Raw genomic sequence first — 576,716 nt, forward strand, 5'->3', positions numbered from 1 at the left:
TATAACAACATCTAGCATGCCAGGTCTTTAACAGTCCTTATTTCATGTATTCCTCACCTATCTATGAGGGAAGTAATATTTTTCCCTTTAACAGATAGGGAGGCAGAATTTAAAAGAAATTGACTTGTCCAAGATCACATTTTAAGTGATGGAATCTGGCTATCTATTGAGATCTACTGGATTCCAGAGCTTGGGGCTCTTAATCCCTATTGTGATACCACCGAAGAGGCTGATATGTGTCTCTGGTGAGAGATTGGTTTGGAGATTCTCTCCTATTCAGAGTATTCTCCCTTCATTATGTGCCACAGGCTAATATATCTACACCACTTTTCTTACACTCAAAAGTTGGACATGGCATTTGACAAACTTCTGCAGAGCTTAGAAAGCCTAAGAGGGTGAAGATGCATGTGACACGTAGCTACTGAGATTTCCTAGGCTTGGCTGGTTCCTTCACAGTTGGTACATTTGGTATAGTTTTTCAGAAAGTTGCCATTTGCACTGGCAATGCTGAGTGAAAGCATGGATACAGATCATTTTGTAAACTTTATCTGTACTCCTGCATTCTTGACTGAGCTTATCGGGTAAAAGTAATATTCAATGGGTGAAAAGAGGAGGGTAAATGTGAGCGATCACAGGACCAAGATCTCTGAGTGAAAATTCCTTGAATTGATGGTTTACCTGGTACTTTAATCCCCCCACTCTTTAAATATGCACTCAGGAGACTTGGACTTCCGGGAAGAAGCAGTAGGCCTCTTTTTTTTTCCTATTTCTACTGCTAAATATAGCTAAAAATCTCAGATACTATTTATAAAATGCATATAAAATCTGGAAGAAAGAAGGCAGACTAACTAGTGACCCCAGGAACAGAAAATATGGTATGAATTCTCTAGATTTTCTTGTCTCCTAGATCTCTGAGTAGGACTGGAAAAGCTGATGACCCAGAAATGTAATGTGCTTAGACATGGCCATGGGCCAGAGGAGACCATGTGGGCAGTCTGAACTTCTACTCCCTCCTAGTAGCCACAAGGTACCCTACCTGCAGGGTCAGCGGAGGGCAAGCAAGGAACAGTAAAGAGGTTCCCCTAGGACTTTTAACTCTGTCTAGCAGTTATAAAGCAGAGTCCCAGAAGGAAATAAGTAGATATGGTTGAAAGAGCACTTGAAAAAATAATGGCTAAAAATCACCTACATTTGGGGAAAAGACACAAACCTATAGGTTCAAGTTGAGTGAATCTCAAACAGGATAAACCCAAAGATACTTATGCCAAGACATACACATCACCTTTTAAAAACTAAGAAAGGAGAAAAAGACATCTTGAAAGCACCAGAGAGAAATGATACAGGAGAGGCACTGATTTTTGGCATTGGATGAATGGGTCGGCAACCAGCATTTCTTGCTGATTTTAGCTATTAGTCTTCTTTTTAACTTGAGCTCATATGTACAGAGCATTTACTAGATGTCTACAAATTATGCTGGGCACCCAGGGGACATTTGCTAATCCCATTCTTCCTATAATTGCTCCACAGCAGGTATTACCCTCAGAGGAAGTGAAAGAATCTCAGAATTATGAAGAAACTAAAAAGAAAAAAAAAGGAAATAGCAAATTTTGTAATTTGGGATTTCTAGATGAACTTCAGCTCTGTGAACTCCCTGAAATTAATCAAAAGATGCCAGCATGTATGTGCATTTTTCTAGGCAAACAACCATCAGATTCTCGACAGCTGGTGGCTCACAAAACCTTTAGAGTGACCATAAGAGTTTCTGCTCTTTTCAGGCAAAATGATATACTCCAACCTAGATAGAAAAGAACTAGAGAAGGTATTCCTCATCATATACATAAAAATGTATACTGAAAGTTGCCTCACAATTCTTTATTGTTAAGGAGAAAATAGAAAAATGGCAGTTTCTAATTCCTTTTAGGCACTTGTAGAAATACAGGCTCATTAAAGAATGTCTGCCTGTAATCTTATTTTGAACATTTAAAGAAATGCTATCTGTTGGTGACTAAATAACCAATGCACTGTGATTTAAAATGTATTTTAAGGCTTTCCAGGTGGCTCAGTGATAAAGAATACACTTGCCAACGCAGGAGACATGGATTCGGTTCCTGGGTTGGGAAGATCCCCCTGGAAGAGAAAATGACAACCTACTCTAGTACTCTTGTCTGGAGAATCCCATGGACAGAGGAGCCTGGAGGGCAACAGTGCATGGGGTCACAGAGCAGGGCATGACTGACGTCCCCGTCCAATGCTAAGTCATGTCCGATTCTTTGCCACCCCAGGGACTGTAGCCCCCGAGGCTCCTCTGTTCATGGGATTTCCCGGGCAAGTATACTGGAGCGGGTGGTCATTTCTTTCTCCAGGGGATCTTCCTGACCCAGGGATCAAACCTGCGTCTCCTCCACTAGCAGACTGATTCTTTACCGCTGAGCCTCCAGGGAAGCCCAGCCTGGCAGGCTACAGTCCATGGGGTCGCAGATTCAGATATGACTGAGCACGCACACAAGCAAGCATTAGGTTTCCCCTACCTTTAAAACCATTTTATGAACTGTCGTGTGCCACCTGAGCCTCCAGTGAAGACAAAAACAGGCTTTCCTGTGCTTTAGGTAGGATTTCTTCCAATGACAACGGAAAAATTCAGACATACAAGGGTGCAGCAACAGCCTCTTTACCTCAGTACCAGCAGGCTGGTATATAAGATAGGAAAACTGTCCCACAATCTGCATTTCTTTTTCCATCTTCAAAAAAAAAAAAAAAAAAAAAGACATGCAAAAAAGTTCTGTTATAAATCAACTGAACTCCAATAAAAATTTAAAAAATTTTCTATTACTCAATGTATAACAGCCAATTTATCAGAATAAAAGACTGTTTTCTTTGGTGGGAAAACAAACAAACAAAAACAGCTATGACAAAAACAGATACATGTGGTTTCTGTCTTTAGTGTGTGGCTGTCCCTCATTCTTTGTACCCCCCCACCAAGTCCTTCATGCAAGCCAGGTCAGCTCATATGTGGAGAAATGCATACCAAGGAATTTAGATTGCTATTGCCTGTTTTCTGATCAAAATTAAGGGTCCCAATGTTACCTGGAGAGCTAGAGAATGGATAATGCATTTATTTAGGAAAAAAATGTGACTACCTGCTTTCATTAAGACCCATAGCAGTTTGATTTACTCATACAATTCTAATGTTGGCTGTATCTACACAGTCAAAGGAATCACTGTGGACCCTTGTTAAACAAAGAATTCCATACCCCAACCTACAATGAAACCAGGAGAGGAACCTAGGAAACTAATAGTTTTTATCAACTTGTTTGATCCTTGCATTCAAACAAGTTAGAACAATCTTCTTAAACTTGAATGTGTATAGTTATCCTGGGTTCTTGAAACAAAAGCAGATTCTGATCCAATTGTTTGGGGGTGGGATGGAGGGGGCTGCGCCTGAGACTGCAGCTTTAACAAGTCCTCCAGTGACACTGCTGCTGCAAGGACACTTTTAAGTAGGAAGGATGGGGAGAGTATGCCTCATGTGGTTTTTGTGTAAATCAGTACATGCCATAATATTTGCCTTCTGCATCTGTGGATTCTCTACCAGGGGCCTCTTCCCTACCTTGATGCTGCCCATTTCTCATTTTTCACTGATTATATCTCTAAAAGCTGGAGTCACAGTTAACATAAGGCATCTACTTGCCTCCACTTAGGTTATAAAAAGTTCACAGAGATAAAAACAGTCTGAAATAAACAGAAATGGACACCACAAATTAACTTACATAATAGGTTTATACTTAACATAGTACTTCTCACCATGGAGATGTAACTCAGTTAATATAAACATTTTTCTGTTTTTGTTAAACAATAAATCTCTTCTCCATTTCAATGTCAATATAAAGTTTTCTTTTTTTTTTTTACATTAAATCTTCTCTCCATTTCAATGTTAGATACATTGAATACATTTTCTGAACTTTTTCCCACACAGATACGTTTTAATTTCTGACCAACTGTATTTAATGTCTAGGTACAGTACTAACTTGGGAGATAACAAAACAAAAATCCAATAAAAATATGGAGAAAAAATTCCTCAATGATGCAGGAGGCAGTGATTATAACTGAACAGTGGCAATTTCCTAGGATTCTGGGCAAGAGTTTCCTTCTTCCTACTGAGAATTCTGAAACTATGAAATATTACTTAAGCAAATTTCAGCAAATGCAAATTACAGATGGCATTTTCCAGTGCATTATCTGTTGTGACAAAAATATGTTGTTTTCCCTTTAACACAGTATATCAATTTGTTCCTTTTTATAGGCAAATAACCAATAATATGAAACTTCTCTATTAACTGTTTCTGGGGAACTTTCAGACACCAAAGCTCAGTTCTGAAACTCAATAGCACAAAGGTTTTCAGGGGAAGGTTTGATTCAGGAGGCCCTTCAAAGTCACATCTGTCCATTTCTTTTTCGTGCATACACCCCCAGACAAGCACAAATGCCTGTAATGCTGAGAATCACACCTAACAAGAGAGCAATTGCATCTCCGGCTTCTACTGCTTCAACAACAGGCAGCACCAAGAGCAATGAAAACAGGACTAGGAACAACTGTGTTGAAACTGAGATCATGATGTGGCTGGTTCTTGAAGGATGAAGATTTCTATAAATTAAAACAGGGAAAAAAGGAATCATTAAAAATTCCAACCTTTTCAAATGACAATATGAATACATGATAAGTAACAATTCATGCAACCTTATCAATTAGGGACTATAAATTATATTCAGACTCATTTTATGGTGAAAGAACCTTTGGGGAGTAAACGGTAATTAAAGATGGTCATTTGAGGCTAATCTCCCTTTCTCATGATAATTTCCTGACTCCAGCGATTTTTCCACACTGTATAACGCCAATACTGTATCAACAAAACAGAATTTGAACAGTAGCACATAAGAAAGATAGATGATGATGCACAAGACACTAACTTGGAAATTGCCCTAGTAAGTGAAAATTACATTTTCTTAGGATCTCTCCCATCCAGGAAATGCAGACAAATCTAGCAAAGTCAAACAACATATAGCTGTGAAGTCGTGGGGTAATAGTAACACTTACCAAATAAGGCGGTACTTAATTCTATCTGACTCCCTTCCAGCAGCTCCGGATGCTGAGGCTAAGAAATTCCACGTGACAGCACCTACTATCAGAGGGGCGTAGCAGGATTTAAAAATTACACATTATTAATTATTATTATTTTAAAGAGGCATCTACAGTCAGTGAAGAGCGGGGAGGTTGTACGGAAGGGAGAAGAATGGGTAATAACTAAAGACAAACAGTTTGTTCAAACGGGAACTAGATTTGAAAGTTGGTTAGTTAGTCTATAAAGAAAAAGCTAAAAAAAAAAAAAAAGTCAACCGAAAACCAAGTTCGTCCCAGGACTTGAAAGTAAGACTTTAAAAACAATCCTTGCTTTGGCCCGGCAAAGTGCAAATTTGCGCCGTTTGACAAATATACTGGGCAAGCTAAGGTGCCTTCGGAGACAAGCTCGTACATTACCTTCAAGGAAGCAGCCATTACAGAAATGGTGACCAGGGCGGAGCTCTCCAAACTACATTTCCCACAATCCCCGGTGCCCACAACTCCCAGGATTCTCCGGCGCGCTTCCATGTAACTGGCTGCGGAATGACGGTCCCGCTGTACCCGTGGCGAGGAGGAGCGAGCTCCCGGGTTTCCTCACGTGGCCAAGCCTGTTTCTGGTAAAGTGGTGTAGTGTATTTGTACGGAAGCTCACTGAAAAAAAAAAAAAAAAGGTCAAAAAATGACAGCAAGTGTTTTTCTTTTATTTTTTAATGCTGTTCAAGGTTTCAAGACACATAAGAATTTTTGTCCTTTGACTGAAATGCATGCACCTCAGTCTGCATTGAGATGGAACAAAGCCATCTCTTTCAGATACATTTAAACTAGCGGCTTCTAACATTTTTGAAGGAGGGAATCCTTTGACACCATCTTTTAAATGTCTTATGACATTTGTTAATTCTTTTTAAGCAGTGGGGGAAAATATGATTAATAAGACTTTTTGGAAAGTATTTAATACGTTTGTAGGGAAAAACAGGGAGTTTAAGGAAAAACAAGTTAAAACATTCTTAAGATCTCGGATTCAGGTTCTAGAGTTCTGAGTTTCCCCATTCAGGAGTGCACTGTATGGTACCCTTTAGAGACTTCTCACTCATGTATTTGTGATACCCACCGTAAATATCCCCAAATAGGGAAAGTTGTAAAGTATTACTTCTAAGTCATAAGGGTAAATTATTTGCATATAAGTTATTTGCATAAGAAAGCCTTCCTGAAAGGCTTTCTTGCAGTCCAACCTGTGAAATCCTTACTGAACCTTTCTAGTCACCCAGTCTTCTGAACTCTCATTTACTGACTAGAAAATTTATTTGGCACCCAGGAAATTATCAGTTATTAATGATGTGGCTTAGTCCCTCTGATTCAGTCTCTCAGACACAGAAGGTATATTACAGTTCAGTGCCTGTAATTGGCATGTGATTTTTTTTACTATTGGTCATCTTTTTTCTTACACTTTACTAATCTCTGGACTGACAGCAAAGCTTTATGTTGCTAGCTTCTAACACACACACAGCAGGTGCTCAGAAATGTTGTTTGATAACAATTATTTGAATAAATAAATGTGCCATCTGGATTCCATGAGAGACAAAGCAGTGTCAAATAAACCAAAGCAACGTGTGTTGCGAATTGGAAGTCTGTTGATAATTACACAATAAAGTCAGCATTGCTTCTCTAAACTTGATTATTTTTTTAAAAAACTTGACTATTTTAACAAATTCTGTCTTTGACTTATTTGCCTTGAGCCCCTTCTAGTTTGGTACTTTTCTGAAGTGAAGTGAAGTGAAGTCGCTCAGTCGTGTCCGACTCTTTGCGACCCCGTGGACTGTAGACTACCAGGCTGCTCTGTCCATGAGATTCTCCAGGCAAGAATACTGGAGTGGGTTGCCATATATTAGAAATAGGAGCTATTTTAAAATATTCTCTTGCATTCTAGTGTGAACAATTTGGGGATTTAATTTTTCCGTATATATTTATTCAGTTAGCTGAAGTCAGCAGAGACCACAACAAATTTAGTATTATTGCAGACTTGTTTCTAGGTGTGTCAGCATTGAAAGTAATGGACTAATTTTAACTTTGAAGAGTCTGTAGGTGGTAAAATGCTTTTTCTTTAAATTATGTTAAGAGATCACTTGGCCTATCTGAAAAAGAGTGGCAGAAGTTTGTGCAGCGATGTTTTGGACCTGTGTAATTTCAAAATAAAATTGGTTAACTTTTTAAACCAGCATCTCCCCTAAATGAGGCAGTTTAACAAAGGTGTTGCTACATATGCGTTTGTCTCATCACAGCCCGAATTTCCAAGTAGAATGGTATCCTAGTTCTCAGTTTTCTTTTCTTACTCCCCTAACTAGTGGTTTAAAAATAAATCAGATCATTTATTTCTTGCTTAAAGTTCTCGAGTTCCATCACAATAAGCTTAAGTCCACACTCCTTATTAAGACTCACAATATGCCCTACACATTTTGGCCTCTGCCTGCCTTTCTAACATCAGCCTACCAGTCACTCATTCATTCATGCTCATTCCAGTCGAATCACACTCATCTTTTTGCTGTTTCTTAAACATGCCAATTTTGTGGTTTTATTGATTCAAATTTTTATGGAATCAAATTTTTTTGATTAATGTTTAGCCACTTTTACACTGTTCACAGTAGAAACTACCTTATAAGTAAGAAGTCTGCTTTTGGACTAAACTGTGAAGGTATTTAGACAGAGATTATTTTGAGTCTTCACTCAAAATTTAGGTCTTACATATTTTCTCTATTAATAGAAAAATTTTATGTCTACATACATATAAGACACAGGATGGGAAAATACTTTTTCTAAAGCGTTTCTCAAACAGAAGCGTACTTTGTTAGGAACCTGTCTATAATGGTCCCTATTTATTCCTCTGTCCAGTTGGTGCACAATTGGTAAGTCCACCTGGATGGTGTATTTTTCTCTTAGTGATACTGGAATGGTTTCTTTTAAGTACTTTTTATTGCTGGAGGAGCAGTATTGGCATTTTTGGTGAGTTAGTGCTTTGTTGTGCTGACATTATATTGCAGGATGTTTAGCATCTCTAGCCTGTGCCCGCTCAATGCAACTAGAATTGCCCAATCATGAAGAGAATCAACTGCCCTCACTATTGCCAGACAGTCTTTGATGAGATACTGTTCCTAGTTGAGAACTACTCACGTTTTCATCAAGAAAATAAAAGGAATAGTTGAAAACAGAATGAAACAGTTTACACACAACACACATACACCCCGCCCACCCAACACTACAGTGCTCTAATGTTTTAGATCCTTTCTCCCTTGGTTTTGCTGATTTTATTCTTATCTATTGTTTTCCTTTGGGTCCTACCAGCATCTCTTCCAGATAGATTTCCTTGATCACTGTCTTACAAAAACACTGATAAGCAAATTGAGGTGAGATTTCTGCTTCTGTTTCTGTCACTTAGTCTTTAAGCTGTGGAGGGGTGCTGTGATGTAGCATATGGAATATTAGCTTTTCCTCTGGCTGGTTTCATGGATTTGAGTAGTTACTTAATCTCTCTGAAACTTACTTTACTTTAATAAAATATGAGAATTAGTGACCAAAAAGATACCAGAGCTCACGTACCAATTGTCTCGTATTTGTATTTCTGTTCCCCTAGTTGCTGGTTGAGAGGGCCTCTGGAATTAGGCCACTTGATTAGAATTCTGGCTCTACTGCTTGTTAAATGTATGACAACAGACAGTAAGCATTTGTAAAACGCAGCTTGTCCTTCTGTAAAACTCGATACAGTAGTACCTACTCCATATGTATATTATGAGGGTTCAGTTCAGTTCAGTCGTGTCCGACTCTTTTTGACCCCATGAACTGCAGCACGCCAGGCCTCCCTGTCCATCAGCAACTCCCAGAGTCCACCCAAATCCATGTCCATCGAGTCGGTGATGCCGTCCAACCATCTCATCCTCTGTCGTCCCCTTCTCCTCCTGCCCTCAATCTTTCCCACCATCAGGGTCTTTTCCAATGAATCAGCTCTTTGCAGCAGGTGGCCAAAATATTGGAGTTTCAGCTTCAACATCAGTCCTTCCAATGAACACTCAGGACTGATCTCCTTTAGGTTGGACTGGTTGGATCTCCTTGCAGTCCAAGGGACTCTCAAGAGTCTTCTCCAACACCACAGTTCAAAAGCATCAATTTTTCGGTGCTCAGCTTTCTTTATAGTCCAACTCTCACATTCACACATGACTACTGGAAAAACCATAGCCTTGACTAGATGGACCTTTGTTGGCAAAGTGGTGTCTCTGCTTTTTAATATGCTGTCTAGGTTGGTCATAACTTTCCTTCCAAGGAGTAAGCATCTTTTAATTTCATGGCTGCAGTCACTGCAGCCAGTGATTTTGGATCCCAGAAGAATAAAGTCAGCCACTGTTTCCACTGTTTCCCCATCTATTTCCCATGAAGTGATGGGACCAGATGCCATGATCTTAGTTTTCTGAATGTTGAGCTTTAAGCCAACTTTTTCACTCTCCTCTTTCACTTTCATCAAGAGACTCTTTAGTTCTTCTTCACTTTCTGCTGTAACGGTGGTGTTATCTGCATATCTGAGATTATTCATATTTCTCCCGGCAATCTTGATTCCAGCTTGTTCTTCCTCCAGCCCAGTGTTTCTCATGATGTATTCTGCATATAAGTTAAATAAGCAGGGTGACAATATACAGCCTTGACGTCCTCCTTTTCCTATTTGGAACCAGTCTGTTGTTCCATGTCCAGTTCTAACTGTTGCTTCCTGATCTGCATACAGGTTTCTCAAGAGGCAGGTCAGGTGGTCTGGTATTCCCATCTCATTCAGAGTTTTCCACAGTTTACTGTGATCCCCACAGTCAAAGGCTTTGGCATAGTCAATAAAGCAGAAATAGATGTTTTTTTGGAACTCTCTTGCTTTTTTGATGACCCAGCGGATGTTGGCAATTTAATTATGAGGATTACATGAGTTAATTTCTGGAATTAGTGGCTGGTATGTAGTAGGCCCTCATTAAATATTAACTATGGTTACTATATGCTGTTAATATTCTTGCCTGGAGACTTCTGTGGACAGCAAACCTGGTGGGATGCTGTCCTTGGTGTCGCACAGAGTCTGACACGACTGAAGCGACTTAGCATGCATGCATGCATTGGAGAAGGAAATGGCAACCCACTTCAGTATTCTTGCCTGGAAAATCCCAGGGACAGAGGAGCCTGGTGGGCTGCCGTCTATGGGGTTGCACAGAGTCAGATACGACTGAAGTGACTTAGCAGCTGTTAATAAAATCCATGAAGTATGGGGTCTTCAAGATGTGCCTTCTCTCCATTGTGAATATGCTCTTCTGCAGACAAACATGGTAAATAAAAAATGTCTGTGGAACTCCCTTGATACAGAGGCATTTTAGGTATGACAACCCACTCCATTATTCTTTCTTAGAGAATCCCCTGAACAGAGGAGACTGGGGAGCTATAGTCCCCCAGGGTTGCAAAGAGTCAGATATGGCTGAAGCAATTTAACACGCATACATGCAGGCTTTGGCTTCAGAGCTGACTGGAAAACATTCCCCTATTATGCAAAGGCTGTCTGTTTGTTCCTTCGATGGTATTTTATTTCATACCCACTGGTGGTTACATTTATCTTTAAAATATATTCTCTATTCAGTGATTGTCACATCATTGATTCATCATACTGGGTCAAAAGGGTTTTGAAAATATAGGTGATAGGGTCTAGATATGGGTGAATAGCTCCAAGAAATCATTCAGCTGGAATGAACTCAATGGCTACCTGAAGAAAACCCAACAAACACTTTTGAATTCTATTTCTAGTTACAGCAGCTCACCTATAACTCTGCATTGCTTTCTCTATAAATTTCAGCAAAGGAAATGGCAGCATTAGAAGCTTTTCTAAAAGGGAATTATAATAATTGAGACTGTGGGCTCAGAGAAATGCATTACTCTTTTTTTTCTTTGTTTTTTTTTAAAATTTATTTTTTAATCAAAGGATAATTGTTTTACAGAATTTTGTTGTTTTCTGTCAAACCTCAGCATGAATCAGTCATAGATATCCCCTCCGTCTAAAAAGGTTTTATTTATTTATTTATTTTTGACTGTGCTAGGTCTTTGTTGTTGTGAAAGGGTTTTCTCTGGTTGTGGGTAGCGGGGGCTACTCTTCTTTGTGGAGCACAGGCTCTAGAGTGTGGGTTCACTAGTTATTGTGCATGGGCATAGTTGCTCCATGACCTGTGGGTTCTTCCTGGACTAGTGATGGAACATTGTATCCACCTGCATTGGCAGGCGGATTCTTTACCCCTGAGACACCCAGGAAGCCCAGAAACATATTACTTTTGATAGATTGTTAATGGTATAATTAATTGCAGAGCTTGCAGGGCAGAAGGAAATATTTCTGTCTTACTCCTGAGAGATGGCACTCAACACAGTGTTGAACATGGTACCAAGATTTTTATCTTACCTCCTTTGCTTCCATAAGGTCCACTGTTTGAAGAGGATAAGCATTATTCTTACAACTCCTATTCACAACTAATTTGCTTATCTTCATGGATGAGGGAACTCTGTTTTGCCGAATAGCTTTAAAAATCATTTGTTTCTCTTTAAAGTTTGTCTTTGACTTGTTAAGTCAAAGGTCATATATGTGGTTTTCATTAGCTTATAATGCATACTGTAATTGGAAATATCAACTCAGGATTTGCTAGTATTAAGTGATGTAGAGGCAGGGATTAATTTCTGAGATACAGTGAGTATAATGATCCCCTCTATTCATTTGACCTGAAGTTGTTTTTTTATTTCTGATGTGCCTGTAAACTATCTTAATGAACTATTATTTCCTAACTGTAACTCAGATTTAGATGTTTTGTCTAGATCACCACAAGGACAATGAGAGGTATGTTGTATATGTGTAGTTCCCGCTTCTAAAGGAGATGATCATTTCCTTAGCAGTGCTTCAGAGATGAGCAGCTTCTTCTATGCCAAGCATCTGCTAGCTACAGGTTCTGCTTGTGAACATCTCTGGTAGCAACATGAAACACAGCTCTTCTGAAGCAATGCCATATTGCATACCCCCACCTCCTGCCCAAGTTGTCTGAATGCTCCTGCAGGCTTCTATATAGTTCCTCTTTCAGCATAAAATATCTAGTGTTATCAGATCCAGAATTTAGTCTTTCAGTTTAGGAGAACCTAAGCTTATACCATCCTTCACTGAAACAGAGGAGGTTACTGCTAGGTAATGATACTCAGAGACAAAGAACATTACTTTAGACACACATCTGAGTGGTAGAGGGCAAAATTTCACAGTCAGTTAATACCGAGAAGTGGTTTCAGAGAAAATTGAAGAAGTTGCTTCTGCTTATTTTAACTGTTAGAAGTGGGTCATTGGTAGTCCCTGAAGGAAGGGGCTACTGGGATCCATCAGGGAAGGCAGGATAGGCTGACATCAAGCTATTGCAGTGACTGGTGTGGGTCAGGAAGTTCATAAAACCCAGACTTCCTCATTAGTGATTGAGCCCAGCCAAGTGAGTGGAGACATTTTATTGGAGCTTCAGAATTAAAAAAGGCCATCCCATAGTTAGTCAGTATTTCCCATCAGTAATAGGATATTCATCACGGAGACTGCTGCATTAGAACTGACTAATCATTAGGCTAACAGGATGAGATAAACTGCACTTTTCAGAGCAGTTCAGCTGCTTCAGAAAAATCTCCTGCTGAGTCTGAACACTCCAGTGCCAGCATTTTACAGACATGTATGGGCACGCTGCAAAAGATCATTTTTCATATGGTTCCAGGCACCATCTAGAGCCTGTTGCCCATGTAGGCTTGATTTCCACCGAAGAACCTTAGTAATCTGTGAGAATCAATCACATATACAAATCTGTGGTGGTCAGGAAGCAGAGGAACCATGCCCACAGGCACTGACAAATTCAGATTTTACATTGCTGGGATTCCAGGAATAGGCTAAGAATACTGGATGGAACAAATTTATAGTTTTGAAAAGTTGTGACATTATCTCTTTTTAAAAAAGATTTGTTTGGCTCTGCTGGATCTTAGTTGCAGCATACAGGATCTTTGGTCTTTGTTACACCATGCTCTTAAGTGTGGCATGTGGGATCTAAGTCCCTGACCAGAGATTGAACCAGGGCCCCCAGTATTGAGAGTGTGGAATCTTAGCCACTGTACCACTAGGGAAGTCCTGTGAAATTATCTTTTTATGTAGTACTTTATCCATGGTAATGAGCTGATTAAAAACATTGAGTGGAGATGTCATCTGCGGATCCATCTCTGCCACTTACTAACTCAGTGAATTTGTGCAAATTAATCTAACTTCTTTAAACCTGAGTTTTCTCATCTGTAATGGGAAGATCACCAATCTTTTGTAGGATTTCCATTGTTGATTAAATGAAGTGATACATAAAATGCTCGATACGGTCAGTGCCTAGAACTTGCATAGATATGGGACTAGCTGATCAGATAACATTTAAGTATTGCATAAGAAAATTTAAAGTCAGGACTATCTTGCCTTATGGGAGGGTGAAAAAAATATTTCTCATGGATTTTCTTAGAAAGCAGGTTTTCATGATACATGGGGTAAAACTTTGATTGATTTATATTTAATAAATGCTTAAATAGTAACTAATGTGTCAGGAGCTGTTCTACACATTAATCAGTGTAGATCCCTTTAGTCCCTAAAATAATCCTCTGAGGGAGATACTATTATTATCCCCTGATACAGATGTGGAAACTGAGGCATGGTTAAATAATTTGTCTAAGGTCACATACATGAGTTAGGATATGAACCTAGGAAGTTTGACAAAGTCTGCCTGTTAATCATTGCCCACATGCTTTCATGTGGAAAATGTCCACAACATCAAACTACATTTTAATTTTCTTAGAAATAAAGTGTTCCAGTGTTGCTTAGGATACCTAACTGTGGTGAGTCACTGAGGTGTTGTTGATGTTTATATACTTCCCTCTAGGCTCTAGTTTGGTGAATGAATGAATACCGGTATTCACTTAATTTGTTAATTGATTTAGACTTTTATAGGTATATACAAAAATATTTTTTTAAAAATTAAGGTATATCTGACTGAATCTCAGAAGAGTACTTACTGATGGGCATAGACATCATATGTAAAATAACACAGATTGTAATGTGTTAGCAAATCTTAACTATCAATATCCAACTATTACTCATTACATGAGTCCATATAATGTACAAAATTTTAAAAGGAAGAAAAGAAATAAAAAGAACCTTTTGAAAATCTTTGCTTAGAAGTGAAAAACAGTCATTGCGAAAGTATAGAGAGGTTTTGAGCAATTTCGTATGTGCAGTTCATAGGGGAATATTAATTCCTATGTATAGACCAGGTGCTTGTTATGATTAAGCACGGGTAACCATGGAGACAACATGAAATTTATAAAATTAAAAACATACCAGATAGAAAATGCAAGTAGCATAGGAGAGTGAATCATGCCCCAACTGGTCTTAGCTTGATTTCTCTCAAATCCAAAGACTTAAAGAATTTCTATCTGGTCATTTTCTGAGTAAAATCACTCATTTTTCAGACTCTGAATTTCTGCCTTGGATATCTCAACTTGTTCTTTGAAAATGCTTTTTATCTGAAGTTAATTTAGTTGTGATATGATGGGTGTAGGGTTAGAGTTTTTGTAAGTAAGAAATAACTTGAAAGCAGTAACTTTTAGATTGATCTTGGTAACTTAAATGAGTACCTGAACCTTTTATGTAGACATTTACTGTGAATTTTCAGTTGGCATACTGTAAGCAATTGGTTATGTTTAGTTTTTCAAATGTTTCTTTTGAAAAATCATAATAGATGGTCCAGGTAGATAACTTTATGGTATAACATCAGTTTCTGTCATGGAATGATTTGTTCATCCATGAAATGGTGAGCTGGAGAGCAACAATAAGGCTTCTTTACTCTTGCCTGTAATATTTTGATTGTTTCTAAATCTATTCCTTGAGTCCTTTATGACAACAGGTTACTTGCCTGTAGATATTCTGAAAGTGGTATTATTTGAATTTAAAATCATCATAAATAATTAAAAAATTATAACAAAAAGATCTTACTTTCAGGAAGAATAATTTTACTGAAGGAGGTTGCCAGATTTTCTATTCAAAGGAAAATTCTTAATTTAAAAAGTAGAATAGATTATATTTTAAAAAAAGATTGCAACTGGTTCAATTGAGAAAAAGGTCCCATGCAGTGCTCTTCACAGTTTCGTTTGATTGTGGTTTGGACCTACTTTAATGCATTTTTAGCTCTCATTTCTCAAGAGAGTCAAAATAAGTGACCTCAGTCGGACAGTCAAAGTGAAGCATTGCCTTTGTGAACATGCCTATCAACACTAGGATGTATTAAAGTGAACGTGGTTGTGCTGCATAAGAGTAGGGATGTAATCTTTTCATCTTCTCTGCTTTAGTATGACCCTTCGTAAGAATACTCATTATACCGTTGGTCACCAGGTTTTTAGAGGGACCAAGAGAGACAACAGAGAGCCCAGAGATGAGTGACAAGAGTTGATTCAAGTGATCCGAAAGTTAGTCCTGGAAGAGGGTTCTCAGAATATATTATGTGGCTCACTTGCTTCCCAAGTGACATGGGGAGTTTATTTAAAATTGTAAATTTCTTAAAGAAATTCTCTAGATAGTTCTTAGGTTCATGAGATCTTAGAACCTTTGTCATTGGGGAAAGTAAGTTATTGGGCCTGATTATTTGGGAAGAGGAACTATAGAGGAAACTGAATAATGATCTTTCATTTAATTAATAATAAATTTAGTAAGACCCAATTTGAATTATCCATCCTGCTTTCTTGTACCCTTTTCCAGTTGCTGATGAAGCAGGAAATACAAATATTTCTTGATATTTGTTCAGGTATTAAATGGCTTTTTTTCTCATTATTTCTTATAAACTTACTTTTCTCTCTCTAAAACTTATTTCTTAAAAAATGTATAAAACATTCTGATGATTTCCATTGTTAGAACTGTAGAAACATCTCATTCCTCAGAGAAACAAAGCCTTTTCTAGCAGTAAAAGGAACTCATTAGCAAAATGGATAGTATTAGCAGCTTTAAAACATAATGCAGTTGTGACTTTCACATGGTTACTTCTTACAATAATCTGTTAAAGGTTGGGACAGGATATTAAATGCAACTCCCTGAAGGTGATCAGAATGGTATGTGGTTGGTTCCTAACATGTAGCTTTCTGGTAATTCAACATTAACCAAGGATTGAATTTTTAAAGCTTTGGACCTATCTTCTTTAAACATTTCTTCTCTCAGTACGTATTTGGAAGGGAACTGGATAAACCTGGAGTGTTGGTATTCTTAATTTCTGGCTGAAGGCCTATTCATATGTTTTGGAACTGTGACCAGGATCTAGCAAGATAGTTATCCTGTTATGAAAATTGAGTAGCTCTAACAAGTGTTCTTTCCCATAGTTTTAGCTGGATGAAGTGGGGCTTGGGCCCAGGTCTCAACCTTTTTCAATTATAGCTCACTGATTGTTTCATAACTGTTCCTAGTATTGTAATATACTTTTAGTACAATTTTTTATTGTTTTTTATTGTTTAGTTGCTAAGTGGAGTCTGATTCTTTTGTGACCCTGTGGACTGAAGCCTGCTAGGCACCTCTGTCCATGGGATTTTTCCGGCAAAAACACTGGAGTGGGTTGCCATCTCCTTCTCCAGAGGATCTTCCCCACCCAGCGATCAAACCCGGGTCTCCTGCATTGCAGGCAGGTTCTTTACCACTGAGAATTACATAAATATCTGTTGAGTAAATGAGTAATTTGTCGACTGAAAAAAATGCACAATGTGAGAATTGTGAGTTAAGAGTTATTTGGAGCAAAATGATGACTATAGCCTGGGAGGTGGTGCTTCATAGAGATGGAGGAGGGGATGTCAATATATATGTGATTCTGGTGAAGAGGGATAGAAGTAACCAGTCACACATTTGGAAGAAGGTGACTGCTAGTCATGAAGAGCAGGTGTCTCTGTTAATGATTTTAGTGCTTTTCTGGATATGAGAAGATGAAAGAAATTGGGCTCATAAAATCTTTTATCTGAAGGCCTTTTCTGCCAGTTTTTCCCAGATCACAGAATGCCTCATGCCTGATTTCCACCCTAAACTCCTTCTGGGGCATGTTGGAGGTCAGCAACTGCAGTGGCTAGTGACTTCATCCTTGTAGAGGCAGATGACGAGTGACAATTTTTAGTTGACAAAATAAGGCTAAAGTTTTAGTCAGCATAAAGCTCAGTTTGAATCAATATATGTGACATAGCCATGGAAACAGTGAGTATAATCTTGGACTGCAAGAATAGATGTGTAGTATCTAGAATGGAGAGGGAAAGTATTACTTTGCTCTTTCCATTTTGGGGCAAGTCTAGCAATGTAGTGTTCTTTTATAGGTCCCACAGGTGGCTCAGTGGTAAAGAATCTGCCTGCCAATGCAGATAATGCAGCAGATTCAATCCCTGGGTCAGAAAGATTCCCCTGGAGTAGACAATGGCAATCCACTCCAGTATTCTTACCTGGAAAATTTCATGAAAAGAGGAGCCTGGTGGGCTACAGTCCAAGTGTTGCAAAGAGTTGGACACAACTGAGAAACTGAGCATGTACGCACTTTCAGAGAAACATTAACAAACTGGGTATTAACTAGTAGTGCGATATGGTAAGACTACAATTTTTAATTGAAAAATGTAGTTGAACAACAAAGGAATGTAAATAAAAAGATTCATTGAGACTAACTAGTAATTTTGATAGCTATCCCGTAGGAGAGGCCCTAGAGGGAAGGAGCTGGAGTTGTTCTGGATGCCTGTAGGTGACAGAGAATGAGAGGCATGTATTAGCTCAATATAAGGAAAGCTTTCTAGTGTTTTAAGAGAGAAGTGGCTGCGTTGCTGAGCAGTGAACCCTTGATCAGTCAGTAGGTTGGCTTAATGAACACTTTGCATGGTGTTATAGAAAGGATCCATGCTTCAAAAGCTGATCAGCTTCGATGTCCTTGAAAGTTCCATATGAACCTGACAACCTCTTGTTCTCTTATCTCCTCCTACCACCTCTAAGTCTTATGCTAGTTGTCTGGTTCTCATTACAAAAGTTTGTTTAAAAAATCTCTGAGATCCTGCTATTTATCTTTTCAAAGGCTTTATTTTTAGTATTTCTTTATTTAAAGTTGGAAGCAAAATGGACTTCTATTTCTGATGAGAAAACTTTGTTAATGATTTCTTAATATTTGTAAGTACATAAGTATATAATATATTGTTTATTATTTATATTTTACCACCGGTATATGTAACTGATACTGTTTCATATGTAATGCTAAAGTGAATGGATGAATGGTAGATTCTGTATATTTTATTTAGACCAGCGAAAGTTTATAATCTGAGGATTAGGATAAAAGCTTAATCAAGCTTTTTTGAATGTGATATGTCTTAGAAATGGATTTACTATGGAATACCTACAGAATGCTTCCTGCCATTAGTCATATGTTCTCAACAGATTTGTGACTATCAAGTCATTGTACTGTACATTTGTACTTTGCTGGATGATTAAATCTTGGACTAAAGTAAGTTTTCATATTTATTTTTATTCTAAATTTCAAATTGTGCTTTCCTGGGAAATTAACTATTTTGATTTAACTTCTGAGTGAGTAAATCCCTTAAACACTGGATATCAAAATACAGTTGACCCTTGAGCAATATGGGTTTGAACTGTGGGAGTCCACTTGAATTTTTCCCGATAAATATATTGGAAAATTTTGTGGAGATTTGCAACAATCTGATGAAACTCAGATAAACTGTGTAGCCCAGAAATGTAGAAAAAATTAAGATAAAAGTATAATGAATGCATAGAATACATGTAGATACAAGTCTCTTTTATCATTTACTACCATAAAATATACACGAATCTATTATAGAGAGTTAAAATTTATCAAAAATTACACATACACTTACAGACCATATATGGCACCATTTGCAGTGGAGAGAAATGTAAACAAATGTAAAGATGCAGTTTTCTAGGCTTTAGCATTACATGAACTTAGAACTTCCAGATGTACAAACAGGGTTTAGAAAAGGCAAAGGAACCAGAGGTGAAATTACCAACATTCGTTGGATCATGGAGAAAGCAAGGGGATTGCAGAAAAACATCTATTTCTGTTTCATTGACTACTCAAAAGCTCCACTACTCTGTGGATCACAACTAACTGTGGAAATAAAGATATGGGAGTACCAGACCACCTTACCTGTCTCTCCAAACCTATATATGAGTTAGGAAGCAACAATTAGTACCATATATGGAACAACTGACTTGTTCAAAACTGGGCAAGGAGTACGACGAGGCTGTATATTAGCGCCCTGCTTATTTGCCTTCTGTGCAGAGTATATCCTGTGAAGTATGGGGCTGAATGAATCACAAGCTGGAATCAAGATTGCTGGGAGAAATATCAACAACCAGATGCAGATATTCGGATGATACCACTCTAATGGTGAAAGCAGAGAGGAACTAAAGAGCCTCTTGATGAGGCTGAAAGAGAGTGAAAAACTTGTCTTGAAACTCAACATTCAAAAAACTAGGATTATGGCATTCAGTCCCATCACTTCATGGCAAATAGAAGGGGAAAAAGTGGGAGCAGTGACAGATTTTCTTTTCTTGGGCTGCAAAATCACTGTGGATGGTGATTGCAGCCATGAAATTAAAATATGCTTGCTCCTTGGAAAGAAATTTATAACAAACTTGACAGCATATTAAAAAGCAGACACATCACTGTGCTGACAAAGGTCCCTACAGTCAAAGCTATGGTTTTTCCAGTAGTCATGTGCAGATGTGAGAGTTGGATCATAAAGAAGGCTGATAGCTGAAGAACTGATGCTTTCCAATTGTGGTGCTGGAGAAGACTCTTGAGAGTCCAGGGGGACTGAAAGGAGATCAAACCTGTCAATCCTAAAGGAAATCAATCCTGAATATTCATTGGAAGGACTGATGCTTAAGCTCCAACACTTTGGCCACCTGATGTGAAGAGCCAACTCATTGGAAAAGATCCTGATGCTGGGTAAGATTGAGGGCAGGAAGAGAAGGGGGCAGAGAATGAGATGGTTAGCGAGCATCACCAACTCAACGTGAATTTGAGCAAATTCCTGGAGGTAGTGAAGGACAGGGAAGCCTGGCATGCTGCAGTCAGTGAGGCTGCAAAGAGTCAGATTTGTCTTAACAACTGAGCAACAACAAAGTGAAGTGAAAGTCGCCCAGTTGTGTCCAACTCTTGCGATCCCATAGACTAAACAGTCCATGCAGTTTTCCAGGTCAGAATACTGGAATGGGTAGCCTTACCCTTCTCGGGATCTTCCCAACTCAGGGGTCAAATCCAGGTCTCCCACATTGCAAGTGGATTCTTTATCAGCTGAGCCACAAGGGAAGCCCAAGCAACAAAAAGGACTTCCTTGATAATCCAGTGATTAAGAATCTGTGCTTCTACTGCAGGGGGCATGAGTTTGATCCCTGGGTGGGGAACTAAGATCCCACATGCCACATGGTATGTAGTACATTATTCCTAATGTAATAATTTCATAGCTACCTCCTGTTGCTATTGTGGTGAACTTGTTTTGCAGTAAGAACTGTATAAGATATTTTTGTGTTTTTTTTTTAAAGTTATAATGTTTCCGGTACTGTATTATGAATATGACTGTAATACTGTATGTCATGAAAATTTTATAACAATTCATTCATTACCATATAGACTAGCTACTCTGGCTACTATAAAGTAATTGTATTGCTGCTTCTTCATTATGAATGCATGAATCACTATACCTGTAAATATGAGTTTCTTTTTCATATTATCTTTTTGCTTTTGATTTGTAGTATTAGTATTCTGTATAACAGCTGCAGTATTTTATATCATATAATGCAGTATTAATGTAGGTTGTTGTTCAGTCGCTATGTTGTGTCCAACTCTTTGTGCCCTATCACTGCAGCACACCAGGCTTCCCTGTCCTTCACTGTCTCCTGGAGTTTGCTCAAACTCATGTTGATTGAGTCAGTGATGCCATTGAACCATCTCTTCCTCTGTCGCCCTCTTCTTCTCCTGCCCTCAATCTGGTACTGACAGGCAATTCATTTTATAGACAGATGATGTAAACTTATGGCATCTATAAATACAGTATTGTAAATCTATTTTCCTTTTGGTTTTCTTACTATTTTCTTTTCTCTGCTTTCTTTATTATAAGAATACAGTGTATAAAACATATAACATACAAAATATGTGTTAATTGACTGTTCATGTTATTGGTAGGGCTTCTATTCAACAATAGGCTGTTGTAGTTAAGATATTGGAGAGTCAGAAAGTTTTGCATGGGAGTTGGTGCCCTTACCCCCTGTGTCATTTAAGGGTCAACTGTATATTTGACTTTTGAGCATGTGCATACCAAAATATGTGCAGTGTGCTGATCTGGAAACATGCTGACCCTGCTTGTTACACTATCTAGATGTTTGAAGCAAAGCCTGAAAGAAAACCTAGGTTAAAATTTTGGTGTCTTCTCGAAGCAGTTCCTTAGTATCAGTTTTTTAGGTCAGATATTTTCTCCCTGGATTGCCAGAGAGTTTGGGAAGAAAATGTTCAAATTCTTTTTATAACTAATTTCCTCTGGAAAATAAGAAATACAAATGATCTAACATTTATCACATGGTTTAACACTAATACTAGTGCCTTACACTGCCCACTTGTCAAATAGTCATGTGTTCTAAAGAGTCTCCCAGCTATTCTAGAAAGAGTGGGAGTCAAACATCATGCCCATATTTATTAGTTCACTTTCAACATATATAGTTTTTCTGTGGCACTTGTCTTTCTGTTTAGTAGATGAGCATATTGTGCTATCTAGTTTTGGTTCAAATAACTTTCAAAGATTCTTGCAAAAAAACCCCATGGGTTAAATATAATACTAACCACTCAAATGATTACAAAATGAATTTCATGATTTAATAAGCACAGCCAATAATGTGCCTCATCTATTTGGATTTTTTTATTTTTGTGTAGCATTTTCTTTCTAGATTATGGCAACCAGAATTGAATTAAGAACCAGACTTTTGAATCATAGCATCAATAAATGTTAAGCTAAGTTTGAAGGAGATGGTGTATATTTGATTGCATTGATCTTTATTTTGAAGTTATTAATAAGAATATTTTAGTGTGAGGAAAGATTTTTGGACCACTAATTAATAAACTGGTATTACATAAAATTTTAATATCATTTTATTTATTTTTTATAATATTTATGTTATTGTATGTTTTGAAATGTACCTACTAGCACAGTAAATGATATAATTTATATGTTATATATGTGAAGATTTAAAACATTTTTATTCATAAAAGTACATAGTTCCATTGACTCTTGAACAACATGGGTTTGAATTGTGCAAGTTCACTTATAAGCAGATTTCTTTCAACAAATATACAGTTGGCTTTCCACATATGCTGGTTCTGTATCTGCTTGTTCAGCATCCATGGATACAAATGGTCCACTATGAAAGTTAAGCATACTCAGATATTTGTGTCTATGGTGGGTCCTTGAACCAATTCCCTGTGAATGCTGAGGGATAACTGTAGAAGAATCTGGAGATGCTAGTCTAGGTTTAATTCACTGGGAGTGAAAGAGAAAGGCATATAATTTTATTTTCCTCCTAAAATATAAAAGAATGAATCTTTGTCCACATGTCCATCTTCCTATCCCCAACAGGAATAGATTCTTGTCATTCAGCTATTGGAAATCATTGTCAAATTAGTGATTTTATTTGTCCTTGTCAGAAATTTCTACAAATTTCTACAAAGGAAACAGAAGATGCATTTTTGTAGGCAAGCTTTCTTTTCTCTGTGACAACTTATATCTGTATATAATAGTTACATCTTTTAAAAAGAGTGGCACATCAGCATTTGCTGTTGTACTCTGATCTATTTAATTTTCTGTGTGTCCATATGGTTTAGAAGAGAAACTTAGTTTGTATTAACTAAGACAAATGAGACTACAGTTAGGCAGACCAACTGATTTTATTTCTATTCTTCAAAACAATGGTACTAAAACAACAACAAAACTAAAAAAAAATGAACAAACCGAAAAACAAAGAACTCAAAACTTAGGATCTTTCCATATTCTTTGGATTGAAAAGTGAATATAATCAATTGATTCCATGGCAACCTTTCATTCCTTTCCAAAGGAGATTTTAAGAGATTGAAAACATAAAAAGTAGATGCTGTTCTAATAATTCTTTTATATTTTGATCAGAAAAGGCCTGAATCTTTATAAATTGAACAAAAGTACATTTGTCCCATCTTTGGGAACATAGAGATCTATTGTAGACAAATCATTTTTATTCTCCTTTTCTTCTTATGCTTTCAATTAGAATTTCATCTAGAGTATTTCTTCTAATTGAGTAACAAAATTATCCAATAATTTTTGCCAAACATTCAGAATTGTTCAGGAGAAAGGGTAGAAATAAGGTAACCTATAATACCAATATGGAGAAGGCAATGGCACTCCACTCCAGTACTTTTTTGCCTGGAAAATCCCATGGACAGAGGAGCCTGGCAGGCTTCAGTCCATGGGGTCGCTGGGAGTCGGACATGACTGAGCTACTTCACTTTCACTTTTCACTTTCATGCATTGGAGAAGGAAATGGCAACCCACTCCAGTGTTCTTGCCTGGAGAATCCCAGGGACGGGAGAGCCGGGTGGGCTGCCATCTATGGCGTCACACAGAGTTGGACACGATTGAAGTGACTTAGCAGCAGCATAATACCAATGAGTTGGCTTCTGAATTTTTTTGCAATTAAATGGGAACTGGAGTCAGTTAGTGATGAATTAAAGTTTAGATCTTTTCTCTGCCTCAATTAATAGGTTGGCATCTATAACAGAAGATCAAGACTGACACCAAGATCTATGAAGTCAGCAAAATTACTGTATACTAGTGTATTTGTTTTTCATAATTATTGACTTGAGTCTTAGATTAGGCTGCATGGAAATAGATTCTGAGATGAAGAGGTTCTCTGACAAGTGGTCTTCAGAGTGCATCTGTAAGGAAGTGAGAAAAGGAGGATCATCAAGAGGGAGACACTGACCCTCAATGCAACTGAGCATCAGTAGAGACTCTAGGGAGCTCTGGAGCTGGATGTCCTTTCAGAGGTGCTCTGTGTTGAAGCAAGGGGTTCTTTGTTCCACAGCCAAGCTCATTGACTGTGGGCTCTCCCCTGAGAGGGAGCTTAACTTTAAGTGAGGTAGTTCTTTGTGGCCAAGGGCATTTCTCTGTGAGGGATCCAAATGTGAACTGTCAAGAGATGGTACTCCCAACAGCCGAGAGAAAGATGCTTTATCCTTGAGGAAGGAATCTGGGTGGAGCATCCAGTACCAGCTGTACTCCATAAGGTAGCACAGAATTCTGCACTCAGCTGTCAGGATACAGAATAGCAGCTTGGCTGAGAAGGTAAGTTCTTGTGGATCATGGTTTTGTTACTGGCAAGATTAATTAGAACTGTGCTTGCTATGGATCATTGAGGCAAGCAGAGAATATTCACATTTTACCCCCTTCTTCGTCCATCACATTCAAAAACCAAAGCTTAGATACTGTGCGTGAGAGTTGAACCTTGGATTTCTTAATGAAGAGATTCTCTAAATTGGACAGATACAGTTTATATTGATGCCAGCTGACAGAACAGAATTAAGCCTTAACATTAGGAACTCCTAAGTTTGAGTCACTTTTGAATGGGCTCTAATTTTTTTGTTAGATCACTGGTTTTGCTTTGATCATTGAGAAAGTGGTAATGTTTCTTTTGATTGAATTTGATTTCACTTATCACATTTGTTTAGATTCAGATAACATTAAACATGTTAGAGCATGTAATTCTCTACCTTCTGTTAACCAGGCAATTCTTAATCACTTTGAAAAGGAAGCAGATGATCAACTTTCAGACAGTTACCTGTCACTGAGATAACGCTGAAACAATAAAGATTGATTTTTATGTTAATAAAACTAGAGAGATCTCTTGACAAACTCAAACCTGGGTTTTCTGAAAAATATAAACTCATATATTTTTATATTTATAGGACTTAATGATACCAGGGTCCCTGTCAACCCTTAATAGTATAAAATTAAAATTGCCTAGTTTATGTGTCTCCAAGCACTTAAGTTGGGATGTAAAGCTAAGCAGCTTGGTTCATTGTTAGTTAATTTAGATCTTTATATACACATGCTACAGTCAAACCAGTTATGCAACAAAATGATTTGAATTTTTAAGTGTTTTTCAATATAGACTTACTAATGTATCGTTGTTGTTGTTCAGTTGCTCAGTCCTGTCATACTCTTTGTGACCCCATGGACTGCAGCACGCCAGGCTTCCTGTCCTTCACCATCTCCCAGAGCTTGCTCAAACTCATGTCCATTGAGTCGGTGATGCCATCCAACCATCTTGTTCTCTGTCGCTCCCCTTCTTCTCCTGCCTTCAATCTTTCCCAACATCAGGGTCTTTTCCAATGAGTCAACTCTTCACATCAGGTGGCCAAAGATTTGGAGCTTCAGCTTCAGCATCAGTCCTTCCAATGAATATTCAGAACTGATTCCCTGCAGGATTGACTGGTTTGATCTCCTTGCAGTCCAAGAGACTCCCAAGAGTCTTCTCTGACACCACAATTCAAAAGCATCAATTCTTCCATGCTCAACCGTCTTAATGGCCCAACTCACATCTATATCTACTGGAAAAACCATAGTTTGATTATACTGAACTTTGTTGGCAAAGTAATATCTCTGTTTTTTAATATACTATCTAGGTTTATCATAGCTTTTCTTTTAAGTAGCAAGCATCTTTTAATTTCATGACTGCAGTCACTGTACAGTGATTTTGGAGTCCAAGAAAATAAAGTTTGCCTAAGCTTTTGATGTAGACACCTAGATAAATATGAAATAGAATTTTTTTCTCTGGAGTAGGTGATGTGAAAAATTGACAGGTTTACTCTGGGCGATGATCCATTAGTCTTCAAATGTAGCCTGTGATAGGGATTGTGGTACATGTAGACCTACTGGCACCCATTTTTTCCACTGTTGGGCAAAAGAAAAGACAAGATGAAATGATGGAGAAATGGATAGAGTGAGAGGAAGGAAGGAAAGAGGAAAGGAGACCTAACTAGAATTTTTTAAAAGCCTCATCTTATTAGTCATCAGTTGGAGGTACTTAAATAATGTCAAATGAGTGCAGGTAATATATTAGTATTTTCATTGCTACCACTAGGAATTAGCCTCATGACACAGATATGGGGAGTTCCTTTGTTGATCATGCTTTGAGAAACTGCAAAAGCCATCATGACTTCTATTTCCTTTGAATCCTGTTTGTGAAAACACCTCACTTTGTTGAGAGAGCCTTGTAGGGAACAATTCTCTTGTATTAGAATGTTGGTACACATTTCGAATACTTTTAGTAGTGGAAATAGTATTTCCTGCTTTGGAGCTATTCTGTGGTAAGTGGAATCTCTTAGTTTGTTTTTCTTAATTCATTTTTTATTGAATTATAATTGACTTAAAATATATTAGTTTCAAGTCTACAACATAGTGATTCAATATTTTTTTGTGTTGCAAAATGATCACCATGATAAATCTAGTTACCATTTGTCACCATACAAAGTTGTTACAGTATTATTGACTATATTCCCCATACTGTACATTACATCCCTGTGACTTACTTGATAACTAGAAGTTTGTACCTCTCTTAATCTCCCTCACCTGTTTCACTTATCCCATCACTTCTTTCCCCTGTGGCAATGACTAGTTTGTTCTCTCTGTGTCTGTTTCTGTTTTGTTTGTTTTAGATTCTACAATAAGTTAAATCATACAGTATTTGTCTTTCTCTGTCTGTGTTATTTCACTTAGCATAATACCCTCTAGGTACATCCATATTGTTGCAAATGGTTTCATTCTTTTTTACAGCTGAAAAATACTCAGTTGCATCTTCTTTATCCATTCATCTGTCAGTGGACACTTAGGTCTCAGCATGGCGGTCTCCACTGTCTGGTGGGTCTTGAGGTTGGTACTGGCCCACTGGTGGGCAGATAAGCCCTTAGGACTAATAAACTAGGAGGAGGACTCCAAAATGGTACATGCCACACCCGTGTCCTTCTGGTAGATCAAGCTCCCCAGACTGGCTGCCACCAGTGTCTGTGTCCTAGGGAGGAGCTCCAGTCGCTTCCCACCCCTTTAGGAGGCTTTCCAAGATTAGCAAGTGGTCTAACCCAGGCTCCTTTCAAATTGTAGTCTCTGTGCTGGAACTTGAAGCATGTGAGATTTTTGAGTGCCTGAAATCTCTCATTTCCAACAGCCCTCTATGGCTCTCCTGTGTGTAAGCTCTGCTAACCTTCAAATCCTGATGTTTTGGGGGTTCATCATTCTGGAGCAGGATCCCCAAGCTGAGGAGCCTGATCTGGAGTTTGGATCTCTTGCTTCTTAGGGAGAACTTTCACAATTGTTACCTTTCCATTTGGAGGTTGCCTACCTGGGACTGTGGGTCTTGATTACATCATGTCTTTGCCCCTCCTACCCACCTGGTTGTGGTTTGTTTTTCTTATCTTTAGTTGTGGAAAATCTTCTCTGCTAGTCATCAGCTGGTTCTCGTAGATAGTTGTTCTGTAAATAGTTGTAATTTTGGTGTGCCTGTGGGAGGAGGTGCACTCAGGCCTTCCTTCTCTTGTCATCTTGGCTATTCCCCAGGACTCTGATTTTTTTTTTTGTATACTCAAGGAAATATGTAGGACAATTAAAAATATGTTTTTAAAAGCAATAGAAATAACACTACCACCAAAATATCTAGTAGAATTTATTACCAGAAATTTTTTCTTTCCTATGTTGTGGAGACAGCAGTATTTTCACCCTTGAGACATTTATGAGATCTGTTAATTTTCCTTTGGATTTCTTTTTTGTTCATTTGTACTTTTTCCAGTGTTGACACTGGTCAATTTGTGCTAAAGGCCTTTTCTTTAGCATTTATATTACTTGAATACATATGCTCTATGCTAAAATGAGTAAAGATTTATGATCCACATATTGTCATTTTTATATATGACTGCCATAGACTGTTATTTTCCATTTTATCAGACTCTTTGGCCTCATTGCATCCTGACCATTGCCCAGCATACAAGACATAAGCAACAATCCCCAAGCATTGTAAACCCTCATAAACTACTCAGCAAGTTTCAGCGTGAGTCATCTTTATCAGTTGAAACTTCAGGCACTTTATTCTCCCTCTGGGCAACTATAGAAGTACAGTGGGATGAATAAACATGCTATTATGTGTGAAAAAGCAGGAATCACTAGGTCTTAGCCTCCTGTCTTCTGATGTCATAACTCTAGTTTATATTTTTGCACGTACTGAATATGTGAAAATTCTATAACAATCTGTCTTCATTTTGGAGTGTGATCAGAGATTTTGATACTCCTGGATGTGGGGATTGGGCTTGGGATGGCTGGTCGTGAGAAATAGTTTTGGTTCCCAGTTCCAAGTAAGTCATCCTCATATAATGAGAATCTGTTGTTTTATCCTGGGAGACATGGATAGTTTATCCTGGGAGACATATCATTTACTAAATAATAATAAAATTACCTCAGATAACACTGACTTTCAGAGTCTCTCTGATCTGTTTATATTCTAACCATTTTCACTAGATTTCGTTATAATAAATGGAGAAATGTCACTATAACTATTTTGACAATTTTGTGATTAATGTGTGTATCTAATTAAAATGACTTTATTAGACATTTTTCCACTAGATAAATTATTTTATTTTTCTTAAAGAAAAATACTTTTAAGCCTCTCTATAAAGAATATTGAGATTATTCAGAATCAAAGAACTGGATTTACAGCCTATGCTGCTGTGTTGAAGAGAATATGTTTAATGAACTAGAAAGTCTGTGACCAATTTCAGTAACGGAATTTCCTTTTTTCTTATTTAATTGTTAGGGACAGCAGTAGAAATTTGACTTCAGAAGGGAATAAAGAGCCATTTCCAGAAAGATGCTTGAGATTTAGAAATTGTTTGTATAGGTATTGTATATTAAACAGGTTAAACAAAGGTGTTCTTATTCAAGTCTGAGAGTTTATATTCATAAATAATATTGCTTTTTTGACATTGGGCCTTTCATTTAGAAAAAATATTGTTTATATAAACACATTTGTCAAAAAAGGCACTTCTCTTCACAAGGATCAATATTTGTGACTGAGGCAGTGAGGCATTTAAAATCCTTTAGAAGAGCAGTAGAAACTGCTTGATGCACATACCCCTAACTGTGAATCTCAAGATAACATCCTACAGTTATGGGAAATGCAAGGTTTTCGGGTAGAACTAATAGACTTATACACTTCTCCAAGCATACTGAGCTCTGACTCTGTGCCTCAAGGTGGGGCTAGATGGAGTGTGATAACACACCCCAGAAAAAGTGAAAAAAGTGAAAGTAAAGTCGCTCTGTCATGTCTGACTCTGCAACCCCATGGACTGTAGCATATCAGGTTCCTCCATCCATGGAATTTTCCAGGCAAGAGTACTGGAGTGGGTTGCTGTTTCCTTCTCCAGGGGATCTTCCCGACCCAGGGGTTGAATCCGGGTCTCCAGCATTACAAGCAGAAGCTTCACCATCTGAGCCACCAGGGAAGCTCCCTGACGCGGCCCCAGATGACAGCATAAAACGGCTCTACAAAACCAAAACACTTCTTATAGTTTTATCGCACATCGCTATCTTGTCTTCCACCTTCATCTTTTTGTGACCTCACTTTCCCTCTTGTGCTTTGAGGAACTAGCAGCTAACAAATTCCTGTTCTACTTCTGATACCTTCAGTTCAGTCGCTCAGTCGTGTCCGACTCTTTGCGACCCCATGAATTGCAGCATGCCAGACCTCCATGTCTATCACAAACTGCCCATTGAGATGTTGATGCCATCCAGCCATCTCATCCTCTGTCGTCCCCTTCTCCTCCTGCCCTCAATCCCTCCCAGCATCAGGGTCTTTTCCAACGAGTCAACTCTTTTGCATGAGGTGGCCAAAGTATAGTTTCAGCTTCAGCATCAGTCCTTCCAATGAACACTCAGGACTTATCTCCTTCAGGATGGACTGATTGGATCTCCTTGCAGTCCAAGGGACTCTCAAGAGTCTTCTCCAATACCACAGTTCAAAAGTATCAACTTTTCGGTGCTCAGCTTTCTTCACAGTCCAACTTTCACATCCATACATGACCACTGGAAAAACCATAGCCTTGACCAGACGGACCTTTGTTGGCAAAGTAATATCTCTGCTTTTTAATATGCTATCTAGGTTGGTCATAACTTTCCTTCCAAGGAGTAAGCGTCTTTTAATTTCATGACTGCAGTCACTGCAGCCAGTGATTTTGGAGCCCAGAAAAATAAAGTCTGACACTGTTTGCACTGTCTCCCCATCTATTTCCCATGAGGTGATGGGACCAGATGCCATGGTCTTAGTTTTCTGAATGTTGAGCTTTAAGCCAACTTTTTCACTCTCCTCTTTCACTTTCATCAAGAGGCTTTTCAGTTCCTCTTCACTCTCTGCCATAAGGGTGGTGTCATCTGCATATCTGAGGTTATTGATATTTCTCCCAGCAATCTTGATTCCAGCTTGTGCTTCTTCCAGCCCAGCATTTTTCATGATGTACTCTGCATATAAGTTAAATAAGCAGGGTGACAATATACAGCCTTGACGTCCTCCTTTTCCTATTTGGAACCAGTCTGTTGTTCCATGTCCAGTTCTAATTGTTGCTCCCTGACCTGCATACAGGTTTCTCAAGAGGCAGGTCAGATGGTCTGATATTCCCATCTCCTTCAGAATTTTCCACAGTTTATTGTGATCCACACAGTTGAAGGCTTTGGCATAGTCAATAAAGCAGAAATAGATGTTTTTCTGGAACTCTCTTGCTTTTTCGATGATCCAGTGGATATTGGCAATTTGATCTCTGGTTCCTCTGCCTTTCCTAAAACCAGCTTGAACATCTGGAAGTTCTCGGTTCATGTATTGCTGGAGCCTGGCTTGGAGAATTTTGATCATTACCTTACTAGCGTGTGAGATGAGTGCAATTGTGTGGTAGTTTGAGCATTCTTTGGCATTGCCTTTCTTTGGGATTGGAATGAAAACTGACCTTTTGCAGTCCTTTGGTCGCTGCTGAGTTTTCCAAATTTGCTGGCATATTGAGCACAGCACTTTCACAGCATCCTCTTTCAGGATTTGAAATAGCTCAACTGGAATTCCATCACATGCTGTAGCTTTGTTCCTAGTGATGCTTTCTAAGGCCTACTTGACTTCACATTCCAGGATGTCTGGCTCTAGGTGAGTGATCACACCATTGTGATTATCTGGGTCATGAAGATCTTTTTTTGTACAATTCTTCTGTGTATTCTTGCCACCTCTTCTTAATATCTTCTGCTTCTGTTAGGTCCATACCATTTCTGTCCTTTATTGAGCCCATTTTTGCATGAAATGTTCCCTTGGTATCTCTAATTTTCTTGAAGAGATCACTAGTCTTTCCCATTCTATTTTTTCCTCTATTTCTTTTCATTGATCCCTGAGAAAGGCTTTCTTATCTCTCCTGGCTATTTTTTGGGGTCCACTATTCATCTTGCCTCCCATCACCTCTTGTGCATAATTCACTGAAACTATTTGTTCTGCTGTGTTCTGGCCACACTACACTGGAGAAACACTCACTGTAAGTAATACATGATCCACTGAATGTGCCTGCTTGTTCCCTTAGATTCGTTTGAGGCATCTTGTCCCTCATCCCTTCTTTGATCTCTCTGGGTTGGGGCTGATTATTCCTGCCTTGAATCCCTGGGGCGTATTGTACCTGTTTCTTTCATACCCAAAATCCTGTGTTGCGCTTATCTTGTTTACCCCTGCTCCAGACTGCATGTTCTTCTAGGATGGAAAGTATGTCTGAATCATTTTTAATACTGTCATGCCTAGTGCTATGTGAGACCAGTTCAGAAAGGACAAATGCATACATTTATGCTTTCTCTTATCCTGAATAAATTATTTAAAAAAGGAAACTGATGGTCAGGAAGCTAAGCACATTCAGTTTATCACCAAGTTCTGCCTATTATTCCATTCAGACATGTCTTATTTCCTAGTTTTCCATCTTGTTCTCTGTACCCAATTTCAGGTTTTCATTCTCTCTCTGTTACATATTAAAATCATTTTCTTACTGTACTGTATACTTAAAATTCTTAGAGTAAATTTATGTAATTTGTTTTTTATAATAATAATGATAATAATGACTGTCTCCTAATGGACTCTCTTCCCTCCAGTCTTAATTGACATTCATCCTTCAAATAGCTGGCATAATTGTTTATTCATGTATGAATCTGATGTATGATCTAATGTATGAATCTAATGTATATTCCTCCATAATTTATAGGATAAATTCTAAGAACCTAGGATGTTACACAAGACCTTTTGTGGTCTGGCCCATAATTCTCTAATTTCATCTCTTGTTATTTCCTGCTTCAGTTATACTCTACTCCTTACACATCCCATACTGTGCAGTTTATCGGCCTGAACCTTGCTCTTAATTTTCCTTTGCAAAAAAGTGCTCCTCTTCAGTCCACTTTTCTAGTAAACTCCTACTCATATGCAGTATACTGTAGAGGTTAAGAGAAAATAGGTTCATACCCTGGTTCTACCACGTATTTATAAATGATGTAAGTTGCTAATTTCAATTTTTCTCAACTGTAAATCAGGGTTAATAATAGTATATGCCTAGCTGGCTCAGGTGGTAAAGAATCTGCCTGCAGTGTTGGAGACCTGGGTTTGGTGTTTGGTCAGGAAGATCCCCTGGAGAAGGGCATGGCAACCCACTCCAGTACTCTTGCCTGGGAAATCCCATGGACAGGTGAGCCTGGAGGGCACAGTCCGTGGGGTCACAAAGAGTTGGACATGACTGAGCAACTCACACCTTGACAGTAAATACACAAATGTAAGCTAGTATTTTTTTTTAAATTTTTTAAGACTTAACAAAGAATTATATTCCTCTAGGAAATCTTCCAGGATTTCCCAGGATGGATTAAGTTTCTTTCCTATGTGCTCCATAACTTACTAGGCAAGTCTCCATTTTTGGACTCATCACATTTTGTTGAAGTGGTTTCTTTATATAAATGCCTCCTCATCAGACCAAATCTACTTGAAGGAAGAAATCATGTTTTATTTAGTTTTCTATCTTCAACACAACACTTGCTCAATAAATGTTTGATGAAAGAATGAGTTGTATCATGGGAAGAAATCATGCTTTGGAGTCAGATGTGTTCAAATCTAATACTTACTATCTCTACATCTGTAGAGAAGCACTTAGTTTCTTTCACACTGTTTCTATATATACAAGGATTATACCACTCCCTCCTTTTTTTTTTTAAGAATTAGTGACAGTATGTAGAGTCTACTGCATTGCCTGAAATAATGTTATTATTAATAACATTAATAATGTTATTATTATATAATAATTTTATCTCAGAGTTAGTAAGCAGATGCATTTTTCCCCTGCAGAATCATTTAATTCTAAAGAACATATACTTTAGTGCTTGTGTTTTTCTAAAGATCATTTCTTATTTAATTTCCCTGAAGTATCCAGGGATGTTCTTAACACTCTGGACACTTTGCAGTTTTTCCTTGCAGTTTTACCGGCCTCTTTATGTTTGCTTTGTCTGTGCAAATAGATTGTAAGCCTTTTGAGGACAATCATATCTTATATATTATTTAGTTTTATTCATATCTTTCCCATCCATTGTTCTTATTCCCTCTTCCTATCAGAGATCTCTATATAAATAATAAGTCAATAAATGTTGATCTGTAGTGATGAACGGAGGACTAAGAGTAGTCAGTAGCAACTGGAATGTTTTGACTCTTGGAGGGTTCATGTCATTTGAAGTAGAATCTCAGCCAACAGTTAATGGAAAGATTGCACTGGATGTGAAGCGGAACATAAAAAAAACTATAAGATATGATGCCTTCTCTGCAGGAGTTGGCAGTCTATTTGGCAAGATAAAGCATGCCCAAACTGAACTGTGAGGAAGTAGCACTGGACAGAATGTGATTAGGTCTACACAGTGTTCAGAGGAAGGAAAATTAGGAATTCATGCAGGTGAGGCTGAAGTCAAGAGATTGTTGGGAGATTCAAAGGAGGCAAAAGAAGAAGCCCATAGATATTTGAATGCTTATGATGTGCCAGGTATTGTTATGAACCTATGTTGTGTGTGTGCACACTTGTGCACATGATAGGAACTTTTCTTTTATTCATTCGGCAAACATTTTTTAAAAATTGTGTTAAAAACACAGAACATAAAATTTACCTCTGTAACCATTTAAATGTACAGTTCAATAGTGTTAAATGTATTCACATTGCTGTGCAACATATTTCCAGAAGTCTTTCATCTTGCAAAACTGAAAGTCTATACTGAATAAACAACTCCCCATTTCTTTCTTCTCCTTGAACTTGTGTGGCTTTATCTAATTCCTGCAACACAATTATGAGATAATGTAAGGGATCCCATTTCACAAGGAATTAAATGAGGCTTAGAGGCTTAAGAAAATTTCCCAAGGTCTTACAGTCAAAAAAAGATAGAAACATGAACCATGGTCAGGGAGGGAATGAACTATTAGGAACCCACAGTTTTAGGTGAGATCCTGGAAGAACTATATTTTGATTTTTTCAGTTGTTTTCTATGGGTCATTCATGGCCATGGTGGCTCCTGCCTCAAAAATGTGCCATAAAACATCTAATACTGCTCGACTTTCAGTAATTCTTCTTCCTAGGTCTTAGATCTCTGATATCTGGAATGTCACTGAGGAAAATGGCTGCTAGATAGAGAACATCAGGAAAATGATAATGAGTCCTTATGTCTGTTTTATGGGCATGTGATCCTCCCAGGCCGTAAGATATTGAAGACAGTTCTTTAGGGTAAAAGATGTTGGATCAAGTTTGAAATATTGCTAGAGCTGTACGTGAGGTGGGAGGATAGAACTTGAGTGTGTCTTAATGGAAAGCCACCCTATTGGACTGATGGTGGCAGGGGCAAGGAAGTGTGCGGGTGATGTTTTTGGCAGGTTATCAGGATGATAGGGAGGAATGGAAGTGAAAATACAAGAACCAAAATATGGTCCCCAACTTGGAAGAACTCCCTGTTGATTGAGGTCTTATAAATAGACTTTTCCTGCTGAGATATATTCTGGTAATAGATTAGGCCACACGTGGGATTCTACAAAGTAGTTGTTTAAGGAATACATGGGTGGCAGATGTACTTGGAAGGATGAATTAGGAGTGGAAACCATTAATTGTTGCAAAAAAAAAAAGCATTTTATTTGTCAGGTAGTATGTAAAGTACTTTGTGTATATTTTTTGTCTAATTCTCAAAACTTCTTCTTGTGGTAGGCATTATGTCCTTATTTGAAAAGCCAGTGTCTCAAAAAGGTAAAGAATTCGCTCTAGATTTCTGGGATGGTTGTTAAACTATCATCTCTCAGCTTTAAAACCACTCTTCTGTACTTTTCTTTTTGATACTGAGGATGGATGTCTGCAAATAACATTTCTGCTTTGTCAGTTGGTTTGATTCTGTGTCAGGTACTAGAGGGAGACTGCAAGCAGGAGGAAGTGGATGGAATGTGCTTCTTCCTCTTTACTCTTGTTTCTTTTTCTTCCTATCTGTTTACTGTTGTCTTTTTTTCCCTGTGAGCATCACCCCAGTAATTCTTCTTTCCCTCTGTGGTTTGTTCCAATAGCAGCAGTTGAGTCCAGTTTTGTTTTTTCTCAAAATCCCTAGAGTCAACCCTTAGAGACTCCAGAAATAGTTGGCCAGTTCCCCATCTTCAGATATCTGGGACACTTCCCTCCCAGGTCTAGAATGCCTCCTACTTCTGAGCTTAGGGAAGCATTATCTGGGTGTCCCCCCTTCTAGGAAGTGTGAGTTTTAGCACCGTGGGGTCTGTCCTCCAGGCTTCTGTTAATAATTCCAACTTATTTCCTTATTCCTTCAAACTCAGGGGTGGCAGTGGCATCTTGCAGTTACTGTTTCTATGATGTCTCAAAATTCTTTTTGTTTTTTCGCTAGCTAATTAACAACTTTTATTGAATTAACATTTTTTTGTTGCTGTTTAGTTGCTGTTCAATATTATGTAAGATACAGGTGTACAATATAATGATCCAAAATTTTTAAAGGTTATATTCTATTTATAGTTCTTAGAAAATATTGTCCATATACCCCATGTTGTACGCTATATCTTGGTAGCTTATTTCATATGTAATACTCCATATTTCTTCATTTCCCTACCCATTTATTGCTTCTCTCCCTTCCCTCTTTCCATTGGTAGCAACTAGTTTGTTTTCTGTCTTTGTGAGTCTGCTTCTGTTTGTTATATTCACTACCTTGTTGAAAGACAAATACTATATGATATCAGTTATATGTGGAATCTAAAAAAATACAGTAAACTAGTGAATATAATGATACTTTATGCTAATTTATTTCTGTTTAAATATCTGGTATAATTTCAGTCTCTTGGTTGAATTGAAACAGTTATATACTACTCATTATCATCATCATCACAGCCTCTATTTATTATTTAATATATGTTTATAAGATGGCAGAACTACATTTCTTTTCTTGCTACTGATCTGGCTGCCTGTGGACTGGATCAGAATTTTTCATGGGCACAGGCAGTTCAATCTTGCTAGCGCTAGTAGTCTCCAAAAGCCCTGTCTTGATGATGTTTTTTTAACCTAAATATTCACTAGTACTCCAACACCAAAACAATACTAGCAAACAAACAAACAAACAATACTAGCAAAGCTTTTTACAAGAGCAGGGACAAGCTTATTTCCCCTGTTGAATCTGTAGGGACAGGAACAGTGTTTAGCAGTGTTTGGTATGTGTTTAGTGTGAATTTGTTGAACAAAGGATTAGATGGATGAATGAATGAGCAAGACTCAGCTAGAACTTCATCCTTTCTCGTGGATGGATTATGGAAACTAACTTTCTGGATTTCTGACTTTATTCCTGATTTACACTTCTATTTCCATCTGGGACTAAATTGTTGATCTGGAACCCAGGATGTTTTACTGAGGCATGATAGCCATTCTAGAATTTTGTCAATCTCACACTTCTTGTTCCTTTCACCAATTTTTGAGCTAGTGGCTGGGTATTTACTTCCAACCAGAAGGACCTTCCCTGAATTGTAATATTACTGTGATCTCTCTTTGCTGCTAGGCTCAACTCTAGATGTATCTGTGGAAGTAACCTCACCCTGAGCAGTTGGACTGTTCCCTTTGTCATTAGGATTTGCACAGTAGCCAGCTTCTCACTGCCAGCCTTTGTAGATTCTATATGTCATATGGTTAAGGCTCCACAGTGTAGGATGTTTATATTTCAGATATTTTTTCCACTGGTGCTTACCATGTGCAGTACAAGCTAAGAAAAGGACGACAGACTTTCTCCTTAATCTCACCTCAGAGGTGAAATAAAAAATCACTTTAGTGATTAAATCTTTCCTGGTTACTTTTATGCTTGAATAAACTTTCTGGGCTATATGACCATTAAAGCAAGGGTACATTAATATACATTGCTATATTTGTATTTAAACATGACTTAATTCTCTCAAATTGGGGCCAGAATAATTTTGTATAAGATTTAAAAATGAATATCTCATGTTCTGTTTCCACTTGTTATTATCTCTACTGTTTTACTTTTCCAGGCAGAGGAGAACCATTCATGGATAATATCACCTTACTGGCTTCTTTCTGGTTCTGCCTTCTCTACCTGTAATACCAGAGAGCAGTAGAAATTTCTGCATGACTAAATGTTGGAAAGCCTCATATCATAGTAATACGATATAACAGCATATCCAGAGCAGATTCTTCTTTTAATAATCAGAGTTCTGGTTGTTAGGTTGTACTAGAAAGCTCTTCAGAGTAGGATGCCTTTGAAGTAAACACACTACTGCTTCTCTTGTCTTCCCTCTATGATTACTGGTTGTTTTGGAATGAATACATAGATGATTGATTTTATGATCTGATGTAGCAATGAGATCCCACATAACAGAGTTAGTTGGAACACAGAAGTGGAGTAGAAACACATGGTTCTATCCTTAAGGGCAGACAGGGAAGATATTAGCTGAAAGTGACCCAGTGAAATCTCAACAAATAGATTATGGTTAGCTGGGAAGTGTGTAGCAGGTAGTAGGGACCTAGCAGAGAGGTATGAAGAATAGGCACTGCTGCACAAGAAAACTGTGGAAGCTAGGCTGGGATTTAGGAACAGTAGGAATAACAGGAGGCCTAGGTCCTAGAACAGAGTTTGACATCAGGGACTTAAGAGCTCAAATTCATACAGACTGACTCGGTTCTGGGTCATTGAGCTATGGCCTAAGGCTCTGTAACTGTTTTTTACCAGTAATTGGAGCAGGCATTCATGAATGATAATTTAGGAGTTCAGTGGGATATATCGAGAGTTGGGTCTTATTTCCCTGTGTGTAAAATTTAGAAATGGTAACATTGCCACTGGACAAGGGTTAGATACTATTTAGGATTAGGACAAAGGACTAAGACAGTGGTGTGTGTGTGTGTGTGTGTGTGTGTGTGTGTTCAGTTGCTCAGTCCTACCCACCTCTTTGTGACCCTGTGGACTGTAGCCCTCTAGGCTCCTCTGTCCATGGAGTTTCCCAGGCAAGAATACTGGAGTCGGTTGCTATTTCCTCCTTCAGGGGATCTTCCTGACCCGTAAATTGAACCCACATCTCCTGTGGTATTCTTTCTCTAAATATTGTTGCTTACACTTTTGTTCTCATTGTTGTCTGGGAGATTGTCTGATGTATTGGGAGTGGGAAATAATTAGTCAGAAGAGAACTTAGAGATCATTGTAATAAAATATTGTGAATATCAAGTTGAGTCTGGAATAACACTTGACTCCTGAAGTGATGATGATTTATGGCTAATTTGATATCAGGTTTCTGTAATCCATGGATTCTCAACAAATTGTGATTTTGCCCTTTCTTCCCACTACCCAGGACGTCTGTCAAAGCCTGGAGACCTTTCTTTTCTCATGATTGAAGGAGGAGAAAAGGGAGCTGCTGTTACTCCACCTAGTGGATATAGGCTAGGGGTGCTGTGAATTCTACAATGCACAGGAGCTCCCCAAATGTCAATAGTGCTGAGGTTGAGAAACTTCCTGTTTCTCAACCAAATGGACTCTGTTATTATTTTTATTATCCCAGGATTTTTTTTGTCACTGTGGACATGTTTCTTGGGAAGCATTAATATCCTCAAATTAAAAAAAAGATTACTTTGAATGTTACAGAATATTCAGCACACAAGTTATCTACTTGTTCTCCACAGATGAGCATTCTCAAGCAATGGTCCCTCTGTGTTTGTATTTGGGTGTGTTTAATTCATAGTGATGGAACAGTATGAAATTGGAGACCTTTGTAGACAGCCATTCACGAGAAATTAACACATGGCCTTGACTTTTGAGGCTTTCACCATCTGAGCTACTCAATGAAATAGATAACTATACAGAGATGCAAAATGGTTGTTTTTTCTTCTTTGAATTTGAAGCTGCAATGTGACCTAATATTTGTTTTAATGCCGATGAGTTCTTTCAGTGCAGTCAAAAGCAAAAAAAACCTGGAGTGAAATCCTGTTTTTCTTGTAAACGCATGTGGATATTCTCCCCTCATCCAGAAACAACTTATTTTGACCTAAATTTTTTCAGTATCTATACGTATCCTGGGCTACCAGTAAAATGTATACTGACTGACGACAGTAGTGGAACCTTTGTTAATCTTTTAATCAGCTATGTTAACTTTGGTCTACTTGATTTTTATCAGAGGAATTTTTTGGCAATGGGGAATTTCTGTGCTCCTTTAATTCTGGGTCACTGAGGGACTAGATGAATTCATTCCCCCTTGTGCTGCTCAGGAGCCTTATGTGTATCTAACATATAGAATCATTGATTTGAAAGAGACCTGACAGTGGTCAGCAAGCTATTGGACAGAGCTACATCTGTCCTTCTACTTGCTTGTTTTTGTAAATAACATTTTATTGGAACACAGAAATGCTTATGCATTTACTTATTACAAATGGCTGCTTTTGTGTTTAAACTGCAGAGTTGATTATTTGCTATAGAGCCTATATGTCCCTCAAAGCATAAAATACTTTTTATCTGTCTCTTTATAGAGCAAATTTGTTCACCCTAACCCAATCCAACTTTCTCATTTTACAGATGAAGAAACTGAATACTACATATATTGACTAGCCTAAGGTCAGAATTAAGGTTAAAGCATGATTAGTACATTTTGAGGAATGAGGATGATGAATATCAGACCAGTGACAAACTATGTTCTAACAGCAATATGAGGGAAAAAATAAATATGCTCTAAGTCAATTACCTGAAAACAAAACCCTGGCTTGATTGATTCATTTCCTTCACAGAATTGATCATTCATCTTTATGTCATGCAGATATCACTGAAGTAAGACTTGAGTCAAGTGATATCACAATTTTATGCAGTTAGGTCCCTGTTTCCCAAAGAATAGCAGAATATTTATTGGTCAACCTCCTGTATCTCTGTATAATATTCCTCAAAAGTTAAATTATTGATGGTAAGTCAGGGAAGACATTTTGGTAATTGCTGAAATCCTGAATGTATTAAGACTGACTAAGTGTCCCTGTGTTCTGCTGTGGCACCAGCTGACAGTGATGAAATCTATAGAAGTAGGACACATTTCCATAACATGAATATTCAGGGTTGGTGATGCAAGAATTATTATTAAACTACTGGGAAGGAACACGTTCCCCTTATTATTTGATTAAATACTAACTGCTGTCTTTTTAAAATAATTCAGTATGAATACTTCAATAATGAAGAAAGAGAGATACATGGGGAAAAAAAACTTATACATTTTTCTCCTGGTACATAAGGAGGAAATTAAATTAAGTTTAAAGTACATAGTATGTCTAGAGGGACTGTTTTGGAATCATTAGCTATATTTTATTTAAATCTGTCTGTCTTACGTATATTAAATTATAATGTAATAGAAATCAAGATATTTGATTTAAATGATTTATATAAAATAGAATATGTAAAGAAGCATGCTTAACCATAAACAAAGACCCCTAAAAATAAGTAAAATACTTACTACAAATAACAAAAATTATCACCAAAACAGTATTATGTTAGATGTTGGACCTTATCACATTTCTGAGAAAAGATATTTGCTTTTATGCAAATGAAACAGTTTATACATTTCAAAAGGCCCCAGCACCTCCAAGAACCCTGAGTATACAGCTGAAGTGTCACCATATATGAAGTATATCTGGTTCTACATGGTGATGATTTTATGTGTGAGTAATAGAAAAGAAAGGAAATTGATTTCATTTGTTTATCCTTCAGGCGTGAATTGAGTCTCTGCAATGCGCCAGGCAGTGCACCGGGCTCTGGTTCCATGCAGAGTCCCTGTCTTCTAAAAACCTATGACCCGGAGAAAGGTGCAGACCAATAGTTTCATCAAAGAGCGATATGTGATATATATTCTATAATAGAAATAAGCTCCAGAGTCTGTTGTGCCCAATTTATCTTCTCTTTTACTAGTTTCTCATTATTTGTTCCAGCTCTTTCCTCTAAATAGTTTGGGTGGGGTTGTCCTTAAGCCAATATTGGGTTTTCAGTCAGTTCAGTCACTCAGTCACGTGTGACTCTTTGTGACCCCATGGACAACACGCCAGGCTTCCCTATCCATCACAACTCCCCAAACTTGCTCAAACTCATGTCCATCGAGTCAGTGATGCCATCCAACCATCTTGTCCTCTATCGTCTCCTTCTCCTCTTTCCCATCATCAGGGTCTTTTCAAATGAGTCAGTTCTTCGCATCAGGTGGCCAAAGTATTGGAGCTTCTGCTTTAGCATCAGTCCTTCCTTCCAATGAATATTCAGGACTGATTTCCTTTAGGATTGACTAGTTCAATCTCCTTGCAGTCCAAGAGACTTTCAAGAGTCTTCTCCAACTCCACAGTTCAAAAGCATCAATTCTTCAGCACTCAGCATTTTTTATGGTCCAACTCTCACATCCATACATGACCACTGGAAAAACCATAGCTTTGACTGTGCAAACCTTTGTTGGTAAAGTAATGTCTCTACTTTTTAATATGCTGTCTAGGTTTGTCATAGCTTTTTTCCAAGGGACAAGCATCTTTTAATTTCATGGCTGCAGTCATCATCTGCAGTGATTTTGGAGCCCAAGAAAATAAAGTTTGTCGCCGTTTCCATTGTTTCCCCATCTATTTGCCATAAAGTGATGGGACCAGATGCCATGATTTTAGTTTTTTGAATGTTGAGCTTTAAGCCAACTATTTTACTGTCCTCTTTCACTTTCATCAAGAGGCTCTTTAGTTCCTCTTTGCTTTCTGCCATAAGGGTGTTGTCATCTGCATATCTGAGGTTATTGATGTCTCTCCTTGCAATCTTGATTCCAGCTTGTGCTTCATCTAGACTGACATTTCGTATGATGTACTCTGCGTATAAGTTAAATAAGCAAGATGACAATATGATACTTTTCTGTTTTTCTCTTTCTACCACCTTCTTCTGCCTTGAGGGTTTCAACTCTTCTCTGATTTATAAAATGGCTTCTGTTTCTGCTTGACTGCCCTCCCCAAGCTGTTCTTATTTCAGTGCTTTGGACCTTAGATTTTGCACTTCCTCCATGTTCTTGTCTTCATTTTCCTCACCAAAACTAAGCTATCCAATGCCCTATTACCGAGGTTCACTCTGTTAGCTGTTAAATCAAGTAAGTATTCTGTTTCTTTGTCTACTAGGTGTTCATATTGGGTATCAGCAAATATAGTTTAGAATCTATGTAGCATTTTTAAATAGAAGTTCTTGACGATTGCATATCCTTTATCCAAAATGAATGGAGGGGAGTGAAGCTGAAGTTTCAGGCTTTGTCTTCAAAAGGTGGAAGGACATGTTTTTTTTTTGTTTCTCAGATCACACTGTGTAGGTGGAAGGTAAATGAATAAGAGACTTGATGAGTCAAGGTTAATGAGAAACTAGAACAACCATAGATGTGTTATAGGCAATTCTTTTTAGCACAATGGTCACTTATCCCATACATTTCCACCGCCCCCCCATTTATTAAAAATATACCAGCTCTATATGAGGCATGGCAGTGGGATATAATGTGAAGAAATGTGGATTTGGTGTTCAAATTAAACTCAGTTTATGCAAAATTAAAATGCACATGCAAACATTTAACATACAGGGAGGCTTTTGATGTCAGTATATGTGTTCTGCTCGATATATGTGTTACTTTTAAAATTTTTTTCTCCTTTCCTTCCTTTTACTAAGAGCAATAATGAGCAGTAGCTATTTGCACAAGTCTGAGTAAAGAAGATTTGTAGAGAGAGCAAAAAGTTTTTCTGAAAGTGACCTCCACTTTCAGGGCAAATTCAGAAACTGGCAGATATACATTGTTTATTCAAAGAGAAAACAGCATCGTAATCACACTCCTGGATGCATGGGGTGAATGAGTGACAAATGAACACCTCAGTCCCTGTGAGATGGCAACCTGAAACGAGGGCCTCTGAGGGAAGGGGCAGGGGCCTCCTCCAAGGTTGCACAGAAGCAAGACGGCAGGAGAGGCAGCTGCTAAGAGGAGCGATCATGGATGCCTGTCTCTGAGATCGAATGACAGCGTATACATGCTTCAAGATGCCGATCGTCCTCAGTGGGCTACTCTGGGAACAATGGTTTTCATTTTTTTTTTAGGCTTTTTAAAAAACAACACCCTGAAGCTATTTTGTTTGTTTTGTTTTGCTTTAACTACTTACAACATTACAACCTGGGTTTAAGTGCAAGAGAGTTTAGTAAATATTTAAAGAAATGGAAAATCACAGTGATGCAAGCAAAATTGAAAAGGAAACACGGGAATTATGTTAATTTTTGCAACAGGACTCAGGGCGGAAGTGGCTGAATTTTTGGTAGAAGAAGTACGGCCCTGCTGGAAGATATTTTGTGATCCTGACTGAGATAGTGAGGGTAAGGTATGAGACAGGAATTGTTGTCTTGACTGGGAAGGGGGAAGAATGTTTGAAACCACTTCTTTATTGGGCAGAATGTCAGAAATGGAAACAAAAAGAATCAAACTAAACCCAGTCATAACAAAGCAACTTCTTTCACTCTGCTGTTCTACAGAAGAGCTGGGATGGGAGTGGTCCAGGGGATGAATGGCTGTTGTCCAAGGTACTGTGGTGGGGAGGCTGTGGGAAGATGGCATCAGCAGTGATTTCAGGAATAAGTAGATTCATTGTGAATTGTTGAACACTACCTGGGTCACTTGTGAAACCAGGAGAGCACACTGGATAACCTCCAGGGATCATAAAGTTAAAAAAAGGGCTAGGAAGTGGGCTGGAGAGTGATACAACTGATGATGTAGTCATGAGCCCAAAATGGGCAGACAAATAGTAAGCAAAATATGTGGGGGAGGAGCAGGCGCTGGGATGAGAGGCAATTCTAGGATAACTTCCAAAGGGTAGAGATATGCCAACAATAGCTTGATGATAAATACAGTATTTTGTAAGGGCAGCCTGGTGCTTTCTCTGGTAACCCACCCCCAAAACTGCTGTTCCATCAAAACTATCGTTTCTTTGGTCCAGGAGTTTCCCGAGTCTTTGTTGGGAGTCAGTAATACCTTCTGGGTAAAATGAAAAGTTCACCAGAGCCAGATGGGAGCTGATTCTAAAGAGTCTACATGATAACTGCTATTGGTCACATTCCTTATGTCTGAACTCATGTACATGGAGTTTACGTTGAGTGTCTTCTGCTTTTCAAGGAATGGAAAGCATAATTGTGTATTTCACTTTTTGTTATTGCAAATGATAATAAAGTCATTGTCAGCATATCATAGGACTAAGCAAAATGTTGATGTTCATTTAGTGTAGCCCAGCTTATTAAGGACAGAATATCACAGTATTGTTCTATTTTGTAGCAAAATAAAATAATGTCTCTGCCTTATCTAAAAACATTCAAAATAATAAGTTATATTTTTTGGTATAAATGCAGTGATAGAATATATAGGAACTTGTTATAACTTATTGTATTTTAGAGGATGGAATTCAGTTTTGGTCTGAATTAGAGTTGTGATTTACTAAGTTTATTGTAAAAAAGAACTTAATCTAGAGCTAGAAGCAATCACTGAGGCAGAGAAGGAAATCTCCCAAGTAACACTGCTGGAGTGTGTCTCAGTGTAGAGCCTGAGGAATCAGAGGAGGTATAGGGAAGCCCAGCAAGAAGAAGGTTGACCAGGAGAGGGGCGGAGTAGGCTGCCACCAAGGACAGCCTTCTGTCAAACCTAGGGAGGAAATGCGCAGTATTTCCAAAACCTCTTCTAATGGAAAGAAACAGATGGATCTTTTAGGGTGGCCTTCTCTCATAAGATCTGCTTGTGTCCTGATGCTGGGTCCTGTTTGTCTTCTATTGAATTGCTCTACCCAGGCATGTTCAATTCTATACCCAAGAGAAGACGGGTTATAATGGGAAGAGTGACCTTTGGAGGGACTCAAGAATCATCTGGAGAGTAAGATCATCTAATGTGCCCTTCAGCACATTCTTGACAATTCACAATGGAAGAAAATTTCCCTTCATGTTGGTCTTTGGAAACTCTTAGGAGCAGAGCAGCATCCCAACATGGAAAGGATTTTTGACACTGGTGACTATTTTATTTTACTTCTTGTTAGTTTTCTAGGACTGCCACAACAAAATACCATAGATGATGCTTGGACAAGAGAAATTTATTTCCTCATGGGTTTGGAGGGTAGACGTCCAAGATCAAGGTGACAGTTGGTTTGATTTCTCCTGAGTTCTCTTATGTTGGTTTGCGATGGCCTTCTTCTTGCTGTGATTTCACATGTCCTTTCTTTGTGCACATGTATTTCTGGGGTCTCTTCCTCTTCTTATAAGGATAGCTGTCCTACTGAATTAACACCCTTATGACATCACTTGACATTAATCACTTCTTTAAAGTTATTGTTTCAAATATAGAAAATAGGGCATCAACATATGAATTTTGGGGGACAACATATAATCCAAACACTACTCATACAACTTCTGTTGGTGCAGAACATTAATGGAGATGTAGCTTAAACGAAAAAATAAGTATGATTTTTTTTGAGTCCCTGAGATTTTAGGATTGCTTGCGAATTCAGTACAACGCAGCCTATTTAGATTAATAACTGTGACTAATGTTCTCTGAATTGAGCAGCAGATATTTTTCCATTTAATATTAAAAATGGGACACCTTTTGGTCATTCTTGCACTGCTTTGCCCCTGCATATAATCAGGTATACTAGACTCCCCAGAATGGATGTTTGAGTATGGTAACATTTAGGTGGAGAGGTACCAGGTGGCATTGCAACACTGTTTAACAATCATTTATTGAGTACCCACTGTTTGTTAGGCTGTAGAGATACAGTATAATCACTAAGACACTATATCCCCCTGATAGCCCAGGGAAAGAGAGATAGCAAACAAACACATAGATTAGTGTTTTATTAAAATGTAGGTAACTGCCAATAAAAGTCTCTATTTCAATTTTTATATTTTCATTTTTGGCTTCAAAGATGACTGGTTTCTTGCAAGTCAAATCTAGTGTCTTGAGCTTAGGACACAGGCAGGTACTGAAAGGGTAGTGTGGTAGGCAGGATGACTGTGAAATTGATTCAGTTCTTTGTGGTTCGAGTTGAGATTCATCAGCATAGAGATGATAACTGAAGTTAGGAAATTAGATAAGATTACTCACATTTGGTGAAACTAATGAGTGAGAAGAAAAGAGGGATTAGAGCGGGAGCCTGAGAACATCACCATTTAAAGAAGATAGAGAGAGCAAGAAACTTCCAAAATGACTGAGACAGAACCTCTTGGAGAGGTAGGGGAAAAAGCCAAGAAAGTAGTACTATGAAGTCAAATGCAGAGAGCATTTTCAGGAGTAGGAGGGAGTAGACAGTCCTGCTAACAGTTAAGTAACTTGAGAACTAGTATATGTACAGTGGATTTAGCAACAAAGAGGTCACTCATTGGTGACTTTAATAAAAGTGGTTTTAATTGCATGGTGAACCACAGAACCAAATCCAGTAGCCTGGAGCATGAATGGGAGTTGAGGAAAAGACCACAGAGATGTATGCATCTCTTTTTTAAAAAAGTAGCTGTGAGAGGAATGAGGCAGACTGATAGGAAGAAACAGAAATGTGAACGTTAAGGATGAGTTTCAGTGTTGTAAATTAGGAGAAATAATTATAAATTACATTGAGAAGAAGCAAGAGAATGCAAAGTGTTGAAGATACAGAGAAGAGTGAGTAGTTTATAGAGCTGAGTTCTGAGATGACAGGGACAGAGGAGGAAGGGTGAATCTTAGTCAGAAGGAAGGACTCTTGTTATAGAGAGGAAGAATGAGTAGGTGGCTGGAGGAAGGTTTATAGATTTGTTGCAAGAAAGTGAAGGAATTTGAGGTCTGGAGGTGTGATAATCATTAGTGCTAATCATTAGTGATAATCATTGCCAGTTAATATTTTTGGTTTTTCCTGTGGGCATCTTGGGATTACACTTTCCTGCCTTCTTGGAATGATCATGAGACTTACTTTGGTCCTTAAAAATGTGAGCAAAATCTTCTAGGTTGAAACTGTTAGAGCTAGTGGGTGATTTGTCACACTATTCTTTTCCCTTTGCCAATGTGATTCCAAACAGTTGCTAGTCAGTTAGCCAGCATTCTGAGTGAAGACAACACAGAGCATTCCACTTTAGTTAACAGCATTCCTAAGTGAACAGTTTTCTAAGAGGAAGGAGGGCAAAACCTTCTCTTTAACTTTAAACTCAGTCATCACTCAGAATCATGCTTGTATATACTTAATTGCTAGATTGTTAAATGAAAAATAAGAATAATGCATCATCTTTTAATCTTCTAATTTCTTACCTCAGATGATGTTTTAGGCCAAAATACTGATATAGCTTAGACCCTCAGAGAGGTTTTGAGGTGAATTTGGGTAGGTTCAGAGGTTCACTGAAGCTAGACTACATAACAATATTCTAAAAATATAGGAACAGATAAACAAGTTAATTTATCTGAAGAGAATGTATATTTTATTCCAGATAACTTGGAAATATCCCATATAGCTAAAAAAGTGGAAAATTATGGTGAACCTCAGTAGAAAATGGAAATGCCAGGGTGTCCTGCTTGTGTTTCAGTGGGGTAGTTGGTATTCGGCTTATTCAGATTTTATTTGGTGAAGGTTCAAAGTTATTAAAAATAGAGACACAACAAATAAAAATTACTGAATCAGCAGCATCAGAAAATCCAGCTGAAATTATCTTAAACAACATAGAAAGTGTTGGTCCCATATTTGTAAGTCAAAAGGTGTTGTGAGCTTGAGTTGCCTCAAGCAGTTTTCTCTTCATCTACTTTCCTCCATGTGTATGGTTCTTTCTTAGGCTGTAAATAAGATGGCGGCTACAGTTCCTGGCTTTACAAATCAGCCAGGGGAGAATTCCAAGGAAAAAGAGGAAATGCTTGTGTGCCATGGTCATATGACACTGTATCAGTAATAAAACCTGGGAAGAGGCAACGTTCTGTTTGGTTTAAGCCATATATAGTCATACTGGGACTGAGTCATATCTACTGTTTGTGGAAGGGCTACTTGACAGAAAGGAGGAAGGAGAGAGGAGGATGGTTCTAGTCAGGGAGCAGTAGTATCTGTAACATTGCTTTTATGATGGATACAAGCTCTGTTACTTTCTCTGCCTTTGGTAAGATTTGCTAGAGCCAATTTAAGGTTTTATCCTAGCAGCTGAATCCTCCTAGAGAGTCAGATCAGTGATATAACTGGAGTCCGCTAGAGAGACTAGTTTACATAAGTGTATTTAATTTTATTGCTGAAGAAGGTATTTCTCAGACCTTCCCTTCTCTAAAGAAGGTTCCAAAATGCTCACAGTTACTTGCCTCAAAGGGAACTTTCATAAGTTGTTAATGGGTTTCAGGGCTTGCACTGCAGGGTATTTGATTATTGGGAAATCTTAAATTTAACCCCTAATTGTCTCTCAACTCTCTATCATTAAAGACATTTTCTCATTGGTCAGGTTATCTCCACTAATACTGATCTTGTTCTGATCTACCATGTCTCACAGTAAAAACAGAAGACTGGAGAATGCGGTACAACCCCTTCCATTCCTCTACTTCCCACACTCACATAATGCTTTTCTTATGGAGATCAATCAGTTTAGAACATCACAGGACCAAGTAGGATATATATTATTGGGAGCATAACTTTATTGTCTTGTCATTTTTTTCATTGTTTTTACTAAGGTCACCCTTTCATTAAGGGTGTACCCATATTGTACCCTTCCACAAATAAGATAAAGTGTGTTAGTCACTCAGTCATGTCTGACTGTTTGTGACCCCATGAACTACAGCCCACCAAGCTTCTCTGTCCATGGAGTTCTTTAGGCAAGAAAACTGGAGTTTAAGATAGTTTGCAAATAACACCTCGAAGATCCTGGCAGAATTAAACATTTATTGCCTACAGTGTTGGTTGAACTCAATAAAGTTTTTTTAAAAAGATTTTAAAAAACCGAGGCAAAATTTATGTGAAACTCCACAAATCTTATATGTATAAACTTTATGGATTTTTACATACGTGTACATGCATGTAGCTACCACAAAGTTCAGTATAAAGTATATTTAGAGTAACTTGGACTACTAGCTTGTGACCCCTTTGTTTTAAAATTTTATATAAATAGATTCATACTTTATATCCTATTTGGGGTCTCACTTCTTACACTCAGTATTATGCTGGTAGGGTTCACCTATGTTATTGTAGGTGTTAGTGGCTGGTTCTTTTTCACTGCCATGTAGTATCCTATATCAAACAATTCACTAAGTTCTTTTTCACTGCTGTGTAGTATCCTTTATCAAACAGTTCACTAAGCATTGTTGTATTGGCTTTCTTCCTTTCCTGTTTTACTCTCCATGGTTCTTTAGTTAAGTCCCCTAAGATCACATCTCATATTACCTGTACCCACTTTTTCTTCTCTCTCTACACCCCTTTTATAGGCTCCCAGTACTATTCCTTTGAGTTAGGAGATAAGGATTTTATTTAGCTCCCAGTACTATTCCTTTGAGTTAGGAGATAAGGATTTTATTTAGCTCTGTTCTTTACTTGATATTATTCCAAGGAAGCCACTTCTTTACTTAGGGGCTCAATTTTCCTCATCTCTTATGATGGTTTATTCACTAAGTTGTGTTTGACTGTTGCAACCCCCTGGGCTGTAGCCCCCCAGGCTCCTCTGTCGAGGGGATTTTCCAGGCAAGAATACTGGAGTGGGTTGCCATTTCCTTCTCCAGGGGATCTTCCTGACCCAGGGATTGAACCCACCTCTCCTGCACTGCAGGCTGATTGATCTCTTATAGATGGATCCTTATGAGGATCTTTGAGATATGTTCTTTTCTCAAATTTTTGCAGTTTAAAAGATGTCCTCTGGAGAAGACAGTGCTCAAAAAATGGAAATAAATGGTGGAATTTCATGGACAAGGGGCAATAGGGTGAGAAGTAATATTTTTATATAGAGATTTTCCTCTTGCCCTAAAATCTCACCACCTGATTGGTTGCTTACCTTGTGGCTTTTCTTGAGCTGAGTCAATCATCTATAAAGAAATCACTGATAGAGAAATCAGTACTTCAGTGTAAGGCACAGCCAGAGGAGGCAAAGATCCTTTGGAAGGGCAGTGTATAAGCTGTAAATTGCCTTATTTCATTTCCCATCTTTTCTGAGGATGACTAAAATCTATGGACAATTTCTGAGATGATTTATATAGCAAAGTTTTCCAAAAGAAGCATACATTTTAAGAGGGTGGCTGATAATGAACTCACCTGAGATTGTAGAAATGAAAAACTCTGATGATGACTACATGCCCTCTCCCCCTTCTGTGATGTTTATTTTACACTAGATCAGCTAACCCTTTCTAAGTAACTGTTGTAAATTGCACAGCCATCATATTAATTGATTTCATATTTCATCAATTGTGGATGTCACTGAGGTTTGCCCTTAGTTGATGGCATTGTTTCCATGGTAACAAACGTATTTTTAATTTTTAAAAATATGATGAGTAGAAAAGATCATTATAAATAACTCCAATTAATATATAAATGTTTGAGATTAAAGATGCATAATGCAATTTCTCAAAAGTGAGTGAAATAGTTCAACTGTAGTTGGACACTGGTGGATGGTGCCTACACTGGTGATAAAGAAATCTGTACGCTGTTGCACAAATTGTTTGACCATACCACATTTTAGGCTTTTGTGTAAATGAGTAATTGTGAAGGAAATAGTTATATAATCAGCCATTAATTAATTGTGTATGATTTTGATGCCTCTTGCCTCTCTCCTCTTATTTTTCTGTCATTTCATTCTTTATTTGCATTTCTACCATAAAAGAAGGAAGAGAAGGTAAATTTTATGTGATTTTAATTTTACTTCTTGATACCTCTGTGAGGGCACATTAATTAATTAATCAAAGTTTTATTAAGCACTTAACCAGAACTAGTCCATGCTTAGATATCACAAATACAAGGATATGTAGTTCCTAACTGTAAGAAGCTCATTGTCTGTTGTAAATATAGACAAATTAGCAAATAATTGCCATTGGGTAAAATAAGTCATTTCAAGTTGTCTTTATCTGTATTTTTGCCTCTTTTGCTATAATTGCATAACCAAGAAAGTGATAGAACTTCCCAAAAATGTAGGGAAGTACTTATAGTTACTAATTTAGATAAAAACATATAATTTACTGGAATTAAAGTGCCACTTAAAAATAATACAATTCAAAAAAGGAAGAAAGTTGAATTGGTTTATGGGGTTTCATTTAAGGTCTTCATCTGAAGGTTCCCTCAGTGTTACTAACTATAGTACTACTTAACTCAAAATTGCCAAAATAGGCCTCCATGTAGAAACTATTATTTTCCTAAGTAGGCTTATCAGAGAAAAGCTTGCTCTTGACCAAAGTGGTCTGTACTGCTGAGGTTGACATAAAGTAGCTAACTGGACTATCTGATCTCCATACTTCCTTAAACTGGGAAGCAAGTCCTTTCCTGAAGGAGGAATTTCAGTGGTGCATCTCCATGGTACTATCCTCATTATGACCCTGATTCGTCTGCTCATTTCTCTTCATTGCCCAGATATCTAAACCTTGGCAAGCTCTGAGTCTCTGAACCTCTTCTCCTTCTATAATAATGTCCTTGATAATTTCATCCTATCTGTCTTTCTAAATATTACCTATGCCCTGGACAATCCTAAGTTTATGTCTTCAGTCTGCATGTCTTCCCTAAAGTTTAGTCATAAACATCCACTTGCTTTTGTGACATTCCCACTTGGATGCCTAGTAGGTATCACAGGTTTTGTCTAGCACTGAACTACTGTTTCTTCCCTTTCCCTCACCCTAGACCAATTTCTCCCATAATCTTTTCCATCTTAGTAAATGCATAACTTCCTCTGTTTAGTGTTTCAGGCCAAAATTTTGACTCCTCTCTTTTTTTCATACCCCACATCCAATCTATCAGCAAGTCTTGTTGGCTCCACCTTCAAAATATATACAGAATCTGATAGCCTTTTACCATCCTATCTGCTACAGTCTGGTCCACTCCACCATCATCTATTGCATTTCGTTATGGAAGTTCCCTCTTAACTGGTCACGTTTGTCAGCCATTACTCTCCTTCCATCTATTCTTAACTTTGTAGCCACAGTGATATTTATTAAAACATAAGCCAGATCATATTCCTCCTTCAATGGCTTCCCATCTCATTCAGAGTAGAAGCTGAAGTCATCACAACAGTCTGCCAGACCCTGCATGAATAGCACCCTCTTCTCTTACTTTCTGTGCAATATCCTATCCCTGCCCTTGCTTCCTCCCCTTCAGCCACACCGGGTTCTTTGCTGTTCATCAGTCAGGCAAAGCACCTCCTACTCAGAGACATAGGTGCTTAATGTTCCTTTTGACATTAAGCACGTGACAAAAGGGAAGCTCACTCCCACCCCACAATCCTCTGTCCTATCTACTTTATATTCCTTTTTTATTGCCATGTAACATAGTCTAATTTTTCTTATTTATTTATTCATTTATTTTGTATTTCCCCATAAGATCAAAAAGGCATGAGTACAGATAATTCACTTGTTTTGTTCATTGTTATATATACCAGTTTCTAGACTATTTAGTAGGAACTCAAAAGTATTTTTTTGAATGACAATGAATATAAGGGTGAAAGAGCTAGACTCTGTCCCTTCAGGGAACTTGTACTGGGAGACTGAGACCTAATAAGCAAGTGATTATAGCAAAGAGTATGTCATAACCTATGTGCTGGCCAGGTTGATCAGCTCAAGAAACATATTATTGTGCTATTCCATTTAGAACATAATGTATTATTAGCCGTATTTTATGTACTTGACACAGTATTTTAAAGTTGAATTTGAGTGTTTTTATATAGGTTGTGCCTTTTCTAGTTGACTATAGGTTCCCCTCCTGCTGAGTGTATTATATTCCGTAGGATTTGTGTATTAACGTTCCCTGCCTGGGCCCTCTCGGACTGTGAGTCTGCAACCTCTGTTTCAGAGGTTTCCAAGGACTTAGAGGTTCCCTGGCCTGTTGAGAAGGGTGTATTCTGAGCCTGAGGTCTTGTTAAAGCCTTAGTGTGAGTCAGAATACTTGATCTTACACACTAATGCTATTGTATGGTTTCAAAATACACTGGATAAAGTGTCATATCTTGAACTTTTATAAAATTCAAAGTAAATTTTTAAAATGAATGCATGTCTGACTTTTATATTTTTAGAAGGTGGAAATATGAATCAAAATGGCAAAGCCATATACTATTCAGAAAAATGTAAAAATTAAAAAAATATGCATATGTGAAATGGGTTTTTATTTCCTTCACTGTACTTTTTGGGGATTAGGCTTCTGGGGGGGTGGTTAGCGGATAGCATAGCTTGTGATATAACAAGAGCCAGCACTTTAGTGTTCACCTTTTCAGACCCTAGTCTGATCACAAGTGCATCTTGTCTGTGAACAGCTGGGCAGCATGGCCTAGAATTTCAGCAGACTCTGGAGCAAGACTTCATGGGTTTAAATTCAGGTTTCCCCAGCTACCAGCTGTGTAACTTGGGAAATTACTAAACCTCTTTGTGCCTTAATTCCTTCCTCTGTAAAATGGGAATAATAATAGTACCTACTTGGTAGGGTGGTTATGAAGATTGTATAAGTTTATTCATATAAAGCAGTTAGATGGTGTTTGAAATTCAATAATCTCATGATAAATGTTAGCCACTGTTAAAATTATTATAATAATTTGTATAGAATATCCAAGAAAATTCTGAAAGCTGCTAAACTTTTCTGGAAAAAAAGATATTTTGTACTGATCTTTTATGTTGCTCTCAGGAAGAAAGTAAAATATAGAACAATAGTCTTATGATTGACAAATGTGAACATTATTAAGGCTGATGTCATTTAATTTAACAATATGGCTCAATTTATGGAATTTGAAAAAAGAGACATGGTGTTTTTTAAGATGCTAGAAAGAAAGAACTTTTGCAGAATTTGCCTATCTTAAGATTTTATAAGTAGCTATTTTAGGAAAAAATAATCTAACCATCTAAAAAATACTTCACAAAAGCAATCTTGCTATAATCTTATGAAGGGAATCCTACAAATTCAGTAATGCTTTTGTGTATAAATACTTCAAGTATGCCTCATAAGGATAAAGTTGGGAGGGTCTTTTGTGTCCCACTGTTTAGTCTTCAGAATTGGGCGATGCAGCTTTTGGCTGTGGCCCCCCTTCTTATATAACATTTCACCCCATACCTCAAGAAGGATGATACAGCAGTTCTTGGGGAGTGCATCTGAGCCAACTGCTGGAAGAAAACACCAATTTCTCTCCCATTCTCGAGCACAAAGTTGCCCGTGGAAGAGAATGTGAAAAAGGCAGTGGACTATTTCCAGGCTTGGGAAATGGAAGCTAACCCTGTCATTTAATTTTGTCTGCATTTGCCTGTCTTATTTTTTCTCTCTAATCTTAAGATTCACTGAGAACATGGCTGGGGGCCTGATGGGGAGGACTGGTGATATCAAAAATTCGACTCATAGTAAATCAGTTGGAATGGAGAGGGATGTACTGTGGCTTCTTCAGAGACTGTCATTCATCTATGTAACTCCTGCCAACATTTAAAATTTTAAAATAAATTATTTTCAGACATTTTTAAGGTATTTTAAAGAATTTAGGCAATTATATATTTTTTAAAGCTCTCAGTGTAATATGTTTTATATTTTTTAAGATAAAACTAACCATTATGATATTGTTTGTGAGCTAATGCACAACTGCATTATCTAGTTGAGGGTAATAGTTATAATAATACTTTAGTAGACATTTACTGTGTGAGATGTCTTTTGCCTGCATTTTAAGGGAATTCACATGACAACTATAAAGTTGTTTTGTTGCTAGGTCCTATCTGACTCTCTTGTGACACTGGGGACTCTAGCCTGCCAGGCTACAAACTCTGGGAGATAGATAGTGGAGGACAGAGGAGCCAGGCATGTTGCAGTCCATGGGTCGCAAGGAGTTGGACAGAACTTAGCAACTGAACAACAGTTCCCCTACGAGGGATTGACCAGTAGCCTCATCAGTGAAAAACACAGAGTCCTAACCATTGGACAACCAGGGAATTCCTCAACTCATGAACTTAAAATTGCACGAGTAGAACCCATTTCCATATAGGAACAAATACAGTTTGTCCACTACATACAAACTGTGAAGTTGTGAACTTTCAAAGATAAGAGTCTGCATTCACATGTCCAATCACATAAGTTAGCGCAGTACTGTATAGGTGATTGTGTTAGTTGGGCTAACATTGTTGGACTTCTGAACAAATTGGACTTATGAATGTGCTCTTGTAATGGAACTCATTTGTATGTAGGGGACTTACTGTATGCACAAATAATAGTAAAATTGGCTTTATATCCCAGTTTTTTTCCTTTATTATGTTAAGCTTTCCTATAAAATTGAGGTATATACTTTCACTCCAAACAAATCTCTGTTGCACAGATCTAATAACATATGTAACTGTCTTTTGAACCTTAAAAATTTTTACCTTAACCTAACTAAAAATTCTTTTTTTAAATTTCATTGTATATATCTTTAGTCTTAACCAAGTTGCGATTGGTGTCCATTTCTTGACCTACATTTCTCTTGGTATTTTTAATGAGAAACAATGTTAAAGAAGAAAACTCTAGGAATCAAAAAGATTGGATTCAAACCCTGACTCAGTAAGTTCTAGTTGTGTGTTTTGGACAAGGCACTAAAGAATCAATTTTCTCATCTGTTATATATTTAATAATGGTGCTTACTGTATAGTTGGATTTCCCAGGTAACTTAATGCTAAAGAACCTGCCAATGCAGGAGAGAGGGGTTTTGATTGTGGGGGTCAGGAAGATCTGGAGAAGGAAATGGCAACCATTCCAGTATTCTTGCCTGGGAGATCCCATGGACACAGGAGCCTGGTGGGCTACAGTGCATGGGGTTGCAAAAGGGTTGGACACAACTTAGTGACCAAACAATAAGACTTATTCTAGGCAAAAGCAAGCACATTCATACATAGACTTGCTTCTTTTTTTTTTTCAAAAAAAAAAAATGAAAACATACAAACATCATTTGCAAATTGTTTTCCATTTATTTCAAGTTATATAAGGAATATCATTCTGTGTCAACACACAAGCTCAACCTCATTCCTTTAAATCACCATATAGTATTATATGGTATGTGAAATGTTTTATTTAGCTGTTTCCATGAAAAGAGATCACTATTTAGATTATTTTCAGTTTTGCTGTTAGAAACAAAGCCTAAATGAACAGCCTCTTGTTCTGAGAGCTGGTGTAAGTAGGATGGATTTCTAAAAGTCAAATTACTTAGTGAAAGATATATGCATTAAAATTTTTGTTAAAAATTGCCACATTCTCTTCCTAAAACATTATCTAAATTGTTCCTACAGTAATATATAAGCATGCATAGTGAAAGTCACTCAGTTGTATCTGACTCTTTGAGACCTCATGGACTCTAGCCTCTTAGGCTTTGTCCATGAAATTCTCCCGGCCAGAATACTGGAGTGGGTAACGGTTCCCTTCTCCAGGGGATCTTCCCAACCTTGGGATTGAACCCAGGTCTCCTGCATTGCAGGTGGATTCTTTACCGTCTGAGCCACCAGGGAAGCCCCGAAGTGGAATTACAGTGATACGTAAGAGGCTTTGCTTTGCTGTTTTCTTACCACCGAGACATCAGTCTTGTTTTGTTTTTTTTTCAGATTTAAAGTAAAAAGTTTCTTTTTGGTTTATTTTACGAAATCCTCAGATTTTCCAGTCCTTCCCCCACCTCCCTTCATAAAGGTGTCCCACTTTAAGAGAAAGCTTGGATGTCCTCCTGGTGGTGGAGGAGAGCAACCAGACCTTGTGTTGTCCTCTGGTTCTTGATAGCCTCTTCAACTTGACATTATCAATCTTGAAAATTGCTGTCAGTGTAACAGGTGAAACATGGCATCTTACTGTTTAAAGTTACATTTCTTTACTATACTAAGGCTCAACATCTTTTCTTCTGTGAATTATTGATTTATCTCTTTTATTTAAATTTCTTTTGACCTATTTTTAGTTTTATGGATATTGAAAAACATTTTACACATATATATTTATTAGTTAAACATGAAAATATTTCTTCCTAATCTACCAGATGAAGGATTTAGTTAACCTCTTTAATTTTTTCAACCTATTTGCTCATGAATATGTTATTGAGTAGCAAAAAATGAAATATTAAGCAGCAGGACTAAAAAGGAGGAGAAATAACATATAGAGATAATCCATGTATTCTACCACAAATTCTTGAATAAGCAAGTGATTGGATCCCTGTCTCCAAACTAGCTGATCATTTTTGTTAATTGAATAAAATATGAGATAATAATTAGAGTGTCTTATAATTTCTTTTACTTAACTGGAATGAGAATTGTTGAGGTTAGTGGTGTTGTCCTTCTCTCTATTATAGTGCTCACCAGCGTGCCTGTTACATAGCTGGTTCTTGGTAATGACTTGATGAATAAGTGGAGTGAAAAGGAAACCAGGCAAAACAGAGGTCTTTTGTTAAAAAACGTAGTAATTCATTTTTAAATGACATTTAAACATTAGTAGCTGATTTCATCGGAGAAGGCAATGGCAACCCACTCCAGTACTCTTGCCTGGAAAATCCCATGGACAGAGGAGCCTGGTGGGCTGCCGTCTATGGGGTCGCAGAGTCAGACATGACTGAACACGACTTAGCAGCAGCTGATTTCATAATCATATGCTTCCCTGATGACTCCACAGTTAAGAAACTGCCTGCAATGTAGGAGCCTCAGGAGATGGAGGTTTGATCCTTGGGTTGGGAAGATACCCTGGAGGAGGGCATGGCAACCCCCTCTAGTATTCCTGTCTGGAGAATCTCATGAACAGAGAAGCCTGGCAGGCTACAGTCCATAGGGTCACAAAGAGTCAGACATGAATGAAGCGACTTAGCATGCATGCACATCATAATCATACAGCCAATATGATGCTTTAAGCCTGCAATAATTCCTAATAATTCCATTCATTTACTTGCCATAAAAGTAAAATTATTTTTCCTCCATGACTTGTGATATAAATTTGTAAATTATTTAAACAAATCTGACTACCTTTCTGCCTGCTAGGAACTCATGTCAATCCTTGTAATTGCCATTTATACTACTACCTTTTTAAATGCAAACGTCCATATGGAATGCAAGGCAATTTATTGCCAAGTGAATAGACCCTTTTATGGACCTTTTTTTTCCCCTCTTGAGGAAACCTTTGGCAAGAGAAATGATCATTCAAGTGCTTGGGAAATGTCACAAAGGCATTACCACACTCGAAAAAGCCTCAATTTTCCTTAGAAAGAAGGTAATTTTGTTATCCCAGGGTCCACTTTTAGTTCCTTCCACCTCATGACTCCTGACATACCCTCAAAAGATGTTAGTGACAATCCTTGAACCTCTAAATTATAGGTTGATCACTCTTACCTTTCTTTTAGAAAGGGCAGTACTAAGTCAGCTTGATTGATGAAAATTTAGAAAAATTCTTGGTCTAATGTTAACCACTTGAAAAATAAAGTCAGTTAGGCAAGATTGTGCTACCGTCCCCAAAGCATTTAGCTTACTTCAAAAATGCCTGAAAGTTCCATTCATTTATTCTGTTCATCCAAAAGCATTTACTGAGCATCTACTCTATGCCAGAGGTTGGCTAGGTCCTGGGGAGTAAAGGCAATTAAGAAATACTACTGCTCTCCAAAAACACACAGTTTGAAGTCATACTTGCTTTACTCTTTTCAATAGTGGTAAATGATTTTGTTAAACTAATTCTAAGAATAGATATAGGTATGGCCAGTTATTGCCCATCTGCTGCAATAGGATAGTGCTATATAGGAAGAACAGAAATCTGAAATTAAATTGAACCACTGGAATGGAGCAGGTGTTTGGAATACATAAGCATACATAAACTGGGAAAAAATCCATTTTAGGAGGTAAAAATGGCATCCAGAGTCTCTGTTAGTGAGTAGGCAAAGAGTCCTTCCTGGAGGGTCTAACCCAGTGATCAGTGAGAATGTACAATGAGAGTCAGTTCAACATCAATAATCTTAGATGTCCAGACAGGCAGGCAGTTCACGTGCAATTGTGCAATTGTCAGCAGATATTGAAGTGAGCAAGAAAGTGAGCAAGAAAAGACATGGTTTCAGAGCTGCTTCATATGGGAGTTTAACCTGGGGCATCAATTCTTTGACTCTCAGCTTTCTTTATAGTCCAACTCTCACATCCGTACATGACTACTGGAAAAACCATAGCTTTGACTCGACAGACCTTTGTTGGCAAAGTAGTGTCTCTGCTTTTTAATAAACTGTCTAGGTTGGTCATAACTTTTCTTCCAAGGAGCAAGTGTCTTTTAATTTCATGGCTGCAGTCACTATTTGCAGTGATTTTGGAGACCCCCCAAATAAAGTCTGTCAGTGTTTCCACTGTTTCCCCATCTATTTCCCATGAAGTGATGGGACCAGATGAGATGATCTTAGTTTTCTGAATGTTGAGTTTTAAGTCAACTTTTTCACTGTCCTCTTTCACTTTCATCAATAGGCTCTTTAGTTCTTCACTTTCTGCCATCAGGGTGGTGACATCTGCATATCTGAGGTTACTGATATTTCTCTTGGCAATCTTGTTTCCAGCTTGTGCTTCATCCAGCCCAGCGTTTCTCATGATGTACTCTGCATGTAAATTAAATAAGCAGGGTGACAATATACAGCCTTGACATACTCCTTTCCCAATTTGGAACCAGTCTGTTGTTCCAGCTGAGTGATGAAGAATTGATACTTTTGAACTGTGGTGTGGAGAAGACTCTTGAGAGTCCCTTGGACTGCAAGGAGATCCAACCAGTCCATCCTAAAGGAAATCCAACCTGAATATTCATTGGAAGGACTGATGTTGAAGCTGAAATTCCAATACTTTGGCCACCTGATGCGAAGAGCTGACTCAAAGTTTTCAGGGCAGAGAAAACCTGTTCATCTGTTCTTTTCAAATTGTAAGAGAGCTAACCAGATGTGACATTTTCTAGGGCTATAAGCCACTTTTGCTAGTTGGTCTTTTTCCTTTCTCTAAGTTACTCAAGTGGATATCCAGATCTTTTCATCCTAGGGAACCTATTCTATCCAAGTTAAGTCATTCACTACTGTAATTTCCTGTTCAAAAACAAAAGCTCTTCTTCAGAAGACCAAAGAAAAAGAAAAGACTCTGATGCTGGGAAAGATTTAAGGTAGGAGGAGAAGGGGACAACAGAGGATGAGATGGTTGGATGGCATCACTGACTCAATGGACATGAGTTTGAGTAAACTTGGCAGTTGGTGATGGACAGGGAGGCCTGGTGTGCTACAGTCCACGGGGTCACTGAGAGTTGGACATGGCTGAGCAACTGAACTGAACTGGAACTGAATTGTACCTGGGGCAGGTTGGAAGGGAAAAGAATAGAAAGAATATGGCATGTTCCTGGTTCTAAGAATATTTTTAACATAGACACTTAGTCATAATAGAACAAGGCAGAAAACTGGTTAAGCAAACTAGGGCATATGGACCTCTAAGGGGGAACCCAGGGCTCTGCTCTTAGCTATTCCCCTGCTCCCTGTACCCTCTACCCCATTCCTACAACTCCCTGCTCTCATATCCATGTACGTATTTAACCTTTAAGGAGGAACGCTGCCAGGATAGATCAAGTTCAAAGGCCCTCTTTAGATCCTAGTACTAAAAGGTAGAACATGGTAAGTGTACTTCTGCCCCAGAACCTTTGTAGTTACTGTGATACTTTCATCTATCAGATACACACACCGCTTATACTTTTATTTTATCTTTTTGCTCAAATGTCACCCTCTCAGAGAGGGAATTTTGGCTTTGCTGTGTAAAATAATATTCCAGTTCTAGACACTTCTATTGTCTTTACACATTTTTAGCTTTCTTCACAATGCTTATAACCTTCTGATGTATTGTGAAGTTCCTGAGGACCAGACTTTTACCTGTTTTATTCATTAGAGCAGAACTTGGCACATAGCAAGTGCTCAGTTAATACATCTTGAATGTAAAAGTTGATAAATTAATAAATGACTCATAAATTTTGTGTTTGTTTATAAGTGAGACTGCTTTCCTGGGCCCCAGAGTCCTGTGAACCATGAAAGGTAGAAGTTAGATGATAGACCCTGAGGCCTGACCATCTGGGCTTGTTTCTAGCGCCATACAACTGTATGACCCACTCACTTAATCTTGCTGTGACTTAGTCCTGTTTATAAAATAAGGATGGTATTATATTTACTTCATATGTTGTTTTAAGGGGTAAGTAATAATGTAAATGATAGATGCAAAACACTCAGAATGATGATGCTTATGTGATAGAAGTACTCAATAATTCTTAGCTATTATTATTGTTGTTTTATTATTATTAAAATATATAGCTACCTACTTATCTACGGGGTTGTCAAACAGGCATCTCAAACTTACAATGTGTAAAACAGATATCTTGATTTTTTTTCCTCTCTAGTGTCCTAGAGAGGAACTGTCTCAGTCAGTGTTACTATCCATTGCTCACAAAATTGGGGGATTATATCTTTGGTTCTTCTTCTTTCTTATCTACCATATTCAATACATCAAATTCAATACATCAAATACAGCAAATTCATGAAGGTTCTGTCTTCAAAATAGATCCATGTCTCTCTAACTCCATTGCTATCACCATAATCCAAGATACCATGCTTTCCCCTTACTTGCTATCTCTAGACTGGTTTCTTTTTTTCCTCCTCTTGCTCCCTTACAATCCATTATCACGTAGAAGCCACAGTAATTTTTCATAAAGTCTCCTCTGCTTATTGCCTTTGGTGACTTCTCATTGCTTGTAGAATAAAATACAAACTGTACTGTGACCTGCAAGGCTGTGCCTATCTCAAACCCAGCATTTGATTCCGTGTCATCTTGTTCCACTTTCCCCTTCATCTATAATCATTCAGCCACACTTGCTGTCTTTTTTCTTCCTGAAACTGTTTGCTGACTCGGAGCCTCTACCTGATTATTCCTGTGGCCTGGAATGCTATTCCCTGAATTCTTTGAATAGTTATTTCTTTTCATTTCTCAGATTTTAGATAAAAAGTCTCTTGTGCAGAATGATCTTCCCACAATACCTGTGGTAAAATTTAAAGATTATATATGCATAATTATATGATGTTTTAACCTGAGTAGTTTGCTTTACTGAAAGAATTATTCTTATTAGTGACTTTTAAGCTTTATTTGTTTTCCCTGGACAACAGTATATTATGTTGAACCTGTCCATACATTTTTATATTGAACCTCGTTGTATAAAAATGATAAAACCAGAATTGCTTTGCTTACATTGGAATGAGGTGAGGAGTGAGGAACCAGATTCCAAACTGCTCGTCCTTTATGTGGTCCTCCTAAATGATTCTGAGCTTTAGGAGCCCAGTCTTTATAACCGACACATAAATTAAGTCATTTTTGAATTAGAAAGTTGATCACCAAAGATCAGTGTATCTGGTCAGTGTAATGAAGTCTCTAGATTAAGAGTTTCTTACTGCATTTTAAAATAATTTCATTCTCATGCATTTGTTCCTACAACTACATTTTATACCTCTGAGGTCAGTAAATAGATATCTTTGAATTCCCAGCACCTAGTCTTCTGTGAAACGCAAGTCACTCAGAAAATGATTATTGACTAAATGAAATGCATAGATGAAGACAGAGGTGAAATGTGTAACTTGGGCTTTTTACTCTCTGTGGCCTTTACAAAAATCTCCATGTCATAACCTCATTTCACAGGTTGTGCCAGTAATCTATTCTAACATGATATATTTTTGGCATGTCTGCTGAGTACCTGTAAATGCTAGGTGCTTGCCTCTATCATGAAGCTTTTTTTTTTCTTACAAAAATTCTTGAAAGCATTACCCTCACTTTTACATGTGAAGAAATTGAGGTTCATAAAGATTAATTAAGTAGCACCTTGTTAAACAAAAAAGACAGGATTAAAACGTTTTCTTTATGAGCTCAAAGTCCATTATTTTTCCTTTATATTACAGAAATCCAAAACATAGTTCCTTGGTCTGTACAGAAGAATCTTGAAAGAGTCATGTTAGTTTTGGAAGTAAAATTTTAAAAGCTCTAAAAAGGGCATAGACAATGGCAAAGGGCAAGTATGATGACACCTGGCTTCCTTAAGAGATTGTACCTCTTTATATTAGAATTTTAAAATATGCATTAGGTATAATTAATAAAGGGACATTAAATTTTATTTCACTTAATTTTAAGTTTTGTTAGAGCTTGACAGAGTGTTGTTAGCATTAAAATGTGCCCTCATGTTAGAAGTCAGGAAGCCTAGGCCCTCTGAAGTTGGGTATTATATAATTTTGAATCTTTGGTTAATCATAAAGTTGAGGAGCGACCTTTCTTAGCCATAATAAGAATGAAGGACATTTTAGAAGATTTATAAAAACCAAAAAGACTATTCTCCTTTCTGATGGTATGTCTAGTATCCATTCACCAAGTAAGTAGTAAGTGTGAGTGCTTCTGGTATGGTTATGGAAATCCTCTTGTCTCTCCATTTGGAAATGTGAGTCTTGTAACTGATGCCACAGTCTTGCTACCACCCTGAGGATGAAGCTGAGACAGGGAGATGGGTGGACATGAAAACACTGTAAGATAGCAGAATGGATTCATTTGTATTTTCTGTGACCCTTGTTACTCTTTGGTCTTTCAGTATGTGAACCAATACATTTTCTTATTAAGTCAGTTTATTGTTGTTGTTTTTAAGTTTCCTATAACTTTCAGGCATGCTATTCTAACATTTAGAAAACTATAATGTGAAAATCCACAGATCTATTTGGAAGGAATTAATTTTCCAAGTTTGTTTTTGATGACATTAAAATCTGTTTCAGAGGCTTGCAGAATGTTTACCCTCACAGAATAAATGGAGAATACAAAACTTTTAGTTGCATTTGCATTCAATAGATGACTGAATTTGCTGACCTAAGTGTAATATCTTTTTTTTGGAAAATTATTCTGAAAACTCTAATCACTACTGGATAGGAGAAAGCCATGTAGCCTTCCTATAATAATCTCCCATTTTCACTATTTCATACTAAGGTAATAGAGATTCATATGGAGATGAAAAATAACTTACAGGTTTTTAGTGCAGGAAAACTATTATTTTCTTATGAAGGGGTGGTTACTTGGGGACAATCTGAATCAAATCCATTTGTTCAGTTTATACTATGTATATGGTGGGAATGGTGCTCCTGTCTCCTAAGATGCAGCAATTACGTGATGTGCTCAGATGCTCAGTCATGTTTGACTATTTGCGACTCCATGGACTGTAGCTCGCCAGGCTCCTCTGTCCATGGGATTCTCCTGGCAAGAGTATTGGAGTGCGGTGCCATTTCTTTCTCCAGAAGATTTTCCCAACCCAGAGACTGAACCAGTGCAGGTGGATCCTTTACCATTAGTGCCCCCGGGAAGCCCCAATTATGCTAGTAGCCTTATTAACACATGTAAGTAGCACACCTAGAAGTGTGTGTGTGTGTAAATTTGTATGTGTGCATACATGTAAATACTTTATTTTTGGAACTGTATTTCTTATGCTAAATAGGACCCTAATAAATATGAGAGGCTTAACTTCATAACATATAATTTATAAAAGCTTTTTAAAATTAATACATGCACATGACTTTAAAACTGCAATTTCACAGTCTTCAGACTGAAAACCACAATCACAGAAAGCTAACAAAATGATCACATGGATCACAGCCTTGTCATGGTGAAGGGACTTGCATAACTCAATGAAGCTATGAGCCATGACATGTAGGGCTATGCAAGATTGGGCAGAACTCTCATGGTGGAGAGTTTTGAAAAAATATGGTCCACTGGAGAAAAGAATGGCAAACCACTCAGTATTCTTGCCTTGAGAACCCCATGAATAGTATGAAAAGGCAAAAAGATATGATACTGGAAGATGAGCTCCTCAGGTCCATAGGTGTGCAATATGCTACTGGAGAATTGTGGACAGATAGCTCCAGAAAGAATGAAGTGGCTAGGCCAAAGTGGAAATGATGCTCAGTTGTGTATGTGTCTGGTAGTGAAAATAAAGTCTGATGCTATAAGGACAATATTGCATAGGAACCTGGAATGTTTTGAATCAAGGTATATTAGACATGGTCAAGCAGGAGACGGTAAGAGTGAACATCGACATTTTAAGAATCAGTCAACCAAAATGGATGGGAATGGGGGAATTTAATTCAGATGACCATTTATGTCTACCACTGTGGGCAAGAATCTCTTTGAAGAAGGGGAGTAGCCCTCATAGTCAATGAAAAGGTCCAAAATGCAGCACTTAAGTGCAATCTCAAAAACAACCTAATGATCTTGGTTTGTTTCCAAGGCAAACCATTCAACATTACAGTAATCCAAGTCCATGCCTCGACCACTAATGCCAAAGAAACTGAAGTTGAATGGTTCTATGAAGACCTATAAGACCTTTTAGAACGACACCAAAGAGAAGATGCTCTTTTCATCATAGAGGATTGGGATGAGAAAGTAGAAAGTCAAGAGATACCTGAAGCAACAGGCAAGTTTGGCCTTGGAGTACAAAATGAAGCAGGGCAAAGGCCAACAGAGTTTTGTCAGAACACTGGTCATAGCAAACACCCTTTTCTGACAACACAAGAGACAACTATATGTGGACATCACCAGGTGGTCAATACCAAAATCAGATTGATTATATTCTTCGTAGCCAAAGATGGAGAAGCTCTACAAAGACAGCACAAATAAGACTTGGAACTGACTCTGGCTCTATCATGAGCTTCTTATTGAAAAATTCAGGCTTAAGTTGAATAAAGATGAGAAAACCACTAGGCCATTCAGTATACCTAAATCAAATCCTTATGATTATACAGTGGAGGTGATGAATACATTAAAGGGATTAGAGCTGGTAGACAGAGTGCCTGAAAAAATATGGATGGAGGTTTGTAATATTATACAGGAAGTCAAAGTGAAGTCGCTCAGTCATGTCCTACTCTTCACGACCCCATGGACTGTAGCACCAGGCTCCTCTGTCTATGGGATTTTCCAGGCAAGAATACTGGAGTGGGTTGCCATTTCCTTCTCCAGGAGATCTTCCCGACCCAGGGATTGAACCCAGGTCTCCCACATTGTAGGAAGATGCTTTACCATCTGAGCTACCAGGGAAGTCCTGTACAGGAGGTGATGACCAAAACCATCGCAAAGAAAAAGAAATGTAGCAAGGCGAAATGATTATCTGAGGAGGCCTTACAAATATCTGAGAAAGGAAGAAAAGGGAAAGGTAAAGGAGAAAGGGAAAGATATACCCAGTTGAATGCAGAGTTCCAGCAAATAGCAAGGAGAGAGATAAGAAAGCCTTCCTAAGTGAACAGTGTAAAGAAATTGAGGAAAACAATAGAATGGGAAAGACTAGAGATCTCTTCAAGAAAATTAGAGATACCAAGGGAACATTTCATGCAAAGAAGGGCTCAATAAAGGACACATGGTTTGGACCTAAGAGATGCAGAAGAGCTGACAAGAATACACAGAAGAACTATACAAAAAGATCTTAATAATCTGGATAACCACAATGGTGTGATCACTCACCTAGAACTGGACATCCTAGAGTATGAAGTGAAGTGGACCTTAGGAAGCATTACTAAGAGCAAAGCTAGTGGAGGTGATAGAATTCCAGCTGAGCTATTTAAAAATCCTAAAAGACGATGTTGTTAAATTGCTGTCCTTAATATGTCAGCAAACTTGGGAAACTCAGCAGTGGCCACAAGACTGGAAAAGGTCAGTTTTCCAATTTCAATCCCCAAAGGGGCAATGCCAAAGAATATTTAAACTGCTACACAGTTGTGCTCATTTCTCATGCTAGCAAAATAGTGCTCAAAATTCTGTGTGAATTACAACAAACTGGAAAATTCTTAAAAAGATGGAAATACCAGACCACCTTACCTGTCTCCTGAGAATCCCATATGGAAATCAAGAAGCAACAAATAGAAATGCACATGGAACAATGGACTGGTTCCAAATTGGGAAAGGAGTATGTCAAGGCTGTATATTGTCACCCTGCTTATTTAACTTATTTGCAGAGTACATCATGCACAATGCTGGACTGGATGAATCACAAGCTGGAATCAAGATTGCTGCGAGAAATATCAATCCACCTCAGTAATGCAGGTGATACCACTCTAGTGGCAGAAAGTGAAAAGGAACTAAAGAGCCTCTTGATGAAAGTGAAAGAGGAGAATGAAAAAGCTTTCTTAAAACTCCACATTCAAAAAAGTAATATCATGGCATCCTGTCCCATCACTTCATGGCAAATAGTCAGGCAAGAGTGGTTACAGTGACAGATTTTATTTTCTTGGGCTCCAGCATCACTATGGACATGACTGTAGTCATGAAATTAAAGAAGCCTGCTCCTTGGAAAACAAACTATAATGAAACTGGACAGCATATTAAAAAGCAAGGACATTACTCTGCTGACAAAAGTCCATATAGTCAAAGTTATGGTTTTTCTGGTAATTATGTATGGATGTTAGAGTTGGACCATAAAGCTGAGTGTTGAAGATTTGATACTTTTGAACTGTAATGTTAGAGAAGACTTTTCAGAGTTCCTTGGACTGCAAGGTGATCAAACCAGTCCATCCTAAAGGAAATCAGTCCTGAATATTCATTGAAAGGACTGATGCTAAAGCTGAAGCTCCAGTACTTTGGTCACCTGATGTGAAGAGCTGAGTCATTGGAACAGACCCTGATGCTGGGAAAGATTGACGGAGGGAGGAGAAGGAGGTGTCAGTAGAATAAGATGGTTGGATGGCATCACCAAATCAGTGGACATGACTTTGAGCAAACTCCAAGAGACAGTGAAAGACAGGAAAGCCTGGTGTGCTGCAGTCACTTCAAAGAGTGAGACATGAGTTAGCAAATGAACAACAGTGGCTTTTAAAAAATCAAATAATACCAAAACTGATTATGATGAAAAATAGTATCTTTCTTTATTGCCCATCCAATTTCAATCCCTATGGTCAACAGTTTTAGCTTTCTTCTGTGATTTCCATGTATTTCTATGTGATGTTTTTGCTGTTGTATATTTACTGATTAGTTTTGGTTTTTATGTATTGTCTACTTTTTGTGATTTGTGTGTTTGACTCCCTTGTACTTCTACCTTCCTTTCCCCATCTTCTTAATGTAGTTTTATTACTATTCTTAGTTAAATAAATAATCTCTGTATACATCATTATGACAATGTCAATATTATTTAAGTGAAGAAGTACAATATAGTATACCTCTATACACTATAAAAGTGTATTAAAGCATAAAAAAGTAGGCAAATAAAATTTTTATTTGCCTTTTAAATTTTTATTTAATCAGTCAGTCCTAAAGGAAATCAGTGCTAAATATTCATTGGAAGGACTGATGCTAAAGCTGAAATTCTAATACTTTGGCCACCTGATGAGAGGAACTGACCTATTGGAAAAGACCCTGGTACTGGGAAAGATTGAAGGCAGGAGGAGAAGGGCATGACAGAGGATGAGATGGTTAGATGGCATCATTGACTTGATGGACGTGAGTTTGAACAAGCTTTGGGAGTTGGTGATGGCCAGGGGAGATTGGCTTGCTGTGGTCCAAGGGGTCGGAAAGAGTCAGACACAACTGAGCAACAGAACTGACTGAATTTTTATTCACTTACTTTTTACATATATATCCTTGTTTTTCCATATAGTCCATTATATAATTTATCATATAATTTGTCATCTGTTAATTTCTGTGAATGTGACCTTGGAGAGCTCCTTCCTTGTGCTTGCTTTGGACTTGTTGCTGTCTGGGACTGCTGTGATGCACTGCTGTCAAGCTCTAGGTGTTCTTTCCTACTCTCTTGGTTTGAGCCATCATTTCCAAATTTCCAAATTCTGTGTCTTCTGCTTTCTTGGTTGGTTATTTGTTTTGCTGGAGCACATTCTCCTGTTGTTCCCTAAGAGAGGCTGTATGGTGGTTCTACCATATTAAAGATATCTTTTACTCTGCTTTTGGATTGGGTTTAGTTTGAAGAAAACTCCTCTAGGATTTTGAATATATTCCTCTATTTTTCTTCTTGCATATAGTGTTGTTAAGAAATCTAATGCCATTCTGGTTTTCTGATATTTTCCCTTCCCTCTAAGCCTTACCCATCCTTAAATTTTTCATGGATATTCATTACTTATTTTGTATTTTATCCAACTTTCCTCTTGATTATATCATTCTGTGTGATCCAAGCCTCTCCGGATTTGCAGTTGCCCTCTAACTCTTCTCTCTCCTTCAGCTTCTGCTTGTTTTCACATAGTAGTCAGACCTATTCTTTTGAAACTCAAGTCTTATTGTGTTGCTTCTCTATTCATAACCCCTCATTGACTTCCCATCTCAGAGTAGAAGGCTTCATGTGATTTTGTCTTTCTTTTTTTTTTTCTCAATTGTGTATTTTTAATTGGAGGATAATTGCTTTACAATGTTGGGTTGATTTCTGCCATACATCAACATGAATCAGTCATAGGTTTACATATGTCCCCTCCATCTTGAATCTCCTCCCACCTCTCACCCCATCCGACCTCTCTAGGTCGTCACAGAGCACCAGGTTGAGATCTGTCTGTCATACAGCACATTTCCGCTGGCTATCTATTTTATATATGGTAATGTATATGTTTCAGTGCTACTCTTTCAATTCATTCCACCCTCTCCTTCCCCTGATGTGTCCACAAGTCTGTTCTCTATGTCTGCATCTCTATTACTCCCCTACACAGAGGTTCATCACTACCAGTTTTCTAGATTCCATATATATGTGGTAATATATGATATTTGATTTTTTCTTTATGACTTACTTCACAGTGTATAAAAGGTTCTAGGTTCATCTACCTCACTAGAACTGACTCAATTCATTCCTTTTAATGGTTGAGTAATATTCCATTGTTATATGTGCCACAACTTCTTTTTCCATTTATCTGTTGATGAACATCTAGGTTGCTTCCATGTCCTGGCTATTGTAAATGATGCTACAGTGAACACTGGGTACATATCTTTTAGAATTATAGTTTTCTCAGGGTAGATGCCCATAGTGGAATTACTGGGTCATTGCTGGGTCATATGGTAGTTGTATTTCTAGTTTTTTAAGAAATCTCCATATTGTTCTCCATAGTGACTGTATCAATTTACATTCCCACCAACAGTGCAGGAGGGTTCCCTTTTCTCCATATCCTCTCCAGCATTTATTGTTTGCAGAATTTTTTTCATGATGACCATTCTGATTGGTATGGGGGTGATACCTCATTGTTGTTGGTCTTCTTATTTCTTTCTACCCCACTCCTCACTTCCTTGCTCCTTTCTTTCTTGCCTCATTGGTCTTTCCCCATTTTTACCTTTCAGTTGACTACCATGTTTAAAATTTAAATCCTTGTATATTCAATCTGTCCTTTCAGTCTTTATTTTTCCCTATGGCACTTATCACCATACAGGCATACCTCAGATATTATGGGCTTCCTAGGTGGCTCAGTGGTAAAAAAGATCCATGCCAGGAGATGTGGATTCAATCCCTGGATTGGGAAGATCCCCTGGAAAAGGAAATGGCAACCCACTCCAGTATGCTTGCCTGGGAGATTCCAAGGACAGAGGAGCCTGGTGGGCTACAGTCCATGGGGTCACAGGGAGTCAGACATGACTTGGTGACTAAAATCATGACAACAATAACAACTCCGATATTGCAGGTTTGGTTCCAGACTACTGCAACAGGGCAGATATTACAGTAAAGTAGGTTACATGAATTTTTGGATACCCTAGTGTGTATAAAAGTTGTGTTTATACTATATTGTAGTCTATTAAGCATGCAATAGCATTATGTATAAAACTACAAGGTACATATGTTAATTAAAATACTTTTTTCTAAAAATTGCTAACCATTATCTGAGCCTTCAGTAAATCATAATTTTTTTTTGCTGATGGAGAGTTTGAAAAATTGTGAGAATTACCAAAATGTGATACAGAGACATGAAGTGAACAAGTGCTGTTGGCAAAATGGTACCAATAGGCTTGCAGAGTTGCCACACACCTTCAATCTGTCAAAAATGCATTATCTTCAAAGTGTAATTAAGCATGATAAAATGAGGTGTGCTTGTATTGCATTATCTTGCATGTTTATTTTCACTTGTACTCCTATTAGAATGTAAATTCCACAATGACAGGGATTTTTATCTGATAGTTATTTATTCCCAATTGTATGCTTAACACCTAGCAGAGTGCTTGGTTTATCCTAGAAATGCAGTAGCTATTTTTTATTAAGTTAATAAAAAGTTAAAAATATTGACTATAAAGTAAAGGTAGAGAAGGAAACACAAACATCAACACAACTGGTGGCAAATACTAACATAACTGAGAGCAAAAATGGGCAAATGGGATAAATAGAGTTGCATAGTTTTGTTGTGTTGTGGTAACAAGTATAAATTTCATCATAAGAAACAACTTTTTTCCTGGAAATTCTGAGAAAAATTTATCATGAGAAATTTGGCATGAGAGTATGGAATAAATTTTATAGTTATAATCTTGATTATCTGTTTTAGCAATAAGAGATTTCACCAAGTGATTATGACTTTTTCTTAAATCAGCTTATAAAAACAATTTTTTAGGATGTCAGCGTGTCATTGTTCTGGATAGGTAGTTTAATATAAGGATAAAATCTGAAGAATCTTAAAGAATAAATATTTGTCTGTCCTTCAGAATGTCTTTCTTAAATATTATTTATCAACCAAGCTTTGGAAAATAGCACTTTAGTCTTGACTGAGGTCTCCAGTGAGAACGGTGTAGGTAATTCCTGTTTGTACTTGAAAGAAGATCCATGTCCCCTAGATATATGTATGAATAGCCAAGCTAGGAATTCTTTTCTTTTTTAAAAAAAATTTACTGGAGGATAATTGCTTTGCAATTTTATTCTGGTTTCTGCTATACATCAACATGAATCAGTTACAGGTATACATATGTCGCCTCCCTCTTGAACCTGCTTCTCATCTACCACCTCATCCCATCCCTCTAGGTTGTCATGGAGTGCTGAGTTGAGCTAACTGTGTCAAACAGCAAATTCCCAGAGGAATTCTCTTTAACATAAAGAAATATTTGATCTGAAAAAGAACCCACATTGAGACTTAGTTGAAGTCCCACAGTGGCCAAGCCAGAGGCACAAATTTGGGAGCCATTGACTTGCAGATGGGTGTTGATTCTGTGAAGACACACAAGGTTATTAAGTAAGAATTGTTTGAGGTAAAAAGATGGCCATAAAAAGATAGTTGCAGGTTTAAGATGCAGTAGGAGATAGGAATACCAGACTACCTTACCTGCTACTGAGAAACCTATATGCCAGATAAGAAGCAACAGTTAGAACTGGAGATGGAACAGCAGACTGTTTCATAATTGGGACAGGAGTACGTTAAGGCTGTATATTGTCACCCTGCTTATTTAGCTTATATGCAGAGTACATCCTGTGAAACGCCGGGGTGGATGACTCACAAGATGGAATCAAGTTTTCCAGAAGAAATATCAACTTCAGATATGCAGATGATGCTATCCTAATGTCAGAAAGCGAAGAGGAACTAAAGAACCTCTTGATGAAGGTGAAAGATGAGAGTGAAAAAGCTGGCTTAAAACTCAACATTAAAAAAGCTATGATCATGGCACCTAGTCCCATCACTTCATGGCAAATACATGGGGAAACAATGGAAACAGTGACAAACTTTATTTTCTTGGGCCCCCAAATCACTGCAGATGATGACTGTGGTCATGAAAATAAAAGACACTTGCTCCTTGGAACAAAAGCTATTATGAACCTGGATAGCATGTTAAAAAGCAGAGATATCACTTTGCCAACAAAGGTCCATATGGTCAAATTAGGAGTTTTTCCATTAGTCATGTACGGATGTGAGAGTTGGACCATAAAGAAGGCTGAGCACTGAAGAATTGATGCCTTTGAATTGTGGTGCTGGAGAAGAGTCTGAGAGTCCTTGGACAGCAAGGAGGTCAAACCAGTCAATTCTAAAGGAAATCAACCTTGAATATTCATTGAAAGGAGTGATGCTGAGGCTGAAGCTTTGGTCAAAGTCAGTACTTTGGCTACCTGATAAGAAGAGCCAGCTCATTGGAAAAGACCCTGATGCTGGGAAAGATTGAGGGCAGGAGGAGAGGGGGTGACAGAGCATGAAATAGTCGGATGACATCAGTGTATCAATGGACAAGAATTTGAGCAAACTCTGCTAGACAGTGAAGGACAGGGAAGCCTGCCATACTATGTACGGTTCATGGGGTCTCAAAAGAGCCAAACACAACAACTGAAGAACAGCAAGAAGAAATATGGGATATTTGATTGCTTTTTGGTTACTTGGCTTCTGAAACCTTTTCTTGTGTTTGGTATAATCTCTATATTAAGGGGCAGGATCCAGGACCACTGGTGAGTTGGCATTAGAAGAGGTAGGTACATCAGGCTACAGAGGCAGCAGTGATCCTTTTTCTGTGAACAGTGTTTAGAAATCTTAGTTTTTAGTGGTGGCATTGTGGGTTCTATTGTCTCTATGCAGGGCCAGTTATGGAAGTGTCTTCTAAGGAATAGGTTTTCAGCATGCTTTTAGATTTTTTTTTCTTCTTCAATGCCCACAAATACATTTATAAACAATTTGCCAAAATAATTTTACCAATTAGTGTTTCTATCAACCCTGCAAGGAGAGTTGCTCTACACTTTCAATAATACTTGATATTATCTCTGATAATACATTTTTAATAAGCTGTTTCTCTTTAAATCAGCCAAACTTTGTTTATTTGTTGATTGGTTTGTTGGTGGAAACTCAGAACCATATTTGATGCCAAAGGGGAGGCATAAGGAAATGTGAACAGGAAGTATGAAGAGGAAAGGGAGACCAAAAATGTGAGAGAAGTTATTTTGTGTAAATAAAGTCTCACAAAATGTAGGTGCAGAGTCTCAGAGGGCTAATACAGGAGGAAAGACACAAGAGAAGCCATTGGAGAAGATATAAAAATGTAGAGGGAAAGTAAAAATGAAACATTTTCATATAGAATGATTAAAATGTTAAAACATTCAGAGTAAAAATTAGATTTAAAGTACCTGAAAATTTTACTTGAAATTTATTAGTTCTGTGTAAGTGTAACTTTATGTGAATTTTTTTTTTTGTTCTTTTGTTCAGTTGCTATGTCGTGTCCAACACTAAGTCATGTCCAACACTGTGACCCCATGGACTGCAGCATGGTAGGCTTCCCTATCTACTATCTCCCAGAGTTTGCTCAGACTCATGTCCATTGAGTCGGTGATGCTATCCAACCATCTCATCCTCTTTTGCCCCCTTCTCCTCCTGCCCTCAGTCTTTCCTAGCATCAGTATCTTTTCCAATGAGTTGGCTCTGCATGAGGTAACCAAAGTATTGGAGCTTCAGCTTCAGCATCGGTCCTTCCAGTGAATATTCAGGGTTTATTTCCTTTGGGACAGGCTGATTTGATCTCCTGTAAAGTTTAATCTTATTTAAATAAGCATTTGCAGTGACAATATATGAACTATAATTAAAGTGTAATCTTCCTTTTAAAAATATATCTGTATACTACTCACATAAAATTATAAATTTATTTAATTTTCCTAAATAGTCATAATGCCAAGAAACACTTTTCTTTTCTCATGGTTTCTATTTGAGGAGAAGACAAACTTCTGGAGTTATTTTCATTAGGATTTTTATTAGTACACTCCTTTAATGTGAGAAGTGCTTTGCTTCCTATTGCTGCTGTAACAAATTATTATGAACAGTGGCTTAAACAACACAAATTTATTATCTCACAGTTCTGTAAAGGTCAGAAGTCTGACATAGGTTTCACTAGGTTAAAATCAAACTAGTGTGGCTGAGTTCCTTCTGAAGGTTTTTGGAGTGAATCTGCTTCCTTGCCTCATGTGCTGCCTGCATTCCTTGGCTCATGGTTGCCAGCCCATTTTTAAAGCCAGCAGTGTAGCATCTTCAGATGTCTCTCTAACTGATTGTCATGCCTCCCTCCCTATTCCACTTATAAGGACCTCTGTGACTACAGATAATCCCACTCAGATAATCCAGGATAATCTCCCATCTTGTTAGCAAGTTCGTTAGCAAGCTGATTAGCAAGTTAGACATGCATTTTTTATGTGGCTATCTTTCTGTCAACTATTTCAGAAGGGAGAGGAAACCAGTATTATTGAATTTTATCTGCTTACTCTCAAGGTGTGATGGTCTTTTCCTTTTTAGCTGTTTTAAGGGTATTTCCTTTAATGATTGGAAATGGAGAGATAATGCCAGTGAATTAAAAAAATGCATGTTTTGAGGCTTTTCTTTACAGGCTCGTTCTTTGTGATGTTTCATGTAAATAGTCCAGAAGTAGTATTTATATACTGTAATTACTAAAATCTACATTATACTCTTAAAAGGATTGCAGATTTTGAACTTTCACAATACTCTGTAATCACCTGTTTCATACTCTGCTTTTTTGGTATAAATTTTAAAAGCTAGCATTATTGTGAATTCTGGATTCTTTGTTAAATAGCACTGATTTTCATGTCAAATTTCTTGGCTATCAAAGTCTTTCTACCAGGTTGAAGTGAAATAATTGCCATAAGTGATATGAACTGCAGAATTCCATTTCATTAGAAAAGTCCAATTTCTCTTTTTACTCACTTATTACTATTAACTTTTACTTTTGTCCCATAGGTTTTTTTTTCTTTTTTAGAAATACTTATTAGATTAGTTAATAGTTTTGACCTAATATGACCTATCCATTTTCAGTTCATGTTCTTAAAACTTATCTTTGGATTATGCAGTGACATCTGTACATGAAAATCAAATCATTTGTCTTTGTTATAACTCCCATGGAGATTAGCTGTATGATTTTCTTGAGGTTTGTCACAGTCATAATAGATTAATTTTAGCATATTGAAAAGAAAATAATAACAGTTTGAGTACTAAAATTTTTATATGCTTATTTAGAAAATTGTATTGAGGCTTTCACATTTGAAAAATACATCAGTCATATCTCAACTATTTTTTGAATGATTTTACATATAGAAAGTATGTTTGGCCATAAAATTTGCTTTTATCACATACATTTATGCCATTATTTCTCTATTCCTTTACTTTCTATTTCTCTCTGAATTATCAGAGAAGTTAGTATTGCCTATCATCTCTCATTTAACCATATATGATAATATACTTAGTTTTGGATACTACATTTTATACATATTATAGTGTGAACTTTTTCTGTCATTGAAAAAGATTTAAAAGTATGTTTTAATGTTTGAATTGTTGTTATTCAGTCACCAAGTCATGTCTGACTCTCTGTGACCCCATGAACTGCAGCACACCAGGCCTCCCTGTCCCTCATCATCTCTTGGGATTTGCCCAAGTTCATATTCATTGAGTCGGTGATGTTATTCAGTCATCTCATCCTCTGTCACCCTCTTCTCTGCCCTCTTTGAATAACTATTGCCTTATTATTATTATTATTCTGTTTCAATTTTTAATATTATAAATAATGCTGAAAAAGCATTGAAAACTTTGAATTTATGTCTGAAATCCAATCTGGAAACCAATCACAGGTTTTGATATGATGGCCCCATTTTTGTTATTTTTCAAATAGTCTTTCATTGTAGTTTTGCTTTGAATCAGTGGCTATTCAGGAGAGTGTTAGAGTATTTTCAGTCACCATGATTTAATTTTTCTCCATTAAACATTTTCAAAAAAAGGATTCAAGCCTTCGTGGATTGCGATTGAAAACATGAACTGTAGTTTCTGCTTTTAGGAATTGATTGGGGAGTGGGGAATTCTTTGAAGCTATATTTATCTAGTTATCAAAGTCAAGAATCAAATAGGATCTTTGAAGTCCCCTGAGATAAAGAATTTTGTTAAACTTTTTGAAATTGCATCTGAAACCCTCTCCTGTTCTCCCTGCGACATGTCTGGCTGATAAAAAACTAGAGGTTTGGGTACAATATATCCTTTATGTATTATTCATTATGTTTATTTTATATATTTTACATTTCTATTTAAAGGAAATTTTCTGGATTATCACAGGATTTTTATTTATATTGTAGTGGTTTTCAAATATTTGTATCTATTCTGTATGCTTTATTCTCGAAACCTTGGAATCCCTTGACAGTACTCTATCATGCCTCTCCCCATTTGTGATGAGTTTTATCTGTTTCCTTTTCTCACCTATTCATTCATTATTGAGTACCTCTCATGTGCTGACATCATGCTAAGTGCTTGAAATACAGTGGTTAGCAAAAGCTAACCTCTAAGCCCAGGGGGCTTGTCTCATTGAGTGTAAGACATTTTTCAAATAAGTTGTCAATAATTGTGAATTTGCACCAATGATAACATTATAAAGAAAAAGTATACAGATAGTGATAACTCATAAAAGGGAATTTTTAGCTATTATTCTAGTTTTGTCTAAATAATGGTATTTCTGAGATCCCAATTGTTACCTCTCTTCTCACACTATATATTCTTCTTGAAAGTGTGGTTTTGGCCGCTTTTTTATTTCACATGTATGTGTGGGTGAGACACATCTAGGACCTAGAGAGTAAACCCCATGCCAGAGTTCAGTGTGTGTCCTAAACTCTAACCTGGTTATTCTCTGCATCCTAGACACTGCCCTTGGATGTCTCACAGACACTAAAATTCAATATGGTCAAAACCTGGCACATCATCTTTCTTTTCTTCACTACAACAATTGTTTCTGTTTTCATACTCCGTTTTCTCTTAGCGATACTACCATGTATCCAGAGAAATTATTGTGTTTAATTTCTTTCTCTATCTTTAGGTCTGTTTCCCTAAGCTCCCTTCCCCTACAACTTGTGTATCATCTGAAATATCACTGACACTGTGATACTTAAGAAGGTCAGCTCTGGAGTTAGAAAACCCTGGGTTCAGGTCTCAGCTCCATTGTTTACTAGCTATAGGTTAATGTTAATTAACTGCGCTGTTCCTCAGTTTCTAATTTGTAAAATTGGGATAATAATTGTACTTATCATATAAGATGTAAAGAAGATTACGGGAGATAGGTATAATACATTTCACCTACCTTGCTGGTGTTATTATTGCTATTATTATTTAGAACTTGATTAAAGTGTTTCTGATTCTATACATCCTTTTCTGATATTTTCTCATAGAACTGACACTTTTTCCCTTTGTATATTTCTGATACCATATGGATACTTATATGTATAATACTTTATTTATTTCATTTGTTTATGTTTCTATCTTTCTAACTACATTGAGATAACTTTGAAGACAGGGCATATGTTTTTAAAATTTACATATATTCTAAATGATAACAGTACTTAGTACACAGTTAGAATATAATACATATTAGTTCACAGGAAAAGAAACAGCATAAAAAAACATTCTGAAATGAGTGTGTACTGGGCCCTGTTCCTGGTAATCTCTGGTTTAGTGGGGTTGTTGCCTTGAGAAGTCTGATATTTTGAGAACTCAGACTCTGCGGGTCTGAAAATCCTCAACCATAGGCTTGCAGGCAGTTTTCAGAATTTCTATGGACTGTTTTTGAAGGAAGTATTGGGTACATATTTTATTGAGGCTGTGATTAAAAATAATATTAGTACAACATGTAGATTGAGAATTTTTAGTTAAGCTTCATTTAAGAAATGTATTATTTCTAGAAAAAGCAGAAGTTTTTTTTTGTTTTTTAAAAATCACTATCTTTGATCAGTGACATAGATGAATTCTACCTACTACCTTTAGTGACCTGCACCTATCCTTGCAAGTTTTTGGAACATAAACTAATTTTTCTTTTTCTATTCAACATTATCATCAGTTACATTGATGCAGACATTTGTGACATGCCCATCAAATTTGCAGATAACGTAAACCTGGGAAGAGTGGGGAATTTGTTAGAATCCAAAAAGATCAACAGCTTGACAGGATTTAATATAACATTCTATCATAATATTCCTCAGATAACATGTGAACTTTTAACTATATACATAAAACAAATTATATAAATAGCTCTAACTTAAAACTTATCTCCAATATCTATCTAACTATGAATTTTGTTTTGTTTTGTTTTTTAAGCTGAATTTTCACCCAGGGAATAATGACCCAGAAAACTTCTCAAGTTGTTTTGTTCTGGATAAAAATGAAAATAACTCCCTCATTAGGCGAGTGGTGGTGGTGGTGGAGGGGACAGGTGTTCACACTGGAGTTTTGAGGGTTGGGTGCTGAAGAGCAGAGTGAAGTAGGATTATCTGGAAGATTCATTTGCTTTTAGGAAGAACAGATTTCTGAATAAGTTGTTTTCACATTTCCTCTGTGATAAGAAGGCTTGTCTGTGCCTGGTTTGGTGGGGGATGGGTGGATTGATTGATGGAGTTCTTTCATTCTCTTATTATCAAAGAATTTATTATGAGCCTACACAGCTAGAGACTAGGGGGCAAAGTAGGATGTTTCCTTCCACAGAGGATTTGTATTGGTATAAACCTATTATAACAGAAACATGAAAGAAGTAGTTAATGGATTTGGTTGACAAGAAAGACTGAATCAGTATAACACCTAATGTTAACTATTGATTTGATATTGATGCAGAAAGAAAATTGAATCAAAGATCATAAGTCTGACTTTGCCATTACTCTATTATGTGACTTAGCCATTCTGAGACAGTTAGATGAGGATTGACTTTCATGTCCCTTATTTCTAGAACATTCAGTTACTTTATTAAAGTATTAATTCTGTCAAAGGAATTGCCAAACAATCCTTTTTCCAAATGGCTGATCTAATTTAGAACTGACCATCAAAATAACTCTATGGTATTGATTTTCTGTCTTATAAGCCTGATTCAGGTAGACTATTTTAGGCACAGACAATAGAGGTGAAATGCCACTCACAATCCAGATGATTGTTCCATCTACCTTAAAATCATCAAGTTATTTATCAATATTATCGCAATTTTACCTGGCTTACTAATCAGTTTGTAGTTTTAAAAAGGACAGTTGTGTTTTGACAGAATATGTCGAGAAAAGTAAAACAATTCAATGAAATAATAAGCAATAAGTTATGTAGCTTAGTTACATAAAAGAATAAAGGGGAAAGAAGGTTGCAAACTAAGTGCACAGTAGAAAATCTATATTTTGAGGGTTTCAAAGAGACATTCTGAAATATGAAATATTTTTTGTTTATTAATTTAACAAATAATTGTTAAGTGCCTAGTATGGTGAATAAGACATAGAATTTACAGTCTAATGGAATGAAAATATGCACAAATAAATAGTAAGTTGATAAAGGGAAATATAAAGAAGCACAAGCAGAGAGAAAGGTGACTGAACCCAGACATGGACACGTGGACAGGTGTCCAGCGGGCATAATGTCTAAAATGAGATGGTGTTAACAACAGAGAGTGTTGAGGGATATGGAAAAGGAGAATGTTATGAGAAATGTTTTGTGTTTAGAACTTAAATACATTTTAAAAAGTTTTAATTGGAAGATAATTGTTTTAAAATGCTATGTTTCTGCTATACAACCACGTGAATCAGTCTTATGTATACATATATCCCCTCCCTCTTGAGCTTCACTCCCACTCCCCACCTGCCATCCCACCCCTCTAGGTCATCACAGAGCACACGACAGAGCTTCTTGTGCTATATAGCAGGTTCCCACTAGTTATATATTTTACATACGGTAGTATATATATGTCAGTGCTACTATCTCAGTTCATCCCACCCTCTTCCCCTGCTGTGTCCACAAGTCCTTCCTCTACGTCTGAGTCTTTATTCCTGCCCAGTAATAGATTCATCAGTACCATTTTTCTAGGTTCCATATGTATGTGTTAATATATGATATTTTTCTCTTTCTGATTTACTTCACACTGTATAATAGGTTCTAGGTTCATCCATTTCACTTCAACTGACTCAGATGTGTTCCTTTTTATGCCTGAGTAATATTCCATTGTGTATATGTACCACAACTTCTTTATCCATTCATTGGTTGATGGACATCTAGGTTGCTTCCAGGTCCTGGCTATTGTAAATAATGCTGCAGTGAACATTTGGGTATATGTGTCTTTTTGAATTATCATTAAACAAATAGGAATTTAATGGATTAATTTTACATGTAATTAGTTTATTTTTCCAGCTTTATTGAGGTATGATTGACAAAAATTGCTAAAATATGATGTTTTGATATATGTAAACATTGTGAAATGATACCACAATCAAGTTGATGAACATATGCATCACCTCACATAGTTACATTTTGCATATGTGTACACATATTTTAAGTATAAAATACATTAACTACGGTCATTATGCTGTACATTAGTTTCCAGAATTTATTCATCTTGTAACTGAAAGTTTGTACCCTTCCACCATTAGCTCCACTTTTTCCCTATCTACTTGTCCCTGTCCCAATCCCCAGCCTCTGGTAGCCTCTATTCTACTGTCTGTCACTGTGAGTTGAAACTTTTTTTAAAAGATTCTATATGTAAGTGAGATCACACATTGTTTGTCTTTCTGTCTGGCTTGTTTTGCTTAGCATAGCATTCTCCATTTTTATCCATGTAGCCACATATGAAAGGATTTCCTCTTTTTAAATTGAGATATAATTGACATATAATATTATATTAATTTTCAAGTGTACAACATAGTGTTTAAATATTTGTATGAACTGTGAATCCCCACAATAAGGAGACCAGGGTTCGATCCCTGGTTCAGGAAGACCCCCTGGAGAAGGAAGTGGCAGCCCAGACCAGTATTCTTGTCTGGAAAATCCAAGCCCCCATGGACAGAAGAGCCTGATGGGCTACAGTCCATGGGGTCACAAAGAGTTGGACATGACTGAGTGACTAACACTTTCCACTGTATAATTAACATATAATATTACATTATTTTTCAGGTGTATAACGTAGTGATTAAATGTATATGAACTTGAAATGATCATAATAAGTCTAGTTCATATCCATCAGCACAGATATTTGTAATTTTTTTCTTGTCATGAGAAGTTTTAAGATTTACTCTCTTAGCAGCTTTCAAATATGCATTGTTAGCGATAGTCACTGTATTGTGTATAATGTCTCATGACTTATAGCTTTAAGTTTGTACCTTTTGAACCCCCTTCACCCATTTTACCCACCTCCTACCCTCTGACTATATATTCTCTGTATCTATGAGCTCTTCCTTTTTTGTTTTTGTTTGGTTTTGTTTTAGATTCTACATGTAAGTGAGATCATATGGTATTTGTCTTTCTTTGTCTAACTTATTTCATTTAATATAATGCCCTCAAGGTCATCCGTGTTATTGCAAATGGCAAGATTTTCTCCTTTTTTTAGGGCTTAATAATATTCCGTGTGTGTGTGTGTGTGTGTGTGTGTAGTGCATTTTCTTTATCCATTCATCTATCAATGGATTTCTAGGTTGTTTCCACATCTTGTTTACTGTGAATAATACTGTAATGAATATGGGAGCATAGATACCTCTTCTAAGAAGTCATTTTATATCCTTTCGAGGTGTACCCAGAAGTGGGATTGCTAGATTGTATAGTAGTTATTCTTCAATTTTTTGAGGACCCACCATATTGTTTTCCTTACTGGCTGTACCAATTTACCTTTCTACCAACAGTGCTCAAATGTTCCTTTTTCTCCATACCAGCATATGTGTCATTTGTCTTTTTTATAATAGCTATTCTTATAGATAGGAGGTCATACCTCATTATGGTTTTGATTTCAGTTTTTCTGATGATTTGTGATGTTGAGTACCTTTTCATATATCTGTTGACCATTTGTATGCTTTCTCTGGAAAAATCTTTTCAGGTTGTTTGCCCATTTAAAAATCTGTGCTTTCTATTGCTATTGACTTGTATGAGTTCTTCATATATTTTAGATAGTACTTACTATCAAATATATGACTTGCCAGTATTTTCTCCCATTCTGTAGGTTACCTTTTCATTTTTGATTGTTTACTGTGCAGAAAGTTTTAAGTTTGACATATTGTTACTTGTTTATTTGTACTTCTTTTGCCTAGCCTTTAGTGTCATATCCGAGAATTATAAAGAATAATATCAAGGAAGTTTTCCTCTGTGTTTTTCTAGGACTTTCACAAGTTCAGGTCTTATATTAAGTCTTTAATCTATTGGATTGGCCAAGTGCAAATATTCTGCCAGAATGAGAAAGATTACATATTTTCCCAAGGACTCCAATATAGTAAATGGTTCAGGTAGAATTCATATCTAGCTCTATATGACTCCATATTCTCTTTTTAATTGATTCATTGCCTCTCTTGCTATTTATGACAAGGCTCTTCAAAGTGTGCCTTGATGAGCAAGCACATTCTGCTTAGATATAAAGTGACCTATAAATAGAAATTTACTATGAGTGAGTGATAATGTAGCTTTTATTCATTTGGTAACCAGAAAATGTTTTGCTAGGCAAAGAAAAGTGAAGAGGTAAGTTGTTGACCTGAACTCTCCAAATCATTAACCAAAAACAGAGTCCTCAGCTATCATTGATTTCTTCCTTTCTTGTTTAGATTGCTTTTGTTTGCCATCTGATTGTACTTGGGCCTGATGGTAGATAAGTAAATTATACTTGGTCAGGGATTTTTACCTGGGTAAACCTTAAACTTGTTGACTTAATTACTCCAATGTGACTGTTTTTATTCCCTTGTCTGTCTTCTTCGTATTGTCATCATGTATGGTTGTACTTATAAAATATTTTATTTTCGTATAAAGTATACTCAAGTAGATGTTCAAAATGAAATCTTTTAAAAAATGTTTGAGTTCTTAGATTTTGTATATCAACAGATTTGTTTGAATAGTAAGAAGAGCATCTACTAAACACTATGACTCTATTGGGGTATGGTAGATAAATACATAGGATTCTTTTTTATTTTTAAATATTGTAATTACTTATACACTCAGATTAAAGCACCCCTTTACAGCTGTTTTTATGGAGACCAGACATATAATAATTTTTATGGTCTGAATGTTTGTGCCCTTCTCAGATTCTTGTGTTGAAACCCCAAGGCCAGTGTGATGGTAAAGATGAGGACTTTGAGGGGTAATTAGGATTGTTAGGTCATGAAACTGAGTTGTCATGTTGAAATAAGTGTCTTTATAAGAAGGGACACTAGAGAACTTGTTTTCTCTGTCCTTAAAGGAGATCATGAGAGCACACAGGGAGATTGTAGCCCCCTAGAAGTCAAGAGAAGGGACTTCAGAATGAAACCTGTCTTGCAGGCATCTTGATCTTGGATTCCCAGTCTTCAGAACTGTAGGAAATATCTGTTGTTTAAAGCACCCAGTCTATGGTATTTTGTTGTGGAAGCCCAAATTGATCAATAGAATGTTGTCACACAGATGTTAATGAGAGCTAAACTTAATATTTAAGACTTTGAGGTAGTCATTTCTTTTAAATACCTACATTTAGATAAAAACTTGTTACTTCTCACAATCTAAGAAAGATTGTAACAGATCCATTGTCATTATATAAATTAGATATTATGAAATTCATTACTTATCTGAGTAATTGCCAGCCTTCCTCTGCATTATCTGTCTTATTTCTTTACCAGCCCTTTTTCCTTTTCTGGCTTTGTGTTCATAATGAGAAATGTTAGCAATAATAGTTTTAATAATGGCAACACTGTCTTGAATTTTTATAGCACATTTCCTCTGAGAGGTTTAAAGTGATTCAGATAAATTTCCTAGTTTTCACTGGCAATCTTCCAATGAATTAGCACATCAGAATGAATGCAACCTCAGCTTCATAACTATCTGTGTCGTCCTCTTCCTTACTGCTTGTATCTTATACGACCCTACTCCTTTTCTCATCCTGTCTCCAGTCACAGGAGCCTATTATTATTCTCTTAAGTATGAGTGAAATTTGTGTATGTTACTTTTCACTCCTGCTGCCCCATGCACATCTTGGGGGTTAGCAATGCTTTGGACTAAAGACTATACACTGGAAATGAAAAGCAAGGAGCTTGCTGGAAGGAACACTTAACAGAAGTGCCAATTCTGTTTATAAGAAATGAAACCACTTTCACCTTAACTCATAACTAATGGCAATTTTCACATTTAGGCAAGAATAGGAAAGAATTAGATTAACTAAAACCTAATTTATAAAATATTGAATTTTGAATGAGTAGGATAAAAACACTGAAGTGGGCAGTAAAGACTGAGAGATGCAGGATAACACTTCTTGAATGCTGCTGCTGCTGCTGTCGCTTCAGTTGTATCTGACTCTGTGCGACCCCATAGACGGCAGCCCACCAGGCTCCGCCATCCCTGGGATTCTCCAAGCAAGAACACTGGAGTGGGTTGCCATTTCCTTCTCCAAAGCATGAAAGTGAAAAGTGCAAGTGAAGTCACTCAGTTGTGTCCAACTCTTCGCGACCCCATGTACTGCAGCCCACCAGGATCCTCCGTCCATGGGATTTTCCAGGCAAGAGTACTGGAGTGGGTTGCCATTGCCTTCTCCGAGTCTTGAATGCTAAGGGCATTTAATTAAATAACATCTCAGTGTTTTATTTGCTAATAGCTAGTCACTGGTGTCAGTGCTGAACATAAGTTTATGATTCTTGGGGAGTACATTGGAGCAATATAGACTAAGAGAAGGAAGAGGAATTCTTGGATACAGACATTATTTTTCTTCTCATTATCTTTAGTCTAATAATTTTTAGTTATTATATTTAAAGACATATATAAAAGTGAAAGAATCTCAATTCAACTATATTTTTATGTCTCAAAATCTTAAATGCATACTGGAAAAACAAGATATGCAAAATAAATATAAAATCATGAGAATAGACGTATTTCAGTCAGTTTTATGAAAAATTTGTAATATGATTAAGAAATGACAAAGTAATTTATTGTTATGAAAGAATAAATATTAAAACATCTATATTTAGTTCACTTGTAAAATGCTCAGTAGTTTTGAATGCTCTTCTACCCATGAAAGTTGGATATAATTTTCCTATGATGCTTTAGTAACTACTCATGCTTAATTTTTATAACAAGGTTTTTATTTAAATATACTATAGTTTTCTATAGTTAAGGTATATATTAGAACATTATAAATTGCTGAACATTTATGTTACTCTAAAGATTTGTGTAAATAAACATTTTTAAAATTATATATAAAAATTATATGTTAAGCATAATATTATATATTACAGTTTTGTGTGTGTACATTTTTTTCCAGAGAATAAAGCCCTGTAATCAATGAAAACCATGTAGTATATATCCTCTCAAATTCTAAAGCTGATTGAAATATTGTAACTTATTCTAAGTACACAAACCAATTAGACCCGTATGTCCAATCACTGTGTTTTGGCTGGGGATGTTAATTCCTTTGTTGCATCTATCTGATAATGCCTCAGTTCAATCCAGGTGATGGTGGGTAGGCTTGTAGTACTACCCACCTTGGCTACCCAACTTGTCTAGGCTATGGTCCTGTTATTCATTCAAACACTAATTTAGGTGTTGTTGTGAAGGTATCTTGTAGATATGATTAACATTCACAATCAACTGAGTAGGGAAGATTATCCTAGTTAATCAAGGTGGTCTGCTGTAATCAAATGAGAGGCTTTCAGAGCAGTACTGAGGTTTTTTGAAAGAAGAAATTCTAATAAAATACTTAGGAGTATATCTACCTAAAGAAACAAAAGACCTATACATAGAAAACTATAAAACACTGATGAAAGAAATCAAGGAGGACACAAACAGATGGAGAAACATACCGTGTTCATGGATTGGAAGAATCAATATTGTCAAAATGGCTATACTACCCAAAGCAATCTATAGATTCAATGCAATCCCTATTAAGCTACCAACGGTATTTTTCACAGAACTAGAACAAATAATTTCACAATTTGTATGGAAATACAAAAAACCTCAAATAGCCAAAGCAATCTTGAGAAAGAAGAATGGAACTGGAGGAATCAACCTGCCTGACTTCAGACTCTACTACAAAGCCACAGTCATCAAGACAGTATGGTACTGGCACAAAGACAGAAATATGATCAATGGAACAGAAGAGAAAGCCCAGAGATAAACCCACGAGCCTATGAACACCTTATCTTCGACCAAGGAGGCAGGAATATACAGTGGAAAAAAGACAACCTCTTTAACAAGTGGTGCTGGGAAAAGTGGTCAACCACTTGTAAAAGAATGAAACTAGAATACTTTCTAACACCATACACAAAAATAAACTCAAAATGGATTAAAGATCTAAATGTAAGACCAGAAACTATAAAACTCCTAGAGGAGAACATAGGCAAAACACTCTCTGAGATAAATCACAGCAGGATACTTTATGACCCACCTCCCAGAATATTGGAAATAAAAGCAAAAATAAACAAATGGGGCCTAATGAAACTTAAAAGTTTTTGCACAACAAAGGAAACTATAAGCAAGGTGAAAAGACAGCCCTCAGATTGGGAGAAAATAATAGCAAATGAAGAAACAGAGAAACAATTAATCTCAAAAATATACAAGCAACTCCTGCAGCTCAATTCCAGAAAAACTACCCAATCAAAAAATGGGCCAAAGAACTAAACAGACATTTCTCCAAAGGAAACATACAGATGGCTAACAAACACATGAAAAGATGCTCAACATCACTCATTATCAGAGAAATGCAAATCAAAACCACAATGAGGTATCATTACACGCCAGTCAGGATGGCTGCTATCCATAAGTCTACAAGCAATAAATGCTGGAGAGGGTGTGGAGAAAAGGGAACCCTCTTACACTGTTGGTGGGAATGCAAACTAGTACAACCATTATGGAGAACAGTGTGGAGATTTCTTTAAAAACTGCAAATAGAACTGCCATATGACCCCGCAATCCCACTTCTGGGCATACACACTGAGGAAACCAGATCTGAAAGAGACACGTGCACCCCAATGTTCATCGCAGCACTGTTTATAATAGCCAGGACATGGAAGCAACCTAGATGTCAATCAGCAGATGAATGGATAAGGAAGCTGTGGTACATATACACCATGGAATATTACTCAGCCATTAAAAAGAATTCACTTGAATCAGTTCTAATGAGATGGATGAAACTGGAGCCTATTATACAGAGTGAAGTAAGCCAGAAAGATAAAGACCAATACAGTATACTAACGCATATATATGGAATTTAGAAAGATGGTAATGATAGCCTTATATGCAAAACAGAAGAAGAGACACAGATGTACAGAACAGACTTTTGGACTCTGTGGGAGAAGGCAAGGGTGGGATGTTTCAAGAGAACAACATCGAAACATGTATATTATCAAGGGTGAAACAGATCACCAGGCCAGGTGGGATGCATGAGACAAGTGATCAGGGCTGGTGCACTGAGAAGACCCAGAGGGATCAGGTGGAGAGGGAGGTGGGAGGGGGGATTGGGATGGGGAATAGATGTAAATTAATGGCTGATTCATGTCAATGTATGGCAAAAAGCACTACAATATTGTAAAGTAATTAGCCTCCAACTAATAAAAATAAATGGAAGAAAAAAAGAAAGAAGAAATTCTGCTGGTATATAGCAACTTTAACTCATGCCTCAGTTTCTAGCCTCTCCTTCCTTGTAATAGTATGCCCTATAGATTTTAGACTTGCCTACTCAGTCTCCCAAGTTCCATAAAACAGTTTTTTTTTACAATAAATCCATCAATATATATCCCCTACTTGTTTTGTTTCTCTGGTTAAACTCTGTTACAACCTATAATGGTCAAGTTTGACCTCTACTTGCTTTTTTTTTGTAACAGTTTCATCCAAACCATCTTTTAGAAATCACTATAAAGGATTACTCAGTTATTCGTAAGAGAATTACAAGAGCAACCTTATCATTTTAATATAAAGTCTCCATAAATTGTCCTTGCTTTATACCAACATTTACTTCATATGCCATTGCAACTTGCAGCCCTTTTTGCCTTTCTTTCTATTTGCTGACCAAAATGGCCTTAATTTTCCCTTCAACTTGACTAAACTTTAGTCAGGTTTCTTCCTATCATCTCCTGACCTCCCTTTTCTTAGAACTTTTACTCTAGAAAGCTTGCAGTTATAAATTATTTCTTTGTTCCTTTGAGATTTAAATCTTCTCCCAGCCTCTTTCCAGTTTTGGAACCCAGCAGTATCTTTCTCAAGGAGCCATCTCTCTGAAAAGTAATCATCAATGTTAGATGATGATCTATCTCTAAGTCTGTGTGGGAGGGTAAGAGCTTAACTTCTTCAGTCAGTTAGCACAGTAAATTCCACTGTGGTGGAGTCAGGATGTTGAGAACAAGGGAGGCAGAACTAGAACTAGAAATGGGACCTATGACAAGGCAGTAGCTGAATCCAAAGCACTTTTTTTTTTTTTTTGGTCTATTTTTTTGCATAAAGATATAGGCACCATGAACAGTCCATTGTCGCTTTCCTTCCAGAACATTCCCAGTGAGTCCTACCTCTTGGAGTCTATCTGGAGAAAGACTGCTGCTACAATTAATTGTTTGGTGCTGAGTTGATAGGATCCTAAATTTGTTGGAAAGAAATAGCCAAATTATTTCCATTTGTATGTGTATGTAATGAATCTCTAATGAAAATGAAGCCTCAGATATGTAGCATTTTACTTAATGTTATGGAATATTTGCCACATAATAAGAGCAAATTTATAAGTCACAGAAAATTAGAGTATTTTCACTAATAGGAAGAATATCTGAAGTGTTTGGGCAGTTGTCTTTCTATAGTATCTAAGCTTGATGAACAGTGTCATCAGCAAGTTTACATATTATCTCCTGAGTATGCTGTTGCTCTGCATTTATTTAGTCTCTTCAAAGACACTCTCAAAACTTTTCCATAGTTGCTTAATTTCAAAATGTTAAAAAGCAAATCCCTGATATGCTGACAACAGTGTCGATACTAATGAAATATTTTTGTTTGTTTTTGCCAAAATGCTTAGGTAACCTTTACTGTCTGCCTCAAGCTTGCTAGAAAATGCAGGTTTTTTTTGTTTTGTTTTGTTTTTTTTTTGAGAGTCTTATTGGTCTTCCAACAAGGCAAACCATTTCTTTCTAGAGTGCTGAGAAAACTGTATTACCAGTGGGAGGAGTATGTGGCTTAGTAGGTATTGTAGGACTGGTTCCTGTAACAAACTTAGAGATTAGGAAGTTTTGAGGAAAGGGCCCTGGAAATAACACCTTTTGCGAAGGGAGGGAAGCAAGAAAGAGTGACCAGGATTTCAGTGCAGTGGTGACAAGTGGTCTCAGCCTTTCCTGCAGGGAGCTCCGACCTGGAACACCCTTCTGAGCTCCCCATGGGGAGCTAGCCCCGTAAACACAGCCCTGCCTGGCATGTGGAGGCGTTGCAGTCAGCCTTACCACTTTCAGTTACAAAGATACCCCAAAGGACAGTTTTCTCAGTACGTTTAAATAAATTTTACCAGGCCCTATTTTCTTCCTCCTCAAAAAGATAAATATTATGCCAATATAGTTCTAAGTGCTAGAAATCTGTTAATGGCATTTCAAATTCTGTTCTGATCTAATTCAATTCTGGTTTAACAAATTTGACCCAGAGAGCACTGATTTCTCTATCTAGTAATCTCTTTAAAAATTACTTGAAACTGGGTTGATTTATCATTAGGAAGATTCTATTTCTTCCATATTCCTTGGCATCGTTGTCAGTGCATATTGAGAGAGTAGAGAGACTATCTTTGGATTATCTGTGCTTTTCTATGTAATCCTGAGATGCTGTATTCATGAAAAAAAAAAATGAGAGGAAAGGTGTGAAAAATGAAAATTTCTTAAGATATTTCAAAGATTTATAGCTTTTTTCTGTTGAAATATATTCTCCAGTAAGTACTTTTTACTGTTTTTATGTATACATATATGTAATGTAAGCAATGAAAATATAAGAGAAATAACTTGATTTCATGCCAATTCAGGAGTTTTATTAATTAGTTTCAAGTTTAAAAATATATAAATAATGTTTTATAGTTTATGACATGATGCTAGCCAGACCAAGAGCTTTGATATTTTATAGTTTTGGAACAATTTTACCCTTATGGTATTTTCAACTTTTAACTCATTAGTTTAGTAATGAGTAGGTGTCAAGTATGATGCTAGACCCAGGAAGAAAAACTTTCCATCTTCAAAGACCCTACAGGGTAGTGGGACAATGGATAAGAAAGAGAGAGTTACAATATGATGTGATAAGTGCTTGTGGACATTTATTTCCCAATTTTTCCCGTATTATAAATGATATGGGAAGAAACTAAGTGTGGCTTAGGAAAAAGACTGATATTTTTGTCTGTTTCTAATCCTGATTCTCTTACTAGTTAATAAAATAACCTTGCAACAGTTAAAGAATGTACACACCACAGAAAATATAATGCAACTTATATCTGTTTATATAATGCAATAGGATCTGTTTATACAAATCAATTATAAAAATAGTGTTGTATAACAATTTTTGAACATTGACTTATAATTAATTGCAGTTTGAAGTACTCAACAAAACCTTAAAATCCATCAACAATCTTCAGGCCTGCTGAGTGCTTCTGAAATCTCCAGCAGTTTTGCTTAAATGAAATAGAAAGTTAAAAATGAAAGAGCGTTTATGTCTAAGAATCAAGATTAAGCTAAGAATTCAACCTTGGCCTAGTCCATTCTAGGTCCCACAAATAGAAGGTTGCCTACTTCCTCCTTGGCTGAGCAAAATGTTTTTTCCTAAGGTACAGACTCACCTGTGTCCAGGAACCTCCAGTAGAGGCATGGGTTAGCGGGGGCCTACTGCAGGGTCGGAGGCACTGAGTGAGGCAGTGCCTGCACGGGACCTTTTGAAGGAGGTCACCATTATCTTCATAACCTCCACCATAGTTTGGCTTCAGGTCAAATAACAGGGAGGGAACACAACCCTCCATAGAACACAACACATCAATAGAAAACTGGATTAAAGATTTACTGAGCATGGCCCCGCCCATCAGAATAAGACCCAGTTTTCCCCTCAATCAGTGTCTCCCATTAGGAAGCTGCCATAAGCCTGTTATCCTTATCCATCAGAGGGCAGACAGAATGAAAACCAAAATCACATAAAACTAACCAAACTGATCACATGGACCACAGCCTTGTCTAACTCAATGAAACTATGAGTCATGCATTGTAGGACCACCCAAGATGGATGGGTCATAGTGGAGTGTTCTGACAAAACATGGTCCACCGGAGAAGGGAATGGCAAACCACTTCAGTATTCCTGGCTTGAGAACCCCATGAACAGTATGAAAAGACAAAAATATAGGACACTGAAAGATGAACTACCCAGGTCAGTAGGTGCCCAATATGCTACTGGAGATCAGTGGAGAAATAACTCCAGAAAGAATGAAGGGAAGGAGCCACAGCAAAGACAACACCCAGTTGTGGATGTGACATGATGGAAGCAAGGTCTGATGTTGTAAAGAGCAATATTGCATAGGAACCTGGAATGTTAGGTCCATGAATGAAGGCAAATTGGAAGTGGTCAAACAGGAGATGGCAAGAGTGAACATCAACATTTTAGACTATGATATTTTAGACTGAGATAGTCCATTTTAGACTATGGATCTGATAGAGTGCCTGAAGAACTATGGATTGAGGTTCCTGATCAAGACCATCCCCAAGAAAAAGAAATGCAACAAGGCCAAATGGTTGTCTGAGGATGCCTTACAAATAGCTGAGAAAAGAAGAGAAGTGAAAGGCAAAATAGGACAGGAAAAATACAGCTATTTGAATGCAGAGTTCCAAAGAATAGCAGGGAGAGATAAGAAAACCTTCCTCAGTGATCAAAGCAAAGAAATAGAGGAAAACAACAGAATGGGAAAGACTAGAGATCTCTTCAAGAAAATTAGATATCAAGGGAAGATTTCATGCAAAGATGGGCACAATCAAGGACAGAAATGGTATGAACCTAACAGAAGCAGAAGATCCTAAGGCGAGGTGGCAAGAATACACAGAGGAACTGTACAAAAAAGATCTTCATGACCCAGATAGCCACGATGGTGTGATCACTCACCTAGAGCCAGACGTCCTGGAATGTGAAGTCAAGTGGGCCTTAAGAAGCATCACTATGAACAAAGCTAGTGGAGGTGATGGAATTCCAATTGAGCTATTTCAAATCCTGAAAGATGATGCTGTGAAAGTGCAGAACTCAATATGCCAGCAAGTTTGGAAAACTCAGCAGTGGCCACAGGACTGGAAAAGGACAGTTTTCATTCCAATCTGAAAGAAAGGCAGTGCCAAAGAATGTTCAAACTACCACACAGTTGCACTCATCTCACATGCTGGCAAAGTAATGCTCAAAATTCTCCAAGCCAGGCTTCAACCGTATGTGAACCAGGAACTATCAGATGTTCAAGCTGGATTTAGAAAAGGCAGAGGAACCAGAGATCACTTCATGGCAAATAGATGGGGAAACAATGGAGTCAGTGAGAGACTTTATTTTTTTGGGCTCCAAGATCACTGCAGATGTTGACTGTAGACATGAATTTAAAAGACACTTGCTCCTTGGAAGGAAAGCTATGATCAACCTAGACAGCATATTAAAAAGCAGAGACATTACTTTGCCAACAAAGATCCATCTAGTCAAAGCTATGGTTTTTCCATAGTCATGTATGGATGTGAGTTGGACTCAAAGCTGAGCACCAAAGAATTGATGGTTTTGAACTGTGGTGATGGTGAAGAGTCTCTTGGACTGCAAGGAGATCCAACCAGTCTGTCCTAAACGAAATCCGTCCTGAATATTCATTGGAAGGACTGATTGAAGCTGAAACTCCAATACTTTGGCCACCTGATGAGAAGAACTGACTCATTGGAAAAGACCCTGATGCTGGGAAAGACTGAAGGCATGAGGAGAAGGGGACGACAAAGGGTGAGATGATTGAATGGCATCACCAACATGAGTCTGGGTAAACTCTGGGAGTTGGTGATGGACAGGGAGGCCTGGTGTCCTCTAGTCCATGGAGTCACAAAGAGTCGAACACGATTGAGCGACTGAACTGAACTGATAAAAAATATGACTAGAAAATAAATTTAGAGAATTCCAGTTTAGAAAGGCAAGAGAAGAGAGAACAGAAAACTTTGTAGTTGGAGTTCATAGTCACTCTGAAAACTATAAAGGGGGAAAAATGAGCCAGGGTTTTTAGAGAAGCTTGTTGAAACTTTTTAGGCCCAAAACTTGGTGCTGATGAGCCATTTTATTGTATGAGTTGTATGAACATTTGTCAATAATCAATGCCCCCAGTCACAAATCCTGTCAGTAAATTCCTACAATGCAGTGAAGACAATGTAGAAGTGCCAACTAGAACAGATTCCATTCTTAGCTTCATTTTCTCAAACTGGGAAATGCTTAAGGATTTAAAAACTGGAACATAATCTTCAGATGGGCAATCATGAATTGGCAGAATTAGGAATTTTGAAAGAAGGGCTTACAAATTCTGAAAAAAAATAATACATGTTTAGAAAGCTGATTTTGACAAATGTAAATTTATTGGGTTGAATTTTAACCCTTTTTTTTTAAACAACCTGTAAAGCTGTAGTCACAAATGTTCTTCATTCCAAGCCCAGACATGTACAATGCCCTGAGTCAATTCTGCCACAGCAGAGTATACATGGTGAGCCTGAGACACTTGCTTGGGATCAGGATAGACCATATTTGTGACACCTGGGTGACCTTGATGTAGTCCATCCCTAACCTATGTCCTGGGCTTCCCTCGTGGTTCAGTGGTAAAGAATCCGCCTGCCAATGCGGGCAGGTTTAATTCCTGGGTTGGGAAGATGTCCTAGAGAAGGAAATGCAACCAACTCAAGTAATATTGCCTGGGAAATCCCATGAATAGAGGAGCCTGGCAGGACAGTTTATGTACTAAGTCACTTCAGTTGTGTCTGACTCTTTGTGACCCTGTGGACTGTAGCCCATAGACTCCTCTGTCCATGGAATTCTCCAGGCAAGAATACTGGAGTGGGTTGCTATTTCCTTCTTCAAGAATCTTCCTAACCCAGAGATGGAATCTGTGTCTCTTATGTCTCCTGTATTGGCAGGTGGGTTCTTTACCACTAGTGCCACCTGGGAAATCTATGGGGCAGCAAAGAGTCAGACACAATTGAGTGACTGAACAACCCCAGTTGTCCCTGTACTGATGCCACCTTCTTTGTAGCACCTGCTTTGTTTTCTGGCTAGGATGAATCCTATTCTTAGTGCTTTCTGTAGTTGACTGAGATCTTTCTAGAAGAATCTTATTTTTCATAATTGCCATGATACCATTTACCCAATTTTGAGTATTGTTTACTGTCTTGTATATCTTTAGCCTCATACCCAGATATTATCTTTCCTGTAGGTGCTGTTCGAAGTAAGCTGGAATTTTTTGTGACTTTTTGCATACCTGGGACAAGGACCTAGCTCTTATGTTAGTCAGCTATTCTCAGAACAACTTGATCCCTTCAGCCTGCTGGGCAGAGTTCCCAGCATATCTCATGGGCTTACCCACATTATCATGTGGTTCTCATGAAGTGGAATTATATTAGGGTAGGAATTATATTAGGGTAAAAAATTCCAAGGAAACAAAGAAAACAATATTAAAGATGTTAGAAAAATCTAATATTGTGACTCATGGTATAGAAAGGTTTACTTAAAAAATAATTCAGTAAAAATCCAGTACAGTTGAAATAAAAACATATACTAGGAGCTGGGCTTTGTGTTCAGTGAATAATATAAAGTATAAAATTTGTAGAGTCTTAACACTTGAGTGAGAAAAGCGGGGGGTTTTGAATTTCCAGAGACAAAAGATGCATAATAGAATCATCAGAAATGGGATCTTAGCAATTATTAATTAAAATTCTTTACATAATATAGGAATTCTTTTCTGTGACATTGCTGAAACTGATAATCCACCCACGACTTGAACTTCTGTAGCTCTGGGGAACTTATTACTTGTAAGTAGGCCACTCCATAAAGGAAAATAATAAGGGAATATATTTTCTTCTTAATAAGTTGAAAAGGGCCGACAACAAAACACTAAAGATTTTTAATGCTTAAAAATACTTTAATATTTTTTAGCAAGGAAAGCTGAAATCTACTGTCCAAACTAGACTGGGTATGACTCTGACCCTTAGGGCAAAAATGCTACAGTAGAGAAGAACAAATAAATATTTCCTAATTACATTAGCTCTATTCAAATTTGGCAAATCTGGATCTTCTACATGTAAAGGGATCTAAGAATATGCTTTAAACCACTGCAGGTATACTGTTATCCTGTTATTCCTTTTTTGAGACTGAATAATGGCAAATGCCTAAGATGTAAAAGTCATAATGGAACCCATATTTCTTTTGCCATTAAAGAAAAGCAAGTTAATATATTTACATGTAAATATAAAAAAATGTATAGATTTATATCTATATCTCTATCTGCATATATATATATGTATATCTATGTAAATCTATGTATACATGTGTATATATATCTATCTTCATTGACTGAAAAGACCAGTTGGTGAATATCCAGATGAGAGAAGCAGACGTGTTTTCAGACTAATCTTTCCCATGCTATTCTGAGAATTTCGAACTAGAGAGAGTATCAGAGAATTATAGAGTAACAAAACATTAGAACTGGAAAGGGCCATGGAGAAGTACTCTTCCTATACATGGGCCTGCAAAATATTTTTAGTCTCAGAACTTCTTTTTCCAACAAAAATTATACATGAAAATTCAGTGTTAAAAAAATGAGAATTTCTCCCTTTTTCCACTTTCCTCCCTCCTTTCATTACCTCTGCTTCTCTTCTGCTTCCCCTTACTTTCTTTCCCCTCCCCCTGGCAGTACCTGAGGCACCATCACTGAAGGTAGTGACTGTATTGACTGGACTGTCAAAGAAATCATCCTCTTCTAAAGGACAGCAATTATGAACTGGGACATATGACCGCAGAAATAATTCAAATTACCCATTTAGACCTACATGGGGTGGGGTGGGGTGGGAGCCAGACTGAGAATTTCTATTATTGAATTAATTCATCAGAAATGATGATTTAAGCAAGTCAAGAAACTCAACTTATAAGGCCGTTAGCACACAAGGACACCAAGACCCTAAATTTGTTTCCTTCTTAAAGGTCCTTTTGCAAAGGAATGTAAATTTTGGGGGTGAGGTGGCACACAAAGCTTATCAAAGATCTTGAAATCATTTTGAATCTTCCTCAGTTAGTGAACTTGATCAGTAAGAGCAAACTAAAATGATGTCTTTTTTTGACATTAGGTAAAAATAATTAATTGAAGATCCAGTAGAAATCCTTAAATTAAAAAAAAATAAAGCAAATATATATTCCACATATTTTTGACTAGTGTGAAATGTGTGGTTGATGGTTTCTGTACCACTGAGGAAAATCTAAATGTGTTCACAGCTTTGGACTTTCATGAATTTTCATGACAGATTGTCATCCCAGCTCTTGATGAGGCAGACAGTACCAAGGACAAATATCCTATTTCTCATTAACTTTGAATGAAGGCTAACCTGAAGATTTTGACTTTTCAGAGAATACTGCTTTCATTTGAACCCAAATAATGGAAAGAATTGAGGAAGTGGAGTGTGATAGAAAAGCTTTAAGAAAATCTAAGGCCGGGGCTTCTTTAACCTTGGCATTTTTTTTTTTTTTTTTGCTTCTGATGTCACAATAGAAATATGGCCATTATTCATAAGCATGGTATTGCAGAGCTTTGTATGCTGCAATATATATATATAATATATATATATAAATTATATATATTGCAATAAGAGAGGGAAAGCTGTAATGCCTGCCAAATACCTAGAAGATATCTCTCTTTACTCAGGAATTATGCTTCAGTTCATTTCAGTCGCTCAGTCCTGTCTGACTCTTTGTGACCCCATGAACCACAGCATGCCAGGCCTCCCTGTCCATCACCAACTCCTGGAGTTTACCCAAACTCATGTCCATTGAGTCGGTGATGCCATCCAACCATCTCATTCCCTGTCGTCCCCTTCTCCTCCTGCTCTCAATCTTTCCCAGCATCAGTGTCTTTTCAAATGAGTCAGCTCTTTGCATCAGGTGGCCAAAGTATTGGAGTTTCAGCTTCAACATCAGTCCTTCCAATGCACACCCAGGACCGATCTCCTTTAGAATGGACTGGTTGGATCTCCTTGCAGTCCACAGGACTCTCAAGAGTCTTTGCCATCACCACAGTTCAAAAGCATCAATTCTTCGGCTCTCAGCCTTCTTTATAGTCCAACTCTCATGTCCATACGTGACCACTGTAAAAACCATAGCTTTGACTAGATGGACCTTTGTTGACAAAGTAATGTCTCTGCTTTTTAATATGCTGTCTAGGTTGGTCATAACTTTCCTTCCAATGAGTAAGCGTCTTTTAATTTCATGATGCAATCACAATTTGCAGTGATTTTGGAGTCCTAAAAAATAAAGTCAGCCACTGTTTCCACTGTTTCCCCATCTATTTCCCATAAAGTGATGGGACCAGATGCCATGATCTTAGTTTTCTGAATGTTGAGCTTTAAGCCAACTTTTTCACTCTCCTCCTTCACTTTCATCAATAGGCTCTTTAGTTCTTCACTTTCTGCCATAGGGGTGGTGTCATCTGCATATCTGAGGTTATTGATATTTTTCCCAGCAATCTTGATTCCAGCTTGTGCTTCTTCCAGCCCAGTGTTTCTCATGATGTACTATGCATATATTTTAAATAAGCAGGGTGAATTATGCTTACTTGTCGATTAATATTTGTCAGGAAATAGAGAGGAATTTTGTTAATTTTGTTGATTAATATTTGTCAGGAAATAGACCTCTTAATGTCCTTAGGTAAGACAGGACACCTTGAATGTCACCTTGAATGTCACCTCAGGTCAAATATTTCTGTCTTGATAAAGTAATAAAGGGTCAAACATCGCTCTCCCTCTAAAGTGATTGCTTGTTTCTGTTCATGGAATTTAACTGCCTTTTTGAGCAGACACGGCTGGGAATGACCCCTTGTTTAGATGAGGTGTGCCAACTCTGGTGTCCTGGATATTTTGGAAGAAATCTTATCCTTGGAAGATGGCTTAAAGTTGTGCTTAATTGCTTCCTATTTTCTTGAATAGGAGATAAATATCATGTGAGGGACTTTAGACAGATTCTTTACCAACTGAGCTATCAGGGAAGCAAAATGTGGTCCACTGGAGAAAGGAATGGCAAACCATTTCAGTATTCTTGCCTCAAGAACCCCATGAAAAGCATGAAAAGGCAAAAATGATAGGACACTGAAAGATGAACTCCATGGGTCAGTCGGTGCCCAATATGCTACAGGAGATCAGTGGAGAAATAACTCCAGAAAGGCTGAATGGAAGGAGCCAAAGCAAAAACAACACCCAGTTGTGGATTTGACTGGTGATGGAATTAAGACTGAACGATGCTGTAAAGAGCAATATTGTATAGGAACCTGGAATGTTAGGTCCATGAATGAAGGCAAATTAGAAGTGGCCAAACAGGAGATGGCAAGAGTGAACATCAACATTTTAGGAAGGAGTGAATTAAAATGGACTGGAATGGGTGAATTTAACTTATGAACATTATATCTACTACTGTGGGCAAGAATCCCTTAGAAGAAATGGAGTGGCCATCATAGTCAACAAGAGAGTCTGAAATGCAGTACTTGGATGCAATCTCAAAAATGACAGAATGATCTCTGTTCATTTCCAAAGTATACAGTAATCCAAGTCTATACCTGAGCAGTAATGCTGAAGAAGCTGAAGTGGAACAGTGCTATGAAGACCTACAAGACCTTCTAGAACTAACACCCAAAAAAGATGTCCATTTCATTACAGGAGCCTGGAATGCAAATGTGAGAAGTCAAGAGATACCTGGAGTAACAGGCAAATTCAGCCTTGGAGTACAAAGCAAAGCAGGGCAAAGGCTAACAGAGTTTTGCCAAGAGAAGGCACTGGTCAGAGCATACAACCTCTCTTCCAACAACACAAAAAAGATGCTATGCATGGACATCACGAGATGGTTAATACTGAAATCAGATCGATTATATTATTTGCAGTCAAAGATGGAGAAACTCTATACAGCCAGCAAAAAGAAGACTGGGAGCTGACTGTGGCTCAGATCATGAACTCCCTATTGCCAAATTCAGACTTAAATTGAAGAAAGCACCATACCGTTCAGGTATGACCTAAATCAAATTCCTTATGACTATACAGTGGAAGTGACAGATAGATTCAGGGGATTAGATCTGATAGACAGAGTACCTGAAGAACTATGGATGGAGGTTCCTGACATTGTACCGGAGGCGGTGATCAAGACCATCCCCAAGAAAAAGAAATGCAACAAGGCCAAATGGTTATCTGAGGATGCCTTACAAATAGCTGAGAAAAGAAGAGACGTGAAAGGCAAAGGAGAAAAGGAAAGATACAGCTATTTGAATGCAGAATTCCAAAGAATAGCAGGGAGAGATAAGAAAGCCTTCCTCAGTGATCAAAGCAAAGAAATAGAGGAAAACAACAGAATGGGAAAGACTAGAGATCTCTTCAAGAAAATTAGAGATATCAAGGGAAGATTTCATGCAAAGATGGGCACAATCAAGGACAGAAATGGTATGAACCTAACAGAAGCAGAAGATCCTAAGACGAGGTGGCAAGAATACACAGAGGAACTATACAAAAAAGATCATGACCCAGATAGCCACGATGGTGTGATCACTCACCTAGAGCCAGACATCCTGGAATGTGAAGTCAAGTGGGCCTTAAGAAGCATCACTATGAACAAGGCTCCTCCATGGAGGTGATGGAATTCCAACTGAGCTATTTCAAATCCTGAAAGATGATGCTGTGAAAGTGCAGAACTCAATATGCCAGCAAGTTTGGAAAACTCAGCAGTGGCCACACGACTGGAAAAGGACAGTTTTCATTCCAATCCGAAAGAAAGGCAGTGCCAAAGAATGTTCAAACTACCACACAGTTGCACTCATCTCACATGCTGGCAAAGTGATGCTCAAAATTCTCCCAAGCCAGGCTTCAACAGTATGTGAACCATGAACTATCAGATGTTCAAGCTGGATTTAGAAAAGGCAGAGGAATCAGAGAACAAATTGCCAACATCCATTGGATCGTCAGAGAAGCAAGAGAGTTCCAGAAAAACATCTACTTCTGCATTATTGACTATGTGAAAACCTTTGTGGATCACAAGACCGTGTGCATCACAACGAAATGTAGAAAATTATTAAAGAGTTGGGAGTACCAGACCACCTGACCTGCCTCCTGAGAAATCTGTATGCAGGTCAAGAAGCAACAGTTAGAACTGTACATGGAACAACAGTTGATTCCAAATCGGGAAAGAAGTACATCAAGGCTATATATTGTCACCCTGCGTATTTAACTTACATGCAGAATATATCATGCAAAATGCCAGGCTGGATAATGCACAAGCTGGAATCAAGATTGCTAGGTGCAAAGATAGAACACTCACAAAATCAATCATGCCTAGCATTTGCTGGACTGTGATAAACTGATGGTATTTGCAGGGAAAAGATTCTTAAGTGATGATGTCTAGTGAATTTTGTTTCAGAATATTGTAGAAATAAAATTAACTCTTTGATGATCTCAGAAGGGAAATTGTGAAATAGTTTTCTTTTTCCCTCTTCTTTAACTCAGTGTTTGATTGGTCATTAGAACATGCTGAGCTTCTTTTATATCCATCTGCACTCCTAAATTGCTGACTCTGCCTTCAGTTTGGAGCTTATAAACTTTACTAGGTAATGGAATAGCTTACTTCTAACTAGGTCTTTTGTCTCTTGTGTGTTCTTCTTCCACTCCATCTTTCATATTGCCCGTGAGTTCTTTGGAAAAGAAAGGTCTGATCCAGTTATTAAAATAAATAAATTAGATGACTCCCCATGGTTCACAGAATAAAATTAAGCATTCTTTTTTTCCACTTATAAATTCCTCTTAAGAAGCATTCTTTGACTATGTTTGTTATAAATGTTACATGCTGTTAAAATTTTTTTTTGCTTCTAATATTTTTTTGTTTTTTAATTTATTTTTTTATTATTTATTTTTTATTGAAGGATAATTGCTTTACAGAATTTTGCTGTTTTCTGTTAAACCTAACATGAATTAGCCATAGGTATACATATATTCCCTCCCTTTTGAAAGAAATATTGTACCTAGCATTTCTGAACTTACCTGGCCACAGACTCTTCATCCACAGATTGAGGTGCTATGTATGAGTCTAGTGAAAGCTGGCTGGTTCCTATCTTAGAGGTGAGAATAGTTCCAAATTCCAAACTAGATAGCCTAGGAGTTAACTAGATTAGGGCTTAAATCTTTAACAGAATTTGGCACCCGAAGGGGCTCTGATCTTCCCGCAGCTGCAGCCATGACTTTTGAGATGCAGGAGACATCTTAAGGATACTCAGCAGGTCAAGCATTGTTAGAAGATTTTTTTTTTTTTAACATTCTGAATGTCTAAATTGCAGTTATGTCTCAATATTATATAATTTTTCTTTGTATAGGATATTATATGAACATTCTCTCAATTGTTATGTGATTTTGCTTTATATATATATATATATATATGTATATATATATATATAAACATATATCTATAGCATGTGAAAATCCTGAAGAACAATTTTATAGGTGCAGAGTTACTTGGGCTTTAGATAAAAAGGATTGAAACTAGTTGTTCAGATTCAAAATGAAAGGTGATTTGATAGTTTTTTTTTTTTTAAGGGATTAGTTCTTTTCCAGTTTTAATACCCCCATCAGTAACATGCATTATGACCTCCCCTGACAGATCACATATGATCCCGTTAATTTTTTTATCATTAACGTATGCTCAGTTTTCACTTGGAATCTTACTTGGACACAATGGAAACAGTTGCCCTGGAAAAATATGCTTCAGTTTCTGTTTGTCATTCTCTTCATGTCAAGTACAACCTTTAAAAGAACTGAGCTGTATCCTTTGTTTCCTTTGTATTTTCCTCTAACTTGAATAGTGTGCTGTGTACTCAGCAGTTACTTCAAAGGTATTGTTAGGCTGACTCTCTCACAGTCAGCACCTTCATTAAGTTTTACATGAAAGAACATCTTGATGATAAGGTAGGGTGGAGTGTAAGGGTGGTAGTGGGCAGAAGCACCAGCCCCTGGAGGCTAGGAACAGTACTCAAAAGACCCTGATGAGCAAGAAACAAATATAAGGACGTTTACCAGTACACTCAAAGGACAAAAACCACATTGTACAAATGTAAAGTGAGTAATGAGCTATATCCAAATACCTCAGAAAAACATCTAAAAGTCATAATGAATTATAAGAGTCTCCATGAGTCAACAACATGGTGCTTTTTAAAAATAGAGCATTTTCCACAGGATTTGTTAAAAGGAGTTAGTAGGCAACTTCAGGCTTGACGTCTGTCTCATATAAATGGCATAATTCCATGAGGTAGCATGGAAGATATGTTGTAAGCTAAAGAAGTAAAAACCCAATTGATATTTTAATTTTGAGAGTCCTCCTTGAAAGATTCTTGAAAATACTGTGCCCATTAAGTCCCTTTATAAATAATGGCAGCATTCATCCAGAAGCCAATATCTCAGATGCCCAAGTCATTGGTTACAGTGCAGATGAAGTAGCCATTGTATTTTTAACCATAATAAAGTGACAATCACTACAGAGAGGAAACATTGCTTTGTGAAGAACAGTGACTTTTTCCTGTCTTTGTAATACCTCGGGTAGTGTTAAGAACAGTAATATATTCCCATACTATCAACCTGTATGCAGCTATGATGCTAAATATTCATTAACTTCAGTTATGCATGCTATGGGATTTCCAAGATGTGTAACAATTTAAAAAATTAATGTAACTTTTGGAAAATTTATGTTGAATATTAAATATAATATGAAATGAAATAAAATAATTTTTCTCTGCCATTAACTCATTAAAACTATTATCTAACTTAGTTAATAATTTTAAATAAATTATGGAACTGGTAAAAATTAAAATAAGCACAGAATTTTATCATAGTTTATAATAGTCTGTAAAAGGGCTCACTTTGTCATCAGATAGGTTTCATTAGTGGAGAATGTACATATCAAATAAACTCTGAAGCTTGAGTAGAAATTCCTTGTTTTATACAAGCCAGCTAAAAAATATGGAGAGATTTTGGATAGTATACTTGACACACAAATAAGAAATATCAGCCCAGCTTTGCACTTCATAAAAAAATAATACACATTTTCAAATTGTACCTTTATAAAAATAAAACATTATGCTGGGAGAAGCCCAAAAACCTAAAAAGAAACCCACATCAGTCCAGCCACCCTAATTTGCCAGTTATAAAAGTAAACTACCTTGAAAGGGGATCTTCCAACAGTCAGTTGAGCTGCCACCTGCATGTTAGTTTCTCTGGAAGCAAGCACTGAGATGGAGTTGTTAATAAAAATAGTTAGTAGACTTCAACATCTGTGTAAGGAGGGGCAACAGCAGGATTGGCAGAAAAAGAATCTCAACTTCAATGAAAGTCTTTACCAACCTGGTGTGAATGTCTACAGTGAATTTTGCCCATCAGATTTGGTCCTGGTCAATCTGAGATGGCTGTTCCTTCATACTCCTGCCTTGCTCAGTCATCAAATGTGAGCTGTTCTGTAAATAATGTGACCTCAGATGAAGCAGCTCTCCATATCTGAGGCAGACCCTGAAGGAGCTGATTGCATACCCTGTAGCTGGATAGCCAGTCCTTTGAAAGAGGATCTTGGTCATGTTTCTCCCTGCTGACCCACTGCCCTACTTGGAACAGAGATGTTTCCCTGGTGTGGTTTATTATACAGCAATATTAACTGTAATACATCAAAAATTTTGGGAAATTAAGTTATAAAATGAAAAAACAAAGCAAAACTTATTACTTGATTTAGATGTTTATTTATTTGATCTCCATATGGGTAAGATTGTTGAGGTATTTACTTATTTGATCTCTGTATACAATGGGAGGAATCAAAAGGAGAAAACATCAAGGGATAAAAAACTCTTTAGTGTCAAACTGTCATAAGATGAAAGTTTGAACAATTAAATGGGATAATATTTGTAAAAAAAATAGGCAAAGGATTTCTATCCCTTAATACATGATACTTTCAAATGAATACATATAAGACTTTTTTTTTAGTATAGAAACAAGTCATGTGAGAAAGGATATATGTACAGATAATAAACACAAGAAAAATGTTCAATCTCATGAATAAGGAAATGTAAATTAAGACTAAAAATGCTATTTTAACTTATCAAATAAATAATATTAAAAGAAAGTGGTACTTATTGCTTATGCTGATGGATAAGAAGGTCATTCACATAAATCTTTGTGGGAGAAGAATTCCTTAAGACTCATCTAGAAAACATTTTGGTAATCTGCAATAAAGGTCATAAAAATATACATTCTCATCCAGCAACTACAGTTCCAATGCCCTACCTTGGAGAAGTGTTTCAATGTTTATGTATTAAAATATTCATCCCAGCCTTTTATGTTCATTAATAATCAAGTACGGGGATAGTTATAGTAAATGATGGGATAGAACATGATATGGCCGTTAAGAATTCTATTTAGTAAAAAATTTTAACAGTGAGAAAAAGTGTTTATTATATTAAAAATTTAATAAAATCTATAATAAAAATTCAACTCTGAAGAATACGTATTTGAGGAGATGGTGATGTGTCTATCATTGCTTCTACTGCTAGGAAGATTGGCAAACGGTACTGATTTCCACCTACTTTGACCAGGGAAAGTTTTTCACATCAAACTGCATGCCACCTTTATAAAGGCATTCATATCATCACTGTCAGGCACTTAAAAGTATCAAGATCTCCAAGACATCGAATGGTTCCCAGGCAAAGATTAGGAAGCAGTTCACCCTCAAGTTCATCCAAGTACTGAACTTCTTTCTCTCACACTTTGAATCTTGTAGCTGAAGGTCTCTTTCTTCTGTAAGACCTCCTTTGTCTCTTGAGTTTCTCTGGGTCTAGTTACCCCTGCTTCATCTTATTCATATTTTCCAATCACAGTGTTTTTCCCCCAAATTGAATTCAGCCAAGGTTAGAATGATGTTTAAATCTCTGTTTCTGCTCTGGTGAGAGCTTCAGTTGCTACTGAGTCATGACAGAGCAGAGGATATGGGAAATACACATATCTAAATGAATTAAGTTAATAAATATTTTGGCTTGATATGTCCATATTATTGTTGTAAGACTTGTTTTGGCTAAGGGAGACTAGATGAGCTGAAAATCTGCTTGAAATTTTATAATTGCTGCTTGAAATCTTGTAGTCTGAGAACTTTCAGAAAGTGCATTACTTTAATATTTAGGTTTTAACATAGTTCTTAGGGAATTTACATGACTTCTAGAGAATCATTGAAGTCACATTGAAGACTTTTCATTTGAGATGTGGAGGAATTTCTCAATTGCCTTATGAGGTCTCTGTGCTCCCTAATCAGTTTCATGGCAGAAAAAGGCAGTGCAAGTTCTCTTATACAACTGAAAAGTAGTATTCTTCTCTTATTCAGAAATCTCTCTGTGCTTGGCTCAGACTTTCTTTGTGAGGAAAAGAGAGAATGTATGTGTGGGTTTTAAAGGCTATTTTAGGGGAATTTAGTGACTGTACCAACCTTTAAAGCAGCCTCTCTGTTCTTCTTTTCTAAGTAGAGGAGAAAAATCAACAGAAGCTAAGTTGACATCAAAAAAAGCATTTCTGCCTGGGACAATGTGTCTGGGACCTTGAAGTACTGGTCTATTCATTTGTGGATGGTTTAATCAATGAGGCCTTTTAAGAGCTGGACCATTTCTCCCTGGTATATAACCCAGTGGCTCACCCTTGCTCTTATTTTCTATGTCTGTATTACTCATCACGAAAAAGGAAGCTCTAGGCTTCCACTTTTCTGAGGGTATTTCCTCAGTCTTACAAAAATGGAAGAAATGAATCAAAATTTGAGACTAAAAGAAGCTATCAAACTATGCAAAGCATTAATGAAAATATATTCATAGACCCAAAGAACTAGATTCTTGCATATATAATACAGTGAAAATAGTTCTCAGTTTCTGTTGTAATCCCTGCCACTTTTTGTAAATAATCTGTGCTCATCAATCAGTTTCTTCCTGGCAGCTGGGATAAGTTTTTTAAATTATCTAATATGGGCCCTTAAGAAAATAGTTATGTTAAAATCCCTATAGCAATGTATATTCCCTAGTCACTAAACTTTAAATATACAGTCATCACTTACGCTTTTATTGAGAAAAAACCCAAATGACCATCATAGGAGCCAAAGTAAAAAAAATTGGGATTTCTTCTCTGCACCAATTAAAGTTAAAATGGAATTATAACTTTAAAACATTTAAGTAAAGAAAGTGTGTTCTAATGTAGCTCTTCAGCTGTGCTATTATTCAAAGGTAAAGTCTACTAAAACACATTCTCTGACTTACAACCATTCAGAATACTTATGATGTAAATATCTTTTTTCTTGATATTGCTAAAGGATATTTATCTGGAACTACAGAAAAAAATTAAATTGAAGTAGGTAGATGAGTAAGTGGAGAAGGAGAAAGAAAACTTTTGATTAATGAGGTTGATTGAAAATGGACTTATGATTACAAAATTAAAGAACCATCCGTTTTTACAAAAGGTGCATGTGTGTGTATGATGAGGTAATGTTTGCTGAAATGACCATGACATGAAGAAAGTGTATTATTTCTAATTCACTTATCTGTGAAAACAAAAGCAGAACAGAAAAGATACAAAAACTTAATATGGAAATACTAAACCTTTGTACAAAGTAGTAAATTTGAAGTAGGAGAATGAGTTTCAGAAAGGGAAAAAGGCTCTAATTGAAAAAATTCAAATGAAGGATATTTTTTAAAATATGTGGTTGACTATATAGTTATGAATTAATATTTATAGAATGACTAACATTCTATACATTTGTCATATTAATTAAATTTGTCATAATCTCAATGATAAGATTTGTCATATTAATCTCAATGATAAAAACTTTCATTTCACTCTAAAACATAAAAAGAGAGTACATGATCCATATTTCAAAACCATATCAGAAGAGACAACATTTTCAAAAAGAGAAGCTTGAAGGAAAATAGCATATCATGAAGTTATTATAATTATGAATATTACTGAAAACTATTGAAAATGAGTAATATTGGGTGAAATATAACAATACTGAAATGTGTGAATTACTAATATATAAATTATGTAAATATACCATCATTTGGAAAATAATATGATCATATTAGGATAGTGGCACTAATACTATTATTACTATTATTTTATTATTATTTTAAATATTTAATTATTTATTTGACTGCTTCGGGTCTTAATTGTGGCACCTGGCATCTTTGTTGCATCATGCCGGATCTTTCATTGTGATGCACGGATTCTCTAGTTGTGGCACAGGGCCTCAGTAGTTAGAACACTTGGACTCAGTTACTCTGAGGTGTCTGATGTCTTAGTTTCCTGACCAGGGATCAAACTCACGTCCTCTGCATTGCCAGGCAGATTCTTAAATGCATCACATCAGGTCTCAGTGTTCTGCTGGTTCAAATATATGATATTTATGCTTATCTGATTACCATACCTGAATGTCTAAGAGGATTGTGCCATACCAGTTCCTACAAGGGCTGAGGCCTTTGTGGATGTTCTGGAACATGCCAAGGGTCAGACAATTTAGTTGATTTACACTCTCAGTTAGCTCGGGGCCCTCAAGTGACCCTACAGAACACCAAGCTTTCAACAAGCCAAGATTACCACAGCAGGGCACCTTTCAGAAGCCACGTATCAGGGGCTTCTATCATGAAGACTCATATTTGCTGCTTGGTGAAAACAAAGGTCTTCTAAAAAGAAAGGTCTGGACCCAGGCTGATACAGGCCTCTTTGTACTCTGATCCAGTATTTCCCAATCTTCAAAGAACTGGAGAGAAATAATTTGTAGCTTGCATACAAGTACACCTTCTGTGTACCATATTCCACAATGGTAAGCCTCTCCTTACTATGGTGCACTTCTGTCTGCAGGGATTCTTCAATGTTTTGACTTACTGGGGCTGTGGTAGAAATAGCATGAACAATAAATAGGAATGTTCTCTGTCCTCAGGGAGACCTGTAAAAATAAGACTTGTGAGCTCTGTTTAATGGCACTTTCCATTTCTGCCCTAGTAAATGTATACTAGGACTATTCATCCTGTTAAATACAATACAAACTGACACAACTTGAAGATGAGTCACATTTTTTTCAGTGATGTGATATGTCCATACAATTCAGCACCACTGACAAGTATGTTCTTAGTATCTATTGAGAAAGATCTATTGAGAAATTGTGCATTGCTTGGACTCAGTTTTTGATAGAATACATTTTCTTTTAAAGGAGTCATTTTTTTCCCCCAAGTGATATAATTGTTTTCAAATGATTAAGTTCTAAATTAGGAAGAAAATGTGGGTAGTGAAAAGCACTCATATTGTTCAGTCATGATCAATTACCCCATATCCTTGCCATAGTCAATGATGCTTTTAACGTAGAATAATCTTTGAGGTCACTGAAACTCTGCTGATGACATACAGAAGTCAGAGTGATCCATGTTGGACTCTCAGTGAACCTTCAAATCCAAAAATGATGTGGAAATAGAATGTAGATAAAGTCGATAAAATACCATTAATTTGTTTAACAATCTTTTGATAACCCTGTAAGGTATATAAAGAAACTTGACTTGGTAATTAGAACCTGCAGATTCTTTCCTCTGTCTCCTAAAATAGACTCCATCAAGGCTAGCTGAGTTCTTAGCTTCCCTGCAAAAAGTAATCTTATCTGAAATATACTTGCCACCCCTGCTAGAAAAAGTCACCTTGCTTCCTAATGATACAACAAAATATTTTAAGCATGAGTGGTGTGGGTACACCAGCTCCCTTCTTCCCAGGTCTTCAAAATACAACTTTTATCTACAAATTTTGGGGATAAAATTGAGATGAACCTAACCCTTAGATGCTATGGGTTAGAAATTTATTTCTAGATTAATATTTATCTCAATCAAATTCTCTTTTATCAAAAGTATTTATAGCTCTTATAGAGTTCAATATGTAGTGAGTCTATTAACAGTTTAAATTTTAACTTCACCAGATATAAGCTTTATTTCAATTTGGACTAATCTTGCCCAACTCAATGAGTTATTCAGGTCATTGTTTGGCTTTTAGTGGAAATCTTGCAGACAGGCCTGGAGATCAGTGGGTGGAATCAGTGGAGAAAACATTGTGCCACAGGTTTATATTGTAGCAATTAATCCAGCATCTGGGAGGAACTCAGACTTAGGCCTTAAGGTCATCTCTCCATCAGAATCATTCCTCATTTAGTTCGTTTGGGGTTTTGCCATTGCCTGCAAGAAAAGGATCACAGATGAAAGTTGCCACATCCTGCTGAGAATGGACAATTATCCTTTATTTGGTTTCCAACTTTCCTTGTAACAATGCCGACAGATTAAATTGTTGGTTAGAGTGTAGCACTGTTAGAATTAACTTTTTTCTCACCACATGAGTGAGGCATGTCCTCAGGCCTCATTTTCTGGAGATGGCTGTGTTCTACCAAGCATTACTTTGCAGTGGCTATGTCTCTATGACAATAAGTAATCATTTTAAAAGGGAATAAAATGGTCAAGTCAGTGAATCAGTCTTTGTGATCACACCATATGGAGCACTTGTTTTCAGTGTTAAAATAAAGATACTTTTGATGTTTTCCCTTGGAAACTGGGTTCGAATATGGCCAGATGGAAACTGATTCTTCAGGCTTTGTCCTACCGCGGTCAGTGCTTATTCCTGATTGTCATCCCACAAAGGAATGCTGATGCATGATTGCAATGGGCTTGCAGTCATGATAATGATTTAATTACCTATTATTTAGGGAATAGTTCTTACAGGGGAATTCAGAGTAAAAGAACATGAGATTTTGAATCACAACCTAACTCTTGACTCTGCCAGTTACTAATCACTTTTATATATCTTTGAAATTGCATTTACTTTTTATTGTGGTAAATAAAACATAATGTGAAATTTATCACTTTAAATATTTTCAAGTGTACTGTTCAGTAGTGTTGAGTACATCATATTGTTGTGAAACAAGCCTCCAGAACTTTTTCAGATCTGAAGTTCTATACCCATTAAATAGCAACTTTCCATTTCTTTCTCTTTTCAGCCACTAGTAATCATCATTCTTTTGATACTTCCTGTTTCTATAAAATTGACTATTAAAATATACTTAGTCCCTTAAGTACTCATAAATTTTAGTTCTTCTTATTAAGATATAATTATTAACATTTCAGGCAGGATGCAGACACATTATCATAATTACTACACTGATTATTTTGTAGTCTTTGGTATTTTCTCTTTTTATTATTTTTATCAGTTTTCTAAGCCTGGAATTATACTTTAATTTAGGGGAGGGGGGATATCTGTTGCCCATCATTAAATAAAACACCAAATTTTAAGAAAAAGATTGCATCGTTAAACTAGCATTATGGGAGAGTCTGGAGAAGGAAGGGAAAAAGAATGGAGGCCTACAATAAATGATGATGTACTTGCATTTTTTCCCATTCCCTCCATTTTTATCTAATCATTTACATTTAAAAGCAAAGTTTCTCCAGAGATAGATCTTTGCTCCCAGTTTTTTCAGGTAGAGTTCTGCTAGTTACTGCATTGGCTAAATGCAGGAGTGGAGAGAGGCACAAGGTAATTTAATGAGTCAGCCCTGAAACCACCCTCCCAGCTCTCCTGTTCTTGCTCCTCAGGTGACTGCACACCTTCAGTTGTTTATGTTGCATTTCCTGAAATGAAGGTGTAGGAGGAAGAGATTTCCAGGAAAAATGCCATTATAAATATGACTTACAATTATTAGGCTGGCCCCATACTCCCTGGGCTCCTCTAAATTTCTTCTGTTTTTTTCCCCTTCAATAGTATTCCATTTCTTCTCTTTTTTTCCCCTTCAGTAGTATTCCAGCTCCCTAAGCCACTCTAGATCTGGTGCAAAAAACCTGAAAGTTCCTCTGATGACAGAAATTCAGCCTTGACATTTTCTTAATAAAACCTTTGATAGGGTTTATTGAACTATGATTCACAAATGTAACTTGGTATACATGACATTTCGTGATATGTTAAGAATAAGCAAGTGCATCACAGCTAAGGTGAGGCTTCCAGATACTACATTTCATGATTCTGATTAAGCAAAATCATGGATTATGATTCTTCAGGCATGGTGGAAAGGCTAATTACATTGAATATGTCATCAGCATGTAGCTGCATGTTTCTAGAGTCAGAGCTTATGTGTTATATATGACTTATAATAAGGAAAAATGAAAACTGATTTAGAAAGTAGTGGGCTGAATTTATCACTTTGGTCAGCTATACTCCAGTTAAATTCAGCTCCTCTCCTCAAAATAATCTCAATTTATCCTAGCTTGATAGATCATAATAATATAATAAATATACTATCTCTTGTGGTTTCTGAGAATTGTCCCATTCTGGGGGAAAACAAATACATTAAGGCAGTGATTGGTACAAACTTAACTAGATTAAAAAAATCCCATTGCTCAGGTCATACTCCATACATTATATCAAAATTCCTGAAACTGGAGCCACAGAATAAAGTATTTTAAAAAGTCCCCCAGGTGGTTCAGAAGTGCAGCCAAGGTTGAGAGTTTGAGCCCTTGCCTCTGTTACCATTCTCGTTAGTGCTCACACACATAATTGATATTGATCAGAAATTAGTCAGTCACTCAATTGACCAAAAAGGTCATGAAGACATACTTTTAAGATATTAAAATATTTTGTTAAGAGTTTGCTCAAGAAGTGTTTGCTCAAATCTGCTCTAAGTAATTTGAAGAAGTAATTAAATATGTGTATGCAGCTTCCCTCGTGACTTAGACAGTAAAGAATCTGCCTGCAATGCTGGAGACCTGGGTTCAAACCCTGGGTTGGAAAGATGCCCTGCTCCCCACTACAGTATTCTTGCCTGGAAAATTCCATGGACAGGGGTGCCTGGTAGGCCACAGTCCATGAGGTCACAGAGTCGGACATGACTGAGTGACTAACACATTGCACATTCAGTTCAGTTCAGTCACTCAGTTGTGTCCGAGTCTTTTCAACCCCATGGACTGCAGCATGCCAGACAGCTTCCCTGTCCATCACCAACTCCTGGAGCTTACTCAAACTCATGTCCATTGAGTCAGTGATACTATCCAAATATCTCATCCCCTGTCATCCCCTTCTCCTCCTGCCTTCAATCTTTCCCAGCATCAGGGTCTTTTCTAGTGAGTCAGTTCTTAACATCAGGTGGCCGAAGTATTGGAATTTAAGCTTTAGCATCAGTCCTTCCAATGAATATTCAGGACGAATTTCCTTTAGGAAGGACTGGTTAGATCTCCTTGCAGTCCAAGGGATTCTCATGAGTCTTCTCTGACTCCACAGTTCAAAAGCATCAATTCTGTAGTGCTTAGCTTTTTTCATAGTTCAACTCTCACATGCATACATGATTACTGGAAAAACCATAGCTTTGACTAGGTGGATCTCTGTTGGCAAAGTAATGTCTCTGCTTTTTAATATGCTGTCTATGTTGATCATAGCTTTCCTTCCAAGGAGCAAGCATCTTTTAATTTCAAGGCTGTAGTCATCATATGCAGTGATCTTGGAGCCCAAAAATATAGTCTTTCACTGTTTCCACTATTTCCCCTGAGTATTTGCCATGAAGTGATTGGACCTGATGCCATGATCTTAGTTTTCTGAATGTTGAGTTTTAAGCCAACTTTTTCACTCTCCTCTTTCACCCTCATCCAGAGGCTCTTTAGTTCTTCTTTGCTCTCTGCCATAAGACTGGTGTAATTTGCATATTTGAGGTTATTGAGATTTCTCTTGGCAATCTTGATTCCAGCTTGTGCTTTATCCAGCCCAGCATTTTGCATGATATACTCTGCATATAAGATAAATAAGCAAGGTGACAATATGCAGCCTTGACTGATTTAGAACCTTTCCTGATTTAGAACCAGTCTGTTGTTCCATGTACAGTTCTAACTGTTGCTTCTTGACCTACATGCAGATTTCTCAGGATGCAGGTCAGGTGGCCTGGTATTCCCACCTGTTTAAGAATTTTCCACAGTTTTTTGTGAAACACCCAGTCAATGTCTTTGGCCTAGTCACTAAAGCAGAAATAGATGTTTTTCTGGAACTCTCTTGCTTTTTTTTTTTTTTCATTTATTTTTATTAGTTGGAGGCTAATTACTTTACAATATTGTAGTGCTTTTTGCCATACATTGACCTGAATCAGCCATGGAGTTACATGTATTCTCCATCCCGATCCCCCCTCCCACCTCCCTCTCCACCCGATACCTCTGGGTCTTCCCAGTGCACTAGGCCCGAGCACTTGTCTCATGCATCCCACCTGGCCTGGTGATCTGTTTCACTATAGATAATATACATGCTGTTCTCTCGAAACATCCCACCCTCGCCCTCTCCCACAGAGTCCAAAAGTCTGTTCTATACATCTGTGTCTCTTCTTCTGTTTTGCATATAGGGTTATCATTACCATCTTTCTAAATTCCATATATATGTGTTAGTATGCTGTAATGTTCTTTATCTTTCTGGCTTACTTCACTCTGTATAATGGTCTCTAGTTTCATCCATCTCATTAGAACTGATTCAAATGAATTCTTTTTAATGGCTGAGTAATATTCCATGGTGTATATGTACCACAGCTTCCTTATCCATTCGTCTGCTGATGGGCATCCAGGTTGCTTCCATGTCCTGGCTATTATAAACAGTGCTGGGGTTCACGTGTCTCTTTCAGATCTGGTTTCCTCAGTGTGTATGCCCAGAAGTGGGATTGCTGGGTCATATGGCAGTTCTATTTCCAGTTTTTTAAGAAATCTCCACACTGTTTTCCATAGCGGCTGTACTAGTTTGCATTCCCACCAACAGTGTAAGAGGGTTCCCTTTTCTCCACACCCTCTCCAGTATTTATTGCTTGTAGGCTTTTGGATAGCAGCCATCCTGACTGGCGTGTAATGGTACCTCATTGTGGTTTTGATTTGCATTTCTCTGATAATGAGTGATGTTGAGCATCTTTTCATGTGTTTGTTAGCCATCTGTATGTTTTCTTTGGAGAAATGTCTGTTTAGTTCTTTGGCCCATTTTTTGATTGGGTCATTTATTTTTCTGGAATTGAGCTTCAGGATTTGCTTGTATATTTTTGAGATTAATTGTTTCTCTGTTTCTTCATTTGCTATTATTTTCTCCCAATCTGAGGGCTGTCTTTTCACCTTGCTTATAGTTTCCTTTGTTGTGCAAAAGCTTTTAAGTTTCATTAGGTCCCATTTGTTTATTTTTGCTTTTATTTCCAATATTCTGGGAGGTGGGTCATAGAGTATCCTGCTGTGATTTATGTCAGAGAGTGTTTTGCCTATGTTCTCCTCTAGGAGTTTTATAGTTTCTGGTCTTACATTTAGATCTTTAATCCATTTTGAGTTTATTTTTGTGTATGATGTTAGAAAGTATTCTAGTTTCATTCTTTTACAAGTGGTTGACCACTTTTCCCAGCACCACTTGTTAAAGAGGTTGTCTTTTTTCTACTGTATATCCTTGCCTCCTTTGTCGAAGATAAGGTGTCCATAGGTTCGTGGATTTATCTCTGGGCTTTCTATTCTGTTCCATTGATCTATATTTCTGTCTTTGTGCCAGTAGCATACTGTCTTGATGATTGTGGGTTTGTAGTATAGTCTGAAGTCAGGCAGGTTGATTCCTCCAGTTCCATTCTTCTTTCTCAAGATTGCTTTGGCTATTTGAGGTTTTTTGTATTTCCATACAAATTGTGAAATTATCTGTTCCAGTTTTGTGAAAAATACTGTTGGTAGCTTGATAGGGATTGCACTGAATCTATAGATTGCTTTGGGTAGTATAGCCATTTTGACAATATTGATTCTTCCAATCCATGAACACGGTATATTTCTCCATCTGTTTGTGTCCTCTTTGATTTCTTTCATCAGTGTTTTATAGTTTTTATGTATAGGTCTTTTGTTTCTTTAGGTAGATATACTCCTAAGTATTTTATTCTTTTTGTTGCAATGGTGAATGGTATTATTTCCTTGATTTCTCTTTCTGTTTTCTTATTGTTAGTGTATAGGAATGCAAGGGATTTCTGTGTGTTAATTTTATATCCTGCAACTTTCCTATATTCATTGATTAGATGTAGTAATTTTCTGGTAGAGTCTTTAGGGTTTTCTATGTAGAGGATCATGTCATCTGAAAAGAGTTTCACTTCTTCTTTTCCTATCTGGATTCCTTTTACTTCTTTTTCTGCTCTGATTGCTGTGGCCAACACTTCCAAAACTATGTCGAATAATAGTGGTGAGAGTGGGCACCCTTGTCTTGTTCCTGACTTTAAGGGAAATGCTTTCAATTTTTCACCATTGAGGATAATGCTTGCTGTGGGTTTGTCATATATAGCTTTTATTATGTTGAGGTATGTTCCTTCTATTCCTGCTTTCTGGAGAGTTTTTATCATAAATGGATGTTGAATTTTGTCAAAGGCTTTTTCTGCATCTATTGAGATAATCATATGGTTTTTATCTTTCAGTTTGTTAATGTGGTGTATTACATTGATTGATTTGCAGATATTAAAGAATCCTTGCATTCCTGGAATAAAGCCCACTTGGTCATGGTGTATGATTTTTTAAATATGTTGTTGGATTCTGTTTGCTAGAATTTTGTTAAGGATTTTTGCATCTATGTTCATCAGTGATATTGGCCTGTAGTTTTCTTTTTTTGTGGCATCTTTGTCTGGTTTTGGAATTAGGGTGATGGTGGCCTCATAGAATGAGTTTGGAAGTTTACCTTCTTATGCAATTTTCTGGAAGAGTTTGAGTAAGATAGGTGTTAGCTCTTCTCTAAATTTTTGGTAGAATTCAGCTGTGAAGCCATCTGTTCCTGGGCTTTTGTTTGCTGGAAGATTTCTGATTACAGTTTCGATTTCCTTGCTTGTGATCGTTTTGTTAAGATCTTCTATTTCTTCCTCGTCCAGTTTTGGAAAGTTATACTTCTCTAAGAACTTGTCCATTTCTTCCAAGTTGTCCATTTTATTGGCATAGAACTAATGATAGTAGTCTCTTATGATCCTTTGTATTTCAGTGTTGTCTGTTGTGATCTCTCCATTTTCGTTTCTAATTTTGTTATTTGGTTCTTCTCCCTTTGTTTCTTAATGAGTCTTGCTAATGGTTTGTCAATTTTGTTTATTTTTTCAAAAAACCAGCTTTTAGCTTTGTTGATTTTTGCTATGGTCTCTTTAGTTTCTTTTGCATTTATTTCTGTCTAATTTTTAAGATTTCTTTCCTTCTACTAACCCTGGGGTTCTTAATTTCTTCCCTCTCTAATTGCTTTAGGTGTAGAGTTAGGTTATTTATTTGACTTTTTTCTTGTTTCTTGAGGTAGGCCTGTAATGCTATGAACCTTCCCCTTAGCACTGTAAAAATGCTTTTACAGTGTCCCATAGGTTTTGGGTTGTTGTGTTTTCATTCATTTCTATGCATATTTTTATTTCTTTTTTTGATTTCGTCTATGATTTGTTGGTTATTCAGAAGCGTGTTATTTAGCTTCCATATGTTTGAATTTTTAACAATTTTTTTTTTCCTATAATTGAGATCTAATCTTAATGCACTGTGGTCAGAAAAGATGACTGGATGATTTCAATTTTTTGAATTTTCCAAGACTAGATTTATGGCCCAGGATGTGACCTATTCTGGAGAAGGTTCCGTGTGCACTTGAGAAAAAGGTGAAGTTGATTATTTTGGGGTGAAATGTCCTATAGATATCAATTAGGTCTAGCTGGTCCATTGTGTCATTTAAGGTTTGTGTTTCCTTGTTAATTTTCTGTTTAGTTGATCTATCCGTAGATGTGAGTGGGGTATTAAAGTCTCCCACTATTATTGTGTTACTATTAATTTCCTCTTTCATACTCGTTAGCGTTTGCCTTACATATTGCGGTGCTCCTATGTTGGGTGCATATATAATTGTTATGTCTTCTTCTTGGATTGATCCTTTGATCATTATGTAGTGTCCTTCTTTGTCTGTTTTCACATCCTTTATTTGAAAGTCTATTTTATCTGATATGAGTATTGCGACTCCTGCTTTCTTTTGTTCTCCGTTTGCGTGAAATATTTTTTTCCAGCCCTTCACTTTTAGTCTGTATGTGTCTCTTGTTTTGAGGTGGGTCTCTTGTAAACAGAATATATAGGTGTCTTGTTTTTGTATCCATTCAGCCAGTCTTTTGTCTTTTGGTTGGGGCATTCAACCCATTTACATTTAAGGTAATTATTGATAGGTGTGGTCCCGTTGCCATTTACTTTGTTGTTTTGGGTTCAGGTTTATACAACCTTTCTGCATTTCCTGTCTAGAGAAGATCCTTTAGCCTTTGTTGAAGAGCTGGTTTGGTGGTGCTGAGTTCTCTCAGCTTTTGCTTGTCTGTAAAGCTTTTGAATTCTCCTTCATATCTGAATGAGATCCTTGCTGGGTACAGTAATCTAGGTTGTAGATTATTCTCTTTCATTACTTTAAGTATGTCCTGCCATTCCCTTCTGGCCTGGAGGGTTTCTATTGATAGGTCCGCTGTTATCCTTATGGGAATCCCTTTGTGTGTTATTTTTTGTTTCTCCCTTGCTGCTTTTAATATTTGTTCTTTGTGTTTGATCTTTGTTAATTTGATTAATATGTGTCTTGGGGTGTTTTGCTTTGGGTTTATCCTGTTTGGGACTCTCTGGGTTTCTTGGACTTGGGTGGCTATTTCCTTCCCCATTTTAGGAAAGTTTTCAGCTATTATCTCCTCAAGTAATTTCTCATGGCCCTTCTTTTTGTCTTCTTCTTCTGGGACTCCTATGATTTGAATGTTGGGGCGTTTCACATTGTCCCAGAGGTCCCTGAGGTTGTCCTCATTTCTTTTGATTCTTTTTTCTTTTTTCCTCTCTGCTTCATTTATTTCCACCATTTTATCTTCTACCTCACTTATCCTATCTTCTGCCTCTGTTATTCTACTGTTGGTTCCCTCCAGAGTGTTTTTTAATCTCATTTATTGCATTATTCATTTTAAATTGACTCTTTTTTTATTTCTCCTAGGTCTTTATTAAACATTTCTTGCATCTTCTCAATCTTTGTCTCCAGGCTATTTATCTGTAACTCCATTTTGTTTTCAAGATTTTGGATCATTTTTATTATCATTATTCTAAATTCTTTTTCAGGTAGATTCCCTATCTCCTCCTCTTTTGTTTGACTTGGTGGGCGTTTTTCATGTTCCTTTACCTGTTGGGTATTTCTCTGCCTTTTCATCTTGTTCAGATTGCTGTGTCTGGAATGGGCGTTCTGTATTTTGAAGGTCTGTGGTTCCTTTTTATTGTGGAGGTTTTACCCAGTGGGTGGGGTTGGACGATTGGCTTGTCAAGGTTTCCTGGTTAGGGAAGATTGCGTCAGTGTTCTGGTGCGTGGAACTGGATTTCTTCTCTCTGGAGTGCAATGAGTGCCCAGTAATGAGTTTTGAGATGGATCTATGTGTTAGGTGTGACTTTGGGCAGCCTGTATGTTGACGCTCAGGGCTATGTTCCTGCGTTGCTGGAGCATTTGCGTGGTTTGTCTTGCTCTGAAATTTACTGGCTCTTGGGTGGTGGTTGGTTTCAGTGTAGGTATGGAGGCTTTTGGATGGTCTCATATTACTTAATGTTCCATGTAGTCAGGGGTTTTCTGGTGTTCTCAGGTTTTGGGCTCAAGTCTCCTGCCTCTGGATTTCAGTTTTATTCTTCCAGTAGTCTCAAGACTTCTCCAACTATACAGCACTGATAATAAAACTTCTAGGTTAATGGTGAATAGATTCTCCCCCGTGAGGGACAACCAGAGAGGTTCACAGAGTTACATGAAAAAGAGGAGAGGGAGGAGGAAGATAGAGATGAGCAGGAGAAAAAGGGGGACTCAAGAGGAGAGAGACAGATCTACGCAGTTGTCTGTTCCCAGAGTGTTCTCCGTAGCCCAGACACCCACAAAGATTCACAGAATTGGATTGGGAAGAGAAGGGGAAAGGAGGAAATAGAGGTGTTCTGAGGTAGAAAATGGAGAGTCAAGATTGGGAGAGAGTAATCAACACACTCCTGAATAAAAATGGGAACTGAATATTGGATTCTTAAATGTCCACAATTTATATCATATACTGAAAAACAAAGATTAAAAATCTAGAGTAAAGGTTAGACTCTTAAAAATACAATATTAAAAACAAACAAAAACACAGAAAATCTTAGAAATATATATGAAGTTCAGTTTAAAAATAGGGCTTCTCTCTTTTTTTTTTTGGCAAGGTTATAGTGAAATGAAAATGAAAATTAAGGAGTAGTAGAGGAGTAATAGAGGACTTTAAAAGGAAGTAAGAGAGAAAGAAAAAAAGAAAAAAGAAGAGAAAAAGAAAAAAAAAAACCAAAAAAACAAGAAAAAAAATTTTTCCTAATTAAAAAAATCATAAAAATCTATGAAAATGAAAGTTAAGGAGTAATGGGGGAGTAATAGGGAATTTTAAAAGAAAATAAAAGAAAAAATAAAAAAGAAAAAAAATTTTTTAATTAAAAAAAAAGTAAAAATATATCTAGGAATTTCTTTGGAGCTATTGCATGGGTTCAGTTCAGTTTCAGATAGCTCCTCGTTCCAGCTTACACTTCTCGATATTTACAGGCCCCTTCCGGTGTAGTCGGTGTTATCTACAGGGATTTTAATCTGTTGCACTGGTCCCTTCTGAAGCAGTTCCCTTTGTTTATTTGGCTTCTCTTTGCCGGTCTCTTCAGTGCCTAATTTCCGCCCTGACACAGGCGAGCAGAGGTGGTCTCTTGTTCAGGTTGCTAGTTCCGTCGTGCTGCAGGGAGGGACTGGCGCTGCTTTCCCTGTCTACGCTGCTCAGGCTCCCGGCTGCTCTATATGGAGCGTGCCCTGAGCTGCGCGGTTCCAGCCCTCGGGTACTCCACAAAAGCGTGGACTCGGCTGCGCCTGCATTTTGTGCCTTCCCCGCCCGAGCGGCTCAGGCAGCTAGGAGCTTGATGGGCACACTCTCCCTGGGTGCGGCGTGCCTTCTCCCCTCCGCGTCCCCAGCCCCAGTCCCCGCCCGCACCAGTTGGTGCGTGCGCCCTGTGTCTCGCAGTGACCCTCCCGGCGGATGTCGACCATCCAGAATCTCAGGAAGTCTTTGGTTAGAAACTGGAGGCCTGTTTGCAGTGCCGTAGGGGATGCAGTCCTCAGGGCTGAGCCTGCCCCTTTCCCCTCCCCCCTGCCTCCTCCCTCTGGTGGGGCTGGGCCGGTCAGCAGCCTGCGAGCTCTTGTCTGGACTTGCTCAGACCCTTTGTTCTGCGAACGGCGGGCAGTGTTTTCAGGCCGGTTAATTTTCTCTCTTTTGCTGTCCCACAGTTTAAGTTGGTAACTCACAAAAGCTCCGTCCGATTGTCCTCGGGGCACTCAGGCCCAGTCCTTACCCTGAGCAATGCCACCCGCTCCTCTCCGATCCGCCCCTACTTGCTGGTGGCGGATGCGGGTGTCTGGGGTACTTTTCTAATGGGAGTTGCTTTTATGCATGTAATCTGTGGGTTTTATTTATTCTTCCCCTCCCAGTTAGGTTGCCCTCCGAGATTCAAAAACTTCCCCCAGACCCGCCAGTGCGAGGGTTTCCTGGTGTTTGGAAACTTCCTCTATTAAGACTCTCTTCCCGGGACGGATCTCCATCCTTAGCTCTTTTGTCTCTCTTTTTATCTTTTATCTTTTGTCCTACCTCCTTTTGAAGACAATGGGCTGCTTTTCTGGGCGCCTGATGACCTCAGCTAGCGATCAGAAGTTGTTTTGTGAAGTTTGCTCTGCGTTCAATTGTTCTTTCGATGAATTTGTAGGGGAGAAAGTGGTCTCCCCGTGCTATTCCTCCGCCATCTTGGCTCCTCCCCCTCTCTTGCTTTTTTGATGATACAATGGATGTAGGTAAGTTGATTGCACATTATATTGCATATATATATAATTAAATTCAAATATATGGATATTATTTATCATTTCAATTCAATTCTATAAACGTGATATGAAACCATAATGTGTTAAGACAACTTCTAGGAAAATAGAAGAGAACTCTTGAGTATTTCAATTGAATTTCTTCTTTTTACCATGTACATCAAATCACTTATATGCATCTTTAAATATTTTTAAAATAAGGCTATGTGCCTTGGATAAAGAATTTTGAAAATAAAAGAAATATATAACTCTATCACCAAAATACATATAGTAAAGCTTCTATAAAACCAGCCTTGGAGGACAGGATCAGCATGTACAAGGGAGACATCTCTCTAAACTTGGCTTTGTGGTTCAGAGTATCCTTAAAACTCTTGTAACTACTTGCAAAAGGATGTGAAGTGTGTGTGTGTGTGTGCGCGCGCATGCACACGAGCACATCTGTGTGTCTGCACATGTGGCTGACAACTAATATGGGTTTTTCTGGGAAGAGGAATCATGACTTTGATGAGGTTCCTATGAGGGAAATCTACTGTCTCTTAAGGATGGGATGACATTCTGTGATTACAGTCCATATACATTAGAGAATCACATTTAACATATAGCATGTCTCCATCTTTGTGGAGCCAGTTGACCATAATACACTGTATCTGAACTCAGACAACGTGGATTTGAGTTTCAGCTCTGCAGTTTACTGTCTTGAGTAAATGCAACTTTCCAAGTTTCAGGTTTCTGGTCTATAAAATAGTGATAATAATATCTATCCTACCTACTTAATAGTATTGTAAGTTTAAAATCAACTAATTATTTGTAAACTCTAAACTTCAATTCAATGAAAATAAAAGATTTAGCATGAAAAGCAATTCCTGTGTTGACTGATAGCTAGCTTCCAGGCCAGTTCTCATGAACTCATGTTTAAGAAGAGATTCTCAGGCAGATACTGAAATAATGGTTTATGTATATAATTAAGTTTCAGGGAATACAACTGACATATATTTGAAACCTTCTTTACAGGTTTTGGCACATAGATGTGTTTGGGGGATATCGTCTCCTCTTTAAAAGAACAACTTAAGCCCAGTGAGACTGGTACAGAGGCAATTAACAGGAGGTATCTCTATTTTATAAATGTGGAAATTGAGGCCCATAACAGGAAAATGATCTGTCTAAGGTCATTGTATTATGATGGATATATTTTTTTCAGTTTGGGGCTATTACAGATAGTTATACTATGATATGTTTTAGGAAAAATATGTATCATTTTTGTTGAATATATACCTGAAAGTAGAATTAAAAATCAGTATAAATAGATACTGCTAAAACATTTCCCATAGTGGCTGTACCAATTTATTCTTCCATCGGCAGTCCAGGAGTGTTCCAGTTGCTCCTCATCATCATTAATCCTTGGCAATGTCTGTTATTTTCATTTGAGTCATATTGGTATGTGGGAAATGGTATCTCATAGTACCCTTAATTTGAATTCTTCTAATGACTAAAGAGTTGATTACTTTTTCATATATTTATTGGCCTTTGGAACAACAAATACATGTTTATTGTACCTGGAACAATAGACTGGTTCCAAATTGGGAAAAGAGTACGTCAAGGCTATATATTGTCATCCTGCTTATTTAACTTATATGCAGAGTACATCACGCACAATGCCAAGCTGGATAAATCACAAGCTGGAATCAAGATTGCTGGGAGAAATATGAGTAAGCTCAGATATTCAGATGACACCACCCTAATGACAGAAAGCGAAGAAGAACTAAAGAGCCTCTTGATGAAAGTGAAAGAAGAGAGTGAAAAAGTTGGCTTAAAACTCAACATTCAGAAAACTAAGATCATGGCATCCGGTCCCACCACTTCATGGCAAATAGATGGGGAAATGATGGAAACAGTGAGAGACTTTATTTTTGAGGCCTCCAAAATCACTGCAGATGGTGAGTGTAGTCATGAAATTAAAGGATGCTTGCTTCTTAGAAGAAAATCTATAACCAACCTAGACAGCATATTAAAAAGCAGACAGCAGATGAATAGATAAGGAAGCTGTGGTGCATATACACCATGGAATATTACTCAGCCATTAAAAAGAATTCATTTGAATCAGTTCTAATGAGATGGATGAAACTTGAGCCCATTATACAGAGTGAAGTAAGCCAGAAAGATAAAGACCAATACAGTATACTAACATATATATGGAATTTAGAAAGATGGTAACAATAACCCTATATGCAAAACATAAAAAGAGACACAGATGTACAGAACAGACTTTTGGACTCTGTGGGAGAAGGTGAGGGTGGGATGTTTTGAGAGAACAACATCGAATCTTGTGTATTATCAAGGGTGAAACAGATCACCAGCCCAGGTTGGATACATGAGACAAGTGCTTGGGGCTGGTGCACTGGGAAGACCCAGAGGGATGGGGTGGGGAGGGAGGTGGGAGGGGGGATCGGGATGGGGAATGCATGTAAATCCATGGCTGATTCATGTCAATGTATGGCAAAAAGCACTACAATATTGTAAAGTAATTAGCATCCAACTAATACAAATAAATGGGAAAAAAAAAGCAGAGACATTACTTTCCCAACAAAAGTCCATCTAGTCAAAGCTATGGTTTTTCCAGTAGTCATGTATGGATGCGAGAGTTGAACTATGAGGAAAGCTGAGCACTGAAGAGTTGATGCTTTTGAACTGTGGTGTTGGAGAAGACACCTGAGAGTCCCTTGGACTGCAAGGAGATCCAACCAGTCCATCCTAAAAGAGATCAGTCCTGAATATTCATTGGAAGGACTGATGCTAAAGCTGAAGCTCCAAATCTTTGGCCACATGATGAGAAGAACTGACTTATTGGAAAAGACCCTGATACTGGGAAAGATTGAAGGCAGGAGGAGAAGGGGACAACAAAGAATGAGATGGTTGGATAGAATCACTGACTCGATGGACATGAGTTTGAGTAAGCTCTGGGAGTTGGTGATGGACAGGGAAGACTGGCGTGCTGCAGTCCATGGGGTTGTGAAGAATTGGACACGACTGAGTGACTGAACTGAACTGACTAATTGGCCTTTTTGTATTTGATTAAAGTCTGTTACTTTATTGTTGAATTATCTTTTTCTTATTGTTTTGTAGAATTTCTTTATATATTCTTAATATAAGCCTTGTCAGTTTCATGTACTGAGAATATTGCCTCCCACACTGTTGGCTTGCCGTTTCTTTCCATTAATGACCTTTTTTGAAAGTTTGTATCACTCCATCACTTAGGCCAACAGATGATAGCTACAGGTGGTGTAATTTAGAATGAATACCATGTAAAGAAGAGCATGCATGGCAATATGGCCCTGAGATTGTTGGTGTTGACAGGGATGTTGTTCATCCCATTAACTTTCTCTTTTTGTATTTCTCCTCAGGAAGAAATGCCTGTCGAAGTGACATAAGTGGTGAACTCTGGCAGCCATTAGATGTGCCTCACAGGCCTGTCGCTGCAGCAGCTGTGAGTAATGACGTTTTCTTGTTTATTGGCCACTTATATATCATCTCTTGTATAGTGTCTCTTCAATTCTTAAAAATTTGCTGTCTTTTCTTGTCTTACTTTGATGTACACAGTATTTTACACATTCTAAATATAAATTCTTTGTCAGATAAATGTAAGAGAATATTTTTCCCCATAGATATCCCAGGAAATAACACTCAGGGAATGACCTTGCAAAACATAACAATATATAATAGGAAGAAATGACAGCATATGTACAAAATAGCTTGATTTAAATGCCAAGAAAAATCTGTATGAAATAACCAAAGGGCTATTTTCCATGTGTTAAAAAGAATAAAAAAATAAATATCAATTATTAGACAAAATCAGAACATTATGGGAAAAGTATAGGGAAAATTTAAAATACCAAAATATAAATTTCAGAAATTAAAAACGTGTGATTTTTGAAATTAAAATCATACTATATATGACAAAGAAAAGACTAGCTATAGTTGAAGAGAGGAAGATATTTAGAATACAACACAGACAAATTAAGTGTTGGAAAATAGGAAGAAAAAATGAAAAGACATGGGAATATGGAGTGAGAAGACCTATATATGAGTTATAAATGAATAGAGAGTTGGGGAGAAAAAAGTGTTTGAAAACAGGTTTGATGGTCTAGAATTTTAGAAAATTTATGAAAACGTAGGTTTGAAAGTTGTGAAATTTCAGATTTATGAAACAGACTGAAAGAATTGTTTCAGTTCTGAGATGGACAAATAAAAACAATTATATTACTAAATCTATTTCTAATCAATAGAGGGAAATAAAGGGGAAAAATAAAGAAGAAACATGTAATTCAGTACAAAGGCAGAAAAAGAATGAAGCAAATGAAGAAAAGAAAAATTATTATTAAAATAAAACACAAAAGAAGATGGTGGAGATAAGACATACCATAAATCATTATAAAGATAGATTAAATTCACATATGTAAAAGGGAGACTCAAATTTTTCAGGCACTTTGTAGATATATCCCATTTGTACTAGACATGAAATATTATATAGTGACCCAGATATGTAAAATGCATTTTGGGAAAAAAAAATACCAGGAAGTAACAGCCAAATAAATATTTTGATTAATAAAAAAGTTTTAACATGTGAATTATTAATATGGACAAAAAGAGGTATCACATACAAAATAAAAGGACTCTTCTATCAATAAGTAATAAAATTAAACTTTATATGTCATGGCTTCAAAATATTTGAAGCATATTTAAGTATTTTAGTATTAAATATTGAAAATGTGAAGGTGTTCAAAAGGTACAAACTTCCAGTTTGAAATAAATAAGACCTGGGGATGTAATATACAGCATGGTGTTGATAGTTAACAATACTGTATTGTATATTTGAAAGTTGCTAAGAGAGTAAGTCTTAAATGTTTTCTTCACAAGGGAAAAATTTGTTAAGAAGTGTATATTTAAAGCAAAAATTGACAGAATTATAAAAAGAATTTGTCTAATCCATAGTTATGGCAGGAGATTTGCACATGACTTTTTAGTAACTAGTAAATCAAGGAGACAAAAAATTTTTCAAGGATACAGAAAGTCTGAAGAATTCAATTAACAAGCTTGATCTAATAGATATATAAGACCTAACACATGGCTCTTGACTACAGCAAATAGAGAAACCATGTTCTTCTCAGGTACCCTGAGATTAATGAACTTGATTTTTAAGTGTGTTAAAATATTTCAAATGTTATAGATTAAAAAAAAATAGTGTTGTATTTACAAAGTACATCATAACTATTATATATATAATATAAATAAATCTTCTGCAATACAAATTTAATATGGTAATGAATGTAAGAAAGTATAGAAACCTATATGAGTTGGATAGTTGTCTCTGAGAAGAAAGGAAGCAGAATGACTCGAAGAAAGACTCAAAATCTGGAATTAGTTTTCTTTAACCATAGTTAAAAAGAAATATAAAGCAAAGACAGTAAACTGTTATTAGCATATTATTAATTCTGGTTTATGATTATGTGGGTATTGATTATCTTATCCTAAAATCTTCTGTGTGTTTAAGTATATAAAAGTATTTTAAAGTATGAGAAAATTCTGTGGAAGAATTAACTTGTAGGTGACAACTTGTTTTTGAGCTAATATGTCCTAAGTCTTATCATGATATATTGATATATGCTTGATATTAGTATTCTGGGCTCTGATAAAATGCAATTTCAGGAAGATCTTTATATCAGCAACAGGGTTTTAGCAATTCCTTGGAATTTGTCTCAGAAAGTTCTGTGTAAGTGGAACAGTTTGGGGGCAGTTTATCCAAAGTATCATAGTGTCTGCCTTCTTCATCATCACTAAGACCAGCTGATAACTTTCAGTGTGTTTTAGTAAATCTCAAATATCACAGAGTTGCTGCAAGAATTAAAGGCAGCAGTGTATGCCAGGTATATATTATGCTGTTAATATTAAACATCCAATCAAAAGAAGCACTTCATTCAAAAGTGTTATGTAAAAAATCAAGCTAGCCCAGAAGTGGGATTGCTGGGTCATATGGCAGTTCTATTTCCAGCTTTTTAAGAAATCTCCACACTGTTTTCCATAGTGGCTGTACTAATTTGCATTCCCACCAACAGTGTAAGAGGGCTCCCTTTTCTCCACACCCTCTCCAGCATTTATTGCTTGTAGACTTTTGGATAGCAGCCATCCTGACTGGCGTATAATGGTACCTCATTGTGGTTTTGATTTGCATTTCTCTGATAATGAGTGATGTTGAGCATCTTTTCATGTGTTTGTTAGCCATCTGTATGTCTTCCTTGGAGAAATGTCTGTTTAGTTCTTTGGCCCATTTTTTAATGAGATGGATGAAACTGGAGCCCATTATACAGAGCGAAGTAAGCCAGAAAGATAAAGACCATTACAGTATACTAACACATATATATGGAATTTAGAAAGATGGTAATGATAACCCTATATGCAAAACAGAAAAAGAGACTCAGATGTATAGAACAGACTTGTGGACTCTGGGAGAAGGCTAGGGTGGGATGTTTCAAGAGAATAGCATTGAAACATGTATATTATCTAGGGTGAAACAGATCACCAGCCCAGGTTGGGTGCATGAGACAAGTGCTCAGGCCTGGTGCACTGGGAAGACCCAGAGGGATCGGGTGGAGAGGGAGGTGGGAGGGGGGACCGGGATGGGGAATACATGTAAATCCATGGCTAATTCATTTCAATGTATGACAAAAACTACTGTAATGATGTAAAGTAATTAGCCTTCAACAACAACGACAAAAATAGTTTATGAAAAAAAAAAAGAAGTACATGACAAAAAAAGAAATAAACAATGAAATTTATTTTCAAGCAATTAAGAAACTAAATAATGATTAGAAAAATTAACATCTCAAACCTTGAGAAGACTAAATAAATATAAAATTTAAAAAATTTCCAAAATAACTCTTAGGTGAAATAGAAAAAGTATTTACTAGCTGTATGACTCTGGGTGATTTATATCTCATTACTGTGCCTGTGTTTCTTCACATGTTATTATGGTGGTTGTGAGGATTTAGTGAGATAATATATATAAGATCATTAGAACAATGCCTGTCACATGAAACACTCAGATAGTAAGGCTGAGATGTAAAATCAAGCAGCTGACTGCTCAGGCTGCTGCTCTGAGCCACTCTACTGTGTTGCTTAGGTCTTCAGAGGGCAGTTGTTCTATGTCTGGCTTTTCAACCTTCCAACAAAATTGATGTTTAAAAATTAGAGCAACCTATATGCAAGGTATCATAAACCTCTGTAGCTGATAAACACATGAATATGACATATTTCTTGCCCTCAGGAAACTAATTACCTAGCAAAGGAGACAACACAGGTTATATATACTTCAAGGCTGAAGGTAGGGTGCTCAACTATGGTCGTGGGTAGGTCAGAGCTCCTCAGATTATGCTTTGGGGATGTAGAGGCCGAAGACCTTCTTCAGAATATCCATACTTTCGAGACTCCTTTTTTTCCATTTGAGTCACAAACCTATGGTGATATTCTCTGAGGCATATGGTGAGTTCTATGCCTTCAGTGTTTTGAATGTATGGCCTAAAAAAGCAGAGGCTACCTCTCCAGGCATTTTATTACTCATATGGCCATGGAAAAGACTTTGGGAGAAACTTAGTAAGTAAATTTATTAATAAACATGACTAAGTAGCATGCAACTTCTGACCTTCTCCCCTTTCAGAAAATGAAATGAGTGGTATCATAAAAAGAAAAACAGTAATTTATTCTCTATTTTGGGTTACCCACTGGGAAAAAAACTTTGAGAGTTGTAGATAGGAGGGTGAGAGAAATTGGTCCTGCTAGAATCGCTCTTTCAGTTGTCAGCATATTTTAATGCAATGCTAGTCTTTCATGCCAAAAACTGAAGGAAACCTCTGGGTACTGATTGATGAAATGATTTTACACCCAAATGGAGTCTAAACTAAAAGTCTTTCCCATTTTGCAAAGCACAGCACTCTACAAGTTGGAAAGGTAAGACATACTTTCAGCATGTATAAACTGTGGAGTATGTTTGAAAATAGAAATTTTAATTATGTTTGACATCTCAGGCCCAGTGCTGTCATCCTATGAGAAAGTAACATCTGTTTTGACATTTCTAGTGGTAGAGACTTTAGATCAATTTCCACATTGCTTATCTGCTGGCTAATCAGAATGGATATGGCATTCTTCTTACCAACACATCCACAGGGAAGAAAGTAAAGGTACATAGGAAGTAAGGCTGGACTCAATCTCATTAATGAATTTAAATAAAAAATCTATACTCCTTCGAATATGTTATATCTATATTATATCTAAATTCAGTGCAAAATTTGAAAATGTTCTTTTAGTTCCTAAACATTTAGAGTTTTTTCTTATTTATGACATATACCTTCTACTTGACTAAAACTAATAGAACATTAACGCATATTTTACCTCTCAAGCCATTTGGTTTGATCTCAAGTTCAACTTGGAGAAAGTTAATTTGCTATTATCAATAACAAGTACTGTACAAATGGCTGAAGTAGATTTTTTTTGTATTTTGTGTTTCAAATTACAGGTATTCAAAAGGCAATTTGTAGTCTTATTTCCTTGATGCTTGTGTAATCTTAACATCTCTTGACTCATCATGTACATTATATTTAAAAGCATATTCAGAACAGATCCTTATAGGAATCATTGCTTCAATATCTTCCTTGTTTATAGGGCTTTCTTAAAGCTATACCAACTTAATTTTAGATATATCTTTTGAAGAAAAAAAGATTTCTATTTGAACAATTCTGGATTTTCCTCAAAATTTTATCTGTATTATTTAGGGTTGTAATCATGTTATTTCTAATTCTTTTCTTCTTTTTAATGTGTAGGCATAGACTTCCTATTTTTACTTAAAACAGACCTATTGATTATAAACTGTTTGTGGGGTTACAAAGCACACACCAAATTATTCAGCCCAACTGGCCAACTCAGTTAAGTCATTTTGTTAGTATAGATGCAACTTTAGTTAAGAGAGAAGCTGAGAGAAGCTTACAGAGGATTTTATTGGTAAATATGTGGGAGGATAATCTTTTAACTTAATTAATACTCAAATAAACTTCTATGTTCTTTAAGAAAAAGGCAAAATTTAAGAACCTAAAAATAATTGAAATAATTTTCACTTGAGAATATATTTGAATGGGTAGGTGTGTTATAAATTTAAGATTTAATTTACCAAACAAGAAAATGGACATGATTGCTTGGATGCAGAATTATTAAAAATAATTACTAATCATAGTTAATAATAAAGTAAGATGTAATAGCTTTTCCTTGCCTTTTGACTGTTTATTGGATACAGTGGTGAACACAGTGCAGACCTCCTCTATATTAAGTGTTGATAATGCTTAGATGAGCCTGCATTTTTTTTAATGCTACGTGCATGTGTGTTAAGTCACATTAGTCATGTCTGACTTTTTGCAACCCTCTGAACTGTACCCCACCAGATTCCTCTGTTCATGGGATTCTCCAGGCAAAAATACTGGAGTGGGTTGCCATGCCCTCCTCCAGGGGATCTTCCTGACTCAGGGATCAAACCTGTGTCTCTTGTGTCTCTGCATTGGCAGGCAGGTTCACTAGAGCCAGTTGGGAAACCCTTTTAATACTGTACATTAACAGTAGTATTTGGGGAAATCAGATATTAATTTCTAATGGATTAAAATAAGGAAATGGTCAAGATTTTTTTTACATTTATAATTATGATGCCATTTTTGGATGAGTTATAAAGATAATTAATTCTTTCATCACCACATCATAGAATTTTATATTGTCTCTTCAAAATACAGAATATATATATTCATCATAATTGCACAAGTTATTATTATAAATGCTTTAATTCTTAGTAGACCTGTAGTACATGCACATACCCATAAGTAAGTGTCCCATCCAAAAATTATTTAGAATTTGAAGCTACGCTTAAAGAATCTTATTTTTAAATTATTGGTTGTTTTTTCTTGTTAAATATAAAATTTTTATTAACTTAAGGAAAAGAAACTAGCAATATTCTGTGTACAAGTCATTTCATTTTATCCTCATAAAGTAATAGCAGCTTTAATTCTAACTATATTGCTGGAGAGGAGTACCATAGGTAAACCTTGAACCAAAAAATCATTTTTGGTAGATGTCATACAAATTTAATAACTCTATTCTGTCAGGTATTTGATTTAATTTTATTTGCAATAATTTTATCTTGGAGGATACAGGAGAGAGTTACACAGGTGAAAGCTAGACACTTTGTAGGTCTTTTATTGGGTTATTTTTTTGTAGCTAGGGTGAGAGTTAGGTATATCTTCTTAAATATTACCACCACTACAATTATAGCAACAATGATAAATAACTGCGTTTTCTCTGAGAATTGTCAGGAGCTGGTCTTAACCTAATTTCCATATCTGTATAACCTGTGTAAACATTGAGTCAGGATTGTTGCTGATCTTCTAGGTCACATACTCTATAAATTAAGATTTGCAATCCTCTTTCTCTGATACTGTTCTGATATTATTCAAAGACGAAATTAATTTGTCAATAACTCAGAAATTAGTAATTTTCTTGGGAGATTGTAGTTTTATTGGAAATATTAGAGAAATGATTAATGAACTGTGACAGTAGCAGATTTAGCTATTTATTTATTTATTTTTATCCACTTGTGATTCTGGTAGTGTGGTTGAGGATATACAGGTTCTTCCCATTTCAGGAAATTCTATCTTGCAGATCAAGTGGGACAAAAATGAGAACCAAGATGAAAGAAACATCCAGTGTGAGACTCAGGGTATTTTAGGAAGGAGGGAAGATTCTTACAGACTTCCTCTTTTCTACCCTTGCCATTTAAGTGATAAGTTTTGCAGAGTCAGACTTTTGGAGAGTCACAGCTAAGAAGATGCCCAACAGAATGGACAAAATTAATGATGTTTAGGCTAGAATGTTGTTTAGACCTTGTGAGAAAAGAGCCAAGGGGTGGTGTTTTAAGGTCTTGAGTGAGGGAAAAACTCAGCTTTTAGGTTGCTGTTGTTCAGTTGCTAAGTTATGTCTGACTCTTTGCAACCCTATGGACTATAACACGCCAGATTTCCATGTCCTTCACTGTCTCTTGGAATTTGCTCAGAATCATGTCCATTGAGTCAGTGATGCTATCTAACCATCTCATCCTCTGTTGCCCTCTTCTCCTTTTCCCTTCAATTTTCCCCAGCATCAGTGTCTTTTCCAATGAGTAACTTCTTTGCATCAGGTGGCCAAAGTATTAGAAGTTCAGCTTCAACAGCAGTCCTTCCAATGAATATTCAGAGTTGATTTCCTTTAGGATGGACTGCTTTGATCTCCTTGCAGTCCAAGGGACTAAGTATCTTCTGACATTTGAATATAAAATCCTAATCATTATCATGGACTGAGGCTGATGGAGGCTCTGAAGATCTGGAGAAGCTGTACATTTCACACTGTGGCCTTGATGAACAAATACTTTAATGTCAAAAAGCGTAGTAGGAATATATAGCATCTAGAGTTCACAAAGCCTCAGAATTGCTTTTAAGGGTTATTCCATTATATTTTTCCTCAGGTAATTCTGATTATGGACAGTAGTCTGTGAATGTTTGTGTTAGTCACTTAGTCATGTCTGACCCTTTGTGACCCCATGGACTGTAGCCTACCAGGCTCTTCTGTCTATGGAATTCTCCAGGAAAGAATACTGGAGTAGGTTGCCATTCCTTTTTCCAGTGGATCTTCCTGACCCAGGGATCAAACCTGGGTCTCCTGCATTGCAGGCAGATTCTTTACCATCTGAACCACCAGGGAAGCCCCAGTTCTATGAATAGTGGATTTAAATTAGTTAAGATAGAAGTAAACAACCTATAACTCTTCATGTGTAGTATAGTGAAGTATGAATATAAGTTTTGGGCACATTTTAGCTGTACATATATCTCTTCATTAAAGCAAAAAGATTTCCCATCTAGAGATTAATTTGGTTGCCACATAACAATTTTATGTAGTACAAAAATATAAATTACATCTTTCTTTTCAAATTTTTGGCATCTTAATTATAAAGGACATTACTTTGCCAACAAAGGTCCATCTAGTCAAGGCTATGGTTTTTCCAGTGGTCATGTATGGATATGAGAGTTGGACTGTAAAGAAAGCTGAGCACCAAAGAATTGATGCTTTTGAACTGTGGTGTTGGAGAAGACTCTTGAGAGTCTCTTGGACTGCAAGGAGATCCAACCAGTCCATCCTAAAGGAGATCAGTCCTGGGTGTTCATTGGAAGGACTGATGTTGAAGCTGAAACTCCAGTACTTTGGCCACCTCATGCGAAGAGTTGACTCACTGGAAGAGACCCTGATGCTGGGAGGGATTGGGGGCAGGAGAAGAAAGGGACAACAGAGGATGAAATGGCTGGATGGCATCACCGACTCGATGGATATGGGTTTGGGTGAACTCCGGGAGTTTGTGATGGACAGGGGCCTGGTGTGCTGCAATTCACGGGGTCCCAAAGAGTCAGACACGACTGAGCGACTGAATTGAACTGAATTGAATTATAAAGGAGAACCAAACTACCATTAGTAGCTTAAAAAACATCAACAGTATAATTATTCCTTTAATGTAATTTCTAACTCTGAGTTAAGCAATTGATTTTTTGGTTTTTAAGACATTTCTCTTTAGGACATATGACTATGTACTTTGAAACAAGTGACATTAATGCGATTTTGCATTAATTTCTGTCATTTTGCACTGTAATATGCATTTGTACTTTATCTATATAGGCTATATTTGAAATAAGTAAAACACAATGCTTTGATGTTTTCTATGATTTTTTTTCACATATGTATTCTGTTTGGTATATTATTCTTTTTCTGAATCATTGAGATTTTGTTGTATTGAATGTGGTTAAATAGAATTAATAGGAAGAAAAAGAAAGTGAAGTTAGTCATCTCTGACTCTTTGTGACCCCATGGACTGTAGCCTTGCCAGGTTCCTCCATCCATGGGATTTTCCAGGCAAGAATACTGGAGTGGGTTGCCATTTCCTTCGCCAGGGGATCTTCCTGAACCAGGGATTGAACCTCACTCTCCTGCACTGCAAGCAGACTCTACCATCTTAACTGAGCTATAGTTTGGCTCAGATGGTAAAGAAACTGCCTACAGTGCAGGAGACCTGGGTTGGGAAGATCCCCTGCAGAAGAGAATGGCAACCCAATCCAGTATTCTTGCCTAGAAAATCCTATGGACAGAGGAGCCTGGTGGGCTACAGTCCATGGTTTTCAAAGAGTTGAACATGACTGAGTGACTAAGACACACACACACACACACACACACACACAAATAGAATTTTGTATTGTTGCACTCTGTTAAAATAATTGCTTTAACAGTTACAATTGCTAAATGAACTTTATCAATAAGTAAGCAAAAGTAGGCTCAAACCTGCATTCTAAACCCTGAATCACATGTTTTTCTTCCTGATTGGATTTGTCAGAGAATTTTTAAATTCCATTTTTGAGATGTATCTTGCATCTCCTGGCTTTCTTATTATATATTATGAATGTTAATTAGTAGCAAAAGTAATTTTTTCTGAGTTAATTGAGACTAGTTTTTCAGACTTTTCTCTCAGCATTTTAAAACTTGAATTCCTTAATGGTATCATTTTATGTTTCTTTTTTTCTTTTTTTTGTTTTTTTGCCATGCATAGACATGAATCAGCCATGGGTGTACATGTGTTCCCCATCCTGACCCTCCCTCCCGCCTCCCTCCCCATCCCATCCCTCAGGGTCATCTCAGTGCACCAGCCCTGAGCACCGTGTCTCATGCATCTGACCTGGACTGGTGATCTGTTTCACATATGATAATATACATGTTTCAATGCTGTTCTCTCAAACCATCCCACCCTCGACCCCCTCGACTTCTCCCACAGAGTCCAAAAGACTGTTCTATACATCTGTATCTCTTTTGCTGTCTCACATATAGGGTCATTATTACCATCTTTCTAAATTCCATATATATGTATTGGTAGACTGTATTGGTGTTTTTCTTTCTGACTTACTTCACTCTGTATAATAAGCTCCAGTTTCATCCACCTCATTAGAACTGATTCAAATACATTCTTTTTAATGGCTGAGTAATATTCCTTTGTGTATATGTACCACAGCTTTCTTATCCATTTGTCTGCCAATGGACATTTAGGTTGCTTCCATGTCCCGCATATTATAAGCAGTGCTGTGATGAACATTGGGTTACATGTGTCTCTTTCAATTCTGGTTTCCTCAAATTATGTTTCTTTTTTTAAGGATAATTTTTACTTTTGAAAACTCAAATTCCTCTTTCTATGAGAATGATGATATAAAAATTGCATCTGAATCCATAAGTCTGTACTGATATTGATGAATAGATCTCTTAAAAAGTTGAAAATAGAGAAGTCTGTGAAGAAGAATTCCAAGTAAGTATGCAGCTACTCCAGTCTCAAGGAGATAGACCGTGACTTCTTACACCTTAGGCATGAGCTGTGGATAGTGACTGTCTTCCAAGGAGTAAAGAGTGAAAGAGTAACTTTACAGAAGAGGACTGCAGTGAACACTGTCAGCCGGGTGGTCAAAGGGAAGAGTCCGCATGACAAGCCATAGCGAATAGCACATGCTCTTCATACGATGTGCTGAGAACGGCGCTTTCAGCCTGCAGTCTTCTTCTCTGCAATCTGTAACCCAAGACTTAAGTTTTTTTCCTAATATAAGAAAAACATTAGAAAAATCTCAGTTGAGGGAAATTCTAAAAAATTACCTCACCAGTACTCCTCAAAACTGATGAGGTTATCAAAAACAAAAAAGGCCTGAGAAAATGTCACAGCCAAGAGGAACCTGAGGAGGAGTGACAACTAAATGTAGTGTGGTATCCTGGAAGAGAAAAAGAACATTAGGTAAAAACTAAGGAAGTATGAATTAAAACATGGATTTAGTTAATTAAAAATGCATTTGCTAGGCAATCCCTCTTGTTGGTGTATGAAAATTTATTTCTAGACTATTATTAATGCTTTCTCAGGCATTCAATGTAATTCAACACTATGCTGGAACAAAGAAACTGACACCATGCCCGTATAAAAGACAAGCTGTAACCAATACCAATACTTTTCTCTTTTTATTAATTTCACATACCAAGAAAAATTAATCAAAATATCATATGGTATACTGGAATAAGAAAAGGACCAACCATCTGAAAACTTTGTAATGGGAAAAAGCTAATGTGGAAGCATCTCTCACTTAAAGAGGGAAATACATGCATTTATAAATATCAGACATAACTACTTAGAATATAAATTGCTTGGGATTCTGTATGCAACATATGCCTTGGAGACAATTTCTGTTTAAAGTTGTCAAAAAGGACATGTAATTATAGAATCATGTGTAGTTTCAGAAATTATATCTGCTATGATTGAAAACAGACTATTAGGTGATACCTCCCATACAGGAAAGTTTTTACCAAATATGTAAGTTACAATTCTAATTTTTCTTTGATTTCTAAGCTTTATTAAATCTTTGATTAAGTTTACTCATGAACCTGAGATAAATGAAAATATACACATCTTCGATTTTGCATCACTAGTGGTATTATCTTAAGAAGAATAGCACCTTTTGGAGGAAACTTATGACTGAAGCATAATTATTTTTCTATTCTGTGGACTGTAGTGCATATATTAGCAGGCATATTCTCTGGTGAATGACAGCATAATGTAGAGAAAGAGGACTCTGGAGAACCATATGGAGCTTCTGTGTTTCCATAGCAACTTGAGCATACATTGAAAGGATTTGTTGATATGACTATTCTTTATCTGTTGTATAATGAACTTAATACAGGGACTCTTATCTTGTTTTTCTTTCCTTGTTGCCTACATGGTAATTAAGGTGAAGCATTCTAATCTTAACTGATTTTAGAGTCAGAAATGGACTACAGCACAATATATAAATATAATCTCAATTCTGTTACTTAGGATCAGTATGGTAGAAAAATTGCATTTCCTTATTTATAGAAGTAAGGTCATCAATTTGTGATAGTTTAATATAGAGTAGATGCTGAATAAATATTTGCCTTCCTCCAACCTACGTGAGGTTGTGTACATTCTTCAATATAATTTCAAGCATGTTTTTATTTCCATCATATAAAAATTATTTTGCTTCTATTACCATTGTTAGAATCAAGCCTTATTTTGAAAGAAATGCCTCTGTGGTGGACAACTGATGGACTAGATGGCAGAGAATATTTTTGATGGTCGATGATTCAGCTTTGAGCATAAAGGGAGAAGGGTTTTAATTCTTTGCTTGGTTTCTTTCAAGAAATGTAACTGAGTTCAGTCATTGGTTATATTTTCCTAAATGTATAGAAATGCCCTTTCTTTTTGATTTTCCATTTATACCTGTTTGTAGTAAGTACAAATGAGAAATATACAGGAAATAAAAGTAAAATATGAAAATTATATATATAATGACTGCCATCATTTAAATAAATATAGACAAAGGGTGATAGACAAAATTTGTAGTGTTAAGGTAATAGACTTACATTTTTCAATACCTTAAGTTTTATTTTGCATTTTAAGTTAAAACACTTAAATTTTTTCATTTTAAATTTATTTCTAAGAAAGAATTGACATAGACAATATCAGTTGTCTGTTCAATCAATAATTTACTGAACTGCTGCTCAGCCGTCTACTCTTAGATCAGCATGTATATTTAGTCATTTTTGTTAAGTTGTGCCCCCTGCTATTACCAGACAGCATTACCCCAGGTTTCCTCATCATTCTTCCAGAGTAGGAATCTCACACTCAAATATGTTGGGGGACTTCTTCAGAGAAGACATCGTGTGTAATAGAGAGTGATAGGCCTGTTAGTAGAGTATGAAGAACCAGCACAGAGATGTTAAACCTGTATTCCATTTCAGCATCTAGTAAATTCTGATATACAAAAAAGACAAATCTCTGGGCTAGATTCTTTTATCAGCTGGGATTTTGCTAGTTCTGCTCTATTTAGAGCATATTTTCTTAGCTTGATATCTGGAGACAGAATTTGTCTTTAACTGGAAAAATATTTTTTTTTACTCTAACTGAAATTAAATATTTAATTATAAATGAAAATAATCACAGTGGTATTAGCAGTAATTCTGAGTTTGTCACCATTTTAAATCAGAGATGTTTTCATATCCCATTACAACTGATGTAAATATCACAATATGTTTTCATTTGCTACCACCTAGAAATGCAGTGCTTATTATATACAGCACTAGGTCTTATTAAGGAAGATAGATATCTAATAAGGAGGATGGATCAATTGAGATACAATTTGGGATAAGGAGGCTGGAATGAGATCAAGGAGCACTTTCATTGTATTGTAATATTCCATTTCTTTAGTTAGATGGTGACTTTATGCATGTTCATTTTATTGCTATCTTTTATCACCTACTTATTATTCTCTAAGGGTTCTTTTGTATGCAAAATTTTTATAACTAGTGAATCTTTTTATAATATTTCTTCAGAAACCAATATTATCTGCTCTACTGTACCTTTGCTGAAAATTTCTCACCCAGTGTCCCTGTTGAACTGGTAGAGCACCATGTGACACTATCTTGAGAGAAGGGAAGTAAACTTGAAACGTTTAAAATTTACCGCATGGAGGCTTTTTGGCTCTGTACCCTCAACCAGTGCTTCTGAAGTCCCTTTTGGTCTGTACTCTTCTGCAGTCATTCACGGCCTTCTCAGGGGGCTCAGTGGTGAAGAACCCACCCGCCAGGGCAGGGGACTTAGCAGACGTGGGCTTGATGCCTGGATCGAGAAGACCTCCTGCAGGAGGAAGTGGTACCCCACTCCAACATGCTTGCCTGGATAATCCTATGAACAGAAGAGCCAGGCAGTCCATGGGATTGCAGGAGTCAAGCATGATTGAGTGACTTCACATGCATGCACAATAATCATTCAGAGGAATTGTCTTTACTTGTAAAAGATACTTTGTTTTATGATGTTAGGAGGCTTTGTCATTCAACACTTGAGGAGGCAGTCATTTTTTTTCCAACTGGCAAATGCTGCAAGAAAAACACATGTGACAATTTAGCACCCTCTTGTAACACACAACAATGTCAGTTAGTGGCCCTGAACTATAGGTCTCTCCTTAATCTAGTAGAAACTATATAGGAAATTAATTTTTTTCTTACCTTTCCCTGTAACTTAGGCACTTCACTGTTACATGGTTTGAAGTTAAACAGATGTGATTTTTTAAGTTTCATACAAAGAATTATTATTGATGTGAACTTGGGTACTCTCACCTGCCATACAGCAAAGCCAATCCACTGACACCAGGTTGTGGTAAAGTACAGTGTTTATTACAGAGTGCCAAGCAAGGAAAACAGGCAGCTGTGTTCAGAAGACCTGCACTTCTCAATGGCTTTCAGGGAAGGTTTTGATTTTTGTTTGTTTTTGCAGTGCTGTGCGACATGCAGTATCTTAGTTCCTCAACCAGGGATTGAACCTGGGCTGTGGCTCAGAGGTAAAGAATCTGCCTGTAATGCGATCCTTGGGTAGGGAAGATACCCTGAAGAAGGAAATGGCAACCCACCCCAGTATTCTTGCCTGGAGAATCCCCAGAGTCAGAGGAGCCTGGTAGGTTTCAGTCCATGCGGTTGCAAAGAGTCAGACACGACTGAGCAACTGACACACATATGGTACTGAAAGTGCCAAGTCCTAACCACTAGACCACCAGGAAAGTCCCCAGGAAAGAGTTTTTAAAGGCAGCATTTGAGGTAGTGAGGTAACAAGGTGATGTTTTGGGGATCTTAATCATTAGTCTTCTGGCACCAACCAGTCTGGGGTTTATGTCCTTGTGGTCAGTATGTAGTCCCTATTATACACCTGGGTTGCAGAGAGTCCTTGGGTCTGCATATCTCACAGATATGAGTCAGATTGTTATAAGGAGTTGGCCAGGACTTCCTTGGTATTTTTTTTTCCCCTGAAGTTTTGTTTAAAATATCAGTATTTTTCTTGTTTGGCTACTTTCCTTTTGTTTCTGCATGCCCTCATTTTTCTATTTAGTTAACTGCTTGTTGGAACTCTGGGAAGACCTCGGAGACTAAGCCTTTTTCTATAAAAAATAAAGGGGGAACTAAAGGTGCTTTTGTAGGGTCTTTTGTAGGAGCTTTTGTAGGAGCTTTTAGGGCTCCGCGGGGTCCTATTCAGTTTCAGAAGAATAAAAAATAGTATTTTTTAAAGTAGGTGTAAGTACTATTAAGCAGAGAAATCCACTGTAAATGACATACAAAGGCCAGTTTTTGGTGGTTTTAAGTCCAATCCAGTTCAAAGGTATAGGCATCTTCAGCTATGCATAATTTAATTTGACTTTTCCTATCAGTGAAAGTTGTTTTATTTTGATATAGTAATTTAATATTGTGCCTGTGATCCTCACTTCATTCAGATAATGTAATTTTTATATATAACCTATGAATTTTATGAGACTCAGTAGAAAAAGCAGCTCAAACTGGAAAGGCCAGATGAGTAAGGTGACCAAATAGTTATAATCTGAAAAATTTTCACTAAAAAATATCACATATGGGAAGCACAGTGGCAAGGAATATTGTCTGCATATCATTGGAAAGACTTCATTATTATAGGTTAAAGATAAAGGCATTCTGAAAAATATCAAAGGAATGCTGAGAATAGATTGCTGTTGCATCTTTAAGAAAAGAAAGGAGAAATCATAATATTTGACTATTAGAGAAGATTTCAGGATTTGGGAATACTTCTCTAATGGAAATTAGCAAAACAAGCAAACTGAATGTGAAGAAGAGATAGCTTTTACTAAAATAAAAAACTTGATGAAAAGTGTGCTTATGGAATGTTGCAGTTTGACTCTAGGGTACATACAGAGTTACACTTAAAAAATTACAGAATGCTTTTACAAACGGAGTCTTTGAAAAAGTAGTTCGTTATATACAAAAGTTGTCCAAGTAATATTTTGGAAAGCAATACATTTATTATTGGGTATATCTCTATGTATGAGCTGAATTGTGTTCCCTCAAAATTCATGTATTAAAGTCCTAATTTCCAGCATCTCAGAATGTGACATTATTTGGAGAGAATATCTTTAAAGAAGTAATTAAGTTAAAATGAGGCCATAAGTGTGAGCCCTAATTGAATCTGACTGATGTCCTTATAAAAAATTAGTACACACAAAGAGACACCAGGGATGAATGTGCACAGAGAAAAGATTATTTGAGGACATAGCAAGAAGGCATCATGCTAGCAAGAGTGAGGCCCCCACAATAAACCAAAGCTGCCAGCACCTTGATCTTGGACTTCCAGCTTCCATAGCTATGAAAAATAAATTTCCGTTGTTTAAGCTACCCAGTCTGATATTTTGTTAGGGCAGTATCTTATATAAGATACTGAAAGAGACTTTTTCTAAAATGACTATTGAAATGTGGAAGGAACTGCTGCTCACTTGTATGGACTTGTTACTTGAATCGTCATAGAAATATAAGAGAAGTCCATACCAACTCAGATTCAAGAAATCTAAGAATAAATGAAATCAATTATGGTATCTTGGAAAATATGGGAGCTTATATCTCTTTAAAAGATATTCTGAGATTAAAATATACATTTCTTAATACTTCATATTAATCTCCATTGTTTTATATTGATAACTTGAGAAGAGTAACATGTTTATTCATTAGGGAAAATGATGCTTTACTGGAAAGGATTACAATATATTATGGAGTTGGTTCAGAGGAATAAAACCTATTACAGAATATTAAATGACACCTTGAGTCCAAATTGATAATGAGTCCTTCTGTTGCCCTCAGTTTGACATTGCTTTATTTTAAATGGACAAGAAGTTTCACTTTTTTGTCTTAATTTTAGATGAGTATTTCATACAGTTAATTTGTCAATTAGTTTTGGTATTAGAGACATTTGAATGACCGCAGACCGTATTTCTAAATGAAATGTCTTTTTTTCTTTCACTGCAACAGGGATGTTTGATGTATCTTTGATAACATAGGTTATACCTACTTCATCAGTCAAGGCAACAGTTTGAATGGTTTATAGACTCAGTAAACATCCCTTTTCCAGTCCTGTGGCCACAGCTGAGTGTTCCAAATTTGTTGGCATATTGAGTACAGCACTTTCACAGCATCATCTTTCAGGATTTGAAATAGTTCAACTGGAATTCCATCACCTCCACTAGCTTTGTTCATAGTCATGCTTCCAAAGGCCCACTTGACTTCACATTCCAGGATGTCTGTCTCTAGGTGAGTGATCATATCGTCATGATTATCTGGGTCATGAAGATCTGTTTTGTACAGTTCTTCTGTGTATTCTTGCCACCTCTTCTTAATATCTTCTGCTTCTGTTAGGTCCATACCATTTCTGTCCTTTATTGTGCCCATCTTTGCATGAAATGTTCCCTTGGTATGTCTAATTTTCTTGAAGAGATCTCTGGTCTTTCCCATTGTATTGTTTTCCTATATTTCTTTGCTCTGATCTCTGAGGAAGGCTTTCTTATCTCTCCTGGCTATTCTTTGGAACTCTGCATTCAAATGGGTATATCTTTCCTTTTCTTCTTTGCTTTTCAGTTCCTTTCTTTTCACAGCTATTTGTAAGGCCTCCTCAGACAGCCATTTTGCTTTTTTGCATTTCTTTTTCTTGGAAATGGTCTTGATTCCTGTCTCCTGTACAATGTCACGAACCTCTGTCCATAGTTAATCAGGCACTCTGTCTATCAGATCTAGTCCCTTAAATCTGTTTCTCACTTCCATTGTATAGTCATAAGGGATTTGATTTACGTCATATCTGAATGGTCTAGTGGTTTTTGCACTTTCTTCAATTTCAGTCTGAATTTGGCAATAAGGAGTTCATGATCTGAACTACAGTCAGCTCCCAGTCTTCTTTTTGCTGACTGTATAGAGCTTCTCCGTCTTTGGCTGCAAAGAATATAATCAATCTGATTTCGGTGTCGACCATCTGGTGATGTCCATGTGTAGGGTCTTTTCTTGTGTTGTTGCAGGAGGGTGTTTGCTATGACCAGTGCTTTCTCTTGGGAGAACTCTATTAGCCTTTCCCCTGCTTCATTCTGTACTCCAAGGCCAAATTTGCCTGTTACTCCGGGTATTTCTTAACTTCCTACTTTCACATTCCAGTTCCCTGTAATGAAAAGGACATCTTTTTTGGGTGTTAGTTCTAGAAGGTCTGGTAGGTCTTCATAGAACTGTTTAACGTCAGCTTCTTCAGCGTTACTGGTCAGGGCAGAGACTTGGATTACCATGATATTGAATGGTTTGCCTTGGAAATGAACAGAGATCATCCTGTCATTTCTGAGATTGCATCCAAGTACTGCATTTTGGACTCTTCTGTTGACTGTGATGGCTACTCCATTTCTTCTAAGGGATTTCTGCCCACAGTAGTAGATATAATGGTCATCTGAGTTAAATTCACCCATTCCAGTCCATTTTAGTTCGCTGATTCCTAGAATGTCGACATTCACTCTTCTCATCTCCTGTTTGACTACTTCCAATTTGCCTTCATTCATGGACCTAACATTCCAGGTTTCTATGCAATATTGCTCTTTACAGCATCAAACCTTGCATCTATTACCAGTCCCATCCACAACTTGATGTTGTTTTTATTTGACTCCATCCCTTCATTCTTTCTGGAGTTATTTCTCCACTGATCTCCAATAGCATATTGGGCACCTACCAACCTGGGGAGTTCATCTTTCAGTATCCTATCATTTTGCCTTTTCATACTGTTCGTGGGGTTCTCAAGGCAAGAATACTGAAATGACTTGCCATTCCTTCTCCAGTGGACCACATTCTGTCAGTTTTCATTCCAATCCCAAAGAAAGGCAATGCCAAAAAATGCTCAAACTACTGCAAAATTGCACACATCTCACATGCTAGTAAAGTAATGCTTAAAATTCTCCAAGCCAGGCTTCACCAGTACATGAACCATGAACTTCCAGATGTTCAAGCTCGTTTTAGAAAAGGCAAGGGAACCAGAGATAAAATTGCCAACACCTGCTGGATCATTGAAAAAGCATGAGAGTTCCAGAAAAACATCTATTTCTGCTTTATTGACTAAAAAGCCTTTGGCTGTGTGGATCACAATAAACTGTAGAAAATTCTGAAAGAGATGGGAATACCAGACCCTCTGACCTGCCTCTTGAGAAACCTGTGTGCAGGTCAGGAAGCAACAGTTAGAACTGGACATGGGACAACAGACTGGTTCCAAATAGGAAAAGGAGTACGTCAAAGCTATATATTATCACCCTACTTATTTAACTTCTATGCAGAGTACATCATGAGAAACCCTGGGCTAGAGGAAGCACAAGCTGGAATCAAGATTGCCAGGAGAAATATCAATAACCTCAGATATACAGATGACACCACTCTTATGGCAAAAAGTGAAGAGGAACTAAAAAGCCTCTTGATGAAAGTGAAAGAGGAGAGTGAAAAAGTTGGCTTAAAGCTTAACATTCAGAAAACTAAGATCATGGCATCTGGTCCCATCACTTCATGGGAAATAGATGGGTAAACAGTGGAAACAGTGGCTGACTTTATTTTTGGGGGCTCCAAAATCACTGCAGATGGTGACTGCAGCCATGAAATTAAAAGACGCTTACTCCTTGGAAGGAAAGTTATGACCAACCTAGATAGCATATTAAAAAGCAGAAACATTACTTTCCCAATAAAGGTCCATCTAGTCAAGGCTGTGGTTTTTCCAGTGGTCATGTGTGGATGTGAGAGTTGGAATATAAAGAAAGCTGAGCACAGAAGAATTGATGCTTTTGAACTGTGGTGTTGGAGAAAACTCTTGAGAGTCTTGGACTGCAGGGAGATCCAACCAGTCCATCCTAAAGGAGATCAGTTGGGGTGTTCTTTGGAAGGACTGATGTTGAAGCTGAAACTCCAATACTTTGGCCACCTGATGCGAAGAGCTGACTTATTGGAAAAGACCCTGATGGTGGGAAAGATTGAGAGCAGGAGGAGAAGGGGACAACAGAAGATGAGATGGTTGTATGGCATCACCAACTCAATAGACATGGGTTTGCGTGGACTCTGGGAGTTGATGATGGACAGGGAGGCCTGGCGTGCTGCGATTCATGGGGTCGCAAAGAGTCGGACATGACTGAGCGACTGAACTGAACTGAACTGAAACCTCCCTACCCTAGCTCCTCTGCCCCTTTTTTGATGTGTGATTCAGTTAATTGTAAATGTCAAACTGTCTCTATTTATAGAGAATATCTCCTTTCACATTATAATACATTTCTCAAGGACTATTTATAAGTTATACAAAAATGTACTGTCCTTATATGAATAAAAATGATCATCTTTGAGGAGAATGTAATACTCAGAAAGAGGTTATTCTAATAATAAATATGAATATTCAATTAGTATATTTCTGTATGATAGTCATTTTTTAATTAGGGCTGATTAACTCGGTGTGTAAACTATTTTGCTTCATTATTTCTGTTCCATGCATTTGTCTGACCAGATATAACCTGTACAAAATGGTGGGAAGCGTTATTAAAAGAAAGAAAATTGTATACAGCATAATAGTTGTGGTAAAGGATGAATGACTGGAGGTTTAAACTATTGATTAACATTAACCTTATAGGTTATTTGTTAAAAATTATCTCTATTGTATAATGAGAATACATTAAATTTACAACTAAATTCAAGTCATGCCAAAAGCAAATTATTATAGCATTTTATAATTTTATGGAGGGAAAAATAACTGAAACATAGAAATATAAAGCAACAATAATAAATAATAAATTAGGATTAAACTGGGCTTCCCTGGTGGCTCAACTGGTAAAGAATCTGCCTGCAATGTGGGAGACCTGGGTTTTATCCCTGGGTTAGGAAGATCCCCTGGAGAAGGAAAAGGCTACCCACTCCAGTATTCTGGCCTGGAGAAGTTCATGGATTGTATAGTCCATGGGGTCACAAAGAGTCAGACACAACTGAGCAACTTTCACTTTCACTTTCAGGGTTAAGCTAGACTCATAAAAGTGATCAAAGGGTCTAGGATTTTGTGTCACTTATAGTTTGTCTTCTTTTCTCTGGAAAAATATAATTGTAGATCATACTAACAACTATGAAAAAGCTTCACTATTTTAAAAGCAGTTAGTGTTGTCCTCAGAAAAAATCATGCAAAAGAACACAGTTCCCTGTTATTTTTATATCAGTTGTAAATATGTTATATATGAAGTGCATGTATATTACACTGATGATTAAGATGATAACAGAATTTACATGGCATGCTTTAGTCATCTTATAATATACACTTAAAAGAAAACAAAAACCAAAGTATGATATAATCTCCCTACCTCAAATCTGATTGTCAGGTTCCAAATGTACAGGGGTTAATGTGTCCATTTCTTCCTTCTCAACCTTCCTATTTATAGGCTTAAGAAAAAAATTGACATGACTTGTATAAGAAGAAAATGTCAAAAGGTTATAAAACACTGCAGAGAAGACAATTTTAATGAGTCTTTGAAAACCCTGAAATAAGAAAGATCAGAAACAAGGTTATTATAATGAAACCAATGTTCAAGACATTTTTTCCAGTATTATTTCTGCCTATCTGTACTGCATAATTAGTGGTAGGCAAGATAGGTTGTAAACTGTGAGAGAAATAACATATTTTCCAACTCTGACTCCTAGCTCTGCTGTAGGCAGCTGGGAATGTTTTCCAGAAATAGAAGATGGCTGTAACAAACAATAAAATATAGGCAGTGAAAACCATGATGATCTCTTTATCACATCTGTCATCACTGCACATACTGATGGATTTATCACAATGCCGTGTGAATCTGAAGGCAAAGCATCACATTCTGTGGATATGCCTGGTCCTGAAGGATTTATTGCTTCATTAGGAAACAAGGGAAGAACTTGTTTGTTTTTTTTTTTTCTTTTAGAACTTGTTTTTTTAAATAAAAAATTTAAGAATGGATTCATATTCTTTGATAACCTGAAATGAGATTTTGAAGGCTATAAAAACATGTGCTTCATTTATACAGATTTGCTTCTGCATTTACTCATTGCTCTTCTTTTGCAAAAAAGTTATGTTTTAGTGTCTTATAAGTCAGGAATACAAAAGCTTGGCTCCCTTTACTTAATAGTTTGGTGATGTTGGAGACTCCAAAACCCAAAGAATAAAACTGGTTAGAGGCTTTATTATTTTTTTTAAACTGTCCTGTTTTATCAAGTCAGCCAGGAAATTAAACCACTTGTCCACATTGCTCAAGCCTGAGGTCTTATTCTGTCATACAGATTAATTATATGACTTTAGGTCTAAATAGGAATGTGTCAAAAAGGGTGGGGATAAAGGTCAGAAAACCTGGGTTCCAGTTCAAATCTTCTGAACTGAATGACTTTAGAAAATCATTACGTTTCATCTGAGCATGGTGTAAGTAAAATAGTGTTGCAAATCTTTTGTGAATTAGAAAATTATATTCATTCATTTATTTGTCATATATCTAATTATTAAGGCAACAAAAATTTAGAATATTCTGGATGATAGTGAACATTGAGGCTCTACATCCAATACTATATGTTCATTGAATTCTTCCAGTTGTATGGGATTTACCCAAATTCATTTTTGGCAATGTAAGACTGTTTTGTTAAAGATCTGCTAGTATCTTTTTTTGTTTGTTTCTAAAAATTGTACCTGTATGACTTTGGATTAGTCACTTAACATCTCGGGAAAACTAACTTACTTTATAGGATCACAAAGGATTTGGAGTAGATGATTATTAACATCCATTCGAGTCTTACAGTGTTCTGCCACATTTGTGCCACTCGTTCTTTGTTTTGAAATCTAGGACACCAGGCAGAAAAAGGACTTCAGACTCAGCAGTTCCATGTGCTTGTGGCTGAATGGAACTGAAGTTGTCTCTGTCACTGGCTTCACTGTCCAGTTTAACTTCACATTACAAATTCTGTTACAAAGTCCTCACTAGTTTGGTCATAGGGATTCTTGTTTGTTTTTGCCTACAGCTTACAGAGTTATGAGTAAATGTTTCATCAGTCAAACTAACACCTAAATTTACCCTTTATTTTACTTTATTTTCTATTTTCATGAAATACCAGTCATAGAAACCCCTATATACCAATGTTGCCACAGGCATATATCATCAGTAATTCAAAATTCACAACCATAGATTCTGGATTGATTGTCATTCATTTGAATTTTACTTTCTGCCTCTTTTGTGATTTGGAATCATGTTAAATCAGTTATCCCTTTTACTCTTTTCAAAATCACCTGTATTCATTAGTGTTCTCCAGAGAAGCAGAACCAATTAGAATGCTTATATCTCTCTCTATATATATCTGTCTGTCTGTCTGTCCATCCATCCATCCATCCATCCATCCATCCATCCATCCATCTATCCTTCTATCTAGAAAGAGACAGAGGTATTTTTTTTTTTTTTAAAACAAGGAATAGGCTTACACAGTTGTTCAATTCAGTTCAGTTCAGTCACTCAGTTGTGTCCAACTCCTTGCGATCCCATGAACTGCAGCAAGCCAGGCCTCCCTGTCCATCACCAACTCCTGGAGTTCACCCAAACCCATGTCCATTGAGTCGTTGATACCATGCAACCATTTCATCCTTTGTTGTCCCCTTCTCCTCCTGTCCTCAATCTTTCCCACCATCAGGGTCTTTTCAAATGAGTCAGCTCTTTGCATCAGGTGGCCAAAGTATTGGAGTTTCAGCTTCAACATCAGTCCTTCCAATGAACACCCAGGGCTGATCTCCTTTAGGATGGACTGGTTGGATCTTCTTGCAGTCCAAGGGACTCTCAAGAGTTTTCTCCAACACCACAGTTCAAAAGCATCAATTCTTTGGCACTCAACTTTCTTAATAGTACAACTCTCACATCCATACATGACCACTGGAAAAACCATAGCCTTGACTAGATGGACCTTTGTTGGCAAAGTAATGTCTCTGCTTTTTAATATGCTATCTAGGTTGGTCATAACTTTCCTTCCAAGGAGTAAGCGTCTTTTAATTTCATGGCTGCAGTCACCATCTGCAGTGATTTGGGAGCCCAGAAAAATAAAGTCAGCCACTGTTTCCATTGTTTCCCCATCTATTTCCCATGAAGTGATGGGACCAGATGCCATGATCTTATTTTTCTTAATGTTGAGCTTTAAGCCAACTTTTTCACTCTCCTCTTTCACTTTCATCAAGAGGCACTTTAGTTCCTCACTTTTTGCCATAAGAGTGGTGTCATCTGTATATCTGAGGTTATTGATATTTCTCCCAGAAATCTTGATTCCAGCTTGTGCTTCCTCCAGCCCATTGTTTCTCATGATGTACTCTGCATAGAAGTTAAATAAGCAGGGTGACAGTATTCAGCCTTATGTACTCCTCTTCCTATTTGGAGCCAGTCTGCTGTTCCATGTCCAGTTCTAACTGTTGCTTCCTGACCTGCATACAGGTTTCTCAAGAGGCAGGTCAGGGGGTCTGGTATTTCCATCTCTTTCAGAATTTTCCAGTTTGTTGTTATCCACACAGTCAAAGGCTTTGGCATAGTCAGTAAAGCAGAAATAGATGTTTTTCTGGAACTCTCTTGCTTTTACGATGATCCAGCATATGTTGACAATTTTATCTCTGATTCCTCTGCCTTTTTTAAAACCAGCTTGAACATCTGGAAGTTCTCGGTTCACGTATTTCTGAAGCCTGGCTTGGAGAATTTTAAACATTTCTTTACTAGCGTGTGAGATGAGTGCAATTGTGAGGTAGTTTGAGCATTCTTTGGCATTGCTTTTCTTTGGGATTGGAATGAAAACTGACCTTTTGCAGTCCTTTGGCCACTGCTGAGTTTTCCAAATTTGCTGGCATATTGAGTGCAGCACTTTCACAGCATCATCTTTCAGGATTTGAAATAGCTCAACTGGAATTCCATCACCTCCACTAGCTTGTTCGTAGTGATGCTTCCTGAGGCCCACTTGACTTCACATTCTAGGATGTCTGGCTCTAGGTGAGTGATCACACCATTGTGATTATCTGGGTCATGAAGATCTTTTTTGTACAGTTCTTCTGTGTATTCTTGCCACCTCTTCTTAATATCTTCTACTTCTGTTAGGTCCCTACCATTTCTGTCCTTGATTGTGCCCATCTTTGCATGAAATGTTCCCTTGATATCTCTAATTTTCTTGAAGAGATCTCTAGTCTTTCCCCTTCTATTTTTTCCTCTATTTCTTTGCATTGATTGCTGAGGAAGGCTTATCTCTCCTTGCTATTCTTTGGAACTCTGCATTCAAATGGGTATATCTTTCCTTTTCTCCTTTGCTTTTCAGTTCCTTTCTTTTCACAGCTATTTGTAAGGCCTCCTCAGACAGCCATTTTGCTTTTTTGCATTTCTTTTTCTTGGGGATGGTCTTGATTTCTGTCTCCTGTACAATGTCACGTACCTCCATCCATAGTTCATCAGTTGTCGAGACTGGCAAATCCTTAATCTTTGGGTTAGCCAGCATGATGGAGAATGGAATTGTTGCAGTTCGGGTGTGAAAGCAGTCTGCTGGCAGAATTCCTTCTTTTGGGGAGTACTATGGGTTTTCTTCCTATTAAGGCCTTCAATTGATTGAATGAGGCCGACCCACTTATAGAAGGCACTCTGATTTAAATGCTACTCTTGTCTAAAAAGAAAAGACACTTTCACAGAAATATCTAGACTATTGTTTGGCTAAGTAGCTGAGTATCATGGCCTAGCCTAGTTGACCCATCAAATGAACCATTATATAACCCTTGACATGTGCCTCAATGTTTTCTTCAACATACTGTTTTAGCCTTCCTTCGCAATCTCCCAGGCTAATCTACCACATACAACCTTCAGTTCTCATCTCTTATCATATTTTCAGCTGTCTCAGGGGAGACTGGTGTCAGAAGGATTCATATAAGTTAGTCGGGTGGAATTGGGGCATAAGAAGATAAGCAGTATTCAAGGGAGAGGAAGCAGCTTGTGTAAAGACCCTGACATAGGAAGAAATGAGAGTCGGTATGATGCCTGAGTACTAACTCTGAGTCAGGAATTTTTATTCTCAGACTATGATATGGGTATTATGATTTAGATACTGATTTTGGTTAATTGTAGGGGTTCAACAAATGTGTATAAATAAATAAATCTTTATTTTAAGTGAGAAAAGTGAGACTCAAAAGATTAAGTAAGGAGTTCAGGTTTACACAAGATAAAGTGGCAGAATGAGGAATCTGCTGTTTATAGGAGACACAGGGAAGAAAGCCATTGCCTCCAGTCACCCCATTATTGCCACGAGACTAAGAAATACTATCAAACTTCTAAATTATTAGTAAATCCTGGTAAAGCAGTGTATGATATTCTAATTTTGCTAGACTGATAAAATTTTTTTTTTTTTTGGTGTTTGGTTTGCATGATCTTGATAACTTTGAAATATATTCACATAAATAACCCTAGAGATTGATTGGATAATTCAGTTTCTCTTCTGCTTAATTAATCTCAGCATTAGTTTATTTCTTTCTTGCCTAAAAGTAATAATGACTTTTTTAAGCCTACCAAAATATTTGCCTTAATTGCATACAAATGAAGTGATTATGAATTTCAGATTAGCTAGATTTCAGAATAATTTACTTCATCTTTTTTCTTACAGTAAGAAATAACATTTCTATTAATAATTTAGAATACACTGTCTTGGAAAAATGAAATTGAATATAAGTAGACTCCATTGACATCTCTTTTAATTTGTAGTTATAAGTTTCACTTTTCTTGCTTGGAGAATCCTATGGACAGAGGAGCCTGGTGGGCTATAGTCCACAGGGTTGCAAATAGTTGGACATGACTGAAGCAACTTAGCACACAAGCACCGCCAAAGGAAGAATTAGACTTCTTACAGAAAGAATCACTTCGAAATTAAGAAGTCTGCCATAGATTCCCAGTGTTAATATCATTGTGGTGGTACCATAAATTTTGAATGAGAAATATGGAGCATTGTCTAAACATGAAGATTCACTGCCAGTAGAGATCAGAGGTGTTACTCTTTTCCTGTGGCTGGCTACTTCTTAGAGAATTGCACTGCAGCTTCGGGCCTCACCACGCCACTCCTAATTATGTTCAGGGTCTCAGTGATATCCAGTTTGTTGAATTCAATAGAAACTTCTCTGTACCATCAGATACAACAGGATTCTCTTCATTATTTTCTTAGTTTTAAGGACATCACCACTTGTAGTTTTCCTTTTGCTTCTTGTAGTGACTCATCATGTTCTTTGCTGGTGCTCCTCAGTACTTGACCTTCAGATGCTGGAAGGCAGGCATATTAGTTCCTCTTGAGTACCATGTCCTTTCTGGGTGATCACATTAATCACCATTACTTTAAATATTGTCTTTGTGCCAAGAGCTTCTGAAGTGTCTTTATAATCCAGGTATTTCTTTAAAGCTTCAGGATCATTTATTCAGCAACATCTTTGATATTTCCATTTGGACTTCTCCTTTGCATCTCAAACTTAACATGTCTGAAAACTGAGCTGCTAATCATCCCTCACACCCAAACCTGCTCCTTTCATTGTCTTCCCAGTTCAGTTACCATCTATCCCCCAAACTGTTTCATCGTTGATTTAGCTCTTTCTTTTCCAGAAAATCACATTAACCTTATCTTAAAAATATATGAAATGTCTTCACTTTTCTGCTTGTCACTGCTGCCATTCTCATAGAAGCAACCATTGCCTTTTGCCCGAACTGCTTCAGTAGCCTTGTAACTGGTCTCTTTGCTTTTACTCTTGTCTTTAATTTGTTCTCAGTATAAGGATCATTTAAAATGTAGGTCATCATCTAATGTCCCTGCTCAAAACTCTTCTCATTATACTTAGAATGGAATCAAATGTTGCCATGAGTTCCAAGGCTCCATGCCATCTGGCCCTGTCTACCTCTCCTTACCATATTGTGACTTTCTTTTGCTCACTATACTCCAAAGTTATGGATTAGCCTTGTTAGTGTAAACATGGCTTATTTACATTGTTTCTGTTTCTCAGACATGTAGAGTCTTTCCAGCTTTTGAGTTTTGTTGTTGTAGCCCTGCAAAAAACTCTTTCCTCAATTATTGTTTTTGAACTTTGTTTTTATTTTTTTATAATGGTGGATCTTTTTTTGTCCTTTAGGACATTTCATGAACGTTTCCTTCTCAGTAAGATTAATTCCAGAATTCTCTATCTAAGTGCTTATTCTAGTCCCAGTCATATTCTCATGTTGTTCTGTTTAGTTCCTGCCATCGCTTAGCTCAATTTGAAATTATCTTGTTTGTTTGTTGCCTTATTCCTAAAGCTAGATTGTAAGTAATTTTTCTGAAAATTTAAAATTAGTGTTAAATGTAAATTTTAAATGTGATTGAACAGACATAAAATACTTTAAAATGAGTTGATGATCTGACAAAAAGCTTAGGAATTTGCAGAGGTAAAAAAATGAAATCAGGAATTCCTAAATTCATTGTGACTGCTGCATTGGAGGGATAGTGTCTTTTCTTTTTTTCTAGTAAATTATGTTTATGTTGGGATGAGATGTTGGGGGTTTTTCTGCTTTGAACCTCTTGTGCATCTCCATGTCTTGCTAAGTCCTGCTAGGCCAAAAATGAAAGTTCCTGATTGAGCCACGTCTCAGAATTTTTTTTTAAATTGCATCAGTATACATATATCTCCTCCCTCTTGGACCTCCCTTCCACCCCCAACCCCTACCCACCCATCTAGCCACCGCAGAGCACCGAGCCACGCCCTCTTAGCTATGCAGCAAGTTCCCACTAGTTATCTATTTTACACATGGTAGTGTATATATGTCAATCCCAGTCTCCCAGTTCATTCCCTTCCTCCCTTCTGCACCTCATGTCCAGTGTCCATTCTCTATGTCTGAATCTCTATTCCTGCCCTGCAGATAGGTTCATCCATACCATTTTTCTAAATTCCACATATATGTATTAATATATGCTGAAGACAGTCTTGAAAAGTGAGGTTCTTGCTCTACATGAGGTAGGCCTCTGGACAAATAAGTTGTGCTTACTTCTTGTCATAAAAGCAATGGATTCTCTAAGTTCAGGCTTCCTCTCCTATAGTGAAAGTGAAGTGAAAGTGGAAGTTTCTCAGCCATGTCTTAGTCTTTGTGACCCCATGGATTATACAGTCCATGGAATTCTCCAGGCCAGAATACTGGAGTGAGTAGCCTTTCCCTTCTCCAGGGGATCTTCCCAACCCAGGGATCAAACCCAGGTCTCCTGTTTTGCAGGCAGATTCTTTACCAACTGAGCCACAAGGGAAGCCCAAGAATACTGGAGTGGGTAGCCTATCCCTTCTCCAGTGGATCTTCCCAACCAGAAATTGAACCAGGGTCTCCTGCATTGCAGGTGGATTCTTTACCAACTGAGCTATCAGGGAAGCCCTCTCCTGTAATACATCCTTATATATGTGTAGGTTTACTCTATCTCTCTTTGCTGCTCTGTAGAATTGAATCTTTGCAACTAGACTGATAATCCTTGTATTGTTTTGCTGCAGTAAAGTCCTTTCTGTGGTCTGGAAGTCTTATACCTTCTATCAGCTTTCTACAGAACTGTAGAAGGCTTGTACAGATATTTTGGTGGGCATTCTCTAGGTTCTAGGCTTCCCTGGTGTCTCAGATGCTAAAGAATCTGTCTGCAGTGAAGGAGACCTGGATTCAATCCCTGGGCCAGGAAAATCCCCTGGAAAGGGAAATGACTACCCATTCCAGTATTCTTGCTTGGAGAATTCCATGGACAGAGGAGCCTGGCAGGCTATAGTCCATGGGGGTCACAAAGAGTTGGAAATGACTGAGTGACTAACACTTTCCCTGGGTTCTAGCTCTTCTCAAAACTATTATATTTATTTAAGCAGCATAAAATCCCAATAGAATGACAATTTCCAATTTTTTCTTCTACTCTGAAACTTTGATTAAACATATATTGGCAAAAAAAAAAAAAAAACAAACCACAAAACAACAACAAACAAACCATATATTGGCCTTCTCTTATATTCTTCAATTTTATTTAAATGCCTATTTCTTCCACCTTTTTAATTTCCTGTGTCTCATTATCTCATTTACTAATTCTCTTTTCAGTTGGTTTTATTATGCTGTTTAAATTGTCCATTGAGTGTTTGATATTGACAATTTTGTTTTTTCTAGAAATTCCATCTATTTTTTAAAAAAAACCTGCCAGACCAAAAAAAAAGTCTCTTGTCGCTTACTCATGTTTTCAAATTCATCTTTAACTTATTTTAATCATTTTAAAAAACATTTGAAAATTTTGTTTCTTATAATTCCAATATCTGAATTTTTTGAAATTTCATGGTGTGTTTTCTTTGTTGTTCATCTTCATGTTGCTATATTTTCTCATGTGTTTGGTCATTTTGGAATGTAAGTGCCTGTTCAGTTAGGCCTGTTTCAGTGACCTAGCTTGAGATCATACCTGTAGAAAGGATGTGAATTTGTTTCAGCTGGGTAACCTGGAAGACCTGGTATGAGATCCTTTAAATTAATTACCACTAACTAAAAGTGAAACTGGCTCTCCAGGTGGCTCAGTGAGTAAAGCATCTTCCTGCAATACAGGCGACATGGGTTCACTTCTTGGGTCTGGAAGATGCCCTGGAGGAAGGCATGGTAATCCACTTCAGTTTTCTTGCTCTAAGAATCCCATGGACAAGAGGAGCCTGGAGGGCTGTAGTCCATAGTGTTGCAAAGAGTCCGACATGACTGAAGTGACTGAGCGCACACACAAAGGTGAAACCATTGCCAAAATTATCAAAGGTGACTTTCTTGCCTGCTACATGAGCATCCCAGAATCCAAAGCCCGGAGGAGACTGAAAAGTTTTCCTGCTACTTTTACCTGTAGGTGGATATTTTTCTAAGTTCATCATTTCATTGAGATTGTAGCTTTGAGGGCCTCTATCTTGCCCAAACTCTTGTTGCTTTTTCACTTATAGTTGTACTATTATCTTATTTCTTTTATTGTACATATAGAGTTTTCCTTCTTTTCCTATTTTTATAGTCTTAGCTTGGAAGTTTTACATTCCATTTGTATTCTTTTGTTGTCACTATTACCCTTGAATTTTATTATGCATACTTAACATTTTAGTCTTTCTGTCCTCGTTTAGAATAACACAAGCACATTATAACTGTAAGTCTTCTGTTACTATCTTCCATGTATTTTTGTTTAGCATTTTTGGTGCTATAATTTTTCTTCAAATTTTAATTGAAATATACATAGAGAAAAATAAACTTATCTTAAGGCACTTGCTCAGTGAAATTTTATAAAGATTTTACAGGGTGAACACAGCTGTGTATTCACTATTCAGATCAGAAATAGAGTATTTCTGAAAAATAATATTTATAGCACTCCAGAGACCCTTGTATACTCTCCCAGTCATTACCTCTCTCAAATGTAACCATTTTTTCCACTGATTAATTTTGACTAAGTTATGGTTTTGAATTTTGTAAAAATAGAGTAAATAAAATAGTTTTTTAATTTGGCATCTTTTAATCAATATTATTTGTATGGCTTATCAGTATTTTTGTATGTGGTAGTAGACTGTTTATTTTTTATTTTTTTTTTGTTGTAAAGTTTTGCAATGTGTGGATATGTATTTTTATTTATCTACTTTAATATTGAGGAAGTATTTGTGTTGTTTCCAGTTTTTAGCCGATACGAATAGCTATGTCAACATGATACCAATGATACTGTATTAAAATGCTATAAAAATTTTTATACATGTTTTTGGTCGCATACATGTGTGCATTTCTGTTGGAGTAGAATTACTATAACATAAGGAAGCATATGTATTTACCAGACATTGCCAAGCAGTCTACCAAAAGTGATTATTTCAATTTATACTCTTACATAAAGTGTTCAATAGTATCAGTTGTTTCACATCCTTGCCAATATTTGGTATCGCCAGTCTTTTTCATTTTAGCATGGTGTGTGGGTAGTTGTAATTTATTGTGCTCTTAATTTGCATATCCCTAAGCAATATTGAATACCTTTTCAAATTGACCATTTGTTTATCCTTTTTGGTCTGAAAGTGTTAGTCATTCTGTTGTGTCTAACTCTTTGCAACCCCATGGCGTGTAGCTTGCCAGGCTCCTCTGTCCATGGAATTCTTCAGGCAAGAGTACTGCAGTGGGTAGCCATTCCCTTCTCCTGGGGATCTTCCTGATCCAGAGATTGAACCTGGGCCTCCTGTACTACAGCAAGATTCTTTACGGTCTGAGCTACCAGGAAAGTCCCTTTTAAAGTGCTTTGATTCTTTTAAACTATGGGTTTTTTTTTTTTTAATTATTGATTTGTTGACATTCTGTTAATATATATGATATGGATACAAGTCCATTTTCAGATAAATTTTGAATATATTGCAAATATATTCTCCTTGACTTTTCATTCTCTTAATGGTGACTTTTTATAGCAGAAGTTCTTAATTTAATGTAGTCCATTTGTCCATTTATCATTTTGTCTTGTTTACAAAATCTTTCCCTACACTAAAATTTTTATTTTCTAGAGGCTGCATTAACTTTCACGTTTAAATCTAGGATCCACCTGGAAGTGATTTTTTTTTTAATAAGTGGTGTATAACATGGGTCATTTTACTTTTATGGTTTGGATATATAATTAATCTAGTACCATTTTCTTTTTTTATTTTATTTTATTTATTTATTTATTTATTTATTTTGGAGGCTAGTTACTTTGCATCATTACAATAGTTTTTGTCATACATTGAAATGAATTAGCCAAAAGACCATCTTATTCTTCACTGTACTGGAGTGCTATCTTTTCTATAAATCAAAAGCCTATATAAATGTAGGCCTGTCTCAGGACTGTTTCTTCTGTTCTGCTGGCCTTTTTGCCTATCTTTGAACCAATACCACAGTACTTTAATTACTATAGCTTTAAAGCAAGTTTGATAACTAAGTTAGTTCAAGTTTGTTCTATGTATTATTTAAGATTGTCTGGTTATTCTTACCCCTTTGCTTTTCCATCAAATTTTGAATTATTATGCTGATTTAAAAAAAGTCAGGCTAGTATTTTGGATGGAATCTCATTAAATTTATACAGCATTTTGGGATCACTTAAAATATTTACATAATTGAGTTCAACAATTTATGAACATGACATAATCCTCAATTTATTTAAGCCTTTAGTTTTTCTTAATAATGATCCATGTTTCTTTGCATTATACTACTCTTACCTTTTGTGCTATTATCATACCACCTTTTTAAAAAAATTAATTAATTAATTTTATTTGGAGGCTAATTACTTTATAATATTGTAGTGGTTTTTGCCATACATTGACATGAATCAGCCATGGGTGTACAGGTGTACATGTGTCCCCCATCCTGAACCCCCTCCCACCTCCTTCCCCATCTCATCCCTCAGGGTCGTCCCAGTGCACTGGCCCTGAGTGCCCTGTCTCATGCATCAAACCTGGACTGGCGATCTATTTCACATATGGTAATATACATGTTTGAATGCTATTCTCTCAAATCATCCCACCCTGCCTTCTCCACAGAGTCCAAAGCCTGTTCTGTACATCTGTATCTCTTTTGCTATCTTGCATATAGGGTCAGTGTTACCATCTTTCTAAATTCCATATATATGCATTAATATACTGTATTGGTGTTTTTCTTTCTGACTTACTTCACTCTGTATAATAGGCTCCAGTTTCATCCACCTCATTAGAACTGATTCAAATGCATTCTTTTTAATAGCCGAGTAATATTGCATTGTGTATGTGTACCACAGCTTTCTTGTCCGTTTGTCTACCAGTGGGCATCTAGGTTGCTTCCATGTCCTAGTTATTGTAAACAGTGCTGTGATGAACATTGGGTTACACGTGTCTCTTTCAATTCTGGTTTCCTTGGTGTGTATCCCCAGCAGTGGGATTGCTGGGTCGCATGGCAGTTCTATTTTCAGTTTTTTAAAGAATCTCCATGCTGTTCTCCATAGTGGCTGTCCTAGTTTGCATTCCTACCAACAGTGTAAGAGGGTTCCTTTTTCTCCTCACCCTCTCTAGCATTTATTGCTTGTAGACTTTCGGATAGCAGCCATTCTGACTGGGGTAAGATGGTACCTCAATGTGGTTTTGATTTGCATTTCTCTGATAGTGAGTAAATGAGTGATGTTGAGCATCTTTCCATGAGTTTGTTAGCCATCTGTATGTCTTCTTTAGAGACATGTCTGTTTAGTTCTTTGGCCCATTTTTTGATTGGGTCATTTATTTTTATGGAATTGAGCTGCATGGGCTGCTTGAATATTTTTGAGATGAATTCTTTGTCAGTTGCTTCATTTGCTATTATTTTCTCCCATTCTGAAGGCTGTCTTTTCACCTTGCTTATAGTTTCCGTCATTGTGCAAAAGCTTTTAAGTTTCATTAGGTCCCACTTGTTTATTTTTGCTTTTATTTCCATTACTCTGGGAGGTGGATCATAGAGGATCCTGCTGTGGTTTATGTCAGAGAATGTTTTGCCTGTGTTCTCCTCTAGGAGTTTTATAGTTTCTGGTCTTACATTTAGATCTTTAATCCATTTTGAGTTTAATTTTGTGTATGGTGTTAGAAGGTGTTCTAGTTTCATTCTTTTACAGGTGGTTGACCAGTTTTCCACCTTGTTTTTAACCTCTCGCCAAATAATAGTTTTTTATACTTTTTTAATATTTACTGTTCTACCTTGTAATTTATTTACTTATCGCTGATTTTTATATTCAACTCTTTCCATCTAGAATTAATTTTTCTTCCTATATTGTGTCTTTCAATGTTATGTTTCCTTATGTGTAAAGTTTCTCAGCCCATGTTTGTCAAAAATAGTTTTTTTATTTTGGCTGTTTTATGAATTTCTTTTTTAACTGGATTTATAATTATGGGTTTGACAGTTCTTTTTCTTCTGTATTTTCAAGACCTATTTCTACTGTCTTTTGATTTCTTTTGATATTAATAGAATATCTTCTGTCATATATGTTGGAAGGAATCTACCTTTTTCCTGCAGATATGCTCTTTTAACAATAATCCCTTGTAATTGATACTCTTCGTATACTCTATATTCTTAAAGTTCCATCAAATGCTCTTTGCATTTTGTTTTCATCAGTCCTGCTAAGTATGTGGTAGTTTTCTTCAATCTGAGAATGTTTTAAAATTTGTAAATTTAATTTTGGAAAACTTTAGCCTAGTATCATTGTTATCAATGAACTCTCCTTAATTATCTGCTTTCTCATTTCAGAATCCTTATTTGAACCAGCTGTCTCCTTGTATTTCATCCTCCATGAATTTTATCCTATCATTCCTATTTTCTATCTCTTTAAATTATTGCATGGCATTCCAGATAATTTTCTCAGCTATAACTTCTACTGCCTTATTTCCACTTTAGCTATCTATTCTAGTCATTAACCTAACCTTTGAATTCATCCAGTAGGATTTTTTTAAATTTAAATAACTATATATTATGGGCAATTTTTGCAATCTCTATGTGGCTCTGTTTTCAAATAAGTCTGCTATTTTCATATAACTGTACTTGCTTTACAGTTTTTGTTCTTTCACCTTTTTGAAATTTATATGTAGTAATTAAAATTAACCTTTCAGATTATATTATTTGTTTATAGTATATATTATATTATATATAATATTATATAATTATATTATATATATATGTTTCATTCATTTTTTGAAGTTAGAATTCTTCCATCTATATTGTTATCTCTCTCTTCCTCTGGTACTACTCATATAACTTATACTTTGTGACTCTGAGCTCATTTTTAGTGGTGGTTAATTTTTGTAGAGGACTGGTTGCATCCTGGACTTCAGAAGTAAACACCCAGGTGTTTGATTCAACTTTCTGCTGGAAATTTTAATAAATGTTTACTCCTTTTCTCTGGTTTTCATCAGCAAACAAGCATCAGTGTTTTGACCTTTTTAGCTTAGAATTTCAGCTTTTTTGAAAAACTGTATTTTTATCCATGCTGGGAACACATAGTAAACAGATAATAAAGAGGAGACAGAATTTCTGTAGTTTCTGTTCATTGGTAGGGTTACCTTTGTAGATCTTGACTTTATATATGGGTCTAAAGTACAACTTTCTACTTTGTATTGTCCAGAGATCTCTGCTACATTCATGTACAAGAGTTAAATGTTCATTCCCTGGCATTAAGATCAGTATTCTATCATCTTAATGAACCATTTGGCTTTTACTCCAAATTATTGCTTTAAATACATTTTGTTTCTGGAACATGGAATTTTCTCTTCCTTCCTTTCTTCTTTCATTTATTCAAATTTGACCATATATTCAAAATATTTTGACTACAATTTATTTAACATTTGTATATATTTGGAGCATGGCAAATCAAACATTGATCAGATATCTTTTCCAAGACTCTTCATATATAGGAAACTTTGTATTGCAGTAGATAACATCCTATCCCTATAATGTATCTTATAAAGAATTGCATATTTTTTGTTCTTAGATTGTATCATTTTATTACTGTTTTATATACTTAATTTATTGAGAGGTCTTTTGTGTGAGACACTGTGCTGTGTATCCATTTCACATGAATTATGCTCACTCTCATAGAGCTTACTGTCTAGTTATGGAGGAAAGCATAAATAAATATTCCTTCACATAAATGACAATTATAGAATGTTTTGAAGGACTTATTTTATTTTTTATTTATTTTTTTGAAGGACTTATTTTATACTGGAGAGGTTTGTTAGAAAGCCCTCTCTCAAAAAGTGATATTTAAGCCAACAAGAAGGAACTCATCAGCTTAAAGGGTCAAAAAGAACATCTTAGGCAGGAAGAACAGTATACATAAAGATAGGAGAAAATATGATACCACTGAAGAACTGAAATGAGACCAGTGTCATTGGAGTGTCCTGGGAAAGGGAAGCTACTAAAAGGTGAAGCTGTAGAAACATTAGGAATCAGGACATTCAGGGCCTTGTCAACTTTGTAAGGAATATGGACTTTGTTATGAACGCGATGGAAAACATTTAAAGGATTTTGCATTGAGTAGTGTTGTAATCTTGTAAAATATCACTTTAATTGCTATTTGTAATAGATTTGAAGGAAGAAAATATAGAATGAAGAAAAGGGTTATCATAAGAGCCTAGAGATAAGATACAACAGTGACTTGAGCTAGAATGGTGGTGGAAATGAGCAGAAGTGGAAAGTAAAGAATAGCATGATATTAAATAATATAAGAAATTCTACAAATGGTAAGAATAATTATATCTAAGTATACAACTCTTTGAGTATTGCTCTAGGGGTCAATTTTAGTGTATACATCCAGAAATTCTTAGCCTGGTAACTATATAAACTTCAAAGGACCTTCAAAATTTCTGAAATTTCATTTGAACTTTCATAGGTCTACATGTAAAGTTTAATAGATCTACATGTGAGGTTTCCTGTAAGGAGATGGTCCAAATGTCTTACTACATTCTCAAAGGAACTGTGTCCCCAAATCCTGAGAGCTCTAGATTTAGGGGAGCTATTTATAAATATTGTTTCTCTAATGTAGGCTTTTAATTAGGATTTTCTTATAAGACAATTAAAAATTGTACCTCTTGTCAAGAATCTGGAAAGAATACTTTCAATGTAGGCATGATATTAAAAATATTTAACAACCGTTGGCATATACCAGTCAAGATGGTACCACTTGAATGGATGCTGGCCATAACTGACTTGGAGAAAGCAATGGCACCCCACTCCAGTACTTTTGCCTGGAAAATCCCATGGATGGTGGAGCCTGGTAGGCTGCAGTCCATGGGGTCACCAAGAGTCAGACATGACTGAGCAACTTCACTCTCACTTTTCACTTTCCCGCATTGGAGAAGGAAATGGAAACCCACTCCAATGTTCTTGCCTGGAGAATCCCAGGGACGGGGGAGCCTGGTAGGCTGCCATCTATGGGGTCGCACAGAGTCGGACACGACTGAAGTGACTTAGCAGCAGCAGCAGCAGCTCCCTTACACACGATTTTAACCTCCTTGTTGGTAGGGTCTACATCTTCATCTCTAATATCTGCAATATATAGCACAGTCCAAGTATATTAATTAAGATGGACTCTCAGTGGCTGTTGAATGACACATTTGGCCTTGAAGTACAAAATGAAGCAGGGCACAGGCTAACAGAGTTTTGCCAAGAGAACCCACTGGTCATGGTTAAATACCCTCATCTAACATCACAAGAGACAACTGTACACATGGACATCACCAGACAGTCAATGCCAAAGTCAGATTGATTATATTATTTGCAGTCAAAGATGGAGAAGTTCTATATAGTCAGCAAAAACAAGACTGGGAGCTGACTATGGCTCAGATCTTGAACTCCTTATTGCCAATTCAGATGTAAATTGAAGAAAGTAGGGAAAACCACTAGACCATTCAGGTATGACCTTAATCAAATCCCTTATGATTATACAGTAGAAGTGACAAATAGATCCAAGGGATTAGATCTGATAGAGTGCCTGAAGAACTATGGATGAAGGTTTGTGACATTATACAGGAGGCAGTGATCAAGATCATTCCCAAGAAAAAGAAATACAAAAAAGGCCAAATGGCTGTCTGAGGAGGCCTTACAAATAGCTGAGAAAGGAAGAGAAGTGAAAGGCAAAGGAGAAAAGGAAAGATATACCCATCTGAATGCAGTTTCAAAGAATAGCAAGGAGAGATAAGAAAGCCTTCCTCAGTGATCATTGCAAAGAAGTAGAGAAAAGCAATAGAATGGGAAAGAATAGAGATCTATTCAAGAAAACTAGAGATACCAAGGGAATATTTCATGCAAAGATGGGCACAATAAAGGACAGGAATGGTATGGACCAAACAGAAGCAGAAGATATTAAGAAGAGGTGGCAAGAATACACAGAAGAACTGTACAAAAAAGATCTTCATGACCCAGATAATCATGATGGTATGATCACTCATCTAGAGCCAGACATCCTGGAATGTGAAGTCAACTGGGCCTTAGGAAGCATCACTATGAACAAAGCAAGTGGAGGTGATAGAATTACAGTTGATTTATTTCAAATCTTGAAAGATGATGCTGTGAAAGTGCTGCACTCAATATGCCAGCAAATTTGGAAAACTCAGCAGTAGCCACAGGACTGCAAAAGGTCAGATTTCATTTCATTGCCCAAGAAAGGCAATCCCAAATAATATTCAAACTACTTCCCAATTGCACTCGTCTCACATGTGAAGAAAGAAATACTGAAAATTCTCCAAGCCAGGCTTCAGCAGTAAGTGAACTGAGAACTTCCAGATGTTCCAGCTAGATTTAGAAAAGGCAGAGGAACCAGAGAACAAATTGCCAACACCTTTTGGATCATAGAAAAAAGCAAGAGAGTTCCAGAAAAGCATCTACTTCTGCTTTATTGACTACATCTTTGAGTAAGCTCCGGGAGTTTGTGATGGACAGGGAGGCCTGGCGTGCTGCGATTCATGGGGTCGCAAAGAGTTGGACACGACTGGGCGACTGAACTGAACTGAACTGATTGACTACATCAAAGCCTTTGACTGTGTGGATCACAACAAACTGTGGGAAATTGTTAAAGAGATGGGAATACCAGATTACCTTACCTACTTCCTAAGAAATCTGTATTTAGGTCAGGAAGCAACAGTTAAAATTGGACATGGAACAGTGGACTGGTTCAGAATTGGGAAAGGAGTACATCAAGGCTGTATATTGTCACCTTGCTTATTTAACTTATATGCAGAGTACATCATGCAAAATGCCTGGCTGGATGAAGCACAAGCTGGAATCAAGATTTCTGGGAGAAATATCAATAGCCTCAGATATGCAGATGACACCACCCTTATGGCAGAAAGCAAAAAGGAACTGATGAGCCTCTTGATGAAAGTGAAAGAGGGGAGTGTAAAAGCTGGTGTAAAAGTCAACATTCAAAAAACCTAGATTATGGCATCCAGTCCCATCACTTCATGGCAAATAGATGGGAAAACAATGGAAACAGTGAGAGACTTTATTTTCTTGGGCTCCATAATCCTGCAGATGGTGATTGCAGCCATGAAATTAAAAGACGCTTGCTCCTTGGAAGAAAAGCTATAACCTACCTAGTCAGCATATTATAAAGCACAGACATTTCTTTGTCAACAAAGGTCCATCTAGTCAAACCTATGGTTTTTCCAGTAGTCATGTAAGAATGTGAGAATTGGACCATAAAGAAAGCTTATCACTGAAGAATTGATGCTTTTGAACTGTGGTGTGAGAGGACTCCTGAGAGTCCCTTGAACTGCAAGGAGATCCAACCAATCAATCCTAAAGGAAATCAATCCTGAATATTCATTGAAAGGAGTCATGCTGAAGCTGAAACTCCAATACCTTCACTACCTCATGTGAAGAACTGCCTCCTTGGAAAAGACCCTGAGGCTGGGAAAGATTGAAGGCAAGAGAAGGGGACAACAGAGGATGAGATGGTTGGATGGCATCATTGACTCGATGGGCCAGAGTTTGAGCAAGCTCTGTAAGTTAGTGAAAGACAGGGAAGCCTGGTATGTTGCAGTCCATGGGGTCACAAGCAATTGGACATGACTGAACTGAAATGAGCATGAACGTTAATTAACAGTGAAACCTCCATTCTTTCATTCATTCATTACATCCTTATAGAAGATCTCTTGTAATGTAGGCACTCAGGTACTGATAACACTAAGATGAAGCCTACAACTCCTGATCATAAGATGGTTATGTAGTCATGATCCTAGCCTGGTAGGAAAGTAGAAGCTAAAGTAAACCATGAATAAACATAATAATCGCTATAATTATAATATGACAAAATGCAATGGAAGCATAAGCAAAGGAGAATCTAATTATATTTGAGAGCATTAGGAAATGCATCACTGAAAAATTACACAGAAACCTTTAGTAACTCCTTGAAGTATACATATGTAATCACATTTAAGGGTCTAAGGATTGGATGGAGAGCAGAGCTTTTAAGGTGTATGGAATAGCATGTCCAAAATTTGGGATAATGTGAAGGTTTGGAACATATATGTAACTTCCAGTATTTCTGAATTCATGGAGTAGGAATTGAGCACACAGATGGAAGAAAGGGAGGCTGGAGATAGGGTACGTCCAGTAGTCAATGATTTTGCATATTTTCAAAAGAGCTTTAGGCTCCTACTTTAGGAAGTAGGAGGCCACTGAAAAGTTTTAATATAAATTAAAGGTTTTGATTTGTATTTCAGAATTATTACTCTGGCTTAACTGTGGAAGTTAGAACCATAAAAGACAAGATTTATTCATTCTTTTTTATGCCCAGTCAGTGTTAGAGAATGGATGGTTTGTTGAGCACTGGGAATGTACTAATGAAAGGATAGCCAGGGCAACTTATAGTCTAGTGGAAGAGATGTACAAAACTCAAGAGAATATATACCTTTTAGAAATTACAAACTGGATAAAGGAAAGGACTTTATCAGAACAGTCAGGAAAGGAGACTGAGACCTTTCATTACTGTAAACAACATATGCATGCATGCGTGTTAAGTTGCCTCAGTTATGTCTGACTCTTTGCGACTCTATGGACTCTAGCCCACCAGGCTTCTCTGTCCATGGGATTCTCCAAGCTAGAATACTGGAATGGGTTGTCATGCCTTCCTCTGGTGTATCTTCTCGACCCAGGATTGAACCTGCATCTCTTATGTCTCCTGCATTGGCAGGCTGGTTCTTTACCACTAGTGGCACCTGGGAAGCCCCATGAACAACGTATTTTTAATACTGTTAATGAGAAACCTTACAATTGATTACAGCAACCAGATTGTCATGGCACTTGAGCTGAAAGCAGTAAGGAACAGCCCTCACATAACTCAGTCTGGAATTTGTTCTCTTACTTTCCAAATCCAGAAAGATATATAAAATGTTTTTATTTGCAGTTGTACAAAGAAAAAACCTATATTTTAAATATGTAACTCTTAAGACTTGAGTTGGAAAATAGCTGCACCTCTGAAAGTTGATGCATTATATGATTCTTTGTATAGGAATAGAAATACTTGAAGTCTGCATTTTAAATATTTAATTTTGAGCAATTACAAAGCTGTAAAAAGATGCTACACTGTTTAGTAAATGAGGCCTGATATAACAGAATATACAGCAGGTATAACAGGCCTGATATATCAGATATAACCTGATCTGAGTGAACTGGCAGAGATAATGACGAGCCATGAACCAGTATGATATAGTCAAGTGGGTCTGGGCATAACATAGAAACAGCTGTCATAAAGTGATTCCCTTAGGGAGTAGGAAAGACATTGCACAAGCTCCTCTGGCAAGTGATGGGGATTCATGATTCAGAATAGAGCCACAGTTTATTATTTTTTATTTTATGTGTTTTTAAAAAAAATTTTATTGTACATATGAGTATGTGTATCTATTAAAGTTGTATAACTATAAAACATGGATTTTATAATGTAGGTTTTGTTCTCAATTAGAAAATTTTAAATAATATTCCAAGTGATCTTTTACCAATATACCTGAGTTGGTTAGATTTTTCCAGCAATTGCATACATGAAGTAAGCAACACCTCTTACCTAAGCAACACCAAGGTCTGCTCCTATATGGTATATCTTCCAGTCGTTGATACTTGTTAGATTAAAGGGATGTTCATTTTTAAGGGGAAGTGTCATGTTCAAGTGACTAAGAGTGATGGCTCAGGTCTCAGAAGGAATGGGTTCCAATCCTCCAGGTGACATTTGTTAGCTTGAACTTTAGGCAAGTTACCTAATCTTGTCTCACTTTATTCACATTTAGATTAGGGAGAGAAATGCTACCAGTTCATAGGCTCTTTGTAAGAGTTCAATAAGATAAACTACCGTCTCCACCATATGTTAATTGCTCAGTGTTTTAATTTATGATTATTTAGCAAAAACTATGCATGCAGTCTCCCTAAAGAAAAATCATTTACTGGCAAAGATCAAGAGTGAAGTTGGAAAATTTGGACTTATTTTGTTCTGAATAAAGTAACATCTCATTAGAATTGATTCAAAGAATAAAGTAACAAATTTGCATACAATTATAAGGTCACTAATGATGAAAAGGAGGAGGAGAAAAAAAACTAATCTTTATCAATTTTAAGAAGTTTCATTGAAAAGCTTTCAATGACCCATATTTCACAATGTGGATATATGGATAATGTAGTATTCATATAGTATTCATTATTAAAAGATTTATCTAGTTGGCACATTGTTAGTTTTTATTAGTATTACTGTTTGACTGGTCACAAATATCTTGTTTGAAGACCAAAATCTCTTAGCATGGTTGAACATAAGTAGTTCAAGAAATGTTTCAAAAATCAAAGCTTATATTTATAAACTAAAATGCTAATGAAAGAGTAGAAGCTTAAAAAAAAAGAATAGAAGCAATAATATAGTAAATGAACTGCTGTTTAGTGAAATGCTCCCATTAAAATGAATGTCTTACTTGAGAAGAGAGGTGGTGAAGAGAACAGAATAAAGTTGAATGAAAATTCTCCTTGTTTTTTCCAATATGAAAATGATGTCAAAGTGAAAAAATGATGACAGCTATTTTATTCCACTCTTAGGAATGTTTGAAATGTATCTGAATATTCATAGGAACACAGAAATCTTGCTATTGTCATGTCTTAAATGGGCATTATAGTTGAAAATATTCTATAATGAAATTAGCATTGTTATTTTAAAAATTATTTGTACTTCCCTTATATCTTTAGACTGTTTTAAACATCTTGAGAGCAATGACTATATTTTTCTCATTCTTTATTTCTTTCAGGATAAGACACATACAAGTTTGTTTAGCCATGATTATGTTCATAATGTATTTCACTTATACCAGGATTTTTTTTTTTTTGGTTATACCAGGATTTATTACTCTACATAAGATGTGTTCTAACTAGAGTCTAATGTAGTCATCAATATCTCCATTTTGAATTTCACTATTAAGTAGATTTTCTGTCACAGTTAGGGCTTAGTGGGGAGATGAAAGGACAGAATATTATTAGCCTATACTGACAAGGCTTCTAAATTGATATTTATTGACTTTTTGCAGATATACTAGTTATTAGAAAGGTTGAAAAAATGTATTTCAAAGATCTGTAGTATAGGATGGAAAAAAAAACTCTAATTTTGATGGCTATAAAATATGAAAGTCAAATTTCATTTGAAACAAGGTATACATTTTTTCTTTAAAAAGTAATAAAGTTAAATAAATTTACAATTAAAAACTTTATCTTCATGTATAGTCTATATTTTTAGAGAGAACTGGTGTTGAGGTTGTGTTTGGAAAAAGTATCTTTTAAGTGAGGTATGAGGGTCTTCAATGAACATTTTAATTGTATTACTTGTGTACAATAGAGAAAAATATATAGAATGTAATTATTTTGGCCGTTGTTTCAAACAGAAAAGCTGAACTTTTTATTTTTCCTTTTTAAATATAATAATACCTTAATTTTACAGTGAGAACAATGCTAGTAATGTTGGTCCAGTCCTTCTAACAATGTTAGCACCATTAAGTTAGGTCTCTTTCTTCTTCTGAGCTACCTTTAAAAACAAACAAACAAAGAAACTGTCTTCTGAAAGCTAGTGGCTTATGAAAACATGACTTATACACTCATTTTATCCTCAAAATTTTTCTCTTGGCAATGGAGAATAGAATTTTAACCAAATTTTTGATTAAGTGGATATAGAAATGATTCTGTCTAATACCTTGCCATTTTTGTTTTATTTAGAACCTGTAAAGAGTTTGAAGCTTCATAATACATTCTAAGTGACTTTTATATCTGAAAATTAAAGTCCTTTAAGGGTATTCCTAACATCCTACTTCCACTTTAACTATAAAGTGCTTAACTCTGTATGCAACTTAAAACAATATTGGGTCAAGTGCTGAATTTAAACTTATATTGTTTATCATGACAGATATTTCAGTATTGTCTTTGCTGTGGAAAACGCTGGTGTCATGTAGAAAGACAATTACATCTTTCAGCCTTACTGGACTCAGTCCTTGTTTTTCTTCTGGGTGTTTTTTTTTGTCTTGTTTGTCTTAATTCACTTGTGAAAGTGGATACTGCAACAGAGACTATGGTATAATTGTACATCCTGCTGCCATAAAATAATTTTATTTTTAAGGAGACACTACTTTCTGCTTCAGGGTAGAAGTAGGTATTTTTTAGTGACATATTTGTCCTAAATCCAGCTGTGCTACCTAGCTATCTGGTTTTAACTATTTTTGGTGAGGAAAGTACTGTCCTAAACTCAAATAAGGATGTGTGAATACATTTAGTTGATATTACAACTCAACACTTTGTGTTTATTATTAGCTGTAACTATATACAGCCTGGAGTTCACATAATTTGATATCTCTCAAATGTGAACTCAGACACACAGAACAGTTCTTTAAACAGACACAGAAAGCCTCTATTCTAAAATGATTATTTTAACCAAATACAACTGGAACTCTGCAGTTTTGAAATGTGTCATTTTCTCCCAAAGGAACTTCTGGGAACAATGCCCAAATCACACTGTTATCTTCTGAAACAAAACTTGAAATTTAGCTAAGATGAACTTCTTACCACACATACATATCATTATATGCAAAAGCTAAGGGCCTCACATCATTCCTATAGTGCTTGGATTGGTTGACTTACTGTTTAATTTTAAATGAAAAAAGGAAATTTTCTAAAAATTGAGAGTTTTCTCCCAAAGACGTAGGTATAAAATCTTCCAAAGCTAAGGGAAAAATGGCGTTAGATGACAAATACAATTTTTTTTTCAGAGTAAGAGATATTCCTGATCACTATTTCTTAACCGTACCTAAAAGTCTCTTGATTTTTGTCCAAATTTAAATAAGCAAAGATAAAAAACAAATTAATAGATAGTTTGCTTCTTTCTTTTACAGGAATAATTCTATATAAGCATCTGTATTTGTATCTGTTTATTTGTCTTTATCCTTATTAATCTTTGTGTTAGTCAATACACCCTTAAATATTTTGTAATAATCTCATAAAAGCAATGTTAATAATTTCTATAGCTTTAAGTGCAGTATCTTTGGTCATATGTAACCTGGGAAATCATAATTGATAATATCATTAAATTAATTATTTGGAAACAACTTTTGTAGATGAATTTCAGGGATGTCTCAGTTTATACTAATTCTGCTATATGGAAACTTGAAAAGTATTATATATAAATTCCACTATTTATGATTCCTTTTGGTAGCTTCTGATTCATTGGGGACAAAGATTGATGTGTACAAAAGTCCTAATGGAAACAGGTTATATTCTTATGGACTCTGTGAATTGGAAAGAATCCCCACAATCTGTACTATATATTACTTTTATCATTTTATACCTCTGGTCAGAAAAACAATTGTTAACCCCCAAGATTCTGCAGAAAATTATTGTCCTATGTTGAAGGAATTTATTTTACCATATGTCTCAACCTGTCTTTTCATTTAAACTTTGACCATGTTCCCACATAAATTATCACAAGTAGTCATATTTGTTTATTAACTTCCAAACATTCAGTCTCTCCATTCCTTGTTCTCCAATTCATCATCCTTAGTGCAATCAAGTGTAGAGACTGGAACTTCAACATCATGGATAGTTTTGCACTGCTGAAATCATTGGCCTCTTTTGATGAAAAGTCAGTGTTAATAACTTTAACTTTACAGCCTTTCAAAAGCTGAGCCTTTCAGAATAGGAGTATAAGAGATGTTCATGGTTGTTATCATTGAATGTAGATAATGTTAACTTTCTTGAGAAGGATATGAGTCGATTTTATGGTGTCTTGAGTTCCCACTCATTGAAGTATTCTTCTCTGAGCTTTTGGACTTTATTGTACCCCAAGAAATAAGTGTGGACATACATTAGAATTCAAGTCCCTTAATTTTTAGAAGTGACTTTCTTCATCATGCTAATTAAATAGTTTTCATTATTTTTATGCCTAAGCCAGAGGCTCAAATGAGGTGAGGGTGGAAGTGAATACAACTTCTTTAAGAACTTGGAACTCTACCGTTTACCACTTCTGCCTGCTTTTTCCATAGTTGCTGCTGCTAAGTCGCTTCAGTCGTGTCCGACTCTGTGCGACCCCATAGACGGCAGCCCACCAGGCTCCACCGTCCCTGGGATTCTCCAGGCAAGAACACTGGAGTGGGTTGCCATTTCCCTTCTCCAATGCATGAAAGTGAAAAGTGAAAGGGAAGTCACTCAGTCGTGTCCAACTCTTAGCGACCCCATGGACCGCAGCCTACCAGGCTTCTCCGTCCATGGGATTTTCCAGGCAAGATTACTGGAGTGGGGTGCCATTGCCTTTTCCATAGTAGACAGTTGTAAATATCATCATAACCTGCATTACATAGAAAGCAGAATCATAAGTCACAAACTAAAAATCCATGGAAGGGTCTGTAAAATTGCATATTTATCTAATTCAACTTTGTATAATTCCGAAGTTTTAGATTTTAAAAAATTTCTGGATGATTCTGTTCAGTACCCAAGGCTAAGAAATATCAGTCCAGAATTTTTGTGAATGCTGAAAGTCCAATTTATTGTCTTCTCTTTACCTAGAGTTTAATCCATGAATGTCACAGAAGTCCAATTTTGCTTGCTGTTTGCATTCTGAGTAGTCCTGTTAGTAATGTGTCCCTTTACACATAGAATGTCTTTATCTCCATTATAATCTCTGTCATTTTTAACAGAGATCTATAGTTTATAAAACTTATTCATATAAGTTTTATAAATAATAAGTTTATAAGTTTGTATATAAGTTTATAAGTTTATATATAAATAATAAGTTTATAAGTTTATATATAAATAAGTTTATAAAACTTATTCATATAAAACTATGAATCCAATTACATATGTATGTTGCACATAACTGTATCCATTTTTTCCTGTTTCATGAGGAATTTACCTATGCAGTATATCTTAGTCCCATTTGCATTTATATCTAACCTGGCTATGTTCATTTTTATAGTCAGTTCTGGTTGGCTAACAGCTCTTTTTTTTATTTCATTCCTCCTATCTGTTCTTCTTTTTTGTCTTTTGTTACCTTATCCTTTTCACCAGAACTTGGATTCAACCTGATACCCACTTATTTTCTCTTTTCCCCAATCACCCTCTTAATTATAAAAGTTAACAATTAGAAACAGGTTTTTAACATTAAAAATGATCAATCCTTCCTACAGCCAAAATTGTATGGAGAAAATAAAGATTTTTAAAAATTCATATATTTTAAACTAATTTTGAGATAGCAATATTAGAGATTTTGAAGAAATACAAAGTACATGATTTATCATAAGTAATTTGCAAAGTAAGCAGAAATATGGGGCTTCCCTGATAGTTCAGTTGGTAAAGAATCTGTCTGCAATGCCGGAGACCTTGGTTTAATTCCTGGGTTGGGAAGATCTGCTGGAAAAGGGATAGGCTACCCACTCCAGTATTCTTGGGCTTCCCTTGTGGCTCAGCGGGTAAAGAAACCACCTGCAGTGTGGGAGACCTGGGTTCGACCCCTGGGTTGGGAAGATCCCCTAGAGAAAGGCTTACCCACTCCAGTATTCTGGCCTGGAGAATTCTTGTAGTCTATGGGATCGCAAAGACTAGAAATATAAGGAATCAGGCACACTGATAGACAAACAGTAACATAAAGCAGAATAAAGAATTAATGTTATTAATAAATGGCTATTGAATAGGTCTTTTTTGATAACAGAAATTTGTAGATCTCTTCATTTGATGAAATTTCTAATATATGTTTTTCCCTACATGGAACTGATTAAATCAAGCAGGGTTAACATTTAGGCCTTAAAAACAAAGCTTATATGTAATAGGATTTCTGTAGTGAAAAAGGAAGAGTGAAGTTCTGCTCTTCTCATCTTCCCCTGTCCTGTGTAGTCTGTAATCCTTGGCCATTAGGACTCCTCAAGATCATGGCTTTTAAGCATGTGAATCCAACTTGTAGGGAAACTGTGTACAGAGAAATTTAGATTTAAGCCAGAATGGGTCTCCCTTGGCAAGTGAGAGGCTTGTATATAGAATCCTTCTAATTGGGATCCTTCTATATGGGATCCTCCTATCATCTTGCGTAGGGTCTTTCTGTTAGAATGCTCATTTCTGTATGTCAGAAGAATTGTGTAGTATAGATAAGGTTGTAACTGTCCATCTTCTACCCTTTCAGAGTTTTTCTATGGACTGTTACATATCTACCCATTATTAGGCAACCAGATTGTGTTGTACCTGGACAGAACAGGGCCTCTGTGCATGCTGCACAGGCAAGACTTAACAAGATGTTTCATTTTTATTATCAGTGATGAGTTTATGTTCACAACTAAAACATCTTTTGGTTTTAAGTCTTAAAAAAAAAGCCTTCTACCAGGAAAATACTTATAAAAAACAATATTGAGGTATACATTTAAACGTGAACTTTTTGAAAGATCTTAGCGCTGAGTGTGTGAGGAGATGCAAAATATTAGAGTCAGCAGATACAAAATTAGTTCTGCACAGTAGCTCATCTGCACCGGAATGTCATATGAGTGACATAATGTGTAAATGATTTTAAACTATAGAGTGCCATAAAATATAAAGCACTGAAATTATTATTGGTCATTGATAGTAATATGTTTTTATTCAGACAAAGCTTTTTGGAGCAAAGTGTAGTGGTAAGATTAGGAAAATCTCATTATGGAAATAGGTCTTGATACAGGCTGCAAAGGAAAATAACAGATAAGCCATGGAGAATGGAATGATATTAAAGGCAGAGTAAACAGGATGATTGGAGAAGGCAATGGCAACCCACTCCAGTACTCTTGCCTGGAAAATCCCATGGATGGAGGAGCCTGGTAGGCTGCAGTCCATGGGGTCGTGAAGAGTCGGACACGACTGAGTAACTTCACTTTTACTTTTCACTTTCATGCATTGGAGAAGGAAATGGCAACCCACTCCAGTGTTCTTGCCTGGAGAATCCCAGGGATGGTGGAGCCTGATGGGCTGCCGTCTATGGGGTCGCACAGAGTCGGACACGACTGAAGCGACTTAGCAGGAGCAGCAGCAGCAAAGAGGATGATCACAGTCTCATAGACTAAACTGAATGGATTGGGGAGCAGTGAGATGTTGAATGTAACATTTACTCTTTTCCTAGATTTACATATAGACTGAAGCTTAAAAATGTTAGTTAAATGGTTAGATACAGAGATTAACAGAGGCTTCTCAGGTGGTGCTAGTGGTAAAGAACCTGCCTGTCAATGCAAGAGATGTAAGACATGGTTCGATCCCTGAGTCGGGAAGATCCCCTGGAAGAGGGCATGGCAACCCATTCCAGTATTCTTACCTGGGAAATCCCATGGACAGAGGAGCCTGGTGGGCTACAGTCCATGGGGTCACAAAAGAGTCAGATATGTCTTAGCAACTAAGAAACAACAACATACTTAAGTCAACACTTAAACACTTCCTGTTTAATTCAATGTAACTGGGTTTCCCAGATGATTCAGTGGTTAAGAATCCACCTGTCAATCAGGATATGCAGATTTGATCCCTGGGTCGGGAAGACACCCAAAGGCAACCCATTCCAGTATTCTTGCTTGGGAAATCCTATGGACAGAGAAGCCTGGAGGGCTACGTCCATTGGGTTGCAAAAGAGTCAGACACAACATAGCCTCTAAACAACAAACAACAATGGGTATATTATATCACACAGTTCACTAATGATATTGAGAATTTTTTAACATATTTTTTGGAAGACGATTATCCATGGGTCCTTTATGTTTTTGAACATCCTTCATGAGGCACTGACTGCTGTTTATTTAGGACATAAACAGATGTTTGTCAAGTTCATTATTGGATTTTAGAGACAACATTTTCCTCTGGTGCAAAGCACAGGTTTTCTTATTTTCCAGTATAATATGTCTTCCTCTAGAGTGAAGAGCAGGCATGTTTACTACACATTATAACAATTTGGGTTCCCTAAACACAGGGTTCCTCTTCTGTAATGCAGTCCACTGCGTGTGCATGTGTCATCTGCTTCTCTTTGATTGCCTGTGGAAATTTGAGCTCAGAGAATTATCACAAAAATGCTGCCATTCTGGTACTTAAATCATTTTCTAAACTTTGTTTCTGTCCCTTGATGATGATCCAAAAGAAATGATATAGAATCCCATGAGAACAAAGGGAAACCATTATTTATTTATTTTTTCATTTATTTCTATTAGTTGGAGGCTGATTACTTTACAACATTGCAGTGGGTTTTGTCATACATTGACATGAATCAGCATGGATTTACATGTATTCCCCATCCCGATCCCCCCTCCCACCTCCCTCTCTACCCGATCCCTCTGGGTCTTCCCAGTGCACCAGGCCCGAGCACTTGTCTCATGTATCCAATCTGGGCTGGTGATCTGTTTCACCCTAGATAATATACATGTTTCGATGCTGTTCTCTTGAAACGTCCCACCCTCGCCTTCTCCCACAGAGTCCAAAAGTCTGTTCTATACATCTGTGTCTCTTTTTCTGTTTTGCATATTGGGCTATCATTACCATCTTTCTAAATTCCATATATATGTGTTAGTATACTGTAATGGTCTTTATCTTTCTGGCTTACTTCACTCTGTATAATGGGCTCCAGTTTCATCCATCTCATTAGAACTGATTCAAATGAATTCTTTTTAATGGCTGAGTAATATTCCATTGTGTATATGTCCCACAGCTTCCTCATCCATTCATCTGCTGATGGGCATCTAGGTTGCTTCCATGTCCTGGCTATTATAAACAGTGCTGCAATGAACATTGGGGTGCACGTGTCTCTTTCAGATCTGGTTTCCTTGGTGTGTATGCCCAGGAGTGGGATTGCTGGGTCATATGGCAGTTCTATTTCCAGCTTTTTAAGAAATCTCCATACTGTTCTCCATAGCGGCTGTACTAGTTTGCATTCCCACCAACAGTGTAAGAGGGTTCCCTTTTCTCCACACCCTCTCCAGCATTTATTGCTTGTAGACTTTTGGATCGCAGCCATCCTGACTGGCGTGTAATGGTACCTCATTGTGGTTTTGATTTGCATTTCTCTGATAATGAGTGATGTTGAGCATCTTTTCATGTGTTTGTTAGCCATCTGTATGTCTTCTTTGGAGAAATGTCTGTTTAGTTCTTTGGCCCATTTTTTGATTGGGTCATTTATTTTTCTGGAGTTGAGCTGGAGGAGTTGCTTGTATATTTTTGAGATTAATCCTTTGTCTGTTGCTTCATTTGCTATTATTTTCTCCCAATCTGAGGGCTGTCTTTTCACCTTGCTTATAGTTTCCTTTGTTGTGCAAAAGCTTTTAAGTTTCATTAGGTCCCATTTGTTTATTTTTGCTTTTATTTCCAATATTCTGGGAGGTGTGTCATAGAGGATCCTGCTGTGATTTATGTCGGAGAGTGTTTTGCCTATGTTCTCCTCCTGGAGTTTTATAGTTTCTGTTGTTACATTTAGATCTTTAATTTGAGTTTATTTTTGTGTATGGTGTTAGAAAGTGTTCTAGTTTCATTCTTTTACAAGTTGTTGACCAGTTTTCCAAGCACTACTTGTTAAAGAGGTTGTCTTTTCTCCATTATATATCCTTGCCTCCTTTGTCGAAGATAAGGTGTCCATAGGTTCGTGGATTTATCTCTGGGCTTTCTATTCTGTTTCATTGATCTATATTTCTGTCTTTGTGCCAGTACCATACTGTCTTGATGACTGTGGCTTTGTAGTATAGTCTGAAGTCAGGCAGGTTGATTCCTCCAGTTCCATTCTTCTTTCTCAAGATTGCTTTGGCTATTCGAGGTTTTTTGTATTTCCATACAAACTGTGAAATTATTTGTTCTAGTTCTGTGAAAAATACCATTGGTAGCTTAATAGGGATTACATTGAATCTATAATTGCTTTGGGTAGTTTAGCCATTTTGACAATATTGATTCTTCCAATCCATGAACACGGTATGTGGAAACCATTATTTAATTAGTATCTCTGTTAATTAAGGACTTAAAGACAAAGCAATATTAAGAAATGTTTATCTTAATATGGCCACTTAAACAAGCTAACAGGAACTAGAGGCTTACGGTGGATTATTGCCAACAGAATTCAATTGTATCTCCCAGTGCCCTGCATGTTTTAGACATTGTGACTGTATCTTTATCTATTGTGCAGACTGATGACACTTGTTACACAGTCTTAGACATGGCCAAAGCAGCTTTTCCCCCTTATTGCACCTGTTTATGTGGCAAGGCATCAAATATATGTTTTCAGTACCCTTTGAGAGCATTAAAATCCCCCTATTTGTTGCCAGTGGATAGTGGAGGGTTTAGTCTCTGTCTTCATGAGTGTTGATATGTACCAGTTATAGGAGTTGAACTTTGGGTAAACTGCTTGTTTTTGAATTCTAAAACTCTCCAGCTTTCAGATCCTGTCTCACACAGTGTTTCTATTGTATGTCTTGACCACAAAGCTGCTTATCTTTTACTTGATTTCAATTATGTCTTCTATTTTTGTGCTTTTCTACTCTACCCATCATTATGTAATTAAAGCAGAGGGGAATATCAAAACATAAACTTATTGTATTGTCTTGATCAGAAGCTAACCCAAATATACTTTTTATGCAAGGGATATGTGATTGAAGTAACTCTAGTCAATTCTGAAGACAAAGGAAGATAAATTACAAGAGGGAAGTCTGAGGTCCTTTGTGACTATTAAATGAACTTAAAGCCCAAAGACATGTCAAAACACAGCATCTGATATATGGAAGGTATTTGGTACTTTTTAATAATTTCTCTTATTCTTTTATCCCTCATTCCCTCCTTTCTACCTTTCTTCCAATAGGTTGTAACGGCAAGGGGAGGAGGAAGGGGAGGTATGCCTAATTAGAGCTATCTTAACTCCAAGACTATGAACATTAGGGTTCTTTGTTCACCAGCTGTCTTTCTGAGTCACTCCCTGTTTGTCCGTGTTTGCGTCTCAGTTGTGAATCCATAACAGACTTTGGAAAGAGGTAATTTTATAAAGAAGGTCTTCAAGGCTGAAAGGAGCAGTATGTTGCAAGAATGCCTGCTCACAAACACATTAGTCAGGACTATAACACAGATAATGAATGACTTGGAGGAATGGATACATGCGCAGACCTAAGAAATAAATTGATAGTCCAACTGTAGATTGAGATGCTGAAACAGTATAGAGGAATGTTTGTGTTGGGGAACTTTCATAGGACTTTTGATTCCTGGTCTCAGGTTCCATATCCTAGACCACATGAATGTCCCATATTCTTCTGACTATTTTTTATATTTCCTAAGGAATGAGCCTATTTTTTTTTTACCCTGTTAATTTTGGCCGTCATCTACTTTTCACCTTGGGAAAACTTTCTATAAACTTGGTTCTTGAGTAGTATCTGAACTTCAAAACAAACATTTCTTGTTGTAACTGGTTTCTAATGTCATTTGCTGCTAATTATTACAGAGAAACAGACAGGATAAGGAAAATAACAAGCTGAGGAATTTACTCAAAAATCTTACCATAGTAATTCTTTTTATTTAGTTCCTTATTCACTCTTTTAAAAACTTTGGCAACATAGTATTACAGAGTGGTAAAGATCCCCATTTTTGCTGCTCTGCTTATTACTGTGATCTTGCTCAAGTTATTAAGCCTCAGTTTCCTCATCTATTAAATGGAGATAAAACACCTGTTTCATCAGATTATTGTAAGGATTAAATAAAATAATATAGGTATATAATATTATATCTGTTATTATTATTTCATTTCTGATGCTGTCCTTTTTCCTTCCCTTTCAAATTCCATCTGATTCTCTCTTGGCAAAGGCCAGGTGGATTTTTTTCCCCTAAAAGGCAATTCATACCTGAAGAGTAAATCTATGTCAAGTTACAGGTTTTCCCTTTGTCTCTGAAGACCTCTAAATTAGGTTGCTCCACTGGTTTCCTATTCTGCTTATAAGAAGCTTGAAGTCACCACTTCATCCTAACAAGAAGTTAAAAATTGAGCAGACAAAAATCAGCTACTCTTCTTGGATCTGTAAGACAGGGAATGACAGAGAGTAAACCCTGTGCCCAAGACCCAAGAGACAGATAGGCAGATACAAAGAGTTACAGCTTCCTGGAGCACAGACTCACGAGTAGAGACTATATGGGAACCAGTGTCAGCGTAGGAAAGCCTGAATTGTAATTGCTTGGTACTCAGTGTGGACAACTCCAAGATTTAAAGACTCCAGAGGACCCTGTCATAGGAGGCCTCTATTCTATAAGGAGAATTATCTCCAAGAGCTTGATCAGGTTTTCCATAAATGGGGAAAATTCTCCTTATGCTTCTAGGAGGGCAAGACAGAAAGGAACCATTATGAAACATACCATAGCACTCTGTTCTTAAGAAGGCCCGCCCTCAGGAGAGTCTAAATACCTGGAGCCTACTTTGTTGGGGTTTTTTATCAAAGAGCCTAACTTTGCAGAAGGGATTTGATTCAACTCCAGGCAGCCCTAGATTCCATAAGAGAGAAGAGAAATATCTAACTTTAGCCTGGTCCAGCAATCCTGTCCCACCTTAGGGGGTAGATGGAGGGTGCATTGGGACGCATTTGTGAAGTTCACAGTCTAGGGGTACAAACTCTAAAGACTTGTACCCCTAGAAGACTGAGACCTAATTATGGGACTATTGAATGATTGCCCTCCTGCCACTGCTTACTACCACATTTCTAAAGGCCTATTTATAACAGTTCCTTTTAACCAGTACATCATGTCCAGCTTCAAGAAAAAAAAAAATGGCAAGGCATACTCAAAGGCAAAGCAACATAATTTGAGACAGCAGGCATCAAAACCAGACATGGCAGGGATGTTGGAATTATCAGATTGGGAATATAAAACAAAACAAGATTATGCTCAAAATCCTTCATGCTAGGCTTCAGCAGTACATGAACTGAGAAATTCCAGATGTACAAACTGGAATTATAAAGGGGGAGGAACCAGAGATGAAATTGCCAACATCTGGATAATAGAAAAAGCAAGGGAATTCCAAAAAAAAAAGTCTACTTCTGCTTCATTGACTAAGCTAAAACCTTTGACTGTGTGCAGATCACAACAAAGTAATAAATTCTTAAAGAGATGGGAATATCTCTTACCTGTCTCCTGGGACACCTACATGCAGGACAAGGAGCAACAGTTAAAACTGGACATGGAACAAAGGACTGGTTCCTAATTGGGAAAGGTGTATGTCAAAGGCCATATATTGTTACCTTGCTTGTTTAACTTCTGTTCAGAGTATATCATGCAAAATGCCAGGCTGGGTGAATCACAAGCTGGAATCAAGATTTCCAGAAAAAATATCAACAACCTTGAATATACAGGTGATACTGCTTTAATGGCAGAAATCACAAAACTAAAGAGCCTCTTTTTTTAAAATAGTTTATTTTTTGATTGAGGGATAATTGCTTTACAGAATTTTGTTGTTTTCTGTCAAACCTCAACATCAATCAGCTATAGGTATACATATATCCCCTCCCTTTTGAATCTCCCTCCCCATCCCACCATGTTAGGTTGATACAGAGCTCCTGTTTGTTTCCTGAACCATACAGAAAATTCCCATTTGCTACCTATTTTATATATGGTAATATAAGTTTCCATGTTATTCTTTCCATACATCTCATCCTCTCCACATGTCCATAAGTCTATTCTCTATGTCTGTTTCTGCACTGCTGCCCTGTAAATAAATTTTTCATTAACATTTTTCTAGATTCCATATATATGCATTAGAATATGATATTTATCTTTCTTTTTCTGACTCACTTCACTCTGTATAAAAGGTTCTAGGTTCATTCACCTCATAAGAACTGACTCAAATGCATTTCTTTTTATGGCTGAGTATTATTCCACTGTGTATATGTACCAGTACTTATTTATCCATTCATCTGTCAATGAACATCTAGATTGCTTCCATGTTCTAGCAATTGTAAATAGTGCTGCAATGAACAAACTGATACTTATATCTTTTTCAGTTTTGATTTCCTCAGGGTATATGCCTAGGAGTGGGATTGCTGGCTCATATGGTGGTTTTATTCCTAGTTTTTAAAGGAGTCTTTATATCGTCTTCCATAGTGGCTGTATCAATTTACATTCCCACCAACAGTACAAGAGTGTTTCCTTTTCTCCACCCCCTTTCCAGCATTTTTTGTTTGTAGACTTTTTGATAATGGCCATTCTGACTGGTGGGAGGTGATATCTCATTGTGGTTTTGATTTACATTTCTGTAATACTGAGCGACGTTGAGCATCTTTTCATGTGTTTGCTAGCCATCTGTCTGTCTTCTTTGGAGAAATGTTTAGATCCTTCCACTTTTTGATTGGGTTGTTTGCTTTTCTGGCATTGAGTTGTATGAGCTGCTTGTATATTTTGGAAATTAACCCTGTTAATTTGCTATTTAATTAATTTGCCCTGTTAATTTGTTCATTTGCTGTTATTTTCTCCCATTCTGAGGATTGTCTTTTCACCTTGCTTAATATTTCCTTTGCTCCACAAAAACTTTTAAGTTTAATCAGGTCCCATTTGTTTACTTTTGTTTTTATTTCCATTACTCTATGAGGTGGGTCATAGAGGATCCTGCTTTGATTTATGCCACCGTGTTCTGCCTATGTTTTCCTCTAAGAGTTTTATAGTTTCTGGTCTTACAGATATGTCTTTAATCCATTTTGAGCTTATCTTTGTGTAAGATATTAGGAAATGTTCTAATTTCATTCTTTTATGGGTAACTGTCCAGTTTTCCCAGTACCGTTTATTGAAGAGGCTGTCTTTGTCACATTGTAATATTCTTGCCTCCTTTGTAAAGAATAAGGTAACTATAGGTGCATGGGTTTATTTCTTGGCTTTCTATATTGTTCCAGTGGCCTATATTTCAGTTTTTGTGCCAGTACTGTAGTCTCTTAATGACTGTAGCTTTGTAGTGTGATCTGAAGTCAGGAAGGTTGATTATTCCAGCTCCATTCTTCTTTCTCAAGATTGCTTTGGCTACTTGGGGTCTTTTGTGTTTCCATATGAATTATGAAATTTTTTGTTCCAGTTCTTTGAAAAAATGCCATTGGTAATTTGGTAGGGATCACATTGAATCTGGAGATTGTGTTTGGAAGTATAGTCATTTTAACAATATTGATTCTTCCTACCCAGAAACGTGGAATATCTCTCCATCTGTTTATGTCATCTTTGACTTCTTTCATTAGTGTCTTATAATTTTATGTGTACAGTTCTTTTATCTTCTTAGGTAAATTCATTTTGTTGCAATGGTGAATGGGATTGATTCTTTAATTTCCCTTTATGATTATTCATTCTTAGTATATAGAAATGCAAGTGATTTCTGTGTATTGATTTCATATCCTGCAATTTTGCTAAATTGACTAACTCTAGTAATTTTCTGATACTATATTTAGGGTTTTCCATGTACAGTAGCAGGTCGTCTGCAAACAGTGAGAGCTTTAGTTCTTCTTTTCCCATCTGGATTCCCTTTATTTCTTTTTCTTCTCTGATTGCTGTGCTAGGACTTTCAGAACTATGCTGAATAGTGGTGAAAGTGGACACCCGTGTCTTGTTCCTGATCTTAGGGGGAATGCTTTCAGTTTTTCACCATTGAGAATAATGTTTGCTGCAGGTTTATCATATATGGCCTCTACTATGTTGAGGTAGATTCCTTCTATGTTCATTATTTGAAGAGTTTTAATCATAAATGGGTGCTGAGTTTTGTCAAAGGATTTTTCTGAATCTAGTGAGATTATCATATGGTTTTTATCTTTCAATTTGTTAATATGGTGTATCACATTGATTGATTTGCATGTATTGAAGAATTCTTGCATTCCTGGAATAAAACTAACTTGATCATGGTGTGATCATGCTTTTTTATGTGTTGCTCAATTCTGTTTGCTAAAATTTTGTTGAGAATTTTTGCATCTATGTTCATCAGTGATATTGGCCTGTAGCTTTCTTTTTTTCTGTTGTCTTTGTCTGGTTTTGGTATCAGGGTGATGGTGGCCTCGCAGTATGAGGTTGGAAGTGTTCCTTCCTTTGCAATTTTTTGAAAGTGTTTTAGAAGGATAGGCATTAGCTCCTCTCTAAATGTTTGATAGAATTCTCCTGTGAAGCCATCTCAGTCAGTCAGTTCAGTCGCTCAGTCGTGTCTGACTCTTTGCGACCCCATGAATCTCAGCACGCCAGGCCTCCCTGTCCATCACAAATTCCCGGAGTTTACAAACTCATGCCCATCGAGTCGGTGATGCCATCCAGCCATCTCATCCTCTTGTCGTCTCCTTCTCCTCCTGCCCCCAATCCCTCCCAGCATCAGGGTCTTTTCCAATGAGTTAACTCTTCGCATGAGGTGGCCAAAGTACTGGAGTTTCACCTTCAGCATCAGTCCTTCCAATGAACACCCAGGACTGATCTCCTTTAGGATGGACTGGTTGGATCTCCTTGCAGTCCAAGGGACTGTCAAGAGTCCAACACCACAGTTCAAAAGCATCATTTTTTTGGCGCTCAGCTTTCTTCACAGTCCAACTCTCACATCCTGGGCTTTTGTTTTTTGGGAGTTTTTTTTTAATCACAGCTTCAGTTTCAGTGCTTGTAATTGGGTTGTTCATAATTTCTACTTCTTCCTGGTTCAGTCTTGGAATATTGAACTTTTCTAAGAATTTGTCCATTTCTTCCAAGTTATTCATTTTATTTCCATATAGTTGTTCGTAATAGTCTCTTATAGTCCTTTGTATTTCTGCATTGTCTGTTGTAACCTCTCCTTTTTCATTTCTAGTTTTATTGATTTGATTCTTCTCTCTTTTTTCCTTGATGAGTCTGGCTAAAGGTTTGTCAATTTTATTTATCTTCTTAAAGAACCAGCTTTTAGTTTTTATTAGCCTTTACTATTGTTTCTTTCATTTCTTTTTCATTTATTTCTGCTCATATCTTTATGATTTCTTTCCTTCTACTAATTTTTGGGTTGTTTTGTTCTTCTTTTTCCAGTTGTTTTAGGTGTAAAGTTAGGTTGTCTATTCGATGTTTTTCTTGTTTCTTGAGGTAGGATTGTATTGCTATAAAACTTCCCTCTTAGAACTGCTTTTGCTGCATCCCATAGATTTTGAGTTGTCGTGTTTTCATTATCATTTGTTTGTAGAAATTTTTTGATTTCCCTTTTGATTTCTTCAGTAACCTGTTGGTTATTTAGAAACATGTTTTTTAATCTCTATGTGTTTGTGTTTCTTACAGTTTTTTCTTTTCTTGTAATTGATATCTAGTCTCTTAGCATTGAGGTTGGAGAAGATGCTTGATATTATTTCAGTTTTATTAAATTAACTGTGGTTTGATTTGTGACCCAGGATGTGGTCTGTCCTGGAGAATGTTCCATGTGCACTTGAGAAGGAGGTGTATTATTCTGCATTTGGATAGAATGTCCTGAAGATATTGAGATCCATTTCATCTAATGTACCATTTAAGACTTGTGTTTCTTTAATAATCTTCTATTTTGATGATCTGTCCATTGGTGTGAGTGGGGTGTTAAAGTCTCCTACTATTATTGTGTTACTGTCAATTTCTCCTTTCATGTCTGTTAGTGTTCATCTTATGTATTGAGGTGCTCCTGTGTTGGGTGCATAGATATTTACAATTGTTATGTCTTCCTCTTGGACTGATCCCTTGATCATTATGTAGTGTCCTTCCTTATCTCTTGTAATCTTCTTTATTTAAAGTTCTATACGAGGATTGTCTGATACGAGGATTGCTACTCCAGCTTTCTTTTGCTTCCCATTTGCATGGAGTATATTTTTCCATCCTCTCACTTTCAGCCTATAGGTGTGTTGAGGTCTGAAGTGGGTTTCTTGTAGACAGCATATATATGGGTCTTGTTTTCATATCTATTTAGCCAGTGTGTGTCTTTTGGTTGGAGCATTTAATCCATTTACATTTAAGGTAATTATTTTTCTATATGTTCCTATTGCCCTTTTCTTAATTGTTTGGGGTTGATTTTGTAGACCTTTTTTCTTCTGTTGTATTTCTTGACTATATATGTCCCTTTAACATTTTTTGTAAAGCTGGTTTGGTGATACTGAATTCTCTTAACTTTTGCTTGTGTGAAAATTTTTTTATTTCTCCATCAACTTTAAATGAGATCCTTGCTGGGTAGAGTAATCTTGTTTGTAGATTCTTCCCTTTCAGTAGTTTAAATATATCCTGCCATTCTCTCTGGCCTGTACAATTTCTACTGAAAGATCAGCTGTTAAGCATATAGTGTTTCCCTTGTGTATTACTTGTTGCTTTTCCCTTTTTGATTTTCAATATTCTTTCTTTGTGTTTGGTCTTTGTTAGTTTAATTTGTATGTTTTGGCATGTTTTTCCTTGGGTTTAACCTGTATGGGACTCTGTGCTTCTTGGACTTGATTGACTATTTCCTTTTCCATGTTGGGGAATTTTCAACTATAACTTCTTCTAACTTTTCTCACACCCTTTGTTTTTCTCTTCTTCTTCTTTGGGACCCCTATAATTCGAATGTGGGTGCATTTGATATTGTCCCAGAAGCCTCTGAGACTCTCCTGAGTTCTTTTCATTGTTTTTACTTTGTTCTGCTCTTCAGAAGTTATTTCCACTGTCTTATCTTCTAGCTCACTGATTCGTTCTTCTGCTTTAGATATTATTCTATTGATCCCTTCTAGAGTATTTTTGATTTCAGTAATTGTGTTATTTTTCCTGTATGTTTATTCTTTAATTCTTCTAGGTATTTATTAATTGATCTTGAATTTTCTCCATTTTGTTTTCAGAGTTTTTGATCATCTTTACTATCTTTATTCTAAATTCGTTTTCAGGTAGTGTGCCTATTTCCTCTTCATTTATTTGGACTTCTGTGTTTCTAGTTTGTTCCTTCATTTGTGCAGTATTTCTCTGCCTTTTCATTTTTTAAAAAACTTATTTTTTTGAGGTCTCCTTTTCCCAGGCTTCAAGGTTGAATTCTTTCTTCCTTTTGGTTTCTGCCCTCCTAAGCTTGGTACAGTGGTTTGTGTAAGTGTCCTATAGGGTGAGATTTGTGCTGAGTTTTTGTATGTTTGTTTTTCCTCTGATGGGCAAGGCTGAGTGAGGTGGTAATCCTGTCTGCTGATGATTGGGTTTATATTTTTATTTTGTTTGTTGTTTAGATGAGGTATCCGGCACAGGCTGCTACTGGTGGTTGGGTGATGCCAGGTCTTATATTCAACTGGTTTCCTTTGTGTGAGTTCTCACTATCTGATACTCCCTAGGGTTAGGTCTCTGGTCGTCTAGGGTCTTGGAGTCAGTGTTCCCACTCCAAAGGTTCAGAACTTGATCTAGTTCTGAAGACCAGAATCACAATCAAGGTGCCAGTGGGATTGATTTTGGTGAGAGGTCTCTTCTCAGCTTGTCAATGGTAGACTCCTAGCTGTGTCTTCACATGGCCTTTCCTCTGAGGACCCTAGGGTCTTTGAGATACAGTAAGAGCATCTTCCCTTGTCTAGGAGGAGAGTGGAGGCAATTTAATGGATCTGAAACACTCTTGTAGCATTCCCTGTAACACTGGTAACATTCCCATTAATAATCCACAGGACACAATAATTGTCCTTCCTAGCCCAGTTCCGTTGAGTCCCAGGAATTAAAGAGCCTATTGACGAAGGTTAAAGAGAAGAGTTAAAAAGCTGGTTTAAGACTCAACATTCAAAGAACTAAGATCATGACATCTGGTCCCATCACTTCATGGCAAATAGATGGGGAAAGGTGGAAATAATGACAGATTTTATTTTGTTGGGCTCCAAAATCACTGGGGCTTCCCAGGTGGTTCTACTGGTAAAGAACTCACCTGCCAAGGCAGGGGATATAAAAGATGTGGCTTCAATCCCTGGATTGGGAAGATGACCTGTAGTAGGGCCTGGCAACCCAATCCAGTATTCTTGCCTGGTAAATCTCATGGACAGAGGAGACTGGCAGGCTACAGTATATAGCCTCACACAGAGTCAGACATGAATGAAGCGATTTAGCACACATTCATGCATGCACAAAATCACTGCAGACAGTGACTGAAGCCATGAAATTTAAAGAAAATCTGGTTCCTTGGAAGAAAATCTATGACAAATCTAGAGAGCATACTTAAAAGCAAAGACGTTATTTTGTAGACAGAAGTCCATATAGTCAAAAGTATTATTTTTCCAATAGTTATGTACAGAAGTGATAGTTGGACTGTGAAGAAGGCTGAGCGCCAAAGAATTGATGCTTTTGAACTGTGGTGCTGGAGAGGACTCCTGAAAGCCCCTTGGACAGCAAGAAGATCAAACCAATCAATATTAAGGGAAATCAACTCTGAATAGTCATTGGAAGAAGTGGTGCTGAAGCTGAAGGTATGATACTTTGGCCACCTGATGTGAAGAGATGACTCACGGGTAAAAGACCTGATTCTAAGAAAGATTGAGGGTAAGAGGAGCAGGTGGCGACAGAGAATGAGACGGTTGGATGGCATCGCTGACTCAATGGACATGAGTTTGAGCAAGCTACAGGAGATGGTGAAGGACAGGGAAGCCTGGCATGCTGCAGTTCATGGCATTGCAAAGACTCGGACACAACTTAGTGGCTGAACAACAACAACTGACTAATATGCTAAGGACTTTAGTGGATAAAGTAGACAGCATATAAGAAGAGATGGGTGATTTGAGCAGAAAATGAAATCCCAAGAAAAAGTCTAAAAAGAAATGCCAGAGGTCAAAAGCACTGTAATGGTAATGAAGGATAATTTAATGGCCTTATTAGTAGACTGGGTTGCTGCTGCTGCAGCTAAGTTGCTTCAGTCGTGTCCGACTATGCGTGACCCCATAGGCGGCAGCCCACCAGGCTCCACCATCCCTGGGATTCTCCAGGCAAGAACACTGGAGTGGGTTGCCATTTCCTTCTCCAATGCATGCAAGTGAAAAGTGAAAGTGAAGTCGCTCAGTCGTGTCTGACTCTTCACGACCCCATGGACTGTAGCCTATCAGGTTCCTCCATCCATGGGATTTTCCAGGCAAGAGTACTGGAGTGGTGCCATTGCCTTGTCTGGTAGACAGGGTTACTCCTACGTGTATATGGTTTTTATAAAGACCTGGACATTTCCTTGTTGACAAGATGTACCAGCAGAATGAGGTAGTGCATGCCAGCATGTCTCAGAGGGATTTATCCTTTAATGCTAGTATTTGTTACAGTGACCTTTCTATACAGTATCAGGACTGCATTGTAGGGTGACTATTTAAATATATTATGCTTTTAAAAGTTGTTCTTTAAAGTCCTTCATGTAGGAAAAGAACTTTTGAAATCATGAGCAGCAAGACACTTAATTTTTTTTCATGTACTCTAGGGGTAATCCATTTTCCAGAGAATTTCTAAAGTTGATAATTCTCAGAATTGGTGCACTCCTATTGAACTAGATCTTGATTACTTTGTTTCAATACTCTGCTCTGAGTTTATGAAGAATGAATGCAAGTAAAGCAGTGAAATTTTAAGTTTTTTTAACCATCCATTTGTTGCATTTCTATCTGACCTGAGCCCAAGTGACTTGCATAGCTGGCTTTCTATGCTTTGGGTTACAGCATATTAATATCATGTATAACTCAATGGCAGTAGCCTTATCTTCTCACCTGACCTTAAAACTTAGAGAAAAACTTTTACATGACATTTCAGCACTGTTGCTTAAGAATTGCTAACTGCTTTACCAAGAGTTGGCTTGATTTTCCTTATTCACTAAGATCTAAAGACCTGCCAAGTTTGAATTTTATAGCTTTAGAAGATTTTATGTATATATATACATATATATATATTTTTTTCCCCTCTTAATTTTAGCAAAAAATGTCAATGTTCTTTCCCAGGTTGATATACTTGACAGATAGTTGAGTGGCCTAATTAAAAATTATAGACAAACATAGGTTGAAATCACAAAATTCTGAAATAATCACATTAGATAATTTCTGAAAAGGCAAATCTGGAAATAAAGCTTTTTTATGTTGTCATTTGCATTGCATATTGCATAGCAGTTGGGTCGAGGGGAGCCTTAGACGATAAGAATATAATTTAATTCAATCTTATAAAGTGACCTTGGGAAGGTACTGAGTAGAGAATGCTTTTTTGTTTTTAAGCTGCATTTTATTAGCATATGTGATTTATAAATAGTTGTATGATACAGATGTGATTGGCTTTCTTTTATGCTTCCCAATGCATATAACCAGTCATATGCTGGTAAATGTTTACTATCTGGTTCTTGGGGTAGGGGCAACTTTCATTTGTAAAATTTGCTAATTTATGTGGTATAAATACTTAATCCATGGCTGCTGTAGACATGTTTGCAAAAGTTTGAAATGTTATCAGTCAGCTCTCAGAAGCTAAGCACAACACTAAGTGTAACTTGTCTACTTCCATGAGGTGATATAAATCTATGAAGACATCTTATTTGGTAATTAGTTTTAATGACTACATGTTTATATATCAAAAATAAATTTGAAGTATTGTGAGATCTTTAAAATGAGATCTGGAACTCAAAGTAAAGCCTAAATTGTTTCTCAGTCTATCATTATCTTATTGTTTTGTTAAATGAAGATAATGATATGCATTTGTTTATTCCCTTACAATGGACTTTTATTTAAAAATGATTTTAATATAGAGTTCAATTGTTTAAGAACTTATATTTAATTTTTTAAAGTAACAGCAGATGCTGTATAATTTGGGGGTTCAAAATATAATATTAGAGAAGAAAAGAGGGCTCATTCTATTTTGATAGATAAAAAGGTTTGGGGCAATCCTTAGACTAATCTAGTTGTTTGGTGGTAGGCTGGCTCAGTGATTCTCTAAGGGATCCAGAATTTTAAAGAAATGAATCAGTCCATTATCTTTAGACTTGTTCATATTTCATCTGTACCTTCAAATATCTGTATCAAGATTGAACAAATGTCCATAGGACTTGATTCTTTGGTCAGTAGGTGATTGCAGATTTGGCTCTATTGTCCTCTTTTAGTACTTGCCCATGTTTTAGTTGGGCTTCCCTTGTAGCTCAGCTGGTAAACCATCTGCTTGCAATGCAGGAGACCTTGGTTCAATTCCTGGGTCAGGAAGATCCCATGGAGAAGGGATGGGTTACCCACTCCAGTAATCTTGGGCTTTCTTGGTGGCTCAGATGGTAAAGAATCCATCTGCAGTACAGGATACCTGGGTTTGACCCCTAGGTTGAGAAGATCCCTTTGAGGAGGGCATCGCAACCCACTCCAGTATTCTTGTCTGGATAATCTCCATGGACAGAGGAACCTAATGGGCTGCAGTCTATGGTGTCACAAATGTCAGAAATGACTGAGTGACTAAGCACAGCACAGAAAGCTCTCAGTTCAGTTCAGTCACTCAGTCATGTCCGACTCTTTGCGACCCCATGAATCACAGCATGCCAGGCCTCCCTGTCCATCACCAACTCCCGGAGTCTACCCAAACCCATGTCCATTGAGTTGGTGATGCTATCCAGCCATCTCATCCTCTGTCGTCCCCTTCTCTTCCTGCCCCCAAACCCACCCAGCATCAGGCTCTTTTCCAATGAGTCAACTCTTCATATGAGGTGGCCAAAGTATTGGAGTTTCAGCTTCAGAATCAGTCCTTCCGATGAACACCCAGGACTGATCTCCTTTAGGATGGAATGGGTGGATCTTGCAGTCCAAGGGACTCTCAAGAGTTTTCTCCAACACCACAGTTCAAAAGCATCAATTCTTTGGTGCTCAGCTTTCTTAATAGTACAACTCTCACATCCATACATGACCACTAGAAAAACCATAGCCTTGACTAGATGGACCTTTGTTGGCAAAGTAATGTCTATTACTTTAATATGCTATCTAGGTTAGTCATAACTTTCCTTCCAAGGAGTAAGTGTCTTTTAATTTCATGGCTGCAATCGCCATTTGCAGTGATTTTGGAGCCCAGAAAAATAAAGTCAGCCACTGTTTCCATTGTTTCCCCATATATTTCCCTTGAAGTGGTGGGACCAGATACCATGATCTTAGTTTTCTGAATGTTAAACTTTAAGCCAACTTTTTCACTCTCCTTTTTCACTTTCATCAAGAGACTCTTTAGTTCTTCACTTTCTGCCATAAGAGTGGTGTCATCTGGTTATCTGAGGTTATTGATATTTCTCCTGGCAATCTTGATTCCAGCTTGTGCTTCCTCCAGCCCAGGGTTACTCATGACTTACTCTGCATAGAAGTTAAATAAGCAGGGTGACAATATACAACCTTGACGTACTGCTTTTCCTATTTGGAACCAGTCTGTTGTCCCATGTCCAGTTCTAACTGTTGCTCCCTGACCTGCATACAGGTTTCTCAAGAGGCAGGTCAGGTGGTCTGGTATTCCCATCTCTTTCAGAATTTTCCACAGTTTATTGTGATCCACACAGTCAAAGGCTTTGGCATAGTCAATAAAGCAGAAATAGATGTTTTTCTGGAACTCTCTTGCTTTTTCGATGATCCAGCAAATGTTGGCTATTTGATCTCTGGTTCCTCTGCCTTTTCTGAAACCAGCTTGAACACCTGGAAGTTCATGGTTCACATTCTGGTGAAGCCAGGCTTGGAGAATTTTAAGCATTACATTACTAGTGTGTGAGATGAGTGCAATTGTGCAGTAGTTTGAGCATTCTTTGGGATTGCCTTTCTTTGGGATTGGAATGAAAACTGACTTTTTTCAGTCCTGTGGCCACTGCTAAGTTTTCCAAATTTGCTGGCATATTGAGTGCAGCACTTTGACAGCATCATCTTTGAGGATTTGAAATAGCTCAACTGGAATTCCATCACCTCCACTAGCTTTGTTCATAGTGGTGCTTTCTAAGGCCCACTTGACTTCACATTTCAGGATGTCTGGCTCTAGGTGAGTGATTACACCATCATGATTATCTGGGCTGTGAAGATCTTTTTTGTACGGTTCTTCTGTGTATTCTTGCCACCTCTTCTTAATATCTCCTGCTTCTGTTAGGTTCATACCATTTCTGTCCTTGATTGTGCCCATCTTTACATGAAATGCTCCCTTGATATCTCTAATTTTCTTGAAGAGATCTCCATAGTCTTTCCCATTCTGTTGTTTTCCTGTATTTCTTTGCATTGATCACTGAGGAAGGCTTTCTTGTCTCTCCTTGCTATTCTTTGGAACTCTACATTCAAATGGGAGTATCTTTCCTTTTCTCCTTTGCTTTTTGCTTCTCTTCTTTTATTATTTTTTATTTATTTATTTTTGCTTCTCTTCTTTTCACAGGTATTTGTAAGGCCTCCTCAGATAGCCATTTTGCTTTTTTGCATTTCTTTTTTATGGGGATGGTCTTGATCCCAGTCTCCTGTACAATGTCACAAACGTCTGTCCATAGTTCATCAGACACTCTATCAGATCTAGTCCCTCAAATCTATTTCTCACTTCCACTGTATAATCATAAGGGATTTGATTTGCGTCATAACAGAATGGTCTAGTGGTTTGCCATACTTTCTTCAATTTAAGTCTGAATTTGGCCTTAAGGATTTCATGATCTGAGCCATAGTCAGCTCCCAGTCTTGTTTTTGTTGACTGTATAGAGCTTCTCCATCTTTGGCTGCAAAGAAGATAATCAATCTTATATCAGTTTGACCATCTAGTGATGTCCATGTGTAGAGTCTTCTCTTATGTTGTTGGAAGAGGGTGTTTGTTATGACCAGTGCATTCTCTTGGCAAAACTCTATTAGCCTTGGCCCTGGTTCTTTCTGTACTCCAAGGCCAGATTTGCCTGTTACTCCAGGTGTTTCTTGACTTCCTACTTTTGCATTCCAGTCCTCTATAATGAAAAGGACATCTTTTTTGGGTGTTAGTTCTAAAAGGTCTTGTAGGTCTTCATAGAACCGTTCAACTTCAGCTTCTTCAGCATTACTGGTTGGGGCATAGGCTGGAATTATTGTGATATTGAATAGTTTGCCTTAGAAACAGAGATCATTCTGTCATTTTTCAAATTGCATCCAAGTACTGCATTTTGGACTCTTTTGTTGACTATGATGGCTACTCCATTTTTTCTAAGGGATTCCTGCCCATAGTTGTAGATATAATGGTCATCTGAGTTCAATTCAACCATTCCAGTCCATTTTAGTTCGCTGATTCCTAGAATGTTGGCATTCACTCTTGCCATCTCCTATTTGACCACTTCCAATTTGCCTTGATCCACGGACCTAACATTCCAGGTTCTTATGAAATATTGCTCTATACAGCATCGGACCTTAATTCTATCACCAGTCACATACACAACTGGGTATTGTTTTTGCTTTGGCTCCATCCCTTCATTCTTTCTGGAGTTATTTCTCCACTGATCTCCAGTAGCATATTGGGCACTTACAGAATTGAATGATATCTGCTTCTCTCTGCACCCCTGGTATGGTTGTCTAGTCCTTTTTTAAATTCTTTTCCTTTTTAAGATGGTAGGAGATAACCTACTAAATATAATAAAAGCCTGGATGATCCCCTTTTATAAGTTCTTTTAGGTTCTAGAAATTTCCTGATTATACCACGCTTTCTAGCTTCTAGTCCTTTGCATATTCTGTTCCTTATTTCTGATAGTTATCCCTTTTCTTTGATTGGCTAACTGTAATCATTGTTTATTTCTCAGCTTTGACATTTAAATAATTTTCTAGAACAAGTTTCTTTAATTCTATAATCCCAAGTTAGTTACCTGTACTGTATGATCCTGTTATTTCATGTAAGTGCTGGTATTGTTATTGCCTACTTGTTTCTCCAACTAGTGTCACCTGTGTTGGAGCAGAAACAGTAATCAGTCTTAGTTTTGTTGTTCACCCTATATCTTGCATCATGCCTGGCACATAGTAAACTTTCATAAACAATTTGTTATGAAAATGAATGGAGGACTGGGCAAATTATCTTGGACATTACTTTGAAAGTGATGTAGCTTTCTTGATCAGTTATGAAAATTTGTTTCCTTGTAATTCTAGTTTTCCCCTCAATCAACTTTACCAAATGGAGATCCTTTTGTTGAGGATTGTTTATAGTTTGACTGCTGTTAACTGAAACTTATACATATCTCCTAATTTCTCAGAAAAGCATACTTGGGGAATCAATTAACTCAATTATTTTCCAGGTGGTCGCTTTCTGAGCAGTGATTTAGTAGGAAGAAACAATATTAAATTGTAAAATGATAGAAAAGTAGCTTCAGTTTTGTCATTCCCATGTGATGTATGTGGAGAAGGAAAAGGCAACCCAATTCAGTATTTTTGCCTGGAGACTTTCAGGGACATGAATAAATTAAAAAAATAAACTCAGATAGACTCAACTTGATAACAGTTTCTGAGACAATATTATGTAGAATGTACTTTACAATTTATTATGCTGAGTAACATAGTCTTTCAATTTTAGTAGCCAACTTGTTTTAGAAAAACAAGAAAAATAAACTATAAGGTGGTCATGTCTATATGGAAGTCATTGATCTAGAGAGTTCCAGGTTTCCTTGAGTGGGAGATTTTAAATAAAATAACATTCAGTATCTCTGCTATGTTGTTGTTCAGTAGCTAATTCGTATCTGATTGTGACCCCATGGAATGCAGTATGCCAGGCTTCCCTGTCTCCCAGAGTTTGTTCAAACTCATGTCCATTGAGTCAGTGATGCTATCCAACTGTCTCATCCTCTGACACTCCTTTCTCTTGCCCTCATTTTTTTCTCAGCATCAGGGCCTTTTCCAATGATTCACCTCTAAGCACCAGGTGGCTGCAATATTGTTTGGCTAAAATAATATACATGGGATAGCCCATGTCAATATGTTGTCAAATATTCTTTGAAAATATTGTAAAAATAAAAATATGTTGTGTTTAGTTTCTGTGTAACTTTAAAATTTAATTCAGTCTTGCTAGGATAGTGTAATTGCAACAAAAACTACAAGCATCATCTTGCAAGAATAGGAGTCTGTAGTCATAGTTACTTTGAAGAGATAAGATTCTAATCATCTAAGGTTAGACTGTTCTTCAAAATAAATTTTGTGTTTCACACTTCTCTTTGCTTGAACTGTTTCTTCCACTAGAGTGCTTTATTCCTCAATCATGCAAGCCAAGCTATCTTCACACTAACCCTTTCAAGGTCTTTTTCTGATTCCTTTCCAGAGCAATACGTCTCTCATATCTACTTTTGTCTTTCTGAACTACAAAATAGTTATTTTATTTACCATTATTTCAGCAGTTGTGAATTAAATTCAATGCATGATAAACCAACAAATAGTCATAAAACCCAAAACATATGTAAGACTTTGGCCTCCAGAATTGTTCATAGTATTTTTGTGACATCATTTTATTGACCTCTATTGTTACTTTTCATTGTTACAATACATTGAGAGTGTATTGACCAGTCTCATAAAACTCGTTTCCTCCCCAGCATATCTTTGAGTCTTCTGCCTTTGGTTGGTATCTATGAGATACAGGTGGTACTAGTTTCAAGTCAAGCCTCAGTGATTGACAATGATTAATATTTGCCAGTCGATATAATCTTAAAAATTGGCTCAGCGATTGTCGGTATCTAAGGCTTATGCAGATCAGTACAGGATATATTCATAGCCATAGTGATTATTTGGTTTGGTCAAATTCATATCCAGGTAGGACTTTGATGATTAAATATGTAGAAGAGCTCTTTTTTGTGACATGTAGATATAAACCTGGAATACTGTAGCCATTTGACCACCATGAGAAAATATAGCATAAGTATTAAGCCAGCCTAGATTCTTGATCAAAGTTGAAATCTGTTTATACTTTTCATTGATATTGATAATAAAATATCTTAATTTTTAAGCTACTTGAGTGTTCTGATTCTTAAAAATGAAAATAGCCTAACTGATGCAACTACCAAATGGACAGTAATAGAAAGGGTCTGTGTCTCATAGTTCTTTATGTCTCCAGTACCAAAGAAATGTCTACTTATAGAAGTTCTACAGTAAATATTCAGTAAATTGAAAAGACTGGTGATGAGTTTCAGGCATACAGTTTCTAAGCTGAGTTGTCAATTTCCAGCAACTAATTTCAAAATTTGTTTTTCAACTTAAAAGTTTGCTATCTTGCCTGGGGCATTTGTGATACCATCTGAGATCTGAGAGAATCTATACCTGAATAAATTCTAGGAATATTTATGTTACTCATCATAGGGTTCACAAAAAGAAAAAAATTTGTCATGATTCAACCTTAATGTATAACTTTCTTGTTATAAAACTGCTGCTATTGCTAAGTTGCTTCAGTCGTGTCCAACTCTGTGCAACCCCATAGAGGGCAGCCCACCAGACTCCCCTGTCCCTGGGATTCTCCAGGCAAGAAGACTGGAGTGGGTTTCCATTTCCTTCTCCAATGCATGAAAGTGAAAAGTGAAAGTGAAGTCGCTCAGTCATGTCCGACTCTTCCACGACCCCATGGACTGCAGCCCACCAGGCTCCTCCATCCATGGGATTTTCCAGGCAAGAGTACTGGAGTGGGTCACCATTGCCTTCTACATTTAGTAAAAAGTTATAAAAAATGTGGCCTTTAAGAAGGAACCAATCTTTCCATTTCTAATGAATATTTCTGGCTTACCAATTGGATTTTGACATGCTCTTCTTCTTGAAATCCTTAAGGTATTTTACATACTTCAGTTTAGGAGTGGTAGGCTAGAACTAGCTTATCTTTTTGAGAGAATGATTTGAAAAGAATAAAACCATATCCAATGACATATTTTTAAGACTAATTTTTAGAAACAGCATTTTCAGTGTTTCAAAAAATATTGTTAGAGACATAAAATTTTCATTTTAAATGTAATATAGTCATGTTAAAAAATAGAATATAAAGAAAACAGGAACCATAATGTAACTAGCATTAGTTGTATATTTTCTTCTGTCTTTTTCTTATTGAATGTGCTTTTATTGCTTTCTTGTCATCAGAGGCAAGATAGAATTTTTTTTGTATGTTTGATGTAATCATTCTTGTAAATGAACTGTGGTACTGGCAAATTCTTTTGGTTTTCAAATTGTAGATTTTAAGTATGATAGCCTTAGGGGTAAAATCTGAGAGTGAGATTTGTTTGGAGGTATAAAGATCTTGTTTCCCTTGAGGAACTTTATGGAGGTATGGAGGCTGAAAAAACAAGATGGATGACTGGAAAATAAAACAGAGCAACTCCATATATAGATTGCAACAAAGGAAGAAAGCAGAGAAGGCTTTAAATCCCAATATTCTTGTTTATTTTAAAATAAAACACCATTTTTATTCCTCTTTCCAAATTTAAATAAAATAAGCATGAAAAAATTATTTTTATTAACTGTATTTTGGTATGAAAATAATTCTGTATTTGAAAAACTACCCTCAAGTGGCTATTATATTCCTCCAATTCAGATTGTATAATTTTATAAGGCATATTAATGCTTACTGATAGTTTTTTATTCCTAAGAATTCTAAATCTTTATTTAGAATGAGATTAAGCTGCTTTGTGCTTTGTGTGACTTGTGATGATCTGAAACTTTGAAAAAGCAAAAATGCACAAAAACAAATGGGAATAAAAATTTAGTAATGCTAGTATTGTTGATGAAGTAGTTATTTTTAGGACTAAACTTGATTGTTCTCTCTATTGGATTAAAATTACCTGTTATTATTCCCTAATATTTCTAAGAGAAAATTAAGGCTGTATATCTCTAGTGTTTTTTTTAATGTTAAATCAACATCTCAAAAATTCCATTATTAGTTTCTCAGTATTTTAGTGACCTCTCTTATCTTTGCTGGATAGTTATCAATGTTATTTCGTGAACTAACTGATAGGTTCAGCTGACTAAAACAATATAAAGATAAAATCAGTATGATGACTTGATTTGGAGTGTCAGTGGGAATGATAAATAAGTTGTGCTGTGCATTTACTATTACTCTTCCCTCCTGAGATCCTGGCAGACAATGATTATCAGTTATGGAACATTTTTTTAAGTGGGCTTCAATACTGAGACATGTCAGTTGGCACTCGAGTCAAGATATGTTTTTTGGCTTGATGTGAATCAGAAATTGCATTTTAAACCCTGGTCAGCTGTCTTGCTTGGGAGAGAAAGTACAGTTGAGGTTAATATAAATATTTGCCTCTACTGGAAAAAACAAATTTAGACAGCATGTTCTACTGATATATAATCAGAACTTCAGCTGTGTATATAGAGGACACAACATTATTAATGACCTAAACTGAGGGGGCTCTCCTGGGGCCAACATATATGCATTACCTAAGTGGGAGGACTCTTAGCTAGCCTTACTCCTAGTTCTGGCAAAACAGTGGGTGAGTGCCAGGAAGCAGGGATTTTCCCATGTATTAAATGATTATATTGAGATTTGGGGCTTCTCTGGTGGCTCAGATGGTAGAGAAACTGCCTGCAATGCAGGAGACGTGGGTTCATTTCCTGGGTTGGGAGGATCCCCTGGAGGAGGGCATGGCAACCCACTCAAGTATTCTTGCCTGGGGAATCCCCATGGACAGAGGAGCCTGGTGCGTTACAGCCCATGGGGTCACAAAGAGTTGGAGACAACTGAGTGACTAAGCACAGCACAGGACAGCACAGCACAGGTGGTGGTAGTGGTAAAGAACCCACCTGCCAATGCACAAGACGTTGGTTCAATCCCTGGGCCAGGAAGATCCCCTGGAGGAGGGCGTGGCAACCCACTCCAGTATTCTTGCCTGGAGAATCCCATGGACAGAGGAGCCTGGTGGGCTATAGTCTATAGGGTTGCAGACTCAGACATCACTGAAGCAATTTAGCATGCACACACATTGAGATTTGAGGTGAGTTATTGAAGTAGAAGGATAGAGAATATTCATAATGACTGTGGTCAGTGTCTGAATTCTTTTTTTAACAAGAAAAATGTAAGCTTAAACCAGATCCCCTTTTTAATTAGTAATATTTTATACTCTCATGCTAATGGTAGCTATGCCCATGTGCTAATAGTGACCATATCCAATTGACATTTTAAAATATTTTTACTTTTAGAAATGAAATCTCAGGACCAAGAGCTATCTATGACTTAAGTAAGTGTCCTTACTGGTGAATTTTGCATGTTCTGACAAGATGATAGTACACTTTGGGTACTTAATTTGTATACCTAAAAGAAAAAATGATAGTATTGTACTCATGTTCACTTTCTTTTTGAAGTCTTCATGCATTCCTATTCATACTAATTTAGCACATTCTCCTAGATCAACTAACCAGGACAATTGCATTATCTATAATCATTAGTTTCTCCCTGATTCACTGCTTTTAATTGATATCACTGCATTTTATTAAATTGAATTTGAAAAAGTGTTGTGATTAAAAATAACCAGTTAAATGAACCAGCCAGAATGAACAGTGATTAGAAATAAAAAAAGATAATAATATACATTGTTATAATTATTACAATGCTTTCTTATCAAATGATCCTTTTAATTTCTCTCCTTCCCTTTTAAAAACTAATTGGCAGTCTTTCTGTATTTTTAGAATCTAGTGTTTATTTTAAAACTAGTTGGGTCAAACTGGTTGTGACATTCATTTTTATTGATCCTGACAATGAATGGAGACAAATGAATTAAGGAACTGTATTTCTAAAAAATCTAGTCCTCCCCTTAACCCCAGTCACAGTTTCCATTCCTTCTGTGATGGTCCCTGACCCCTAAATATCACCTGGAAGATTTGGCATTGGCCCACAACAAAATTTTCCACAACTGATCCAGCTATCTTTGGATGAAATATTAATAACAGAGCATAAAGCCAACTCAGGAGAGTATGTCCTTCCATAAAATAAGCTTTCTTTTGGTTTGTTTATCACTTTTCAATGTCATTATCAATGTCGTCAATGGGGCTTATGGCAGCACAGCAGAACTATTTGTGATATCAGAATGAAACATTCATCTCAGGTCACCTATGAAAAGGCAACCTGTCTTTATTGTTCAATCTAATTTTCTGGTCTCAAACTTGAGTCCATCTAACAGTTGGGCTATTATTTTAGGTAGTGCTATTTTCAAAGCATTTTCAATTTTTTCTTTAATTTCTCACAGTATTTCTCTAGGAGTTAACAACTTTGTGTGGGTATTGGTTATTGTGTGGTTATTCTTGGCATTTGAATTGGCAGCATTAGCTATATCCCACAAGATCAAATAACCTACTAGTAAATGAATAATAACTGAAATTTGAAAGCTGGCCATAAAGTCCAGACATGAGTTTCCCTCTGGATACTTATAATTATTGGATATGTGACTTTGGATTAGGTTCTTTGGGCCTCAGTTTATTTAGGTTTAGTAATATACATTTAAGAAAGTGGTTTTGAGAATCAGCTAAAATAATGTGAAAGTGCTTTGTAAAGAATTATCTTTAACAGCTTGGTTAACTCTCTGCATTTCACATGCATATGCTCATCCAAGGTAAATTGAGAGAATTCTCAATAACTGATTTATAATTTTGTGATAGTTGCGAACAGTTGTTCTAATGGTGACATACTGATTTAGATTTTGGATTTTTTCTCCCTTTCTCTGAAAATTGGTTTCCACATGACTTCCACATTTGTTCTAAATGTCCTCATCAAGATATTTAGATCGCTATGTTTACTTCTGGTAAGGATTAGGAACAAAAGCAGGGATCATTTTCTAGGATAAATGCAACAGAGTACACATGGCAAATCCTGTCTTAAACTTCCACTCCCAAATAATATATATTTTTAATTTATTTACTTTTTGATTGAGGGATAATTGCTTTTGTTGTTTTCTATCAAATCTCAACATGAATCAACCATAAGTGTACATATGTCCCTTCCCTCTTGAACCTCCCTCCCTTCTTCCTCCCCATCCCACCCCTCTAGGTTGATAGAGAGCCCCTGTTTGAGTTCCCTGAGACATACAGCAAATTCCCACTGGCTATCTATTTTACATATGATAATGTGAGTTTCCATGTTACTCTATCCATACATCTCACCCTCTCCTCCCCTCTCCCCATGTTCATAAGTCTGTTCTCTTTGTTTCTCCATTGCTGCCTTGCAAATAGATCCATCAGTACCATCTTTCTAGATTCCGTGTATATGCTTTAATATATGATATTTATCTTTTTCTTTCTGACTTCCTTCTGTCTGTATAATAAGCTCTAGGTTCATCCACCTCATTAGAACTCACTCAAATGCATTCCTTTTTATGGATGAGTAATATTCCATTGTGTATATGTATCACTACTTATTTATCCATTCATCTGTCTGTGGACATCTAGGTTGCTTCCATGTTATAGCTATTGTAAATAGTGCTGCAATAAACATTGGGGTACATTTGTCTTTTTCAATTTTGGTTTCCTCAGAGCATGTGCCTAGGAGTGGGAATGCTGATCATATGGTGGTTTTATTCCTAGTTTTTAAAGGAATCTCCATACCATCTTTCGTAGTAGCAGTATTAATTTGCATTCCCACCAACAGTGCCAGAGAGTTCCCTTTTTTCCACACCCACTCCAGCATTTATTGTTTGTAGACTTTTTGATGATGGCCATTCTGACTGGTGTGAGGTGATATCTTGTTGTTGTTTTGATTTGCATTTCTCTAATAATGAGCAATGTTGAGTATCTTTTCATATGTTTGCTCGCCATCTGTCTATCTTCTTTGGAGAAATGTTTAGATCCTTTTCCCACTTTTTGATTGGGTTGTTTGCTTTTCTGGCATTGAGTTGTATGAGCTGCTTGTATATTTTGGAAATTAATCCTTTGTCAGTTGTTTCATTTGCTATTATTTTCTCCCTTTCTGAGGGTTGTCTCTTCATCTTGTTTATAGGTTCCTTTGCTGTGCAAAAGCTTTTAAGTTTAATCAGGTCCCACTTGTTTACTTTGTTTTTATTTCAATTACTCTAGGAGGTGGGTCATAGAGGACCTTGCTTTGATTTATGTAATCGAGTGTCCTGCCCATGTTTTCCTCTAAGAGTTTTATAGTTTCTGGTCTTACATTTAGGTCTTTAATCCATTTTGCATTTATCTTTGTCTATGGTGTTAGAAAATGTTCTGATTTCATTCTTTTACATGTCACTGTCCAGTTTTCCCAAGACCACTTATTGAAGAGGCTGTCTTTGCTCGCTTGTATATTCTTGCCTCCTTTCTCAAATATAAGCTACCCATAGGCATCTGGGTTTATTTCTGGGCTTTCTATCTTGTTGTGTTGGTCTATATTTCTGTTTTCATGCCAGTATCATACTGTCTTGATGATTGTAGCTTTGTAGTGTAATCTGAAGTCAGAAAGATTGTTCCTCCAGCTCCATTCTTCTTTCTGAAGACTGCTTTGGCTATTTGGGGGTCTTTTGTATTTCAATATGAGTTGTGAAATTTTTTGTTCTAGTTCTTTGAAAAATGCCATTGGTAATTTTATAGGAATAGCATTGAATCTGTAGATTGCATTTGGTAGTATAGTCATTTTCACAGTATTGATTCTTCCTACCAACCCACTCTGGTATTCTTGCCTGGAGAATACAATGGACAAAGGAGTCTGATGGCCACAGTCCACTGGGTCACAGAGTCAGATGTGACTGAGTGACTAATACCCAGGAACATAGATATCTCTCCATCTGTTTATGTTGTCTTTGTTTCATCAGTGTCTTATAGTTTTCTGTATGCAGTTCTTTTGTCTCCTTAGGTAGGTTTATTCCTAACTATTTTATTCTTTTTGTTGCAATGGTGAATGGGATTGATTCCTTAATTTCTCTTTCTGATTTTTCTTTGTTAGTATATAGGGATGGAAGTATATTGATTTTGTATCCTGCAACTTTGCTAAATTCAGTGATTAGCTCTAGTAATTTTCTGATAGTGTCTTTATGGCTTTCTATGTGTAGTACCATGTCATCTGCAAACAGTGAGAGCTTTACTTTTTCTTTTCTGATCTTGATTCCTTTTATTTCTTTTTCTTCTCTGATTGCTGTAGTTAGGACTTCCAAAACTATGTTGAATAATAGTGGTGAAAGTGAACACACTTGTTTGTTCCTGAGCTTAGGAGAAATGCTTTCATTTTTCTCCATTAAGAATAATGTTTGCTGTGGGCTTATCATATATGGCCTTTACTATGTTGAGGTCCAAATTGTATTTTTTGACCAAGATAAAGTAGTTGAATTGAGGTGCTCTTTGCATAACTGGTAGCTAAGAATTTGATCCCAGAAAGAACCTTAAAGATCAAAGAGTATCTTACAAAAACATAAGGATATTCCTCTGTGGGATAATAATAAATCTGCTACAAAATTAAAAAACTGTACAAAAGTTCAGTACACTTAAGTTTTTAAAATAGTGAAAGGAAAAAGCAACCAGAAAAATACAGTAGCCCTTCAAAACATTTCTGATTTTCTATCTAGTAGTCCTTGTAATTAGTTCTGGTCATGAGTACCAATTTGACCATTTAATTTAGAGTTGTTACTCATTTTGAGAAACACATTTGCTTCTCTTCATAGAGTATCATTTTTTCCCTCTTACCAATGGAAATAAATTATCTCATCTTTGTTCACTTCAGTATTCTAACATTTCCCAACTCTTCCCTAAAAAATACCCCCAGTCATTCAAGATTTTAAATCTCTTCTGTTTTTCATTGACTATATTCAGAGCACTTCAGGATTGAATGCTTTATGCTCTTGTAACTGTGATCCCTTTTATGTTATGAATGTTCAAAGGGTTTTAACATATATTTAAAACATTGTTATCTTAGCTTTAAGAGGATATACAATATTTTAATGTCACTGCAAAGAATGCAAGCTTCTTTGGAGGACTACCAATCTCAGTTACTTTTGTTGAGACATATTTATGCATTTGCTCTGCTTATGAGAGGCTATTATGGTCATTCTAAAAAAAAAAGTAGTCATATACAAATGCCTTTTTTTTTTTCTCCAGTGAATCAAGAAAATTTACCCCCTATTTTAAAGGAAAACCTTTCATTACTATTAGAAATAGTGAGAGAAATGGTTTATTGGAGTTTATCCCTAGTGAAAGCTGGACAACATCTTAGTTTGCTATTATTTCATCTTTAAAATGGGGGAAAATGGTAGATACAAATTGAGTTTTTATTCATATGACTGATAAGGATGGTATGAATATTTATTAAATTAAGCTAGGTAAAAGTAACCATGATATATGTAGTTATTTTGCCACAAATTTTAAACACTATAATATTTTCCTGGAAATGTGATGTCAGAATCCATACTTCTATTATAAAAGGCTGGTGGACTCTGTGTAATATGATCTGAATAAAAATAAAAAGATATTCAGATTTTAAAATGCTGATATGGTTATATACATTTCCCATGGGTGCTGTAACAAATTAGTATAAATTTAGTGGCTTAAAGGAACACACATTTATTCTCTTACATTTCTGGAGGTCAGAAGTCTAAAAAGAATTGACAGAGCTGTGTTTTTCTGGAAGCTTTAAGAGAAAATCTGTGTCCTTGCCTTTTACAACTTACAGAGGCTGCCTGCTTTCCTTACTGTGTATTAACTCCAACCTCTGCTGCTAGTTTTTCACCTCTTTCTCTGATTTATTCTTTTGTTTCCCTCTTATAAGAACCTTCAGGATAATTCAGGATAATCTACCTACATCAAGGTCTTTAATTACATTTGCAAAATTGCTTTTGCCATGTAAAGTAACAAATTCACAGTTTCTAGGTTTAGGATGTGGGCATCTTTGGATGTCATATTTTGTTTACCACAATGGTGATGTAAAATAAACATATGTGCTTATAAAAGATTAAAAACTCTAAATTTAAGAAGGAAAATTGTTTTTGGTCCTTTTTGTGAGACCACTGTAGTAACCAATTTAGACAGAGACAATTTTACTTAAATCAATTTTGATTCAAAACTAGGGAAGACGAGCTATAATCATGGCTTATTCCAGGTGTTGAAAATCAGAAAGAGAGTTATTTGTCACTTCTTTTAATAAGAACTAGTAGCAATGGGTATTTTTACAGGATATCTAATTTCCAGATGAATGGTGAATGTATGAAATTGGGATTTTTGTGAAAGATTACTTTTTTCTGACTTGAAGACACGTGAGTATGAACCATCACCTTCACGTGGAAGGACTGTGTTTACTTCCCTGACCACTAAGGAAACATTTGCTTCAGGTAATTATATCAATAAGAACACAATTCAGTTCTCTGAAAATATCTCAAATAGTGTTTTTAAGATGATTCAAGTATATCATGTAGTTGATATTTTTAAAAAAACTGAATGTATCTCTGTCATTATAGCAACTCATTTTGGCACCTCTAATAACAGCATCCTGAAAAATATGACGTATTTTACTTTTTTCCTTTGTTTGGAAGGAGTACAGTCCAAAGTTTTAAATGGAACTTTCATATTAACATATAAAGTGATTCTTGTCACTGTTCAGCTTTGAAGTAATATTGGAAAATAATGAACTAAAATAATCCAGTGATTTTTGGAACCCAGATTTTGAGCATTTGATCATATCCCTGTCATCATTCTAAAAGACTAAATATAAATGTATCAGTTAGATATTCACTATAATTTTTGATCAGAGGAGGGAGAAAAAAGAATTTTAGAACTACTCTTTTGAGAGAGATTTTTGTAGAAACTTAGGATAATATAAGGGTAGTGAAAAAACCATGAGACTGATGTGTACTGGGTGTAAGGTTAATTTAGTTGGAGGAAGAGGGAATTAGCCTTCCCTTGATGATCTACAGTGACACCCTACCCTGAATTTCCTTTCCACTGCATATAATGTTCCTGACACATGAGATACAATTAAACATTTTTGAAAATAAAAGGAGGAAAGAATATAAAATTAGGGGAAAGGATTATTGGTGCTTAAGTCACTCTTGATTTTATTTTTCACAAATACAAGTATATTGAGCTGAAGAATGAAAATGAACATGTTTAATTTGACTAAAAATAATTAAATATCTAAAAGTATGTAATCTAGGTCAAATAGTTTGTTTCTAATTTCTAACTCCCTATTAATGAGAGATAATATCAGGCTAGGTGGATGATGGACTTAAAAATAAATTTAATATGGCTTTTATTTTTCATTTTCAAATAATATTGTTAGATATTCTTCTAAAAACATAATCAGTCAGAACTGATGAATATAAATGAATTATATCTGCTTGTCATCCTGATATTAGGTATGCAGTTGTTTGTATAATTCAAATTTGTAGTAGATGAGACAATAATGCTATGGATAGTGGGCTTTATGGAGTCACTCAGTTGAATGTCAAGAGGCTCTTGTCCTAAAAATCCAAATGAAATATCCCTGATCCCAAGGGAGCTGTTTACCTTCTCCTAGATGTCTTTGGTTACAAATTCTTTTTCCTAGGTTTTGGGTCACTTTGCTTTCCTTTTTCTTCCCCATGATATACTCAGAAAGATCTCTATTCCTTTCCTTAAAGCACACACATACACACACATGTCCATAGTCTCATTAGGTCAAGTTTTCAAGTGTAGAGAGTGAGCCTTGATTTTTTGGACTTATCAGAGGGTTTTAAACTGTAGGATGAACTTGTAATTGAACATTAGATGTGCCTGTTCTTAAAAAAGTGTTTTAGCTATTTTTTTTGCTAACTTTATTCACTTTAAGAATTTTCCAGAGTTTGTTGTGGTCAACACAGTCAAAGGCTTTGTCATAGTCAGTAAAGCAGAAGTAGATATTTTTCTGGAGCTGTCTTGCTTATTTTGATGATCCAACAGATGTTGGCAATTTGGTCTATGGTTCCTCTGCCTTTACTAAATCCAGCTGGAACATCTGGAAGTTCATGGTTCACGTACTGATGAAGCCTGGCTCGGAGAATTTGGTGTATTACTTTACTAGTGTGTGAGATCAGTAGTTTGTACTGATCAGTAGTAGAACTGAGTGCAGTAGTTTGAGCATTCTTTGGCATTGCGTTTCTTTGGGATTGGAATGAAAACTGACCTTTTGCAGTCCTGTGGCCACTGCTGAGTTTTCCAAATTTGCTGGCATATTGAGTGCAGTACTTTCACAGCATCATCTTTTAGGATTTGAAATAGCTCAGCTGGAATTCCATCACCTCCACTAGCTTTGTTTGTCCTGATGCTTCCTAAGCCCCAGTTGATTTCTTATTCCAGGATGTTTGATTCTAGGTTGGTGATCACACCATCATGATTATCTGGGTTGTGAAGATATTTTTTGTATAGCTCTTCTGTGTATTGTTGACACCTCTTCTTAATATCTTCTGCTTCTGTTTGGTCCATACCATTTCTGTCCTTGATTGTGCCCATCTTTGCATGAAATGTTCCCTTGGTATCTCTAATTTTCTTGAAGAGACCTCTAGTCTTTCCAGTTCTATTGTTTTCCTCTATTTCTTTGCATTGATCCCTGAGGAAGGCTTTCTTATCTCTCCTTGCTATTCTTTGGAACTCTGCATTCAAATGGTTATATCTTTCCTATTCTCCTTTGCCTTTCGCTTCTCTTCTATTCACAACTGTTTGTAAGGCCTCCTCAGACAACCATTTTGCCTTTTTGCATTTCTTTTCCTTGGGGATGGTCTTGATCCCAGGCTCCTGTACAATGTCATGAACCTCCATCCACAGTTCCTCAGGCACTCTTAAACAGATGGGAATACCAGACCTCTTGACCTGCCTCTTGGGAAATATGTATGCAGGTCAGGAAACAACAGTTAGAACTAGAAATGGAACAACAGACTGGTTCCAAATAGGGAAATGAGTACATCAAAGCTGTATATTGTCACCCTGCTTATTTAACTTATATACAGAGTACATAATGAGAAACACTGGGCTGGATGAAGAACAAGCTGGAATCAAGATTGTTGGGAGAAATATCAATAAGCTCAGATATCCAGATGACACCACCCTTATGGCAAAAAGTGAAGAACTAAAGACGCTCTTGATGAAAGTGAAAGGGGAGAGTAAAAAAGTTGGCTTAAAACTCAACATTCAGAAGACTAAGATCATGGCATCTGGTCCCATCACTTCATGGGAAACAGATGGGGAAATAGTGGAAATAGTGGCTGACTATTTTTATGGGCTCCAAAATCACTACAGATGGTGATTGCAGCCATGAAATTAAAAGATACTTACTCCTTGGAAGGGAAGTTATGGCCAACCTAGACAGCATATTAAAAAGCAGAGACATTACTTTGCCAACAAAAGTCCCTCTAGTCAAGGCTATGATTTTTCCAGTAGTCATGTATGGATATGAGAGTTGGACTATAAAGAAAGTTGAGCACTGAAGAATTGATGCTTTTCAACTGTGATGTTGGAGAAGACTCTTGAGAGTCCCTTGGACTTGCAAGAGGATCTAACCAGTTCATCCTAGTGGAAATCAGTCTGGAATATTCATTGGAAGGACTGATGCTGAAGCTGAAACTCCAATACCTTGATCACCTGATGCAAAGAACTGACTCATTTGAAAAGACCCTGATGCTAGGAAAGATTGATGGCAGGAGAAGGGGATGACAGAGAATGAGATGGTTGGATGGCATCACCGACTCAATGGACATGAGTTTCAGTAAACTCTGGGAGTTGGTGATGAACAGGGAGGCCTGGCGTGCTGCAGTCATGGGGTTGCAGAGTCGGACATGACTGAGCAACTGAACTGAACTGAACTTTAGTTTCTAGCCTAAAGATCAATTCAGAACCCTTTAGTCCAGTCTCCAAGCTCAGTTTTGGTCTCTTTTATACCCAAAAGTTTGGTGAAATGCTTTATTCAACAGTGGCTTGGCTCAGAATCTCACTTTTTCTCTTTTCTCCACTCATCAGTACAAAGAAAAATGAGCTTGTTTTCCCATTGATATGAATTTTGTTTTCCCCCACAAAAGGAATCAGTATCAGCAGTTTATGGATTGAAATATTGTTTTTGTCTGTATTTTGTCTACCATTTTAAATATTAGTTGAAGGTATGATACTGCTGTCAATGTTATATTATAACCAGTAGAGATAAGGAAAATGTCTGGGAAATTCAAATGGTTCAGAGCTTGTGACACATGACAGCTTTCAATGTTCCTTAAGTAGACTAAAGATAAAATGAAAATGACTTTGTTCAGAACTCTTGAGAAATTAAATAATAGGATATATGTGCAAGACCAATAGAGGTCAAGTTGGGTTTGCTGGCTGGGAACTTTTAGAAACCTTGGGTGCTCATATTTCTCCAACTTAAATGTACAGGATGATCAACTTGTACAGAGAGCTCAGCTGTCTTGTGGCTAGTAGAGGAGCTACCACAGAGACTCGCCTTTATGCTTACAAGACATTGCTTTGGGGCTCATTGTTACCAAGGCAGCAATGAGCTGGGACCTTATTTGGGTACATGAAAATATCTGCCATTGAAAGTTGGTATTTGAGAATTTCACAAGCTTTTTTCCAGAAAGGGATTAACATGGTATAGATACACAATGAATCAACTATTAGATTCTCTGTTCAAATACTTCCAAGGATGGGTAAGGTAAATTACTTCTTCAGTATATTTACACTTTAAATGATAGTCCTTAGGTCTTGAAGGTTTTAATGCAATCTTCATAGGAACATGAATTCAAATCCAAATAGCTGCTTATTGAAATGGGAAGTTTTTTTTCTTTTTCAAGTTATTGTCCATTTGTGGCCTAGATAAGGTCTTGTCTACACAGTTTCAGGTGACGCAAAATTTGACTCATTTCAACAACCTGTTTGAAATTAGGTAAAACAGATTTATTATTTGAATTTTTTTTCTTTTTCTTTTTGTTACTTGGGATTAACCTGAGCCAGAAATCTAACCCACAGTCAAAGACAATGAAGATAGAATAGCACAGTGGACACAGCACTAGACTTGGGAGTCAAACAGATTGTGTTTGAACTCTTCTGTCATCCATTTGGTATTTGACTTTGGGAAAGTTAACCTCTTTTTCTGATTTTAATCTGTAAAATGGGAGATGTTACCAAACCAAACTTGGATATGCTTGCCTGTGAACAGTAAAGCCAATCTCTGAATCCATGTTATGATGAAGGAAAGTGCATTTCATTTTAAGGCCAAGCAAGGAATATGGGTGGATAATGTTCAAAACACCCAAATTCCCTGATAGCTTTCAGGGAAAGGTTTTAAAGACAGGATGAGGGAGAGGGTTGTGGGGTATGTGGTCAGCTTATGGACATTCTTCTGACTGATTGGTAATGACGTGATTGAGACTCAACATCATCAATCTTCTTGTTCCAAACAGTCTGGAATCTATGTGCTTGTGGTCAACATACACTTAATTTCTTCCACTTGGTAGCAATTTCAGTATCTGCAAAAGAGCTCAAAGATATGGCTCAGAATATTGTCTATAATCCTTGAAGAGGAACTAAAGGTCGTTAACTTTGTTTAATGGCTCTACTATTACTGTTTTGTCTTGTTTGTTTTCCTTTCTTTCTGCATTTTCTAACTTATCTTATTAAATTTTTTCTCTGGCACTTGGGGAAGACCCAGGAAGCTAGTTTTTCTGTTAACAGAACACAGACAAAGGACATGATGGGGGAGGCATGTCCTAGGAAGGCCCCATAGGGTCCTGCTTAGATACAGTCCCCTCTTTGATACTTCTCAATCTTCAGGGGGAACAGGTGCAGACAAGAAAGGGAGTAAGTTTTTAGACAGAGTAATCATAAACTTGTTGGGGCACTCAGTTTCAGAGATAATAACAAATTCCCCTTCAAATAGTCATTGTGAGCAATAAATGAGTTAATAAATGAGTACTGGCAATAGAAGCTCTAAAAACATTTTTTATAATTTATATAGTATTTTATCTATGAAACAAGTGCAAAAACTTGTATGGAGAACATGTATATCTTAAGCTATTTAGATTTTAAAATGCTCATTTCTTTTAAGAAAGTGAGTGTTAATATGGAATTTTAATTAGATTATCAATTGAGTCAATTTTTACCTTTTGGTTATATATCTAGTTGGAATAACATATAAAATACTTATTCATTTTAGCAAGCATTATAGTATAGTAAACACTGAATATAGAAAATCCATCTGTTAATTATCCAGGGCTAAGTAAATTCACATAGTAGTGAGTAAAGTTCAGCCTTACCATGTGTTCCTAGATTAATACTATGCAATAAAGTGTTGCTCATAATCTATATTTTTATTGGGAAAATACTAATTTAAAAAGTAAAATGAAAGTTTTTAATGGCAATAAATAATGAGAAAATTGGTTTTGCCATCTTCATGGAAGTGAAGCTGTGGTTTTCTCTTTTAAATTTTTTTACATTAACAGAAAAATTCAGCTATATATAAGGGATAGTTGGTAAAATCTTATAATAAGCCTTGAACTATTGAGATAAAAATGACTACAAAGGTCCATGAAGGTTATTTATCTTATAAGATTAAGCTATGACAACTGTTATAAAATTCAAATCTATTAATATTTTTGCTGTTTAAAATGAAATGAGCCCATCAGCAGACGAATGGATGAGGAAGCTGTGGTACATATACACCATGGAATATTACTCAGCCATTAAAAAGAATTCATTTGAATCAGTTCTAATGAGATGGATGAAACTGGAGCCCATTATACAGAGCGAAGTAAGCCAGAAAGATAAAGACCATTACAGTATACTAACACATATATATGGAATTTAGAAAGATGGTAATGATAACCCTATATGCAAAACAGAAAAAGAGACTCAGTTGTATAGAATAGACTTGTGGACTCTGGGAGAAGGTGAGGGTGGGATGTTTCAAGAGAACAGCATCGAAACATGTGTATTATCTAGGGTGAAACAGATCACCAGCCCAGGTTGGGTGCATGAGACAAGTGCTCGGGCCTGGTGCACTGGGAAGACCCAGAGGGATCGGGTGGAGAGGGAGGTGGGAGGGGGGACCGGGGATGGGGAATACATGTAAATCCATGGCTAATTCATTTCAATGTATGACAAAAACCACTGCAATGATGTAAAGTAATTAGCCTCCAACTAATAAAAATAAATGGAAAAAAAAGAAAAAAAAATGAAATGAAATATAGTATGTCTTGAATAGTGTTAAGTTAATAAAATGCAAATGAAAGAGTTAAGTCAATTAAACAACATTTGTAGGTAGTTTTCATTATTCCTGAATCATCCTAAAGAAAAAGAGATGCTGATCCTACAAACTTAGGTATATTTTTATATCTTGTCTTTGAGAGCAGGAACTCCCCTATTCCTATTCTATTTTGACCTCACTGGATTCTTGCCTCCAATCTCTGTATTGCTCTGAGACCTTCTCAACATATTGTTGCACCTTAAATTTCTTTTGGTTTTACCTTCCCTTTTTTATTTTTCAGCTTCAAAAGCTGCTCAATACTTTTTGGCAATCTTCAGAAATATATTTATAATTTTGTTTATGCCTCAAGCTACCAAAGCAACTCCTTCTTTTTCTCTTCTGCCAGCCTTCTACACCCTTTACCTCTATTGCTTACTTCTTATTTGTTCCTGATCATGGTTTGATTGATTGTCCCCAGTCACTATCTGGTCACTGCTTTTATGTCATATTAGATGTTTTTCTTTTTTTAATTTAAATTTATTTATTTTTTAATTGAAGGATAATTGCTTTACAGAATTGTGTTGGTTTTTGCCAAACATCATCTCTTACACTGAAAACTACCAATTCTCTTTGCTGCATTGAATAAACTTTGATTTTAATTGAGATATGTTTGACATATGTATATGTATATGTGTATATATATGTACATATATACATATATATACACACACACATATATATATAACAGTGTTTGTTTAAGGTATACAGTGTGTTGATTTGATACATTTATGTATTGCAATATAATTACCACCATAGTGTTAGCAAGCATCTCTGTTATATCATCGAATTATCATTTCTTTTTTGTGGTAAGAACATTTAACATCTGGTTCCTCAGTAACTTTGAAGTATTTAATGCAGTATCGTTAACTATCATCACTCTGCTGTGCATTATATTTCCAGAAATTACTCATCTCTGGTTGCAAATTTGTATCCTTTAATAACATCTTCCCAATTCCCCTACCTTCCAGCCCCTCTCTATTTCTATGAGTTTAGCTTTTTTAATATTCTACATATTAGTGAAAAGCTTTTTACATGGTTTTTCGGCTGAGATCTAGTATGCTTGTTTTACTTCCCTCAACTCTTTCAGTATTTCTTATTACTTCTGCTCCCAAAATATTACTATTCCATAGTAATTACTCTCATGTTTTAAAGGACACATAAACTTTTTTAAACTCAAAGAAAACTTATGTCTTTCCCTTGCGTCTGTTTCTCTTCACTGTGACCCTATAACCTATGCTGTTTATTTAAGCCAGCAACCTAAGCAAAATCATTGTATGTTTACTTCTAGTGGGTCATGAACTTTTGGTATCAGCTTTTCTCTTCATCCTCTGCACCCTTTACCCTTAATAATTGCCTTGTACAATGTGCTCTATGGCTATGTTGACATAGACGAAGTTCATAAGTTTTTCTAGGAATCTTCCAAAATTTTGGCTGGTTCTCTGATTCATTCACTTTTCTCTGATTGTTAAATTTGCCCTCTAAAGGTCCTTCAGAATGAATATTCAGACTTTCTCTTGCTTCTGTAGCCATCAATATATAGAAAAAATAAATACCAAGATCCCTTTGCCAGGAACCTTTAGGCCTACCCTCTTTCAGGGTCAGACTTAAAATGTCTCTCTGCAGAGCTAGTTAGAGGGTAATGGGGCTATAATTAAAGCACACAGTTGCCTAACTTCTCCAAAGATACTGCCTCTCTGAAAGCAAACTTCATTATTTTCACTGAACAAAAATTGGGCCTAGTGAAAAATTCTCTACATCTTTGTAAAGATTGCTTATGTATACTAAGTCGCTTTAGTCATTTCCAACTCTTTGCAACCCTATGGGCTGTAGCCTACCAGACGTATCTGTCCGTGGGATTCTGCAGGTAAGGATACTGGAGTGGGTTGCCATTTCCTACTCCAGGGAATCTTCCTGACCCAGGGATAAAACCTATATCTTCTGCATCTCCTGCATTGGTAGGTGGATTATTTATCCATTGAGTCATCTGGGAAACTATAGGATATTAAAATGTTTAGGACCAATAGAAAGTGGATATAGAAGTTGGGGTGGTGGTTCAGACGGTAAACAATCCACCTACAATGCTGGAGACCCAGGTTTGATCCCTGGGTCAGGTAGATACCCTGAAGAAAGGAATGGCTACCCACTCCAGTATTTTTTCTGGAGATTCCATAGACAGAGGAGCCTGGCCGGTTACAGTCCATGGAGTTGCAAAGGATCGGACTTGACTGAGCAACTAACACTTTAACTTTTCATAGGTGTCAGGGACTCATGGAAATTTTGTTGACAATAACTGTGGATTGACAATATCAACATGTAGATAATAATTTAAAAATACAGGAATTGGTGGATATTTTCAGGGAGAATAAGTAGTGTGAGAAATGTTGAGTAGCAGGACACTCCCTTTAATTATTCCCATTTTACAGATAAAATTGGAGCAAACTAGTTCATGTCACTAGTCCAGAGCTTCCCTGATAGGTCAGTTGGTAAAGAATCCACCTGCAATGCAGGAGACCCTGGTTCAATTCCTGGGTGGGGAAGATCTGCTGAAGATGGGATAGGCTACCTTCTTCAGTATTCTTGGGCTTCCCTTGTGGCTCAACTGGTAAAGAATCCGCCTGCAATGTGGGGGACCTGGGTTCGATCCCTGGGTTGGGAAGATCCCCTGGAGAAGGGAAAGGCCACCCACTTCAGTATTCTGGCCTGGAGAATTGCCTGGGCTTAGTAGTCGATGGGGTCACAAAGAATTGGACAAGAGTGAGCAACTTTCGCTTTCACTTTCAGTCCATGTCCCAGTGGTGGTAGAAATACCTGCCCCTAAGATCCATCTTCTTTCTTATGAAGGCTCTAGGAAAATAGATTGGTGGCATCAAGCCTCTTCTCTTAATATTTAAAATAATTGGGTCAACTACAGTACTGGTTTTGAATATCTGTACTTGTGCATAAAAATAGCTAACACTTGATTTTTGCTTTCTCTGCAGAACATGGCCTATTCTAGAATAAGTGTCCTTTTTGAAGTTTGTGCTGTAGACATTGAATTATAAGAGATGTGTAACAAAATGATACTGTATGACCTAGATTCTATCAAGCTACCTTCAAGAGTTTAAAATTTGGCAGCAAATATTTTATTTAGGCCTTACCATGGCATATGAGGGGTTTTTCTATAGGGCAGATATTAAAAATTAACTCATAAAATAATTTGTTTGACTTCTATTAAACTCAAGGCAAAATGTGTCAAGATAGGTCATTGTTTTAAACATACGATATAGCAAAGCGAATGTTAAACCATTGGCAAATTACTCTATTTTTTGAATGGTGAATTTGAAATTAGGTAAAAAGAATGGATTTTTGGTGGGTCAAACTGTGCTGAATGTTTTGGTTTTATTGAAGACTTAAAGGTAATGGGATTGAGGAGACTAATTGAACTCTTGATTTACCTTTGGTGTTACTTTTTAGTAAAGGGGGCAAATACATCTGACACAGGTGGAAACAGGAAATACACATGTCATGATCTATTTGAAGTATGAAACTGTTTTCTTTTTTGAAATGCTTCAGTTCAGTCGCTCAGTCGTGTCCTACTCTGAAATGCTAGTTAAAAATTATTAGATTTAAGAAAATCAGTGTTTGGGTATTTCACTAATATCACTCTGTAGTTTTGTCAAAACTTTGTACCTAGAAAACTCTTCTCTGAAGCTGAGGGGGATACATGATTTCCCTTATTGATGATGTGGCCCAAAGCACACTACTTGTTCCCTCTAATCTCTGTATAAATCTTCCTTACTGCTTTCTTACCATAGCTGCCTTTTATTTTCTTCTGCCAAGGTTAATGATTTCTATTTTTCCAAACATTGATAAGAACTTACTAGTTCTTATCCCAATCTGTTTATCAAAAATATATTTATTTATTTACTAAGCACATATTCAACCTGGTGACAGAAAGAGGAAATGCACAGATTCTTTTAGAAGCTAGTGTATAAGGAAAGACAGAAAATAATGTTGGCTATATTCTATCAAAAAGTTAACACTTGTTTTCAATTCATGTGATTACCACTGATAACGGAATTTGGTAGATGAATTTGTCATAGTACTTAATATGTTTGTTAAAACTTTGTATTTCTAGGGCCAGGAATCCTAATCACTTTAGTCCATTCGTGTACATCAGTGCACCTATCTCCTTGATATTTGTGCTTGTCTCTTAAATTTTATTTTATCTGAAGAGCAGTGATTAGACCTGAATAGGAATGTATGTGATAGACAAATCAACATTTTGTACAAAGGCAGGATACTTGTGTCTGTGCTAAGTTGCTTCAGTCATGTCCGACTCTTTGCGACCCTATGGACTGTAGCTCACCAGGCTCCTCTGTCCATGGGATTCTCCAGGCATGAATACTGGAGTGGATTACCATGCCCTCTTCCAGGGGATGAATCTTCCTGACCCAGGGACTGAACCCATGTCTCCCGCAGCTCCTGCATTACAGGTGGATATTTTACTGCTGAGGTACTGGGGAAGCCCACAAAGGCAGGATAGTTTTTCTGAATTAAAGAAAGAAATGGAGCTTTAGGAGAATTTATAGAAGGTAAATGGCATACCACTTCCTTTAACAAACACATTTATTATTATATTTACTACAAAACACATGTGTTTTACATGTATGTATATTTTTTATATTTACTATTGTGCTTTTGGTAGAAAATGGTCTATATATGTAGGTTTTTTTCATTGGACCATGGAATGATTATTTCCAATACATAGACTAGTATTAATAACAGATTCTAAAAGCCAGCAACAAAACCTGAAAGATACCTCCTCACTCTATGTCTTAAGAAGAACAAAAAAAAAGCCTAATCTGTGTCAAGAGTTACCACTTGTTCCTTTGGAAAACTTTAAAGGAGTTACAGTGGAGCTGGCTCTGGAGCCTGGTCTGCTCTTGGTTCCCAGGGATCCTTCTCTTCCGCACAGTTTATTTCTCCACCATTTCTATCATGTGACTGGTGCCGTGAAGTGCTTCCTGATAAGAGGATGCCTCTGCAGAAGGATCCATGGAGTAGGCTAGTTCAGTTTGACAAAACCTTAAAGGAGAGAAGCAAAATAAATAAAACCCACAAACTCTTTTATGGTCTAGCTCAGCTCACTAGGGTTGAAGCTTATAGTAGGCATTCAGTAAGAGTTCAGTAAATGACCAGATCAGGAGTTTCCAGCACCCAAAGATTAGAAACATTATAAAATCCCAAGTTTTTGAGTCTTGTGCATTAGGATTTTGTGGTAGGCAGAATTCTAAGATAACCCCTAAGAGTGTTTGTACTCTGATGTACACAAAGAATTCTCTCCCAGATGTATACACCCCTTTTGGATGACTTCCTGGGAGAATTCACAAAACTCTGCATATAGTCATACCTTTGGCTATTATTTGTTTTACAGTGAGAGAATACAAAGCAAAATTAACAAATGGAAAAGGTTTGTGGAGGGGTGTATAGAGAAAACTAGGCAAAATCCAGAACTCTTTCCCTCAAGGGTCATACGTGACAAGCTTAATTGCCCCAGGGATGAGTTGTGAAGTGTTGTCTACCAAAGAAGCTCACTAGACATTCAGTTCCCAGGGTTTTTCTTAGAGATTGGTCACTTAGCTTTTCTTGGCATTCCAGACTTCCAGAAGGAAAGCAGGTGTTTTACATGAACCATATTGTTTGCACAACCAATTTAGGCATAGTGCACCATTCTTATCAGTTAGGGCCATGAGAAATCTCCCAAAATCTAACTTCCCATAATGTCAGTTGAGTGTCAAATTTGCAAGCAGGCCTTTCTAAAAATAGCAGTCTTAAGTCAGCTGTGGTAACTGTTTTCTGCACAGTGCCAAAGTAGAGATTTGGAGCCAAGACCTATCCAATGTATGCTTGGTCTGTACCCTTAGGAAGAGAGTATATGGATTGGTAGCCAGGAAAATATTTTAATGTTTTTATGTTTTAGACACCTGCAGCTAATTAAAAGACCAATAAATATAAATCAAAGGAAAATATGGACTATGGGAGATTAAAATAGGATGGATTCACAATATAGAAGTGTCCCTCAAAGCTCTGGATAAGTGCATTCAGCTATTTTTTCTTATAGAGTATGTACTATGTGTAAGGCATGTTCTTGGTACAAAATTATGGCTTGAGCAAGAGAAAAAAATATGTGCCTTCTGGAACTCATATCATAGTGAGGGAAAGCAGGCAAATATAAATGAATAAATGATAATACTAAAAATAAAAATAAAGCAGAGATGAAGGACAGAGGACTATAGGATGGTAGAGGGTAAATTTTTAAATGTTTTGGAAAGACCTCATGACTAAGTTGAAGCAACGACTTAAAGAGTGTGAAGGAGTAAGTCGTGTTGATATGTAGGGGTAAAGCATTCCGTGTAGAAGGAACCATAAATGCCAATAAGAAGGTTTTGAGGTATGAGTATAAATAGTGTGTTCAAGGAACAGCAAAGAGGCAATCTAGCTTTAGTAGCATAAGCCAGAAATGGGAGGGCCAGGGGGCATAGAACCTTGAAGGTAATTTTAAGGCTTTGACTTTACCTTGAATAAGATAGGAAGTCTTTAGAGAGTTTTGAGTAGAGAAGTGACATGGCCAAACTTTGTTTTAAAGAATATTCTGGCTGCTGTGTTGATGATATATTGTTGGGAGCAGGGGTGGAAACATAAAGACCGATTCAGAAGCTAATGCTGAGATGCTGATGACTTGGATTAAAGTGACCACTTGGATGTAGTGAGATGTGGTCATATTTTGGATATATTTTGAAGGTAAAGTCAAAATTCTGTGTTTATTCTACTTGACTTATCAGCAATCAGTAGAGCTGAGCACTACTTCCTTCCTCAAATATTGCCTTCGTTTGTCTTCCAGGATACCACTCTCTTGGCTGTACCCTTCTCACACAGGTGATTCCTTCTCAGTCTCCACTGTCAATGTCTCTGACTTTTAAACAAAGAATACCTAATGTTGGCTCCTTGGTCCTTTTCTGTATTTACACTTATTTACACTTGGCGATCTCATCTCTCATGAATTCAAATACCATCTACTGGGTCACAGTTCCCACAATTATACCTTCTACCCTGACCTTTTCCCTGACTCCCAGGTTTTTATTTCTAGCTGCCTCCTTGGTACTTCTGCATGTGTATATTTCATATTCTTCAAAACTAAACTCCTAAGTGTCGACCTGAAATGTGCTACACTGTCACTCTTCCCTGTCTAGTAAGGCACTCTTTCCTGTTGTTCACACTAAAAACCATGGTATCATTATTGGCTCCTCTTTTTCTTGTACCTCATATTTAGCTCCTCCCCAACAAATGTTAGAATGTTTCTTTAGTTTTACTTATGTTGCACCAAACACCAAATTACTTTTTAGTCATTTTTATAGCACTTATCTTCTAAATTTAAGGACTATGTAAAAAGAAGAAAAAAAATACAGCTTTTACAGAGAGTAATATTGGATGCTCATTTCCTTATTTCTCTATGAAACACAGAGATAGGCATGGATGATTGACTGAAATATCTTTTTTAAATAATTGTGCAATTCAGTTAGTGATTGGAACAGACTTAAAGGCTTTATGAAGCACAAGCTGGAATCAAGATTGCCGGGAGAAATATCAATAACCTCAGATATGCAGATGACACCACCCTTATGGCAGAAAGTGAAGAAGAACTAAAAAGCCTCTTGATGAAAGTGAAGGAGGAGAGTGAAAAAGTTGGCTTAAAGCTCAACATTCAGAGAACTAAAATCATGGCATCCGGTCCCATCACTTCGTGGGAAATAGATGGGGAGACAGTGGAAACAGTGTCAGACTTTTATTTTGGGGGGCTCCAAAATCACTGTAGATGGTGATTGCAGCCATGAAATTGAAAGATGCTTACTTCTTGAAAGGAAAGTTATGACCAACCTAGACAGCATATTAGAAAGCAGGGACATTACTTTGCCAACAAAAGCCTGTCTAGTCAAGCCTATGGTTTTTTCAGTGGTCATGTATGGATGTGAGAGTTGGACTATAAAGAAAGCTGAGCGCCAAAAAATTGATGCTTTTGAATTGTGGTGTTGGAGAAGACTCTTGAGAGTCCCTTGGACTGCAAGGAGATCCAACCAGTATATCCTAAAGGAGATCAAGCCTGGGTGTTCATTGGAAGGACTGATGCTGAAGCTGAAACCCCAATACTTTGGTCACTTCATATGAAGAGTTGACTCATTGGAAAAGACCCTAATGCTGGGAGGGATTGGGGGCAGGAGGAGAAGGGGACGACAGAGGATGGGATGGCTGGATGGCATCATTGACTTGATGGACATGGGTTTGGGTAGACTCCGGGAGTTTGTGATGGACGGGGAGGCCTGGCGTGCTGTGATTCATGGGGTCACAAAGACTTGGACACGACTGAGCGACTGAACTGACCTGAACTGAAAGGCTTTATGCTGCTAAGTCACTTCAGTCGTGTCCGACTCTGTGCGACCCCATAGACAGCAGCCTACCAGGCTCCTCTGTCCATGGGATTTTCCAGGCAAGAGTACTGGAGTGGGGTGCCATTGCCTTCTCCAGAAAGGCTTTATATCTAACTTTAAATCATAATGAAAATTTTTATGCTTTAATACATTTTTTAGAAATAGTTGTTTTATTAGTTACATTTGTAAGTCTTAGCTTTGATTATAGACCACTTCTTATGTCTTCATAACTGGCCTTTAAGTGACTATGTTGTGAGTCTTCTTCTAAATTTTAACCTTTAATTATCATTAGAAGGTTGATTTCTTAAAACCTTTGGACTATAATTAATCTTTGCATTTAAAAGAGAAATGTCTTTACCTTCTAAGAAGAAGATAGTAGAAAAGGATATTAAACTGCAAGAGAGAAACTTTAATTTCAAGTTCCTATATTGAAACATGTGTAGAAAGTATGAAGTTAGTTGTGGGGCTGCATCATATATCTCATTCTTGTTTTTTACAATTAGTGGGTGTTTATTTTGCTGACTAAAGTTTAAAGAAAAGGAAGGCCTTAAACAGGCATATTGTTAACACTGATTTTGTTTTTGCTTTCTCTTTTAGAAGATTCTTTAGTTTTAAGGAAAAGATCCAGTTATTTTAACTTAACATTGATGTTTTGGTTAGAATAGCTCTTTCTGTGCTGTCTAAGCTAAGGAGTAGGAGGGATCATTATTTAGTAAATTTTAGAAAAGATACTCAGAGTATGTGAATAGTCAAGTGAATGTGAAAAGAAAGTGAAAGTGGCTCAGTTGTGTCTGACTCTTTGTGACCCCATCATGTACAGTCCATGGAATCCTCCAGGCCAGAATACTGGAGTGGGTAGCCTTTCCCTTCTCCAGGGTATCTTCCCAACTCAGGGATCAAACCCAGGTCTCCTGCATTGCGGGTAGATTCTTTACCAGCTGAGCCCCAAGGGAAGCCCCAGATGAATGTGACTCACTCCATTTTAAAGATTGATGACACGTTTTTCACTCTTCATTAGACTCTTCCTTAAACTAAATCCTCTTCACTAGACAGTCCTAGACTTGAGAAGGATATCACCTGTCTAAATATTTATAAAGGGTTCAGACAGGGCACTCTTACAGAATCGTAAAACCCAAGAATTTTGCTTTTTGAGAGCATCTACGTACTTACTTGCTTGTTTCATGAGGTGAAGAAATATGTCCTAGAGAGATCCTGTGATTTTCTAATCTCATATACTAAGTGGTAGAGAAAACCCCAAAACTGATCTCTTTGTTCTCAGTCCAGCACTCTGTTTACTACAGAGAAAGGCTGTTGTTGAGGCTGGAAAAAAGAGCTTTCGGTCAAATTTTACAGAACTTTATTTTCTACCGTAGAGAGTAATCGTTTGTTTCTCTGTAAATGCATGCATACATAGAATAATGAAAATAAATGTATATATTAATGTAAATAAAATAGAAAAGTATAAATTTAAAGTATTTATGATACTGAAAATCAAATACTGCATATTCATCGACATTATGAAATTAATCTTAATTTAAGTATAGTAGTGGTATTGTGGTGTAGTGGTAAAGAATCTGCCTGCCAATGCAGGAGACACAAGGTTTGATGTAGGAAATGGCAACCTGATCTAGTATTCTTGTCAGGTAAATTTAATGGACAGAGAAGCCTGCCAGGCTACAGTCCACAGGGTCACAAAGAGTTGGACACAACTGAACACATACATGCATGTAATGGTATTGTGGTTATGATTATAAAGAGCTCTTATAGAGATACATCCTGAAATATTCTCAGAACAAATGAAAAATAAATATAAGAAGTGTTTAAAAGAAAAGTTTGCAGGAGAGAAACATAATGCTTGACTGAGAACTTGGCAGTTAAAAACTATGTGCCTGCTGTGTAGGCAGAGCCTCAAGGGAAACCACTACCTTTGTGGGCTCAGCGAGGAGCTAGGATCTGGTTCTCAGGATTCCATGTTCAGGAAGTTATTTTTACATAGAAGACTCTGGGGGCTTGATTGAAACTACCCAAGCTTATCAGTTTATTAATTCATACTGAGGAAGTTCGTTTCCAGTGGTAGAAATAATTATATCTACTCCTGAGCATATTACCTTTGTAATATCAGAATACCTGGGAAACTGAGTTGGAAATCAGAAGTTTCTTAATGAATGTGAGCTAAAATCAAAGGAGGTTAACAGATGTAGGGATGTTTCAATCATAAGTCAGACTGTCTGAAAACTTGCTTTTGCTTCATTCTATATAATTTCTTCCTACAAAGAGAATTCCTTTATAAAGTGTTTCCCCCTTACCAGGCTTTTAAATATGTTGAAACAGTAAGGGAGTTCGAGAAGGCAAGGTTTGGAAAAAGAACGAGACAGACTCTTTACAGGAACAGATCACCTTTAATGAGGCGAGAAGGGGCAGCAGTCAGATTAGTGATCTGATGCACTAACCCAAGAAAAGAGTAAGTATATATAGGCATATATGTGGTAATCTACTGTCTTAAGGGGGCCTGTTCTCCAAGGTTGTTCAGAGTAGTTATCTCTTAAACGGCTGGGGCAAGGAATTCTGGAGATCGGCCATGGGCTGGACCAGCTGGGAGCTGGGTGTAATCAACCTTAATGTCAATTTTTTTTCCTTAGGGTGAGAGAGTTCTTTGTTTTGCATAGAATGGTGGGGAGGACCCAGAGGGGAGTTTTAACTCCAGGCTATTTTGAGCGAGCTGTGTAACTTTCTTTCAGAAATTATTCTTTACTTCTCATTGTTGCTTATCAAGACTGTCACAACTTCATGCTAGACTTGAATGAACCTAACGCAAAATTTTCAGGATTACATTTTACTGGTTAACTAAAGTTAATCCTTGATCAAATAAACAGGATTTGGTGGATATCTTAGTCCCATCATCGCCACCTTTACAAAACTATCTTCCTCACCATGGTCTCTCCAGTGCCTGACATTTAGGAGATCAGGAGATCAGAAAACTGGTTAGATGACTACTTTGTAAAGCTTGTGGGCCAGGAAGGGATTTTATACTTTTAAATGATTGAAGAAATGCAAAAGAATATTTCAGAACACATGGATATTATATGAAGTTTAAATTTGTGTGTCCATAAATAAAGTTTAATTGGAATACAGTCATTTATGGCAGAGTTGAATAGTAGCAACTTTGCAGACTTTGGTTTGCAAAGTCCAAATGTCTACTGTCAAGCCCTTTAGGGAGAAAGTTTGCTGACCAGCAGTAGATAATTAAAATTTATTTAACAAATCAAAGCATCTTTTGAAATGGACTACTCTTGTGAATGGCTGAACTCATTTAGATGTTGGTTCAAAATTTTCTAATTATAGAAGATGGATGTTCTTATTTACAATATCTTGAGGGTATTATTTATTTTACTCATTTATTCATTTAATCATCATTCCACATTCATTATACTCTTACTACATGAAATTACATCTTATTTTCCCAGCTAGAGAAATTTGGATGGTCAAATTCAGTCTTAAATTTTAGAGGTCAGTGTCATAAAGGAAAATGTTCTCTTTGCACATTGTTATAAGTGGGACTGTGAAAAGCAGCATTAGGCAGGATGAACCATAGGTTTGATTTAGTTTGTCTATAGTCCCCAAATTCATGAAACAGTTATGTAGACCTGTTGTGCTAACAATGCTTGCTCCTTCATTTTTGATTGACTGGATTAGTGGTAGGGGTAGGGGGAAATTATAAACAAAGAAGGACATCTGAATCTCTTAGAGCACAATTGTGAGTCAGTCAGGTCCATACATCTTCTGAGAAAACTCCATCAACATAGAAATCAGTTAACACATGTTTAGTGCTCTTTGGTATAACTACATTTATTTCCAAGTCACCTGACCTATATTTCTTAGATCTGAACTCTTTGAAAGTACTTATATTTTCCAAAATGAAGATTGAAAGATTGCCTCCATGACTGGGAACCACTCTTAACTGCATCCAATTTATCTTCATTGGAGCTGCTGGACGTTTTCTTTTTGACCCAAACTAGGTCATATTTTTCCTTTGCTTAAAACCTTTCAATGGTTTCCCAATACTCTTCCAATAAAATCTAACCTTTCAACCTTGACCTATAATATACAGTGTGACCTTGTCGCTGCCTGTCATCAGTCTTACAGTACTGTCTCTTCACTCCCGTGTCATTGTAACCCTGGTCTTCTAACATAGCAAGCTCTTTCAAGCCTCAGGGCTTTAATGCTTCTGGCTTCATCTGCCTGAAGTGCTTGCTCTTCCTTGATCCCACACATTACTGCTGCTGCTTTTTTTTTTTTTTTTTTCATTTATTTTAATTAGTTGGAGGCTAATTACTTTACAATATTGTAGTGGGTTTTGTCATACATTGACATGAATCAGCCATGGATTTACATGTATTCCCCATCCTGGTCCCCCCTCCCACCTCCCTCTCCACCCGATCCCTCTGGGTCTTCCCAGTGCACCAGGCCCGAGCACTTGGCTCATGCATCCAACCTGGGCTGGTGATCTGTTTCACCCTAGATAATATACAAGTTTCGATGCTGTTCTCTCAAAACATCCCACCCTCGCCTTCTCCCACAGAGTCCAAAAGTCTGTTCTGTACATCTGAGTCTCTTTTTCTGTTTTGCATATAGGGTTATCGTTACCATCTTTCTAAATTCCATATATATGTGTTAGTATGCTGTATTGGTCTTTATCTTTCTGGCTTACTTCACTCTGTATAATGGGCTCCAGTTTCATCCATCTCATTAGAACTGATTCAAATGAATTCTTTTTAATGTCTGAGTGATAGTCCATGGTGTATATGTACCACAGCTTCCTTATCCATTCGTCTGCTGATGGGCATCTAGGTTGCTTCCATGTCCTGGCTATTATAAACAGTGCTGTGATGAACATTGGGGTGCACGTGTCTCTTTCAGATCTGGTTTCCTTGGTGTGTATGCCCAGGAGTGGGATTGCTGGGTCATATGGCAGTTCTATTTCCAGTTTTTTAAGAAATCTCCCCACTGTTCTCCATAGCGACTGTACTAGTTTGCATTCCCATAAACAGTGTAAGAGGGTTCCCGTTTCTTCACACCCTCTCCAGCATTTATTGCTTGTAGACTTTTGAATAGCAGCCATCCTGACTGGCGTGTAATGGTACCTCATTGTGGTTTTGATTTTCATTTCTCTGATAATGAGTGATGTTGAGCATCTTTTCATGTGTTTGTTAGCCATTTGTATGTCTTCCTTGGAGAAATATCTGTTTAGTTCTTTGGCCCATTTTTTTGATTGGGTTATTTATTTTTCTGGAATTGAGCTTCAGGAGTTGCTTGTATATTTTTGAGATTAATCCTTTGTCTGCTGCTTCGCTTGCTATTATTTTCTCCCAATCTTAGGGCTGTCTTTTCACCTTGCTTATAGTTTCCTTTGTTGTGCAAAAGCTTTTAAGTTTCATTAGGTCCTATTTGTTTATCTTTGCTTTTATTTCCAATATTCTTGGAGGTGTGTCATAGAGGATCCTGCTGTGATTTATGTTGGAGAGTGTTTTGCCTATGTTCTCCTCTGGGAGTTTTATAGTTTCATTATTTAGGTCAGAGCTTAAATGCGTTCCCTTCATGGATGCCTTTTCTTCACTCTACTTAAAGTAGATGGCAGAATTTCCTTCTCCCTATTGTCAGAGAAAAATTGCACTGCCAAATTAAACAGGCAAAGAAGCTTGTTCAAATCTATTGCAATAAAGGAGAGAGATTGAACTCCTTTGAGACAAAAAGCAGGAAAGTGTTTAAGTTCCGAGGTGAGCTAATGGACAGCTATTGAAAGGAAATTTGGTGAGAAGGGTTGTCAGGCCAGCTGTGTTCACTGGTGAAGTTAGGCTCCTACAGTCCAACAGAGCCTGGAAGATAGGGCATCTATTTTTCTTGATCATTACATTTCAAAGGGATACCCCAGGTCCTTGATGAAGACATCCTTGGGTTGTAAAGCTGGTCAGAGGCTTTGAGAATATTTACATGTCAAAGGGGCTGAGAAAGAATTGCAATTGCAAGTTTTCTAAAGTAAATCTTCTTCTTCTTTTTTTTTTTTTGTAAATCAATGATACTTTATTTATTATTATTATTTTTTTACATTGCAGTGGTTTTTGTCATACATTGAAATGAATTAGCCATGGATTTACATATATTCCCCATCCCGGTCCCCCCTCCCACCTCCCTCTCAAGAAAAAGGAATTCAGCTGACTATAGTCAGAAGGAAACTGGCCTAAAGCTTGGTTAAGAAGAGGGGAATGTTCAGTGTTGGTCACCAATATGCCTTATCACAGCATTCCAGTTATTTTCTTCATAGCATTTTAAAAGTAGTTAATTACTGAATTATTTTTCTGTCTATTCCACTAAAAAGATGTGAAATAAGGGACTTTGTTATATCCTCAATTCCTTGGACAGCACCTAGAGCACAGTAAGTACTCAAGAAATTTTATTTAATGTATAAGTGAATGAGTGTAGGCATAGAGGCAAGTGGGGTCTTATGGAGATATTCTGTACATATTATTGTTATTAACAACTGGGTCAGTGGCTAGACTTCTTTGTGTGCTTATGTATGTCCGTGGTACAAGAATACTGAAAATGTGAATTAATGACTACTAATTTGAAATTTGCTTAACTGAAAACCAGTGAATAAGTATTAAAGCACATTGAGAGGGAAAAATAATACAACAGTATATTTAATTAGTTCATGTCATTCCTTTATGTGGTGCTCCATATTCTTCCATGGCAGCTTTGCTGCTAAAGTGAGACCTTACACTTTTTATATCCATGGTAAACATGTCCATTCCAGGACTCAGAGAATGTTAGCATAATCAAATACAATTAAGAAAGATTTACCCTATAAGAATTTTTAATATTAGAGGTAAGACCCCTAAAGAACTTGGGTTCATTCCAGATTCATGAAATCATCAAGTCCTCAGTGTGACTGTCATAATGAACTAAATCACAACATCCAAGTTGTAATATATTCATTTTATGCAAATGTATCAGTAAAGAGCAAAATGCTACAGTACTGGAAAATCATGTTTTTCATGAAAAACAAGGATGACTCATTAGGCATGCATCCCACAAAGTCTGTTTTGTATTCAGAAAGCCAAGAAAATATAGATCAAATCTCATTTCTGAAAATTTTATTAGAAACACTGGTTCTGGATGACTGACTTTTGAAAGCTGAGATAATCAATCAGAAAATGGTGACATCCTTTTCTTCAGGTTAATTGTACTCTCAATTGCCTTAAAAAGAGCATGGTTCTATGGTAATGAGGTAAAGCTAATGTTCAAAAATTTAGACCACTTACAGTGAAGTTTTTAACAAAAATTGCCAGTAAAGAGTAATATGTACTTTTATACCAGACAACTTTTATGCATCATATTTTTTTCCTTAAACATGTACTATGTTTGATTGAGAAGTGGAGCGCAGTCTTTAAGATCTTAAAAGCTTTAATTAAAAGAAGTTAAAGTCACATAATTGCTTAAGAATATACAAAGTGATTTACTTCTAATGGAAAGCACAGAATTTTAAGAGGTATATTCAGTCATGTTTTCAACCTGTAAATTTATTTTCCTTTAAATATCCAAACACATACTAGTATTCTGGTTATTCTAGACTCTATTCTTTTTTCTTTATACAGTTTTGCTAGTAGATCTCACCCCTCCCCCCTTAGTTTGGGAGCCATCTGGGTATATATTTTTTGTTTTTGCTCTTATCAGAATATAAATCACACCATTAGCAAGGCACAACAAATCAGATCAAAATATGACAAATAGGAATTCTGACATCAGGAAGTAAATCTACTTGTTCTGCAGGGTCTCCTTAGATATGAGGGACTTGAGCTGAATGGATGGGATATCTGGGAAGTTAGACAGCAGACACTATGTGAAAATCAAAGTATGCAATTGGCATACAAAAAGGAAAAGTGGTGGGTACGGGGTGCAGCAAGCAGGATGTAGAGTCAGGGATCTGTTTATGGGCATTGGCAACGAGGTCAGGATTCTTGTTCTTATTCAACAAATGTGTATGAAGCACCCTAAATGATACTGAATTCTCTCCATATGTTCTACCCCTCAATTACCTATGAATAATTCTCATAGGTTCAATTATGTCTTATGCTGGTAATCCCAGATGTCTGACTTAACTCAGATCTTCCCCCCTCTAGACTAGTCTATAACTGTTTACTTGATATCTGCTCTTGGATATCTGATATGTTTGTCAAATCATGGTAATGGAACTCTTGACTTCTTTCTACTCCACCCTTCCCAACCTGTATCCATCTGTTCCTCCCACTACAATAACACATCTTCCCCATCTCCACATTGTAAGTAGCTTCTCAAGCCTGAGATTTATCCTGGATTCCTTACACTGTCAGTGTTTATATTCAGGTCCTCAGTACATTCTTTGAAATAAATGGCTAAAATTCATCTTGGATCTGCCTTCTTCTCTCCATCTTTGTTGTCTTCATCTTGATCTAAGTCTTCAACATCTCTCATTTGGGATCTAATAACCTGCTAAATCTTTCTGATGTACCAATCCATTACCCATAAAGAAGTGCTCTTCTCAAAATTCAAATTATGTAATGTCAGGTTGTTTAGTTGCTAAGTTGTGTCTGACTCTTGTGACCCCATGGACTGTAGCCTGCCAGGATCCTCTGTCCATGGGATTTTCCAGGCAAGAATACTGGAGTGGGTTCCCATTTGCTTCTCCAGGGGATCTTTCTGAGCCAGGGATCAAACCTGGTCTCCTGCATTGCTGGCAGATTCTTTACTGACTGAGCCACCAGGGCAACACTGGGCTTCCCAGGTAGCACTAGGGTATAACACTGCAATGGTCTTCTATTGTACTTAAAATAAAATCCAAATATCTTACTATAGTTTCTAAAACAGATCTGAAAGAGACACGTGCACCCCAATGTTCATCGCAGCACTGTTTATAATAGCCAGGACATGGAAGCAACCTAGATGCCCATCAGCAGACGAATGGATAAGGAAGCTGTGGTACATATACACCATGGACTATCACTCAGCCATTAAAAAGAATTCATTCATTTGAATCAGTTCTAATGAGATGGATGAAACTGGAGCCCATTATACAGAGTGAAGTAAGCCAGAAAGATAAAGACCAATACAGCATACTAACACATATATATGGAATTTAGAAAGATGGTAACGATAACCCTATATGCAAAACAGAAAAAGAGACTCAGATGTACAGAACAGACTTTTGGACTCTGTGGGAGAAGGCGAGGGTGGGATGTTTTGAGAGAACAGCATCGAAACTTGTATATTATCTAGGGTGAAACAGATCACCAGCCCAGGTTGGATGCATGAGCCAAGTGCTCGGGCCTGGTGCACTGGGAAGACCCAGAGGGATCGGGTGGAGAGGGAGGTCGGGGGGGGGGGGGGGGGGGAGATGGGATGGGGAATACATATAAATCCATGGCTAATTCATTTCAATGTATGACAAAAACCACTGCAATGTTGTAAAGTAATTAGCCTCCGACTAATAAAAATAAATGAAAAAAAATAAAATTAAATTTTAAAAAAAGGAAAAAAGAAAGAAAAAAAAAGACTACATAAAACTATCTACCTCCCTACCTCATTCTAGACCCTGCTCTCTTCATTTATTGCATTCACACTCACTGGCCTTTTAAAATTATGTAAATACTCCAAGCATTTCCTGATTCAGAGCCCCAGCACATACTCTTTCTTCTTTTGAGCTGTTTCCCACCACAAAATGCACACACGCTTTTTACATAGATAGCTATTTCTCTTCCTTCAGATCCATCTTTTAATTTCTTCTCTCAGAGGGACATACTTTGATTACCCTACCAAGAGAAGACTCTCTTCTACCTTTCCTTGTTTCTGCCTCTTTTTTTTAATCATAGAAATTATTTTAACTTGAAATAATTCAATGTTTTAAATCCCCTGTTGAATGTAATCTCCAAAAGATTAGAGACTTTGTGGTCTTCTTGTTCACCTTTCTATCTTCTGTACCTAGCATAGGGTCTGGCACATAGTAGATGTCCATGAATATTTTATGAATGAATGACTCTTGGGGATACAGAGAAGAATAAGACAAAGCCCCTATATTCAAGGCATCACTGCTGAGTGAGAGAATAATCCTATAGAAATAGCCAATCCCTACCTCTTTAGTGCTGAATACAGGCTTACACAAATTTCTGGGCATGTAAGAGGAACAGAAAGTGTACAGAGGAAGGGAGCATATGGAGAAATATAGAGATATTAAGTACATGTCACTAATTAACTGATATTTTAACAGAGAGGGAATTTCTCTGTGACTAAGATTCAGCCTTTAAGAAGAATATGGGTGATTCTCTGACCGTCCCCTCTGCCCACTCCTGCCATGACTCTAGAACTATATATGTGTAGGAAATGAAATCTGTAGCAATGGATACCCAGGCAAGTCACTCCAGGTTACATATCCCTTCTATAATATTTTCTAATCCTCTCTTTAGAAACTTTCCTAATGAGTGGGCAGCCATTATTTCTAATTTAATTAGTTTACTCCCTTTGAAAACTTCATGTTTGGTTATCTTTCCTGTTTCAGAAAGAACATTATTTCAAGATCTTTGCATGTCCAGTAATTGTGGACTTTTATTTTTCTTCTGCTCAGAATATCAGGCATAAAAACAAACAATCTCTGCCAATAGAGTTTGTTTTCTATTTGTTGTGTCTCCCTTACTCTGATGCCTTTGTAGGACATAATTATCAAAGATGCTGACTTCTTTTCATGTATCTTCATCTGTTCATGAGCCAGTACCTGACTGTGTAAAATAGGGTAATGCTAGTTGCTGTAACAGCTAAACCTTAGAGTTTTAACGTGATGTGATGAAACTCACATTTTAGTTCTCACAACTTAGTGGTTTATGTTACACAAACTTAATGGCTCTATATGAATATTCCTGGGCTTCTCTGGTGACTCAGTGGTAAAGAATCTGCCTGCAATATAGGAGTCGTAGGAGATGAAAGTTTGATCTCTGGGTTGGGAAGATTCCCCTGGAGGAGAGCATGGCAACACACTCCAGTATTCTTGCTTGGAGAATCCTGTAGACAGAGGAGCCTTGTGGGCTACAATCCATAAAGTCCCAAAGAGTTGAACACTACTGATGCGATTTAGCATGCACACGTGCATAAATACTCCTGGTGGGCTGGAGTTTCCTCCATATAGTAATTATGGGAGCCACACTCCTTTCATCTTGTGGTTTTTACATCCCATGGGGATCTTAGGTGAAAAGACAAAGAGTTAGTGGATAATTAACATTTGTGTTTTTAAAACTGTACCATGAAGGTGACAAACATATCTGCCCACATCCACGAGTAAGAGCTAAACCAGTGATTCTTGGATGCAAGAGGAAACTGGGAAATGTAGTTTATGGGTGAGTTAATAGCTTACAACATTGAATCTTCCATATGCAAGGGAAATACAACAATTTGTTGGAGACTAGCCGTCTATGACTTCAGGAGTGGTGCAGTGGTAAAGAATCTGCCTACCAGTGCAGGAAATGGGAGGAGACGTGGTTCGATCCCTGAATTGGAAAGATCCCTTGGAGTGGGAAATGACAACCCACTCCAGTGTTCTTACCTGGAATTTCCATGGACAGAGGAGCCTGGCAGGTGGGCTACAGTCCATGGGGTTGCAAAGAGTCAGATATGACTAAGCATGCACATGTGCACAGCCATTTATGCCACAATGACCAACAGTGTAATAGAAATATTCACTTCCTTACTCCAGTTTGATCTCTGCATAACATAATTATCCATAGTAAATTTCTTTTATTTAATGTTAGTAATCTATTTTTTTACCAGTTCCCCAATAACTTTATGTCTTATTTATTTCTTGGAATCCTTGGTGGCTTGGCGGTGGAGAATCTGCTTGCAGTGCAAAAGATATGGGTTCAATCCCTGGGTCAGGAAGATCCCCTGGAGAAGGAAAAGGCAATCCATTCCAGTATTCTTGCATGGAGAATTCCATGGACAGAGGAGCCTGATGGGCTATAGGCCATGGGATTGCAAAGAGTTGAACACTACTTGACTACTAAATCACCATTTACTTCTCATATTATTTATTTATAGGACTGATGAGTCCCTTTTAAAGGCAGCATGGTAAGGAATGGTAGGCAGATTGGTTGGTTCTGCTTTTGGCACAGAGATGAAGTGCTCAATGTTAGTGAATAATTCATAGTATATATGAGACCAATTTTAGTTTACTTCCCGCAGGTAAAACAGGCCAACAGGATAATAAGACCACACACTATTGGGACATTCTTTTCTGGAAGAATGTCCCTGCAGTGTTTCTTTGCACTGTATTCCAGTCATATGGCCATATATTCTTAGTATAAAGTCTGCTCACATGGAATTATTATGTCTTTCTGTGTTTTCCCATAAAGTTATTGAATCAATTCAAGTATAACATGCTTATTTTGATAAAATATATAGTATTGATTCTTTTTATTGTATTTGTATTATACCAAAATCTAATGAAATTTTAAATATAAAATCTTGTGATTTTATATGAGAATTTAAGCATAAAATGCAAGACAAAATGGAAGACAAATGACATTCACATCATCATTATTTTCTCATGTGATGTAGGCAGAGGGAAAGAGTAGTATTTCATAGGTGACAACATTATATTTTTCTAGTCTCATACTTCTTATCTCATCTTGTTAAAAGAAAAAAATAAGGAATAATGCAGATTCTCTTTTCCAGTCTTAGAGAAGAGAATGGGATTGCTCCACTCTTCTTCTTTTAAATGTCGTTAGTATAATAGAATATCCTTACATCAGTGTGTTCTTTCAAAGCTGCCAGTCATTTGCTGAATTCCTAAAATATTTTATTCCCAAATTCTTTGCATGCATACATATAACCAGATCATTTTGAAAGCTGTAAAGTGTAATGTAAAAAAAGAGCAGTCACTTCCATAATCTGCCTACCATTGTCCCCTAAAATGGACACGAACTAATCTTAATTTAATCTTTGAGCTATAAAGAGATATCTGTGTCTTTATGAAAAACATTACAATTTTATAGTCCCTACGTATGGCTAGTATATGGCACTTATGGTTATGATCTCCTTCCTAATAACATTTTAAATTCCACTGAATAAACATCATAGAAGATGAGATAATACCTCCAGTTTTTCTGAATTGGTCATTCAGTCCTGGAAGGTAAACAGGTAGAAACATCTTGAGGATTTGCTTCTTTGTGTTCTGACACTTTAAAGTGTCAACACCTTAAAGATTCTTGGCTAAATATCCTTCTCTGCTATTACCAGTGAGCTTGATGAGCTTGGATCTAGCGGGGTGGTTACTGCCAGGGAAATAGTTTGGCTGTGTAAAATTACATAAAATAAAACCTGTTTTAGAAATAGTAAGGAATGCGATTGCTCAACAGTAAGCTTACTTAAGTCTGAACAGACGGAAGAAAAATAGAGCAGACTGCTAAACAGATGATAATAAGCAACAGTTATACTCAAAGATGGTGGCCTGATCTGAAGAGAATTAAAGAAACCATTTGCATCAGATGTTGGAACAGTTAAGCCACGTTTAAAGTAAGTGAATGTCATTGGAAGCTGCTTTAAATAATGTGATGCAACAGATTATTTTATGTATTTGCAAAGCCAGATGGGATAAGGAGTAAGAATTTCAGAGGGAACAAACTGACCAGAGATACTTTTATAGATGTCACTAATATAGATGAACTAGTACATTATGGAGAAGCGAGCTAATGGGCTTAGGAAGGAGAAATATCATGAATATTAAACTGACTTCTCAGATTTCATCAGAAGTTTTTGGGTTATGTGTGTGCATTTTATTGTCTACACTAAAGCAGAACACACCTCTCATCCCTGCTATCTCATGCTTAATGAGGAAGATAATGTGTGTATGTGTTTATGTGTATTTGTGAATGTTTAGGTGTGTCTATCGTGTCTCCATATCTAGCTGCAGATAGATAGATACCAAAAGTGACCTTCTTTCATCACTCTACATATTTTATTTAAATATCTTGAATTAACAAACTTATATATAAGCTCTCAAAGTTATAGTTCATTTTTAATCCTTTTCATTTCAAAATAATTTTAGTCTTATAGAAGAGTTGAACACGTGGCATGCAGTGCTTCTATATACCATTCACTCAGCTTGCATTAAAGTCAATTTCTTATATATTCTCTACATTTTTCAAAACTAAGGAATGAATGTTGGCACAATACCATTATACCAAAATCAGATTGATTATATTCTTTGTAGCCAAAGACAAGGTCTCTATACAGTCAGGAAAAACAAGACTGGGGTCTGAATGTGGCTCAGATCATGAACTCCTTATTGCAAAATTCAGACTTAAATTGAAGAAAGTAGGGAAAACCACTAAACCGTTCAGGTATGACCTAAATCAAATCCCTTATAATTATACAGTGGAAGTAACAAATAGATTCAAGGGATTAGATCTGATAGAGTGCCTGAAGAACTATGCATGGAGGTTTGTAACATTGTACAAGAGGCAGTGATCATACAGTCAGCAAAAACAAGACTTGGGGCTGACTGTGGCTCAGATCATGAACTCTTTATTGCAAAATTCAGACTTAAATTGAAGAAAGTATGGAAAACCACTAAACCATTCAGGTATGACCTAAATCAAATCCCTTACAATTATACAGTGGAAATGACCAATAGATTCAAGGGATTGATCTGATAGAGTGCCTGAAGAACTATGCATGGAGGTTTGTAGCATTGTATAAGAACTGGACATGGAACAACAGACTGGTTCCAAATAGGAAAAGGAGTATGTCAAGGCTGTATATTGACACCCTGCTTATTTAACTTCTATGCAGAGTACATCATGAGAAACGCTGGGCTGGAAGAAGCACAAGCTGGAATCAGGATTGCCAGGAGAAATATCAATAACCTCAGATATGCAGACGATACCACCCTTATGGAAGAAAGTGAAAGAGGAGAGTGAAAAAGTTGGCTTAAAGCTCAACATTCAGAAAACTAAGATCATGGCATCTGGTCCCACCACCTCATGGGAAATAGATGGGGAGACAGTGGAAACAGTGGCTGATTTTATTTTTTTGGGCTTCAAAATCACTGCAGATGGGGACTGCAGCCATGAAATTAAAAGATGCTTACTCCTTGGAAGGAAAGTTATGACCAACCTAGATAGCATATTAGAAAGCAGAGACATTATTTTGCCAAAAAAGGTCCATCTGGTCAAGGCTATGGTTTTTCCAGTGGTCATGTATGGATGTGAGAGCTGGACTGTGAAGAAAGCTGAGTGCTGAAAAATTGATACTTTTGAACTGTGGTGTTGGTGAAGACTCCTGAGAGTCCTTTGGCCTGCAAGGAGATACAACCAGTCCATCCTGAAGGAGATCAGTCCTGGGTGTTCATTGGAAGGACTGATGCTGAAGCTGAAACTCCAATACTTTGGCCACCTCATGTGAAGAGTTGACTCATTGGAAAAGACCCTAATGCTGGGAGGGATTGGGGGCAGGAGGAGAAGGGGACGACAGAGGATGAGATGGCTGGATTGCATCACCGACTTGATGGGCATGAATTTGAGTAAACTCTGGGAGTTTGTGATGGACAGGGAGGCCTGGCGTTCTGCGATTAATGGGGTCACAAAGAGTCGGACACGACTGAGTGAACTGAACTTAACTGACAAGAGGCAATGATCAACCATCCCCAAGAAAAAGAAATGCAAAAAGGCAAAATGGTTGTCTGAGGAGACCTTACAAATAGCTGAGAAAAGACGAGAAGCTAAAAGCAAAGGAGAAAAGGAAAGATATACCTGTCTGAATGCAGAGTTCCAAAGAATATCAAGGAGAGACAAAAAAGCCTTCCTCATTGATCAATGCAAAGAATAGAGGAGAACAATAGAATGGGAAAGCTAGAGATCTCTCCCAGAAAATCAGAGATATCAAGGGAACATTTCAGGCAAAGATAGGTGCAATAAAGGACAGAAATGGTATGGACTTAAAAAAAGCAAAAGATGTTAAGAAGAGGTGGTAAGAATACACAGAAAGTGAAAGTTTCTCAGTCCTGTCCAACTTTTTGCCACCCCATGGACTATATAGTCCATGGAATTCTCCAGGCCAGAATACTGGGGTGGGTAGCCATTTCCTTCTCCAGGGGATCTTCCCAATCCAGGGATCAAACCCAGGTTTCCCGCATAGTAGGCAGTTTCTTTACCACCTAAGCCACCAGGGAAGCCCAGAATACACAGAAGAACTATACAGAACAGACTTGACCCAGATAACCATAATGGTGTGATCATGCACCTTGAGCCAGACATCCTGGAATATGAATTCAAGTGGGCCTTAGGAAGCATCACTACAAGCAAAGCTAATGTAGATGATGGAATTCCAGCTGAATGATTTCAAATACTAAAAGATGATGCTGTGAAAGTGCTGCACTCAATATGCCAGCAAATTTGGAAAACCCACCTGTGGCCACAGGACTGGAAAAGGTCAGTTTTCATTCTGATTCCAAAGAAAGGCAATGCCAAAGAATGTTCAAACTACCAAATGATTTTACTCATCTCACATGCTAGCAAAGTAATGCTCAAAATTCTCCAAGCCAGACTTCAACTGTACATGAACCTTGAACTTCCAGATGTTCAAGCTGGATTTAGAAAAGGCAGAGGAACCAGAGATCAAATTGCCAACATTTGCTGGATCATAGAAAAAGCAAGAGAGTTCCAGAAAAACATCTATTTCTGCTTTATTGACTTCCAAAGCCTTTGACTGTATGGATCACAATAAACTGAAAATTCTTAAAGAGATGGGAACAATAGATCTGAGATCTCTGGTCTTACCTACCTCCTGAGATCTCTGTATGCAGTTGAAGCAACAGTTAGAACCGGACATGGAACAAAGGACTGGTTTGAAATTGGGAAAGTAATACCTCAAGGCTGTATATTGTCACCCTGTGTATTTAACTTATATGCAGAGTACATCATGAGAAATGCTGAGCTGGATGAAGAACAAGCTGGAATCAAGATTGCTGGGAGAAATATCAATAACCTCAGATATGCAGATTATATGACCCTTATGACAGAGAGTGAAGAGGAACTGTAGAGCCTCTTGATGAAAGTGAAAGAGGAGAGTGAAAAAGCTGGCTTAAAGCTCAACATTCAGAAAACTAAGATCATGGCATCTGGTCCCATCACTTCATGGCAAATAGTAGGGGAAACAATGGAAACAGTGACAGACTTTATTTTCTTGGGCTCCAAAATTACTGCAGATGGTGATTGCAGCCATGAAATTAAAAGACACTTACTCCTTGGAAGAAGAGTTATGACTAACCTAGACAGCATATTAAAGAGCATTACTTTGCCAACAATGGTCTGTCTAGTCAAACCTATGGTTTTTCTAGTAGTCATGTATGGATGTGAGAGTTGGACCATAAAGAAAGCAGAATGCTGAAAAATTGATGCTTTTGAACTGTGGTGTTAGAAAAGACTCTTGAGATCCCTTAGACTGTAAGGAGATCCAACCAATCAATCCTAATAGAGATCAGTCCTGAATATTCATTGGAAGGACTGATGCTGAAACTGAGGCTCCAATGCCTTGGCCACCTGATGTGAAGAACTGACTCATTGGAAGAGATCCTGATGCTGGGAAAGATCGATGGCAGGGGGAGAAGGGGACGACAGAGGATGATGATTGGATGGCATCACCGACTCTATTGACATGAGTTTGAGCATGGTCTGGGAGTTGGTGATGGACAGGGAAGCCTGGCATGCAGCAGTCCATGGGGTCGCAAAGAGTTGGACACAAGTGAGCATCTGACCTGAACTGATAATACTATTAACTAGACTAGTCTTCATTCAAATTTCCATTGTTGTTCTAACACTTTTTCGGGGGATACCCCAAATACCACATTACATTTAGGCATTGTGTCTCCTAGTCTCTTCTGACCTGTGATTTATTTCTTTGTCTTTCCCTTATCATTCATGATTTTGATAGCTTTGAAGAGTACTGATCAAATATTTTGACCCTCAGTTTTGGTTTTCTGATGTTTTCTCATGGATAGATTGAAGCTGTAGAGTTTGGAGAATACCACATAGGTGATGTGCTCTTGTCACACCATCCTGGGGGTGTATGCTGTTAAAGTGACTTATTAGTTTGTTAAGTGGATATATGCCAGGTTTCTCCACTTGAAGTTACTATTGAAAGTGAAAGTGAAAGTCATTCAGTCATGTCTGACTCTTTGGGACCCCATGAAGTGTAGCCTGCCAGGCTCCTCTGTCTATGAAATTCTCCATGCCAGAATATTGGAGTGGGTAGCCATTTCCTTCTCCAGTGGATCTTCCCAACCCAGGTATTGAACCTGGGTTTCCTGCATTGCAGGCAGATTCTTTACCAGCTGAGCTACCAGGGAAGCCTGAAATTACTATTACATCTACTTTAAAATCTCTCTATCTTTTATGAAAGTGTTGCATGTAGCATGCAATAATTGTTATTGTTTAGCTGCTAAGTCCTGTATGACTATTTTGCAACCTCATATACTGTATCTCACCAGGCTCCTTTGTCCACAGGATTATCCCAGGCAAGAGTACTAGAGTGGGTTGCCATTTTCTCCTCCAGGGGTTCTTCCCAACCCAAAGATCTAACCTGAGTCTCCTGCATTGGCAGGCGGATTCTTTACCACTGAGCCACCAGGTAAGCCTGGTGAAAGTAGTTATTGCATGCATGTGTGCTAAGTTGCTTAAATCATGTCAGACTCTTTGCAACCCTATGCACTGTAGGTCGCAGTGCTTCTCTGTCCATGGGATTATCCAGGCAAGAATACTGGAGTGCTTTACTATGCCCTCCTCCAGTGATTCTTTCTGACCCAGGGAGTGAATCTGCATCTCCTGTGGCTGCCTGCATTGGAGGCAGATTCTTTACCCCTGAACCACCAGGGAAGTCCCAGTTATTACTGACCTAACTTTAACTGTTAGTCATGTTAGGTGAATAGGAAGAGATTAGTTTCAATGACATTGACAAAAGCACAAAATGTGGAGAAAATATCCTTTGCCTTTTGAACATACAGACAGTAGAATATGCATATAATCCCTAGATTAGCATTTTGAAGTTGTTTCATAGAAATCATTTTTTGACACATTCAATATTGCCTATTTATTTAAAGAAATATTAGGAAATAGAAAATGAGTCCTTTAGTACTCTTAACTTTTAAACTTTGTCTCTATTTTTTCTGTTTTTAAGCACATAGCTGTTTAATCAGTTCATTTTGTCATAGGTAAAATGCTGTCCAAACAACTGATAACATTAGCCTTTTAATTTATCACTTGTTTTGGTGTATATAGACACAGACTCTTATTACAGTTTCTTGAGACTACAAAGAAAAAAGTAAGAATATTGTAAGCATGAAGAGGCATACCAGTCAGACTGCCAAGATAAAAACAGAACGGAAGGGAAAATGTATAAACACGTCTGTAATTCTAACATTTAGTTATTAATTAACATGCAGAAATCCCTTGCATTCCTATACACTGACAATGAGAAAACAGAAAGAGAAATTAAGGAAACAATTCCATTCACCATTGCAATGAAAAGAATAAAATATTTAGGAATAAATTAAAGAAACAAAAGACCTATATATAGAAAACTATAAAACATTGATGAAAGAAATCAAAGACACAAATAGATGGAGAAATATACCATGTTTGTGGATCAGAAGAGTCAATACAGTGAAAATGAGTATACTATCCAAAACAATCTATAGATTCAATGCAATCCCTATCAAGCCACCAACGGTATTCTTCAGAGAACTAGAGCAAATAATTTCACAATTTGTATGGAAATACAAAAAACCTCAAATAGCCAAAGCAATCTTGAGAAAGAAGAATGGAATGAGAGGAATCAAGCTGCATTACTTCAGACTACACTACAAAGCCACAGTCATCAAGACAGTATGGTACTGGCACAAAGACAGAAATATAAGTCAATGGAACAAAATAGAAAGCCCAGAGATAAACCCATGCACCTATGGACACCTTATCTTTGACAAATGAGGCAAGAATATACAATGGAGAAAAGACATTCTCTTTAACAAGTGGTGCTGGCAAAACTGGTCAACTACTTGTAAAAGAATGAATCTAGAACACTTTCTAACACTATCAGTTCAATTGCTCAATCGTGTCTGACTCTTTGCGACCCCATGAATCGCAGCACACCAGGCCTCCCTGTCCATCACAAACTCCCGGAGTTTACCTCAGACTCATGCCCATCAAGTCAGTGATGCCATCCAGCCATCTCATCCTCTGTCATCCCCTTCTCCTCCTGCCCCCAATACCTCCCAGCATTAGGGTCTTTTCCAATGAGTCAACTCTTCACATGAGGTGACCAAATTATTGGGGTTTCAGCTTCAGCATCAGTCCTTCCAATGAACACCCAGGACTGATCTCCTTTAGGATGGACTGGTTGGATCTCCTTGCAGTCCAAGGGACTCTCAAGACTCTTCTCCAACACCACAATTCAAAAGCATCAGTTTTTTGGTGCTCAGCTTTCTTCACAGTCCAGCTCTCACATCCATACATGACCACTAGAAAAACCATAGCCTTGACCAGACAGACCTTTGTTGGCAAAGTAATGTCTCTGCTTTTTAATATGCTATCTAGGTTGGTCATAACTTTCCTTCCAAAAAGTAAGTGTCTTTTAATTTCATGGCTGCAGTCACCATCTGCAGTGATTTTGGAGCCCCCCAAAATAAAGTCAGCCACTGTTTGCACTGTCTCCCCATCTATTTCCCATGAGGTGATGGGACCAGATGCCATGACCTTAGTTTTCTGAATGTTGAGCTTTAAGCCAACTTTTTCACTCTCCTCTTTCAGTTTCATCAAGAGGCTTTTTAGTTCTTCTTCACTTTCTGCCATAAGGGTGGTGTCATCTGCATATACTGATATTTCTCCTGGCAATCCTGATTCCAGCTTGTGCTTCTTCCAGCCCAGCATTTCTCATGATGTACTCTGCATATAAGTTAAATAAGCAGGGTGACAGTATACAGCCTGACTTACTCCTTTTCCTATTTGGAAACAGTCTGTTGTTCCATGTCCAGTTCTAACTGTTGCTTCCTGACCTGCATACAGGTTTCTCAAGAGGCAGGTCAGGTGGTCTGGTATTCCCATCTCCTTCAAATTTTCCACAGTTTATTGTGATCCACACAGTCAAAGGCTTTGGCATAGTCAATAAAGCAGAAGTAGATGTTTTTCTGGAACTCTCTTGCTTTTTCTATGATCCAGCAAATGTTGGCAATTTGATCTCTGGTTCCTCTGCCTTTTCTAAAACCAGCTTGAACATCTGGAAGTTCTCGGTTCATGTATTGCTGAAGCCTGGCTTGGAGAATTTTGAGCATTACTTTACGAGCATGTGAGATGAGTGCAATTGTGCGGTAGTTTGAGCATTCTTTGGGATTGGAATGAAAACGGACCTTTTCCAGTCCTGTGGCCACTGCTGAGTTTTCCAAATTTGCTGGTGTATTGAGTGCAGCAGTTTCACAGCATCATCTTTCAGGATTTGAAATAGCTCAACTGGAGTTCCATCACCTCCACTAGCTTTGTTCGTAGTGATGCTTTCTAAGGCCCACTTGACTTCACATTCCAGGATGTCTGGTTCTAGGTGAGTGATCACACCATTGTGATTATCTGGGTCATCAAGATCTTTTTTGTATAGTTCTTCTGTGTATTCTTGCCACCTCTTCTTAATATCTTCTGCTTCTGTTAGGTCCCTACCATTTCTGTCCTTTATTGAGCCCATTTTTGCATGAAATGTTCCCTTGGTATCTCTAATTTTCTTGAAGGGATCTCTAGTCTTTCCCATTCTGTTGTTTTCCTCTATTTCTTTGCATTGATCCCTGAGGAAGGCTTTCTTATCTCTCCTTGCTATTCCTCGGAACTCTGCATTCAAATGGGAGTATCTTTCCTTTTCTCCTTTGCTTTTAGTTTCTGTTCGTTTCACAGCTATTTGTAAGGCCTCCTCAGACAACCATTTTGCCTTTTTACATTTCTTTTCCATGGGGATGGTCTTGATCCCTGTCTCCTGTACAATGTCACGAACCTCCGTCCATAGTTCATCAGGCACTCTGTCTATCAGATCTAGTCCCTTATATCTATTTCTCACTTCCACTGTATATTCGTAAGGGATTTTATTTAGGTCATACCTGAATGATCTAGTGGTTATCCCTACCTTATTCAGTTTAATTCTGAATTTGCCAATAAGCAGTTCATGATCTGAGCCATAGTCAGCTCCCAGTCTTGTTTTTGCTAACTGTTATAGAGCTTCTCCATCTTTGGCTGCAAAGAACATAATCAATCTGATTTCAGTGTTGACCGTCTAGTGATGTCCTTGTGTAGAGTCTTCTCTTGTGTTGTTGGAAGAGGTTGTTTGCTATGGCCAGTGCGTTTTCTTGGCAAAACTCTATTAGCCTTTGCCCTGCTTCATTCTATACTCCAAGGCCAAATTTGCCTGTTATTCCAGGTGTTTCTTGACGTCCTACTTTTGCATTCCTGTCCCCTATAATGAAAAGGACATCTTTTTTGGGTGTTAGTTCTAAAAGGTCTTGTAGGTCTTCATAGAACCATTCAACTTCAGCTTCTTCAGCATTACTGGTTGGGGCATGGGCTTGGATTACCATGATATTGAATCGTTTGCCTTGGAAACGAACAGAGATCATTCTGTCGTTTTTGAGATTGCATCCAAGTACTGCATTTCGGACTCTTTTGTTGACCATGATGGCTACTCCATTTCTTCTAAGGCATTCCTGCCCACAGTAGTAGATATAATGGTCATCTGAGTTCAGTTCAGCCATTCCAGTCCAGTTTAGTTTGCTGATTCCTAGAATGTTGACATTCACTCTTGCCATCTCCTATTTGACCACTTCCAATTTGCCTTGATTCATGGACCTAACATTCCAGGTTCCTATGCAATATTGCTCTTTACAGCGTCGGACCTTGTTTCTGTCACCAGTCCCATCCACAACTGGGTATTGTTTTTGCTTTGGCTCCATCCCTTCATTCTTTCTGGAGTTTTTTCTCCACTGATCTACTGTAGCATATTGCCATACACAAAAATAAACTCAAAATGGATTAAAGATATAAATATAGGACCAGAAACTATAAAACTCCTAGAGGAAAACATAGGTAAAACATTTTCTGTGTAAATCACAGCAGGATCCTCTATGACCCACCTCCCAGAGTAATGGAAATAAAAGCAAAAATAAACAAGTGGCACCTAGTTAAACTTAAAAGCTTTTACACAATGAAGGAAACTATAAGCAAGGTGAAAAGACAGCCTTCAGAATTGGAGAAAATAATAGCAAACGAAGCAAATGACAAAGAATTAATCTCAATAATATACAAGCAGCCCATGCAAATCAGTTCCAGAAAAATAAATGACCCAATCAAAAAATGGGCCAAAGAACTAAATGGACATTTCTCCAAAGAAGACATACAGATCGCTAACAAACTCATGAAAAGATGCTCAATATCACTCATTATCAGAGAAATGCAAATCAAAACCACAATTAGGTACCATCTCACGCCCGTCAGAATTCAGTTCAGTTCAGTTCAGTCGCTCAGTCATGTCCGACTCTTTGTGACCCCATGAACTGAAGCACACCAGGCCTCCCTGTCCATCACCAACTCCCAGAGTCCATCCAAACCCATGTCCATTTAGTCGGTGATGCCATCCAACCATCTTATCCTCTGTCATCCCCTTCTCCTCCTGCCCTCAGTCTTTCCCAGCATCAGGGTCTTTTCCAATGAGTCAGCTCTTGGTATCAGGTGGCCAAAGTATTGGAGTTGCAGCTTCAACATCAGTCCTTCCAGTGAAGACCTAGTACTGATCTCCTTTAGGATGAACTGGTTGGCTCTCCTTGCAGTCCAAGGAACTCTCAAGAGTCTTCTCCAACACCACAGTTCAAAAGCATCGATTCTTCTGCACTCAGCTTTCTGAGTGAAGTAAGTCAGAAAGAAAAACACCAATTCAGTATATTAATGCATCTATATATGGAATTTAGAAAGATGGTAACAATGACCCTATATGCGAGACAGCAAAAGGGACAGAGGATAAAGAACAGACTTTTGGACTCTGGGAGAAAGTGAGGGTGGGATCACTTGAGAGAATAGCATTGAAACATGTATATTACCAAAAATGAAGTAGATCGCCAGTCCCGATTTGTTGCATGAGACTGGGCGCTCAAGGGCCAGTGCACCGGGACAACCCTGAGAGATGATATGGGGAGGGAAGTGGGAGGGGGTTTCAGGGTGGGGGACACATTTACACCCATGGCTTATTCATGTCAACGTGTGGCAAAACCACTACGATATTGTAAAATAATTAGCCTCCAATTAAAATAAATTAATTGCTTAAAAAAACATTCTTAGTATGTTTGACAATGAAGAAGAAACATAGATATATTACAGTTACACAGAGATAACTTTCTTTATAACTTCTACTGTTTAAACAGTTTCACAGTGATGCCAGGCTAATGTGAAGCATTTTGAAAGCTTTGATTTTAAGCTACTTCCTCTTCCCACCACTTTTTTCTAAGCTTACAATGCTAAAGATAATCAAGGCTTGATCTCTGGGCTCATTTGAGGGGGACTTGTTGACAGCTAAGAGACATTAGGAAGAAAAACTGTCCTCAAAGTAGATCAAAGGAAACATATGACTGAGGAAAAATGAAAAAGAATAAAAGGAAGTAATTCAAAAACTATGAGAAAAGTGTGCATCAGCAAATTACTTTTTCATGTGTCCAAAGATCTCACCTAGCTTCAAAGCCCACCAGTCAGCAAGTGACAGTTGAGAATCCACTTTATTCTTGAGAAGGGCAGCATGCCAGATGTTCACTGTTCTCAGACAGTAGTCCCACTGTGAGAGGCAAAAGAGTGAGGGCAATGAGCCCCTCTAGCTTATTGTTTATGTTCCCAGCAATAGTGTAAGTCAAATGCCATCTTATGTTTCTGGAGTAATTTTAAGGGGCTAGAAAGATTCTGTACAGATGATATTTTATTTTATTTATTCTCTTACCATCATCTACTTTCTTAATAGATACTGATACTAATGAGAAAATCACAAAAATAGTCACTAGCTATTAGTCACTAGCACATGGTTTTAAGCACACAGATTTCTTATTGGAAGGCTCTCTTTAAACTGTGCAGCTGTTAACCATGAACTGAAACTAAAGTTGTTTTTGAAGGTCCTCTGTAACTAAGGTTTACAGTGTTAATCCTGACTTAGTACCCATTCCTCCTGATCAAGTTATTTTTGGACCTATCTCTACCTTTTGGAGGAAAAATTTAAAAGCCAGTATTCTTTAGCATAGACAATCAGAAAGAAAGACATAAAATGAGAAGGGAGGGAGAGAGGGAAAGCATTAAAAATATCATCCCTCTTTCCAAGAACTGGAAATTTAGGCACTTAGAACAAGTGAAAGACTTAATCTGCAGCTTCTATTTCTGCCCTATCCTGTGTTTACCTGTTGACAAATCTATGGCAGGTAGGCTCACAGCTTGAGTCTTTGCTGTAATAATTCAAGGTCTGCATATTTTCAGAGTTCCATGGAGAGGACGGATGTCTAGGGACCTCTGAAAGGCATAGGACTTACCTTACGTAATAAAGAGAAAGATAAGCAGTGAGCCAGGTGGAGGTGGAAACAGCATCTGCACTTGGATTCCAGCCTAACACACTATGTGTCTTACAGAGAGGAAATTATATTTGAGAATTTTAAAAGAAAAGATGCTTTACTAAAATCACAGCAAGATAGAGTAAGTATAAGGCAATAAACCTTACTTGATTATGTCACAAATGTTTACTTCAAGATGGGAGAAGGGGTACTATTTGAGGGCATGATAGATGTCTGAACAGGAAGCCATGCTTATCTACATTTGGAATCAAGGGACAGTAGAACAGCAGGGAGCCCAGATACAAATCATGATACCTTTGGCTTTGGCATCAGAATCTTCAGTAGCAGACATTGCTCTATGAAGTAGGGCCTGAGGAAAAGGGATGAAAATTTCTATCTGGTAGCTCTTTAGAACAAAGGTGAGAGGTGGCTTTTGGAATTACTTAGAATGGATTTGAGCAGGCTACATTTTTTTATTTTTTAATTAAGCAAAGAGGAGCAGGACTAGAGAAATATTATTTTTGCCAGTGTTATTCTGGGTCTGTTTTATATTTCATGGCCTGGGCAAACAAAGAGCATAAGACATTTAACTTATGTGCAGTTTTGAATATTTGCATTTATAAACAATGCAAATTCTATTTTACCTCTTTGGAGTCAGAGATTGAAATTCAATTCACAAAGATATATAACAGAGTACCTGAATCTAGGCTTATGCATTTAAAGAAAAATATATTAACAGTAGTATTCTGGAAGGGACCTGGATGTTTCACGATTATGAGTATAAGTTTATGACCCAAATTTCCTTCATTCTCACAAATGAGTATGAGTTTTTGGTAAAACTTGGTTTTAGCTGTTCTGGCAAAAAGGAAAGAAGAAAAGGAGGGAGGGAGAGAAAGGAAGGAGGACCAGCTTAGTTGTTTACTTAGTTGTTTGTTTGACCTGCTCAATTAGTTTTGGACCACCTCAAATATTTTCAGCAGACTTGACAGGTTAAGCCAAAGGAGTAAAACCAGTTTGTTTGTCCTAATGGTCCCAGATGAACTTAATATACCTCATGTGAATGGTAGAGTTTGCATATATATGAGCATATATATGCATATATATATATATATATATATATATATATATATAAGAAAATTCTAAACCCTCAAGCCATCATTCTTATGTGCTACTGAAGAATGGAAAATTGGGACCCTTACTTTCAGGATCTGCAGACATTTAGTGTCAAGTCTTGGACTGAGTAGGCAGTGGTGAGCTAAATTGATATATATAATAAATGGAGGGGATCTGAAAGGCAAAAAAGCCTTCTAGAAGAGAGAAGGCTGGTCAGTGTCTAGTCTGTATTAAAATGTTCAGATTTGGTAAAACTTAAAGTCCTGGTCTTCCAGACCTTTAGTACTCAACATGATAACCTTGAGTGAGTGGGTTGGGAAAAATTGAAGAAAGGGATAAATTCCAGATCTGGGCTTTCACAGAGCAGAAGGAAGAGAATGACTACAAGATAGAAATCTTGGAATCCACAGGAAACTGAAAAAATTCAAAACCAGAAGTGGCCAGGAAATTTTAGGTCCTGGAAATGATCAGGAGTAGAGGAAAGACATTAAAATTAACATTGAATTTTACTTAGACCTCAAAGGCAGGATGACCTCAGCTGCCTTTTTGGTCTTTCAAGCAGCACATCATTGGCAGTAGTGGAACCAAGTAGGCAGCCAGCAGCCCAAAGAGATGGTAGTCATTCGGCCCTGCTGCTAATAATTTAACTGCAAAGAGATGATAACAGGAATTTAGTAGGGATCACAGTTTAAATCATTTCCCTATTTTATGTCACTCAGAATATTTTCCTAAAAGTCTTTCAGCCCCAGAGAAGAGAAAGAGCAGTAATAATGTACACCCTATGACTACTGAGAGAAATCTAGTATCTCATATGACATTTACTTTTTCCTTGCCTATAAAGGGCAATGAGATACCTTGGTGATGAAGATAAATGAGATCAACCACCATGTATCATTTATATCTCAAGTTACATTTTTTTTAAAACAAGCCACATGGACCTGTTAAAATTGGAATTTAAACAAAACTGCAGGGAAATAATTATCTTAAGGTGAATTGCTTAAGATGGAAATTGCAGTTTGACACTGGGGGCTGGATAGTTTATGAGTGTAGAATCATAGAAATAGTCTGCTCTGAACAAAAGAAACATTTAGCTGCAGGTTCTATTATGTATTTGATGTTACTGATCCTAGCAAAGTTAAGAATAAAAATTGAGCATTTATACACACCAAGCTGAAGAAAAAGGCCTTTAAATTACCTTTCAGACTGTGAGTTTAACTGAACTTCTCCCATTTATTTTAGTATAATGACAGCAGGTTTGTTGGGTGATGTCACCATTCTTTGAAAGCTGCTTTATTCTTCCCAATAGCACAGAACCTGCATTCTTCATCTTTAGAGAGCATTCCTAACAATAAGTAATGCTTGCCTGTAAATTGGAGTGCACCAGAGTCCTATTTAAAGGCCAGTCTCACTGACAGTCTTGCAGGATAAAAGGGGAGAATGTATGTTTTATGCTCATACAGCTTCTTGAGGAAATGGAGTATATATAGTCAAGTTACGATTACAGTTATGGTTATGTTCGTTTATTTGTCAAATGCCAAGGAATACACTTGAAAAAGCAAAAAAAGGAAGATCAAGACAATATGCCTGTCTCATAGATGATGTTACTGTAGAATAAAAGTTTGTATGACTCCCCAAGACAGATACATGCCATTATTTTTTATCAGTTGAGTATTATGTGAAGTTGTTTTATATTTTTTGACACATGAAGCTTTTCCCCATTGAAATAATTGATTGTCTTTATCAGTTCAATGTAAAATATAGTGGATATTTGCTCTTCAGAGAGGATGATCCTTATAAAAACCCCCTGAATTTAAAAAAAATATTGTTTATCTACTCCTGGATTTCCTGAAAGTCTTATTTCCATTATGCTACACATGCCTGCTATGCAAGTTGACTTTTCACATGTTGTGAAGACTTCTCTCTCATTTAATGAGCTATCTCTGTCCTGGCTGGAATAGTCATGCTAACTCTATCTGAATTTATTTAAACAAATACTTACATAGTACTACTGTAAGCCCTTTATAAATATTAACTAACTTCAATCCTCATTATAACACTTTGAGAGATCATTATTCTCACTTTAGAGGTGAGAAAAACAAGCAGGTACTGTTGAGAATTTACCAGAATCAGTTTGATTAAAACTCAAGAAGTCTGGTTCCAAGGTCTATAAGTTTAATAATTATGCTATGCCCAGGAGTTTATGGCACATAAACATTTCTTCTTATCAATGATATGCTATTCTTTAAAAATTCTTTCCTGCAAAGATCTACCTGTTTCTTTAACTTTTTATTTACTTCTATCACCGATTTTAAAAACTAACTTTGAAGTGGTAGTGGGGGATGGTGCATAAGTATTATTGCACGTATATAATTATGGTCATGTTTCCATTGCCCAGCTTCTGCCCAGGTGCTTGATGGACTGCAAGACTCGCTCTGATATTCTGCTCTTTCACCACATGTAATAAAATTGTTTCTCATCAAAATTACAGATTATTGCACGCAAGGGACCCAGGTAGTCCCTTTGACTACAGTAGTCAAAACTATGAATGTTAAACTCATAAGTGCCAAGATTTTATTACAGTCAGTGCTTAGGGCAAGGGAAATGTTTCATTTTCTTAAATGTTTTCTGGCCATACCCACCGCAAATGCAAACATGTACTATTTTCCTTTGTGTAATCCTACTACAGAAAAATATTTCAGGTTGACTTTATTCCTTGGAAGATAGTACTCTGAAATCTCTTATGGGTAGATGTGAAGTATTTGATACATATTTCCAAGTAAATTTAGTCATTTATTACTCTATCCCCTGTCTCTCCCCCTGCCCCATTGCCTTGTTTGTTTTTGTTTATACACTGTATTTCTATTTATCTTAACTCAGGCCAAGAATTCATGGTATCTAACTCAAGATATAACCTGATGAATTTTCCCAATTAAAAGAAAATTATTTCACATCTAGGATTTTAGATTAGAAAGTCAGAAGCAAACTTTTAAAATATACAGTTTTAAAATAACATTCATATGGACTTTTGATTTACTTTGAGCAAAAGTTAACAAAAATATGCAGGGGAAGTGATATGTTATATGTGGTCAATGATCAATTGCTTTTTAAAATTTCCTTGCCAACTTTTCCATTCTCGATTTTTGTTTATTTCTCACAAAGATATTTTTATACCAGGAGACATATGTCTTTATGAATATTTATGAAAAAGGTTGCCTTACTTTATATTTGTACTATAGTTAGATTGTTTTAGGCTTTGCTCCACTGGACACTGTTTAACCACTGATTCTGCAAATAGCTTCAGTGAACTCTTTTACTTTAATCTTTTCCTTTTTTAACTCTCTTAAAAGGCAGTGAGCAGAATGAGAGTTATAAATTACCCTCCAGCAAGTCAGTAGTTCTCTAGCATGTGACTAATTCAGGAACTTACTTAAAATGCAGGTTACTGGGTTTCAGCCTTGGAAAATCTGGTTCAGGTTGTTTCGTTCTGGTTCTTTAGTCTTCGATAACTAGTGATTCTAATGCTTTTGCTCCATGAAAGACACTTGGCAAAATGTTGTTTCACATTGTCCAGTGCTAAGTCTCCTCCACTTTATTTCCTAAAGAGGCTCCTATGTATGATTTGACAGGAGACATCTACACTAAATGCCATGGGAGCAAGAAGATAAAATATTGGTTTAATTTGAAATTATCTTCCACCAATAGTCAAGAAATGACTATATCTAAAGTGCTACAGCCACTTTGGAAAACGCTATGGAGTTTCTTCAAAAAACTAAAAATAGAACTACTATGTGATCCAGAAGTACTACTCCAGGATATATATACATGGAAAAAAACCAAACCAAAACAAAACAAAAACATGAGTTTGAAAAGATACGTGGATCCCTAAGTTAATAGCAGCATTATTTACAGTTGCAAAGATATGGAAGGAACCTAAGTGTCTATCAGTAGATGGATAAAGAAGGTGTGGTTTGGTTCAGTTCAGTCTCTCAGTCATGTCCAACTCTTTGTGACCCCATGAACCACAGCACGCCAGGCTTCCCTGTCCATCACCAACACGCAGAGTCCACCCACACCCATGTCCATTGAGTCGGTGATGCCATCCAACCATCTCATCCTCTTTTGTCCCCTTCTCCTCCTGCCCTCAATCTTTCCCAGCATCAGGGTCTTTTCCAATGAGTCAACTCTTCACATGAGGTGGCAAAAGTATTGGAGTTTCAGCTTCAACATCAGTCCTTCCATGAACACCCAGGACTTATCTCCTTCAGGATGGACTGGTTGGATCTCCTTGCAGTCCAAGGGACTCTCAAGAGTCTTCTCCCACACCACAGTTCAAAAACATCAATTCTTTGGTGCTCAGCTTTCTTTATAGTACAACTCTCACATCCATACGTGACCACTGGAAAAACGATAGCCTTGACTAGGCGGACCTCTGTTGGCAAAGTAATGTCTCTGTCTGTAATATGCTGTCTAGTTGGTCATAACTTTCCTTCCAAGGAGTAAGTGTCTTTTAATTTCATGCCTGCAATCATCTGCAGTGATTTTGGAGCCCAGAAAAATGAAGTCAGCCACTGTTTCCACATCTATATGCCATGAAGTGATGGAACCTAATGCCATGATTTTAGTTTTCTGAATGTTGAGCTTTAGGCCAACTTTTCCACTCTCCTCTTTCACTTTCATCAGGAGGCTCTATAATTCTTCACTTTCTGCCGTAAGGGTGGTGTCATCTGCATATCTGAGGTTATTGATATATCTCCTGGCAATCTTGATTCCAGCTTATGCTTCCTCCAGCCCAGGGTTTCTCATGACTTACTCTGCATATAAGTTAAATAAGCAGGGTGAGAATATACAGCCTTGAAGTACTCCTTTTCCTATTTGGAACCAGTCTGTTGTTCCATGTCCAGTTCTAACTGTGGCTTCCTGATCTTCAAATAGATTTCTCAAGAGGCAGGTCAGGTGGTCTGGTATTCTCATCTCTTTCAGAATTTTCCACAGTTTATTGTGATCCACACAGTCAAAGGTTTTGGCATAGTCATAAAGCAGAAATAGATGTTTTTTTGGAACTCTCTTGCTTTTTCTATAATCCAGCAAATGTTGGCAATTTGATCTCTGGTTCCTCTGCCTTTTCTAAAACCAGCTTGAACATCTGGAAGTTCATGGTTCACGTATTGATGAAGCCTGGCTTGGAGAATTTTAAGCATCATTCTACTAGCATGTGAGATGAGTGCAATTGTCCAGTAGTTTGAGCATTCTTTGGCATTGCCTTTTTTTGGGATTGGAATCAAAACTGACCTTTTGCAGTCCTGTGGCCACTGCTGAGTTTTCCAAATTTGCTGGCATATTGAGTGCAGCACTTTCACAGCATCATCTTTTAGGATTTGAAATAGCTCAGCTGGAATTTCATCACCTCCACTAGCTTTGTTCGTAGTGATGCTTTCTAAGGCCCACTTGATTTCACATTCCAAGATGTCTGACTCTCAGTGAATGATGACACCATTGTGATTATCTGGGTCATCAAGATCTTTTTTGTACAATTCTTCTGTGTATTCTTGCCACCTCTTCTTAATATCTTCTGCTTCTGTTAGGTCCCTACCATTTCTGTCCCTTATTGAGCCCATTTTTGCATGAAATGTTCCCTTGGTATCTCTAATTTTCTTGAAGAGATCTCTAGTCTTTCCCATTGTATTGTTTTCCTCTCTTTCTTTGCATTGTTCACTTGGGAAGGCTTTCTTTTCTCTCCTTGCTATTCTTCGGAACTCTGCATTCAAATGGGAATATCTTTCCTTTTCTCCTTTGCTTTTCAGTTCCCTTCTTTTCACAGCTATTTGTAAGGCCTCCTCAGACAGCCATTTTGCTTTTTTGCATTTCTTTTTCTTGGGGATGGTCTTGATTTCACTCTCCTGTACAATGCCAAGAACCTCCATCTATAGTTCATCAGGCACTCTGTCTATCAGATCTAGTCCCTTATATCTATTTCTCACTTCCACTGTATAATCATAAGGGGTTTGATTTAGGTCATAACTGAATGGTCTAGTGGTTTTCTTCAGCTTCAGTACGAATTTGGCAATAAGGAGTTCATGATCTGAACCACAGTCAGCTCCCGGTCTTGTTTTTTTGCTGACTGTTATAGAGCTTCTCCATCTTTGGCTGCAAAGAATAAAATCAATCTGATTTCAGTGTCAACCATCTGGTGATGTCCATGTGTAGAGTCTTCTCTTGTGTTGTTGGAAGAGGGTGTTTGCTATGAAATACTTTGTCTTGGCAGAACTCTATTAGCCTTTGCCCTGCTTCATTCTTTTCTCCAAGGCCAAATTTGCCTGTTATTCCAGGTGTTTCTTGATGTCCTGCCTTTGCAATCCAGTCCCTTATAATGAAAAGGACATCTTTTTTGGGTGTTAGTTCTAGAAGGTCTTATAGGTCTTCATAGAACTGTTTAACTTCAGCTTCTTCAGTGTTACTGGTTGGGGCATAGGCTTGGATTACCATGATATTGAATGGTTTGCCTTGGAAATGAACAAAGATCATTCTGTCATTTTTGAGATTGCATCCAAGTACTGCATTTCAGACTCTTTTGTTGACCATGATGGCTACTCCATTTCTTCTAAGGCATTCCTGCCCACAGTAGTAGATATAATGGTCATCTGAGTTAATTTATATTCACCCATTCCAGTCCAGTTTAGCTCACTGATTTCTAGAATGTTGACATTCACTCTTGCCATCTCCTGTTTGACCACTTCCAATTTGCCTTGATTCATGGACCTAACATTCCAGGTTCCTATGCAATATTGCTCTGTACAACATCGAACCTTGCTTCTATCAGCAGTCCCATCTTCAACTGGGTGTTGTTTTTGCTTTGGCTCCATCCCTTCATTCTTTCTGGAGTTATTTCTCCACTGATCTTCAATAGCATATTGGGCACCTACCGACTTGAGGAGTTCATCTTCCTGTGTCCTATCCTTTGCCATTTCATTCTATTTATGGGGTTCTCAAGGGAAGAATACTGAAGTGGTTTGCCATTCCCTTCCCCAGTGGACCACATTCTGTCAGACCTCTCCACCATGACCCATCCATCTTGGGTGGCCCCACATTGCCATGGTTTAGTTTCACTGAATTAGACAAGGATGTGGTCCATGTGATCAGATTGGGTAGTTTTCTGTGATTGTGGTTTCAGTCTGTCTGCCCTCTGATGCCCTCTCTCAGTGCCTACTGTCTTAGTTGGTTTTCTCTTACCTTGGATGTGGGGTATCTCTTCACGGCTGCTCCAGCAAAGTTCAGCCGCTGCTCCTTACCTCGGACATGGGGTAGCTCCTCTCAGACGTCACCCCTGTCCTTGAGCATAGGGTGGTTCCTCCGAAGCTGTGGTATATATGGCCGAGGATGTGGTGTATATATATATAATATGGCCACCACATGTAATGGAATATCACTCAGCCATAAAAAAGAATGAGATCATGCCATTTGCAGCAACATGGATAGACCTAGAGATTATCATACTAAGTGAAGTAAGCCAGAGAAAGACAAATACCATATGATATTGCTTATATGTAGAATCTAAAAAAAAAGATACAAATGAACTTATTTACAAAACAGAAATAGATTCACAGACATAGGAAACAAACTTATGGTTACCAAAGGGAAGGGTGGAGAGGGATAAATTAGGAGTTTGAGGTTTAAATATACACACTATTATATATAAAATAGACAACCCACAAGGACCTACAATATAACACAAGAAACTATAGTGAATTTCTTGTAATAACCTATAATGAAAGAGAACGTAAAAACGAATATATATATTTATATATGTATAACTGGAACACTTTGCTATATACCTGAAACTAATGTAAATCAACTATGTTTCAATAATAAAAAGAATAATGAAATTTTGCCATTTTCAGCAACATGGATGTACTTGGAGGGCCTAATGCTAAGTTTAATCAGCCAGACAGAGAAGGACAAATACTATATGATATCACTTACACGTGTATTCTAAAAAATAGAGCAAATGAGTGAATATAACAAAAAAAGAAGCCAGACTCACAGATACATAGAGAATAGAACTAGTGGTTTCCAGGGTGGGGTGGGCAATATTGGAGGGTGGGAGTAGAAGGAATAAACTATTGGATGTAAGATAGGCTACAAGAATGTGTTGTACAACAGGGAGAATATAGTCGGTATCTTGTAATAAGTATAAATGGAAAGTAACCTTTAAAATTGCATAAACATTTTTGAACAAGAAAAGATTATATCTGTAGGCTTTTATCTTCCCCTGGTCTCTGAATATAAGGGGACAGGGTAGAGTTTAGGTAGCAGAGAAAGGATCTCTTTGTTTTGAGTATTAGTATTAATATTGGAGAAGGAAATGGCAACCCACTCCAGTATTCTTGCCTGGAGAATCCCAGGGACAGAGGAGCCTGGTGGGCTGCCGTCTATGGAGTCACACAGAGTTGGACAGGGCTGACATGACTTAGCAACAGCAGCAGTCTTAATATTACCCTTCCAAATAGTCCATGTGATTTTTTGATAATTTATTAAGATAATGTTGTGGAATTGGAGATTGGGATTGATATACATATACACTACTGATATTTTGTATAGATTAGGTAATTATTCAGAACATACTGTATAGCACAGGGAACTCTACTTAATGCAATGTGGTGAGCTGAATGGGAAAAACATCCAACAGGGCTTGGGTATATGTTTATGTGGAGTTGATTCATTTTGCTGTATAGTAGAAACTGACATGGCATTATAAATCAACTATGCTCCAATAAAAATTAATTTAAAAAACAAAACGAAAACCCAAGAAATTTCTCTCATTATATAGACTCTCTCTAGCTCTGAATCCAATGGACAGAGGAGCCTGGCGGGCTACAATCCATAGGGTAGCACAGAATCAGACAGGATTGAAGTGACAGCATGTACACATGCAAGAAAAAGATAACATTAAGTAAATATGTGTTGGTTATAAAGTATTTATTGAAAATACAACATATCCTATCTGCAGATCACTGCCTGAAATAAAGACACATTTGGGACCATTTTGATCCTTACCTTCCCAAATTACATGGTAACACATCTAAGCACAACCCCAGAGAAATGAAGACATGACCCAAATCTCCAAATGAGGGTTTAATAGGAATTTAGTTCAACCTCCTTATAGCATTCATAATCCATAGTAGTTAATGTGACATCAGTGACCCATGCTAACAAATGGCAAGTGTAAAGGGAGGATTAGGAAAGGAAAAAGAGTCTTTGTCACAGGCTTGTTCAGTGATTCAATCTGGAGTCTTCATACTGATGTAGCTTTTCTGCCTCAGTTCCTCTGCTTCTTTGCATGAGTGTATGCCCAGTCGTGTCTGACTCTTTGTGACCCCATGAACTGTAGTGCATCAGGCTCCTCTGTCCATGGGATTATCCAGGCAAGAATCCTGGAGTAGGTTGCCAATTCCTCCTCCAGGAGATCTTCCTGACTTAGGGATTGAGCCCAAGTTTCCTGCACTGGCAGGTGAATTCTTTAACACTGAACCACCTGGGAAGCCCTCTGTGTTTCCTTCACAGTTAAGTATTTTCCTAGAGTCCTTACTGGATTAGGCGTCAAAAATAATGAAGTAAAATATTGGCTTTAACAACATGATTCATAAATGCAATTTTGACTTGATCACTTCAATCATAAAATATTTATAAAACAATTTCATAATTTATTAATTGCCTTAAAAATCCATGCCCTTCACCAAGAAACCTTTGTGTGATAAAAAATACATTAAAACATTTAAATATTTTATCAACAACAAACTGCATTACGAAAACAAAGACCAGACACCTGTTAGGACTGTTATGCCCAGGCCTATCTAATTGGATATGTATTCCTGGAACTCATTACCTGGTGCTCTGCTGATTGCTGCTCAGAATGCCAGGTATCAATTTAAATCAGTTGTTTAGAAAATCCTATTGTAGGGTTTCAAAACACTTGGCCACTTCTGGATCTTCTGTAATTATTAGACTTTCATAATTAACTGAACTTTTTTTTTTTAAAAGCATACACTTTGGCCCATTTTTTGATTGGGTCATTTAGTTTTCTGGAATTGAGCTGCGGGAGTTGCTTGTATATTTTTGAGATTAATCCTTTGTCTGTTGCTTCAAAAATATGCTCAACATCACTCATTATCAGAGAAATGCAAATCAAAACCACAATGAGGTACCATTACATGCCAGTCAGTATGCCTGCTATCCAAAAGTCTACAAGCAATAAATGCTGGAGAGAGTGTGGAGAAAAGGGAACCCTCTTACACTGTTGGTGGGAATGCAACCTTGTACAGCCACTATGGAGAACAGTGTGGAGATTCCTTAAAAAACTGGAAATAGAACTGCCATATGACCCAGCAATCTCACTCCTGGGCATACACACCAAAGAAACCAGATCTGAAAGAGACACGTGCACCTCAATGTTCATTGCAGCACTGTTTATAATAGCCAGGACATGGAAGCAACCTAGATGCCCATCAGCAGACAAATGGGTAAGGAAGATATGGTACATATACACAATGGAATATTACTCAGCCATTAAAAAGAATTTATCGGAATCAGTTCTAATGAGATGGATGAAACTAGAGCCCCATTATACAGAGTGAAGTAAGCCAGAAAGATAAATACCAATACCGTATACTAACACACATATGTGGAATGTAAAAAGATGGTAACGCCAACTCTATATGCAAAACAGAAAAAGAGACACAGATGTACAGAACAGACTTTTGGACTCTGTGGGAGAAGGTGAGGGTGGGATGTTCTGAGAGAATAGCATTGAAAGAAGTATACTATCAAGGGTGAAACAGATCACCAACCCAGGTTGGATGCATTAGACAAGTGCTCAGGGCTGGTGCACTGGGAAGACCCAGAGGGATGGGATGAGGAGGGAGGTGGGAGAGGGGATTGGGGTAGGGAACACATGTAAATCTATGGCTGATTCATGTCAATGTATGGCAAAAACTACTACAATATTGTAAAGTAATTAGCCTCCAACTAATAAAAATAAATGTAAAGAAAAAATTTTAAAAAGCATATACTGTGGGTCATGAATAAAGCTAGGAATTTGTGGGTGGATCAAAGCAAACCCATCAATGTTATTGGAACTGCAACTCAATGTGTAAGTTCTGACAATGGTAGTCCAGTAATGTCATCCCGTATATAGGATAATACAGCACCAAGAGCCCTCCCTCACATCGATGGGTATGATTCATCCATCTTTTTTCACTAGCCAGTTCAGTGACCTTGGATGGCTCACTCAACTTCCCTATATGAGGGCCCATTGGGTAACCATATATAAGTACTTTCAAAAGTTCTATAAAAATGTTCCCATTGCCTATGGAAAAAATGTCAGTTTATTATGGCCTACATACTTAGAAGTTTGCTAGGAATTCTGGACCAGGAGAAGACATGGAAAGTATAGGAAAAATAACAAGGAAGCTGTAAAACAAGAAAACTCAGTAAAATCATAATTGTAGAGACCCAGAGACCTTGTGAAATTCTCCTTTAAAGTTTGTTAGATTTCTGTTAAGAAGCAAAAAAATCTTTAATTGGAGAAATAATACATGTCTTCATGGTGTCCACTATATGTTTGATATTTAGGAAAAGCTAGATCTCAACTCTTGAGATGGCTAGTTAGTTTTCTGTTTTACCTAGTATGTAGCACTGCAGAGATGACCTCCTAGAAGTGTAATTTCAAGGTTAACAAGACTAACATAAAAATTTTTAGCTCCTGCTCATTCTTGCTGGTGTTTCATAATCTACAGTAGAACTTCAGTGTTCTATTTTAAGACTTTAATCTCTGGCAAAATTCAAATCCTCTCAAGATTTAGCATGCATGAGTTTCTGATGCTTCCTGAGAAAAGTCTCTAAAGTAGGAAGAATGAAAGAAGCTCTTTCTTGAGAGTGTCTAATATAGAAGAAAGTGGCCTGTGATCAGAATGGGGGAGGGGTGTGAAATCACTAATTCCAAACTGGGAAGAAAGAATACAAAGTAATGACTACCTGATGAGAAGGCAAGTGGTATGATGGGAAAGGTGATGTATGTAGGAATAAAAAATAGACTCAAAGACCCATTCCCTACTATGTAAAGTTTCCTAAAGCCCTCTGCCTTCATGCTATAAAAAGAATAACATTCTAAATATGGCTCCTTAACTTACATTTCTCAGTTTTGTCCCATTCCATGCTTTTTTCTGTTAAGAAAAGAAAGGAAGAGAAATGGAGGTGGCAGAAATTCAACCAAAGCAATTAATTAGCCAGAAAGAAGAGAATATTATTCTATATTGGGCATAATGTTGAAAATACTAACTTACTGAATGCACACATCAATTTCTTATATACAAGTGGGAAAGACAAGCAAGAAACAAATGCAAAAGTAAATATATTAAATACAAATATGATAGAGATGAGTTCTAGGAAGAAAAATACAGAAGAGGGATAAGAAAATTGAGAGAACTGGGGCATGATTGTTGTTGCTGGGGTTATTTTATATGGATTGACAGAGAGGGCTCTAAAATAAACTGATATTGGGGCCTACGGCCAAACAAAGTGAGGGAAGGAGCTGTGTTGATAGGTGAGTAAAGAGCTTTTCAGTTAGAGAGAGCTGTTAAGTGCAAAGGCTCTGAGGCAAGTGTATGCTTAGCATGTTCAAGAAATGAAAAGGAGACCAGTATGAGTGGAGTGATGTGGAGAATGGAAGTCAGAGTAAACGAGTTTCATGAGGCAATAGCGTCCTGGCCACTCATACCTTGAAGTAATTGTAATGACTTAGGCTTTACTTTAAATGGGATGGGAAATCATTGGAGGGTACTGAGTAGCAATCTGATGGCTTTGCTGGGCATAGACTATGGAAAGATAGATGTGTGCCAAGAAACTTAGTGATTGATTTGGATCAGGGTGGATCAATGGAGGTGGTAAGAATTGGTTAAAAAAAAAGTTCATATGTTTGGTCACAAATTCATTCACTAAAACAAATATTAGTGACAGAAATCACAGATCATGTTCCATGCTGGAGAAATAACAAACAGAACAAAGTGCATGCCTGCCATCAGTAAACTCATTGCTTAAAAGGGACAAACAAGTGAACACCTGCTTTTAATGCCTGGTAAGATAATTGAATCTAATAGAAAGGAAAGAGTTATTACTCTTGCTTAGAAAGTGGGAAGCATCAGCAAAGACTATTTAGAACATTCATGAGCTGGGTAATGAAGGAGGAGCACAAGTTTGACAAGAGATTAAAGGAAGGAAAAGAGAAGGCCTTCCACATAAAGGAAACAGTATAGACAGAGGTACAGAGACACAGATAGCATGGAATATTCAGGGACTGTGAATATGACAGTTGCATTTATTCAAGTCAGGAGTGATAGTAGGTAAAGCCAGGGAGTAGTTGGGCAAGAAGGGAGTTGATGAGAGAATTTGTGTAGCATGACAAAGCATTTGCATGTGGTCAGTCAGATTATGGGGAATCACTGAAGGATCTTATGCAAGGAAGTAGAATCAGCTTTATATTCTGGAAATGTAAAATTTTCATTAATAGGAGCATTTCCTTTCAACTTTAATTATATAGTTACATTTTTGTAATAGAGCAATATATAGTAAAAATATTGTATGGCTTCTTCTTCAAGCATGATAATAAGCAATCATTTGTTGAGCACTTACTCTGTCAGGTATGGGGCAGAGGGAATTGCTCACATTAATTCATTAGAGCTTGACTAATGCCCATTGAGGTAAATATTGTTATGACTGTCTTTCAGAGGTAGGAAAGCTAGTGCTTTGAGAGGTTCAGGAACTCATCCAAATTGATGTGAATTGGGCTGGGCTTTCAGTCCAATGTCATAGGCTCTCCTCTAACCCACTTCAGATACTGGTTTGATGTTCTTGAAAGGACAACAGAAGGTACTAGGAACAGGTCTCTTCTAAACATTGTTTCATTAAATCAAGTCTCTTTATAATAGGCTAACCTAATAATTATAATTTATTAATTTAATTATGCATGTTGAAAAGAATAGAAGGACATGAATAATGTTCTAGGAGCTGGGAATGAATGAATTCAATGTTAGAATGAATTTGTAGATAGAGTTGTTGCTCATAGGTTTAATTTGAGTTTTAATGTTTCACTAAGGTAGAAAAAAGAAAGAAAAGCTAATTTCAAAATATTATTTAGACCTTAAGAACACATTATCATTTACAGTACCATATCTGAGACAAGATGCATCTTTCATAATACAAACAAGTTTTCACAATGTACCAATCTCTTAAAATTTACTAGTGTATGTTGCTGTCTGATCTTTATTATAGTATATACTGCAATTAAATTATTTGTAAACTCTTTCTGCTGTTCTACATTATTCTTGCAGTGGTTAGCTCAGTCCTTTCAAAGTTTCAGCTTGTTCAGCAAATCTGTCCAAGGATCAAAATCTTCAGTACTCTAAAAAGGGAAAGTTTTTACCTGGCTCAATGCCCTGTGCTATTCAGACATCAGCAATAGTTTACTATGTCACTCCTCATTGCTCTGAGGTTAAAACTGCTTTTGTGGAGGTGGTTGGTCAGGATCTCTTGTAATTATTCTCTTCTCTGTCATTATGAAGATGGAGCATACACAGTTTCTTCCCTGCTTACTTTATCATGCTTCATATCCAACAGCACAGCAAACAACTGATTAGATGACCTACTTAAGTGTGCCAGCATGAATTCACACACTTCTAGTATTTAAGATGTGTGATTCTTTGACTCTTCTCCTGTGGTCTAGCTTTTTATATGTATTTTCCCTACATTTTCAGTATTTCCTTTTTGAGTGGATTTATTTGATCTAAATACTTTGTTCAATAGCTTTTATTAAGGAAGAAGTAATAAAGTGGGTACCTAGGCTGTGAAAGTGAATTTTAGATTATCACTAAAGGAGAAAAGGAAGGATATATCCATATGAATGCAGAGTTCCAAAGAATAGCAAGGAGAGATAAGAAAGCCTTCCAAAGTGAACAATGCAAAGAAGTACAGGAAAACAATAGAATGGGAAAGACTAGAGATCTCTTCAAGAAAATTAAAGATACCAAGGGAACACTGCATGCAGTGATGGGCACAATAAAGGACAGAAATGGTATGGACCTAATAGAAGCAGAAGATATTAAAAAGAGGTAGCAAGAATACACAGAAGAACTAAGGTAACCATGATGGTGACATCACTCACCTAGAGCAAGACATCTTGGAGTGTGAAATTAAGTGGGCCTTAAGAAATATCACAATGAACAAAGCTAGTGGAGGTGATGGAATTCCTGTTGAGCTATTTAAAATCCTAAAAGATGATGCTATGAAAGTGCTGCACTCAATATGCCAGCAAATTTGAAAAACTCAGCAGTGGCCACAGGACTGGAAAAAGTCAGTTTTCATTCCAGTCCCAAAGAAAGGCAGTGCTAAAGACTGTTCAAGTTCAGTTCAGTTCAGTTCAGTCACTTAGTCATATCTGATTCTTTGTGACCCCATGGTCTGAAGCACACCAGGGCTCACTGTCCATCACCAATTCCCAGAATTTACCCAAACTCATGTCCATTGAGTTGGTGATGCCATCCAACCATCTTATCCTCTGTCGTCCCCTTCTCCTCCTGCCTTCACTCTTTCCCAGCATCAGAGTCTTTTCAAATGAATCAGCTCTTCGCATCAGGTGGCCAAAGTATTGGAGTTTCAGCTTCAACATCAGTCCTTCCAATGAATATTCAGGACTGATTTCCTTTAGGATAGATTGGTTGGATCTCCTTGTAGTCCAAGGGACTCTCAAGACTCTTCTCCAACACCACAGTTCAAAAGCATCAATTCCTTGGTGCTCACCTTTCTTCATAGTCCAACACTCACATCCATAGATGACCACTGGAAAAATCATAGCCTTGACTAGATGGACCTTTGTTGGCAAAGTAATGTCTCTGCTTTTTAATATGCTATCTAGGTTGATCATAACTTTCCTTCCAAGGAGTAAGCGTCTTTTAATTTCATGGCTGCCGTCACCAACTGCAGTGATCCTGGAGACCCCAAAATAAAGTCAGACACTGTTTCCCCATCTATTTGCCATGAAGTGGTGACAAGATGCCATGATCTTAGTTTTCTGAATGTTGAGCTTGAAGCCAACTTTTTCACTCTCTTCTTTCACTTTCATCAAGAGGCTTCTTAGTTCTTCTTCACTTTCTGCCATAAGGGTGGTGTCATCTTCATATCTGAGGTTATTGATATTTCTCCCAGCAGTCTTGATTCCAGCTTGTGCTTCATCCAGCCCAGTGTTTCTCATGACACATTCTGCATATAAGTTTAATAAGCCGGGTGACAATATACAGCCTTGATGTACTCCTTTTCCTATTTGGAACCAGTCTGTTGTTCCATGTCCAGTTCTAACTTTTGCTTCCTGATCTGCATACAGGTTTCTCAAGAGGCAGGTCAGGTGGTCTGGTATTCTCATCTCTTTCAGAATTTCCCACAGTTTATTATGATCCACATAGTCAAAGGCTTTGACATAGTCAATAAAGCAGAAATAGATGTTTTTCTGGAACTCTCTTGCTTTTTTGATGATCCAGCAGATATTGACAATTTGATCTCTGGTTCCTCTGCCTTTTCTAAAACCAGCTTGAACTTCTGGAAGTTCACTGTTCATGTGTTGCTGAAGCCTGGCTTGGAGAATATTGAGCATTACTTTGCTAGGATGTGAGATGAGTACAGTTGTGTGGTAGTTCGAGCATTCTTTGGCATTGCCTTTCACTGGAATGAAAACTGACCTTTTCCAGTCCCGTGGCCACTGCTGAGTTTTCCATACTTGCTGGCATATTGAGTGCAGCACTTTCACAGCATCATCTTTTAGGATTTTAAATAGCTCAACAGGAATTCCATCACCTCCGCTAGCTTTGTTCATAGTGATGCTTCCTAAGGCCCACTTGATTTCACATTCCAGCACGTCTGGCTCTCTGTGAGTGATCACTCAATTGTGATTATCTGGGTCATGAACATCTTTTTTGTACAGTTCTTCTGTGTATTCTTGCCACCTCTTCTTAATATCTTCTACTTCTGTTAGGTCCATACCATTTCTTCCTTTATTATGCCCATCTTTGCATAAAATATTCCCTTGGTATCTCTAATTTTTTGAAGAGACCTAGTCTTTCTCATTCTATTATTTTCCTCTATTTCTTTGCACTGATCACTAAAGAAGGCTTTCTTATATCTCCTTGCTATTCTTTGGAACTCTGTATTCAAATGGGTATATCTTTTCTTTTCTCCTTGTTTTTTGCTTCTCTTCTGTTCACAGCTGTTTGGAAGGCCTCCTCAGACAGCCATTTTGCTTTTTTGCATTTCTTTTTCTTGGGGATGGTCTTGCTCCCTGTCTTCTGTACAGAGTCATGAATCTCCATCCGTAATTCATCAGGCACTCTGTCTATCAGATCTTGTCCCTTAAGTCTATTTCTCACTTCCACTGTATAATCATAAGGTATTTGATTTAGGTCATACCTGAATGGTCTAGTGGTTTTCCCCACTTTCTTCAATTTTCTTCATGTCTGAATTTGGCAAGAATGTTCAAACTACTGCACAAATGTGCTCATTTCACAAGCTAGCATGGTAATGCTAAAAATTCTCCAAGCTAAGCTTCAACAGTACGTGTACTGAGAACTTCCAAACATTCAAGCTGGATTTAGAAAACACAGAGGAACCATAGATCAAGTTGCCAACATCTGCTGGATCATAGAAAAAGCAAGAGAATTCCAATAAGCATCTATTTCTGCTTCATTGACTACTCTAAAGCCTTTGACAGTGTGGATCACAACAAACTATGAAAATTCTTAAAGAGATGGGAATAACAGACCATCTTACCTGCCTCCTGAGAAACCTGTTTGCAGGTCAAGAAGCAACAGTTAGAACTGGACATGGAACAACAGACTGTTTCCAAATAGGAAAAGGAGTACGTCAAAGCTGTATATTGTCACCCTGCTTATTTAACTTATATGCAGAGTACATCATGAGAAACGCCGGGCTGGAAGAAGCACAAGCTGAAATCAAGACTGTTGGGAGAAATGTCAATAACCTCAGATATGCAGAGACACCACCCTTATGGCAGAGATTGAAGAAGAACTAAAAAGCCTCTTGATGACAGCAAAAGAGAATGTAAAAGCTGGCTTAAAACTTAGTGTTCAAAAAGCAAAGATCATGGCATCTGGTCCTATCACTTCGTGTCAAATAGAGGGGGAAACAATGGAAACAGTGACATAGTTTATTTTCTTTGCCTCCAAAATCACTGCAGGTGTGACTGCAGTCATGAAATTAAAAAACATTTGCTCCTTCGAAGAAAAGCTATGACCAACCTAGACAGGATATTAAAAATTAAAGACATTACTTTGCTGACAAAGGTCTGTATAATCAAAGCTATGGTTTTTCCAGTAGTCATGTGTGTATGTGAGACCATTCTTCATCAATTGAAGAATTGATGCTTTTGAACTGTGGTGTGAGAGAAGACTCTTGAGAATCCCTTAGACTTCAAAGGGATCAAACCAGTCAGTCCTAAAGGAAATCAGTCATGAATATTCATTGGAAGGACCAATGCTGAAGCTCCAGTACTTTGGCCCCCTGGTGCAAAGAGCTGACTCATTAGAAAAGACCCTGATGCTGGGAAAGATTGAAGGCAGAAGAAAGGGACAACAGAGGATGAGATGGTTGAAATGCATCTCTTAGTCAATAGACATGAGTTTGAGCAAGCTCTGGGAGATGGTAAAGGACAGGGAAGCCTGGCATGTTGCAGTCCATGGGCTCGCAACAAGTTAGACACGACTGAGTGGCTGAACAACAAATTAACACAATACAAAAACCCATACTAATTCAAGGACACAACAGGGTGCACCATGCCAAAACAGTACCCTGATGTCATCAGGGACACTGAACATATCAGTTCTTACAACTCTGAGGAGCTGAAGGAATAAAGGGGCAGGAGGAAATAAGTTTAGTAATTTTTTGACTTATCTTGATTACTGTTGAAATGAGAGGAAAGAAGGCATAAGGGATTGAGTTAAGGTATTCTGCATAGAAAAAAAAATAAGCTATGAACAACATTATATATATGCTGGACAGAAGGTATGTAGCAATCTGGAGACTTGAATTAGATTTTGGTTCCATAGAAGATGTTGTTGATGCCCTGCTCAAAACTCTGTTACTGGACTGGTGCACTACCTGTCAGTTTCAGAGTTGGATACACATGGCTCACAGCAGACCTTCAAGAGATGGCCCACCTGGGAAGTTACTCTTATTTCCTACCTTTAGGTAGCCCACATCCAATGACTAATGGATACAAAACTCCAGCTGCTTTGCCTGAGTTGGGATCAGTTCTGCAAAGTGCTTACTGCTCCAGCACCATCATGGATCAGGAGAAGGTTTAGGCTTACCTGTGATTTATCCTTGCTGGGCTCTTTCCCTTTCCTGCATCCCTCATTCAGTTTCAAATATCTTCTGAGATCAGCCCCTCAGTAAACTTCATTCATCCTGACTCTTTGTCTAAGGCTTTGCTCCTCAGAAAGCCACCTGAATGTGGCTAGATTACCAATTAACTTTAGAGTATATAGCAGGTGCCTGATCTCTGCTAGCCTTGGTGTTCTCACTAGTGAAATGAGAGGATTCATGATAACTTTGTTTCCTTCCAGCTCCAAAATTTTCTTTTCAGGGGAAGCTGAAGTATTGGGTCTTTTCTCTCAGCAATTTTTTTGTGATCCAGATATTCTGTGTATTCTGAGCATCTTTGATCTTTGAAGCAGATCAATAATAACTAAGTTGTCATTTAATTCTAATTGTCATCTTTAGTTCTTTTCTTCTGCCTTTGAATGTACACCCTCTGAAGTGGAGAGGACCATATCTTAAAGCACTGTGATCACGAATGTATTGATAATTCCTTTCTCCTGGAGTTTGTCAATAACATTGGCCCTATTAGTAGGGATGAGGTAAGGGATCTCATCTCAGCTATTCTTTAACTCTGGAAAGTTATTGAAAAAACAATTCATTTTTTTATCCTATACAATCATTAAATAATACACAAATGGAAACACTCATGGAAAGCAGTATGGCTGTTGATCTGAATTAGCATCCACATAAAGGATCATAAAATATTAGAAGAATATTCTTAGAAGAACAGAAAACCCTCAATATGATTTCCTGCCAAGTTCTATACTGTCTAGTTAAAATCACAGCACAAGAGGAATGAGTTCAAAATGGTAGCATAGGAAGATGTTGAACTCTCCTCTTCCCGCATACACAGTGAATCTACAACTACATATGGAGTAATTTACTCTGAAGGGGACCTGAAAACTGGATGAACAGTTTCTTCAGCAAAGGGTAAAAGGAGAGGATTGAGATGAATAGGAAAAGCAGAGAGATGGCCATGCCAAGGGAAAAAATAACATATCCCAGCTGTGGTAATCCATAATGGGAAGGATCACAAAGGTACAGTTATTATCCCCAATGAGTGAGAGATTTGAGCTCCACATCAGATACCCCAACCCTTACATCGAGCATAGGAGAGAAGGGTCCAGAAAGCACCTAGCTTTGAAAACCAATGGGGGATATGTATAAGAAACTATAGAACTATAGCAAATGTAAAACTTGCTCTTAAGGGGCTTACATGCAAACTCACTTGACTCAAAAGCTTGCTCAAAAACACCAGATTGAAAACAAATGGACCCTCAGTGAAGAGGACCCATTTACCAATGTTGAAGCATCTGGCAGAGAGGCAGGAACAAGTTGACATTCTCCCTGGGGTCTAAGACATTGGCAGAAACAGTTTTTGTGATATCAGTCTACCTTGTTAGGGGTAGAGATATTATGTTAAGTGAAATAATTCAGATGAAGAAAGACAAATACTTTATGATTTTACTTATACTCTTCTTAGATTCCAAAATGAAATCTAAAAAGAGCAACAAAACAAAGTCAACCAACAAAGAAAATAAAATAGAAACAATTTTATAGATGCAGAAAAGAGATTATTGATTACCACAGGGGCAGGAGGTGAGAGAAGGTATGCAAAATGGGTGAAGGAGAGTCAACTGTATGGTGATAGATGTAACTAGACTGGTGGTGATGACCACACTAGTGTATACAGATGTTAAACTACAAGCTGTATGCCTGAAACTTAATAAAAGAATAATAAAGAGTGAAATATAATCATGGCTTAAGATACAATAAGTTCAGTTCAAATCCTTATCAACCAGAGCCCATTCTAATGAAAAGTATGAACATGTGTCAATGTATGACATCATGTCTAATTTTAATAGCCTCCAAAATAGAGTTTTGAGAGTAAAATTGTAATAGCTCCAAGCGCAGTCTGTGGCAACACAACTGCTTTGATATCTAGTGGGAAATTTACAGAGATCTCTGGCATAGGGTATTCAGAATATATAGTTTCTTTTTAGATAACAAGAATGAGACAATTGTATGCATCTTGCCCTCCAAAGTACTAGGGCATCATCCTTATAGGTAGCTAATAATGGATACTGGAGTGGGTAGCCTTTCCCTTCTCCAGGGGATCTTCCCAACCCATGGACTGAACCCAAGTCCCAGGGATTGAACCCAGGTCTCCTGCATTGCAGGTGGATTCTTTACCAGCTGGGTCACAAGGGAAGCCCAAACAAACAGGACCATCATATGATGCATTGACTGGGAATTGAACCTGGGTCTTCTGTGTGAGAGGCAAGAATTCTACCACTGAACCACTAATGCCCCTATGGAGGGGCCCTCTCAAACACACTTGAGGTCTTGAAAAACAAGTGATGTCTGAGATGACTCAGTTGAACGGAATAGCAATTTCTTCAATCCTTAAGGCAATATAATAGACTTAATACAAAAGTGCTTAAAAATAATAGATGGTTTGTTTATGCATACAAACTCCTCTTTGGGGTGGTAAATTAAAAATGTCTAAATTCCTTTGAAGCTTCATAGGCTTTAATGAGTAGAAGACTATCTTATTGCCTCCTTACAACTCATGCATATTTACATATTTGATTCTTGTTAACTATTACTGCTGTAACTGCTTCTGGACTAAAAGCTTGACAGAATATGAATGTGCATATAGCATGTGCTGATTTCTCTCTATTTTCCTTTCTTGCTTACCCCCAATCCTCTTTCTACCTTATGCCTGAGACTGCAGAACTCGGTAGAGTAAGTTACCAAGGCTCTTTGCCTTTAGAGTTCCAGGTGACATGGGTCAATAGGAGGCACTGATGGGTGTGAGAAGAGCGAGACTGGACATTAACCTGCCCTGGTTCCTCTCCTTTGGGTCTCTAATTTGCAGAGGCTGCCTAGCCTATAACTTGTGGTGAGCAACCCCTCTTGCATGGCTACAGATCCTGTTTTAAGACTTGTAGCATCATTTCTTCCCTAACACTGCAGGTGGTGGTTTCTTACTGTTGTTAGCTTCTGGGTACCCACTCCTGTATAAATACTCCCTTATATATGTACTCTTAGCAATCCTACTTGAATGTGCCTTGTTTCTTGTTAATGTGTGAATTATCCTTCTTTTTCATATTATTAATATGTCAAACTAAATTAGGAACTCTTAACCTGTATGCAGGTCAGGGAGCAACAGTTAGAACTGGACATGGAACAGCAGACTGGTACCAAATAGGAAAAGGAGTACATCAAGGCTGTATATTGTCACCCTGCTTAGTTAACTTATATGCAGAGTACATCATGAGAAACACTGGGCTGGAGGAAGCCCAAGCTGGAGTCAAGATTGCCGGGAGAAATATCAATAACCTCAGATATACAGATGACACCACCCTTATGGCAGAAAATTAAGAAGAACTAAAAAGCCTCTTGATGAAAGTGAAAGAAGAGAGTGAAAAAGTTGGCTTAAAGCTCAACATTCACAAAACTAAGATCATGGCATCTGGTCCCATCACTTCATGGCAAATAGATGGGGAAACAGTAGAAACAGTGGCTGACTTTATTTTTTGGGTCTCCAGGATCACTGCAGATGATGACGGAAGCCATGAAATTAAAAGACACGTATTTCTTGGAAGGAAAGTTATGACCAACCTAGACAGCATATTAAAGAGCAGAGACATTACTTTGCCAACAAAGGTCCGTCTAGTCAAGGCTATGGTTTTTTTCAGTGATCATCTATGGATGTGAGAGTTGGACTATAAAGAAAGCTGAGTGCCAAAGAATTCATGCTTTTGAACTGTGGTGTTGGAGAAGAGTCTTGAGAGTCCCTTGGACTGCAAGGAGATCCAACCAGTCTATCCTAAAGGAGATCAGTCCTGAGTGTTCATTGGAAGGACTGATGTTGAAGCTGAAACTCCAATACTTTGGCCACCTGAGACTCACTGGAAAAGACCCTGATGCTGGGAAAGATTGAGGGCAGGAGGAGAAGGGGACGACAGAGGGTGAGATGGCTGGATGGCATTACTGACTCGATGGACATGGGTTTTGGGTGAGTTCCGGAAATTGGTGATGGGCAGGGAGGCCTGGTGTGCTGCGGTTCATGGGGTCACAAAGAGTCAGACATGACTGAGCGACTGGACTGAACTGAACTGAAACTTTTTTCAAATGCTCATTTATAGAGACAGGGATCAAGATGAAGATCATAGAAGAAGAGAGGAATAGTTTATCACAAGTAAATATGTTTGAGGAGAGAATCATTCTGCCCTATTTACCATGTATACCCCCTTGCCTGTCCAACCTTCCCACATCCTCACTCTTTCTCCAATACACAGAGCACTCCTCTGCCTCAAGGTTTTGTATTTGCTGTTTTCTGTAGATATTCCTCTGAAATATCTGACAGAAGTGTTTGATATGCCTCTTCACTTCTTCAGGACAATGTCCCAAAGTCTTATTTGTATAGAGGCCTTCTTTGTTCATCTCAGTTAAAATCACAACTCTTGACTCCATTGCTGCACCCTACTTAATTTTAATTATTGGTCTTATTTCCAAGTGGCATTATTTATCTTTGTGTTTATAGACTGTCTCTTCTCACTAGAATATGTTTTCTATGGTACTTTTTTTAGCATCAGGGACTTCCCCGGTGGCTTAGTGGTAGAGAATCTGCCTGTAGTGCAGGAGCTGCAGGAGAGATGAGTTCAGTCCTTGGGTTGAAGATTCCCTGCAGCAGGAAATGGAAACCCACTTCAGTATTCTTTTTTTTTTTTTTTTTTTTGCATAAGTGGATGATGAGAAGAAAGCCAGTGAAAGATCAAGTGAGAATCTATGTGTGTATGTTAGTCGCTCAGTCGTTCCTGACTCTTTGTGACCCCACAAACTGTAGCCCTCCAGGCTTCTCTGTCCATGGAATTCTCCAGGCAAGAATACTGGAGTGGATTGCCATTCCCTTCTCCAGGAAATCTTCCCGACCCAGGGATCAAACCCTGGTCTCCTGCATCACAGGAAGATTCTTTACCTATACCCTTTTCAATATGGATACATCATAGGGACTAATTCATCTACATGTTACTTAGAATTCTTTAAAAAGAGGAGACAAAAAGAAAACAAAACAAACTCAATTGCAATTAAAATTTCACCAGCACACCTCATGGAAGCTCTTTTAACTTGTAGATGAAGTAAACTGTAGGTTAAGTTTTTTTTTTCATTTATTTTTATTAGTTGGAGGCTAATTACTTTACAATATTGTAGTGGGTTTTGTCATACATTGACATAAATCAGCCATGGATTTACATGTATTCCCCATCCCGATCCCCCCTCCTACCTCCCTCTCTACTCAGTCTCTCTGAGTCTTTAAAACAATTTAAAAATTATTATTTCATTATATTTCTATACATTCTTCTAAGTAAATATGAAGAACGACAACCAAAATAACTCACTATCTCGAGTTCAGAGCTAAATAGTACTGAGGGTAATGATATGAAGTGTAGAGAGAAGGATATAACCTAGAATTCTGATTTTGACTAACAAGTAGAATTTCCTCTTTTCTCAACAATGTAAATAATTGGTGGATTTGGGGAAATTTGGAGGAGCTCGGAAACAGAAACCAGATGAAAATCATAGGGTGGTAAAACTATAACACATGACTCCATCAGACAGATGTGAATCTACTTGATTTTTAAACATTCTGTGCAAGAGAGTCACAGTTTTTAGTGTTTTTTTTTCACTTAAGTTTTGAAGATTCTTGCTTCCAAAACGGTTTCCCTAACATTTGCCTACATTTCCTACGACATTCACTTTGCTCACTTCATCCTTTGTTCAGGAAGTGTTTGTAAAAACGTTGGTCACTACCTATGGTAAAATAATTCTATCTAGTGAGACATTTTATTTACCTTATTTACCTACATTTATCATTTAACCACAATAGAAACTGTTGTACTTAGTGAGCGTTCAAACAATCTTTTGCTGAAAGTCAAGTTCCAGTCGTTTCTCCTACAGTTCCTTTACTTTTGGTTTTGATGTCTCACTTTTAAACACATATATTTTTATTTCAATCTCTGATCCACTTAAAATGCCCTGGCATTTTTTTCAAATTTGGTTGAAATTTGACAAGATTTGAATACACTTACTATTCTCAAAGGCTTTAAACAGTGGTTCTTAAATCTAGTTGCACTTCTAGAATTACTTGGGAAGCTTTTACAAAAAGGATACTGATGTCCAGACCACAAACCCAGAGAGACTGATTTAATTTATATTTAAAAGTACATGGATATCAGCATTTTAAAAAACGTTCCCATGTAGTTCTTTTGTGCAAGAAAGGACTGGTACCATTGCCTTAGAGGATTCAGATTTGTGGATTTATTTTTGCATTAAATTGCAGCAAATTTATTTAATCTGAACGGACCCTGATAACAAGATGACCTAGTGAGCAGACAGTATTACAGATGGCCGGATGCTTGTCTACCTATCTTGAATCTCTGTATGTCATACGGATGCCGTCTTATGTTATCACCCGACAAGGAGGATTAGCTGGGAAAAATATGAACATATTTATCTCTATCAGAGTGGGAGGAATCGCACAATTGCTGAAGTTTATCTTTGACATCTGAAGAATAGGTCACACAGTTTTAAGCCAGCTTCCAGCAGAGATGGAAACATCCAACAAACTGCTTATGTGACGTACCCATAATAATTTAACATACTGTGCTTTTCTCCACCTTTGTGTTCATTTGCTCTGCCAAGCATGAAGAGTGACAAAGAAAGACAAACTGTTAGCATTTAAATATTATAATGCATCCCTGTCTTTATTGTCTATTTTCTATTCCTCTCACTTCCTTTCTTTTCTCCATTCTACCTCATATTGTATCTTTCCCTCCTCCACCTTAAGGAGCCAGTATGATAATAAGGGTCATTGTTAAATAATAATTTTTAATAAGCAAGTGACACTGTGATAAATTCCTCCATATGATGTATGTAGTGACACACTGCCTTACTCAAATGATTAATTAAAATTGATCATAAAAGAATGCTAATTTACTGAGACCTCTTTAATACCTCTGAATCCTCTATTATAAGGGGAAAATCACAATGATGTGCAGCAGCAGAGACATTAGTCTTTGAGTGAGGAATCCTTTGAATTATGGACAGCTACAGGCTTCTCTGAAGTTTAGTGCTTTTAAAGCAAGTAATGAATGTCCTTTGGGAACCCCCTGACAGATTTCATAGGATTTGTTTCCTTTTCTTTTGGGAAATATGGCAAATATATCTAAGGGAATTGGGTAGACATAAAAATGTATCATTCTAATTATGTCTATATGGATAGAAGATTTATTCTAGTTCTTTGAAAATTTGAGTGTATATTCCTGGTGTTATTTAACAATTACATGACACTGTATAAAATGATTACTGTCTTAAAATGGATCCCAGGAGACAAGGGAAGAATTTCTGAGGACAGGATTTCAGGCTCTGTAAATCTCATCCTTACCTGTCATCAACCCCATTTGTTCTAAACAGGTGATTAGAATTCAGCCATTAACAATATCCAGGAAATAAAAACCACAAAGTGATTGCTGTAAAAATAGAAGGGAAAAGAAAAGTAAATATAAAGAAATGTAAACTGTTGAGAGTAAGGATTAAATCTGGCTGAATTTTCTTAGTTCTCATGTCAGGTAAAAGAACATATACTTTGGCCAAAATATTTTGGCCACCTGATATGAAGAGCTGACTCATTGGAAAAGACCTTGATGCTGGGAAAGATTGAGGGCAAGAGGAGAAGGGGACAACAGAGGGTGAGATGGTTGGATGGCATCACCAACTCAATGGCCCTAAGTTAGAACAAGCTCCAGGAATTGGTGATGGACAGGGAAGCCTGTCATGCTGCAGTCCATGGGGTCACAAAGAGTCAGACATGAATTAGTGACTGAAAAACAACAACATCAGGTATTTTAAATATAAATAAATAGAAGGGGATAATGCTAGTGTTATTAATTTATATGGAGGAGAGAAGACTAGAACTTCATAACCTTTAGCCTGTGCTTCCTAGGTGAGACAAAAAAGTTACAGTAAATTCAGGGTAGAAAATCAGCTTTACTGATTATTAGGCAAGTCAGTCTGAAGGGATGATCTGGTGTTCTGTTTATATATGCCCTGAAGATATGACACAGAGACAGAGAATAATCAAAGACTTTTCTGTTTTGGCTACGTAACATCATAATCATCATCAAGCATTAATTGATGTTTGGGTGCAGTAGTAATCACTGGTGTTCTGAACAATAATGAAGAGGTATCAAATATATCAGAATAACAATGTGAATAGAAGGTTGAAATCTTATTCTCTAGTTGAAAGAAACAAATACTCAAAAAAAAAAAAATAGTGCTGTAAGGTTCCCAGAATTCTGTGTAGTGTCACTGGATTTATAGACAAATCTAGGATATATTTGAATCAGAATTAAACAAAATGACTAAGCCTTTAAGTAAAAACTACCTTTGCCTTCTATGCTCAAAGCACCTCTTGGTTCACATTTTACAAGAAGGAAGGCATAATATACACTTTAAAGTACATGAGGTCATTGGAAATTACACTTAAGGTAATTGAAAATTACATTTTTACATAATTGTGATTTGGAGAAAAAAGGGACTCATGCTTTTGCTGGAGCACAGAACAATTGAAAGATGAACATAGGAGCATTTTTCACTTGAAGAATCTGGGAAAGTAAATGTCTTTGAAAGTGTAAGTGAATATTCCTAGAAACAGAAACACAATCCTAGGGATAATATGTTGTTTTTTTTCAGTCACTAAGTCATGTCCAACTCTTTGCGACCACATGGACTGCAGCACACCAGGCTCCCTCATCTGTCACTATCTCCTGGAGTTTGCTTAAATTCATGTCCATTGGTTCCACGATGCTCTAACCATTTCATCCTTTGTCGCTCCCTTCTCCTTTTGCTTTCAGTCTTTACCAGCATGAGTAACTCTTTTCCAACTCTTTTCCAATGAGTTGGCTGTTCACATCAGGTGGTCAAAGTATTGGAGCTTCAGCTTCAGCAGCAGTCCTTCCAATGAATATTCACGGTTGATTTCCTTTAGGATTGACTTGTTTGATCTCCTTGTAGTCCAAGGGACTCCTAAGAGTCTTCTCTGCACCACAGTTCAAAAGCATCAGTCTTTAGCACTCAGCCTTCTTTATGGGCCAACTCACATCTGTACATGACTACTGGAAAAACCATACCTTTGATGATATGGACCTTTGTCAGGAAAGTGATGTCTCTGCTTTTTTAATATGCTTGATAGGTTTGTCATAGCTTTTCTTCCAAGGAACAAGTGCCTTTTTATTTCATGGCTGCAGTCACTATCCACAGTGATTTTGGAGCCCCCCAAAACAAAATCTGTCACTGTTTCCACTTCTCCCTCTTTTTGCAATGAAGTGATGGAGCCAGATGCCATGATCTTAATTTTCTGAAATATTGAGTTTCATGCCAGCTTTTTCACTCTCCTCTTTTACCCTGATCAAGAGGCTCTTTGGTTTTTCTTTGCTTTCTGCCACTAGAGTAGTATCATCAGTATATCTGAGGTTGTTGATATTTCTCCCAGCAATCTTGATCCCCACTTGTGATTTGTGCAGCCCAGCATGTCACATGATGTATCAGTGCTCTCCATAGAAGTTAGATAAGCATGTTGACAATATACACTCTTGTTGTACTCCTTTTCCAATTTTGAACCAGTCAGTTTTTCCATGTTCAGTTCTAATTATTGTTTCTTGACTTGCATACAGGTTTTTCAGGAGACAGGTAAGTTGGCTTGGTATTTCCTTTCTTTAAGAATTTTCCAGAATTTCTTGTGATCCACACAATCAAAAGCTTTTGTGTAACCAGTGAAGCAGAATTAGATGTTTTTGTGGCATTCCTTTGCTTTCTCTATGATCCAGCAAATGTTCACTGTTTGATCTTTGGTTCCTCTGCCTTTTCTAAACCCAGTTTGTACATCTGAAAGCTCTTTGTTCACATACTATTGAAACCTAGCTAGAAGGATTTTGAGCATTACCTTGCTAGTATGTGAAATGAATGCAATTTTACTGTAGTGTGAACATTCTTAGGCACTGCCCTTCTTTGGGACTGGAATGAAAACTGACCTTTTCCAGTCCTGTGACCACTGATGAGTTTTCCAAATTTGTTGACATGTTGAGTGCAGCACTTTAACAGTATCATCTTTTAGAATTTTAAGTAGCTCAGCTGGAATTCCATCACCTCTATTAGCTTTGTGAGATAATAATTAATATTTATTGAATCATTATTATGTGCAAGGTGCTGTTGTTTTAAGAACTTTAGGTAAACTGACTGGTTTAATCCACTTTGCAAAATCCTGTGTGATAAATATATACTATTATAATCACCATTGTACAGGAGAACTAAACCAGAGATTAAGGACCTAAACCAAGGTCACAGAGCTGGTAAATGGCACAGCTATCATTGGAACCTGAGAATTTGGGGTTCAGATTCTGTATACAAAAACCATCACACTAAAGTACCTAGATATATTAGGATGATTTTTTAAACTCTTCCTTGCCTTTGGCCAGGATTTTATCATAACCTTATAAAGTTACTTTTCATATGTGAATTTCATATAATTAAAAGCTCATTGACTACAGTGAAAAGCTGAACCTATGTCACAAAGCAATAATAGATGACCATCAGACCTCAGTGAGCACACTTGTATATGGTTCTGGAAGCCTTTGGAGGAAGGAGGCCGGGTGAAGGAGAGGAGAGCTAAGGGCACACAGCCTACCTGAATTTTCTTGGACTCTTAATACCAGGTTGAGTCATAGTGGGAATGTCAAGCAGAATGAGAAAAGAAGTTTGATATATTGATATATCTGTGGAAGAAGTATTCTTTGTTTAAGCTATCTGAGGCAGCAGGGCCCTCAGACCGCCTAGGTGATAGATACAATTCAAGGACCAACACATGGCTGAACAAATTGGAGCCAGTATTTTGCATTTGATATGTTAACTCATTATATTAGAATGAGGTTTCTTCCATACTGTGATCTGATCTAAGAGATCAGAGTAGGGGTTCTCATGCTCAGGGCCATCATGAAACAAACCATTGTATCATATATAGAGAGATACTAAAGTGTGAATTCCTGGTGTACATCTCTTAATATACCTAGTAAGTGCTCTCAAATAGTTGGGGGGAATCTACTGTAATTTGTCCTGAATAAGAGCATCTAAAACCCTCTAAGGAGGGGATGATACAGTTCCCCTTATTGTGTAAGTTTCAGAACTCAAAGGTTCTCTGTAGCATTCAACTAATAACTCTTTTTATAACAGATGTTTTGTAATGCTCCTTTTAAATTTCAAGATTGAATTGTAGATACTATATCCTATGTATAGGGGCTTCCCTGTTGGCTCAGTGGTAAAGAATCTGCCTGCCAATACAGGAGACACAGATTCAATCCTTGGACCAGGAAGATCGCCTGGAGAAGAGAATGGCAACCCACTTCAGTATTCTTGCCTGGAGAATCCCATGGACAGAGGAGCCTGGCGGTCCATGGGGTCACAAAGAGACAGACATGAGTGAATGACTAAGCGACAATGACAATATCCTATGTAATAATATTAAAAATCAATATAGTGGTCTGTTTTATTATAAAAGAAAAATAAATGAAATAAGGTACACTTTAATATGAAAATAGTCATGACCACACAAGAAAATCAAAGTGGTGGGATGCTTGCATCTCTACATGGGATTCCAGAAATGTGACTGTTTCAAATGCAGATTGAGGCAGGTATGTTGAATTGGTTATATTGGTGACTCAAATGTCACAAGTAACACTGCTGTCAGAGATATGGTTTTATGAAATTATAAACAGTTCTTGGCTAAAAATCAGACATAGTGAAATAAAATTTTTCCACATTTTGTTTAGTACTGGCATTCTTGGAGAAATCCCTATGGAGAAAACCATGTAAAAATACACTATGCTTAGTGTAAAATTTACTTAGACTCTAAGACTCAGATTATAAAGAGATATTTTCTGGTTACTGTGTAAGTGACCAGCAGGATATTTTTGGAAGTCATGTGGAATGTCGAACAATGTTTGGTCAGTATACCACACTATGTACAGTAGAACACACATTTTTGGCTCTCTCTCATGAAAAACAAGTGGTGCCCAGTCTTGTTATGACAACTCAAAATATCCCACACTTAGTATCACCATCCTGAGAACCATTGATCTGGCTCACACTTGCTTCAGTGGAATTTAAGTCTTTTTTTTTTTTTAAGTGGAAATAGCATAGTTATTTATCTGCTCTCATGTACCAGTGACTGCAGACTGTATGTACTGCCCAGGTTATTGTTTTAAGTCTTCTTTAACCCTATGAAATGCCAGGGAAGATGTTAAACAAGACATCTCTCTGTGAAACTGAAGTTGCTTTATGAATGATTCAGTTATGGCAACAGTGAAATTCAGTTCTTAGAAAGAAAGTGTTCTTTAGCCAAAGTAAATTCCAGAAGGGAAAAAGAAAAAAAGCCACAGAGACCATCATGGTCCTTTTGAAGGGCAAATAAATCTAAACTATGGATATTATACAATACACAAGCACAGATGCAAAGCAGTTTTTCAGAAGGTCAGAAGCTCTTACACAAGATTATATAGTCAAGTTCAGTTAGCATGAATCCTGCCACAAAAATCAATGTTACATATGTCCTGTCATAATGACCCACACATAAATCTCATTGTCCTGTCATAATGACCCACACATAAATCTCATTAAGTGCCAGACATATTGATAAATCCACCAAGTGCTAATGCTATCTGACTCTTTCACAGATAAGATGCCACATGTTTTGTGGCATTCGTAGGTTATTTTAGACAGGAATAAATTCTTAAAGGAAAAGAGGATAAGAAAATGAAGGAAAGTTTATGTTGTTAAATACATTGAGATTTCTTTTCTCTGTATTGTTTGAGAAAAGCACCAACTTAGCAACCTTGTATTTTATCAAAGGATTTCTAAAAATTACTTCATCCATGAAAACAAAATAGAGAATGAGAGGAGCCCGAGGAACTATAATCCATGGGGGTCATAAAAGACTTGGACACGGCTTAGCTGCTAAATCACCACCACCATGGGAGATCAGGGAGCCTGCATGTTCCAGTGACTACATTGATAGATTATCAGGACAGTGCCCAAATGGTTAGATAGAAACAAGACAGCCTTTCATGCTTTTTAACTTGGCAAGCATTGCTGTTATTAAGAACTCTCTGAGCATAGGTAAGATTCTTGAAAGATTTAAAATGCAAATAGATCTCCCTCAATATGTCATAAATCAACACAGAATGGCCGTATATATTAGTTTACTAAATGTAGTATATCTTCAGATTCATGAATTTTGTATTATTTTTGTATTCACCACAGTGATAAGCATTCAAAAAAGTGAGCTTCTTGTACACCAATGTGTGTATGCTTAACCCTTCTGAACTGTTAATAAAATGTATTAGAATTTTAAAAAGTGAATCTCTGAAGTCAAAACTCTGCACATCTGAATAATTATTAGCCCTGTGTGGTACACTTTAATTGTTGCAAAGGATATTGTCCCTGTGAGTGCAGGGAAGTGATTTCTTTTGTTCACAGATATATCTGCAGAATCTAGAACTTGTCTCTCACAACAGGAGTCCACAAAACTCATTGAATAAATATTGAATTTATTATTAAATATTAGTTGCTTGGAAGAACCCCAGGGTCTTTAAGTATATAATACAATCAGTAATAAAATATATTTGTTGTTGGAATCAAGTCAGATAATATATGTGAAAGTAGTTTACCAACTCTATCTGAATTATTATTACTGTTACATTATTTGGTAACAGTATTTACCTTTTCCAATAAACTTCCAGGTATTAATCAACAAATGAGTAAAAACCAAAAGAGTACCTAACTTCTCAGTAATACAACACATTTCCTGAAACACTCTCTTCTTTTATTTGCATGATGTCTAGTGTCCCATATTTCATTGGCTACTCAATCTCTTGTTTAGTTTTACTTTTTGCCCTGGAACTTGTGAGAGCCTATTTTCTTCTTTCTTTAAGCTTTCTCTTTTGGTAATAATGCTCATTACTATCCCTCTATATATCATATATGGACTGAGAACCCTTCAGTTATGCTCATTTCAAATGTATCTTCATATACATATTTAACTGCCCACTTGACATTTGGAAAAGACTATTTCACAAGCATCTCAAAATCTCTGTGACTATGACTGAATTTCACTCTCAACCACCCCTTCTTGCTTTAAATTTCATTCTGCTTTCAAACTTCTTCAACTCAGTAGATGTGAAGAATACCCACTAAGTTACTTAAGCCAGAAATCTGGGCAGCATCCTTAATTTACTTTTCTTAATCCTCTGCATTACCCAAGCCAATTCATCAACAGATTTTTCAAGTCTATCTTCAAAATCTACCTCAGATCTCTGTTTCTCTCTATCTTCCTTGCAAGCGCTCTGGTAGTATATACCGTCTCTTCTTCCTTGGAGGACAGCAACAGTGTCCAAATGGACTTCCTTATTTCTTAGTCTATTTAGTTGCCAAGAGGAACAACTTAAAGTTTAAATTATTTTAGTACCCCTTTATGTTCTCTTGTTGTAGTTAGGATGTAATTTAAACTCCATGGTAGATCTTATGTGGTTATGATGATCTGACTGCAATCTCTATATATTTTTGTAAATTAATTAATTTATTTTAATTGGAGGCTAATTATTTTACAGTATTGTAGTGATTTTTGCCATACATTCACATGAATCAGCCAGGAGTGTACATGTGTACCCCATCCTGAAACCCCGCTGCAATCTACCGGCCCATCCCACCCCTCAGGGTCATCCCAGTGCACCGGCCTAGGAACCCTGTCTCATGCATCAAACTTGGACTGGCGATCTATTTCACATATGGTAATATACATGTTTCAATGCTATTCTCTCAAATCATCCCACCCTCGCCTTCTCCCACAGAGCCCAAAAGTCCGTACTTTACATCTGTATCTCTTTTGCTGTCTTGCATATAGGGTCAGTGTTACCATCTTTCTAAATTCCATACATATTCATTAATATACTCTATTGGCGTTTTTCTTTCTGACTTACTTCACTCTGTATAATAGGCTCCAGTTTCATCCACCTCATTAGAACTGGTTCAAATGCATTCTTTTTAATAGCTGAGTAGTATTCCATTGTATATATGTACCACAGCTTTCTTGTCTGTTTGTCTGCCAGTGGGCATCTAGGTTGCTTCCATGTCCTAGTTATTGTAAACAGTGCTGTGATGAACATTGGGTTACACGTGTCTCTTTCAATTCTGGTTTCCTTGGTGTGTATCCTCAGCAGTGGGATTGCTGGGTCATATGGCAGTTCTATTTTCAGTTTTTTAAAGAATCTCCACACTGTTCTCCATAGGGGCTGGCCTAGTTTGCATTCCCACCAACAGTGTAAGAGGGTTCATTTTTCTCCTCACCCTCTCCAGCATTTATTGTTGTAGACATTTTGATAGCAGCCATTCTGACTGGTGTGAGATGGTACCTCATTGTGGTTTTGATTTGCATTTCTCTGATAATGAGTAAATGAGTGATGTTGAGCATCTTTTCATGAGTTTGTTAGCCATCTGTATGTCTTCTTTGGAGAAATGTCTGTTTAGTTCTTTGGCCCATTTTTTGATTGGGTCATTTATTTTTCTGAAATTGAGCTGCATGGGCTGCTTGTATATTTTTGAGATTAATTCTTTGTCAGTTGCTTTGTTTGCTATTGTTTTCTCCCATTTTGAAGGCTGTCTTTTCACCTTGCTTACAGTTTCCTTCATTGTGCAAAAGCTTTTAAGTTTAATTAGATCCCACTTGTTTATTTTTGCTTTTATTTCCATTACTCTGGGAGGTGGGTCATACAGGATCCTGCTTTGATTTATATCAGAGAATGTTTTGTCTATATTTTCCTCTTGGAGTTTTATAGTTTCTGGTCTTACATTTAGATCTTTAATCCATTTTGAGTTTATTTTTGTGTATGGTGTTAGAAAATGTTCGTTTCATTCTTTTACAAGTGGTTGAACAGTTTTGTGAGCACCACTTGTTAAAGAGATTGTCTTTTCTCCATTGTATATTCTTGCCTCATTTGTCAAAGATAAGGTGTCCATAGGTGCATGGGTTTATTTCTGGGCTTTCTATTTTGTTCCACTGCCCTGCATTTCTGTCTTTGTGCCAGTACCATACTATCTTGATGACTGTTGCTTTGTAGTATAGTCTGAAGTCAGGCAGGTTGATTCCTCCAGTTCCATTCTTCTTTCTCAAGATTGCTTTGGCTATTTGAGGTTTTTTGTGTTTCCATACAACTTGTGTAATTATTTGTTCTAGTTCTATGAAAAATACCTTTGGTAGCTTGATAGGGATTGCATTGAATCTATAGATTGCTTTGGATAGTATACTCATTTTCACTATATTGATTCTTCTGATCCACAAACATGGTATATTTCTCCATCTATTTTTGTCATCTTTGATTTCAAGGTTCACAATGTATTTAAATTTATATATAGGTCTTTTGTTCTCTTTTAGATAGATTATTTTAAATATGTTAGTCCTTTATTGCGTGGTGATGATTGGCAATCTTTATTTTTTTGTAATTTTATTTTTTTTTAATTGTAGTGTAATTGAATACAGTATTTTCATGTATTTTTATACATTCCTGAACTGTCATATTTATGATTAACTCCTGATAATTTTCTAGGATCTTCAGGGTCTTTCAGTAGGTAGGAACCATGTCATCTGCAAAATGTGAGGTAATTCTTCTTTCACATATGGAATTACATTTTAATTCTATTCTCTCAATCATCATGCCTTCTCCTAAAACTTCCAGAACAGTTGCAAGTATTTGAACTGGTACTCTTGTCTGTTCTTGCTTTAGGGTATGATTACATTTTTCAATTCCATTAGTCATTAATATTTGCTTGGGTTTTCATTCTGGACTTTTATCTGTATATAGGTATATTTTCTATGCATCTTAGTACTGGGTTATGATTTTTTATACATGAGTTAGAATTTTTGTTATGAACAGCTTTCTTGTCTCTATGTTGCATGATCATTAGGTTTTTCTTCAATTTGTCTATGTGTATATAACATGATTGATTGTGAATATTAAGTCTCTTTCAATCTCCTGGTGGTAACCTCAATTGGTCTTGGTTATGATCTTTTTATTTTTTAGGATTACTGTTCTCCTAGTTGGTGGCTATTTTGCATCTTTCCACCAGTGTATTGACTGGTTTCTTTTTTTCTCATCTTCAGTTTAGTTGTTGTGCATTGGTGATAGAGCCATTCATGAATGGTTGAGTGTTACCTCCTCTCAGTTTTTGATGATTTTGATATAGGTAAATGAGTGTATTGACTTCTTTTATGAGTTTGTTCCACTGTGGTCCATCTGGTTCTGGGCTTTTGTTTTTGGAATTTTTTGATTGGTCTTCAATTTCTGTTTGTGTGTGGGTCTTTAGAATTTTGATTTCTTTGGTTGCAGTTTTGCAAGTATTACTTTTCTAATTTGTGCCTTTTCCTGTTACAGTTTCCTTTATTGGCAAATCGTTTTATAGTTTAATTAAGATCCACTTGTATTTTGCTTTTATTCCATATTGTGATTCATACTCCTTCATTTTAATTATTCAGTATGAATTGATTCTTTTCCCTTTTTTCTCTTGGGAGTCTCCTATAGTTTTCTGTTTACATTTAGTCTTTAAACCATTTTGAGTTTTGTTGTTATGGTGTTAGTAAAATGTTCGTTTCTTCTCTTTACTTGACTGTTGCACTGCTTTTACTGAATCGCATAGGTTTTGGGTTGTTCTGTTTTCATTTTCATTCATTTCTATGCATATTTTGATTTCTTCTGTGATTTGTTGGTTATTCAGAAGCATGTTGTTTAACCTCCATATGTTTGTATTTTTAATAGTTTTCTCCCCCCCCTGTAGTTGACCTCTAATCTTACTGCATTGTGATCAGAAAAGATGCTTGAAATGATTTCAATTTTTTTGAATTTACCAAGGGTAGATTTATGGCCCAGGATGTGATCTATCCTGGAGAATGTCCTGTGTGCACTTGAGAAAAAGGTGAAATTCATTGTTTTGGGGTGAAATGTCCTATACATATCAATTAGGTCTAACTGGTCCATTGCATCATTTAAAGTTTGTGTTTCCTTGCTAATTTTCTGTTTAGTTAATCTATCCATAGGTGTGAGTGAGGTATTAAAGTCTCCCACTATTATTGTGTTACTGTTAATTTCCCCTTTCATACTTGTTATCACTTGCCTTACATATTGTGGTGCTCCTATGTTGGGTGCATATATATTTATAATTTTTATATCTTCTTGGATTGATCCTTTGATCATTATATAGTGTCCTTCTTTGTCTCTTTTCATGGCCTTTATTTCAAAGTCTATTTTATCTGATATGAGTATTGCTACTCCTGCTTTCTTTTGGTCTCCACTTGTGTGAAATATCTTTTTCCAGCCCTTTACTTGCAGTCTGTACGTGCCCCTTGTTTTGAGGTGGGTCTCTTGTAGACAGCATATATAGGATTTATTGTTGTTGTTGTTTTTTTTTTTTTTTACTGTGAACTTCATTTTTTTTTTCATTTATTTTTATTAGTTGGAGGCTAATTACAGATGTATAGAACAGACTTTTGGACTCTATGGGAGAAGGCAAGGGTGGGATTATCTGAGAGAATAGCATTGAAACATGTATATTATCAAGTGTGAAACAGATTGCCAGTCCAGGTTGGATGCATGAGACAAGTAATTAGGGATCTTGTTTTTGTATCCATTCAGCTAGTTTTGTCTTTTGGTTGGAGCATTCAACCCGTTGACATTTAAGGTAAATATTGATAAGTATGATCCTGTTGCCATTTACTTTGTTGTTTTGGGTTCAAGTTTATAAACCTTTTCTGTGTTTGCTGTCTAGAGAAGATCCTTTAGCATTTGTTGAAGAACTGGTTTGGTGGTGCTGAATTCTCTCAGCTTTTGCTTGTCTGTAAAGCTTTTGAATTCTCCTTCATATCTGAATGAGATCCTTGCTGGATATAGTAATCTGGGTTGTAGGTTTTTCTCTTTCATCTCTTTAAGTATGTCCTGCCATTCCCTTCTATTGAAAGAGCACCTGTTGTTCTTATGGGGATCCCCTTGTGTGTAATTTGTTGCTTTTCCCTTGTTGCTTTTAATATTGGCTCTTTGTGTATGATTTTCGTTAACTTGATTAATATGTGTCTTGGGGTGTTTCACCTTGGATTTATCCCATTTGGAACTCTCTGGGTTTCTTTGACTTGGGTGGCTATTTCTTTCCCCATTTTAGGGAAGTTTTCAACTATTATCTCCTCAAGTATTTTCTCATGCCCTTTCTTTTTGTCTTCTTCTTCTGGGACTCCTATGATTTGAATATTGGGGCATTTAACATTGTCCCAGATGTCTCTGAAGTTGTCCTCATTTCTTTTCATTCTTTTTCTCTTTTTTCCTCTCTGCTTCATTTATTTCCACCATTATATCTTCCACCTCACTTATCTTATCTTCTGCCTCAGTTATTCTACTGTTGGTTCCCTCCAGATTGCTTTTGCTCTCAGTTATCACATTATTCATTATTAATTGACTCTTTTTTTTTTATTTCTTCTAGGTCCTTGTTAAAACATTTCTTGCATCTTCTCAATCCTTGTCTCTAGTCTATTTATCTGTAACTCCATTTTGTTTTCAAGATTTTGGATCATCTTTACTAACATTATTCAGAATTCTTTTTCAGGTAGACTCCCTATCTCTCCTCTTTTGTTTGGTTTGGTGGGCATTTATCATGTTCCTTTACTTGCTGAATATTTCTCTGCCTTTTCATTTTGTTTAGATTGCTGTGTTTGGGGTGGCCTTTCTGTATGCTAGAAGTTTGTGGTTCCTCTTTATTGTGGAGTTTCCTCCCTGTGGGTGGGGTTGGGCTATCAAGGTGGCTTGTCAAGGTTTCCTGGTTAGGGAAGCTTGTATCAGTGTTCTGGTGGGTGGAGCTGGATCTCTTCTCTCTGGAGCACAATGAAGTGTCCAGTAATGAGTTTTGAGATGTCTAGGGGTTTGGTGTGACTTTGGACAGCCTGTGTTTTAATGCTCAGGACTATGTTCCTGTGTTGCTGGAGAATCAGTGTGGTATGTCTTGTGTGGAACTTGTTGGCTCTTGGGTGGAGCTTGGTTTCAGTGTAGGTATGGAGGCTTTTGGTTGAGCTCTTGTTGATTAATGTTCCCTGGAGTCAGGAGTTTTCTGATATTCTCAAGTTTTGGATTTAAGCCTCTTGCCTCTGGCTTTCAGTCTTATTCTTACAGTAGTCTCAAGACTTCTTCATCCATATAGCACAGATGATAAAATTTCTATGTTAATAGTGAAAAGATTCTCCACAGTGAGGGACACCCAGAGAGGTTCACAGAGCTATATGGAGAAGAGAAGAGGGAGGAGGGAGATAGAGGTGACCAGGAGGAGAAGAGGGGGAGTCAAAAGAGAAGAGAGCAATCTAGCCAGTAATCAGTTCCCTTAATGTTCGCCACAGCCTGGAACACCTGGAGAGATTCACAGAGTTATGTAGAGAAGAGAAGGGGGAGGGAGGAGATAGAGGTGACCTGGGGGAGAAAAAGGAGAGTCAAAAGGGGAGAGACCAATCAAGCCAGTAATCACACCCCTAAGTAAAAATGGGTGCTGAAGATTAGATTCTTAAAGGTACAAAATTGATAACAAATGCCAAAAATCAAAGACTAAAAATCTAGAGTAGAGGTTAGACTCTGAAATATACAATATTAAAAATACAAAATAAAATCAATCACAATAATTATAAAATATATATATATATGAAATTTGCTTTAAAATGGGGTCTTTTTTGCAAGGTAATAATAGGTTATAAAAATGAAAATTAAAGGAGTAATAAAGAACTTAAAAATAAAAAAATTAAAAAGTAATAATAGTAAAAATATATCTAGGAATTTCTCTGGAGCTGTTGAGGGCAGTGCGGGGTCAGTTCAGTTTCAGATATTTCCTTGTTCCAGCTTATGCCTCTTCTTAAGGTCGACAGGCCCCTTCCAATGCTTAGACAATGCTAACTACAGGATTTTAATCTGTTGCACCTGTCACTTCCAAAGCGGTTCCCTCTTTATTTTGGCTTCTTCTGTTTGTGAGTCTCTTCAGTGTCTAATTTCCACCCTGAAACAAGTGGGTGAAGGTTGCCACTTATTTAGGCTCACTTGTTCAGTTGTGCTGTGGGGAGGGAGGAACACAGCAAACAAATATCACTGGTGTGTGGGGAGTGCTCACAGTATCTGGGCCACACTGGGTTTGCCCCTGCTCATGGTGTGTGTGCTTTCCCTGTCTACACTGCTCAGGCTCCAGGTTGCTCTGCAGGGGAACTTTCTAAAGCAGGCCCTGGGTTTTGTGCACTTCCCGGGTCTAAGCTGAGGTTAGGTTGAGGTTGAGGTTCTCAGGTACTCCACAAAGGCACAGACTCAGTCGGGCCCACGTTTTGTGCCCTTCTCAGGTCCAAGCAGTTCAGGTGACCAGGTGCTTGGCGAGTGCACTGTCCCATGTTGGCTGTGCGTCTTATCACCTCCCCGGTCCCAGCTGCTCAGTTTCCCGGGTGCGCAGCGAGAGTGTCTTCTCAGGTGTGCCGTTTGTCTCCTTTGGGGAGTTGATCTCTGGCTGCGACCCTCCTGGCAGATGTCAACTGTCCAGGATGTCAGGAAGACTTGGTTTGGAACTGCGAGCCTGCTCACAGTTTGGTGGAGGATGCTGTCTGGGGGGCCGAGACTGCCTCTTGCCTTCCAGCTCTGTCTGTTGTCTGCCTGCCTCTCTGCCTCTGGCTGGGGGATGTGCTGGTCCACAGCTAGCTTGCTGTCCTCTGGTATTTGCTCAATCGTTTGTTCTGTGAGCTGGTCAGGGTGTACCTTAGGTTAGAGCTTTTCATGGGAAAGTTCTCTTTCTCTCTCTCTATTTTTTCATTTTCCTCTCTCTGGCTATCTTACATTAGCTCCCTCAGATTGTCCTCAGGGCATTCAGGCCTGGTCCTTACCCTAATCATGCAACCTACGCCTCCCTGTTCAGCCCCCACTCACTGGTGGCGGACGGGAGCGTCTGGGCTACTTCTCTGATGGGAGTTGTAGTTAGGCGCGTATTCTGTGGGTTTTTCTTTTTCTTTTTTAATTCCTCCCAATCATGTTGCCCTCTGAGATTCCAAAACTCCCCATGGACCCGCCGATGAGAGGGTTTCCTGGTGTTTGGAAACTTCTCCTTCTTCATCACTCTGTCCTCTGGACGGGTCTCCATCCCTAACTATTTTGTCTCTCTTTTTGTCTTTTATATTTTGTCCTACCTCCTTTCAAAGAGAAGGGGCTGCCTTTCTGGGTTCCTGGTGTCCTCTGCCAGCATTCAGAAGTTGTTTTGTGGAAGTTGCTCAGCAGTCAAATGATCTTTTGATGAATTTGTGGGGGAGAAAGTGGTCTCCCCATTCTATTTCTCTGCCATCTTAGGACTCCCCCTGCAATCTATTTTTTTTTTTTACAAATTTATTTCATATCTCTCTTCTTTTCCATGCTCTGTTCTAGTTAGTTTAGAATACACTCTGATCTTTGAACAAATAGATCATTTTGTTTGTTTGTTCTAGGACCTTTATACATGGTTTTGTCTTTCTCTAACACTGCTTAACCTGGAGAATGAAATGGCAACCCACTCCAGTATTCTTGCCTGGAGAATCCCCATGGACAGAGGAGCCTGGTGGGCTACAGTCCATGGAGTCAGAAAGAGTTGGGCATGAATGAGCAACTCACACCACACACAACACTGCTTCAATGGCTGAATTCTGCTCAAACTGTAGCCTTCAGCATATGTATCTCTCAAAGCATCTTTTAGCTCTCTCAGAATTAGCCCCCTCCTTGTTTTCAGCACTATAAACTGTGTTTTCTCCATAAGATAAATTGTGATTTGAAATAATGTATTCATTTGTTTACTTACATAATACTATCCCTCCCTAACAGTAGCCTAATTCCTTGAGGGGGGAAACATGTCTATTTTTGCTGTTACTTTCGTGCTGCATCATTTCTGTCTTATCCACAAACCTGAAAGATCTAGGACAGGAACTATGTCTGACTTTGACCACTTGGTACCTACGCAGAGCCTGTGTTTCCTTGTTGGATTTTTTTTTTTTTAACTAAAAAGAAACTTTTGATTATATAGAAGGAAATTATCATCCAATCAACAACATTAGATGAAAAGTAGCAGATTCTAACCAGATCATCTTGCATAATTGCATGTTATATTTCTGTGTATCTAAGAATGGGCCATTACACTATATTCAATCTTCCAAAATGGATAGTTTTTAAAATTGTGCTTAAAAATCCTTAAATATAAGAAACTTGCCATAAATAATTCTTACCACCACTTGATTTCATTAAACCGTTGTGTGGGAAACATCTAAACAATGAATGTCGTTTGAAACTAAAAAGTTGTTTGACTTTGATGGCTGCACTTAACTTGTAATGCCTATGTCGAAAATATCAACTATTATGCTTAGTGTCTATGAGTTTTATTCTGAGTTATGAAACAGTTTTAGAGAGAAGTCTCCCTTCATGAAAATAAAAGGAAGATGGATATTTTATTTATCTCCAAGTTTTATTTATTATGAATGTGGAAGCATCACAGTTACAAATACTGTGATTGCATGCATGTGTGCTCAGTTGCATGTGACTCTTTTCGACCCCGTGGACTGTAGCCCACCCACCAGGTTCCTCTTCCCATGGAATTTTCCAGGCAAGAATACTGCAGCGCGTTGCCATTTCCTCCTCCAGGGGATGCTCTTGACCTAGGGATTGAGCCCACATCATCTGCATCTCCTGTACTGATAGGCAGATTCTTTACCCCTGCATCACCTGGGAAGCTCTCAAATACTGTGGATTGTTTTTTAGAACTTGGTAACTTTAAGAGTGGAGTTTGTCAAGCTTATATTCAAGTAGTTCAGTGGATCCACATTGTTGACCTTAAGTCTCCTGAAACATGTGACCCATTATATTCTAAGGAGCATAGTGGAATTTGAAGTCTACCTTCAGCTATGCATTTTGCTTTATTCTAAAGAGAAAAAGCCTCAAAGCTTTCTTTGCCAGAAATGTCCCCTGATTTCATTGTTTTAAATCCATGCTTTGTCAATTACTGTATTATAGGTAAGATTATCTTACAAGATGACAACAAGAATAGTCTTTGTAGTATTTCTGCTCACTGAACTCTGTTAAATGATGAACTATGGAGGGATCTTTGAAGAATTGGTGACATTTGCATAGGTGACAGAAGAGGAAATAACGAAGCTTGGGGGTGACATTGAATATAATATATTTATAGGTCAGTGCAAATGCTGATCCACATTGCTCAGAGGAACTATGTGGAAAAGAAGAAGAAACAAGACAGACTGGGTAATGAGACCAGTGAGGACCTTGAAAAGCAGGCAGAATTATTCAAACTTTATCCAGTGGGAGATAGGGAGTCACTGAAAATTATTAAGCAAATAAGAGAGTTCTCCCAAATCGTCCAGACTTATATTATTCATGGTAACAGATTTTGCTTTGAAAATGGTCAGTTATAGACAAACACAATTGTGATGCAATGCTTACAAAAGGTGTATATATCTATATCTATATCTAAATCTATATCTGTATCTATAGAGTGAGAAGGAGAGAAATAGAAACCTTATGTATTAACACATAGTATAACTTCAATGCATGTTAGTGTCTAGCCCTCCTCTCTAAGGCTTAGCACCTTTGGGCTAGTTAATTTTGCTCTAGCAACATAGTCATTTTTTATAAAGTATGACAGTTATAATACAATACTTGTCATTTGTGTGCCTCACAAAAGCCTTTAATAAGAGAGCATCCAAACATGGATACAATTATCAAATTTCTGAAGACTTATTCCTGAGAGATGTATTTTGTACAGATCTGAACTTCATACCAACAGATGACTGGTAATTCTATACTCAACATATTTTAAGAAAAAATTTTTATTAACTTTCTAAATAAAACCATAATTCAGAGTTAGATACCCAATTAAAGTTCAGGTATACTTGGAAATTACTAAGGCAAATTAAATTTTCAGTTGTAACTAACTGCCTACCAAGACTCTGTTCCAAGTCTAGTGTTCAAGATCCTTACCCTGGAACAATACTGAAAGAACAGTCTGAGGTCAAAATACCAAATTTCTTTAGGAACCTTATTCAATCAGATAGGCTTAAAAACACTCAAATCTGTTTTCAGCCTGGCTAGTGATGACAGTGCAGTCTTGCAGTATTGCTTCCTGGGCAGATACTGACCCAGTTGAGACCTATAGGTCTAGTGTGGACAAGTAAAGGATCTTTAAAAAGTAACAGAATTGCCACCAGGGTGATGGTGACTAAGCAAACATGGGCCATCTCAACCTAGGATTGATTGATCAAACTGCTCTCTTGGGTGTCTCTCAACTATTTAAAGGTGTTTGCTTTCTGTCACAGTACATCTGAGGAATAAGATGGTCCCTTGTGCTCAGGAGAATTTGTTCTTTGCAGTCATTCACACATGGTTTGGAGAGCAGGGTTTGTCAAGGCAGGCATCCCTAGAGAAGATGTGATCAGAGAAATGTTTGAGTCCACTTGCCAGCTCTTTCTCCCTTAATGAGTATCAGCCACAAGGTCTGGCTCTAATACTGCTAATACATGTGAGGCCCAACTTCCCTCTCCAAAATTTGAGGGGGTTGGACTTCTGTTCATCTGCTGTCACATTGGTTTCCCCCTGCTGACATCTATGGGATAACTTCCACCTCTGGCCTGGAAATGTTTCTTTCTCCATTTGCCAACATTATGACCAACATGGCCAACAACTGCTATGTATAAATGGCTTAGTGGTGATAGCACTAAATAAAATTGTACCATAAATTATGCTATGGCTTTGGCTAATATGCAATGGTATGCGTATATTCTCAAATTACCAATCTAACCCAGAAACACTAATTAGCTGCCTACTATATGCCATCAATGCCTGTTAATCTATGTCTTCTGTTTAGGTCTTCTGGCTCTTCAAAGGTCATTAACAGTATAAAAGAACTAAAAAGTCATTTATTCCAAAATATAAAACAGAAAATAATCCATAAGAATTAAAAATAATAAATGTTTAAACAACTACCAAAATTAATATTGTTACAACCTCATTAATAGTTAAGGTTCCTGTCAATTAAAATTTCATGATATTGAAAAACTTTTGTTGTTTAGACTATTTCACATTGCAAGAATTCCTGGGTGTGCATTATGTGCATTATGAGACTGGAGAATTTAGCACCATTCATAAGGTGTTAGGCTGATAGCCAAATTCCAAAAATAAAACTACATATCTGTAAGATTTTATACTAAAAATAATCTTTTTAATGAGCCATAATGTGGCTCTTAAAATATAACATGTTTCAAATGATGTGGAGTGACACTTCTAAAAAACATCAAAGTCCTACAGTGGCCCTAAGGCAGCTCTGCTTGTTGTACATGGTATCGGGAAACACAGGGTGAGCAAAATTGTACCTATTTTCAGGGAAAAGTGAAAGTGAAAGTTGCTCAGTTGTGTCTATTTGGGAACCCCTGGACTGTAGTCCATGGACTTCTCCATGCCAGAATATGAGAGTGGGTAGCCTTTCCCTTCTCTAGGAAATCTTCCCAACGCAGGGATCAAACCCAGGTCTCCTGCACTGCAGGTGGATTCTTTACCAGCTGAGTCACAAGGGAAGCCCAAGAATACTGGAATGTGTAGTCTATCCCTCCTTTTCAGGGAACTCTCAATCAAATGAGTCATAGGCACTGAAACAGACATCGAAAATACAAGGTGACATGCGATAAGATGCATAATTCAGTCAGACAAAAATAAGTGTTAAAACATGATTCTGAAAGAGGTACTGCTTACTCATTCTACTCATGCTGGACTCCAGAATTTCTGGGGTCTCTTTTGAAGCTATCTCTGTATATGGTTATCTAACATGGAGTTTCATGGAGATCAAAAGAAGATTCCTTGAGAATTGTGGATCCCAGACTTCAAAATGAAATGGTGCATATATTATTATACCTTAACATGAACATAAATGCAAATACCTATAAAACTTATATAGTGTTAAGTTCAGTCCAGTTCAGTCGCTCATTCGTGTCTGACTCTTTGTGACCCTAAGAACTGCAGCATGCCATGCCTCCCTGTCCATCACCAACTCCTGGAGTTTACTCAAACTCATGTCCATTGAGTCAATGATGCCATCCAATCATCTCATCCTCTGTTGTCCCCTTCTCCTCTCGCCTTAAATCTTGCGTAGCATCAGGGTCTTTTCAAATGAGACAGTTCTTCACATCAGGTGGCCAGGTTGGTCATAACTCTTCTTCCAAGGATAAGTATCTTCTAATTTCATGGCTGCAATCACCATCTGCAGTGATTTTGAGCCCCCCCCCCCCAAATAAAGTCTGAAACCGTTTCCACTGTTTTCGCATCTGTTTACCATGAAGTAATGGGACCAGAGGCCATAAACTTATTTTTCTGAATGTTGAGCTTTAAGCCAACATTTCACTCTCCTCTTTCACTTTCATCGAGAGTCTCTTTAGTTCTTCTTCACTTTCTGTCCTCAGGGTGGTGTCATCTGCATATCTAAGGTTACTGATATTTTTCCCGGCAATCTTGATTCCAGCTTGTGCTTCATCCAGCCCAGCGTTTCTCATGACGTAATCTGCACATAAGTTAAATAAGCAGGGTAACAATATACAGCCTGGATGTACTCCTTTCCCTATTTGAAAACAGTCTGTTTTTCTGTGTCTAGTTCTAACTGTTGCTTCCTGACCTGCATACAGATTTCTCAAGAGGCAAGTCAGGTGGTCTGGTATTCTCATCTCTTTCAGAATTTCCCACAGTTTGTTGTAATCCACTCAGTCAAAGGCTTTGGCATAGTCAATAAAGCAGAAATAGATGTTTTTCTGGAACTCTCTTGCTTTTTCAATGATCCAGCGGATGTTGGCAGTTTGATCTCTGCCTTTTATAAAACCAACTTGAACATCTGGAAGTTCACGGTTCATGTACTGGTGAAGCCTGGCTTGGAGAATGTTGAACATTACTTTGCTAGCATGTGAGATGAGCACAATTGTGTGGTAATTTGAGCATTCTTTGGCATTGCCTTTCTTAGGGATTGGAATGAAAACTGACCTTTTCCAGTCCCGTGACCACTGCTGTTTTCCAAATTTGTTGGCATATTGAGTGCAGCACTTTCATAGCATCATCTTTTAGGATTTGAAATAGCTCAACTCCAATTCCATCACCTCCCCTGGCTTTGTTCATAGTGATGCTTTCTAAAGGCCGCTTGACTTCCCATTCCAGATGTCTGGCTCTAGGATAGTGATCATACAATCATTATCTGGGTCGTGAAGATCATTTCTGTATAGTTCTTCCGTGTTTTCTTGCCACCTCTTCTTAATATCTTCTGCTTCTGTTAGGTCCATACCACTTCTGTCCTTTATTGTGCCTGTCTTTGCATTAAATGCTCCCTTGGTGTCTCTAATTTTCTTGAAGAGATCTCTAGTCTTTTCCATTGTATAGTTTTCCTCTATTTCTTTTTACTGATCACTGAGGAAGGCTTTCTTATGTCTGCTTGCTGTTCATTGGAACTCTGCATTCAAATAGGTATATCTTTCCTTTTCTTCTTTGCTTTTCACTTCTCTTCTTTTCTCAGCTATTTGTAATGCCTCCTCAGACAGCCATTTTGCTTTTTTGCATTTTTTTTTCCCCTTGGGGATGGTCTTGATCCCTGTCTTCTGTACAATGTCTTGAACATCCGTCCATAGTTCTTCAGGCACTCTGTCTATCAGATTTAATCCCTTGAATATATTTCTCACTTCCACTGTATAATCATAAGGGATTTGATTTAGGTCATACCTGAGTGGTCTAGTGGTTTTCCTTATTTTATTCAACTGAAGCCTGAATTTCACAATAAGGAGTTCATGATCTGAGCCACAGTCAGGTCCTGGTCTTGATTTTGCTGACTGTATAGCGCTTCTCCCTCTTTAGCCACAAAGAATATACTCAATCTGATTTCGGTATTGACCACCTGGTGATCTCTGTGTGTAGTCTTCTCTTGTGTTGTTGGAGGAGGCTGTTTGCTATGACCAGTGTGTTCTCTTGGAAAAACTCTATTAGCCTTTGCACTGCTTCACTTTGTACTCCAAGACCAAATTTGCCTGTTACTCTAGGTGTTTCTTGACTTCTACTTTTGCATTCCAGTCCCCTGTAGTGAAAAGGACATCTTTTTTGGGTGTTAGTTCTAGCAGGTCTTATAGGTCTTCATAGAACTGCTCAACTTCAGCTTCTGCAGTATTACTGGTTGGAGCATAGACTTGGATTACTGTGATATTGAATGGTTTGCCTTGGAAACGAACAGAGATCATTCTGTCATTTTTGAGATTGCATCCTAGTACTGCATTCTGGACTCTCGTTTTTACTATGATGTCTACTCCATTTCTTCTAAGGCATTCTTGCCCACAGTAGTAGACATAATGTTCATGAGTTAAATTCACCCATTCCAGTCCAGTTTAGCTCGCTGATTCCTAAAATATCGATGTTTACTCGTGCAATCTCCTGTTTGACCACTTCCAATTTACCTTGATTTATGGACCTAACATTCCAGGTTCCTATGCAGTGTTGCTCTTTACAGTATCAGACATTGCTTCTATCACCAGTCACATCCACAACTGGGTGTTTTTGCTTTGGCTCCGTGTCTTCATTCTTTCTGGAGTTATTCCTTCACTGATCTCCAGTAGCATATTGGGCACCTACTGATCTGGGGAGCCTATCTTTCAATGTCATATCTTTTTGCCTTTTCATACTGTTCATGGGGTTCTCAAGGGAAGAATACTGAAGTGGTTTCCCATTCCCTTCTCCAGTGGGCCACATTTTGTCAGAACTCTCCACCATGACCCATTCATCTTGGTTGGCTCTACATGGCCTGGCTCATAGTTTCATATTAGACAAGGCTGTGGTCCATTTGATCAGATTTGTTAGTTATCTGTGATTGTGGTTTTCAGTCTGTTTGCCCTCCCTTAGAGAAGGATAAGAGGCTTATGGAATCTTCCTGATGGGAGGGACTGACTGATGGGGAAACGGTCTTGAATACACTGTGTACTCAGATGTATTGTTCTATTTTCCTACCTGAGGGGCTAAGTTTGACTAAGAGCTAATAGAGCTTAGGGGAGAGCCTTCCATTTCCGTCCTCATGCATACTGAGGTCCTCTTTTCACAAGTTTTATTCATATTTTTCTGTGTTTCACATTCTTGTCCCAGTGAATGAAAATATCAGTTCTTTGTGTTAGATCTCATTTCTATCTAAATGTATTTCATAGTATCTGTTTTATTTCTCTAGATTTGCTTCAATAATAATAAAGTAAAAACCATTTCTTATTGAATGTGCTTAGTCACTCAGTCATGTGCAACTCTTTGTGACTCTGTGAACTGTAGCCCACCAGGCTCCTCTGTCCCTGGGGGTCCTCCAGGCAAGAATACTCAAGTGGGTATTAACAATGATATTTTATTATTAATAATACTTTATTATCATTCATTCAACCTCAGAATGATGATGAGCTGCCCATGGAAGCAGGAGACTGCATGACAATCATGTGCAGGGAAGATAAAGATGAGATTGAATGGTGGTGGGCCCACTTGAACAATACATTTCACACAGTTTGCTGGCACTATACCCAAGAATTAAACCAAGACAAAGGAGCTTTATTAATAATAAAACCATGCCCTTCTTCAGGGGATCTTCCCAACCCAGGGACTGAACCCAGGTCTCCTACATTGCAGGAATATTTTTTAGCATCTGAGGCACCAAGGAAGCCCCAGTAGTCCAATTAATGTTCCCACTTCTTGCACAGAACAGGATTGTCACTTTGTATCTTCTGAGTGCAACATGGGGCACCTGTGCCCACCACAGTGCGTTAGCTTCCTGCCAAGGTCTGCTCCACCAAGCTGAGCATCCTCTGCTAACAGTGACTGCTCCAAGCTACGTCTACTTCCAGAGCAACTTCTTCATGGCTTTCAAATTACTGTGTCATTAAAGTGAGTCTTGAGAAATTTCTGCCACAAATGTCATATTATTTCTTCTTAGTGGTAACAGAGATTAATTCTTCATGAACTAAAAAGTCTGCAAAGCTTCAGGCCAAGATCCTTTGTTTTGGTTTAATTTTTGGGTATAGTCCCAGCAAATTGTGTGGAATGTGTCCTTCATTTTGTTCAAGCGGGCCCACCACCATTCAATCTCATCTTAATCTTCCCTGTGCATGATTGTCATGCAGTCTCCTTCTTTCATGGGCAGCTTATCATCATTCTGAGATTGAATGAATAATAATAAAGTAAAAACCATTTCTTAATGAATCCTAGCATATATTATTGTTGTTGTTGAAGTTTCTAAGTCGTGTCTGACTCTTTTGTGACCCCATGGACTGTAACCCCACAGGCTCCTCTGTTCATGGAATTTCCGAGGCAAGTAGGTTGCCATTTCTTCCTTCAAGGGATCTTCCCATGGCTCTGAGCTAAAGATATACATTTCAACTAGTTCCGGTATCTTCTCATGGTAGATATTTTTATCTTTATTTTACAGGTGAAGAAAAATAGTATCAGATTTTATGTAGTTGCTCATGGACTTGTAGAAATATCTCAGTCAAGATTCAGCTCCCTGATGGTTAACTCCCACCATCTTTTCACTACAGGATACTCCTTTCCAAATCTTTATCATGTATGTCTTAGCAGATAGATTGACTTTTCAATATATTATATAGGATGCCAGCTCTGTATGGGAACTTCCAATAACTATGATGTATGATAAGTTACATTCCACTTAATGTCTCTGCCTGCTGCATTTTGGCCATGATGAGAGTTCTTTCTGTTCATGCATTTCTGTTATGCTTATAATATGGGGAGAGTTAAATAGATCTCCTCTGGACAAGAATCATTATTTAGTTTCTGGAATCTCAGCTGGAGACAGATTTTCTCCCACTGTGTAGTGTCAGGCTACTTCTTGTTTAATGCCATTGAATTATTTCTCATAACTGCAATCATAAGTCCTATTGTTCAGTAGAATCCTTTACAATACTAGATATACTACTGAATAATAGATATAAGCCCAGAATGCTATGGGCACAAAAGAAAGGGACACAGATCCATGTGGTTCCTTTGTTGCAGGGTCTTCACTACTGTTTACAAGTTATTCTAATTATTTGCTAATGTAATTGCTCAAAGTTTGCTTTCAGTTGACAAGTCTTTACCAGTTGATTTGTACTGCAATCTGTTTCCTTTAATGTACTTTGCAAAATGCCTGCTTCTATTTACTTAACATTAAGGGGAGAATGGCTCCTTTCTAATTTACATGTGCTGTCCTATGTCTGTTTTTCTTCTTTATGTATACTCAGCAGTCTGTTTGCTATTTACTGCTGCAATTGAAAGGGCTATAATTTATTTCCTTTCAGTTCAGTTCAGTCACTCAGTCATGTCTGACTCTTTGTGACCCCGTGAACAAACAGCACACCAGGCCTCCCTGTCCATCACCAACTCCCGGAGTCCACCCAAACCCATGTCCATTGAGTTGGTGATGCCATCCAACCATCTCATCCTCTGTCGTCCCCTTTTCCTCCTGCCCTTGATCTTTCTCAGCATCAGGGTCTTTTCAAATGAGTCAGCTCTTCCCCTCAGGTGGCCAAACTATTGGATTTGCAGCTTCAAAATCAGTCCTTCCAATGAATACCCAGGACTGATCTCCTTTAGGATGGACTGTTTGGATCTCCTTCTAGTCGAAGGGACTCTCAAGAGTCTTCTCCAACACCACAGTTCAAAAGCATCAATTCTTCTGTGCTCAGCTTTCTTTATAGTCCAACTCTCACATCCATACATGACCATTGGAAAAACCATAGCCTTGACTAGACTGACATTTGTTGACAAAGTGATGTCTCTGCTTTTTAATATGCTGTCTAGGTTGGTCATTGTCAGAGAATGTTTGACGGGAGGATTCCTACGTGCTGTCTCTCATGAGTCCTTTGTCCCTCTTCAAGCGGAACAGCACGCTGCTCCCAGGGACTGAGGTCATTGTGTGAGGCAGGCTTGGGCCTCCTTTAGTAAACATTCTCTTTAGGACAAAACTGCTTAGTCTCGTTCCCCTTTCTTTAGATATGGATTGTCTCCTGACCTTGTGACTAACATTACTCCTTGTTCCCTTGGGAACCGTTGCAGTATGTTTGGTTTGCTGAACTCTATCATTCCTGAAAGAAGTTTCTTGTACTGCAGCCTGTATATACTCATAGAAAAATCATTAAAGCACCTTTGTTCCATTAGAGCTTAGGTCCCCGGGTCTTTTCTCTCTCTCTCTCTCTCTCTTTCTCTCTCTCTCTCTATCTTTTTCTGGCTGACTTTCTGGAGCGTGGAGACCCGTCGTGCTCACTTTTCTGCCCGGGGGCTTCTAAGACCCCCTCGAGAGGGCACCTGGTACCTTGGTGAGTGATGCAAGCCCTGTGTCAAGGACAATATTGGTCCTTTGTGTAAACCAAGGGATATCAGCCTCCTTCTCTCTTTTACTTTCTGATCGCCAACTCTGTACCACAAGGTTCTGGTCCATTAAAGGACCCCAACAGTCATAACTTTCCTTCCAAGGAGTAAGCATCTTTTAATTTCATGGCTGCAATCACCATCTGCAGTGATTCTGGAGCCCCCAAAATAAAGTCAGCCACTGTTTCTACTGTTTCCCCATCTATTTGCCATGCAGTGATGGGACCGGATACCATGATCTTAATTTTCTGAATGTTGAGCTTTAAGCCAACTTTTTCACTCTCCTCTTTCACTTTCATCAAGAGATTGTTTAGTTCTTCTTTGCTTTCTGCCATAGGGTGGTGTCATCTGCATATGTGAGGTTATTGATATTTCTCCCAACAATCTTGATTATTCCCTTTAGTGGGAAGAAAAACTTGCTGATTGGGATCACAATTGAATATGAATCTTTTATAGGACAGAAGTATGTTCAACATGTTTAGTGATTAAACATTCCTTAGAGGGTAATCTGGTTTATCCATTTTGTATTCAAAATCATAATTGTTATACAAAATTAGTTTAGTATTAAGAAAACAATTAGTGTATTGCTTTCTGCAACAGATTAGAAAAGAAAAAAAGCAATTTAGTAATTTCAATAAAATCAGAAAAAAAAGAACCTGGAAAAAATTTACACTCATATCTTATTTTTAAATATCTTTCTGAACTCACATATAAAATTTCATCAACACATGTTGTTTCTGTAATGATATTCATATCAAATCAGTGGTGGACTTCATTCTTAATAGAATCCAATTAAAGTCAGGTGGAAAACAAAAATGCCTGTTATTATCATTGTTATCTAATTGTTCTGAAAGCACTAATCAAAGCCATAAGTTATGAAACTGAAATAAGAGGTATAATTATTAGAAAAGAAATGTAAAATTATCCTCATTTTCAGATGATATAATTATATACTAAGAAGAAAGAAAGAATGAACTGAAATAAATGTACTGATGCAAGAAGAATACACAGCCCCCTCATCCCATAAATGACCCACCAAGACAGACTTTTTCCTACTATTACTACTACTATTGTTATTAAACGTGACCTCTCAGGACTTTCTTTGAAGTGATGCCCCTGCTTTTGATGAATATGATGAAGATGAAGCATGTCCTAAGCATCAAGACACAGGCACAAGCTCAAATTCTGAGGGTCTTTCATCAAGGTCATCACTATCATCCTAAAACTTGGCAATCTTAATATATGTTTAAAAGACAGACTTGATATATGTTTTAAAGATTCTTGCACCACACTGGTGCAGAAGAGGGTTTGATGCATCTGTGACATTACTTGTTTCCAATTAGGAGCCCAATGAGAAAAGTAAACAGTATTTAGGGTCCAATCTGTGTCTACTCCCACTGACACTTCTGACAATAATAGGAGCAATATGTCCAGAGGAAAAACCAGAAGACATAGATCCAACACTCAGGTGTGTTTGAATGGTTAGCAGAAAATAATGTCACATGTTGCAGAATTAGAAAAAGAAAATCCACAAATGCATTAGAGACAAAAACACTGACAGTAACTAAATCTCTAATTTCTCTAACTTGGGAGGATGCTAAAGTTAAGAAATGAAAGAAGGTAGGAAGTTACAGGTGAAATTCAGAGGCTGCAAGAGGAGAGGAAATGATTAAAAGATGACCTTCTGTATTAGTCAGCTCAGACTGCCAATAAGATAATACAACAGAGTGGGCAGCTTAAACAACAGACATTTATATTCTAAAAGTTGTGGAGGCTAAATGTCCATGATCATGGTGCTAGCAAATTTGGTTTCTGGTGAAGGCTTTCTTTCTGGCTTGTGAATGGCTACTTTCTTGATATGTGCTCACATGGCCTTCCCTTTGTGCTTGTGTATAGAGAGAATAAGAGCAATCTCTGGTGTCTCTTCCTTTACTTATGAGGAGACCAATCCTGTAGGGACCCTACCCATATAACATCATTTAATCTTAATTATCTTTCTAAAGGCCCTATTTCCAAATACAGTTGCATTGGAGATTAGGTCTTCAATTTAAGAGTTTGCTGTAAGCAGACACAGTAGAGTACGTAACAGCTTCGTGTGAGGAAGACAGTGCAGAGCAATAGCTCAGCTTCTGCCTTAGTCACAGCTCCTTGCTCTGGGGGTTTCTTTCTTTACTATGGTAGTATAAAGAAAATCACCTTGGAGAGGTAGCATCTGTAGAATGGAACACTGGATTAAGGAATCTATAATACCTTGAGGTTTAAATTTATCTTATCCGTATTTGAAAAGACATTAATGACTGATGATATCTCACAGGTCTTATCTTAAAATTACCCCTCCCTGTGCACATATAGACACACATATGTACATACATGCACGTACACACACCCCACAGCCCTTTGGACAATTAAAAATGTGCGGTAAGTTATTTGGTTAGGGGGAGGTGAATGTTCTTTATTAAATAAGAAAGGGAACTGTTAATAATACCACAATGGGCTATTGTAAAGATAATTTTAACCAATGCAGGATTACCAAGACATTTTTACTTTTATTGGTGGTGCTGGCCCTTGGGAACTGAGTCCATCATGATATCCCCATCACAATGTGATCATGTCCGTAGAGGAATCCATCCCACCACACTATTCAAACTTCAGAGGTTTCATTCCCATGCCTTCAATTTTGTCCAAGTTATCAGTTTCATGGGAACCAGTGAACAGACTTTGAAGTAAAAAAATATTGTATAGTGGCACTGTGAGATTTGAGATGTGCAATTCATGAATGAAATGCATATAGTGATTAATTTACCTTGTACACTGAAATCAGTTAGTGTTTTGTTTTCTTAAAGGGGAGCAAGCTAATTTAGTGTTTGTTCACTTGGTGAAATTGAACTATGATTCAGATATGTTCAATGTATTTTTAGTTTATTTAATGTATTTCATCTCACATTTTCTTGTTGTCACAGATGATAATAAATGCTGTGGCCTAAACCCATGTGGCCTAATAAATGCCACTGGGTTAAGCTGAGCATTGCCAGCTGAGAGCTGTGCTGGCCCCTTTTCTCTACCATATAGTGGGAGGTGTGATTTATTTAAATGTTGGACAACAGCTGTAAGGAAGTATTTTTCTGTGTAAATATGTAACAGCAATCACAGGCCGGGACATTCTTAGTAGCAGCAGTCAACTCTAGGTTATTCTTTGAATGAAAAAGAGAAACAGTATGATGCTAATCCTAACAAATAGTACATATTATTTTTTCACAAATCCTCATTACCGCACGTACTTATTCTCCAGCTCTGACCTTTCTTGGCTTGGTTTTAGTTTTGAATCAGGAAGTTGAATCAGGCTGCAGAATGGTTAGAAGAGAGGGTAACCAGCTTTACGTGGTAGAAGAAAGGAAGAGGAATCTGAGAAGCAATAATTAAGGATTTAACTGTGAGTTTTGACTTTAAGAATTTGACTATTAAGACTAAAGCACTTCTGTTTAATTTTATAGCATCTCAAGTTAGAAAAAATTAAAATAAAACTCCAAAATTGAGTTCTTCCATTTTGAAACATTTACTAATTGAGGGTGATTATTATTGTTATTGTTATTATCATTATTATTTTGTCATCAGAAACTTGATTTTAGAGTGGGTCTTATCTGTGAGAAAGAGATATATTACTTAATTAATTAACTGTGTTTTCTTTGATTGACTTCAGCTGAGGATATGAAAATAGCACTACTGAAAAATCTTTTTATTACTTTTATTTTACTATTTCTTTATTGAAGTACAGTTGATTTACATTATATTAGTTTCAGATTTGCAACATAATGATTATATGTTTTTATAGATTATGCTTTATTTGAGAGTTTTCCCAGGTGACTCAGTAGTAAATAATCCACTTGCCAATGAAGGAGACATGGGTTCAATCCCTGGGTTGGGAAGATCCCTGGAGGAGGAAAAAACAACCCACTCCAGTATTCTTGCCTGGAAAATCTCATGGACAGAGGAGCCTGGTGGGCTATAGTCCATGGGGTTGCCAAGAGTTGGACATGACTAGAGTGTATCACTGACTCCATGGACATGAATTTGAGTAAACTCTGGGAGCTGGTGATGGACAGGGAGGCCTGGCGTTCTGCGATTCATGGGGTTGCAAAGAGTCGGACATGACTGAGCCACTGAACTGAACTGAACTGAACTGAGAGTGTATGACTGCGTATACACACACTCTATTTAAAGTTATTATAAAATGTTGACTATATTCCCTGTGCTGTACATATATCCTTGCACCTCTTTTATTTTATACATAGTAGTTTGCACTGTTAATTCATTACCCTTTTCCTTCCCCTCCACCCATCCCCTCTGGTAATCATTAGTTTGTTCTTTATACATGTGAGCCTGTTTCTGTTTTATTATATACATTATTTTGTTTATTTATTTATTTTTTTAGATTTCACAAGTAGGTGATAGCATGCATTATTTCTTTTCCTGTTACTTATTGCATTAAGAATAATACCCTCCAGGTCCATCCATGTTATCAAAGCTGCAAAATGTCACTGTTTTTATGATGCAATGGTATTCCATTGTATATATATCACATCTTCTTTATCCATTCATTTGCTGAGGGACACTTTGGTTGCTTCCATATCTTGACTATTATAAATAATACTGGTATGAATATTGGGGTACATGTATCATTTTGAATTAGTGTTTTCATTTTCTTCAGATATATACCCAGGAGTGGGATTTCTAGATCATATGAAGTTCTATTTTCAGCTTTTTGAGAAACCTCCATATTGCTCCCCTAGTGGCTGTACCAATTTATTTTCCAACAGTGTACTAGGGTTCCGTTTTCTCCACATTATCACCAGCATTTGCTATCTGTAGACTTCTAGATGATAGCCATTCTGACAGGTGTGTGGTGATATCTCATTGTGATTCTGATTTGCATTTCTCTGATGATTATCAATATTGAGCATCTTTTTGGATATCTATTTGCTATCTGTATATTTTCTTTGAAAAAATGTCTGTTCAGATCTTCTGCCCATTTTTTAATTGGGTTGTTTGGTTTTTTGATGTTGAGTTACCTGAGTGGTTTGTGTATTTTTGGTATTAACTCCTTGTCACTCGTATTTGCAGATATTTTCTCCCATTCAGTAGGTTGTCTTTTCATTTTGTCAGTGGTTTCCTTTTCTGTGTAAAAGCTCTTCAGTTTAATTAGGCCCCGTTTCCTTTCCCTCAAGAGACAGATCAAAAGAAATATTGCTACAATTTATGTAAAATTGTGTTCCGTCTATACTTTTTTAAGGAATTTTGTGGTTTCCAGGTTTGTATTTAGGTCTTTAATCCATTTTGAGTTTATTTTTGCATAAGATATGAGAACAAGTAATCTCATTCTCTTATGTGTAGCTGTTCAGTTTTCCCAGCACAACTTATTGAAGAGACTATCTTTTCTCCATTGTGTATTCCTGCCTCCTTTGTCGTATGTTAGTTGATCGTAGATGCACAGGTTTAGTTTTGGGCTCACTGCTGTGTTCGGTTGGTCCATATGTCTGCCTTTGTGTATACTGTTTGGGTGCCTCTCGCTTTGTAATGCAGTATGAAGTCAGGGAGCATGACACCTTTAGCTTTGCTCTTATTTTCTCAAGCTTGTTTTGGCTATTTGGGGTATAAATTTTAGAACCATTCCTTCTAGTTGTATGAAAAATGTCATGTGTGTTTTGATAGGGATTACATTAAACCTGTATATTGCTTTGGGTAGTATTGAAAATTTAGCAGTACTAATTCTTCCAATCAGTGAATTTGGGATTGTGAAAGTGAAAGTGTACAGAGTGAAGTAAGCCAGAAAGAAAAACACCAATACAGTATACTAACGCATATATATGGAATTTAGAAAGATGGTAATGATAACCCTATATGTGAGACAGCAAAACAGACACAGATGTGTAGAAAAGTCTTTTGGACTCTGTGGGAGAAGGCGAGGGTGAAATTATTTGAGAGAATAGCATTGAAACATGGATATTATCATATGTGAAACAGATCGCCAGTCCAGGTTTGATGCATGAGACAGGGTGCACAGGGCTGGTGCACTGGGATGACCCTGAGGGATGGGATGGGGAGGGAGGTAGGAGGGGGGTTCAGGATGGGGGAAACATGTACACCCATGGCTGATTCATGTCAGTGTATGGCAAAAACACTACAATATTGTAAAGTAATTAGCCTCCAATTAAAAAAAAAAAAAAAGAGAGAGTCGCTCAGCTGTGTCTGACTCTGTGACCCCATGGATGACTATAACCCACATGGACTGCAGCTTGCCAGGCTCTTCTGTCCATGGAGTTCTCTAAGCAAGAATCCTGGCATGGTTTCCTATGGCCTTCTTCAAGTGATCATCCTGACCCAGGAATTGAACCTGGTCTCCTGCATTGCAGGCAGATTCTTTACTATCTGAGCTACCTGGGAAGCCTGAACATAGGATATTTCCCCATTTATTTATATCATCTTTATTTTCCTTCAATAATATCTTAGAGTTTTGAGAATTTAGTTTTCAGTTTCAACTCAATTTCAGAATTTCAGTTTTTTAAGTCTTTCACCTCCAAAGTTAAATTTATCCCTAGTTACTTTTATGTTTTAATGCAATTGTTTTTTTTTGTTTGTTTTTGTTTTTCATTTACTTTTATTAGTTGGAGGCTAATTACTTTACAGTATTGTAGTGGTTTTTGCCATACATTCACATGAATGAGCCATGGATTTACACGTGTTCCCCATCCTGATCCCCCCTCCCTCCCCATCCCATCCCTCTGGGTCTTCTCAGTGCACCAGCCCTGAGCACTTGTCTCATGCATTCAACCTGGGCTGGTGATCTGTTTCACCCTTTATACTTCTTTCAATGCTATTTTCTCAGAATATCCGACCCTCACCTTCTCCCACAGAGTCCAAAAGTCTGTTCTGCACATCTGTGTCTCTTTCTGTTTTGCATATAGGGTTATCGGTACCATCTTTTCAAATTCCATATATATGCGTTAGAATACTGTATTGGTCTTTATCTTTCTGGCTTACTTCACTCTGTATAATGGGCTCCAGTTTCATCCATCTCATTAGAACTGATTCAGATGAATTCTTTTTAATGGCTGAGTAATATTCCATTGTGTATATGTACCATAGCTTCCTTATCCATTCGTCTGCTGATGGGCATCTAGGTTGCTTCCATGTCCTGGCTATTATAAACAGTGCTGCAATGAACATTGGGGTACACGTGTCTCTTTCAGATCTGGTTTCCTTAGTGTGTATGCCCAGGAGTGGGATTGTTGGGTCATATGGCAGTTCTATTTCCAATTTTTTAAGGAATCTCCACACTGTTCTCCATAGTGGCTGTGCTAGTTTGCATTCCCACCAACAGTGTAAGAGGGTTCCCTTTTCTCCTCACCCTCTCCAGAATTTATTGCTTGTAGACTTTTGAACAGCAGCAATCCTGACTGGCATGTAATGGTACCTCATTGTGGTTTTGATTTGCATTTCTCTGATAATGAGTGATGTTGAGCGTCTTTTCATGTGTTTGTTAGCCATCTGTATGTCTTCTTTGGAGAAATGTCTGTTTAGTTCTTTGGCCCATTTTTTGGTTGGGTCATTTATTTTTCTGGAATTGAGCTGCAGGAGTTGCTTGTATATTTTTGAGATTAATCCTTTGTCTGTTGCTTTGTTTGCTATTATTTTCTCCCATTCTGAAGGCTGTCTTTTCACCTTGCTTATAGTGTCCTTTGTTGTGCAAAAACTTTTAAGTTTCATTAGGTCCCATTTGTTTATTTTTGCTTTTATTTCCAATATTCTGGGAGGTGGGTCATAGAGGATCCTGCTGTGATGTATGTTGGAGAGTGTTTTGCCTATGTTCTCCTCTAGGAGTTTTATAGTTTCTGGTCTTACATTTAGATCTTTGATCCATTTTGAGTTTATTTTTGTGTATGGTGTTAGAAAGTGTTCTAGTTTCATTCTTTTACAAGTGGTTGACAATTTTCCCCACCACTACTTGTTAAAGAGATTGTCTTTTTTCCATTGTATATCCTTGCATCCTCTGTCAAAGATAAGGTGTCCATAGGTACGTGGATTCATCTCTGGGCTTTCTATTCTGTTCCATTGATCTATATTTCTGTCTTTGTGCCAGTACCATACTGTCTTGATGACTGTGGCTTTGTAGTAGAGCCTGAAGTCAGGCAGGTTCATTCCTCCAGTTCCATTCTTCTTTCTCAAGATTGCTTTGGCTATTTGAGTTTTTTTGTATTTCCATACAAACTGTGAAATTATTTGTTCTAGTTCTGTGAAAAATACCGTTGGTAGCTTGATAGGGATTGCATTGAACCTATAAATTGCTTTGGGTAGTATAGTCATTTTCACAATATTGATTCTTCCAATCCATGAACACGATATATGTCTCCATCTATTTGTGTCCTCTTTGATTTCTTTCATCAGTGTTTTATATTTTTCCATGTATAGGTCTTTTGTTTCTTTAGGTAGATATACTCCTAAGTATTTTATTCTTTTTGTTGCAATGGTGAATGGTATTATTTCCTTAATTTCTCTTTCTGTTTTCTCATTGTTAGTGTATAGGAATGCAAGGGATTTCTGTGTGTTAATTTTATATCCTGCAACATTACTGTATTCATTGATTATCTCTAATAATTTTCTGGTAGAGTCTTTAGGGTTTTCTATATAGAGGATCATGTTGTCTGGAAACAGTGAGAGTTTTACTTCTTCTTTTCCTATCTGGATTCCTTTTATTTCTTTTTCTGCTCTGATTGCTGTGGTCAACACTTCCAAAACTATGTTGAATAGTAGTGGTGAGAGTGGGCACCCTTGTCTTGTTCCTGACTTTAAGGGAAATGCTTTCAATTTTTCACCATTGAGGATAATGCTTGCTGTGGGTTTGTCATATATAGCTTTTATTATGTTGAGGTATGTTCCTTCTATTCCTGCTTTCTGGAGAGTTTTTATCATAAATGGATGTTGAATTTTGTCAAAGGCTTTTTCTGCCTCTATTGAGATAATCATAGGTTTTTATCTTTCAGTTTGTTAATGTGCGGTATTACATTGATTGATTTGCAGATATTAAAGAACCCTGCATTCCTGGGATAAAGCCCACTTGGTCATGATGTATGATCTTTTTAATCTGTTGTTGGATTCTGTTTGCTAGAATTTTGTTAAGGATTTTTGCATCCATGTTCATCAGTGATATTGGCCTGTAGTTTTCTTTTTTTGTGGTATCTTTGTCTGGTTTTGGTATTAGGGTGATGGTGGCCTCATAGAATGAGTTTGGAAGTTTGCCTTCTTTTGCAGTTTTCTGGAAGAGTTTGGGTAAGATAGGTGTTAGCTCTTCTCTAAATTTTTGGTAGAATTCAGCTGTGAAGCCATCTGTTCCTGGGCTTTTGTTTTCTGGAAGGTTTCTGATTACAGTTTCGATTTCTGTGCTTGTGATGGGTCTGTTAAGACCTTCTATTTCTTCCTGGTTCAATTTTGAAAAGTTATACTTTTCTAAGAATTTTTCCATTTCTTCCAAGTTGTTCATTTTATTGGCATAGAGCTGCTGGTAGTAGTCTCTTATGATTCTTTGTATTTCAGAGTTGTCTGTTGTGATTTCTCCATTTTCACTTCTAATTTTGTTGATTTGGTTCTTCTTCCTTTGTTTCTTAATGAGTCTTGCTAACGGTTTGTCAATTTTGTTTATCTTTTCAAAAAACCAGCTTTTAGCTTTGTTGATTTTTGCTATGGTCTCTTTAGTTTCTTTTGCATTTATTGCTGCCCTAATTTTTAAGATTTCTTTCATTCTACTAACCCTGGGGTTCTTCATTTCTTCCTTCTCTAGTTGCTTTGGGTTTAGAGTTTGGTTATTTGACTTTTTTCTTGTTTCTTGAGGTAAGCCTGTATTGCTATGAACCTTCCCCTTAGCACTGCTTTTACAGTGTCCCATAGGTTTTGGGTTGTTGTGTTTTCATTTTCGTTCGTTTCTATGCATATTTTGATTTCTTTTTTGATTTCTTCTATGATTTGTTGGTTATTCAGAAGCGTGTTATTTAGCCTCCATATGTTTGAATTTTTAATCATTTTTTTTCCTGTAATTGAGATCTAATCTTACTGCATTGTGGTCAGAAAAGAGGACTGGAATGATTTCAATTTTTTTGAATTTACCAAGGCTAGATTTATGGCCCAGGATATGATCTATTCTGGGGAAGTTCTGTGTGCACTTGAGAAGAAAGGTGAAATTGATTGTTTTGGGGTGAAGTGTCCTATAGATATCAATTAGGTATAGCTGGACCATTATGTCATTTAAAGTTTATTTTAATGCAATTGTAAGTGGAATTGTTCACTTGAAATAAGAATTAATGAAAATGTATAATTCAGAAATCTCATTTTCAAACCCTATAAGCAGATATATGATAAAAGAATGACCTTAATATTAGAGAATATGTGATATTTACATGATAAAAACTATAACATTCTACCTAAGTGCTTTTTATAAGAGATGCTTATATTAGGAAGAATGATTATTTTGAATTATCAATCATTCACCCATCAATTATAGTTTCAATAAAAATTCCAGTGATATTTTCCCATGTAACAAAGTATTCTAAATGTATTTTGAAATAAATCAAAATAAGAGGGAGGGATTATTATTATAAAATATAAAAGTGTATCATAGAACTATTATTAAAAGTCCTACTGGCAGAGAAACCAATGTAATATATTAAAGAAACCCCAAAAATAACCTATAAAATAATTTAGTATGTGAGAGGGGATTTTTAATAAATCACTATAAATTGAAAAAGCATACAATAAACTGATTTTATAAAGTTAATTAACTATATTAGAACAACAGTATTCAAGTTGTTACATTATGCCATATACTAAAATAAATACCTATTAGACTAGGGAGTTAAATATTTAGCATTTCTTTCATTCAGCATATATTTGTGGAGTACTTATTATGTCATAGGTTGTATTCTTGGCACTTGGATATAGGATTAAACAAAGTAGAAGAAACTTGTCTCTAAGGTCAGTGGAGGAGAGAGAAAGTAAACAAGCAAATGTATCTAAAGTATAATACCGTATAGTTGTAAGTATAAAGAAGAAAAATAAAGTGGGAGAAGACAATAAAAACTAGTGGAGATTTCATGTCAGATATAAGGGTAGGTCACTTTCTAAGGGAAGAGGACATTTGAACAGAGATCTGACAGTAAAGGAGCAATCCATCAAGATGTCTGAGAGAAGGCCATTCTTGGTAGAGAGAATAGCAAGAGCTAAGAACTAGAATTAGGAATATGCAGGTGATGATATAGGAGCAACAAGAAGACCACCATGGCTGTCACAAAGAGAAAGAGAGAGAGTGAGTTGAAAATGATAACTTGTTAGGGGTCAGATCATGTAGAGTTTTGTATGTCATACTGCAGGATTTGGGTGTTATTCTAAGTATGATAAAAAGCCACTGAATAAAGAGAGTAAGCAGCTCATTTGAGTATAATTACTGCAGTTTTTGTGTGGATGATAAACCATGGCAGGGCATGGAATGGGGTGGGGGGAGGTGGTAGTAGCTGAAAAAGAGGAAAATCAGTTGGGAGGCTATGGCATAACTCTTGAAGACAAATGCTGGTGGCTTAGATAATGTTGGGAGTAGTGAGGATTATGCTAAATTGTCAGATTATGAATGTTGAAAGGCCCAGATGGATTTACTGGTGGAATGGATGTATACTTTGAGAGAGAAGTATTCAAGGGCAATGGTAAGGTTTTGGTCCTGAGCAACTGGTGGTGCTATTTGCTAGAGAGGAAGAGTACATCAGAAGATAGTTGGACATGGCTAAGGAGGTATCAGCAGCTCTTTTTTGGTTATCTTAACTTTGTGATGGCCACTAGACATATAAGAAAGATATTCTGGTTGTTGTATATAAATTCTGGAGAACAGGAAATGACTCACCTGTTTATAGACTACATTTACAATAAACAGTAATATCGAGGAAGTGAGTGTAAATACAAAGGAATCTGAAAGATGGAGCCCCCAGGTGATCCACAGTTTTTGCAGAATAAGAAAGTGGATCTGGCAAAAGATTGAGAAGGAGTAAAGAGTAAGGTACAAAGAAAATCAGGGGACTATAAAGACCTAGAGTTTAAGTAAAGAAAATATTTTTTAAAAAAGAGAGATTGATTGATTATCAAGTAAATGAATGTAGAAAATTATATTTAATAATCTAAAAGTGATGGGTGGCTTTAATCAGAGTAGATTTAATGCAGTGTGAATGAGTATCTTATTGTATAGTTTCAAGAGAGAATGGGAGATGAAACTGTGGGAAATGAGTACAGACAACTGTTTTGAGTAGATTTTTAATAAAAAGGTGCAAAATATAGGTGGTGGAGAGATTTTTATTTTACTTTATTTTCAAGAAAGTATTTGTTACAGCATGTTTTCTGCACTGATGTGAATGATCCAGTAGAGAAGGAAAAATTAATAACACAAAAGAGAAAAGGGATAATTATAGATGCAAAGTCTGAACATGCTGAGGATGGATGGGATGTTAGGCAAAAGTAGAACAATCTTAAATTCATGAGGGAGAGTTATGGTTATATGCTGAAATTAAAATAAGATAAAAATAGAATAAAGCAAGGAAAACACTATAATTTAATGTAGGTGGCTCAGTGGTAAAGAATCCATGTAGCAATGCAGGAGATGTGGGTTCAATCCCTGGCTCAGTAAGATCCCCTGGAGAAGAAAATGGCAACCCACTTTGGTATTCTTGCCTGGAAAACTCCATGGACAGAGGAGTCTGGCGGGCTGTAGTCCCTAGGGTTTCAGAGAGTTGGACACAACTGAGCAACTGAGCATAGCAGCTAAACAACAACAAAAAAGGAAAGGATAATACTTTTTTCAGTAATATATACATTAATGAGAGAAAAATACACACCTGTTAAAAGTCTGATGGACAACCAGAAAGATAAATTATGGGAAATCCATGATAATATTATTTTAAATAATACACACAAATATGTTAATTTGACAGTAATACATCATTCATAAATATACATAACCAAGATTAAGGAACAAAAAGGAAGTTTCAGAACACTATATTCATAGTACTATCTTACTTAATTAAAAGAAAAAAGGTATGCGTATGACTTTTTTGTATATATTCACAGAAAATATTTGAAAAAATATGCATTAACTTAAAAATGGTCCATGGGAAAGTGTGAGAGAATGTCTGTATTTCACTTTGGATCCTTCAGTGCTATTTGAAATTTTTTATAGAAATGTCTGTTGAATTTAAAATTAAAATATGTCAAACAAATCAAAAAGGAATATACTGGTAAATGCTACCCATATAAATAAAATTAATACTTCAAAAAAAATAAAGTAGAAGGGAAAATGAACCAGATACTATCATATACCACACACATACGCAGAAAACCCTAATAATTAAAATGAGCAAATTCCGATAGTAGTAGTAATTCATTCATTCAACATTTAAAAATATATGTATTTATTATGTGATTACTATGTAACAAACATTTTTAGATAGTGTATATGCAAATATGACTGTGGAACTCTGTCCTCAAGGAGGTTCCAATCCATGGAAGAGACAGAGAAGTAAACATGAAATTATAACTTAAAGTGATAATGCCTATGACAGGGAAAGGATGGATTCCATAAAGAACACATGTATGATGAGTTTCTGATAGTAACAACATTAAAGCAGAAGCCCACCAGGCAATCAACAGTTATCCAGAGAAGAAGGAACATTTCAGGTAGCAATGACAGCATGTGCAAAAGCCTAGAAAAAATAAAAGCAGTACGTGCTGAGGGAACTGCAAGTTAGTTTTGTTAGTGTGTTCCCGTTACTCACCACAGTGCCTGACGTCCAGTACTCGCCCAGTGAATAGTGAGCTGCAAACAGTTCTGTGCACTTCCAGGGGCAGCAAAGTTGAACACTTGAGATGAGAGTTTGCAAAATAAATAAAGAGCTTTAAAAATGTACATGTTCTAATCTAGTAAGTTGGGTTACTCTCCTGAACAGTTGAAGTTTCAGGAAAAAAAAAAAAGTCCCAAATCTGTGTACAAAAATACCAGTTTCCACACTTTCAATAAGTCAAAAGTAGAAGTAGCATGTCATAACAGTGAAAAATATTCCAGTAGATTATCCATTTTGTATCATCATAAAAGATACTTGAGGAAAGTTTAAAGTTCTCAGGAAAGACTTTGCTGATATAAAAATGTAAAGTACAAAAATAAGAAACTTTTTTTTAAAGATGTGCTGTGGACTGGAGGAAATGCGGTAAGATGTTGACCACTGATGTTAGATGGGAGAACTACAAATGACACTTTTTCTTCCTTCTACCTCTCTATAATTTATATATTTACTATACTTAAGAAAACTACTAAGAAATTGTTTTTAAAATATTTACCAATTACCTTAAATTTAAAATATATATAGGCTTCTGTGATGCCATTTAGAAATAATACCCTAAAGCCTGGCATACACAGTAGTGACTCTGAGAGCTATGTTCTTTCCATATTAGTTTAATCTGGTTCCCAAAAGTAATTCAAAGGTAATTCCTAAAAATTAAAATTGGATTGGCCAAACTGTTTATTCACAGGAAGGAAAAAAAGGAGGAGAACTATGTAGAAAGGGTTTGGATTTGTAGTCAGTCTTACGAGAGAGGAGAAACCTGAAACCAAGGAGTTCCTGGCAATGTGTAGAAGGAGAAAAGAGTCAATAGTGGATTCTGTGATGATGATAGTACAGTAAAGGGAGGAATGATTTACCACCTAGGTTTTAAATAATTTATTGTATATTCAGATCTTCCAGTAAACCAGCTTTTTAGTAATAAATGTGTCAATGAGGTAAAAGTTTTTCTTGATATGAGGTTGAATATTTGACTGCTTTTATTTTAATTTTTTTAGTTCATTATAGAATTCTAATAACAGGACACATTCCAGACAAGGGAATTGTACAGTTACTATTGTAGACTTCTCTTTGTATAATAAAAAATAATCTTTTCCTTGGTGCTAAGAGCTCTTAGCACTAAGAATATATGTATATATGTATGTGTGTGTGTGTGAAAGAAATTTGCCTTTTGTTTGGCAAATATGTTGTTTAAATATTTTGCTCTCACTTGATAATTTATCTTTTGACTTTGTTTATAAATTTTTGCCAGAAAATTTTAACATATAATTTTTTAAACTATATTCATGTGTGTAAAAAATAAAATATAGTAGCATTTAGTAGCATTTTCCTTCATTATTGAATACCTCAATTTCACTTCTGTTTTCAGCCCCACCTCCTGTTCCACCTGATAACAGCTGATTTTAATTCACTTCGGTGTAACTCCACTCATTTCAAGTTTAGACTATGGCAACTCAGGATTCCCTCTATTCCTTTACCCTCTATATCTCCCTAGAGTCATGTAAGTTCTGGAGGCCTTTCAGAGGGTCAAGGCATTGGGTGAGTGGGATTGTCCTTCAGCTGCGTTTCGTCCTGCTTGCTGCTGAGATGACTAACACCCACTGATCAGGGCCTCACTAAGATGGTTGCGGTCCCTAACTGTACAGTAGTCCATGCTGCCATCTGCTGGTGTTTCCTCTTGTTACTGCTGTGAGACCTCCTTAGACGTTCAAGATGGCTCCTGAAATTTATATCATAGTTGTATACTTTTCAGGGTAATTTCATCTTCTCTCTTATTATTCTTGGAGGCTACAGAAGGTTGGTCGGATTGCTTTGGCTCCTTCATTCAGACATTGCAGTTTCTCTCATTCCTTTATGAGGATGCAAATGATGACCCCTGTGAAGAGGCCTTTTCCTTAGTGTTCCAGACAGGAAGCAGTATACCAGTCTTCTCTGCTCTTAGATCCAAACCTTCTTCTACCCTTGAGAGAATTTTAATTTCCTTTTAGACAGACAAAAACTGTCTCAGCATTGTTCTCCCTTATTTTTCTGCCTTGAAACTGGGCCACAGAAATGCTGAGAAACTGACAGAATTCTCTTTGCCTATGATGAGGTTATCTCCCCTCTGTGTTAGTGAAGACCTTGTGCTCAGTTCTGATGTTTAGATTAACACTGCAGTGAAGGCAAAGGTAGCACAGGAAATAATCCATCTGCTCAAAGTTAAAGGTGTCTTCCTGTATTCATTTTTATGCAGTGAAATATATCCATCCCTCTGCTTTTGCTTCTGGGCTTATGTCACAGTAATTCTAATGTCTTTTTTATATCACAATTTTGCAAAATTTCATCCACATATACTCCTAGGGCTTTTATAGAACCACATTTTAAACATGTAAATCTTGGACTTATCTTGCATCTATTTTAGTATACACAAGATATGAATTCAGTTTACTAATTTCTCAAAATGATATTATAGCAATTTAGTGGTTTGGATTTCTTGGAGGGATATTTTGCCTGAAGTATCCAACTTGCCAGGAATATTCACTGATTTCATAATGGGACCCATGAGCCAGTCTTTAGAGATAAGAGTAATGATTGTCAACTTTGACTGCCTATCAGAACATTTGGAGAGAGTTAAAAATACTGATAACTGGATCCCAGCTTCTTATGTAATTGTTTTGGAGTACAGTCTGTGCATCATGATTTTTAAAATCTTTCTGGATGATTATAATGCAGTCAAAATTGAGTACTAAACCTGTCTTTAGGGCAAAAAAGAGCATGAGTGAAAGCCATATGATGCTTTTTCATAGAGCAGTATGGAGCATGTATCCCAGTCACCTTGGATATATGGGCTTGTTGAAACCCAGATTTCTGTGCCCCCCTCTCAGAGTTTCTGAGTCAGAAGCTGCAGAGTGATGCCAAAGAATTTGCATTTCTAACAAGTTCTTGATTCCTACTAATGTTACTGGTCCAGGGACCATACTTGGAGAGGAAATGTAATAAGAGTATTAAAAGAACTTCTGGAGGAAAATAACTCTAGACCTTTTATTTGATCAGAAGGTAGCATCCACATTTATACTAGTACTTTTCATTCTCCCGTTTGAATTTCAAAAAGATTATAAATGAAATTTATGCATAATTTATTATTTAGCTACACTCAAGATGTGATTTAAGGTGCAATAAAATAAAACAAAATGGAAAGAAGGGGAGAAAATTAGAACTTGAGTAAAATGATGTCTGGAAAGACAAAATTAAAAGGGTAGTGTGCATATGTACATTTGCTGATGTTGGACCATAAATTTGGTAAACTTTCAACAGTGAACATTAAACAGGGAAACAAAATCATAGCTGAATTTATAGTGCTCCTGAGATGAAAACAAGCCAGTACTTCAGATAAAAAACACATCACTGTCCTGACATCAGAGGAAACTTTCCTCTATGTTTGCTTTCAAGATAAGTCTATACAACATTGTGAATAACATCCTTTTTCTTCATGCTTGTTACAATGAATGTAGATATTCTGTTGATCAAAGTTTAATTATAACATTAAAATACTAGGTAATTTGGTCACTAGGTTATTTGGAGTTTCTTTTTTTCTTAAATGAGTTTTATAGTACTTTAAATGATTCCTCAGTTCTCAACATAAATTATTGATTCCCATCAAAATATAGTAGAAGCAGTTATACTGAGGACACATGAAAGTGTTCAGATTTAACATTCTCAGTTTGTTGGTCTTGAGCACAGATGAATTTTCCTTCATTCTGGATCTTGGTTTTTACCTTAGAGAATGAGAGATCATAGAACTTTCTGAGAATCTGGTGATAACTAAGCATCTGCTTTCCAGAAAATAATATACAAATCATAATTATTCATAAATTCCTAATTTATGGACTTGGTTCTTTGCTAAAATGTATTTGTAACCCTAAAGTCAATACTCTAGCTGTAGTAGAACCAGTCAGTGTTCTGTCTTCTTGTTTCATCTCTCAGACTGTAAACAAGTGTTATTTTTAACAGCACATTTAGTGCCATATTTTTCATATTTTTGTGCTTTTTCTTTTTATTCCACTGGTTAAAATAACCCCTAAGCACAGGAAGGCCATCATGTGTCCCATGGAAAAAATGTGTGTTGGATACTCTTTATTAGCTTCACTCAAGCATGAGTTAGAGTGTGGTTAGCCATTAGTTCAATGTTAATGAATTGACAGTAAATATTAAATGAAAGTTAAAAAAAAAAATGAAAGTTGCTCAGTAATGTCCAACTCTTTGTGACCCCATGGACTGCAGCTGGCCAGTCTCCTCTGTCCATGGGATTCTCCAGACAAGAATACAGGAGTGGGTTGCCATGCCCTTCTCCAGGGGAGTCTTCCCAATCCAGGGATTGAACCCAGGTCTCCCATACTACAGGCAGATTCTTACTATCTGAATCACCAGAGAAGCCCAATATTAAATGTTCAGTCAGTTCAGTTCAGTCGCTCAGTTGTGTCCGACTCTTTGTGACCCCATGGACTACAGCACACCAGGCCTCCCTGTCCATCACCAACTCCTGGAGTTTATTCAGACTCATGCCCATTGAGTCAGTGATGACATCCAACCATCTCATCCTCTGTCTTCCCCTATTCCTCCTGCCTTCAGTCTTTCCCAGCATCAGGGTCTTTTCAAATGAGTCAGCTCTTCACATCAAATGGCCAAAGTATTGGAGTTTCAGCTTCAGCAACAGTCCTTCCAATGAATATTCAGGACTGATTTCCTTTAGGATGGACTGGTTGGATCTCCTTGCAGTCCAAGGGACTCTCAAGAGTTTTCTCCAACACCACAGCTCAAAAGCATCAATTATTCAGCGGTCAGCTTTCTTTATAGTCCAACTCTCACATCCATACATGACTACTGGAAAAACCATAGCCTTGACTAGATGGACCTTTGTATTAAATGTGGTGTCTTTATTAAATGAGGTGTCTTTAAATAGAAACACACATAAAACAAGATTATGTATTAATAAGTTGAAAATCAATATTGTGACCACAGATTTGCAAAAAACCTGTATTTTCCCAAGGAAAGTAACGCTTCATTTCCCCTAAGAGCAATGATTCAGTAGTCACTAATTCTGTGTTTTGAGGTGACATTATAAAACATAACTACTCCAGATATCAAGAATTGATTGTATATGCCCCAAATTTGCTTTCAGATTCAGGGATTTTATAAGATACTGAGTATGTGTTAGATAAGAGCCCTCAATGAAGAATGGCTGTACTGAGTTTATTGGGAATTATCTTGAAGGAGTAATATTTCCCTTAATGAGCTATATTTTAGGGTTATTGGCTCTAAACCAGACTGCTGGGTTTCAAACTATGTCACTCACTAGCTGTATGATCTTGGGCAAGTTTCTTAGCCCATGCTTCCTCATCTATAAAATAAATAAAGGAATTAAGAAAAGGACTGGAACATCAAACAGTTCATATGATATTGTTAATACTTTAAATTAATTGATTATCAACAGAGAAATATGGGAATAATTAGAGTTCTCATTACCCAGCAAAGAGGGGGTTAGACAGTAAGGTGCAAATATTCAAAAATAAACTGCTTAATTTTTATACCTCAATGAGTATGACTTCTCAGACTGTTTACCATTAAGCTTGTCATGGCTCTGTTCACAAATGAGATTGTTGGAATTAATAATTGAAGGAATAGCTCACAACAAAACAAACTTCTCATTCCCCAACTTTGGATTGAAAATAATCATGGGAAAAAATAGCTAAGCTTCAAAATGAAGAAAAAAGAGGTAGCAATGAGATTAAAAATATTAAAGTTAAGCTAAAAGGCTAAAGTAAAGGCAAGAAGCTTAGAGATTATAAGAGAAAAAAAGCAAAGAAAAACTCACAAAATGCAATAAGGTATTTATGACCAAGGCAAAGCTCAAGGTATATCTGGTTTCCTGAAGGGTTGGGTCCCCTATTATAACTATGGTATTAACTACTCTGCTACACAATTTTTCAGAGATCTTTAGTAACATAGTACAGGACCACTGAGGTCAAACAACTGGAGGGCTTTAGGCGAAGCATCAGTTTATCTCAGCTAAGTAGAGCACACTGATAGAATAAATATAATAAAATTAATTCTGCAGACTAAAAAGTTAAAGACTTTCAAGTTTGTTCTTCTTTACATTGCCTTGGTTATTTTTGACCCTTTGCATTCTAATATAAGACTTAAAGAATTTGCATATCAATTTCCACTGAGTGTGTTTGCAATTTAATCCATGATGCAATCAGTTGGCAGTCTTACATATCTTTTGTTAGATATGTGTGAGCTTGTTTGTGTGTGTGTGTGCTCAGTCATGTCCGACTCTTTACAGTCTCACAAACTAGCTCACCAGCCTCTTCTGTCCATGGGATTTCCCAGGCAAGAATATTGGAGTGGGTTGCTGTTTCTTCCTCCAGGGGATCTTCCCAACCCAAGGATCAAACCCACATCTCTTGCTTCTCCTGCCTTGGCAGGTAGATTATTTTTTTAATTAATTAATTAATTTTAATTGGGGGATAATTACTTTACAATATTGTGGGGGTTTTTGCCATATATCATTATGAATTGGCTAGAGGTATACATGTGTCCTCTCCATTCTGAAACCCTCTCCCATCACCCTCCCCACCCTATCCCTCCAGGTTGTCACATAGCACCAGTTTTGGGTGCCTGCAGGCAAATTCTTTACTACTGCACCATCTAGGAAGCCAACTTTAATAATTTCTTTCCAATCCCTACAATTCTTTTAACTTTTTTGCTCTCTCCTCCTCTGCATCTCTCTTCCTCTCCCTTTTCTCTTTTTCCTAGTCCTCCTCCTTCTTTTTTTCCTTATGGGAGTGGTTACAAACTTTGTTTCAGTGTTGAATAGAAATGGTAATAGTAGGCATCTTTGTCATATTTCAATTCCAGGGGAAGGCATCAACATTTCTCCATTAATTACATTTTGTATGTTAAAATTATGAATATATGCACATTAAAAGACACTATTAACATTTGGAGAGGGCAGCCCCAGAATGGAAAGTATATTTTCAGTACATAACTTTGGGTGGGAGAGAGGCTCAAGAGGGAAGGGATAAGGAATACTTACAGTTGATTTAATTTGTTGTACAGCAGAAACAAATGCAACATTGTAAAGCAATTATCCTCCAAATAGAAATAAATGCATATCTTTAACAAAGCACTTCTGTTCAGAATATATAAACTCCTAACAATTCATAAATGAATTGAAAAAATGGGCAAACACCTGAATAAATACTTTAGAAAAGAGGATACCTAAGAAGCTAGAAAGACGTGAAAAGATGCATACATTTATGAGTCATTAAGGAAACAGAAATTAAGACCACAGTGTAATATCACTATATATCCACTTGAAGGGCTAAAATGAAAATGATTGACAACATCAAATATTGGTGAGTATATAGAGAGCTAGAAATCTCATAAACAGCTGGTAGGAGTAGAAAATGGTAAAACCACTTCCTGTTTAACAGCATATATTAAAGCTTACTGGCTTCCCAGGTGGCCATCTTGGTTATTGGATTGACTGTTGCATATACCAAAGAGAAATTGTAAAGTGCTTCCTTTAAGTGAAAAGTTGAAAGTTTTCAGCCTAAATAAGGCAAATATATATATATATAGTATACGCTGAAGTTGCCAAGATCTATAGTTAGAGTAAATCCTCTGTTCATGAAATTGTGAAACAGGAAAAAGAAATTCATGCTAGTTTTGCTGTCACATCTCAGACTGCAAAAGTTAATCACTGTAGTATATTATAAACTCTAAGATGGGAAAGGCATTATTTTGTACAAGATATTCTGAGAGATCACATTCATATGACTTTTATCACAATATATTATTATAATTGTTCTATTTTCTTATTAGTTCCTTACTGTGCCTAATTTAAGTTAAACTTTATCATGGTATATATTCATAGGAAGAAGCAATACATATATGGTTTGGTATAATCTGAGATTTCCAGCATTCACTGATAGTCTTGGAAAAGCATATGCTCCACAAATAAGGGAGAGCTACTAAATTGAAATAAAATTAAAAAACAAACAAAGCTAACCTACAATACTAGAAGTCAAATTGGAAAAGTACCTAGGAGAAGGCATTAGGGCATATCTAGAGTAATACTGGTTATATTAATTACTTGGTCTGGAGATTGGTTGTATAAGGGTGTGTGAAATTTCAGTGAGCTGTATTTGTGTTTTGTACACTTTCCTGAACGTATGTTGTACTTCAGTAAAAGCAATGAAAACAAACAGAAAGCCTAAGGAATCCAATAAAGCTATTTGATTTTAAATGACTAAAGAGGTGCCATAAATGCCTAGTGTACCTCAAAAGAAAAAGTAATCCATACTTAAAGATATTTGAAATTTATGAGCTGAAAGCCTAGACCTCTGTCAAAAATCCTGATGGGAAAATTTTGAAAGGTGCCCCTTTCAAAGGGGTATTCTGCTTGTACCTCAGAATAGGCAACCTGTACTTCTCCACTGGGAGAAGCAACTATTAGTAGACAGGAAATTCTGCATTCTCACACTGTCAGCCATCTCCAGAGTCCATGTTAACCCCTTCACAAAGAACATTCTAGCTGGAGTTTCTCCATTGAATCCCCCAATTCCATTTGCCCCATAGTGTTGTCTCACAGGGCTTCCCAGGTGGGCGCTAGTGGTAAAGAACCCGCCTGACAATGCAGGAGACCTGAGACTGGAGTTCCATCCCTAGGTCCCGAAGATGCCCTGGAGGAGGACATGGCAACTCACACCAGTATTCTTGCCTGGAGATTCCCATGGACAGTGGAGCCTTGGCAGACTACAGTCCATGAGGTCTCAAAGAGTCAAACTCGACTGAAGTGACTTAGCAGGCACACACATTCTCCTGGTAATACATCGTCATTATTTGGTCCTCATTTGTAACTGAATCTTTTTGTCAGCCACAAACATATGGCCAAATGAATGCATCCACTGACTAATGGATCTGATTGCTTTATTATATTTTCTTCTTTTCAAATAAGGAAGAAGCATCCCCAGATAAAATATACCAAAATTTCTTAGTTCTGTGACTACTGACAAAATTCTCACTGTCTCTTTCTTAGATTGCTAATTCAATTACTAACAAACTATGAAAATAAGGGCAAACATATAGCATCTCTGAAAACTGATAAAGGTCATAAGGATGTCAGAAATTCCAAGGAACTTCTGATATAAAATAATGGATGAGTCCAGACTAGAGTCCTTAGTTGAAAGTTGACTCACCACCTTACTAGGAGAAAATGAGCCAGTATTTCCAAGATGAAAATGGAAAACACTCTGGAGAACATAAATTGCCTAATTTGAGGAGAGTTTAGAGGCAAAGATAAAATACAGAGGCAATAAAGACACAGTACTTTAAAAAAAATTTTTGATTTGCATCAACTACAGTTGAAAGAGGGGCACCTGAAATGTGGCAAGGATCCTGCAGTAACCAGAGAGATCATGCAGTGTTGAATAAAGCTGCCCTCTCTCTCTATTAGAAATTATAATTGCTCTGGATTTTCTGATAGTTTCCATTAGACAATAAATCAATAAAATGCATTCTCAGAAAGAAAATAAATGTATTATTATTTTTAGATATGATTATTTGCCTAGAACACAAAACAAAAACTGATAGCAATCTTGGTAGTAGATTCTGATTATACAGTATATATATTGCACTCCATCAGAGCAACAATGACAGATTAGAAAAGAAAACATCAAATCAGCAACAATAGATACAAAATGGGTAGAAAAACTTTTCAGTAAGAATGGAGAACCCTCAAATTGTATAGTTGTTATAAACGTGGTAATTCTCCTTAAGAAAACAGAGCAACTCAAAGCAATCCCAATGAGATGCTTTTCTTTTTGAAATTTGATATAATGAATCTAAATGTCAACTGAAAGAATAATTTGATGTTTTCTTCTCCCCAAATTACATTATATTCAACGAAATGCACAGACCTTGTATTTATGATCAATCATGTTTGATATAATCATCAAGATTTTTAAAAAGTACCCCAATTTGTTTTATTCCCAGAAAGTTATTTATTTTATACCTCCTTCTAATCAATTTTCATCTCCAAACTTCCTCACATCCACAATCCCCACCATAGGCAAATATCATGCTGTTTTCTTTATTTTTTTCACTACAGGTTATTTAGGTTAGTTTTTGAACTTTAGATGATCATATAATAGCTAATCTTTTCTTCTGAACTGCTCTTATTAGAAATACCATGTGTGTTGTTGATCAATTATTTATTCTTTCCATTGCTGAGAGTTTTATATTTTGTTATTAATGTAACATTCTACTTTTATTCATTCTTCTGTTTTTTCTCAATTCTCCTATTGTTGGCTAATTGGATTGTTCCCAGTTTTCCAGGGTATTTGTAAGCAAATAGCCTTGGAAAATAGAAATAGGGTCTCTCCATGGAACAAAGGGTGGGGGTTCAGCTGCTAAATCCTGTCTGACTCTGCAACCTCATGGACTGTAGCCCACCAGGCTCCTCTGTCCTTGGGATTTCCCAGGCAAGAATACTGGAATCGGTTGCTATTTCCTTCAGGGTATCTTCCAGACCCAGGGATCAAACATACCTCTTCTGCACTGGCAGGCAGATTCTTTATCACAGCCGCATCAGGGAAGCCCTGGAACAAAGGGTGGACATATTTTTTTAAATTAATTAATTAATTTATTTTACTTTACAACATTGTATTGGTTTTGCCATACATTAACTTGAATCCACCATGGGTGTACATGTGTTCCCCATCCTGAACCCCCCTCCCACCTTCCTTCCCATCCCATCCCTCTGGGTCACATACTGTTAACACCCATAGCAAAAGACTCGGGTTCCCTAAGTTTAGGATTTTACTTCTGCAATGAAACCCACTGTCTGTGCATGCTTTCATATGAGTCCATTAGCATCACTGTGAAGGATTTGGCAACAAAAGAAAGTGACCCAAATACATTGAGTATAAAGAATCTTCTCTGTTCTAGAATCCAATAAATTGTGGCAGGCCAACTTGGTAGCTTTTACGGTTCTTGACAGTACATATGGTTAGAGGGATATTGATGTGTAATTTTCTTTTTTATAATGTACTTATCAGATTATGGTATCAGTATTATGTTTCACTCAAAACCCAGGATTAGTAATTATTCCCTCCTTTTTTCTGAAAGTATTTATGTAGTATTAGGATTATTTCTTCCTTAAATATTTGATGAATTTTATTTGACAAATAACCTTGGCCTAGAGTTATCTTCCTGCTGAGATTATTTCAAATTCAGTTTTTATAATATATAAAAAGGTAATCAGATTTTCTATTTTTTCTTGTGTCTTATTTGGTCATTTGTGTTTTCTAAGAAATATATTCATTTAACCTAAATTGTCATATTTATTATGGAAGTCTTTCATAATATCCTAAATTATTTTTTAACTGTCTGTATTGTCTGTAATGTAATACTCTCAATACTTCTTTTGATAATTTTTTTCTTTTTTTAATCTGGTCTTGCCATAGGTTTGTCAATTTATTAATCTTTCAAAAAACTAGTTTTGGCTTCATTAATGTTTCTTCTTTATTTTCTGTTTCATAGGTTTGTGCAGTTATATTTATTATGTCTTCTTATTTTGGGGTTTAATTTGTTGTTCTTTAAAATCTTATATAATTGAGTTCAAATCTTCGCTTTCATTTTGCATTTAAGTTATAAATTCTTAGCTATTGAGTGTTCTAGCTATATCTTTCTATTTTTGATATGTTCTATTTTATTATTATTTAATTTTCTGCTCTTCCCTTTTCCCCTTTATGTTCAAGTTTCTATATGACATGATTTGCCTTCAGTCTGAACAATGTTTTTTTAACATTTCTTCTAGTACAGTCATCTGGTGGTTAACTTTCTCAGCTTTTTTAAAATCTGAATTATCACTGCTTCAATCTCATTTTTGAAGGATGCTTTCATTGGATGTAGTACATTTAGTACTTCAGAGTTAGTTTTGCCAGTATCTCTGGCTGCCATTGTTCATGATGAGAGGTCGCGTGTATCCTTACTTCTGTTCTTTTGTATATATCTTTCTTCAATCCAGCAATTAACATATAACATTTATAAGTTTGAAGTGTGTGTGTGCTCAGTCACTGTGTCTGACTCTTTGTGACCTGTGGATTGTAGCCTGTCAGGCTCCTGTGTCCAGGATTCTCTGGTAAGAATACTGGAGTGCTCTCCTCTAGGGGATCTTCCTGACCCTGGACTCAAACCCATATCTTTGGCATCTCCTGCATTGCAGGCAGGTTCTTTGCCCACTAAAGCCACCTGGAAAGCCCCAATATATGCCTATATTAAAAAATGATTACTACAGTAAGGTCAGTTAATTTAATATGACTTGAATTCTGGTTGCTTTTTACATTTTTTCCCTTTATCTTTTTCTTTCAGCAGTCTGACTAAGATGTGTTGGGAAATGATTTTACTTGTATGTATCAAATTTGGAGTCTGCTGAGCTTCTTGGATGATCTTTACCAAATTGTAGAAATGTTCAGCTATTGCTTTTTTAAGTGCCTTCCATTTTTCTTTTTCATTCTGCTTTATTCTTTATCTGTAGCTTGAATCACATTTTTAGACTGGTTGATGTCAGTTCTTTGTTCATGTGTCTCTGTTTTCTTTTTTGCTTGTTTTGTCTTAGTTCTCTCTGTTCTTCAGCTTAAATATTTTTATTTATTTGTCCTAAATTCTATTGACCTTTTCTTCTTCTATATCCTAACTTCTGTTAAGCTAATTCAGGGGATCTTTCATTTCACTTATTATATACTTCAACACTAGAACATTATATGGCTATTTTTGAATATTTACAATTTCTCTTCTGAAAGACTCCACACATTCATTTACTCTATTCTTGTACATACTTAAGCATATCAATAAAATTAGTTTTAACAACCTTGTTTGATGATTTAAATATTTAATAGTATTTAATTTTTCTCTACTTCTTTGCAGATACAATGATTTTAGATTATTTGCTGGGCTTTATGGATGACAGATTGTAGAGATTATTGATGATGTTGCTTTCATTCTATCAAATTTTGTCTTGACAAACAGTTAAATTTACTAGATCTTCTTAAATCCGTCACTCAGCTTTTGTTTTGTTTAAGCAAATGTATTACTGTTTTATCATTAATCTACTTTTAGTACTTGATCCTTACTCCTGTATTTTATCATTTATGGGGTCTCAGATGAATGTGGAAAGGGTTCAGTAGAATCTCTTCAGTCTGACTCAGACAATACTCCACTAAATTGCAGTATTTCAAAACTTCAAGTGGCTTGTGTTTTTATCTCTTAGCTCTGAAGCAGCCTCTATATTGAAGTCTTTCTCTAGGGGTACAGCTTAGATGTTTGTCAAGCACTCCAGAGTAATCCCCTTGACTCCTGGGACTCACATCTAGGTGTCTCCATCCATTCTGATATGCTGTTCTGAAAATTCCACCTCCTTTAAGATCCTTTAACCTGTACATGTGCCTTATCAGCTCAGCATGTATGTCGGCTCTGATTTCTTAACCATAGTAGTCAGTGTGTTTCCAAGAAGAGAGCATAATTAATTATGGTGCTTACCCCACTGTGTCGTTTTCCCTTCTCTCAAGTTCTGTCCTGCTTGTTGAGCAATGCCTGGAAACTTCTGCCTTATATATCTTGTTCATAGTTATATGAATGTGTACATATAAGAGGTAAATCCAATATCAGTTTTTCTGTCATTATTTGAAGCAGAAATTAAGCAGCAGATTTTGTAAGAAAAACAAGAAGATGAAGAGTGTTGCAATTCAGGATACTAGATTATATTATTACAATATTTAAATAGGGCTGTAACTACTCCAAGATTAATAGATCATATTAAAACAAAGTAATTTACTTATAAAAACTTTCAGTACCTTGTGTGTGTTTGTGTATATGTGTGGGCTCAGTCAGTAAAGAATCCACCTGCAATGCAGGAGATCGCCTGCAGTGCAGGAGACCCAGATTTGATCCTTGAATTGGGAAGATCCCCAGAAAAGGAAATGGCAACCGACTGCAGTATTTAGGCCTGGAGAATCCTATGGACAGAGGAGCCTGGCAGGCTATATTCCACAGGGTCGCAAGAGTCTGACACGACTGGGGAACTGGACAACAAAAACAAACTGTAGCCTGCCGGGCTCCTCTTGTCTGTGGGATTTTCCAGGTAAGAATACTGGAGCGAGTTGCCGTTTCCTCTTGCAGGGGATCTTCCAGACCCAGGGATCGAACCTGACTCTCTTGCCTCTCCTGCATTGGCAGGCAGATTTTCTGCCAGGACACCACCTGGAAAACCCCTTATTCAACATTATGAAGTATCTAGTATATACATGTTATACTAGTTCTCTCTTGGAGAACTAATTACCTTGATTTGTGTCATATTTATTTTATTGTTTCTTCCAGGAATATTTTCAATGAGACTTTATATGTAGTAATGTATCTGAAATCTTGTATGTCTGAGAAGATAAAGTACTAAATATTTCAATGTACTATTTCACTGTTTTTTTGTTTCTAGTGGCGGAAACATTATGTAGAAATAACATCTAGAAATCTGATGTTATTCTAAGTTTTGTTTGTAGGTGATCTACTCTTTCTCTTTTTTTGCTTTTATACTTCTAATATTGTGTTTGTTATTTTTCCCCACTTTAAGTCTAGTTACCCTCTGTCAGCATACAGTTACTACAATAGTATTGACTACATTCCCCATACTGTACATTTCGTACCCAGAACTGATTTATTTTATAACTGAACATTTGTACATCTTAATTTCCCTGATCTATTTCTCTCATTCTCTCAAAACCTCTCCCTTCTGACAACCTGTTTGTTCTCTATGTCCATGACTGTGTTTTATTATGTTTGTTCATTTGTTTTAGTTTTTAGATTCCACATATAAGTGAAATCATATGATATGTATCTTTCTCTGTCTGATTTGTTTCACATAATATAATACACTTTTAGATCCATCCATGTTGTGCAAATGACAATATTTCATTGTCTTATGGCTGTGTAATACCCCATCTTCTTTATCCATTTGTCTACTGATGAACATTTAGATTGCTTCCGTATCTTGGTTATTGTAAATAATGCTGCAGTGAACATGGGGGTACATATATGTTTTCAAACTACTATTTCTGTTTTCTTTGGATAAATATCCAGGGTTGGAATTGTTGGGACATATGGTAATTTTATTTTTCAGTTTTTGAGGAAACTTCACACTGTTTTCCATAGTAGCTGTACCACTTTATTCTCCTATCCACAATAATGAACTTTCTCTTTTCTCTGAATTCTAATACTAGTTATTTGTTGTCTTTTTGATAATAACCACTCTGAAAGATATGAGGTGATGTGGTGGTTCTGATTTACATTTCCTTGATGATTAGTGATGCTGAACATCTTTTCATATGCTTGTTGGCCATCTGTATATACACTTTGGCAAAAATCCTCTATTCAGATCCTCTGCCCATTTTTTGAGTTGTTTGGCTTTCTTGATATTGAATTTTATTAGTTCTTTAGATACTTTTGATATATTATTCTTTTATCAGATTACAATTCGAAAATATCTTCTCCCATTCAATAGGTGAGCTTTTTGTTTTGTCAATAGCTTCCTTTGCTGTGCAAAAGATTTTTAATTTGATATAGTCCCATTTCTTTATTTTTACTTTTATTTATTTTGCTTGATGGGACATAGCCCCCAAGACATTGCCAAGACTGATGTTAAAGAGCATAATGCCTATGTTTTCTTCTACGAGTTTTATGGTTTCAGATCTTACATTTAGGTATTGAATCTATTTTGACTTTATTTTTGTAAATGATGTGAAAAAGCAGTCCAGTTAAATTCTTTCACATGTAGCTGTACAATTTTCTGAACACCATTTACTGAAGAAGCTGTCTTTCCCACCATTTGATGTTTTTGCCTCTTTTGTCATAGATTAATTGACTATGTAAGTATGGGTTCAAGTCTGGACCCTCTGTTCTGTTCTCTTGTTCTGTTTTGGCATCAGTACCAGAGTGTTTTGATTACTGTAGCTTTGTAGTAAAGTTTGAAATCAGGGAGTGTGATATCTCCAGCTTTGTTTGTTTGTTTTTTCCAAGATGGTTTTGACTATTTGGGCTCTTTTGTGTTTCCATTCAAATTTAGAATTATATTTCCTAGTTCTGTGAAAAATGCCATTGGTATTTTGATAGGGATTGCATTGTATATGTAGATTGTCTTGAGTAATTGCTTTAGTTATTTCAACAATATTAATTCTTCTAATTCATGAGAACAATCTTTCTTTCCATTTGCTTGTGTTGTCTTCATTTTCTTTCACCAGTGTCTTATGGTTTTCCAAGTGTAAGTGTTTTACCTCGTTTGTTACATGTATTCCTAGATATTTATTCTTCATACAATTATAAATTGTATTGTTTTCTTAATTTCTCTTTCTGATAGGTTGCTGTTATTTTATGGGAATGTAACAGACTTCTGCATATTAGTTTTGTATCCTACTGTTTTCCTGAATTCATTGGTGAATTCTAACAGCTTTTTGGTGGATCTTTAGGATTTTCTATGTATAGTATCATATGACAGTTTTACCTCTTCCTTTCCAATCTGGATTCCTTTTATTGATTTTTCTTGTCTGATTGCTGTCACTAGGACTTCCCATACTATCTTGGGTACAAGTAGTGAAAATAGGCATCCTTGTCTTGTTCTTGATCTTAGAGGAAATGTTTTTAGATTTTCACTATTGAATATGATGTTAGCTGTGGGTTGTTGTATATGGCCTTTGTGATGTTGAAGTATGTTCCCTTTATATCCACTTTGTAATCATAAATAGATGTTGCACATATTGACTTTGTTATTCTTTAATTCCATGATCACTAAAATATTATTTCCCTCAATTCCTAAGGATTTTGTTCTCACCCTCTGGCCTGCAAATGTCTTGCCAATGTATGTAGAGTAGCTGCTACTTTCTGCTCTCTAGTTCCAATATTATGATATCACCAATATTAAGGATTAGTATGATGGAAAAAGTAAAGGAAAGAAAAGATGATCAAGTTCCTTCCTGTGGACTAAATTATTATGTAAGTCTGGTGAGTTTACACACCCCTGAGGTAAGACACTGAAGGGATATTGCTGGTCTTACCAACTGAGAAAAACCTTCAGATGGTCTATACAAGCCATCAGAACAAGTTCAGGTTGAAAAGTGTTGGTCAGATCAGTAGTTGCATACAAGGTGTTAGGGGATGTATTGATTTGTTCAAGCAATAAAACATCTGGAATTGCAACTGCAAATTTGAGTCACCATAACCTGATTGAATTTAGGATAATTCAATGTCATTCCCTAATATTACTTATCTTCTGCACAGACCAGTAGACAGACTGAATTAGAAGGTGGTAGGAAGGAATTTAATACCAAATATTGGTGAAGATGTGGGAAGATGGGGAACTTTATGAATGTTCAAGCATAAACACTTGGCATAGCAATTCAGGAGACCAATCTTGTAGTAAACAGTAAAACTGCCCCACCCTTTGATCCAATAGCATAATCACATATACATTATTACATATATGCTCATAAGATTATATATGTATAAAAGTACATGTTATATGTGTCCAAGAGATACTCTTTCATAAATTTATGAGAGACAAGGAAAATCTGAATTCGGAAAATATAGTTCCTATAGACTTTAGTACATAGATGCTATTTAAAATTAACACATAAGATCACATAGAGATAGTAGAAAAAGTTCTTGAATGTAATATTATGGCAGTTTAATTTTTTTTTTTTGAACCAAAGTACTTAATTTATGTATTTACTTTTTCCATTTATTTTTATTAGTTGGAGGCTAATTACTTTATAACATTGCAGTGGTTTTTGTCAAACATTGAAATGAATCAGCCATGGATTTACATGTATTCCCCATCCTGGTCCCCCCTCCCACCTCCCTCTCCACCTGATCCCTCTGGGTCTTCCCAGTGCACCAGGCTCGAGCACTTGTCTCATGCATCCAACCTGGGCTGGTGATCTGTTTCACCCTAGATAATATACATGTTTCAATGCTGTTCTCTTGAAACATCCCACCCTCGCCTTCTTCCACAGAGTCCACAAGTCTGTTCTATACATCTGAGTCTCTTTTTCTGTTTTGCATATAGGGTTATCGTTACCATCTTTCTAAATTCCATATATATGTGTTAGTATACTGTAATGGTCTTTATCTTTCTGGCTTACTTCGCTCTGTATAATGGGCTCCAGTTTCATCCATCTCATTAGAACTGATTCAAATGAATTCTTTTTAATGGCTGAGTAATATTCCATGGTGTATATGTACCACAGCTTCCTCATCCATTCGTCTGCTGATGGGCATCTAGGTTGCTTCCATATCCTGGCTATTATAAACAGTGCTGCGATGAACATTGGGGTGCATGTGTCTCTTTCAGATCTGGTTTCCTTGGTGTGTATGCCCAGAAGTGGGATTGCTGGGTCATATGGCAGTTCTATTTCCAGTTTTTTAAGAAATCTCCACACTGTTTTCCATAGTGGCTGTACTAATTTGCATTCCCACCAACAGTGTAAAAGGGTTCCCTTTTCTCCACACCCTCTCCAGCATTTATTGCTTGTAGACTTTTGGATAGCAGCCATCCTGACTGGTGTGTAATGGTACCTCATTGTGGTTTTGATGTGCATTTCTCTGATAATGAGTGATGTTGAGCATCTTTTCATGTGTTTTTTTGCCATCTGTATGTCTTCCTTGGAGAAATGTCTGTTTAGTTCTTTGGCCCATTTTTTGATTGGGTCATTTATTTTTCTGGAGTTGAGCATAAACCTGTTTAAATAGATAAAAGGAAAAGTTAAGAAATATGCATTAGAAATGTAGAAATGGAAATATTCATTAGAAATGTAGAATTCTAGATTTTTAACCTAGAATTTAAAATTTTTTTAATTTATATTTTTAAATGTGAATTCTAGATTTTCAATCTTTTTGTGAATTCCATATTTTTATCCTTTTTTTCTCCTTGATCACATGGTTTAGGTAGTAGTTATCACTCAGTCAGTTATAAGTTGAATAATATATATGGCTATAAGAAAACTGTTCTAATATAATATATAATCAAGAAAACTGTTTTTTATAAACTATATGTGTAAGATATACATTAAAAAAGGTCTAAAGGAAATATGACAAATGTTAATAGCTTTTATCTTTGAATATTATCATCAAACATTTTTTCCTTATAATAAACATATTTTCTTTATAACTAATAAGTTAGCCAATATCTTCTTAAAATGTTTATGCATTTGATGAAGTTTAGAACAATTTATGGATATATTATCTGAATAACTAAGAGATTCTTATAAAGATTTATTGCAGAAAGAATTGGGATCATTCTATTAGAAATAAGAAATAATTATAATATATATAGCATAACTACTTAAACTATCAAAATTAGTTTTTCAAATTATTACTGATAAAATATTTGATATATTTTAAAACTTAAAAAAGCAGATTAAAGTACATTACTATGATTTTATAAAACATTGCATACACTTATACACTATAAAAATGCTAGAAGAATACATCGAATATAGTCACTGGTTGTATCTTTATGGATATGCATTGGTAGAATGGTTGGCTTTTATTTTCTTCATTATGCTCTTCTAAATTTTCCAATGTGGTTTTCAAATACAAAAACTACATTAAAAAAAGATTGTATATTAAAAAAGAGGCATTTCTCCCTCCATACCTTCGTTTTAACAACTTAGCAGAAAAAGAGCACTAGACAAGAAAAAATAGTGGAAAGAAATATGGAAAAAAGAGTGAATATATAACTAGAAAATGGCAGAAAATAAGAATACAGGAAAAGTAGAACAAATGAGATGTGATAGATTCTAAGTATATATAAAGACAATGTTTTACCACTTAGTTTAATGACAAGTGTCTATTATATTCAAATTGTCTTTCAGAATACTTTACTGTATCTGATATTTGTATAGAAACTTGAAGCTTTCAATAGTTCTTTTCTAAAAGTTGCTTAAGAAGTTTTTTCTTTTTTTTTTCAAGAAAAGCAATCAGTTATTAAGATTTAAATTAAATCTGTACCAAATTTAAGTAACTTAAAAGTATGTCATATTGTTATTTTGATGTGTACTTAGTGAAGAAAAAGGAATGTACAACTTATTTAAAAAGCTTATTAGTGATGATATTAATCTAGTTATTTTCAGGGCAGATTGACACTAAATAACACATAGTAATGATATATTTCATCTTCAAATATTTGAGCAAACACTATCTATAGTAAGTGTATTTTCCAGGATGTTGCAGATGCTCTTATGTCAAAAATGTTTATGTGAAAAACTGCAGAATTTTTGAAAAATGTTAGGTATTTATTTGTGCTCCTTTTAAAAAAGTTGTTTAATGTGATGTATGTCCACCCTTCAGAATATAATCCTTTCCTTGGACCCTTATAGGAAGTTATTTAAAATATGTGTAAATATTTTGCTCTTTTAAATATATCTTTCTTCCAGAAAAGTTGCCAACTTGTTAACTATTGAACACAGTGCAAACACCTTATCCTGGGGTTCAAAACTCTCTACAATTGGTCAGGTCTCAATATATTTTTAAATCTTATATATGTATATACTTTTCCTCTTCCTTCACCCTAAATGCCTTGCATTCCTTCCATAACAGTATACTCCTCATTTTCAGAACATACTCCGTTTTCTCATGTCAGTTTCTTAGCCCAAAATATCTTTCCACTGTATCTCCACCTGTCACGGTTCTACCCATCTTCCAAGAACTATATCATGTCATCTGCTCCACAAAGCTGTCTCTAATTTTAGATTATTCTCATTATTCAGGTATTTTAAGATATTAAAAAATACTTTTGGCTGAGAGAGTGGATTTTTTAAAAATAAAAAGTAGATGGCAGTGACCTCGATGTTTATAGAATCTCTTTAGGCAAGTGATTCTGTTCAGGAACAAAAGCGAGAACAGCAACTAACATGACATTCATTTTTCTTCCCTTTAGTAAAAACTTGCTGTATTCTCACACTGGTGATTTTTATGAGCCTGTAAGAAACATTTTTAATTCATTATGGTGAATATCTTATAATAAGGCAAAAGGAAATTAATCTAGATGGATGGATATCTAACATAAGACATTGACTTCTTCTGAGGTAAAATTGGAATTCAGGCTGCATAACGGAAACTTTATCATGTATATGATGTACCATTCTTCTAAAAGTATTTAAATGGAAGATTTGGCATGAAATCTAGCTATCAAAATTACTCATTCTACTCTCACTATGTTGGGAGGATAACAACCACACAGTTTCTTGGGTAAAGTACAATCCCATTCCTCCTGTCAGAGATAAAAATAATCTTTTTCATTCTGTCCTGGAAATGAATAACTGTAGTTAGCAGATCTCTACAACTGGAGATAGCCTCAAATGACTACCAGCTCCCAGGTGTACACAGGTTGGCATATCAGTTCTACATCTTTCTAACATGACTTATAAGGGTTGTGTGATTGTGAGGTTTTAAGGACTTTCTTCAGTAAGTAGAAATCAGAGGGCTCTGTGATTTTCAGTTTTTTCCAGAACTGAATTAGGCCAGTTTCACCTACAGCTCATTCCTGGCAGTTAGCTATATAATGAAAAAATCTCTGAGGAATGATTATTTTATACTGTGTATTTTATTGTCCAGTCACTTCATAAACTAATGATTCAGTTTTAATGTTGTTGTTGTTTAGCTAAGTCATGTCCGACTCATTTGCGACCCCATAGACTGTAACTGGGGCTTTGCCAGTGGCTCAGCGGTAAAGATGCTGCCTGCAATGCAGGAGACACAGGAGACAGGTTTGGGAAGATGGGTCGGGGTCGGGGTCGAGACTCTGGGTCGGGAAGATACCCTTGAGGGGGACATGGCAATTCACTCCACTATTCTTGCCTGGAAAATCCCATGGACAGGGGAGCCTGGCAGGCTACAGTCCATAAAGAGGGAGAGTTGGACAGGACTGAAGTGACAGTACGCATCCTTGCAGGCCTTTTTTAATGCAAGGCAGTAAAGCAGATGAACATTTAGGGTTACTAATGACATTATCCACTACAGTATGAATGAATACTTAAATTTACAGTATTAACGTGTGTGCATGCGTGCTCAGTCGTGTCCGACTCTTTGTGACCCCATGGACTGTAGCTCTCCAGGCTTCTCTGTCCATGGAATTTTTCAGGCAAGAATACTGGAGTGGGTGCCATTTCCTCCTCTAGGAGATCTTCCCGAAAGAGGGGTGGAACCCATGTCTCTTGAGTCTCCTGTACTGGTAGGCAGATTCTTTACCACTGCACCACCTGGGAAGCCCAGTATTAACATATCATTACTTATAAATAATATAGTGCATTTTCCCAGTGAGCCCAAAGGCATTTATCCTGTTGAAATGACTAATTTTAGCCATATGTTTACTGATTAAAATTTTGAATCATAATTCTGTATATTCATTGAAAAAATTTTAAAGCAAAGCATGCCCTTTAATAACTTTGTTTTAAAAAACAAATGGAAAACAAAAAATATTAGGAGGCATTTGATTAAAGAAATTAGAGTTATAAATGTTTAGAAAATTGCTATTTTCATAACAGCCTAATATTAATCAGAATAAACACACACTTGGTAGAATACTATGTTCATAGTGATATTTTAAAGTGTACATTAGGTATTGTTTTCAGTTCATTGTTTTATTCATTTTCTAGGATACGTGAACAATGCTTAGCAATTTAAGGAGAGAACCACACCAGTTTACTAGTATAAAACTTGCAAATTCTGTATACCCAGAAACAATACATGATTATGTTATTTAATTTTCTTTGGGCATTGTTAGTTGAGGGTTAAAGGAAACTCTAAAACAATTCATATACTGTGGTTTGTGATTAAAATAATCTTTCTTTGAAAAATAAGAATTCTATAAATGATGAGCCTTATTAATATTATTAGGGATATAAAAAGGAGGATATATATGAAATTCCACTCTATTGTGGGACATTACATTCTAGTGAGGAAGATTCCTTGATCTTCTTCATAACCTTCATTGATGTACATTTTCTGAATACAATGGTGTGCAAGTCTAAAGTTAGAAAATAAGAATGCCAGTTCCCATTTCCACCAGTCCCTCATCTGTGTCCCTTCATGAAGTCCCTGTTTTAGTGAAAAGATTGGTGACAGTAGGTTCACTTGAAAATTAAAATTGCTATAGTTTAATGTTTTGGTATATCAACATTTATGCTAAAAGATAATCTTAAAATCTTCTAAAAAATTTGTGACAGATTTGCTTGCCAATATTTATTAAAAACAACTTTGTTTTGGTATAATTTACTTACAGATTTTCAACAGCCAAATAAATTGTACAATGTTTAGCTATATATTCCTCAACTGCTCAAACATTTTCATTATTAAGTAGTAAATTAAGAGATATTATTAACTATGTCAAATTCTGCTTATTTGAGCATCAAAGATATTCCATTTAAAAATTCCTGGGAACTCATACAACTCAGCATCAAAAAAAGAAAAAAAAAATTCTGGTAAAATTTGGGCAGATGACCTGAATAGACATTTTTCTGAAAAAAGCATACAGATGGCCAATAGGCCCATGAAAAGATGCTCAGCATCTCTAATCATCAGGGAAATGCAAATCAAAACCACAATGAGATGTCACCTCACACCTGTCACAATGGCTGTTACCCAAAATGCAACCAATAGTAAGTGTTGGCGAGGGTGTTGGAAAGAGAATGCTCCTGCACTGTTGGTGGGACTGTAAATTGGTGCAGCCACTATGGAAAACAGTGTATAGGTTCCTCAAAAAATTAAAAATGAAACTACCATATGGCACAGCACTTCAAATCCTGGGTGTTTATTCAAAGAAAATAAAAACAGTGTTTGAAAAAATATATGTAACCCCTGTGTTCATTGCAGCATTATTTATAATAGCCAAGATATGGAAGTAACCATAGATGAATGGATAAAGATGTGGAATACAAATACAATGGAATATTAGTCATAAGAAAGAATGAAATATTGCCATTTTTGACAACATGTATGATCTTAGAAGGCACTATGCTAAGTGAAATAAGTCACAGAAAGACACCTATCATATGATTTCACTTACATGTGGAATCTAAAAACCAAAGCATAGGAACAAACATAACAAAACAGAAACAGAGTTATGGATAAAGAGAAAAAACTGGTGTTGCCAGAGGGGAAGCGGTTTGAGAGGACAAGAGAAATAGGTCAGGGAAATTACGAAGTAAAAACTTTCTGTTACAAAATAAATGAGCCGCAGGTAAGAATTATACAACTTGGGAAATACAGTCAGTAATAATTTAATAACTTTGTATGGTAAGAGATGGTAAGGGGACATACTGTGGTGATCATTTTATAATGTATAAAAATGGTAAATCACTGAGCACCTGGAACTAACAGTTTTATAGGTCAGTAAATTTTTTTCTAATTAAAAAAAACTTTAAGTGCCTGGGGAAACCTTAAAAATTTGAAGCATGCATGGAATGAAAATCCTTGGTTTAATTCCTTGATCTGTATTGGACAAGTATTTTCAGGCAGATGGTATAGTAAGTATATATTCTACCTCAGAAATAAATTTAGTCAAGTCATCACTTTCTCTGACACTTGGTTTACGTTTTATTAAACTCTTAATACTCAGATTTGAAAAGATCTAATGTTTGACATGACTGCATAAAGATCATTCTGTCAACTGTATTGATTTTTTTAGTGGTCTAGAAAAAATGTCAAATGATTTAAATCTGGAAGCTTAAATCATTCCTCTGGATATGATCTGCTTTCAATTGACTAGCCTCTTTAAGCCAGGCTTGCTATTCTAAGATCAAAACTCTTCAAGAAAAGATCCTCTACAGTATCAAGTGGTATTTGATAATTAAATATGTTATGCTCTTTATGACTCAGTGCTCAGTACCACAGGGAACTGCTGTTCTGCATTTGGTCATTCATTCATTCAATGCATGTTTATTAAGCAGTTTTTATGCCAAGCAAAGTGCAAAGTTTTGGGTTGTCAAATGAGTAAGAATATTCTTTGCCCTTGAACTGCTTGCAATTAGATCCAGACATAAAGAAATTTCAGTTCTATGTAACTGCTACAGTAGATATGTGAAGAAAGTGCTATGAGGTCACTGACTAGGAGTAGAAAGGGGTACCTTTCAGTAAATGAGATAAAGCAAAAGTTCAGGTGCTTGGTCACTAAAATAGGCTTGTTTTCATCAGAGAAAGTCTTACTTAGAAATAGTAATTAAATAGCTGTCCCTTGGTATGGAGAGCGGAGGGAGACAGGTCTTAGGTCCCCTGATACCAAAATCCATGAATGCTCAAGTTCTTTATATAAAATGGCATAGTACAGTCAGTCTTCTGTATCTGCAGGTGAGGAACCCACAGATACAGAGAGCTGACTATATTAGGTAATGATTACCAGGTACTTGCTTAGTGCCAAATGTTGTTCTAAACATGTTATAAGTAATATTCATCTAGCTGTTCTTATCCAATTTAAATCAGTGGGCTAACGGAACATAGCTTCTGTACTCCAAGGTCCCCTGGAGCAGCAACATGGAGGCATATTGGCTTTTTCAGGGAAACACAGTGATGCCCCATAGGTATCAGACATCGTATGAAATACTAGGTTGAGGTATGTCACAATATCTGCGTTAAATCACACTAAATATTTTAAAATTAAAGTCATGTCTTCAGATCTTCACTGGTGACTCAATGGTTAAGAAGCTTCCTGCCAATGCAGGGGACACAGGTTCGATCCTTGATCAAGCAGATCTTACAGGCTGTGGAGCAGCTAAACCCGTGCCCCAAAACTAGTGAACCTGTGCTCTAGAGCCCAGGAGACACAACTACTGAGCCCACATGCCACAACCACTGAAGCCCGTGAACCCCAGAGCCCATGCTCCCCAACAAAAGAAGCCACTGCAATGAGAAGCCCACACACTGCAACTAGAGAGTAGCCCCAACTTGCCACAATTAGAGAAAGTCCTCACAGCAATGAAGACCCGTCACAACCAAAAATAAATAAATAAATAAATAAATAAAAAGTTTTAAAAATCATATCTTTTCAAAGTTGGGTTTTCAGCAGTTTCTCTGATAAAATGTAGTTTCTATTCAAAAATCAATATGGAACAGAAAAAGAGGGTGATTGATCTTATCTAGTGTGAATGCACAGTTTGAGGAACTGTGAAGTACTCAACAGACATACACATCTCATTAGAAAGTAACTGCACTTATTTAAAGGTAAAATTAAATTTTTTTCCTTTCAAATTTTTTGCATTACTTTTCCAAATAGCAGTGGTTTTGTTGGGGTTTAAGAATGTATTATTAACTTGCTGGCCCTAATTACTTAATAAAAGGAACTGTTATTTATTTTTAATTATCATTTTGTTTGTTTTGTTTTTGATCACTTGTTAGAAAAGTTGCTAAGGCTGAAGGTGCTTTGAACTAAGAAAGTTTAGGAATCTCTGATCTTTGTTGTTGTTGTTTAGTCACTAAATTGTGTCCTACTTTTGAGACCCCACGGACAGTAGCCCATCAGGCTTCTCTATCCATGGAATAGTCCCAGCAAGAGTACTAGAGCAGGTTGCCATATCCTCCTCAAGAGATCTTCCCGACCCAGTGATCGAACCTGTCTCCTGCACTGGCAGGCAGATTCTTTACCACTGAGCCACCAGGGAAGCCCAATCTCTGATCCACAACATTTCTATTTAGAATATAATCCCAAATGCCTATTTTAAAGTTTATGTAAATAAAGTGTTTAAATAGAATTAATTAAATCTGCTTTGCATCTGTTCCTTATCTTCTATAAGGAACAAAATTATTCCAGGGTTGTATTGAGGGGCTATAAGATGTATTAATGCAATATCTATTTTCCTTCACTAAGTAATAGGAATATAATCTGGTTCAATGAATTCATGGTCAGTTTGACTGTGCATGAATGCATGGTAGATTTACAAAATTACTCATACCCCACTCATGTAAATAATCTGGATAGCAAAAAACAAAGACAAAATACATGTAATCTAATTCAGTTTACAGTTTAGTCCAAGGCAGTCATTTAAATGAGCTCTTTAGTTTTCACTCTGTTTCATTTGTATACTTGCTTCATCTTCCACAAACCTCTCCTTCCCCTTATTCATCTCTAGGAAATGAGAAGTGCCCTTGCTGTAGTGGTGGGGGGGTGATGGGTGTGGGAGTGGGGGGCAGGTCATCTCCATGTAATCCCCTTGTCTTTCTCGACCATGTGGATGTTCCTCATCTGCCTGTGCTCTGATCAGCCTGACAACACTCAGACTGAACTTGGGTATCAATATACACATCTGGCCTGGCCTCTTCTAGAATGGTAGGAGCTTGGCACCCTCTCCTCATCTCACTTGGCTCCTACCATTGCCTTGTACCCACTGAAGCTCTGCCACATTTTCTATCTTACCCATGGTCTAGTAAACACCATGCCGGGCCTGCTGGCTCATAGAGCAGCGACTTTCATCTGCTCCTTCTAATATCAGAGGCCTTCTGGGTGCTGTCCTCAACACAAGCAAATGAAGAGAGTACAAGTAAGTACAGCCCTGTCCTTCTTATAAGAACATGTATATATTATTACCTGTCTCTCTTTCCTTATTCCCTTTTCTTCCCTAAATGTATTTGACTCAGAAGAGGAGGAATTTCTTTTACCTTATCCATGTCCTGGTGTCTTGTTATAGTCTCTGGCCTCTTAATGAAGTATTAGTGGAATTCAATGTGTCAGGGAGAGAGAGAGGCTTGCAGATAAGGGGTCTTGAATTAGGAGTAGATTACAGTCTTGTCTGACTCAGTGAAACTATGAGCCATGCATGTAGGGCCACATAAGACGGACAGGTCATGGTGGAGAATTCTGACAGAATGTGGTCCACTGGAAAAGGGAATGGCAAGCCACTTCAATATTCTTGCCTTGTGAACCCCATTAACAGTATGAAAAGGCAAAAAGGTAGGACACTGAAAGATGAACTCCCCAGGTTGGTAGGTACTGAATATGCTACTGGAAAAGAGTGGAAAATAACTCCAGAAAAAAATGAAGAGATGGAACCAAAGCGAAAACAGCACCCAGTTGTGAATGTGACTGGTGATGGAAGTAAAGTCCAATGCTGTAAAGAACACTATTGCATAGGAACCTGGAATGTTAGGTCCATGAATCAAGGCAAATTGGAAGTGGTCAAACAGGAGATGGCAAGAGTGAACATTGACATTCTAGGAATCAGCGAACTAAAATGGACTGGAATGGGTGAATTTAATTCAGATGACCATTATATCTACTACTGTGGGCAGGAATCCCTTAGAAGAAATGGAGTAGCCATCATGGTCAACAAAAGCATCTGAAATGCAGTACTTGGATGCAATCTCAAAAATGACAGAATGATCTCTGTTCGTTTCCAAGGCAAACCATTCAATATCATGGCAATCCAAGCCTATGCCCCAATCAGTAATGCTGAAGAACCTGAAGTTGAATGGTTCTATGAAGACATACAAGACCTTCTAGAACTAACACCCACAAAAAATGTCCTTTTCATTATAGGGGACTGGAATGTAAAAGTAGGAGGTCAAGAAACACCTGGAGTAACAGGCAAATTTGGCCTTGGAGTATGGAATGAAGCAGGGCAAAGGCTAATAGAGTTCTGCCAAGAGAATGCACTGGTCATAGCAAACACCCTCTTCCAACAACACAAGAGATGACTCTACACATGGACATCACCAGATGGTCAACACCGAAATCAGATTGATTATATTCTTTGCAGCCAAAGATGGAGAGGCTCTATACAGTCAGCAAAAACAAGACCAGGAGCTGACTGTGACTCAGATCATGAACTCCTTATTGTCAAATTCAGACGTAAGTTGAAGAAAGTAGGGAAAACCACTAGACCATTCAGGTATGACCTAAATCAAATCCCTTATGATTATACAGTGGAAGTGAGAAATAGATTTAAGGGACTAGATCTGATAGACAGAGTGCCTGCTGAACTATGGACTGAGGTTCATGACATTGTACAGGAGACAGAAATCAAGACCATCCCCATGGAAAAGAAATGCAAAAAGACAAAATGGCTGTCTGAGGAGGCCTTACAAATAGATGTGTAAAGAAGAGAAGCAAAAAGCAAAGGAGAATAAGAAAGATATTCCCATTTGAATGCAGAGTTCCAAAGAATAGCAAGGAGAGATAAGAAAGCCTTCCTCAGTGATCAATGCAGAGAAATAGAGGAAAACAACAGAATGGAAAAGACTAGAGATCTCTTCAAGAAAATTAGAGTTACCAAGGGAACATTTCATTCAAAGATGGGTTTGATAAAGGACAGAAATGGTATGGACCTAAAAGAAGCAGAAGGTATTAAGAAGAGGTGGCAAGAATACACAGAAGAACTGTACAACAAAGATCTCCATGACCCAGATAATCACGATGGTGTGATCACTCACCTAGAGCCAGACGTCCTGGAATGTGAAGTCACGTGGGCCTTAGGAAGCATCACTACAAACAGAGCTAGTGGAGGTGATGGAATTCCAGTTGAGCTATTTCAAATCCTGAAAGATGATGCTGTGAAAGTGCTGCACTCAATATGCCAGCAAATTTGGAAAACTCAGAAGTGGCCACAGGACTGGAAAAGCTCAGTTTTCATTCCAATCCCAAAGAAAGCCAATGCCAAAGAATGTTCAGACTACCACACAATTGCACTCATCTCACACACTAGTAATGTAATGCTCAAAATTCTCTTGAGAAACCTATATGCAGGTCAGAAAGCAACAGTTAGATATGGACATGGAACAACAGACTGGTTCCAAATAGGAAAAGGAGTACATCAAGGCTGTTTATTGTCACTCTGCTTATTTAACTTCTATGCAGAGTACATCATGTGAAATGCTGGGCTGGAAGAAGCACAAGCTGGAATCAAGATTGCCGGGAGAAATATCAATAACCTCACATATGCAGATGACACCACTATTATGGCAGAAAGTGAAGAGGAGCTAAAATGCCTCTTGATGAAAGTGAAAGAGGAGAGTGAAAAACTTGGCTTAAAGCTCAACATTCAGAAAACTAAGATCATGGTATCTGGTCCCATCACTTCATGGGAAATAGATGGGGAAACAGTGGCTGACTTTATTTTTCTGGACTCCAAAATCACTGCAGATGGTGATGGCAGCCATGAAATTAAAAGACATTTACTCCTTGGAAGGAAAGTTATGACCAACCTAGATAGCATATTATAAAGCAGAGACATTACTTTGCTAACAAAGATCAGTCTAGCCAAGGCTATGGTTTTTCCAGTGGTCAAGTATAAATGTGAGAGTTGGATTGTGAAGAAAGCTGAGCGCCAAAAAATTGATGCTTTTGAACTGTGGTGTTGGAGAAGAGTCTTGAGAGTCCCTTGGACTGCAAGGAGATCCAACCAGTCCATCATAAAGGAGATCAAGCCTGGGTGATCATTGGAAGGACTGATGCTGAAGCTGAAACTCCAATACTTTGGCCACCTCATGCGAAGAGTTGACTCATTGGAAAAGACCCTGATGCTGGGAGGGATTGGGGGCAGGAGGAGAAGGGGGCAACAGAGGATGAGATGGCTGGATGGCATCACCAACTCGATGGACATGAGTTTGGGTAAACTCTGGGAGTTTGTGATGGACAGGTAGGCCTGGCGTGCTGCGATTCATGGGGTCGCAAAGATTCGGACAGAACTGAGCCACTGAACTAAACTGAACTGATGATGATCATATCTTCATATAAAGCAACAGACATGGAGAATAAATTTTTGGATTGTGAACTCATTCAGTTACCCAAAGTGCATATATAGAAAACTGCACGTTTAAGTTGACCCTATTTACTAGTTTATTTTTTAATGAAGTATCAGTTTAACATGGAAATGTGGCTTCAGGATAGAAGTGAAAGATCTGGGAAAGCAAATTTACATTTCATTGTCAACTAACTAACTTGTATAAGAGAGGCAATGAAGTATGATAGAAAGAATACCAGCCACAGAATTAAATGGCTTTTTATACAGCTACTTGCAGGCACTTGGATAAATCCTTTCCTCTTTTGGAGTGGCATTTTCCTTATTTGCATAAAACAAAGTTCAACCAGATGATGCTTCTAGTTGAAACAGCTGTTATTCTAATGATGCATATTTTTACCATACTTTAACATTTTCTTCAAGGATACAATCTTTGTAAGATCATTTCAAGAAACTCACTGTTATTGTAAGTTTTGTCATATACTGAATAGTTCTATTAAGTAGATAAAAAGAAAGTATCACCTGAATTCTTTTCTTCATGGTCACTTAACATGATAAGAACCGTTGAGCAATACAGTTCTTAACATTTGATCAAACAAATTAAACATTTGAGACCGAGAGGCCTTGTCTTTTTTATGAACCCAGGCTATAAAATGAATCTATCCTTTTGGTATCTTGCTCTGATTGCACTGTGGTTTCCTACATACGGGGCATTGGTGCATGTAAACAAAATAGTTCCACTTAGCAGAGCACATAGCTCACAGCCTTCTGTCCTGTTTGCAGTGACCTGGAAAGTACAAAGAGAGCAGTGTCACAAAAATGGCTTTACTAGTATATTTGTGGACAGATGGAACCTTCATCGTCACCACAAATTTAAGATCTGTCAACTTCCTCCAAGAACACTATTTCAGAAGAAATAGTAATACTGATTCTAATAATAGTTATTAATATTCTATTAATATTCTAGTAATAGTAATTCTGTTTCCTAACCATTTCATTTGGGAAATTGTGAAAAATAAGAGGGGAAATGAATTGGGACCATCTTTACTCCTGATGTGAAATAATAAATTAATAACCTAAAAGAGCAAGAAAATTCTACCAGCAGCTTATTAAAATGAATTCTATTCATAATCATGCTACTTTTGTAAACAATATTTTACTTAATATACCTACAAATTACTTTTCTGTACTATTCATTTAAACACTGGCACTGTTTACTTTGGTCTTCCTAAATAGAAAAACAAATATATAAACTCAAATGCATCAGAAGGTTTTATTGCTTACTAAACAGGTGATGGAGAAAGAACTTATTGCAACATATTTAGAATTTAAAAACTTACTTATGGTCATCACTTTCAGTGAAGTAATTTCTTTTATTTTATGTACACATTAAAGATATAATCCACCTGCATAAATAGCCATTTTTTTTTTAGAAACTCATGAAGAGGGTTTAATATTTCTTAATGAAAGAAAGTTAAACTGATTTGAAAATGTGTTTTTATAGAATAGCACTTCAGATTTGTTTTGTTTAATTTTTAAGTTGCAGGTCTATTATATTTTCCCCTGCAGCATCAGACATGGTGGAATATACTTATATGAAACAAAATATCTATTCTCTGCTGAGGTAGTTAATAAATGAGGTTCCATTATAAGTAACTATTTTTAAAAAAATCTAGATGTCAATGGAATTGAGAACCCAGGTACATCTTCCTGGCTTGGCAAAGTAAAAGAGGGAGGCAGGAGGGGGGATTGGGATGGGGAACACATGTAAATCCATGGCTGATTCATGTCAATGTATGGCAAAAACCACTACAATATTGTAAAGTAATTAGCCTCCAACTAATAAAAATAAATGGAAAAAAAAAAGAAAACCTTTAAAAAAAAAAGAAATCTCAATCAAAGCCAATCAGTTCCTCTGACTTTGATATTTTAAGGCTTTATAATTTACACCTAATACTGTAGTTTGTAAACTTGAAGAGCTTATACAAATACCCAAGACATTTCTTTTTAATGTTCCCATTTGTGCAAAAGAAGGCGGCTTTACATGTTTTTTCTTTATACACAGATTTCTGACACGAAATAGACTTGAATTGTTATATGCTGCCTTTTAAGATACAGCTGTGTTCTCAAATGGATGTCTACTAGTATTTAGAAACCTAGTGAAGACCCTCTCCCTTTCCCACTTTTATCGATTCATTTGATTTTTCCCTTTAATATTGAACCTCTATAAATATTTATCTATATTTTAAAAATACTTGTATGCTTTAACTATCAAGGATAGCCTATTTGGCAAATCAGTCCATGTAAGCACATCTCTCATTCTAATTGTATTAATTCACCTCCTCAGAGAAAGAAGGTGAAGCTTCCATCTGTCCCTGTTAATTTTGTTTCTTCCCAAAGAGATGACAAAGACATTTTTACTGTATACGTGTGAAATGCACAAGTATGGTAACCCAAGTTCACTCCCACGCCTACTCATTTTCCCAACAATACAGTCTATCAACATAATACGGCGCTTAAAGATGAGTGACACTAGTGGGCTCAGCATCCTCACTTTCATCTGTTTCCAATTAGAAAGCAACAATACCAAGCCAGAAATCTTCAGTGAGTCTCTCTTTTTTTAAAAATTAATTAATTTATTTTATTTGGAAGCTAATTACTTTACAATATTGTAGTGGTTTTTGCCATACATCAACATGAATCAGCCACGGGCACACATGTGTTCCCCATCCAGAACCCCCTTCCCACCTCCCTCCCCATCCCATTCCCCCAGGGTCATCCCAGTGCACCAGCCCTGAGCACCCTGTCTCATGCATCGAACCTGGACCAGCGCCACTGCTATAGGATTTAGAGCTGCACTATTAGTGATGACTTGTCCTCCTGGAATATTTTCATAGCCTCTTCATGAATGAATTTAATTCCTCAGTAAAGGCAAAAGAACGTCGTATAAAGCCCCCTCACTGTAATTTCCAAAGAACCAAGACAGGAAATATTTGAGGAAGAAAATGTTTTATGTGAAATACAAAACATAGGTTTTTAGATCTGACTAGTCTTGAAATTCCCATGGACGGAGGAGCCTGGTGGGCTGCCGTCCATGGGGTCGCGAAGAGTAGGACACGGCTGAGTGACTTCACTCTCACTTTTCACTTTGCTGCATTGGAGAAGGAAATGGCAGCCCGCTCCAGTGTTCTTGCCTGGAGAATCCCAGGGATGGTGGAGCCTGGTGGGCTGCCGTCTATGGGGTCGCACAGAGTTGGACATGACTGAAGTGACTTAGCAGCAGTCTTGAGAAAGTAAAGATTTTAAGAAATGTTTTATATGGGCTTTGCTCAATTAGTTAACAAGTTAAACTAGTAAAATTGTCCAACAGTAACATACTTTTATACTTAAAAGGTAATAGGATCCTTAGGCTACAGACTTTCTGCCTGGGGCTGCAGGACGCAATGACATTGCTTCTCCTTATGGCAGGCAGAAAAACTCCTCCCTGTGACTGTTTCGCACTGTGTCCACACTTACTCTGAACTTTTTTTCTATGTAAAACCATGACCTTCAGCTTTCCATTTCTTGAGATTCTCTTGATTACCACAACTACACTTTTAGCAATCTGACAACTCAAAATATAGTTTCTCGATCACTACATCTTCACAGACAGTCTGGTAATCTGAGAATTCACAGAGTAGGGATGCATGGAGAAAACCAGTCTATCTGCTCTTGCTCTGGCCTCGTCTTTCATTAACTTTAATGTGTTTGGGAACAAGGCAGCAGGATCATCCCCAGTCAAGTTTCTGGCTCTTCATCTTATTTGTAAAGAATTAGTGAACAGCAGGTTCCTAAAAAGCAATCCTTTTTTCATTCAAGGGAAGAATTTTGTATAGAGAAATATTTTAAAAAAGAAACAGAAGGTTTAGTTTAGCAATAACCTTAGGAATAAAGTATTTGTCTTTATCCCAGTGATTCTACTTAAGAAAGATATTGAGCCCCAACATGCCTGTGTATTAGCAGAGGTCTCACTCTTAATGGCTAAAGCAGAATCCCATTTTTTCCTTTTCTAATCGCTGAATTGCTGAGAAACACTCCATTTTCACATGTAAGTGTGATTATCTACTTGTACTTATTTTCATAACTAATAGTTGTAGTGTTAAGATAAATATTGAATTTACAATAAGAAGAATGAGTGTCAAGAATGCATACTATAGGTCAACTAATGGGCAATTACAATTGGGTCAAATATTTAGGGACAGAGTGGTTGGAAATTTAAATAAGGAAAAAATATTTCTGTGATGTTTTACATGCAACTCTTTCCCTTAATTTTAAAGCATTAACAGTAACTTGTATCACAACTTGGTTTTTAAAAAAAAAATCAATAAGCTTTATTTTTTAAGCATTTTAGTTTATCAGCAAAACTGACCAGAAGTACACTTTCTGTGTGTTCCCCACACATGCACAACTTCCTTCATTATGGACACCCCAGATTACAGTGGTACATTTATCACAATTATTGGACCTACACTGTCAACTCACTATCACCCAAAGTCTGTTGTTTACTTTAGGATTCACTTTTGGTGTTATATGTTTCATGGATTTGGCCTGATGTATAATGACATGTATCCCGTAGTGTAGTATCATATCTATGTACATAGATTCACTCCCTTAAAAATCCTCTATGCTCTCCCTATTCATCCCTCTCTCTGCTCCACCAGCCCCTGGACACCACTGATTTTTTTACTGTGTCCATTTTCCCCTCTTCAAGAATGTCATATAGATGGAGTCATAACATATGTAGCCTTTTCAGATTGGCTTCTTTCACTTAGCATGCATTTAATGTTTTTCCAGGTTTTCTTCTTCTTTGTTCCCCCTAAGTTTTGGAAATATGATTTTCTTCCACTCTCTTTTTCTATTGTCACTGAAGTATAAAATCATTCAAAGATGAAAGAGTAAGGTTAGTAGGGTACAATTAAGCATATGCCTGAATCACTTGTTTCTGATGCTGAGTTTTAAGAGAATTCATAGGAACAGTCTGGTCTGTTCACAGAGAAACTGAACACATTTGGAAAAATGTAATTAAATATCTTGGATTTTAAAAATCCTTTGAGTATGGCTTTATAACATCTATTCACAAAACCTCATTTAAAGGAATTCCAACAGGTACTAAGGCATCATCCAAAATTATGTGCTGCAGTATCACAGATGGCATGCACAGGAGTGAAAACTGAGGGACTTAAGGAAAGAATATTCACAACCTAAAACTTGAGAGGCACAAAAAATACTATTTAGGACATTCAGAAATCATATCAAATAATTTCTTCCCCTATAGGGACATAGCTTTCCCTCTAGATCATTCATTTTTGCTCTTGTCTAGATGACTGCTTGTATGGGGGATCATCACAAAATCACACCTTTGCTTTTCTGTTATTCTGAAAATAAGCTTCAGCAACCAAAATAAAATCCTAGTAGTTAAGGAAGAAATGTGGAAAATGAAATCTTAATAAGCCATATTGGTGCCTATCAAGCTGAAAGAATTATAAACATTATATTCTCAAAAACGAACAAAAAATCCAAGATTGAAACTGCAGCTTGAGTGGGAGATTTTAGGACTCAGGTTCCTGAAATTTACAAGAAAGATCATTGAAACCTGATTTTGAATTAATATCTGTTAGTTTTAATTTTGTCAGCAATATAAACCAAAGGCAACTTTAAAATATATAGAGTTCAGTTATCTTTCTTATTCCTCTTCTAATATTTTTTCACAATAATGCTTGCATAAAGGTTCAAAGGATCAAGTAGTGCAGGAGAGATTATTAAGAGTAACTGTCCACCATCCCACTCAGTTCACAAACATACTGCTCCTTGCTCTTCCTATCATAAAAATATCTCTTTTCAACTTTTATGCAAGTTATTACAAAGCAACTAAATATTAGACATAATTAATTTATTAATGTTAGTATAATATTCTGTTTATCTATTGACCAAACTGACCACATGGACCACAACCTCGTCTAACTCAGTAAAACTATGAGTCATGCCATGTAGGGCCACCCAAGACAGACAGGTCATGGTGGAGAGTTCTGACAAAATGTGAGCTACTGGAGAAGGGAATGGCAAGCCACTTCAGTATTCTTGCCTTGAGAACCCCATGAACGGTATGAAAAGGCAAAAAGGTAAGACACTGAAAGATGAACTCCCCAGGCTGGTAGGTGCCCAATATGCTATTGGAAAAGGGTGGAGAAATAGCTTCAGAAAGAATGAAGAGATGGAGCTAAAGCAAAAACAACACCCAGTTGTGGATGTGATGGAAGTAAAGTCTGATGCTGTAAAGAACAATATTGCATAAGAACCTGGAATGTTAGGTCCATGAATCAAGGTAAATTGGAAACGGTCAAACAGGAAGTGACAAGAGTAAACGTTGACATTTTAGGAATCACTGAACTAAAATGGACTGGAATGGGTGAATTTAATTCAGATGACCATTATATCTACTACTGTGGGCAAGAATTCCTTAGAAGAAATGGAGCAGCCCTCATAGTCAGCAAGAGTCCAACATACAGTACTTGGGTGCAATCTCAAAAACAACAGAAGGATCTCTGTTCATTTCCAAGACAAACCGTTCAATATCACAGTAATCCAAGTCTATGCCCTGACCAGTAATGCTGCATAAGTGGAAGTTGAGAGGTTCTATGAAGACCTACAAGACCTTCTAGAACTAACACCCAAAAAGATGTCCTTTTCATTATAGGGGACTGGAATGAAAAAGTAAGAAGTCAAGAGATACCTGGAGTAGCAGGCAAATTTGGCCTTGGAGTACAAAATGAAGCAGTACAAAGGCTAACAGAGTTTCCTAAGGAACACACTGGTCATAACAAACACCCTCTTCCAACAACACAAGAGACGACTCTACACATGGACATCACCAGGTGGTCAAGACTGAAATCAGATTGATTATATTCTTTGCAGCCAAAGATGGAAAAGCTCTATACAGTCAGCAAAAACAAGACCAGGAGCACTGACTGTGGCTCAGGTCATGAACTTCTTATTGCCAAATTCAGACTTCAATTGAAGAAAGTAGGGAAAATCACTAGACCATTCAGGTATGACCCAAATCAAATTCCTTACAGTTATACAGTGGAAGTAACAAATAGATCCAAGGGATTAGATCTGATATACACAGTGCCTGAAGAACTGTGGATGGAGGTTCATGACATTGTACAGGAGGCAGAGATCAAGACCATCCCTAAGAAAAAGAAATGCAAAAGGAAAAATGGTTGTCTGAGGAGGCCTTATAAATAACTGAGAAAAGAAGACAAGCTAAAGGCAAAGGAAAAATGGCAAGATATACCCATTTGAATGCAGAGTGCCAAAGAATAGCAAGGAGAGATAAGAAAGCCTTCCTCAGTGATCAATGCAAAGAAATAGAGGAAAATAATAGAATGGGAAAGAGTAGAGATCTCTTCAAGAAAATCAAAGATACCAATGGAACATTTCATGCAAAGATGGGCACAATAAAGGACAGAAATGGTATGGACCTAACAGAAGCAGAATATTAAGAAGAGGTGGCAAGAATACACAGAAGAACTGTACAAAACAGATCTTGATGTACCAGATAACCATGATTGTGTGATCACTCACCTAGAGCCAGACATCCTGGAATGTGAAGTCAAGTGGGCCTTAAAAAGCATCAGTACGAACAAAGCTAGTGGAGGTGATGGAATTCCAGTTCAGCTATTTCAAATCCTGAAAGATGATGCTGTGAAAGTGCTGCACTCATGCCAGCAAATTTGGAAAACTCAGCAGTGGCCACAGGACTGCAAAAGGTCAGTTTTCATTCCAATCCCTAAGAAAGGCAATCCCAAAGATTGCTCAAAGTACCGCACAATTGCACTCATCTCACACGCTAGTAAAGTAATGCTCAAAATTCTCCAAGCCAGCCATCAGCAATACGTGAACCAAGAACTCCCAGATGTTCCAGCTGGTTTTAGAAAACGCAGAGGAATCAGAGATAAAATTGCCAATATCTGCTGGATCATCGATAAAGCAAGAGAGTTCCAGAAAAACATCTATTTCTGCTTTATTGACTACGCCAAAGCCTTTGACTGTGTGGAACACGATAAACTGTGGAAAATTGTGAAAGGGATAGGAATACCAGACCACCTGACCTGCGTGTTGAGAAACCTGTATACAGGTCAGGAAGCAACAGTTAGATATGGACATGGAACAACAGACTGGTTCCAAATAGGAAAAGGAGTACATCAAGGCTGTATATTGTCACCCTGCTTATTTAACTTCTGTGCAGAGTACATCATGAGAAACTCTGGGCTGGAAGAAGCACAAGCTGGAATCAAGACTGCCAGGAGAAATATCAATAACCTCAGATATGCAGATGACACCACCCTTATGGCAGAGAGTGAAGAGGAACTAAAAAGCCTCTTGATGAAAGTGAAAGAGGAGAGTGAAAAAGTTGGCTTAAAGCTTAACATTCAGAAAACTAAGATCATGGCATCTGGTCCCATTACCTCATGGGAAATAGATGGGGAAACAGTGGAAACAGTGGCTGACTTTATTTTTTTGGGCTCCAAAATCACTGCAGATGGTGACTGCAGCCATGAAATTAAGACGCCTACTCCTTGGAAGGAAAGTTATGACCAACCTAGATAGCATATTAAAAAGCAGAGACATTACTTTGCCAACAAAGGTCCATCTAGTCAAGGCTATGGTTTTTCCAGTGGTCATGTATGGATGTGAGAGTTGGATTGTGAAGAAAGCTGAGCGCCAAAAAATTGATGCTTTTGAACTGTGGTGTTGGAGAAGAGTCTTGAGAGTCCCTTGGACTGCAAGGAGATCCAACCAGTCAGGAGATCAGTCCTGAGTGTTCATTGGAAGGACTGATGCTGAAGCTGAAACTCCAATACTTTGGCCACCTCATGCGAAGAGTTGACTCATTGGAAAAGACCCTGATTCTGGGAGGGATTGGGGGCAGGAGGAGAAGGGGACAACAGAGGATGAGATGGCTGGATGGCATCACCGACTTGATGGGCATGAGTTTGAGTAAACTCTGGGAGTTTGTGATGGACAGGGAGGCGTGGCGCGCTGCGATTCATGGGGTCGCAAAGAGTCGGACACGACTGAGCTACTGAACTGACTGACTGACTGTTTTTGTCATCTCTGGGACAAATATATCAGGAGCAACATATGATTATATGTAGCTTTTGTGAATCCTTTTATGGCCTTTGACTCTAATTACACAGTTAAAGGTATAGCCAAATGAATTCAGTACAGGCCAGAAGCTTCTGATATAACCTGCACTTAGAAATAGTCTCCTGATGAGTCAGGTAATAATTTCCAGTGAATAAAACATGGCTGTGTACCGGCTTCCCTCCTCTTCAACTAGTTATTTAATAACTCCATACTTTTTTTTGAGTGAGTTTGGAATAAACACCTGCTGGCTCTCCAACTAGAGAGAACAAGAAAATAATCTCTTTTGTGTGTTTTGGGAACATTATATTACTGTTACAAATTAGGAGTGGTGTTAGCAGTGCTATCTAATTAATGTCAGATAGAATGACTAATCATCAACTATTGCAAGAACAGAGTTATCATTTTAGGTAATGAGCATCCAGCTTTCATCTAGTTTATAGTGAGCAGCTTGCAGTGTTCCCTAAATCCGGATGCATCAGAATTACTTAGGAAGCATTTTAGGCATACAGTCTCTGGGGACCCACCCACAGAGATTCTCAGTTAGTGGATGTGTTGGAATGATTTAGAAAATCTAAGTGATGCTAAGACAAAGCCAGGTTTTGTAACTACTGTATTCAGCAAGCCAGCTTGCTCATTATTTAAAGACACATTATGTAATATGAGAGGGCCATCAAGAAGTCACATGATTTCTATATAAATAAACTTTAGAAGGATTTTTGGGAAAAAATGTTCATATCTACAGTAGGTGTTTAGTAGTACTTGCTTAATGTTTTTTTTTTTTTCATTTTAAATGTATCTTGGGCATTCTGTTGATGTTTCCTTTGAACACAATATTATCCATTTGTATATAAGTTGAAATGAATGCAAAGTTGTTTTCTAAGGGTATTTTGTCTCCCATGGTTACCCATTGAATCATTTACACAAAAGTGAGATTTCTCTTATGTTTCAACTTGTTTCCTTGAAGAGCTAATGTTTGCTTCTTTTTAGGAACATATGCTTTATGTCTTTGGTTCTGTTAATTTGAATTTCTACCTAAATGTTTGATTATTAACGTATATAAATCAGTATATACTAACTGGTAACATAAAATATACTCTGGATACTTATTAAATGGTATAAACCTGAACTCTCTGCTGTCCAATATTTATAAAACTTCTGTTAAAATATTACTCTTGAAGGAATAAATTAAATATATGCATTCCAACTCAAATAAAATTGAGTCTTGAATCAAGTCAAGCCAGCAGAGGGTTGAGTAGTATTCCGCATTGTCTTAGTCCCTAGCACATGGCTTTTATTAGCATTAGACCACCAGTTTCCATTCAGAGAACAAAAATCTATATAAAACCATAATGCTAGTTATTTTAGGATTGTGTATTAATATATCCAGTGTTTAAATTAATGGAAAATTTTCAAAAGCAGAGTATCTAAAACCTTCAAGAGATAGGGGAGAATGTATCAGTATCTCTCAGTTTATGGGATCTAACTGTACATGTAGAAATTAATTGTAGACACACTTTTTTTTCCTGCTACTACATCCATACCAGTGTTGATTTTAAAAATAATGATTTGTATTTTCATCTAAATTTTCACATAAGGTTAAAATCTGGCCTTAGTTGCACCAGGTCCTTGGCATGACTCTTAGAGGTACGCATACCTCAGTTTAAAATCCAAAACCACTATCCCCTTTTGAGAATCATGAGACAAAATTTTTATATCCTATAGTAATGTAAATCTGGACTTCTGATGAATAATTCTTTGGTTTGTACCTTTTAGATGCTATAAATATTGTAACTGATTCTGTTTCTACCTTTATTATCCTGTGAAAAGTTTCAAATCAGATTGTCAACATATGCTTGAACATATGTTCAGAGCATTGGGCATCTAATATTTTTTGTTCTAGTCTGTTATCTGGCTGCATTTATTTTTTTTTTCTACCTTTCTATGTTTCTGTAATACATCTTGACACATTTCATTGTTTAGGAAAACTACCCCCTTTAAAACACCAAATTCTAATATCCCACTTTTGTACTACAGTCTTCTATACTTCCACTCACTTCCATCACGTCATCTACCATTACATCCACTCTTTGACCTCATGAAACCCTTCATTTTATTTATTCTATTTTATGGACTTACTTCCCATTTTGGTAAAATGGTATCAAGGTCCATCTGGTCACTAAAGCCTGTGACCAGAGAACAATCCTAAATATCTGCTTCCACAGTCCTCTACCTCCAGACACCATTAAATTATTTCATTTCCACTTCTAAAATCTTGAGAGTCTGCCTTTTCCATCTTCTTTATTTCCACACCCATCACCTTAGTTCAGACCCTCCACACTTCTTGCTTATAATATTACAGTAGACCCCTACTTGAGCCTCTTACATCAAGGCTTATCCTCACCAATTCTTTACCACATGGTTAACAGAGTTATGTTTTCAAAACATTAATTGTATTGTATCATTCATCTGATTAGAACTCTTCAGTCTCCCCAATGTCTACAGGGAAAAGCCCATGTTTTGGCATGCCATGTGTGGTCCCTCATGATTAACTGATCCCTAACTACTCTGTAGAATATTTTCCTCAATATCCCACAACAGCATCATCTATTCCAGCCTGGTTAACTACTTCACTCTTCTAAGGGTACTATATAGCTCTTGGCACTGGGCTTTTGTACATAAATGTCTTTTCTCTGGAACATCCTGCCCAGTTTCCTCTACCAAGTCACTCTACATCTTGAATGTTTAATTCTTTGTTCAGATATTATTTATACTAATAAGGGCATTGAGTCCTGACATTTGTATACTTAGTTGTTGTTCAGTCGCTAAGTCTTATCCGACTCTCTGCAATCCCATGGACTGCAGCATGCCAGGCTTCCTTGTCCTTCACTGTTTCCTGGAGTTTGCTCAAACTCCCATCCACTAAGTTGTTGATCCTATCCAACCATCTCATCATCTGTCATCCTCTTCTCCTCCTGCCTTCAGTCTTTCCCAGCACCAGGGTCTTTTCCAATGAGTCGTTCTTCATATCAGGTGGCCAAAGTATTGGAACTTCAGCTTCAGCATCAGTCCTTCCAATGAATATTCAGGTTTGATTTCCTTTAGGATTGACTGGTTTAATCTCTTTGCTCTCCAAGGGGGTCTCAAGAGTCTTACCCAGCACCACAGTTTGAAAGCATCAATTCTTCAGCACTCAGCCTTCTTTATGGTCCAGCTCTCACACCCATACGTGACTATTGGAAAAACCATAGTTATATGGACCTTTTTAGGTAAAGTGATGTTTCAGCTTTTCAATATGCTGTCTAAGTTTGTCATAGCTTTTCTTCCAAGGAGCAAACGTCTTTTAATTGGATGGCCGTAGTCACTGTCTGCAGTGATTTTGGGGCGGAAGAAAATAAAGTCTGTCACTGTTTCCATTTTTTCCCCATCTATTTGCCATGAAGTGATGGGACTGGATGTCATGATCTTAGTTTTTTGAATACTGAATTTTATGCCTGCTTTTTCACTCTCCTCTTTCACCCTCATCAAGAGACTCTTGAGTTCCTCTTTGCTTTCTGCCATAAGGGCGGTGTCATCTGTGTATCTGAGGTTGTTGATATTTCTCCCAGCAGATATTGGGAGATACTAGCAGATATTGTTGATAATTCTTGATTCCAGTTTGTGATTCATCCAGCCTGGCATTTCATATGATGTACTCTGCATAGAAGTTAAATAAGCAGGGTGACAATATACAGCCTTGACATACTGCTTTCCAGTTTTGAACCAGTCCGTTGTTCCATGTCTGGTTCTAACTGTTGCCTCTTGACCTGCATACAGGTTTCATAGAGGGCAGGTAAGGTGGTCTGTTATTCCAATCTCTTGAAGAATTCCCATAGTTTGTTGTGATCCACACAGCCAAAGGCTTTCACATTGTCAATGTAGCAGAAGTAGATGTTTTTCTGAAATTCTCTTGCTTTTTCTATGATCCAATGGATGTTGACAATTTGATTTGTGGTTCCTCTGCCTTTTCTAAATCCAACTTGAACATCTGTAATTTCTCACTTCATATACTGTTGAAACCTACCTTGCAGGATTTTGATCATTACTTTGCTAGCATGTGCAATGAGCACAAGTGTGTGGTAATTCTTTTGCATTGCTCCTCTTTGGGATTGGAATTAAAATAGACCTTTTCCAGTCCTGTGGACACACTGAGTTTTCCAAATTTGCTGGCACATAGAGCACAGAACTTTAATGGCATCATCTTTTAGGGTTTTTAATATATCCTCGTACTTTTAATAAAACTTCTCCTTCTCTCTCTAACCTCCTCTCCTGTCAGTCCTCCCCTTTTTCCTTCTTAATTCATATAATTTATTGAAGCATTGTTGACTGACAATGTTTCCCATGCACAGCAGGGTAATTCAGTTATACATATACACGTATATTATTTTGCATCTGTCACTCCCTTTCACATCCATGCTTCACTCACACAGGATTGCCAATGCCTTGGTCTCTTTCCTTCTCCTTAGGGCCTTCACATATGCTATTTCTCTTGACTGGAATGTTCTTTTGCCTTTATTTTTCACCTAAACCATTCACACTTACTTTTCAGATGTGTGCCTTTGTCACAATAAGCAAAGATCTCCATGTGCCCAAATCAAATTAAAACTATTCTAACATGATGCCAGAGTAGGAACTTAGGCATTTTTGTTAAGTGTATGACTCTGTCAGTTTAAACATCATTCTTTCCACCATAGGAAACCTACACCACTTTAAACCAGAGTAGATTCGCTTATTATTATATGGCCCTACAGCTCTCTATACTTTTCATAATGCTTTACCTATTTATAATTACTATTTATCTTCCACATTACACAGTAAAGACATGGAATTTTATATGTTTTTTTTCACTGGTATTTCCAATACTTTTCGCAGTAGCTGTGATGTGGCAAATACTTCACTAATGTTTGGGTGGTAAGGAATATCTGGCACACTTTAGAAGCTTACCAGTCTTTTGTTGACCAAATGCATTGATTGAATTGAAATGACTAATTGTGACTGAGAAACTTGTCTTAAATTGTAGAAATGAGTTAAGTATTAGCAAGATAATAGATCTCTTGTTGAATTATAGGTTAGAGTAGATTATGATTTGATCATTACAGTCCAAATAATATTTCTCTGTCTCTAAATATAAACATTCCATATGCTTCTGAAAAAGCTATTTAATAATTTGCATATGAGAAGAGCATTGGTTCAGAGTAAATAAGGCAGAATAATACCCCAGTGTACCTGATTAGGCAACAACTCTTCTTATCAGTAGTGAGTGGAAAGAACATAGCCAAATCAACATAAGACAGTTGATTCCCTTTGAAAGGAGAATATTAGATCTAAACCATTCATCCAGAACAGTAAATAAAAACATATTACAATAAAAAGAGTAATATTGTGGAAATATAATTCCTAGATTGAGACACTCCAAAGTGTGTTCTACTGCTAAAATGGGTTGGGGCGGGGGAGCAGGGAAAGACCTCCCAGATGAAACAAGTATGAGAAATCTTAGACCAGATAGAATCATATCAATGTCTTTCCTGAGAATTTCTCAAAGCCTTTAACAATCTTTTGTGGCTCAAGGCCCATCAAGGGAAGTGTATTGGATGAATACTGTCCCTAGATTTACTTGGCCATCATTCTTGTACAGAATATTTGCTGTGTAGTGCTTAGTCGCTCAGTCTTGTCTGACTCTTTGCAACCCCATAAACTGTTGCCTGCTAGGCTCCTCTGTCCATGGTGATTCTCCAGGCAAGAATACAGTGGGTTGTCATCCCCTCCTTCAGGGGATTTTTCCAACCCAGGGGTCAAACGCAGGTGTCCCACATTGCAGGAGGATTCTTTAACAGCTGAGCTACCAGGGAAGCTCAGAATATCTAGTGGGATTCATCTGGGAAAAATTAGTATTTGTCCTGAAAATGGCCTTCCATTGGAGATTTAGTTCAGTTTCATTAGATGAGAACTATAATAACCTTAGATTATTAAAGAGGGACTTTCTCAACTAGCCAGTTACTTGAATATATTGCCTATAATTTTTAAAGGACAGCTCCTGATGTTTCTCTCTATAAATTAAGAAAATGCAAGTCATTCTGTGAAGGAGTAGCAAGGGGGAAAAGGATTGTTTGGAAGGAAGAAGGAAATGAGAATGGTGAAAGGAGTGTGCAGATATACCTTAAATGCCAAAAGGGGGAAAAAAAATGCTATGGAAATCTAATCTAGTCCTGGAGAGAGCCTAATTCATTCATTTCAAGTCATTAATGGGTCAGTATCAGGTAAGTTAATGGCAACTTCATGATCTATTGACCTTATTACACAATTAAGAGATCAGATTTTGGACTGAAAATAGCAGATTCCTTCCCAATGATTCACATTACCCAGAAGCCTGGGGCTTACTGGAATTATTAATAAAAATTATGAATATCCCTGTAATAAATTTCAAATACCAGTTCTTGATAACTATTATTTGTCATTAACCTTCTCATTATCAATTATTGCTTACCTTTCATTTTGTTTTGCTGTTAATATTTTTTTCTGATGGTTTCTAGGTGATACAAAACATTCTGTTCTGTTTGTCCATGATCACCCAAGAAGTTGATTTTGCTTTTGGCAAAAAAAGTCCATATGGTGCTTTTCACTGTTGTTTATTTATACTGAGAGTGCTTCATTGTGGGTCTTCCTCAGACAGATTCAACTCTCATCAGTTAGCAAATCTCTCTTCTGGAAGAGAACTGCCCTAATCTCAGACTATATTGTAAATTCCCTTTTCTTGTACTCGTTTCACTGTTTTTGTTTTGTTTTCCTTTTGAAGGCATGAAAAAGTAGCAAGAAGGTTAATTCTGGTTCTTTCCTCCTTTGTTACTGTGTTTTTAAAGATAAGACCTTTTCTAGATAAAATGATATGTGCTCATCTTAAACACAGATCCAATTATACAGAGAAAAACAAAGAAGAGACAAGTCATCTAAAATTCTACCACCCTTAAGTGACCAGGGTTACATTTGGGAAACATTTCCTTAGATATGTCTCTATATGTATACACAGAGGGAGAGAGAAAGTGGTTAAACTTAATTTTATGATAATTGAATGATAGACCACATGCTTTTTAAAAATAAAGTCTTAAATTTAATTCTACTTGAATCTAGCTGAACAAGAAACAAGTGAAACTGGAGGAATTGTTAAACTTTCTTTTTACCAAAGGATTATAAATTGTAAAAAGAATAAACTATTAAGGTTAAGGCAGACTATTTTAAGTTTGGAGACTTTTAAACTCTACACCTATACTTAGTCTGGATGGACCATCTTCTCTGTGGAAGATGAAGGGGTGACTCTTGTTTCCCCCTGCTAGTTCTTCCTCATGAATATTGTTGTCCATGTTAAATATACTCCACCATTATCCTAAATGATAGTTGAGTATAATACTGTTGTGTTATACTTTGTTTCTCTCAGAATATCTAGACCTTGCTCCATTGTATTCTGGGATTGAATATTTGGGGAAAATTCTTAGGCCAGCCTGCTTATCCTTACTGTAGAAAACTTGTTTGATTCTTCTCAAATACCTTGAAGAACTCATTTTTTATCTTTGAAGTTCAGTTATTTAATCAGACTATGTATTGCTGTTCATTGTCTTTTGTCAGGTTTCCCTAAATCTAAAGATATAGCTAATGGAAACTGTCTGTATCATATCTCTAAGTATTTTGATAAATTTGTTGAGCTTTCTACTTCAAATCACAATTACTTTCATGTTGTGTTGATTTTGTCCTTCAAATCTATCATTGTTTATTTTATTGCTTTAAAAAAATTTTTCCCTCCTACATTTACTGTGGTTATTTCAGATCATTAACCCAAATGCCAGGTAAGTCTATTTTGCATCTATGTTCTAATTTACTAGTTTAGTTATTATATTTTTTGATTGTTCATTCATTTATTAGTTTGGTGATTGTATATTTGATTGTTGATTTGATTGCAGAATTTTAATTTACTTTCTTTGGTCTGCAGCTTCCTTTTCTTGTCCTTTGTATTGCTTCATCTTCTTGACTGTGAGCTCTTAGATTCTATTTAATATTTTATATGGCATAAGGCGTTCATGAGGAATCTTTCTTCCAGATTGGGTTCTTGGTTTATCCATTTATAAGGTTGCTTTCTTTCATCTATTCCTTCCTTCCTTCCATCTTTCTTTCTTACAATTTTTTTTTAGTATATTAGTACTATTGCAGTCTAATTTCTCTTGTATGGGTGAGTTCTAACCCAGTGTGACTAATGTCCTTATAAGGAGAAGTTAGGACACAGACAACACAGATTGGGAACACAATGATAAGGCAGCTGTCTACAAAACAAAGACAGGGGCCTCAGAAGTCACCAAACCTGCTAACACACTGAGCTGAGAAAACTTGCCTCCAGAACTATGAGAAGATAAATTTCTACCATAGCACCCAGTCTGTGATATTTTGTTATAACAGCCTGAGCAATATAGGTACATGCTTAGCAATCGGACTTACCATTGGTGATGTTAACCATGATCTTCAAGTCCTGGTAGTTTTTCCTGGCTTCTCTATTGTAGGTTACTTTAGTCTCCTCTGGTTTTAGAAGAGAGTTACTAAGGGCAGCCCACACAGGAGGAAGCAGAGAGTGAATTTGAGGGAGTGTTTGTCTCCACCTTCTGGAGAAAAGCTCTGATCTCAAATTCTGTAAGAAGATTTGTCTCTTCACCATTTGTTTATTTAAAAATTGTTCATATCAATATGAACTTGTATATTTTTATTTTATACTTTGTTTTAATTCAATACTAATTTATTTTGTTGATAAAGCTGTTCTGGCTTTGGATACTGGGAGTTTTTTCTGTTGGCTCTTATACCCTTTTTGACACGTGTCAAAATGTGTGCTACAACATCACTGTGTTTTAATCTTTTTAGCACTTCTTATTTTCTGTCATCACAGGGTGATCCAGAATCATTGTCTTTATTTTTCCTACCACATCCCTAGAGTTATTCATTTTTCTGAGTAGTCCTGCTCATTTTATTGGAGAAACTAAGATTGGATGCTTGGTAGAACAAGTCGTTTTAAATGCAGTCTTACAGAGCTTTCCTACAAGTGTTTGCCATGTACAAATTTCAGTTTCTTTGTTCCATTACCCTCAATCATTCAGGGAATCCTACTTTTCTTGATGTAAAAGAAAAACCTCCTTGGTATTTCTGTTTCTTTCTTATTCGCTAGAAGCATGTTTCCCCGCTATGTGTTCAGTGGAACACAAGTTTTATAAGAGGGTCTGAAGGGGAAAAAAAGGTTATCTTCATGATCATGATTTCAAAAGCATTGAGTATCATATGGCTTTTGAAAATTTGCGTTTTATATTGATAAATTATAAAGAACTTTCTTAAAATGTTTGTACAGTAAAAAATCCAGTTAACCTAGTTTAACCTGACTTTTCCCAAACTTATTTGACAATAGATAGCATTCTTGCCTGGAAAATCCCATGGACGGAGGAGCCTGGTAGGCTACAGTCCATGGGGTCGCAAAGAGTCAGACACAACTGAGCGACTTCACTTTCACTTTTTCACTTTCTCCAACTTTTTGGGAGAATGTATACTGAAAATTTAGAGAACTTGTGTTTCTTGCATTTCACTTGGTTCAGGCCAAACATAATGCTATGTCTTGGAAGCTACTTGCAGCTATACTGTACAGCGGTTGAGAGAAGTGTTTTCTTTTAAATGCACCAAGGCTATAATGAAAAAAATTCTTTGGAGGTTTCCTCTGTTTGAACGGCCTATTCTTCAGAGTGCAGATCTCCTTCCTTCATTTCCTTGAGCACCAGTCCTTCCAGCTCAGGCTCAGCGTGTGTCCCTTGTCCAACAGTAGTACATCTGTGACTGAGAGTAATTTTCTCATTTGTTTCACTGAGCAGACACACAGTTAATTCAGACCATTTCTCTACAGCTCTGTCAGTAGTTTTTCAGGTGCTGTTTCCTTATCTGTTTTGAAGAGATGTGTTCTGAAATGGCTAGTGTATGCTAGCCATTAAATAAATGATGGATCATTTTTATGAAATCACTGAAATTAGGGAAAATAAAGTCAGTAAAAGTCTCATTCAATAAAAATGCAACCAATTAGAACAACCAATTACCTAGATTTTTTCCCCCCACAATATTGGAAGAGTTAAAGACAGAAGATAATAAAATAAAGTGATATGAGGAAAATCAGCTTCAAATCCATTTTCAGTTTGTACACACACTAAATTAAAAAAATTTAACCTCTAAAACTGTGGCATAAAATTAAAATAGAATCATTTTTATTAATTATAAAAAAATCTCAAGTTACTATTTTCAGTAATTAATAAACATCAAGTGGTTTGGGGGAAACTTGGCAGATAAAAAGAGTGAAACTAGAACATTTTCTCATACTATATATGAAAATATATTCAAAATGGATTAAAGGCCTATATGTAAGGCCTGAAACCATAAAATTTCTAGAAGAAAACATAGATGGTATGCTTTTTGATATTGTTCTTAGCAATAGTTTGTGGGGATCTTTCCCTCAGGCAAGGGAAACAAAAACAAAAATAACTGAATGATACTTAAACTTAACAGCTTTTGCATAGTGAAGGAAACCTCCCCACAAAATATAAGGCAACTTGATGAATGGGAGGAGATATTTGCAAATGATGTGTTTGATAAGGGTTGATATCTAAAATATATAAAGAACTAATACAACTCAATATATTAAAAAAAGAATCTGTTTAAGAAAGGGAAGAGGACCTCAGGAGGCATTTTCTTTTCCCAAAGAAGATGTACAGATGGCCAATAAGCACATGGAAACACACTCGTTACTAATCAGGGAAATACAAATCAAAACATGTATATCTAGGGTGAAACAGATCATCAGCCCAGGTTGGATGCATGAGACAAGTGCTCGGGCCCAGTGCACTGGGAAGACCCAGAGGGATGGGGTGGAGAGGGAGGTGGGAGGGGGGACCAGGATGGGGAATACATGTAAATCCATGGCTAATTCATTTCAATGTATGACAAAAACCACTGCAATGTTGTAAAGTAATTAGCCTCCAACTAATAAAAATAAATGGAAAAAAAAAAAAACTACAATGAGAGATCACCTCACACCTGTCACAATGGCTGTCATCAAAGACACAAGGATGTGGATACAAGGGAATGCTTGTGCACTGTTGGTGGAAATGTCGATTGCTACAATCAGTATAAAAAAAAGGTATGGATGTTCCTCAAAAAATTAAAAACAGAACTGCCATTTTCGTTGTTCGTTGTTTAGTCCCTAGGTAGTGTCTGATTCTTTGCGACCCCATGGACTGCACCAAGCCAGGCTTCCCTGTCCTTCACCATCTTCAATAGCTTGCTCAAACTCATGTCTATTGAGTTGGTAATGCCATCCAATCAGTCTCCTTCTCCTCCCACCTTCAATTTTTCCCAGCATCAGGGTCTTTTCTAATGAGCTGGCTCTTTGTATGAGGTGGCCAAAGTATTAAAGTTTCAGCTTCAGCATAGTCCTTCCAATGAATATTCAGGACTGATTTCCTTTAGGATGGACTGGTTGGATCTCCTTGCAGTCCAGGAGGCTCTCAAGAGTCTTCTCCAACACCACAGTTTAAAAGCATCAATTATTTTGCTTTCTTTATGGTCCAACTTTCACATCCATATATGACTATTGGAAAAACCACAGCTTTGAGTATATGGACCTTTGTTGGCAAAGTAATGTCTCTGCTTTTTAATAAGCTGTCTAGGTTTATCACGTCTTTTCTTCCAAGGAGCAAGTATCTTTTAATTTCATGCATTCAGTCACCATCTTCAGTGATTTTGGAGTCCAAGAAAATAAAGTCTGTCACTCTTTCCATTGTTTCCCATCTATTTGCCATGAAGTGATGGAACCAGATGCCATGATCTTAGTTTTTTGAATGTTGAGTTTTAAGCCAGCTTTTTCACTCTCCTCTTTCACCTTCATCAAGAGGCTCTTTAGTTCCTCTTTGGCTTTCTGCCATAAGGATGGTGTCATCTGCATACCTGAGGTTATTGATATTTCTTCCTGCAATATTAATTTCAGCTTGTGCTTCATCCAGCCTGGCATTTTGCATGAGGTACTCTTCATATAAGTTAAATAATCAGGGTGATGATATATAGCCTTGATGTACTCCTTGATGTACTCAATCTGTTGTTCCATGTCTGATTCTAACTGCTGCTTCTTGACCTACATACAGTTTTCTCAGAAGGCTGGTCAGGTGGTCTGGTATTCCCATCTCTTTAAGAATTTTTCACAATTTGTTGTGATCCACACAAAGACTTTGACATAGTCAAGGTAGCAGAAGTGGATATTTTTCTGAAATTATCTTGCTTTTTTGATGATCCAGTGAATGTTGGCAATTTGATCTCTCTGCCTTTTCTAAATCCAGCTTGAACATCTGGAAGTTTTCAGCTCATGTACTTTTGAATCCTAGCTTGGAGAATTTTGAGCATTGCTTGGAAATGAGCATATGAAATGAGTGCAATTGTGTAGTAGTTTGAACATTCTTTGGCATTGCCTTTCTTTGGGATAGGAATGAAAGTTGACCTTTTCCAGTCCCATGGCCACTGCTTAGTTTTCCAAATTTGCTGGCATATTGAGTGCAGCATTTTCACAGCATCATCTTTTAGGATTTGAAATAGCTCAGCTAGAATTCCATCACCTCCACTAGCTTTGTTTGTAGTGATGTCTCCCCAGGTCCACTTGACTTTACACTCCAGGATGTTTGGATCTAGGTGAGTGATCACACCATTGTGGTTATCTGGGTCATGAAGATTTCTTTTGTATAGTTCTCCTATGTATTCTTGTCACCTCTTCTTAATATCTTCTGCTTCTGTTAGGTCGATACCATTTCTGTCCTTTATTGTGCCCATCTTTGCATAAAATGTTCGCTTGGTATCTCTGATTTTCTTAAAGAGATCTCTAGTCTTTTCCATTCTGTTATTTTTCCTCTATTTCTTTGCACTGATCACTTAGGAAGGCTTTCTTGTCTCTCCTTGCTGTTCTTTGGAACTCTCCATTCAGATAGGTATTTCTTTCCTTTTCTCCTTTGCCTTTCACTTCTCTTCTTTTCCCGGCTACTTGGAAGGCCCCCTCAGACAACCATTTTGCCTCTTTGAATTTCTTTTTCTTAGGGATTGTTTGGGTCACCACCTCCTGTACAGTGTTATGATCCTCCATCCTTAGTTCTTCAGGCAGTCTGTCTCTCAGATCTAATCCCTTAAATCTATTGGTCACTTCCACTGTATAATTGTAAGAGATTTGATTTAGGTCATATGGTCTAGTGGTTTTCCCTACTTTCTTCAACTGAAGTCTGAATTTTGCAATAAGGAGTTCATGATCTGAGCCACAGTCAGCTCCTGGTCTTTTTTTTTTTTCCCCCCTGACTTTATAGAGCTTCTCCATCTTCAGCTGCAAAGAGTATGATCAATCTGATTTTGGTGTTGACTATATTTGATGTCCATGTGTCTAGTCATCTCTTGTGTTGTTGGAAGAAGCCATCTTAGGTGGGACAATGGCAGAACTACCATATGATCCAATAATCCATACCTGTGTATTTATCCAAAGAAATGAAAGCACTATTCAAAAATATATGTTCATCCATGTGTTCATAGCAGCATTATTTACAATAGCCAAGATATAGAAGCAATGTAAGTGTTCATCACCAGATGAATGATAAAAATGTGGTGTGTGTGTATATATATATATACACACATACTCACAATGGAATTTGCTTATTCATAAAAAGAAAGAAATTTTACCACTTTAACCAATATTCATGGACCTGTAGGGCATTAAGCTTAGTGAAATAAGTCAGACAGTGAAAAGAAATACCATATGTTTTCACTTATATGTGGAGTGAAAAAATAAAACAAGTGAACAAATAGAACAAAACAGAAACATAAAAAAACAGAGAACAAACCAGTGGTTGCCAGAAGGGAAAGGGGTGGGGGAAAGGGCAAAATAGATGAAGGGAATTAATTAAGAGATATAAACTACTAGGTATAAAATAAATAAATTACAAGGATGTAATACACAGCACAGGGAATATTGTCAATATTTTAAAATAACTTTGTTATGGAATATAATCTATAAAGAAGTCAGAATTATTACACTGTGCAATTGAAACTGATACAATACTGATAACTATACTTCAGTTAAAAAATATAATGAAAACAATCAAACAAAAGTATCTTGTGGTGGGGCACTTTGCGGCTATATAAAAATCTTATTCCACTTTAAACTTTCACCCTCTGGTTTTAGCTCATCCATTGATGAGTTTTCTTTGACTAGTTATTTTGCTGGTAGTTGCCAAATGATGATTTTCTAATTCTGTCATTCCTTCTATATTTAATGGCTGCTAAATGTTCTTCTATAAGAAAGAACATTTGTTTCTTATTGGTTAATTGATTTTTTGATTGGTGGATAGCAATATGTATTCAAGTATTCTCATTTTAGTTATGGGCTATAACTTGCTATGGTCATTATTCAGATGTTCAGATTGTTGCAGATTTAACTAGTGCGAGCATGTTCAGGTTGGCTTTTGTGATCTTTTGCCATTTTCATTATTATTTAAGTACTTCCTTATTGTCTTACAATGCAAGATATTCTACTCATAGGCTTCATAGTTTGTTGCATAGAACTCCTTGCTTGGTCTTGGGTGTTGCCTATTTATGATGCCACTTGTCTGACATTTTGTCTCTCTGTGAACCTAAAAATGCTTATTTAGTTTTATCTCTACCAGCTTCTTGAACCTTCTCTAAGCTTCCAGAATGCTGCTTGTATGTGTTCTAGCTCGTCTATTTTGAAATCTGTCAGATATTATCTGTAGTTTTTTCTAACATACCACTCTGGCAATCTGTATAATGCTACATCCTGTGGGCATTCAGTAAGTATTGGCTGATAGATGGTCATACTTATTATAAACCTCAGGAAGAAGAGCAAGCTAAAAACTTAACTTTTAAAATAGTTAGGACCACAATAACCTGAATGGCACATGATTTTGAATGGGGACCTTAGGATTATTAATTTTCAGAAGAGTCTAAATGTTAATAGAACACCTGTAGTGAAGAAAATGTGTTTGTACTTGCTGAACAGAAGATTAATGGAACAAAATTGTGTCTAACACTGAAATATGTCTTAATGAGATATTTTGTGTTTTCTATTCTATTTATATTAGATTCAGTACTATTTCTCTCTCTCTTGTCATCTCCATTTTGGTAAAGGATCTTCTTATTATCCCAATTGTTCAGTCATCTTGACTTAAAGTCAACAAGAATTCAGTAGATATTTGTTTCTAGCTTTCGTCAAGAGAACAAAGAGGAAATAGATGAGGAGGAAAAGAGGAAAGTAGTAGAGAAATGTTTAAAAGGTGTGAAGCTCAGCACTTGAGAGTAAAGTTGCTGCTTAGCAGAGCAATGGGAAAAAAGATACATTTGGGAACTTCAACATCAAAGATAATTTTATTGACAATTTTTTCATTTTTCTCTATAATTTTCTCTGTGATATAATAGGTAATTTACTAAGAGAAAATAACTTTTAAGTGTCATGCTAGGCATCCTTCAACACAATGTAGGGCAAGATATATTTTAAAGTAAAGAGTGAAGAAACTGGAATCAGTAGGAGATGCTATTTCCACTCATTAGTTTTGAGACCTTGAGCAAGACCATGAATGTTAGTTTTGTCATGTTGGAATTAGGGATAAGATATCTATTTTATTAAGTTGTTGTAAGATATAGGAACTGTATGTGCATAAAGCTTAGAGTTCCTAACACATAATAAATGCTTAACAAATGTTGCTATTAGACCAGCAGATTCCACAATTCTATGCTAAGAATTGCCTAAAATTGTCTAAAAGTATTATTTTAAAACAAAATGAGACAAACAGGCTTCTAGGCCTTTCTTTGAAGATTCTGATCCACTCAGTGTGGGAAAAGACTTGGGAATATTATTTCTTTTAAAAATGTCCTTAATGAATATATCAGATGATCCGTATGATCACCAAAAGTGGGCAAACCTATAACAGAAAATCCAGTGCAGCATTGTCCTCTTAAGGGGGAGGTTATGAGGACCAATGAAATTTATACCCATAGGATCATGAAGCCCATGATCTATTTCTAATTGATATTTTTTCTGAGCTCCTGTTCCCTATTTCATTGTTGTTCCTATTTCTGTGTTGTACATGCCTTTGAAGCTGGAATATACAAATTGAACTTGGCCTTTCCTTCACTATTCACCTTTCAAAGGAAAAAAATTCCAGGCAGAAGCACAGCCATCTTTCCAGTTTTCTAACAGAGATGAAAGGGGCATCTTTCATTCCTTCTCTGTTTCTTGCTAACTGGTTTTCTGCCTGCAATCTTGCTCCACTCTTAATGCCAGAGTATTAAGTATCTTTCCAAAATATAAATCTAGCTATGTTTGAACATTTTTAGTGTCCCCTTACAGATCTTCAGACTAGAATTCAAATTTCTCCTGTAAACATTTGAGGAATTTTATGATCTGGCCTTAGCCACCCTCTCTCTAGCTTTGCCTCAGACAATAGTCCTGGTTTCTTACCCTTCTCTCCAGGTAACTACTCTACATGCCACTTCCCACCAGTGTTTGACGTTGCTGTTTCTGGTCTTTCCTGGAATTATGTCCATATCAGCGGCCATACTTTGCTGTAGTTTCAGGAGACTCCTTTACCCTTAGTCTTCTAGATAGCTCAAAGCTCAGATCAAGCATGACATTCTCCTGAAAGCTCTTTTTAGCTCCCTTTGCTCACATCTCCTAACTTTTTTCTATTACCTTCTTTTCATTTTTCACAGCCCTGATAATGGTATATCTTAAGCATCAATTTTCAAATTCATCTTTCTCTAGAGTGGGATTACTTTGAGGAGAATGCTTATATTTTAATCATTTTTATTTTCTCAATTACTTGAACAACTTCTGATTTATGGAAGGTTCTCACTAAATATGTGTTAAATGAATGAATTGGGTGCAAAATAGCTATTTCCTTTTTATCCAGGAACAATTCACAGTTTTCAATTAGACATAGTAACATTTACCAGTTACTAAGATCTTACTCTAATTACAATTACATAGATTTATCCTTATCTCAAGCACATCCTAAAAGTAGAGTAGGCTCTTTCCCAGGGGATGTGATTAGGGGTAAAAAATGTCTCTTAAATATCCTGCAAAATATGAGTTATGGGTTATTATCATTTTTCATCCACATAAATTTGAGAAATGAGAAGTGGTAATATTTCAGAGATTGTTTCTTAATTCTATTCCAGCAGACAAGGGGAGGATAGCCTGGGTTTCATCCGCCTCACTTAGTGTCCCTTATTTCATGGATCATCCAATCACTAGTGACAAGTTAGAGTTAATCATTTCTTCCTGTCACTAATGTGAGTAGATAGATTCTGTCAGTAGAAACTGGCTCAGGGGAAATGATTCAGAAAGGAAAAAAACAAAAACAAAAACACAACTTTTGACAAATATCCAGGACATGTTTTACTGAGTTTTTACTGATAAACAAAATCGCTAATTTATATAGTCACTCTCCTTTTATGTAATGGGAGCTATATGTAGACACTGATGATTGGCATGTCAGTTCCTGAGGAAAATCTCTCAGAAGGATGCAGAAGTCATGGAGAACTTACAATGTCTTACTTGAAGTCATTTTTAAGGAAGCCTTTTTCTTCAACTTAAATGTAATTAATTTTCTAGAAGTAAACAGGAGTTTCTTTATAGCAGTATTTATTATGGCATAGACTTCAGCATAGCAGTGGTACTGTTTTGATCTATTCAAGAAGACTTTTACTACTGAGTACCTCATAGTAGCATGCTATCTTACTTATTGCATGAATCCATTCTATAGAAAAGTATTTTACAAGAAGTCTTTCATTAAAGCCTTTTCTCTACAGGGGTAGAGGTAGAGAATAAAACAATACAAGTTACAGTGTCAAGGATAAGGAAGAATAATTAGGGAATTACTGCATCCTCAGTAGCTCAGTCATATCTGACTGTAGCCCCATGGACTGTACCCCCCCAGACTCCTTGGTCCATGGGTCCAGAATACTGGAGTGCATTTCCATCCCTTCTCCAAGGCATCTTCTTGACCCAGGGATTGAACCCACAACTCTTGTGTCTCCTGAATTGGCAGGTGGATTCTTTACCCCTGAGCCACCTGGGAAGCCCATTTATTCCATAAGTGAAGTGAAGTTGCTCAGTCGTGTCCGACTCTCTGCGACTCCATGGACTGTAGCCTACCAGCCTCAGTCCATGGGGTTTTCCAGGCAAGAATACTGGAGTGGATTGCCATTTCCTTCTCCCTCTATATAATTTTCCAGTTATGAGTAATGACTTAAGTATTAATGAAATATAAGTTAATACTATGCAGCAATGAACATCAGTAACTAACCTATGTTTACATTGCACAAAAATGTATACACTTAAGTTTTACATCAAGTTGATAATATCAAACATAGCACATCCTTTAGGAACCTCTTACTAAGACAAAAAGCTTGATTTAGACACACTCAGTTTTGCTTTTTGATGAAAAGAAGGATTAATTTATTTGTTCCTTCCTGCTGTGGTTAGTCAACACAGCTTGCAGCCTAAAAAATGAAAAATACACTTACATAATAGAGCTATCAAGTGATAAGAAGATTTCTTTACTAATTCACAAAGACATTTTTAATGAATAGAATGAATGTCTTAAGACATTTTCTCCTCCACACAAGTAGATTAGCTTTAACATTCTACAGGAGACTTGGGCTTCTGATTTTTCCAAGCTCATTAGACTGTAATGGTCCCTTATCATTGTTGGCATTGTCAGGGATTGGACAGAAGTCCAGTAAAGCTGTGCATTAATTAAACAAAGGCATGAATATCCTCCCCACAGTTTCTGCATGTATAGTTGTGTGCCAGATCCTATAAAAAAGCAGAATAGCAGGAGTTAGACATTTTGTAAGCTTTGCAGTTTAAGTAAGGACATGAGAAATGTTAACACTTTCAGCACCTTTCAAAATTGTGGAGGCAAGGTAGTCCTCCCACCCCCAAACCCTGATTTGTTTCCTCTATAATCATTCTCCTCAGTAGTAGACAGAAGTAGACTGGCATATTCTGAATTCACAAAATCAAGGGCATCCTTGTTCATTTCTGAATTAATACCTTTGCATTAACCAATTGAATTAATCCTGAGAATAAAACAAAAATTTTTAATTTTATTATTATGGTTAAAGTTTGAGTAGCACTTGTTAGTGCTATTTCAACTGCAAGGAATGGAAACCAAATTCAAAGTAGTTTCATATAGAAAGGAGTTCAAGTGAAATATTGGTTCAAGTTATAAAACTATAAAGAAGGCTAGAGTGAAATAGCCACCGGGAATGACAATGCCAGCAATGATAAGGGACCATTACAGTCTAATGAGCTTGGAAAAATCAGAAGCCCAAGTCTCCTGTAGAATGTTAAAGCTAATCTACATGAATTTGCATGTTTCAGGATCTGTGTGCTTATCCTCTTTTTCCCACCCTCTCTCCCCCCTTCTTTACACCCTCTTACACCTCTCTCTCTTCTGTTTCAGTCTTAAATCAGTGTTTGCCACAAAGTAAAGAATTTGCTGTCCAGGAGCTCCCGACTTACCTTATATAATTTTGCAACTAGAAAGGAAAGATACTTCTCTTTCAACTGTAGTTGGGTAATATTTAAAGGAAGAAACAAAGAACAGGAGAATAGAAATGGTCTCTGACTAGACACTTAAAATGCCTTAGGCCAGAGCAAATTGAAAAAACATAAAAATAAATGTTCAGATCATGCTTTTATTCTGAGGGATAATCTTTTGTTAGTTTATAATCTTAGGTGATGCTTACAAGTCACCCATAAGAAAACTATGATCTCAAAATATACAGGAAAACACATTTTCTTAATTTAGGAAAAACTAGTGACTTCATGAAAAAGCAATATATTGCTCTTTTAAAAATGAACAGATGAATAACAAGATAATAAAATATAAAAGAATTCCTCTAATTGAATTTGCTTGTTGGAAAAACTGCTAGAGATCTTAGTCATTTGTTCTTGACATGCCTTCCTTCTTACCCCCTGCCCTGCCACACAAATTCATTAATCATTCTTCAGTCTATTGAGAAGCATTAACAAGTTATGGGGTTCCAGAGGCCTAATGAAACCAAGGCTTGATATCAATCATGTGGAAGTTGCACACACAAATAAAATCAGAGAGAACTAAGAGTTGCATAATAATTCTGAGGGCTTCTAAACCTTGCTCACCCCAGATTCTCTACTAAACATCTGACATTACCTCCTCAGAAAATAAATATGGCCAGTCAAATTATTGCCCAATGGCTCTCCTATTTTAATTCAATTGCCATTAAAAAATATCTCCTTAGGTTTGAGAATATTACTATTTATTTAATTTTAATCTTCCCATGTTACCTCCCCTAAAGACTACAGATTAGTAAAGGTAATAAATGGAAAATTAATATAGGCTCTTTTTATAATTGATAGCCCAGATCATGTAGGAGTCTGTACAAGGTCTATTTTGAATATCAAAAAGAAGACCAGATTCCTGGCATGTAAACACCTGGAACCTCTCTTAATTCTTTTGAATATACTGCCTCAGATGAAAATAGGGAAGGGTTTTAATTTGAGACTAGGTGGAAAGACACTGTAATAATGGATCTTTTAAAACTTAAAGAAGGAAAGGTGTTATGTTTTTGGTTTTTCCTTTTTTCATGAAGGGTTAGTCCAGGACAGTGTTCAAGTGTCAAGTTAAGGCCCATCTTATGTGTCATAAAATTTCCCATGAACCCTCAGGTAAGATTGATCCTTTTTATTCTAATCCAGAATTTAAGGAGACATTGTTATTAGATGAGTCATGGTTCTTACCAGTAACATTTAGTGAGGGGTTATTTTGTGGCAAGCACTACAGTATTTAAAGACAATCTAAAAAAGATATGGTGCAATCCTATTTTAAAAAGGTTAATTTCTTAAAAAGTAAAGTAGACAAAACCAAAAAAAAAAGCATGATAAAGTAATACAAACATATACAAGGTGCAGAAGGGACACATCTGAGGAAATCAGTTCTATAAAATCAATTCTATATGTGGTAAAAAGAGAGGTCAGAAACTATAGAAGTTATTTTTGAGCTGACTTCAAAGATGATTAGGCATTTGTCAGAGAGGCCTGGGAAAGCATTTCAGGCTAAGTGAGCAGAATCAGAAAATGTGTGAATTATTCAGGTGCATTAGGGGAATGGTCAGCAGTTCTTAATGGCTGGTAGGTAGGGTAAAAGTCAAGATCCATAGGTCTTGTACCATGTCAGAATCCTGGATTATTTTTCCCTTATGGAAAAAGTTGGGTTTCCCAGGTGGTGCAGTCAAAAATCTGCCTACCAATGCAGAAGACACAAGAGATGCATGTTCAGTCCTTGGGTCTGGAAGATCCCCTGGAGAAAGAAATGGCAACCCACTCCAGTATTCTTGAAAATCCCATGGACAGAGGAGCCTGGCAGGCTACAGTCCATGGAGTCCAAAGAGTCAGATAATACTAAGCACTAGCACTCTCTCAAAATGGGAAGAAGTAAGCTTATTAAGATTTCGGTTTTCTTAAAGACCACTTGAGAGCAGTTGGGAAGATTGACTAGAAATGACGATAACGGAAACAAGGAGAATGTTGTGAGGCAACTGTGCTGGTCTAGGTGTGGCAGTGATTTGGTCTGCATAAGACTGAAGTCTAGGGATAGGTAAATAGGTGAGGCCTATTTACCTGAAAATTTGTGTTAGCATTTTTTAGTTGTCAATGATGTGGAATCGTCTACTGTATTGTTATAATTTTCATTTCTTTAGCTATTATTATTAATGGCCATTTGTATTCTTTGTTATTTTTCTCATATCCCATTGCTTTGTTGTTGTTTAGTTGGGGCAGTGTTTGACAGAGCTGTCAGCTATCCTCACTATTGTCTTTCCTTTTTAAGTTGAGAGTAAATCCACACATTTTATCAGGGCACATTGTCATTGATATAATAACAGGTCCCATCATCTTATATCTGCTTTCTGGCTAGTGAGATGTGAGCAGTATTGATGTATGCAACATCTAGGGAATGTCCATAAAGAGAAAGAGGGGAAGGATCGTGTCTACTCCCCTTCCTCCTTTTTTGCCAGCTGGAATGGGACATGATAGCAGAAACTGGAACAGCTATTTCAGCTCACAAAGTGAAAGATGTAAATTAAGAATAACAGAACCACAACTAGAAGAAGCATGATGCTTACCTCTACCAAATTTGTTGTAAATATGAAAAAATTTTCTTCATTTTATCCTCTTTCTTTTACATTTAAATTTTTTTTCCCAGCAGTTAAGACTGAAAAACTATTTCTTTTGGAAGCTATTATAAATTTTCCTCTTAGATGAGTATTTTTTCTCTTGGCTCTTCTTTTCTCATCCTTAAATACATGTATTCTTAAAGTTCTATCCTTGAATACCTTCCTGTTTAAAAAATTCTTTTCCTGAATCTTTATCTACATATGCAATTTTTTATATTATTATTACTTGGGCATGTCTGAATCTCAGGTACAATTCTCTATCCTCAGTCATGCTTCTGAGCTTTAGACAATTGACTGTCCACTAGCCATTTCTGCAATGATATATTACTGGGACTTTGAGCTTAGCATGTCCAGTATCATGTTCATTGTCCTTTTCCCAATCACATCCTTCTCCTTATACCCCAGTTTTCACCAGTGGTACCAATATTCTCTGAGTACCAAGACTTAAAACCCTGGAGTCATTTCATTCTCTTTTGTTATTCCTTATACCCAGGCAGTCATCAAATCTCATTTATTCTGTCTCTGGATGATTTATCTGCTTCTTTGATAGTATACTGCAATACGTGCTCAAAACGTGTTTTCTCCTTGACTAGATGACTATTTTTTTTTTTAACAGATTCAATTACCTTGGCTTCCCATAAGTCTAGCACATGAGTGGCAAATTTTTTTCTGTAAATGGTCACATAGTAAATATTTTTGACTTGAGGGCCCTATAGTCTCTGTTGTAACTACTTGACCCTGTCCTTATAGTGTGAAAACAGCCACAAACAGTTCTTAAATGAATGGGTATTGTTGTGTTCCAGTTAAACTTTGTTTATAAAAAAGTTGGTGGGTTGGCTTGGCTCTGAAGTAGTAGTTTGTCAACCACTGGTCTTGACCAGTTTATAAGAGGACAATTCCTGATCTCAGATAACATCTAGTTTAGACAAATAAGGAGGCAACACATTAAGAAGGAAGAAAATAAATGATCAAGATTATGATCCATTTAATTGCTTAGTAAATGTTATAAAACCAATGAAATAGAATTCTCTCTAGATTGCATGACAAGGGAAGCTTTCCAGAGGAGGTGATGTTTGAACTGAAACCTAAATAATTTACACACTCAGAGGAAGGTATATCCAGAGACAGAAATGACACAAAAACTTATACTGTGAAGGAGATTGGTTTATTTAAGGAACATATTAGCAGGAGAAGAGCTAAGAGAGATTTCTGGTATTGGAGGGATCTCATGAAGGTCTTCTACACAGGCCATGGTAAACATTTGGGGTTCTACTCTACATCCAATAAAAAATTACTAGAAGACTTAAAGAAGGGAAGTGAGAAGTTCTGATTACCTTTAAATGAATAATAGATGGTCAAGATATATGTAGGCAGGAGACCAATTAGGGTGATATTATAGTAGTAGTGGGCTTCTCAGGTGGTGCTAGTGGTAAAGAATCCACCTGCCAATGCAGGAGATGCAAGAGATGAGGGTTCGATCCCTGGGTCAGAAAAATCCCCTGGAGAAGGAAATGGCAACCCACTCCAGTATTTTTGCCTGGGAAATCCCATGGACAGAGGAGCCTGCAGGGCTACATTCCATGGGCTTGCAAAAAGTCAGACATGACTGAATACAACACAGTAGTAGTAGTTGTAGTTCAGTGAAAAGTGAAGTCGCTGAGTCGTGTCCGACTCTTCTCGACCCCATGGACTGCAGCCTACCAGGCTCCTCCGTCCGTGGGATTTTCCAGGCAAGAGTACTGGAGTGGGGTGCCATTGAGTAAATCTATCATTAATATTGTTGCAGTGGAGATGTGAGGAAATAGAATACATTTTGTAGGAAACATTAACAGTACTTAGTTCTGTTGGTTCAAATGAAGGAAGTGAAAGAAGGAAAAAAATGATGAGTCCTAAGTTTGGGGCTTGAATAAATAGGCAGTGATTTGTTATTGAGCTGGAGAAGAATTGAGGAAATGTCTGGAGAAGTGTGTAGAGGGCACAGGGGAAATCAAGAGACCCCTTTTTATGTTGTGGCAATGCAGCAGAGCTAAGAAGAGAAATACAAAGATTAGATTTTGTGAGTGGGATGTGATTGACCGTGACAAGAGTGATTTTAGCAGGACGATTAAGAGCAAGGTCCAGTTGGGTAAAGAAGAGAATGGAACTAAAGGAGAATAGGTAGCAAGTGTGAATACATTTTTTAGAACTATTGCTTTAACCATATGTTATAGTGTCTAACAAAGTGCGCTACATGTATGCAATTCTAGGTAATATTAATCAGTTGCTACTAACAACCCACTCCAGTATTTTTGCATGGAGAATTCCATGGACAGAGGAGCCTGGTGGGCTACAGTCCATGGGGTCAGAAAGAGTTGGACATGACTGAGTGACTAACACACACACTAACAATGTAATTGCTTAAATAAGAGAAAATTGTAGCTCTCAATGTTTTAAAGAAAAAAAAAAGAGGGCAATAATAGGCATACCACTTCTTGTAAGAAGTTATTACTTCTTAAAAATATACTAAGTGGAAAATATTATGACCTTTAGAACAATTTTTATATTGACTACATTTTTTTCTGTGTAATAGTGATATACTATAGACGAGTGGAAAAAAATAGAAAGCCTATATACTGTACTTCATTGAGGCCTTTAACTCATTCCTTTATTCAAAAAATAATATCTCAACATCTATTCTGCCATAGTAAGCTAAGTGAAAGATTTTAGTGTCTATGATAGCTGTATTTTCAGGGAAGGCATGGGTTAAGTCTGCATTAGGTAAGTCTTAAATGAAGAAGGTATCAACAGAGTGATATCAGAATGTTTCCTCTGGGAATGTGTTGTTTTTATTATTAGCTATTTGATGATGCCATTGAAATGGTGTGCACTAGAGTTATTTGGGAATCATTAACATTTCAGAAGACTAAAACAGCATTGAAAATGATGACAAATGACAATACAAATTTTGAAAGTGGCAAGGACAAAATCAGCAAACCTAGAAACTGCTCATATTGGTATTGGCTGGGAAGGACATGGATCATTGTAGTGTAGTAGACAATAAGTTTGCAAAGATAAATAAATGAAGACCTCTGACTTTGAGGAGTTTAAAATCTAGTTCACTTTGGCTGAAGCATAAGATTTATAAAGGAAATGGGTAAGGGATAATGTTTGAAGGATGAGTTAGGACCAAATTTGTGGAGAGTATTGAAAAGCAAGGTAAGTTTGGACTTTATTCAGTGGGCAATTGGGAATCTGTGAAGAATTTTGAACAAGAGAATAGCAAGATGGTAGTTATTCTTTGGGAAGATTAATCCAGCAGAAGGTAAATCAGAGGGAGAAAAATGGAAAGGGAGAAAAGACACAGAACTTGGGGAGTAAATTAGAATGATAATTCATTATCCTATGTGTTCAAATAAATACCTAGTTAAATTATTACTGTCTTCTTTTATAAAAATGAAAATATTTTACATGTAAATCCATGGCTGATTCATTTCAATGTATGACAAAAACCACTACAATATTGTAAAGTAATTAGCCTCCAGCTAATAAAGATAAATGAAAAAAAAAAAAAATGAAAATATTTTAAAAAGAAGATATTGTATGCAGCTATGAAATATGTGTTAAAATGGAAATAAATTTTCTTAACTGTCTCATTTTTTGTTGTGAGTGTATTTATTGATTAGTACCTTCTAGCCAGGTTCTTAATCTAACAGATCACTGCTGTTTTTCAGCTCTCCCGTCAGGCACTGTCCTATGGGCTTGATAACTTTTTCACTTATACTTTTCAAACTCTATAAGGAAAGAATTTTCACCCTTTCCTACAGGTCTATAGAAATTTAGGTCTATAATAATTATATAACCCATTTGACTTTACCCAACTAAGAACCTAAACCCAAGTCTGTTTCACTCCAGAGCCTGTGCCTTTACTCTTAGACACTTTACTGTTAAATTTCATACAAGTGGTAATTTGTTCTCCAGAAATTCATATTAAAAATTAGCTTTTTTAGTAGTATGTCATTAACAGCTCTGGGAACAAGTCAGACTATTTGGTTATTGTTATTTTGTTATTGTAGTTTCTTGTTGTCTTCAAATTTGATTTTGAAAGTAAAATTGATTTTCTTTTTACTCTTGAGATTGTGAAGTTTTGGCACATAAGTGAGGCATGCCATGGTGTTTAGAAATGTATTTGAAACTATTTCAGTGTCTGCCAATTTATATAAATAGAACCTGTAAGTCTCACTGACATTAAATAGTGGTCAGATTACATGGCTCGGTTCTTGAGGAGATTATGGGTGCCTTTTTCTGCAGAGCATGAAGGTTATATTTAGAAATGTTGTTTATTTCACTGTTAGGAGTCTTTTTAAAAATAAATTTTTGTACTAAAAAACCTTTTCTAGGTGGAACTTAAGGAGAATAATGCATGGTGAAAAATAAAAATATTCAATGAAAATCTGTGAATACAAATAGACTGTTTTTTTTTTTTATAACTCTTTATGTTATATGCATGAAAACATTCTTGGACTTGTTCTGAAAGAAGCAGAATAATGTTATGGATTGCAGATGACTTAAAATTTTCATTCACCTCGTTTCTTTTTGTGGGTATCCTTTGAAGCCATGCCATACATAAGAAGCGATAACCAAATTAATGCCTTAACTCCTAGGCAAGCTACAACTTTCTCAAAGCAAGGTTTCTCTGATAAGTTAGACACAGAAGCTTCCCACTCCCTACCCACTGCATTTAGAACATTTGAGTCTTTGAAACAGACTACAGATCCCCTTGCTGAATCAGTCTCATGGAATTGGGGATACCCACCCATTCACAGGCAGAGACACAAACAGGGAGGGCCTGTGTGTGTGTGACCTTGCCTCTCTCTACCAGAAATACTTTTATGGCTGCTTCCCATCAGGGAGATTAAAAAGTAAGATAAATGGCACAAAATAAGGTCTAAATCTTCTTAACAAACAACAAAACGAAGGGTAAGAAAGGCTTCCATATGGTTGCCTTTGTGCTTAGTTGGGCTTCCCTGGTGGCGCAGATGGTAAAGAATGTGCCTGCAGTGTGGGAGACCTGGATTCGCTCGATCCCTGGGTTGGGAAGATCCCTTGGAGGAGGGCATGGCAACTTGCTCTAGTATTCTTGCCTGGAGAATCCCCATGGACATAAGAGCCTGGTGGGCTACAGTCTATGGGGTTGCAAAGTGTCTGACACGACTGAGCGACTAAGCACCCACACAAGATGCAGTAACACTCCTCACTTGGAAAGCCTAGTGACTGTCATAGGCTCTAACCAATTCCATTGCTGGCTCTCCTTTGCTTAGGAGTTAGTAAGGAGGTGGACATAGGGTTGAAAGAAGACTCTTTAATACTCCCCTAGGTGGGAAAAAAAAAAGGCCTAAGTCCCTTCTTACTATAGGCAGAGGCATTTTGTATTTTTAAGGCTGAAACGTGAACCAAAGGGAAAAATGGCCCCTGTTACACAACTGTACTCAGTTGAAGCATGGTGAGAGTTTTAAAAATTAGGCTCAACATAAAAAACAGTCAAAACATATAATGTCTATATCCTTACATTTTACCTGTTTAGGAGATAATACACAAAATAATTAAGAAAAATAGGAAAAATTTGAGTAAAATGGAGTAATTTTATCACTTAAGCATTGAAGACATAACAAACTTTCTGCAGAAATGTATTCATAATTTATAGCCAAACATATGTATTAGACACAAATAGTTAAATAATTAAAGGAGATAGCCATCAATATTGCTAATGGTAGTAGTTACCATATATTGGACATACAGTGCCAAGCCCCTAGTTAAGGCTTTTACTTGCCTTGTTTCAGTTAATTCTAGAATATCATATGCCATAGCAATTGCTAGAATTTTTTTTTTTAAGTGGGAAAAACAGAGGCTTACAAAGGTTAAAAAACTTAACCAAAAGTACACAGCACACAATGAATGTAGGAATGAAGGCCAATGGATGTGTTTCCACACTAATATCAGCTAGTTTGAGTTATTTAACACATTAATCAGACCTGAATAAGTTCAGCAAAAGGTGTAAAGGTGAGAAGTGTCTGTGAAAATTAATTCTGAGAATCTTTAATAAGAGAGAAGACAAGCACTCCATTGCTTAACTTCAGATTATTTCCTAAGAAATCTTCCTGTGAGTAAGACTTTCTTGAACTCTCTTTCTGTGCTTAAATTTGAGGAAAGTTCACATGTTTGAAGAGTCTAATGTAAAGCTTCAACTACCACAGGTATAATTTTGAGTAATTTCTGGATATATTCATAATATTCACAATGATGCAAAATATGATGCAAAAATTAATGTCAAAGCAACTCTTTCTAGGTTTTCAGAGATAAACTTTTAGATGCATTCAATATGCTGAGCCAATAGTGCTCCCAGCAAAACAAATTAAATTTCATTAGGTCTTTTAAGACCTCAGGACAAGTGAAAATTCTGGATGAACCTGGTCTCATGCAATATCACGCTTCATGGCCCAACACCAAGGAAATGCAAAGAATATCTGGACTATCTGTTTTATCAATGCTTTGGGCATGAAATTTAAATCTGCATGGTTACAGACAAAGTGCTCTTTCCATAGAAGTTATTGATTTCGGGTGGAGAGGGAGGTGGGAGGGGGGATTGGGATGGGGAATACATGTAAATCCATGGCTGATTCATGTCAATGTATGACAAAAACCACTACAATATTGTAAAGTAATTAGCCTCCAACTAATAAAAATAAATGGAAAAAAAATAAAGTCATAAAATGTAAAAAAAAAAAGTTATTGATTTATGTATAGAAGCTATACATTTCTTCTGAGTGAATGTAACTTATCTCAACTATCTGAATGACTGAAGCTTCAAGGAAGTCATTATCACTAGTTCCTAACATACTCCTGGCAGAATCCTGAGTGAGAGCTGCAGATATGACCAACACTCCAGTAATTCTTATCATGTCTGCCCAGACAAAGCACCATACTTTCATTTTAAATATCTGTTGGCACAGTTGTTTTGTATTATGGAATGTTTAAAAGACGATAGTAGTAGTAGTAGCAATAGCGGTTTTAAATGACTAAAGCTACATTATGCCAACTACGGAAGGCATTTTTGTAATTTAAAAATAATATTTTAGCATAACTGACTTAATTTTAAACTACAACATATAGTATGATTCTTCTTCCATTCTGCTCAGTAAATATTAAGTGAGAAATATACAATAGTGACAGCACTATAATAGATAACCATCTTATGGAGCTTATAACAACGGAGAAGACAGATTAAAAACTAGCAAAATAAATAAGCACACTAATTAATTAATGATATAGTTGTAAATTGTGATATATATAGTACAAGTTAAAAATGATGATGTGATAGAAAGCAGAGAACTGAGTTCTTACCACTCTTGACAATGTGATCAGAAGCTGCTTTGATAATGTGACATTTTAGCTTGCTAACAACCTAAGCACACAGAATAGTGAATTGAAGAGGCTCAAAGGCACGTAAGAGTTTATCTTTCTCAAGGAACAGAAAAGAGATCATTGTGGCTGAAAGTGAGAGTGGTAACATTAGAGATGTAGCAGAAACTGGATCATACATGGCTTATAAAACAGTTTAACTTCAGTTTTGATGTTACTAAACAAGATTTCAATCCACACGAATGAGAGCCATCAACCAGTTTTGAAGGATATTGAGGATTTGATTGACATTTTCAATATCAGTCTGCTTTCAAGAGTAGAACAAAGTTGAAATGACACAAAAATTAGTTTAGGAGTCTAGTCAAGACATCATGAGGATTAGACCAGAATAATGGTAAGGATGATGAAAAGAAAAGGATAGATCCTAGCTATGTTTTTAGCAGAGCTGGTAGGCTCCTCTGATGATTAGATGGGGGAAGTAAAGGAAAGCAAATGAATCCCGGGGTTTTGGCTTGAGAAACTAGGTGATAATGGGACCATTCACATGAATGAGGAAGGTTCCCAGAGAAATAAAACATGAGATCTGTTTTGAACATTTCAGATTGTGATGTTTATTACATATAAAATGTCAAGTAAGCACCTTGACATACAAATTTTGAGCTCAGAGAGCTTGTCTGAGCATTACACAAAACATCAGAAGACACCATGAAAAAAGATTCCCAATAATTCACTCTTTAGAGATCTCATGAAGCAAACGTTCCTCTATTCATGTCTGGGATACCACCTTAGGGGTAGAGCTGAGGAAAGAAGATCACCATCCAAGAAAATGTGCTCATCCTAGGAAGTTGAATTACCTTAGCTTAATTACTACTTAAGTTATGATAAATGTAAATGATGTTGGACATTGAGTTAATTTTTCCCTGCTAAATAGTGTGTGAAGGCCTGTGTAGAAGTATATAGATAATCTGTAAGAAAGAAAAAGGGAGTTGTTTTTTCTCTAAATATCCAGATTATAGTATCAGTTGAATTTGCAACCTCACTCTACATTATATAAAAATTACTCTAGTTGAGGAAACTTCTTTCATAAATCACTTCTCTTGATGAAGCATAGTTACCACTTGGGCACTCAGAGCATAGAAGAAGGCATTAAGCAGAGTGGAAGGGTGAATCTAGAAATGGGTACACCTGATTATGACACCACCTTGATTTTGACACTCCATGATGGTTAGAACCACATGATAAATTAATTCTTAACAAGTTGTACATTGATCTTCATTTAGCATATGCAGAGAGTCTAGTAAATGCAGTTTTTCTAGCTTTGCACAAACATCATGGAGCTTCAGTTATTTCAGATAAGAATCTGAATGTTCTTGTGAAACAGCAAAGTCCTTAGGCTGGTGCATCACATGTTCAAAATATCTGGACTTTCCACTTTAGTGAAAAGATTCTCAAGCCTATTTCTATTTTATCTGGATTTTAAATACCATGTCAAAGCAAGTGCTTTCGGGCAGGGAATGTATAGCTGTGCATTTTATAGAGTGTGTATTCTTATGGGTATTCATTGAGCTCTTAAAGTAACCTCTAATTTCCCCTAAAGTCAGGAACAAGACAAGGGTGCCCACTCTCACCACTACTATTCAACATAGTTTTGGAAGTTTTAGCCACAGCAATCATAGAAGAAAAAGAAATAAAAGGAATCCAGATTGGAAAAGAAGTAAAACTCTCACTGTTTGCAGATGACATGATCCTCTACATAGAAAACCCTAAAGACTCCACCAGAAAATTACTAGAGCTAATCAATGAATATAGTAAAGTTGCAGGATATAAAATTAACACACAGACATCCGTTGCATTCCTATACACTAACAATGAGAAAACAGAAAGAGAAATTAAGGAAACAATTCCATTCACCATTGCAATGGAAAGAATAAAATACTTAGGAATAAACCTACCTAAAGAAACAAAAGATATATATATATATATATATATATATATATATATATATATATAAAACACTGATGAAAGAAATCAGAGATGACACAAATAGATGGAGAAACATACCATATTCATGGATTGGAGGAATCAATATAGTGAAAATGAGTATACTACCCAAAGCAATCCTTATCAAGCTACCAATGGTATTTTTCAGAGAACTAGAACAAATAATTTCACAATTTATATGGAAATACAAAAAACCCAGAATAGCCAAAGCAATCTTGAGAAAGAAGAATGGAACTGGAGGAATCAACCTGCCTGACTTCAGACTATACTACAAAGCAACAGTCATCAAGACAGTATGGTAGTGTCACAAAGACCAAAATGTAGGTCAATGACACAAAATAGAAAGCCCAGAGATAAACCCATGCACCTATGGACACCTTATCTTTGACAAAGGAGGCAAGAATATACAATGGAGAAAAGACAATCTCTTTAACAAGTGGTGCTGGTAAAACTGGTCAACCACTTGTAAAAGAGTGAAACTAGAACGCTTTCTAACACCATACACAAAAATAAACTCAAAATGGTTTAAAGACCTACATGTAAGACCAGAAACTATAAAACTCTTAGAGGAAAACATAGGCAAAACACTCTCTGATATAAATCAAAGAGGATCCTGTATGGCCCACCTCCCAGCATAATGGAAATAAAAGCAAAAATAAACAAGTGGGACCTAATTGAACTTAAAGCTTTTGCACAATGAAGAAAACTAAGCAAGGTGAAAAGACACCCTTCAGAATGGGAGAAAATATTAGCAAATGAAACAACTGACAAGAATTAATCTCAAAAATATTCAGGCAGCCCATGCAGCTCAATTCCATAAAAATAAACAACCCAATCAAAAAATGGGCCAAAGAACTAAACAGACATTTCTCCAAAGAAGATATACAGATGGCTAACAAACACATGAAAAGATGCTCAACATCACTCACTATCAGATAAATGCAAGTCAAAACCACAATGAGCTACCATCTCACACCAGTCAGAATGGCTGCTATCAAAAAGTCTACAAGCAATAAATGCTGGAGAGGATGTGGAGGAAAAGGAACCCTGTTACTCTGTTGGTGGGAATGCAAACTGGGACAGTCACTGTGGAGAACAGTGTGGAGATTCCTTAAAAAACTGGGAATAGAACTGCCATATGACCCAGCAATCCCACTGCTGGGCATACACACTGAGGAAACCAGAATTGAAAGAGACACATATACCCCAACGTTCATTGCAGCACTGTTTACAATAGCTAGGACATGGAATCAACCTAGATGTCCATTGGCAGATGAATGGATAAGAAAGCTGTGGCACATATACACATTGGAATATTACTCAGCTATTAAAAAGAATGCATTTGAAAAAAAAATAAAAAAATAAAAAGAATGCATTTGAATCAGTTCTAATGAGGTGGATGAAACTGGAGTATAGTAAGTAAATCAGAAAGAAAAACACCAATAGAGTGTATTAACGCATATATATAAATTCCATATATAATGGAATTTAGAAAGATGGCAACAATGACCCTATATGTGAGACAGCAAAAGAGACACAGATGTAAAGAACAGATTTTGGACTCTGTGGGAGAAGGCGAAGGTGAAATGATTTGAGAGAATAGCATTGAAACATGTATATTATCATATGTGGAATAGATCGCTAGTCCAGGTTCAATGCATGAGACAGGGTGCTCTGGGCTGGTGCACTGAGATGACCCTGAGGGATGGGATGGGGAGGGAGATGGGAGGGGGGTTCAGGATGGGGAAAATATACACCCATGGCTGATTAGTGTGAATGTATGGCAAAAACCACTATAATATTTTAAAGTAATTAACCTCCAATTAAAATAATTAATTTAGAAAAACTAACCTCCAGTGTACATTACAAAGTTAAACCTCATTTAATTCTTACAACAGCCAACAACCACATGAAGTGGATAGTACTTATACTCATGTTGCAGTGCAGATGATAATGCCAAAGCTCATAGAGACAAAACCTAAATTCAAGCAAATTTTGATGTCAATATTGGCAGATAAATCCAGGTCTTTCTGACTCCAAAGCCAGACAGATTTCACTGAAGGAAATGAGGCCAAATTGGTAATTTATTGAAGGGAATAGCAGATAAAGAAGTTTTAGAATATCCTTTGCACTGAGCTTTAATTAAATATCTGTTTAATCACTCAGACAGTTATATTGCTTTGTCAACAAAGCTTCGGCCAAGTGGTCCCATCAAATGACTCAGCTGCTTTATTGGAAGTTCAGTCTAACACACTGGCATATGTGTAAGCAATATAGAAAAATGTCATATAAGGTCAGTCACATGTTGTTGTAAAGAGAGAAAAAGGGCTCTGTAAATTCCTGACTTTGTATGGTCTGTATCCTCTAACACTCCTTCTTTGCTTCATTCATCCCATTACTTCTTTGCCAAACTTTACTGATTTCACCCCAGTCCACCACCCTAGAACAGGTGCATCTGGCTCTGTTTACCCAATACCAAGTTCATGAATTCTATCACTGCTGCTGCTGCTAAGTCACTTCAGTCATGTCCGACTCTGTGCGACCCCATAGACAGCAGCCCACCAGACTCCCCCGTCCCTGGGATTCTCCTGGCAAGAACACTGGAGTGGGTTGCCCTTTCCTTCTCCAATGCATGAAAGTGAAAAGTGAAATTGAAGTCACTCAGTCATGTCCAACTCTTCGCGACCCCATGGACCACAGCCTACCAGGCTCCTCCATCCATGGGCTTTTCCAGGCAAGAGTACTGGAGTGGGGTGCCATTGTCTTCTCCAGAATTCTATCACAGTGCTTATCAAATTACGTTTTTATTTAGTTTCTAACTTCAGAGTAGATAGCAAATTTCTGGACCACAAGAAGTGTCTTTCTTTTCTTTAAATCCTCAGTCTATTCTAGTGTTTGATATATATTAAAATACTCAACAGAATTGTAGGAATATATGAATGGGTGAATCAGCCAAATCAATGAGCTTCAGTCTGATTAGCTTGAATGTCTCCTAGAAAGAAAAGACAGGCTATTTACTCATTGGGTGAGTGATCAGTAAGGGAGTGATATAGGTCTAGCTTAAGAATTGTAAATTCTTTCAATGTTTCTACTTAAATGATAAACCAAGAAGAAGAAAATTTACACATTAACAAATGCTTATCATAATGAAAGTTATTAAATCTGCTAAAATAGATTTTTTTTCCTTTAGATTCAGAAAGAATATTGATGCAAGTTTCTCTTGGAGAAATCTACATCAAAATTACTTCATCAGTGAAAAATAACCTACTTTAAATATGTGCATTGGATAAGAATGTTACATGTAAGGCTTTGTTGAAATTGTTTCTGGGTATATATCTATATTTTAAGATGCTATGCCTGTGACTGAGATTTCCAAAATTTCTGCCATCTGTGGCTATTGCATTTAACCTACAGAGAATTTTGGAAGCTTACAGACCAATTAAAACTCCATAATTGTCAGCTGAAATGATATTATCTTTAAACACATTTTTTTAAGGTAACTTCTTGAACTACATTTCTATTTTTTCTTTTACATAAGTTTGTAAAGATTATGTTTGAGGAAAGGATTTTTTCTGTAATTCTATAACTTTTCAGTATATCAATCCTACAACCAACATGAGAGTTCTCACTCCAAAAAATACAGATTATTATCTCATTAGAACGAAGAATTTTTAAAGTATTGGTTTGCTTATTTAGCAGAGTGGATAAGGAATGTAGACCAAATATTTTACAAGCTAACTCTCTGAGATAAAAGAAGACAAATATATATTTGACATATTTATTTCAACAGTTTCATTGAAGTATAATTACAAACAATAATTTTAATATATTTAAAGTATATAATCTTACGTTTTAACACACACACACATATATATCCTATGATATATAATATCACACACATCTGATATATGTATGAAATCCTCACTGCATTCAAGACATTCAGTTCAGTTCAGTCACTCAGTCGTGTCCAACTCTGCAATACCATGAATCGCAGCACGCCAGGCCTCCCTATCCATCACCAACTCCCGGAGTCCACTCAAACTAATGCCCATCGAGTCGGTGATGCTATTCAGTCATCTCATCCTCTGTTGTCCCCTTCTCCTCCTGCCCCCAATCCCCCCCAGCATCAGGGTCTTTTCCAATGAGTCAACTCTTCGCATGAGGTGGCCAAAGTACTGGAGTTTCAGCTTCAGCATCAGTCCTTCCAATGAACACCCAGGACTGATCTCCTTTAGGATGGACTGGTTGGATCTCCTTGCAGTCCAAGGGACTCTCAAGAGTCTTCTCCAACACCATAGTTCAAAAGCATCAATTTTTCAGCGCTCAACTTTCCTCACAGTCCAACTCTCACATCCATACATGACCACTGGAAAAACCATAACCTTGACCAGACGGACTTTTGTTGGCAAAGTAATGTCTCTGCTTTTTAATATGCTACCTAGGTTGGCCATACATATCTTAATGTCTTTTTGCTTTTAAGCTGTACTATTTTTACTAACTTTTGTTCTGATTTCTTTTTTCATTCTTCCTTCTCCTTCCTTGAGCCATTTTCAGGGCATTTATTCAAGACATTTTTCTTTACTGACATTCTATGCATATGAGCTTTAGTAATACCTCACTGGTTCAGCTAGTAAAGAATTCGCCTGCAATGCAGGAGACCCCAGTTCAATTTCTGGGTCAGGAGGAAGGGAAAGGCTACCTACTCCAGTGTTCTGGCCTGGAGAACAGTGGCCTGTATAGTCCATGGCATTGCAAAGAGTTGGACACGACTGAGCAACTTTAACTTTCACTTTCTTTCACTGGTTTAGATTGTCTTAACACATCATTTAACTAAGGGTGTTGGCTCCTTATTGCTGCATCCATACTTTGGTGTGATTTTTTTTTATTTTGGAACTATCTACTTTATTTCTGGGCTTCCCTGGTGGCTTAGACAGTAAAGAATCCACCTGCAATGCAGGAGACCTGGGTTCAATCTCTAGGTTGGGAAGATCCCTGGAAGAAGGCATGGCAACCCACTCCAGTATTCTTGCCTATAAAATCCCCATGGACAGAGGTGCCTGGTGGGCTACAGTCCATTGGTTCGCAGAGTTGGACACAACTGAGCCACTTAGCACAGAACTAAGTTTTATTTCTAGTCTTTTGTTGTTTCAGGGAACATCCATAGGTGTCCAGAAACAGACTGCAATTTTGTCAATAAAATCTTTAGTTATAACTCTATGAGTTATGAAGATACAAATAATGTGTTGTACTCAAATGACAGAATAGACCAGATGGCTTGGCATCTGAGGCCTTGATATGTCTGTGGTAATCATGACTCTGGTCTTTTTATGGCACCTTCTATTGTCCTGGCTGTTTATAGTATAGGTTAAATTTCATTTTCTGTTTTAACTGCTCATTCTTCTGCTTACTGTCTTTGTCATATACTGCACCTCCTGGTACCATCTGGCTCCCCTTCCCTCAAAATCAAAATTAGAGAACTACAGTGGGCCATCTCAGGGCAATGTCTCAATATATGACATGTTACCCTTTACTGTGACACTCAGATCTGGATGTATTGTTCTAAAGTATCACAAGATAGCATATAGGCCAACAGTATTAGTTTGGATTGCTAGTGTAAAAGAAGGCCTTTTAGTTAGCTTAGTTGCATGACATTTTCTTTCCTTTATCTTGCCTCAGAACCTTGGCATACCCTCTTCTTTTTGCCTCTAATAATTTTCAAACAGATAATATCCATTCTTCCATCCATCAGGTGTATGTTTAGTAAATAAAAGTAAATAATAAGTAATCTGTGGGTATATAAGCTTAAATTTAACTTTCTTGACTTTAGGCTTAGCTGTGTCCCTATAATATTGTAATTTTTGAGACAATTTGGTATTTACCTATATATTAATTATAATGTCCAATTATTTATTTCTTCATTGTGTTTGTTTGTTGTGACTATCTATCTGAATGAATTGTGTCTATTTTAACTGTTATATTTGCAGTTCCTAGCACAGTGTGTGGTACAGAGTGGATGCTAATAAAATAATTATAAATGAATCAATGAATAAATTCACAATTACATTTAAAAAATTTATTTCCTAACTAAAGAATTATACTAAAGAATTAAATAAATTATAGGATTTCTTCATATGGATGATAGAAATAAAATTTGTAAGACTTCATTATAAATCCTGTCTATGTTTTACTGATTATTTGCCATACTGTTCCTAGAGAGTTAGAGAGAAAATGATACTATTTCTCTAAACTGAGCATTTCTCTCTAACACACATCTTATATTCCGAGCAGCACAGACCTGTAGGCAGAAAGACAGTAATGGAAATGGAAACCTTACCTCTTAAATAATGGGCTCAGATGTGTTTTTGGAACAACAAATCCAATTGATGGATAGTCGCACCTCATCTGTAATGATCTATCCAATGTTAGACAATCTTTCTGCAGAATGGTACAGAACTTTAGACAAGTTTCTAGGCTTGTAGTTTGTCATTCAGTTCAGAGAGGTAGACTGTGTAGAGGGCTGTCAGAAGTTATTCTTGGTAGCATTTTATTTAAAGTCACATATTGTTAGGTTTTGAAATAATGAAATCACTTTTATTTTAGTCTTGAATTTTTGGCAGAAACTGATTTGTTTACCTACAGATCATTTTTTTCTCCTGTAATAATGAATTCTTCATTGCCTTTACACTGCCCTTCAGGATCACTTATTTCCTTCTTGCTACCTCCACTGAATATTTAGTTATGCCTCAGAATACAGTGATGTAAAAGCATGGATTTTACTTGCAAACGATTTTTTTTTTTCTACAAAAGTCTGCTATTTTCCATAATAGAGCAACCTTCAATTTAACAACTCAGAACTATCTTGGAAAATTTAGTAATAGATATTCACAATATTCTGCTAATGCATTTCAGTGTCATTGCAAAGCCCTATAGGATCTGATGAGTTTTGAAATATAAATGCTACATTTTATAACCTTTTATTTTTTTATGCTTCTAGCAAGGCTGTCCCCTTGCTCTTGACAGTCTCTTTCTGCAGAACTGGAGTAGGACATAGAGTACTCCATGTTCTTGGTAAGATTAATTTTATCACCATCAGGTACACTCCCAGCTTACCGCTATGAGCTGCTTGAGAACTATTACAAGAGAGAAACTAAAATAGAAACTTTTCCCTAAGAGAATGACTGCATGATGTCTCCCCTTTCTATTTACTCTAGTCAACACACTTGAGAAGTCCAAGGCTCACAGGCATCTTTCATTACCCAGAATCTCTTTACCACCTGGCTCTGCATAGTCCATAAACAGACCCTCATTTTTGCTCTGGTTGGAAGCTAGCTTCCTCTGCAGCCATCTAAGGTGGTGGCATTCTACAGATTACTAGTCATGTGCTAAATTCACCTGTCTTTGTTTCTCCTGTTCTTTCAACCTCTATAAGAAGCCCAGGTTTGATTCTCATGTTATTACACCTCCTTGTTCCAGTCATCTTTATTCCTAATGGTCATTTATCCTTACCAATGATAATAGCTAATTCTTCACCATTATTCCCATTCTCAACCTGAGTGATTTCAACTTCATGTGCATTATCCTTATAATAAATTTATTACTCTGACATTAATTTCTTGACCTGCTTACTTCTATGATTTTATCCCTCCACTTAGCACAGCAAAATAATCTAATGAATTCCAGATCTCGTGGTGTGCAATAACTTGTTTTTGTTGTTCAGTCTCCCAGTCATGCCCAAGTCTGTGACACCATGAACTGCAGCATGGCAGGCCTTCCTGTCCGTCACCATCTCTCGAAGTTTGCCCAAGTTTATGTCCATTGCATCCATGATGCTATCCAGCCACCTCACCCTCTTGACACCCTCTGTTTCTGCCCTCAATCTTTCCCAGCATCAGTGGGTTTTCCAGTAAGTCTTCTGTTTGCATCAAGTGGCCAAAGTATGGGAGCTTCAGCTTTAGCATTAGTCCTTCCAATGAGTATTCAAGGTTGTTTTCCCTTAAGAGTGACTGGTTTGATCTCCTTGCTGTTAAAGCGACTCTCGGGAGTCTTCTCTGGCACCACAGTTCAAAGGCATCAATTCTTTGGTGCTCGGCCTTTTTCTTTTAATTTAATTTAATTTTTAAAAATTTATTTATTTTTTATTGAAGGATAATTGCTTTGAATATTTTGCTGTTTTCTGTCAAACCTCAAAATGAATCAGCCATAGGTATACATATATCCCCTACCTTTTGAATCTCCCTCCCATTTCCCTCCCCATCCCACCCCCTTGGTTGATTCAGAGCCCCTGTTTGAGTTTCCTGAGTCATACAGCAAATTCCCATTGGCTCTCTATTTTACATATGGTAATGTAAGTTTCCATGTTACTCTTTACATACATCTCACCCTCGAATTTCCTCTCCCCATGTCCATGTATCTGTTCTCTTTCTTCTGTTCTCTTCTCCACTGTTGCCCCATTAAACAAATTCTTTAGTACCATTTTTCTAGATTCCGTATATATGCATTAGAATATGGTATTTATCTTTCTCTTTCTGACTCACTTCACTCTGTATAATAGGTTCTAGGTTCATCCACCTCATCAGAACTGACTCAAATGTGTTCCTTTTTAAGGCTGAGTATATTCCATTGGTGGAGAAGGAAATGGCAACCCACTCTAGTGTTCTTGCCTGGAGAATCCCAGGGATGGGGGAGCCTGGTGGGCTACTGTCTATGGGGTCACAAAGAGTTGGACATGACTGAAGCAACTTAGCAGCAACAGCAGCAGCATATTTCATTGTGTATATGTACCACAACTTCTTTATCCATTCATCTGTTGATGGACATCTAGGTTGCTTCCATATTCTAACTATTGTAAATAGTGCTGCAATGAACAATGGGATACATGTGTCTCTTTCAATTTTTGTTTCCTCAGGTTTCCTCTTTCCTTTGGTTTCCTAGGCGTGGGATTGCTGGGTCATATTTTGGTTTTATTCCTAGTTTCTTAAGGAATATCCATACCATCTTCCATAGTAGCTATATAAATTTACATTCCCACCAACAGAGCAAGAGCGTTCCCTTTTCTCCACATCCTCTCCAAACATTTACTGTTTGTAGAAATTTTGATAACAGCCATTCTGACCGGTGTGAGGTGATATCTCATTGTAGTTTTGATTTGTATTTCTCTCATAATGAGTGATGTTGAGCATCTTTTCATGCATTTGTTAGTCATCTGTATGTCTTCTTTGGAGAAATGTCTTTTTGGGTCTTTTCCCCACTTTTTCATTGGGTTGTTTGTTTTTCTGGTATTGAGTTGTATGAGCTGTTTATATATTTTGAAAATTAATCCTTTGTCAGTTGTTTTATTTACTATTCTTTTCTCCCAGTCTGGGATGTCTTTTTACCTTGCTTGTAGTTTCCTTTGCTGTGCAAAGGCTTTTAAGTATAATCAGGTCCCACTTGTTTACTTTTGTCTTTATTTCTATTACTCTAGGATGTGGGTCATATAGGATCTTGCTTTGATTTATGTCATAGACTGTTCTGCCTATGTATTCCTGTAAGAGTTTTATAGTTTCTTGTCTTACATTTAGGTCTTTAATCCATTTTGAGTTTATCTTTGTGTATGGTGTTAGGAAGTGTTCTAATTTCATCCTTTTACATGTAGCTGTCCAGTTTTCCTAGCATCATTTATTGAAGAGGCTGTCTTTCTTTATTGTATGTTCTTTGTCAAAAATAAGGTACCCATGGGTGCATGGGTTTATTTCTTGTCTTTCTATGTTGTTCCATTGGTCTATATTTCTGTTTTTGTGCCAGTACCATACTGTGTTGATGACTGTAGCTTCATAGTGTAATCTGAAGTCAGGAAGGTTGATTCCTCCAACTCCATTCTTCTTTCTCAAGACTGCTTTAGCTATTCAGGGTCTTTTGTTTTTCTATATGAATTGTGAGTTTTTTTGTTGTAGTTCTGTGAAAATTGCCTGTGGTAATTTGATAGGGATTGCATTAAAGATTGCATTTGGTAGTATAGTCATTTTCACAGTATTGATTCTTCCTACCCAGGAGCATGGAATATCTCTCCATCTGTTTATGTCATCTTTGATTTCTTTCATTAATGTCTTATAATTTTCTGTGTACAGTTCTCTTGTCTCCTTAGGTAGGTTTTTTCGTAGATATTTAATTCTTTTTGCTGCAATGGTGAATGGTATTGATTCCTTAATTTCCCTTTCTGATTATTCATTCTTAGTATATAGAAATGCAACTGATTTCTGTGTATTGATTTCATATCCTGCAACTTTGCTAAATTCACTGATTAGCTCTAGTAATTTTCTGATACTATCTTTAGGGTTTTCTATGTACAGTATCAGGACATCTGCAAACAGTGAGAGCTTTAGTTCTTCTTTTCCAGTCTGGATTCCCTTTATTTCTTTTTCTTCTCTGATTGCTGTACTAGGACTTCCAGAACTATGTTGAATAATAGTGGTGAAAGTGGACACCCGTGTTTTATTCCTGATCTTAGGGGGAATGCTTTCATTTTCTCAACATTGAGAATAATGTTTGCTGTAGGCTTATTATATATGGCCTTTACTATGTTGAGGTAGGTTCCTTCTATGCCCATTATTTGAAGAGTTCTAATCATAAATGGTCACTGAATTTTGTCAAAGGCCTTTTCTGCATCTACTGAGATTATCATATGGTTTTTATCTTTCAATTTGTTGATATGGTGTATCACATTGCTTGATTAGTGTATATTGAAGAATCCTTGCATCTGTGGAGTAAACCCAACTTGATCATAGTGTGTGAGCTTTTTGATGTGTTGCTGAATTTTATTTGCTAAAATCTTGTTGAGAATTTTTGCATCCATGTTCATCAGTGATATTGGCCTGTAGTTTTCTTTTTTCGTGTTGTCTTTGTCTGGTTTTGGTATCAGGGTGATGGTGGCCTCGTAGGATGAGTTTGGAAGTATTCTTTCCTCTGCAGTTTTTTCAAAGCATTTTAGAAGGATAAGCGCTAGGTCTTCTCTAAATGTTTGATAGAATTCTCCTGTGAAGCCATCTAGTCCTGGGCTTTTGTTTCTTGGGAGATTTTTGATCACAGCTTCAATTTCAGTGTTTGTAATTGGGTTGTTCATAATCTTTATTTCTTCCTGGTTCAGTCTTGGAAGATTGAACTTTTTTAAGAAACTGTCCATTTCTTCCAGGTTATCCATTTTATTGTCATACAGTTGTTCATAATAGTCTCTTATAATCCTTTGTATTTCTGCATTGTCTGTTGTAACCTCTCCTTTTTCATTTCTAAATTTGTTGATTTAATTCTTCTCTCTTTTTGTCTTGATGAGTCTGGCTAAAAGTTTGTCAATTTTGTTTATCTTCTCAAAGAACCAGCTTTTAGTTTTATTAACCTTTACCATCATTTCTTTCATTTCTTTTTCATTTATTTCTGCTCAGATCTTTATGATTTCTTTCCTTCTACTAATTTTTGGGTTTTTTGTTCTTCTTTCTCCAGTTGTTTTAAGTGTAAATTTAGATTGTCTATTCAATGTCTACTTGATGTTTTTCTTGTTTCTTGAGGTAAGATTGTATTGCTATAAACTTCCGTCTTAGAACTGCTTTTGCTGCATCCCATAGGTTTTGAGTTGTGTTTTCTTTATCATTTGTTTCTAGAAAATTTTTTACTTCCCTTTTGATTTCTTCAGTAACCTGTTGGTTACTTAGAAACATGTTTATTAATCTCTATGTGTTTGTGTTTCTTATAGTTTTTTTTTCCCTTGTAATTGATATCTAGTCAGAGAAGATGCTTGATATGATTTCAGTTTTCTTAAATTAACTGTGGTTTGATTTGTGACCCAAGATGTGGTCTATCCTGAAGAATGTTCCATGTGCACTTGAGAAGGAGATGTATTATTTTGCATTTGGATGGAATGTCCTGAAGCTATCGAGATCCATCTCATCTAATGTATCATTTAAGGCTTGTGTTTCCTTAATAATCTATTTTGATTATCTGTCCATTGGTGTGAGTGGGGTGTTAAAGTCTCCTACTATTATTGTTTTACTGTCAATTTCTCCTTTTTTGTCTGTTAGTGTTTGTCTTATGTATTGAGGTGCTCCTATGTTGGGTGCATAGATATTTACAATTGTTATGTCTTCCTCTTGGACTGATCCCTTGATCATTGTGTAGTGTCCTTCCTTATCTCTTGTAATCTTCTTTATTTTAAGGTCTGTTTTGTCTGATATGAGGATTGCTTCCCCAGCTTTCTTGGGCTTCCCATTTGAATGGAATATATTTTACCACCCTCTAACTTTCAGCCTATAGGTGTCTTGAGGTCTGAAGTGGGTTTTTTGTAGACAGCATATATATTGAACATGTTTTTGTATCCATTCAGCCAGTCTGTGTCTTTTGGTTGGAGCATTTAATCCGTTTAAATTTAAGGTAAATATTTTTATATATTTTCCTATTGCCATGTTCTTAATTGTTTGGGACTGATTTTGTAGATCTTTTTTCTTCTGTTGTTTTTCTTGATTATATTAGTCCCTTTAATGTTTGTTGTAAAGCTGGTTTGGTGGTACTGAATTCTCTTAACTTCTGCTTGTCTGAAAAGCTTTTTATTTTTCTATTAATTTTGAATGAGATCCTTGCTGGGTACAGTAATCTTGGTTGCAGATTTTTCCCTTTCAGTACTTTAAATATATCCTGCCATTCCCTTCTGGCCTGCAGAGTTTCTGCTGAAAGATCAGCTGTTAAGCATATAGGATTTCCCTTGTATGTTACTTGTTGCTTTTCCCTTACTGATTTTAATATTCCATTTTTGTGTTTATTCTTTGTTAGTTTGATTATATGTGTCTTGGCATGTTTCTCCTTGGGTTTACCCTGTATGGGATTCTTTGTGCCTCTTGGACTTGATTGACAATTTCCTTTTCCATGTTGGGGAAATTTTCAACTATAATCTCCAAACATATTCTCATACACTTTCTTTTTCTCTTCTTCTTCTGGGACCCCTATAATTCGAATGTTGGTGCATTTGATATTGTCCCAGAGGTCTCTGAGACTGCCCTCAACTCTTTTCATTCTTTATACTTTAATATGCTCTTCAGAAGTTATTTCCACCATTTTATCTTACAGCTCACTGATCAGTTCTTCTGCTTCAGATATTCTGCTATTGATTCCTTTAGAGTATTTTTAATTTCAGTAATTGTGTTGTTTGTATCTGTATGTTTATTCTTTAATTCTTCTAGGTCTTTGTTAATTGATTCTTGCATTTTCTCCATTTTGTTTTCAAGGTTTTTGATTATGTTTACTATCATTATTCTGAATTCTTTTTCATGTAGTTTGCCTATTTCCTCTTCATTTATTTGGACTTCTGTGTTTCTAGTTTGTTCTTTTATTTTTGCAGTATTTGTCTTCCTTTTCATTATTTTTTAAAGTTATTGTGTTTGAGATGTCCTTTCCCAGGCTTCAAGGAAAGTTGAATTCTTTCCTTGAAGGTTGAATTCTTTCTCCCTTTTGGTTTCTGCCCTCCTACGATTGGTCCAGTGGTTTGTGTGAGCTTCCTACAGGGTGAGATTTGTGCCGAGTTTTTGTTTGTTTGTTTATCCTCTGATGGGCAAGGCTGAGTGAGGTGGTAATCCTGTCTGCTGATGATTGGGTTCATATTTTTGTTTTGTTTATTGTTTAGATGAGGTGTCCTGACCAGGGTGCTACTGGTGGTTGGGTGATGCAGGTCTTGTATTCAAGTGGTTTCCTTTATGTGAGTTCTCACTATTTGATACTCCCTAGGGTTAGTTCTCTGGTAGTCTAGGGTCTTGGAGTCAGTGCTCCTACTCCAAAGGCTCAGGGCTTTATCTTTTGTTAGGACTGAAGATTCCACAAGTGGTTTGTTTTGGCATTAGGTGAGATTAAAACAAATATCCAAAAACAAGAAACCAAAGATGAACCGCAGACAAATGGCAGTTACAAAATCAGGCAATAATAATTAAAATAATGGAATATACATGTATACATATACACCCATGAGCAAAGTGAAAACAGCCCAACATAAATGAAGTACAGTAGACTGACCTGGTGAACAAAGGAAATCAAAAATTATATTTACTAGTTAAGAATAAAACTAACTTAAGCACAGACTGGAAAACAAAACTAAAGAAAGGTGCCAAGTGGGGAATAAAGCAATGAAAACAAAACTAACAAATATGTTTAGAGGAAAGGAAAGAAAGAAAAGAAAGAATGAATAGATATGCAAAGTTAAATAGAGGTAGATGAAGATTTATATACATTAAAGATTAGCTGCAAGGGGAAAACAAGAGTAGGAAAGGCAAACAAAGAAATAAATGTACAAAAAAAATAATAGGTTTAAAAAATTAAAATTTAAAAAAGAGAAAAAAAACAAAACAGGAAAAATTCCACAGAACTGCAAAAGCCCAATGTAGAAGGAGACGTTTATGACAACAATAAAAAATGTGACAGGGGGGGAAAAAAAGCTCAAAAGCTCAAATGCTTAATTGGATTTCTTAGTGCCAATAAAATCAACAGCTACAACAGAGGGGGAAGAGAAGGAAAGAGAAAAGAAAGAAATATACAAAAGAATATACTGAACAAGTAAAAAAATAAGAATAAGAAATGTTTTTCTTGAGTTGCTGTTGTCAGCGTCCTTTCCCCCACTGGGAGTCACAGCCCACCTCCCCTCCCCAGGATGCCCTCCAACACTGTGCTGATCTCTGGACCTGCTGTGAGGGCAGCTCAGATTCTAACCTGGTCCTACTTCTGTGTGTTCTTGCCGCCAATATCCACAGCTATCAGAGCTATAGTGTGTTTTTTTTTGTGGGAGCTCTCAATGGTCTTTCATATATTCCATCAACACAGTCTGCTTAGTTGATCATGTGGATTTAATCTGCAGCTTGTACAGCTGGTGGGAAGGTTTTGGGTCATCTTCCTTAGCCACACTGCCCCTGGGTTTCAATTGTAGTTTTATTTCCACCTCTACATGTGGGTCGTTCACTGGGGTTTAGCTCCTGAGGCTGCCCTGGAGGGCTTGGGTTTGCCCCTGTGAAGGCCAGGTATGGAGGTGGTGCAGCTGCTTGGGTCGCAGGGCTTCTGACAGCACGAGGTACTCGGGCATTGGCGGCTAGGGCAGCAGGAGCTATAGTGCTCTAGAAGGGTATGGCAACCAGAATTGTCCAATAGGATCCAATATTCTTGCCTGGAGAACCCCCTCTCTGACAGAGAAGCCTGGCAGGCCACAGTCTACAGAGTCGCAAAGAGTCAGACAGGACTGAAGTGACCCTGTGCACACAGACACAAGACTTTTTTTTGCCTGTGGCAGCTCTGCCCCAGTGAGAGTTGAGCGTGAAGGTGGCACAGCTGCTTTGCTTGTGTGGACCCTGGCAGTGCCAAGTGTGCAGAGACACAGACTGCTTCCATCACAGGAGTTATGGCCCTATCAGAGTCTTTTTTCATGCCTCTTGTAGCTGGCGATCAGAAGACCTCTTTGGCCAGTCTTTCTCCATAGCTCCGCCCATTCGGGCACTTAAAGGGCTCCCTTGCCTGGGGTCCTTCTCTGTTGTTCCTTGCATCAGGCACATAGAGGGGCCACCCTGATGGGGTCCTACCCTGTAAATCCGTGCATCCGGCACTTGAAGGGGCACCCTGGGTGGGGTCCTAGTCTGTAGTTCCTTGCATCAGTTACTGAAAGGAGCACCCTGGGTGTGATCCTACTCTATAGTTCAACACATCAGGCGTACGATGGGCCAGATTCTCTATTGTTCAGCTGCTGATGTTGGAGTGTGGAGAGAGAGAGCCTATGGTGAGGGCTCCATCCCCTGCATGTGACTCAGCAGTATCATCTTGCTTCCATGACAGCCTAGCTTTCCTCCACCAGCATTTCCCACCACGATCTCCTCCCTCACATCCCCTTAGTCTTTCTCTCTGCAGTCAGCAGCAGCCTTCACCATGGGATTGCTCCACAATCCCTAAACTTCAGCTTCCAGCCACTGCATCTTCCAGGAGACCAGCTTTCCTGTCCAGGGTATGTATGGCTGCAGCAAGGACTGTCTGATTCTCATTCCATTTAGGCTGCCACAGATCAGCTGTTTCACTCTCAGTCTTAAATGTTTCTCCTCTGACTCAGACAATTGCCCCACTGTGGGGATTGGACCCCTACTTCAGTTCCCTCACCCACTAAGGGCAGGTCCAGCCCTACTAACTCTCCTGTTTTCCCCCTAGTTCCTTTGCCCTACTGAGTTTTGCCTGGTTCTATATATTCTTTTCCACTGGTCAGTTACTCCTGTCTGCTCTCAGCTGGTATTCTGCATGCACCTGGTGCTCAGCCTTCTTTACGGTCCAGCCATCACAACTGTGCATGGCCACTGGGAAGACCATAGCCTTGGCTATATAGCCTTTGTCAGCAGAGTGATATCTCTGCTTTTCATCACATTGTCTGGATTTGTCATAGCTTTCCTGCCAAGAAACAATCGTCTTCTGATTTCATGTCTGCAGTCACCATCTGCAGTGATTTTAGAGCCCAAGAAGAGGAAATCTGTCACTACATCCACCTTTTCCCCTTCTAGTTGCCATGAGGTAATGGGGCCAGATGCCATGATCTTAGTTTTTTTAGTATTTAGTTTTGAGCTGGCTCTTTCACTTTCCTTTTTCACCCTCACCAAGAGGCTCTTTAGTTCCTCTTGCAATACCTGCAACCCATCTAAAATCTCAACTTGAAGCATCCCTGTCTTAAGCAAGTAACCATATCTTTCTGTCTTATTTTTTTTCTAGCACCTCTTTTTTGACTACTCATTACTCCAGTATATTCTCATTAGCTTTTCACTGTCACCCATGTTACATACTCATTTCTTTTCTTATACCTAATAAGATTTCATGATTCACTTTTATAATCACTCTTTTGCATTTTTCTGTAATTATTTTTAAATTTCTCCTTTCCTTTTGACAAAACTCCAAAACTTGTTAAATCAAACTCTCTGCCTACTTGAGATACACATCAGAACAGTATAACTGGAGAAAATAACAACCAAAATGACTTATCTCACTTTGGGTTCTAAATCACAGGATTCAAGTGAGCCCCCAGTGCTGTTCAATACTTCTATGACATTTTCATAAACAATTTACATCCCTGTTCTCTGAGGATACACGTCAGAGCTTGTCTACTCTCTTTCCATCTTTGATCCCTCCTGCATCACTATTCTCAGATGATAACCTATCTTGTTAAATGAACAAAATAGTTAAAATAATCGTAAAAGAACCTCTACATCTTCCTGTAAGTGAACTGCATGTATACTACACTGTGTATACTTCCTTTTCTTACATTACAAAGAATGTACTCTGCACCCAGCCTCCTTTTCCCGCCCCCAATGCAAAGTCACTCTATTTATGTACTGGATTCTATCCCTCATCACCTACTTAAAACTTTTATACTCCAACTATCATCCCACTCACTAAATCATCAGTGTTTCTCACTGTGCTTCATTTCCATCACAATGGACATGTCTCCCATTTTAAAGCAACTATTATAAGTGCAGATCCTGAAACTTTATCTTCTTCCCACAGGCTTCTCCTTTCTATTTTCCTTCGTATTAGCACTTCTAGATCAGTTCAGTTCAGTTCAGTTCAGTTGCTCAGTCATGTCTGACTCTTTGCAACCCCATGAATCGCAGCACACCAGGCTGTTTGAGCATTCTTTGAGATTGCCTTTCTTTGGGATTGGAATGAAAACTGACCTTTTCCAGTCCTGTGGCCACTGCTGAGTTTTCCAAATTTGCTGGCATATTGAGTGCAGCACTTTCACAGCATCATCTTTCAGGATTTGAAACAGCTCAACTGGAATTCCATCACCTCCACTAGCTTTGTTCATAGTGATGCTTTCTAAGGCCCACTTGACTTCACATTCCAGGATGTCTGGCTCTAGGTGAGTGATCACACCATCATGATTATCTGGGTCGTGAAGATCTTTTTTATACAGTTCTTCTGTGTATTCTTGCCATTCTTAATATATTCTGCGTCTGTTAAGTCAATAACAATTGATATTTGTTGATATTGATAAGTCAATAACCCTTGATATCTCTAATTTTCTTGAAGAGATCTCTAGTTTTTCCCATTCTGTTTTTTTCCTATATTTCTTGGCATTGATTGCTGAGGAAGGCTTTCTTATCTCTCCCCGCTATTCTTTGGAACTCTGCATTCAAATGGGAATATGCTTCCTTTTCTCCTTTGCTTTTCACTTCTCTTCTTTTCACAGCTATTTGTAATCCTCACTGGACAGCCATTTTGCTTTTTTGCATTTCTTTTCCATGGGGATGGTCTTGATCCCTGTCTCCTGTACAATGTCATGAACCTCCGTCCATAGTTCAGCAGGCACTCTGTCTATCAGATCTAGTCCCTTACATATATTTCTTACTTCCACTGTATAATCATAAGGGATTTGATTTAGGTCATACCTGAACGGTCTAGTGGTTTTCCCTACTTTCTTCAATTTAAGTCTGAATTTTGCAATAAGGAGTTCATGATCTGAGTCACAGTCAGCTCCCAGTCTTGTTTTGCTGACTGTATAGAGCTTCTCCATCTTTGGCTGCAAAGAATATAATCAGTCTGATTTCAGTGTTGATCATCTGGTGATGTCCATTCATAGAATCTTCTCTTGTGTTGTTGGAAGAGGGTGTTTGCTATGACCAGTGCATTCTCTTGGCAAAACTCTATTAGCCTTGCCCTGCTTCATTCCTTACTCCAAGGCCAAATTTGCCTGTTACTCCAGGTGTTTTTTTACTTCCTACTTTTTCATTCCAGTCCCCTATAATAAAAAGGACATCTTTTTTGGGTGTTAGTTCTAAAAGGTCTTGTAGGTCTTCATAGAACCATTCAACTTCAGCTTCTTCAGCGTTACTGGCTGGGGCATAGGCTTGGATTACCATGATATTGAATGGTTTGCCCTGGAAACAAACAGAGATCATTCTGTCATTTTTGAGATTGCATCCAAGTACTGCATTTCGGACTCTTTTGTTGACCATGGTGGCTACTCCATTTCTTCTAAGGGATTCCTGCCCACAGTAGTAGACATAATGGTCATCTGAGTTAAATTCACCCATTCCAGTCCATTTTAGTTCGCTGATTCTTGGAATGTCAACATTCACTCTTGCCATCCCCTGTTTGACCACTTCCAATTTGCCTTGATTCATGGATCTAACATTCCAGGTGCCTATGCAATTCCAGGTTCCTCTTTACAGCATTGGACCTCGCTTCTATCACCAGTCACATCCACAACTGGGTATTGTTTATGCTTTGGCTCTATCCCTTCATTCTTTCTGGAGTTATTTCTCCACTGATCTCCAGTAGCATATTGGGCACCTACTGACCTAGGGAGTTCATTTTTCAGTATCTTATCATTTTGCCTTCTCATACTGTTCATGGGGTTCTCAAGGCAAGAACACTGAAGTGGTTTGCCATTCCCCTTCTCCAGTGGACCACATTCTGTCAGACCTCTCTACCATGACCTGCCTGTCTTGGGTGGCCCCACACGGCATGGCTTAGTTTCATTGAGTTAGACACGGCTGTGGTCCTGTGATCAGATTGGCTGGTTTCCTGTGATTATGGTTTCAGTGTGTCTGCCCTCTGATGCCCTCTCGCAACACCTACCATCTTACTTGGGTTTCTCTTAGCTTGGACGTGGGGTATCTCTTTACAGCTGCTCCAGCAAAGCGCAGCAGCTGCTCTTTACCTTGGATGAGGGGTATCTCCTCATGATGGCCCCTCTTGACCTTGAACGTGGAGTAGCTCCTCTCAGTCCTCCTGAGCCCATGCAGCCACCACTCCTTGGATGTTGGGTTGCTCCTCAGCACTTCTAGGTAGAATTGTGCAAAGTCACTATCCCCAATTCCTTGTTTTCTAGGCTGTATCGAACCATTGCAGTCAGGCCCTATTTTCCATTCCTCCACTGAAACCATTCTTATCAAGGTTACTGATGATATCCTTGTTGCCAAAGTCAAGGGAACACTTGAAACTTCTAGTTTCATCTTTATTCTGTACACATTTCTTCACACCATAGTCTCCAGAAACTTTTTGGAACACAGTGACCGCTCCTCCCAGTGTCTTGCTGGAACCTCCTCACCTTTACAGTTTCTAAGTTTCAAAGTGGTCTCTCTCTTAGGCCTGAAACCTATTCTCTTCTGTCTAACTATTCATTCTCTAAAAGACCCTATCCATTGAATAAAGATTTGAGTTTTATTTCTATGTGCTGTAACTTCCAACTTGTACCCTAAGTATTAACCCTTCTCTTGACTGTTACCACCAAATTCCTTCTTACTGTCTCTACTTAGATATCTCATAGTCATCTAAATTTGAGATGTCCAAAACTGAAGTATTAATTCTACTTCTAAATCTCCTTCCTGAATTTTCATTATTGGACATCCAGTTTTTTCAGGCCCAAAATGTAAAGTTATCTGGACTCCACACTTTCTCTTACATCTTCTTATAGCCTGTTAGGCAATTTGGCGAGCTCTATCTTTAAACTACATACTTCACCCATTGTTTACTAATTGCCAAGGTTTTGGAAAGAAAGCAAACAAACAAACAAAAACATACGCATGACATTTGAATTCTATGCTACATGTATGATTTTCAAATTTTCATCATCTCTTAAGTGGGAAATTAAGCCAAACGAGTAAAATTAATGTAATTTAAATTCTAGTGTTATGGTAAATGAAACTAAATAAAAAATTTGGTAAAATAAAATTTGTTCTCATTGTGAATATTTTTCAAAAATCTGTCACCCTGTGGTATAATTGTTCTTTCTAGTCAGTTGGCAAAATAGAAAGTCCAGAACTAAAAACATTGTTATATGTTCTATTTATTTCTTATAATCTTCAAAGACTTATTAGAACTTCTTAGTAAACCAGATGCTCTCATCACAGTTTATATTAAGTGTCTAGGTCAGTTCTCACCTGATAAAGGAAATTATGGGAAAGCAATATTATAGGAAATAGTGTATAATAGATTTATGAATTCATGAAAGTAATTCTGTCACAGAGAAACTGCATAATAGCAATGTTCTTTTGGGATAAATCTTAGTGCCTCAGATAAATTGTCTTTTTGTTTATTTATGGCAAAGTCTGTTGTTAAGGTAACAACTATATAGAACCATCATGTCTATATGGTGTGATCAAATCTTCCACTTAGGACAACATCTTTTCTCTCCAACCTGACAGTAAATAATCAATGGTCCCATAAACAAAATTTCTCTTTCACCTGATTGCTCAGCAATTGAATTTTACTCAGTGTGACTTTGTTTCCTATAGTATTAGATTCAGTTCAGTTCAAAGACTCAGCTTGAATAAATGATAATTCTTACTGGGACAATTCTAGATATGTAGTACAGAAACTTTGGAAATGAATCCCTGAATAAAGAGCCCTTAAATGTGTATTCAATTCAAATGTTGATAAAACTCCATCTATACCCCACAATTGATTTTTCTGGATTCAGTTCTTTCAGAAAATGTTTCTTTTGTCTAGAAGTTAAATATTTTGTTCAATTGAAGTTTTCTATTTTTGCCATTTGCCACTCTATCCACTTTTGTGAAAGGTGAATAGGTGCAAAGAGCAATTTTCCCTTCTCAAAAGTTGAACATTTTTACAGTAGCCATACAGTGCAGCCTTCATGGCATCATACTAACACATGCCTACAAGTTTTTCTCTTTTGTGGACAAATCAATCAAATAGAAGATTGAAGGAAAAATAAACACATTAATTAATCAAGGATCCTGAATCATCACTGACATGAGAGATCTAGATTTGCTTTCACATCCATTATTTTCTATTCTTTGGAACATATATTCATTGAAATATTATAGCATACTAAAGAGTTAAGAAGATGCTTTGAAATTTTTATGATCTACTAAGATATATAGCTCTTTATAATCCATTAATGAACGAAACAAGACAAAAGTAAAAGTTAATTGTTTTAATGACACAATTGTACAAATTGTTGTTGCTTAGTGTAGGTAAAAGAATGTTGAGGGCTAAGGTATACTTTGAGTAACTTAATTCCTTATCTTAATCAATATAAACTGTCTCTTTTGGCTCTTTGAGCATCACCATGGTAGTTGATGAGAGCAAACATCATATGAAAGTTGGCAAAAAGGGACCCAAGGAGAAAGTGGTTGACTGTTTTTCTAAGAAAGATTGGTATTATGTGAAAGCACTAGTGTTTTCCCAGTATTTCTTATATGAAATACATATTTCTTATATGAAAACACTAGTCATGAGAACTCAAGGAACCAAAACAGTATCGGATGGCCTCAAGGGTCATGTTTTTGAAGTGAGCCTTTCTGATCTGCAGTATGACGAAGTTGCCTTTAGAAAATCCAGGCTAGTTCTTGAGATTGTTCAGGGCAAAAACTCCCTGACTAATTTCCATGGAATGGATCTTTTTGATTTTTTATTGGGCACTAAAGGATGGGTTGGGAACTATCTCTCCAAGTTATGCCTCATTAGGCATAAATTGATTCTAATTTTCCTAGGATAGCTTTCAGAACATTTTCTTTTTCTTAGAGCTCTGCTCTTGCTAGCGGTAGCCTCTTCAGGTCCACTGCTGAGTGGCTCCTCCCTGGAAGATAATTTCCTCTTTTTCTTGAGGACTCTTTTGTTTCCTGACTCTTCAGGGTGACTAACTGGTTCCTCTTTGGGGAAAGATTTCTTCTTCTAGGGAAGACTTCATGGTAGGGATCTTGTTGTTCACTTGCTAAGTCTAGTCCAACTCTTTGCGACCCCATGGACTGCAGCATGCCAGACTTCTCTGTCCTTCACTATCTCCTGGAGTTTGCTCAGATTCATGTTCATTGAGTCGGTGGTACTCCCTTGAAAAAACGTGCTCCATGGTCTAAAACTGGCAGATCATGATTGAACTTCATGTTGATGTTAAGATTATGGATGGTTCTTGCTTTGTCTGTTCCGTATGGGTTTTACTGAAAAATGCAGCAATCATATCCTGAAGACCACTTATGCCCAACACCAGCAGGTCTGCTAGATCCACAAGAAGATGATGGAAATCATGACCTGAGAGGGGCAGACAAATGACTTGAAAGAGGTGGTCAATAAATTAATTCCAAACAGTATTGGAAGAGACATAGAAAAGACTCACTAATCTATTTATCCACTCCATAATGTCTTTGTTAGAAAAGTAAAAATGCTGAAGAAGCCTAAGTTTCAATTGGGAAAATTCATGGAGCTATATGGTGAAGGCAATAATTTTAGAAAAGCTACTGGGGATGAGACAGGTGCTAAAGTTGAATGAGCTGATGGATATGAGCTACTGGTCCAAGAATCTGTTTAAAATTCAGGCTTTTAATGATGACAAATAAAAGATCTTATTTGTGGTTAAAAAAAGAAAAAATGTAAACATAGAGTACTGAAAAGAAGATAGATATCTGAATTACTAATATAAGCATACAACTTGATTGTTAGTTGCTTGAATGGTCACAAGGCACAGAATTGCCCACAATTTGGCAGTTAGGTTATACAATCATCTGTAAATGGACAACTCTAATCCTGTGTAATTTAGTGGCTGCTCCAGTCATTCATTTAATTTCAAATAGTTTGGTATGAAGGAAATGTAAATATTGGAAATTATTGTAGAATGATGTAAAATACCCTCTGATTGGTTACAAAGGTATGCATGTGGCCTGCTAAGTAGCTTCAGTCATGTCCAACTCTTTGCAACCCTATGGACTGTAGCCTGCCAGGCTCCTCTGTTCATGGGATTCTCCAGGCAAAAATACTGGAGTGAGTTTGCCATGACCTCCCCCAGGGGATTTTCCTGACCCAGGGATCTAACCTCCTTTTCTTATGTCTCCTGCATTGGCAGGCAGGTTCTTTACTACTACTGCCTCCTGGAAAGCCCTACAAAGGTAAAGTGAAAGTGAAAGTGGTAGTCACTTGGTCATGTCCTACTCTTTGCGACCCCATGGAGTGTAGCCCATCAGGCTCCTCTGTCCATGAAATTCTCCAGGCAAGAATATTGGAATGGGTTGCCATGCCCTCCTCCAGGAGATGTTCCCAACCAAGGGATAGAACCCAGGTCTCCCACATTGCAAGCGGATTCTTTACCATTTGAGATACCTGGGAAGCTCCTACAAAGGTATAGATACTATTAATACTACTCTATGCTGTTTCCCACATTCATAATTGAAGGAAATGCTAAATTTCAGTAGAGGTTTATGAAAATAAAAATGTCAGCCTTTTCCATATCGGAATACTTACCTTCCTTGAATTCTGTGCAAAAACTTCAATTTAAGAACTCCTGATTTATGGAGTTTGACAAGTCAACTCAAAGATAACCTGGGAAAATATAATTCAGGAGGAGTACAGTCAGTCTTTGCCCTTGAAGAGTTAACAGTTAAATAGAGATGTAGCACATGCTGATATTGCATAGCATTCCTAAGTTATTTAAGTCTATTTTAATTTTGTGGGGGCATGGGGATTTCCAAAGGCATGCAATGTCTAAGCTTAAATAGGGGAAGTGGTCAGTTGCCACTGTCTTGTAAATAGTAGAGCTTGTTAATACCATGGCATTAATGTAGTCATTTTTTAATGTCTGCAAGTGATGTAGGTATTCATAAGAGCTACATTGATGCTTAGTGGGTTCTTCAACTGGAATTCAAAATATAAGGCATACTCTTAGCAAAGCAGTTTTGATAACTCTGAAATAATTGATATTTCTTCAAAGAAACAGTGCTTAGGAGTGTCATTTATCTTTGAGGGCATCAATAGATTTACTTCCAATATGCCTGATTATAACTAGAACAGATCTAATTCATATGTGTACAATCCTTCCAAGTAGGCTGCTTTTTGGTTAATGTATTTAGCTGGATCTAGGAAAGCCTTTAGCTGTGTGTAATGCTGTCTCAGCCTTTAGTACACAGTGAGTATGGCATTTTGAGCTATCTGACTTAGATTTCTATTGACAGAACTGTATTCATTTTCATGCAATACCATTAACCTAACAACTGTCTTCCTTTGTTCCCCTGCCAAGAGAACTATTATCCTAGAAAAATTTAGCACATTTTCCAGAGATGTCCAACTTACAACCAGGTTGTAGCTCAGCCAAAGCATTGGGGAATGTGACTCAAAGATAGAGTGTGACAGAAATCAATGAGAAACAGCTGAGAACAGTGCAATTCTATAATAAAATAATTTATTATTGGTACTGACTTCAGAATCATCAGCAGACATTCATCAGGCACTTACTATGTGCTGCCACTGTGCTGCCACCTATGTGCCTGTCACTGTTTGTGCTGCCCACTGTGTGCCTGCCACTGCCGTTACATGTTTGGTCACTGAACTTCCCAGACTGGATAGGCACAGCAATGACAGTCTGTAGCCTCTGAGGGACAGTTCAGGAAAAGGGGCCTTTAAGCTGAATGAGAGCCTTGTCTGAGACGTGTTAAACCAGAAAGAATAAATTAAAGTGTTTGGTTCTGCAAATAAGCATGTGAGTACAACAAATGGAAGATCAGAAAGACAAACCCAGTTGATGTAGACAGAATCTGGGAAGACAGAGCTACAGACACCAGATTCCAGCTTTTTTATTCATTACTTTTCAATTTATGTTTTTTGGCCAGAGACTGGATTTAGGGCTAAAACTGAATTATTGTTTCTAGAGCCTATGGGCCTGTAACCTTACTGGTGTTGATTTGTATGTGGTCTTCTGCTTGGATGCTTTAGTTTTTGTGTGGTTGGAAAGAGATTTGTTTTGGTATAATAGGAACATCAACCAGGAAGACCAACAGAAAGAATGAAAACTCTTTTATTACAGACACTGTCTCATTCTTGAGATGATTTGGAGGACTTGATACAGAGATGAATTAGCATCATAAACATGAGATGTGTTCATAAATGACTTCACTTGACTATGGTAACAAGCATTAGTACTTTGAAGTTTCAGGACAAGTGCTTGAGGAGAGAGCCATTAGCTCCTCCACCTCCCTGCATTGCACATCACTCTGTAGGGAAGCTTTGAGGCCATAGTGGCATGTCCAGAGGAGAAGCAGAAATAGTGTTTCTGTTGGGTATGTAGGAAAGTGCTACAGAAGATCCAGACATGACTCTGCAAATAGACAGCCATCACTATTGTCAAGGTGACTGAAGCAGAAAAGCACTAATAATAATATTCCTGTTCACCTTAATATGTGTTTGGGTCATAAGGATATAGAGGCTTGTAAATAAACTAAAATAGCTATTTATGTAATTTGTTGTGATTCAAACAATATTGCTTTGAAATTTCTCAAACATAACAAAGATATAAAAAGGAAGCTCATGTTCTCTGTCTAGTACTGTTATACATTACCCATCACTTTGGCATCCTAACATGGAACAGAAGAAGGGGTATGATAGAGATCTTGATGACACAGACCACAAGAAATACTGTGCTTGGTGGAGGAGACAGAAAGGCTAAGACATCCTGAGGCCAGTTCTGATAAGTGATAGCTCCTAGTGCAGCATCACAGCTACTTTTGAAGTAGAACTTAGATAAGGCATCTTTTCTGGACTCAGAGATACACCCGGTGTGGTAAGGGGATGACACTTGAAGGGGTTGGACAGCCTGTTGCTCTGCCAGTAAGGTCAACCAAACTTGAAATTTATATCAACTTAGAATATGCTCTGTAGGAACTGGTGACAGCTGGATTACATATATGATAAATCTCAGTGGAAGCTGAAATGAACAACTAATCAAAGTCAAATAAAAATTCTACAAACCATCAAAATTGCATAGTTCAAGATTATATCTTGTTGATCGCACAATTTGATTCAAAGTTAAAAGTTAAAATGCATAGAAACTAATAGGCTGATTTTCTCTTAGGCACATTTCCATGAAACTTAATTATGGATTATCTAAGCTGACAATTTATGTCATATGAATTTTCTTTGGCAAACAGTTGATTTATTGAAGTTTGGAATGAAATATTATGAAAATAAAATGCTCTAATTGGAATACATGCCTGAGTAGAGGGCCAACTCACATATGGTACAAGATAAGACAAGGCTGTGTCTATAAGCAGGGCCAATATTTCTTCAAAATGTAACTATGAAGCTACTCAAATCCTGGACTATGTGTCAATCAAAACCTCAAAGTTTGGGGCTACGTAGTATTACATGAACATTTTAGTCTTGAAATGTCAAAAGCATTTCAAACATCCAGTGCAATCATTAAAAATTCTTAATATCATACTCATGGGTTGCAAAATGTCAAGTAGTGAAACAGTCTAAGAACAGGTTTCAAAACATATCTCCAAGTATCTGAGTGATTTTACCTACTCTCTAGGATTCATAAATATATACCAATTAAATGTTAGAGGATAGCTGCCAAAATTTGAGTCTTAAAATTATTCTTTCTGACAGTAATTGAAAGCAGGCTTAATTGAAACTACTTTTATATTTGATGATAGAAGTATACCATCAGCATGCTTTCCTGCCCTGTTTTAAAGGGAGAAAATAAAGAGATGACAGAAAATGATATTTTCCACCCAGTCCAGAGTGTCCAATCCAAGCACAATAAGGCTGGGCTTGTTATGATACATTGATATAATCCTGATGCAATCCCATGTTAGGATTTCCTATTAACTCCCACTGAAATAAGTTTAATCAAATATTTCCAATTAAACTGATACATCTGTTGGGAGAGAAATGGCCTGAAGGACAGAAGGCTAAGTTTTTAATCTTTCTCAACAGGGATTCTATCAACTCACCAAAGGATCCTGTTTTACATGATTGAAAAATATATAATAAATACAATTAAAAAAATAAATCAAGACATATAAAGACAGATTTCAAAACTTCTGGGATAGAGTATGTTAGAGGCAGATCTTACGTGATTTATCAGTGTTGGGGGAAGTCTTTTAGAGGATGTGACTACCTGTTGACTCAAAATCTGAACCTGGGTAATCAGAGGCTGCTCAATCCTATTCCAGTCCTTGGAATGTGCCCTCTGTGTTACCCATGTTAGAAGCTGCCCAAGGACACAGCTTTAGATAGTGATGTAGTGTTGAGACCATCTGGACTGTGTAAGTGACTGTGTCCAGTTAAGACTTCTACATAAACTTTAGGATTCTAGTAGGTGGGTGAGGGGGGCTTCCCTGATAGCTCAGTTGGTAAAGAATCCACCTGCAGGAGACTCTGGTTCAATTCCTGGGTCAGGAAGATCCACTGAAGAAAGGATAGGCTATGCACTCCAGTATTCTTGGGCTTCCCTTGTGGCTCAGCTGGTAAAGAATCCACCTGCAATACAGGAGACCTGGGTTCAATTCCTGGGTTGGAAGATCTCTTGGAGAAGGGAAGCTACCCATTCCAGTATTCTGGCCTGGAGAATTCCATGGACTGTATAGTCCACGGGGTCACAAAGAGTCGGACGTGTGGGTGAGGTGGGTGAGGAGATCTACTCATCTTTTTGCAGCCCAAGATGCCTTAAGTAAATTCCCTTGCTTTCTAAAATTGCCACTTACCAATCTGGAGTAGTGTGCTTCTTTTTCTGATATTCCCTTGCCCTGTGTGTACAGGAGTCAATTTTCAACCCATCAAACAAAAGCTGGAGGGACATGTTCCTTTAATAGATGACAACTGGCTATTTGGGTGAGTTTGATAAAATCACAGTGGCCATCCTTCCTTTATCTATGTCAAGCCTAATTTTTAATCTTTAGTTTGAGAAATAGACTTAAAACTCAAATATGATATTTAGGACATGAATAAATAGTCATTAATATTAAAACTTATTAGAAAAACTAATTTAATTGTTCAGAACCATATCTCTTTTGAATACTACCCAGACATGTTCCAGCTAAGGAATCTTAGTAATTGGAGGGAAGTGTGATTGATTTACTAGATTCTTTTGGAAGGATCAAAGCAGTGGAATTTTAATGTGATTTGGCACCAGTCAAATGAAACAGCTATTTACAAAGTTTGAACTGAAACTAGCAAACTGGCATCATCTCATCTATTAAGTGACATATTCAAGCCAGTTCCTAAAACACATAGCGTGAACAGTTTCTAGATCAAGTCACCTTATTTGCACTAAAAATAATAACTATCTCCTCCACTTTTCCCATCCTTTGAAAGTGTATTGAGAAGCTTAATAATACCACTTGGATCCTTAGCAAAGTCATCTAAGGGTGCTAGATGGAGAGACTGCCAGCAGACGTTTCTGCACATATTCCCTTCTTTGAGATGTAGCATAACATAAGGTTCATTCAGTATCCCACTGTTATATATGTTATAGTCTATTGGTTTTAGAATATATAAAGCTGTTCATTTGAGTACTATATGTTCAGAAATGTTAAGACAATATTATTTAAGTATACTAAGAATGACATCTTGTAAGAGAGAAAGAAAAAAATAAAATAAAATTGCCCTGGTAAGGATTAATCAATTTCCCAATGGGTACACTTTTTTTCCTTAAAGTAACTAACCTTGGGAACTAAATAAGTGAAATTGAAGTTTTTATAGCTCAAAATACTAAAATATTAGATATTTTATATAATTAGTTAATATATCTTTTTCTTGAATGGAGAAGTTCAACATTTTAAAGAAGTTATTTTTCTTCAAAATAATGCAAATTTTAAGAAAAAGATATCTTAAAACTCAGCATTCAGAAAACTAAGAATATGGCATCCAGTCCCATCACTTCATGGCATATAAATGGGGAAACAATGGAAACAGTGAAAGACTATTTTCTTGGGCTCCAAAATCACTGTGGACAGTAACTGCAGTCATGAAATTAAAAGACTCTTGCTCCTTGGAAGAAAAGCTATGACAAACCTAGACAGCATATTAAGAAACAGAGACACTACTTTGCTGACAAAGGTTCATCTGGTCAAAGCTATGGTTTTTCCAGTAATCATGTATGGATGTGAGAGTCAGACCAAGAAGAAGGCTTAGCTTTACAGTCACCCCTCTTGATGCTGACATAAAGCTTTCAAACTGTAGTGTTGGAGAAGATTCCTGAGAGTCCCTTGAACAGCAAGGAGATCAAACCAGTCAATCCTAAAGGAAATCAATCCTGAATATTCATTGGAAGGACTGAAGCTGAAGCTTTGGTAGTTAGGCCACCTATGTGAAGAGCCAACTCATTGGAAAAGACCCTGATGCTGGAAAAGATAGAAGACAGGAGGAGAAGGGGATGACAGAGGAGAAGATGGTTGGATGGCATCACTCACTCAATGGACATGAGTTTGAGCAAGCTCCTGGAGACAGTGAAGAACAGGGAAGCCTAGAGTCTTCAGTCCATGGGGTTGCAAAGTGTTGGACATGACTGAGTGACTGAATAACAAAAAAATACAAAAGTTAATGCTTTCTTTGACCAAACGAAAAATTTTGAACCAACAGTACATGGGGTCACAAAGAGTCAGACACGACTGAGTGACTAAGCACAGCACAGCATAATAGTCCCTGGGTTTTCCTTTTCTCTCATGTATTCCACGATTGAAGTCGAAGATGCATATAACTTGGAAATGTTAGTGAGTTCAGTTCAGTTCAGTTGCTCAGTCATGTCCAACTCTTTGCAACCCCATGAACTGCGACATGCCAGGCTTTCCTGTCCATCACCATCTCCTGGAGTTTAATCAAACTCATGTCCATCGAGTCGGTGATGCCATCCAACCATTTCATCCTCTGTCGTCCCCTTCTCCTCCTGCCTTCAATCTTTCCCAGCATCAGGGTCTTTTCCAATGTGTCAGTTCTTCACATCAGGTGGCCAAGTATTGATAGCTTACAGTGAATGGTGTAAGATTTAGCTGAAGATTTAGCTTTGGGACCAGCGACCAGGCTTGATCACTCAAGAGCTTTTGTGTAACAGAGTTTTATTAAAGTATGAAAAGGGACAGAGAAAATTTCTGCATAGACATAAGAAGGGGGACAGACAGTGCCCCCCTCGGCTAGTGTTAGCAAGGGAGTTATATACTTTTTAATTACTTATTACAGTAAATCAAAAGAATGTCTGGAGGTTGTAAAGATCTTACTAGACCCACTCCCATAATTTACATTTTAAGATAACAGGATTAGCCAGAAGGTTTTCAGGAAGGTGAAACTGTCCTCAAGCAGGATACTTGTTGTTATATAATCCTTAGTACAGAGTTTAAACTGAATTGTTTGTTGTGTAGTCATCAGTTCCAGGCTTAAAGAAAGAAAGCATTTTATATGACTAAGACTAAGGAATGTTTAGGGGGAAAAAAAGTTTGTCCTTTCCTCCTCCTTGAGAACCCCAGACCCCCATCTCCATTTCAAGAGCCCCAGACCCCTTTCTCCTCCTCAGGAACCCTGGACTTCTTTTCAACCTTCTTTCCTGTTTATTTATGTGTTATGGAGAAATTATATTTTATGGTAAAAAATAATAACCTGGCATACATTTAAGGCAAATAAATTAAATATAAGAAGTTTAATTCTCCCTATTGAAAAGAAGGGAAGAGACCTATCCCAATTTTTTCTTATAGCACTTATTTTGGAAAACTGGTAATTGCAAGCACTTTCTCCTTCCTTTAAAATGTTTATGAATACTTCCCAGGTTGGGTGCATGAGACAAGTGCTCGGGCCTGGTGCACTGGGAAGACCCAAAGGGATCGGGTGGAGAGGGAGGTGGGAGGGGGGACTGGGATGGGGAATACATGTAAATCCATGGCTGATTCGTTTCAATGTATGACAAAAACTACTGTAATGATGTGGAGTGATTAGCCTCCAACTAGTGAAAATAAATGGGAAAAAAAAAAAAGTTAAATCAGTACTCAAAAAAAAAAAAAAAACTAAATGGACCTTTTGTTGGCTTTATTCCCAGCTGTGTTTTTCGCAAGGACAAGAGAACCATATCTGTGAAATATAAACATCAAGGGAGGTTGTATTCCTATATCCAGCTTCTGTAGGAGGGTAGAAACCTAACTTCAATGTCTTGCTTCAATTTGCCAAACTACCTCCTATCGTAAGGACGGACGTGAAAGCTTTGTTTTCCTCTAGCTAAATATACCAATTAACAGATAAAAGTCAGGATGAATTCTGTGTGACAAATGATCCATACTTGAGTACTTGTTATTGTTTATCTTGGAAACATGTGTGATTATAGTGTCCTTTTGGTTATATACAAGGATGAATTTCCTTTCTGCCTTTGCAATCTCTTAGCAGATTGCCTATGATGAAAGCATATTCTAGTTGAATGCTCATTCAATAATAAAAGTGTCTTTTTTTCTTTACTACTTCTGTGAAGAGGATTTCTGGGTTTGAGGGAGAGTTTATTGTTAATTATATTTTTCAATAGCTTTGACAACAGGGACAGGAAATGTTTGGCCAGTCCTGAAGTGAATGGACAATTGAAGTCCTGTGGCCACACAAACAGTGAGGAAGAGACCCTGAATTGTAAGAAGTCTTCCTTTCTTTGACATAGGAGACAGATCCAAAAATATATTGCTGTGATTTAAGTTGAAGAGTGTTCTAACTATGTTTTCCTCTGGGAGTTTTATGGTTTCCAGTCTTATATCTATGTCTTTAATCCATTTTGAGTTTATTTTTGTATGAGAAAATGTTCTAATTCCATTCTTTTACAGGTAGTAAAAGAATGGCCAGTTTATTCATCACTACTTCTTGAAGAGACCTGTCTAAGGTAAAGGGAATAAAAGCAAACAATAAACAAATTGGACTTAATTAAGCCTAAAAGCTTTTGCACATCAATGGAAACCATCAACAAAACAGAAAGACAGCCTATTGAGTGACAGAAACTATTTGTAAATGATACAATCAATCAGAGTTATTATCCAATATATACAAACAGTTCATACAATTCAATATAAAAAAAATAATTCAACAATAATCCAATCAAAAATGGGCATAAGATTTTTTTTTTTGCATTTTATTTTATTTTTTATTTATTTTTTTTTCCATTTATTTTTATTAGTTGGAGGCTAATTACTTTACAACATTGCAGTGGTTTTTGTCATACATTGAAATGAATTAGCCATGGATTTACATGTATTCCCCATCCCGGTCCCCCCTCCCACCTCCCTCTCCACCTGATCCCTCTGGGTCTTCCCAGTGCACCAGGCCCGAGCACTTGTCTCATGCATCCAACCTGGGCTGGTGATCTGTTTCACCCTAGATATACATGTTTCGATGCTGTTCTCTTGAAACATCCCACCCTCGCCTTCTCCCACAGAGTCCACAATAAATAAAAATAAAAATGTTTTCAAAGAAGACATATAGGTGGCCAATAGGCACATGAAAATATGCTCAACATCACTAATTATTAGAGAAATGCAAATCAAAACTATAATGAGGTAACACTGTATTTGTCTTATATTTGACTAAAAATAATACCCTAGGTGTTCATCCACGTTATTGTAAATGGCAAAATTTCATTCCTTTTTATGGCTGAGTAGTACACACACCACATTTCTTTATCCATTCATCTGTTGGTGGACACCTAAGTTGCTTCCATATCTGGACTGTTGTAAATAATGCTGCTGTGAACATTGGGATGCACATATCTTTTCAAGTTAGTGTTTTCATTTTCTCCAGATATACACCAGGAATGGACCTGCTGAATCATATGGTGGTTCTATTTTTGGTTTTTTAAGAAACATCCATTCTGTTTCCCATGGTGGCTTCACCAATTGACATCCTACCAACAGTGTATAAGGTTTTTCTTTTCTCTACATCCTCTCCAAAAATTGTTATTTCCTGTCTTTTTGATGATAGCCATTCTGATAGCTATGAGATGACATCTCATTTTGATTTGCATTTCTCTGGTGATTATCAGTATTGAGAATCTTTTCATAAGCTATTTAGATCTTCTGCTCATTTTTGGATTTTTTTTTTTAATGCTTGGCTTTATGAGCTCTTTTTATATTTTGGATCAGTTGCACCATTTGCAAATATTTTCTCCCATTCTGTGTGTTGTTCATTTTGCTAATGGTTGTCTTTGTGTGCAAAAATGTTTAAGTTCCATTTGTTAATTTTTAATCTTTATATTTATTGCTCTGGGAGACAGATCCAAAAGTACATTGGTGTTATTTATGTCAGTGTTCTCCTATGTTTTCTTCTAGGGGTTTTATAGTGTCAAGTCTTATACTTAGGTCTTTAATCCATTTTGAGTTTACTTTTGTATATGGTATTAGAAAATGTTCTAATTTCATTCTTTTAAATATATCTGTCCAGTTTTCCCAGCACCACTTATTGAAGATACTGTCTTTTCTCCATTGTATGTTCTTGCCTCCTTTGTGGTAGGTTAATTGACCATAGATGTATGGGTTTATTTCTGGACTTTCTATCCTGTTTCATCAATCTGCATCTGTCTTTGTGTGAGTACCATACTATTTTGATGACTATAGCTTGGTAGTATAGTCTGAAGTCAGGAAACCTGATTCCTCCAGCTCCATTTTTCTTTCACAGGATTGCTTTGGCTACTGAGGCTCTTTTCTGTTTCCATATAAACTTTAAAATTCCTTATTGTATTTCTGTGGAAAATGTGATTGGTAATTTGATAGGGATGGAATTGAATCTGTAGATTGTCTTGGGTATTATAGTTATTTTAACAATAATCAGTTCTTTTGATTTGGATAAAGTAACACATTGGCAGAGACTCTTAGAAGGGACTCATCCCAAGCAAATGGTTATTTATGGAATGAATATCATTCTAAGAGGAAAGTAAAAATGAATTGCATAGACAGAAGGGAATACTGGAAAAAGTAGAAGAAGAAATGAGAATTAAAGTTACTTCTCTTTCACAGAAACCTCCTCCTCCTTTCTCTGGTGTCTCTGCTCCTTCTATCTCAGAGGGGGATGTGATGATATTATAAAGGGGTGCTTCCTGTCAGTAGCTGATTTCCTTACAAAGAAGGATGAGAATATATTTATTTTTGAAGCTGCTAATGATAGACCTCCTCCATTTGAGAACATAGGATTATGTACCTTTAAACATAGTTCTGGGTCCACTTCATGTTGTAAACCAGATTCTACCATCAGGATTCCTTTCGCTTTCACATACCACTTAGCTAGAAGGGCAGACATGATAAAGAGACAGAATCATGGAATGATTATGAATTTGACTGTAAGACAGTGTTCCTTTATGAAAGCAACTGGATGGAGAGTAACTGCCCTAGTTATTTGGAAAAAGGAAAACTAACAAGGTGTTAAGCTGATGAATGCCAACACAAGAAAAAAGAGCAAAATGCCATGTAGTTTATGTTTTTCCTGTCTCAAAGAGAGAAAAATTATCCTCTTCTATTTGGATAGTCAGCAGAGCTACTGCCATTTAGAAGCTACACAGAGATCCTAGGTAATTTATGTGCCTTTCTCATCAGTTGATATAACTTATTTAAAGGCTCCCTTTCCCTATGCTCTCATAGTTTGTGAAAATACTCAGAAGCATATTTTCAGTTTACAGTCAGACACATGGAAGATTTGCATGAAGTACTGTTTGGATTTCTGCAACCAACAGATTTTTACTTTTGATAGACCAAATTTTGTGGTCCAGACAATCACCATATCAAGGGAAATAGTGGCCAAGGGAAGTTAACTATCTGCCACTCCCTTTGTCCCCCATCCCCCTCACACCTGTGGAAGAGCTATGAATGTTAGATATTTTTTGAGAGTGGTAGCTAACAGTCATACTTGATATCTTTCTGGTAAAGTTAAGCTGGGTGAAATTGCTTGGTGTGCTCAGAAGATAGGTGAGATCTCCCACTGATTTCCATCTCTGGTTTGTTGAGACTGTCTCAGAGTTTACTGGCATAAATGAAAGGGCAAATCACTATTGCCCACTGGCCTAAACTGCCTTTGTCTAGGTTAAATTCCCTATTATCCAAGTCCAGGTTAGGCAAAAAGTGGTGGGGTGACAAGGACAGACTAACACTCAAATTTTAGTAGTAATTACTAAGTTTGAGAAAGACAAAGAAGAGATTAGACTGTTCAGTTAGAACTCTATAGGAAATAATCCCTATTCTGGTCAATCTATGAAGAGAAGAAAGCAAGAAAAAAAAAGATGACAAATTGTTATTTTAAGAAGCTAGAACATTGGAAGAGAAATCACAGAAAGAGACTCTGAAGGATGCAGGAATTGTAAGTATAAGAGGGTCCAGAGATCCTTGAAGGACAACCCTCAGCTAGGAAATATTTGACAAATGGCTCAAAATGGACAGTTTGAGACAGTCTTGGAGGTAGTAACCACGATGAACTGTGTGAGTCAATAACTTTTCCTCAGGCTGATCTATTCTTGCCTTTTCTGATAGCTGCTTATTCTGCAGTTTCCTGGGACAATCCTCACTTTCCATCTGGCAACAGATCAGACTGTTGCTATTTCAAGTCATCCTTTATTTGTTCCTTGCTGTGTATTCTGTATTCCCATACAGATCAGCTCTCTGACTGAGAAACAGGCCTCTTTCTGCTGAATCTCCTATAACCCTATTGGGGAGAGAATTGTCATGCAAGTTATCATATTCTGTATTCCAGATGGAGTGTTTGTGGAACTCTCTTGGGAAAAAAAATAAACTTTGGCTATTCATAAAACAACACCCTTTTTCAAGAACTCAATTAGAAAGAATAAAACTGGCTATAAAAGAATTAGAAAAAATAAACAGTTTTCAAAAGGGGCATTCACTCTGTAATAGTCTCATATTTCCAATGAGAGAGGAAGGTAAATTTGACAAAAATGGCTGACCATTGTATAGATTATGGGCTTCCCAGGTAGTGTGAGTAGTAAATAACCTGCCTGCCAATGTAGGAGACTTAAGAGAAGTGAGTTGAATCCCTGGGTCAGGAAGATCCCCTGGAGAAGGGCATGACAACCCCTTCAGTATTCTTGCCTGGGGAATTCCATGGACAGAGAAGCCTGGCAGGCTACAATCCACAGGATTGCAGTCAGATACAACGGAAACAACTTAGCACATAAGCATGAACCATAGATTGGTGTCTGTGGTTGTGTTATGTCTAACTCTTGCAACCCCATGGACAAGGCTTCTCTGTTCATGGGATTTCCCAGGTAAGAATACTGAATTGGGTTGCCATTTCTTTCTCCAGGGACCTTCCAGACCCAGGGATCAAACCCTCATTTCCCACATCTCCATCATTGCAGGCAAAAATTTTTACTTCTGAGTCACCAGGAAAGCTCATATAGATTGGTATGAGACTTCAAAGAGATCAATTTGTTGTCTCATTAACCTCTGTAATTCTGAGCTGTTCTGACTTTGATACCATTGTCTGCAGTCTTTCTGTGATCAATCTGTAGTCTACTTTTTTTCTCTCTCTCTCTCTTGGAGATGGATCTGTTTTTGTTTGATTTTACTTATGAAGGACCCCAACAAAATTCCTCACAATTTTTCACATTCCTCTACTATTTTCTCAAGTCATTTATAGGAAAACTTTGAGGAATTTATCCTACCAGTAGAATCTGTAACTGTTCCGACTAGGTGATTTGCTGGTAGCCTCTGAAACTAAAGAACAATGTGAAATTAATACTTTGGTGAAATTTTCTTTGCTTTACAGATGCATAATACCTCAATAGACAAATTACTTTTGATTATCAGTGGTAAAATATTTTTCTCAGCTGTAGGCAACAGTGCTATAATCTGGGAATTAGCCCATTCTGCAGACAAAATGTCCTAGTATGAGAAAAAAATTAGACAATTTTTGGGATTAATGAAACATTGTAGCATTGTAGACAGCATATTCTAGCTTTTACAAAATGAACTGAACCTCTTATGAAGCTGTTACATGATGATTCTCCTGCTCTTCTGGCTTGCTTCCTAATATCTGAATAGGCTTTTAAACAACTGAAATTGGCTGTTGTCTCTCCCCTTGCTTTGAGAATACCAAAATTTAAAAAAATCTAACTTGAAGTAACTGATATTTCAGTTTATATTGCATACTTGATAATACCAAAATTCAAAAAAATCTAACTTGAAGTAACTGATATTTCAGCTTATATTGCATACTTGATAAAGTTTACTAATGGGTCGTATACTTGAGATAAAATGGCCAACTAAAATGGCCAACTTAAGGCTATTTGTAGCTATTTATTTTAAAACCCTTGAAGATTATATTTTGTCTGAAATTGTGTCTGTATAACCAGGCAAATTCATAGCAATTGCTGGAACTACAAGTCTTGATTTGAAGTATCACTAAATACATAATGTAAACACTACCAATAAATATATGCATAGTGTCTGACATGCAGTACGGAAAATTTTTAAAAATAGAATTTTACTTTCAATAAGAATTTTTTAAAAGCTATGAAAATGGATAGCTGGTTTGTTAGGAACTTTACAACTGCCTGCTCAGGAATCAGTACTTCCTTTTGTTCACCAAGGAACAGAAGCTGCTGTTAAAACATGGCAGAGCCTGATGTAAAGCTCTACTTTTAAAATAATTTTTTAAATGTTCATTTTAAAATCCATGCTTCACAAATGGATTATAATAGGTACTAGAACAACTTTGGGAACCATGGGAATTACCTAACAATATAATTCCTATACCACAGTCTGATTTACTTGGTTAATGTTATGGTATGAACAAAATTTTCTTAACACAAGAGGAATATTAGAGACACTAGACTGTTAATATACCTGCCAAAAAGATTAAATAACTCAAAACACATTTTTACAATGTACTATTTATCAGAAGAATTCTTCCTAATGTGAGTACAGGAAGCCCTAGTCAACTTTACCAGGAACCAGATAGCAGTTGGCTTTTATAGAATTCATACCTAGGAAAAAGTAAGAGACTTGTCTGCTTCAGGTGTGTATAATGTCTGGATGGCCTGAAGTCTTTGCTTCTTCAAAAGTTGATGCTCAGGCAATGTTAAAACTCTCTTATTATATATAATTCCCATTTTGGGAATACAAGAGCACATTGACTAAGACAGAAAAGATTCTTTTAATTCTACTGTTGCAAAGGAATTATGCATAAGTTTGCAGACTCCTATAACCTCCAGTCCTCTGAACAAGAGTGAACGAGTCAAACTCTACAGAAACTCCTTGGCTAAAAATCCAGCAGTCTGCTGGGTTAAGATGGCCTAGAACTTTACCACTAGCCTAATTAAAAATTAGAATGACCCCTGGAAGCAAGCATGGTATCTCTCCTATTAAATTTTTGTTTGGCAGGCCTATGACTTGAAGTCTGAGACTATGTCCAATGCCTCACATAAATGACTCCTGCTATAATCATATTCAGCACTAAGAAGGGCTTCTCTAATCCCTTGAAACCCTGATATTTAAAGTCACTTGGAAGTAATATCAGAGGAAGTTAGCTCCCACAATCAACTGAGAAATAAAAAATGTTCCTCATGCAGATGTTCCAGTAGAGAGATGATCATCATGTTTTCAAGGACTTTTCCAAGTGTGTATCTCTCATTATGCCTTCCTTTCAGATACTATAGTTCATGTATAGTTTTCTCCTCTTTAGATACAATTAACCAAACATGAGTCATTTCCATTATAATTAATGTACTGTTGACATTTACTCCTATTTTATTACTAGGAGATATGGAGCTAGAGACCTAACCAAAGGTCCTTTTCACACAACAGAGTGAAAAATTTTAGTCCTTTTTGCCCTCTGCCTATGGCAACTCAGACTTAAAGTCATCTTGCCTCAACTAAAGATTTAGAGTAAAAGAGCATAGTTGTTTAATACAACCACAATCTAAACTACCTATATGAGAGTTGGACTATAAAGAAAGCTGAGCACCGAAGAACTGATGCTTTTGAACCGTGGTGTTGGAGAAGACTCTTGAGAGTCCCTTGGACTGCAAGGAGATCCAACCAGTCCATCCTAAAGGAGATCAGTCCTGGGTGTTCATTGGAAGGACTGATGTTGAAGCTGAAATTCCAATACTTTAGCCACCTGATGAGAAGAGCTGACTCATTTGAAAAGACCATCATGCTGGAAAGATTGAGGGCAGGAGGAAAAGGGGACAACAGAGGATAAGATGGTTGGATGGCATCTCTGACTCAATGGACATGAATTTGAGTAAATTCTGGGAGTTGGTGATGGAGAAGGAGGCCTGGCATGCTACAGTCCATGGGATCGCAAGGAGTCGGACATGACTGAGAGACTGAACTGAACTGAAAATAGAGCTTGTTTTTGAAAAGTGACTATAATGGCTGTCATATGGTTTTCAGTGGGTATGTATCTGTCTTCATATTGCTCAAGTCTTTACTTTTCATACTTCCATACTTGCTTCACCTCTCATGCTGTTCTCCATCTTCTCTTCTTCCAGGTTCTCTTTCCTTTTGTAAGCAAAGATACATAGTCCTCTCATTATTTTGACATCACTTTCCAGACTTAATTAGACTGTGAGTTGAGGGTGGGAAGTCACCTTTCAAAAATTTAAAATACTACACTAAATAAAACAATTTTCTCTCAATAAAAATGTTGCGGCTCAGAAGGTGCAATAATGGAAGAACTTTGATTTGTAAGTCAACCCTTTCTCTCCCCAGCCTCTCTCTCTCTTCCTCTCTTTATGTCTCTGTCTTTCTCTTATCAGTTTCTACAATTTCTGGATTATTATTAGCCTTACTTCATTATCACTCAGATTCCAGTTTATTTTTCTTTGTAGTTTCAAAACCAGTTTTTCTTTGAACCCCGACTTCAGGTTGAGCTGTTTCTTAGAGAGACTGAAGTTGACTTCTACCATACTACTTTGAGAAGACTGTAGTATAATTGCTTTAAAAGCTGCATTCCCTACATTAGCAGTCATAGTCTATGACATATGTATGGAGTGTCCTTCCTAGAGATTGTCTGGCTTATGAAGTACATGATGAGCTCTGGAAGAATTATCTCAATACTCACATCAGCTTGCTTCTACCAAAAGAATATATAAGATAAAACTTGAATTTTGAGTATTACAATCAATATAATCACAATTATCATGTATATTATATATATTATTATGTATATTATAAGGGACATTTTAGCATTCATCCAAGAATATCTTAAATCAGAAGTTTCAGAAATTTCCTCTCCTGAATTTAGTGACCCACAGCCAGTTTTTGGTAGTTTTGTAAATTTTCATTATAATTTTATATAGTAGAAGATATTTTAATATAAATCAAGGAACATACAAAATAAAAAGATAAATAAATTTGACTTACCACACTGTTGTAATGTTTCTCATCTCCTCTATGGCTCCAGAAGTTTGTCATGGAGAGGTCATTGAAGACAGCATTTGAAATTACAAACTTTCAGGCTTTCAGGTGCTCATTGTTCCATCCCTTTGATGTTATGATCCTGGAACGATCAGTATAGTAATGAAATTGAAGGGAAGGCAAGATCTTGTTTGTATGATTAGGATTAAAAGGCTACCATGAAAAGTTGTACTGATAGCATTCCTATCTCTTTGAAATGTTGATTTTAATTTTAAGGCCCTCATTTAAAGAGAAACTTTCCCTACCAGGATTAGGATGAATGCCAAATGAAACACACCATAGGTTCTTTTATTAATTTGTTAGGTAACAATTAGCAACTGGTATTAATTTTTTGTTTGTAGTTTGTCTTGCTTTTCTTATGGTTCAAGAATTAGATATTAACCAGGAAAAGTACTGAGATTGCAAGGTTACTTATATGAGAACTCTACCTTTCTTAGCTACTTTTCTGTTTTATTTATTGAATTAGCTTAAATTCCAGAGTGAATGCTTATTTGAGTATGCGTCACAGTGTATTAATGTGTATGTTTCCTAACTGAGAGGGGTTAAAAACATGTTAAGCACATTTAGGGCTTCCCTTGTAATTCAGTTGATAAAGAATCTACCTACAATGCAGGAGACCTGGGTTCGATCCCTGGGTCAGGAAGATCCCCTGGAGAAGGAAATGGCAAACCACTCCAGTATTCTTGCCTGGAGAACCCCATAGACAGAGGAACCTGGCAGACTACAGTTCATAGGATTACAAGAGTTGGACATGATTTAGCAACTAAACTACTATAAGCATACTGAAAGAATCAATCAAAGGACCACACTAAGTGCTCAGACCTTGATTTCTAAATATTATTCTTCACTGAAAGGAGTCAAGATCCCTTGGGGAAGTATTTGATTTCAAGGCTAGGGACAATAAGTTTGAAAATGAACCTAGAAATTATTGTGATAGAATGTGAGGAAATAAAGGATAAGAGGGATATATCCAAAGAATACAGGACACAGGTTGAAGGGGCTGAGGCTTCTCAAATCTAGGATGTTTTTGTGCATTAAAATGAATAATGAGAATAATGGACTATAGTGAGTAAAATAGAAAATAAATATATAACTGATATAAATAAATGCAAAGTAAAAACCCCTACTTGTATGAATGACTAAGGAGTGATGGAGCCAGACAACCATCAATAGAAGTGGAGGAAAGTTTGATGAAGAATACGATATCATCTCAAAATATCTCCCACAATTAATTACAAGGCAGATAATAGTAGCTTAACTGCATGTACAGCTGGTGTGCACCATCTGATCAAATTTTAAAATCAATAATATTGTAAGCCATCCACAGCATGTGCCTCATAAGTTACGCTGGGAAGGACACAAAACCAGATATTGCTACTCCTGCCAAAATTCACAATCTACATCTAATAAAGAGGAAATACTCTCAATTTTTGCTGTAAACCTAAAGTTGCTCTGAAAAAAAAAAGTGCTTAATACAAATGAAGTGATTTAAAGGCTAAAGAAAAAGCTCAAGGCAATGATGAGCGCTGAGCAGTGGCAAGGAAAGTTATAGGTGCTTCTCCAGCTGTTCTGTTCTCTAGTGGGAAAAATACTAATTTACACCTAAATCATGTTAGCAGCCATACCACTGCATTGTGTGTGCATCAGGTCACATCCTTCTGCAAAGGTATTAATGGCATATTTCTAGCAGTTGCCTGGGAGCCTACTATGCTGTCTCAGATCTGAAGTGACAGCTGATGGGTAGATGATTTCCATTCTAATACATGAGGAAGTGTGTCTCCTACAGTAAAAAATGATGTTTTATTCTCTGATACAAAACACCTTGCTTTCAAAAATAAGATAAGAATAATAGCCTCCACACTATTTGGTTGGTAATTTGTACAATTTCACTAACAGATTCTGTTTTCTCTGTTGTTATTCCTAGATTTTCTTGAAATACATTTCTTAATACTGACATTTTATATACTTGCCTTCATTCAAGAAGTTTGAAGAATGCATGTTCATTATTATTTTATATTTTCACATTTGGGAAAAATGTGTAGTCTTTACAAAAGCATGCTTATAGATAGTACTGTTTTTATAACTAATTCCACTGGAAAAAAATACTTTATATAGGGTTAATCAAAGGTAATCATCATCTAATAGCATATTATTAAGTATCTTAAATTTTAAGTATTTAAAATTCAGTTTTAGAATTTTTAAGTTATAGCATCAATAAAAAGACAGTTTCTTTAACAAAGTTTGGGTTAAGACATAAACAATTTTAGGGCCATTAACATCCCTATAACAAAGAAGTTTCTTTTGGTTTAATTAAGAATCAATTTTTGAATGATTGTGTACCACACTTACACATACACATATGTCTACACATATTGGTTGTTATTGTTCAGTCACTAAGTTGTGTCCAACTCTTCATGACCCCATTGACTGCAACACAGAAGGCTTCCCTGTTCTTCACTATCTCTTGGAGTTTGCTCAAGTTCATGTCCATTAGGTCAGTGATGCTATTTAACCATCTCATCCTCTGCCACCCCCTTCTTCTTTTGCCTTCAATCTTTTCCAGTATCAGGGTCTTTTCCAGTGAGTTGGCTCTTTACATCAAGTGTCCTAAGTATTGGACCTTCGGCTTCAGCATCAGTCAAAGGACTGATGAATGAATATTCAGGGTTGATTTACTTTGACTGGTTTGATCTCCTTGCGATCCAAGGAACTTCAAGGGTCTTCTCTAGCACCACAGTTCATAAGCATCAATTCTTGGGCTCTGAACCTTCTTTATGGTCCGACTCTCACATTTGTACATGACTATACAAACCTTTGTCAGCAAAGTGATGTCTCTGCTTTTTAATAATGCTGTCTATGTTTGTCATAGCTTTCCTTCCAAAGAGTAAGCATCTTTTAATTTTAAGGCTGCAGTCACCATCCACAGTGATTTTGGAGACCAAAAAAATAAAATCTGTCACTGCTTCTACTTTTTCCCCTTCTATTTCCAATGAAGTGATGGGACTGGACGCCATGATCTTAGTTTTTTGAATGTTGAGTTTCAAGATAGATTTTTCACTCTCTCTTTTACCATCATTGTACATATATGTATATGTGTACATATACATATATGTATAAGATTTATATAAGTCTAAGAATAGCTGTGAAAAGAAGAGAAGTGAAAAGCAAAGGAGAAAAGGAAGAATATTTCCATTTCAATGCAGAGTTCCAAAGAATAGCGGGGAGAGATAAGAAAGCCTTCCTTAGCGATCAATGCAAAGAGATAGAGGAAAACAACAGAATGGGAAAGACTAGAGATCTCTTCAAAAAAATTAGAGATACCAAGGGGACATTTCATGCAAAGATGGGATCAATAAAGGACAGAAATGGTATGAACAGAAGCAGAAGCAGAAGATATTAAGAAGAGGTGGCAAGAATACACAGAAGAACTATACAAAAAAGCTCTTCATGACCCAGATAATCATGATGGTGTGATCACTCACCTAGAGCCAGACATCCTGGAATGTGAAGTCAAGTGGGCCTTAGAAAGCATCACTATGAACAAAGCTAGTGGAGGTGATGGAATTCCAGATGAGCTATTTCAAATCCTGAAAGATGATGCTGTCAAAGTGCTGCACTCAATATGCCAGCAAATTTGGAAAACTCAGCAGTGGCCACAGGACTGGAAAAGGTCAGTTTTCATTCCAATCCCAAAGAAAGGCAATCCCAAAGAATGCTCAAACTACAGCACAATTGCACTCATCTCACACATTAGTAAAGTAATGCTCAAAATTCTCCAAGCCAGGCTTCAGCAATATGTGAACTATGAATTTCCAGATGTTCAAGCTGGTTTTAGAAAAGGCAGAGGAACCAAAGATCAGATTGCCAACATCCGCTGGATCATCAAAAAAGCAAGAGAGTTCCAGAAAAAAACATCTATTTCTGCTTTATTGACTACGCCAAAGCTTTCAACTGTGTGGATCACAATAAACTGTGGAAAATTCTGAAAGAGATGGGCATATCAGACCACCTGACCTGCCTCTTGAGAAACCTGTATGCAGGTCAGGAAGCAACAGTTAGAACTGGACATGGAACAACAGACTGGTTCCCAATAGGAAAAGGAGTCCCTTGGACTGCAAGGAGATCCAACCAGTCCATCCTAAAGAAGATCAGTGCTGGGTGTTCATTGGAAGGACTGATGCTGTAGCTGAAACTCCAGTACTTTGGCCACCTCATGCGAAGAGTTGACTCATTGGAAAAGACCCTGATGCTGGGAGGGATTAGGGGCAGGAGGAGAAGGGGACGACAGAGGATGAGATGGTTGGATGGCATCACCGACTCAATGGGCATGAGTTTGAGTGGACTCCAGGAGTTGGTGATGGACAGGGAGGCCTGGCGTGCTGCGATTCATGGGGTTGCAAAGAGTAGGACATGACTGAGTGACTGAACTGAACTGAACTTAAGAAGTTACCACATTATTTGTTATTCTGCTTTTAAAGTCAACAGATACTTTTTGAGAGTTAAGTGCTGAGGGTACAATTGTAAAAAAGACTCAACTCTATTGTTCAAATGGGTTACAATTTATTAAGAAGAGACTGCTGCTGCTGCTAAGTCTCTTCAGTCGTGTCCGACTCTGTGCGACCCCATAGACCCCATAGATGGCAGCCCAGCAGGCTCCCCCGTCCCTGGAATTCTCTAGGCAAGAACACTGGAGTGGGTTGCCTTTTCCTTCTCCAATGCATGAAAGTGAAAAGTGAAAGTGAAGTCGCTCAGTGTGTCCAACTCTTCGCGACCCCATGGACTGCAGCCTACCAGGCTCCTCTGTCCATGGGATTTTCCAGGCAAGAGTCCTGGAGTGGGGTGCCATTGCCTTCTCCGAAGAAGAGACTACCTGTGGCAAAAGAGGATAATATGTGCTCCCATAAGAGTAATGCAAGAACTTATATAAGAAGACTTTAATATAGTCTCAGGGCTGAAGATGGAGTGTCAGAGAAATCTTTTCAGGAAAAGTGATGTTTAAGTCTACCAGTTATCCTCAGTGGGATGGAGCTATTCAATAATGTCTCTCCCTCTTCACAGGCAACTATTTAAAAGAATTGCCTATACAACCTGTCTATACATCTGCATTTTCTACCTCTGATCTTACCTGCCTTGCTTCAGTCACCATTGCTGCAGTTCCAGGTCTCCCTCAGACCACCAGTGATTTCTGTTGTCTTACATTCGTTGAACTTTTTGCTCAGTTCTCATCCTCTGTTGATCACTTTGCATTTCATAAAACATTTTCCCTAAGTTCCTCTGAAAGCAGACTTTTTCTTTGTATGTTTCTCTGATACATTCCCTTCCTATTTCCTTTTGTAGGACATCCAATTATACCTAGCTCAGAAATGTTAGTGCTCTTCAAAGCTTGTAATAAATTTCTCCTCTTAGATATTTTCCTAGACACTCTCATCCACACCCATGGCCCCTATCCACGTGTAGTCACAAACTTTTATCTCTACCTCAGATTCTTTATCTGAGCTCTAACTCCAACTGAGAACTTTGTATCTTTTCTTGGGTATTTCAAAGACAAGTCAATCCCATCGTGTTCAAAATTAAACATAACAATCTTTCTCCTCAATCTGCTATACTCCTAGTAAATGACAGTACCATCCATCTAGCAATACAAGACATAAACATAAAATTTATCCTTAAAACTTTCCTCTGCTTCATGCACCATATTCAAAAAATCATTAATTTTATGTCAGTTTACTTCTTAAATCTTTCTCAAATTCGTCAGTAGCTCTGTATCTCTGACATCAGCACTACTTAATTTAAGCTTCCATCTCTGGCCTGTTCTACTAAATACAACATTCTTTAAGCTGATCTTTTCATACTCATTCTTGCTCCCTCAAGTATATTCTCTACCCAGAAGCCACAGTAATATTTCAGAATGAGGGTTGGCAAAGTTTTTCTGTAAAAGGGCAGATGGTAAATCTGTCAGCTTTGCAGGACACGTCTCTGTTGTAACTACCCAACTCTGTCTGTCATTGTAGGTGAAAAGCATCATAGAGAATGTGTAAATAGATGGATATGGCTGTATTCACATAAAACTATTTGCATAACAGGCAGATTTGACTAGAGGGACATATTTGCCCACTCTTGTTTTAGAATACCATGCTGATCAAAGAAACCCCTTGCTTAAAACACACTAATAGTTTATCAGTACTCAGGATAAATTCGAAAACATTATCCATGCTTTTTTCAAGATCTCTTATCACCTACCTACATCTCTTGAAAGTGTTAATCATTCAGTCCTGTCCAGCTCTTTGTGACCTATTCTTATCACCTACCTATATCTCTTCTGTACTTTCCTTATCTGTTTATTTTGGTATCCTTTTTCAGTTCAGTCGCTCACTTGTGTCCAACTTTTTGCGACCCCATGAATCGGAGCACGCCAGGCCTCCCTGTCCATCACCAACTCACGGAGTTTACTCAAACTCATGCCCATCGAGTCGGTGATGCCATCCAGCCATCTCATCCTCTCTCATCCCCTTCTCTTCCTGTCCCCAATCCCTCCCAGCATCAGAGTCTTTTACAACCAGTCAACTCTTTGCACGAGGTGGCCAAGGTATTGGAGTTTCAGCTTCAGCATCAGTCCTTCCAATGAACACCTCAGACTGATCTCCTTTAGGATGGACTGGTTGGATCTCCTTGCAGTCCAAGAGACTCTCAAGAGTCTTCTCTAGCACCATAGTTCAAAAGCATCAATTTTTCAGCGCTCAGCTTTCTTCACAGTCCAACTCTCACATCCATACATGATCATTGGAAAAACCATAGCCTTGACCAGATGGACCTTTGTTGGCAAAGTAATGTCTCTGCTTTTTAATATGCTATCTAGGTTGGTCATAACTTTCCTTCCAAGGAGTAAGTGTCTTTTAATTTCTTGGCTGCTGTCACCATCTGCAGTGATTTTGGAGCCCCCAAAAATAAAGTCCGACACTGTTTCTACTGTCTCCCCATCTATTTCCCATGAGGTGATGGGACCAGATGCCATGATCTTAGTTTTCTGAATGTTGAGCTTTAAGCCAACTTTTTCACTCTCCTCTTTCACTTTCACCAAGAGGCTTTTTAGTTCCTCTTCACTTTCTGCCATAAGGGTGGTGTCATCTGCATATCTGAGGTTATTGATATTTCTTCTGACAATCTTGATTCCAGCTTTTGCTTCTTCCAGCCCAGCGTTTCTCATGATGTACTCTGCATATAAGTTAAATAAGCAGAGTGACAATATACAGCCTTGACATACTCCTTTTCCTATTTGGAATTCCTCAAATATATCCTGTTCCTTTCTGCTACAGGAGTTTTGTCTTTGCTTTTTCTTTTGTCCCCAAACTCTAAACTATGTTAAATGCCCCATGTTAAATGTGCCACATTTCTTTCTTTTAAAGAATTGACTAATATGTGCTTTCACATTCCTTTGTTTAACTGTTTGATATCTAACACTTACAGTAGATTAAAATCTAAGAAATCAGGTTGTTTATCTGTTAATTATTGCAATCCTAGATCTTCTAGCACATTACTTGGTACATTAAAGTACTCCATATACTTAAACTCACACAAAATGAGAAATTATGGTTTATTAAAGGAACTAAACATTCTTGTGGTGTCAGAGAACCACTGAAAACAGTGGAGGGTCTGGCTTCAGAGTGTAGTATGCAGCAGACCAAAATGCTATTTATTTATTTATTGCTTCTTTTTCCTTTTCTACTGAAAGCCTGTGTTTAAACTCTCCTTGTCTATGTTTCTATAAATTATTTTACTTCTTTGCTTATGTTTTCTCAACAAAATCATAATCTTGTTCCATTTTTTAAAAATTGTGTGTGTGTATGTATTTTGCCTATCTTCCCTGGTGGCCCAGACGGTAAGTGTCTGAGGGAGAAGTGTGCTGAGGCCTAGAATTCAGGTTTTAGTGCCTAATGTCTTTGCTGGTTCACAGCCATATAGGAGCCAAGTCTGCTGAAAGAATTGAGGAAAATATTTTAGCTGATCTATTACACATTGTAGATTGGGCCACTCATTATCACTCTCTCAAGGTTTTCAGCATAGCCATAATTATTCTGCATGGAAGCTAGGTATTGAATTTAAATCTGGCAATTCATTTCACCTTTTATTCAGCTGGACATGTTTGGAAACCTACCATTCAGACACCAAAGGAAAGATTGATGTCTACTCTGTATATGAGTCCATGGCTTGTTAGAGTCTCTTTTGGTCAAATGCCATAAAAGCACACTTCAGGTCATAGAACAAGAAAATAGAGGCTGGTTGTTTTAAAGAGAGATAACACCACTGATTCACTATTAAATTGTTTTTTTATTCCATCTAGAGAAGAGGAATCAGTCCCCTTTCAGCCTATGCTAGCATTAACCTACTGAGTTTATCACAGTCGCTACCTAGGAACTAGATAAGTTTGGCCTAACAATTACCAACCTTTATTTGCCATCTCTCTTATATACAAGGCCTTCTCAGGTGATGCTAGTGGTAAAGAATCCACCTGCCAATGCAGGAGATACAAGGGACGTGAATTCTGTCTCTGGGTCAGGAAGATCCCCTGAAGTAGGAAATGGTACCCTACTCCAATGTTCTTCCCTGGAAAATTCCATGAGCAAAGGAGCCTGTTGGGCCAGAGTCCATGAGGCTGCAAAGAGTTGAACATGACTCAGTGAGAGATCCTGATCCTTAATATCCAAGATTTCAGGGTTCCAATTAAAAAAATAAAACAATATACTTTTATATACTTAGATACATAAGCATGGGGCTCATGTCCATTCTGGATGGACAACGTAGGAAAGACTGACTGTCCAGGATTTATATTTTGAAATCAGATGAATGATACAAATAACTCACCTGTGAAAAACTTGGGTAATCATGAAGTTCAAGGTATAAAAATACATTAGTGATGAAAAAGCAAATCTCAGTCCATTGAGAAATGAGAGTAAGTCTTGTAAACTCAGTCCCCGTTGGGTTTAATTTTTTAGTATGTTCTCATTTATTAAGTATTTTAAAACTGTAAGCACTCTAGAACTATTTCAGTGACCATGTCTAATGAGTTATAGGTATAGATCATCTAATCATAGTTTCTTATTTTACATTTAGAAAATGAAGAAATTTAAGTGCCTGCCTAAGGTCATCCAGAAAAAAGATAATAATATTAGCAGCTCTTTTTTTTTTAGGAGTCCTTAATATATACAAGCATACACTTAAAATTATATATTATTATATATATTTTATAAATGGAGATGTTTGGAACAAAGTGATTCAGTAACTATCTCAAAACCACGCCACTGGTAAGTGATGGTGGTGGTGATTTAGTCACTCGGTCATGTCTGACTCTTGTGAACCCATGGACTGTAGCTTGCCAGGCTCCTCTGTCATGGGATTTCTCAGGCAAGAATATTGGAATGGGTTGTGATTTCCTTCTCCAGGGGATCTTCCCAATCCAGGTAAGTGATAAATGGAATTAAATTCCCAGGCACCTGAATTTCAGAGCCTAGAATATAATCCAATCAAATGCTTTTTCCACAATAGCATTTATCCTTTATTGTTTTTATTTTATTGATTGCTTCTGTCCTTTCAGAGGCATAAAATTCTCTGCCCGGAAATCATTTGAATTTCAAACACATATTTCAAACACCAATATTAACATGTCCACAGGAACTTGACAACTTTTATTTTTCACATCTGTTTGCTCAAGTACCAGTCCTCATGCTGTCTGTCCTACAGTAGGTGGCTGAACGCATGGTTGCTCCTGCTGTAAGAAGTCCAGGAGAATGTCTAAAGTCAGGTTTTCACAGAGGAACATATTTAAAGGCTCAGCCAACATCTACGAGTATTTGTTTTAGACATTTTCCTAAGTTAGTGACTCCCAATAATTTCTTTTCATTTTCAAGAAACTTTTGGCTACTTGGTTAGCATAAGCTTTATGATAGTTGAAAGATTTTTGCCTACCTCAAATTATTTAATTAATGAATTTATCAGAAAATATTTATTAATTACTTATATATAAGTGCCAATAAAAAATTCTAAACAACAGAAGTTAATCAGTATAGCATTAGCAAAGCAAAAAAAATAGTGCTTTACTTAGTTCATGTTGCCTTTATGTGGCAAATGTATACTTCTTAAGCTTTTGGAAACATTAAAAATATTTTCCAACCATCCCACTACTATGTTCTTGTGATACTTGAGACTTGGGGCACCAAGTTTAGAAAATGCTTGTATAAAGGTTCTGTTGGTGCACTTCATTACCTTGCCTTGACCCCAAATAATGCCTTCTAACATTGTGCAAACCCCATACTGCTCCAGCTCACCCTCATAATATATGATGACTATCCTTGGATGGTTAAGCATCTTTCTCTGGAAAATAGGCTAATTATTTCTGATTATCTTTTAGTGTGAGAGGTATAAGTAAGTAAGTATTACACTACAAGCTTGGAGATGTTTTTATATTACAACTGTAAGATTATAAACATGATATGAATTATAATACATGATTATAATGGAAAGTCAGATAGCCATTATAAATTATCTAAAACATTTCAGGATATGAAGCATGGTGTATATCATGTTTTTTAATCCATAAACATGTACTTTTATACTAAGGGGAAAACAATTTGGAGAGAAAATAAAGGCACCATAATTAGTGATGGTCTTAATGGAGAATAGAATAAATTGTTGAACTGCTGACTCCTATACTCATTCAGCTTCAATGTTTTCAGTTCTGAGATAATCAAATACCCAGAATGATGCAAGGAGATTGAAAGGCCATTCCAGATTAGAATAATGAAATTAGGAGGATAAAGAGATGACAAATGGGTAGAATAAGAAAGAGATGGAAGCTTATGGGGAACAAAGGTACTCCAGGTCCACAGAAGTATGAATGAAGCAGATAAAGGGTAATGACTCCTGATCGTAAACTTCTTGGGTACAGTGTTTCCTCAGTCAGTACTGCTCCTGCACCAAACCAGATTTCACATCTAGTTCAATTATAAAATTATTTTCAAAGCTGATCTCTTTTCCACACCCAGTCTGAGTGTGCAATTCTACCTGGTCTTAGTTTTAGTATTGCCCAACCCCAAACTTGCTTTCTTGCCTTCTCTATTCATGATTCCTTGTGGAAGAGGACAAACATGTCAATAGCTATGAAGGACAGGGAGAGGGAAAGTATATTTGAAGATATTTGTCAATATATGTCAGCACAGAAATTGCAGCAAGCAATGCTTCTGAATAATGTTCATCTCACTAATCAAGCTTATCACTGAGCTGATCTTTGTAAGATAATGGATCTAAGTATTAAGAAGGGGATTCCTTTAAAACCTTTGGGAATTATTAGTGAAGACAACCTTATTGCCTCTAATAAGATGTTCCCCTAGAATCTTTATCTGGTACTGATTTCTCCTGACTTTCATTCTTTGGGTAGCTACCCTTTCTCCATGTCTCTTCTGTGTCATTCCTGCATTCTATACGATCCAATTCCAAAGTACACATGAGACTGGGCAAGCTACTTGATTTGAGAATGGTTTGCCTCTAGGGTTTAGTTAAAGGACTTTCATAAATCTCTATATCTGTACTATGTTTTAGTAAACACTTTGAACTAGTGTAAGGTTTTTTTAATCTGTATGTGCTTACAAATTTTAAACAGGCTTTTTTTCATTGAATGAAAAGTTATTTAAATTCTTTAGTGCTTTACAGTTTTTAGAAGTTTCACAAACTTGATTCCATATAATCCCATAATAATCCTTTTTTATGAATCTTTTGCCCCCATATTACCCTTTCCCCTCTTGCCTCTCCCCACTGGGAACCACTAGTTTGTTCTCTATATCCGTTAGTCTGCTTCTTTTTTGTCTTATTCACTGTGTGTTCTTAGTTGCCTAGTCATGTCCAACTCTTTGTGATGCCATGGACTGTAGCCTGCCAGGCTCCTCTGTCTATGGAGATTCTCCAGGCCAGAATACTGGAGTGGGTTGCCATGCTTTCCTCCAGGGGATCTTTCCAACCCAGGATTTGAACCCAGGACTCCCACACTGAAGGTGGATTCTTTACCGTCTGACCCACCAGGGAAGCCCAAGAATACTGGAGTGGGTAGCCTATCCCTTCTCCAGGGGAACTTCCTGACTCAGGAATTGGACCCGGGTCTCCTGAATTGCAGGTGATTCTTTATCGGTTGAGCTACCAAGGAAGCCCTTTCAATTCTTTGCTTCCCCATGGACTGTAGCTTGCCACACTCCTCTGTCCATGGAATTCTCCCGGCAGGAATACTGGAGTGGGTAGTCATTCCTTCCTCCAAGAGATCTTCCCAACCCAGGGATTGAACCCAGGTCTCCTGCATTGCAGGCAGATTCTTTACTGTGTGAGTAACCAGGGAAGCCCTTTTATTCACTAGCTTTACTTTTTAGATTTCACATATAAGTGGTATAATATTTATCTTTCTCTATCTTATTTCACTTAGTGTAATGCCCTCCAAGTCCATTCATGTTGTGCAAATGGAAAAATGTCATTTTTTACTATATCTGAGTAGTATTCCATTGTGTGTGTATATGAGTGTGTGTATTTGTGTGCATATATATGACATCTTCTTTATCCAGTCATCTGATGATGGACACAGGTTGCTTCCATACTTTGGCAATTGTAAATAATGCTTCTATGAACTGTGGAGTATGTGTCTCTTTTTGAATTTGTTGTTTTTCTTTTTTCAACAATATGCCCAGGAGTAGATTTGCTGAGTTTCAGGGTAGTTCTGTTTTTATATTTTTGAGGAACATCCATACAGTTTTGCACAGTTGTTGCTCAGTCTCTCAGTTGTATCTGACTCTTTGCAACCCCATGGACTGAACCACACCAGACTTCCCTGTCCTTCACTCTCTCCTGAAGTTTGCTCAAACTTTTGTCCATTGAGTCAATGATGCCATCCAACCCTATTATCCTCTGTCATCCCTTCTTTTCATGTCCTCAATCATTCCCAGTATCAGGGTCTTTTCCAGTGAATCAGCTCTTCGCAACAGGTGGCCAAAGTATTGGAGCTTCTGCCTCAGCATCAGTCCTTCCAGTGAGTATTCAGGGTTGATTTCCTTTAGAATTGATTATTTGATCTCCTTGCAGTCCAAGTGACTCTCAGGAGTCTTCTCCAGCACCACAGTTCAAAAACATCCATTCGTGGGTGCTGAGCCTTCTTTATGATCCAACTCTCACATCTGTACATGACTGCTGGAAAAACCATAGCTTTGACTGTATGGACCTTTGTCAGAAAAGTGATGTCTCTGTCTAGGTTGGTCATACCTTTTCTTACAAAGAGCAAGCATCTTTTAATTTCATGGCTACGGTTACCATCTGCAGTGATTTCAGAGCCTGAGAAAGTCTGTCATTTTTTCCACTCTTTGACCATGTATTTACCATGAAGTGATGGGACTGGATGTCGTGAACTTAGTTTTTTGAATGTTGAGTTTTCAGCCAGTTTTTTCACTCTCCTCTTTCACATTCGTCAAGAGGCTCTTTAGTTCTTCTTCACTTTCTGCCATAAGCATGGTGTCATCTGCATATCTGAGGTTATTGGTATTTATCCCAGCAATCTTGATTCCACCTTGTGCTTCATCCAGCCTGGTATTTTGCCGGATATACTCTACATATAAGTTAAATAAGCAGGGTGACAATATACAACCTTGATGTACTCCTTTCCCAATTTAGAGTTAGTCTGTTTTTCCATGTCCAGTTCTAAATGTTGCTTCTTGACCTGCATACAGATTTCTCAGGAGGCAGATAAGGTGGTCTGGTTTTCCCATCTGTTTAAGAATTTTCCATAGTTTTTTGTGATCCACACAATAAGTCAAAGGCTTTAGCATAGTCAGTAAAGCATTTTGCATGGTGGCTGTACCAAATTACATTCTCAATAACAGTGTTAGAGAGTTCCCTTTTCTCCAGGTCCTCCCCAATATTTATTTGTATTTTATTATTTTTGTCTTTTTGGTCTAGTGTTCTGCATGTTTAATTGTTCATCTGTATAGTTAAAATATGTATTATGTTTTGATGAACACATTTTCCAACTTAACAGTTGAATTTATTTTGTTTGGAATACTCATAATGTCTGTACAGACAAGTGAAGGATGATTATCCCTATTTCTTGCAGGTTGCTTAAGAGCCTGGGTGCTTGATTAGATAAACTGGTTGAAATAAGGCATAGGAGCTTGGGGTATGATGAACTGTATGTCCTAACTTCTGGCTGTCAAATACATATAGTAAAACAAATCCTAAATGGCATTTTTATTAATGTGCATTGGGCAATACTTTATTAAAATAGCTCTTAATTGTTCTCAGTTAGCCAGATCTATTCAGCTCTTACAAAGCCAGGCAGTAACATTTCTTCCCCATTAAAAACCTCATTTCAAAACTGTCCTTGTCCTAATTCAATTCTGTGTGCCCTCTCTTGCAGACTTTTTCTTGAAAACAAAAACCTGTGTTAGTCTCGACTTCTCCATCCAAGATGGCTGCTTTTCTATGCTATAACTTTTGTTCTTTAACCCTAAAAGAGTGTCTTTATCAAGGTACATTATCTTTTATATTTTCTAAGAATGCTTATGTCTGAATCTAGAATACTCAAAAAACACTGTTGTTATTCTTGCTACTGTTGTTTTGCCATCTTATGAAAAGGTAATAATTTACTTAGTACAGTGATCATAAGGCAAAAGGTAAACTGGATATTTATTTAGTGTACAGCAGGGGCATTTTCCTTAATGAAGTCAAGATTGCTGGGAGAAATATCAATAACCTCAGATATGCAGATGACACCACTCTTATGGCAGAAAGTGAAGAGGAACTAAAGAGCCTCTTGATGAAAGTGAAAGAGGAGAGTGAAAAAGCTGGCTTAAAACTCAACATTCAGAAAACTAAGATCATGGCATCTGGTTCCATCACATTATGGAAAATATATGGGGAAACAATGGAAACAGTGAGAGACTTTATTTGGGGGGGCTCCAAAATCACTGCAGATGGTGACTGCAGCCATGAAATTAAAAGATGCTTACTTCCTGCAAGAAAAGTTATGACCAAACTAGAAAGCATATTAAAAAGCAGAGACATTACTTTGCCAACAAAGGTCTGTCTAGTCAAAGCTATGGTTTTTGTAATAGTCATGTATGGATGTGAGAGTTGGACTATAAAGAAAGCTGAGCGCCAAAGAATTGATGCTTTTGAACTGTGATGTTGGAGAAGACTCTTGAGAGCCCCTTGGACAAAAAGGAGATAAAACCAATCCATCCTAAAGGAAATCAGTCCTGAATATTCATTGGAAGGACCGATGCTGAAGCTGAAACTCCAATACTTTGGCCACCTGATGGGAAGAACTGACTCATTGGAAAAGACCCTGATGCTGGGAAAGATTGAAGGCAGGAGGAGAAGGGGACAACAGAGAACGAGATGGCTGTATGGCATCACTGACTCGATGGACATGAGTTTGAGCAAGCTCCAGGAGTTGGTGATGGACAGGGAAGCCTGGCATGCTGCAGTTCATGGGGTTGCAAATAGTTGGATACGACTGCGCGACTGAACTGAACTGAAGTCTAAAAATTATCATAATGTGAGGAGTTTAGGCAAGTTTGTATCAGCATTGAAAATAATTACTGAGCACAGAAAGCAAATATTTACTTTTTCTCTGGAAGTTTTACCACCAAATCAAATATTGAATTATTGGAGGCAGGGTGGAAAGGAATCTGGTATAGGGAACAACTAGTCTTGTTTCATCTGATTCTTCTGTCTGAATGTAAGAAGATATCAGAGATTTAGCACAAGTCCCTCCTATCACTTGCCAGGTATTGAGAGGGCCATAGGGAAAACCTGACACGCAGAAGGTCACCTGCTACTGGAGAGCAGACTTAGCCTCTTCTCCATATTTTCCCCTCCACATGGGTTGATAATTCATTTGGGGGCAAAGAGTAGGAGGAATAAAAAACCCAATCTGGCATCTTTTTTTCCCAACACTGTTTATAGGAGGCTTGAATTTTCCGGGTTGTTTAGATGAGTGTTCAGTATAATAAAGTGTGCTTTAGTTCTCATTTAGCTATAAATCCTTGTCAATGTGTTCCACGAGCCATTGCCTCTGAAGGATGGAGGGTAGGAGTCATCAAGAACCCTTGTTCCTATCCCAATGCCCTTCAAATTTCTCTCTGCCAAGATTTATCCTTCCATCATGAACTCTTCTCAGCTCCTCCTTCCATGAAGTGACTAGATCCTGATAGAATTTTTTGGTGGCATTTATATAACATTTTGTAATGTGTATTTTTATAGACTTTATTTTTTAGAGCAGTTTTAGGTTTGTAAAAACTTGAAAACTTGAGCAGAAAGTACATAGAGTTCCCGAATAGCCCCTGCTCTACACATGCACAACCTCCTCACTATCAATATCCTGAATCAGAATGTTACATTTGCTATAATGGATTAACCTTCATTGACACCTTATCATCCAAAATCCGTAGTTTATATTAAGATTCAATCCTGGTGTGGTACATTCTAATGGTTTTGACAAGTACACAATGTATCCACCACTGTAGTAGTATATAGAGGAATTTCATTGACCTAAAATACATACTAATTGTCTTACTCCCCTTATATTTTGGGCTTCCCTCGTAGCTCAGTCTGTAAAGAATCTGCCTGTAACTCAGGAGACCCAGGTTCAATTCCTGGGTTGGAAAGATCCCTTGGAGAAGGAAATGGCAACCCACTCCAGTATTCTTGCCTGGAGAATCCCATGGACAGAGGAGCCTGGCAGGCTATAGTCCATGGTGTCGCAAGAGTCAGACACGATTTAGCGACTAAACCACCATCACAACCCCTTATATTTTAGTAACATAAAATTCTTAAGGAGTGGCTGTTTACTAAATTATCACTTATAATGTCCAAAAATTAAAGACATTTTTATTTCCCTCAATTTTTATAACTTCTTGTCTTTGTTCATAGTAACTTATTTTGCTCTTTGGGGGACATTAATGAGGGAAACGCCAATTTTACATGAATTGTGAGTAGGAAAAATTCAGTCCTCCTATGTGTTTTTCCTTTACCGCCACACTACTACCACATTCACATTTCTGATACCAATTTTTTTCCACAACATGCAGTTCTTTGTGACACCAACTATGTGTCCTACAATTTGACTCACTTCTGACACTTTATACCTGGTGATACCCTCAGAGCCCACAGGTTAAGGACTCAATCCCACGAGATTGCCCCCTGCTTCAGATCCCAATTACAAGGAGTATGTCCCTAGATTTTTGACAATTTCTGTCTGAGTGCCAAAAATAGGAAGTTGCCATAACCTCCTCCCTCTTGGATTTGATTATTTGCTGGAACAGCTCACAGAACTCAGAGAAATACTTACACTTATCAATTTATTATATAATATTGTAACATTATATAATAAAGAATGTGATGAAGGATACAGATGAACAGCCACATGAAGAGATACATAGAGCAAGATCTCGAAGAATCTTGAGCACAGGAGTTTCTTTCCCCATGCAGTTGGCTGGGGTGCATCACTTTCCCTACCTACATGTGGATGTGTTCACTAACTTAAAAGCTCTCTAAACCCCACACTTTGGGGATTTTTTTAAAGGAAAATTCACTATGTAGACATGATAAATCTCTAACTCCATTCCTAGTCCTTCTCCTCACTCTGGAGAATGGGGGTTGGGGTTGAAAATTCCACTTTTCTAATCATGGGTTGATTTTTCATGTGATCACCCCCATCCAGGATTCCACAAGAGTTACCTTATTAGAATAAAAGATATTGCTATCACCCAGGAAAGCCCAACTATTAGAACAAAACAAGTTCCAAGTGTTTTTTATCAGTTAGGAAATTATAAAGGTTTTAGAAGCTGTGTGCCAGGAACTAGGGACAAAGACCAACATAAATGTATTCTGTACGTTCACACGTTGACAGGACTACATTGGCAATGATACTGAATGGTTTCAAGAAAAGAAAAAGTTAATAATATTTTGATATGTATTTCTTTTCATTTGCCTGAAGACAACCATGGTAGAACATTATTTAGACTTTAGAAACAATCAACATATTAGAAAATACCGCCTGTTTTCCCTTAGAATTGTTTTGTTTTTAAGATTTTTATGTTACTGTTCTTGAAATTTTCATGGTGTACTATTTAATGTAATGTCTTAAACAAGGTGTTAGGAAAAAATATGTTACTTTGACCTGTTGTTTTCTATAAAATATTCAAGAAATTCCAGTTTTAATACTATGTTGTTATTGTTCAGTTGCTGAGTCTTTTCCGACTCCCCATGACCCCATGAACTGCAGCACACCAGACTTCCCTGTCCTTCACTATCTTCCAGAGTTTGCTTAAATTCATGTCCATTGAGTTGATGATACCATCCAACCATCGAATCCTCTGTCGTCCCCTTCTCCTCTTGCCTTTAGTCTTTCCCAGCATCAGGGTCTTTTCCAATGAGTCGGCTCTTCATATCAAGTAGCTAAAGCATTGAAGTTTCAGCTTCTGCATCAGCCCTTCCAATGAACACCCAGGACTGATTTCCTTTAGGATTGACAGTTTTGATCTCATTGCAGATGGAGGGACTCTCAGGAGTCTTCTCCAGCACCACAATTCAGTCCTTCGGTGCTCAGCTTTCTTTATGGTCCAACTCTCACGTCTATACATGACTACTATACAAGTTATTAAAATGAAGAAAGGATTTTCAAATTTATTTTGTTGTATTTCAGTTGCTATGGTGGCAAATATTGTACATATTTAAATATGGGATAGCATTTTATATATGTTAGTATATGTGTGTGTGTATGTGTGTGTGTTTAAGACTATAGCAATCTTGGTAACAAAAGTATCCCTTATGGGATAAATAAAACCTACAATAAAATGACTAGCATTCCTTAGTCTTTCCCCCCCTGAGATCTAGATTTTTATTACCTGAGTCTAAGATTGCTAATTTTTCTTTAATTTTTGTGTTATCAAGTTGTCAAATGTACATGCTTTGAAAAATCAGGTGTATTAATGAGAATATAACAGAAAATAATAGTACCCTGATATGTTTGTGTATATATCTGTACCTTATGTAATGATAAAAATTTTAAAAGAATGTGAGATGTGGGTGTGCACGCACGCTCCATAGTGTCTGACTCTCTGCAACCCCATGGACTAGCCCCCCAGGCTCCTCTTTCTATGGAATTTTCCAGGCAAAAATACTGGAGCGGGTTGCAATTTCCTTCTCCAGGGAATCTTCCCCATTTGGGGATCAAACCTGTTTCTCTTGCATCCTCTTGCATTGGCAGACAGGTTCTCCACCAGCTGAGCCACTGGGTTAGCTCAGCTTAAGTAATGGTAAAAATTTAAGAAGTGTGTGAAGTAGACTATAATTATTATTAGGATAAGTAAAGGATTTTAAGAATTGAGTAAAGTGCACTTGAAATTTCAACCTCTGCTCCATTCATTCACACTCCATAATAATAAATCATTGACTGTTTGAAAATGTCACTAGTAGATATTAGAATTATCATTTATCTTAGATAAGTAAGCAAACAAATAGTGAGTGTTCCTATTTTATTCATGTGAGGTCACAAATAAGGCATGAAAAATGGCTTGGGGACCAGGAAATTATTTTAAAATAGCATAAATCTTGGAGGTTTTTTTTGTTTTGTTTTGTTTTTTAACCCTTAATGGTCGGGAAGATCCCCTGGAGAAGGAAATGGCCATCACTCCAATATTCTTGCCTGGAAAATTCCATGGACAGAGGAGCCTGGAGGGTTACAGCTCATGGGGTAGTAAAGAGTCAGACACAACTGAGCAACTAAGCTTTTCATTTTTAGATTGCGAGGCCAGAAATGATCATGTATATATTTTTCAAAGAAAACCCTTGAATGAAGATTTACAGTTCTCTTAGAACTAGGTGTGGAAGAAAACTTTTCTTAATTCAACTTATTTTGATATTCACAAAAGTTTGGCATATTGTCTTACCGACTTTTACAGCACTCCTTTATAACATGATGTAAATTGCTATAAGGAAGAGAAATATATGTATATGTCTTGGTATTTTGTCTCAGGTAATTTTGAAGATGGTTATGTGTTATAAATGTTATATTAGCAATGCTTCAAACAGAAATTCCTTAAACCCTGGACAAATAATTATTTTCCTTGACTTTACATTATAATGCTAAACTGTATCTCATCCATAAAAGAATCATCTGGCATGTTTAAGGAATAACTATGATGCAATTTGTTAACTATGACAACAGTATAGTCAGGGAAAATGTGAAAAAAAATCCATTCAAAGCTTTGTCATACTTCATAAAAAGAAATTTCAGTGACTCAAATGCTATGGTGGCAAATATTGTACATATTTAAATATGGGATAGCATTTTTTATATCTTAATATATGTGTTTGTGTGTGTGTGTATAAGACTATAGCATCACAGCAGGATCCTCTGTGACCCACCTCCCAGAATATTGGAAATAAAAGCAAAAATAAACAAATGGGACCTAATGAAACTTAAAAGCTTTTGTACAACAAAGGAAACTATAAGCAAGGTGAAAAGACAGCCCTCAGTTGGGAGAAAATAATAGCAAATGAAGCAACAAACAAAGGATTAATCTCAAAAATATACAAGCAACTCCTGCAGCTCAATTCCAGAAAAATAAATGACCCAATCAAAAAATGGGCCAAAGAACTAAACAGACATTTCTCCAAGGAAGACATACAGATGGCTAACAAACACATGAAAAGATGTTCAACATCACTCATCATCAGAGAAATGCAAATCAAAACCACAATGAGGTACCATTACACACCAGTCAGGATGGCTGCTATCCAAAAGTCTACAAGCAATAAATGCTGGAGAGGGTGTGGAGAAAAGGGAACCTTCTTACACTGTTGGTGGGAATGCAAACTAGTACAGCCGCTATGGAGAACAGTGTGGAGATTTCTTAAAAAACTGGAAATAGAACTGCCATATGACCCAGCAATCCCACTTCTGGGCATACACACTGAGGAAACCAGATCTGAAAGAGACACATGCACCCCAATGTTCATCGCAGCACTGTTTATAATAGCCAGGACATGGAAGCAACCTAGATGCCCATCAGCAGATGAATGGATAAGGAAGCTGTGGTACATATACACTATGGAATATTACTCAGCCATTAAAAAGAATTCATTTGAATCAGTTCTAATGAGATGGATGAAACTGGAGCCCATTATACAGAGTGAAGTAAGCCAGAAAGATAAAGACCATTATAGTATATTAACACATATATATGGAATTTAGAAATATGGTAATGATAACCCTATATGCAAAACAGAAAAAGAGACACAGATGTACAGAACAGACTTGTGGACTCTGTGGGTGAAGGCGAGGGTGGGATGTTTTGAGAGAACAGCATTGAAACATGTATATTATCTAGGATGAAACAGATCACCAGCCCGGGTTGGATGCATGAGACAAGTGCTCGGGGCTGGTGCACTGGGAAGACCCAGAGGGATCGGGTGGAGAGGGAGGTGGGAGTGGGTATCAGGATGGGGAATACATGTAAATCCATGGCTGATTCGTGTCAATGTATGGCAAAAAACCACTACAATATTGTAAAGTAATTAGCCTCCAACTAATAAAAATAAATGGGGAAAAAAAAAGACTGTAGCAATTTTGGTAACAAAGTAAGTAACCGTTATGGGATTAAAAAAAACCTACAATAAAATAACTAGCAGTCCTTAGTCTTTCCCCCCCTGAGATCTAGATTTTTATTACCTGAGTCTGAGACTGCTAATTTTTCTTTAATTTTTATGTTATCAAGTTGTCAAATGTACATGCTTTGAAAAATCGAATATATCAATGAACATATAAAAGAATGTGAGATGTGTGTGTGCATGTACGCTACATGGTGTCTGATTCTCTGCAACCCCATGGACTGTAGCCCACCAAGCTCCTCTTTCTATGGAATTTTCCAGGCAAAATTACTGGAGTGGGTTGCAATTTCCTTCTCCAGGGAATCTTCCCCAGCTGGGGATAAAACCTGTTTCATCAGGTTTGATCAAATGGAAACATTTTAGCTACTTTATGATTAGCATTGTTGGGTTATAAAATTAGAAAAATTCAAATTATATAAACCAAATTAAAACCCTTCTATATTGCTATCGTGTGAGAGAGCTGATAGTTCACAATATGGTGACACACTGTCTTTTCCTACTGTAATTTTTGTCTATTTTTTTTAATATTTGTATTTTGACATAATTTTTATCTCATACCTGTGTGGGATCATAAGGGGAAAAAAGGAAATGTTAGATCTCCTAGTTGTTCAGTTATCTCGTACGTTTTTAATTCAGGAATTGGGCATAGAAATAGCAAATGAAGGATTTTAAAATCATATTATTATTACATTTGATTATAATAAAGGTGATGAAATCTCCATGGAAAAGCTTGCAGTAGCCACATAAATATTATGCTAATTTCTTTCTTTATTATCATTAATCAGACATGAATTATTAATGAAAAAAACATAATGATTTTGATTTGCAAGACTTTGTAATTTATTAGCTTTTTCAAATTGAAATCTCCAGGGTGAAAAAAATATCTTTATATATATTCTATCAACTCAGAGCATTTTACCAAGGATAATGTAGCCAACTTGCAGACAAAACTTTTGATATATAGAGGTGATTACAGCTACATTTTATTTCCAGTTAGATAGAGACGTTAAGTTCAGTGGTGGATTCTTAGGTAACTACCTTGTAAAGCTTAAATTCAAGGTCAACTTCCATTCCATTTTAGAGATATATAGCATTTCAGATTCCTTTCAGATGCAGAAGGCTATACTGTAGCCCTGGAATAATCTGTCTGGATTTAAATTTTTGCTTCACTTCTTCCTATGGCTATGATCTATTCATGCCTCAGTTTGATTATTACTAAAAGTAGAATAAAAAATATGCTGCACAATATTATTTTGAGAATTAAATCCAGTAATCCACACAAACTGGGCTTGAAGTGATGTTCAAAAAGATTAGCTGTAGCCTGAAAAAAATGACCTTGAGGCAATTTCTGAACTCTGAATAACCTGTATTGTATCTTGATGATTTTCCCCTGGTTCTTCTCCATAAAGTAGAGGCAAGTAAAGGGTCTTGATGAAATACCTATTCACTGGTTGTGTTTTTTATGCATAGTTTAGCAACCTTTATCTACTACCGCATTTTATTGCTCAGCTCTGTCCGATTCTTTGTGACCCATATCTGTAGCCTACTACAGAGGACAGACTCCTCTGTCCATGGGATTTCCCAGGCAAGAATACTAGAGTGGATTGCCATTTCCTTCTCCAGGGGATCTTCCCCTCCTGAGATTGAACCCAAATCTCTTGCACTGCAGGTAGATTCTTATTTGCTGAGCCACCAGGGAAGCCCCAACCTTTATCTATAATGGACCATAAAATAAAAACAGGCTATAGGCTGGATTAAGCCTGCTGGTTGTCATTTCCCAAATCCTGCCTTAGAACAAAGAAATGCCAGTTTTAGTGAATGATAAATTTATCTTTTAACATATTCTGTATATTCTATTTTTTTCTAATTAAAGTTTAACTCACTGCCAAAGGAAAAAAATAAAATAATCTGAAAAATATAGAATGTTTAAAAGATATACACAATTCATAATCACATATGTCATGAGTTCCTGCTTTGGACAGCTGATGATTTTGTTTATAGAATTGTATTTACCTATCCAACAAATTAGAAATATACATGAACATAATTTTAATTCCTATTCTTTCTACTTATCATTATACAATGAATTCTTAGAGAAAAAAAAGCCTCATATTTATTTATCTTTCATTATATTTTACTAGTTACACCTCATAAATTAAATATCTATTGCTAATCTACCCATTCCACTATAGTGTTCAATTTGAGACTGGATAGTGTTTTACTCATCTTTTTAAGTCTTAGTACCATGATTGGTAGATGATAGGCTGTAGTTATTAAATCAGTTTTAAAATTTAAGAACATAATCACTGTTTAATCAATGTTGTAGCTTAGAGTCCTGGCTCTAGTTCAAAGAGGACATTATCATATTTATTACCTGCTAGCCAGTTATACCGGAAAAGGCAATGGCACCCCACTCCAGTACTCTTGCCTGGAAAATCCCATGGAAGGAGGAGCCTAGTAGGCTGCAGTCCATGGGGTCGCTAAGAGTCGGACACGACTGAGTGACTTCACTTTCACTTTTCACTTTCATGTATTGGAGAAGGAAATGGCAACCCACTCCAGTGTTCTTGCCTGGAGAATCCCAGGGACAGGGGAGCCTGGTGGGCTGCCGTCTATGGGGTTGCACAGAGTCGGACACGACTGAAGCAACTTAGCAGCAGCAGCGGCAGCAGCCAGTTATACAAAAAAAAAAAAAACAAGAATAGCATGATTTTTGATTACCAGTTCACTTTAAAGAACTCATTAGTTGAAAAAAATAATATAGTCAATTTCCAAAGTTGTTCTAGTAATTTTCATTGCCTGAAAAACAGTTTCAATTAAATCAATTTCCTGCAAATTGTTTGAAGTCAAATGCTTCTGAGTGACATTTCAGTTTGTACATCAAATTCAATATTCAGTACGACAGGGGATAATATTTACAAAAAAAAAAAAGAAAAAACAAGGAAAGAGAGAAAATCTGAAGATACCTTATCAGAATACAATGAGCCATTTTTCTATGAGAAGCTCTGTTTCCAAAGTAAATACGAAGAGCTAAAATAAGTGCAACTTCTTTGGTATACCTGGGCTTATGTTTTAAATAGAAACACAAACTAGTTTACATATTTTTGCTGATGAAAAGAATCTCTCACTAGTCTCCAGATGGTCCCAAAAAGTATGTTAATTCATCAGCTCAGTTAAAATGCTTGATTCACTGGTAGTTTTTGGATTAATCTCAGTATTTCTTTTATTTTTTTAAATAAACTAACTTGAAAATCAAGGTAAAATATCATCCTGAGCACAGGCATAAATCTCTGTTTTTCTCAGTTCCCTCTTAAAGTGGTCAAAAGTAAGAAAATAGGTGCAGAGGAATTAGCCTTATCCCTGGAAACTAGAAAAGTTGGAGTCTGTGCAGGCTAACTGACAATTTGCTTCCATATCCATCCACCGTCACACACACACACACAGAGTAACATAGGGAACTCCATTTGCCATGCTCCCCTGCACATTGACTTCTGTGTTGGATACCTGCAATATTGGTGGGAAGAAGATGAACAGAAACCAGGGCAGGTCTCTTCAGTATGGTATCTTTGTAGTTTCTGGGGACCCTCCATGGCTTCTCTTCCTGCTTACATGCCTCTTCTCTACTTCTTGTGTCCCAACTCTCAATAGGTGGTCCTCATTGTGATACTAACTCTCATGGGGTATCCTGGGGTTTTAGGCTGTGGTAACACCATATGTTCTCTATTTCCATTCCCTTGTCCTCAGTTTTGTATGTTCCAGTTTTTTTTTTCTATGATTTGGTGTGAATATTTATTTCCTTCTGATCACTAATCCAGTTCACTAATCCTTATTCTTACTTTGGGTCATCTTCTGTCAAGCACATTTATTGAATCTTACTTTTAGTTTTCTTATTTCTATTTCTAAATTTTCCATTTGATTCCATATCAGTTTCCAGTCCTTGACTGAAATTCTTCATTTTATTCTGTAGTTTTTCAAGCATGTTATTTCAATATACCAATTATTTTAGAGTTGATATCTAATTAAATCCAATGTCTGGTTCATATGGTTTATTTCTACATCATTTTTTTTTTCTTTTTACTTTGGTTGTTTGGCCTTATCTCCTGGTATGCAGAACTTTTGCTGGAAGGAAAAACACTGTTATGAATTCTAATAAATACAATTTGAAGTTATTATGATGTTATAATTCTCTTCATAGGATTTCCTTTGTGTTGGCAAAAATTAAAGGAGTTGATAATCTTAAATCAATAAGGTATTGCCTTAGTTCAGAGACATATTTCAATATTTGTGAAGGGTGTTTTATTTCTGGCTTGCCCTAACTCCACCTAAGTGGCAAATCTTCAATTTCATTCTCAGTGAAATCCTGGACTGTTAACCGATGTCCCACCTCTTTGTGAGTTCTGATCTCTAAATTTTGTTCTTCCAGCCTCAAAGGACTTCTGAAAGCTCTGTTCAGCTTTTCGGCTTCCTAGCTTCTATTTTATGCTGAACTTCTCAGTCTCTCAGCTGTGTTTTATAGATTGGAAAAATGCCTCAGAAATAGAATATTAGATTCACCTAATGTTCATCTTCTTTGGAAACATTGACTCTGTGATCCTTGCTGATTTCTTAATTTAATTAATGCCTTCAAACAGATTTTTAAAAAGCATTTTACACAGATTTAGAAGTCATTCTTGGTGGAAGGATTGACTTAATATAATCTAATCCAGAAAACTGATCAAAATTAAAAGGGAAAAAGTGAAAAAAAAAAACTAAATAACAAAAAATGCAGAAAAAATAAATTATATGTTTTAAAATCTAGAAGTAAAACATAAAATAAGAAATGCAAATATAAAAATAATCTTGAAATATAAGAAGTGTAAAATTATAAAAATAAAAATCTAGCTTATTTCTTGAAATTTCTACGAGAGAGTCAGCACCACCTCCTAATTTTGACAGAAGAAACCGATTTTCTTTCCCAAGATATTTCTCTTCATTTATCCTCCTTGCTTTCCCACAGGAGTTCCCAGAAGATTGCAGATCAGACAAGCCTCTTTGAGAAATGTCCTCAGTTCCTGCTGAGGTGCTCTGGAATTTCTCCAAAGTCCTGGCCCAAGTAAGTACACCTTTTTGGTTACCAAAGGGCATGTTGGAGGAAAAGAATTGATTCCAGATCTGAATCATGGAAGATATAAGAGGAATCTGAAATATCTTGCTGTATTATAAACTAGTTAGTTCAGTTTAGTTGCTCAGTCGTGTCTGACTCTTTGTGACCCCATGGACTGTAGCACACCAGGCGTCCCTGTCCATCACCAACTCCCACAGTCCACTCAAACTCATGTCCATTGAGTAGGTAATGCCATCCAACCATCTCATCCTCTGTTGTCCCCTTTTCCTCCTGCCTTCAATCTTTCCCAGCATCAGGGTCTTTTCCAGTGAGTCAGCTTTTCTCATCATGTGGTTAAAGTATTAGAGTTCCACCTTCAGCATTAGTCCTTTCAATGAATATTCAGGACTGATTTCCTTTAAGATGAACTGGTCAGATCTCCTTGCTGTCCAAGGGACTCTCAAGAGTCTTCTCCAACATCACAGTTGAAAAGCATCAATTCTTTAGTGCTCAGCTTTCTTTTTAGTCCAACTCTCACATCCATACATGACCACTGGAAAAGCCATAGCCTTGACTAGATGGACCTTTGTTGGCAAAGTAATGTCTCTGCTTTTTAATGTGCTGTCTAGGTCAGTCATAACTTTCCTTCCAAGGAGTAAGCGTCTTTTAATTTCATGGCTGCAATCACCATCTGCTGTGATTTTTGGAGCCCCCAAAATAAAGTCTGTCCCTGTTTCCACTGTTTCCCCATCTGTTTGCCATGAAGTGATGGGCCAGATGCCATGATCTTAATTTTCTGAATGTTGAGCTTGAAGCCAACTTTTTCACTATCCTCTTTCACTTTCATCAAGAGGCTCTTTAGTTCTTCTTTACCTTCTGCCATGAGAATGGTGTCATTGGCATATCTGAGGTTGTTGATATTTCTCCTAGCAATCTTGATTCCAGCTTGTGCTTCATTCAACCAGCTTGAACATCTGGAAGTTCACGGTTATGTATTGCTGAAGCCCGTCTTGGAGAATTTTGAGCATTACTTTACTGATGTGTGAGATGAGTGCAATTGTGTGGTAGTTTGAGCAGTCTTCGGCATTACTTTTCTTTGGGATTGTAATGAAAACTGACCTTTTCCAGTCCTGTGGCCACTGCTGAGTTTTCCAAATTTGCTGGCACTTTCAAAGCATCTTCTTGTAGGATTTGAAGTAGCTCAAATGGAATTCCATCACCTCCATTAGCTTTGTTGGTAGTGATGCTTTCTAAGGCCAACTTGACTTCATGTTCCAGGATGTCTGGCTCTTTGTGAGGGATCACACCATTGTAATTATCTGGATCGTGAAAATCTTTTTTGTATAGTTCTTCTGTGTATTCTTTCCACCTCTTATTAATATCGTCTGCTTCTGTTAGGTCCATACCATTTCTGTCCTTTATTGAGCCCATCTTTGCATGAAAGTTCACTTGGTGTCTCTAATTTTCTTGAAGAGATCTCTAATTTTTCCCATTGTATTGTTTTCCTCTATTTCTTTGCACTGATCACTGAGGAAGGCTTTCTTATCTAGTAAAGTGTTCATAATGTGATGAGGATATAATCAAAGGGAAAACGAGCCAACTTAAATGTCTTCTTTTGGACAAATCTGGGATAATTTGAGAATAAACTGAAATAATGATAGGAATAGATTATGAAATAAGAATCCACTTGTCCAAGCTGATATGAATCAGAATACAAATAAGTAAACAAAGATAAGAGAAATATCTTCCTTAAGTAGTGGCAACATATGAATACAGAAGAAGTAATACAATTAGAAAATCATTAATGGATGCTAAAGCTAGTGAGTGAAAGCTTGGTAAAAACAGTGTTTATATAATATTAAATATTTTCCCCCAAATAACTTATTAATTATGTAAGGGAAAAATAACCTCATAGTGAAGAAATATTGTGGATACTCCTTCAAGCGATATAAGATAATAATGCCAATTATAGGACAAACCAACCTCATGTTTCTCCCAATAGTGAAAAGCATGTGTATTTTCCGTTGTGATCTTGCCATAAATGCATAAGCTTATTAATCTAAAAGAATGTGTCAGATACTTTAACTAATGGCTAATGTGTCAAATAGATTTAAGTGCAGAGACATTCTATAACTGGTCTGTACTCCTCAAAAAATGTTAAAATTTTAAAAAAAGACTGAAAATATGTAGAAGATTAAATGAGGCAAGAGATTTGACACATAGTGGCAATGCATGATCTGGGATGACATACTGTATTGAGGAAAAGAAGTAAATGTAGACAGTTGGCAAAATTTGAATATGAACTGTGGATTAGATAACAGTATCCTATCAATCTTGTCTTCTTATTGTTGATAATTTTACTGTGGTTATACAAAAGAATGTCTTTGCTCTTTGTGTTTGTTCTTAAGACATATAAACTAAAGTTGTATGTATGTGTTCCTAAGCAAATGTATTATTTACACGTATAAATATACATGTATATATATATATATATATGTATATATATATATATATAGGGCAGAGAGAGAGAGAGAAAATAAATGGGGCAAAGTATACCAACTGATGATGTAGATAAAGGGCATATGGGAATTCCTTGTGCTATCATAGTAACTTTTATATAAATTTTAAATTATCAAATTAAAAGTTTACAAGCAAACAGGCTAGATGACTAGAAATCCCCAAAAGTAGTGGATGAAGTCCAACCACTGAGAGTATGAAGAAGCCAGTGATATTCACAGCTATGTAACAAGAAGCAGAGTGTAAGAAAATAAAGACACCATCCTAATAGAAAAACAAGCAACATATAGTTCATAGGAAAAAATAAATAAAAATGGCCCTTGAACATATTAAAATGTGTTCTTAGGCACTAATAAGAGAGAATGAAGCTTCATTAAGAAATTTGTTATGTTTAAAAAAATACTTGCCAAGGGTATGGGAAAATAGATATTCTCATATATTTTTGGTAGAAAGGTGATATGCAATAGCTAGCCAAATTGTGCATGAGTTTATCTATTGACCTACCAATCCCATTTCTAGGGATCTATCCCAATGATACACTATAAAAATAAAAGACATATACACAAGGTAAAATGCCCATAAACAAAGAAATAGTTGAATTTAAATGAGAATACATCCACTCAATGGAGTATTTTGCTCCTTTAAAAAAAAAATGTAGATCTCTACATAGTGGTATCCAAGATAGCTATTTAGGTTAAAAAAAAAAAAAAAGCAAGTTTGAGAAAAGTATGTATGATATATTGGTATTCATCTAAGAAAAGTGGGAAAGAAATAACAGTATATTAAAATATTATTTATAGTTAAAAATAGGAGGGAGTGAGCCAAAAAGTGTAAAAAACAAAAAAAAAAAAGTTGCCTAGAGTGGAGTGGAGGGAAAGGGGAGGAGGAGAAAGAGAACTCTGAACATATCTTCTCTTACATATTTGGCACAAAGATGTGAACAGTTACTTAATAGATAAAATATAAAGAGTAACTATACTAGTGAGAGCCTGCCGTATGGCACAGGCAACTCTATCTGATGCTCTGTGGTTGCCTAGATGGGAAGGAAATCCAGAAGGGAGAGAATACATACGTGTATACATATGACATTCACTTCTCTGTGCAGCAGAAACTAGCACTATGCTGTGAAATAACTGTACCCCAGTAAATAAGTTAAAAGAGTAAATATACGTTTGGAAACTTTTAATTCTTTAATAATCAAATAAATGAAAAATAAAGCAACAGCTGTGGGGCAAGAGAGTAAGAGACGTGAAGGATTGCTCTGAGGTGTTGCCTTGAGCAACTGCAAGAATGATTTGTCATTGATGACATGGGAAAAACCTTGGGGAGGAAGATGAGAAGTCTGATATTAAGTTGAGATGCCATACAACATACAAGTGAGAACCCAACCTGCCCTTTGGAGGTATGAGCCTGGAGCTAGGATAAAGTTCCTGGAGCTATAAAGGCTAGTGTTGCCCACAAAGAGATAATTCAAAGCTTAAACAAAATCGTTGTGTAAGTGACTGTATATATAAAACAGTTCCAAGGACTGAATCCTAAATTCAATCCTAATGCATGCAAATGTTTACAAGTGGAGAAAAGTGGGAGAATCAGTAAAGGAAGTTGTGAGACAAATAAAACTCAGGAGACTGTAGTTTTTCTGAAGTTAAAAAAAAAGTCTTGTAAAAGAGAGAAATAATTTAAATAAGATCTGATCTTACTAAGAACTGATCACTGAATTCACTAATATGGAGGTTGCTGACAAGAAAAACAAGTTTCAGGGAAGTGATAAGGGTGAGAATCATTCAGGTGGGTTCAAGAGAGTAGGAGAGAATAGGCTGAGAGGATTTGTGGAGAGTTGGATTAGAGAACTTTTTTTGAAGAAATTTTCAATAAAGGGGAGCAGTGAAATAGAGAAGTAGCTAGAGGAGGGTTTATGTCATAGAGGGCTGTTCTTTAAAGATGGGAGAAACTATTGTATATGAGCTAATGAAGCTTTATTAGCGGAACACAAGTTTGTGTATTTCTCCGTGTGGTGAAAGAATCAGTATTATTGATTCATTGAATCAGTGATCTATATACATGAGAATCTCCAGTCTTTAAAAATCGAATTAAGTAAATTATTACATGATTAAACTAAATATTTGGGCATTATAAATGACACTGTAACCTTTTTCCATCTATCTGTTTTAATAGCAAGCATATTGATTTTTTTATTATCACTTAGAGACAAATTTTCTTTGATTCTAACCCAGAGTTTCAGAGAGAGAGAGCATTTAGTTTGATTTAGCTCTAGTTTGGTTTTTAAGAGTAAATCTTTTCTATTGCTGATATTGACACTGTTAGGTAGTTAGAATAGGAAAAGGGAGTCCACAGTGTTGGTGGCTAAAAGACAGGAAGGGAAAAGCCCACGAAAATAGAACAAAGGAAAGTCTGAGGACCAGAGTGAGGACCTCAGGTAGAACAAACAGCACTCCTGGCTGGCCCAATTTACATAGGGCAGGCCCAAGCTAAGGAGAAGAAAGCATATAAAAGGAGGAGCTAAAGGGCTGGGGGGCTGTCTCTATCTCTCTCCTCTTCACATCTTTTGGTTCGACATGCCCTCACATCTCGAGGATGTCTTTTCCTTTATTTTCTAAATAAAATGGAGCTGTAACACTGATCTGTCTGAGAGCTGTGACACGGTCTGTCTGAGGGCTGTAATGCTGGTCCGTCGCTTCAAATTTTTGTTGTGACGAGACAGAACCGAGGAAATTACACCCCTCCCCACAACACCATATGTGGAGGAACTCATATTTGCATATTTTCTAAATCAAAAGCTAGTGTAATTTTTATTTCTATATGTGAGCTTGGTCACACAGAAGGCCCTTTGTCCTAATGGATATTTTCTCCCCTATAAGTACTTCATTTTGGTTGTGGTTTGGATTTGTTTTAGATTTCTTCCTCGAGTGTTTTTCCTTAGTAAGGCTACTGGGAAGTACCATCGTGCTTACCTCATGTGAATACTTCAACAAGACCATCCTTTAGGTCCGTGCTACCCATGTGGTAGCCAGCAAGTGGCTGTCGAATACTTGTGATGTGCTTGATACAACCAAGAAACTGGATTTTCAATTTCATTTAATTATAATTAATTTAAATTTTAAAAAATGAATTATTTAAAAGTACTTTTTCATTAAACAATTTTATTGCTTCCCTAGGACTATGGTTCACTTTAACCATTGAAAATTTAATGTACAGTTGAGATGAGCTATATATAAAATAAACAATGAATTTGAAGATTTATATGAAAAAAGAAGGTGAAATATCAACTTAATAAACTTTATATTGACTGTTGAAATGATAAGATGGTTTAATAGAAAAAATAAAAAATTAAAAATATTTTATTGGGTTATAAAATATTTTATGTAAATAGATTTAAAATAGTAAGAATAAATATATTTTATTTCTTAGTGTGGCTGCTAGGAAATTGTAGATTAAAGATGAAATCACATTATGTTTCTATTTTACTGCATTGCTCTAGGTTATTAAATATTAAGTTAATGCTAGATGAATAGGAAGGTCGATAGGTTGCTGCTATTGTAAGGTATCTTTTGGTCTAAGTGAGGCCAAGAGTATTAGGTCAGCCTCTTCAATTATTTACTCTGTGGCTTCAGAATTAACATGGAAGCTCTGGGATTAGGACTCCATTTTAAAGAAAATCATCTAACAACATAAGTTTTCCAGAGAAGATAGGGGATCTTTTTGGAGGGATGGTTTTAAGAAGAGCTTGAATCAGTACTTGCTGATAGAGAAAATATAGGGACATGATAGAGAAATAAGTACTTGTCTTGTGAAAGCTTTCCAGTAAATTTCTTAGTTTCCAAAGTCAAGGACAAAACCTGCATACACAGGAACCTTGCAAGACAAATTGGTAGCATGTACATTCCAGGTCAAGAGTTAAAATACATATTGGCCCTTCATGTTTTGAGTTTTGTTTTGTTTTATTTTGCTTGCTTGGTTGTGTGTGTGTGTGTGTGTGTTTATCACTGAGTTTTCTTTTTCTTCTTTCTTTCTCTGCTTGTATTATTCTCCAAGAAAATAGCAAGACAACATGACCAACCCTAGGCAAATGTATCAGAAAGGAGAAGTTTTATTTGGCATCTTCTTTTTCTCTTGATGCTATCTTTTCTCCTTTTGCCAATATATCCAGTGTCTAGGCTACCCAAGATCTTCGTTTGGTACTCCACCAAACAGTTCCTTTGCAAGAGAACAAGTCAATCTGTGTTAATATATTTAATGACCCTTTACTACTATTTCATGGGCATGATGCCTTATCCAAATAGAATTGAAATTTCCAGCTCCATGACAGGCAATTGGTTGATACACTCTGGGAATGTCAGAAGTTGTGGACCAGATTTGTATCTTACTACTTGACAGCTGTCTATTTCTCCTACTGGACCTATTTACTATTTGGGTTCTGTTGCTGGGTCCAATTAAATGCAATTTAATTTATTGAAAATTTTATCTTGTTTGGCGAAAGAAATTGCATAATTTTCCAAAGCTCTGGTAGAATGCAGTACTCTCTACGGAGAGGCAAATCATTCATTTTCAAAATTCTCATATTCTCAGAGTTCCTTTAAAAAAAAAAAAAAACTCTTAGTCTGTTGATGCAAGAATGCTTCATACTCCACCTAGCCAGTGTGAAAGTTTCATGTGAATATTTGATGGGAGGCATTCTTGAGTTAGTATAACTTTATTTATTCCCTGGTGTGTGGGACTTCATTACTTTGGTCCATGTGGGATAGTCCTCAGAATGATGGATGACTCACTATGAAACAGCTGTGACCTGAAAGAGTTCTTGCTAGCATTGCATTTTCTGTGTGAACTTGATTTTTTAAAAAAAACAATCACCATTATGTCATTGCATTCTTCTGCTTAAGTGTTGGTGGCTGCTTTCCTTGAGGATGGAGTAACACCCTCATACTGAAGGGGTGGAGGGGGGCGGGTGATGGAACAGATGGCCTGGTGTGGACAGCATGAAGATGAGGGAAGAAAGATGACAATATATATAAGCACTTGCAGAACTACACAGCATATAAGCTGGCCTATTTACTATTAAAGCTAGGACAGGCTCATTATGTGATGTTTTGAAATTCCTAGAAATGGCCTACTGGGACTGGTAGTTACCAATGAATGCTGCACAAGGCATATCCTAGGCAAAGCTCCACATTACCTCATCAGTCCCATACCTGTCTCCCTGTGGTTATCTTTTGCCTCATAGCACACTTCCCTGCAGGCTTCCGTGGTGGTTCAGATGGTAAAAAAATATCTGCCCACAATTTGTGAGACCCAGGTTCAATCCCTGGGTCAGGAAGATCCCCCAAAGCAGCAAATGGCAACCCACTCCAGTATGCTTGCCTGGAGAATTCTGTGGACAGAGGAGCCTAGCGGGCTACAGTCCATGGGGCCACAAAGAGTCAGATACTACTGAGTGAATAATACTTTCACACTCCCCTACAGTCCTTTTTCATCCCTTTCTAGAAGTGGGGTCTTGGACACATTGATATCTTATCTGGTTTTCAGTTCCTTCATTAATAAAAAGATATAAAGATAGTATCAATTTTCCATGGTACTTTTAAATATTAAGTAAATATGTGTAACACTTTTAGAACAGTGGCCTATATATATATTGACTTGGGATTTTTGTTACTTGAAAATAAACAACTCTTTGGACAAAATTAATTCAAATTTCTTTCTTTCTGATACCCTCATCAAAATTTATTGGTCTCATGTGCCATTTCATCAGAGACTTTCCCCAGTTCTAGATTTTTGAAAGTCTCATACCAGTAGCTAACATCTGGATATGGGGTGTAGATGATTCTTTTGTGCCTGTACAGTCTTTTGTAGTTGTTTAATCAAGTCCATCCTAAAGGAGATCAGACCTGGGTGTTCATTGGAAGGACTGATGCTGAAGGTGAAACTCCAATACTTTGGCTACCTCATGCAAACAATTGACTCATTGGAAAAGACCCTGATGCTGGGAGGGATTGGGGGCAGGAGGAGAAGAGGACGACAGAGGATGAGATGGCTGGAGTCCATCACCGACTCGATGGACATGAGTTTGAGTAGACTCCGGGAGTTGGTGATGGACAGGGAGGCCTGGCGTGCTGCAATTCATGGGGTCGCAAAGAGTCGGACATGACTGAGTGACTGAACTGAACTGAACTGAATCAAGTGCAATTATTTACAGATTCAGATATTTCTTGTAAAATTATGAACTCTGACTTCCCTTGGAAAAAATTCAAAAGATCTGTCAACTACGTGGCAATAGCCCCACATGAGAACACTTGGAATTATACGGCAGCAGCCCTGTTTTGATTCTGTGTGTATCTCCCAACTTTCCAGTCTTCACTCTCCCTTATTTTTCCTTACAACCCAATCTAATTCACTTTTCATTGCCATTCCAGGCCCTCTTAATATGTGAGTTTGTGACTTGGTTGTCACTGTTGTCTTTCTTAGCAGGCTTATTTGTGCCTTTGAAGAGTTAGTCCAGACACAGAAGACACTTAATTCCTGTGCCACACCACTGCTTTTAGTGCTTAGTGTCTGTTAACTCACTTGACCTTGTTGATCTAACCCAAGTAGATTTTCAGAAATTTTTCTGGAAAAAAATGGGTTATTTGGGGGTGATAAGCAAAAAATATATAATTTGGGGTCTGCAAACCATGTGCAATGAACCATGTGCAAGTCTCCTAAGTGGCAAGGAAAGGAGAACACTTACTAAAGGGAAAAAGGAAATTGGGAAGGATCCAGTAAACAAAGAGTTTATGGTTTTTCATTGGCTGAGTCCTTGCTTGGATAGAAGAGTTTTTCTTTTTCCTGTTGGGCTCTTCTATAATCCCAGAGCATGAGATTTCTCCTTTCTTGTCTTCTGATTCTCTTTAACTGAGGTTTCTCTTCATTAATTTTTTTACATTTTTCCCCTTTTGACCAAGATCTTTTTCTAAAAGCATCACTGATCAAGAGTGAGGTTTTTTAGTTGCAGTGGTTTTTTGTCCCTCAGTACCAGGAAGGGCCTTTCCTGAGTGTAGCATCTTGTATCAGAAAGAGAGTACACTGATTGAAAACCTACTGAGGTCACATTGGAGTAACAAAGAGGAATAGAAGGGAGAACTCTTAGGTAACTTTTATCTAAAGTCCATATGTTATCAAGATCATAGACATTGTAGATCACCTGAAGTGTTGAGTCTTCATCAAAGATTTGGTGACAAACTTGGTCCAGATATCTTGGGAAAACTGTCTTATCAGATGTCATTAGTTCAGTTCTGTTAAATCTTTTCTTTCAGGCCACCAAATGATGTGCAGGTACAGTATGGTTCTGTGTTTTCTTTAGGTATGTCCCATGAATCCAAGAGTCTATTCCTTGGAGTTTGGTAGCATAAGAGTTGGTTAGCAGTAACAGAAAGGAGCCTCTCCATGGAGGCTGAAGAGAGTGACTCTGGAGGGTCTTTTCAAATAGATGAAGTTTCTAGGTTGCAAGGTTTGATGCTTTAAGTCTGTCTCCAGAGAGTGTACTATGAAAAGATTGCTCTACTAAAGCATGGTTATTTTTAAATAAACAATTAGGCCTTTGCAATATTGAAGTATTTCTCCTTTTACCATGAAGTTGTGAGTCTGAAAGAAGTAGAAGCCAAGTACATTGGGCATCCTGTGACTGTCTCAAAGGGTGAGAATTTATGGGTTCCAGAAGGGCAAATCTGAGATTTAGAAAGACTGCAGCAGTGCTTTAGGACCGTATGGTTGGAGGACTTCTACAGATTTTTCCAGTTGAGTCTGAATAATGTCCTTAGTGCATTTGAGTAAAGCAGGGGATTGAGGGTGGTAAGCACAGTGAAAGTGCTGTAAAACCAACCAATGTAGACTTGTTGAAACATCTAGTCAGAAAAGTGGGTTCCTTGATCTTTATGAAGTTTAAGAGGAATTTCCTAGGTAGGAATCATTCTTTCCAAAAGGAAATTAGCCATGGAAAAGTTAGTAACCTGAAGGTAAGGCTTTAGTCCAGTGTGAAAACATGCAGACCATGTCTGATATCCATGAGACAGAGGAAGTTATAATAAATCCATTTGCTAGACCTCATATTGTCCAGTAGGCAGTTTAGCAAGTCTGGGAGCAGTATGAAAAGATTTCCCTGGGTTGTACTTCAGACACTTCAGACAAGTGAAGTAGGCACTTTATGTGACCTTATTGTTTCCCTGCCAAATATTGATTCGTGAAAACAATCATTTTGTCAGTAGATCAGTGGTTAATGTATGTGCAATGTTGAGGAGTGGGATTTTAGTCTTCAGTAGGACATGGCTGTCATTTGATCCAAACATGTGCTTTTAGTCTTCAGTAGGACAGAGGAGAAAGGGACAACAGAGGATAAGATGATTGGATGGCATCACCGACTTGATGGACATGAGTTTGAGCAAGCTCCAGGAGTTGGTGATAAACAGGGAAGCCTGGCATGCTGCAGTCCATGGGGTTGCAAAGAGTCAGACGTGCCTGAATGACTGAACTGAACTGAGGACATGATTGTCATTTGATCCAAATATGAGCTTTATTGTTTTACTAAATCAAGAATTATTGAGTTTCTAGCCCTCTTTTCCCTTTTCTGAGACCAGTTATTAAGTTTCTTTGGTTAGTGTTTCTAAATTATCTTTTGCAGAAATATTCCTTTGGACCATTACAAAGATTTGGCTGCTGTGGGCCCCTTTAAAGGCAGTATTCCTTGCTGAAATACCAGCAAAACGATTTTCCATAGCTTCCCAGAATCAAGTTTAGAATGTCCTAGAATCTTAATAATAGGTAAGGAGGGAGATAAAAGTATTGCTTCCAATAATTGTTGAATATAGAGACCATTTAAAACTTTTATTTCTGATGGAAGTAAGAAAACCACTTTGCTTCCACAGCACTCCAAAATCATGAGCTACTCTGATATGTGCTATAAGTTTGTGTTTAGTCAGTTTCATCCCTGGCTAAAGTACAAGTCCATGTAAGACTGTATAATTCAACCTTTATCCATAGGTTAAGATGCTGCCTCAACAACACTGAAAGGAGCTGCAAAAGCAAATCTAGTACAATATTTGCTGTTGTCACCTTTTAAAAAGAACTGTCTGTGAGCCAGTGGTGCCAGGGAAGTCAGTGGTGCCAAAAGGAATTTCCTGCAAATCATCATGAGTAGTCAGGAGGTTGTCTGTCAGCATTAAAGATGGAGGGGAGAAGAGGAGCAGGGTTAAGGTTATTATGTAAGAGAGTTATGTGAGGACCAGTTAGCAAAAGGACTTCTTTAGGAGAGTTGGCTGAGAAATGTTGAGCATGATGAGAATTTAAGAGAGTTTTTACTGCAAGAGGTTCAAATATAGTTAAAGGAGGATCCCATGATGATTTTCTCAGTATTTTTAACCAAAAGGGCAGTCACCATAATGGCTCTAAGGCTAGGGCTGTATGCTTATGCCTCAGGGTCCAGTTGCTGGCTATAGCACTCTATGGGTCAACTGTAGTACCCATGTATAGGGGTGAGTAACCCAGGGGTGTTCTCTTCCCTTTCATATACAAAAAGGAAACAGAAAAGGAATCTGATCATTGGGATGCCCAAGGGCAGGTGAGTTAATCAAACTCTCCTTTCAGGCCTCAAAGGCTGTCATCTGGTTTTTTCCATTAAATTGGGTTGGGGTTGTTATTCTTGAATAAAACATACAAAGATTTGGCCATAAGAGAACTTTTGAATCTGGTTTTAGCAAAAATCAACTAGCCTGAAAAAACCTCACAACTGGTGCTTAGTTTGAGGTTTGTGAAAACTTAGGACACCATAAAGTCTGTCTGAATCTAGGTGTAGCCCTTGTTCTGATATCAAATGCCCGAAATATTGGGGCAGATTACAATTTTCTTTGATGACTTGATGCCCTTTTAAGGCTAAAAGCTTTAGCAAGTAGATGCTGTCTTCCTATCAGGATGCTTGAAAAGAAGAGCAAAGAAGGAGATCATCCGCATGTTGCAACAAAGTAGAACGTCTAGGAAACTTTATGTCATTCAGAGTTTATGAAAACTGAGTGACTTTCAGTAAACCCCTGAGGCTATACTGTCCAGATGAATTATTTTTCTTCTCAGGTGAGGGGAAATAGGTATTGGCTAATTTCATCAAGTGGAATACTAAGGAATGCATTGCATAAATAATTACAGTAAAAAATTTACTTCTGGTAGTGAGAGGGTAACAGGCAGGAAGGCCAGGGGTTTCCAAACAGAGGAAATAGGCTGCAAGTGTCAGACTTTTTTATCTCTCCATTAAACAGCAGGAGGAAACACACTGCAAGTGTCAGATTTTTTTCTCTTAAAATTGTGTTGCCCTGACGACACCTGGCTCCACCGGAACCTAACTTTTCTCAAACCTTGAGCTAACCATTGTGCTTTTCTTATGGAAATGATTTTCTTAAGCTATGTTAATAAACCTATGTATTTCCTTTGGGATTTACCTTTCTTCAAAATGGTTTCACCTAAGATGAAACTTTGGCTGATAATAGCTCAACAAACCAGTGTTCAAATCAATTGTTTTATGTCTGGGGGATGACACACCTTGTGCCGTCCTACCTCAAAAATGCATATTGTGGGCGAGGGGCCTGGTGAAACTCCCTCAGCCTTGAGATGGCTCTCTTATCTGATCAGTAGCTTTCTTGCGGACATAAAACATCCAGCTAAAGAATATCAGGGGGCACTCTCCGTCCCCCTTCTGATGTCTATGTCAGAAGCCTTTTTATACTTTAATAAAACTCTGCTATACAAAAGCTCTTGAGTGATCAAGCCTGGACCCTGGTCCTGAGGTTAAATCTTCTTCAGAGATCACGAATCTGACACCATTCAGCATAAGCTATCAGTAGGAATGGATGTTAGCAATGTAAGAGGATTAAAAATAACAGGGTGTCCAGGGATCATGATGTTTATGGCTCACAGATCCTGGACAATTCTTTACCCTTCGTCTTTAAGTTTTCTCATCAGTAAAAAATGATACAAGGGCTAGTACAAGGGAGAATGAGACCACGAGTCTTGTAATATTCTATTATGGGTACGCCTCTGGGAGCTTCTTATAGTGAAAATGTTAGTCACTCAGTCATGTCCACCTCTTTGGAACCCTATGGACTGTAGTCCTCCAGACTCCTCTGTCCATGGAATTCTCCAGGTGAGAATACTGGAGCTGGTACCCATTCCCTTCTCCAGGGGATCTTCCTGACCCAGGGATTGAACCCAGGTGTTCTGCATTACAGGCAGATTATTTTCTATCTGAGCCATCAGGGAAACCCTTTTTGCAGCCCTCTGACCTGTAGCCCACCAGTCTCCTCTATCCATAGAATTCTCCAGACAAGAATACTAGAGTGGGTTGCCATGCCCTCCCACAGGGGATCTTCCTGACCCAGGAACTGAACTTTGTCTCCTGCGTCTCCTGCACTGACAGGTGGATTCTTTATCACTAGTGCCACCTAGGAAGCCCCTTTACATATAGAGTATTGATTAATTCTGGAAAGAAGTTTTGGAGGGTCTGTTTGAATTTTGATGGGAGGTACCCTGTGAATTTTGCTAAATTTCAGCTGGAGATTTTGCTCATAAGAAAAGCAGTAGCTGATTCAATTGGGACAAATAATCAGTGTTTCCAGAATCTGCTCTAATACTGCCATGAAAGTGAAAGTCATGTCTGACTCTTTGCAACCCCATGTACTGTAGCCTGCCAGGCTCCTCTGTTCATGGAATTCTCCAGGCCAGAATACTGGAGTGGGTTGCCTTTCCCTTTTCCAGGGGATCTTCCCACCCAGGGTTTGAACCCAGGTCTCCTGCATTGCAGGTGGATTCTTTACCAGGGAAGCCCCCATAGATGAAAAAAATAAAAGATGTCAGAAGGTCATTTAATTCACCTGGTTGGTTGCAGGTATATCTCTTTGTTGCACTTTGCATTATTGTGCTTCACGGATATTGTATTTTTTAAAAATTGAAAATTTATGGCAACTCTGCGTTGTCAGATGATGGTTAGCATTTTTAGCAATAAGGTATGTTTTAATTAAGGTATGTACCTTTTTTAATGTACATACATGTTCAAACTGGATTTAGAAATTTCCAACATCCATTGAATCATCACAAAAGCAAGAGTTCCAGAAAAGCATCTACTTTATTGGCTATGCCAAAGCCTTGACTGTGTGGATCACAAGAAACTGTGAAAAATTCTTAAAGAAATGGGAATATCAGACCACCTGACCTGTTTCCTGAGAAATCTGTATGTAGGTCAGGAAGCAAAAGTTAAAACTGGTCATGGAAAAACAGACTGGTTCCAAATCAGGAAAGCAGTGCATCAAGGCTATATATTGTCACCCTGCTTATATAACTTATATGCAGAGTACATTATGAGAAATGCTGGGCTGATGAAGCACAAGCTGGCATCAAGATTTCAGGGAGAAATATCAATAACCTCAGATATGCAGATGCAACCACCCTTATGGCAGAAAGAGAAGAAGAGCCTCTTGATGAAAGTGAAAGAGTAAAAATTTGGCTTAAAACTCACATTCAGAAAACTAAGATCATGGCATCCCATCTCATCACTTCATGGCAATTAGATGGGGAAACAATGGAAACTGTGACAGACTATTTTTTTGGGCTCCAAAATCACTGCAGATAGTGACTGCAGCCATGAAATTAAAAGACTTGCTCCTTGGAAGAAAAGTTATGACCAACCTAAACAGCATTATTAAAAAGCAGAAACATTACTTTGCCAACACAGATCTGTCTAGTCAAGGCTATGGTTTTTCCAGTAGTCATGTATGGATGTGAGAGTTGGACTATAAAGAAAGCTGAACCCCGAAGAATTGATGCTTTTGATCTGTGGTGTTGGAGAAGACTCTTGAGAGTCCCTTGGATAGCAAGGAGATCCAACCAGTCCATCCTAAAGGAGATCAGTCCTGGGTGTTCTTTGGAAGGATTGATGCTGAAGCTGAAACTCCAGTACTTTGGCCACCTGATGCAAATGTCAGAGGCATATAATCTCCTCAGTTCTGTCTTGTTTCAACAAAAACTTGAAACGACTGATGTTAAAGCCCTCGGCGTGTCACAGCTCTCAGGCAGACCGTGTTATAGCTCTTGGGTCTTGAACAGACCATGTTATAGCTCTTGGACAGATCAGTGTTACAACTCTGTGTTACAGCTCAGTTTTATTTAGAAAATAATAGGAAAATACATCCTGGAGGCATGAGGGCATGCTGACCTAAAGACACAAAGAGAAGAGAGAGAGAGAAAAAAAAAAAAAGCAAACGCAGGTTAGCGTGGGAGAGAGAGAGACTCCCAGCACTTTGGCTCCTCTTTTTATGCTTTTTCCTCCCCCTGGGTCTGCCATATGTAAATTGGGCTAGGCAGTAGTGCTGTTTGTTTTACCTGAGGTCCTCACTCTGGTCGTTGGACGTTCCTTTGTTCTGTTTTCCTGGGCTTTTCCCTTCCTTGTCTTTTAGCCACCACCATTCTGGACTCCTGTTTCCTATTCTAACTACCTAACCGAAGAACTGACTCATTGGAAAAGACCCTGATGCTGGGAAAGATTGAAGGCAGGAGGAGAAGGAGACGACAGAGGATGAGATGGTTGGATGGCATCACTGACTCAATGGACATGAGTTTGAGTAAACTCCAGGAATTGGTGATGGACAGGGAGGCCTGGCGTGCTGCAGTCCATGGGGTCTCAAAGAGTTGGACATGGCCGAGCGACTGTACTGACCTGAACTGAAACTTTTTTAAAATTAATTTATTTATTCTAGTTTGTGGCTCATTACTTTCCAATATTGTGGTGGTTTTTGCCACACATTGACATGAATCAGCCACAGGTGTACATGTGTCCGCTTGTCCTGAACCCCTCTTCCACCTACCCCCATGCAACTTCACATTTAATAGTTTATAGTATAGTAAATACAGCTTTTATATGCACTGGGAAACAAAAAAAAAATACATTACTCTCTTTATTGTTATGCTTGCTTTATTGCATTGGTCTGAACTGAACCCCCAATATCTCCAAAGTACAACTGTACTTTGAAGAGTACTGTCAAATTGTAGAATTATTTCCCCCTTTCAGGAGAAAGATATTCCAGCATCAAACTTCTTAAGGAGTCTCAGCCTAGTGAATGGATAGGGAAAGAGGAACTAAGGAGAAAAGAGTGTATATCTCTCAAAGAGCCTCAAGAAAATAGAATCGATTCATAGATAAGAAACTCTTCAGTTTCGTTAGAGCTTCCCCCACTATGTGAATGGTTTCAGGCCTCCAAGGCAGGAGCTGTTTTGTACTAGTGGGTTGAGTACCAGTGGTGTGCCTTCAGCATCAGTCAGTTGAGAGAAATGTTTCTTCAAGCCAATTAAGTGGGAGGATTGGGAAGAGGCCCTGTAGTTCCTCAGGGCGGGGTCAATGAAAGTTGGGAGGAAAGGCTATTTAGAGCATGAAGCCGCCTAAGGCACATAAATTTGAAGCAATGTCTTCTATTGTTCCGACTCTGCAGAAACTAGCAGAGTTTTGGTTTTGTTAAGGAACATTCATTTGCTGGAGTTGAAGATGAAGAATTTTTTATTAGGTGATTTATCTTTAGTGAGAGAGAGCTAGTTTGCCAGATTAACTAAATCTGGAGTGGACATAGTTTTATTCTGTTCCGATCCTTTTTACTAAGGGGGAGAGGTCCCATTTCAGTCCATTGATAAACAAAATGAAAAAACTACCCAGGTGGAATTAACATCTGAAGGAAGACCAGAATTTTCTTTAAAAATACAATCTAAAGGTGATTATAAGGGTCATCTTTTCATGTGTTTATTAGCCAACTGTATGAGAAGACTCAGTTTTAACCAGACAGGTTCTGACAAGTCAAGTGCTGTTTTGGACAAGCACCAATGGCTGCTGCTGCCCCGGCCAGGCTCCGCTCTTCTGAGTTCTAGTCTTACACCAGGCTGAGGCCACTCCAGACCCAGGGACAAACTGTGGCCCAGAGTGAGCAAGGCCAGAGCTTCTGCCCTGCTGGAGCTGGCGCTTGTACCAGTGTGAATGTGGGGAACTGGCAGCTGCTACCGCAGACTCCTCTCAGTCCAGCCTCGGGGGCAGCCAGCTTGTGTCCAGGCTTCCAACTGCCCTCCTGTTAGTCTCACGGGTTCTCGAACCAGTCAAGGGACTCATCTCCCCCATGTAGGACCCCAGAACTGGGGCACCGTCTTTGTCCCTCACCCCTCACTCTCCAGGGCAGGTGTCACATGTGTATTCTCCCCTTTTCTCTGCGTCCCCTCTCAGAGGCATATGTCTTGACTCGATAGCTTTTCTTCCCTTTTTACCTGATTACATGTGCATCTTTCTTGTAGCCTTAGTTGTATGGGAGTTCTTTTGCCAGTTTTCAGTGATAATTGTTCCATATGTTGATGTATTTTGGATGTGTTCCTGGAAGGATAATGGGGTGACCTCCATGTTTTCTTACTCTGCCATCTTGATCTATTCTGCTTTTGCTAATTTTAAGATCTTATTTTGCAAAGAGGCAATTATAGGCTCCTGAAAACACTTGGAAGCCTAAAAGTACTGATTGATATAGGTAAACCATTCAGTTATGGAAATTTCTGAGCTGTTACATTCCAACTCAATTTTAAGAAAATTAATGTTGGGAATTTCAAATCTCTCCATAATGGCCATTGATATTCTAAATTGCCTTTGGTCCGGTAAGCCCGTTTAGTTAGAATTGCACATGCAGAGGGACCATGATTTTCAAACATAAAATTTCCTGAAGTCCCTATAGGGGTGTTGTCCTCAAAATATGTTGATAACTTAGATCCCGTTTCTCAGTTTTTTGTCTAGAGTAAAGGAATCATTTTCAAACAGCTCAAACAGCTTACGGCTCAATCCAAACAGCTTGCAAGCTAATGCTAGCCAAGTCTAAGAAAACAGCTTGGTCCTAGAGGAGCCAGGCCAAGGGCTTTTTCAGCCAGTTTCTGAACAGCCCCTGTTCCAAACGAAAGGGCTGACAGTTGAAGCAGCACACTGCAGTGAAGCAGCCCTGTTACTGAAGGAATGGGCTAGCAGCTTCTCTGCTAGCTCCAGTTGAAACAGTCTCGACTCAAAATCAGATTGAAGTGCCAAATGAGTACTCACATACAGAACAGGGCCTTAACTAGAAAGACAGAGCCTTAATATAGATTCCTAATACAGTCTGGAGAACTTCAAATGCCAAGATAGTGTGAACTCAGATCTAGAAAAAAGATATACCTTCAAACTCTAAGGTCAGTGAGAAAAGTAGGGAGCAACAATGGACTCAGCTGTGGGTTCTGCACTTGTTTGCTCTCCAGACCCAGAGGTTTTGGGGGTCTTCTGTTGTCCCCATATGAGTCACCAAAATGTTGACCTGAAATAGTAGACTGCCAGATATTTTTCTAGAAAAGAAGGGGAACACTTTATAGGGCTTCCCTGGTGGCTCAGCAGTAAAGAATCTGCCTGCCAGTGCAGGAGATGTGGGTTTGATCCCTGGGTCGGGAAGATCTCCTGGAGAAGAAAATGGCAACTCACTCTGTAGTCTTGCCTGGGAAAACCCATGGACAGAGAAGCCTGGTGGGCTACAGTCCATGGGGGCCCAAGAGTTGGACACGACTTAGTGACTAAACAACAACAAAGAAAGTTGAGAAGGCTCAGATAAACCAGGAGCTCATTATTTTTCATTAGCTGAGTCCTTTCCAGGGAAGAAGAGAAATCTTTCTTCCTGTTTAATCTGCAATCATTGCAGGGCATAAGAGCTCCCCCTTCTGGTTTCCTAACTGTATTTAATTGAAGTTTCTGTTTATTGATATTAATATTTTACAACCTTAACTCTAGTCACAGTAAGGTGTTAGAATGTATTCTAAGCATAATAGAAAGCCACTGAGTGATCTTAAATAGAGGGAGGTCTCAATCCAATTTCTATATTTAAATATAGCTGTAGTTGCCATGCCTTGAAAGGAGTAAAAGAGGAAATGAGAGCCAGTTAGATAGTTATTAAAGTATTAACCAAAAAAAAAAAAAAAAAAAGAGGGAATTCCCTGTCAGTCCAAAGGTTAAGACTCAGAGTTTCACTGCTGTGGACTCAGGTTTGATCCCTGGTTGGAGGACTAAAATCCCACAAGCTTCATGCTGTAGCCAATAAATAAATAGAGAATGATGAGCATTCTGACTAGGTAATAGGAATGATAAAAAAAGAAGATGAATTAGGGCTATAACCCAATGTACTTAGAAGGAAATCTTATACGGGTATAGTGTGGCCCCTATCTGCACCTGGCCCCTCTATTCTGTTTTCTTATTCTATTCTATTCACTCGGTCGTGTCCAACTCTTTACTTCTCACCCTGAACGGTGCAGTGTTAACTTCATCTCTCTTTACCTTATATTTCTCATTTATGAAATATAGTAAAATATAATAATAGTACCTATCTCAAAGTATTAAGAGGACTAATGAGATAATGTACAATGATTGGAACCATAGGGGACTTCCCTGGCGGTTCATGAGTATCGGTAAATAATTCGACAGCAATGCAGGAGACACAGGAGATGTGCGTTCAGTCCCTGGGTTGGGCAGATCCACTGCAGGAAGGCATGGCAATCCATTCCAGTATTCTTGCTCTGAAAATCCCATGGACAGAGGAGCCTGGCAGGCTACAGTCCATGGAGTCACAAAGATTCAGGCTGTGACTGAGCATGCTCGCATTAGCATGTAGAAGCACTCAGTAAAATTTATCTATTTTTGATGAAATATTATGAAGTCGGGCTTCCCTAATAGCTCAGTTGGTAAAGAATTTGCCTGCAATGCAGGAGACCCCAGTTCAATTACTGGGTTGGGAAGGTCCGCTAGAAAAGGGATAGGCTACCCACTCCTTGTGAAGTCATAAAAGCATGTTGTTAAATTTATGAAAATTATAAACATGTTAACTGAGTAAGTATATACCATATATTTCAATACAATGATTTCAGTATTTTTGAACTACCTCCTAATAATTCTCCCATCTCAGCAATCCAGCTTTTTTCTCTGCAAACTTTCTACACTTACAGCCTCAGGAAATGGGAGAGGAAATGCCACCCAGGGAAATATAAACACTGGCAAGTTTTGACATTCAGGAAGGAATTCCATTACCATAGTTTAGCTAAATAATACTAGTCCCCATCAACATGGCTTAAGTTTAAATCTTGATATATTAAGTGTGAACATATGCATAAAATATAAACTTCCTAGCCAAATTATCTAAACATACATTTAGCTATTTTTCTTATCATGAAAGAAATGTAATTGTAAAACTTAGAATAGTTTTTTAGATATTTTTGTATCAACATTTTTACCCTCTCTATCATCCTAAATGGTACTCTCATCCTTAAAAGCTGTTGTTAGTTCTCTGCATGTTTAAGATAACGAACATGATTAGAAACAGAATTTCTAAAGTACTTTAAGGTTCTTCATTGCACTATGCTATCAAGTTCACTCACTCAGTTTCTTGGGGCTTCCCAGGTGGTGCTAGTGATAAAGAACCTGCCTGCCAATGCAGGAGATGTCAGAGACACAGGTTCAATCCCTGGGTGGGGAAGATCCCACTTTAGTATTCATGCCTGGAGAATCCCATGGACAGAGGAGCCTGGCGGTCTGTGGTCCATAGGGTTGCCAAGAGTCGGACACGACTGAAGTGACCTAGCACGCAAGCTGTTTCTTAAAAGTCTATGATAATGTCTCAGTCAGTGGTCCTTTAGCCAAATGTTACATAAAAATTATGCTCCATCTTTTGTTTCTTGCCTATAGAATATTTTGAAGAGTGATAGAAAAATTGATTTCCTTTTGCAGTATCCAGTGTAGTGAGTAATCTATGCTTTAGTTTATGAAAATGGCACCAATTTACATAGTTTATTCATGCAGAGATTACTAGATTGCCAAAAGCTGGAGGATCTTTTAAAAGTAAGTGGATTGCTTTTAGACATTTCCATTTACCAGTTTTTTTGTTTTACAAGATCTCTCAATTGAATCAGAGATTATAACCCAAATTAGTATAATCTGGGGATTTTATAAACTCTTAAAAATGTGTTATTTACAATCAGCTCCATTAAACTGTCCCCAAATTATCACTTGATGCAGAAGAAAACACCTGGTCACTATTTCAAAGCTGAAAGATAATTAGCCTCCAATTTTCACAAGTTATATTTTCACTTATGCCCCTTGCAAAGTCCAGGGACTTCAAACTTGTCCAGTTACTCTGACCTATCTCCCCAGGTGAATGAAAATGGAAAGCAGGTTTTTTCCAGAAATTAACTCATCACCTGCTAACCTCTAAGGCTATATCTCAGGAGTTATTATACTGTCATTTAAAAATTATTTTCTTCAATTAACCCACAAATGCCCAGTTGGTCACTATAAAATAAAGAAATATTGATCATTAATACAGAGTATATTTGCACTGTTGAAGAATGCCACAGCAAATTTCTTCAGATAAGATACTTTAAACTGCTTTCATGTGAAACATGGGCAATTGTGTAGCTACATTACTTTTATAATTTTTAATTCCATTACTAATTTTATTTATAGGCAAAAAAGATAGTTGAAAAAAGATTCAATTGTTACTTTACCTTTTGAGCATCTCAAACACTTCTGCTTTAGCTGCATAAATATACTTCCTAGCCCCTTCCACTCTCCCCTCATCCTCTCACTCACCAACTGTGGAAATATATTTGTTTACATTACATTTTGCTTTTGAGAAACTATGTAGTATTATAAAATCCTGAACACAATTATAACTTGCAGCTAGCTCAGTGACAGGAAGAAAGCTCTTCTTTTTTTTTTTTTTTTTCTTTAGAAAATACATTAGAGAGTAAGAGGATATAGCAGCGGAACTATCAAAGATAAAGAAATAGTTAGCCAGGATGCCTTCCCTAGAAGACAAATAACATGCATTCCTAAGCGTAACTCACCATACAAATCAGCAACTGTGAGCAACACTGATGATTCAGAACTGAGAATAAATTAATTGTTAGAAAACTTGCAAATGATCCAAAAATGACAAATCATCCTGATTAGTGCACTGCTTTATTTGGAACCCTAAAATGTTTCTATCCTTCTAGAGATTTCTTTACATTACTGTTTCTTAATAGACACCTATTTTCTATAGAGTAGTGCTGCATAACTGTTCTAAGTATCATTTTCATTATTACAAACTATTTATTGTTTATCTTATACTGCTGCTCAAATATTCCCTTTGCCTGCCACATAGGTACACAATGTCTACTGCTTGAATGATAGAACAGTTATATTTTTCAGAGTCAGCAGCAATGTGACTGTATGGCCTCACTTTACCTCTATCATTTTATTTCCTGCTGTCTCTAAAGTGTAGTGGTATGCCCAGATTTTGGTCTGACATGTTTCTTCACCTGTATACAAGCACACCTTGCACATTTTTGATTCCTTGCTTTATAAAGCATCATCAGTCTCCTTTTGTAAATTCTATTCATTCCTCAAAATCAGTTTTCTGTCTCACTTTTTAAATGGACTCTCCTTTCATTTCTCTTGCTCTTATTGATCATTTTCCCTTTTCAGTGCCCATACCTGTAGTACACAATTTTCAACCTAGATACTGATATATGGATATAATAGTTGGCAAAGTAATGTCTCTGCTTTTTAATAAGCTGTATAGGTTAGTCATAATTTTTCTTCCAAGGAGCAAGCATCTTTTAATTTCATGGTTGCAGTTACCATCTGCAGTGATTTTGGAGCCCCCCAAAATAAAGTCTGTCACTGTTTCCAAGTTTCTCCATCTGTGTGCCATGAAGTGATGGGACCAGATGCCATGATCTTAGTTTTCTGAATGTTGAGCTTTAAGCCAACTTTTTCACTCTCCTCTTTCACTTTCATCAAGAGGCGCTTTAGTTCTTTATTTTCTGCCATAAAAGTGGTGTCATCTGCATATCTGAGGTTATCAATATGTCTCCCAGCAATCTTGACTCCAGCTTGTGCTTCATCCAGCCCAGCATTTCTCATGACATACTCTGCATAAAGTTAAATAAGCAGGGTAACAATATACAGCCTTGATGTACTCCTTTTCCTATTTGGAACCAGTCTGTTGTTCCATGTCCAGTTCTAACTGTTGCTTCCTGACCTGCATATAGGTTTCTCAAGAGGCAGTTCATGTGGCCTGGTATTCCCATCTCTTGAAGAATTTTCCACAGTTTTTTTGTGACCCACGCAGTCAAAGGCTTTGGCATAGTCAATAAAGCAGAAGTAGATGTTTTTCTGGAACTCTCTTGCTTTTTCGATGATCAAACAGATAGGTATCTACAAACCATTTCAACAACACATTTAAGCATTGCAAATGGCAGTGGTGGAATGAAAGGGAGAGGTGGAATAAAAGTATCAAAGGGTGGTGCTCCTCAACCTATTGGCAATTTTTGATATTATATTTGGGTGTTGTAAGATTTTGCACACTGTAGTCAGAGGATGTAGTCAGTGAAAAGGAACTAAAGAGCCTCTTGATGAAAGTGAAAGAGGAGAGTGAAAAAGTTGGCTTCAAGCTCAACATTCAGAAAACTAAGGTCATGGTATCCGGTCCCATCACTTCATGGGAAATAGATGGGGAAACAGTGGAAACAGTGGCTGACTTTATTTTTCTGTGCTCCAAAATCAATGCAAATGGTGATCACAGCCATGAAATTAAAAGATGCTTACTCCTTGGAAGGAAAGTTATGACCAACCTAGACAGCATATCAAAAAGCAGAGACATTACTTTGTCCATAAAGGTCCATCTAGTCAAGGCTATGGTTTTTCCAGTGGTCATGTATGGATGTGAAGGTTTGACTATAAAGAAAGCTGACTGCCGAAGAATTGATGCTTTTGAACTGTGGTGTTGGAGAAGACTCTCGAGAGTCCCTTCGACTAGAAGGAGATCCAACCAGTCCATCCTAAAGGAGATCAGTCCTGGGTGTTCATTGGAAGGACTGATGTTGAAGCTGAAACTCCAATACTTTGGCCACCTGATTCAGAGCTGACTCATTTGAAAAGACCATGATGCTGGAAAGATTGAGGGCAGGAGGGGAAGGGGATGACTGAGGATAAGATGGTTGGATGGCATCACCGACTCAATGGACATGGATTTGGGTGGGCTCCAGGAGTTGGTGATGGACAGGGAGGCTGGCGTGCTGAGATTCATGGGGTCCCAAAGAGTCAGACACGACTGAGAGACTGAACTGAACTGAACTGAATCGTCACTTTTGTAGACTGACAAGATTTTGATTGTTCTTTTATCTAATTTAAAATTCACATTTAAAAAAGCTTATTTTTGTTCGTGTAAATTTATGATTTTAAAATTTAATTTAAAAGTGATTCATTGTTTTCTTTCATTGAAAATGTCATAAACATATTTTGACTTTTTTTTTTTTTGCCCCTGAGGATCAAAAGAACAAATCACACCCAATCAACTATTTGATTAAAAAGTAAAAGAGAATTTTCTTATCCTAGGACCAACATCAGTCTCCTGTTAGTTCTCTCAGCTATCCTTGAAAATCTGAGCAACTAACACATGCAATCATCTCTGCAGATGTTCCTTACAGTCTCACCATAAGCTAAGGACATAACTTAACTATCCCTGGCCGAAACTTGGCCCTTCAACCTCGGATGAGCTGAAGTTTTTGGAGCTGAGGAGATAAAATCAAAATCTGCTTTTGATCAATGAGAGCACTCAGCTTGCAGGGACCCTGAACTAGCTCATTCCCCCTCCCCCATCTTTGCTAAGTTTGTGCAGTCTCTAAAGAGATAATCATAAAGTGATGGCTAATGAGTGGGAGTTAGAACTTATATAGCAGTCATCCTGCTGCTAGTGTTTGCATCAGAGTACAAACTTCCTTTATTAATTCGCTTCACCATCTTTCTTCCTCCCATATCACACCTTCTAGATCATCACAGGTCACTGCTGTCAGATACCCAACACCATGGAAGTTACTGTGACCTCTACTCTGAAGTCTCTTCTTACAGTATAACCATAACATGCCTAAGGTGTCTGGAGCCCTGCCTGGTCTCTTTTCAAGAGCTATTTTGTGGTGTTCAAAATCTAGTAAAGAATTTAATGCAAAATTGGACATGGCATTAGTCCTGGACCAAGCCACTGGTTTCAGCTTAATATACCTTTCAGCAGGTAATCTAAAGGTCTAACACAGAATCATAGGGAAAACAATATTCCAGACAACCCCTGCCTCTCAATTATACCCCACCTCAAAACGCCTTCTATCTTTAGTGGTCTTCACTTTTTTCTCTTCTTAATCCTCTCAACAGAAGAAGGGTAGTAGTATTCTACAAGGCACCATATGGCTATGTTTGCCAGTGGAGAAAGTTACTCTTTTAAAAATTTATGTATGCCCTCCTCTTTATGATTTCTGTTGGCTACATGCCACGGGCTTAGTAAGGTGTAGCAGGGCCCCCTTGGCAACTTGCCACCAAGTATTCTCTTACTTCCTCTGTATCCAACTTGTCACTTATGTCCTGGTTAGTTAGTTTTCAGTTATGTGTCCAGTATTTATGTCCCTAATTGCTAATACCTTAGATCAGGTTCTCCTAATTTCTCAGCTAAACTATTGCTACAGCCTGTAAGTGGTCACTCTGCCTCTGATATTTCCTCCAGTCCAGTTTTCTCAGTTGTTCCCAGAACAGCTGTCATGCTTAAAATATTTGAGTAGCTCCTGTTGCGCTAAACATAGAGTCTATGTGTGAGTATGTGCTACCATGTCTGACTCTTTGTGACCCTATGGACTGTAACCCACCAGGCTCCTCTGTCCATGGGGTTCTCCAGGCAAGAATACTGGAGTGTGTTGCTGTTTCCTTCTCCAGGGAATCTTCCCAACCAGGGATCGAACCCACATCTCTTGCATCTTCTACATTGGCAGGTGGGTTCTTAACCAGCTAAGCCACCAGGGAATTCCAAAACATGGAGTCTGCATTTTTAAAATATGCATTGCAATGCCCTTCAACATCTAGTCACTGTTCACTTCTAAAGCCTAACAGCCTTCCTTTTTTTTTTTTTTTTTTTTGATGAAGGATGGTCACTCCTTGCTCATATTCTATTTCCCACACTAGGAGGGAGGAGTTGAAGAAGCAGATAGTCTGTGATGCATGTATTCTTTTCACTGTAAGACCACTGTCAGGGTAACAAAGAAATTAATCCTTTCTTATTAACTGGACCTTTGGGCGTTGAGAACCTCTTATGCTCCTATACTTCTTGCCGAGTATGCCACAGTCAAAAAGTTATGAAAACTTTTTCACCTAGGCCACTTTTCGGGGTTGTTGTACCTCTGAAAATTCTTGCAAGTGAGATGATGCGTTGAAGGAATGCATTTCTTACCCCTGCAGTGTTGGTTGCTCACTGCCTATGATTTAACTGGCCGATTCCTACTGTCAGGATTCCTTCTACTGCATTTAAAATTTTTCAATTAAATTGCAAAATTGCATTTCACAGGAAGCTTTCATGGGATTTTGAAATCTAGGTTAGCACTCTTCTTGTATAGCTGATATAGCTGACCTTACTTTAATAGGATTTGTTGATCTTATTGTAAGTGCCTATTTAGCCAGTTTGTTGCACAGAGCAAACTTGTTAAAGTACAATTATAAAACAGCTTTATTTCTATTTAATGTTTTCTGATGTCCTCTCTAATAGATATCTTCAGTTGTTCCTTGACTATATCTCAGGCAGGTCCTCTAACTTGGCATTCATTCCCAGCTATAGGTATATCCTCAAATTCAGGTAATAAAAACTCTAGCCTAAACTAAATTAAAATTTCAAAATTTCCTCCAATTCAAAGTAGTTTCCCTTTCTTGGCTCCAACTTGACTTTCAACTGGACCACATACAGTAGGGAGTGGAGGCATAGTCAGTTTTTCACTTCTCCTAATGTTCTTTTTAGCCTTAGAGAAAGTAGAGTTGAAAGAAAAGATAGGGAATTATGAGACGTGCTGTTATTGCTTGACTGGTGGTACATTTTATTATATCAGGCAGCCCCATGCTCTCACTGAAAGGGTGATTTGTGTGTTCTTTTGAGACTGTCTACTGCACTATATAATTTTCTGAAAAACATGAACCACTCTTCCTACTGACTGCATACAATCCCCACTTCCTTCTCAGCTTTGTTTCCCCCTCTAGTTGTTTGTCTCGTCTGCATTTTAGGGTCCTCCCCCTTCTCAAGACAACTCTTGGCTTTCTTCAGTATCAAGTGGCTCACAGAATTTCAAACACCCTGTCCTAGCCAGTATTAGAAGTGCCAGCTGCTCTGCATGTGAATCTCTCCTTATCTTGCCTCAACAGGCAGCTATAGCCAGAATCTCCTTCACACTTCACTGAGTGAGATGGAGCCACATGTTCTCAGAGCACATATTAATCTCTCCTAAGTTCTCTACCACCATGATTCATGAAACATGTACACTGATATTACTCAGTCCCTGACATAATAAACATTAAATAAATATTTGTTGGATAAATGAATGAATGAATTACCCTTGACCTGGTGGAGGTAAACCAAAAACTCATGCTTAGCTGATGCAGGCTGGAGATTACAGTTGTCCCTTGGTTCCCACAAATAGTAAAATCCAAGGATGCTCAAGTCTCTTATATAAGACAGGGTGGTACAGTGAGTCCTTCTTATACACTTATTCTGTATCCACAGATAACTCTACTTCAATAGTTTTTTAAATCAGAGGCCTTTTTTAAGACGTTCTTTTCCTTGACCTAGAAATCCCAATTCCAGGAATTTATTTAAGGAAATAGCTGAGCAAGTGCTCACTGATAAATGTAGAAGGATAAGTAATATTTAACATTGAAATGAAAATCATCTATGTCCAAAATAATAGTGGGTTGTTTTTAAAAGTATGGTTCATTCACACATTTATAATATTATTGTCATTAAAATTTTTTATGTAGATGTGTATTCATTGGTGTAGACATGAGAGTTGAAGCAGAAAATGACAACCTGAAAAAGGAAGGAAAAGAAACTGTGACTTGCAAGCAGATGACCTGTATTAAACTGTTACCTGCAACACAGATAATCTAAGTGCAAATAAAATATTGTAACTAATTTTCCAGTTTATGTGTCAAGCTAAGGTATCAGTAGCAGTAACACCACCCAGATTCAAATGTTCCAAAGACCACTGGCTTGTTCAACAAGTCACCTAGTTTATAAATCTGACAATTCTCTGCCCAGACCAGGCTTACTAACTTCTGCCATGAAGCCATCACCCATGGCTAACTCTGGTTTCTGAAATGCTATAAATATTCTCCCCTAACTGACCCCTTTTTTGAGTCAGACTAACACTCTGTCAGATCATGACATCTGGTCCCATCACTTCATGGGAAATAGATGGGGAAACAGTGGAAACAGGGTCAGACTAATTTTATGTGCTCCAAAATCACTGCAGATGGTGATTGCAGCCATGAAATTAAAAGACACTTACTCCTTGGAAGGAAAGTTATGACCAACCTAGACAGCATATTAAAAAGCAGAGACATTACTTTGCCAACAAAAGTCTGCCTAGTCAAGGCTATGGTTTTTCCAGTGGTCAAGTATGGATGTGAGAGTTGGACTGTGAAGAAAGCTGAGCACCGAAAAATTGGTGCTTTTGAACTGTGGTGTTGGAGAAGACTCTTGAGAGCCCCTTGGACAGAAAGGAGATCAAACCAATCCATCCTAAAGGAAATCCATCCTGAATATTCATTGGAAGGACTGATGCTGAAGCTGAAACTCCAATACTTTGGCCACCTCATGCGAAGAGTTGACTCACTGGAAAAGACCCTGATGCTGGGAGGGATTTGAGGCAGGAGAAGAAGAGGGCAACAGAGGATGAGATGGCTGGATGGCATCACTGACTCAATGGACATGAATTTGAGCAAGCTCCAGGAGTTGGTGATGGACGGGGAGGCCTGGCATGCTGCGATTCATGGGGTCGCAAAGAGTCGGACACGACTGAGCAACTGAACTGAACTGAACTGAACACTGTCAAAATAATGTCCCTTTCTTAGCATGTTTATTTACTAAACCCATTTTTGTATATCTAACAGTTTGCCTAGTGGAAAAACCAAAGAACTAAATTTGCTATTTTTTTTTCTCCTTTGTTTTCTGCTCTTACTATAGAAACACTTTAGTCTGAGTATTTTCTTGGATACTATCGCCTTACCTTTATTGGGGGTATAATTTTTGTCAAATTTTTAAAAATTATGGAATAAGTTGTTTCAACTTATGAAAATTTTAAAATTTTCAGCAACTTAAGGTGTTGCAGAATTGTAGATCTTATCAGTTTTATTTCATTCCTAGATAATATAAATACAGTTAGCCCTTGAACAACAGCAATTTGAACTCTATGGGTCCAATTATACTCAAAATTTTTTTTCAATATATACATACAGTACTACACTGGCCTGAAGTTGGTTAAACCCATGAATGAGGAGCCTAGGAGACCAAGGACTGACTATGAATCTTGAGCATCTGCAGATTTTGGTTTCTGGGACAGGTCCTTGAACTAATACCCCATGGATACATAGAGACAACTCTACATCTAACTTTAAAAGGAGTTTCATAAAAATATTCTTTTCATAAGTCAAAATAATTAAAAAGTATTTCAAAAATAAAACATGTATGCCATCTGAGGCTTCATTTATTCTGGTCTACCATATAGTTCATAAGGATGAGCTTATTTGCAAGTTGCTTTTACTAGTTTCAATTTGCCCAGATACTCAAAACCTGAAGAATTCCTTTGTGGAATACTATGAATAAAGATTTCCAAAGGATTTTGAATGTAATATAAGCAAACTTTACAAGGCAAATTCATATTAAAGTTAAATATCTTTTTATGACATCTAGTTTGACTGAAATAGGTATTCAAAGGCTTTAGTACTTCTGAGATCCATTTGGTGATGGTTAACAGGGAGACATCACATACTGACAGTCTGAGCTATTATTTTATTCAATATTAGCATCATCACATTTTGTTGTTCAGTTGTTTTTATACTATAACTAACTTCACCTTTAACGTTTCAGAGCTTCTTTATTCTGGTAAGAATACAGTTGTTGGAGAGCATCAGTGACTCAGTGGATATGAATTTGAGCAAACTCCAGGAGATAGGTCTTCCCAGGTGGCTCAGACTGTAAAGAATCTGCCTGCAATGCAGGAGACCCAGGTGTGATCCCTGGCACGGCAGGATCCCCTGGAGAAGAAAATGGAAACCCACTCCAGTGTTTTTGCCTGGAGAAGTCCATGGTCAGAGGAGCCTAGTAGGCTACTGTCCACGGGTTGCAAAGAATCAGACACAACTGAGTGACTACCACACATGGGAGATGATGAAGGACAGGGAAGCCTGGTCACAAAGAGTTGGACATGGCTTAGTGACTGAACAACAAGAACGCAATATAATTACTTTCTCAGTGTACAATACAGGATTGTTAACTACAGGTTCTGTGCTGTGCAGCAGATCTCTAGAACTTACTCATTTTGTGTAATTGAGACTAAACCAACTGGGAGCAACTCCTTATTGTCCCCTCCCTTCAATCTCCGGCAATCGCCATTCTACTGGTTTTTAATATGACTGTTTTAGATACTTCATATAAATAGAATCATGCAGGGTGTGTCCTTCTGTTACTGGCTTTTTGCACTTAGCACAACCTGGCATGTTCATCTATGTTGATGCATATGGTTGGATTTCCTTCCTTTTTAAAGCTGAATACTCTTACATCATATATATGTACCATATTTTCTTCATCCAATCATCTGTTTTTGGACATTTCAATTGGTTTTAAACTTGGTCATTTTAAATAGTGTTGCATTGAACATGAGGTAAGAATACCTTTTTAAGTTAGAATTTTCATTTCTTCAGACAAATACTCAGAAGCAGAATTGCTAGATCAGCTAGTACTTGTATTTTTAATTTTTTTGAATTTCTATACTGTTTCTAGTATAGAGACTGCACTGTTTTACATTCCCATCAACACTGTGCTGAATTTAGTAAGAACATAGTTTGCGTTGTTCTGTGTTTCACAAAGGTTTGTCTTCACATTATTATCACAAATGAGCAACAATATTTATATTCACTCTTGTTTAGTTTAACTGAATTTATAACAGCACTAAAAATAAGATCTGATGCTTTGCCTCAGACAGAATGAATTACCAAAAATTCAGTTTGATTTCAATAACATGATACAAATAAAGATATTATTCAAATTAAATTAACTGATCCTCTACTTGATGCATTTGATAATACTGGAAAGAAAAAACTGCTGCAAAATTTTACTTCTGCCAAATAAATTGACATATTAACATATATTGATGTACTTTTTACACATACATGAAGAAACTTGACTTGAAAATGACTGAAGTCAATTTAGAAAATAGTAATTTTATCTACATGAAAAGTCAGTATTCATAGAGTGGATACATAATCTACCTTTTGCATCTGCACATCTTAAATTGTCACCTTTAGTCTTCTCTGATTAACTACTGAGTTTTGAGTAGATTTTAATACTTCTTCAGCAGATTTTTATCTTCTGGCTTTCTTGTGGTTGTTATTATTACTAGGGTCTCTAGAAAGAAAGTGAAGTCACTCAATTGTGTCCAGCTCTTTGTGACCCCATGGACTGTAGTCTACCAGGTTCCTCTGTCCATGGAATTTTCCAGGCTTGAATACTGGAGCGAGTTGCCTTCTCCATTTCCTTCTCCAGGGGATCTTCCTGACCCAGGGTTCAAACCCAGGTCTTCCATATTGCAGGCAGACTCTTTACCGTCTGAGCCACCCGGGGAACCTTAGGATCTCTAGAGTGAATGAGAAATATTAAAACAAATATCTTGCAAATCACATGCTTCATCATCAAACTTACTAAGAAGTAGAAATGTAATGCCTAACATTTTATTAAATATGTACTTTTTATGTTGAGTTCATTGAGCAAAAATGGTTTGTTACAAAATTTGAAAACCAAAAAACAAACAAATAGTTGTAGATTTACATTGTGTAATAAGTTACAAGGCAAGCAAGAGAGTGCAGGCTACTCTGTATATCCAAAAGAGCAGGATTTCTCAGTCTCTTATCTCCCATTTTATAAACATCTATTATATAATCTCAGCTGAACCCAGTGATTTACAGCCTGAGGACACTGTGCCTCTCCCGGGGCATGGAAAATCTGGCTGGTGCACCAAGTGGCTGGCAAGGACCATAATTTAATATTTCACAAACACAAAATACTAGAAGGTGTCAGTTGTTCTTGGTTCCTAATGTCAGAATACAAGCTTTTATATTGTATGTTTCTAATATTTACTTATGTTAGTATATATAAGTCAGCTTCATTTATTTTAACTACTATAGAAGTTCTATAATTCTGTAGTTTGCATTTTTCACTCAATACTGTTTTAAAATGATACATAAATCATGATACATTCTGTAGAATTTTAAACATATAAATCAGTTTTCTGCTTTGGTGAAAGATAAAAACATATTTGGTAACCATAGAAACAATGCAGGCTGGCAAGGTATACCTCAGGATGGTAATAGAAACTGTAAAGGCAGGTGAGTGAATAGGGTTAGGGGAGTGATATAAAGAACCACGAACTGCTTATTTAATATTTTATTTTAAAAAATAAAATGAAAGGGAAGAGGAAGCTATCTGAAGCACATATAACAAAATCTTTAACCTGAGTGATAGGCACATGGATGTTTTATTATTCCCTATGATTTGCTGAATGTTCATGTGGGAGACCTGAGTTCAACCCCTGGGTCCAGAAGATACCCTGGAGAAGGGAATGACAACCTACTCCAGTATTCTTGCCTGGAGAATCCCATGGACTATGGAGCCTGGTGGGCTTCAGTCCATGAGGTCACAAAGAATCAGACACGACTGAGAGATTAACACTCTCACTTTCTTTATGATACTTTAATGGATTTAAAATGCTTCGATATGAAAAATTTAAATTATCCAAATAAACATTGAAACAGTATCTTTTAACATCTTTCTGTATGATAGAATGAAATTAGTGACCTTTAAAAAATTATCTACCCTCTCTCCATTTTCAACTTTGGTTTTTGTTTTAAATCCTGAATATTAGATGGCAATTATTTTCTGAGTGACTGAGTGACTGAACTGATTGATGTATTAAGATACTTCCTCAATGCTGTACATGTTGACCATTGTTGACTAACATTTAGAAGCATTAAGCCCCTGTGATTTTTGTTTCTTAGTCAGATTTCTTAGTTTTTTGTCTGTTACTTATAGTCCATGTTCTCTTATTTTTCAATTAAAAACATTTTTCTGGATTGTCACTGTTGTTTTTCAGTCACTATGTCGTGTCTGACTCTTTGCAATCCCATGATCAGCAGCACACCGGGCTTCCCTGTCCTTCACTATTTCCCGGAGCTTGCTCAAACTCATGTCCACTGAGTCAGTGATGCCATCCAACCAGCACATCCTCTGTCATCCTCTTCTTCTCTTGTCCTCAATTGTTCCTATCATCAGGGTTCTCATTAGTTTCTGTATTTATTTTACCTAAACAGTGCTGAACGTTTTTGATACATGCAGCTTGATCTGTTTCATCTCCAAGATGTTTTCTTCAGCTATGTTTTAAATATTTATTCTGTTTAAGTGTTTGGCTTCTTAAGGCTATAAATAAATAATTCTAGGTTAGATTTCTATTATGTTATCTTCCTATGGACAATATACTTTAGTAATGTTTTAACTCATCTTCTATCCTCCATCTTCTGGTTGAACTTCTCATGTTCATACTGCACATCACTTTATTTTTTTTCCCCCTATGTCAGTATTGTTATTTATTACCTCCAAAGCAAGTTTTAATATTGATATTTTATTCTTGTATCCTTGAAAATTTGTATTATAATCCTTGAACCTTGTCTTATTTTCATCTCAATCCTTGCATCTCAGCTCTGGTGTTCCTAAAAAAACCGTTAGTAGTATTATGTCAGTAATACTCTTATTCCTGCTTAGTCTCTGTTTGGTTGCTGTTAACATCTTTCTCATAAATCCCCACTCCTGAGGTGAAATGGAGAGTGGTTGTTATTGTTAGACAGTACCCAAATTTTCCAACGTCTGCTGGCATTTACTGCTATACCCTGACTGACCAGATGGAATCCTTTGCTGTCCATATGAAAGTTCTTGGGTACTTTGAAGCAGTACAGCTGGTGAAACTTTTCCACTCCCATTATGACTTGTTGTTCCCAAGTTTCTGTCTCTTCCCTCATCTATGGAAACTACTCATCCAAAAGTGTAGCATGCCAATTCTAGCAAACCTCCATGCCATTCATTGGCAAATAGAGTACGTAAATAGCTACGGGAAGGTAGGTAATAAGTGGGTGAGTACAAGGGTAAACCAAATCTTCATGCAGTTTTAAGTAGGTGAGCCAATTATTTCTTTAGATAGGTGCCAAATACATCTATTTTAAGATGAAATTCAGAGAAAATAGAATAGTTAAAATTTCTACCTACCTACTTCTTGACTAGCAGGCTCCTATGTTTCAGAAAATGTTCAAGCCAAGTTTGTGTTTTTAATAAACTCTTTGGTATTTTTTTTTAAGTAGAAGTTCCTTTTAGATTTTAACATTCTAGTTTCTTTTTTTTTTAAACAAATTCACAGTGAATGCTGGGAAATTCAGAGTCAGAGATTGGGAATTTGACACCTTACACAGCAAAGGGAAAGTATTAATTATTCAAGTAATTTTGCATATGTTTAAAAAATAACTGATATACATTAAAAATAAATTGGTCTGAAAACAGTATTTTAAAATAGTTCCTTCAAATCAAGTATTTCTTCTCTACTTATATATTTGAAACATGACCAAATTATGTTTTTTGGTACTGTAACAACATATATTCAAAGTTGTAGAAAAATTTATTGGTGAAAATCTATAAAAGGTCAAATTCACTATTTGGTTAAAATTATACAAGTGTAAAGAATAACTTGTATTTTCGTAGTAATAGTTATGGTCATGTCATTCACATAGATATATAAGTATATAGATTTGGAGGGGTATATTGGAGAAGAAAATGGCAACCCCCTCCAGTATTCTTGCCTGGAGAATCCCATGGACGGAGGAGCCTGGTGGGCTACAGTCCACGGGGTCGCAAAGAGTCGGACATGGCTGAGCGACTTCACTTTCTTTCACTTTTCATATTATAGACATATATATATATATCATATCTATATCATACTCTGTACGAATTTCACAACCATGAGCATTTTACAATTCAGTTCAATTTGTCAAAGGTGTTGAGCAGAGACTTCCCTCGTGGATCAGTGGTTAAGACTAAACACTTCCAATGAGGGTGGTATGGGTTAGATCTCTGGTCAGGGAACTAAGATCCTGCATGCCACACCGTGTAGCTAAGAAACAAAAATAAATTAATTAATATAAAAAGGCACAAACTGGAATCAAGATTTCCAGAAGAAATATCAACAACCTTAGAAATGCAGATGATACCACTCTAATGAAGGAAAGTGAAGAGGAACTAAAGAGCCTCTTGATGAGAGTGAAAGAGGAGAGTGAAAAAGCTGGCTTAAAATTCAACATTCAAAAAATGAAAATCATGGCATCTTGTTCCAAAACTTCATGGGAAATAGGTGGGGATAAATGTAAACAGTGACAGACTTTATTTTCTTGAGCTCCAAAATCACTGCAGACAGTTACTGCAACCATGAAATTGAAAGACGCTTGCTCCTTGAAAGGAAAGCTATGACAACCATAGGCAGCATATTAAAAAGCAAAGACATCAGTTTGCTGGCTAAGGTCTGTATAGTCAGAGCTATGGTTTTTCCAGTACTCATGAATGGATGTGACAGTTGGACCATAAAGAAGACTGAGTGCTGAATAATTGATGCTTTCTAATTGTGGTGCTGGAGAAGACTCTTAAGAGATCCTCGGACAGCAAGGAGATCAAACCAGTCGATCCTAAAGGAAATCAACCCTGATTACTCATGAGAAGGAGTGTTGCTGAAGCTGAAGTTCCAGTACTTTGGCCACCTGATGAGAAGAGCTGACTTATTGGAAAAGCTCCTGATGCTGGGAAAGATTGAGGGCAAGAGGAGCAGGGGACAACAGAGGATGAAATAGTTGAATGGCATCATTGCCTCAATGAACTTGAGTTTGAGCAAACTCGGGGAGATAATGAAGAGGAGGAAGCTGATATGAAGGGCAGGAAGCTACAGTTCATGAGGTTGCAGAGTTGGATGTAAGTTAGCAACTGAACAATAACATTGAGCAATTATCTGACATAGTCTAGGTGCTCTGAGAGATAGAAAGATGAGTAAGGTAAGTAACTAGATATTTTTCCTCTTTTTACTATTAAGAGAATTGATAAATAGTATTATAACTTTCATTCACTGAATCGTTTATTCATAAATATCTGATGCCTATCATGTGCCAGTAATGTGTTAGCACCTGGATTTACTATAGGAAGAATACATCGTCATCATCATTATATGTGAGGAATGAACTGGAAGGAGGAAAAGGCAAATAGTGTCATTTGAGAGGAGCCACTAATAAAATGATACATCAAAGATGCAAAAATCCTGAGGAAGAGAAACCCTGTCACTTGAGGAAAAGCTTAGAGCAGCCAAGAGTCAAATACAACATAATGAGTAGGGAATGCAGAGTACCCTAATAGATGCGTTGAAGAATCTGGCAGCAGTCAAACCATACATGGCCATCTAATCAGAGGAAGGATGCTGGCAATCTTTTTAAAGTGTAATAGGGAAATACTAAAAAAATTTAAGCAAGTAATGCTGCAGAAAGTCATAATTTAAAAAAATTATGGTTAGTGTATCTCCATTAATTGGATTAAAAGGCAAGATGGAAGGTTCAGAGAAAATTGGAAACTAAAAATCAGTCATAGCATATTCTAGAACCAAAAAATACAGGAATTAAAATGAAGACCAATAGAAATGTTCACCAACCAATTAGACAATGTTGAAAACGGGAGTAGAATAGGAACAAAGGATAGGTCAGGACAAAATATCTAGATGGAAGCAAAGAGATAAAAAGATGAAAAATAGAGAACAGGGCATATAGTTCATATGGGATATATGTGTAGTCTAGAAGAGGGAAGAACAGTCTTAGGGAAGAAGCAATATTTAAAAAGATGATGGGAAAGAATTTTCTAAAAGCAATTAAAGATATCAAATCATGAATATTAGAGCATCAAATCCCTCTGAATATGGATAATATCACACCCAGATGCATCACTCTGAATCTGCTAAAAATAAAAGATAAAGAGAAAATCTATAAAGTGGTCAAATCTGGCAGTAATGAATCATATTACCCATAAGAATGCAATAAGGCTGACAGCTGATTTATTAATAGAACACAAATGGAGTCAATAATAACTGAATGATATCTTTAACCTAAAATTCAATAATCAGTGAAAATGCCTTCCAAATGAGGGAGGAAAAAAAGACATTTTCTAAAATGAAAATTCAAGAATATTCCTCAGGAGACCCACACCAAATGATCTACTAAATGACATTATTCAATTAGAATAAAAAGGATACCGGAACGAAGTTCAGAGATACAATGAAAACTGAGTAAAGAGCAATGAAAAGTGTGAATTAATAGGTATATCCATAATCAAGAAAGGCTGGATATCTAATGCTGGAAAAATATTAACCATAGTGACTTCAATATATCAAACATACATGGTATTAATATTATCACTAGAGAGCCTACTATTAAGATTCTTATATGTTAAACTAGCAAACCAATAGAAGGAAAGCACGGAAATATAAAAAGTTCTTAATCTATCCAAAAGCAGACAAAAACAGAAAAGGAAGGAAAAAGAAAACAGCATGGGTCAATTAGAAAACAAATAGTAAAATGACAAATTTTAAAATCCAAAGAAATAGTAATAATAATATTATAATATTGGAATAAAAGAAATCCAACTGTATATTAGTTACATGGTGTGTGCATGCTCAGTTGTGTCCAATTCTTTGCGACCCTATGAACTGTAGCCCGCCAGGCTTCTCTGTCCATGGGATTCTGCAGGCAAGAATACTGGAGTGGGTTGCCATTTCCTTCTCCAGGATTAGTTATATGAGACTATCTTAACTATAAGAACACAGATTTAGGGAATAAACTGTGGTGCATATGTGTAATGAAACAGTATTCAGCAAACAACAAGAATGAACTGTTGATAAAAGCAAAAACAGGATGAATCTCAAAATGTATTCTATGTGAAAGAAACCAGGCCAAAAAGAAGTACAGACTTTTTTATTTATTAAAAATTCTAGAAAATACATTGAATCTGTATTAACAGAAACTAGAACAGCACTTGTATGAGATGGAGGTAGAGGAAAAAACGGGTAACAAAGGACCATGAGTAAACTTGTAGAAATGAGGGAAATGATTATCTTAAATTTGGCAGTTGTTTCTCAGATGTATACATACACTGAAACTGATCAAATTTTGCATTTTAAATATAAATAACAGTGTATTTCAATCATTATTTCATTGAAGTTGTAATAAAAATAATACAACAAACAAATATGCAATAGAAAAATTGGCAAAATCAAAATGTCCTTTCTTAGAGAAATTGATGCAGATTATAAATTCTTGGCAGAGATGGTGAAGAAAAAAATATATGAGAAGACAGTACAAATTTGTAATATGAGGAATAAAATATAGTTCATCACATAAGATCCTACCTATATTTAAATTTTAATAAAAAGAAATTATGAGCTACTTTATAAAAATACATTTGAAGTCTTAGATAAATTTATAAAAATCTTACTAAACCTCTCATGGAAAGAAATAGAATATATTGCACACATACTTGACTTTAGCAGTGGAATTTCTAAATATTTATGGACAAAATAGCAGCAGACTTAAGCAGGTATTTTCAGATAATGGTGTAAATATGCTCTGACTTCATCTAAACATTGCACTATATTTTTTAAACAATAATATATTATGATCACGTTGTTTCAATTCTAGGAATTAAATGTTGGTTTAACATTAAACCAATGTAATTACTCAATAAAAGAAAAAGTTCATCATTCATTTACTACATAAGTCATGGTAAACTAAAGAATATATACACAAAATAGTTCAGAAAGGGTAGTACTTAATTGTGAAACAATAAATGTATTCTCTCATGAAAGCAAAAATAGTACATGCATTTTCTGCTATTATCCCACATGGTTAGTATTATCCTGGAGGCTCATGCTAGTGAAACTAAACAATAGAAAAATATAAAATATGAAAGAGTTTTTTAGGAACAAATGAATTATTATTTTCAGACATCATTATGTTCATATTAGAAAACCCAGAGTTGCTGCAGATGAATTATTTTATTTAATTAATAAATAATTTCACTAATATTTCTGAATTCAAGTGAGAGAGGAAAATACTTGACTCCCTATCTCACCTCATATAAGAAAGTCAGTTCTTAGTGGATTGCAGATATGAAAATGAAAGGCAAAACAGTAAATCTTCAAGAAGATAACATAGGAGCATATCTTAATCACTGTAGTACAGGCAAACTTTTCTTAAATTGGACTCATAAAAGAAACAATAGGCTGACAAATTAAAAATTAAATTACATTTAAATTAAAGAATAAAGTGTCCTAAAAGGATATCAGTGAGAGGGAGAAAAGGCACAGCACTAAATAGAATAAAATAATTACAGAACAAGGAACTTATAAAGGGCTTATATCCAGAATATATACAAAAAAGATTAAAAAAAAAAAACAACCCAAGAGAGAAACTTCCCAATGGTTAAGAACTTGCCTTCCAACAGAGGAGGCGCAGTTTCGATCCCTGGTCAGGGAACTGAGATCCCACATGCCTCACAGCCAAAAAACATAAAAAAACAGAAGCAATATTGCAACAAATTTAATAAAGGCTTAAAAAAAAATCCCACATAAAAAAAATTCTAAAATAAAAGACAATCTCTCCTCAAAATAGATAAGTGATACAAATAGACCCTCTATAATTGATATATGATATATACAAATGGTCAATAAGCATATGCAAAGTTGCTCAACATCATTAGTAATTTGGTTTTTAAAAATAATGCTTCTACAAGCTTATAAACTAGCTTAAGTTCTAAAGTTCTACAATACCAAGTGTTAGCAAGGAAGGGGAACAAGTGGAATTCTCAGATACTGTGAAAGGAAGTATAAATTGGTGCTGCCACTTTGAAAAACTGGCCACAAAGTGAACATATTCCTACTGTTTGACCCAGCTACTATACAAGAGAGATGTATGTGCACAAACATTTAAAGCAGTGTACATAATGTTTAAAGCTATATTATTTAATATAATTCCAAACTGAGAACAATCCAAATGACTGCCAACTGCAGCATGGCAAAAGTATTTTTAAAGAGTCTTCCAAGAAGCTGTTAATGTTCTATTTCTTGACTTGGACTGTAGTTACTCATTTGCGTTTCATTTTGTTATAATTTTTCTAATACCTTTTTGCATGAATTAATGTTATACTTAAAAATATTTTAATTGGAGAAGCAATTGCATTAATCCCTCTGCAGGGTACCAGAGGCTTGGGCTAATTTGCCATTGGTTGAAATGAAAATAAATGAATGGATTTGAGACTATAATTTAGAAATAAAGTAATAGAAGCCACAGGAAATAAAGATGGATTGCATGTGGGAAAGGAATAGTAATGAGGATTTTTTTTTTTAAGTTAGCTTTAGTGGCATTGACTATAACATGGTTTACTAGTAACTATTTTCAGACCAGGCCAGAAAAAAAACAATTTTACCCTTCTGTCTGGTTATTTTTGATTTCTAAATTGAGTTAAGATTTGAGAGCTTCTAAATATTCTTTTTATCATTTTAGTGCTTTTGTCATTTTATTTGAATGTTATTCTCCTGTGTAGGGTAAAATTAGAGTGGATAACAAAATTTAGTTAGAGAAGCTCCCCACCAACCCCATCGCCAGCAGTTCACACTAGAACTCAGAATGAAAGTGCCAGATATTACACAGAAAATCAAGGAAAATTTCAAATGAGTCTTCAAATTCAAAACTACTCGAGAATTTAGATAAGCTTTGAAAGTGAAAGTGTTAGTCCCTCAGTCGTGTCTGACTCTTTGAGACCCCGTGGACTGTAGCCCGCCAGGCTCCTCTGTCCCTGGACTTCTCCGGGCAAGAACACTGGGTTGTTGTTCCCTTCTCTGGGGTCTTCCCAGCCCAAGGACTGAACCTTAATCTCTCGTGTCTCCTGCATTGACTTTGGAGTGACCTTAAATTTCAATTCATATCACTCTAGCTATTAAAAATATTTAAAGTGTTTGATCTTACTTCTTAATGAAATTGATTCAGATGGGAGTGATAGGTGAAGTTTTTGAGGCCTGAAGCTGTTAGACCTTAGATTTGTGTGTCAGTCGATGAAAGAGCTGTTTCTCAAACAGTTTAATTATTTCACTCAAATTTGCTGTGAGACCTTTAGTTGATCATATCAAAATAGGAATATTCTCCCTCTCACTTTTCCAGGGTACTTATGAGCAGCTCAAGATGCATTCTGACATTAAGGGCAGCAGTCATCTTGTCCTGCTCTAGTAGAAGAAATGTTGGAAGGACCAGAAGTAGATCCTCTTCACCAGTGCATTTGGTGAAGTCTAAGATGTGTCCCATATTGGTGTTCCAGATGAGCTCTAGCTAAGACGATTCTTCAACTTACACAAATGTCTTTGCAATATTTAAGAAGGTGGGAGACTGTGCCATATAGGATTGACCAGGCAACTGGATGGAAACTCTGAGCCTAAGTGCTGAAATATTATATCTGTAGTTAGTATTGGAGAAGCTAGGAGCAATTTGATTTCACCAATACAAATAGAGAATCTAAAAGGTATGAAGGGTGTGTTTAATAAAATATGTTAATTCACCTGAACAAATATTAGTATTTGTTCATCAAACAGTTTTGAGATACATAAAAAAATTTTTCTTCATAATTTTATGATTTTAATTTTTATAATGAATATAAATTAAGGTGATATTCAGAGTGAAGTTTATGTTAGCTGATTTTTTTTCAATTTTGTGGAGTAAACATTTTTATTCATTTTTGTTTAATTTCTGTAAATAGAAAAAAATAGTAGTTTTAATATTAATTTCTCTGTGGATATTTGAAAACCACTTATACTCTTGTTTTAATTGACAGTATGGTGTAAAACAAATTATTACTTCATCTTTATTTTAAATATATCTATGCTTTACAGGTTTTGAATGGCATACAAGGGAAATAAGATTGAAGAGTCAGAGTATCTGTCATATTTAAGTGGAACAGATATTGAATATTCTTGAAAGACTTGGGCACAAGGAAATATAGTGTACTAATCAACAAATTGCTTCTTAGTTATTGTTAAAAGAAGCATATGTGCTACCAAGGCTTGTCAGGAAAAAATTTACATAGTCTTCTACAACACCGTGTAGAAGGAAATGGCAACCCACTCCAGTATTCTTGCCTGGAGAATTGCATGGACAGAGGAAGCTGATGGGCTGCAGTCCATGGGGTCACAGAGAGTTGGACACGACTCAGTGACTAACACATACACACACACTATAGCACTGGGGACTGCTAATACTCAATTGCAAATCAATACAGCAAAACAGAAAAATTAGATTAAGATGAACACAAGCTTTTAAAAAAATGTTTTCCGTTGAAAATACAATGGTTAATATTTTCCAATTATGGTTGATATTTACAAATGCAGGTGAAATTTAAAACTAAATGAATCTTCATCAATCATTTTTGAAATAGGTTACCAATCATTGAAATAGAGATAAAATATATCATTTTTTGTTAAAAAATTGCTTTAAAATATATGTACTTTTAATATATAAAATTATAACAACTGGAGAAAGTAAAATATTTTAATATTAATTTTTTAGTTTATTTGAAAATGTTGTTATAAACTGTCCATTTTTTTTCTATAATTACATGCACAAACCAGTTTGCTTATATTGTTACAAGTTTAAGTAATGTTTTGATTGAGATTCACATTCAATTCAAATTGGTTATACTAATGAGTCACGACCCAGATAATCAAGATGGCGTGATCACTCACCTAGAGCCGGACATCCTGGAATGTGAAATCAAGTGGGACTTAGAAAGAAAGCATCACTATGAACAAAGCTAGTGGAGGAACAAAGCTAGATGGAATTCCAGTTGAGCTACTTCAGATCCTCACAGAGATGATGCTGTGAAAGTGCTGCACTCAATATGCCAGCAAATTTGGAAAACTCAGCAGGGGCCACAGGACTGGAAAAGGTCAGTTTTCATTCCAATCCCTAAGAAAGGCAATGCTAAAGAATGCTCAAGCTACTGCACAATTGCACTCATCTCACACGCTAGCAAAGTAATGCTCAAAATTCTCCAGTCCAGGCTTCAGCAATATATGAACCGTGAACTTCCAGATGTTCAAGCTGGTTTTAGAAAAGGCAGAGGAACCAGAGATCAAATTGCCAACATCCACTGGATCATCGAAAAAGCAAGAGTTCCAGAAAAACATCTTCTGCTTTATTGACTATGCCAAAGCCTTTGACTGTGTGGATCACAATAAACTGTGGAAAATTCTGAAAGAGATGGGAACACCAGGCCATCTGACCTGTCTCTTGAGAAACCTATATGCAGGTCAGGAAGCAACAGTTAGAACTGGACATGAAACAACAGACTGGTTCCAAATAGGAAAAGGAGTACATCAAGGCTGTATATTGTCACCCTGCTTATTTAACTTATATGCAGAGTACATCATGAGAAATGCTGGGCTGGAAGAAACATAAGCTGGAATCAAGATTGCTGGGAGAAATATCAATAACCTCAGATATGCAGATGACACCACCCTTATGGCAGAGAGTGAAGAGGAACTAAAAAGCCTCTTGATGAAAGTGAAAGAGGAGAGTGAAAAAGTTGGCTTCAAATTCAACATTCAGAAAACTAAGATGGCATCTACTCCCATCACCTCATGGGAAATAGATGGGGAGACAGTGGAAACAGTATCAGACTTTATTTTTCTGGGCTCCAAAATCACCGCAGATGGTGATTGCAGCCATGAAATTAAAAGACGCTTACTGCTTGGAAGGAAAGTTATGACCAACCTAGATAGCATATTTAGAAACAGAAACATTACTTTGTCAACAAAGTTCTGTCTAGTCAAGGCTATGGTTTTTCCAGTGGTCATGTATGGATGTGAGTTGGACTGTGAAGCAAGCTGAGCGCCACAGAATTGATGCTTTTGAACTGTGGTGTTGGAGAAGACTCTTGAGAGTCCCTTGGACTGCAAGAAGATCCAACCAGTCCATCCTAAAGGATATCTGTCCTGGGTGTTCATTGGAAGGACTGATACTGAAGCTGAAACTCCAGTACTTTGGCCACCTCATGTAAAGAGTTGACTCATTGGAAAAGACCCTAATGCTGGGAAAGATTGGGGTCAGGAGAAGGAGGGGATGACAGAGGATGAGATGGTTGGATGGCATCACTGACTCAATGGACATGGGTTTGGGTAGACTTTGGGAGTTGGTGATGGACGGGGAGGCCTGGCATGTTGCGATTCATGGGGTCGCAAAGAGTCGTCCACAGCTGAGCGACTGAACTGAACTGAACTGAACTGAATGAGTGCCTACCATGTATGAAATCATGCTACAAAAATGTTTTGCATGTTAGAACAATTAACAGATCCAAAACAACTCTAAGAAACTAATATGAGTTTCATTTTTGGCAATGCAAAATCTGAGGTCTTGTCTAGCTATATAACTTGGCAGGGGTATAACAGATATAAACAGTCAAAGCAAGAACTACAACCACATTTTCTGATATACTATGGTTTTCTAAAATTGTAGTAAATAACTAAAATTTTAATATTTTTATGAAAGTGTAGATGCAGATATACTGTTGAGCATTTTTGTAAACTGTAACTCTCCATTTTCAGCACTTTTGGATGGATACAACTGGTGTTAATAAATTGAAATGAATAAACATAGTACTACGATGAGCTTAGTATATTAAAACAAGCCAAATGCCAGAATAGTAGATGCAGTTTTTCTTTTCCATGATTCTTTTTCACATTGCATGATTGTACTGAACAAAATATTGCAAATTCTTTTGAAATATTTATTTATGCTATGGGAAAATTATTATTTAAATCCTTTAAAAGGGCCTCACCTCATTTATTTACACTGAGTTTTACATAATCATTATATATTCTTGAATAGATACTCAGTTTAATTCATTTAAAATCATATATACTGAAGATAACCATATCTCAAGCACTCTGTGAGACACTTCTGAAAGTACAAAAATAAGTAAAAGAGTTCCTACACAAAAATGTATTCTGGGGTCACATACAGAATCAGACACCATGAAGTTGAGCAAAGAACAGCTAGTGAGGGAAGAGAGATCTAATCAGATATATCATAAGTCATGGAATCCTAAGATATATTGAACCTCCAGCCCAGCCTGAGTGGAGAGATACTGCTGAGCTCTTTTTATGTTGAAGTTAAATGGCCATCCTTAAAGTAAAGACTACACATTATTGGTAAGATTAAGGAAAAATGCAAAATAGGTCAATTCTAATAAGCATAAAATAAGCTTGACAAAATTTTTAAAAATCTGCTGGTAAACTAACTTCAAGCCAAAATAAAATTCAAAGCACTTAAAAAGAATAGTAAATAATCAGGACTCTCTCAAAAATAAAATAGAGTTCAAAATTAGCACACACAAAGAAGCAGGAAATAGTGCCATGTAATCAAAATAAAAAGCAGTTAACAGGAGAAAAAAAAAAACAAGTAAGCAAAGTCAGAACTTAGAATGAGCAGTGACTGTCTATAGATATCTACTACAGAACATTCTATCCAAAACCAGAGGAACACACATCTGATTTCAAGTGCAGATGAAACATTCTCTAAGATAGATCCCATGCTAAGTCACAAAACAAGTCACAACTAATTTAAGAAGATTGAAATTTTATCAAGCATCTTTTCCAACTACAACAGTGTGAAACTAGAAATCTATTACAGGAAGAAAGCTGGAAAAAACAACATGTGGAGACTAAGCAACATGCTACTAAAAAGCCAATGAGTCAATAAAGGAATCAAGACTACCTTGAGATGAATTAATACACAAACACATTTTCCAAAATATGGGATGCATCAAAAGCAATTCTAAGAGGCAAGTTTATATAATCAAGCCTCCCTTAGATAACAAGGAAAATCTCAAATAAGCAACCTGACGTGTTACACCTAAAGGAATTAGAAAAATAAGAAGAAACAAAGCCAGGTTTTAGAAGAAGGAAGGAAATAATAAAATCAGAGTACAAATAAATTAAATAGACTTTAAAAAGAAACAGTAGAAAAGATTAGTGAAACTCATATGATATTTTTTCAAGGTCTACAAAACTGATAAAACTTTGGCTAAATTCATCAAGGAAAGGAAAAAAAAAAAAAAACAGAGGGAAGGACCAAATAAAATTAGAAATGACTTTTTATTCTGATATCACAGAAATATGAACAATTCTAAGACAGTACTATGAACAATGCTAACAAATTAAACAATTTAGAAGAAATTGGTAAATTCCTGGAAATAATCTTTTCAGACTAAATCAAGAAGAACTAAAAAATCTAGATAGACTGATTACTAGTAATAAAATTGAATCAGTGACCAGAAAAGAACTCCCACCAAACAAGTCCAGGACCAGACATCTTCACAGGGGAATTTAACCAAATATTTAGAGAAGAGTTAATACTTGTCCTTCTCAAACTATCCCAAAATATCGAAGAGGAGGGAGTCCTTCCAAACTGCTTCTATGCAGACAACATTACCCTGATACTAAAATCGGACAAAAACACTACAATGAAAGAAAATTACAAGCCAATATCCCTGATGAACATAGATGTAAAAATCCTCAACAAAATATTAGCAAACCAAATTCAACAATACATTAAAAGGATCATAAACCATGATCAAGGTGGATTTATTGAAGGGATGCAAGAGTTGTTTAATATCCCCAAATCAAATAACATGATATACCACATTAACAAAACTAAAGATAAAGATCACATGATCATTTCAATAGATGCAGAAAAATCATTTGATAAAGTTTATCATATATTCATGATGAAAAGTCTCAACAAAGTTGATATAGAGGGAACATACTACCTCAACATAATAAAAAGTATTTATAACAAACCCACAGTTAACATTATACTCAATGGTGAAAAAGTAAAAACTTTACCTACAAAATCCAGAACAAAATAAGCATGCCACTTTCACCACTTTTATCCAATATGGAGTTGGGGGTCCTAGCCACAGCAATCAAATAGAAAAAATAGTGATAAAGGCCATTCTTTAAAGGCTTAAATATAAGACTTGAAACTTCTAGAAGAGGACAAATGGGATGCTTTTTGACATCAGTTTTAGCAATATATTTTTTTAAAATCTCTTTCCTCAAGCAAGGACAACAACAACAAAAAAATAAACAAGTGGGGCTACGTGAAGCAAAAAACCTTTTGTACAATGAAAGAAATCATCAATAAGGTGAAAAGCCTGCCTACTGAATGGGAGGATATATTTGCAAATGATATGTCTGATGCTGCATAAATGTCCAAAATATGTAAATAACTCATAAACTCAATATCAAAAACCAAACAATCTGCTTAAAAATGGGCAGGAACCTGAATAGGTATTTTCCCAAAGAAGGCATACAGATGGCCAACAGGCACATGAGAGTATGCTCAACAATGTCACTAATCATCAGGGAAATGCAAGTCAAAACCACAATGAGATAACACCTCACACCTGTCAGAATGGCTATCATCCAAAATACAAGAAATAACAAGTGTTGGCAAGGATGTGGAGAAAAGGAAACCCTCAGGCATTGTTGCTGGGAATGTAAACTAGTGAAGCCACTATAGCAAACAACATGGAGGTTTCTCAAAAAATAAAAATGTTACCATATGATCCAGCAATTTCACTCCTTGGTGTTTATCCAAAGAAATGTAAAACACTAATTTCAAAAGATATATGCACCCCAGTGTTCAAAAGCAACATTATTTATATTAGCCAAGATATGGAAGCAACCAAAGTGTCCATCAAGATGAATGGATAAAGAAGATGTGGTATATACATACTGTGGAATATTCCTCAGTCATATTAAGAATGATATCTTGTCATTTGCAACAACATGGCAGAGAAGTCAGGCAGAGAAAGACAAATACCTGTGTTTTCCCTGGATCTAAAAGCAAAACAAAAAAATATATAACAAAACAGAAACAAACTCAAGGACACAAAGAACAAATTAATAGTTGCCAGAGAGGAAGGGAATATGAGTAGGGGGAAAATATGTGAATGGGATTAAATGGTACAAACTAACATTTATAAACTAAAAATGTCACAGGCTTTATTTTATGTAATGTACATAACAGAAAATATGCTCAATATTTTGTAATAAATTTGTGTGGCATGTAATCTATAAAATATCAAATCACTATGTTGTATACCTGAAACTAATATAATATTATATGTCACTTATGCTTCAATTTTTAAAAAGCCTGCTATTATAAACATTTTTAATGATTTAATAGAAAAGATGTACAAACAGATATGAATTGAGCACATAAAAGAAAGCTACAAAAAACCATATATAAAATTCTAAAAGTGAAAAGTATAATAGTTGAAAATTATTGAATAAATTTTTTAACCCATGGGACACTACAGTCATAAGATTCAGTGAACTAAGTGAAACTAATAGAAATTATCCTAACCAAGAAAAAACTAAATTACTGAACTCATAGATGAAAGGACATCACTATTGACCTTAAGAAATAAAAGGCATTAAAAAGGAATACTGTGAACCACTGTATGCCTGCAAATTAGATAGCTTATATAAAATGGAAAATTTTAAGGAAAAAGTATTAGTACTTATATATATTGTATATATATCAAAATATTGAGCAACTATGAATATTTTGATTGATATTTTCCTTTTAATTTTTTATTTTGCACAATGAATATGAGTTACTTGTGTTATTAGAAATATTTAGAGGAGATTTAGCAAATGAGGCATGTTAATCTGTTCACTTTTGTGTGCTTCTGTTTGTTTTGATTGGGTTGTTAAGGAAATAAAATTTGATAAGAGTACTGCCTTACAGGAGAATCTCTGAGAAAAACTTTACATCCTCTTAATAATGCATATAACCTATGAAAGCTTATATGTAAGTTTCCATGTATCCATTAAGTGCTAGTCTATTTCAAGAGTTTAGTGACTCAAGGCTTTAACTCTGGACACTTTGAGACCTATTGGCAGTCTGAATAGTCACTCTAACCAGAGAGGAAGTCTTTTTAAGTGTGAATACACACACCTCATTCTTTCCTTTTTTCCTCTTTTCTAAGTTCACCTCTAAATAATTGTTACATTTGAAATCTCAGCCAAACTGATTACCCAGAATCCACCTACAGGGAAGTTCCCCTCCCTAATGATTATATTAATTAGACTTGCACTTCTGATGGAAGAACAAATTACTGACTTGGGTTTTGTATTATCTGAGCTTAGATATATCTGTTCCAGATATAACTTGAAAATATCTGAGTTATTATCTTGCTTCAAGTTCCATTTCATTGCATTTAAAAAAATCACAGAACAAATTACAAAATGTTGGGAAATATTTCTATCTTTGATAATAAGTCTTTACTGAAGTTTCTTAATAAACAAGAAACAAGAGAGAGAATAACAAAAATACAGTTCAAAACTTCACAAAATATGCTTCATACATTTGTTTCCAAATTCCATTTCCCTTGGCAACTTCAAAATTTCTTCTTTTTTGTTCTTTCCTTTCACGCGTAGAGTCAAGTGTACTCCATCTACTCCACCGACTCTTTGATGCCTGCCCTCCCACCTTCTCCCTCTCTTCCCTTCCTCAGTGATACCTCCATGCCTTTTCCAATGTAAAGCAATTACAGCTCTCATGTTCTTTCTATGTTCTCTCTTCTCTAGCCATCAAATCAGCACAGTCAAGGCTTAACACTAAGTGGTACAGGTTGAACGGCAGGAAGTGCTCTTGAAAAGATTCTCCTTAGAAAGAATATGAATTCTTGTGCTACTTTTTGTAGCCCTGTTACAGTTATTGATTTGCATGACCTCTATCATGCTCACTCTCTCTGTCTATATATATATGTGTGTGTGTGTGTGTGTGTGTGTGTGTGTATAGAACTTTATATTTCTAGATACATAAATAGTGATGAGTTGAATTATCATACGCATATTTTTTACCTTCCTTCTCTGGATTTCAGGCAGTGGGAGGGCAGGTGGTTGGCCGCTGTATAATTTTGTTATGTACCCATCAGCAAGTTTCCTCTTACAACCTTGCAATAACCCCAAGGAATTTGGGAGCAATGGAGCAAACATGATTGGACCTAAATATAAAAAGGTGAAAGTATTTGTTTCATTTATTTATTTATTTGTGTTTTAAGGATAGAGTTATTTACATTCTACTGCACCATAATATATTCATGAATCGTTAGGTTGGAAGGAAATTTAAAAGGTACTACCTTTGCTCTAATTCTTATCCAAAGTAATATTATTAAATAAAAATTTTGGGAAAAGGTAAGGTATTAATTGACAAGAGCATTATACTTTCAGTTGGTTTAACTCCTAATTATGTAACATTTCTAGTCTCAAATAGAGACCATGGTCTTCAAGTCATGTATTAAGGAAAAACTAATGACCCTTAGAGTGATGAAGTTTAGTAATTACAGTAAAAATGCATGTAGTGGAATAGATTAAGGTAAATTTGTATTTATTCAAGATTATATTCAGAAAGATTCCTAAAATGGTAAAACCTTTGCCTTGTGTTGTGGCTTTGTTCAATTAACACTTGCTAAATGGAGCACAAGTTGCCATATGGTGAGGAGAGGTTCAACGACAGATCATGAAAGAAATTCAAATAGAGAAATTTAATCCTCATGGGTCCGGGAGGAGGTACATAACATGTTTTAAGGGGCTACATGGGGAGGTCAAAGCAGAGTGCGGACAGTGAATGGGACCTGGGGCACATGTCTTAGCGTCTATAGATGAAATGCTTTGAGGTTCCTGGCCTTAAGGCGAGTCGGTCAGCTCCAACCGAAAAAGCAGGGCAACGGTAAGCTCCACAGAAGCCTACCTAAGGGGTGTACGGAGGGGGCTGATGATCACAGGGCTGCCGGAGCGAGCCACTCAGGGACTTGCGTCTGCTTGTGACTTTGGCTCTGTTACGTGGGCGTGTGTTTGCATGAGGGAGCTAATGTATGAGGATGATAATTCTTGAAACTTACTGTCTGCTGAGCACCAAATATAGTGTGCAAGATCAGGACTATGATGTTCTGTGTATGCATATTTTAAATAACTGACTTTTTTTGAAGTAGTGTAATTAAATTATCATACTAAGACTTTTTTCTCTCTGAAGATCATTAAATATGAAGGACTGATTTGTCCAAGCAAATGATCCAGACCATTTGGCCATATTATTGTAACATGTGTTTGGGTTTTTTGTCTTTTTTTTCCTATTTGAGATATAGACATTATAGCAGTTTTTTCCTTCCTTAATATGATGCCTTTAACTTTTGCTTCAGAATTGCCTGATATTTTTGTGACAAAATGTAAATTTCTAGACTTTTCATAGACAATAACTCAGAATAATTAGAGGCTAGAAGTTTGAACTCTGCAGTTTTTAACAAGCTCCTTGGGTGAAGCTTATGTCTCTAAAGTTTAACAAACTGAAAACTGCCACTCTACTTTGTAGCCCGTATTTTGTTTGTTATTTGCAGGATTTATAGATCACGTTGAGTTATTGGTAACTTTGCCTATCTTTAGTTTATTCCATTCTGGAGATTTTGGAATTAGAATTTGTACTCGAGTCTCACCAATTCCTGTTTATAAATCTGTCTCACTCACTTGTGAGTGTCTGATATTCAAAGGATATTAGTGTCTATTAAACACCCATTCATTTGTGTTATTAAGCTTTTAGTACAAATATATTGGGCTTCCCTTGGGCTCAGCTGGTAAAGAATCTGCCTGCAATGCAGGAAACGAGTGTTTGATCCCTGGGTTGGGAAGATCCTCTGGAGAAGGGAAAGGCTGCCCACTCCAGTATTCTGGCCTGGATAATTCCATGGACTGTAGAGTCCATGGGGTCACAAAGAGTCAGACACGGCTGAGAGATTTTCACTTTCACTGTCACAAATATATTAATAGCATCAAAGTTCAAATCATCAAGATGGTCTCTGAAATCTTAGTGGGTTTTTTTTGTTGTTGTTGTTATATTTTCTTCCAGCAATTTTTTTATTTATCAGAAACAAGCTGATATTTTAACAAACTACCTCATGTTTTGGTTTGTTTGTTTGTTTTAGTAATAGAAGCAGAATTTATCTTTAAGAATATACTGTTCTTTGGTTTTGGAAAGCATGCAGACATCTTGCAGAAGAGACATTTTAATAGGTTCTTTAGCCATGAAATAGTAAAGCAAAAATGCTATTCTAGAGGGAAGGAATTTGAGTCAATTAGAAAATTAGCTACTTTCTATAATAATGTGAAAGACCACCATTATTTTTAACTGAGAGAGAACTTTTAGACAAATTTTAGAACTTTTAGGCAAATTTTTAGACACCAGTGTGGTTTCAGTATTGGCTAAGGTATTTACTTCTTATCTAGGCAAGTTATTCCTTGCAACGATAGAGAGAAGCAAGAGCAAGGAGAAATCTAGAAAGGACGTCTCTATGAAGAATCAGGGAAAAGTAAAGTATGCTACCAGATATTCCAGGTTAAAATTTGCTGTGTGGCGTTATGTTATTTGTTTTTCTTCCTCACATCCAAAGACTCCAGTAAAGAATTTTCAATGCCATAGCTTGATATCAACTCTGCTTTGTGGGTCCCCATAAGGCAAACTGCCATTATAAGAGGTGCAAGAAGGGGCCCTGTTATGCGTGTGAAGGCAGGTATCGTCAAAAACCCAGAGTAAATATAAATGGTAGAGCATATAATGACTCCCTGAAAATTTCTAGAATTATGGTATTCTTTGACTTTAAGATGGTGTTATTTTAAGGCGCACTGTTATTTTACATGCCACAAAAACAGAAAAAATACTGCCAATTAACTTATCAATTTTTCTTATAACTTACGTTTTAACTTTCTACTTAAGTATACTCTTGATTCTGGGATATTTCTTCCAAGCCAGTGATGCTGGTTTTGAAGCTGATACTTTTTATAATCTTGCTGTGGAATTCATGAGGATTCTGTACAACAAATAGATATTTTATTTCTTCCTCAGATTGTCCTTACATTCAAATGTTCAGAATGTTGAAATGTACATTAGCCAGTTTTGCCACCACGGATATCTATAAAGTCACACATGTCTTGACAATGATACCTGTTTCATAACTGTTGCCTGGCTGATAAAGACTGCAAGATTTCATTGACAGTAGGAAACATCCTACTTCAGTGATCTTTAAGTGTGAACAGTTATGCTCCTCATACTTCATGAAATACAGCGCTTAGATCATTGAACTCCTAGCCTGATTATACAGGGTAGAGACTTAGGGGCTTCAGTTGAATGCTAAAGGAGAGGTATCCTTCTCCTAAGGCTAAAGAATTTGAGAACATAAACAATTTAATTGTATTCATTGCAATTTTAAAAATTGTACTTACTAATACATGTATTTTTAAAATGTGACTTATCCTTTTTTCAAAAATGATTTCCTCATAAGTGAAATGTCAGTTTGTCACATTAATTATAAATTACTTTCTCCTTAGTCCTCTAAGGGTCCTTCACCCTTGTTATACTCTACCCTTCTGAGATAAGGAGCAGGAAGGCTTTAATGAGAACTTCAGCTAATGTAATAATTAGAGAAAGTTGAGCTAATTAAAAATTATGCAGAGACTAAATGACTCTTATGCCTAAATTGTATGAATTAAATGGAGGCAATAAGACTTTTAAAAAATACAGTATATTCTACTATCTAATTTTCAAATCAAATTAAATACTGAAGCACATGCAAAATTGTATCATCATGTATTTATTTTCTTCCCCTTAGAACTAGAAATTAAAATGTACTTCATAAATGGAGAGACCACGATGATGTACTTTACAGCCCAACTATAACACTCTGAGCACACATACTTCTTTAAGAAGTAGTGCCTTACATGATTTATTATCCAAAACATTGAGCTATTACCTTTGTCCAGTCTTGCCACCTGGAATGACAAATACTGCTAAACTGTTTCCTGGCTGTATGATCTAATGTAGATAGTCTGAATAAGTTTTCTTAAGGTAATTGAGAACCAAAAAAGAAAGTGTAGCCAGGAAATCTGAATTCCAAGATGTTGATTCAAATCTTATATCCTTATTTAGTGATGTAGCTGAATGGCATGCCAAGGTTGTAGGGTTTTTGTTCTTCCATCTCCTACAGTTGATTCGGAGTTTTCTTCATTTCTGGCTGCATATTGTTTTTATATTCTCCTTTCTCCTCCACGACTGTCCCCCAAATATTAAATAATATGTATGTAAAATAAGTTTAGCATGGAGCAATCATCAGGATTGGGTTGTATTTGTATAGAGGAAAAAAAATACCAGTTTCCCCTGCTTTTTTTTTCCCTTTAAGTCTTCTGCTAGAGTAATTTTGCAGAAACAAATTGATAGGACAAGATATAAAGGGTCATCAAAATTTCTGCTCAGAATCATATCATTTATATTATATGTGGTATTTATTCACATATAAACTTTCATAAGCAAATTGCATTTTAAGTCTGTTTGAAATTATTATTATTACTGTAGAATCAATTGTGAGAGGTTCAACATTAGCAATTAAGCATATTCAGGGGAATGAAATGAGGATGACAAAGATATATGAACACTATTGTGTAAATAACTTTTAATAGATCTGGAGAGATGAATTCTGAAACAAAGAAAAACATGACCCAATTTTGAAAATTTTGGAAGGACTATTGATCTGTGTTACTCTAGGAGACTGTGAGAAGGGTAATAGACAGATGAGAATCTTAAGGATGTATTCAAGATCTATCTAGAAGATCCTTGTTACATTGTCTCAGATTTTACCCAGTTATGTTTAAGATAGTGAACTGCCTGGTCCTGGAGAATGCTTAGGAAACTCTTAGGCCTCCTTAGAATTTTGTGACTTTCTGTAGTCAAGTTTTTCCTTCTAATCAGTAATTTGGAGTAGATCATCAAGATGTGTGTTGAACAGAGCACACAACAGTCAGTAGCAGCATGGGAGATGGTAAGGGCTAAACAACAAACTTTTCCATCAAGGGCAACAGACCCTCATGAGCCCCCAACTCCAAACTCAGTTCTGCCACTAATTTGCTCTGTGACCTGTACCAGCTTCTTAACATATTTTCACATTAAATAAAGGCTTCCTTTATTTATTATTAATTCCTAATTCCTTTGAATTAACAATTTGTAATTTTCCTTCTATCTTATGTACACCTTCTATACATTTTTACATAATGTTGACCCTGTTGTTATCTTTCTGTGGAATACACCACCCTTTGAGCACCAGCCCTGAATTCAATATAGACCTTCATCTAGGCAATGCATCAACACTATTGTCAACACTAACTTTGCCAAAACATTCAGTACAACTTGTAGATATCAAAGAAGTGACACAATTCTGAGGAAAAAATAATGAGGAGGAGTTGAGAGTCTCCTTTAACCTAAATCCGACAACACTAGGTTTAGATAATCTAGCTAGTGGGGCAGAAACTCAGATTACACCTTTTGAAATTTTATTCCATTTAAGAATTTTAAAATCATTTGCATAATTATATTCAGATACAGATGTCAGCAATATCAATCAGTTTGCTTAATGATGGTTATAACACATGACATTTAAATGGAGAAGTATTCAGTAGCCCTTACATTTGTTCTCTGGTAATGCTTGCATTGAACCGATACAGCAAAAATAGTGTTTAACTACATCTATCATTTTTAGTTCTATATTTGCTGATTAATATCTCAACATTCAAAGTTTTTTTTTTCCCTTGGTGCAGGCTGGTGTTGATAATATATATGGTACCTTTCTCCAGAATGACTATTAAGTTGATTAAGCACTTTTCTAATGAAATGAGAAGCAATCAATAGAGGAACTTTAGCAAGGTTCTCTAAATTATACTGTCTTTTTCAGGCTATTCAGATGAGCAAAAATAATATAAAAGAGCATGGAAAGGAACTGTATTTCTGTCAGGTAGTCTAGATGTGATTTTTCCAGTAGTCATGTATGGATGTGAGAGTTGGACTGTGAAGAAAGTTGAGCACCAAAGAATTGATGCTTTTGAACTGTGGTATTGGAGAAGACTCTTGAGAGTCCCTTGGACTACAAGGAGATCAAACCAGTCCATCCTAAAGGAAATCAGTCCTCAATATTCATCAAAAGGATGTATGCTGAAGCTGAAACTCTAATACTTTGGCCACCTGATGCAAAGAACTGACTCATTTGAAAAAACCCTGATGCTGAGAAAGATTGAAGGCAGGAGGAGAAGGGGACAACAGATGATGAGATGGTTGGATGGCATCACTGACTCAATGGACATGAATTAGAGCAAGCTCTGGAAGTTGGTGATGGACAGGGAAGCCTGGCATGCTGCTGTCCATGGGATTGCAAAGAGTTGGATACGGCAGAGCAACTGAACTGAACTCACTGGTGTGAAATTTAAGAAGGAAGGAAAGAAAGAAGTTAGAAAGAAAACAAGCAATACTATCTCATTTAGTAAATAATTGATAAATAATAAAATATAATCACTTGGTATTCAAATGTCATTTAAGAAAACTCTGAGAATTGGTAAAGTTACTTTTTATAAATCTTATAATTTTGTTTGTACATAGCATCATTAAAGGCTGAGTTTTTATAATAGATATTTTAGATTTAAAATTTATTGAATATAGAGAGTTTGAAACTAATAATTCTTTAACTTCATCACTTATGAAGTCTGAATATCATGCAAGGAAAAATTAAAAATCTAAAGTAGAAAAACAAAGATTAACAATATTTTTCTTTTAAAGTGACTTTGCAGTCACACTGGAAAATAATGACAAATTCTAATAATGTTATGTTGAAAATGTGTACATATAAAAATATTTACAAATGCAAAAAGAGTATTTATACACATGTACACAAATCACACAGAAAAATAGTCTTTTTTAGATACAGATATATGGTTAATATTTTATATTTATTTCTGATAAAATAAATATAAATTTGTTTAACTCCATTTTTGTACCCCAGTCAATTAAAATTTATTTCTGAAACAGTAGTTATATCTGAAAGGGTATTTCTTGAAAGTATACAACTAAATATTTGCTTGGTTTCAGTATTTTCTAGCTGAAACCAAGACTATAGTATAAAATTCCTCTGACTTAATATTTGTGTTATGAATCATAATAAAAAATGATATTACTTGATTTGCATTATTAGGCGCCCCCAAAAATAGATATTTGGGTATACCAATGGCAGAGTTTCAAAGCTCTGTTATCATATCCCAAATGACAAAATAGGGAAATTCCACACAAAAACCAGGACTAGGGAGAGAGACTGGTTAAGGAAATCCATCAAAAGGATGCAAGTATTTAAAACCAAAGAGAACAAAGAAACAAAGACAATGGAAGAGGCTAACACCACTAGGTTCAGACAAAGCCTGTGTGTGAACTAGAGGAAGTTGATTTCAGAGATGTCCCTTCTGTCCTTCATAGAATCTTTACTACCTTAACAGCCAGACAGCCGTCTTGTCAACTAATTCAGACAGATTTGGCTTCCAGTGAGAGCTTAGGCTTCACTCCCTACACCACATTCTAGGAACAAGAGCAGTTCAAGCGTCCTTGGGGCCACTCTGCTGCTAGGTGAAGCTTTTCTTGAACACTGGTCTTTTTTGGATTCACCTTCTCTCTCTTCTCCCCTTCTTTAACTTTCAAAACTAGATTGATTTTCGTTTCATTTAAAAACAAAACTGTATTGAGATTAATATGTATATACAATAAAATGAATATGCCCATTTAAATACTATAAACTTGTTAAATTTTGAGATAGATGTATACTTAAGTAACTATCATCTCATTCAAAATATAAATTATTTCTATCAACCCACACACAAGGTCCCTGCTTCCTTCCCAGTTAAGTCTCTGCCTCCATCACCTCATACCTTATGCCTCAGGCAACCACTGAAAAGCTTCTGGTCTCGTTAGTTCTGCCTTTTCTAAAACTTCAGAAATATGGACTCATGTACCCTGTATCCTTTTGTGTTTGGCTTCTTTCACTTGGCAAGATTTTTTTAAATATAATCATGTTGTTTTGTATCAGTAGATTATTTATTTTTGTTGCTGAGTAGTATTCGTATATTAATATGCTGCTGCTGCCAAGTCGCTTCAGTCGTGTACGACTTTGCCGTAGATGGCAGCCCACCAGGCTCCCCAGTCCCTGCGATTCTCCAGGCAAGAACACTGGAGTGGGTTGCCATTTCCTTCTCCAATGCATGAAAGTGAAAAGTAAAAGTGAAGTCGCTCAGTCGTGTCTGACTCTTAGCGACCCCGTGGACTGCAGCCCACCAGGCTCCTCCGACCATGGGATTTTCCAGGCAAGAGTACTGGAGTGGGGTGCCATTGCCCTCTCTGAGTATATTAATATAAAATTATATTAATCATTGTATTAATACAGAAGAGCCACTCTTATGTTGCCAATTATCACTTGCTGTAACAAGTATTGTTGAAGGTGTGAGGCAACTTTCTACCCGCTGGTGAGGCTACTTCAAGTGGGACAACCACTTTAGAAAACAGTTTGGCAGTATCTTACAAGTTAAATTAATGCTTAACACATGATCCAGCAGCTCCTTTTCTAGATATTCATCTAAAGAAGTTAAAATAAATGCCCACAAAACTATTTATACATGAGTGCTTATAGCAGCTTTACTAATGTATTACACACTTTAGGTAAATTGGACTAGGGCTACATCCCACCTGGGAGGGGCCTTCTGTCTTGAGAAGGCTGTGCAAGATTCATATTATCCCCAAGGAAAAGAAATCACTATCTGAGCCTGTGAGGCAAAAATAAATGAGTTTAAAACAAATAAACAGCAATCAATATAAATCAAGTCTCTCAAGTGATCTAACCCAGCTATCTACATATGGGAGTTTGGGTTAAAGCCTTTGCTAATAACAAAGAAGAAAATTTTCACTCTTTCCTTATCTTCCTCAAAAACGTAAATTTTAGCTTCATGATCTTGGCCAAATATCTTGGTTGTCTCATTCTATCTCTGAAGAGCCTCTCTCTTTTGCCTTCTAATAATCTGGTTTTTGTTTTTAAATCATTGAATTCCTAAAGTAGTGTAGTACAGTAGCACTTTGATAGATACATAGAAAACTACTGTTGGATAGGTGGAAACTTGAGAAACCTTTCAAATCAAAGTGTGTGTGAAAATACCTACTTGTATAAGGAGACAGCTATGAATCCCACTAGCTGGCACACTCTTAAGAAAAAAATAGACATCTTTAATCATGAATCATCAATATTAATATGGCTCGTAGGCAACCTGAATATAAAAAATTACTAGATCATACTGGAAATCCTACTTGCTGCTCCACACTTGTTCTGCTATCTGGTTATCAGACCTGGTCATTCACTGAAGGGGAAGGGAAGCATTTAATTGTGATTATTGAGGACATAAAGAAATAAAGATTATATTGACTTCTGGTCACTTTTCTGATAACACTTTATTATAGAGGAAAATTGTCTCCTTCAGTGACTCAGCTTGACAGAACTTCTCTCTCTACATTATAAGTAATAGTCAATCATTTTGAAAATTATACTCTTTCAGCAATTATTTCTGTTCCACAAAATGATTAATATAGATTAAAACAATAGTAAGGAAACACAGCTAAAGAAGGGGAATCCTACTTGTCCCAGACCTTACCTCCTACCTATTTCTAAGAACAAAGAGCAGGTTATTCAGGAAACCTGATTTAGTAAATCACCCTTCCCTTAACCTTCATTCTGGTTTTTTAACCTGTAGAAACAAATTCTTCCAGAGTTTTTGTTTGTTTGCTTACTTGCTTCCCATCCACCCCTGGTCTCTATTTTCCTTTGCATCTCTGCTTCCCTCTATTCATTTTCACCATTATATTCATGCTAAAATGGCCTGTATCTATTGATTAAAGTGAAAAACAAATGAAATAGAATTCTTTGTGAATGGCTTCAGATGGGCAAATATAAATAGGAAGTTTGGCCCACAGCTTCATTTTCTAACCTAGACAGCTTAAAGAAATGGAAAGAGCAGGATTGTTTCAAGCTTAACTAGGTAAGCAGACCAAATGGAAACAATGCTGTCTGTACCACCTCAAGCATATCTTCTCTCACTAAGGACTTAACTGTAATTTTCCCCAGTCTAGCCATAATTGGCTCTATCCCCCAAATCCTGGTGGCTCAGATGGTAAAGAATCCGCCTGCAATGCCAGAGACCCCAGTTCTATTCCTGGGTCAGGAAGATCCACTGGAGAAGGAATAGACTCAAGAGACGTGGTTTCTATCCATGGGTTGGGAAGATCCCATGGAGAAGGAAATGGCAACTCACTCCAGTATTCTTGCCTAGAGAATCCCATGGACAGAGGAGCCCAGTGGGCTACAGTTCATGGGGTTGCAAAGACTGTTCAGACATGACTGAGCATGCACACACACACCTAAACACTTTCCTCTTCATGATATTTTATCTAAATCAGTTGTTTTGTTATAATCACTAAGTCCTGTCTCTCTTTTCTGACCCCGGGGACTGTAGCCTGCCAGGCTCCTCTGTCCGTGGGATTTCTTTGGCAAGAATACTGGAGAGGGTTACCATTTTCTTCTCCTGGGAATCTTCCCTATCCAGGAATTGACCCCACATCTCCTGCATTGATAGATGGATTCTTTACCACTGAGCCACCAAGGAAACTTATCTAAATCAGTAACTATTTCAGATAGGATTGGAAAGCATTTGAAGAGTGAACTAATGGATTATGTTTTCAGTTTGGTAGTAGGAAACAAGATTCCTGTTTGTATTAACTTTTTAACCTGGATAATTCAGTAGAGATGGGAAACATGTAATATGACTTTATAAAAGTTATCTGTGACTCTATGATTAATGAAACTATTTTTCTTGGGTATATATTACAAGGGTTATTTGCATTAATACTCTCAGGTCTTTAACGCACAATCTGAAGAAATTACAAAGTCTTCAAGAGATTTTGGAAGTCTTAATGTCTCAGTTCAGTTCAGTCGCTCAGTCGTGTCCGACTCTTTGTGACCCCATGAATTGCAGCACGGCAGGCCTCCCTGTCCATCACCAGCTCCCAGAGTTTACTCAAACTCATATCCATCAAGTCGGTGATGCCATCCAGCCATCTCATTTTCTGTCGTCCCCTTCTCCTCCTGCCCCCAATCCCTCCCAGCATCAGAGTCTTTTCCAATGAGTCAACTCTGGCCAAAGTATTGGAGTTTCATTTCAGCATCAGTCCTTCCAATGAACACCCAGGACTGATCTCCTTTAGGATAGACTGGCTGGATTTTCTTGCAGTCCAAGGGACTCTCAGGACTATTTTCCAATGCCACAGTTCAAAAGCATCAATTCTTCTGCACTCAGCTTTCTTCACAGTCCAACTCTCACATCCATACATGATCACTGGAAAAACCATAGCCTTGACTAGACAGACCTTTGTTGGCAATGTAATGTCCTGCTTTTTAATATGCTATCTAGGTTGGCCATAACTTTCCTTCCAAGGACTAAATGTCTTTTAATTTCATGGCTGCAATCACCATCTGCAGTGATTTTGGAGCCCCCCAAAATAAAATCTGACACTGTTTCTACTGTTTCCCCATCTGTTTCCCATGAAGTGAGGGGACCAGATGCCATGATCTTAGTTTTCTGAATGTTGAGCTTTAAGCCAACTTTTTCACTCACCTCTTTCACTTTCATCAAGAGGCTTTTTAGTTCCTCTTCACTCTCTGCCATAAGGGTGGTGTCATCTGCATATCTGAGGTTATTGATATTTCTCCCGGCAGTCTTGATTCCAGCTTTGTGCTTCTTCCAGCCCAGCATTTCTCATGATGTACTCTGCATATAAGTTAAATAAGCAGGGTGACAATATACAGCCTTGATGTACTCCTTTTCCTATTTGGAACCTGTCTGTTGTTCCATGTCCAGTTCTAACTGTTGCTTCCTGACCTGCATATAGGTTTCTCAAGAGGCAGGTCAGATGGTCTGGTATGCCCATCACTTTCAGAATTTTCCACAGTTTATTGTGATCCACACAAACAAAGGCTTTGGCATAGTCAATAAAACAGAAATAGATGTTTTACAGGAACTCTCTTGCTTTTTCGATGATCCAGCGGATGTTGGCAATTTGATCTCTGTTTCCTCTGCCTTTTCTAAAACCAGCTTGAACATCTGGAAGTTCATGGTTCATGTATTGCTGAAGCCTGACTTGGAGAATTTTGAGCATTACTTCACTAGCATGTGAGATGAGTGCAGTTGTGCGGCAGTTTGAGCATTCTTTGGGATTGCCTTTCTTAGGGATTGGTATGAAAACTGACCTTTTCCAGTCCTTTGGCCCCTGCTGAGTTTTCCAAATTTGCTGGCATATTGAGTGCAGCACTTTCACAGCATCATCTTTCAGGATTTTTATTTTTATGTTGCTTTAAATAATTCTAGTCTAAATAGCCATAGGTGTGCAGTATATACTCTTTATACATTGCAGCTTTAACTTTTTAAGCAAATGTATTTATGAGAACAACATGTGACATCCGAAACTTTGGGCTGTTTGTTCTTTTTATATCATTTGTATTTGTTTAGTCATAGGCTTATAGGACACTGATACTTCTAAGTATTTTTAAATTATTTGTATGCAACCTGCACTATTCCTAGGATATATTGTCATATTATACCACAGTTATTTGATTACATGACTGTAATCCATCATGTTTCATCATCAATCTAACACAGGAAGATTAACTATAAGCCTCTCAAGAGAGAGATCACATCTTAATTATCTTTGTATTCCCATGCACTTAATCCCAAGTTTAGTGTGTGTATGGTACTCAATGCAGTATCATTGAACTGAGTTGGTGAAGAAATAAACCTATGGATGTTCATTTTAATAAGACTTAGTTATGCATGGATTAAATTTAATGCAGCACTATCTTAAGGACAGAGAAGCCTGGCATGCCACAGTCCATGAGGTTGCTAAGAGTCAGACACATTATCTATTGAACAACAACAACATTAGGCTATATCCACTAGTGTTCATCCCACCAAAAAGAAATGGTCAAATAAACAGAAACAATAACCACCATAACAACAATAATGTTTTGCATAGCTGAATCAGTTTTCATCCTTTCCAGTCAGGCTGATGTAAGGAAAATGCTGATGCAGGGTGGTAAACATTATACTTCCTGGCTAGTTTGTTTATGACTAACACACATATCAACATTTTGTACTGTCATTTCTAAATTGGAAAGAACAACAGAGTTGGGTCAGGGACACAGAAGAAGGGATACCTCCCTGAGGGGATGACTGGCTAATATGCTGCAACTGGACAGCTGAATTCTCCAAGTCCCAAGCTGATATAAGCTAAAAAGTTTAGAAGCAGAAGGAAAACAACCCTGGGTCACTAGCACCAGGTGGGTAGCCTGAACTTCATGCCATGGTGAGAATATTGAAGAGCTATTCTGACAAGGAGAGCAAACAGCCAGGTAAGCAGCTTGGGACATGAGCAGATGGCTGTGTAACAGCAACTTTTTTTTTTTTTTTTTTTTTCGGAGACAGGGCAGACTGCCTGTGGTAATAATGGATTCTGATTTTTGAACTCAACATTCCTCATCAGAATTCTCAAATCATGTGGCTTTTCTAAGTCTAGCTTCATGTACTTTGCCCATTTACATTGTCTTGTGAACAAAGATAAGTCTATGTTTAAGTTTGCATATCAATACCTTCATATTATTTGAATTTACCAGACATTAGGAATTGAATGTTATATATACTGAAAATATTTTGTTGATGAATTTCATACTCATAGTTCATTTTTTAATAAGTCCCCAATATTTGCAAAGAGTTATGGCAAAAGAGTCCTTTGCGTATTTATTTGATTTAAACTTCATGATGATCATAGCAAACACCCACTTCTAACAATGCAAGAGAAGACTTTACACATGGACTTTACCAGACAGTCAATACTGAAATCAAATTGATTATAGTCTTTGTAGCCAAAGATGGAAAAACTCTATACAGTCAGCAAAAACAAGACCTGGAGCTGACCGTAGCTCAGATCATGAGTTCCTCATTGCAAAGTTCAGGGTTAAACTGAAGAAAGTAGGGAAAGCCACTAAGCCATTCAGGTATAACCTAAATCAAATCCCTTAAGATTATACAGTGGAGGTAAAGAATGGATTCAGGGATTAGATCTGGTAGACAGAGTGCCTGAAGAACTATGGACAAAGGTTCATTACACTCTATAAGAGGCAGTGAGCAAAACCATCCCAAAGAAAAAGAAATGTAACAAGGCAAAGTGGTTGTCTGAGAAGGCCTTAAAAATAGCTGAGGAAAGAAGAGAAGTGAAAGCAAAGGAGAAAGGGAAAGATATACCCAACTGAGTCTTCCCTGGTGTCTCAGACAGTAAAGCGTCTGCCTACAATGTGGGAGACCCAGGTTCGATCCCTGGGTCAGGAAGATCCCCTGGAGAAGGAAATGGCAACCCATTCCAGTACTCTTGCCTGGAAAATCCCATGGATGGAGGAGCCTGGTAGGCTACAGTCTATGGGGTCGCAAAGAGTTGGACATGACTGAGCGACTTCACTATGCTAAGCTATGCTATGCTATGCTATGCTATGCTATGCTATGCTATGCTATGCTATACCCAACTGAATGCAGAGTTCCAGAGATTAGCAAAGAGAGATAAGAAAGTCTACTTAAGTGAACAATACAAAGAAATAGAGAAAAACCGTAGAATCAGAAGGACTAGAGATCTCTTCAAGAAAAATTGGAGATACCAAGGAAACATTTCATGCAAAGATGAGCACAATAAAGGACAGAAATGGCATGGACCTAACAGACGCAGAAGAGATTAAGAAGAGGTGGCAAGAATACACATGAGAACTACATAAGAAAGGTCTTAATGACCCAGATAACCACAGTAGTGTGGTCACTTACCTAGAGTCAGACATCCTGGAGTGTGAAATCAAGAATGGCTTAGGAAGCATTACTATGAATAAGGCTAGTGGAAGTGATGGACTTCCAGATAAGCTATTTCTTTTGTTTTTTTGTTTGTTTGTTTTTATTAGTTGGAGGCCAACCACTCCACAATATTGCAGTGGTTCCCGTCACACATTGACAAGAATCAGCCATGGTTTTACATGTATTCCCCATCGCGATCCCCCCTCCCACCTCCCTCTCCGCCTGATCCCTCTGGGTCTTCCCAGTGCACCAGGTCCGAACACTTGTCTCATGCACCCAACCTGGGCTGGTGCCAGATAAGCTATTTCAAATCCTAATGATGCTGTTAAAGTGCTGCACTCAACATGTTAGCAAATTTGAAAAACTCAGCGGTGGCCATAGGACTGGAAAAGGTTAGTTTTCATTCCAATTCCAAAGAAGCACCATGCAAATGAATGTTCAAGCTACTGTGCACTTGTGCTCATTTCACATGCTAGCAAGATTCTGCTTAAAATCCGTCAAGCTAGGCTTCCAAGGTACATGAACAGAGAACTTCCAGATGTACAAGCTGGATTTAGAAAAGGCAGAGGAACCAGAGATCAAATTGCCAGCATTCATTACATCATGGTGAAAGCAAAGGAGTTTCAGAAAAATCATCTGCTTCTGCTTCATTGACTACGCTGAAGTCTTTGACTGTGTGGGTCACAGCAACAAAATGGAAAATTCTTAAAGAAGTGGAAATACCACCCTACCTGTGTCCTGAGAAATCTGTATGCAGGTCAAGAAGCACAGTTAGAACCAGACATGGTACAACAGACTGGTTCAAAATTGGGAAAGGAGTACATAAAGGCTGTATTGTCATCCTGCTTATTTAACTTATATGCAAAGTACATCATGTGAAATGCCAGGCTGGTTCAATCAAAAGCTGGAATCAAGACTGCTGGGAGAAATATCAACAACCTCAGATATGCAGATACCACCCTGATGGCAGAAACAGAAGAGTAACTAAAGAGCATCTTATTGAGTGTGAAAGAGGAGAGTGAAAAAACTGGCTTAAAACTCACCAATCAAAAAACTAAGATCATGGCATCCACTCCCATCACTTCATGGCAAAAATATGGGGGAAAAGTGAAATTGTGACAGATTTTTTCTTGGGTGCCACAATCACTGGGGATGGCGACTGCAGTCATAAAATTAAAAGATGCTTGCTTCTTGGAAGGAAAGCTATGACAAACCTAAACAGCGTATTAAGAAGCAGAGACACCATTTGCCAACAAATGTGCATATAGTCAAAACTATGGTTTTTCCAGTAGTCATGTACAGTTGTGAGAGTTGGACCATAAGGTCCATAAGAAGGCTAAGTGCTGAAGAACTAATGCTTTTGAAATGTGGTGTTGGAGAAAACTCTTGAAAGTTCCTTGGACTGAACAAAGTTCACATCAGTCAATCCTAAAGGAAATCAACCCTGCATATCCGATTAGAAGGAGGACTGATGCTGAAGTTGAAGCTCCAATACTTTGGCTACCTGATGTGAAGACCTGACTCGTTGGAAAAGACCCTGATGTTATGAAACATTGAAGGCAAAAGGAAAAGGGGCTGGCAGAGGATGAAATGGTTAGATAGTATTACTGACTCAATGGACATGAATTTGAGCAAACTCTGGGCAATAGTGAATTACTGAGAAGACCGGCTTGCTGCCATCCATGGGGTTACAAAGAGTTATACATAATTTAGTGAATGAAGAGCAACAGTACTTTGTGAATACAGGGGAGATACCCAGGGGAAAATAAATAACTCTCAGAAGTAGGCTAAGCCAGCAGTTGAAATACTGTCTTCGACTAAATACAAAATGAGCAACTTTGAGGGATAGGGACAAGAAACTGGTACCAGGAAAATCACATGAAACAAGGAAAGTAATGTTTACCATGGGCTTCCCTGTTTGCTCAGTGGTAAAGAATCTGCCTGCCAATGCAGGAGACAATCACTGGATCAGGAAGATTCCCTGGAGAAGGAAATGGATATCTACTCCAGTATTCTTGCTTGGGAAACCCCATGAACAGAGGAGCCTGGGGGACCACAGTTCACGGGGTCGCAAAAGAGTTGGAAAGGATTTAGGGACTAAACAACAAATGCAACAAAAGTTAATGTCTCTTCCATTGATAAGATTCTTCTGTGAAACAGTCATCCATCTCTTCTTGTTGTGGAGAGGGAGACATCCTCACAAATGGAGATTTCCTTTACACATGTAAATTTCTCTTACAAAAAAAGTAGCTTCTACTCTATTTTCAGATCCCCTCCTGTGTCTGCTTTTTCTCAAAATAATCAGCTCAAATAATCTTTATGCCAAGGAGGCATATTTGGGAGTGAAATATTCTGTTACTTTCATTAGATACCTGGTACCAGTGAAAGCATGTGTCCTTTGTCCTTCTGTGACCTATTCATTTCATTTATTTAGCATTATGTTCTTAAGGTTCATCTATATTGTCACATATGGTAGAATTCCCTTCTTTTTGAAGGTTGAATAATATTCCATGTATGTATACCATATTTTAAAAGATAGCAATTCCCTCTTTTAGTGAGGTGTATTTATTAAAGAAATTGGGTCATTTGTGCTGTAAAATTTCCCACATTCTGAATCTGAGTAACTATTCTTGTAATATTCTTTAAAATGTTCCACTTCAATCTCCTATTTCTTATGAGTTTGTGATCAGATGCAGATGTTACTAAATTCAAACTCAAAGTCTTTTAGCAAGAATTCTGCATTGTGGTTCTCTGTCCTATTATTTTATCACACCTCAAAAGAGATTCTTCATAAAGTAAGTCTCTGAAAATGGAGGCAAATCATGATGCAACTTCTCAAAGGATATTTGAAGCTTACTGAGGGATTAAATGTTTAAATGGATTCTCATGAGACTTTTTCAAAATATTTTTTACTGTAAGAGTTCGGCCCTAGAATTTTTAATTCTGTCTTGTTCATAGGATTTTCATAGTTTGGGAGAAAACTGTATTAAAACAATAACAAAAAATGAAATTCCATGTCTCTCAGATGAACTGTTTATTTCAAAAGGAGCAAATGCATCAATTTGGAGAAGTGCATCAAAAAGACAGCACTCAAACTTAGTCTGTGGTTGATCCATGGGGAATTGGATCAACACCCATCCAAAATTTAATCTGAATGTGGAAAGTGGTAATGCCACACACTGTACCAAGACGGAATGAAAAGATTTATTGCGCACATAATGGGGCCTTCTGGGGACAGCAGGGGAGGCTCTCCAGTAGGTCTGAAAATGACTTGCAAGAGTAGGTGCCGGGAGCTGGCACACGAGATCCCACTCATGACAAGGTCATGAGGGAGAAAACCTGATGGGCAAGGCGGATCAGGTTTTCAGGGATTCCGAAAAGCTGCCCCCGGCGCTCACTTTAAAGATGATGTCTGTCTTTCTGATGCCTGCCTCAAAAGACTACTCCCTAATTTCTGTGACATAGGCAGAAGGCCTTCCCCGATCTCTTTCCAAATAAGAATCAATTTAGAACTTTAATCAGTAAGTTTCCTGGGTGGTGGTATTTTATGAGATTATCCAGGGTGAAAGGAGTGTTTTAATTTAAACTCCTTTGCTGGTATTTTAGTTTGTTTGGCAAATGCTTTTATGCCCTTGGTACTAATATGCATGATTGCTTATAATACCCTAATCATAAAATAACATAAAGAACCTGAACATAAAGGCCCAAATAGACATAGAGCCCTTCGGGGGGTGAGGAAGTCCTATTAGAAAACACCAGAAAAATTATTCTAAAGGTAGCTATTGGGTTAACATTTGCTTGCTGTGTTTTTGCTCTTAATGTGCTAAGGTTGTGTTATAGAAACCATTGTTAATATAGTTATAGCTCTAGAAAAATAAGAGCTTAGCCCTAGTGTGGTAACAATGAGATGGTTGCTAATTGTCAGCCAGGAGTGCTAGACAGAGCCTGCCTCACTGAAGCTGCAGAGGCTGTGTGGGGTAAACTTCTCAGATAAACGCAACTGACAACTTCTGCAGAAGGATTAATTTTTGTGTTAACAAGGTTATACTTCTACTCTCTACTGTTGCCCTATGAGACTGCTACCTTTCAGTTAAGGTCACCACAGATACAGAAAATAGGTTTACATTCACCTGACCTGCATAAAATGTTAACAGGCCCCAAGGCCAGAAGATAATGTACAAGACCCTCATAAACAAAGAAGTATGCAGAAAACACCCTGGTTTCGTGAAGGAGAAGCTGATGTAATGTTAAACTATCTTGCCCTTAGAAATGTACTAACTTAGGATATAAAAGCTACAGTAAAAAATAAAGCATTGCAGACCCTGCCAGACTCTGCTGCACCCCCCGTCTGGTCACTCTCTCTCTCTCTCTCTCCCTCGCAGACTTGGCCCTATCAAGGCTGGTCTCACGTGTCTTCTCTCGCCGACGCCGTTCATCCTGAGGGTACCCCCTGGATCCTGCCGAGGCTGGACCATGGCAAGTAGGGAGGGGCAGGAGCTTTGATTTCATCGTAGTTAGGGAACGGCAATGGAGGGAGGATTCCTCCTGCGTGATGTGAGCTCAGTACATCTCGGTTTTCTTACTGGTGTTTCCGGATGTGGGGCAAGAGGGGAAAAAATGGGGTGGGGCTTAGATACTGTTACAGTTAAATCATAAAGATAGTCAAACTCTTTCCAACAAATCTAAACTACTTGTTTAATTTGATGTTTGCAAAATACAATGACTAGAAGGAAATGGAGACATTTGGAGTTTTTTCTTTTTAAAATCTGTCTGTGTAAGTATACATATATAGATAGATATGGGTATATATCTTTTCAAGATCTAGTTTTTAAATTTTTATTTAACTTTACAGTAGGTCCTGGTGGCTATCCATTTTAAATATAGCATTGTGTACATGTAAATCACAAATTTTCAGTCTATCCCTCCTCCTCACCCTTTCTCCCTGGTAACCATAAGAGCATTCTCTGAGTCAATTTCTGCTTTACAAATAAGTTTGTTTGTATTATTTCTTTATTGATTCTACATGTAAGTGATATATGACTTTTTCTATCTGACTTAATTCACTTATGATAATCTCCAGGTCCATCCACGTTCCTGCAAATGGCATTATTTCATTCTTTTTCTTGTTATTATGATAAACATCACATAATATAAAACATATTATTTTAACCACATTTAACTGTTCATTTAAGTGGCACTATGTACATTCACATTATTGTGCAACTTTCACCATCATCCATCTAGGCTGAGTAATGTTCCATTGTATATATGTACCACACTTTCTTTATCCATTCATCGATCAATAGACATTTAGGTTACGTCCATGTCTTGGCTGTTGTAAACAGTGCTGCAATGAACATTGGGGTGCATGTGTCCTTTCAAACTATGCTTTTCTGCAACTATGTGCCCAGGAGTGGGACCACTCAATCATATGGTAGCTGTGTTTTTAGTTTTTTAAGAAACCTCTGTACTGTTCTTGATAGTGGCTATATCAGTTTTCATTCCCACCAACATTTTAGGAGAGTTCTTGTTTTTCCACACCCTATCCAAGATTTATTGTTTGTAAATTTTTGATGGTGGTCATTCTGATAGTTGTGAAGTGATATCTCATTGTAGTTTTGATTTGCATCTCTCTAATAATTAGCAAAGTTGAGCATCTTTCCATGTACCTGTTGGCCATCTATGTGACTTCTTTGGAGAAATATCTGTCTAGGTCTTCTGTCCAGTTTTTTATTGGGTTGTCTATATTTTGGATATTGAACCACATGAGCTGTTTGTAAATTTTGGAGACTAATCCCTTGTTGGTTGCAAATATTTTCTCCCATTCTGTTGGGTTTTTTTCTTTTGTGGTTTTCTTTGGCGTGCAAAAGCTTTTGAGTTTAATTAGGTTTCATTTGTTTATTTACATTGTAAAAGATATAACTGTGATTTATGTCAAAGAGTGTTCTGCCTATATTTTCTTCTCAAGAGTTTTATAGTATCTGGTTTTACATTTAGGTTCTAATCCATTCTGAGTTTATCTTTGTGTATGGTGTTAAAGCATGTTCTAGTTTCATCTTTTTAGATGTATGTCTAGTTTTCCCAGCTGCCTTTATTGAAGAGACGGTCTTTTCTCCATTGCACAGTCATTCCTCCTTTGTCATAGACTGATTGACCATAGGTGGGTAGACTTATTTCTTGGCTTTCTATCCTGTTCCATTGACCTATATTTCTGTTTTTGTGTCAGTACCATTTTGTTTTGGTTACTATAACTTTGCAGTATAGCCTGAAGTCAGGGAGCCTGCTACCCCCAGCTCCATTTTTGTCTTTCAAGATTGCTTTGGCTATTTGGGGCCTTCTGTGTCTTTATATAGATTTTAAGTTGTTGGTTTCTTTTTTTTTAAATCTGTGTTTGTGTTCAGTCACTCAGTTGTGTCTGACTCTTTTGCAGCCCCATGGACATGGACTGTAACCCACCAGGCTCCTCTGTCCATGGAATTTTTCAGGCAAGAATACTGGAGTGGGGTGTCATGTCCTCCTCCAGGGTATCTTCCTGACTCAGGGATTGAGCCCACATCTCTTTCATCTTCTGCATTGGCAAGTAGATCCTTTACCACTAGCACCACCTGGGAAGCATGGGGAAAATGCTTTTGGTATTGATAATTTGATAAGGATTACATTGAATATGTAGATTGCCTTGGGTAGTATAGTCATTTTAACAATGTTGATTCTTCTAGTCTAAGGACATGGTATATCCATCTGTGTGTGTCATTTTGATTTATTTCATCAACATCTTATAGTTTACAGATTACAGGTCTTTTGCATTCTTAGGTAGGTTTATTCCCAGGTATTTTATTCTTTTTGATGTGATGATAAATGGGATTATTTCCTTAATTTCTCTTTCTGTTCTTTTTTGTTACTGTATAGAATGCAAGAGCTTTCTATGTGTTGATTTTATATCCTACAACTTTACAAAATTCAGTGATGAGCTCTAGTAGTTTTCTGGTAGTATCTTTCAGATTTTCTATATTTAGTATCATGTCATCTGCAAACAATTACTGTTTTCCTTCTTCTTTTCCTATTTGGATTACTTCCATTTATTTTTCTTTGACTGCCATGGCTAGGGCTTCCAAACGATGTTGAATAAAAGTGGCAGGAGTGGACATCCTTGTCCTGTTCCTGATCTTAGAGGAAATTCTTTCAGGTCTTCTCCATTGAGTATGATGTTAGCTGTAGGTTTGTCATATGTGACTTTTATTATGTTGAGATATGTTCCCTTTATGTCCACTTTCTGGAGAATTTTATCAAATGGCTGTCGAATTTTGTGAAAAGCTTTTTTCTGCATCTATTAAGATGATTATATGATTTTTATGCAACTTGTTGGTGTGATATATCACACTGATTTGCAGATACTGAAAACTCCATGCATCCATGGGATAAATCCCACTTGATCATGGTGTATGACAATGTTTTGTTGGATTAAGATTGCTAGTATTTTGTCGAGGATTTTTGTATCTATGTTCACCAGTGATACCGACCTGTAATTTTCTTTTATTGTGTGTGGTGTTTTCATCTGGTTTTGTTATCAGGGTAATGATGGCCTCATTGAAAGAGTTTGAGCATATTCCTTCCTCTGAAATTTCTTGAAATAGTTTCAGAAGATGGGTGTTAATTCTTCTCTAAATGTTTGATAAAGTTCACCTGTGAAGCCATCTGGCCCTGGACTTTTGTTTGTTGGGAGTTTTTTAATCACAGTTTTAAAAATCTCTCTATATATTTAATAATAGCCATAACTAACATTTATGGGGGCTTCTCAGATGGCTCAGTGGTAAAGAATCCACTGCCAATGCAAGAGACATGGGTTCTATCCCTGGATCAGGAAGTCCCCAAAGAGGAGAAAATGGCAAGCCCCTCTAGTATTATTGCCTGGAAAAATCCATAAACAGAGGAACCTGGCAGCTGCAGTCCATGGGGTCACAAAGAGTCAGACACAGCTGAATGACTGAGCACTCACACATGCAACCTTTAGGGAGCCATTTCTGTATGCTGGACACTAGTTCTTTATTTGTATTATTTGTATTGTGGAATAGTTCTCAATAGTAGTTCAGAGGTTTTAGGAGTTTTCCAAGAACTATAAAAATTATATTTGCTTTATAATTTGCTATAAATAGATTTAACTTATAGTTTAGAAAATATTTTTGGAGAGCCATAAGCAGGAAAAACCAAATTCATAAAATCAAGTGTGTGCCTTCTATTGTGTATTGGAAGTAGAGAAATACTTTTTTAAGGAGCTCATACGACATGTATCAAAGTCTTGCAGAGTCCCAGGACCATTTTGTCTTCTTTAAAAAAAAATCTGATGCCATATTCAACCAACAGAGGATCAATTTTGTCAATTAATTCATTTTGAAAAACAATTTCCAGTAAAAGAAATTGAAATGATTGACACATGGTCAAACTAATTAGAGGATTGGCAACACTTTCTATCTTACAGTCAGGAATTCTGGCATTATAGCAGATCCTGGGAATTTTTCTGTATTTTCCTTACCACTAGAATAAAATGAAATTACTTAACATTTGGGTTTTTTGGCGCACTCTGTGCCCTCTGAGTTTGTACTGCACTGCCCTCTAGAGGACGAAATTCATCATAGCACATGCATTGTAATTTTAGAAATATCTTATACTCTGTAAGGAGCGACTTCACTTTCACTTTTCACTTTCATGCATTAGAGAAGGAAATGGCAACCCACTCCAGTGTTCTTGCCTGGAGAATCCCAGGGACGGGGGAGCCTGGTGGGCTGCCGTCTATGGGGTTGCACAGAGTCGGACACAACTGAAGCGACTTAGCAGCAGCAGTATACTCTATAAAGACAAACTGTTTTTAAGAATGTGTGATTCTTGACAATAGTATCATAATATAATAAAAAATAAACAATTATAACTTATTCTTTCAGTTTGCATTATTTAGTAGTTTTTTTATTCCAAGTATTTTAATTTCTGTGACATATAATTTAAATCTTTTATCAATATATTTTTAAATAATTATGCACCTCTTTTGTTGGCTTTTAAAATGAGTAAAATTTTCCATGTTTTAGTCTATTAATATTCAAGTTCTTTGTCAATCAAATTTACTTTCCTGATAATCAGTGTGTCCCTTTTATTTTGAATGTGCACGCATGTGTGCTAAGTCACTTCAGTTGTATCCAACTCTTTGTACACTTTGGACTGTAGTCCACCAGGCTCCTCTGTCCGTGGGATTCTCCAGACCAGAATACTGGAGTGCGTTGCCATTCCCTTCTCCAGGGGACCTTCCCGACCCAGAGATCGAACCCGTGTCGCTTATGTCTCCTGCATTGGCCGGCACTAGCCCTACCTGCAGAGCCCTTTGAATGTGCATGTTTTCCTTTTTAAATAATACATGTGTCTTTTTATTTACCATAGATTTTCACACATAATCAAAAGTTAGTCCTTCACAATGCACATGTGTGAAAATTGGTTGTGTTATAAAAATAAGCTATTAAGATATATATTTTTGAAAAATAAATCTATTGTATTTGATTGATAGAATCAATGAAACCTGGAAAGAAAGATAGGAAATTATTTTAAGCAGATCTAAGTAACTTTAAAAGTTTTCTTGAATCATTAAATTATTATTTAATAAAATGACTGCTAGAGAATGAAATTTAGGATAAGTTTCATGAGACAAAATCTGTGGAAAATTACACAGTGACATTATTGTCTATGATTATCCTGTATTATTTAATTTTATCTGATCTGTATGAAGTTGGTATAAGAAAAGTTACTTTGTGTTTTTCTCTTTTACCTCAGGCTAGATATCTAAGATTTGGGGGCACTATGATCTTTGTCGTGAGAACTAGACTAATTTTACCATGTGAAGGATGAAAAGAGAAAGTAGGAATATTTGAGATTTTTTTCTATTTTCCTTTTCTATTCTTATCTAGATTTTTCAACCAAAACAAAAGCATCTGCATGACCCTAGATTGCTAACTAAAGCCCCATGTGGGTAAATTCTTATTTAGAACTGAATTTGTAAGCTGTCAGTTCAGTTAGGGATGGATGACCAAAAAAAAAAAAAGGAGCTAAATAGTAAATATTGCTTGCCTCTCACAGCCGTTTTTCTCCTCCCATCACCTGAAAACTACTCCACATTTTCAAGTGTCAGAATCTAAAAGCAAATACAATATATTCTATTTATTTTTCAACTATAATGTAGGTACATGTCAAATGATCAGTTAATAAAAACTAATCAAAACATCAGAATTCATTTCCAAATAACACTACATGCTGGGGTTGTGATTTAAGAGAAAGAACAGAGTCAGAGAAAATTTGAAGGGGAGAGGTTCGCTCTTGTTAACTGTATTTCTTTTACTGGGATAGCCAGATATTAAGAATGCAATTCATAAATTAACAAACTCAAGGCTACAAAATTGTCTTAGGAAAAAGTACTGCGTTTTATTTACCCACTCAATTAATATTTGTTTATTAAATGTCAGCTTATATAATGTAAATTAACGTGTTATTTTATGCAAGTTGTGCTGTCCTGCTTAATTAGTTTAAATAGGAATGAAATAGATAATGCTGTGATTTAAACTATGGGACTTTAAATCTCTATTCATTGCTCCTTTCTCCACTTCAACCATCAGTATCAGTTCAGTCGCTCAGTCGTGTCCGACTCTTTGCGACTCCATGAACTGCAGCATGCCGGGCCTCTCTGTCCATCACCAACTCCCGGAGTCCACCCAAACCCGTGTCCATTGAGTTGGTGATGCCATCCAACCATCTCATCTTCTGTCGTCCCCTTCTCCTCCTGCCCTCAATCTTTCCCAGCATCAGGGTCTTTTCAAATAAGTCAGGTCTTTGCATCAGGTGGCCAAAGTATTGGAGTTTCAGCTTCAACATCAGTCCTTCCAATGAACACCCAGGACTGATCTGCTTTAGGATGGACTGGTTGGATCTCCTTGCAGTCCAAGGGACTCTCGAGACTCTTCTCCAACACCACAGTTCAAAAGCATCAATTCTTCGGCACTCAGCTTTCTTTATAGTCCAACTCTCACATCCGTACATGACCACTGGAAAAACCATAGCCTTGACCAGACAGACCTTTGTTGGCAAAGTAATGTCTCTGCTTTTTGACATGCCCTCTAAGTTGGTCATAACTTTCCTTCCAAGGACTAAACGTCTTTTAATTTCATGGCTGCGATCACCATCTGCAGTGATTTTGGAGCCCCCAAAAATAAAGTCTGACACTATTTCCACCGTTTGCCCATCTATTTGCCACGAAGTGATGGAACCAGATGCCATGATCTTAGTTTTCTGAATGTTAAGCTTGAAGCCAACTTTTTGACTCTCCTCATTCACTTTCATCAAGAGGCTCTTTAGTTCTTCACTTTTTGCCATAAGGGTGGTGTCATCTGCATATCTGAGGTTATTGATATTTCTCCCGGCAATCTTGATTCCAGCTTGTGCTTCTTCCAGCCCAGCATTTCTCATGATTTCTGCATATAAGTTAAATAAGCAGGGTGACAATATACAGCCTTGATGTACTCCTTTTCCTATTTGGAACCAGTCTGTTGTTCCATGTCCAGTTCTAACTGGACAGTTGCTTCCTGATCTGCATACAGGTTTCTCAAGAGGCAGGTCAGGTGGTCTGGTATTTCCATCTCTTTCAGAATTTTCCACAGTTTATTGTGATCCACACAGTTAAAGGCTTTGGCATAGTCAATAAAGCCGAAATAGATGTTTTTCTGGAACTCTCTTGCTTTTTTGATGATCCAGTGGATGTTGGCAATTTGATCTCTGGTTCCTCTGCCTCTTCTAAAAGTTCATGGCTCACGTATTGCTGAAGCCTGGCTTGGAGAATCAACCATAGTGAAAGTAAAAGTCACTCAGTCGTGTCCAACTCTTTGTGACCCCGTGGACTATACAGTCCATGGAATTCTCCAGGCCAGAATACTGGGAGTGGGTAGCTTTTCCCTTCTCTAAGGGATCTTCCCAACCCAGGGATCGAACCCAGGTCTCCCACATTGCAGGCATATTCTTTACCAGCTGAGCCATAAATATCTACTTAAAATGTGTATTTCAACATTCCAGTGGAAATAGCTAGTTTATATAGATCAGGATCAGATGAAAGATTATATCTCATTTTCAAGTTTGCCTATTATAAATTTCTTCTTCAACAAGCCATTGGAGTATGTTTATCTCTTTTCTTCTGGATTGTTGTTCAGTGGCTAAGTCATGTCTCACCCTTTGTGACCCCATGAACTGCCAAACTCTCCAGGAGTTTGCTCAGACTCATGTCCATTGAGTAAGTGATGCCATCCAACCATCACATCCTTTGTCCTCCCTTTCTCCTCTTGCCCTCAATCTTTCTCAGCATCAGAGTCTTTTCCAATGAGTAGGCCCTTTGCATCAGGTGGCCAAACTGCTGGAGCTTCAGGTTCAGCATCAGTCCTTCCAATAGTAATTGCTCACTCTGCCTATAGAATCCTTCAATTAATTTATTAAGTCAGGGAATCCCCATGTCACTATTTCATTACATTGTATTGCCATTCTAGTGCATTTTAGTTATCTCATAATGAAGCAAATTCTGATCTCATCACTACCAATTACAAATTAGCTTTAATCTCACTGTAACAATTGAAATATCTTAATGTTTGCACAAATAATTTAATAACCTAATAGTCATGGACTTTTATCTGTTAATCACCATAACCTGAATTAATCTAGCTACATATTTGATTTATTTGAATTGTTTCATGATCCCAAAGGAGTTACAGCATATTTCAGAGTCTTTAATCTATGTTCATATTTACTTTTGTTGTTGCTTAAAACTTTAGGATAAGACTTTGGCTTCCTGTGCTAATTTTTAAGGTAAAATTTAAATGAAAAGTTTTGACTGTGCTTGGTATATGGTAATGCTGGCTTCTGAATGTGTGCATATAGGATTTCTTATTGGCTGATATCTCACTACAATAGAACTATTGCAAATATGGTCACCCCTACCCCAAGTATATTTTAATCATCATTCCTGAAGATTTTTGCATACAAGTTTCAACTCTAATTGCATTGGTGTGATTTTTAGTTGTTCTCTGTATTAGATAGATTTTTAAAACCAGACCAGATGAACTTTCTGACTACCAGGCTTCTCATTCAGTTGCAGAGTTAGATTCACACATATATGTATCCCTCCACCTACTTGGGTAAATAGAGAGTTTATGAACTGTCTAAAATACAGCTACTTTGAAAACAAACACAAATGGATTGTATTGAGCTGAACTTTGAAGTTTCCTTTGTAATGGCTTGCTGGAAGTATATTTTTTTAAAAGTAGGCAGCCGAAAAAGCAATTTCAGGTTCTCACTTTTTTTTTCACTCTCCCTTCAAATACACTAATCCCAGTAAGCATAGGGATAGACAAAATGCTATGATATCATTTATTTTCTTAAACAAGATGGGACTCTGTTGTTAACAATAAGGCAAATTATTTTGTCCTTTGAGGATAAAGTTGTGGGAGCAAACATAGTCACTCCAGTGTCTTTAAGTGGAAGAATCTAAAGTGAGATTGATCTATAAATGTATGAGAAATGAATTTTTTAAATTAATCTTAAGAACTTTATGCCTCTCCAGTCTTTACATTTGGGGTGATGTCAACGTTTGATCAGCAACTTTATAAACTGCTAGAACTAGATATCATCAGTCTAAAGAACTGTTGTACATTCATCACTCTTTGGAATTATCTAGCTCTTCAGCTAATGATTTTATCATCTCCATTAATGGTTCTAGAGAGGGAGTATAACACAGTAACACATTTTTGCAGATGATCTAAAGGGAAGAGCCTCAGTGGATGTTAGTTAAAATGAGAAAACTCTTCTAATTGACTTGAGAGCTTAAACAATGGATTTGATAGGGAAAAGATTCGTAGGGAAAAAAAAAAACAAACTTAAAATATGATCCTCTGAAAAGTAATAAAAGAACAGTTAGGAGGATTCAGTTAAGTATGAAATAAGTAAGTGTAAGTGTTAATCGCTCAGTCGTGCCTGACTCTGCGACCCCATGGATTGCAGCCCACCAGGCTCCTTTGTCCATGAGATTTTCCAGGCAAGGATACTGGAGGGGGGTGCCATTTCCTTCTCCAGGGTATCTTCTCAACCCAGGGATTGAACCCGGGTCTCTTGCACTGCAGGGAGAGTCTTTACCAGCTGAGCTACAAGGGAAGCAAATAGACAGCAATAATTTAGGAAAAACATATGCAGAGTATTAGTACAGGGATTTTAGAATAAAACAAAAGTATGTGTATAATATTCAGTATAAAGTTGGCAGTAATTTAAATTATTTATGTCATAGTTTTGACTGAGAAAATCAATTAATAATTAGTAAGCTTTCTGATATCATTGAGAAGTTGGCTCTTTTATTAGTTTGAAATTGATCTCTCTTAACCACAGGTTAATTTTCTTCTTGATTTTTCCGCTTTCTAAAATTCAACCCTGAGAAAGGACAGTCTTTTCAACAAGTGGCACTAGGAAAACTGGATATTCACATGCAAAGGAATGAAATGAGACCCTTACCTTCCACCATATACAAAAATTAACTCAAAATGGATAAAAGATATAATCATAAGAAGACCCAAAACTATAAAACTTTTGGAAGAAAACACAGGGAGGAAGAAACTTCATGACATTTTTGGATATGATACTAAAACCCAGGCAACAAAAGAAAAACTAGATAAATGTGGACTTAACCAAAAATAAAAACTTTGTGTATCAAAGGACATCATTAAGAGAGCTGAAAAAACAGTCCACAGAATGGGAGAAAGTATATGATAAGGAATTTATATTCAAAATGTATAAAAAACTCCTATAACTCAAGTATAAAAATAAACAGCCTGATTATAAAATGGACAAAAAACTTAAATAGTATTTCTCCAAAGAATATACACAAATGGCTAATAAGAACATGAAAGAAAAGATGTTCAACACTGACTATTGTTAGGGAAATGAAAATAGAAGCCACAGTAAGTCACCACTTGAAGCCCATTAAAATGGCTATTCTTTAAAAAGCAAAACAAGCAAACAAAAACAGAAAATAATAGGTTATGGCCAGGATGTCAAGAAATTGGAATACTTGTGCACTGCTGGTGGGAATGTAAAGTGATGTAGATACTGTGGAAACTATTATGCCATTTCCTCAAAAAATTAAACATAGATTTGCATATGATCCAGCAAACTCACTTCTGGATGTGTATTGCAAAATAATTGAAAGCAGGGACCCAACAGGTATTTTTACCACCATGTTCATAGCAGTATTAGTCACAACAGCCAAAAAGTGGAAAAGATCCAAATGTCCATCCATAGATGAATGGGTAAGCAAAATATAGTATTACCTACTGTGATGGTTAACAATGTGTCAACTTGCAGATGTTTTTGGATGAGATTGACATTTAAAATAGTTAAATTTGAGTGAGCAGGTTGTCTTACATAATATGGATGAGTCTCATCCATAGAGTTGAAGGAACTCTTAGAACAAAAAGACTGACCTTCCCAAACAGGAGGGAATTTTCCAGCAAACTGCCTTCTGTCTTCATCTACACAATAAGTCCTCCTAAATCTCCTCCCTTCAGACTGGAATTGCGCCACTGATTCTCCTCAGGCTCCAGTATGTCTTCCTTAGGACTGAATCCACACCATTGATTCTCCTAGGTCTTGAACATGCCAAAATTTGCAGTTTTGGGCTTCTTAGCCTTCATAATCACGAGTCAATTCCTTATAACAAATCGCTTCACATAGAGATTGGTTCTGTTTATTTGGAGAACCTTAAAAACATTGCCTGTAGTTAATATGTGTACTTATCTCACTCATCTTCAGCTATAAAATTTCTCAACATTGCTAGTTGCTAGCAATTGCTAGTGTCTTATGCTTTGCTCTCAGAATTTCCTGGTGCTGAATTTCTGTTTATTTTCAGTGCCCTTGATAACTTACTGTGTCAGATTCAAGATTTAGCTTTGGAACCACGGACCAGGCTTGATCACTCAAGACCTTTTTTGTAGCAGTTTTATTAAAGTATGAAAAGGGACAGAGAAAGCTTCTGACATAGACATCAGAAGGGAGACGGAAACTGTCCCCCTCACTAGTCTTAGAAAAGGGAGTTATATATTTTTTCAATTGGTTATCCCAATAAATCAAAAGAATGTGTGAAGGTTGTAAAGATATTTCTAGACCCACTCCCATGATTTACATTTTAAGATAACAGGATTAAAACTAACAATAGAAATATCTTACCAGATCCACTCCCATAATATACATTCTAAGATAATAGGATTAATCAGGTTTTCAAGAAGGAGAAACTGTCCTCAAGCAGGATACATTATTGTTATATAATCCTTATTATATATATTATATATTATAATTAGATTATATATTATATATATTTATTATATATATTTAATATATAATATATATTTATTATATATTATAATCTAATATAAGGAATGTAGAAAAAAGATGTTTCTCCTTTCCTCCTCCTTGAGAATTCCAGACCCCTATCTCCTCCTTGAGAGGCCCAGACCTCTTTCTCCTCCTCAGGGAAACCCCAGACTTCTTATCAACCTGCCCAGGAATTGACTCACTCTGATATCCCAGGATTCCATTTATGAAAAGTGCAGTGGAAACAGTGGCAGACCTTATTTTGGGGGGCTTCAAAATCACTACAGATGGTGAATGCAGCCATGAAATTAAAAGACACTTACTCCTTGGAAGAAAAGTTATGATCAACCTAGAGAGCATATTAAAAAGCAGAGACATTACTTTACCAACAAAGGTCCATCTAGTCAAGGCTATGGTTTTTCCAGTGGTCATGTATGGATGTGAGAGTTGGACTATAAAGAAAGCTGAGTGCCAAAGAATTGATGCTTTTGAACTGTGATGTTGGAGAAGACTCTTGAGAGTCCCTTGAACTGCAAGGAGATCCAACCAGTCCATCCTAGAGAAGATCACTCCTGAATATTCAATGGAAGGACTGACGCTGAAACTGAAACTCCAATACTTTGGCCACCTGATGTGAAGAACTGACTCATTGGAAAAGACTCTGATGCTGGGAAAGATGAAGGCAAGAGGAGAAGGGGGCGAAAGAGGATGAAATGGTTGGATGCATCACCGACTCAATGGGCATGAGTTTGAGTGAACTCCGGGAGTTGGTGATGGACAGGGAAGCCTGGCATGCTGTAGTCCATGGGGTCGCAAAGAGTCAGACATGACTGAGTGACTGAACTGAACTGAACTGAATTCCCACTTTTATGAATCGTTGTTTTAGGCATCAGTCGGCAGTTCCATTCACCTTTGATAGTGCACTATAATCTCTTTCTCATCCTCCTTTCTTGCCTCCTTGCATTTATTCCAACATTGGCACCTTAAACACAAGCACCCTCTTCCCTCTTTAGCACTCAGTTGGTAACTGTCAACTCTGAGCTCCGATGTCCCTGCAGTCTTCTCTAGGGAAGGGAAGCAAAGGTCCCATGCTGGACAGGCTGTCTCAGACAGGCCACTGAGGGAACTGGCTGTTCCTACAGAGTGTTCCCAAAGGCTCTCAGCAGAGCTTAAGAGGGTGCGAAGGAGTTGAGCCCAATAGCTGTGCCTTGCAGATACCCAGCTGGAATAGACTCCTGACACTGAAAACTGAAGAGGATGTGAACAAAGCCAGATTGGTAGCAGCAGAGGAACATTTCTAAAAGTTTTAGTAAACTATATGTCAAAGATTTTTTATTTTATAAATTCTGACCATTATCAATGAAATATTTTTAATAATATCATTTAAATACTGACTGACAGTCATTTTCCTATAGTATTGCCTTCATTAATGTGGAGTTTAACTCTCTCCCCTCTCAAACTCTTGTCATTATGTTTTCTGTTCATTGAACACCCCTTTCCTTCATCCACACCCCTAGGTTTGCCAAAATTAGCAGATAAAAATACAGGATGCCCAGTTAAATTTGAATATCAGATAAACAACAAATAATTTTAGTGTAAGTTTGCCCAATGCAAAATATTTATTGTTTATCAGAAATTCAAATTTAACTGGGTGTCCTGTATTTTATCTGGCAACCTAACCTACCCGCCCCAGTTTTGACTGTTGATCTAGTCTGAGACCTTCAAATAGTAAACCATGACCACCAAAATGGACTTTGCCTCTCAAACCCACAGCTGGTTGGCTTCCTTAGAACTCCCTTATCCACTTCACCCAGGTCTTGGGTGTCTATATCCTAGAGTATGATGGCCAGTAAACTTTTGAGAGTGTTTACACATGGAACCAAACATGATACTCCACTTGAAATGTGACCTGAGCTGAACAGGATAGAATTAGCACTTCCCTCATTGGAGATGCACTTCTGTTAATAGAGTTTAAAGTAACTTCAGCCTGTTGGGCAGACTCATCACACTGATAACTAATATTGATCTGCATCTCATTAAGTGTTTTTGCATCTAATTAAAGGTTTTTTTTATATGTTCATCTGAATGTTATACTCCGTGTTTGTTTGTTTTCAAAACTTCATTTTATGTTAAAGATCATTCAGTTCAGTTCAGTTCAGTCACTCAGTAGTGTCCAACTCTTTGTGACCCCATGAACTGAAATAACAAATAGATGTTTCCATTTTTGGTTTCAGAACATTATGAATCTGCTAATTCTAGAGTTTAAATGAAACTTCTGGTACCTCTCTCAGCACTTTTCAACATCCCCATGTACTACACAGAGAAGGCAATGGCAACCCACTCCAGTACTCTTGCCTGGAAAATCCCATGGTCCGAGGAGCCTGGTAGGCTGCAGTCCATGGGGTCGCGAAGAGTCTGACGCGACTGAGTGACTTTCACTTTTCAGTTTTTTGCATTGGAGAGGAAAATGGCAACACACTCCAGTGTTCTTGCCTGGAGAATCCCAGGGACGGGGGAGCCTGGTGAGCTGCCGTCTATGGGGTTGCACAGAGTCAGACACGACTGAAGCGACTTAGCAGCAGCAGCAGCAGCGTGTACTAAAATAATCAGTCAGGAGTGTAGTTTTAGTATCAAATACTGAAATCAAAGGAACATCCTCCTTGCTGAATTACTAGTTGTTGACATATCAGTTTCAGCTTCATGTTGACAGGTGTGTGTGTGTGTGTGTGTGTGTGTGTGTGTATTTTCTGTTGGCCTCACACATTTTAGTCAGACTAGATTTTAATAGTAGTATCCTTTTTTGATTATTTAGGTATCCTTTCTGAATAATTTGCATCCTTTTCAAATCAGTGGTTAAATAACTTGGTGTTCGGTATTTTGACTTGTATACATACGTACATATACATGAGGTTCGATGGAAAGATAAATGAGTGGGAAAGCCATTTGCTGCATGGATGCATTTGGTTTAATCAATCCATACATAGCTTCATATAGTGGCTTCAAACAATGAATGAGTTTTTATATATTCAAACTCTGACATTAAAAATAAGCAGGTCTGTATACCTCTGTTATATTGTCTCACTTATAGGGAACTTGAATTAATTTTTATTTTATAACTGGCTTGGCTTATAACTCATAGCTTTAATCTACTATAAATACAAAAGTTTTAATCAGAAGTATAATCTAATCATTGTAAATTTAATGGTTGGTCAATTACAAATGGTCAGTAATTTCTTTTTTTTTCTTTTAACCTCATAAATAGTCATCTGGCATTAAATATTTGTGATCTAGGCCAGTAACCTTTTTCAATCTCACAGGACCTTTTTTAATTAAACTATATCTTTGTCCCATGTCTGTAATCCTCTCACTGACATTTTATATACAAGACACCTTGCTGAAGAAAGGTCAAGCAGTACAGTTATAAATGGAAAAGAGATTAAAAGAATTCTCAAGCCATGGTGTGATCTAAGAGCAAGTTAAATATGGAGCAGTACTTAGTAGACATGCTCAGGAGACAAAGAGGAATTCTCTAGGTAGATTTTAATGACTGGGGCAGCAAAGTAAATGAAAATTATTTTTAATGGCAAAAATGAAAATTACACATTTTTTCATAGTTCACAGTACATATTGTGAAAGACCACCATGAGGTTTTAATAACTATAAAATGTTCAAGAAAACAATTGCAAAATACAGTCAGAGTGTTTGTATAATTCTTGCCTACAAAGACACTTTTGTTGCTCCGTAAACTTGCCAATGTCAGCCTAGTGTTAAGGTTAATTAACTCTAGAAGTAAAAGAAACATGTTGAAACTTATATGCATCAATGAAGAGTAAGAAATGAATGCAAAAACTGGGTAAGGAAGAAGGAGTGAGCAAATGCTGCTTTACTGAAAATTCTCTTTTAGTACCTATGTATTGAAGAGTGTTTGGAAGGTAAATACTTTCACAGAAGTGACTTACATTATTTTCACCAGAACATTAAGCAGAAATTGAAAAAGGGTTTTTCCCCCCTTAATATTCTCCAGCTGGCATGTTATGACTAAAACTTGCTGAATCCATGCCACACTGTGATGCATTTAATGGTGTACATGGGTGCCACTAAACAATACATTACTTGTAATGTCTGAAATAACCTAGCAAAGCATGGAACTCAAGTGCTGAAATACCACTGACTGTTTCTCAGAGGTTGCTTAGTTATACCCAAGAGGCCAACCTTCTTCTGAAAAGCCTTTACTGCTAATTTCTTTCTGTCACTTTTATATAGTCCAGTGATAAAAGGGTAGCCTTTCCTTCCTGTGTCATCAGAATGGTGTTATTTAGATGTTAATGCTGGAGGCAAGGCAGTTGACACAGCACTTTTAATCACAGGGCTCATGATTTCAGAGCTGTTAGTATTTTTGTTTGTAAACAATCCACTTGGTTGCAAACACCCTTAATTTTTTTTAAAAAAAGAAAAGGGACCAAAAAATAAGATAAAAATAAAACCAAAACTTTGACTTGAGCTAAATCTTTTTTGGTGTCTCTCAGGCTTTAGGTTTTGGGGCAGAATCTTTGTCAGTGCTAAATGAAAAGGTTACTGTTTGCAGTTTCCGTCAGCTATTATAAGACTGCTGGCAGTGATGGAACTGTCAGCTTCCAGCAGGCCAGTCCCTGTCCAAAGTAACCAGATGCTGTGTTTGAGAAATGTGATCGTTGACAGGCTGACATTATGATGCTTGTGACCCAGCCTGTGCCCCAAGCTTCAAATCAGCTATCAATCTGCAGGATGAGAACAGTTTCTATACATAAAAATCCAGAGTTGTTTTATTTGTGCATTTGCTTAGTGGAAAAATATTTTAACTCAGTAAAGTTAGTTATATTTCTAGAATCAGACAACTCAGACAAGTTCATTGAGTTCTCTTGGTTCTGTTGGAATGCAACTTTTTTTCTTTACAAGTGACTTGTTCATCTAGATAGAATTTTAGGCTCAGAGCAGTTGAAAAGGTAGGAAAATTCAGTTAATCAAATAGTTAATTTTTCTGGATGAACACTTGCAAACAATTTTCTGAACTAATAGGAATGACTATTTTGCCATGATTATGCTGGAGCATTGATATGCAACATGTGCTGATCTTTTTGTCCAAGATCAGGCAAAATGAGTCAAGCCAGTCAAGACAAAGTAGGTATTTGATAAATGATATTTTTCTGTTTACTTTCTTAATAGGTTAATTTGTCAAATAGCTGAAAGCAAACTCATTGGTAGATAAATATCTATTGAATTATATTCTGTGTAAAACATTTCTTATAACCCTGTTATTGTTATCATCATGGCATATTAAAGTTCAGGAAACTAAGATTCAGGGCAGTTATATAATTTGCTTAGCATTATAAAAATAGTAAGTTGGTTTCTCTCTAGCCACGTTTTTCCACTTAAAACACTCTCTTCTATTTGCTAAATGTCTGCACTGCCATCAGAAGTAGTGATTAAAAAAAAATGTATGGACCTTCCTGTTTTTGTCATTACCTAGATATAATAGACAAAGCTTTAATTTTATTTTGTCTGTCCACCAGTGAAATAAACAACTGAGAATGTCAAATATTGGCATATGTTAATTATACCCAAGATTTGTTAATAAAGAAAAAAAAGCATGTAAATTTTATTCTAATGCACAGGCATATATATAATAAGCAATTTAAAAGTATAAATATGGAATATATTTTTATAAGCTGTTCTTGAAGTTTTTCATTTTTTCCTTCTGCATAAAATGTGTAATTTTCCATGACTTTGCAGATATTTAGAAAAGTATGTTCACTACTGGAAAAAGAACAAAATGTTTGTGATGTGGTAAATGCACTAGGAGTTTGCTAGGTGGTGCTACAACATATATTTGTAATATTGTACTGGAAATGTCTGCTTAAATAGGAAATTTTCTTGCAATTAGAAATATTCAGATATGTATAGACTTGGAGTCTTTTTACCGTGATATATGACTTAGTTTTAAAGCAAATTTTAAAGTAAAATTATGCTACCATCTCAGCCCCTAACTAGATATCATCCTTCATTTTTATTTAATTTGGGCTGTATTTAACAAATTGTAATTTTATAAAGTATTTTACCATATAGACCAGGCTCAAGAGACCATTGCCCAGTAACAAAGTTTAATCTTTAATACTATGTGTCATGGGATACAGATACATTTTTCAATCATCCTAGTAGTAGCTGATATAATTCAAAATAAGATGATTTAATTTTAAGTATGCTAATTCAGGACAAAACAAAAATAGTTTAAAGGGCTCAGTAATGTAAAATATAAAAGTACTCATTATATATAACATTTTTCACTTAAAAATAATTCAAATAATTTAAAAACAACAGAAAGAGAAGTATCTCATTTTTTTTCATTTATTTTTATTAGTTGGAGGCTAATTACACATTGACATGAATCAGCCATGGATTTACATGTGTTCCCCATCCCAATCCCCCCTCCTGCCTCCCTCCCCATCCCATCCCTGGCCAACATTATTTAATATCAACAAGGTATTATTTGTATTATGGCTATTAACTTTAATCATGTATCTATGCTGTCTGGCCTGTGTCCTAGACAGTGTTCTGCAAAATTAAGCTGAAATTATAAAGAAATAGTGGCCACAGCTAAAGGAGAAAATGGTTAATAATATATGTCAGTATTAACTAACTAATTCATTGCAGATATCATGATTTTAACATCTCTAGAAGTTCAAAACACTTGTGATTTATATATGACCTTAAAAACAAACAAACAAAAAATGATAAAAGCAATGAATTCTACTTTCCCATGCCTGAGACTCTCAGTATCAATCCTTCAAAAAGTTTCTCAAACCAGGTATGATCAGAAAACAACCAGATATGCCAGATTAAAAGATTAACTAATTTTTAGTGAATGTCTACCTTGGAAAGAAGATATAGTTTCCAAACATTCTACTATAACTCATCTTATAAAAACACATTTCTGATACAATATTACTGGACAATATATATTGAATTAATAAGAAGGTACTATTTTTTTAATCAAACCAACTGAGGATGATATCACACTGGCTAAAAACTAAGATTGTGTTGTAGAATTCCAGAAACTTCAAACCCTGCTGAGTATGAGACAGAAATTTCCGCACTTGGAATTTAAATTGCTCTTCTAGGGTTTTTTTATAGCAGACTGGTTGTTATAATATTAGCTGTTTTATTGAGGGCAATTAGAGAAGGTAGATAATTTCTGAGGTCTGCTTGAAGTCCCTGGAAAGTTCATAAGGCAGTACAAGTGATCTGAGGGGCAGGTTCTCTGAGAGAAGGAAGGCACAGAGGTAAGTCTGACATTTGACTTCTCTTTTTCATTCAAGGCAATATGCCCATACCTAAGTCAGCTGAGAAGCTGAGCAAAGCTTATAGACGACTACAGTTATGTAGAGACAAAAACTGACATATGGGCATCTAGGTGCCCAGGTTGGGTGCATGAGACAAGTGCTCGGGCCTGGTGCACTGGGAAGACCCAGAGGGATCGGGTGGAGAGGGAGGTGGGAGGGGGGACCGGGATGGGGAATACATGTAAATCCATGGCTAATTCATTTCAACGTATGACAAAAACTACTGTAATGATGTAAAGTAATTAGCCTCCAACTAATAAAAATAAATGGAAAAAAAAAAATCCAAAAAAAAAAAAACTAACATATGGACCTCAGACAAAAAGGGGCCCTGGTAATTAGGCTTTTAATTGAGACCTCTGATGAGTTATCTTAGTAATAGAATCATCAACAATAGCTTTCAAAAATGAAAGTGAAATACAGATGTGGCCAGAAAAAAACTTAGGAAATTATTTGTAAACCAGCACTAAAAAAAATACTCAAAAGATTTTTTGGGCCGAAAATTAAAAATCGCAAATGGAAACAGGGAAATTCAGTAAAGAATGAAGGACAAAAGGGAGTATAAATATATGGTGAAAATGAAAATACTGAATATACAAAATAAACACTAATTATTTATGGGCTTTTACGTACATACAGAAGACTGGGGAATATGCACTTGTCAGAACTCATGGAGCCTTATAGCACAAAAAGCAAGACCTTAGTGAACACAATTTAAAAATGTCAATTTGGCTGCTGTGGGGTTAGAGTGGAACGCAGTTCAATTCCATTTAGTCGCTCAGTTGTGTCCGACTCTTTATGACCACATGGACTGCAGCATGCCAGGCTTCCCTGTCCGTCACCAACTCCCGGAGCTTACTCAAACTCATGTCCATTGAGTTGGTGATACCACCCAATCATCTCATCCTCTGTCGTACCCTTCTCCTCCCACCTTCAATCTTTCCCAGCATCAGCGTCTTTTCCAATGAGTCAGTTCTTTGCATCAGGTGGCCAAAGTATTGGAGTTTCAGCTTCAACATCAGTCCTTCCAATGAACATTCAAGACTGATTTCCTTTAGGATGGACTGGTTGGATCTCTTTGCTGTCCAAGGGAATGCAGATTGTGACAAAAGGATCTGACTGAGTTCCAGATGTATGATATAACTTCAATGAAGGGAGTGGGGAAAATTTAACCTAAGTAAATTAGAAAATACGTAGACTAAGGCAGATGGCACTAGTGGTAAAGAATCCACCTGCCAATGCAGGAGATATAAGAGAAGTGGGTTCAGACAGTGGGTTGGGAAGATTGCCTGGAGGAGGGCATGGCAACCCACTCCAGTATTCTTGCCTGGAGAATCCCATGGACAGAGGAGCCTGGTGAGCTACGGTCCATAGGGTCACAAAGAGTCAGACACAACTGAAACAACTTAGCATGGCCTAAAGCTAAGGACTAAAAAGAAAGTATACATAAGCACTGTACTGTAGTTAATAAACTCATTTTCCATGTGAGCATAGGTTAACAGTTCTGGTACCACTATGTATATTGGGATTAAACAAATAAATAATTAATAGATAATGTATAGTGGAATCCAGGTTTCTTAAGATTGGAGTGAAAAGTGGCAAATAAGTAAAGGCCAAAGACTAAAATTAACCAGGCGGTACAGATGAGAGTCAGGGACATCAGTATGGACTCATATTTAGCTTAAATTAATGGTTACTTAACAGGTGTTACTTACGTAGATAATTGTAGACATCTATACAAACAGCTGTAAGTACACCATATGTATTTCCTAGGTATATCCTGAGAAGGTTGGAGGCAACACCATCCTCATTAGCAACAAGCATACCCAGAATCCAGATCTTGATTCCTAATACCATTTTCCAATAAAAGAAACTAGGAGTATTTGGAGAAATGGCTGTTTCTAGGCTGGGACCAGAGAATATACAAGAAGAGCTTGCATCATCTTGTAGCACCCAAAACTTGGGAATCATTCAAAAGAAACAAGGAGGATACATCAAAGGGACACAGGAACCAGCTGAAATAGTTTGCAGTGTTCAAATCAGTAACACAGCTTTACCAGCTAAGTCCCTTGTGGCTCAGCTGGTAAAGAATCCTCCTACAATATGGCAGACCTGGGCTCGATCCCTGGGTTGGGAAAATCCCTGGGTTGGAAAGATCCCCTGGAGAAGGGAAAGGATACCCACTCCAGTATTCTGGCGTGGAGAATTCCATGGACTGTGTAGTGTCTGCAAAGAGTCAGACATGATTGAGCAACTTTCACTAAACCAGTAACAATTTGGGTAACAAAATAATATAATATGGAGTTATATCCCAAAGTATAAAATAGATACCAATAAGTCCATACTTATGTAATAAATAATTGAATGAATAGTTGGACAGATTTTCCATGCAGAAGAATTATAAGTAATTTAAACAGACACCCTGTCCTCAAGTAAGTGGAGCATGATTCCATACTCCTTAAATATGGACTTTGCATAGTAACTTGTTTCTATAAAGTACAGTATTGGAAAGTAAGTAAAAAGAAAAGTAAAATTTACACTGGAGAAATGTGGCAAACATTATCTTTAGCAAAGTGATCAAAGTTAAGATCATCAGTTAGTTATCATACAAAGGATAAGTCATAACTTTGATAAATAATGAAAATGGCACTTTATCTCTGTGATCAATCTCCCCAAAATTTACAATATCTGTTTAGCCATAAGAAAAACATCAGGCAAATATAAACTGAAGGACATCATGCAAAATACCTGACATCTTAAAAAAAAAGAAATTACCCTGTACTTCTCAAAATCCTCAAGGTCATCAAAACAAGGAAAGTCTGAGAAACTCTCAGAGTCTGTGAAAGTCACTCAGTTGTGTCTGTCTCCTTGTGACCCCATGGACTATACAGTCCATGGAATTCTCTAGGCCAGAATACTGGAGTGGGTAACCTATCCTTTCTCCAGCAGATCTTCCAAACCCAGGAATTGAACCAACATCTCCTGCATTGCAGGTAGATTCTTTACCAACGGAGCTTTCAGGGAAACCCACAGGAGCCTGAAAGAGATACAGCAAGGAGATCTGATGTGGCTCTTGGGGAAGATCCCATAACATTAAGAGAATATTGGAGAAAACGTAAGGGAAACTCAAAAAAGTATGGACTTTACTTAGTGATAGGGTGTCAGTTTTGGTTCACTAATTATGACAAAACAGCCTAATAATGTAAGATAGTAACAAAAGGTTAAATGGGAAGTTGAATATGTGGGAAATGACAATATTCCTGCAATATTTGTGTAAGTGTAAAACTATCTTAAAATGAAAGCTTATTAAGTATTCAAAAATATGTAAAATTTGGATAGCAACACAGAAGATGATGAGGAAGTGGGAACTCGGATAAAAGTTTCCCAAGTCCTTACCTCATCTGACAAGTGGTGAAAGCATTAATTTATATTACACATTTAAAAGTCAGGGTGTATTTGTAATCTCTGGGATAACTACAGAGATTACAAGGCAGTGTAAGTAACACACTCATATAGGAGAAAAAATAAAATAATTAAAATTGATTAATCTAAAATAAGACAAGTCGAAATTAAAGAACATAAAAGTTTGTAAAAATAGGAAACAAATAATAAGATGGTGGATTTAAACACAAATGCCTTAATCATTATTAGATCAAATCACATAAATTGCAGATATTTTATTTTTCTGGAAAGATGGCAGTTACATATAATTCAGTCTAATGCATTAAAAATTAAAATCACTACTTCATCTACAAGACAAAAATTGTCAGTTTGGATGCAACATGAAGAAGTTGCTAACTACAAGAAACACACCCTAAGCATTGTTGTTGCTGTTCTGTCACTCAGTCATGTCCATCTCTGGTGACTCCATCGCCTGCAGCACGCCAGGCTTCCCTGTCCTTCACCATCTTCCAGACATCAAACTCATGTCTGTTGAGTCACTGATGCCATCCAATCATCTCGCCCTCTGCCTGCCTTCTTCTAAGAGAGTCAATTCCTAGGCAGGCTGATAAGGGTCTGGGGTTCTCAAGGAGGAGTAAAGGACAAATGTCTTTTTTTTTTTTCTTCCTTCTATATTCCTTAGTTACATAAAATGTTTTTTTCTTTAAGCCCAGAACTGATGATTACACCACAAACAACTCAGTGTAAACTCTGCCTAAGGATTATATAACAACAATGTATCCTGCTTGAGAAGAGTTTACCCTTCCTGAAAACCTTCTGACTAATCCTGTTATCTTAAAATATATATTATGGGAGTGAGTCTGCTAAGATCTTTCTATTGTTAAATTCTAATCCTGTTACCTTAAAATGTAAATTGTGGGAGTGGGTTTCGTAAAATATTTTACAACTTTGAGACATCCTTTTGATTTATTGTAATAACTATTAAGAAGAGGTGGCAAGAATACAGAGAGGAACTGTAAAAAAAGATCTTCACAACCCAGATAATCACGATGGTGTGATCACTCACACTCAACTAGAGCCACACATCCTGGAATTTGAAGTCAAGTGGGCCTTAGGAAGCATCACTACAAACAAAGCTAGCGGAGGTGATGGAATTCCAGTTGAGCTATTTCAAATCCTGTGAAAATGATGCTGTGAAAGTGCTGCACTCAATATGTCAGCAAATTTGGAAAACTCAACAGTGGCCACAGGACTGGAAAAGGTCAGTTTTCATTCCAATCCCAAAGAAAGGCAATCCCAAAGAATGCTCAAACTACCCCACAATTGCACTCATCTCACATGCTAGGAAAGTAATGCTCAAAATTCTCCAAGCCAGGCTTCAACAATACATGATCCGAGAACTTCCAGATATTCAGGTTGGATTAGAAAAGGCAGAGGAACCAGAGATCGAATTGCCAACATCCTCTGGATCATCAAAAAAGTAAGAGAGTTCCAGAAAAACATCTATTTCTGCTTTATTGACTATGCCGAAGACTTTGTCTGTGTGGATCACAACAAACTGTGGAAAATTCTGAAAGAGATGGGAATACCAGACCACCTGACCTGCCTCTTGAGGAACCTGTATGCAGGTCAGGAGGCAACAGTTAGAACTGGACATGGACCAACAAACTGGTTCCAATTCGGGAAAGGAGTACCTCAAGGTTGTATATTGTCACCCTGCTTATTTAACTTCTATGCAGAGTACATCATGAGAAATGCTGGGCTGGAGGGAGCACAAGCTGGAATCAAGATTGTTGGGAGAAATTCAATAACCTCAGATATGCAGATGACACCATGCTTATGGCAGAGAGTGAAGAGGAACTAAAGAGCCTCTTGATGAAAGTGAATGAGGAGAGTCAAAAAGTTGGCTTCAAGCTCAACATTCAGAATACTAAGATCATGGCATCGGGTCCCATCACTTCATGGCAAATAGATGGGGAAACAGTGGAAACAGTGGCAGACTTAATTTTTCTGGGCTCCAAAATCACTGCAGATGGTGACTGCAGCCATGAAATCAAAAGATGCATACTCCTTAGAAAGAAAGTTATGACCAACCTAGATAGCATATCAAAAAGCAGAGACATTACTTTGTCCATAAAGGTCCATCTAGTCAAGGCTATGGTTTTTCCAATGGTCATGTATGGATGTGAGAGTTGGACTATAAAGAAAGCTGAGCACTGAAGAATTGATGTTTTTGAACTGTGGTGTTGGAGAAGACTCTTGAGAGTTCCTTGGACTGCAAGGAGATCCAACCAGTCCATCCTAAAGGAGATCAGTCCTGGGTGTTCATTGGAAGGACTGATACTGAAGCTAAAACTCTAATACTTGGGCCACCTGATGTGAGGAGCTAACTCATTTGAAAATGCCCTTATGCTGGGAATGATTGAAGGTGGGAGGAGAAAGGAACCAAAGAGAATGAGATGGTTGAGTGGTATCACCGACTCAATGGACATGGGTTGGGTGGACTCTGGGAATTGGTGATGGGTAGGGAGGCCTGGCATGCTGCAGTTCTTGGGGTCGCAAAGAGTCAGACACGACTGAGTGACTGAACTGAACTGAACTGATTAACTAATTTTAAAAATATATAACTCCCTTGCTAACACTAGCAGGGGGGCACTCTCTATCCCCTTCTGATTTCTATGTCAGAAGCTTTCTCTGTCCCTTTTCATACTTTAGTAATAAAACTCTGCTACACAAAAGCTCTTGAGTGATCAAGCTTCTTGATAAATCTTCTTCAGAGATCAAGAATCGACACTGTTCACCATAAGCTATCACTCCTTCTGCCTTCAGTCCTTCCCAACACCAGTTCAGTTCAGTTCAGTCGGTCAAGCGTGTCTGACTCTTTGTGACCCCATGAACTGCAGCACACCACACCTCCCTGTCTGTCACCAACTCCCGAAGTTTACTCAAACTCATGTACCTTGAGTTGGTGATGCAATCCAACCAACTCATCGTCTGTTTTCCCCTTTTCCTCCTGCCTCAAGGTTTCCCAACATCAGGGTCTTTTCTAATGAGTTGGCTCTTCACATCAGGTGGCCAAATTATTGGACCTTCAGCTTCAGCATCAGTCCTTGCTATGAATATTCAGGGTTGATTTCCTTTAGGATTGACTGGTTTGATATCCTTGCAGTCCAAGGAACTTCTCCAGCTTCTCCAAGACTCTTCTCCAAGAGTCTTCTCCAACACTATAGTTCAAAAGCATCAATTCTTTGGCACTCAGCCTTCCAACTCTCACATTGGGTAACTGTTCCCTTCTCCAGAGGATATTCCCAATCAGTCCCAGGGACTGAACCCAGCTCTCCTGCATTGCAGGTGGATTCTTTACCATCTGAACCACAAGGGACGCCCAAGAATACTGGAGTGGGTATCCTATCCCTTCTCCAGCAGATCTTCCTTACTTAGGAATCAAACTGGGGTCTTCTGCATTGCAAGTAGATTCTTTACAGCTGAGCCACCACGAAAGCCACCCGGAGCATAACAATACATAAAGATTTAAAGTAATGGGTCAGAAGAGGTGTGCTATATAAGCACTAAACCTAAGAAAGTTGGTATAGCTATGATGATATCAGAGGAAGTAGATTTTAAAGCAAGAAGAGTTACTAAAAATAAAAAGAAATATTTCCTGGTGTTCTTTTCTACCAAAAAGGATAACAACTGTAAATTTGTGTATACTTAATGACTTAAACTACTTCATGGATCACAGCCTTGTCGTGTCATGGCAAAGGGGCTTGTATAAGTCAATGAGGCTATGACAGCTATGCTGTCAGAGCTACCCAATAATGGATGGGTCATAGTGAAGAACTCTGATAGATGTGGTCCACTGTAGGAAGAAATGGCAAACCATTCCAGTATTATTGCTGCTAGAACCCTATGAACAGTATGAAAAAGCAAAAAGATCTAACATCATGACACCAGGAGATGAGTCCCCCAGGTCAGGGAGTATCCAATATACTACTGCGAAAGAGCAGAGGACAGTTACTGATAGCCTCAGAAAGAATGATGCTGCTGGGCTAAAGTGGAAACAGTGCTCAGTTGTGGATGTATCTGGTGGTAAAAATAAAGTCCAATGCTGTAAAGAACAATATTGCAAAGGAACCTGGGATGTTAGGAACATGAATCAAGGGAAACTGGATGTGGTCAAGAAGCAGGAGAGACAAGGGTGAACATCAATATTTCAGAAATCAGTGAACTAAAATGGACATGAATGGGAAAGTTTAACTCAGATGACTATTATATATACTACTGTGGGCAAGAATTCCATAAAAGAAATGGAGTAGCCCTCATAGTCAACAAGAGTCCAAAATGCAGTACTTAGTATAACCTCAAAAATGACAGAATGATCTTAGTTCATTTTAAAGGCAGACCATTCAACATCACAGTAATCCCCAACCACCAATGCCATGGATGCTGAACAGTTCTATGAAGACCTACAAGACCTTGTAGAATTAACACCAAAAAAAAAGATGTCCTTTTCATCACAGGGGATTGGAATGCAAAGTAGGGAGTCAACAGATATACCAGGAGTAACAGGGAAGTTTGGCCTTGGAGTACAAAATGAAGCAGGCAACAGCTAACAGAGTTTTGTCAAAAGAACATGGTGGTCATAGCAAACACCCACTTCCAATAATTCAAGAGGTGACTCTACAAAAGGACATCACCAGATGATCAATACCAAAATCAGATTGATTATGTTTTTTTGCAGCTAAAGATGGAAAATCTCCATACAGTCAGCAAAAACAAGACCTGGCACTCACTGTGGCTCAGATCCTGAGTTCTTTATTGCAAAATTCAGGCTTAAATTGAAGAAAGTAGAGAAAGCAACCAGGTCGTTCATGTATGACCTAAATCAAATCCTTTATGATTATACAGTGGAGGTGACAAATAGATTCAAGGGATTAGATCTGGTAAACAGAGTGCCTGAAGAACTAAGGACAGAGATTTGTAACATTGTACAGGAGACAGTGTCCAAAATTATCCCTAAGAAAAAGAAACACAAGAAGGCAAAGTGGTTGTCTGGATGCCTTACAAATAGGTGAGGAAAGACGAGAAGCAAAAGGCAAGGGAGAAAGGGAAAGATATACCATTCCAGAGAATAGCAAAGTGATTAGAAGGCCTTCTTAAATGAACAATGCAAAGAAATAGAGGGAAACAATAGAATGGGAAAGACTAGAAATGTCTTCAAGAAAACAAGATATCAAGAGATACTGTGCCCATTTCATGCAAGAATGGGCACAATGAAGGACAGAAATGGTAAGAATCTAAAAGAAGCAGAAGAGATTAAGAAGAGGTGATAAGAATACCCAGAATAACTATAGAAAAATGGTCTTAATGACCTGGATAACCATTACGGTGTGTTCACTCACCTAGAGTCCGGCATCCTTTAGTGTAAAGTCAAGCAGGCCTTAGGAAGGTGTACTACAGACAAAGCTAATGGGTGTGATGGAATTCCAGCTGAACTATTTCAAATCCTAAAGATGATCCTGTTAAAGGGCTATACTAAATGTGTCAGCAAATTGGAAAACTCAGTAGTGACCACAGGAGTAGAAAGGTCAGTTTTCATCCAAATTCCAAAGAATGGCAATGCCAAAGAATGTTCAAACTGTCATGTGTGTGTGTGTATTAGCTCCTCTGTCTGTGGAATTCTCCAGGCAAGAATGAATACTGGAGTGGGTTGCCATTCCCTTGTCCAGAGTATCTTCCCAACCCAGGGACTGAACCCTGGTCTCCCACATTATGGGTAGGATTCTTTACCATCTGAGCCACCAGGAAAGCCCTCTAACTGCCATACAATTTCACTTATTTCACATGCTAGCAAAGTTATGCTCGAATCTTTCAAGCTAGGCTTCAGCGGTATGTGAGCCAAGAACTTCATATGTACAAACGGGTTAGAGAAGGCAGAGGAACCAAAGATCTAATTTCCATCATTTTTTGGATCGTAGAGAAAGCAAGGGAATTCAAGAAAAAACATCTGCTTCACTGACTATGCTAAAGCCTTTGATTGTGTGGATCACAACAAACTATGGAAAATTCTTAAAGAAATGAAGATACCAGACCACCTTATCTGTCTCCTGAGAAACCTGTATGTAGGTCATGAAGCTGTAGTTAGAACCAGACATGAAACAACTGACTGGTTCAAAATTGGGAAAGGAGTATGACAAGGCTGCATATTGTTATGCTACTTATTTCACTTATATGCAGAGTACATCATGTGAAATGCTGGACTGGATGAATCACAAGCTGGAATCAAGATTGCTGGGAGAAATATCAACAACTTCAGATATGTAGATGATACTACTCTAATGGCAGAAAGTGAAGAACTAAAGAGCCTCTTGATGAGGGTGAAAGAGGAAAGTGAAAATGCTGGCTTATAACTCAACATTAAAATGCTAAGATTATAGCATCTAGTCCCATCACTTCATGGCAAACAGAAGAGGGAAAAGTAGAAAAAATGACAGATTTTACTTTCTTGGTTTCAAAAATCACTGTTAATGGTGATGGCAGCAACAAAATTAAAAAACACTTGCTCCTTGGTAGGAAAGCTATGAAAAGCTAGACAATGTAATTAAAAAGCAGAGACATCACTTTGCTGGCAAAGGTCCATTTAGTCAAAGCTATGTTTTTTTCATTAGTCATGTATATATGTGAGAGTTGGACCATAGAGAAGGTTAAGTGCCAAAAAAACCGATACTTTTGAATTGTGGTGCTGGAGATGAGTCTTGAGAGTCTCTTGAACTGCAATTAGGTGACACCAGTCAATCCTAAAGGAAATCAGTCCTGAGTATTCATTGGAAGGACTGATGCTGAAGCTGAAGCTCCAATATTTTGTCCACCTGATGCAAAGAGCTGACTCATTAGAAAAGACCCTGATGCTGTGCTGCAGTCCATGGGGTCACAAAGAGTCAAATTTGACTTAAAAACTGAACAACACCAAATGACTTTAAAAAATCTAAAACTGTAAGATAGCATAAATTTAAGCAGTCAAATATATAATCAAGTTAGGAAAGGTCTAACATCTTCTTCAGTAATTGAAAGAATATGAAGATTTTAAAAATTGGTGAACATGATAAATAAACAACCATAATTAATAGTAGAGAGAACACTGAACTCTATGGAGAATGACTGCAGAATACTTTGGAGTGTATTTGCATCCTTAATAAAATTTACCTTATTCTGAAACATAGAGTTCTCTAACTAATATTGTAATCACCCATTGAAATAAAGTTAAGTATCAATAACAAAACAGTAGCTAGAAATAAATCCAAATGTCTTGATATTAAGCAATTATTTCTGGATAATCACTGGATAAAATAATTCACAGTGGAAATTAGAAAGTATTTTGATTACATGAAAATGTAAATAATATCTATCAACATTTGTGCAATACATTTAAAATTATAATTTGAATGTATTTATGTCAATAAATCTAAGACTTTTACAAGTGAAGAACTTGAGGAATAATATAATTTATGAAAATTGACATTAGAAGAAATAGAAAATCTGAATAGCTCTTAATCACTTAAGAAAACAAATATAGAATTACAAGCCTTTCTCAAAAGAAAACCTTGGGCTATGTTGCCTTCAGCAGTGAACATTTTTAACATTTAAGAAGTAACATCAAATTTATAGAAACTCTTCAAGAGCATAGCAAAAGAAGAAACACTTCCAAACTCACTTTACAAGGCAAGTAACTTTGATATGAAAACCTGAAAAACACATTGCAGAAAAAAATCATTAATTATAGGCTAATCCTCATTAATATAGATACAAAAGTTCTAAAGAGGTTGTTAGCAAATGAAATACAGTTATATAAGAAAAAAATATACATGACAACCAAGCTGATTTATTCCAGAGATGAAAAAATATATGTATACACACACACACACACACACACGTACAGTTGCATATATATAATTATCCAACAGCTACAAAATATACTTGATAATATTTAGTAATCATCAATAATGAAACTCTAAACTAAGAGTAAAAGAGAACTTGGGAACACTCCTAAACTGATAAAAGAATCTAAAACAAACTTTACAGCAAATGTACTTTCTCTAAAATACTCAAAAATTTTCCCTCTGAGTTTAGAGTTAAGAAGAAAATGTTTGCTATTGCCACCTGCTTTTGACACTGTGCCAGAGTTCCTATCTAGTGGAGGAAGACAAGATAAGAAAATAAAATTTATAAAGATTGGAAAGACAAAGAAGATCCCCAAGTACTATCATCATTCACAATTGTATTCACTACTGTATATTAAAGTTTTTTAATTACTAAAATTAAAGGAATACAGAAAAATCACTACAAGTGATTTGCATTATTTGAAAATTCTGTATTTGTGAATGCTTCTACTTGATAAGATTTATTTGTGGCAGCAAAATTAAGTGCAGGTAGCAATTTCATGGTCATTTGTGAACATGTACTAAGTGTGAAAAATTTGAGTCACTCAACACATGTTCCCAGCTGAGAAAAAACAAGATCTTGTTTCAGCTCTCATATTATAGACTTTGTTCTTTTCAGAGTCTACTAGTGACATATTTTACGCATTTTTGTGCTGATTTTTTTGGTGATTTGCTGTTTAAAAAGGCCTCCAACAATAGAGCTAAAGTGCTGCCTTGTGTTTCTATGTTTAAGAAGGCTGTGATTTGCCTTATAGAGAAAAGATATGTGTTAGATAAGCTTCATTCAGGTGTGAATTATAATGCTGTTGACAGTGAAATCAGTGTTAATGAAGATAAAGATGTTTTTGAGTAGAAACATACATTAAACAAGATTATGCATCGATTGATTGGCAAGAATGTTGTGACCAGCAGCATTTCCCCCAGCACCATGATTCAGTATTCTCTAATCCAGTGTTAACAATGACTTAATGGAACATAACTACTGTGAATAATGAGAAATAATTTTATATGCATATATATATATAGACACACACACATGTACACACTAAATTGCTTCAGTCATGTCTAACTCTGTGCGACCCCATGGACCGTAGCCTGCCAGGCTCCTCTTTCCATGGGATTCTCCAGGCAAGAATACTGGAGTGGGTTGCCGTGTCTTTTCCAGGGGATCTTCCTGACTCATGGATCAAGCCCACATCTGTTACATCTACCTTCACTGGCAGGTGATTTCTTTACCGTTAACACCACCATATATCTTGAGTGTTTTTATATTTGCCAGGAACAAGCAATTAGAGAGTACAAATGTTTAGGTATCATTTATAGTTTAAAATAGTTTAAAAAATAAGAAAACCTAGGGATAATTCTAACGAGGTAAAGAAGACTCTACACAAAAAATGTACAAGATATTACTGGGAGAAATGAAAGGAGTTACCTCTTTTCTGTGTTCAGCCCTCATACAGACACATTTCCATAACATGGATGGAAATACAACGTGATAAATTTCCTTGTGTGACCCCTGAAGTTAGACTTGTCTTAAATATCTGTTGTCAGGTTTGGTTACAAGCTTCCTGATTCAGGCTTAAAGAACTTCCTTGGGCAAATATATTAGCCTACTCATTTTTTTTTTTTTAAATCATCATTCCCAAATATTCTTTTTGATTCTGAGGTATTTTTGTTTTTGATTTTTCACACTAAATGCAAAGTCTCCTGAGAGGTTGAAATCTGAAGCTACATTATTCAAATACTTTATGTAGTAGGAAGATGTAATCAGAATGGGAAGGGGTACAGACTGGGCTTCCCAGGTGGCACTAGTGGTAAAGAAGCTGCCTGCTAATGCTGGAGACGCAAGAGATGCCAATTTGATCCCTGGGTTGGGAAGATCGCCTGGAGAAGGAAATGGCAACCTGTTCCAGCGTTGTTGACTGGAGAATCCCATGGACAGAGGAGCCTGGCAAGCTATGGTTCATAGAGTTGCAACGAGTTGGACATAATTCAAGTGACTTAGCAAGCTCACAGACTGGATAAGTTATAGGAAGGAGATACTTTTAACATCAAGTGTTGAGTAACAGTGCTTTACTATTACCCTGATCACACTCATAATATATTTCTTTTTATTAAAGCTAAATCTCACATACTACAGTTAAACTCCTTTTCTTCTTCCTGAATCCCCAGAAGAAATGGAGAAATATAATACTTATTCACTAGAGTAAGTTTCTTAGAGGAAGTCTACTGTGAAGATCTTGCTTTCTTTTACATGGTTTAAATCCATCTCTATTTTCTCTTGTAGTTCCATTTTTTTTTTCTTTTTCTTTTTTTTTTTATTTTTTATTAGTTGGAGGCTAATTACTTTACAATACTATAGTGGTTTTTGTCATACATTGACATGAATCAGCCATGAATATACATGTATTCCCCATCCCGATCCCCCCTCCCACCTCCCTCTCCACCCGATCAGGAATCAGCTTTACTGCTTAATGAGTCCCTTCTCTTCCTGTTATTTTGAACAATTGGACGTATTATCAATAAAGAGTTAGTCATTTTTTTTGCATGACTCCTAATTTTCACTATTTGATACATACATTATGTTATATGCTATAGATTCCACAATCTCAAAATAGGAAATAGCATATACTCTTTAAATACCATTGTTATAATATGTAATGTTAAGTTCTAGATACTGAAAAAGCGTGCTTTCTGGCCATATTATTGAAACCTCTCAGAAGTTCAATATGTGAATCAGGATACCAAAGTTCCTCTCCTAAAAATACAAAGTTTAAATGGAGAGCTCAGAATCTTGCCTCACTGCCAGAATTCCTCGAGTGTTATTTTGCAGTGAATAAGAATCATTCATTTTGCCCTCATCATGGCCAAGTGAATGTCTCATTGTTCAGCTGAGCTGACAGAACAGATGATGGCAAAAGAGGCAATACTCAGGAGCGCAGTTACTGATAAATAATTACAACAAGGACATTATAATTATTTAATTAAAATCTGCACACAGGGAGAGATTATGAGTCTTTCAGCTTGCTACCTCATTTAGATGATACTAGTCATTAACCAATTTAGCTGGAGTCAGCACCTTAATGTCCACATGTTCCACTTTATCTTTGAAAGCTGTGCAGTCAGCAGCCATGGCTGCATGCTCTGGGACCCACTGGTGGGGAGGATCGGCATCGTCCCTAATGGTTTTAGGACTCGCCTGTGTTAACTACTCATTACCATCTTACAAACCTTCTCTGGGATTCTGAAGGTTTTCCTTGGAAACAGTGCCCAGAAATTTTGGTGGCTTTGCTTTTGTTAAGAATAAGCTGAAACCTCTGCCAGAAAACAGATATCAACAGAATTCGGGTCTGTCTGATAGTTTCTCTAAAGAGGTATCTTTTTTGATGTACTGAAAATAACTGGTTTGAAGAAAGAGAGTTCATCACTTACAATTCTTAGTAAGAGGCCAGATTATCAATATTTCAATTTCCACATAGAAATTGAAACCCTTGCTTTTCAGATATTTCCTTTGTTAGTATAATGAAAGAGGCAACTAAATTCTTACTACATAAGAAACCACTGGGGCAAAGGAAACAGAAGGGAGAATCATTTATCTAAATTTCTAAACTTAAAGATGGAGTCTCCCCTTTGTCTCTGTGTCTATTTCTCTTATATACCCACAAGCTTTATTTATTTCAGTTTTACTTTGAAAGTCATTACTCTGTCATGGCCCAATTCTGCACATTCACCTAGTTTCTAAAAATGTAACAAATTACTCTGTCTCTGAAATCAGCTTGAAGTAGGACATCCTGGCAAATCAGTTAAGTCCCCAAGGCACAGTACCTAAGAAAAATAAGACAACTTGGACCATAGTTTAGTAGAAATTTTAATAAAAATTAAAAATGTGATTCTGGACCCTAGGCTACTTCTTTGAAAGTCTAGTATGTTACAGCTACCCAAATTAGTGAGTCATCTCAAGAAACTTGAAAACAAATAACAATTTAAAAAATGTATGCAGTCTGTGTAAACTATGTAAAATAGGTCTCTGGTCTTCCAATGACCCTCCAAAAGATAAATTTCAGGAATGCTGAATGTTCCAGATACAGTGGAACACACAGAAACCAAATACAGAAATGCCCTCCTTTGAGAATTCTTTTGTCTAGTCTCTTTCCTTGACATAGGAAATGAATGTTCTATCCAAATAGGAGAAATGAGACTTGCATCAAGTAGGAAAGGGGTTAGACTAGATTAATTTTAGAATTTGTTTTATGTACATTCAGTTCTGTTCAGTCACTTAGTCGTGTCTGACTCTTTGCAACCCATGGACTGGAGCAAGCCAGGCCTCCCTGTCCATCACCAACTCCTAGAGCTTACTCAAACTCATGTCCATTGAGACAGTGATGCCATCCAACCATCTCATCCTCTGTTGTCCCCTTCTCCTCCTGCCCTCAATCTTTCCCAGCATCAGGGTCTTTTCAAATGAGTCAGCTCTTCACATCAGGTGGCCAAAGTATTGGAGTTTCAGCTTCAACATCAGTCCTTCCAATGAACATTCAGAACTGATTTCCTTTAGGATGGACTGGTTATATCTCCTTGCAGTCCAAGGGACTCTCAAGAGTCTTCTCCAACACCACAGTTCAAAAACATCAATTCTTCAGTGCTCGGCTTTCTTTATAGTCCAACTCTCACATCCATACATGACCACTGGAAAAACCATAGCCTTGACTAGATGGACCTTAGTTGGTAAAGTAATGTCTCTGCTTTTTAATATGCTGTCTAAGTTGGTCATAACTTTCCTTCCAAGGAGCAAGCATCTTTTAATTTCATGGCTGCAGTCACCATCTGCAGTGATTTTGGAGCCCCCCCAAAATAAAGTCAACCACTGTTTCCACTGATTCCCCATCTACTTGCCATGAAGTGATGGGACTGGATGCCATGATCTTAGTTTTCTGAATGTTGAGCTTTAAGCGAACATTTTCACTCTCCTCTTTCACTCTCATCAAGAGACTCTTTAGTTCTTCTTCACTTTCTGCCTTAAGGGTGGTGTCATCTGCATATCTGAGGTTATTAATATTTCTCCCAGCAATCTTGATTCCAGCTCGTGATTCATCCAGCCCAGTGTTTCTCATGATGTACTCTGCATATTAGTTAAATAAGCAGGGTGACAATATACAGCCTTGAATACTCCTTTCCCTTTTTGGAACCAGTCCGTTGTTCCATGTCTAGTTCTAACTGTTGTTTCCTGACCTGCATACAGATTTCTCAAGAGGCAAGTCAGGTGGTCTGGTATTCCCATCTCTTTCAGAATTTCCCACAGTTTATTGTGATCTACACAGTAAAAGTCAGAACATTTACTGAAGACAACTCCCCAAAAGACACAGGAAATAATAAAACACAACACAATACTGTAAATTCAAGCATCACAATTTTACTCTGCTTGCAACTATTTCTACATTCTCTCATCTTCTCATCTCTAGACATGGTGAGATGGTGAGCTTAATGAAAGAAGTTTTTTTTTTTTTTTCACATTCCTATATGTATGTCTGAAATTCTTACTCTGAGCCTTGGCCATAGTGAATACTTGTTCAATGTTTGTCAAAAAAAAATTAACAACTTCTGTTGATAATGTCCAACTTTAAAAATGCGTAGGATATTAATATGAAATCTTTTAAACAAAATCTCATTAAAGGCATTGGGATGCTATAAAAATCTTAGGATAGATATCCAGATTTTGTATTGTTTAGTTAAAATAGGCTTTCCCATCCAGACAACGTATTCAGAATAGGTATCATTTCTGAGTACAACTTTGGAAACCTGTGAGGTTAGATTCAATATCACGTAGGAGATTTACTGAGCCAGAGAGAGAGCACACATCTCCTAAAACAAATAAGCAGCAAAAATAGTTGCCAAAAATATGTAGCTAACAACACAGTGAATTTTTTTACAAATGAACTGGCATTACAGTTTCTGGCAAATCACTGTGAAGTTTTGCTTCTGCACTTGAGGTTGACTAGCTTTATTAATATAACCTTACAGGGGGATGATATTACATCACCTTCTACGTGCAATCTGCACACAGTTGTTAAAGACCTTTAAATCTAATGTGCGCTGACCTCTTGAACATTTGCTCTCACTGGTGGTTTCCAATTTCTTCTATATCAAATGGTGACCTTAACATTCTAACTCACAGATATAACTATTAGAATTGAACTGACATGATAAATTACTATGCCTGCCACTCCTATCATATTTTTATTTTTCAGAGATTCAGTTAATAGTTTTGGTCTTTTCAATTTGCCTTTTACTTCTCTTGAATTATGGCCATTTTACTTTTAATTTTAATTCTCCATAATAGGGAAGAAATATTCAAGTAATTTTATTAGCAAATATGATCTTTGTGCTTTATGGTTTGATATTGGTTGACTTCTTTGATTTTTTTTCAAAATTAATTGAGGCACAGTATGTGCAACTGTGTATCCTCATGATTATCTAAAACTTTATCTTTCACATTTGCAAATGTCATCATTTGCCTTATTATACCCAGTTCTACAGTTCTCACAATGATGTACAATTATTTTTAAAAGATTTTATTATTTAAGTGACCATCAAAATTTTCTTTAGTCTTGACTCTCTCCGTAAGTTAGTTTCCACAGTTCATGCCCCGGTTGATATTTATCTTCCTGCTACCTAATACTACTGATACTAAATATGTCTTAACCTAAATTATCCTTTCCAGGCACTGTTATTCCCAAACTGTCTGTCCTCGATTATCATCAGTGGTAGAATAGTTCTGTCCCAGCCTATGACAATAACAGATTAAGACGTATCCCTCAATTATGTCCATGTAAATTATCATCCTACCTGAAGGATTACATTTCATTTATCAAGATTTTAGAAATCCTAATTAATATTTACTGTTTGGGTAAGATACTTATCAATTGGCTTAACTGAATTTGTAGCCACATGTTTGGCTAAATAATGATATATAGCTACAAGATGATCAAATAAAAGATTTTTGATGTTACTGAGGATTTATTTAATGGACAATAATAGTTTCATTGTTTAAACACTAAGAGGGTAAGTGCTACAGTCAGATATTAAACTAAACTATCTCCTGAATTATTAATCTATTTCCATTTATATATCATCCTTAGAACATTATATAATCTAAGCTAACTGTGACCATTGTATGATCATTAAATTTTTACTGGAAGAGTTAAAGCATTTCCAAATGTCTGATACACAGCCAAAAATAGCTTTATTTAACTTGACAAACAGTCTAACACATTTATAAACTATTTTGAAAATAATGGGAAAGTCTTAATAATAGCTCTTTTCTCTTGTGAGGTGTGGTGAATACTAATTTAGGGCAGGTGAAACAAAGCAGTTTAACATTTCCCTTGTTAATTCCTTTGACCTATAAGTTTGGAGGTTTTTACAATATCCTAGAGATTTTCCCATAGGATAAAATAATAGTTGCTAAAACTTAGGCATGAAGTTTTTTATTTTGCTGTTAGGTTCTACCTGTATCTTAATACATGAACAAGATAGAGAAAAGAAGAGAAAACAAAGGTATGTGTGTATGTGCATGTTGATTATACATGTGTATTATATATATGACTGCAAGGAGATAGAACCTGTCAATCCATGAAATTGAGCAAACTCCAGGAGATAGTGAAGGCCAGGGAAGACTGGTGTGCCCATATATATATGGGCTTCCCATATGGTACACTGATAAAAAATCTGCCTGCCAGTACAGGAGGTGCAGGAGATGCAGTTTCCATCCCTGGGTTGGGAAGATCTTTGGAGTAGGAAATGGCAACCCACTCCACTACTGTTGCCTGGAAAATTCCACGGACAGAGGAGCCTGATGGGCCACAGTCCATGGGTCACAGAGTCGAACAAGACTGAGCACACCCACATTTCATATATACATATATATGTATATTCTTTCTGCACTCATTGTCTCTTAGCTAAAGTTGATACTGCTCAAGGGATGATGCCTTCTAACTTTATCTTATATAATGGACCTATGTGTCTAATGAACTATAAGTGTGTATTGCTTTTATTTTAAACTGTAAGACCTTAAACCACCGTTGTGGTTGCCTCCATTGTTGTGGCCGCCTTCATTGTGGTCATTTCCATTGTCTTCAATCTCTGTCAATCTTGACTCTTCAGCCAGTCTGAGAGAATAAATTTATGACTGTATGATTTTGAGGAAATCAAGTAAATGCCTAATAGAAATAATTTACTTGAAGTAAACAACTTGATTTCCTGCAAGACTTTCTGGTTCCTTTCATGTTCTGGGTTTGTGTGTGACTATGTACTTTGACTATCCTGAGCCAAAGTCAAATCAAAGCATTGTCCACTGCTGAGTCAGCCAGCCTGGAGTGCTGCTTTAATTCTACCATTACTTGACTTGTGTATTCTGATAATCCCTGAAATTTCCTGGATTTTATTTTCCTTGTTGGTAACATGAAGTAGTTGAATTAAATTACCTAACGTTTCCTCCTATCCAAAAGCTCTGTGACTGAGAAAATTCTAAACAGAATTGAGAACAGGTAGTTTGATGATGGTGAATCTCCATTTGCAGCTTTGTCTTTTTCCTTCTTCTGGAAGTGCCTGGTACACTCATGGTGCCAAGGCCTCCTTGATCATGAATTGCCTGCCTAACAATTTTGAGCTGGTGAACTCTGAGCTTAGGCAGTGTCTGCTTTGTCTTGAAATAATGCTGACCTCCAATAAATGCAACCTATGATGAAAGCAATATCCAAATATCTAGTTGTCCTTATAGTCTTCTGCTCCTTGAACACCTTCACCAGTTCAGGAGTATTTTATTTATATAATAATACTAATATTCATTAGTGGAGAAAACTTCCATTTTAATACATTTCAATGGCAGTTTAAATCAGTCTAATCTTTATAAATAGTAAATCAATAATAAGTAACAAGAGGCTTTCCAATATTTTTCATAATCTTTGGCCCAGAAATTCAATATTAAAGATTTTGCTTTCAAGAAATATCAGGAGGGGCATGTAAAGATATAAATATAGCACTCTTCTTCATGTAGAGGGGGATTGGAAACAACAGAAATGTCCAAAATATGATATCTGTTCTTTTGAGGGCTCCTGTAATGGACTATTCTATAGGCATCAAAATTGTGGTTTAAAGATAATAGATGACTAAATGTGACTGGTTAATATAAAATTTTAAAAATGATACAAAACTGGATAAGCAGTCTTATTTCTAATTGGGAAAATCCAGGGGAAAATTCCAAAATAAATAAAATTATATGAATTCCCACCATTCAAGACTATTCTTTATATATTTGTGAATCTTTCATATGCTAAAGCTAAGTATTGCTTTGTAGTGTGAACAACAGCAAAAACAACAAGCCAAATATTGTTCTTATTTTAAAGAATGTCTCCATGTCAGTGGCCAAATAGTAAGAGATCAAAGATTTATATGTGTGTTACAGTGCAGGGAGGGGAGATTGAAAACCAGAGATATGAATTCATAGAGAGTTTGTATACATGTAAGTATAAAAATTATACAGACACATAGAGCCTTCAAAAATACTGTAGGTTCTGCCTCTGAGCAGGGTTTTTCAGCATTAGCACCAATGATTATTTGGAAGGATAATCATTTGGCTGGGTTTCTCTGCTCATTATAAGATGTTTAGTAATATCTCTGGTTTCTATCCAATAGATGCCAGTACAACCTCACCCATTACCAATTTTGACAACCACAAAATGTCTCCAGATGTTACCAGGTTTCTCTTGGGGTGGCAATGTCAACCCTGCTTAAGAACCACTGCCCTATATCTACATTTTCCTAGACTGTGTCTTTTTAGTGGCAAACCAGAGATATTATTAGATTGTTTTCAATGTTAAAAATAGAGGAACCAGACAAAAATCGCTGTGAGAAAAATTATCACATGGCCTTGACTCCTAAGTGCATTTCTTTAACGTTCTCAAGTATTGGCACTGTCTCCTAAGACAGGGCTTCCTCATGCAGCACCTTGGGCAGGAGGGCTCCGACGTGCCTGATCTCAAAATAATATCCTCTTTCAGTCTATAACATGTGACAATCAGGCATAGTTTCAAGCACTATTTTTATATCTCTAGGTCCACCCTGTTGCCAGTCCATGAGAAATGTGACTGCCACAGTTCAAGTATCTGGGTGAGAGCAGCTTAGACTTTATGTGGAAAGTGATGTTACCTAGAGGTATGTAAACCATGTATCGTGGTCCATAGCATCGTAATATTAATGATAATAACAAAATCCACATTACCAAATGAGATAACTTTATCTCTGGGTGTTCTTTATAGAATAAATGGCATTAATCTTTATGATGAAAGGAGGTTTCAAAATAAACAAGACCCGTGCACTTTTGGTTTTACACAGACAGCATTACCACACTTGCCACCTCTCTTCCACACAGCAGAAGCACAGTCCTTTCCCTCAGTTAAGAAGATAGAGACATGCCCTAAGTAATTGCAAAACATGCAAACAATTCATGAGAATTAGTGAAGTAACCAAGATAAGAAACCAAATCTTATAGTGGTAAGCCTGGAGACTGGAAGTCTATTTCTGCTATAGAACAAGGATGTGGCTTTAAAACCACTTAAACTCTATTGATATTTATAGCTTTAATAATGATATATAATATTCATTTAACAGCTTCATCACAGATTCAGATATTTTCCTAGCCATATTTTGAAATAAGACTATGGGAGAGTAAAAGTTTGTTTCAAGCCCTATGAGCTAGGAAAACTTGACATCATCCAGGAATCTCTCTGGTAGCTGACATTCTTAGATTGGAAGTATTTTACCCTAATCACATTCCAATGAAGGCCTGACCTTTCTAGCAGAAACTGTTAAGGAAAGTTTTCCTTTTTTGCTTTTGTTGTCATGCAATATTTCATATACCTATACAAAAAAGTATTGAAAATAATAAATTAATCACCTTAAGAAATAAAGTATCACAAACACCTTTGAAATTCCCTTTTATTTCTTCCTAAAGGAATGCATTTCTCTTCTTTGCCTCAAAAGATAGCCACCATCCTGCTTGTGTAAGCTGTGGTATTATTTTGCATGTTTTTATCTTTACATAAGTGTGCAAAACTGCACAGATCCTTCTGTAACCTGCTTCTTTGCTATTGCTTTTTAACTCTATTCTTCATTTTAACTATGTGCTGTTTCATTGTAGAAATATTCTAAATGTATTTGCCCATTTTCCTCTTTATAATCATTTATATATCTGTTTTTTCTTACTTTTACACACAATGTTGTTGGTATCTCCAAGAGCAGATCAGTTCAGTTCAGTTCAGTCCCTCAGTCGTGTCCAACTCTTTGTGACCCCCATGGACAAGAGCACATATCAGAGTGAATTTATTAGATTATAAAATTCGAAGAACTTCGGCTTTACTGATTATTGCCAAAATGCTTTCCAAAATGGTTGTTTATTTTATACTCTTACTAGCAAATATGAGAGTGCCTTTGGTTTCAGGTTTTTGCCAATTCCTGGGAATGATTTCTGCCAATCTCGTGGGTATGACACAAATCATTTGAAATTTTGTATTTCCCTGAATAGCAGTAACTTTGAAAATACCTAAATGTTTATTGGTCGTTAAAATTTCCTCTTTTGTGAGATGACTTTCTGTCACGTGCCTATTTCTCAATTGTTTGTCTCTTTCCTTATTAATCATTGACTTTCTTTGGTGAAGATATATACCTTTTTACTTTTGTAGCTTGTGTTTTCACTATCTTTGTAATAATTTGATGAAAATCTTAAATTTAATGTAGTCCAATTATCAATTGTAGGGTAGGAAAAATAAATTTTCCTCTACCCTTCTATGTTCTCGACTGACATCTCCCCACCCCATAATAAAACATAGATTAACAGAAGAAAAGTAGATTTATCCAAACAGATTTGGATTACTAAATGTAAACATCTTAAAAAAAAACCTCTATTCTGATTTAGTTACAGTGTTTTTGAATGGATCTTTCTGTATATATAGTTTTGGGGGAGTTGTAGATATTACTCTACACAGATAGATAATATCTATAGATTATATAATATAATCACAATCTGTGCTCTTATTTTTTAAGTTTAAGTGTAGAAATCTTTATTAGTATGGTGTCAACTGAATACACACACGATAATGCGCATATATAATGTAAGAACAGTGACATTGTCTTCTGGGACTTTACTGAGGGTTAGAGTCAGAGAAACTGCTTCTTAGATAGCTCTGAGGTACTGCTCTAAAGATGTAGGAGAGATTTATCAAAAATGTTCTGTACCTAATGAGATTTTAATTTTAATTTGTTAATGTATTAAATTAGATGATTAAACTTTTCAATGATAAGGAATTCTTTGTGAAAATACAACTTTGTTTATGTATATTCATATATATATATATACACTCAAATACATGCGTACATGTATGATGTGTGTGTGTCCATATAGAAGTACAAAGTATATATAAAATGCTTTGCTAATGTTTTATTACACATTTTTGTTTCCATAATCACTGGCAAATGGTATATGATTTTACTCTGCTATGTCTTCACTCTCTTTGTCTTTGTCATTCTTGCAGTAGGTTTGTCAATTTCACAGATCTTTTCAAAAAATAAAATCTTTATTTCATTGACATTCCTCATGGTTTCAGTTTTCAGTGTCATTGATTCATGCTCTTAATTTTATTCTTTTCCATCTCTTCACTTTGTGTTCATTTTGTTCTTGGTTTTCTAGGGTGTTTAGGTGAGACCTGAGAATAATAATTTAAAACTTTTCCACATTTCTAATGTATGCATGATTGTTCTCTGGTTTCGTTTTGTTTTCTCTATTTCTGAATACTGGAGTGGCTGACATTTCCTACTCCAGGGGATCTTCCTGACCCAGGAATTGAATCCACGTCTCCTGTATTGGCAGGCAGATTTTTTACCACTGCACCACCTGGGAAGCCCAGATATTGTATCATATTTCAATATAATGTTAACTAGTGAAAGGAAGCAGAATATGCCACTCAAAATGTGTCACTTTGATATATGTATTATTTTTGAGTTGAAGGAATCAAGACCCAGAAAACTCCAGAAAAACTAATTTTGGTCTTAACTGCTTAACAGCGTTTAAATAGGGAGCCTACATCAGTAAGAAGGATATTGACAGAGATAACATTTTTATTGGAAAGACCTATCTGCATAGTGGGGCAAGCTTCTGATTACCAAACATCTGCTGTTTGTCCTATGAATCTTCTTCCTCCCCTGTGAAGACCCAGATCCATCTATATCCCATTCTTTAGCTCAGGAAGGGTTTCAGGCTGTGCATGCTAAGTCATTTGAGTCCTGTCCGATTCTTTGCAACCCTGTAGACTGTAGCCCACCAGACTTCTCTGTCCATGCGATTTTCCAGGCAAGAATGCTGGAGTGAGTTGCCAGGCCCTCCTCCAGGGGATCTTCTCGACCAGGGGTTGAGCTGGCATTTCCTGCAGCTCCTGCATAATAGGCAGATTCTTTACTGCTGAGCCACTTTAGTTCAGTTTAGTCGCTCAGTCGTGTCCAACTCTTTGCAACCCCATGGACTGCAGCACGCCAGGACTCCCTGTCCATCACCAACTCCTGGAGCTTATTCAAACTCACATCCATTGAGTTGGTGATGCCATTGAATCATCTCATCCTCTTTTCCTCCTGCCTTCAATCTTTCCCAGCATCAGGGTCTTTTCCAATGAGTCAGTACTTTGCATCAGGTGGCCAAAGTATTGGAGTTTCAGCTCAGGATCAGTCCTTGCAATGAATATTCGGGACTGATATCCTTTAGGATTGACTGGTTGGATCTCCTTGCAGTCCAAGGGACTCTCAAGAGTCTTCTCCCACATCACAGTTCAAAAGCATCAATTCTTCAGGGCTCAGCTTCCTTTATAGTCCAACTCTCACATCCATACATTACTACTGGAAAAACCATAGCCTTGACTAGATGGACCTTTGTTGGCAAAGTAGTGTCTCTGCTTTATAATATGCTGTCTAAGTTGGTCATAACTTTCCTTCCAAGGAGTAAGCATCTTTTAATTTCATGGCTGCAATCACCATCTGCAGTGATTTTGGAGCTCAAGGAAATAAAGTCTGCCACTGTTTCCCCATCTATTTGCCATGAAGTGATGGGACCAGATGCTATGATCTTAGTTTTCTGAATATTAAGCTTGAAGCCAACTTTTTCATTCTCCTCATTCACTTTCATCAAGAGGCTCTTTAGTTCTTCTTCACTGTCTGCCATAAGGGTGGTGTCATCTGCATATCTGAGGTCATTGGTATTTCTCCCAGCAATCTTGATTCCAGCTTATGCTTCATCCAGCCCAGCATTTTGCATTATGTACTCTGCATATAAGTTAAATAAGCAGGGTGACAGTGTACAGCCTTTATGTACTCCTTTTCCTATTTGGAACCAGTCTGTTGTTCCATATCCAGTTCTAACTGTTGCTTCCTGACCTGCATACAGATTTCTCAGGAGGCAGGTCAGGTGGTCTGGTATTCCCATCTCTTTCAGAATTTTCCACAGTTTATTGTGATCCACACAATCAAAGGCTTTGGCATAGTCAATAAAGCAGAAATAGATGTTTTTCTGGAACTCTCTTGCTTTTTTGATGATCCAGTGGATGTTGGCAATTTTATCTCTGGTTCCTCTGCTTTTGCTAAAACCAGCTCGATTATCTGGAAGTTCATGTTCACATATTGTTGAAGCCTGGCTTGGAGAATTTTGACCATTACTTTACTAGAATGTGAGCCCCTGGGATTGTATATAAGTCTCAATTATCTCCCTTGCCTTTGAGTCTTATGTCTTTGGGGCTCCATTATATACAAACTTTAAATTGTCTTCCTCTTGTTAATCTATTTTATGTCGATTTAATTTTTCACCCAGCCAAGGAAACTAAAAGGAAAGAAGAGAAAATGTTTCTGCCCCTATAATAGTAAGAAAGTTCCCCATAAAGGAACTCAAAGGAGTGCAAGCCAAAGTAAAGATATTCATGACTGATCAGAAACATTATATGCCCCACCTAAGGAGCTAACTATTTGCAAGTAAATTACTCCCCAGGAGCATAATTTAATTTTAAGAAAGCAAGTATGCTACCCATGGCTTGCCAATACTTGCTCTGAAATGGAGATTTTTCCACTTAACTAAAGTACACTTAATATATGGATTTGTTCATCCATATAAATGACAGGAAATCCTCTATCTCAGATAAATTGATTTAAAAAGCATTTTGACCAGAACATTATTAAATAGCTATGTAAATACATCTCTTAATTCTCTACCTATTGATATTAAACCAGTGGTCTTATCCAGATTATCTGCTCTATATCTCTCTCATTTTCTCTATAACACCATTAACCCTCTAGCCAATACTCTGTCTTATTTATTTGTTTATAACTATGTTTTAGTCCCTGTTAGGTGCCAAAGATTTTTCCAGGTGGTGGAAATATAACAGTGCACAAAACAGACAACACAGACCTAAAACTCCAATAGGAATTGTATAGAATTTACATGCTAGTGGGGAAATATAGATGGTAAATAAGTTGTGGGAACATAAATGTGCAAGGGTTGTTAGAGAGTGTGAACTGTAAATTTTACTGAAGTATAGCATTATTGCAGGAAAGAAAGTGAGGTGCAAAAGGATGGTTGCATCCCAGGTCTCAGAGGAGTCCTTGAGATGGCCATCAAGAGTTGGGTTCTTGGCTTCAAGCAGAAAAAAATTCAAGAGCCAGCCATAGCAAAATGGAAGAAGTCTGATTCAGGGAAATATATACCCCACAGACATAGTGTGAGCCATCTCAGAAGGCAAGAGGCCCTGAAATATGGGGCAGTTAATTTGCATAGGTTGGGTAATTTTATAAGTTAAAGAGTAGGATTTTGCCAGCTATTTTGGGAAAGGGATGGATATTTCCAGGAATTTGGTCACGGCCCACTTTTTAGCCTTCTATGGACAATCTGGGAACTGACATGACACCTATGGGTGTGCCATTTAGCACGCTGATGTATTAAAATGAGCACATGATGAGGCTCAAGGTCTGCTGGAAGTCAGTCATCCACTGTCTTGAATCTAGTTGGTTCTAATGAGTTTATGTCATGTCCTCAATGGCCGTGTCATTCTTTTAAAGGTTGTATCCTGTTCCCCTTCCTGGTTCAGTATAAATGCAGAAAAGTATAACAATTATAAGTACACAGCTAGATGAACTTTCAGTGTGAATGCACTTATAAAGCCATCATTAAGACCGAGAAGTGGAACATTAGGAGAGCTCCAGTAGTCCCTCCTAGCCCTTAGCAGGCAGAGCCCCTACTTGCCCCAGGGGTAATACTATCATATGTTCATTCAGAAGCTCTGCTGCACTACCAAGAGCTATATGCTGTGATTTTTGGTAGGAAGAGAACATGCTATTTGAAATCTAAGATGAGATAAGATTTTCTTGCTTTGTGAATGCTCTGTTGCTTCTCTCATTATAAAGTGTAGAGGAAGGAAACTTCTCTTCTTCCTTTCCAGGTTCTTTGGCTGCACTTATAATTAAACTGACATAAGATAGAGGATTAAATCTAATTTCATGCATATGGGAGTCCATTAAAATACGAGTCTCAAAGAACTGACCAAAGTGATCCATTTTATAGTTTGTTTATACAGATTTCTCAGCCCTAAATTCTTTATCTCTGATGATAAAGATGCCTTCCTTCTATTCTCTTGGCATGGAGAGAGTACCTTTCACATGAAAGGTTTATTTCCTGCTGTCATGGGAACAAAGGAGGTCAGAATGATCATCTTGAACCATCTGGTTCTTAAGTAACTTTAATTCAAAATAAATTAATATGCCAAAGTAGTATTTTAGGGGACATATTCTGATCCTTATCAATAGCGACATTAAAATTCCCATCTCCCAGCCTCTTAAGATCTTTACTATTCTATAGTCAGTATAAAGACAGTTTTAATTAAGTGCCAATGTACTTTATTTAATCATAAAATTACCCAATGATGTGGGAACTGTTTATAATTATTTAACACATAGAGTTAAGAAAACAGGATGGGTTACTTGGCCAAAGTCTTAGCATTAAGTGGCATAATCAGAATTAGATTATTTGGGAATCAAGCTATTTTTGATTCTAAAGCCTAGATTGTTAACCACAATTCTATTCTCATATTCTCTCAAAGATATCAATAATATCTCTGGTATAATTGAAACACTTTATTTTGTTTCAGTTATTTTACATTCAGGGGTTAATTGTGAAAATTAATCCCATAATTTGGGTCTTTTGGAAGTTAAATATGAAGCAAAGACAAGGAAAAAAACTATTAGCAATAAAGAGCCCAGTAAAAACAAATATTCTGGAAATATTCATGGAGACTCTTCCACCTTAAATGCTGGAATATATCCTTGACTTTTAGCTATTAAAATTATATAAAATTTCCTCATAGTTATTATGTTTGGGTTCAGGAATAACCATTTCATGAGAAAGTAATGTATTATAGCATCTAGAATCTTTAGCCTTTTTAAAAATTTACCTGGGTCATTAAATAGTTCATTAAATAGTTTATTCATATTTAAAGATTTAAAATCTACATACTTTAAAAATGTGATTAACTCTGAATCTATTAAAATGGAATTTTTAAGGATTAGATTGCAGTTATCAATGGGCTTATAGCAGAAATAATGCTCTCTAATAATAAATAAATTTGCATTAAAATTATATGAGTCCACCTTTTTAAACATTTTACCCATATTTCACTCTTAGAAGACATAACACATATTTTCTCTAGTAAATGACCAAGTGTCCCTATAGTCCAAGGGTAAACTATCAAGTTGATGGTGAAATAGATTTATTCTATAGGATGAAACTTTCACATTATTCCTGATATATTAATACACAAGTCTTCATGCTTAAAATTTACACAATCTTTAAGCAAGGCTAAAAGCTTATTAAAATTAATTTTTCCCTTAAGACTTATTCTGAATTTTCACTCACATTACACAACCAAAGTCTTTTTAAACTCATGTTTTTTGTCATCATAATTGTTTTACACATCTTGGCAACTTTTCACACCCTGCATGAAACAGGGGTTCATTAGTAGTCATTAAAAGAAAATATTTTTCTTGCAAATGCATTAGAGAATTTGCACAATAATTTATGCAATTTTCAGAAGAGATATAAAATTGTTACTAATAGTGAAGCAAACAGTGTCACTTAACAATAATGCAGGAAACAACCTCTCTCAACAGTCATTTCAGAAATGAGAACTTGATGAAGTTAGAAACGGAACTTTTATTACTTGATATTAAATATTTACCACATATTTTTATTTGGTTGTTTTTAGCTCTTATGACTAAGCAATATTTTTATATGTTCTCAAGTATTACAAGAAGGAAATAAGTGTAAGGAAAATGAATAATAAAATCAAAGGTGAAAATTGTATTCTTGGGGCTTCCCTCACAGCCCAGTTAGTTGGTAAAGAATCCGCTTGCAATGCAGGAGACCCCGGTTTGATTCCTGGGTCAGGAAGATCCGCTGGAGAAGGGATAGGCTACCCACTCCAGTATTCTTGGGCTTCCCTTGTGGCTCAGCTGGTAAGGAAGCCACTGACAATGAGGGAGACCAGGGCTCCATCCCTGGGTCTGGAAGATTCCCCTGGAGAAGGGAAAGGCTACCCACTCCAGTACTCTGGCCTGGAGAATAGACGCAAAGAGTCGGACACCACCGAGTGACCCTCACTTTCACTTTTTTTCCACTTTAGCCTACTCTTACAAATTATTTCTTTCTGAAAGAACGTAGATAAGGGGTGGGACTGGGGAGTGGGATGTAAGGTAAATTTAGAAGTATGCAGTTTAGGTGGCTAGATGCTGTTGAAGGGGAAAAAAAAGACAAGCATGCATTTCAGTATTACCAATATGTGTAATACAAATTTTAAAAAATCTGATTTTATGGCCACATTTTGGAGAATCCAGGCATAGTGTTACTACTAGATCCTTAAGAACATCAACAAAAAATAGTCATATTATTATAATTTAAATGAAGTACAATTATGAAGAGTGAATAAGCATTCTTTAATTTTGTTTCTCAGGGCAACCTCTATTTACTGAATCATATACAATTGCACATGTGCTTAGATCCTAAATAAATCAACTGTTAGGACCATGCAGTAAAA

The 576,716-nt window shown here is 37.0% G+C and overlaps 1 protein-coding gene, 1 long non-coding RNA gene and 1 pseudogene across 3 annotated transcripts; 2 read left to right on the plus strand and 1 right to left on the minus strand.

Moving 5' to 3' along the window:
• Positions 1–3,758: 3,758 nt before the first annotated feature.
• SMIM30 (small integral membrane protein 30) lies at positions 3,759–5,637 on the minus strand. 2 transcript variants are annotated; one of them, XM_070468551.1, is made up of 3 exons: positions 5,534–5,637; positions 5,093–5,177; positions 3,759–4,642 (listed from the first exon to the last, which is right to left on the minus strand). In XM_070468551.1, exon 3 carries the CDS (start codon positions 4,609–4,611, stop codon positions 4,432–4,434), a length of 180 nt encoding a protein of 59 aa, XP_070324652.1. In that variant the 5' UTR covers positions 4,612–4,642; positions 5,093–5,177; positions 5,534–5,637; the 3' UTR covers positions 3,759–4,431. The 2 variants fall into 2 exon arrangements, with proteins under 2 accessions (XP_070324652.1, XP_070324654.1); XM_070468553.1 differs by having other exon boundaries at positions 5,093–5,174; positions 5,534–5,608.
• A 2-nt stretch (positions 5,638–5,639) lies between these two features.
• Positions 5,640–456,707, plus strand: LOC139035543 (uncharacterized). The gene is made up of 3 exons (XR_011488108.1): positions 5,640–5,733; positions 126,339–126,421; positions 456,618–456,707. It is a non-coding gene; the product is annotated as an uncharacterized lncRNA (long non-coding RNA).
• LOC110130169 (small ribosomal subunit protein eS1-like) lies at positions 410,863–412,098 on the plus strand (annotated as a pseudogene).
• Positions 456,708–576,716: the final 120,009 nt, after the last annotated feature.

This window comes from Odocoileus virginianus, chromosome 1 (genome assembly GCF_023699985.2).
Source record: "Odocoileus virginianus isolate 20LAN1187 ecotype Illinois chromosome 1, Ovbor_1.2, whole genome shotgun sequence".
In the NCBI taxonomy this organism is placed as follows: domain Eukaryota; kingdom Metazoa; phylum Chordata; class Mammalia; order Artiodactyla; family Cervidae; genus Odocoileus; species Odocoileus virginianus.

Excerpts from the sequence above, each read along its gene's own strand:
- SMIM30 (XM_070468551.1), bottom strand. The coding sequence starts at position 4,611 with ATGATCTCAGTTTCAACACAGTTGTTCCTAGTCCTGTTTTCATTGCTC.